This window comes from Dipodomys merriami, unplaced genomic scaffold, assembly GCF_024711535.1.
Source record: "Dipodomys merriami isolate MVZ:Mamm:240054 unplaced genomic scaffold, mDipMer1.0.p SCAF_78, whole genome shotgun sequence".
Taxonomy (NCBI): domain Eukaryota; kingdom Metazoa; phylum Chordata; class Mammalia; order Rodentia; family Heteromyidae; genus Dipodomys; species Dipodomys merriami.
The window spans coordinates 1,124,515-1,678,008 of record NW_027206379.1 but is presented as its reverse complement, the minus strand read 5'-3'; the positions used below and the strand labels follow the sequence as shown (position 1 = coordinate 1,678,008).

At 49.0% G+C, this 553,494-nt stretch overlaps 20 protein-coding genes, 1 long non-coding RNA gene and 2 other non-coding genes across 40 annotated transcripts; 9 read left to right on the top strand and 14 right to left on the bottom strand.

Moving 5' to 3' along the window:
* Positions 1-24,284: 24,284 nt before the first annotated feature.
* LOC138818748 (rho-related GTP-binding protein RhoD) lies at positions 24,285-34,229 on the bottom strand. Its single transcript, XM_070009833.1, has 5 exons — positions 34,041-34,229; positions 29,574-29,661; positions 28,751-28,860; positions 25,720-25,854; positions 24,285-24,785 (listed from the first exon to the last, which is right to left on the bottom strand). The coding sequence occupies exons 1-5, from the start codon at positions 34,158-34,160 to the stop codon at positions 24,618-24,620; spliced, it is 621 nt and encodes a 206-aa protein (XP_069865934.1). The 5' UTR covers positions 34,161-34,229; the 3' UTR covers positions 24,285-24,617.
* Positions 34,230-39,017: 4,788 nt separating this feature from the next.
* LOC138818612 (synaptotagmin-12) lies at positions 39,018-60,105 on the bottom strand. 2 transcript variants are annotated; one of them, XM_070009581.1, is made up of 8 exons: positions 60,031-60,105; positions 52,713-52,768; positions 50,134-50,327; positions 48,198-48,590; positions 44,846-45,061; positions 43,962-44,082; positions 42,262-42,395; positions 39,018-41,107 (listed from the first exon to the last, which is right to left on the bottom strand). In XM_070009581.1, the coding sequence occupies exons 1-8, from the start codon at positions 60,033-60,035 to the stop codon at positions 40,934-40,936; spliced, it is 1,293 nt and encodes a 430-aa protein (XP_069865682.1). In that variant the 5' UTR covers positions 60,036-60,105; the 3' UTR covers positions 39,018-40,933. The 2 variants fall into 2 exon arrangements, with proteins under 2 accessions (XP_069865682.1, XP_069865683.1); XM_070009582.1 differs by lacking the exon at positions 60,031-60,105 and adding an exon at positions 59,215-59,282.
* A 15,646-nt stretch (positions 60,106-75,751) lies between these two features.
* On the bottom strand, positions 75,752-78,140 carry LOC138818559 (uncharacterized protein C11orf86-like). 2 transcript variants are annotated; one of them, XM_070009467.1, is made up of 2 exons: positions 77,855-78,140; positions 75,752-76,572 (listed from the first exon to the last, which is right to left on the bottom strand). In XM_070009467.1, the coding sequence occupies exons 1-2, from the start codon at positions 78,119-78,121 to the stop codon at positions 76,465-76,467; spliced, it is 375 nt and encodes a 124-aa protein (XP_069865568.1). In that variant the 5' UTR covers positions 78,122-78,140; the 3' UTR covers positions 75,752-76,464. The 2 variants fall into 2 exon arrangements, with proteins under 2 accessions (XP_069865568.1, XP_069865569.1); XM_070009468.1 differs by having other exon boundaries at positions 75,752-76,569.
* A 12,034-nt stretch (positions 78,141-90,174) lies between these two features.
* Positions 90,175-203,387, top strand: LOC138818737 (pyruvate carboxylase, mitochondrial). Of its 4 annotated transcripts, XM_070009812.1 has the most exons (23): positions 90,182-90,239; positions 95,833-95,875; positions 97,620-97,670; positions 182,180-182,309; positions 182,411-182,595; positions 182,802-182,967; positions 183,058-183,203; positions 183,318-183,435; positions 183,696-183,847; positions 185,241-185,359; positions 187,754-187,916; positions 190,998-191,180; positions 198,700-198,844; positions 199,164-199,253; positions 199,344-199,565; positions 200,054-200,210; positions 200,695-200,935; positions 201,038-201,287; positions 201,403-201,647; positions 201,737-201,916; positions 201,992-202,240; positions 202,506-202,646; positions 202,725-203,387. In XM_070009812.1, exons 4-23 carry the CDS (start codon positions 182,180-182,182, stop codon positions 202,971-202,973), a joined length of 3,531 nt encoding a protein of 1,176 aa, XP_069865913.1. In that variant the 5' UTR covers positions 90,182-90,239; positions 95,833-95,875; positions 97,620-97,670; the 3' UTR covers positions 202,974-203,387. The 4 variants fall into 4 exon arrangements, with proteins under 4 accessions (XP_069865915.1, XP_069865913.1, XP_069865914.1 ...); XM_070009813.1 differs by lacking the exon at positions 97,620-97,670 and having other exon boundaries at positions 90,183-90,239; XM_070009814.1 differs by lacking the exons at positions 95,833-95,875; positions 97,620-97,670 and having other exon boundaries at positions 90,175-90,239.
* Positions 193,104-196,970, bottom strand: LOC138818606 (leucine-rich repeat and fibronectin type-III domain-containing protein 4). Its single transcript, XM_070009566.1, has 3 exons — positions 196,119-196,970; positions 194,310-195,668; positions 193,104-193,940 (listed from the first exon to the last, which is right to left on the bottom strand). The coding sequence occupies exons 2-3, from the start codon at positions 195,656-195,658 to the stop codon at positions 193,379-193,381; spliced, it is 1,911 nt and encodes a 636-aa protein (XP_069865667.1). The 5' UTR covers positions 195,659-195,668; positions 196,119-196,970; the 3' UTR covers positions 193,104-193,378.
* Positions 203,388-205,065: 1,678 nt separating the features above from the next.
* LOC138818723 (CAAX prenyl protease 2) lies at positions 205,066-208,155 on the bottom strand. Of its 5 annotated transcripts, none has more exons than XM_070009785.1 (8): positions 207,943-208,155; positions 207,693-207,806; positions 207,525-207,604; positions 207,174-207,252; positions 206,529-206,696; positions 206,347-206,418; positions 206,030-206,092; positions 205,066-205,719 (listed from the first exon to the last, which is right to left on the bottom strand). In XM_070009785.1, the coding sequence occupies exons 1-8, from the start codon at positions 208,106-208,108 to the stop codon at positions 205,484-205,486; spliced, it is 978 nt and encodes a 325-aa protein (XP_069865886.1). In that variant the 5' UTR covers positions 208,109-208,155; the 3' UTR covers positions 205,066-205,483. The 5 variants fall into 5 exon arrangements, with proteins under 5 accessions (XP_069865886.1, XP_069865885.1, XP_069865884.1 ...); XM_070009784.1 differs by having other exon boundaries at positions 207,525-207,608; positions 207,704-207,806; XM_070009783.1 differs by having other exon boundaries at positions 207,704-207,806.
* A 196-nt stretch (positions 208,156-208,351) lies between these two features.
* On the bottom strand, positions 208,352-265,360 carry LOC138818624 (type 2 DNA topoisomerase 6 subunit B-like). Its single transcript, XM_070009603.1, has 16 exons — positions 265,281-265,360; positions 262,050-262,188; positions 257,201-257,251; positions 245,395-245,504; positions 237,542-237,625; positions 236,596-236,651; positions 235,690-235,761; positions 233,100-233,292; positions 230,663-230,813; positions 227,961-228,107; positions 222,244-222,365; positions 221,030-221,140; positions 217,585-217,683; positions 210,467-210,545; positions 208,498-208,697; positions 208,352-208,417 (listed from the first exon to the last, which is right to left on the bottom strand). Exons 1-16 carry the CDS (start codon positions 265,308-265,310, stop codon positions 208,352-208,354), a joined length of 1,710 nt encoding a protein of 569 aa, XP_069865704.1. The 5' UTR covers positions 265,311-265,360.
* Trnaa-ugc (transfer RNA alanine (anticodon UGC)) lies at positions 229,585-229,648 on the top strand. The gene has a single exon. It is a non-coding gene; the product is annotated as a tRNA-Ala (tRNA).
* A 14,408-nt stretch (positions 265,361-279,768) lies between the features above and the next one.
* On the top strand, positions 279,769-327,029 carry LOC138818800 (spectrin beta chain, non-erythrocytic 2). Of its 3 annotated transcripts, none has more exons than XM_070009937.1 (37): positions 279,769-280,208; positions 289,720-289,898; positions 294,772-294,923; positions 295,324-295,497; positions 296,710-296,801; positions 296,942-297,022; positions 297,290-297,405; positions 300,350-300,462; positions 300,609-300,796; positions 302,760-302,877; positions 303,386-303,544; positions 303,634-303,936; positions 305,062-305,215; positions 305,391-306,261; positions 308,877-309,014; positions 309,819-310,575; positions 310,967-311,169; positions 311,833-311,923; positions 312,152-312,298; positions 314,445-314,708; positions 316,666-316,890; positions 317,072-317,161; positions 317,419-317,679; positions 317,768-317,898; positions 318,117-318,321; positions 318,886-319,260; positions 320,601-320,845; positions 320,925-321,063; positions 321,369-321,453; positions 321,903-322,099; positions 322,374-322,501; positions 322,593-322,668; positions 322,739-322,789; positions 322,943-323,163; positions 323,515-323,688; positions 324,112-324,154; positions 324,739-327,029. In XM_070009937.1, the coding sequence occupies exons 2-37, from the start codon at positions 289,742-289,744 to the stop codon at positions 324,964-324,966; spliced, it is 7,152 nt and encodes a 2,383-aa protein (XP_069866038.1). In that variant the 5' UTR covers positions 279,769-280,208; positions 289,720-289,741; the 3' UTR covers positions 324,967-327,029. The 3 variants fall into 3 exon arrangements, with proteins under 3 accessions (XP_069866038.1, XP_069866039.1, XP_069866037.1); XM_070009938.1 differs by lacking the exon at positions 279,769-280,208 and adding an exon at positions 280,809-280,899; XM_070009936.1 differs by lacking the exons at positions 279,769-280,208; positions 289,720-289,898 and adding an exon at positions 292,608-293,018.
* Positions 327,030-328,253: 1,224 nt separating this feature from the next.
* LOC138818803 (uncharacterized) lies at positions 328,254-329,066 on the bottom strand. The gene is made up of 2 exons (XR_011369220.1): positions 328,776-329,066; positions 328,254-328,428 (listed from the first exon to the last, which is right to left on the bottom strand). It is a non-coding gene; the product is annotated as an uncharacterized lncRNA (long non-coding RNA).
* A 295-nt stretch (positions 329,067-329,361) lies between these two features.
* On the top strand, positions 329,362-340,677 carry LOC138818802 (RNA-binding protein 4B). 2 transcript variants are annotated; one of them, XM_070009940.1, is made up of 4 exons: positions 329,362-329,497; positions 330,166-330,589; positions 336,920-337,587; positions 340,100-340,677. In XM_070009940.1, exons 2-3 carry the CDS (start codon positions 330,178-330,180, stop codon positions 337,576-337,578), a joined length of 1,071 nt encoding a protein of 356 aa, XP_069866041.1. In that variant the 5' UTR covers positions 329,362-329,497; positions 330,166-330,177; the 3' UTR covers positions 337,579-337,587; positions 340,100-340,677. The 2 variants fall into 2 exon arrangements, with proteins under 2 accessions (XP_069866041.1, XP_069866040.1); XM_070009939.1 differs by lacking the exon at positions 329,362-329,497 and adding an exon at positions 329,692-329,787.
* A 19,311-nt stretch (positions 340,678-359,988) lies between these two features.
* LOC138818738 (RNA-binding protein 14) lies at positions 359,989-388,692 on the bottom strand. 4 transcript variants are annotated; one of them, XM_070009817.1, is made up of 4 exons: positions 368,688-368,777; positions 367,363-367,785; positions 362,155-362,839; positions 359,989-360,414 (listed from the first exon to the last, which is right to left on the bottom strand). In XM_070009817.1, the coding sequence occupies exons 2-3, from the start codon at positions 367,772-367,774 to the stop codon at positions 362,163-362,165; spliced, it is 1,089 nt and encodes a 362-aa protein (XP_069865918.1). In that variant the 5' UTR covers positions 367,775-367,785; positions 368,688-368,777; the 3' UTR covers positions 359,989-360,414; positions 362,155-362,162. The 4 variants fall into 4 exon arrangements, with proteins under 4 accessions (XP_069865918.1, XP_069865919.1, XP_069865916.1 ...); XM_070009818.1 differs by lacking the exon at positions 362,155-362,839 and having other exon boundaries at positions 368,688-368,785; XM_070009815.1 differs by lacking the exons at positions 359,989-360,414; positions 362,155-362,839; positions 367,363-367,785; positions 368,688-368,777 and adding exons at positions 377,855-378,751; positions 379,535-380,999; positions 388,230-388,692.
* Positions 388,693-395,006: 6,314 nt separating this feature from the next.
* Positions 395,007-409,009, bottom strand: LOC138818776 (copper chaperone for superoxide dismutase). Of its 2 annotated transcripts, XM_070009877.1 has the most exons (8): positions 408,873-409,009; positions 408,472-408,544; positions 403,963-404,100; positions 403,129-403,306; positions 402,096-402,156; positions 395,590-395,667; positions 395,415-395,518; positions 395,007-395,322 (listed from the first exon to the last, which is right to left on the bottom strand). In XM_070009877.1, exons 1-8 carry the CDS (start codon positions 408,909-408,911, stop codon positions 395,169-395,171), a joined length of 825 nt encoding a protein of 274 aa, XP_069865978.1. In that variant the 5' UTR covers positions 408,912-409,009; the 3' UTR covers positions 395,007-395,168. The 2 variants fall into 2 exon arrangements, with proteins under 2 accessions (XP_069865978.1, XP_069865979.1); XM_070009878.1 differs by lacking the exon at positions 408,472-408,544 and having other exon boundaries at positions 408,873-408,951.
* A 144-nt stretch (positions 409,010-409,153) lies between these two features.
* LOC138818810 (coiled-coil domain-containing protein 87-like) lies at positions 409,154-411,979 on the top strand. The gene has a single exon (XM_070009953.1). It carries the CDS (start codon positions 409,154-409,156, stop codon positions 411,737-411,739), a length of 2,586 nt encoding a protein of 861 aa, XP_069866054.1. The 3' UTR covers positions 411,740-411,979.
* Positions 411,980-419,218: 7,239 nt separating this feature from the next.
* Positions 419,219-425,194, top strand: LOC138818588 (cathepsin F-like). The gene is made up of 14 exons (XM_070009537.1): positions 419,219-419,507; positions 419,726-419,824; positions 420,016-420,100; positions 420,193-420,254; positions 420,359-420,434; positions 421,479-421,592; positions 421,698-421,843; positions 421,933-422,029; positions 422,112-422,192; positions 423,705-423,824; positions 423,898-423,962; positions 424,070-424,160; positions 424,515-424,573; positions 424,654-425,194. The coding sequence occupies exons 1-14, from the start codon at positions 419,295-419,297 to the stop codon at positions 424,726-424,728; spliced, it is 1,383 nt and encodes a 460-aa protein (XP_069865638.1). The 5' UTR covers positions 419,219-419,294; the 3' UTR covers positions 424,729-425,194.
* Positions 425,195-425,324: 130 nt separating this feature from the next.
* LOC138818830 (alpha-actinin-3) lies at positions 425,325-439,829 on the bottom strand. Its single transcript, XM_070009989.1, has 21 exons — positions 439,667-439,829; positions 436,108-436,222; positions 435,824-435,943; positions 434,875-434,961; positions 434,705-434,792; positions 434,118-434,196; positions 433,956-434,037; positions 433,218-433,303; positions 432,217-432,309; positions 430,992-431,222; positions 430,715-430,862; positions 429,114-429,264; positions 428,577-428,685; positions 428,348-428,488; positions 428,010-428,192; positions 427,456-427,590; positions 427,195-427,374; positions 426,414-426,560; positions 426,257-426,322; positions 425,671-425,829; positions 425,325-425,590 (listed from the first exon to the last, which is right to left on the bottom strand). The coding sequence occupies exons 1-21, from the start codon at positions 439,808-439,810 to the stop codon at positions 425,432-425,434; spliced, it is 2,703 nt and encodes a 900-aa protein (XP_069866090.1). The 5' UTR covers positions 439,811-439,829; the 3' UTR covers positions 425,325-425,431.
* Positions 439,830-440,733: 904 nt separating this feature from the next.
* On the top strand, positions 440,734-445,096 carry LOC138818610 (probable palmitoyltransferase ZDHHC24). The gene is made up of 3 exons (XM_070009579.1): positions 440,734-441,040; positions 442,490-442,767; positions 444,503-445,096. Exons 1-3 carry the CDS (start codon positions 440,760-440,762, stop codon positions 444,796-444,798), a joined length of 855 nt encoding a protein of 284 aa, XP_069865680.1. The 5' UTR covers positions 440,734-440,759; the 3' UTR covers positions 444,799-445,096.
* Positions 445,097-450,180: 5,084 nt separating this feature from the next.
* On the bottom strand, positions 450,181-472,055 carry LOC138818740 (BBSome complex member BBS1). Its single transcript, XM_070009819.1, has 17 exons — positions 471,990-472,055; positions 471,612-471,688; positions 471,467-471,501; positions 468,665-468,937; positions 468,230-468,276; positions 467,842-467,880; positions 467,653-467,725; positions 465,069-465,200; positions 463,573-463,679; positions 461,748-461,868; positions 461,424-461,582; positions 459,538-459,607; positions 458,751-458,909; positions 454,442-454,575; positions 453,454-453,588; positions 452,796-452,882; positions 450,181-452,558 (listed from the first exon to the last, which is right to left on the bottom strand). Exons 1-17 carry the CDS (start codon positions 472,034-472,036, stop codon positions 452,472-452,474), a joined length of 1,782 nt encoding a protein of 593 aa, XP_069865920.1. The 5' UTR covers positions 472,037-472,055; the 3' UTR covers positions 450,181-452,471.
* A 1,433-nt stretch (positions 472,056-473,488) lies between these two features.
* Positions 473,489-503,187, bottom strand: LOC138818807 (dipeptidyl peptidase 3-like). Its single transcript, XM_070009948.1, has 18 exons — positions 503,145-503,187; positions 496,029-496,303; positions 490,371-490,460; positions 489,433-489,570; positions 488,906-488,980; positions 488,292-488,385; positions 483,656-483,786; positions 483,427-483,557; positions 483,295-483,353; positions 482,157-482,351; positions 481,215-481,327; positions 480,825-480,917; positions 480,194-480,256; positions 479,990-480,114; positions 479,766-479,886; positions 478,196-478,375; positions 477,527-477,689; positions 473,489-474,025 (listed from the first exon to the last, which is right to left on the bottom strand). The coding sequence occupies exons 2-18, from the start codon at positions 496,296-496,298 to the stop codon at positions 473,856-473,858; spliced, it is 2,211 nt and encodes a 736-aa protein (XP_069866049.1). The 5' UTR covers positions 496,299-496,303; positions 503,145-503,187; the 3' UTR covers positions 473,489-473,855.
* Positions 503,188-506,317: 3,130 nt separating this feature from the next.
* LOC138818815 (E3 ubiquitin-protein ligase pellino homolog 3) lies at positions 506,318-527,595 on the bottom strand. Of its 2 annotated transcripts, none has more exons than XM_070009960.1 (8): positions 527,267-527,595; positions 515,410-515,562; positions 514,750-514,821; positions 511,687-511,816; positions 511,083-511,184; positions 510,165-510,359; positions 509,729-509,917; positions 506,318-507,869 (listed from the first exon to the last, which is right to left on the bottom strand). In XM_070009960.1, exons 1-8 carry the CDS (start codon positions 527,347-527,349, stop codon positions 507,300-507,302), a joined length of 1,494 nt encoding a protein of 497 aa, XP_069866061.1. In that variant the 5' UTR covers positions 527,350-527,595; the 3' UTR covers positions 506,318-507,299. The 2 variants fall into 2 exon arrangements, with proteins under 2 accessions (XP_069866061.1, XP_069866062.1); XM_070009961.1 differs by lacking the exon at positions 527,267-527,595 and adding an exon at positions 516,587-516,699.
* Positions 524,637-524,743, top strand: LOC138818837 (U6 spliceosomal RNA). Its single transcript, XR_011369227.1, has one exon. It is a non-coding gene; the product is annotated as a U6 spliceosomal RNA (small nuclear RNA).
* Positions 527,596-527,666: 71 nt separating the features above from the next.
* On the top strand, positions 527,667-531,302 carry LOC138818816 (large ribosomal subunit protein uL11m-like). Its single transcript, XM_070009962.1, has 5 exons — positions 527,667-527,789; positions 528,021-528,116; positions 528,897-528,990; positions 529,073-529,232; positions 531,031-531,302. Exons 1-5 carry the CDS (start codon positions 527,667-527,669, stop codon positions 531,131-531,133), a joined length of 576 nt encoding a protein of 191 aa, XP_069866063.1. The 3' UTR covers positions 531,134-531,302.
* Positions 531,303-536,968: 5,666 nt separating this feature from the next.
* LOC138818793 (neuronal PAS domain-containing protein 4-like) lies at positions 536,969-542,945 on the bottom strand. Its single transcript, XM_070009913.1, has 8 exons — positions 542,771-542,945; positions 541,946-542,097; positions 541,680-541,782; positions 541,316-541,589; positions 541,034-541,143; positions 540,603-540,738; positions 539,055-540,484; positions 536,969-537,744 (listed from the first exon to the last, which is right to left on the bottom strand). The coding sequence occupies exons 1-8, from the start codon at positions 542,943-542,945 to the stop codon at positions 537,716-537,718; spliced, it is 2,409 nt and encodes an 802-aa protein (XP_069866014.1). The 3' UTR covers positions 536,969-537,715.
* Between the last annotated feature and the right edge of the window lie 10,549 nt (positions 542,946-553,494).

The following is a 553,494-nucleotide window of genomic DNA, read 5'->3' as shown; positions in this document are numbered from 1 at the left end:
GCAGATGTGCAGGGGGCAATTAGACATAGGCAGATGGCTAGTGATAACCCCCACAATCACAATGGCTCTGATGGGTAAGGAAAGACCTGTAGGGCTCACTGTTTTACCCTAAAAGAACCATTTTCAGGAGATGCTTGGGAGATGCCTTAAGAAGGCTACTAGAACTAAGAACTACATGGCTTCAACCATAACTACAGTGAGTAAGAGTGGTATATGGGAAGGAAGAGGGCGGGGGAGAACCCTCTTTAGAGACATTGAGAAGAGCATCAGTGGCTGAAATAAGGTGGTGTCTTGCTAATGTATAAAGTGATCTCTGCTTTTTTTTTTTCCCAGTCAGTCATAGGGCTTGAACCCAGGGCCTGGATGCTCTCCCTGAGCTTTTTTGCTCAAGGCTAGCGCTCTACCACTTGAGCCACAGTGCTACTTCCGGTTTTTGAGTGGTTCATTGGAGAAAAGAGTCTCATGGGCACTTTTCTGCCCTGGCTGGCATTGAACCTCAGTCCTCAGATCTCAGACTCCTGAGTAGCAAAGATTACAGACATGAGCCATTGGCGCCCAGCCATTTCTGCTTTTTTGAAGACAATACCCAAGAAAAGCTCACTGTTGAAGTTCAGATTGTCTACTTGTTAGGGGAGATTTTAGCAGTGAAAAGAGAACTCTGTAGCCTGGTTAACTAAATTAAACTATTTCCAATTTCTCTTTAAGAGTTGAAGAGGAACACAATGGTATAGGTCTGAACCTGAACAGAGAAGCTGGTCTTGAAGATTCGCAGGACATAGCATAGTCAGTGACTATAATTACTACTCTGTCTCTTCTGGCTTCTCCATGTTAATGAACTCCTTGAAGTCTCAGATTTTCATCTATAGAGTGAAATGAATAATGTCTTAAGGCTTAGTGTCTGGCACATAATAACTAGTATTTATAGTATCATAAATGTGATGCATATACACATCATATAAATACACAGATATGTGCTAAAGAACTGGACTAATGGGCTGGGAATGTGGCTTAGTGGTAGAGTGTTTGCCTAGCATGCATGAAGCCCTGGATTCGATTTCTCAGTATCACATAAACAGAAAGAGTCAGAAGTGGAGCTATGGCTCAAGTGGTAGAGTGATAGCCTTAAGCAAAAGAAGGTCAGAGGCAGTGCCCAGGCCCTGAGTTCAAGTCCCCGGTCTAGCAAAAAAAAAAAGAACTTAACATATATGTGTGTGTATGTGTGTATGCATGTATATATAATATATATAATAGTTATACATATGTGTGTGTTTGTTTTTTGAGCTAGTGTCTTACTTTGTTGCCCTCAGCCTCCTGAGCATCTGAGAGTACTGCATACAGTCATTTATGGGGCTAGAACTCAGGTCCTAGGCACTTAGCTTTTTTGCTCAAGGCTAATGTTCTACCACTTGGAGCCACAGTTCCATTTGCAGGGTTGTTTTTTTGTTTGTTTGTTTGTTTGGGTCCTGACGTGGGGCCTTGAACTCTGGGCTTGGGCGCTGTACCTCAGCTCTTCAGCTCAAGGTTAGTGCTCTACCATTTGAGCCACAGCACCACTTCCAGCTTTTTTCTTTTTGCTTATGTGGTACTGAGGAATCAAACCCAGGGCCTCCATGCAAGGCAAGTGCTCTACCACTGAGCCACCTTCCCAGTCCTTTTTGTTTGTTTGTTGATGGTTAATTGGAAATAAGAGTCTCTTGGACAAGGTCTGGCTTCAAACCATGATCCTCAGATATTAGCCTCCTGAGTAGCTAGGATTACATGCATGAGCCACATGCACCTGGAATCAATTGTGTACTTTCTATGTGACCACCATTTAAAGAACAGTTTTTGTTTGCTTGTTTGTTTGGTTGGTTGGTTGTGGGGCTTGAACTCTGGGCCTCAGCTCTTTAGCTCAAGGCTAACGCTCTACTACTTGAGCCACCACAGTGCCACTTCTGGTTTTCTGGTGGTTAATTAGAGATAAGAATCACACAGGCTTTCCTGCCCGGGCTGGTTTTGAACAGCGATCCTCAGATCTCAGCCTCCTGAGTAGCTAGGATTATAGGCGTGAGCCAACAGCTCTTGGTTTAAAGAACAGTTTTGAAATTAGGCATTGTTGGCTCATACCTGTAATCCTAGCTACTCAGGAGGCTAAGATCTAAGGATTATGGTTTGAAGCTAGCTTGGACAGAATAGTCAATGAGTCTTTTCTCCATTAACCAGTAAAAAGCCTTAAGTGAAGATGTGGCTCAAGTGGTAGAGCACAAGCCTTGAGCAGAAAAAGCAAAGCAAGACCACTAGGCCTTAAGTTCAATCCTCATCAACCCCCCAGACAAGACAATTTTGAATAAAGATGCTTCAATATTAAGTAAATTAGAGTTTTCACATTGTATGTGAACATTTACATACAGTCAAAAAACTGATGTACACACAGCTTCTGTTTCCTGTTTTAGCTCCTAGTGTCTCTTTTCTCCCCACTCTTGGGGGCTCTGGTCTCCCATTTTTTTTTTTTTTTTGGTCAGTCATGGGCCTGAACTCTGGGCCTGGGCGCTGTCCCTGAGCTCTTCAGCTCAAGGCTAGTGCTCTACTACTTGAGCCACAGCACCACTTCTGGCTTTTTCTGCTTATGTGATATTGCGGAATAGAACCCAGGCAAACACTACCACTGAGCCACCTTTCCAGCCCCTCTGGTCTCAATTTTTGTCTCTTCTCTTTTGTCATCTTCATCCTGAGATCAATTCCTTTTTGTGTGTGTGTGGTCATGGGGCTTGAACTCTAGGCCTGGGCTCTGTCCCTCAGCTCTTCAGCTCAGGGCTAATGCTCTACCACTTGAGCCACAGTGCCACTTCCAATTTTCTAGTGGTTTATTGGAGATAAGAGTCTCCAGGCTTTTCCTGCTCTGACTTGCTTTGAACTTCCATCCTCAGATCTCAGCCTCCTGAGTAGCTAGGATTACAGGCGTGAGCCACCAGCACCGGGCTGATCAATTCCTTTCTACCCTTCTTTCAAATACTTTGTCTCATCCCCACCTATATATCCAGCTTCTGTCTCCTGGCCTGTTATCATCTGACTGGGCAACTTGTCCACTTCCCTTAATCAATCTATTTCATGCTCTTAATCATGAGTGCTTTCTAGTTTTGTTACTTAATCGTTTCCTGAACATTTCTTCCACCTACTAAATTTGTGAATGAGCATTGTATCACATTTGTATACCTCAAAGGGCATTCCAAATCAACACTAAGTGGAATAAAAACTGTGTGAGCTTTAAATGGCTCATTCCTGTAATCCTAGCTACTCAGGAGGCTGAGATCTGAGGATCATGGTTCAGAGCCAGCCAGGGCAAGGAAAGTCCATGAGACTCTTATCTCCAATTAACCATTAGAAAACTGGAAGTGGGGCTGTGGCTCAAGTGGTAGAGTTCTTGCCTTGAGCTAAAGAGCTGAGGGACAGCATGCAGGCCCAGAGTTCAAGCCCACAAACAACAACAACAACAACAACAACAACAAAAAAAGCATGTTTTCTGGAAGTCAAGCAAAGGTCTCAGAGAAGAAAGAAGCTAGACACACCAGAAACCCCCTAGAGTCGTTGCACATGAATAGCCCATGAGATTCTTGTAGATTCCACAGAATGTGATTGTACTTTTCCTTGGGACCCTAGGCCTCAGCCTTCCCTGGCCAGGGCCTCTCCCCTGCCATCTCTCCCTGCCTCCCTTGTGCAGACCTGCCTCTCCTGAGTTGTGAGTTGACTTTGGCTGTGGAGGCAGCTGCCAGCAGCATGTGAGATCCACCTGTTCTCTCAGCAGCCTTAGCTTTGCTTTGAGGGCAGGCCATACCCCTCCCTTCTCATTTCTGAAAGGCAGGTGGGACTTCCTGCCCTGCAACAGACTGGCACTGAAAGATACACAGAGCCCCAGGCCTCAACTTGCTAGGAGGAAGTTACTAGGATCCTGGGGTTTCTGAGTCAGTTTTCAATCTTGTGCTTCTTAGCTAGCTCCAGTGGGTGAAGGTAGTTGTTGGATGCACCAGTCATAACCCCAAAGGGCCACTTGTCTAAGCGCTCAGACCTGTGCTGAGATCCTCACAAATCAGGTTTTTTATTCTGTTCAGGGGCAGCTTCATGAGAAGGCTCCTCCAGCTGTTTTAAAAGGGGTGCCTAGGGCTGGGAAGGTGGCTCAGTGGAAGAGTGCTTGCCTTGCATGAACAAGGCCCTGGGTTTGATTCCTCAGCACCACATAAACAGAAAAAGCCAGAAGTGGTCCTGTGGCTCAAGTGGTAGAGCACTAGCCTTGAGCTGAAGAACTGAGGGACAGTGCCCAGGCCCAGAGTTCAGGCCCCATGGCCAACAATAAATAAATAAAAAAATAAAAAGGGTGCTTACCAGCTTTGCACTGTTAGCCCAGTCTGCTAGCCCATCAGAAACTCAGTTCACTTTAATAAAACAGTGACTCTTGTCCTATTTCTTCCTAGGATTGTTGCAGAGTCAAATGGACTAAAGGCATGAGTGTCCTTGTGGAAGCTAAAAGACAATATTTTGAAAAAGGATTGCTGGTTCTAATTAATTTTTTTCATCTGTGGTAAGCACATTTAACACACTATCTTTTTAACAACATTTTTTTTCAGTAGAGAGGAACAAATTTCCTAAGGGCAATTACTCTATCACTGAGCTAACCCCTAACTCTATCTTCATAACAAAATCTTTATGAGAGCTGGACACCCGTGGCTCACACCTGTCATCCTAGCTACTCAGGAGGCTGAGATCTGAGAATCGCAGTTCAAAGCCAAGACAGGGGAAAGTCTGTGAGACTCTTATCTCCAATTAACCACTACAGAAAAAAAAAAAAAAAAAAAAAAACAGAAGTGGTGCCGTGGCTCAAGTGGTAGAGCCCTTGCCTTGAGCTAAAAAGCTAAAGGACAGCATCCAGGTCCAGAGTTCAAGCCCCAGGACCTACCAAAAACAAAAACAAAAAAGGATTTTAGTATGAATACTGAGTGCTCAACACTAAATTAAGTGGTTAGATGCAGAAAAGAAGGCAGTTTCAGGAACTTTATTTTTTTTAATGTGTCAATACTGGGGGTTGAACTCAGGACTTGGCAATCTTCCTTAGCTTTATTGGCTCAAGGCTGGAGCTCTGCTATTTAAGCCATAGCTCCATTCCCAGCATTTTACCTGTTCCTTGGAGATAAGTGTCTCTTAAGATTTATCATCCCTATCCCTGGGCTGGCTTGGAACTGTCATCCCCAGATCCCAGTCTCCTGAATAGCTAGAATAATAGGTATGAACCACTGGAACCCTGCTATTTTTATTTCACTTTGTGTGTGTGTTTGTGTGTGTGTGTGTGTGTGTGTGTGTGTGTGTGTGTGTGTGTGTGTGTGATGATCTTAGAGGTAGCCCAGACTGGCCTTCAACTTATGCCTCAGTTCTGCTTAAGCAGAAACTTGCTTTTTCCCCTTGAAGACCTCATATCATAGCGATGGCACCATGATACTGTGACAGACTTACAGAATCACTGGGAGATAATATAGATGGTCAGAACTGGACCTGCATTGCATTTGGATAAGTCCCTTGGGGCAGGAAGTTTTGTTGTTTTGTTTTTTGATGTGTCCCTCATGTCTATAACTATGCCAGGCAGAACAAGCGCTCATTCATTCATACGTAGCAAACAAAATGGATAAAGGCATACAGGGATTCTTGTGAGGATGGAGGAGGGTGAGGGCTGCAGCGACATGTACAGAGGAGGAGAGGCACGTACTTTCTAGGGCAGAGGGCTGATGCAATCATTCCTCCAGGGAAACGGCTCCTTTGCTGTCTATGCAACTGGAGTAGATGTGCAAGCAACTAGCTCCTGCAGCTACAGACCAGGCCAGGAAGTGAATGTGTAGACCTTAGGCTAAATTGTTCACTGTGGAGTTCGCAACATGGCTTAGGTAGTAGAGCACCAGCCAATGAGTGACAGTGAGTTCAAGTCCCGATCTCAGACAAAAAAAAGAAAGAACTTCTTTACTCTTATTTTAGCTTCTCATATGCACCAGTCTTTCGGCTCAGCTTCTCTCCCCTGCCTCCAACTTTAGGCTGTGACTTCAGAACACAGCTTTTGATATGATAGCAGAGACCTAATATCTCCAGTCCACTTCCTCCAGAATGCCTCTTTAATTATTCTCTTTATTATATTCTAAGTGAGTAATTTATTTTGTGACCATACTGGGGCTTGAATTCAGGGCTTGGGATCTATCTGTTAGGTTTTGTGCATGAGGCTGGCACTCTACTTCTTGAATAACAGCTCTACTTTCAGCTTTTTTTGGTGATTAATTGGAGATAAGAGGCTCAGGATTTTCCTGCCTGGTTTGGCTTCCAATCATGATGCTCAGATCTCAGCCTCTTGAGTAGTAAGGATTACAGGTATGAGCCGCTAGTGCTAGGTCCAAATGTGTAATTTTTTAAAAATCAGTTGGTTTAATTTCAAGATGATACAGAATTCACAAGTAGAACAAAGGGCTGACTCTGGCAGGAATCTAGGCTGGGTTTCCTTTACATTTCCAGCTGAGGCTAGGCATGGCAGGGGAGGGGAGGGGCTCATACTTGTAATCCTAGGATCACGGTTCAAAGCCAGCCCTGGCAGGAAAGTCTGTGAGACTCTTATCTCCAATAAACCTCCAGAAAACTGGAAATGGTGCTATGGCTCAAGTGGAACAGTGCTTGAGCTGACGAGCTGAGGGACAGTGCCCCAGGCCCAGAGTTCAATCCTCACAACCGACAAAATAAATAAATAATGAAATAAAATAAATTTACAGGTGAGGTAAGAATGGCTAACACAATGACTAGCAAAGTAGAGACTGAGCCACTATAAGATATTTTTTAAGGTTGTTCTTAATGTTCATAGAGTCTTAGACAAAACTTCATTGTATCTATATATGGCAGAGATGTTCTAGCAGGAAAGACAGATATGTAATGGGAACGGAATCAAGGATCACCATCATCTCAGGGACAAGGAACAGCTTACTTTTTGCCAGTTCTTTTTTTTTTTTCGGTCAGTCATGGGACTTGAACTCTGGGCCTGGGCACTGTTCTTGAGATCTTCAGCTCAAGGCTAGTGCTCTACCACTTATGCCACAGCCCCATTTCCAGTTTTCTGGTGGTTCGTTGGAGATAAGAGTCTCCTGGACTTTCCTGCTTGGGCTGGCTTTGAACTGTGATCCTCAGATCTCAGCTTCCTGAGTAGTTAGGATGACAGGCGTAAGCCACCGGTGCCTGGCATTCAAGTGTGTAATTTTTAAGTGAGAATCTTCTTCTCAAAACAATCCTTGCAGCCATCTTGCAAGTCCATAAGACAGTTATCTCTAATTAAACCAGCAAAAAGCTAGTAGCTGAGCTGTGACTCAATTGGTAGAGTGTACTCTTGACTGAAAAAGCTAAGGGAACATAGCCCAGGCCTCAGTTCAAGCCTCAGTACCGGCACACACACCCCACACACAGCTTGCTAAAAAAGCTTGCTAAAATTGGGAGAGAGTGAGGGAAGGAGTGACAATGTCCAAAAAGGAGCACCTTCTTTACCGGACGCGCATAATTGTAACTTCTCTGTACGTCACTTACTATCCATAAAAAATTTTAAATTAAAAACTAAAAAAAAGCTTGCTAAATATTTAAACTCTGAAACATATTAAGTCTTATTACTTCTCAGCCTTTTGGCTAAGATCAAGTGAAATGCACTGAATCTTCATTTTCTTTCTGACTAAATCTATTTTTCCACCCTTTGTGGTACTGTAAGACAATTGAAGGTGAGATTTTCATGCTGCCATTTTTGCAATTACATTTGATTTGTCACAGCTTTGAGTTCATGTTTGGATTTGGTCATAATGCATCTGCTTCTACTATTGATCTAATTACCTTATTGGTGAGTTGTCTATGCTTCATTACCTTTCTATTCCTGCATGATTTTATTGATATTAGAAATATAGGGAGCTGGGAATGTGGCTTAATGGTAGAGTGCTTGTCTAGCATGCATGAAGCCCTGGGTTTAATTCTTCAGTACCACATACACAGAAAAAGCTGCTGGAAGTGGCACTGTGGTTCAAGTGGTAGAGTTCTAGCCTTGAGCAAAAAGAGCTCAGGGACAGTGTTCCAGGTCCTGAGCTCAAGCCCCAGGACTGGCAGAAAGAAAAGAAAGAAAGAGAGAAAGAGAGAATGAGAGAGAGAGAGAGGAAGAAAAGAAAGACAGAAAGAAAAGAAAGAAAGAGAGAGAAAGAATGAGAGAGAGAGAGAGGAAGAAAAGAAAGAAAGACAGGAAAGAAAGAAAGAAAGAAAGAAAGAAAGAAAGAAAGAAAGAAGAAAGAAAAGAAAGAAAGAAAGAAAAAGAGTGAGGGGAGAGAGAGAAGGGAGAGAGGGGGGAGAGAAAGGAAGGGGGAGGGAGGAGGGAGAGAGAAAGAAAAGAGACAGAGAGAGAAAGGAAGGAAGGAAGGAAGGAAGGAAGGAAGGAAGGAAGGAAGGAAGGAAAGGAAAGGAAGAAAGGTAGGTAGATTAGGAGCCTAGCTGGGCACTGGTGGCTCACACCAGTAATCCTAACTACTCAGGAAGCTGAGATCAAAGGAATGAGGTTCAAAGCCAACCCAGGCAGAAAAGTCCCTGTAAGACTCTTATTTTCTTTTACTTTTTTTTTTCTTTTTAGCAGTCATGGGGCTTGAACTCAGGGCCTGGGTGCTGTTTCTGAGCTTTTTTTTTTGGGGGGGGGGTCCGGTCGTGGGGACTGAACTCTGGGCCTGGGCGCTGTCCCTCAGCTCTTAAGCTCAAGGCTAGCACTCTACCACTTGAGCCACAGTGCCACTTCTGGCTTTTTTCTTTTTGCTTATGTGGTGCTGGGGAATCGAATCAAGGGCTTCATGCATGCAAGGCAAGCACTCTACCACTGAGCCACCTTCCCAGCCCCCTGTTTCTGAGCTTTTTTGCTCAAGGCTATCACTCTTACCACTTTGAACCACAGCACTACTTCTGGTTTTTAGGTGGTTAATTGGACATAAGTGTCTCACAGACTTTCCTGCTCAGGCTGGCTTTGAACTGTGATCCTCAAATCAAGGCCTCCTGAATAGCTAGGGTGACAGGCATGAGCCACCAGTGTCCAGCTTTCTTGAGACTCTTATCTCCGAGTAACAACCATAAAACCAGAAGCAGAGCTGTGGCTCATGTGGTAGAGCACTAGCCTTGAGCACAAAAGCTCAGGGGTAGTGCCTAGGCTCTGAGTTCAAGCCCCAGGACTATTGGGGCTTGGAAAGAAGGAAGGAAAGGAAGGAAAGAAGGAAGGAAGGAAGGAGACTGTATTGATATATTTACTCTATTTGGGGGACTGATTACAAGATTTACTCATCTGTGTTTCTCATACATATGCTTGTGAGCAAACATTGATGCTTTACCTAAACGTTGATATTTTCTATTGCGCAGCATTTTCTACTTCAATTTATTACACAGGTAGTATTTCGTGTGCCATACTTTGTTAGAAAAGTCCCAGGAATAATAGCACATTATTGTAATCTATCTACTATGGAGGCAGAAGCACGAGAATCAGAAGTTCGAGGTTAGCCTGAGTAACTTAGCAAGCCTCTACTTCAAAATAAAAAGAGGGCTCAGTATATAACTTAGTGGTAGAATACTTGCCAAGCATGTGCAAAACCCTGGGTTCAGTTCCCAGTACCACCAAAGCCCTTGCTTTCATAAAAACAGGCTAACAGAATATGGTTCCAGCCAGGCACTTGTAGCTCTGAGAATCAGTTTGAAGATTCTTTTTTTTTTTTTTTTGTGCTAGTCCTGGGGCTTGAACTCAGGGCCTGGGCACTGTCCCTGCGTTCTTCAGCTCAAGGCTAGCACTCTGCTCTACCACTTGAGCCACAGCACCACTTCTGGTTTTCTGAGTGGTTTATTGGAGATAAGAGTCTCATGGCGTTTCCTGCCTGAGCTGGCTTTGAACTATGATCCTCAGATCTCAGCCTCCTGAGTAGCTAGGATTACAGGTGTGAGCCACCAACTCCAGCTCCTGAGCTTTTTTGTTCAAGGCTAGCTCTCTACCACTTGAACCATATCGCCACTTTTGGCTTTTTCTGTTTATGTGGTACTGAAGATCAAACCCAGGGCTTCATGCGTGTCAGGCAAGCACACTACCACTAAGCCACTGTCCCAGCACCATTTGAAGATTCTTATCTCCAGTTTGCTGTTAGTTAGCAAAAAGCCAGAAGTTGGGCTGGGAAGGTGGCTCAGTGGTAGAGTGCTTGCCTTGCATGCAAGAGGCCCTGGGTTCTATTCCTCAGTACCACATAAGCAGAAAAAGTCGGAAATGATACTGTGGCTCAAGTGGTAGAGCCTCGCCTTGAGCTAAAGAGCTGAGGGACAGTGCCCAGCCCAGAGTTCAGGCCCACGACCGACAAAAATAAAAATAAAAATAAAATAAAAAGCTGGAAGTTGAGGTTTGGCTCAAGTGGTAGAGCAACAGCCTTGAGCAAAACAAGCTGAGAGCTTGGGTCCTTGAGTTCAAGCCCTTGTCCTGAAGAGCTTTTAAGTTCCATGACTCCCAACAGGTATCAGGTCTAAGCTCAAAACCTAGTGCCTAAGAAGAAGGATTCACCATTCCAACTTTATAGAAGATGTAGAATCTGTAGCAGCTTCTTTTTCTAAATCCATATTTCTCCCTATATGTGTATTTCAGATGTTCTTCAATTCACAGGCATCTAATTTCAATGCTATTGGTGGTAGAACAAGGCCCCTAATTTTCACTACTGTATTTTCATGTATCTCTATTAAACCCATTAGCCAGTATCTCCCACTTGATTGATCTCTAATGACCATTATCATCAGCCACAAAATACTTCCCAATTTCTACCTGCTAGGTCCTCAACATTTAAAACATATGATACAGATTGGCCATTAAGGAGCATATAGTTTAACTGGAGAGAAAGGCAAAAACAAAGACGGAGGCTGGGAAGGTGGCTCAGTGGTAGAGCGCTTGCCTTGCATGCCTGAGGCCCTGGGTTCGATTCCTCAGCACCACATAAGCAAAAAGAAAAAAGCCGGAAGTGGCACTGTGGCTCAAGTGGTAGAGTGCTAGCCTTGAGCTGAAGAGCTGAGGGACAGTGCCCAGGCCCAGAGTTCAGGCCCCACAACCGGACCAAAAAAAAACAAACAAACAAAAATAAAACCAAAGATACCAAGCATCTTTGGCTAAAGTCATGTTAGCTTTGTAATGAAACTGTAACCAGAAACCATGATAATTTTCTGGTATGGTCCAATGTGCTTCCTTTTGTTATGCAAATTTATGGCATTTTCTCACTATTAAATCAAATGCTTTGTTACTCACTTGCTAGAAAGAGAACCAAGCCTGTGGGGTAAATTGTGCTTGCCCCTGGAGGTGCAACATGAGTGACACAAGGCCCCATTGACAGGGGCAAGTCAAGTGACTAAAGCATTTAGTCTCTCAAGACTTCTGGGAAACAAATGGGCGTGTCCAATAATAACTGTGTGTGCATCTGATGTAAACTAGGAATGGGTACCATGAGGGACATCAGGTCTCACAGTGGATTATGAAGGCACAAAGGTGGGAGGGGCGATCTCTGCTGTGGGGGAGATATGTATGCTCAGGAAAGTCTTCATGAGGAAGAATGGTTGAGCTGACTTAAAGATTACTGGTTACATCCGGGCGCCAGTGGCTCATGCCTGTAATCCTAGCTACTCAGGAGTCTGAGATCTGAGAATCACAGTTCAAAGCCAGCCCAGGCAGGAAAGTCTGTGAGACTCTCATCTCCAATAAACCACCAGAAAACTGGAAGTGGCACTATGGCTCAAGTGGTAGAATGCTAGCCTTGAGCTGAAGAGCTGGGGGACAGCACCCAGGCCCAGAGTTCAAGCCCCACAACCGGAAAAAATAAAAATTATTAGTTACGGGCTGGGATGTAGCTCAGTGGCAAAGCGCTTGCCTAGCAAGTGCAACGTCCTGGGTTCGATCCCCAATACCAAAAAAGAAAAGACAAAAAAAAAAAAACAGTTAAAAAAAAAAAAACCCAAACAAAAAATTACTAGTTACTTTGGAGACAAAGGGAGAAGTACATTTCCTGTCCCTGATGTATTCTGGGTTCAGCTGGAGGGGAGCAGCAGGTGTAGGTTGCTTATAACTGTAATCCTAGTGATGGTTTAAATCCAGCCTGAGCAGGAAAAGAGGAAGGAAAGAAGGCAGGCAGACAAGCAGGCCCAAGGCTGCAGAGACAACACTAGGCCAAGCCCATTGTAAGAATCCAGTACCTGCTGGGAAGGTGGCTTAGTGGTAGCTTACTTACCTAGCATGCATGAAGCCCTGGGTTCAATTCCTCAGTACCACGTCAACAGAAAAAGCCAGAAGTGGCACTGTGGCTCAAGTGGTAGAGTAATAGCCTTGAGCAAAAAAAGCTCAGGGACAGGGCCTAGGCCCTGAGTTCAAGCCCTAGGACTGGCAAAAAATAAAAATAAAAAAAGAACCCAGTACCTGATTGAGTAAGAAGAGCGTATGAAACAGTACAGTTGAGAAAGAATGATCATTACAGTTGAGAAAGAATGATCATAGGGGCAGGAAGACAAAGCTGCATGAAGAGAGGGAGGAGGAGGCTGGCCACTCCTTGGCTGGAACCATTACAGTATCACTGGGGACTTTCGCCAAGCAGTGAAGACACTGCCCACAGGTATCCCCCACAGGAAGACTTAGAGGCAAAGCAGGCCTCCCCTGGTCCTGGGTGATTCATAATCGGGAGTTCTTGTCTTCCTCAGGCTCAGCCTGTGCCTGTCCCACTGCTGTCTGTGAGCTCTCCTTTGAAGTCCTAGGTTATCCATAACCCCATGCCCTGACCTTCTGCCACCTGTCCAGCTGCCTACCTCATTGAAGGAGAGTCTCTTTGGCTTTCCCCTGAAACTTCCAACAACTTTGAGCCAGGCTGTCCCTTTCCTGTTCCTTCTTCTGCCTGTACTCCAGGCTACTGTGAGTTCCTATAGTACTCAACCCTCCTCATCAACTGCCACCTACCACATGCTTTCTAGTGACTTGTTTTGCACTTTTTGTTGGTTTGTTTGCTGGTGCTGGGGCTTGAATTCTTGGTGTGAGTGCTGTCCCTGAGTTATACGGAAGGCTAGTGCTCTATTGCTTGAGCCAAAGCTTTACTTCTGGCATTGTTTTGGGGGGAAGGGGGAGGTCCTAGGGCTTGAACTCTGGGCCTGGGCTGCTAGCGCTCTACCACTTTGAGCCACAGCTCCGCTTCCAGTTTTCTGGTGGTTAACTGGAGATAAGAATCTCACAGGGTTGGGAATGTGGCTTAGTGGTAGAGTGCTTGCCCTGGGATCGATTCCTCAGTACCACATAAACAGATAAAGCCAAAAGTGGCACTGTGGCTCAAGTGGTAGCTTGTTAGCATTTAGCAAAAGCTCAGGACAGTGCCCAGGCCCTGAGTACAAGCTACAGAATCTCACAGACCCCTGCTTGGGTTGGCTTTGACTCGAGATCCTCAAATCTCAGCCTCCTAAGTAGCTAGGATTACATGGACCACTGGAACCTAGCCTTATTTTTTTCTTCCTTTTTTGTTCTTTTCAAAGCAAGGTCTCCTGGAGCCTAGACTGGCCTTGAACTTACAATGCTCTCACCTCAGCTTCCTGAGTGTTGAGATTACAGACATTTGTCACCATATCCAGCTCTTATTTTATTTATTTATTTATCGATTTGTTTATTTTGTGAGTCATGGGGCTTGAACTCAGGGTCTGGGCACTGTTCCTGAACTCTTTTGCTCAAGGGTAGCGCTCTACCACTTTGAACCACAGCGCCACTTCTGGTTTTCTGGTGGTTCATTGGAGATAAGAAGTCTCACAGACTGTCCTGCCTGGACTGACTTTGCACTGCAATCTTCAAATCTCAGCCTCCTGAGTAGTTAGGATTATAGGCATAAACCACCAGTAGGTGGCTTTCTCAAATGTTTGCAAGTCTGTGGTGAACATATCTTTTTCTTCCTTCAGTGGAGTCAGTTTCCTTGCCCTGTGCTTTTTTCCTTCCATGAGTCTGGAATTAAGCAATAGAAATTGCCACTTCCTTTCTCAGTGAGTGCTAGAAAACATACATTCACAGGTATTGGCCAGAGGGCACAGATTAGGGGGTGTGCTGGGGAAGAGGTGGAATTTGGGAAAGCAGCTCTTGGGAGGTAGACTTTGTCAGAAGGTGTATTATATCCAAGCAAAGACTTGAACAGGAATTAACGGATAAAAGGACCAAGATGAAGCCTATTGAGTTGTCTAGGGAAGATCAGCCAGTAGGGTGGAGCTGGAGGAAGAAGAGAGCCTGAGGAGAAGGAGCTGGTGCTGAGTTCAGAGATCAGAATTGGAAAAAATTGGTCACTGACCACGTCCAAAAGCTGTAAAAACCGATAATAGCCGCCAGGCTCCCTAGTGACTCATACCTATCTGTCCTCCTAGCTGCTCTGGAGGCTGAGATCTGAGGATTGCCGTTTAAAGCCAGCCCAGGCAAGAAAGTCTTTGAGACTTTCTCTAGTTACCCACCAAAGCTGGTGACACGCCTGTAAGCCTAGCTACTCAGGAGGCTGAGATCTGAGGATCGCAGTTCAAAGCCAGTCTGGGCAGGAAAAGCTGTGAGACTCTTTATCTCCAATAAACCACTCAGAAAACAGGAAGTGGCACTGTGGCTCAATTGGTAGAGTGCTCGCCTTGAGCTGAAGAACTGAGGGACAGCGCCCAGGCCCAGAGTTCAAGCCCCACCACCGACCTGAGAAAAAAAAAAATTAACCACCAAAAAAGTCAGAAATGAGGCTGTGGCTCATTTGGTAGGATACCAGCCTTGAGGGAAAAAACTTACCAAGCTATTTTTTGTTGTTGTCCTAGGGTTTGAACTCTGGACCTGGGCGCTGTCCCTCAGCTCTTCAGCTCAAGGCTAGCTCTCTACCACTGGAGCCACTGAGCCCAGTCCAGTTCTCTGAGTGGTTTAGTGGAGATAAGATCATGGGCTTTTCTGCCTAAGCTGGCTTTGAACCAGATCCTCAGATCTCAGCCTCCTGAGTAGCTAGGATTACAGGTGTGAGCTATCAGGCCTGGCTTACTTACCAAGTTCTGAGTTCAGTCCTCAGTACTGGCACAAGAAAGAACACATTGGATGCATCCATCTTACTGAACGCCACAGATTTGTTCACCCTGGTTGCCGCTGCCTCAAATCACAGGACTCTCGTGCCATATGGCCATCCCAGGGAAAAAACAACCAAAACCCAAAGTGTGGGTTCTTTTTTTTTGGGGGGGTCCGGTCATGGGGCCTGAACTCTGGGCCTGGGCGCTGTCCCTCAGCTCTTCAGCTCAAGGCTAGCGCTCTACCACTTGAGCCACAGCGCCACTTCTGGCTTTTTTCTTTTTGCTTATGTGGTGCTGAGGAATCGAACTCAGGGCCTCAGGCATGCAAGGCAAGTGCTCTACTACTGAGCCAACTTCCCAGCCCCAAAGTGTGGGTTCTGATAATCACTTCCACACCCCTTATAAAGTTAGCGATCCCTTCCCCAGCAAGCCACCCTACGTTGAAGACTGTCATAGTTAGGAAGTGATCCTTGGAAACGCTGATAGGAAGTGGAGAGTAAGACAAGGAAGGAAAAGAATCTGCGAAGGAAAAAAGCCAAAGAGCTCTGTGGTCCCACTGCTAGCGGCTTAGAAAGATCCGGCTGATGGACCATGTAGACAGGGTTGTCTGGGAAGTGACTAACATGGGCCACTAGGGCTGGCTCCGGCTGGGGAACCTTGGGAGATGCGGTGGAACAGTCTTCCACAGGCACATTCTTGTGCCAGCTACCATCTGTCTTGGTTTCAGGCTGCATCTAGAGCTTGCTAGCTTGCTGATTTCGCACACCTGTGTAGTTAGTGGCCTGGCATGAGTACCATGGCAGAGCGCCACATCCGGGGCTCCAGACAGCAGTGGATTACAGGGGGGCGGGACTCTGGGAAGACCAGGACAGCGCGCAAGGACTGAAGAAAAGAGTCATCAGTTCTGGAGAAAAGAATGTCAGCCTTCAGTGACTTTTTCTTTATAGGCTTTTTTTTTTTTTTTTTTTTTTGTCTGTCCTGGGGCTTGAACTCTGGGCCTGGGCACTGTCCCTCAGCTCTTCAGCTCAAGGCTAGCACTCTATCACTTTGAGCCCCACTTCTGGTGGTTAATTGGAGAGAAGTCTCAAGGACTTTCCTGCCCTGGCTTGGCTTTGCGCTTCGTAGCCTCCCGAGGAGCTAGGATTACGGGCATGAGTTTACTAGTGCCTGGCTGCAGGCTGTTTTGGAGAAAACTCAGGATTGCACATTTCAGGTTTGACATGCTATTCTGCAAAGGTGGGCCTGAGACAAGTTTGTTGAACTGCAGTCATACTGCTTTAGAGCTATAGCCCCACCAGTGCTCCGGCGTCTTCTCAGAGGTCACAGCTGGATGAGTTGGCGGGTAGGTAGTGGTTGCAGCCATGGGCAGATGTCAGAGGGGGGATCACTCGAATTCTAGCTTAACTCATGAGGTACATGGCCCCCTCCTTCCAAGCTCCAGCAGTACCCCCATCCCCTGCAGGACAGGCACTAACCATGGTGTCACAAGAGACAGTCATTTTGGAGTAGCTTTGGAGGAGGGGGTGGGGTAAACTTGGTTTTTGCTTCCCTTGGTTCTCACTGATTGGCCTACAAGCATACATCTAGTAACTTTTTTTTTTTTTTTTTTTTGGTCATGGGGCTTGAACTCTGGGCCTGGGCACTGTCCCTGAGCTCTTCAGCTCCAAGCGAGCACTCTTACCTTACCACTGGAGCCAAAGTGCCACTTCCAGTTTTCTGGTGGTTAATTGGAGATAAGAGTCTCACAGACTTTCCTACCCAAGCTGGCTTTGAACCGAGATCCTCAGATCTTAGTCTCCTGAGTAGCTAGGATTACAGGCGTGAGCCACGCAGCCAGGCTCTTAGCAAGTTTTTTTTTTAAATCTTTTATTAGCATGTATTACTTGTTGAAGATAACAGGTTTCATTATGACATTTCCATACTCCTATAAAGTATGACTAGTCCTATTCAACCTCCTCTAACCCCCCCCCCCCCCAGTATTCTCTGGTCCCCTCCCTGCCCTCTAGCAGGCTCTTGAGGTCTGCCAGAATCTCTTCTGCTAAGGAAAACAAGTCTGTAAGAGAGAAACCAGCGATCTTGAGGAAGTACCTGGAAGCTGCTCCAGTCTGTATCTCGAAAGCCTCTGGGTGTGTTGAGGATGGGTGTGGAGGGGTTAGGCTATCTTCTAGTCTGACTGTCAGCCCGGGGACAAGAAGATAGGAGACTAGTCTGGGGCTCTAAATTGAGCCCCTTTGAACAAAGTGTAGTGAAAGTTTGGTTTGAAACTGAAAAGAGTGAAAGAACCAGTCAGAGGCTATTTACATCTCTATAGTTTCTGTGTGGCCAGATTTGTTTACACCTCTAGAACGCCCCTCCCTAGGGACTTCCCCCTGGAATCTCCAGGGAGCTGCTGGTTTTCAGGACCAGAAGCCCTCTAGCAGGTAGGAACGCAACTATCCTTCGAGACTTGTGAGCTTGCTCCCTGAGGGTCTTATGTTAGCCCACAGGGATTTATTTTTGGAGAGCCCAGGCTGGCTTTTGAATTCCAGATCCTCCTGCCCAAGTTTTCCCAGTGCTGGGATTAAAGCACACCGCGTTACACCTGGTATTCACAGGCATTCTTGAAACTTCGTAGGCTAAGAAGGGTGGATCTCGGTCTCTGAAACTTGTGGTTAGCCTGTCAGCTACCGGGGTACCAGGGCGCCAACACCTGACTTTAGGAGGTAGAAACCGACCTCTTCAAAGTGATTAGGGCCTGGAAAAGTGGAGAAACACACCTGGAATATTTACATAAGAATGGGATTGAAGGAGAACCGAGGCTCCAATTCCCTTTCGCTCAACCACTAATAAAAAGGACTTCTGGTAGCTAGGTAATTTTGGTTATAATGACTTTCTTTTTCCCTTCCTTCCTTCCTTCCTTCCTTCCTTCCTTCCTTCCTTCCTTCCTTCCTTTCTTTCTTTCTTTCTTCCTTTCTTCCTTCCTTCCTTCCTCCTGGGGCTTGAACTCAGGGACTGGGCACTGTCCATTAGCTTTTTTGCTCAAGGCTGGTGCTTCATTACTTGAACCCCACATGCGCTTGCAGCTTTTTGCTGGTTAATTAGAGATAACAGTCTCAGGGACTTTCCTACCCAGGCTGATTATGCACTTTGATCCTCCTATCTTAGTTTCCTGAGTAGTTCAGATTACAGGCATGAGCCGTAGGTACCCAATGTTCTTTTCATTTTTTAAAAAGCAACCAGAGCTGGGTCCCAGAAGCTTAAACTCCACTAGGGAGGCAGTGTGGTGTGGCCTGGGGCTTGTGGGCTCAGGCTGCGATGCCCACATCTCTGTGGCCCTTGTTGCTGCCAGCATACTTGACTCCAATCTCTGGAGTGGAGTGGGGAGAATCAGGATTGAAACCCATGTCTCTCTGTTCTTAGACCCAGATTCCAGGACAGGACAATTCGCATTCTAGATTCGTCCAGATGGGCTGAACACTCAAGCCATTTGGCCACCCCAGGCCTCAGATGTTGTTCAGTAAAATCATGGTGGGATGGGCACAGAGCTCTCCACTTAGGCCCTACCACCTCCAGGATGGGAGCGGCTCCTCTTCCTGATCCCTGCTGCCCTCTGCTGGTCAAGGTCCATCACTGTGGCCAGGTCTACAAGGAAGACCGCTGCTCCTCCTTTCCATGACCGAGTAGTGCCCAGCCCCACTCCTCCCTGCTTTAGGTCCTGCTCTTGTTCTCTCTGAACTTGTTTGCTCTGCTATAGAGGGAGGCCTTTCCAGGCCCTGATAGTGAGTCCTCATGATTCAGGAAGCTGAGGCCTGAGGATTGAAGTTTGAGGCCAGAGCAGGAAGAAACGTCTGGGAGCTCCTATCTCCAATTAAGCAGCAAAAGGTCACAAGTAGAGTCATGTCTCCTGTAGTAGTGAGAGACCAAAACTAAGTTCAGCAGTAACGAAACTATAAGGAAAACATCTGTCATCTGTTTATTGGAGGATAATAAGTATTAGTGCCTGCTCCAAGACAATGTAACAGTATCAGTACAGTCCAAGAGGTCAGACTGCCTGGATCAGTCACCCCCAACCCCATCGGGAAGCAATTCAGGACAGGGCAATGAATGGGCATTCCTGTAGTTAGCCCTGCTTACCTGCTTACCTTTACCAATGACATGCTTGCTATATATACTTTAACCTATCCTGTAGCCATTAAGCTGGAAAGCCCCTACCCTTACTAGACATGATTATACCCCTAACCAATGAGCTTGAGACAAGATTCGCCCACGAACCACCGACCAGTCACATAACCAATGTTGTAATGATCCTTCCCCCTGCTGTACACTCAATAAAACCCTGCTGGACAAGGGGTCGGGGCTCACATTTTGGACCTGCTGCGTCAGGAAGGGTTTTGAGTCTGGCTCAAGTTGTAATAAACGACTCTCGTGCATTTACATCGGTGAGGGTTCCCTGGTGGTCTTTGGGGGTGGGGGTCTACGGCCTGATATTATAGTAGAATGTCAGCCTGGAGTGAAAAAAGCTAAGGGAACAGAGCTAGGCCCTGAGTTCAAATCCCAGTACTGGCACAAAAATGAATAATGATCTAACCTTACTCATCAGAAGTTTGTAGCTTATGGGCTGGGAAAGTGGCTCAGTGGTAGAGCGCTTGCCTTGCATGCCTGAGGCCCTGGGTTCGATTCCTCAGCACCACATAAGAAAAAAGCCGGAAGTGGCGCTGTGGCTCAAGTGGTAGAGCGCTAGCCTTGAGCTGAAGAGCTGAGGGACAGCGCGCAGGCCCAGAGTTCAGGCCCCACGACTGGACCAAAAAAAAAAAGAAGTTTGTAGCTTGGGGGATCCAATGTGGGGTGCTGTGGCTCACGCCTGTAATCCTAGCTACTTAGGAGGCTGAGAGCTGAGGATTGTCCTTTGAAGCCAGCCTGGGCAGGAAAGTCCTGGAGACTTTTATCTCCAATCAACCACCAGAAAACCGGAAGTGTGGCTCAAGGGGTAGAGCGCTAGCCTTGAGCAAAAAAGCTTAGGGACAACACTCAGGCCCTGAGTTCAAGCCCCTTGACCACCACCACCAAAAACAAAAAAGCCCTCTGCTGCTTGGCTTGGTTGCAGGCTTCATTGGCTCCGCTCCGGGATGCCTTCCTGAGCTCCGTGGCTTTTCATGCTCCACAGGATGGGCCCGGGAGCTAAGAGGCCCCAGAGAGCAAAGAGCAGGGCGTGAAAGTTTCTCATCAGCCACCACCTCCTCCCCAGTGCATGGTGACTCACAGGGGGCCCGCCCCGCCTCCCCCTCCCCCAGGGATGCCAAGGAGTAGCCAGTCCTGGAGGAGGTGCCAGGGCTTCCCTCCCCTACCCCCCTTTCCCAGCAGACACCCCCCAAGGCTGGGTGGAGGTCCTGTGGTTTGTGGCTCTTGGCCCTGACTGGCCTCAGCCTGCCCCCGTAAGGCTGAGAGGAACTGAAAGGGGGCGGGGGGGGGGGATGGTGTTGAATTAGGGAGGAGCTGCTTTCCCACAGGACCCCCCCCCCCACGTGCTCTCTTCTGTCAACCAGGATGGCTGTGGAGTGCACCAGAGAGGGCCTGACACACCGGACAGGGGACACAGGCTGCCTCTGGAACACGATGGCCTCCTCTGCTATTTCTCACCCAGGGGGAGAGGTTGAATTCTCCACACTCCCCCATCTCTGTGTCTCCACCCCTTCTGCAGGCCTCACACAAGGCTTCCCAACCCACAAGCCACCAAGCCTTAACTTGTAGCAACTTGTTCTGGATGTCTGCACACAGCTGCCCAACTGGTCTCCTGGTTCCCGCCTCCCCCCCTCCCACCACCTTCTCCTGCTACCAATGTCCCGTCCAAAGACTCCACAGCCAGGCCCTTCCCCTCCCAGCGGGGAGACAGGGCGGGATTCTAGGTCAAGAGGCCCACGAAGAGGATGGAGGTTTCGGCCTGTGAGCACTGGGAGCTGGCTGGGCCCTGCTTCCCTGGGGAACATGTCCAAACAGGAGAGACCCTGAAGGATTGTTCCACCAAGACTTTGAGAAAGGCCATATTAGCAGGGAACAAACAGAGCCTAGACATGGTCTGGGGGGAGGTCGGTGCTCTTGGGTGTGGTGCTGAGGTGCCCTGGGGACAAGGCCTAGAGAGACATTGGATAATACGGGATAGTCCTAGCTCCCAGCTGGGGATACCAGATCTCCTGGGCAGGGGAGACCCAGAGCCTGGAGCCAGGGAGCGCAAGAGGGGATGCTAGGCAGATAGGAGAGGGCTTGCAGCCCAGTTGGCTTCACAACACTCCTTCCCTATCTGCTCCCATTTATTTAGCTCTGGGCTTAAGAGCATTTTGAGGCCCAGAACTTTTGAGGTGCTGGGGATTCCACTGAACCCAGCCTGTGTTCTTAGAGCTAGCATACCAGTATGGAGGCAGGTGATCAACTCTGGAAGCAAATAAAAAAAGCCTTCCTTACCTGGCACCAGTGGCTCATGCCTGCAATCCTAGCTACTCAGGAGGCTGAGACGTGAGAGTCATGGTTCAAAGCCAGTTAGGACAGGAAAGTCTGTGAGACAACTTTTTTTTTTTTTTTTGGGTCTGGTTGTGGGGCCTGAACTCTGGGCCTGGGCACTGTCCCTCAGCTCTCTTCGGCTCAAGGCTAGCGCTCTACCACTTGAGCCACAGCGCCACTTCCGGCTTTTTTCTTTTTGCTTATGTTGTGCTGAGGAATCGAACCCAGGCCTCATGCATGCAAGGCAAGCACTCTACCACTGAGCCACCTTCCTAGCCCTGTGAGACGACTCTTATCTCCAATGAACCACCAAAAAACCAGAAGTGGAGGTGTGGCTCAAATGGTAGAGCACCAGCCTTGAATGAAAAAGCTAAGAGACACCAGCCAGGTCCTGAGTTAAGCCCCAGGACTAGTGTGCACATGCACATACATACACACATGCATATGCACACACTAAAGAGCCCTCTTGAAGAAGCCAGGGCTGCAAGGTCAATCACACCTCCCTGGCAAGGATGAGCCTTTCTAGCCACGTTTCCCCCCCAGGCTGGATAGTCTGTCTCCCCCAACTGGAGGACACTTCTGGGCCCTCCAGTTCCCTGACCTAACCCATTTCCTCTTTACCCACAGAGTGAAGGAAATAGTTTCACCTTGACCCTGACCCTCCCGCCCATGTCCTTAGTTGAACTTCACCTCTGCCTCTGCCCACCATGTCCTTCTCTGAAACCAACTTGGCAGGAACCCAATACATTCAAGTTCATGACTCTTCGGTGAGGTTCCCCTGCGCCACTCAGCCTGCTTCTTGGCCTGACTCCTCCAGCTGACCTTCTCAACCAGCAGGGACTGGGAGCAAACCACCTGGTCCCCCAGCCTCAGGCCCCATTCAAGCGCTATAGTGATGGTGAGCGGAGGAAGGGAGGTGAGGTGTGAGAATCACCTAGACTGCAAGACTGTCCGGGGCTTTCTGGTCTTCCTAAGTGGTGAGCTCCATGGGAGCCCGGATACGTGGGTAAAAGGCAGGGTCCATAGCTGGCATTTGCAGTATGGCATTTAGGACTGAGGTCCAGGATAGAGCTTGCTAGCCTGGGTCCTCGTGTTGGACAGTCCTGGGCACCAATTCTGTAAGAAGCTCACTCACAGTAATACTTCAAATCTGCAAGGACTTAGGGGGAGCCACTTCCTAAAGGAGGCCTCTCCTTCCTTTGTCCTCTCATCTGGCTCAGCTTCTTTTGTGGTCTGAATGAACTCTCGTGTGGGAGGGCTAAACCTGAAGCAAACCATGAAATAAATGGTAGCCAGAGCTACACGAATCTACTCCATACCCAGGTGCTCTGGGCTGAAATTCAAGCTTTTTTCACAGTAAGGTAAACACAATCCAAGTTCTCAGTAAGGCCCAAATCCTAGTGAAGATTGTGTTCGTATGTGCACGTGCATGTGTGGCAGTACTTTGGGGCTTGTACTCAGGGCCTGGACACTGTCCCTTAACTGTTTTGCTCCAGGCTGGTACTTTACCACTTGAATCATACCTCTTTTGTTGGATGATCAGAGATAAGTCTCATGGACTTTTCTGCCTGGACTGGCTTTGAATTGGTGTGATCCTCAGTTCTCAGTCTCCTGAGGCCTGAGCCACCAGCATCTGGCTTTTGTTCTTCTTTTTGCCACTCCTGGGGCTTGACCTTAGACTCTTTTTTTTTGGGGGGGGGGGTCGGTCGTGGGGCTTGAACTCTGGGCCTGAGTGCTGTCCCTCAGTTCTTCAGCTCAAGGCAAGCGCTCTACCACTTGAGCTACAGCGCCACTTCCGGCTTTCTGGTGGTTTACTGGAGATAGGAGTCTCACAGTCTTTCCTGCCTGGGCTGGCTTTGAACCGTGATCCTCAGATCTCAGCCTCCTGAGTAGCTAGGATTACAGGCGTGAGCCACCAGCACCCGGCTGACCTTAGACTCTTTATGCTCAAGGCTAGCACACTACCACTTGAGCCACAGCACCACTCCAGCTTTTTCTGAGTAGTTTATTGGAGATAAGAATTTCCTGGACTTTCCTACCCTGGCTGGCTTCAAATCACAATCCTCAGATATCAGCCTTCTGAGTAAGCAGGATTACAGGAGTGAGTCACTAGAGCCTGGTTAAATCAGTAGATTTTAAATAAAACAGGAGAATCTTTACAGCATGTGTGGGCCTTGTCTAATCATCTGAAGAACTTAAGAGAAGAATGAGGTTTCCTAAAGAAAGAATTCTGCCTCAATTCAAAAACCCAGAAACTCTGCCGGAGTTTGCAGTCCTTTGCTCTGTGGATGTTAAATAGCAACTCCAACTCACCTGAATTACAGCCTGCCCTACAAGAATTAGACTTACCAGTCCCAGTTAACAATGAGCTGATTTCTTAAATACCTTCCATTGTGGTGTGTGTGTGCACGTGCTATTGGTTCTGCTTCTCTGGAGAAGTCTAATAGGCTGGATAAATTAGAGCATACCTTTTGTGTTAGACACCTCCTAAGCTCTCTGCATGCATTGGCCCTCAGGACCTTCTTACTCATCCCAAAGCTCCATGATGTAGTTTCTGATCCTGTTTTACAGAGGCTAAGGTCCGGAAGAACTTTTTTAAGGTCATGAACATAATAAAGCTAGGCCTGGATGCAAGCGGTCCCCTTCCACTGCCTGTGCGGGCTGAACTCCTGCCCACTGTGGAATGCATATAATGATATTCTGAAGCAAGAGGCAGGACACAGATGGCAAGGGGTGTCATTTTAGTGTTACACTTACAGGTAGGGAGGAGGGGAAGAGGTAGAGTGTGGGTTCTGGCAGAACTTGCAGGTGCAACCCTGGGAGCAGCCACCAGGTGGCGCCCGTCCAGGCTGCAAAAGCCACTCAGGATGATGGTACAGATCTGGGTGCTGGGACTCAGCTAACAGTTCCAGGGCTGGGGGTCCTGGGGCACCCCTTTTCTAAGTTCCCAGTGCTCATCTGTGGAAGTCCGGCCTGGTGCCTGGGTCCAGCCTACTTGGCAGAGTCGGCCCCAGGCTCCTTCTTGGGCAGTGAGGGCAGTCCAGAGCAGGGACAGCAGCTCAGGTCACCACGCAGAAACTCTGGGTAATGCGTCTCCACAAGTTGCGACTGCGGCTGCTCAGAGCCACCTCGGCTGCCTCCTGGAAGATGGCGTGGACATTGTCGTGGAGGCGAGCGGAACACTCGAGGTAGGCCACGGCACCCACAGATCTTGCCATCTCTTGGCCCTGACAGGGAGACATCAAGGGGATTACTGTGAGGGAAAAGGGTGGCCATGGGGGGGATGGGGGGTGTCTTCCTATTGCCCTCTTAGCAACATAGGGAGTCTGTGGGACAACAGTGAAAGGTGGGGACTTGTGCGTGTGCAAGCACACGTGTGTGTGTGTGTGTGTGTGTGTGTGTGTGTGTGTGTGCGTGTGTGCCTGTACTGAAGCTTGAACTCCGGCCCGGGCACTATCCCTGAGACTTTTTTGCTCAAGGCTGGTGCTCTACCATTTGAGCCACAGCTCCACTTCCAGTTTTTTTTTTTGGTGCTTAATTGGACTAAGAGTTTCCCGGACTTTCGTGCCTGGGCTGGCTTCAAGCCACGATCCTCAGATCTCAGTCTCCTGTAGCTAGGATGACAGGTGTGAGCCACTGGCTATGGCGGTGCTGTTTTTAGAGAATCTTCAGCTCCTGTATGTACATGGCTTGACCAGCATTCTGTTGCACTTCGCGCTGTTTCCTGTCTCAGTGCTGGTCTCTGCCTCTGTAGCCCAGGCTGGCCTCAAACTCAGTCCTCCCGCCTCTGCCTCCCAAATAGTGGGGTCAGAGGCCACCATGCCTGACAGATCTCTGCCTTTCAACTCACCAATTCATTAACTTCCAACGACCCCAGGCCCCCATGCAACGAGAGGGGGCCACAGATTGAGTATCGGACCATCCCCACGGGCCTGTTTTCCTGTCTCCGGTGGGGGCTTAGTTAGGCTAGGATTAACTGTGGCATGCAAACTCTCTTCTTCCTTCTCTGGGTGGAACATTCCAAAGCATCTCAGATACCACTTCAGCCTGGCAGTTCTGTACTCCAGCTAGCATGGGGCCCTTCCCTCCCCTCCCTCTCCCAGCCTTCCCCACCAGGCAGGTGCCCCTCCCGTCCCTCCAACCCCAGGCTAGGCTTCCTACCCTGTGGTAGGTCACGGGCTCCAGTCTATTTTTCCGCAGCCTGTTCACCAGCACCTTATCCTTTCGAAGATCAGTCTTGCAGCCCACTACGATAATGGGCACGTCCTTGCAGAAGTGAGACACCTCAGGATACCACTGCAGAGGGCGGGGAAGGTGGGGGTGAAATATGGGGAGCTCTGGCCCTCAGAAGGCCACTCTGCTGCTGCCCCGGCCAGCACCACTACTATTCAGGGTGCAAAGAACTCAGGGCCTTGCCCTCATTCAGCTTGTTTGCTCAGCTGGTGCTCTACCACTTGACCCAGGCCCCCAGCCCTGCTTTTGGCAGATTATTTTGGAGATTGAATCTCATGGACTTTTCTGCTTGCGTTACCTTTGAACCATGTTCCTGCAGATCTCAACTATCCAAGTTGCTAAGATGACAGGTGTGAGATACCAGCACCCTGCCCAAATAGTCATTAAAAAAAAAAAAATCTGGGCTGGGAAGGTGGCTCAGTGGTAGAGCGCTTGCCTTGCATGCCTGAGGCCCTGGGTTCGATTCCTTAGCACCACATAAGCAAAAAGAAAAAAGCCAGAAGTGGCGCTGTGGCTCAAGTGCTAGAGTGCTCGCCTTGAGCTGAAGAGCTGAGGGACAGTGCCCAGGCCCAGAGTTCAGGCCCCACGACCGGACCTCCCCAAAAAAAATCTGCTCACAAAATGGCAGCCACAGCTGTCTACCTTAACTGCTGGTTCATTAAAGGGAGGCCCCCCCTGTGTCACCGTAGCTGTGTGGAGGGAGAGGTTATTCTGGTCTGCACCACAGCCAGGGGCCAGTGGCTTTCCATTCCTAGGATGTATGCTGCTCACTGGTTCTACCACTGGAGCCATGCTCCCAGCACTTTTTTTTTTTGGTCATAGGGTTTGAACTCTGGGCCTGGGCGCTGTCCTTCAGCTCTTCAGCTCAAGGCTAGTGCTCTATCTCTTGAGCCACAGCGCCACTTCCAGTTTTCTAGTGGTTAATTGGAGATAAGAGTCTCACGGACTTTGTTGCTTGGGCTGGCTTTGAATGAAGATCCTCAGATCTCAGCCTCCTGGATAGCTAGGATTATCCATGAGCCACCAGTGCTAAGCTTTTTATTTTAATTTTGAGACAAGGCTGTTAACCCTCACTCAGGCTGGCCTCAAACTCAATATCTTCCTGCTTATGTATAAGATCCTAATGTTGTGGCAAGGTGCAGTGGCTCATGCATTGTAACCCTTATTACTGGGGAAACACAGGCAGGTAGACTGTGGTTCAAGGCCAACCTGGGCAAAGAGTTAAAGAGACCCTATCTCAAAAACCAGCTGGGCCAGGCACTGGTGGCTCACACTTGTAATCCTAGCTACTCAGGAGGCTGAGATCTGAGAATTGCGGTTCAAAGCCAGCCAGCCCGGCCAGGCAGGAAAGTCCGAGAGACTCCTATCTCCAATAAACCACTCAGAAAAACGAAAGTGGCGCTGTGGTTCAAGCGGTAGAGCACTCACCTTGAGCTGAAGAGTGCAGGGACAGCGCCCAAGCCCAGAGATCAAGCCCCACGACCGACAAAAAAACAAAAAAACAAACCAAACAACAACAAAACACAAAAAACCAGCTGGCAGTCTGGTGCTGGTGGATCTTGCCTGTAATCCTAGCAACTCAAGAGGCTGAGATCTGAGGATCAAGGTTCAAAGCCAGCCCAGGCAGGAAAGTCCATTAGACTCTTATCTCCAATGAACCACCAGAAAACTGGAAGTGGCGCTGTAGGTCAAAGTGGTAGAGTGAAAAAGCTCAGGGATAGCACCCAGGCAGGGTAAGTTCAAGCCCCATGAGCAACCACAACACCATCTGAAAAACAAAATAAAACAAAAGCAAAAAGGATGAGGGATGCGGCTCAGGGGGTAGAGAGCAGGACCGTGCGTTCATAGCCCAGTGCTGCCAGGCAAAAAAGTCCCGGCATCCTTCCTCATTACTAATGCGTCACTGTGTGTCTGCGGTCCTGGACGCACTAGGTGAGGGGCGGGGCCAGAGCCCAGGCAGAGGAACACTGTGAACAGTCTGGGACCACATGCCATTTTGGAGGCACCTCGAAAGGCTGCTGACAGCCAGCGGGCTGCCATGGGCAGGCACAGGCTGGGAAACAGCCAGCTCTGGGTCACTCAGTATTCTCAAAGAGAGTTACTGTGGAAAGAGCTGGAGTTCTGGAGTTCCATGGCGCCTGCCTAGAATCCTAGCTATGAGGAAGGTGTGGGCCAAAGGATCAAGGATTAAGTGAGACCTCATCTGAAAATAGGGAAAACATACAAAAAATAAATAAATCAAAGGCTGGGTAGCTCACGCCTGTAATCCTAGCTACTCAGGAGGCTGAGCTGTGAGGATCATGATTGAAAGCCAGCCCAAAAGGGCAGCAAAGTCTGTGAGACTCTTATCTCCGCTTAAGCACACACAAAAAAGCCAGAAGTGGCAACGTGGCACAAGTGGCAGAATGCTAGCCTTGAGCAAAAGAACAAATTTCAAAACAAAACAAAACAAAAGCTCAAGGACAACACTCAGGCCCTGAGTTCAAGTCCTAGCACCAGCACCAAGAAAACAAAAATGGTGGGGCTGGGAAGGTGGCTCAGTGGTAGAGTGCTTGCCTCCCATGCATGAGGCCCTGGGTTCAATTTCTCAGCACCACATAAGCAGAAAAAGCCGGAAGTGGTGCTGTGGCTCAAGTGGTAGAACGCTAGCCTTGAGCTGAAGAGCTGAGGGACAGCGCCCAGGCCCAGAGTTCGCATGGCTCAGAGGTACAGCAGAAGCCTAGTCAGCAAGAGGCTCTGAGTTCAAACCCTGCAGGATAGCACAAGGTGGACCCATGCCATCAAGTTCTTCACCCCAAGAAAGTAACTGCACCCCTCTGGGCCTCCGCCACCCTGTGTATGGACGGAAGAGTTCCTGGTCTACACCACCGAAGGCAGCGGCCTCTGATAACTGGCAGTCAAGGGTAGAGTGCACAGCAGCCTGGACATGGTCACTGTACCCACCTCATCCGGCACCTACCCGGTTGAAGACGTTTTCGAAGCTGTTGGGGCTGGTGACGTCGAAGCAGAGGAGCAGGACGCTGGCGTCCGAGTAGAACAGGGGCCGCAGGCGGTCATAGTCATCTTGCCCTGGTGTGGGGGGGGACTCCTTTCAGACTCCCCCTAGCTTCAGGGGTAGACGGGCTTGTGGACCAGGCCTGCATCTGTGCCCTCACGTGGAGAATCTTTGGGGTGACACTACCGGGCCTGCCTGCAGGAGGTGGTCCCTAGCCTGGGAACCCCTTGACCAGAGGCCAGGTTCTAGAAGGAATGAGTGGGGGCAAGGCAGAGGCTGGGCGGGGGGCAGCCCGGAGGAACTGAGGCCTGTTCTCCCCACGTCTGCTTTGCCCAGGGCTTTGGGGTGAGGCAGAAGGGCAAGTAGAACCCCAGGAAAGACAACTTAGCCCCCATAGAAGGGAGAGAGCTGCTGGGGGCCCCTGAGTTTAGCCTAGAGCTGACCCTTGGGAGTTTTAGAGAAGCTGAAGTTGGGAGCCAGGCGTCGGTGGCTCATGCCTGTCATCCTAGCTACTCAGGAGGCTGAGATCTGAGGATGGAGGTTCAAAACCAGCCTGGGCAGGAAAGTCCGTGAGACTCTTATCTCCAATGAACCACCAGAAAACTGGAAGTGGCGCCGTGGCTCAAGTGGTAGAGTGCTCACCTTGAGCTGAAGAGCTCAGGGACAGCGCCCAGGCCCCAGAGTTCAAACCCCATGACCGAAGTTGGGGTGCAAAGCCTAGCAGGCCCCTATCCCAGACATCTGGAGGCCACAGAAGCCCCCCTCTTCCCAACTTCAGCACACCCACCTGCTGTATCCCAGATGTGGAGGCAGACAGGTTTGCCCTTCATTTGCAGATCGACAGTGTACTTCTCAAACACCGTGGGCGCGTACCCCTGAGGAGGAAGGAAGCGTGTGAGAGGCGGGGGAGGGGCAGGCCAGAACCTCGGGCACGTGTGCCACCCCTGCGGATTCCTAGGTAGCCTGCAGTGTGTTGGGGGCGGGGGGAGGGGAGCTGCCAGCAAGGGTCCTGTAAGGTCCATTCCTGGACGGCGAACAGACCTCGCCCAGTACCTGAGTTACCTAGGCAACTGGGACACCTGGAAGAGGTCACATCCTCATCCGCTGAGGTCACTTCTTAATCTGATGCGGCCACACCTTTCTCCAACCTGATCCCTCCAACCTTTACCTGGACACACCCTTCCCTGCCCCCCTACCCTATATAAGGCCAAACCCGGGGCCAGACGTCTCTTTTGCCAGCCGCGTGGAGTGCCAACCTTGCCTGGTCCCAGCAGGTCCACTGAATAAACCTACCCCTTACCTGAATACCACGTGCGTGGTGCAGTTCTTCCTTGGCTACCTTCTTTTTAAAAACCTAACAGGTCCCACCTTCCCTGGCCTTGTTCTGTTCCAGGATTTAAGGAGAAGATTAAAGTCCCTAGAATTGAGCGTCCCTCCTCCTGGAATGACAGAATCATCCTTCGCCCATTTATATGTTCATTCACTTCTCGCTCTCTCTCTTTCCTCTTTCTTCTTCTTGTTTTGCCAGTCCTGGGGCGTGAACTCAGGGCCTAGGCACTGTCCCTGAGCTTCTTTTGCCCCAGGGCTTCATGCATACTAGGCAAGCAAGCACTCTGCCACTAAGCCACATTCCCAACCTTCTTTCTTTTTTCTGCCAATCCTGGGCTTGAACTCAGGACCTGGTGTAGCCTCTGAGCTTTTGTTTGCTCAAGGCTAGCACTCTGCCACTTTGAGCCACAGTTCTCCTTGTGGTTTTCTAGTGGTTAATGGGAGATAAGAGTCTCATGGACTTTTCTTCCCGGGCTGGTCTTGAATCCTGATCCTCAGATCTCAGCCTCCTGAGTAGGATAACAAGCATGAGACACTGGTGCCTAGCTTAGATGGCTCTGGCTTAGGCTCTAGCTCTGGTACCCACTAGCTGTGTGGCCTTGATCAGCCCTGTCACTCAAAAGGGAAGGTGTTATGCGTGCTGGTGGATCACACCTGTCATCCTAGGTACGCAGGAGACTGAGATCTCAGAATGGAGGTTTGAAGCCAGCCTGGCCAGGACACACTCTGTGAAACTCTTGTCTCCAATTCACTAGAAAAACTGGAAGTGGTGCTGTGTCTCAAAGTGGTAGATAAGAGTACTAGCCTTGAATGAAAAGGTTCAGGAACAGGGCTGGGAAGTTGGCTCAGTGGTAGAGTGCTTGCCTTGCATGCATGAGGCCTTGGGTTCGATTCCTCAGCACCACATAAGCAGAAAAAACCGGAAGTGGCACTGTAGCTCAAGTGGTAAAGCGCTAGCCTTGAGCTGAAGAGCTGAGGGACAGCGCCCAGGCCCAGAGTTCAGGCCCCATGACCAGATCCAAAAAAAGAGAAAAAGTTCAGGAACAGTGCCTAGGCCCTGAGTTCAAGTTCCATGACTGACCAAAACAAAAAACAAAAAAGGGGGGAGGGGAGGTGTCCCCTTGTGAAAGTTTATTACTTAGCTGATTGGGCGGCCTGCCTCTGAGCTCTTGGGAGGCACAGGTAGGATTGACACCACAATCTCTGACCCTGTGACCTTGAATGTCAGGGCAATCGTCTTGCTTGGGGCAACACTGTGTGGCTCTAGAGCCCAACCATCAGCCTGTCCTGAGGAGACCAAACCCCGGTTCCAGCTCCTGGCAGGGGGCTAGGTCCCTAGTCCTTCTGGATGGCTATACAGCCATTCTGCTAGCCGTTGAAATGTGATCTTGGAGACTTAGTCCATAACTTCGGTCAGGTTCTTCGACCTTTCCTTCCCCAGGGGCAGAGCCACGGTCCCCTCCCTGCTTCCACCTGACCAGTAAGCACCTCATCTTCTCTGGGGAGCCCAGGCAGAGATGGGTCCACCCATACAGGCCTCAGGATGGACAGGGGGCCATTACAGGAGAGGGTGTCAGGGATTCCGGGGCAGGACACCTCTGGAGGGGCTGCCTGTTCCCAATGGTCTTAGGGCACAGGGCGAGGATCTCCTAGTGCCATACTCTCTACCTTGCTCCCTCTGACTTGAGCTTGAGCTACAGTGAAGTGTCTTCCTGGGTAGCTCAGTGGTAGAATGCCTGGCTACTAAGTGGTGAGGCCCTGAGTTCAAACCCCAGTATTGCCAAATCTCCAGCCTGATGTCTGTTCTCAGCAGTGGGTAGGAGCTGCTGGTGCCTGGCAGAAGAGGCCGGGCACAGCGCTGGGCTGTGGAGAGTGCCCTGCTGGGCATGCAGACTACCTTTTTTTTTTTTTTTTTTGTGGTTGTAGGGCTTGAACTCTGGGCTTTGGCGCTGTCCTTGAGCTCTTCAGTTCAAGGGGAGCACTCTACCACTTGAGCCACATCGCCACTTCCTGTTTTCTAGTGGATTACTGGAGGTAAGAGTCTCACGGAGTTTCCTGTCCGGCCTGGCTTTGAACCATGATCCTCAGATCTCAGCCTCCTGAGTAGCTAGGATTACAGGTGTGAGCCACCGGCACCTGGCTTGCAGGCTACCTTTCTGATCTCAGTTTTCCCCTCTGCAGTGTGAAGCCTCTTTTTCTCGGTCTTGAATCTTATGAATCTGTAAAAACCAGAGGCCACTGGGTGTCAGCAGCTCACATCTGTAATCCTAGCCACCCCAGGAGCCTGAGATGTGAAGCTCAGGATCTGAAGCCAACTCCAGGCAGAAAAGTCCTCTTATCTCCAATTAACCACCAGAATGCCAATACTGGAGCTAGGCTCAAATAGTAAAGCTCAAGACCTTGAGTTCAAACCCCAGTACAGGCCCAAATAGACCAAAAACAACCCAGAAGACTCGGCTGTACACCTGCAGCTCAGCATTCACACGTTGGAGGCAGGAAATTAAGAGTTTGAAGTCAGCGTGGGCTACATAAAAGGCAATAGTTCAAAACAAACAAAAACAAAATAAAGCCCTCTCTTGTGCCATGGAACCGCAAGTCCCCAGGAGGGAAGAGCCATCCCCCAGCGCCCCCTGGCTGCCTCAGTGCCCTCCAGTGTGTGGACTGCTCAGTGCCCATTTCCACAGGGGAACCTCTCAGAAACTGGCAGAGCCCCTCTTCATTAACCAAGTCACCATCTAGGACATCAGGTCTTGGTTCTGGTGAGGCCTAAGTCCTGTCTGGACCCCTGTGGTACTCTTCCCCGCTACTCTTCCCATCATGGTTGGCTTCTCACGGGCAACACCTGGGGGGGCCCGGAAACATGCTTTTAAAGGAGAGGCGCCGGTGGCTCACGCCTGTAAGCCTAGCTACTCTGGAGGCTGAGATCTGAGGATCAGGTTCAAAGCCAACCGGGTTTAAAGTCCCTGAGACTTTAAACCACTCAGAAAACAGGAAGTGATGCTGTGGCTCAAGTAGTAGAGCGCTCACTTTGAACTAAAGAGCTGAGGGACAGCGCCCAGGTCCAGAGTTCAAGCTCCACGACCAACCAAAAAAAAAAAAAAAAAAAAAAGGAGGCGACCTCAACTCTGTGACCTGCAGAGCCTGTGGCTGGCTGGCAGGTGGGAAGACCCCACGCTGCCTGCAGCCTTACCCACTCCACCCCAGAGGATGCTGGGACAGGAAGGTAGAGGAGCAAACACATGGGCTCCTAGGACCCCACTCCTCACACAACCCCAGGGCCCCAGCAGCTGGCATTTGGTATCTGCTGAGAAAACCCCAGAGGGGGGGAACAGTCCCAGAGTGCCCGGATGTACCAGGCACAGGAGAAGCTGTCTACCAGCCTTGCATTCACTCTACCTCAGCGCCCCAAGGGCCTCTCTGCCCATGAAGCTGAGCGCGTTACCAAGGGGCACTGGGGCTCCAACCCAGCCGTCCGGCTGTAGAGCTGGCATCCTCTCTTGCCCTAAGTAGGGAGCTGGATGTGTCCTATAGTGACAAGGGCTGGAGAAGAGATGGTGTCTCCCAAGGATCATTGTTGACCAACTTTCAGTCAGTCTTTGCTGTGCAAAGGCACAGAGAGGGTAAGGAACTACCCCAAGGGCACACAGCCATTCAGTGGCAAGGACATGAGTTGAATCGTGCCAGGCTGAAGCGTTCACGGTCTCCGTGGCCAAGCTGGGTCCCCAAGGGTTGCCTTTAGGTCCTGCTAGGCACCCAGGTAACCTAATTCGGTCCCCACGACCTCCCTCTCTCCCAGGCGGGTGCCATGCGCCCCCTCCCCTTTGTAGATAGATAACCGTCCCAGGGCAGAGCGGGGGGGGGGGGCGGCGAGCCGGGGGGGGGGCAGCTCCCGCAGCCCGGCGCGGTGTGTGCGGGCGGCACTCACCTCGGGGAAGTCGCCCTGGGTGAAGACCAGCAGCAGCGACGTCTTCCCGCAGCCGCCGTCGCCCACCACGACCACCTTGACGGACGGCGCGTCCTCGCGGGGGGCCTGGGCCGCCTTCATCCCGGGGGCGCGGGGCCGGGCGGGCCGGGCCGGGCGCGGGGCGGCCGGCGGGACAGGAATGTGGAAGGGGCGGGGCGGCGGGAGGAAGTGGATCGGGGCGGATCGGGGCGGATCGGGGCGGATCGGGGCGGCCGAGGGCCGGGGCGGGGGGCGGGCGCGGGCGCCGGGGTCCCCAGGTGCGGAGGCCGGGCGCCCCGCCCTTCCCTGCGGCCGGCGCCCCGTCCGCGGTGCTCCGTGCTCCGTGCTCGGTGCTCCGGGTGCTCGGTGCTCCGTGTTCGGGCCCTGGCGGAAAAGGACGAGCCGGGGCCCCGGTGCGGACGGGGAGGAAAAGGACGCACCTGCCCCCCCCCGAAGGCGGGGGCCGCCGGCGGCGCTTTGATCTTTGCTGAATGAATGAATGAGTGAATGAGTGATCGCGGGCCGCGTGCGGAGGGCGGCCCGGCCCCCAGGGGGCTCTCCGGGCCCGGCCAGCGCCGAGTCTTCTTTTACCTAATGTGCTCACTCCTGGGGTTTTGAACTCAGGGCCCAGGCTTGCCTGGCTGGCGCTCTACCCACGGAGCCATGCCCCCCGCACACGCTGTGTGTGTATATGGGAGTGTGCGCACACGTGTGTGTGGTGCGTGTGCTGGTACCGGGGCTCGAACTCAGGGCCTAGGCACTGCCCCTTGACTCTTTCACGCAAAGCTGGCACTCTACCACTTGAGCCACAGCTCCACTTGGGACTTTTTGCCGGTTCACTGACTTTTCTGCCCTGGTTTGCTTTGAACTGTGATTCTCCGGTCTCTTGGGTAGCTAGGATTACAGGTGTGAGCTATCAGCGCTGGTTATTTTGGAGATAGAGTCCGTTTAGGCGCTGTCCCTCAGCTCTTCAGCTCAAGGCCGAGCGCTCTGCCACTTGAACCACAGCGCCACTTCCAGTTTTCTGGTGGTTCATTGGAGATAAGAGTCTCACGGACTTTCCTGCCCTGGCTGGCTTTGAACCACGATCCTCAGATCTCAGCCTCTGGAGTAGCTAGCTTACAGGCATGAGCCACCGGCACCAGGCTAAGGGCAGACTTGAGAGGACAGCACTGCAGAGGTATGGTGGGGAGAGTGAGCGAGGTGCCCACCCCGCCCTTCCCTCCTCTTCCCTCCGGCATCACAGACAGAGGGTGCGAGTTGGCAGCGGGGCTGGTGCCCAGATGGTGGAGCACTTGGGGCACCCGAGACCAACCTAGTCTTGAACTGGAAACTTCCTGTCACCCACCCCCTGCTCCTCCTAGTGGCCAGAATTGAGATCTTTTTAACAACAGGCACAAGCGTCATCCAGGACTTGGACCAGCTGTTTCCAGAAGCTTCATGAACTTAGTCATGACCTCATCGCGCATGACACGCCCAGCTGAGCAGGTGACACAGCACCCTCAGCCTCTTTTGGCCTTCACCGTGGTGCCAGGAGGCCGGAGGCAGCCGGGAGCCGAGGCTCTGCCGGCGAGGCTCACTCAGAGGTGGGGTGTCATCTGTGCCTAACTGCAGCCAGGCCCTCCTCACTAGGGTGGAGGAAAGCTCACGCTAGCTCCACCCTTCAGGAGCCTTTTCCTCCCCGAAACTGCTGGAGGGCTGGGCAGGGCTTGGCATCGGGGCTGGGTGTGTGGCTCCCGCCCCAAGGTGTGGTGGGGCCCTGAGTCCCACAATCATCTGTCTGCCTCGTCATCGCCCGTGCTGTCACTCAGCCAGGTGGCAAGACAGGTGGGGCTGGAATGAGGGCGGAGTCGCTGAGAGGCGGGCCCAAGCCTTGGTTGCTATAGAGATAATCGCTGTAATGACACACTGGATTGCTGTCACACTTTACAGTTTCCTAATAACAGCGCCATTCATGAGTTGTGAGTGTAGGGCTGGCGGGGTCCACCAGGCAGTGGGGATGGTACCCCACTAGATGAGTTACCCAAGGCCTAGAGACGCAAGCCTCTTGTAGAACCTTAGCAGCTAGTAAGAGGTCAAACTGAAATGTGGACCTAGGCGTGACCCCAAAATGGGGAGCCAGGATGTGGTCTCTGGGTGTCAAAACCAGCTGCTCAATGCTGTATCCTGTGAAAGGCAGGCTAAGTCAGTACCAGTGGCTCACGCCTGTAATCCAGGCTACTTGGGAATCGGATCTGAATCTGTGGTTTGAAGCCAGCCTAAACAAAAAAAAGTCTGTGAGATTCAGTCTCCAAAATAATGAGCAAAAAAGCAAAGCTGGAAGTGAGGTGTGGTGACTCAAGTGGTAGAGTGCCAACCAAGCAAAAGTTAGGCTCCTAGTCACTAGGTCATGACAGCCTGCCCTGGCTGGCAGGAAATGTCCTCATTCTCAGACACGGCTGGGCTCTGGACCACAGTTTTGCAGAGGTTTATTTGTGGAGTGTGGAGGCGGCCCTGGGTCACACAGTCTTCCTGGCCAGAGAACTGAATGTTGTTTTTACTGTTGATTTGCGGCCTGTGGGTGACTTAGCCTTCTGGAGGCCCCAAGCTCACAGTTCTTTATGGGTCCCGTCTAGAGTCTATTGTCCTGAGAACCCAGAAGATCAGAGGCAGCAGCCAAGCTGCATGCATTTCTGCCACGTTGTGCCTTCTTCCAGATGAGGGGAGGGGGGGCGGGTGGGGGTGGGGGGGTGGGGGTGGGGAGGGCGCTCAACAGCATTGGCCCGGCCCAGCCAGGTCACAACCACCTCAGATGATTCATCACTGGACTTTAACTGCCAGCTGTGGTTCTGGGTGTTAGGTCCAGTGGAACCTGGCTGGATTAACAAGGGAAGGGAAGGAAAAGTACAGAGTGGGGAATGGAGGAAAGGAGCAAAGAAAGAAGAGCTGGGATGCTGGTGGCTCCTAGCTACTCAGGAGGCTGAGGTGTGAGGATGGCAGTTCAAGGCCAGCCTGGGCAGGCAAGTCCGTGAGACTCTATCTCCAGTGAACCACCAAAAGAAAAAAAAGCTGGAGGGGAGCTGTGGTTCAAGTGGTGAAGTATTAGCTTTAAGTACATAAGTGGTAGGATGAGGCCCTGAGTTTGAGCTCCAATACTGGCACCAAAAAAATAGGAGGAGAAACAAACTGAAGAAATGAATGAGGGAATAAATGCTTGCCAAAGTGAATGCACAGAACACATGGCTTCATCATGGAGGTCTCAGATAACTGCCCCCCTTCCGGCTGCTCCAAGGACATAACCCTAGTCTTCGACCCTCTACCCCATTTTTCTGACAACACTACCCCCTTGTTCCTTGGCTGAGGCTATTTGGCTTTCTGCTACCCCCATGTGGCCTCTCTGGTCTCTACCAGGACTTCCTGCTCTGGGGATGATGGATTGGGGTCTTGATTTGTGGGCTGGGATGTGCATGCTAGAATACAGAACCTCAGACATGTGGTCCTGCACCTTAGGAGCAGGTCCTCCAATCCAGACAGGGCCTCGGATTACAGACCCATCCACACAATCCCAAAAGTCAGAGATGCTCCAACTTGGACTGGTTTACCCTGTCCACCACTCTCATTCTTTACGTTGGGGACAGAGGCCCTGGGAAGGGAGGGACTGTGGCACACAGACAGCAAGGAAGCAGCAGACGCAGGTCTAGACAGAAGAGACTCACAGCACAACCACCTGTGTACAGGACCATAGCACAAGCACCACCTGCCCTGCTTTTCTTGCTGCCTCACCTCTGTTGGTCTTGTTGGGGGATGGGACAGTCTGGATTGAATGGATAGAGAAGGAGCCCAGTGCCTCACAGCTTCACCTCAGTGCTTATGCAGTGTGTGTGTGTGCGTGTGTGTGCGTGTGTGTGCGTGTGTGTGTGTGTATGTGTGTGTGTGCTCAAGGCTAGTACTCTACCACTTGAACCCCAGCTCTACCACTTCTGAATTTTTTGGAAGTTCATTGGAGAGAAGCATCTTAGACTTTTCTGCCCAGGTTGGCTTCAAAATGCAGTCCTCAGATCTCAGCCTTTTGAAAAGCTAGGACTGATTATAGGGTGAGCCTCTAGCACCCACATTCCTGTCTTTTTTTTTTTTTCTTGGTGCAGATACTGGGACTTGAACTCAGAGTCTCATTCTCTCTTGGTTTATTTCACTTAAGGCTGAGACTGTCTCATTTCAGCCAGTTTTTACTTCTGTTTTTCTGGTAGTTACTTGGAGATAAGTCTAATGAACTTTTCTGTCTGGGCTGGCTTCAAGCTGTGATCTTCAGATCTCTGCCTCCTGAGCAGCTAAGATTACGGGTGTGAGCACCAGCACCTGGTGCCCTTTCTTTCTTTCTTTTCCTTCCTTCCTTCTTTTCTCTTTCTTCTTTCTTTCTTTTTTTGGGTCCAGTGGTGGAGCCTGAACTCTTGGCCTGGGTGCTGTCCCTCAGCTCTTTAGCTCAAGGCTAATGCTCTACCACTTGAGCCACAGCGCCACTTCCAGCTTTTTTTTTCTTTTTGCTTATGTGGTGCTGAGGAATGGAACCCAGGGCCTCATGCATGCAAGGCAAGCGCTCTACCACTGAGCCACCTTCCCAGCCTTTCTTTCTTTCTTTCTGTCAGTTGTGGGGGGCTTGAACTCTGGGCTTGGGCACTGTCCCTGCACTCTTCAGCTCAAGGCGAGCACTCTACTGTGTGAGCCACAGCGCCACTTCTGGTTTTCTAGTGTTTGCTTTTTCTATTTTATCTACCTGACCTGCTTCTTTTGGTCTTGAAGACAGCTGAGTGTCACCCAGGAAGCCTTCCTTGGTTTCCCTGTCACCACCCTCCAGTCAGGCCTGGCCCAGCAGCCCTTCTGTGGAACTGATGGTAGCCTGATGGCATTGGACCTTGTGATGTTACCCCTGGGCCTCAGGGGTACACACTGTCACCCATCCTGGTTCTTAGAGAAGCAACAAAGGTGACAGGATGGGGCAGGGCTCCCTGGAAGTCCTCTCCCTGCCCCAGCTTTATTTTGGTTCTAGAATCATCCCAGTCAGCATTCTCGGTCCCCACCACAGCCATCCTGGATACACAGTCAACATTTCATGCACTTAGAATGAGAGGACAAGGGGCGGAGACGGTGGGAAGGTGGGGCCAGCTCTTGCAAAGCCTCTGGGTAAGGAGTAGGGGGAGGAGGAGGTTTCAAGCTGCAAAGGCTCACCCCGCCATGCATGTGCCCTGGTCGTGCGGACTTCCTGGTGCCGGCCACAGGACAGGCAGCCTGGGTTCAGGATGGCCTCCAGTCTCGTGATCCTTCTCTCTGAGTGCCTGTGCTGGCCACCTGTCTCAGTGGCACTGATGACCAGTCCTTGGGCCTCCATAGCTCACCAGGGCCAAGGCTGGGAGTCAGCGGAGTTCCCCTCACCCCACCTGTGAGCCGACGACGCTCTGCACATCCCGCCCCCACCAGCCCCTAATCACACAGGCGCGGCGTCCCTGCCCACCTCCAAGGTGAGGGCAGGGAGCTCTGCTTTTCTGAGATTGCCTTGTCAGCTGCCGGCCACCCCCTCATCCCGTGGCACCTAGAAAAATCTGACACCCTGACTCCAACTAAACTGGAAGCTAAAGACCAACTCGGGAGGGGAGCATGCAGCCCAGCCCCTTTGGCTCCTAGGCAGGACCCCGTAGGGGCCCCGATTTCCCATTACCCCCTTCCCCCCCAGGCCCCTCTCTGGCCATCAGGCTGAAGCCGCATGTCCCTGAGGCCACAGTTTTAGTGATCTTGAAGGAGGACACGGTGTCTTGAGGGCTGGAGTTAGGCCTGGCCGAGGCCTGTCTATTCTCAGCCAACCCTCGCAGAGCTTTGTCGCTTTGGTCCCTTGGCAGGGATCCAATCCCACAACGTGTCTGCTTCTTGGGATTTCTGGCTCTTGTGATGGTTAAGGCCCAGGGAAGGCAAAATTTGAGCTTCCACGGGGCCTGAGTCTTCTGTATGGGCCTGGGTCTCTACTGCTCTTCTTCTGCCCAAGGAGAGACTCTGCTCCTTGCTGCTGTGGCCTAAGTACTGGCTTGTTGGCAGGAAAGCTTATGTCGCTGCTCTGCCTAGGACCCTGAGTTCTCTCACATCCCTCCAAGCGCAGCAACTTCCTTGTGCAAGAGTCCTCCCTCTCTCCCTCCCTCCCTCCCCCCATCTCTCCTCACGGTTGGACTGTCAGCCCTGGGGCAGGGGGATCTCAGCTTCTTCTTTTTTTTTTTGGTCGGTCGTGGGGCTTGAACTCTGGGCCTGGGCACTGTCCCTCAGCTGTTCAGCTCAAGGCAAGCACTCTACCACTTGAGCCACAGCGCCACTTCCGGTTTTCTGGCGGTTTATTGGAGATAAGAGTCTCATAGACTTTCCTTGCCCGGGTTGGCTTTGAACCGCAATCCTCAGACCTCAGCCTCCTGAGTAGCTAGGATTCCAGGCACCTGGCTGAGCTCAGCTTCTTCATGTCTTGCTCACGTTCCCACTGCCAGTGCTTGGCTCTTCAAAAAGTCTTCAGAAACAGAAGGGTGGGAGAGCTGGCCAGTTCTAAGAGTCCAAGTCCTTCTGCAGCCAAAGGACAGAGATCATGAGGACTTCGAGACAGTGGCCCGTGCGCCAGTGTCTGCTGCAGTCCCGGCGTCCTGGCATAGCCACAGCTGGCCCTTAGTGGGAGGAAACCCTGGGTCCCTGCGTGCAGGGCCACACCTGCTCCGGGACTCCAGTCTGGACAGGATTCAAGATGGCGGATGGAGACTCCACGGGGAGGCCCCCGGCATTCACCGCTCCAGCTTGACGATGGAGAGAACGTGGGAGAGAGCTGACTTCGTGCCAGGCCCCAGTGGCTCTGCTGCCCGCCTGGCCTAGTCTGGCTGCTAGTTTCGCCGAACTGGGTGCCACATGGACACGGGCCTGCGTAATGTAGCCAGCATCTGGTTCCAGTGTGTGGTGCCCATGCCGCTGGCCGCTGGCCCGATGATGACATGGCCTACGTTGTCCCCACGGCCGTCGCTGCTGCTCTCAGCCACCGTCACACGGAGAGACAGGTCCTAGGAAGGAGGTGACATGTGCTGGTGACCAAGAACAGCTGGAGGCTCTCCATGACTCCCAGGCCCGTGGGGATGAGCGAAGCCCCTGACTCATTCCTCTGATCAGAGAGAGGCAATGTGTCCTTAGCTACTTGGCAAACAAATGGCTCGTGCTGTCAGTACTGGCATTTGAACTCAGGACCTCACCTTCTTGGCTGGCTTTTCTTTCTTTCTTTCTTTTTTTGCTCAAGGCTGGAGCCACAGCTCCACTTTTGTCTTTTGGCTAGTTCATTGGAGATAAGAGTCTAAGAGACTTGCTTGCCTGGGCTGGCTTTGAACCTTGATCCTTGGGTCTCAGTCCTTGAGTAGTTAAGGTTACAGGGGTGAGCCACAGTATCTGGCCAGCCTGTGTCTTTTAGTTTTGAGAGCGGTTCTTGCTAACTTTGGGCAGGCTGGACACAAAATTGTGATTCTCTGTCTCTACCTTCTGAGTAGCTAGGGTTTTGGATATGAGCACTATGCCCAGTTTTTCCTTTCCTTCCTGTGTCATCTTGTTTTGTGTCCTCAAACCCTATAGGGCTGGCACCCAGTCAGTGGACACTTAGCAATGCTCATGTCTATAACACTAGCTACTCAGGAGGCTGAGATCTGAGAGGATCATGGTCCAAAGCCAGTCCATGCAGGAAAGTCTGTGAGATTCTTACCTCCAAGGAACCAGCAAAATCCAGAAGTGGAGCTGTGGCTTACGTGATAGAGTGCTAGCTAGTCTTGAGCAGGAAAGCTCAGAGACAGCCCGGTGCCGGTGGCTCATGCCTGTAATCCTAGGTACTCAGGAGGCTGAGATCTGAGGATCATGGTTCAAAGCCAGTCCATGCAGTTAGGTCCACAAGACTTATCTCCAATGAACTAGCAGAAAACCGGAAGTGGTGCTGTGGCTCAAGAGGTAGAGTGCTTGCCTTGAGCTGAATTGCTCGGGGACAGTCCCCAGGGCCCCACACACTCAAAACACACACACACACACACACACACACACACACACACGCCTGCAGAAGAAAAAAAAAATGTGACAGTTTGAGAGAAATCATCACTACCTTTGGAAGTCCTGAGAAACAAAGCTGAGGGATGCAGTGGCCCAGCAGTCCTGGGGTGACGTTTCCCGCCTCCCCGCACTTTACCTGGAGTACAATGGCTGGCACGGAGAAGATCATGGCTTCATTGAACACTGGGTTGGGGTCATCCCTTTTTGTGGCTGTCTTCTTTTTGCTCATCTTCCTTCCGTCTTGCAGCAGGTACACCTTGACGAAGGGGTCTGTAGGCAGGTGTGGAGGGGTGAGGATGGTGTTCGCTCGGCACAGCCTTCCTCCCTGGCTTTGGCCCACTGCCTCTAGCTCCCAACCCTTTGGTCTGCCATTATCTCTAATAGTCTGCCATTGGGTCTTTCTTATTTAATTTATTCATCAATTTATTGTGAGATGGAGCCCTGCTATGTTGTCCATGCTTGTCTTACGTGTGTGTGTGTGTGTGTGTGTGTGTGTGTGTGTGTGTGTGCATGCACACATGTGCATGTGTGCATGTCTGGCAAAAAAAAAAAAGTCCAATGGACTTTCCTGCTCAGGCTAGATTCAAACTGCAATCTTCAGATGTCAGCCTCTTGAGTAGCTAGGATTACAGGTATGAGCCACAGCATCTGACTTCAGTTATTATTATTATTTTGCCAGTCCTAGGACTTGAACTCAGGGTTTGGACTCTTCCCCTGAGCTTCTTTTGCTCAAGGCTAGTACTCTACCACTTGAGTCACAGCGCCACTTGAGGCCTTTTCTGTGTATATGGTATGTGGTACTGAGGAATGGAACCCAGGGCTTCATACATGCTAGGCAAGCACTCGACCACTGAGCTACCTTCCTAGCCCTTGTCTTGAATTCTTGAGGCTCAAGGAGTCTTCAGTTTTTCCAGAGTAGGTGAAACTACAAGTATGCACCACCATGACCTGCTGTGCATTGTTGAAAGTCTCAATTTACAGATGAGAAAACCAAGGCTCACAAGGCACGAGGCAAGTCAGGAGAGGGCTGGGCTCTGCCTCAGGGCCTGACAACCATTAAGTTCCCCTTACAAGATGCTCCAGGGGGCTGCGATGATCCAGCACTTCCCCTTTACCACGTGGCCTGAGCACAAATGTCAACCCTGAGTCACTCCATGCCTATGCAGCAGAGCCTGACTAATGAACAGCGTGCGCCTCTAAAATACCATGTCGCCGTCTGGCTGTCCATCAGCTATTTCCTGGGACTTCTTATTGCACCTGCCTGGGCTCTGAGCTGCCCAGGCTGGCCACTCCCAATAGGTCAGTCCTTTGGTTTTGGCTATTACAGCTGCTTCCAAGGGGCTCTGAGAGGGGCTGGGGGCTTATGCAAAGTTGAGGCATTAGGCCTGCCTGTTGTTTGTTCAGAGCTGGTGGCCTCAACCTCCATTTGAGGTGTGGCATTCTGTTTCTAGGAATGGGGATCTCTCTGTCTCTGTCTGTCTGTCTGTCTCTCTCTCTCTCTTTGCCAGTCCTGGAGCTTGAATTCAGGGCCTGGGCACTGTCCCTGAGCTGTTATGCTCAAGGCTAGTGTTCTACCACTTGAGCCACAGCTCTATTTCCTGCTTTTTGGTGGTTAATTGGAGATAAAGTCTCATAGACTTCCTGAGCAGGCTGTCTTTGAACTCCCAAGCTTCCTCATGTGTCCCCCGCTGGATTAACCTGCCCATTTTGCCAGGCACTGAGCTCAGCTGAAGCTGGGGCACCCCTGCCCCATGCTCTGCCCCTGCTGCCTGCAGCTCCGTGGCTGGGCTGTGGCTTCCCAGGCCACATGAAGGCGCCCGCCACCCAAAGCCTTACCCGCTGTGGTCTTGTCATTGGTCCAGATGAGGTTCTTGGCCTTCACCACCACTACCGTGAGGCGCTCAGCCGTGGGCAGGTAGCTGAGGGACAGCAGGATCTCACCCACAGCGTCGGCGGCCTAGGGGACAAGTGTGGCTCATGAGGCTTCTGTCCCAGGACCTGAGGGGCCCAGGGGCCAGTAGAAGTTCCCTTCTCCATTAGGAAGTGGCTGCTCTTGGGGTTCCTTACACCCAGCTCTTAGGCTGGCAGGATTGAGAGAGGGCAGCCCCTCCCCCAGACTCCCTCCCTTCGCCAGGTACAGGTGCTGCTGCTGCCTTAGAAGTTGGTTCCCAGGTTGCCTGTCAGATCCATTACAGTGGTACAGAGGAACCCAGGTAGAATGGAGTTCTAGCACTTGCTTTAACAATTACTGGGCACTTAAAACTTCTGTGTTCTTTACCTTGTGGTCAGTACTAGGGTCTTACGCTTACTAAACAGGCACTCTTACCATCTGAGCCACACCCCCAGCCCTTTTGGCTTTGGCTTGTTTTTGAGGGGGTTTGGCACTTGTGTGTGTGTGTGTGTGTGTGTGTGTGTGTGTGTGTGTGTGTGTGTGTGTGTGTGTGTGTGTGTGTGTGTGTGTGTGTCCTAGGGCTTGCACTTAGATGTGAGTGTTGTCCTTGAACTTTTCTGCTCAAGGCTAGTGCCTCTTCCACTTGAGGCACAACGCCACTTCCGAATTTGGTGATTTATTGGAGATCAGAGTCTCAGGGACTTTCCTGCCTGGGCTGGCTTTGGATCAAGAACCTCAGATCTCAGCCTCCTGAGTTAGAGGCATGAGCCACCAGTGCCTGGTACATGTGTTTTCCTCTGGGGTGGACGAGCTGGCTGGTGAGATGTACCTTGTTCTGGTCCTGTAAGTAGAGCCAGCCACTGAAGGGCTGGAGTGTCAGGTCAAGCACGGACAGCTTCAGGTCCACCACCCCGGTGCTGACATTCCGCTCGTCCTCATCGATGCCGAATACTGAGAACCTCAGGCTCTTCTCCTCCAGGGCCGTGGGGTCCAGAGGGATGGAGAACTTCTCATCAAAGAAGATGGAGTAGGCATTCCGCTGGATCTGCAAGACATGGAGCCATGCAGGGAGCCCCAAAACTAAGGAAGAAGACTTGAGAGACTACAAGGGAGAGAGCACTGGGGGAGGAGTCCAGGGACCTGGGCCAGAGCCTGGCTCACCTGTCCTCACAATCTCAATGCTGAATGATCAATCCATTGGTAGCTCAGCCTTGACCGTTTAGGAGCACCCATGCCTTCTAGTGGCGTTCTAAGTCTCTATAATCTGATCCCTGTGCTTATATCCCATGATGCCACTAAACCTCTCAGAGCTCGGGCTGTGCACGTTTCCGTCTCTTTTGCATCTGCTCAACCCAGCCCCAAGGTGAACAGTGGAGATAGGGCAGCTGTTTGTGGTCTCCATTCAAGGATTTCCCCGCCTCCTGAACAGCTGAGTTGAACCCATAGGATGATGGATGCGTGGATGGATAGATGGATGCGTGTGTTCACCGATGGATAGAGCGCCTAGGCGAGAACTGGGCAGGCTGTGTTTCCCAGCTCAGTCCTGCCTAGTGGGTGCCGTTGGCCTCATCCCAGGAAGCCGTGGGCTGCCCCTGGGGAGGGAGGTGCCCTTTCCACGTGGCTCTCCTTTTCCGTGGGGGCTGCCTGAGTCACTGCCTGGCGATATTTAGAGAGGAACACTCATTGCTGGCACCTTCTCTGAGGCGGGGGGGGGGGGGGGGGTGTTGCCCAGCCCGGAGGCAGCCACCTGGATAATGGGACTGGCTGGCTTGTGATGCTACAAAGCCTGCTCTTCCCTCTATCCAGCCATCCCTACCTCAGTCTTCCATGGCTGCCTGGCTCTGGGAAAACGCCTACTAAAGCGTCCTCTAGAGCCATACTGGCCACACAATCCCATTTGAGACTCCTCCGGGCCTCTTTGCCACATGGAACAAAACCCCATGGAAGCTCCTGACCTTGACATTCGGGCTCTCCGTGCCCATCTCTCCCTCCCCTGGCTAACCTACTCTCTTAGCTGTCTCCTGCCCACGGGGATCCCTCCCCTCCCCAACCCCTGCTATTTTCCTAGCATTGTGCTTCGTGAACACGTGGGGAACAGGACAGGAAACCTGAGATCGTGTCCCTTATCTCTTTATTCTTTGGGGTTTCTAAGCAAAGCCAGCCTCAGTTTCCTCATTTGGTTTTTTTTGTGTTTTTTTGTCGGTCGTGGGGCTTGAACTCTGGGCCTGGGCGCTGTCCCTCAGCTCTTCAGCTCAAGGCGAGCGCTCTACCACTTGAGCTACAGCGCCACTTCCGGTTTTCTGGTGGTTTATTGGAGATAGGAGTCTCACGGTCTTTCCTGCCCGGACTGGCTTTGAACTGCGATTCTCAGATCTCAGCCTCCTTAGTAGCTAGGATTACAGGCGTGAGCCACTGGCGCCCAGTTTCCTCATTTGTAAGATGCCCTAAGATACTGTCCTGTTGTCCTGGTCCTGGGGGGGCGGTGTAGATGAGAATCAGATTCGTTGGGCTCTGTGAAGCAGCAGGTCGGTCGGCATGTGTCACTGGGATTGCTGCTGCTGCAACATCCCTCCTTGAAGGCATGCCTTGACTCACCCAGAGTCCTTCAGGAGGCCCCTGGCTCTGGACAGCACAGGTCAGGCCTGACAGCAGCTCTTCGTGGGCCTAAGATCCACTACTAAGTACCTCCTAAGGACCAGGCTAAAGTCTTCCCATGTCTTTCCATGTATTCCCAGCTCTTCCTCAATAATTATGACACCCATTGGAGAGAGGGGGAAACTGAGTCACTAAATATTTTAAGTGGTGGACCCAAGGGCACATTGTTAGGATGTGGAAGAACTAGGATTTGAACCCAGGCCCAGTCAGTATCTAGTGGGGGCTCTTAATCACCCGGTAGACTGCCACCCCCTCAGTGCCCTCCATGCAAAAGTCTAGAACTTTCCACTGTGATGGGGACAGGATGGGGAGGGATGGCAAGGTTTATTGCTGAGGGCTTGCCAGACAATTGGTAGTGTGGTAAAGATGAGCAGGCACAGGTGGGCCGAGGAGGAGTCTGAAGAAGCTCGGCTTCACAGGTCTTTAGACTCCTCCCACTCTGGTGAGAGATCGCTGGGTTGGGCTGGTATCTCTTGGCAGCTTGGAGTTCCCCCTGGTTTGGTCCTCTCTGTCAAGGCTAAGGCTAAGCCTTGGAGGGTAGTTGTAGCCTCTTCTCACCCTGCCCTGTTGGATCTCTCCCTGGTTTTGTTGTGATGCTGTTTTGGTTTTGTTTTCTGATGGTACAAGAGCTTTTTTTTTTTTTTTTGTCGGTCGTGGGGCTTGAACTCTGGGCCTGGGCGCTGTCCCTCAGCTCTTCAGCTCAAGGCAAGCGCTCTACCACTTGAGCTACAGCGCCACTTCCGGTTTTCTGGTGGTTTATTGGAGATAGGAGTCTCACGGTCTTTCCTGCCCGGGCTGGCTTTGAACCGCGATCCTCAGATCTCAGCCTCCTGAGTAGCTAGGATTACAGGCGTGAGCCACTAGCGCCCGGCGGTACAAGAGCTTTAACTCAGGGCCTGTGGTGCGGTTCCTTAACTCTTTTGCTCAAGGCTGGCATTCTACCATTTGAGTGGCAGTTCCACTTGGGGCTTTTTGTGGCTCAATGGAAATGAGTCTCTTAGACTTTGCTGTGGGGCTGGCTTCAAGCTGTGATCCTCAGATCTCAGTTTCCTGGGTACGCTCAGGATTACAGGCAGGCTTCGAGGCACCAGGCTGCACCCAGCTTTCCTTTTCTTTGTTCTTGGTCCCAGACTGACCTTCCTAGGCTGGGTCCGCATGATCCCTTAGTCTTGGCTTCTGCTGGGATCAGTCACTGGGGTCTCCAGAGGGAAATCAGGGTGTCTCTCCCTAAGGGCTTCCTCTGCACTATCCCTGGAGGCTGACCCCATCCCTAAACCAAAGGGCACAGTTCCTATCCAGTCTTCTTATGGAGCTCGAACCTTCCCCTTTCCTCCTCTCCTCAGACCTGGAGTGGCCTGTCCCTCCTGGGAACCGGGTCATCTCTGAAGCCACCCCTTCCCCAATACACCCCAGTAAACAGTCTTTTCACTAAACCGTCCCGGCTCTGCAGAACAGCCCACTCCCTCCAGCATCCTGGGAAGAAATGCCTCCCAGAGCACCCCTCTGGACACCCCAGCCTCACTTACCCGGGAAATGCCCACGATCTGCTCGTCAGGCAGCAGGCTGACTCGCATGAAGCAGGACTCAAAGCTGGCTTCCTCCCGCTCCAGGAGATCCTTGCCCTGAAGCACGGCCACGTGGAGAATGTGGGAGGTGGCGTCGTAGTCCATGCTCACCTCCACCTGGCCTAGGGTGAAGTCCTGCCCGAAGGTGTTGCTCACAGACGAGATGGAGTTCAGAGAGTCAGCTGACTGGGACTTACGAAGGGTCCCGTAAGGAGCCAGGTCCAGCTCTCGGCCCATCAGCTCCAGGGGACCCAGCTCGCTGATAGTCTCAAAGGTGTCCTCAATGCTCAGGCTGCCTTTGCGGCTGGGCGGCCCTTGAGTGTTGGTCCGCGGGGCAGTCCATGGTGGTACTCGCTGGAGGTGAGTAAAAGAGACACAGGGGCGTAATTGGGTCTCAGATCTAGTCTCAGGATATGAGAAAGAGATTCCAGGAGATAGAATCCTCCAGAATGTTCTTCAAACTGTGACCTGCAGACCTCAGTCTTCTGAGTAGCTGGGATTATAGGCACGGACCACTGGGACCTGGCTCTGTGGATGCCTTTTGTAGTATGTGTTCAAAACACTCTTTTGGAAAAGTTGTCCCAGTTTATACTCTTTCCAATAGAGCATGAGATGGTACCCCTGGGCACCCCAAATAAGAGTGCACGAGAGACTCTAATCTGGAGAGTGATGTTTGAAAAATTCTCTGCCAAGTGTTAAATGATGAAGTATTCAGCAATATAGATTGAGAGCCTTAAAAAATGATCTAGTGATCTAGTATTTCCGCATCTGGGCATCTGTCCAAAGTGCATTATCTCAAATGAAGACCGTTTTACATACAAAACACCCACTGTATTATTTATAATGGCATTTGGTAAATCATGGCTCATGCATAAAAATGAAATCTCATGCAAAATGATGTTATAGGCCAAGTTCCTGTGGCTTATGCTTATAATTCTAGCTACTTAGGAGGCTGAGATCTGAAGATCATGGTTCAAAGCCAACTCAGGCAGAAAAGTCTCTGAGACTCTTTTTTGTCAGTGGTGGGACTTAAACTCTGGACCTAGGCGCTGTTCCTCAGCTCTTCAGCTCAAGGCTAGTGCTCTACCACTTGAACCACAGTGCCGCTTCTGGTTTTTTGGTAGTTTATTGGAGATAAGAGTCTAACAGACTTTCCTGCCAAGGCTGGATTTGAACCATGATCCTCAGATCTCAGCCTCCTGAGTAGCTAGGATTACAGGTGTGAGCCACCAGTTCCAGGCTTCTGAGACTCTTATATCTAATTAGCCCAAAATGTCAAAATGCTCAATTTGTAGAGTGCCAACCTTGAACAAAAAGAACTAAGAGAATAAGAGGCCCTGAGTTCAAGCCCCAGTCCTGGACATACACAGAGAAAAAAATTCTACTTTTTTCTCACTCTCCCTCTCTCTCTCTCTCTCTCTCTCTCTCTCTCTCTCTCTCTCTCTCTCTCTCTCTCTCTCTCTCTCTCTCTCCCTCTCTCTCTTTCTATTTTTGGTCAGTCCTAGGGCTTGAACTAAGGGCCTAGATGCTATTCCTAAGTTTTTTGCTCAAGGCTAGCACTCTCCCACTTTGAGTCACAGCACCACTTCAATTTTGGGATGGTTTACTGGAGATAGTCTCACAGACTTTCCTGCCCAGGCTGGCTTTGAACTGCGATCCTCAGATCTCAGTCTCCTGAGTAGCTAGGATTACAGGTGTGAGCCACCCAAGCCTGGCTAAGAAGTAATTTTTGAGTCCCTAGCACCATGCTAGGAGTGGATGATTTGCAGGGACCCAAGGGAGGCCTGGTCCCCATACCCAGGGGACATTAACCAGGATGGGGTAAGGAAAGGAGGGAGGGCCTGGGGTCAGGGTGCAAGGGCACTCTGGTGTGTGCCTGCAGGGACAGAAGTCTCACCTTTGGCCTGGCCTCCGGGTAAGTCTCGCCATACTTCTGCTGAAGGTACCTGTAGTCATAATTGGGGAACGGGGAGGGGCTGGGGAAGCTCCCAGAAGTCCACAGCTTCCACAGACTCACGGCTGCAATTCCCAGCAGCGCCAGGGCTCCGGCCGCGTAGACGCCTACCTCCCAGCCAGGGGGGCTCTTGATGACTGTAAGGGTAATCTTTCATTAGTGGGGTACAGGGGTCCTAGACCCCCACCCAGGAAGCAGGTTGCTCAGCACTGATACTTATTTATGGAACAGATTGTATGTGTGCACACGTGCATGTGTATGCACCAATCCTAGGGCTTGGCCTCAGGGCCTGCCCAGGTGGCTTTGAACTGGCAATCCTCAAATCTCAGCGTCTCTAGTTGTTAGGATTGCAAGCATGAGCCTGCCCAGCCAGTTTTTTGTTTGTATTGTTTTTTGTTGGACATGGGGCTTGAACTCTGGGCCTGGGCTCTTCAGCGCAAGGTTAGTGCTCTATCACTTGAGCCACAGTGCCACTTCTGGTTTTCTAGTGGTTAATTGGAGATAGAGTCTCTCAGGCTGGCTTTGAACCACAATCCTCATATCTCAGCCTCCTGAGTAGCTAGGATTACAGGCATGAGCCACTGGCTGTTTTTTTTTTTTTTTTTTCTTGACAGTTAATTAGAGATCAGTCTTTCCTGCCCAGGCTAGCTTTGAACTGTGATCCTTAGATCTCAGCCACCTGAATAGCTAGGATTACAGTTTGGTGGGGGGGGGGCATGGAACCCAGGGCCTCCCACATGCTAGGCCACTGCTCTGCCAATAATGTCTCCTCACCGCCCCACCAGCAGCCCTCTGGGCTTCTGTTTCTTCCCCTAGAAAATGGAGGTGACAACAGAAACTTCCATATCTCATGATCCCATCCTGGTGAATTTTTCTAAGGAGAAAAACTCCCCACCAGTTTTATATGTCCTGTGAGTCACCGAGGCTTATTTATAACAGCAGAGCTCTGGAAATTGCCCGAAGGTCCCACCAAGGGGCTGGTTCTTGATGCTGTCACAGAAGGAATGTCACTGGCTTTTGAAAATGACAACTGAGGTTATTAGGCTGGCCCGGTGGCAATGTGCAGCATTTCTAGCATTGTTAAGAAGGAAAAACAACAACAACAAAACTCAACCAGTCCCCAGGAGGACATAACTACAGAGTTTTGATGTCAAAACCGCAGAGTGGAGATGAGAGATGGGGCAGACTAAAGCCAATTAGAAAGATGGGGTAATGAGGCTCACCGTGACTCAAGCTATCTACTCCTGACTTCTGTGGTCATTCCTGGGCTCAAGAAAACTATGGTTTTCTATGGGCTCAGTCATGGCAAAGTTCTAGAATGTTCTATGAGTACAGGGTGTGATGGGAAAAGGTCTGGCCATTGGAGAATGTTGTGAATTCTGCCTCAGCAGGGCCAAGATAGGATGAACAGCAGCATAGGCCTGGCAAGAGGGTGAGAAGAAAGGCCCTAGGTCTGAGCAGGTGCTGGGCAAAGTAGAGCCAGGCCCCCTGCATGTGAGAAGTGGGATCAGAGGTGGAAACATTTTTTTCTGCTAAGGGCCATATGGCTATTTAAATATTTTTGGAGGCACATACAAAATGACCAACACTGGTCCCGGACAGCTGATGGAGCTTTGTGTCTGTCTCATACTGTACCTCAGCTAGCCCAGGTCCTGGCTGCAGAAGAGGAGCAGGTCTGGAGACAGGAAAGGAAAAGCCCCAAGAAGGTGATATGAAACTGGATGCCAGTGGCTCACACCTGTCATCCTAGCTACGCAGGAGGCTGAGATCTGAGGATCATGGTTTGAAGCCAGCTTGGGCAAAGAAGCCTGTGAAACTTATCTGTAATAAGCTACAAAAAATTAAAAAACAGCTGGGCGCTGGTGGCTCACGCATGTAATCCTAACTACTTAGGAGGCTAAGATCTGAAGATCGCAGTTCAAAGCCAGCCTGGCCAAGAAAGTCCGTGAAACTCTTATCTCCAATAAACCACCAGAAAACCGGAAGTGGCGCTTTGGCTCAAGTGGTAGAGCGCTAGCCTTGAGCTGAAGAGCTGAGGAACAGTGCCCAGGCCCAGAGTTCAAGCCCCACGACCGACCAAAATAAATAAATAAATAAATAATAAAATAAAATTGAAAAAGAAAAGAAAGGAAAGGAAAGAAGAAGGAAGGAAGGAAGGATGAACGAACTGAAGTGGAGCTGTAGCTTAAGTGGCAGAGCACTAGCCTTGAGCAAAAGAATCCCAGGGACAGGGTCCAGGCCTTGAATTCAAGCCCCAGAACCAGCATCAGTTTCCATCCTGGCACTCTCCACCACCTATGGTGTCTGGACTCCAGGTTATCCTTTAATTCTATGCCACATGGAGCCGTGGGTGGAGTGACCTGCCCTGCACGCTCCATGAGTCTAACCTGGACCTCCACAGGCAGGTGCTGACTCTTCTTAATCACGGCTGGCCCCTCCCACCCCAGCTTGTTGCAGTGGTGCAGGTAATGGCCCTTGGCTCGAAGGCGTGATCCTTGGTGGGTTGGGCCTGGGGGACTCACCGCTCAGATGATATTCTGTCACATCCACAGCCATAATGCCCCCTTCAGTGGCTGGACTAGAAGGAAAATGAGAGACAGCAGTGAGAGTTTAGGGGGCCGTCAGCCCTGACCCTAGGTCCTAATTCTTTTTTTTTTTTTTGGGTCAGTTATGGGGCTTGAACTCTGGGCCTGAGCATTGTCCCTCAGCTCTTCAGCTCAAGGCTAGGGCTCTACCACTTGAACCATAGCGCCACTTCTGATTTTCTGGTGGTTAATTGGAGATAAGAGTCTCATGGACTTTCACACCTGGGCTGGCTTTGAACCTCGATGCTCAGATCTCAACCTCCTGAGTAGCTAGGCGTGAGACATCACTAGAGTTTTCACAGTCTGCTGTGAGGGGTGTTTGGCCAAAGGTGGGTATTTTTTTTTCAAATTTTTTATTGTGATTAAGTGGTTACATAATTTCCCAAATTTCACAGTATTGTGGGATAGTGATGCTCAGTTAAAGTCACAAACACGTTCTAACTTTCCTGGAGCAAATTGTCTATCATGGTCTATAACATTTATGAGTTCTATGAGCTTTGCGATACAGTATTTCTTCCACATTGGGTGGTATGTACATTTCTTTTGTTTTGCATAGCATCAGCTGTTCCCTCTTTCCACTTGTTCCCTCCCTCCCATCGCTGCCATTAAGTTGCTTAGTTCATTTTGGTCAATGTCCAGCGCAGCTGATGGGTCCCGCTGTTGTATGTTTTTTCCTGATTCCCTCTATTTCTCTGTGGTCTTCCTGGTTCCCCTCCGGTGTACACATATATATCATACATGTGATCAGCAGCATGGGGTTATTTATAGTGATTTGACCAGATGAGTGGAAGTCCTTTGTTTCTTTTTTTTTTTTTTTTTGGGTCCGGTTGTGGGGCCTGAACTCTGGGCCTGGGCGCTGTCCCTCAGCTCTTCAGCTCAAGGCTAGCGCTCTACCACTTGAGCCACAGTGCCACTTCCGGCTTTTTTTGCTTATGCGGTGCTGAGGAATCGAACCCAGGGCCTCATGCATGCAAGGCAAGCACTCTACCACTGGGCCACCTTCCCAGCCCCAGTCCTTTGTTTCTTAAGTCCTGTTAATTTTGTCGTATCACCTAACATTTTGGATTTAACATCCACTTATCAGGGATACCATGTACCGTTTGTCTCTTTGCTCTTGGCTTACCTCGCTCAACATGATTTCTTCTAGCTCCATCCATTTCCCTGAAAATGCCATTATTTTGTCATTTCTAATGGCTGCATAATATTCCATTTGTATAGATAAAGGTGGGTATTTTTTTTGGGGGGGTCCGGTTGTGGGGCCTGAACTCTGGGCCTGGGCGCTGTCCCTTAGCTCTTCAGCTCAAGGCTAGCGCTCTACCACTTGAGCCACAGCGCCACTTCTGGCTTTTTTCTTTTTGCTTATGTGGTGCTGAGGAATTGAACCCAGGGCCTCAGCCATGCAAGGCAAGCGCTCTACTACTGAGCCACCTTCCCAGCCCCAAAGGTGGGTATTTTTAAGATTTTATCATCATCATTATTATTAAGACTATGTAACTCAGCTTGGAACTCAGGGCCTGGGCACTGTCCCTGAGCCTCTCTGTGCTCAAGGCTTGGCTCTATCACTTGAGCCACAGAGCCATTTCTGGCTTTTTTTCTGGGTATGTGGTACTGAGGAATGGAACCCAGGGCTTTATGCATGCTAGGCAAGCACTCTACCACTGAGCCACATTCCCAGCCCATCTAAGCATGCATTTAATAATGGCTTCATTCAGTCCTAACAACCCTTCAAGGTAGGCACTATGATCACCTAAGGAATTAAAAGTCATTTGCCCCAGGCCACACAACTAAAAAGTTGTCAACCCACAACTAATAAGTGAGCTCCTAACCATTGTGTCTTACCACAGAAGGTTTCAAAAAAGCTGCATAAGCAGGGTGCCAGTGGCTCATGCCTGTAATCCTAGCTACTCAGGAGGCTGAGATCTGATCACCCTGCCAGCATGGGCAGGAAAATCCATGAGGCTCTTATTGCCAAATAACTACCCAAAAAGCAGGAAGTGGAGCTGTAGCTCAAGCTGTAGAGTGCTACTCTTGAGCACAGAAGCTCAGGGACAGTGCCTCGGCCTTAAGTTCAAGCCCCAGGACTGGCACATGAGTGTGTATGCACATGCACACACACACACACACACACACACACACACACACACACACACACACACACACACACACAGCTGCCCAAGAACTAGAAGTCAGATGGCTCACGGGGTAGGAGGTCATGGTGGCTCTGGCTCCTGGCGGAAGCGGAGCTGCACACCCTAACCAGCATCATCACACACACCCAGCCTGCTGAGGCCTGGCCGGAAATCCAATAATAATGCCAGGCTTCTTTCCTGTGTACGCAACACAAATTGGCTCATCAAGAGTAAAGCCAAAACTGGACACCAGTGGCTCATGCCTTTAATCCTAGCTACTCAGGGGGCTGAGATCTAAGGACCAGGATTCAAAACCAGCTAGGGCAGAAAAGTCCAAGAGACTATCTCCAGTAAACTACTCAGAACATGCCAGAAGTGGCGCTGTGGCTCAAGTGGTACAGCGCTAGCCTTGAGTACAAAGAGGCTCAGGAACAGTGCCCAGGCCCTGAGTTCAAGCCCCAAGAATAAGGCCAAGTTGGGACAGAAAATACCAACATTGTTAGCAAGGCACAAAAAGGCCAGGCATGGCCAGTGCTACAGTGTGCATGCTACTGTTAGAAACTCAGGCTTTGGAGATGGAGATGTGGCTCAGGTGGCAGAGAGCCAGCCCAATAAAAGCATCAGATACTGAGTTGTAGTCCCATTCTCAGACAAAAAACCAGAAATAGGCTGGGTGCTGATGGCTCACACTTGTAGTCCTAGCTACTCAGGAGGCTGAGATCTGAGGATCCCAGTTCAAAGCCAGCCTAGGCAGGAACGTTCTCCAAATAACCAGCAAAAAGCTGGAAGTAGAGCTGTGGCTCAAGTGGTAGAATGTTAGTCTTGAACAAAGAAAAGCTCAGGGATAGCACCCAGGTTCTGAGTTCAAGCCCTAGGGCTAGGAAGGAGAGAGAAAGAGGGGGAGGCAGGAAGGAAGAGAAACTAGCTATATGAGGCTGGTCCTGCTCAGACCCCAGGAATCCAACCCCCTCTTCCCCCCCCATCATAACCCTTTTCCTGGAGAGCTGTGAATTAGGGGAAGGTGTGAATGACCGCTAGGCACACCTGTGGCCTGCCATAAGGGTTAGAGGCAGAGCACATCTGCCTGAGAGGAGGGATGGAAAACCAGGCAGATGTGGTAGTTTCTATAGACCTCAACCCCAGGGAAGGACAGCAGCTTGGAATCCCAGACTGTCTCTGTCTCTTTGATGGCTCCAGTGGCCTCTGACCCCTAACTCCTAGCAGTGAGGCTAATTTTCTTAGTCTGAGCCTCATTTCTTTCTCTCTGTAGAAAGGGCTTGTGACTGCCTGGAGGGTGGACTGACCCTGCCAGCCTTTGGAAGTGTTTTGTTTGTTGAAATTTAAAGAAATCACATTTTAATTTTGTGTGTGTGGCAGTATCGGGACTTAAACTCAAGGCTCCACACTCTTGCTTGGCTTTTTTTTTTTTTTTTTTTGCCAGTCCTGGGGCTTGAACTCAGGGTCTGAATGCTGTCCCTGAGCCTCTTTGTGCTCAAGGCCAGTGCTCTACCCCTTGAGCCACCGTACCACTTTTGGCTTTCTCTGAGTAGTTTATTGGAGATAAGAGTCTCAGGGACTTTCCTGCCCAGGCTGGCTTCAAATCGCAACCCTCAGATCTCAGCCTCCTGAGTAGCTAGGATTATAGGCGTGAGCCACCAGTACTAGGTTAAATTATATCCCTCCCCCCCCCCCACTGGGAAGCCTCTAATAAAAAATGGATTTCAGTGGCAGAGCACTTGTCTAGTATGTGAGACGCTGAGTTCCATCCCAGCACTGCAAAAAGAAAACAAAAATAAAAAGTAAAAAAAAGAGAAAAGGATTTTCAGTTTCTCTTGAAAAGTGTGAGTCTAGTTACAGTGGGTCTGCTTCCACTCACCGTCAGCAACCATGAGGCTTTTGTTTTGGGTCAGACCTGGCCCCTGCTCACTTCTAGAACCTGCCGGCCCCTGGAACATCTCTGTGCACGAGCCTGGTAAACTGAGTTTGAGATAAGCTAGGAGATGTTCAGAGAGGTTAAGCCACTTGCCTAAAGCCAACAGTCCTGATGTCCAGCACCTATTCCACCAACAGTGTCTTCCTATCAACCACACCATGTGCCTTTTCCATTCCCAGTTCTCCCTAAGACCCCTCGAGGGGTAAATCCTGTTGCCCTCACTTCATGGAGAAGGAAGGAAGGTGCAGAGCAGTGGCTCAGGGACACTCAGTCATTGTCGGGAGGCCAGACTGCGGCCAGGTCTGTGTTTGCAACAAGTCCTTTTCTTAATGACGCCACTCACGATCCCCAGACCCCTCTGACGCCATGTCACCTCAGAGGGCTTCCACCAGCTCCTGCTGGCCGCCTGGAAGCCTGCCAAGCACAGGGGCCGTGCATTTGCTTCGGATGCAGATGCTGATGCAGATGACAAGTTTCTCCCATTGCTTTGGGGAGGGGAGGGGGGAGGCAGGCTTCCTCTGAGCTCCAGAGGGCATGTCCCTCCCGCAAGCCTTCTCCTCACTCTCTCTACCTAAGGGACCACAGCTACACAGCACAGACCTGGCTCTTGGTTCAAATCCCATATTGGTGCTACCCACCCAGCAGAGACACACCTCTCTGGACCAGGCGGCTGAGCTTATGGATCAGGGGGGTTCCCCCATTTTATAAATGAGGATGCAGCCCCCCCATGAATAGCAACTCTGGGCTCTGTGCCAGGAGCCATGGACTTGGCCCGGGCTCTGGGCCACCATGCTGATTCCTGAGCAAGCCTTGCAGGGAGGGGGGTGGGGAGAGCTAGCGCTGGACTTGGCCGGAAGCTGACTATGGGTAAAGGCCCCCTCCTGAACCGCTCAGAGAAATGGCTTTCCAGGAAAATGTGTGCTTTGGCAGAAGAGAGGGGCCCCGGTGTCCCTGCCCTCCACTCTGCCCTGTCTCCTTAAGTTGGGGTCCCCACAGCATGATCAGTAAGGTGTTGTGGCGCCTCCTAGCCCTCCCCTGAAGCCCGGGCGGCCAGGAGGAACCGGCAGCACAGCATGGGGAAGACTCCAGCTGCTGGAGTGCTAGTTTCTTCAGAATCTTTAGAACCTTCGCAAGAGCCTCCCTCCTCCCCAACACTCTCGACATAACCACATCCTGGTGCCATCCCCAGGCAGCCCACAGAAACCACAGTACAGACTGGCTGGAGGGGGCGGCAGTCACTCGGGGGCAACTCCTCCCCGCTTCGTGCTGTCCCCAGGAGGCCTGTGTCATCGCCGCGCACCCCCCGCCCCCTCCCCCGCAAATGACCTGCCCAGAGTCACCTGCGCGCTAAAGGAACATAGAGTCTAGCCAGGTGCCAGTGCTCCCGCCTGCAATCCCAGCTACTCAGAAGGCTGAGATCTGAGGATCGCAATTCAAAGCCATCCAAGGTAGGAAAGTCTGTAAGACTCTTCGCTCCCATGAATCACCCCCCACCAAAAAAAAAAAAAAAAAAAAAAAAAAGCCAGAAGTGGAGCTGTGGATCAAGTGGTGGAGTGCCAGCTTTAAGCAAAATAGCTACTAGACACAACAGTCGTATTAGAAAGAAAAAAGGAGGGAGCGTTGGGCTTGGACCCCGGGGCTGGGAGCCCCAAAGGTTTCAAATTTCGAGGGGGGAAAGAAGGGGTCCCAGCCTGGCTGCTGTTCACTTGGGTAGGTCTCTCTCTTGCTTTCCAGGCCTCAATTTCCCCATTCCATTCCTAATAGAACACCTTTCTGCTGCCCCTCTCCAGCCCGGCACCGCCGGCCCGGGAAGGGCAGGCTTTTGACCACGGAGGTGGCCTCAGTCCCTTTGCAGGACCGGGACGGCCGCCTCGGGCCCGCCACCCGCACGCACGGCTCCCGCCCCCACGCTTGGCCCCCATCTATACAGTCCAGGGGTCGCGTGGGGTCCGCGGGGCCTTCTGAAGACGGGGTGCGCGGTGCCCCTCGGATGCGCGGGCTCCTGCGGGGTATCTGGGGCCTGGAGGGCGGGGGACTGACCCTGGAGCCCCCCGCATGGGATGTGAAGCCGGGGCGACCGGCATGCGGAAGTGAGGGGTGCAGCGTTTGGGGGGAGGCGTGCGAGCGGCGGGGATCCGCGTGTGTGCACACGCGTGCGGGCGGCGGATGCGGTGCGCAGTGCGCGGAGTGGCCGGGGCCCCGCGGCGGGCGCCGGGCGTGCGCGGCGGTGCCCGGCCTCCGGGTGCAAGCGCGGCGGGGGGGGGGGGTGCCGCGACGCGCGCGGAGTGTGCGGGGCCCGGTGCGGGGGTGCTCGCGGTGCGGGACCCGCGTGCGTCCGTGCGCAGCGCGCGCCGGGGTTGGCGGGGCGCGTACTCACCCCGCTCCGCTCCGCTCGCTCGCTCGCTCGGCCGGGGTCGCTGCTCCGGCCCGGCCCGGCCTCGCCTCCTCCCCGCAGCGCAGCGCGCGCGCACCGCACAGACCGCTCGCCGCAGCGCCAAGCCCGCAGTGTGGCCCGGCCGGCGCGCGCGCGGGTCGGGGGCTCGGCGGCGGCGGGGCCCGGGCGGACGGGAGCCGGCACCGCGCGCCGCAGTCCGGGCACGCTCCCAGGAGCCTGCCGCGCGCTCCCCGCGCCCGCCCGCCCGCCCGCTCCTTTAATTTAAAGTGACAACCGCGAGCCAGCGCGCGCCCCGCTCCGGGAACTGAACCCGGGATGCCCAAGCGCGCTCCAGGATCCCCCCACCCCACCCCACCCGGGAGCCCGGCGCCCGGCGCGGGGAGGCCGCTGCCCGGGAGGCCCCGGGGGCCGAGGGCCGGCGCGCGCCGCAGTCAGCGGACCCACGTCTCAGCCCGCCGGCCCGCTAAGCCCCAGGCCCCCTCTCTAGGCCTCAGTTTCTTTATCTGTAAAATGGATGCCGGGGAGCCGGCCCCTCACGCTGGTAATCTCGACCACTCAGGAGGCTGAGATCTGAGGCTCGAGGCTCCAAGTCAACTCTGGGCAGGAAAGTCCGTGAGACTCTCCAACGGAGCACCAAAAAGCCAGAAGAGGCCTGTGGCTCAAGAGGGACAGCGCCCAGGGGCAGAGTTCAAGCCCCAGGACCGGCACAAAAAGGTTTCCTTCTCTGACGGGACGATCTGAGCTGCAGGTCACAGCAATCCTGGTCTGCAAAATGAACCCACAAATCCCAACAATGACCTCATGGGGTCACTTTGTTTTTCCTTTAACGTAAGGGAAACAGGCTGGGAGAGGTCACAGTGCCCAAGGTCAGAGCCCGAACTCGAATCCAGGTCTGTGTGACTTCAGAGCCTTGCCTGTGCACCTCTTAAAGGGCGCTGGTTTCTCTCACAGAGACATGAATGAATCATGCGGGAGATATTTCTATCGGCCTCCCGGGCTCTCGGGCAGGCAGGCGGGCGGGCGCAGCGCCAGGTGTGGGCGATCCTCCATCTTCCGGGAACGGGGCACAGGTCCCTCCCTGCCCGCGCAGTCTGGCGAGGAGACAGGGCACGCGTCAGGCGAGGCCGGGTCTGCGGGGGACCGTGCCACGTGTGGCGGGCACCTGGCCAGGCCTCGGGGAGGACGGGGTCTGGGAGGGAAGGGGCGAGGATCGCAGGTGGGGAGCCAGTGTGGGAAGGCCGCAGCGCCTGCTGGGCTGTCCACACTCTGCGCCTTTGGAGCTGAGAGTAGCAGGTGGGCACTGCCTCAGGAGTGGGGGGGAGGGGGAGGCAGGGGGAGGGAGGGAGGCTGAGTTTGTGCCAGCCTTGTGGAGAGCAGACATCCTTGATCCAGAAGGCGAGGCCCTGGGGAGTCCTGGAAGAGAAAGATAAAAGATAAACGGTGGTTAGCCATGTCTTTGGGCTGGGGAAGGGACTGAGTACTGCCCCCCCCCACACCCCTTTACTGGGGTTTGAACTCAGGATTAGGCGGTGCTGCACCACTGAACCACATCTACAACCCAGATCATGGGCTTTTGCTGCCATTTTCTTTCTTCCTTTTTTTTTTGAGCTCATTTCCTTCCTTCCTTTTTTCCTTCCTTTTTTCCTTCCTTTTTTCCTTCCTTCCTTCCTTCCTTCCTTCCTTCCTTCCTTCCTTCCTTCCTTCCTTCCTTCCTTCCTCCTTTCCTTTCCTTTCCTTCTCTCTTTCATTCCCTCCTCTCTCCCTCCCAGCCTCCCTCCTTCCCTCTCTCTCTGCCAGTACTGGGGCTTGAACTCAGGGTCTTGTACTGTCGTTTGCATTTAAGCTATACCTCCATTTCCAGCTTTTTGCTGGTTAATTGGAGATAAGAGTCTCATAATTTTTTCCCCCTTGGGGCTGGCTTTGAACCTCAATCCTCAGATCTCAGCCTCCTGAGATTACAGGTGTGAGCTACTGGCACCAGGCCAGACAGACTCTTATCTCTAATTAAACCAGCCAGTGTGGCTCAAGTGGTGGAATGCTACCTTCTCTTTTCTATTTTGTGTCAGTCCTGGGGCTTGAACTCAGGGCCTGGTTGCTGTCCTTGAGCTATTTTGCTCAAGGCTAGCATTCTACCACTTCAGCCACAGCTCCACTTTTGGACTTTTTGGTAGTTAATTAGCGATAAGAGTTTCATGGACATTCTTATCCAGGCTGGCTTTGAACTGTGATCATCAGAACTCAGCACCCCAAGTAGCTAGGATGACAGGTGAACCACCGGTGGATAGGTTTTTTTGTTTTTGTTTTTGTTTTTGTTTTTAGTCAGGCTCTTACTTGTAGCCCAAGCTGGCCTTCAATTCACGATCCTCCTTTCCCAGCCTCCTTAGTATTGCTATTACAGGGATGAACAATCAGAACTGGCCCAAACCTCTCTGCTTTATGCATTGTTATAGCATCAGAAAATGGGTTAAAACAAAGGATTCTGGAGTGCTGCTCCTATCCTATCTTGGTTCTCAGCCCTGGTATCCCAAGTATGCTCGGTATGTGAATGTTCACAGCACCTCACCAGCAAGATCTGTACAGAAAAGTTATGCTCCAAATTCAGAAAACATGTTGTATGGCTGCGAGCTGCACTGGAAAAAGACAGCAAACTTCTGTGGTCCATGAGGTGGACCTTGGTGATGTGGCTCTTCTGGAGTCTCTGAACTGCCAGGCCCCCAACCCCCTCACCAACCAACCTCCCAACTCCTATACCTTCTGGCATTCCTCACACCGGCCAGCCATTTTCTGCCTTAGGGCCCTCCTGCTTGCTGGTTCCTCTGCTCTCACCAAACCTCTTACCAAACCCACATCACCACAGAGGGTGGGGACCTCCGGATGACCCTGACTAGAAGGGCCCTTTACGCCCACTGTTTCCGACAAAATGCTGTTTATTTCTTTCTAACACCAGCTATAATCTGCAGCTACTTGTCTTCTTTGTGAATAATAGGAGGATCACAGTCCAGGCTGGCCTGGTAACAAAAGGAAATTTTACTTTGAAAACATCCAAGGCAGCCAGGTGCTCATGGTTCACACCTGTAATCCTAGCTACCCAGGAGGCTGAGATCTGAGGATGATGGTTTTTTTTTTGTTTTTTGTTTTGGGTCTGGTCATGGGGTCTGAACTCTGGGCTGGGCGCTGTCCCTCAGCTCTTCAGCTCAAGGCTAGCGCTCTACCACTTGAGCCACAGTGCCACTTCTGGCTTTTTTTTCTTTTTGCTTATGTGGTGCTGAGGAATCAAACCCAGGGCCTCATGCATGCAAGGCAAGCGCTCTACCACTGAGCCACCTTCTCAGCCCCAGTGAGGATCGTGGTTTGAAGCCAGCCTGGGCAGGAAAGTCTCTGAGACTCTTATCTCCAATAAACTACTCAGAGAAGGCGAGAAGTGGTGCTGTGGCTCAAGTGGTAGAGCACTAGCCTTGAGCTAGTGCCCAGGCTTTGAGTTCAAACCCCAGGATGGGGGGAAAAAATATATGTATATATACATATATATCTCCAAGGCAAAAAAGTGTATGGAGGGCTAGGAATGTGGCTTAGTGGTAGAGTGCTTGCCTTGCATTAATGAAGCATGCATACACAGAAAAATGCTGAAAGTGGTGCTGTGGCTCAAGTGGTAAAGGGCTAGATTTGCACAAAAGAAGCTCAGGGTCAGTGCCCTGGCCCTTATAATTCAAGCACCTGGACTGGTTGGGGGGGGGGGCGCGGGAGGTGTATGGAAGTGCTCAAGTGGTAGAGCACCAGAGGCTCTGAATTCAATCCCTAGTACTGCCAAAAACCAAACAATTATAAGACAAAAGAAGACAAACATTAGGCACACAAAAGGATACTGGCAGGAAAGTCTGACTATCTGACATTGGTTGGGCATGTTCCAAACCTGTTTTATATTCACTATCTCACTTAATCCTGAAAGGTTAAAGCATTTCCATATCCAGAACCCTGATCTTACTGGGCCTGTGAATCCTTCGTCCTGGCTTCAGTCCTGAGCCTTTTTATCTCCAGACATGACCTTTCACCTATAGGGCAGTATCAGGAAGTATCTGGACGTGTGGCAGGTGTCAACTTCAGGGTGCTGAATAGCCAGTGAACCCAGAACTGGATTAGGCCTGGGAAGACCCTGGGGCATAAGCCAGGGCTGGGCATGGAGTCCAGGGAGAGGCTGGAGGGCTTGGCACTGCCTACTTCCAGCTCTACGATGAAGCTCACTGTCTGTAGACACTGCCTACCTCCTAGCTCTCATCTGTTCAGCCCACAGCTCAGGGCCTAGCATATCAGGGCTGGAGCCTGGACTTGGGGTGAGGTTGTTTACTCCTTCCCCATGAGGGGGCCCGGGGTACAGTTAACTCAGTTTCTACTGGGGAGGAAAGAATGAAGGAAGACTGCTCTTCAAGGTAATTCCTAGGACTTTCCTTTTCTTCTCTCCCTCCTCTCCCCATTGAACTTAAGGCCTTGTTCTCTTGTGCTCGGCTGGCACTCTAACACTTGAGCCACACCTCCACTTCTAGCTTTTTGCTGGTTGATAGGAGATAACAATCTCTCAGATTTGTAACCACAATCCTCAGATCTCAGCCTCCTGAGTAGCTAGGATTATATGTGTGAGTCACCAGTTTGTCACTTGCTTATCCTTGGCTTTTCTAGACTGGAAGGAAACCACTTTCCCTAAATATTTCTGACAGAAATCGCTGGACAAATAGTTTCACTCCATTTCTTTCCCTGCCCCTCCAGCACTACTATCTGCCAGGCCACAAGCTTTATGCTTTGGCTGGAATGCACCCTCTCTTCCCCAGACACCCTATGCCTTTGCTTATCTCTGTACTCTGCTCAATGCATTTACTTTTCCCTGGAATGGACTCTGTCTGCTTCTTTCCAGAGGATGTAAACTCCTCCTCATCCTTCAAAACCCTTTCCTGTAAAGCCTCCCATAACTGTTCCAGCAAGCCAGGCACTCTCCTCTCCTCAGCAACAGGACTGTCTCTCTAACATATTCACATATGCTTGCCTCTGCTGAACGCTGGAGACTTGAAGAGCAGATGCTCTTCAATGCATCTAGCCAACGCTTCACCAATATTTAAAAATCAAGAACCCATATGGGGTTGGGTTGTGTTGGTGGCTCATGACTATAATCCCACTCAGAAAGCTGAGTTCTGAGGACTGACAGTCAAAGCCAGCCTGGGGAGGGTAGTCCTTGAGACTCTTTTTTTTTTATTAATAAGTTTTGTGGTTTTTTTTTGTGAAAATACGGTACAGAGGGGTTACAATTACTTGAACAAGGTAATGAGTACATTTTTATTAAGCATTGTTGCCTCCTCCTTTGTTTCCCTTTACCATCCCTGCCCTCCCATCTGCCCCTCCCCCACTCCTTGAGACTCTTATCTCCAATTAATCAGCAAAAGACAGAAGCAGAGCTGTGGCATAATGCCAGGAAAGCAAAATAATTCAGGGACAGCACCTAGGTTCTGAGTTGGCAAGCCCCAGGACCAGCGCACACACGTGCGCGCACACACACACACACACACACACACACACACACACACACACACACACACACACACACACACACACACACACACACACACACACACACACACACACACACACACCCAACAAAACCCTCCCCTAATCCCACAAGTATGAAGTTCTCCGGATGTTATCTGTACTGACTCATTCAATCTTCCCAGCCACCCTTATGATGAGGTTTCCTTTCTCAGTCCTAATGGACCATTCAGAATCAAAGACAGAAAGAGGTTCCAAAATGTGGCCAAGAACATACACTAGTAGGTGGCAGAAGTGGGATTCAAACCCATAGTAACAAGTAGTAATAATAAGCGATGAGCTCATGAATAAACAGATCAGTAGAAGAGTCTGAAGGAGAAAATCTGATGAGGAAGGACTTTCTCAGGATGGGGAGAGGGGCTCTCCCCCAGACATGATGAGGGGGGAAAATAAAAATTATAAAGACCCCCTCCATCCAAACCCAGTCTTTCAATAAAAGGAATACATTCTTCCTCCTCCCCTTCCCACTTTCTCATTACCGCCTCCCACTCAGGAGCCAAGAACTCTCCAGGTAAAAATAGCAAACCTGAAGGAAGAGGTTTGAAGGAGGCTCTGCAGATCCCCTGCACGGCTGCGCCCCCTGGGGCTGCGGGCTCTGGCATCCTACAGAGCAGAGAGGGAGGCCCTGGGCAGCCAGGCGGTCCAGGTCCTTTGTCCCCGCCCTAATCCAGGGCACAGATGTCCTCAGTTTCCTTTGGGGATAAGGTTAAGAGTCTTAGCCTGGCTAGATGGCTTATGCCTGTAATCCCAGCGACTCAGGAGGCTGAGATCTGAGAATCAAGGTTCAAAGCCATACCAGGCAGGAAAGTCCATGAGACTCATCTCTCACGACCAAAAAGCCAAAAGTGGAGGAGCTGCGACTCAAGTGGTAGAGCACCAGTCTTGAGGAAAACAACTCCAGGAGAGTGCCCAGGCCCTGAGTTCAAGCTCCAGGCCCACCTCTCCCCCGCTCACCCCCCACACAAAGGTGCAGCATCCCAGCTTCCGTGATGAGCACAGTGCCTTTCCACCTGTTTCTCTCTTACATCCCATTTGGGGGGAGATTGGCTACTCTAGGCTCTAGAATCCACTTTAACCTGGGTCAGTCTCAGGAGAGGGCTGTGATTGGGTCCTGTGAGTACCCCAGAAGTGGCCAAGAGCACAGTCACATGGTGTAAACATGGCTGCCAGAGCCTCCCTGGAGGGTGAGGGGAGGAGTCGGCTCTTCAGCTCAAGGCTAGCGCACTACCGCTTCAGCCACAGTGCCACTTCTGGTTTTCTATTGGTTAATTGGAGATAAGAGTCTCATGGACTTTCCTGCCCAGGCTGGCTTTGAACTGTGATCCTCAGATTTCAGCCTCCTGAGTAGCTAGGATTACATGCGTGAGCCACCAATGCTTGGCCCTAGTACCTCTATTTTAAAGTCACTAGTCTTTTGATTAGGGTCCTACTCCTCTGACCTCATTTAACCTTAGTTACCTCCCTAAAGACTTTTTTTTTTTTCAGACAGAACTGTCCCTAGGTATTCACAGCTCATTCATTCCAAACTCTCCCCTCAAATACCAAAACCTGTAGATACCCAAGTCCCTTACATAAAATGCATAGGTCTAGGTGTGGTGAAACACACCTATGATCTCAGTTACCTAGAAAGTAGAGATAGGAAGGATTGAAGATTGGGGCAGCCCTGGACAAAGAAAAGTAAGACACTATCTTGAAAATAACAACAAAATAATAGCAAAATAAAAGCAAAAAGGGGCAGACTGGGAATATGGCTTAGTGGTAGAGCCTTGCCTAGCATGCATGACGCCCTAAGTTATTCCTCAGTACCACATACACAGAAAAAGCCAGAAGTGGTGCTGTGGCTCAAGTGGTAGAGTGCTACCATTGAGCAAAAAGAAGCTCAGGGACAGTGCCCGGGCCCTGAGTTCAAGCCCCAGGACTGGCAAAAAAAAAAAAAAAAGCAAAAAAGTGGCTGGGATGTGGACAATAAACCATGCACATCCTTCCATTTCTTCAAGCTTTAACAATCTTTAATATATGAAAAGAGAATCATTTCTCCCATGTGTTTTAAGTTGGCTGTATATTAATTGTCTTTTTTTCTTTTTCTTTCCTTTTTAGTTGTGGGGCCTGAATTCTGGCCTGGGCGCTGTCCCTCAGCTCTTCAGCTCAAGGCTAGCGCTCTACCACTTGAGCCACAGCACCACTTCCAGCTTTTTCTGCTTATGTGGTGCTGAGGAATCAAACCAGGGCCTCATGCATGCAAGGCAAGCACTCTACTACTAAGCCACCTTCTCAGCCCCTATATTAATTATCTTTTACAATATAAATGTATATAAGTAGTTGTTATTTACCCATTTCAATATAAATGTGTGTGAAAATGTATTGTCTGGGGAAGAATGTCAAGAAAAGGAAGTCAGTGACCATTTATTTTTTTCCTTAATTTTTGTTTTTTGGCGGGGAATTGATACCGGGGTTTGAATTCAGGGCATCACACCACTTGAGCCCCTTCTCCTGCCCTCACCCTCGCATTTTCCATCTGACGTTGGTTGAACCCATGCACTTAGTCCTAGAGATATGTAGGACTGATTGTATGGTCAGTCACCTTAGGGTAGAGCTTTGACTGGGTGGAGAGTATAACCACACTCAGTCCTAAGGCTGACTTTCCCCCTTGGGCAGACCCTTCATGTTGATCTGTGGTTTCTTAGCTTCAGGGTTTTCTCCCTGGGCAGCACCCCTGTCCTACCCAGTCTATTCCCATGACCTTGTCTGACACAGCCCTCGAGGGCCAGCCAGGAGGTGGGCGGGGGCTGTACTGTTCTTCTGTACTAGGCTAGGAGCTCACATACCCTTGGGAATTCTGTCATTCAACTGGAAGGTGCTTTCCCAGCATGCCTCACTCACACTTGTTTCAGGACTTGGCTCAGACTCTTCTTCATCCTACATACTGTTTCTGCCCACACCCACTGTCCTCATGGCTGGGTTCAGAGTTCCCTCCTGTGAATGGGATCTTGTCCCAATGACTCTCCTGTCATTCTCCTATCAGGGACCAATTTGTACCTGTTAAACCCACTGGTCCCTTTAGGATGACAGGGACAATCATTAACAAAATTTGTTACAGAAGGTATATAGTTATAATTGTCCCTTGTTATCCATGGGGAAATTTGTTCCAGAACCTCCCTCAGGGTATAAAAATCCTCCAATGTACACATTTTTAAAAATAAAATGATACAGTGCTTGCACATCCTCCTGTGTATTTTAAATCATCCCTAGATTACTTATAACAGCCAATACAATGCAAATACTACACTTATTTTGTTGTTGTTGTTCTGGTCTGAGGTCTTGTACTCAGGGCCTGGACACTGTCCTTGAGCTTTTATTTTGTGCTCTACCATTTGAGCCATAGCTCCACTTTCGGCTTTTTGGGGGCGTAGTTTATTGGAGATAAGAGTCTCACAGATAAGCTGGGTGCTGGTGGTTCATGCCTGTTATCCTAGCTACTCAGGAAGCTGAGATCTGAGGATTGTGGTTCAAAGCCAGCCCCGGCAGGAAAGTCCTATCTGCACTAAACTCCCCCCACCAAAAAAAAAACCTCCCCCCAAAAACCAGAACTGTGGCTCAAGTGGTAGAGTGCTAGCCTTGAGCATGAAAATTCAAGTGCCCAAGCCCTGAATTCAAGCCCCAGGACCAGAAGAAAAAAGGTCTCACATACTTTTTCCTGGGCTGGCTTTGAACCATGACTCTCAGATCTCAGCCTCCTGAGTAGCTAGGATTACAGGCATGCTTGCTATACCATTTTTATATTGTATTTAGTCAAGGAATAATAACAAGAAAAAAGTTTGAATATGAATATGTTCAGTATGGATGCTTCCCCCCCCCAAAGATATTTGTTTCAAGGTTGATTGTGATGCAGGGTAAATTATGTGCTGTAGGATATAAGCACCAAACCAAATTAAGAAAAATGCCATATTGATGATAAGTTGATTAGGAACACATATATATTTTTCTTTAATCTCATACTTCCCAAGTGAGCTGTAGTAGAAAATCAACCCTTGTGGCCTATGTCCTGGGAACTAAATGAACAAAACTAGAAGAACATTTAGTATGAGAAAGATATTTGATCAAATGACTCCTTCGGTAGTAGAATACTTGCAGGAGGAGAAAAGGCATCCATGTTGGAATGACTTGGATCTTGTAATACTGACCAAGACGTAATGTCTCAGTGCCAAGCTGATGTGAAAACTTTATAGCAAGCAGAATGATTAAATAAACCAGGTGCTCAGAACAAAGGAATTCCTATCTAAAGGAATGTTTAAGCTAATCTTCCTGCTCTATATTACTTTAGCATATATATTCCTGATGCTAAATGGATTGATGACATACCTATGAACAACAGCTGCTTAAGGCGTGTGTGTGTGTGTGTTGCTGGTTCCTGGGACTTGAACTCAGGGCCTGGGCCTGGGCACTGTCCCTTAGCTTTTTTTGCTCAAGGCTAGTGCTCTACCACTAGTGCCATAGCTCTACTTCTGGCTTTTTGGGTGCTTAATTGGAGTCTCACAGACTTTCCTGCCCAGGCTGGCTTTGAACTGCCATCCTCAGATCTCAGCCTCCTGAGTAGCTAGGATTATAGGGATGAGCTACTGGTGCTGGGTATTTTCTGCTTTTGGTTGATGAATGAAACTGAGTCTCAGCTGCTTTCTCATCCTGAAATTTTTTTCTGTGTTGGAGTCAAATATCTACACAGGAGTAAGTTGAGATTCTCTCTCTCTCTCTCTTAGGGACATCTTTGGACCCTTATTTTCCTTTAGTGACAGTTGTATCTGTAAGTGTATAATGTAACTCACAGACATGGAAAGCTGAATATCTCTTGTAAAAAATCAAATCAATGGCTGTAGTTTAAATTTCTTTTCTTTTTGGCAATAGTGAGGTGTGAACCCCGAGCCCCCTTCGCTTTTTTCATTTGTCTTTTCAGATAGAATCTTAAGATTGTGATCCTCTTATCGATTCTTCCTTGTATCTTGGACAAGTGTGTTTTGGGGTTGGAGGAAGCCAGTGCCTGTGGCTCATGTCTGTAATTCTAGCTACTCAGGAGGCTGAGATCTGAAGATCACAGCTCAAAGCTAGCCTGGACTAACTTTTAATCTCCAATTAAGCACCCAAAAAAAAAAAAAAGCTGAAAGTGGAGCTGTGGATCAAATGGTAGAGTGCTAGCCTTGAGCACAAAAGCTGAGGGACAGCACCAGGCTCTGATTTCAAACCCCAGGAACTGGCACACATACACAAAAAAGAGAAAGTGCAATCTTCTAGCAATTAGCCATATTAGAGTGAGCAAGAAACACACCTGGTCAGGCTGACTGTGGACATGACTGCCAAGATGCAGAGTTAAGGCCCAGAGATGCTCATTTAAGTCCACTCAGCAAGTTAGTGGGGCTGCCCAGGCCAAGACCTCCGACTAGGCCACCTCTGAAAACTGCCTACTCTGTGGTGGCTTCCTGTTCTCCCATACCCTGCCCTGGCCTCTGCCCACCCCTGCTTTGTATCCTTCAGTCACTGTGGCTTCTAGCACTCACAGAGGAAGAGACCCAGACTTCCCGGCAAATAAAGACACCCACAGCTTTCCAAATATACAGAGACAAGTGTGTGCTCCCACTGCAGCTGGAAAGGGCTGGAAGGCCAGACATCCCACCTGGTGATGGTGATGGGTGGGTTCCAGGTCCTCAGTGCCCTTCCGGTGTGGTGGAGGCAAAGTTGCACACACCACATGAGCAATGGGAAAGGAGTAGTAGCAGCCACAACAAATCGTGTGTGTGTGTGTGTGTGTGTTGTGTGTGTGTGTGTGTGTGTGTGTGTGTGCATGTGTTGGTCCTGGGGCTTGAACCCAGGGCCTGATTGCTGGCCTTGAGCTTTTTTACTCAAGCCTGGCACATTACCACTTGAGCCACACCTCCAATTCCAGTTTTTTGCTGGTTAATTGGTGATAAGAGTCCCTTGGATTTGTCTGTCTGGGCTGGCTTTGAACCTTGGTCCTCAGATCTCAGCCTCCTGAGTAGCTAGGATTACAAGGGTGGGACAGCAGAGGCCTGGCTGCTTTTCTTTCTCGGATGCAACCCTCTAAATTCGAACCTGACTCTTCTCTGGGGGCCTCTGCACCCCGATTCAGTCTCTGCAGTGTAGCAAGTCCTGCAAGGGGGGGTGTCCCTGCTGGGCTTTGGGGGGTGGGGATGGGGAGGGAATATGTCGCATCCTTTGAGTTGCTGGAGGCTTGGAGATCAACTGCTTGTGCTAGCTGCGTGGAGGGAGACTTGGCCTGGCTGGGGTAGGTGGGGGGAAGGGATTCGTCAGGGAAGAGCGGAGGGGGTCAGAAGTGGTAGCCACAGCAGGAGTGAGGTAGAAGCCATGACTTCTTCCCACAGATTCCTGCCCATTCCCACACAGTTCTGAGGGAGGGGCCCTCCCCATCTGGTCTGCGGCTGGTCCCCATTTCCTGGATGTGCTGGCCTTTCCCTGCTGCCCACAGCCCTGCCAGGCCAGGCCCAGCCAAGGTGAGCTGAGGACGCGCAGGCTCCGGGTGCCAGGCTTCCTGAGGCTGGAGCGGGAGCGTCTGTGGCCTGGCCCTGGGTTCCGCACAGTATGTGCCTTGGCCCATCTCATCCTCCGGGTGTCTCGGGCCAGGGGCTATTATTAACACCCCCATTTTCCAGAGAAGGCTGCTGAGGTATGGAGAGGAGCTCTGCCCAGGCCACGGGCACAGAACCCCCTGGGAGTAATGACCAGGAACCAAGGGCTAACTCACTGCCTCAGTGTCTTCTGTGTGTTAACTCTGTAACCCAACAGCCCCTGGAGGAGTTGCTGTTATCATGTTTATCAAGCAAATAAGGAAATCAAGGCACAGAGAAGTGGAGCCAGTGGCCTGATGCCTCCCAGCTAGCAAAGCTGGAGGCAGGATGCATGCGTAAGACAGATGGCATCAGACCTTTCTCTCCCCGTGGACGAGGGGGAGATGAGAAAGGGAGATGAGGTTCTGTCTCAGGACATTTGTCTACTTTTGCATGCATTCGCCTACTTTTCCCCGCGTTGTGTGCATTTGCATACTTTTGCCTATTTGGCATTTCAGCTGCCCTGCAGCCCAAAGGAGATATGGAACCAGCCTCATGTTACAAAGGAGACCATTAAGAGCAGAGAAGGGGAGTGATTTCTCCAAGGTCACTCAGCGAAGGGCTCAGATTGCAGCGTGGACTGGCTCTGCTGAACTCAGTGTTCCCCAAGAAACAAGGCTTTGGACACCTGCTGCGGATGAAGAGCTAGGGGAGGAAGAGTTCTTGGAGAAGCACCCCAACTGTATCTGGAGCCAACTGTGGAGCCTCCCCATCCTCATCTGAAACCCGGTGTGCTGGACCAGCAGGCCCTCCCTGCTGGTATCCACAGCCTCACCCAGGAAGATGCTGGGACAGGGCTTTCTGCTCCCCTCCCCTCGTGGCCTCTCTTGTTAGAGCAGCTGAGAGTTTGCACCGAGTGTGTGGAGTATGTGCTGCCGCCTGCTTGCAGCAACGGGCAGAAAAGTCTGAGACTCATCTCCAATAAGCTACTAGAAAATGGGAAGTGGCACTGTAGTAGAGCACTCGCCTTGAGCTGAAGAGCTAAGGGACAGTGCCCAGGCCCAGAGTTCAGGCCCCATGACCGACAAAAAAATAATAATAACCTGGGCAAGATATCCATCTCAGGTCCAGTGATGGTGGCTCATGCCTGTATTCCTAGCTGCTCAGGAGGTTGAGAACTGGGGATCATGGTTCAAAATCAGCCAGGGCAGAAAAGGCGGTGGGACTCTTATCTCCAGTGAAACAGCAGCAAGTTGCTTCATGCTCCAGTGCTAGCCTTGAGCAAAAAAAGCCAGGCAAGAACATGAGGTGCAGAGTTGAAGCTCAAGTACTGGGAAACATGTGAGTGAGTGTGTGCGCGCGTGCACGCACACAGACACACACACACACACACACACACAGACACACACAGATGTTCATCTCAGCCCAGAGCGTCTTCTGGCTCAGGAATCCTCTCTCCACTGCCTGGTCAGCATTTATTGTACCTTGTAGCAAAGCAGCACTCACAGTCCATCTGTAAGCAGTGAGCTCCCAGGCCCAAACCCACACAAGGAGAGGCTACTTTTGGATACATGGAGGGCCTCCAGCTCTGTGAAAGAATAAAGTTCTGTTGCTTTAAGCCATGTGCTGTGTAGTTATTTGTGACAACAGCCCTTGATCTAATGGTGGGAAGCCAGAGAGTTTCTCACATCACAGTTCTGAGGGTTGGCTGGACCGAGTGGTTCTTGGGTTCCATGGTCCGCTTGGATGACAGGCTGCAGTCAGCCGGGAGCTGGGCTGAGGCCTCAGGACTGGCAGCTGGTGCTGGGCGCTGGCTATTGGCTGGGATACCTCAGTCCTGCTTTATCTGACTCCTTCCTTCCTTCCTTCCTTCCTTCCTTCCTTCCTTCCTTCCTTCCTTCCTTCCTCCCTTTCTGTCTTTCTTCTTTCTGTCATTCTATCTTTCTTTCATGGGGCTTGAACTCTGGGCCTGGGCACTCTCCCTGAGCTCTTTAGCTCAAGGCAAGCACACTACCTCTTGAGCCACAGAGCCACTTCCGGCTTTTGCTGTGTATGTGGTGCTGAGGAATCGAACCTAGGGCTTCATCCATGCAAGGCAAGAACTCTACCACTGACCCACAGTCCCAGCCCTCTATCTGATCTTCAACCTGCATGTCTTCTCTGGCAGGCAGCTGGCTCCCACAGGTGGGAAGGGATAAAGGAGCTGCAAGCCTCTTCCAAGCCCTAGGTGCTGCAGTCCTGGAATAGTATTTCTACCACATTCATGCTTTGTTGGTCAAGGCAGGACACATGGGCCACCCAGATTTGAGGAAAGGAGAAATGGACTCCATTCTTGGTAGGAAATGTGTTTATATGCCTTCTAGTACTTTAACAAAACACTTGAGAAAAACACATTATGAAGAGGAAAGGTTTATAGTGGCTGCTAGTGGTGAAGGTTCCAGTCCAGGATTGGATGGCCTTGTTGCTTTGGACTTGTGACAAAGCAGCACCCCATGGGGGGAGCACGTGGCAGGACAAAACGGCTTACCTCAGGGCCAGGAGGCAAAGAGGGAAGAGGAGGAGGCTGAGGGCCTGAGATCCACTTTGGAGGCACACTCCCCAATGACATAATGACCTCCCGCCAAGCCCCACCCCCCACAGTGCCACCCTGGGGACTGAGCCCAAGCTCCAGACAGTCAATGTGACAAGGATGCAAGGCCAAAGGTACCCATAATGGGAGGGACACCATGGCCAGTTTTGGAAATGACCCAGCTGGGAGCAGTCTCTGTCAAGGACCCCAGAAATGTGCTCCCCAGAAGTCAAGTTGATGATATGCTGAGGCAGGAGATATACCCCCAGGCCCACAAGCAGATCAGGCTGTCAACTCACTGGGTGACCTTGAGCAGAACCTGAATTGATTCAGTCATTTATGGAGCACCCACTAAATATCAGGCCTAAATCCAGGCATTGACATTCAGTGAACAGGCCAGGGCCCTGTAGAAGTTTTGTTGTTGTTGTTGGTAGTGGGGCTTGAACTCTGGGCCTGGGTGCTGTCCCTGAACCCTTCAGCTCAAGGCAAGCATTCTACCACTTGAGCCATAGCGCCACTTTTGGATTTCTGGTGGGTTAATTGGAGATAAGTCTCACAGACTTTCCTACCTGGGTTAGCTTTGAACCACGATCCTCAGATCTCAGCCTCCTGAGTAGCTAGGATGACAGGCGTGAGCCACTGGCACCTGGCTGCCTGTAGAAGTTTTTGTACCAGTACTGGGGCTTGAACTCAGAGCCTGGGTGTTGTCCTTTAGCTCTTTTGCTCAAGCCTGCCACTCTACCACTTGAGCCACAGCTCTACTTATGGCTTTTCGGTGGTTGAGATAAGAGTGCTACAGATTTTCCTGTCCAGGCTAGCTTTGAACCTTGATCCTCAGGTCTCAGCCTCCTGAGTAGCTAGGATTACAGACATGAGCCACCAGCATGGCTCTCTGTGGTACTTTTGATCTGGATGAAGGAAGAAGTTTATCACTAGACAAATCTCAGGCTAACAAGGAGAACGGCAGGCTGAGAAGTCCTGTCCAGTTCTAGTCTCAGCTTCCTCCACCCAGACACTGAGAGGCCTGGTCAGAGTTGTGCAGCCTAACAGCTTTCTGGTATCCTGGGGTTCCTTGACACACTCTGGTTGCTAAAGTAGAAGGGGGCTAAGAAGCGGGGTGCCAGTGGCTCATCCCTGTAATCCTAGCTACTCAGGAGGCTGAGATCTGAGGATCATGGCTCAAAGCCAGCCTGGGCAGGAAAGTCCGTGAGACTCTTATCTCCAATAAAAACCACCAGAAAACCAGAAATGGTGCTGTGGTTCAAATGGTAGAGCGCTAGTCTTGAGCTGAAGAGCTTAGGGACAGTACCCAGTCCCAGAGTTCAAGCCCCACCACTGACAAAAAGAAAAAAAAAGGGGGGGGGCGCTAAGAAGCAATCTGAAGTTTGAAACTAATGAGCTTGTGTTCAAATCATACCATCTGCTTTCCAGGCCAGGCTCTAGTGACTTTCTGGGATAAAAATTTCCCAAGATCCTTCTTGTACCTGAGTGGCCCTGCTAGGATTCTGAGCTGTAGGGGACCAGGAAGCCCACCATTCTGTTGCTGGGTCATCCTTGTGTCAGGATGCCTGGCTTGCCTTGACCTTGGGCCTGCTCTGGGAGGCCCACAAGAAGTGCTTGAACCTCTCAAAGAACTCAGGCTCTTCAGGTCAGATCCAGTTTCTCTGTCTGGCCCTGGGAGAGCCCATTGCCCTCTCTGAGCCTCAGCATGAGCTCTGCTTGTGCTCTGGCCCAGCCTAGACTGCTATCGGGAACAGCTGAGCTTGCAAGTTAGTCAGGAGGCAAATTGTTTACTTCAGCTCAGCACCTTTATTACTTGTGTTCAGCCCCTGTCTTGGGTGCCATGGGGTGGGGGTTGGGGTGGGGCTAGAAATATCATAAACAATAAATCCCTTCCCTTTCTTGGCCTCAGTTTCCCCCTTTACCCACGTTGGGCCTCTGTTTCTCCCTCTTGAATGGGGATGGAAGGCTCCCCTAATTCTCTCATTGGGATACTATGAGGCCCAAAGGCAGAAACATTCAGGCCTGAGCCTCTTGGCACAGAGGACTGACCAGAGGGGTCCTTGCCCTCCAGGGCTCGCCATCTGTAAGTTAGACCGGCCATATTCTGGCTCATCACAAGCAGGTGACCAGAAGGACAGGTGGAGCTTGGTGCTGTGACCAGGTGATGTCCCAGAGCCTCTCACCATGGGTTGGCTTCACTGAACTCTGTCCCGGAAGTGAATGCCTGGTTTTGTGGGGGGGCCAAGGGCACTGACATCCCCAATCTTGTGGGGGAGAACCACTTCCAAAATCTTCATATGTGTTATAGTCCAAGGGCTCCCGAACTCAGTGGGCAGAGAGCTCTGTCCTGTGGGGCTTGATGCCAAGATATTAGGGCAGCAGGGCCGGCCCACGGGGGGCAACCCCACATGAGATCTAGTGAGTTGATCCCAGAGGCCTCCTCCAGGAAGGCAGAGGCGCAGAGGAGACAGATCCGCTGACAGGCATTCCCAGGGGGGCTTCCTACAGCTCTAGCTGGAGGTTCTCAGTGGGGGATTCTTCGGAGGCTGGCCGACTCAAGGTCACACTGGGGAAACTGGCGAGGAAGCTGTCCCACCTTCTCTTCACCTGCTGGAAGACCAAGATGGAGGAGATGCTGGTTGAGTGGTGGGCTTCAGGTGCTATTCCACTCACAGCCACCAGGTGGAGGTAGAGTCCAGAGAAAAGGCTGCTCCCGGGGGACCCTGGGAGCTGGAGGAGGCAGAGCCTAGAGCCCATGCAAACAAAGATCAAGGTGTGTGTGTGTGGGGGGGGGGGGTCGCTAGGTTTTCTCCCTTCTTGTGTGTGGGGATGTCAAAATGTAACTTGTGAGAAGTTGGGCTGGTTGATCTCCTTGCCTCCTGCCCTGTTCATTCACCCATTGAACATTTTGTACATTGATCGTGGAAAACAGCTCTGGAATCTGGGTGTGGTGGCATGTACCTGTGACCCCTCTCTCTCTCTGGAGGTAGAGACAGGTTGATCATAAGTTCAAGGCCAGCCTGGACTGCCTAATGAGATTTTACTTAAAAAAAAATATGTTCAAGGTCCAGGACTTGGGAAAAAAAAAAAAAAAAAAGGCCCAGACAGGCATCTGGTGGCTCACACCTGTAATCCTAGCTATTCAGGAGGCTGAGATCTGCAGACTGAGATTCAAAGGCAGCCTGGACAGAAACAGTCCGTGAAACTTTTTTTTTTTTTTTTTTGGGTCCAGTCATGGAGCCTGAACTCTGGGCCTGGGCGCTGTCCCTCAGCTCTTCAGCTCAAGGCTAGCGCTCTACCACTTGAGCAACAGCACCACTTCCGCCTTTTTTCTTTTTGCTTATGTGGTGCTGAGGAATCAAACCCAGGGCCTCACACATACAAGGCAAGCGCTCTACCACTGAGCCACCTTCCTAGCCCCTAGTCTGTGAAACTCTTATCTCCATGGAATTAACCACCAGAAAGCCAGAGGTTAAGATATGGCTCAAGTGGTAGAGTGCCAGCCATCAGTTAAACAAACAAACAACAAAGCCAAGCCCTAAGTTTAAGCCCTGGTACCCAATAGTGGCATACACCACATACACACACACACATACACACACCACCACCACCACGACCACCACCACTACCGCTACCACCACCGCCACCAGCAACAACCCTCTCTCCCCTCCCCCAAAACCCCCACAAAAGCCATCAAATCCAGCTCTGACTAGTACTTCCTTTCCCACTTGTTCTCCTCTGAAACTTTAAATGACTCCCAGTGATATGGAGTAAATCTGAAATATACCCCAGGGATGTCCTCTAGCCTCCTCCAGACAGCTGCCTTGTTTTCCTGATCCTGGACTATATGTGTCTACCTCTGAACCACCCTAAGGTCAGCCCTCAGCCATACCTGTCCGTACTGCCTCAGCCACCGCCGGCTGCCTCCTTGCTGGGCTTGGATCAGCTGCTCTGTGTCCTCCAGGGTCCCCGACAGCCGTTCAGAAGTAGGGGTGTCTAGCCCTTCCATGCCACCATCCAGACCTTTGGACTTGGACTTCTCATGGGCCTGTCCGAGGCTCAGTGCCCGGCGGAGTCGGGGTGTCCTCCAGGGCTCCTGGAGCTTCCCATAGGAGGGCCGGGGTCCTCGTAAGGACCGACTGCGTGGGCCAGTTCCCATCCTTCCAGAAGCTGCTGTCTTGGGCAAGCTGCTAGCCCTCTGCGGGGGCCCAGGGCCTCTACCCACCTGATGAAGGAGCTCCTGGGGCCAAAGGTTGGTGCTGACTGAGGTGGCCATCATAAACCAAAGGGCAGGTTACGGGGTCAAGCATCCTGAGTCACCCTCCCCACCTTCTGGGGCGGGGAGCACAGGCCAAGGGGCCCTCTCATTCTCTCTCTCTCTCTCTCTCTCTCTCTCTCTCTCTCTCTCTCTCTCTCTCTCTCTCTCTCTCCCCCTGTCTCTGTCTCTGTCTCTCCCCCTGTCTCTGTCTCTGTCTCTCTCAGTACCTGTTCTAGGACTTGAACGCAGGGCCAGGATGCTGTCCCTGAGCTTTGTGGCTCAGGGCTGACAGTCTATCACGTGAACTACAGCTCCATTTCCAGGGTTTTTTAATCTTTATTTTTTATTTTTTGTGGTTAATTGGAGATAAGAGTTCCAGAGATTTTTCCTCAAATCTCAGCCTCCTTAGTAGCTAGGACTTACAGGTGTGCCAGGGTGCTCATCTCTGTCTCTGTGTCTGTTTCTCTGTCTCCATCTCTCTGTCCCTCTCTGCACACTGAATATTTTATCTTCTGAAATGGATTTCTCTCTTTCTTTCTTTCTTTCCTTTCTTTCTTCTTTCTTTCTTTCTTTCTTTCTTTCTTTCTGCCATGGGGCTTGAACTCTGGGCCTGGGCACTGTCCCTGAGCTCTTCCACTCAAGACTAGTGCTCTATCACTTGAGCCACAGCATCACTTCCAGTTTTCTGGTAGTTCACTGGAGATAAATCTCACACAGACTTTTCTGCCTAGGCTGGCTTTGAACTGAGATCCTCAATCTCAGCCTCCTGAGTAGCTAGGATGACAGGTGTGAGCCACCAGCACCTGGCTCTTTTTCTTTTTCTTTTAGCACTGGCAGAGAATAGCCAAGAATATACAAAGTTTAATCTTGAAATCTCTTTTTCATAGTTGACTCCTGGGGTTTAGTGGATTCCTGTGGAACTGAGCCGACTGTCTTTTCTCCCTTGAGCCCTTTCTCTAAATACTTCTCAACCAGTTCAAGGTAAACTGGAGGAGTTTGGCAAAGAGATTGGGGCCAGGCGCCAGTGGCTCATTCCTGTCATCCTGGCTACTCAAGAGGCTGAGATATGAGGATCGCAGTTCGAAGCCAGCCCAGGCAGAAAAGTCCCCATGAGACTTTTATCTCCAATGAATCATTCAAAACAAAACCCCCCAAAAAACCTGGAAGTGGTGCTGTGGTGTAAGTGGTAGAGTGCTCTCTGTCTCTGTCTCTGTCTCTGTCTCTCTCTCTCTCTCTCTCTCACCTCTCCCCCCCCACACACACTGTTGTTTGAGATAAGGCCTTGCTGTGTAGCCCAGGCTGGTCTGGAAGTCACTGTCCTCCCGCCTCTTGCGTGGCCCTGGCTTGGCCTCACATCCATGCTGAGGACACTGAGTACAGATGTCTCCAAGGCAAAACAGAGACAGGATTTTATAATTCAAGACAGCATCAACCTAGGAGCATCACAGTTGGAGAGGTACAAGGTAGTATGGGGCTTGCCAGCTGCCGCAGATGCCTGTTTAATAGCTGTAGATTCTTAATTTTATGAGCTGGGATCTCCGGAGGCTGATTGCATAATGCTGAGCGAGCACATGCTACTTCAATGTCCACTTAAACGATTAGGTAGAGGCCGGACGCCGATGGCTCCTGCTTGTCATCCTAGCTACTCAAAAGGCTGAGATCTGAAGATCAAGGTTCAACGCCAACCTAAGCAGGAAAGTCAGTAAGACTTGTATTTCTAACTAGCCAGCAGAAAGCTGGAAGTGGAGCTGTGGCTCAAGTTGTAGAGCACCAGCTTGGGCAATAAAGCTATGGGACAGCACCCAGGCCCAGAGTTCAAGCCCCATGACTGGCAAAAACAAAAAACAAAAACCAGGTACAGTGGATCAAGCCTGTAATCCTAGCTACTTGGTAGGTAGAGATCAGGGATCATGCTTTGAAGTCAGCCATGGGCAAAAAGTTTGCAATATTCCATCTTAGGAGCTGGGAATGCAGCTTAGTGGTAGAGTGCTTGCCTAGAATGCATAAAGCCCTAGGTTCCATTCCTCAGGACCACATAAATAGAAAAAGCCAGAAGTGGTGCTGTGGCTCAAGTGGTAGAGTGCTAGCCTTGAGCAAAAGAAGTTCAGGGACAGTGCCCAGACCCCGAGTTCAAGCCCCAGGACTGGCAAAAAAAAAAAAAAAAGAAAGAAAGAAAAAGATTCCATCTCAACCATTGGCTCAGCTCAGTGGTACATGCCTGTCATTCCAGCCAAGGGACTCACTAATCAGAGGATCACCAGCCAGGCCAGCCCAGACATCAAGTGAGACCCTATTTCAAAAATAACCAGCAGTTGGAGGTATGGCTCAGGAGGTAGAGCACCTGCCAATGAGCATAAAGCATCAGATACCAAGTTCAAGTTCCAGTCTTAGAGCAAAATAAAAGCAGCCAGTGCAAAAAAGATCGGCATAATGGCTCAAGTAGGACTGCCTTCCTTGCAAGTCCGAGGCCTTGATTTAAACCCTAGTACCACCAAAGAGTGAGAGAGGACTCAAGAGGCCTGGATATTTCCAGATCTAGCTAGATTTTTCTAGATCTAGCCCAGCAGGGCTAAGGTCTCAGGCTCTGAGAACCAAGTGCAACCAGATAAAGACGTTCTGTGCTGGTGGGTGCTCTCTCCTCAGGCTCCTCGTCTGTAGCTGGGACAGACGACTCGACTCATAGACTTTTATGCAAATGAAACGTGGTCCACAGAGCGTGGCTACGCAGCGAACCCTCCTCATCTATAAAATGGGTGGTTTGGGATATGCAATGAAGCAGAAATAGGTTCTGTAAGGGAGTCGGTGCCAGTGGGAGTTTGGCTGACAGGGAGAGTGAATGAGCATCAAGATGGCTGAAATGGCTTGCTTACATCTATGAAAACAGAAAAATGAGGCCCAGTGGAGATTGTGTCAGGAAAGGGGAGGGGCAGTAAGGGGAGCATGAAAAGGGGGTGAGGTTGATAAGGATCCCTTGTGTATCTGCATGGAAATGTCACGATCAATTCCCCTTGTTTGAGGGGGGGTCCAGTTGTGGGGCCTGAACTCTGGGCCTGGGCGCTGTCCCTCAGCTCTTCAGTTCAAGGCTAGCGCTCTACCACTTGAGCCACAGCGCCACTTCCGGCTTTTTTCTTTTTGCTTATGTGGTGCTGAGGAATTGAACCCAGGGCCTCAGGCATGCAAGGCAAGCGCTCTACCACTGAGCCACCTTCCCAGCCAATCAATTCCCCTTGTACAACAAATATATGCTAATTTAAAAAAAATGATTTTAAATCTGGCACTGGCGGCTCATACTTGTAGGCCCTAACTACTCAGGAGGCTGAGATCTGAGGACCGACGTTCAAAGCCAGGCTGGCTAGGAAAGTAGTGAGATACCAAAAAGCTGGAAATGGAGCTGTGGCTCTAGAGATAGAGCAGTAACCTTGAGCAAAAAAAAGCTCAGGGACTGAGTTCAAGCCTTAGGACTTGCGCACACAAAATTTTTTTTAAAAAGAAAAGCGCTAAGTGTGGTGGTACATGCCTGTAATCCCGGCACAGAAAAGAAAATTAAGCCCCTCAAAGTGAGGCTACCAGCAGCAGCAGGAGACTGGGGGTTAGATGAGGAGAGGGTGGGGTTCTTGGGTGAGGCTGGAAGAATGCCTAGAATTGTAGACTTTGAAGGTTCAAGAGACCTCAGATGTCTGGGCCACATTCCTTTTTGTTTTGCTATTATTATTATTATTAGCATATTTATTGGTTCTGGAGAAAAATCCCAGGGTAGATTAGATTTCATTGTAACATTATGCCGGTCATAAGAGGTAGAGATTATTTTCCTTTTTTTTTTTTTTTTTTTTTGGGTCCGGTCGTGGGGCCTGAACTCTGGGCCTGGGCGCTGTCCCTCAGCTCTTCAGCTAAAGGCTAGCGCTCTACCACTTGAGCCATAACGCCACTTTCCGGCTTTTTTCTTTTTGCTTATGTGGTGCTGAGGAATCGAACCCAGGGCCTCGAGCATGCAAGGCAAGCGCTCTACCACTGAGCCACCTTCCCAGCCCTTCCTTTTTTTTTTTTTTTTTTTTTTTTGTCAGTCATGGGGCTTGAACTCAGGGCCTGGGCGCTGTCCCTGTGCTCTTCAGCTCAAGGTGAGCGCTCTACCTCTTGAGCCACAGCACCATTTCTGGTTTTCTAGTGGTTCTTATTGGAGATCAGAGTCTCACAGACTTTTCTGCCCGGCCTGGCTTTGTAGTGTGATCCTCAGATCTCAGCCTCCTGAGTAGCTAAGATTATAGGTGTGAGCCACTGGCAACTGGCTAATTTCCTGTTTTGTTAGAGATTGGGACTGGGTCTTGTTAGGAGGTATAGGCTGGCCCCGAACTTCTAACTTCCTGCAATTCTCTTGCCTTCCCTGCCTCTTGAGTAGCCAAGACTGGGGTCAAAGGTGACCTGGCTGTCACTGTTGCTCACCAATCCCTCCCCCTCTCACCCAGGGCCTGGCCACAGCCCTTTTCATTCCTTCTAGAATTTGGGGATCTTCACTGGATCTCTTACTATCTGCCAGGCTTAACTCCCCAGAGGAGTCCATGTGAAAAGACAAAAAACAAAGGGGCCCCATCCTCTCTCCCACTCGCCCCACGCACACCCAGCCAAATCTGCGCACACTCGAGAGAGTTTAGTCTACTGCCATAGTGGCTCCTGGTTAAACTGTAAGAAAACCCATACTCAGTCTTCAACCTTCTTAGTCTATGTAGCCAGTTCAAATCCCAGCTCTCAGGGCTGTAGATGGAGTTCAGTGGTAGAGCACTTAGCTTTCAAGTGGTCCTGGGTTCTATTCCTGACAACAGACCTGCGTATGTACACCTCTCCCACCCCCACACAGAGGCACATTCCCCTGAGCTCAGACACAGCCCCCTGCTGATTTAGGCTTTCTCTTTGTTGGTCATGGGGCTTGAACTCAAGACCTGGGTGCTGTCCCTGAGCTCTTCTGCTCAAGGCAAGCACTCTACCACTTTGAGCCACAGCACCACTTCCGGTTTTCTAGGGGTTCATTGGAGGTAAGAGTCTCACACCTTTCCTGCCCAGGCTGGCATTGAACTGCCATCCTCAGATCTCAGCCTCCTGAGTAGCTAGGATGACAGGTGTGAGCCACCAGTGCCTGGCGCTGATTCAGGCTTTTGTTGCTGAATCACTGCTTCTTGGGTGAGCCCCTCACTGCAGAATCCTGTCTTGTACCCCAGATAATCCGAAAATGACTTCCCTCCCCTGCTGAGGATGGAAGGCTTTCCTTCTGCACTGCCTGCCGCCTGCCTGACCCAGCCAACTCTCCTTTGCCTTTCCATACCTTGCACTGTGAACGAAATCTTCCAGATAAGCTGGGAGCTGTGAGTAATACGGTTCAAAGCAGTCCAGGCAGGAAAGCCAGGAGACTCTTCAACTAACCACCAGAAAAGCTGGAAATGGAGTTGTGGATCAAGTGCTAGCTTGGAGCATAAAGGCTTAGGACCAGCACTCAGGCCCTGAGTTCAAGCCCCAGGAGAAGGCTGCCGGACCCCTGGAACTAGGTAGGGTGGTTTGCCCTCTCTGTAGTCTACCAGCTCACTCACAAGTGTCCCTCTTATCTGAGGACTAGGTGCCCTCGAAGGTCAGGACATTTTTTTCACCTGTGTCCTGGGACCAGACATATTGGGTGTTAAATATTGGAGTTCTCTGAAGCTATATGTGGTAGGAGTGTAGGCGAAGGGACCAGAATATATTGCCTCTTCCTCCTGTCTTATTATTATTATTTTTGGAGGGAGGACAGTTATTAATACCAGAATTTGTTGTCCCAGACCAGGTGCTTTTGACTTGGGCCACCCTGAACCAAGATTCTCATAATTAAGCTTCTTGCAAGCTTGATACAGGTGGCTTACATCTATAATCCTAGTTACTCAGGAGAGCTGAGAGTAACTCAAAATCAGCTAGGGTAGGAAAGTGTGTGAGACCCTTATCTCTAAAGAGCTACCAAAAAGCCAGAAGTAGTGGAGGTATGGCTCAAGTGGAAGAGCACCAGCTGGGTCAGATACGAGGTCGTGAGTTCCAACCTCAGCATGAACGTGCATGTGTGTGCGTGCACCACACACCACTGTATGCAGCTAGCTTATAGCTTTAACCGCCTTTTTTTTTTTTGTCAGTCCTGGGGCCTGAACTCTGGGTCTGGGCGCTGTCCCTCAGCTCTTCAGCTCAAGGCTAGCACTCTACCACTTGAGCCACAGCGCCACTTCTGGCTTTTTTTTGCTTATGTGGTGCTGAGGAATCAAACCTTCATACATGCAAGGCAAGCACTCTACCATTGAGCCACCTTCCCAGCCCTTAACTGCCATTTTTTAAAGCTTTTTTTTTTTTTTTTTTTACTGGTCCTAGACTTAATCCCTGCATGGATTTTATTTAAACCTTGTGGCAGAATAAATGAAATTTAGTGGCTTAAAAGGAATTTTGTGGCTTAGGTCAGCACACAGCTGGCACACAGCTGTCATTTCACAGTTTCCCAGGGTGGGTGGGGTTGTGTATGACTTCTCCTCAGCAGGATTGGCTCTGGTCTTGCACAGGTGCACATCGCGGCCCTTCTCCTGGGGGGGGGAGGTGGATGTATTTCCAAATTTCCAAGCTCACTCTTGGGCTTGTTGGCAGAATTCTGTTCCTTGAGAGGTGTTGGCTTGAGGGCCTCAGTTTCTTGTTGTTGGTGAGATGTTACTACTTTGCTCTCCCCAGACAGCTTACCACGTGGCAGCTGCCTTCAACCCAAGTTAGCAAATGAGAAAGCCAGAGATGGGGAGCAAGATAGGAGCCAGGGTCTCTGGGGACTTCCTTATGGTGTGACATCTCATTTCTCCGGCTACAATGTGTTCCTTAGAAGTCCCTAGGTTGGATGCCTGTGGCTCACGCCTGTCATCCTAGCTAGTTAGGAGTCTGAGATCTGAGGATCACAATTCAAAGCTAGTCTGGATGGGAAACTCTGTGAGACTCTTATCTCCAATGAACCACCAAAAAACTAGACCTGGAGTTGTGGCTCAAGTGGGAGAGTCTTGGCCTTGAGGGAGAAAGTTAAGGGACAGTGATCAGGCTCTGCAGGCTAAGTAAAAGGATCTGCTTGTGTGTCACCCCAATAAAACTTGGGAATTATGAGGATAGTCTACCCATCTTGTTGCTTTCCCCTTTGCTTCTGGGGGACAACATGTACAAAAGAAATGCAAGAGGAGAGACCTCTGAACTTTCAGAGACTTTCTGTAGCCTAACAGCTCAGAGGAGACCTAGATTGGGGCACGCTGGGGCAGGAAGAGGGACTGGACATCTGTGAAGACTACATGATGGACCTCTGGGCCCACGGAACTTCCCAGACTGACATGATCAGAGCAGGGAGAGGCAAAAAAGACAGTAGATCCCTGAGGGTGGGAGGCTACAGGCTATAAGGAACCTAGGGTTCCCAATGGGGGAGGGAAGCATTGGGATTTAGGCTCCTTTAACCTCAAAACTGTACCCGGACAAGAATATTAGGCTGCTTTGTGCAACTGTACAGTTCTCACGCTGCACAAATGGTTAATGGCGCAAGAGTGGACTACAATCCAACCCATGCTTTGCCTGCACAGTCATGTGCTGACAGAACCCCCCAAGGACCAGCCTCAGCACCAAGTGCCACCCAGGGGGCCTCCTCTTCCTCTCTCTCACAAAAGCTCACTATGGCTTAGTGGTCATGTAGGGAACCCATGGAGCCCCAGTGGTTCCCAAAGCCCCTGTGGAGTGTTCTGGGCCACTTATTAGAACCGGGAGAGGAAAACTTATCAAAAGAGCAGAAGAAAGCCAGGTGCTGTAATTCTATCTTCTCAGGAAGCTAAGAACTGAGGATCTTGATTTGAAACCAGCCAGCCAGGAAAGTCTGAAAATCTCTCATCTCTGATTAAGTACAAAAAAAAAAAAACAAAAAAAAAAAACCAGAAGTAGAGTTCTGGCTCAAGTGGTAGAGCACTAGCCTTGAGCAAAAAATCTCAGGAACAGTGCCCAGGCCCTGAATTCAAGCCCCAGTACTAGCACAAGAAAAAAGGGAAAGCAGAAAGCTACTCTTGACCCCCGCTCTGCTCAGTCATACACAGAAGGGTTCTTGCTACTTAGAAGACATGGAACATCCGGGTGCTGATGGCTCACGCCTGTAATCCTAGTTATTAAGGAGGCTGAGATCTGAGGATCACGAAAGCCAGCCCAGGCAGGAAAGTCTGTGAGAAAACCGGAAGCAGCACTGTGGCTCAAGTGGTAGAGTGCTCACCTTGAGCTGAAGAGCTAAGAGATAGCACCCAGGCCCATAGTTCAAGCCCCACAACACACACACACACACACACACACACACACACACACACACACACAGCACACACACACGCACACACACACACACACAGCACAGGACAGCCTGTGAGGAGTGTCCTGGCCCATCTTCTGATGTAGTAGGAGTTTTTACCAAAGTCATTGTCCTTGCTGTGTCTTTCAACCCCTCTGAACTGCCATCAACCAGGCCCTCTGGAGACTCAAGTTGCCAGAATTTGGGCATCTTAAAAAAAAAAAAAATTAGTGTGAATCCTGGGGCAGCCTGGGTGCTGTCCCTGAACTATTTTTTTTATTTATGTATTTTTTTTTGCTCAAGGCTAATGCTCTACCACTGGATCCACAGCTCTACTTGTAGCTTTTTTGGTGGGTAATTGGAAATAAGTGTCTCATGGGCTGGGAAGGTGGCTTAGTGGTAGAGCGCTTGCCTTGCATGCCTGAGGCCCTGGGTTTGATTCCTCAGCATCACATAAGAAAAAAGAAAAAAGCTGGAAGTGGCGCTATGGCTCAAGTGGTGGAATGCTAGCCTTGAGCTGAAGAGCTGAGGGACAGCGCCCAGGCCCAGAGTTCAGGCCCCACGACCAGACCCCCCCCCCAAAAAAAAAAAAGTGTCTCATAGACTTTCCTACCTGGGCTGGCTTCAAACTATGATCCTCAGAGGTCAGCCTCCTGAGTATCTGGGATTTCAGGCATGAGCCACTGGCGCCCAGCCTGGTCATTCACTCTTTTATCATCCTAGACAAGTAGATTGGACATATCTGGGCAGTCCTGTCAGGACAATGCCAGGCTTCTGAGCTGTAAACTAAGAGAGGTGGACTTTTCCTGGGCTCATAGTATCTCTACGTTTTGAGGGGCTCATGCCTTTTATTGGATCCCCCACCCTCCTGATCTGTTTCCAACTACTTAGCCTTCCCCCAGAGTATTTGTGGAGCTTGCTGTCTGTCCTTGTCTGTCCTCACTGCAGCTCAAAGCTCTATGACCTCATCGCGCCTCCACCCCATTTTGCCCTCCCTACCTTGCTCAAGCCCTTCCCCCTGTGGGAACCCACTTATCTATGTTTTCTGACAAATTAACTAGAAATCTCTCTCCTCTCTCTGGTCTCTGTCTCTCTCCTCTGTGTCTGTCTGTCTGTCTCTCTCAGCCTAGACCTTGACTTCTTCAGGAAGTTCTCCAAGGCTCCTTTCATGGGGTCAGGACTTCCCTGGATTCTCATGACTTAAAGTGAAATGGTGTCATGGTGTTTTGAAATCAAGGCCTGTCCTCCCCCTGGCCTCGATGTGTGTGTGGGGGGCGGGGGGGGGCGGGAAGGCCGTGGGTGCAGTTGACAAGGTCCAGTTTCCTCCTTGTATGGTCCAGGGACTCTGCCAAAACCTCTTCCTCACAATTTTCAGTTCACTGATGACACCCTGACCTAATCTGGTCTATTCCAGGTTGTTGTCTTTTTAATTTTCCCTCCCCTTCTAAATGCAGAGCCCTCTCGGGCCCTTTCTTTCCTGCTGAACTTGTGGCTTCTGGGGAAGTCTTGTTCATTCTTTCCTTCTTTTTTTCTTCCTTTTTTTTTTTGAATTTTTGCTGGTTCTGGGGTTTGTAGTCAGGGCTATACAATTGCTGGGCAGGCACTCTACCATTTGAGACAGACCCACAGTCCACATTCTCTTTTCTTTCCTTCCTTCATCATCCTCTCTGTCTCTGTCTCTCTCTCTCTCTTTGTCTTTCTCTTTTTTGTGCCAGTACTGGGGCTTGAACTCAGGGCCTGGGTACTGTCCCTGAACTATGGCTTAAAGCTGGTGTTCTATCACTTGAGCCACAGCTCCACTTTTGCCTTTTGGTGGTTAAACAGAAATAACAAGTTCATGGACTTTCCTGCCTAGGCTGGTTTCAATCACAATCTTCAGATCTCAGCCTTCTGAGTATCTAGGATTACAGGTGTGAGTCCCCATGCCTGGCAAGGATTTCATTCTGATCTGTCTATATACACATACAATGTACCTTGATCAGACACCTTCCCAGTCACTCTTCCTCATCCTCCTTCCTCTCTAGCCTTGCCCTTTTTAAAGGACACAGGGATTTATGACCTATGCAGCAGGAAGATTAGACAGGAAGTCACATGGTAGATATTTTCTAGAAGAGTAACAGAGACAATAAATAAATTATAGGTCATCCTCAAGTCTCAGGGTTTTAACTCTTTTCCTGAATAACTAAAAGTTTGGTTGGAACCAGCTCATGCCTGTAACCCTAGTTACTCAGGAGGCTGAGATCTGAGGATCATAGTTTGAAACCAGAATGAGCAGGAAAGTCCCTGAGACTCTTATCACCAATTGACCACCAAAAAAGCTAGAAGTGGAGCGGTGTCTCACATGGTAGAACACTAGTCTTGAGCACAAAAGCTCAGTGCCCAGGCCTTTAGTTCAAACCTCAGAACAAGCACACACATGTTAGGTTGGAAGTCTTTGGACTAGAACATCCAATAGAAAGTGAACTCTATAACATAATGGTAGGGCTGGATGGGTTGTGCCCACCACTGTCCCCAACAGCACAGACATATAGTAGGTGCTGAACTGGAAAGTGTGAATCTAGAAAGTTGGGATTTAAATTCTCCACTGAAATGCCAGTGTTGGATCCACTCAGCTTTGAGATTTGACAGATAAGTTGGAAGGAAGGAAAGTTGGGAGTCACAAATTTTTAGCCAAGTCCAAGAAGAGAAAAGTTGTAGTCTCTCTCCATGCTCCACATTTTCTAGTTATGACATTCTCACAGCCCCTGACCCCCCTGCCTGGAAGCAGATTATTTTTATTTAAATCCGCGCCCGATTGCTATGTTATGCGTATTTTAATTATTGTCCGGTCTCCTTTCAGTGGAAGACAGGAGTTGCGGTTGTTTTGGCCTCTTCCCTCTCCCTTGGTTGGCACAGAACCCAATTTCTGGAGCTTTCCTTGCCAATCTCAACCAGGCTTCGAAGCCTAGTCCTGAGCGGCTGAGCTTTGCAGATTGGGAAACTGAACTCAGAGACGTGAAGCTGCTCGTCCAAGGTCACACAGGGGCGGACTCCAGACCACCATCACCACCCGCGCAGCTGCTGAGGGATGCAGGTCGCTCTCTCCTTCCTCCGGTAGCGCGCTCGTCGGTCCCTCAGTCAGTCCTTTCCGTTCTCCTTCTGCTAACGTGTGCGGCCGTGTGGCCCGGACGCCCGAGCCCCAGCGGGTCTGTTATGCTTGCGGTTTGAGGAGACACGTGCTACACCAGTGAATGAATCGCACGTCCCCACCCCCGCCAGCAGCCAATCAGAACGCGCAGGCGACCGGCGACTTCCGCCTATTGCGGACCGCCGCCAAGCCGGGCAGCCCACGTGAGGCTCGGGAGACAAGGGAGTAGGCGGTGGCGCGACGGGGGAGGGCTTTCTCCGTTTTTCTACCAATCCAGAGGCCCACCGGGGACGCGAGGGGCGGGGTTGACGTGGGGCGCCAAGGCTTAAACGCGACGAGTAGGCGGGCGCAGGGAGGAGTCCTGACTGGGGGAGCGGTGAGTGACGGAGTGGATTGCCCAATACCAGGAGGGGTTGGGCTGCCTAAGCCAATAGGAAGTCAGGGAGGCGGGGCTGGGACTGCAGCAAGTTCGGTTGCGCGGAGACCGCAGCTGTTCCCTGTCAGTGGAGGCAGCGGCTTGAGAGGCGGCGGCGGCGACGATTTGCAGCGGCAGGGCGGAGGTGAGTGTCCGCGGCGCCGCGCACCTTCCTCTTCCTGCGGCGGGTCGGAACGGGTGGGCGTGCACCGGCGCCGCCGTCAGGGACGCTTATGTAAGGGTCGCGCGCGCAAAGGCGACGCGGGCTTCGCGAGTGACGGCTGGAGGAGACGGCGGCGGGCGGCGCGCGACGCGACGCGGCACGACGTGCGCCGTTCCTCCCCCTCCCGCCGGGGACCCGGCCGGTGCGGACCCGCCCCCCTCCTGCCCACGTCGTGCGGCTCCCCACGACCCCGGTCCGTTCGGCACCGCTCCCGCGCCGCGCCGTCGTGTCCCGCCCCCACGGCGGCCGCCGGTGGCGTTCGTCTTGCGCTCCGGCCCATTTTGCAGGTGTAGAAACTGACGCGCCGAGGCCTCCCCTGCCCCGCGCCCGGCCCCCGAGGGCTGGAGCCCCAAGGCCGTCAGAACCGGCCACCGTGGTTGTCCCCATCAGGTTGGCGGAGGGTTGTCCTTGTTGCCGGAGGATGCGCCAGGCAACGTCCCTGTCACATGTTGGTGCAGGTGCCCTGAAGCAGGGATTCGTCTGAGGTTGGCCCGGCCTGTTACTTTCCTGCTTTCTTGGCTTTTCCCCCTCGCCTTTTTTTTTTTTTTTTTTCAGTCTATGAAGTTGACTCAGCAAGGCTCTCCTGGGGCAAGGAGTCAGGATCCTTGGCTTTTAGGACCTGCCCTGCAAGTTCCTCCCAGCATGTTACCCTGTGTACTTTGTACAAGTAGTTTTACTTTTAGAGAGCTCTTTCCTCATCTCAAACTACGGAATTAAGCCAAGTTCCGGGCAGCTCTGACGTATCCTGTGTGTATATGTGTGTTTGTGTGCCGGTAACTGGGACTTGAACTCAGGGCCTGAGTGCTGTCCCTTAGCTTTTTCATTCAAACCTGGCGCTCTGCTACTTGAGCCACAGCTTCAGCTCCATTTCTGGCCTTTTGGTGGTTAATTGGACATAAAAGAGACTCATGGACTGAGCTAGCTTGGAACTGTGGTCCTCAGATCTCAGCCTGTTAAGTAGTTAGGATTACAGAGGTGTGCACTGGCGCCTGATACCTTTGACATTCTTTAAAAAAAATTGATTACATTTTCATTTTATTAGAGAGATAAGCCAGGGCTTATCATTCACATATTGCAGCTGAGAAAACAGGTGCCAAGAAGCGGCAGCACTTGCTCCATCACCAGAGTCCCCAGGGTCAGCCGTGTGCCTTCTTCCCTCTTACCCAGTGCCACCAACAGCCTTGGCTGGCCTTTCCCATGTCACCCTTTTCCTGTATGTCAGGCACATACTTGTGCCTGGGGGGCTTGTGCTGAGCTTTGCACTTCCAACTTTTTGTTTGTTGGCTCTTCATCATAACTCTTGAACTCTTAATTATTCCTCTTGTGCGTTTACTATTTGCAGAGACTTACACTGGGTGCTGAGAGCTGACCTAAGTGCTAAGGCTAATCCTTTGTCTTAGATAAATTACCGACAAACTGGTTGGAGGAGAGAAAAATAAAACCTGAGCCACAAATGGACATACTACAGATGTTTGCAGAGAGCACGTGTAGGCAAGGTACAGTCCAGAGGAAGAAAGGAAGTTCAGTGGAGTTCAGTAGAGTCCCCAAAAGCAGGACAGACCACATGTAAAAGCTTGGGAGAAGGGAAATGGGCTAGGCTGGACTAGAAGGGGATGGATTGGAGCAGGCTTCATGGAGGAATTGTGTGGCAAATCTCTTTTTTGATGCTGCTGGCAGCATCAAAAGTAAAGCAGCAGTGATTAGAATTTTGTGTGTGGGTTTTTTGTTTGTTTATTTTGTTTTTGGGTCAGTCGTGGGGCTTGAAGTCTGGACCTGGGCACAGTCCCTTAGCTCCAACTCAATGCTAGCACTCTACCATTTGACCCACAGCGCCACTTCCAGTTTTCTGGTGGTTAATTGGAGATAAGAGTCTCATGGAAGCTGGGAAGGTGGCTCAGTGGTAGAGCGCTTGCCTTGCATGCATGAGGCCCTGGATTTGATTCCTCAGCACTGTATAAGCAAAAAGAAAAAAAGCCAGAAGTAGTGCTGTGGCTCAAGTGGTAGAGCGCTAGCCTTGAGCTGAAGAGCTGAGGGACAGTGCCCAAGCCCAGAGTTCAGGCCCCACGACCGGACCCCCCCCCAAAAAAAAAAAAAAAGAGTCTCATGGACTTTCCTTCCCTGGGCTGGCTTTGAACCATGATTCTCAGTTCTTAATCTCCTGAGTAGCTAGGATTACAGGTGTGAGAACCCAGCACCCAGCTTGATTAGAGGTTTTATTATGAAGGGGAGTGAATTTCAATCAGCCAGAACCTGCAAGAGGAAGTCCTGGAAGGTGGAGGGAGACTATGGAGGAAATAGTATTTCTCAGTTGGATGTGAGAAATCTGGTTGGCCACTGGGTAGAAAAGGTAACCAGGTAAGGACAATAGCATTTGTATGTGAGTCAGTGAGGAAGTGAGATCCTATCTAAAGGTCGCTAGGTGTTTGGCTTGACTTTGAAGGCCTAAGCAGTAGACTTGAACTATAGGTTGTATCTGTTGGTGTTCTGGTAAGCATTTTAAGAACAGCCATCCCGGGCTGGGAAGGTGGCTCAGTGGTAGAGTGCTTGCCTTGTATGCATGAGGCCCTGGGTTTAATTCCTTAGCACCACATAAGCAAAAAGAAAAAAGCCGGAAGTAGTGCTGTGGCTCAAGTGGTAGAGCACTAGCCTTGAGCTGAAGAGCTGAGGGACAGTGCCCAGGCCCAGAGTTCAGGCCCACGACTGGACCCAAAAAAAAAGAACAGCCATCCCTTTTTACATTTTCGTCCTGGGGATTGAACCCAGGGCCTTGAGCCAAGCATGCCTCTACCACTGAACTACACTCTAGCCTATTCTTTTGTTTCTTAATGGTTGCCCTATGCTCTGCCCTTAGGGCAGGGGCTTTGCTCACTGTGGTTGCTTAATGTTAGATTACCCCAGTGAACCCTTCTCCTTGGCTCCCCTTACAGAAGCTTGCTGTATGCAGCCTGGTTGAGCTAATTAGCTGTGCTAATTCTATCTCTAAGATCTCCCCATGAAAAGGTTGTCCTGGTGGCCCACATCTGGCCCCTTCTGCCTTTGATGTGATACCGGCTGCTGCCCTCTTGGTGTCCTGCTCTGTGCTTTCTTCCTCTCTCCCTTCCAGTACCCCAGGCCATGTGCTGGGTTCCAGCAACATGTTCAGGAGGCCCTGAGCCCAATGGCAGGGCTGGACCTCAGACCCATGTCTCTCATTCCACGCAATAGCTGTCTGCATCCCTCTCTGCTGAGTCCTCGGTTCCTAACACAGCACAAATGGCTCAAATTGAGAGCCAGTAAGGTGAGAAGGGTGGAAGCTGAGAAGGGATGGTGAGCAGCAATGACGACTCAGTAAGTTTGGGAAGAAGTCCCATCTCGCCCGAACGTCTTCTGTGGGAGCTAGAAGCCTCTTATTCAAGCTTCATGGAAGACAATGTGGACCTTTTTCTTGTTTTTTTGTTTGTTTTTTTGGCTGCCTCCTAATAATATCCACCTGTGTAGTCAGGCCTCAGATTGCTGACCTTCTGCTTAGTCTTTCCATTGCTGAGATCACAGGCATGTGCCATGATGTCCGGCTCAAACTGTTTTTCTTCAGTGCTGGGGATTGAATCGAGGGTCTTGGGCATAGTAGGCAAGTGCTCTACCATTGAGTCCCGTCCCAGCTCTTCTTTACTCTCTTCTGAATGGGCCCCACTCTTTGTATTGCAGAAGTACCAGGCTGGGCTAACTTCTCATTCAGAACAGTCCTCATAGAAGTAGGATATGCTTGCGCCCTACTGAAATCTCACCTGGGCCCGATTGAAGATTACCCCGTTTTCTCTTCGATGCCTTAGTGTCAGCCAGTGATGCATGGACAAAGGAGGAGGGATTAATAGTGGAAAATGGGAAACTGACAAAGAATAATTCATTCCTCTTATTTAATGGAAGCTTGCCTCAGCTTGGCATTCAGGACTCTAATCCTTTCTTCCATTGGCCTCTTTCTTCCATTGGTCACTTCTGCTTTAGTTCCCCATGAGACTATTCACTGTTCCCCCCAAACTTGCTTCTTACCCTCCTCTGCTTTTGGTGACTTGTTTCCTGCAGAGCCTGACTGCTAATCTTGTCCTATAAAAATTCTTTAAGACTCAGGGCTTGACTATATTAAGCATCACCAAACCTATTAGTTGGATGGGGGCTCTCTCTTTTATTTTATTTTTATTTTTTGGGGTCCGGTCGTGGGGCCTGAACTCTGGGCCTGGGTGCTGTCCCTCAGCTCTTCAGCTCAAGGCCAACGCTCTACCACTTGAGCCACAGCACCACTTCCGGCTTTTTTCTTTATGTGGTGCTGAGGAATCGAACCCAGGACCTCATGCATGCAAGGCAAGCGCTCTACCACTGAGCCACCTTCCCAGCCCCACTCTCTCTTTTAATAGTAATGATGATAAATAATGATTTATTCTTGTTAATAATAAAAGCTAACCTGAATGCACTGTGTGTCTCACATATGCACAGAGAGAATATACTGAGTCACAAGGCTAGTAAATGGCATGACTGGAATTGGCCCTAGGCTCTCTGCTTGGGGGCCTATCAGGTGTCATCTGTTTCAAAATTGGCCCCAGGAACTTAATTTGCTTTTTGGCACTTTTTAGGCAGAGCCTGTATCTTCTTGCATAGATCTTTGTGCAAGGTGTGCACTCAATAAAGACTTGATTGAATGAGTGCCCTAAACATTGAATTTCAGCCTTGACATAATCTACGAAGGCAACTGGTTTTCTGTGAACATGGATTCAATGCCTTTGACAGCTTGCTGGTCTGTTGCCATTTGGTGTTTATTGACCAGTCATTTCAGCTGTCTCACAGCTGTCTTACAGTGTGAAAAGAAGCAATCTGTAAAGTCCAAAAAGTGGTCAAACACTCTGGGCTCCTGTGGGCCAGAACTTGGGCTGTGCTCTTAGGCATGGCAGGATGGGTTTCTGCAGGAAACCTCAGGGCTCTGAGGAATAGGTTGGGGAGCCAGAGACATCTCAGATCCCATTAGACAGTTGCTTATTAGTGTCATGTTGCATCCTGAGACAGAAACCAGAGTCCAAGAAACAGGAGCACAGGTAGTGACGGAGGATTAGAGGCCAGGCAGTAAGGAGAAAGTAAATCTGGGGCCAAATGAGGTGGGCAGGAAGAGAAGGTACTTTAGCTAAAACAAGAACTCTTTCTGGAACTTTCTGTTCTTGTGCAGTGGTTTTGGACAAGGGTTTGCCTTAAATGTTTATTGTCACCCATGCTGATCAGAGTCAGAATGTGTCCTTTGTGTTAGCTCATCAGGCACTATCTAGAGCCTGTGAAGTGGGCATTGTTTCTGTTCCCATTTTACAGATGAGGAACCAAGCAGAGCATCAAGGTCTGGGGCCCAGGTAGCTGGACAACAAAGCTGGTCATACTTCCAGCCTTTTGCTGTCCTTATGGCCCCTTTGAGCTAGAAGCCAACAAGCAGTTCTTCTCTGAGTTCTAACTCCGATCTTTGGGGACTGCTCTGATAAATGAGGCTATTTTATTTTTTCTTTAGATAGCTTCTGGCTTTGGAAGAGACCCACAGGACACTTATAAAGGTAAGTCGTGTGTCTGCATCTAGACCAGTGGGTTTCCGGGGTCACTGCCAGCAGGGGCAATGCCCATGGAAGTCCTGGCATGTCTGATCAGTACAAAAGGCATGCTCTGAGTTTTGAAATCTTCCTGTTAGCTTGGTCTCCACATTTTCTTGGTTTTCACAGGCAAGTAACATCTGACTCCCGACTGGGCTCAGTTGGCAGCTGGCCAGCTGTAGCAGGCGGCCCTACTTGTGGAAGGATGTGGCTTGGGAAGCTGGGCAGGAGGGCGGTGAGGCTGGGAGGGATTCAAGGAAGCACGCATCTGGGACTTGAGAGGCGGCTCTGCAAGCTAGTTAGTTGTAAAAACACTTGGCATGTGTTTCCCACCGCTGCCAGTCACAGTGACAAGGAGGTAAAGGTGGAATTGTCCTTTCTTCCTCTGTCTGGTGCCTAGGCTGTGCTGCCATTTATAACCTATTGCGTGTGTGTGTGTGTGTGTGTGTGTGTGTGTGTGTGTGTGTGTGTGTGTGTGTGTCCGTGTGTCCGTCCGTCTATCCGTCCGTCCGTCTGTCTGTGTGTCTCTGTGTCTCTGTTTATGTCTACGTGTATGCCAGACCTGGGCTTGATCTCAGGGCCTGGGCTCTGTCTCTGAAATTTTTGGCTCAAGGCTAGTGCTTTATCTCTTGAGCCACAGCTTCATTTCTGGCTTTTTGGTGGTTAACTGGACATAAGAGTCTCACAGACTTTCTGCCCTGGCTGGCTTCAAACCGTGATCCTCAGATCGAAGCCTCCTGAGTAACTAGGATTATAGGTATGAGCCACTGGTGCCTGGCAAGGGCCTCACATTCTTGCTTAGCTTCATCTGCTCAAGACTGGCACTATACCACTTGAGCCACACCTTCACTTCTATTTTGTTGTTGTTGTTTTGCTGGTTAATTGGAGTGTCTTAGATTTTTTTTTTTGCCTAGGATGATTTTGAATCTGGATCTTCAGATCAGCTTTCTAAGTAGGTAGGTAGGTAGGATTACAGATGTTGAGCCACCATGGCCCTAGAAGGAAAATTTAATCCCCAAGAAGAGGCCTCTTCTCCCAGGGTCATCTGGTTTCTCTTCAGTTCAGCTCATCAGTTCCCAAGGCCCTGCTGATTCCCCTGAGCTTTCCTTAGTTACAGTAACCAAGGCTCTGTCATCTTGTGGGGGGGGAGCTACCCCCTCTGTAGCTTTCTCTTGGATAATCTCTGAGGGAGGTGGATGTGGCTGTTGTTATTGTTAAGTCCTCCCCACGAAGGCAAAACCCCTGGTCCTAACAGCCCACCTCAGCCACAAGCTCTCCTATTACCTCTTTGTCCTGGTTTGCTGCCAGGGCCGGGGTGGGGCCTGGGATATCAGGAGACTGGCAAAGGCCATTTCCACTATCTGCTTGGGGAATGGCCAGGCTCCTGGTGCTGCTCCTCTCCTGACCCACATGCAGCATGACATCTGAGGCTGAGGCTGAGGCTGCGGAAAATTCCGTGTCCTGGCTGTGCTGAGTCATGCCTAGACATGGAGCTGCGCGTGGGTTCCCCTTTTTCCTGTCTGTCACCAGTCAGCCCAGGGACTAGGAGGTCAGCAGTTAGGCAGTGAGCTATTGTGCCGCTCATTCTTACCCTCTGCTCACTTTCTGCCTGAGTACTTTCTTTAGCAATCTGCTGTGCATCAATATGAAGTTTATTCATAGTAAATGATTAATCATATTATTTATTCTGGGAATCATTCCTCTTTTACAGATGAGGAAACTGACAATCTGAGAGCCCAAGAGGGTGAATTTCGGGTGACCTGTGAGTGGCATGTCTAGGTGGGGTTCTAGATGCCATACCCCACCCCTGCCTCTGAGTAATGCAAAGATTATTCAAGAAGTGCCTTTCACTGGAAAAAGTTGATTTTCAATTTGTTAAAGTTGAAAAATTTTAAAATCTAGTTCTTCCTTTTCCTTGGATTTTTAAGTTTATCTTAAGAATAACCTCCAAATCTTTCCATTCTATTCACATTCTAGAAAGTTTAACAATCACTTCAAAGGTCCTTTTGATTAATGCTGGCTCTATCTGAACACCTAATTAGACTAATTTGAAATTTTTAATTGAATTTATAAATTGCTGTTACCGTCTTTTAATTATTTTAATACTTTTTCCAATTGCCTGTAAATTATATAATTCCTATAAATTGAATAAATTAAGCTGATCCTTAATTTTTCTCTGTCCAGCTTTATATTTTATTCCTAAATCAGCTACTGAGGTGTTATTTGCATAATAAACTCTCTATACTCTGTACAGTTTGGTAAGTTTTAGCAAATGTGTGCACCTGTGAAACCCTTACCACAGTCTAGACAGTACATACACTGCAAAGCTCTTTCCACTCTGCCTCCCTCATTCCCAGATAACCATTAAACTGCTTCTACTTACTATAAGTCAGTTTGCATTTTGGGGAATTTTCCATGAATGGATTCATAGAGTATGTATTGTTTTATCTGCCTTCTTTTATTCCCTTCTTGCTGAGTAATTATTCCATTATGTGAATATCACACAATTTATTTGTACACCTGTTAGCCATTTATCTCAGCTGCTTCCCTTTTTTGTCAATTATAAAGTCATAGTGAATGTTTGTGTACAAGTCTTTGTATGGACATTTTTTCTTTCTTCCTTCCATCCTTTCTATCTTTCTTTCTTTCTTTTCTTTCATTGGTCTGGGACATGAACTCAAGGCCTGGGTGCTGTGCCTGAGCACTTTTGCTCAAGGCTAGTATTCTACCACTTAGTCACAGAGCCATTTCTGGTTTTCTGGTGGTTAATTGGAGATAGGAGTTTCACAGATTTTCCTGCCCATGCTGGCTTTGAGCTGCAAGATCCTCAGATTTCAGCCTCCTGAGTAGCTAGGATTACAGGCGTGAGCCACCAGCACCTAGCCTATTTTCTTTTCTTGTGGGCAAATACCTAGTAGCGTGGCTAGTTTATACCATAGTTCAGTGTAACTGAAACTGTAACTGAAATTGCTAACCTTTTTTTTTTTTTTTTTCCATTGTGGTACTGGGGCTTGAACCCAGGTCCTTGTGCTTGCTAAGCAGGCATTCTGCCTCTTAAGCTCTGCCCGCAGCTCCTTTTAAAGTGTTTATACTATTTTGTGGTCCTACCTGCAGCATGTGAGAGTTCAGCCCCTGTCTGCCTTCCTCAGTGCTGGGTATGGTCAGCCTTTTTAACTAGCTATTTAAGAAGGTTTATAGTGGTATCTCACTATGGTTTCAATTTTGGTTTCCCTAGTGACTAATGATGGTTAGCTTCTTTTCATGTGCTTATTTACTACCTGCCAATACTGATTTTAAACTTGGTAAAATTCCTACCTAAAATCCCAAATCGAGTTGCATGTTTTAATAGGAATTATCCCCCTACCTCTTCTCCCTACTTCAATGTTGGGGGTTGAATCCTGTGCCTTGAGCTTCCTTGGCAAGCACTCTACCATTTGAGCCCCTTTAATTGGAATCTTCAAACTGATTTGTGGGAGAATGATAGAAGGGATGACATCAATAAAGATATGTTGTACACATAATTGACATGCTGAATTGATAATATTTATAGCATACTTCAGAATAATAAAAATAATTTTAAAATGTTTTGTACTCTGACCAATTTCCCTTAAACAGTAAAGTACACAATGTAACAGATGTGGCTGGCTGGCTGGGTAGTGGTAGAGTGTTTGCCTAGCATGTGCAAAGTCCTGGGTTGATTCCCTATACTAGGGAGCAGGGAGTAAAAGATTATGAACTTTTTCCCAAAGGAGAGAAAGCTAGGAATGGAATCAAGGATCTTGTGCATGCTAGCACATGTCCTACACTGAGCCCCAAATATCCCTACTTCACAGATTTTTCTCCTTTTTTTTCTCTGTCCAAGACCAAGACTTGAACTTGTTACCTGACACTTTTGCTCATTGGCTAGTGCTCTACCAACTGATAGTACTAGAGTTTGAACCCAGAGCTATGTTCTTACTAGGCAGATGCTCTACCACTTGAGCATTGTAGTTTCCTTTCCTTCTTTCTTTCCTTCCTTCTTTCTTTCTCTCTCTCTCTCTTTCTTCCCTCCTTCTTTCCTATCTTTCTTTCTTTCTTTTCTTTTCTTTTTTTTTGTTGGTCATGGGGCTTGAACGCTGGGCCTGGGTGCTGTCCTTGAGCTCTTCAGCTCAAGGCAAGCGCTCTACCACTTGAGCCACAGCACCACTTCCAGTTTTCTAGTTGTTTATTGGAGATAAGAGTCTCATGGATTTTCCTGCCCGGGCTGGCTTTTTACCGAGATCCTCAGATCTCAGCCTCCTGAGTAGCTAGGATTACAGGTGTGAGCCACCAGCGCCCGGCTTTTCTTTCTTTCTTTTTTTTGGGTCCAGTTGTGGGGCCTGAACTCTGGGCCTGGGCGCTGTCCCTCAGCTCTTCAGCTCAAGGCTAGCGCTCTACCACTTGAGCCACAGCACCACTTCCGGCTTTTTTCTTTTTGCTTATGTGGTGCTGAGGAATCGAACCCAGGCCTCATGCATGCAAGGCAAGCGCTCTACCACTGAGCCACCTTCCCAGCCCCTTTCTTTCCTTTCTTTCTTTCTTTCTTTCTTTCTTTCTTTCTTTCTTTCTTTCTTTCTTTCTTTCTTTCTTTCTTTCTCTCTCTCTCTCTCTCTCTCTCTCTCTCTCTCTCTCTCTCTCTCTCTCTCTCTCTCTTTCTCTCTCTTTCCCTCCCTCCCTCCCTCCCTCCTTTCTTTGCTGGGGTTTGAACTCCGTGCCTTGCCTGTTCATCTTGCTTTCTTGGCTGGTACTGTACTACTTTGAGCCAGGCCTCCCTCTAACCCAGCTCTGTCCTATTTTGAAGATAGGCTCATGTGCTTTTGTGTCTGGGCTAGCTTGGAACCATGATCTTTTAGACATCAGCATCTTCAATAGCTAGAATTATACGTGTGAGCTATTGTTGCCCAACTGCTTTAGTTATTTGGGTTTGAGCCATGATTTCTCCTATTGCATAGTTGGGATGATATGTGTGCCACCATATCCAAATTTTTATTGATTAAGATCAAATTTCACAAAAGAAGGAAAAAAAAGAGATGGGATTTTAGGAAGCTCAGGCTTGCTGGGAACCACTTTCTAAGTATCTAAGATTTAAAGAGTAAGCCACAGGGGCTGGGAAGGTGGCTCAGTGGTAGAGCGCTTGCCTTGCATGCATGAGGCCCTGGGTTCCATTCCTCAGCACCACATAAGCAAAAAGAAAAAAGCCAGAAGTGGCGCTGTGGCTCAAGTGGTGGAGCGCTAGCCTTGAGCTGAAGAGCTGAGGGACAGCGCCCAGGCCCAGAGTTCAGGCCCCACAACCGGACCCCCCCCCCCCCCAAAGAAAAAAAAAAGTCACGGACTTTCCTGCCTATGCTGGCTTTGAGCCGTGATCCTCATATCTCAGCCTCCTGAGTAGCTAGGATTACAGGTGGGAGCCACTAGTACCCGGTTCACAGATTTATAATTATAATTATAAATGCTACTGTTTTAATTTTCTTTAGTGTATCTCTGCATAATCCTATATCTTTCTGGGATTAAAAAACTTAATAAGAAAAGAATTACATGATCTCATATTATTACTTTCCTAAGCAACTTTTGGTATTTCTCAATTGGATGAAGTAATCCAAGGAACCCCTGGCCTCAATAAAACTAGATCTTTGCACTTAAATTCCTGATCTATTGCCATTTGTCTCCATATGGAGATGGTCAGTCCTATGGCCATATGCCCTAGATAGAAGTGTCTTCTGGTGAACTACTATTCTCCTGCAGATAGTAAGCTATTGGAGTGGATTCAATTAATCTATTCAATTAATCATTTCTACATACTATGCCCACAAAATAGTTAGAATTCAAACATAAAAATAGGGTTCTGTATATCTTTTGACCAAAGATTAGTTGTAAAATCATGTCAGTGATCAGGCAGTGATAGAATTTGAATCCCAGTCTTCCAAGCAAAGGTTTCTCATTTTCCTGGTTTCTTAAATCTTTTTTTATTTTTTTAAAAGGGAAAAGTCTTAGCTACTCAGGAGGCTGAGATCTGAGGATCGTGGTTTGAAGCCAGCCTGGGCAGGAAAGTCTGTGAGACTCTTATCTCTAATATACTACCCAGGAAAAGCCGGAAGTGCCACTTGACTCAAGTGGTAGAGCACCAGTCTTTTTTTTTTTTTGGCCAGTCCTGGGACTTGAACTCAGGGCCTGGGCACTGTCTTTGAGCTTCTTTTGCTCAAGGCTAGCACTCTACCACTTAAGCCACAGTGCCACTTCTGGCTTTTTCTGTGTATGTGGGACTGAGGAATTGAACTCAGAGCTTCATGCAAGCATAGGTGAGCACTCTACCACTAAGCCACCTCCCCAGCCCCTAGAGCACTAGTCTTGAGCAAAAGAAGCCCAGAACAGTACCCAGGCCCAGAGTTCAAGAACAGGACTGGCTTAAAACAAAAAGGGAAAAGGAACTAGATACTTGTGGTTCATGCCTTTAACCTTTCTGCTTAAGAGACTGAGGCCAAAGATCACAGTTCAAAGCCTGCCTCAACAAAAAGTTTGTGAGATTTTTCCCCTCCTTCCACTCAACCAGTAACTAGTCATAATGGTGTGTGCCTGTCATCCTAGCGGGAAGGGGGCATAAAATAGGAGGAATGCTGGATGCCAGGAGCTCATGTGTTTAGTCCTAGCTACTCAGGAGGTTGAGATCTGAGAAGCACGGTTCAAAGCCAGCTGGGGCAGGAAAGTCTGCGAGATTCTTGTCTCCAATAAACTGCTAAAAAATAAACAAACAAACAAAAACCCAGAAGCTGAGCTATGTCTCAAGTGGTAGAACACTAGCTTTGGAAAAAAAACAACAACAAAAAAAAACTCAGAGACAGTGCCCAGGTCCTGAGTTCAAGCACACATAAAAGACTCTGGAACAGGCATAGTCCTGGGCAAAAAGTAAGACTCTATCTCAAAAATAATCACTGCAGAGCCCAGGAAGGTGGCTTGGTGGTAGAGTGTTTGCCTTGCATTCATGAGGCCCTAGGTTCAATTCCTCAGTACCACGTAAGCAGAAAGAGCTGGAAGTGGCACTGTGGCTCAAGTGGTAGAGAGTTAGCCTTGAGCTGAAGAGCTCAGGGACAGTGCCCAGGCCCAGAGCTCTGGCCCCATGACACAATAAACAAACACTGCAAAAAAGAGCTGGTAGCTTAAGTGGTAGGTCACCTACCTACCAAGTAAGAGACCTTGAGTTCAAGATAGGAAAAAGTGTGTGTGTGGGGGGGGGGGCGGGGGGAGGGTTAGAACTTTAACATTCTTGCTTCATTGAGAGTTGGTTACCAAGAAATTCTGGCAACTGGAACTATTATATGCTCTTCCTCTTGCTCTTCAGTTCATCCCTCAGGAATGATGAGAACTTGACCTATCCCCAACCTTCAGTGTCTTTGGAGGGGCCATTGCCAGCAAATTCTTGTTAGCAATTGGATCTTAGCTGATGAACAGATGTGGAGTTGCCTTTCTGTCATGGTCACTGGGTGGGCCCCAGGAAGTCTGTGCGTGATGAGTGGGCTGCCCTGGAAGTTACTTCTGCAGCCTGACCTCTCCCTTGATGTCTGGTGACCAGTAGCCTTATGTGGGTAGGTGTGGAGCTCTGTAATGTTCCAAGAAGAGGATCTTTGAGTGTGGGAGAGAGGCAGGATTTTACCTTCGATTCTTGCTCTGCAGCAAAACCCCTTCTATTTTCTTTCTTTTTTATTTTTTCATAAATTGTGGTAAAAATTCTTAGTCCATTTTGGTTGTATAAGAAAATTTTCAGGGCTGGGAAGGTGGCTCAGTGGTAGAGTGTTTGCCTTGCATGCCTGAGACCCTGGGTTTGATTCCTCAGTACCACATAAGCAAAAAGAAAAAAGCTGGAAGTGGCGCGGTGGCTCAAGTAGTAGAGTGTTAGCTTTGAGCTGAAGAGCTGAGGGACAGTGCCCAGGCCCAGAGTTCAGGCCCTATAACTGGGCTTCCCCCACCCCCCACCCTCGCAAAAAAAAAAGAAAAAAAAAACACAAAAATTTCAAGCTGAGCGCTGGTGGCTCAGGCCTGTAATCCTAGCTACTCAGGAGGCTGAGATCTGAAGATCTCTGTTCTAAGCCAGCCTGGGCAAGAAAGTCTGTGAAACTCTTATCTCCAAACCACGAAAACCCGGAAATGGTGCTGTAGCTCAAGTGGTAGAGTGCTCACCTTGAGCTGAAGAGCTGAGGGACAGCACCCAGGCTGAGTTCAAGCCCCACGATTGACCAAAAAAAAAAAAAAAAATTCATAGACTGCATAATTACCAAACAACATAGATTTATTCCTTACACTTTTGGAGGCTGGCATACTTAAGATTAAAGCGTGGCAGATTCAATGTTTGGTGATAGCTTGTTGCTCATAGGAAGTACCTACTTGCTGTGTGCTCCCTTGACAGCCAGTTCAATGCAGCTCTTTTCACTCTCTTTTATATGGGCATTAGTTTCATTCATCAGGGTGGAGTACTCATTATTTAACCACTCCCTAAAGGTTTCAGTTGGATGCTCTCCCCTTTGGTGCTTGATTTCAATATCTGAATTCTGTAGCATACCAACATTCAGACTATATCATACATATAAAATCTACCATTGTAGCTGGGCACCAGTGGCTCATGCCTGTAATCCTAGCTACTCAGGAGGCTGAGATCTGAAGATCATGTTTCAAAGCCAGCATGGGCAGGAAAGTCTGTGATACTATTTTTTTTCCCATCAGTCCAGGGGCTTGAACTTAGGGCCTGAGCACTGTCCCTGGGCTTCTTTTGCTCAAGGCTAGCACTCTACCACTTCAGCCATAGCACCACTTCCGTTTTTTTCTGTTTATGTGGTACTGAGGAATTGAACCCAGGGCTTCATACATGCTAGGCAAGCACTCTATCGCTAAGCCACATTCCCAGCTCTGGGAGACTCTTATTTACAACAAATTACTAAAATGTTGGAAGTGAAGCTGTGGCTCGAGTGATAGAACACTAGCCTTAAGCAAAAGAAGCTCAGGGACAGTGCCTAGGCCCTGCATTCAAGCCCTAGAACTGTCAAAAAAAAAAAAAATAAAGTTAACCATTGTATCACTTTTTTTTTTTTGTCGGTCATGGTACTTGAACTCTGGGCTTGGGCACTGTCCCTCAGCTCTTCAGCTCAAGGCAAGTGCTCTACCACTTGAGCCACAGCACCACTTCCAGTTTTCTAGTGGTTTATTGGAGATAAGAGTCTCATGGACAGGGCTGGGAAGGTGGCTCAGTGGTAGAGTGCATGCCTTGCATGCCAGAGGCCCTGGGTTCGATTCCTCAGAACCACATAAGCAAAAAGAAAAAAGGCCGGAAGTGGCACTGTGGCTCAAGTGGTAGAGCGCTAGCCTTGAGCTGAAGAGTTGAGGGACCGCGCCCAGGCCCAGAGTTCAGGCCCCATGACCGGACCCCCCAAAAAAACAAAAACAAAAACAGAGTCTCATGGACTTTCCCGTACGGAGATCCTCAGATCCTCAGATCTCAGCCTCCTGAGTAGCTAAGATTACAGGCTTGAGCCATTGGCGCCCAGCTAACCAGTGTATCACTTTTTTTTTTTTTTTTTTTTTGGGTCCGGTCCGTGGGGCCTGAACTCTGGGCCTGGGCGCTGTCCCTCAGCTTTTCAGCTCAAGGCGAGCACTTTACCACTTGAGCCACAGCACCACTTCCGGCTTTTTTCTTTTTGCTTATGTGGTGCTGAGGAATCGAACCCAGGGCCTCAGGTATGCAAGGCAAGCGTTCTACCACTGAGCCACCTTCCCAGCTCCTAACTTTTAAGTGTACAATTCTGTGTCTCGAGTACACTCATGTTGTACAATCATCACCCCCCATCTATTTCCAAAACTCTTTTCATCTTGCAAGACTATAGCCATTAAAATAATTCCTCATTTCCTGCTTACCTCAGCCTCTAGCCACCACCCTTCCACTTTTTGTCTGTGCTTTTGACTGCTCTAGATCCCCCATGTAAATGGAGTCATGAAGTATTTGTCTTTTTGCAACTGGCTTATTTCACTCAGAATAACGTCTTCAAGGTTCACCATGCTATAAATGTATTCCAGAATTTCCTTCTTTGGACATTGTTTCTATGTTTTAGCTATTGTGAATAATGCTGCTATGAATGTAGGTGTTTAACTGTGTCTTCCGTACTCTGCTTTTACTTCCTTAGGATCTGTACCCAGATCCATGTGGCACTATTATTTTAATTATTTTGAGGAGCCACTGTATTGTTTTCCATTGCAGCTGCATCATTTTACATCACCACTAGCAATATGCAAAGATTTCAGTTTCTGTATATATCCTGTCCAACACTTGTTATTTTCTGCTTTAAAAAGTAATTAGTTAACTTATTAATTTATTTTGCCAGTACTGGGGCTTAGATTCAGGGTCTTGAATTCCTACTCATATTTTCCAGTACCCAGCTGGTACTCTTATCACTCGAGCCATGGTCTGCTTCCAGCTTTTTACTACTTGTTTAGTAAAGTCTCAGCGATTTGTCTGCCCAGATGCCCCAACTATGATTCTCAAATCACAGCTTCTTGAGTAGCTATGATTATAGGTGTGAGCCACCTGCTCTTTGCTTTTGTTGTCTCTTTTTCTTCTTTTTCTCTCCCTTTCCTTCCTTCCTTTCTTTCTTCCTTCCTTCCTTCCTTCCTCTTCTTCTCTTCTCTTTCTTTCTCTCTCTCTTTCTTTCCTTCCCTCTTTCTGTCTTTCTTTCTTTCTATCTTATCATGGGGCTTGAACTCAGGGGCTGGGCACTGTCCCTGAGATTTTGCTCAAGTGCTCTACTACTTTGAGCCACAGCGCCACTTCTGGTTTTTCTGGTGATTAATTGGAGATGAGAGTCTCACAGACTGGGCACTGGAGGCTCACGCCTGTAATCCTAGCTATTCAGGAGGCTGAGGATTGAGGTTCAAAGCCAGCCGGGGCAGGAAAGTCAGTGAGACTTTAATCTCCAATAAACTACCAGAGAGCTGGAAGTGGTGCTGTGGCTCAGGTGGTAAGAGTGCTTGCCTTGAGCTGAAGATGAGAGGGACAGCATCCAGGCCCAGAGTTCAAGTCCCACAACCAACCGAAAAAAAAAAAAGTTTTCCTGACCAGGCTGGCTTTGAACCTCAGTCCTCAGCTCTCAGCTTTCTGAGTAGCTAGGATTTACAGGCACCAGCCTCTAATCTTTGCTTTTTCATTTTTTTATTAGCATATATTAGTTGTATTTTATTGTGACATGTCTATGCATGTATAAAGTATCTTGATGAAATTTATCCCCTCTCCCCCTATTTTCTGCCTGTGTGTGTGTGTGTGTGTGTGTGTGTGTGTGTGTGTATATGTGCGTGCATGTTGGTCTGGGAGCTTGAACTCAGGGTCTGGGCACTATACCTGGGTTTTTTTGTTTGTTTTTGTTGTTTTGCTCAAGTATAGTACTCTACCACTTGAACTACAGCTCCACTTCTGGCTTTTTTTTTGATAGTTAATTGGACATAAGAGTCTCATAGACTTTCCTGCCTGGGATGGCTTTGAACCATGATCCTCAGATCTCAGGCTCCTGACTAGCTTTTCTGCTTGTATGATAGTAGCCATCTTCATGGATGAGAGGTGGTGGTATCAGTGTAATTTGGGTTTGTACTTCCTTAACAATTAATGAGCATCTTTTTATGTTCTTATTGTTTATCTTTGGAGAAATGTTCGTTTAAATCCTTTGCTCATTTTGAATTGGGTTGTTTAGGGATTTTTGTTGTGGAGTTGTAGGAGTTCTCAATTTATTCTAGTTATTACTCTCTTGTGATATGTATGATTTGTACATATTTTTTCCTATTTTGTAGACTGCTTTTTACCTGGTAAATAGTTTCCCTTGATGAACAAAAATTTAAAGCTAAAAAATTAAAAACTATTATGAAATCTAGTTTGTCTATCTTTTCTTTTATTGCCTGTGCCTTTGGTGTCATATCTAAGAAATCATTGTCAAATCACTATCATAGACATATTTTTTATTTTTTTTTCTGGCCATGGGGCTTGAACTCAGGGCCTGGGCATTATCCGTGAGATTTTTTGCTCAAGGCTAGCACTCTACCACTTTGAGCCACAGCTCCACTTCCAGTTGGTTTTTTGGTGGTTGATTGGAGATAAGTTTCTCATGGACTTTCATACCAGGGCTAACTTCACACCACAATCCCTCAGCCTCCTAAGTCTCTAGAATTACAGGTGTGAGCCACTAGTGCTCAGCTTTCATTAGTTTTAAAATACAACATTCTGAGTATCGTGATGAAATTAAGTGCCCAGGACATGAATTATCTTTGCCCAACAAATCTATTCTGTATATATTACCTGCCCACTTATCACTTAGTAACAATCTTGGTTATCTAATCAGTTGGGCCAGAATTACAGTGAAATGTTCAAGCAACCCACATGTGGTAGCCTAACATTTCATCACAATGCCTGTGCCATCTACCTACCTTCATCTCATCACATAGACATTCTGTAAATCTCATCGTTACAAGAACAATAGTGAGCCTGAAGCATGGCTCAGAGGTAGAGCACCTGCTTAGCCAAAGTGATGCCCTGTGTTCAAATCCTAATGCCACCAAAAGAAAAAAAAGAGTACAGGGCTGGGAAGGTGGCTCAGTGGTAGAATGCTTGCCTTGAATGCAGGAGGCCCTGGGTTCTATTCCTCAGTTACACATCAGCAGAAAAAGCCAAAAGTGGTGCTGTGGCTCAAGTGGTAGAGTACTAGCCTTGAGTTGAAGAGCTGAGGGACAGCACCCAGGCCTAGAGTTCAGGCCCCATGACCAACAACAACAAAAAAAGTACAGTATAATTATTTTCAGAGAGAGAAAGATAGAGATCAATCATATGCACATTATTATTATTATTATTATTATTATTATTATTATTATTTTGTCGGTTGTAGGGCTTAAACTCAGGGCCTGAGCATCGTCCCTGAGCTCTTTTGCTCAAGGTTAGCATTCTACCATTTTGAACCACAACTCCACTTCCTGTTTTCTGGTGGTAATTTGGAGATAAGGGTCTCATGGACATACCTGCCTGGGCTGGCACTGAACCACAATCCTCAGATCTCAGCCTCCAGAGTAGCTAGGATTACACGTGTGAGCCAGTAGCACCTGGATTAACATTACTTTTGTAGTAATACATTGTTAAAAATGTCTTCTTATTGTTAATTTCCTACTGTACCTCCAATTAATCTCTTTTTATTTCCATTTAACCAGCAAAAAGTAGAAGTGGAGGGGCTGGGAAGGTGGCTCAGGAAGGTGGCTCAGTGGTAGAGCGCTTGCCTTGCATGCCTGAGGCCCTGGGTTCGATTCCTCAGCACCACATAAGCAAAAAGAAAAAAGCCGGAAGTGGCGCTGTGGCTCAAGTGGTAGAGCACTAGCCTTGAGCTGAAGAGCTGAGGGACAGCGCCCAGGCCCAGAGTTCAGGCCCCACACCCGAACCCTCCCCCCAAAAAAGTAGAAGTGGAGGCATGGCTCAAGTAGTAGAATGCCAGCCATAAGTGGAAAAAGCCAAGTGAGAGTTTAAACTGAGCCCTGGTACCAGCACCAAAAACAAAAATAACAACACTAGTCTCTCTTCACCCATGGTTTTGTGTTCTTCGAGTCATGAATGGTCACTGTAAGTAATGTACCATCTTCCAGTCTGGCGTCTACACCTGTGGATTCAGATCCATTAGGAACTGTTCCCCTTGTCATTATTCTCTTAAGCAATACAGTATACCAACTATATAGAATTTAGATTGTATTAGGCATTATAAGTAACCTCGAGATAATTTAAAGTATACAGGAGGATGTGTGTGTTATACATCTCCTATTTTATGTAAGGACTTCACCATCTACAGATTTTGACATCTGAGAGGGGTTTGTATGTCCTAGAATGAATCTCTCTCATGTGCTCAGGGATGACTAATATTGAATGGTGGTAGTGATGTCACTGAAAACTGACTCTCTTTGTCCTCCAGGCTAGGATGTTAAGTAATACAAAGTGCAGAGATGAACATAAAAGTGAAGAGCATTTGACCTAATTCCAGTTCTGGAAGTAAAACAGGATAGGCACACATATGAGATTGTTCACATCAGCATTATTATGGCAGAAAATGAGAAATCACCAAAATGTACATAGGGTAAGGTTGCTACACATGTGATCTACTCAGTGTCATATGACAGTCTTTAAAAATAGCTGTTGTATCCCAAACTGTCACTCTGTGCTTATTACCCAGAAAAAGATCCATGATAGAAAAAAGAATGAATAGCATCTAATTTTTGGTTACTTTTTAATGCTAAACCAAACATTTTTTCTGCATGTGTGTAACCTTTTCTTTGTAGTTGAGGTTTGTGCTGAGGATTGAACCCAGGGCTTCACTTATCTGAGGCAAATGCCCTACCAATAAGCTACATCCCCAGCCCATGTGTTTTTGTTTTGTTTTAATGGAGACAGGGCCCCACTGTGTAGCTCAGGTCACCCTATAACTCCTGTTCCTCCAGCCTCCCAGGTGCTGAGACTACAGGTCTGCGCCACCATGCACATCTTCCCATTCTAAATTTTAGTTGTAAATAATCAACTGAAAAACTATTTTTTTAATAGGGAAAGATGTATATAACTCAAAACACTATTTGGGGCTTTAGGTAAAATGTTCTACTATTTTACTCTTCTACTCAAAGAAATGGTGATGATGATGGTGAGGTGGGGGCTTGAATTCAGGGCACTGTCCCTGAGCTTTTTTGCTCAAGGCTACTGCTCTACCACTTGAGCCACAGCTTCATTTCTGGTTCTTTTTGGTAGTTAATTGGAAATAAGAATCTCATGGGATTTCCTGCCTGGGCTGGCTTTAAACCACAATCCTCAGATCTTGGCTTCTGAGTACCTAGGATTACAGACGTGAACCACTAGCACCTGGCTCAGATTATTTTTGAAGAGTAACACCTGGCTCAAAGAGATTTTTTTTTTGAGGACAAAAATCTTCCTAAGTGCCATATGAGATATAGCTTCCTGAGGAATAGAAGTGTCAGGAATTTTTTTTTGTCGGTCGTGGGGCTTGAACTGTAGGCCTGGGCACTTTCCCTCTGCTCTTTAGCTCAAGGCAAGCGCTCTACCACTTGAGCCACAGCACCACTTCTGGTTTTCTAGTGGTTTATTGGAGATAAGAGCCTCATGGAGTTTCCTGCCTGGGCTGTCTTTGAACCGTGATCCACAGATCTCAACCTCCTGAGTAAACAGGATTACAGGTGTGAGCCCCCGGCGCCCGGCTAGAAGTGTAAGGACTTGTTAAAGGCTGTTCCAGCTGGGAGTCCAGGGCTCGTGTTTGTAATTCTAGCTACTCAGGAGGCTGAGATCTGATGATTTTGATTTGAAGCCAGGTTGGGCAGTAAAGTTCATGAGACTTACCTTCAGTTTGCCACCAAAAACCTGGAAATGGAGTTGTGGTCAAATAATAGAGCACACTAACGTTAAACAAAACAAAACAAAACAAAACAAAACAAAAAATCTCAGGGACAGCTCCCAGGCCTTGAGTTTAAACCCTAAGTGTGGCACAAAAACAAACCAACCAAAAAAACTATTTCTTCATAGAAGTAATAAGAGAACTGGTAAAAAAAAAAAAAAAATGTTTAAACAGGTGTTTTGTTTTGTTTTTTTTTTAATCCGGTCGTGGGGCCTGAACTCTGGGCCTGGGCGCTGTCCTTCAGCTCTTCAGCTCAAGGCTAGCGCTCTACCACTTGAGCCACAGCGCCACTTCCGGCTTTTTTTCTTTTTGCTTATGTGGTGCTGAGGAATCGAACCCAGGGCCTTAGGCATGCAAGGCAAGCGCTCTACCACTGAGCCACCTTCCCAGCCCTGTTTTTTTATTTTTTAGAAATCTGTAAATCAACCAAAAGCTTAACAGTAATCTAAAGCACATTTAGTCAAGAAAAATGGATAAAAAAGCTATTAATTTTGTTTTCAGCAAAAATTATGAACAAGTCAGGTACCAGTGGCTCCTGCCTGTTATCTTGGCTACTTAGGAGGCTGAGATCTAAGGATTGTGATTCAAAATCATCCCAGTCAGGAAAGTACATGAGACTTTTTCTGAGCTTGAACTTAGCCTGGACACATCCCTGAGATTTTTGCTCAAGACTAGTGTCCTGCCAGGCACCGGTGGCTCACGCCTGTAATCTTAGCTACTCAGGAGGCTGAGATCTGAGGATCTCGGTTCAAAGCCAGCTTGGGCAGGAAAGTCCGTGAGACTCTTATCTCCAGTAAACCACTTGAAAACTGGAAGTGGTGCTGTGGCTCAAGTGGCAGAGCGCTCACCTTGAGCTGAAGAATGCAGGGACAGCGCCCAAGCCCAGAGTTCAAGCCCCACAACCGACCAAAAAAAAAAGACTAGTGTCCTACCACTTGAGCCACAGCTCTACTTTTGGCTCTTTGGTGGTTCATCTGAGATAAGAGTCTCGCAAACCTTCTGGCTGGGCTGGCTAAGAACCATATCCTCAGGTCTCAGCCTCCTGAGTAGATGGGATGACAGGCGTGAGTCCCCCAGGCCCTACTAAGAATTGGTTATTTATTTATTTTTGATCTGTGACTAGGACTCAAACTCGCTGATACTCATTTTTTCTCATTGGTTGGCACTCTACCACCTGAGCCATGCCCCCCAACCCTGTGAAACGCTTATCTCCAATTAAGCATCCTCTCCCCATGAAAGCCAGAAGTAGAACTGTGGCCCAAGTGGTAAAGCACTTGCTATGAGCAATAAAGATCAGGGACAGTGCCCAGGCAGTACCCCAGTGCTCTGAGCTCAAACCCCAGGAAGGGCACACACTCAAGAAAAACACAGAAACAAAAAAGCAGTCAAAACTGTCTCTGAATGCTATCCTTTAGCTGAAGATCTGAGGAACAGCATCCAGGCCCAGAGTTCAACCCCCATAATCAACAAAAAAAAAAAACAACTGTCTGAGAAGCCCGGATATTGCACTTTATAGAAAAGGACTTTAAATAACCTATTTCAAATATGTCTAAAGAGCTAAAAGAATTTGAAAATTTGATGTGCCTCACAAATAGAGATTATCAACAAGTAAAAAAGAACTGAGTGCAAGGGGCCTATAATCCTCAAGTATCAGGAGTATGATTAGAGGATCTGTGTTTGAAGCTAGCCCAGACAGACAAATCTGAGCAACTCTTGTCTTCAGTTAACCAACAAAAAGCCAGAAATAGAGGCATGGCTCAAATGTAGAGGGCCAGTCATGCATGGAAAATTGTCAAGGCCCTGAATTCACGCCCCCGTACTGGCACAAAACCAAAACAAAACAAAGCAAAAACTAGATATACTAGAGTTGAAAAATTCAATAACTGAAATAAAAAATTTCAAATCTGCACAAGTGCAGATTTGAGCAGGCAAATAAATGAATTGGCAAGCTTGATGATAGTGAGGTTGAGTTTATCCAGCCTGAGGATCAGAAAGCAAAAATGGACAAAGCTTCTAATAAATCAACATATGCACAGTTGGAGCCTGGCACTGGTGGCTCACGCCTATAATCCTAGCTACTCAGGAAGCTGAGATCTGAGGATCGTGGTTCAAAGCCAGCCCAGGCAAGAAACTCTGTGAGATTCTTATCTCAATAAGAACCACTAGAAAATGGGAAGTGGTGCTGTGGCTCAATTGGTAGAGTGCTCACCTTGAGCTGAAGAGCACAGGGACAGCGCCCAAGTCCAGAGTTCAAGCCCTATGACTGACAAAAGCAAAAACAAATACATAGTTGGGAATTCTAGCAGGAGAAGAAAGGGTCAGAAGAATATTTGAAGAAACAATAGAAACATTTCAAATTTGATGAAAATAACGTACACATCTAAGAAGCTCAAATGAACTCCAACTAAGATAAATTCAGAATACATGCAGACATGTTGTGATGAAACTGTGGGAAATGAAGAATCTCGGAAGCAGCAAGAGATAAACTGTTCATCATGTTCAAGGGATCTCAACAATTTTCACAGCACATTTCTCCTCAGAAACTGTGGGGCCAGAAGGAAGAGGGTGAACATAAATGCCTATGAGACAAAAACCTTCGACTGTACTTATTTGTCCTTTAACTTACATGGCCCTGACCTATCCCATCTTTAGGGATAACTTGTTTAAATCCCAAGTAATCATTAGTCAAGTTCCTTTCATCTTTGACATGTAGAAAGTCTACTTCTACCAAATTCTCCTTCTCCTCAGCTATCTCAGAAACACCAGAGGGATGCCTATATGCATCACTTAGCATAAAGTATAGTAAGGACTCAGAAAAAAACAAAACCCAAACCACAAAAAAAACTGCAGATAGTTGTATAAGCTGCCATTCATGGGAACACAAGCAAGGCCTTCCATGTGCTGAGTTCTCTACTACTCATCTATACCCAAGACTCTAAGAAGTATTTGATAATCAAATGAAACCTATCTGGGTTTCTCATTCCTTGGTCAGCTGTTGTGTAACTACTGCCCGTTGTTCTGTTCTGCATGCTATTTAGTTCTCCCCGACTCTGGGCTACGGTTGCTCTCCTCATGCTATTGAACCTCAAACATCCAGACAAAAACCTACCAGAACTTCTTAGAGTGAAGCTTTTAGAAAAATTACCAAGAATTACACAAAATTTTACTGAATTCTTAGGAATAGCAAAATGGTATTTCAGTACAAGAAAAAAAAGTTTACTCTCCAAAGGGGAATCCATTCTTTACTCAAGAATAATAGATGAGTGCTTTATAGCTCTAGCTACTTAGGAGGCTAGATTTGGAGGCTCACAGTTCAAGACTGGCCCATGTAAGCATATGAGACCCCTTCTTAACCAGTAGGTGGGTATGGTGGCACATGCCTGTCATCCCAGCTACATGGGAGGCTGAGTTTGAGAGGAGCTCCTTTTCAGGCCAACGTGGACAGAAAATTCTGAGACTCCATCTCACTGGAACAAGCTGGGTGCAGTGGTCTGCACTTCTACCCCAGCATAAAATATGCAAATTGCTACTTAGGCATGTACCAGCACAAAATGACTGTATTTCAAAGAGAATCAGTACAAAAAAGGGATAGGCAACGTCTCAGTCATAGATTAGGGCTCTAAATAAAAATTAAACTAGATCTAACATTAGCAGCCACTCCCATTTGTCTATTAGCCATCAAGGTTCAACCTGATACTGAAATCTGATCTCAGTGAGGGCACCATGGAGATGACTGCTGAGGTTCTATTGCTTTTGTTGTTGATGATATTTCTTATGTGTCCAGGCTACTTTATAGCTACATTGTCCCTATGGGGACTAGTCAAGAGCAAGGTTAAGGCTGTGGTTTCTCTGTAGAGGAGAGACGAGTTCAGAGAGATTCAGTGAGTCACTCAGCTTCACTAGGAAGAGGCTCTCAGAGAACAAAATTACAGCAATTAGATTAAAAAAATCTTAATTGGCTTAATTTTTGGCTCAAGAACCAGGCAACACTTCATAAAATCGAATAAATGTTCCAGTGAGCTTAGCAGAGGAGGCTGGCTTTATAGACAGAAAAGGAGAGAAACAGAAAATAAGCAGATTTGTTCATTTCAGTGTTTCTATAAGTTGGGGAAAGGGAAACAGAACAATAGAAAAATAACTGATTGGCTAACACTTGATTATTAAAGATTATGGATGAGGAAACTTCATTACCTTGGCCAACTGAACTTGGTCTATTTGGAAAATTTGGCTGTTACCTCTATAATTCTAATTTCTCCAAGATCAGATAAACCGTTCAGTTTTGTCTTGGTCTAAAATGCTGGCTTTCTATAATATTTATTTGACAAGTCAAAGCCAAGTTTGTTTCTTTTTTGTCAGTCATGGGGCTTGAACTCTGGGCCTGGGCGCTGCCCCTCAGCTCTTCAGCTCAAGGTGAGTGCTCTACCACTTGAGCCACAGTACCACTTCCAGTTTTCTGGTGGTTTATTGGAGATAAGAGTCTCATTGTCTTTCCTGCCTGGGTTGGCTTTGAACCATGATGCTCAGATCTCAGCCTCCTGAGTAGCTAGGATTACAGGCATGAGCCACTGGCACCTGGCTAAAGCCAAGTTTTGAAAGCTGCAATCCTGATTTAGAATCCTAGCATTCTAAGAGTGTGTTGCTGATCCACAGGACATACAGCTGAAAGATCAAACTGAAATTCCCATTTTCTTTTCTCTCCCTCCCTCTCTTCCTCTCTTCTTTCCTTCCTTGCCTCTTTTCTTCCAGTTTTGAGGTTTGAATTCAGGACTTCAAGCTTTTGTTCAGCTTCCTTGCTCATAGCTGGTATTCTACCACTTGACCTATGCCTCCAGGACTGCTTTTTGCTTGTTTTGGAGATTGAGTCTCCAGGAATTTTCCAAACTAAGATACTCTGGATCTCGTCCTCCTAAGTAGCTAGGATTATAGGCATAGATAACCAGTGTTCCTTCTGGTATTCTCTGTGTATGTGCTGATACTGGTCTTGAATTTGGGTCCTAGTTGCTGTCCTTGAGCTTTTTTGGAGCTCAAGGCTAGCATTCTTCTACTTGAACCACAACTCTACTTCTAGTGCTTTTTTTTGGTGATTAATTGGAGAGAAGAATGTCCTGTCTGGGCTGACTTTGAATTGAAATCATTGGATCTCACCTTCCTGATGACTAGGATTATAGGTGTGAGCCACCAGTGCCTGGCTCCTGGTATTCTTAAAAGGAAAACACAGCATCTGGCAGAATGAATTCTCTGTGACCCAATTTTGAGTTTTTTCAACCAACTGAATGGCTTAAGAAGGACAAAAGTGCCAGGCGCTGGTGGCTCACGCCTGTAATCCTAGCTACTCAGGAGGCTGAGATCTGAGGATCGCGGTTCAAAGCCAGCCCGGGCAAGAAAGACCGTGAGACTCCTATCTCCAATAAACCACCAGAAAACCGGAAGTGGCGCTGTAGCTCAAGTGGTAGAGCGCTCACTTTGAGCTGAAGAGCTGAGGGACAACGCCCAGGCCCAGAGTTCAAGCCTCACGACCAACAAAAAAAAAAAAAAAAAAAAAAAAAAAAGAAGGACAAAAGTTACTTTTGTGCAGTGTAGGAAACTGATCTTCCCCCCGGCATTTACTCCACACTGGTGATGAGTGTGGCTCTTTATTGGATACTGGAAGGCTACAGAAGATCTGACATGGCCCTTGCCCTTGGTGGCTTTCCTGTGGTTGAAACAAAATACCTGCTTGCTCAAGTAGTGACTAATTAATATAGGACAGTAGTAATTACTGTTGATTGAATGCTCTTTCTGGACAGGAAAGGTGCTAAATGCATAAACACAGACTGAGGATTACTAGGGAAATTGTGTAGCAGCTTTGAACACCTGCGTTCTGGAGTCAGATGGATAGGGTGTAGTTCAAGCCTAGGCCATTCCCAACCACCTGTCACTACTTCTTAGTTATCCTCCGACCCTCCCCCCTCTGCTCAGCTGTGTGTTGGAACTTCAGACATTATGAAGCTCCTGGGATGCTAAAACCCAGACCCCTCCATGATGAATGGGGTGTTTGGAAACCTCTTCTGGCAAGAATGGGCAGGCTCACTGGAAGGAGAGGGAGTCAGATGGTATGTGTGTGCAGCTTGGTATAGGATGTGATGGAGTGGGCAGGTGGTCACCCTGGAAATGCAAATGCAACACATTACAGAAAGAGTAGTGTTAAGGCCTGAAGTAGAAGGGGGAATTGGGAAACTCTAACTTGCAACTCTGTCTTCCTTCTGAAATGCAGGGTTGGAAAAGCTGCTGCGTTCATGCAGGCTGAAGGTAGCTGACCCTAAGACCTGAAGAGAGGGAGGGAAAATTGGGAAATCTGAGAGAGGTGAATTCACTTGAGACCAGAGCAGTGTTCCATGAGGATTCATTGGAGAAAAGCCTTCAAGCAGGGAGAGGTCCAGCACAGTGCACAGATTCCGAAGCTCATTGCTGCCTCTCGCCTCATCTTTTTCTCTTTTTGCTCCTGATGCTGCCAGGATCTCTGGGTGAGACAATAGAATGTCTGTGTGAGCTGCAGCTGCTAGGAGAGGCTGGGCTGGAAGGTCAAAGCCCCTGGAAATGCTAATCTCAAGGAAAACACCTTGGAGCTTTCCCTGTGCATCCAGGCCAGGAGAAGCGAAGCCGTGGACCTCGTGGAGAGAACAAGGCTGCAGGAGTGAGATCTGAGATAGTCAGAGTTTCTATTGCATTTCTTTGGTGCATGGTGTCAGGCAGACACCAGAAAAACCGAAGTGATGCTGTGGCTCAATGATAAAGCGCTTGCCATGAGCTGAAGAGCTGAGGGCCAGTGCTCAGGCCTGGAGTTCAAGCCCCACAACTGACCAAAAAAAAAAAAAAGAGTTTCTCTGTATATTCAGAACAGGAATTTACAACATAGTTCTGCTTTTCTCCCAACTTCCTGATGTTCATGGAACCATGATAATAGGGATGATAGGATTTGGTCAGCAACATAGACAGACTGGGGCATCTGCTGCCACTTTGAGTCTAAAGTCACAACATATGCTTTGCCTTCTAGGAAAAGCCCTGTACTCTATCTGGTTTCATACTTTGTCCTTGCAGCTCTGAGTCGGTTTTCCATCTCCTGCTGACTTGCTTCTGGAATAGTTGGATTCAAGTCGCAGTTTAAGGAGGCTTTGCCCTGGCTGGAGTCCGGATTAGGGATATTTTTGAGCAAAAGGGCAAATGCAGCCATTCCTAACAGCTTTGTGGCTTCCAAAGGATATTTCAGCTGCTGCCTCTAAGAGTTTTGTTCCAAATCAGTCTGCTCAGTAGAGTCTGAATCTAGCCATTCATGATTTCATTCAAGGTGTGTCTGAGGGGCCTTTAAGATGACAAGAAGATGGCATTGCTTGTTTGAGGGACAGTCTGCCCTTGTCATAATATGTCTATTTTGTTCTTTCTGGAGCTGAAAGTGATTGCAAAGTAACTGCACCAGGGCATAACTCAGATCAAAGGGCAGGGATGCCCCAAAGTGGTGCAGGGGGAACTTTTGGTTGATTTACAGGCCTAGCAAAAGCATCTTTTCAGATACTTGTGCTCCTGTGAGCTAGACTCTGCCCTCCAGGGAAATCCTCTGAGATGATGGACTGCCTTCCATACTGAAAACTGGTCAGGCAGCTGCTTCAAGGATGCCACCCTTGACCTAGTAGAGTTATCAAGTGGCAACCCAAAGGGTTAGTGTTTAACTGAAAAAAAAGTTTCCTGTTTTTGCTTAGTAATCCTTGTATCCTGCACAGACATTTGAGCTATAAAAGTCTACTTTTATTTTTTCTCTCTAGCAATGCAGTTCTTTTCTGTAGAGGCTGCCTCTGGTGGAATTATGTTCTCTATTCTTTTAGAAACCAAGTGTCCATTTAAAAATGCAGATATAGCCAGGCATGGTGGCACATGCCTATAATTCCAATTACCCAGGAGGAAGATGGTAAGGATAAAGATGGGAAGGATATGTACATTAAAACAAAATAAAAAGGGTGACATTGTCCCACATGTTTTCATTAGCTGATATATCATTATGACCTCTCTGTGTATCACCTTTATACTAACAATAAAAAATAAATTCATGCAGAAATAAAACTAAAAAAATCAAAAAAACAAAATAAGACTGGAGCATGGCTTATGCTAGGGTACTTGCCTGGCAAGAGAGAGACCCTGTGTTTAAACTGCAGTACTGCCAAGAAGAACTAAGAGTAAAAAATAAAGTGGATATCTCTTATCATTTATCAAGTTAAGGAATAAAAGATTAGGACCATATTAACCTATTTCCCCTTACTTAGCTATTTTTGTAACAGATGCCTAAGAGCTTCTTTTGCTGCAAGGCCCTAACTATTTACTTGGGCTCAGGAATTAATTAAAAGCAGGAGGACATCTTGTCATTCCAGTTTCTACTTTGTATCTGTGTACTTTGTCCTGAGCAATTCCCTCCTGTAATCACTTTAGGGCCATCTTGGAAGCTAGGAAGAACGATAGGAAACTGGACCACAAATCAGGCATCAAAGACTTACTGTGACAAGGTCCCCACTAGCCAATCCTGAGACAACAGACTGTCAGACCACCTCTGATGCCACTCTGGCCACCTTTGACCAGCTTTAAACATGCCTGGGACTGGGACCCATGTACACCTTTTGCCCCTGCTCTTAATTCTTTATCTGTTTCATGCTGAAGCTCATGTCTGTACCCTGAAGACAGCTGACAATGAACTAAAATGCTGTCTTCCTGAGGCTGCAGGTGCCATGGAATTTCTCTGTCCATCACTATGTCTCTTTATTTGGTGCAGAAGGACTAGTGGGTGGACCTGACATGTGGAACTCTTGGAGTTTGGCTCTGGGGTCTAAAACTCTGGTTTCATTCTAATTTTTGTCATACTCATCTTCTTGATTTTCTCTATGGTTTTTCCCGCCATAGTCAATCTTGAAATAACTTATTAATGAATTTTGCCTATTTTTTAATATCCTGGACATGCAATCAGACTGTCCAATTTTTGTGGCTTGCCTGCATTACATTTGTAATAAATACATTGGATGCTGTACCCTTTTTTGGTGCTGTAGAGCTTTCCTCTGTAGAAATGTGGTATCATATATTTATCCTTTTGATTGCTGAGAAGCACATGGGCTTTCATTATTTTACTCTTTTTGGGGGGGGAGAGTAAAGTTATTTTATTAAATCATACACATCATGTGTGTTAGTGCAAATAGTTTAATCTGTACTCCAGAAATTCTATTGTACTTTATATCTTTACAAAATAGATTTCAAGCAATTATTTACTTTAAAAAATGTAATTTTGAAGTTAAGCATTTCAGAACAATATTTGCAATAACCTATATACAAGAGGTACTGGGTACCACTGGCATATTAGCATTCTGTGGTGGAGTGGCTTCCTGCAACAGAAAATGATGAAATCACTATATGACAGTATTTTCTATAAGTAATTTGTGACTAATTCCTCCACAAACCTAGTGATCCTCCCAACACAATCCCAAGTAACTTAAAAACATAACTTTTAAAATATAAACAATGACTGTCAAACATCACAAGGCAAATTATATCCTAAGGAGTTTAGGATATATCTGCCTAGATCTATGTATTTCCACAGAACATCGAATCCAATTCACTGACTTTCCCTCCATTATTTTACTCTTAGGAACAACACTGCTGTGAAATTTTTTTGTTGTTGTTGTTGGTTGTGGGGCTTGAACTCTGGGCTTGGGCGCTGACCCTGTGCTCTTCAGCTCAAGGCTAACCCTCTACCACTTGAGCCACAGCGCCACTTCCAGTTTTCTGGTGGTTAAGTGAAGATAAAGAGTCTCACAGACTTTCCTGCCTGGGCTGGCTTTGAACTGTGATCCTCAGATCTCAGCCTCCTTTGTAGTTAGGATTACACTCATGAGCCACCAGCGCCCAGCTGCTGTGAAATTGTCGTCCATGCCTCCTGACACGTGAGCAAGGGTATAAGTTAAGAGCAGAATTGCTGGCCCATCTGACTCTTCTGTTATGTGAACTCTTTCCCCAATGTGTGTGTTCTTCCCATGGGGAGTAGAGCTTTGAGGGTATTCTGATCACCCACTTGTGGGAATTTGGACTACAAATCTATGTGAGGGCTGGCTTGTCACTACAACTTGTGGTACTAAGATTTTTTAGTGTGTGTGCTGATCCTTGAACTTGAACTCAGGCCTGGATGCTGTCTCTGAGCTGTTTTTGCTTGGCACTTTACCACTTGAATCCGGCTCCACTTCTGGCTTTTTAGGGGGGGAATTATTGGAGGTAAGAGTCTCAGGAACTTAGCTGGGCCCCCTCCCCCTCCCCTACCTCTCCACCCCCTTTCTCCCCTCCTCCCCCTTCCCCCTCTTCCTCTCTCTCCCACTTCCCCTTCCTTCTTTCTTCCTTCTTTTGGTCCAAGACCAGGACAGGAACTCAGTACCTGCTGCTTTTACTCATTGGCTAGTGCTTAACCAACTGACCCATGCCTCCACCCCCACAGTTGAGTATTCTTATTTATTTTTTTGTCAGTCATGAGGCCTGAACTCTGGGCCTGGGCACTGTCCCTCAGCTCTTCAGCTCAAATGTAGTGCTTAACCACTTGAACCACAGCGCCACTTCTGGCTTTTTCTGCTTATGGGTGCTGAGGAATCAAACCCTGGGGACTTATGCATGCAAGGCAAGCATTCTACCACTGAGCCACCTTCCCAGCCCCCCTAGAGTATTCTTGTAAATAGTTCTTGAGGGTAAGGAGAGACAGATCAGGTTTATTTCTAGCTGGCTTACCAGGAGGAGCTCTTTTTTGGAAATCTCAGCTTTTCTTTTCTTTCTTTCTTTTTTTTTTTTCCCTCCCAGTCATAAAACTTGAACTCAGGGCCTGGGCCCTGTTCCTGAGCTCTTTTGCTCATGGCTCTCCCTCTACCACTTTGAGAGACAGCACCACTTCTGGTTTTCTGGAGATTAATTGGAGAGCACCCAGCTCTCCAGCACCCAGCTAAGTATCAGCTTTTCTCTCCTTCCTTCCTTCTTTCCTTCCTTCCTTCCTTCTTTTTTTCCTTCCTTTCTGTCATGGGGCTTGAACTCCCGGCCTGGGCGCTGTCCCTCAGGTCTTCAACTCAAGGCAAGTGCTCTACCACTTGAGCCACAGTGCCATTTCCAGTTTTCTGGTGGTTTATTGGAGATGAGTCTCACAGACTTTGCTGCCTGGGCAGGCTTTGAACCTCATTCCTCAGATCTCAGCCTTCTGAGTAGCTAGGATTATAGGCGTGAGCCACTGGCACCCAGCAATCTCAGCTTTTCTGAGACTCCACTCTCCTTACATTCCCCCCTCCCCCCTTGGCTGTGTCTTATGCCCTATGAGGTTTACATGTACCCTTAGGATGAGAGTTACTGCCTCTTTTTAGATTTTGGCCTGAATCTATCTATATGTGTTTGTTTCTTTGTATGTATGTATGTATGTATGTATGTATGTATGTATGTATGTATGTATGTATCTATCTATCTATCTATCTATCTATCTATCTATCTATCTATCTGTCTATATCTGTTTGCCTCCCTGACTTCCTTCATTCGTTCGTTTGTTCCTTCCTTCCTTCCTTCCTTCCTTCCTTCCCTTTTCCTTCCTCTTCTTTCCTTCCTTTGTCTCTCTTTGTCTCTTTTTCTTTCTAACTTATTTATGCTTTTATAGAAAAAATCTTAAGCATATATGTATATTTTTATCCTTCAATGTGCATGGGTTTTATCCAGTATTATTTGGTTATTTTCAGCAGGAGGGAGGGATGGTTATCTAATCTAGCTGGCAAAACTCTTGCTTATCTTTGAAGTAGTGCACCCAAGAGGTCTGGCTTCTGCTTCCATGGGTCTCCATACTTGGGCAGTGAGGCTGTCTCCTCACAGGGATACTATGGAAATCTGATTGTTTTTCAAAAGCACACAATGCTGATTTCCATAGAAGGTCATTTTGTGAATGTATAGCAGGAGCTGGACTCTCTAGGGGTGGCCCCTTATGTTTTTATAAATCTGTGATTGACCCATATGAACCATATGGAGCTGGTCTGGGAGCCCTGGCAATCTAGCATCCTTAGTATAAGGGGGTCCTTGAAGAGCAGACATAGCACACAGCAATGACTAAGATATATTTTAGCCAAGATTCCATCTCAACCATCAACTGGACATCCTCAACTTGCCATCCTCAACTACACTGAAGCACATGTTGGAGGACTGAGGCTCAGGTCTGCTTGGAAAGTGAGTCTTTACCTTGGAAATAACTAATGCAGAGTCATGGCTGACAAGAGCCATGTCTCAAAGGATTTTCATTTAAAGAAACATTACTCTGTCAGACCCTGATCTGCCCCACCTTACTTGTCTTTGGTTGTAAATTCCTGCTTTGGTATAGTGCTTTTTTTTCCTAAAAATATTTTGCTATTTGCCTGTTTTATTTATTTTTTATTGTGAAAATACTGTACAGAGGGGTTACAATTACATGGGCAAGATAATAAGTACATTTCTTATCAAGCATTGTAGCCTCCTCCTTTGTTTCCCCTTCCCATCCCTTCCCATCCTCCCCCCTCCCCCCCCTGCATTTTGCCTATTAAGTCCTGAAATCTCTATAATAATGCTAACATTTTTTGCATTCCTGGGCAGACTATGTGAAACCCATTGTTATTCTGCAACTGCTGAGTCTGTCTTGCTAGCTGTTAATTTCACGCTGGCCTGATTTTTGTTTTTTCAACCATTTTATGTTGTCCCGTTGTCTGGATACCATAAAGGCAATTTTATTTGATATCTCTCCAGTTTCTCATCTTTTCGTAGTGCCTTCCTGCTTCCCAAGTACCTATATATATATGATCTTATTTCTGGCCTGCTTTGCCATTGATGAGTTTATAGCATGTAAGTATATTTATCAGTTTTTTTTTTTAATTTTTTTTTTTGTAGAACTCTACAATTACATAAGAACATTTAAAAGTTTTCCTCCAGAATGAAGCCTGTTTCTTTTTCTTTTTGCCAGTCCTGGGGCTTGAACTCAGGGCCTGGGCACTGTCCCTGAGCTGCTTTTGCTGAAGGTTAACATTCTACCACTTGAGCCACAGTGCCACTTCTACCACTTGAACCACAGTGTCACTTCTGTGTATGTGGTACTGAGGAATGGAACACAGGGCTTCATGCATGCTAGCAAGCACTATACCACTAAGCCACATTCCCAGTCCCTGGTTTCTTTTTCATGTTCTTCTTTCATAGTGTTTTCTTTCCCTCCTCATTTTCTCCACATGAATATTGATTGATTGATTGATTGATTGATTGATTGATTGTGGTGTTGAGGATGGAACCCAGGGTTCTAGCTGAGGGTATAGCTCTTTAGTAGATACTAGCATCTACCATTTTTAATTTTTATTGCTGCCATTCTATAAATTGCCTTCTGAGTTCAGTTGCTGTACCTATCACCTTTCTTGCGTGTCTTTCTGCCCTGGAACTATGCCTAGCACAGTGTACAGCTGCCCCTTGTTGTGTCTGCTAGATCTTATTTCCCTTGCTCTGTACCCAATCTCTAGCTTACCTTCCTTCCCAGGGAAATGCCGGGAAGTGGAATGCACCCCAAGGTCTTCCTGACTCTCCAGTGGTTCTCCTTCCTGCTCCTGAGGTGGTCTTTGTTCTTCTTTGTCCTTTTGATGTCAGCTGTCATGCTGGGCCATTTCAGCCTTAGATCCCTTTTACAGTGAGAAGCCTTACTCAGAATGTTTATTGAAATCCTCAAATGAACTGGGTGCTGTAGCTGCTGCCCTCTTGGGTCCATGCTGGAATCCACGGAGCATAATTTCTATGAGTCTCATTTATCTGGTCCTGGAGGTGGTTTGTCTTTTAGTCTGGACACTCTGGTTACACTTTGTACTTTTCTGTGCCCTTGGCTGGGTAGCCACATTTGTCATAGGTCAGCTTCTGAAGGTGACAGGCTGAGGCCACAGGGATAGCATAGTATAGGAGCTCTGTGACACTTATCAAACAGTGGTGCTCCTTTGTCATGTCACTTCTGCAGGTGAGAACAAAGAACAAATGTATGTGTGTGTGTGTGTATTCTTTTTTTGGTTGTGGGGCTTGAACTCTGGGCCTGAGTATTTTCTTGAGCTCTTCAGCTCAAGGCAAACGTTCTACCACTTGAGCCACAGAGCCACTTCCAGTTTTCTGGTGGTTCATTGGAGATCAAGAGTCTCATAGACTTTCCTGCCAGGGCTGGGTTTGAACCACAATCTTCAGATCTCAGCCTCCTGAGTAGCTAGGATGACAGGTTTGAGCCACTGGCACCCGGCTCAAATGTATATCCTTATGCTTCCCTTTCTTGATTGTCTTAGATGTCTGTAGCCTATATTTTAGTCAGCATTTTTTTTTGCTGTGACAAATACCTGCCAAAATCAACTTGAAGAAGAAATTCATTTTGGCTCATAGCTTTGGAGGTTTCAGTTGATAATTACTTGACCTGTTTTGAGCGTGTGATGGCATAGTTCACCATGGTGAGAGTATGTAGTGGAAGACCTGCTCATTTCATGGTGGCTAGGAAGGGAAAAGGAGACATAAGGGGCCAGGGTCCCAGTGATTTACCTTCCTTCCACTAGTTTCTACCTCCTAAAGGTTCTACTACCTCCTACTAGTGCTATGTAAGCTGGCAACCAAGCATGCAGGTTTGGGGAAGGACATTCAAGATCTAACTCATAGCTTTGCTTTGAAAGTTGAATATAGTTAAAAAAAATTCTTCCTACGCTATGCCAGGCACTTAAAACGTACTCTTAAATACTTACTGAATTATCTATGCTTGCTATTCCTGTTACATTAGTGTGAATAAATTTCAGGTTAGTTATAATTACCTATTGTTCCAAATTGTTTAAATAATGTTACTATTCCTTAAATTAGGTGCTTTTTAGTAAGAGCTGTCCATTTCACATTTGTAAACTGTGTATGCATCCTTTTTCTAACTAGAGAATAGTTTGCTTGCCTTTTCTAATCACAAAGGCAATGTCTGATACATATAATTAGATACTAGCCTTGCTAGATTGTGGCCTTTATATTTTAGAGGCCTATGCACAATTATACATCTTTGAAGGAACCTGCTTCTTATTTATCTGTTCTTCCAACTTTTCTCTATCTGTTCTTGACTTGTATCATTTTCTTCCCAGTAGCTTTTTATTTTATCATACTCAGAGTTGAACTCAGGGCCTCAGCCTTGCTAGACAGGTGCTCTACCACTTGAGCCACTTCCCCAGTGCTTCCCAATGGCTTTCACGAGGGCTTTTCTGAGATAGGGGCCCAGGCTCTCTTGTCTTGTCTTCCTAAGGTCATGTCTATCTTGTTAGACAGATAAGGAGGAAAATAGAGTAGTTGTTGTTTATGCTGCCAAAGTAGCACTCTCAATTCCTTTTTCTTTTATTTTTTTGCTTCAGGATTTTCTGATTTCTGAAGCTGAGTGTTTTCTGTGACCCATTTAAAACTCTCCTCTATTACATAGCCCTTCTGCTGCAGAAAAGAAGAAATGACCTTCTAGGATTCCTCCCTTCTCTTTTTCAGCAGTGGGCCTCTGCATGTATACAGTGAGTGTTACTGACCTACGCCTTTCTTTTCTCTTTGGAGAAGGGAGGAGGAGCTCATACTCTATCTCCTTATCTGAAACCCTCTTTGTAACTAACAACAAGCTTGGCTGAGCAAGCACATCAGGGTAGGGAAAGTACTAGGGATAAAGATCTTATGGTTCTTGGCATCCTGTTGGATGGTGAACAACCTATGCCTATGTTTCCTGTATTGCTGCAGAGGTGCACCAAGTGAAAGGGTAGAGCAGTGCAGTGATGATGTTCTACCCTCAGAAATGAACTCTGGAAGTGCTGGGCGTGTTGATTTTGCTCACTGATGCTGATGTGTGCAAGCATGTATTCATCATAAGATGGGGCAGTTGTTTATTGTATGAAAGTACACCTGTCTGTAGTTGTCTCTGCATCCTTCTTGTCATAATTCTCTTTATTTAGGTTTCAAGCCCCAGAGATTGGGGCTTTGTTTAGATTCCCTACTTTACCCGCCCCCTCTCTAAATTTAGGTGAAGACCATCGGAAATCCCTATACTTTTTGGGGAAGTATGTTCTATGGTAGTTGATGCTGGGTGTATAGACAAAGGGACTCCGAACCTCAGTCATGAGCAGAGGGGAAGTGCAATTCTGAAGATGGTAGGTCTTATTTTTTTCTCTAGGAGTTAGGGAGAGAGTGTCTTGTGAATTATATAGATGATAGGCAGCTTTCCATCACTGTGACAAAATACCTGAGGTAATCATAATGATGAAAGGTTTACTTTGACCCAGTTTTAGAAGTTTCAGTCCATGCTCAGTTGGCTTGTTGCTTCTGGGCCTGTAGTGTCACGCCTCATCATGGCAGGAGCATGTAACTGTTAAAATATCTTGTGGTAGCTAGGAGACAGAGAAAGAAGAAGCCAGGACCCCAATATCCTCAAAAAGGGTACACCCCCAATGACCTTCCATTAAGCTTCACCTCCTAAAGCTTTTATCACATCTCAAGAACAGCATGCTGGCAACTGAACTTTGAAGATGGAGGCCTTTGGGGGGCATCAGAATCCAAACAATTATAGTAGCTTTCTCTCCTTACAGCCTTACTAGTCTGAATTCTCAGGGACAGTCCCAAAGTGTGGTGTGGGGGACGGGGGGCGGGGTGAGATCAGATCTCTTGGGTGATTTTCCTTCCTTCCTTCCTTCCTTCCTTCCTTGTTTCTTGTCCAAGACTGAGACTTGAATTTGATATCTGACTCTTTTGCTCATTGGCTGACACTCTACCACCTTAGCCAGGCCTCTACCTAGGGGTTGGGTCTTTTTTTTCTTTTTGTATGATTTGCATGATTTTTATATCTACTGGGTTAGATTTTCCTTAGAAATATATATATATATATATATAATATAGTATATATAATATATTTCTTACTATATATATTTTTACTATATATTGTATAAATGATAACAGGAACTCATTTTGTTCTGCTTTCATGAGTATAGGAGTTTTCTTTACATATCTTCTCTCCCCCCTCCTTTCTCCTCCATTGCTAGTATTAGAGATTGAATCCAGTGCCTCACAAATGCTAGGTAGGCACTCTACCACTGAACTTACACTCTCCTGACAGCCCTTTTATTTTATTTATTTATTTTTTTGTGAGAGGGTTTCAATAACTTTATCCTTGCTGACCTTGATCTGGTGATCCTCTGCCTCCTAAGTAGCTGGGATTACAGGTGTGTACCACCAAGCCTGGCTTGTCTTCTCTACTTAAAACTATTCTGGAAGTAAGAAAAAAAATTACCTTAAGGAAACAGAGGCTTCAAAGCTATGTGCTCAAGGTCATTCTGCTGGAAGAGCTCAGATGCAGACTGTGATGAAGGCCCAGGGCCCAGGCTTTCCCCACCGCCATCACCATCCGGCCACTGGAACAGAACAAAGCACGCCCCACCCCCTGGAGACTGCCTGTTTGTGCTATTTCTCCAAGTGGCTTCAGGTTTTCTTTTTCTCATTTCTGTTGTGTGTCCTTTGCAAAGCCAGCAGCTTCCTTTCATATACCCACCCAGCTGCCTCTTACATGACGACTGGGGCTCAGGAACAGTGTTCTTTGCTCAGGAATCTTGACTTTCATCTGCTTTACAAAATTATCCTTGGACTCTGTTCTCTTTTTGCTTTCATTGCCTCTTAAGAATGCTGCTTCTTTAGGGCTATAGGGAAGATAAAGATAATCTTGCCCAGGGGTTTGAGGAGGCATAAAGAAGTGTTTTCAGCAGGTGGTGTTGTTTGCACATTCCTTGCTGCTGTAGTGAAAGTGGGTTGTCTTCCTCACACACGCAGAATTGGAGGGTATAAGTAGGTGTACTTGGTAGTGAAGCCAAGGGCCCAGGAAGGGATCTCTCCCTTGGCCACCCTTCCTTTGCAACGTGCCTATATTTCTTTGCCTTGAATAAATTAAATTTGGATCCAGGCCCAGCTTCATTCCCTGAGGAAGTTAGAGTTCTAATACCTGGCAAGGAAGGAGTCCAGAGAGGTGAAACTGCTTGGCAGAGGATGTGTGAAGATAGGGCGGTGGCTCTGAGCATCTTGGGGTTGAGGTGAGCCTTTCCTAGAGCTCAACTCCAGATGAGTCCACAGAAGATAGGCCTTCCAGGGACCGTCTGGTTTTAGGTCCATGTCCCTTCTCCTGTGTCCCCTACATATGTTCTAGTCCCATATTATGCTAGGGTCCAGGACTTCCCTCCAAAATGGAGTCTATGTTTGAGAGCTTCTTAACTTTCCAGATATTTGACAGGGGCTTGTGGCAGGGAAAAGAAGACAGAACCTTTGTTGCCAGTAGGAGGAGGACAGGACACTGTGTTAATACTTGGTTATGGTGTGCTACCCTGCAAGGTGTCTTCTGATCCAGCTGGTGTTCATCTGGGCACGTGAGGCCTGGGAACACCATTGACCTGGCTTCCCCTCTGATCTTCCCCTTCCTCTCTGCTTCTGCATGAGCCATGCTGTGTTCTGCATCATCCCTCTGTTATACACATACACCTTCTCCCTGTCTCTGAAATCTTGCTTACAGATTTCTTACATGCGGTTTTGATCACAGTTAATAATAAATAGGCTAGGCACTAGCAGCTCACGTCTGTAATCCTAATTACTCAGGAGGCTGAGAGCTGAGGCTCATGGTTCAAAGCCAGCCCCAGGCAGGGGAGGCTATAAGATTCTTACCTCCAATTAGCCACCTAAAAACCAGAAGTGGAGCTGTGGCTCAAAGTGGTAGATTGCTAGCCATGGGCAAAAAAACTCAGGGACAGCACCCAGACCCTAAGTTCCAGCCCTAAGATCAACAACAGCAACAATAACAATAATAATAAATGAAAAAATCCAAAAAATGTACGTTTTTCCTGTGTACAATGGATGTGTTTGTCATATAAGATCTGCTAAATGTTTCCATGTCCTTAATTTTGTGAAAATAGTCTCCCATAAAGCAAATGGTGACCAAGAAGGCAAAATAAAAAGTGACGGTGCTTAAAGCCTGGTGCTAGTGGCTCACACCTATAATTCTATCTACTTAGGAGACTGAGATCTAAGTATCTGACTTTTGAGGAACACAGTTCAAAGCCAGCCTAGGCAGGAAAGTTGTGAGAGCACTAGCCTTAAGCAAGAAAGCTTAGGGACAGTGCCCAGGCCTTAAGTTCAAGCTCTAGTAGTCGTGTGTGCATACACATACAAGTTAATGTGCTTAGGGAAGTGATAAAGTAAAATTCTGAGATTTGTTGAAAGGCAACATGTCTGTAGCAGAGATTAGGCAACATTATGGGCAAAATAAATCAAGCATCTGCAATATTGTACTGAATTCTATGCATTCTGAGCATGTCCCATTTTTCCTTACGGTAGTCTCTTTGGAACCATGTACATGGATACTGAATCTTATTCTGATCTTTTCATTCACATAATCATACAACAAGCATTTTTGTGCCAGGCATTGTAGCAGCCTACATTTTCAAGGCTGTTACCAAATTGGTATCCCTTGTCACTGATGTGCCTTTGCCGAAAGCTAGCAATTCCCCTGGACTAAAACAGTATTCCTTCTCCAAAAAGATAAGGCCTGGATGTGACTTCTTAGTTCATGCATGAGACGCCTGGACCAAATCCCCTCACTGCCTCCTCTTACTCTTTTGTCAGCTTTTGTCCCTTGCCCTGTTGTCTGTTTGCCATTCCTAGCACAGATTCGCATCACTGGTCCATTCACTGCCTCTGGCCTGGGGCCCATTCTACTGTTGTCACAACCCTGTCCCCCTGCACGGTTCCCTTTTCCTCCCTGCCAGCCAATGGCTTCTCATTCCTTCTCAGCTTGTCACTTCCAATGTCTCAGGGTCTGCAATGCTGGCATACCTTCTGGAACTGTTACACCCTGGGTCGTACAGAACGCTCTTTAATGTGCCAGCAAAGAGAGAATTTGCTAATAGAAATAGAATTGTCCCTTTTGAATTCTTTGTCAATCCACTTGGGCCCATGGCACCACGATTTGGAATGTATTTCTTACAAGGCAAGTCCTGGAACTCCCTTGTCTACGTGGATGTTGGAAGCCCATTGGACTTGGTCTGCTGCCCTCTGAGCTCACTTCAGAAACATCTGGGCTGACCTCTTCTGGAGAGACGCTGCAGGTGTTACTGTCCACTCCTCCCAGACTGCTCCTCATGCTCTGTTCAGGGGCCAGCGTGAGGAGGCCATCTGGAGGTCACTGCCTCAGTATGATACAGGGGTGGGAAAGTCTTTCCTTAATTTTTCTTTTTCTCATTTCCTGGCCCATCTCATCTTCACACCCATGCCCCAAAAGAGAAACTTAGAAGTAGACTGGTAATAGTGGAATTGCTCATGAGGACTTAAGACACTTCCTAGAGCTCAGGAGGCTAGAGGGAGAAATCTAATAACTGTGTGTGAGTGTGAGTGTGTGTGTGTGTGTACATGCATGCACATGTACCAGTACTAGAACTGGAGCTTTTTTTGCCTTACTATAGGAGCCACAGCTCCACTTTCGTTTTTTTGTTTGTTTTGTTGGTCCAGGGGCTTGAACTCTGGGCCTGGGCGATGTCCCTCAGCTCTTCAGTTCAAGGTGAGTGCTCTACCACTTGAACCACAGTACTACTTCCAGTTTTCTGGTGGCTTATTGGAGATAAGAGTCTCATGGACTTCTCCTGACTGGGCTGGCTTTGAACCGTGATCCTCAGATCTCAGCCTCCTGAGTAGGTAGGTTACAGACATGAGTCACTGGAGCCTGGCTCCACTTTCATTTTTTTCCTTTGTTAATTGGAGATAAGAATCTCACAAGACTTCCCTGCATGGGCTAGTTTGAATTGCAACCCTCACATCTCAGCCTGCTGAGTATCTAGAATTAGATTAGAGACGTGAGCCACCAGTGCACTGCTTGTATGTGCATTTTTTCCTCATGCAGAATTCTAGGAAAACAAAGGAATATTCAGGTTTTTTCACTTCTATGAATTGCTTGTACTTTACCCTAAGCTCCAGAACATCTAATTCTAAAACCTAAATCAATATATGTCCAGTGGCCTGGTGGACACCACAGTCACCAAAAGAGGGAATGGTCTAGAAAACTGCTGGCTCTCTGAACATTGAGAGAGAGATTTGTTTGGCTGCTATAAAGGGATGGATTTGGACATTTGACAACATATTTTACTGATTTTACAGTTGATGATAGGTACTCCAATGTGAATAAGATGTACCAACTTAGCTGGTGCTGATGGCTCATCCTAGCTAGTTAGGAGGCTAAGATCTGAAGGATCTTAGTTCAAGGCTAGCCTAGACAGAAAAGTTTGGAAGACTCCATGTCCAAAATAACCAGCCAAAAGCCAGGTAAGGCTCTCGGGTAGATAACTAGCCAAGTAAGCAAACCAAGTGAGCATGAGGCCCTGGTTTCAAATCCCAGTACCTGAAAATAAAAAAAAAAAGTGCTAACTTAGCAGGGAACTGACCAACTTCCAAGTTTGTTTCTGTCCTGCATCAGGAGGTCCACCTGGGCTACCTAGGACTCTAGACCGCCTTGCAAGACCTTTTCCATTGTCCATCCTGGGCTGTGAGTGCTGCTGCCCCTTGGAGGCCAAGGCTCTTTGGAGGTACCTCTTGCCCCGGATCACCCAAGTGCAAGTCAAACAAATGTCTCCCTTAGGTCTCCACACTGTTCCCTCTTTTGGGTAAATGTGATGTTCACCAGGCTGTGTATCGATTTGGGTTTAAACATTCTGAAGCTCAAGTGTAGCTTCAGACAGAACACGAGACAAAGCCGAGGGTAAAGTACAAGCAACGCAACACTCACTCTAAACCAGGATCAGCCCAGTTTTCCTTAGAGCTTAGTGCTAGATTTTCAGATCTGGCCTCATTTCTTAGCTATCAATTTTCTAAATCCTTGAACTCCTTTATCTCAAGCAGGAGAAAGTGTGAGCTACTCTAATTTGCATAGGCCCTTTTTGTCCGCAAACAGAATATTTCCACACAGGTTTCTGATGGGGATTAGGGGCCATGCTTTGTAATGATCTATAGGAGTTTATAAGGACCAGGGCTGGGATGGAGGTATCCTGCCACCTAATCTTGTGTGCTTTCTGCAGTGCCATGTTTTCCCCCACTTTAGGCCTTATTTCCCCCACCATTTACCCAGTTGGAATTGACATGAAAGCCAGGAAAGAGATCTGGCCTCTGCGCAGAGGTCATTTGTTCTCACCAAGTCCTGCTAGCATTTTAGCCGAATCTGTGCTTAAAAGCCATACAGGTTGGTGGGCTTGTTTGGACGGGGAGGGGGGAAGAAGGAGCAGAAGGACCAAAGAAGAGGGGTGAGAGGAATAAAGAGTGAAGGGAATACTTATCTTGAAATGCTGCAAAGTGTGAGCAGCAACTGGCGCCTAGAAGGGCTGGGAAAGAAGGAAGACAAAACCAAAGCTGGGACCTCAGAGCCTGAAGCAGGATTCCCCCACCAATGCATGCTTGTCAGGGCCAGGACTGTTGCCTGGTTACCCTCTCTGCTCCTTTAGCATGGGACTTTAGGACGTGTGATGGGAACCTTGGAACCTGGCACACTGCCCTAGAAGGAGTTTCCCCTGCCAGGCCTCTGCCCCTCTTCCCAGAGTTCCCAGTGCAGAGAGGACACCAACTCAGCCTCTGTGGGATGAAGTGAAAATCACCCCTGGGTGCTTAGTCTTTGCCTGGACTCTGGACAGCGTGCTCTGTACCAGACTTTCTACTTTAGGCCCCTCTGTGGTGCTGAAGGAGACAGGCCTTTGCTCCACAGCTCTGATCTACATTCCTGCTATCTGCAGGAGACACAGCAGGGAAAAGAAAGTCTGGGCATGTCCTGTCATCAGAGGAGACGGGCAGAAGGCCAGGTCCTGTTCAATGACAACAGCGATCCGTGCTGTAGAAGAAGAGCACAGTGGGTGATGAATGTGGCCTAACCCGTGGGCGATGCGCAGAGAGGCCTCTGTCCTCCTGTAGCTATCTGCCTCCTGCAGCTGGCAGCAGTGGGGTGTGGATCTTGGCAGAACACCAAATCTTAGGCATGTGTCAGACTCCAATGTTCTCCCTCAATTAGTGGAGCTGTGGTAGCCTCTCTGGACTCCCCACTGGGGGCTGTTGCTGGTGCTCTCTCTGTGGAAGCCTCAGACATGGATGGCACTTCCCTTTAACTGGCCCTTACCATTGGAGCTGATGGCAGAAAAGTATATAACTTATCTTGAGTTGTTTTTGCCTTTTGGTTGAGCATTCCTACAGACCAGGCTGGCCCTGCTCTCCAGCAGTCTTTCATTTTGCTTTCTTCCTGGCTTCTCACTGGGAGTAAGGTGTGAAACTTCCAGTAGGAGCCCACAGAGATTAGTAAAGGCCTGGGGACTCACTGAAGAATTTGGTTGCCTGAGATTTTGGACTACTCAGGTGGCTAACCCTAGACAGTAGGGAGCAGAAGATCCTGGGCTTGGAGTAGGCAGTGTGTGTTCTTAAGGGCTACTACCACCCTTGAGCCCTGGCTTACAAGGCCCCTGTTCCTCACATGGCCTACTGATTGAAGCACCTTCCTTTGGATGGTCTCCTCTCTAGTGCCCTTGTGGCTGGGTGTTTCATTCCAGGCTGAGATCCACATTGTTCCATTTTTGGATACTCTGATCCCTCCATTCTGTGCACAGACAACCAGCTGTCATAAGGAGATAACCTGGCCCACATCTAAGCCCATCCCAGGAGAATGCTACCATATTTTTCTGAGTCATGTGACCTGAGATACCAGGATGGTGCTGGCACACTAATTTTTTTCTTTTGGCCAGTCCTGGGGCTTGAACTCAGGGCCTGGGCACTGTCCCTGAGCATCTTTTGCTAAAGACTAGCACTCTACCACTTGAGCCACAGTGCCACTTCTGGCTTTTTCTGTATATGTGGTGCTGAGGAATGGAACCCAGGGCTTCATGCATGCCAGGCAAGTACGCTACCATTGAGCCACACACAGCTGCACGGCACACTAATTTCGAATGGCTCAGGTTTTTTATGCACACAGATCCTAAAAGTATATTTTCCTGGGGCTCCACATCTTCTAGGGCAGTCCTGTTGAGGGGCTACCATTGTGCTTCCAGATCTACTAAGCAGATCTGGGCTGGAATCAGAAAAGAGGATAAGGGACTATTGTTTATCCCTGGAGCCTGAATGGTACTTTGTGTTCTGCCTTTAGCTTTAGGGACCAAATGGCTTTACTGTCTCATTCCCGATGAGGAATGAGTTCCCAGCGGGCCTCATGCTATTCACTGACTATCTGACAGGATAGGGCGTTGAGCCAGACAGGGGTCTTGTGTTAGTGGCTGCTGAGTGGGGGGCTGTGGAGCAGAGAAGGAGCCTTCCCTACCGAGCGCCTATAGCTAGACGGGAGGACAAGCAGCCTCTTATTAACATTGAACTTGGGGCTAGCTGGTAGAAAACTAGACCAGCTGTGGCTCTCCAGGGAAGGAGTGTGGTAGGCACTGTTGAGTGGACCAGGCTGAGCCCAAAGACAATATGTTCGGTTGAGCTACTCTTTCCCTTCCTGCCTTTCTCTACCCTCCTGCACTCCATCTCAGTCACGTACCATCGCCCTCTCCCTAATGTGGAAGCTGGAGGAGAGAATTGGCAAGGATCTGTTTTGTGTTTTGAGGCATGATGGGTTTGACAACTACAGGAAGCCACCTGTTCAGCAATACTGCCTTGTGCTTTGAGGCTGTCTGTCCTGTAGGTGTAGGTCAGCCCATACTTCAGGGGAGTGCATGGGACAAAATAATTTTCCTAAGACTATAGACATGTTACCATGAGAGGCAGTGTGAGGAATCAAAGCTGTTCAGCCTGTTTGGTGGCCCCTAGCACTTCCTTTGACATGGCCTTCCTGGAGCAGGAAAATGTTTTCATCTTGTCTTGCTGTGCTTGGGTACTGTCCTTACCAATCTGTGGGAAGAAATGAAATGGAAAGTAGACATTCTACTTGGCCAACTTCAGGGTTGTCCAAGGGAAGAGCAGTGAGGGTTGTGTGGTTTGCTCATTGAGCTAACAGTTTTCAGAGGACATGGTTTTTACCTGAAAGAACACTGACACAGAACTGTGGTGACCCAGACATGGGATCTGCAGATTTGCTCTAGAATGAATGTCTCAAGCCTTGCTTCAGAGAAAACAACCACCAGTTCTTGTGGTGAATAATGTAATTAGAGCTCCTAATCACAAATTAGAAATGGAGAATTCTACCCATTGTCCTGAGCTGGTACCTAAAAGCTTTTCTGATAAAGTGTGGAGAAGGCACACAGGTGACATTTGGCACTGTTTCATTTTGCCAGTCTTGGGGCTTAAACTCTGAGCCTGGGCGCTGTTAATGAGATCCTTTTGCTCAAGGCTAGTGCTCTACCACTTGAGACAGTGCCATTTCTGGCTTTTTCTGTGACTAATTGGAGATAAGAGTCTCATGGACTCTCTTGCCTGGGCTGGCTTTGAACTGTGATCCTCAGATTTCAGTCTCCTGAGTAGGTGTGAGCCACCAGTGCCCAGCACATTTGATACTTTTATTATCAAGTGTTTCAAAATCTCAATTAGTATAACTCACAGGACCGATATTATTCATGACCAGCTTGTAAGGTTACAAAGCCATTTGAGATTAAAGGTCCATTAACAATTTGAAAAAGGTCAGTGGGTTTTAAAGTCACAGAGTATGAAAAGTTGACAGGGTTTCAGTTCTTGCTTCCAGGAAACTTGAGTTTATTCATTAAACACAATGAACCTGTTGAGTTTTGGTGTAATGTCAGAGGAGTGACCAGCCACTGTTATCTAGAGGTTATTAAAATATTTCTCCATTTTGGGCATGTCTGGAAAAGTTCAGTTTATAACTTAAGCTTAAACGGAGCACAGAAGTGCAAATAGGAATGTTAGGGATGTTACTTAACCCTGCTTTTGTTTTATTTTCTAATTTTGTTTTGCTCTCCTAGAACCCAGGGACTTTACCCCTATCTAATCCCTATTGCTATTTTTTTTCTGGTACCAGTCTTGGGACTTGAACTCAGGACCTGGGTGCTGTCCCTGAGCTTCTTTTGCTCAAGGCTAACGTCTGAGTCACAGCTCCATTTCTGGCTTCTTGTGGTTAATTAGTGATAATAGTCTTAGGGACTTTTCCTGCCCAGGCTGGCTTTGAACCATGATCCTCAGATCTCAGCCTCCTGAGTGGCTAGGGTTACAGGCATGAGCCACAGGCACCCAGCCCCTGTTGCTATTTTTTTTTTTTTTTTTGGTCAGTCATGGGTCTTGAACTCTGGGCCTGGGTGCTGTCCCTCAGCTCTTCAGCTCAAGGTGAGCACTCTGCCACTTGAGCCACAGTGCCACTTCCTGTTTTCTGGTGGTTAATTGAAGATAAGAGTCTCTCGGACTTTCCTATCTGGGCTGACTTTGAACCATGATCCTCAGATCTCAGCCTCCTGAGTGGCTAGGGTTACAGGCATGAGCCACAGGCACCCAGCCCCTGTTGCTATTTTTTTTTTTTTTTTTTGGTCAGTCATGGGTCTTGAACTCTGGGCCTGGGTGCTGTCCCTCAGCTCTTCAGCTCAAGATGAGCACTCTGACACTTGAGCCACAGTGCCACTTCTTGTTTTCTGGTGGTTAATTGAAGATAAGAGTCTCTCGGACTTTCCTATCTGGGCTGACTTTGAGCCATGATCCCCAGATCTCAGCCTCCTGAGTAGCTAGTTACAGGCGTGAGCCACTGGTGCCCAGCCCTGTTGCTATTTTTAAATTAATAAATAATTAATGAGCACACTACCTCTCAGAACAACCCAGCACTGCATTTGCTTTGCCTGTAGTATCTTCCCTCCCCTACTAAGAAGACTCCCTAAGGTCAAGGGGCAAAGAGATTTTATATTGACTAAAAAGCAAAACCAAAACCCTTTTAAGTTTGCAATAACCTTTAACATGTATTACTTAAAATGCCTCTTAAAAAAACACCTTTATTGAGACATAACTCATATACTATAAATTCACCTTTAAAACAATGGTTTTGCTATGTTACCCAAGCTGGCTTTGAACTTGTGATCCTTCTGCCTTAAACCCTCCTGATGCTGGGATTATAGACATATATCATCATGCCCAACTTCCCTCCCTCCTTTCTTTCTTCCCTTCTTTTTGCCTCCTGCCCTCCCACTAACCTTCTCTTTCTACTCTTGCTAGGCAGAAATTCTACCACTTGAGCCACACCATCCTGAGACAAAGTCTAAATATGTTATCCAAACTGGCCTTGAACTCCATTCCTGGGCTCAAGTGAGCCTTTTGCTCACTTTTGGTCCCAAGAATCTGGGGCCATAGTTGTGTACCACTGTGTCGAGCTTTTAAAAACATGTACAACTCATTGGCTTTCAGAATATTCACAATGTTGTGCAAGCATTTTCACTAATTCTAGAACATTCTTATTCTCACCTCAGAAGGAAACTGTGTTCATTAGCAGCCACTCCCATTAACTGCCAGAAAATTTTCCCCAGCTCCTGGCAACCACTGATTGAATTTCTGTGTTCTGGACATTTTGTAGAAATTAAATCATATGAGATGTGGTCTTTTGTGTCCAGTTTATTTCATGTAGGATGTTTTCAGGGTTCATTTACTTTGTGGCAAATAACAATATTTCTTTTTTTTTTTTTTTTTTTTGTCGGTCATGGGGCTTGAACTCTGGACCTGGGCACTCTCCCTGAGCTCTTCCGCTCAAGGCCGAGTACTCTACCACTTGAGCCACAGCGCCACTTCCAGTTTTCTGGTGGTTTATTGGAGATAGGAGTCTCACAGACTTTCCAGCCCAGGCTGGCTTTGAACTGTGATCCACAGATCTCAGCCTCCTGAGTAGCTAGGATTACAGGCATGAGCCATCGACGCCCAGTTACAATACTTCACTTTTAAGTGACAAATAGTATTTCATTGTGGAGATATTTCATGTGTTGGTCATCTACTCATCAGTTGATGGCCTTTTTGATTGCTTCCACTTTTTGCCTGCTATGAGCAATGCTTCTGTGAACATTTGTGTATAAATTTTTAGGTAGATATGTTTTCAGCTATCTCATGTATATGTCTAGGAGTAGAATTGTTGGATCTTATTCATTCATTTTTCTTTCTTTCTTTTTTTTTTGGGGGGGGGGTCCGGTTGTGGGGCCTTTACTCTGGACCTGGGCGCTTCCCTCAGCTCTTCAGCTCAAGGCTAGCGCTCTACCACTTGAGCCACAGGACCACTTCCGGCTTTTTTCTTTTTGCTTATGTGGTGTTGAGGAATCGAACCCAGGGCCCCATACATGCAAGGCAAGTGCTCTACCACTTAGCCACCTTCCCAGCCCTCATTCATTTTTCTACCAGTAGTACATGAGTGTTCCAAACTTGCCATGTCCTCATCGACACTTATTAGTGTCTCATTTTTATTATTATACCCTTGGGAGTATGAAGTGGTCTCAATCATTATAGTTTGATTTTCATTTCCCTTATGGCTAATGTTGCACATCTTTTCATGTGCTTATTCCCATTTGTATATCTTCTTTAAAGAAGTATCTGTTAGAATTATTAGCCTGGGGCCGGGAATGTGGTTTGGTGCTTGCCTAGCATGCCTAAAGCCCTGGGTTTGATTTCCTCAGTACCACATAAACAGAAAAAGCTGGAAGTGGCGCTGTGGCTCAAGTAGTAGAGTGCTAGCCTTGAGCAAAAGAAGCTCAGGCCTGAATTCAAGCCCCAGGACTGACAAAACAAAAGAAAGAATTCTTAGCCTATTCTTAAAGTCTGTTTTCTTTTAATTGGTGAGCTATAAGAATTGGCAGGGGCCGGGGGAGGGGGAAAATGGGTTAATGGTTTTGAACTCAGGACCACATAAGGGTCCCACTAACTTTATACCTAGTCTGGCCTGGAATGGAGATCCTCCCTATCTCTGAGTAGCTGTGATTACAGGTATATACCATCATGCCCAGCATGAACATTAGACTCTTAGCAAAATTATATGATTTGTAAAATTTTCTTTCAATAAATGAATTGTCTTTCTTATTTTTTTCCTTGAGAACAAGATCTTAGCTGGGTGGTGGTGGCTCATGCTTATAATCCTGCTTGCTCAGTAGACTGAGATATGAGGATCTAGCTAGCCCAAGCAGGAAAGTCCACGAGACTCTTATCTCCAATACCACCAAAAAGCCAGAAGTGGAGCTGTGATTCGAGTGGTAGAGAGCTAGCCTTGAGTAAAGAAGCTCAGGGACAGTGCCCAAACCCTGAGTGCAAGCTTCAAGACTGGCCAAAAAAAAAGAAGGAAGAAGGTAGAAGGAGAAGAAGGATAAGTAGCAGGAGAAGAAGGAGAAGGAGGAGGAGGAGGAGAAGGAGGAGGAAGAGGAAGAGAAGGAGAAAAAGATCATCTTGCTTTATAACCTCACAATTCTACTGCTTCTACCTCCCAAGTGCTGGGATTACAAGAGTATAGTACCACTCCTGATATCTTTTCACTTTCTTGATGGTATCCTTAGAAGTCCCATTTTCCTTCAATTTGAGAAAGAATCTGGCTTTGCACTTGAGATCCTTTTACTTCCAATTCCCAGTGTTAACAGGTGTATGTCACCATACTTGGCTGCAAATACTTTTAAAAAGTTATTATTAAGGTGATATATAGAGGGGTTACCATTCCATAAGTCAAGTTTAGTACATTTCTTTTTCAGCAATGTCATTCCTATCTTTTATTGTTTATTTTGATCAAATTAATTTATGTATTTTTGATATGACTTCTTACCTTTGGTATCATATCTAAGAAATGATGCCTAATTCAGTGTTATAAAGATTCATATATTCTTCTAAGAGTTTTATGGTTTAGCTCTTCCATTTAGTCTTTGATTTATTTTGTGTTAATTTCTGTAAGTTTGGCTTTTTTTTTTTTTTGCCAGTCCTGGGGCTTGAACTCAGGGCCTGAGCACTGTCCTTAATACTTCTTTTTGCTCAAGGCTAGCACTCTATCACTTGAGCCATAGTGCCACTTCTGACTTTTTCTGTTTATGTGATACTGAGGAATTGAACCCAGGGCTTCATGCCATTTCTTTTGTTGAATTGATTTCTTAGTAGTTATTTATTGCTAGCTCCAGGGCTTGAACTCAGGGTCTCACATTCTCTGAACTTGCTTGGCTGTTACTGTACCACTTGAGCCACACTGCCAGCCTTGCTTTTTGCTGGGTACTTTGGAAATAGAGTCTCTCAGACTTTTTGCCTGGCCTGGCTTTGAACTTCAGCCCTCTAATGTCAGCCTGCTGAGTAGCTAGGATTATAGATGTAAGCTACCAGTGCCCAATTCTTTCTAGTAATTTCATGTTGTTTAATCTTACTCTCCATTCATTTCTTCTCAGCTAGACTATGAACAGGGCTGTCTCCATCAGGCCTAGTGTCTTATAGTATGGTGTACTGCAGTAAATGTTCTTTTTTGTTTGTTTTTTGCCCACAGTACTGCTGTGTGAAGGGCACATAATTATTCCCTCTCAACTGATTGAGGGGAGAAACTGAAGCTCAGGGTGATAAAGTGGCCTGTCTCATATCTCAGCTCTGATTTAGTAGTAGAGGTAGGACCAGGTATTTCTGATTCATAGCCTGCTACTCCTTCCAGCAACTGTCCTACATGGAACTGACCTATTCTTAGTCATCTGGGGCTTGTGTCTGGTCCTCTGCCTTTATTATATTGGAGCTCTAGGACATGATGGAACTGAACAGGATTATGGTTGATGTCACAAGGCTGGCCATTGGGACTCATTGTCCTGGGCCTGTCTAATGTGGCTGATTCTCCTAGGTGTTACAAAAATACACTACCTTATAGAGTTCTTATAGTAGCTCCACAAGGTGATTGGAATCATTGTGCTTTTATAGATCTGGAAACTAAGCCTCAGCATCTTATAGAAATCCCCAAGTGGAGCAGCAACTTAAGTATTGGTGCAGTTAACACTGGTCCCTAAGGTCTGATTGCAGCACTGGAAGAGGGAAATGGTGGATCCATGTGAGTTCTGTGGAGGAGGCAGGGAATGGGGACTTTCTGGAAATTGTGAGGCTCTGTCAACACTGGATTGGGTTGCATCAATCCAAAAGCATTTGCTCACCAAGCTGCAACTGGAGTCACAGTGTGGTTGGCTTGTGACATCTTCCTGGAAGCCTGAGCCCAGTGACCCCATAGTTTGTGACATTACCCTGTGGTGATTGACTTTGAGAGTTCAAGCCCATTTGCCATGTGCGGTCTTGTCTCTACCAGCCATGTGGTGAGTTGCTATAGTGTGGAGGCCTATCGGCCAGAGCTTCCCATAGCACATGGTGTCATATCTAATATGTAGTGAGTCTTCCCTTATAAAAGAATTTCTCCCTGCCAGCTTTGCTGCATAGCATTCATACAGCCTCACTGTCTCTGGTGGATTTGGGTTGAGGGGGGAGAAGGAAGAAGCAAGACCATTAGAGAGCTCCCGCTACTCTAGAAGTATGAGTTACTTGCACAGGATGTACTGTAGTGAAGATAAGAAGGATGGGACAGGTACACGATCTTCCTCTTGTCAGCATGTCCCTCTTCCCAGCGCTGAGCTCTGATTGGCTGGTTCTCCACTTGGTATCACTGACAAGCAGGTTATGCTTGTCTCACCGGGGATAGCAGTGCTGTTTAACATCTGAGCAACCCATTAACCAGGCAGCAGTAAACAGGCTTGCCATCGACTTAACTGAGCCAAACACCTTCGCCCTTTCCACTCCTGTTTTTCTAAGGTGAAGAAAAAAAAACAATTAAAAAACTTATTTGCCCTCTGTTTCCATAGGTTCTAAATCTCAAGTATTCAATCAATTGTGGAAAAAAATTGTTACATTATTGTTGACCTGTACTATGTGGTAGGTCTTGTGCAAGTTTCTGATTACTCCTGTATAGAACATATATAGACTTTTTCCTTGTCATTACTCCCAAAATAACACAGTATATCAGCTATTTATACAGCATTTGCACTGTACCAGGTTTTATAAGCCATCTAAAGATGGTTTAAAGTACAAGGGTGGGGCTGGGATCATAACTCAAGTGGTAGAACACTTACCCAGTATGTGCAAGGCTCTAGGTTCTAACCTCAGTACCAGGAAAAAGTAAAGCATATGGGTAGCTGGGAGACTGGGCTGGGCTGGTGACTCACACCAGTAATCCTAGCTACTCAAGGAGACTGAGTTCTAAGGAGTGAGGTTTGAAGCCAGACTGGACAAACAAATCTGAGAGACTCTTACCTAAAATTAACCAGTAAAAAGCCAGATATAGAGGTGTAGCTCAAGTGGTGAGCTCCAGCCTTGAACAGGGTTAAAAACAAAAAAAGTATATGGGAAGGCAGGGTGCTGGTGATTCACGCCTGTAATTCTAGCTACTCAGGAGGCTGAAATCTGAGGATCATGATTCAAAGCCAGCTGGGGTAGGAAAGGCCCCTGTGAGACTCTTATCTCCAATTAACCATCAGAAAATCAGAAGTAGAGCTGTGGTTCAAAGTGATAGAGCACTAGCCTTGAGCAAAAGAGCTCAGGAAGTATCCAAGCCCTGAGTTCAAGCCCCACAACCAGACCCCCCCCCCCAAAAAAAAAGTATATGGGAGGATGTGTGAGGGTTACGTGCAAATATAGCATTACATATAAAGGGATTTGAGCATCCTTGGAGGCCCTGGAACCAATCTCCCCCAGATACGGTGCGGCAAACGCCTTCTCGGCCAGCGAGAAAGAATGACCACCACACCAGGAGTCTTCTCAGATCACGCTTTATTGGAGAGCCTTTTAGTTGATGGGAGAGCTTGAGCGCGAGAGAGCGCGTGCACCCGAAACATGGCCGCTTATATAGGGAATAGGGACACGGGTCTTTCTATCATTGGTCGTCTGCCTTTCACCGTCACCAGGTGCCACGGGATTGGCTGGGGACTCTACGTCGCTCGCGCACGCGCAAAGCCCAGGACCCACCGTCCCGCCAAGCACCGCCTGAAATGGAGTGGTTACCTCAAAGCTGCAAGGGAGTGGGCGCCATCTTGTAATGGCGTTTACCCTGGCTCCCTACAATACGGGATGACTATAGTCAATTGTTGGCTTTGCATAGAGGAGGAGGAGTTGTTTGGTTAGGTTTTTTTGCCAGTCCTGGGCCTTGAACTCAGGGCCTGGGCGCTGTCCCTGAGTGTCTTTTGCTCAAGGTTAGCACTCTACCACTTGAGCCACAGTGCCACTTCTGGCTTTTTCTGTTTATGTGGTACTGAGGAATTGAACCTTGGGCTTCATGCATGCTAGGCAAGCACTCTACCACTAAGCCACATCCCCAGCTCCAGGAGTTGCATTTTTATGCAGACTTTCTGCTGTAATAGAAAACAGCAGATGGAATCATATTATGCTTTTCAGAGTGAGTTTGGGGCTCTTGCTTTGGTCCCTAGCCTGGTTCTCCAGCCATGCCAAACTGGACATGGTTTGGGACCACACATGGTTTGGGCAGATAGTGCCTGTGCACTCTGCTTGCTCTCTAATTTTCCCTTCACTGCCTGTCACCTTATCTTTGATTCTCCTCTCTGTAAAGCTTATTGGATACCTGATTTCCCCTCATCTTCTGCCAGCTTCAATTGCCCTTGTTTTCTTAGCCCCCCCACCCCCGCTTTCCTGTTGTATTGCTGTATGATAGCACCCTACAATTGATTTAACTTCTTGTTTTCCATGACCCTGGACTCCTGGAGGGGTGATCATGTCCAAGGCACCGGGACCCCAGAGGCAATAGACTCAGCAGGCTGCTGCACTGGACAGACCCATGGTTGTAATGATCTTTTTGGGCTAATCCAGTCACATCCTGTGACATGTCCACTACGGGCAGAGCTAAAAGTGTCCATCTTTTAATCTAGGGAAAGGGAGACACTATTCTAAAGATTTTTTCCCAGCAGGCACTGGTGGCTTACGCCTATAACCCTAGCTATTCAGGAGACTGAGATCTGAGGATCATGGTTCAAAGCCAGCTTGGGCAGGAAAGTCCATGAGACTCTTATCTCCAATTAAATACCAGAAAACCAGAAGTAGTGCTGTGGCTCAAAGTGGTAGTGTAGTACCCTTGAGCAAAAGAGCTCAGGGACAGTGCCCAAGCTTTTAGTTCAAGCCCCACGACTGACAAAAAATTTAAAAATTTTTTTCCACCTCCTGTGTGTGTGTAAGAATGAAGCCTGAGCAGAGGTGGCTCATAAGGAGTAGTATCTGCATATCCAGTGCCACTGGACATTGTCTCTAGGCCCCCCTGGCATGAAGAAAGCCCAAGAAAAGACCTGCATTCTGTCAGAGACTCTTGTTCCTCTTCCTCTAGGAAGGCTCCTCAGCCATGCTCATTCAAGTATAAGCAGATGTGGCCAATCTCTCCAGCTCCACACCTACCCAGCCACCCCCACTCGGCAGCAAGTGTCAAGGCAGGTATGGAACCAGTAGCCTTCATCTGGCAAGGAAGCCCTAGCACCTGTCTTGATTCCAAGGTGGGGGCTGGGAGTTGTTATAGACTGCCGCCGCCGCCGCCGCCGCAGCAGCAGCAGTAGCAGCAGCAGCACAGGGAGCCAGGACGTAACATGGTTTCTCAGTCTGGCCTTCTCCCCATATTATTCCTGAGTGGAGCTCTGGCTTGAGTGTCTAGGGCACACCTTCTGGCATTTCCCCCTCCCTCCCTTGGAGAGTTACAAAGCCGAAGCCAACTTGCCAGCTCTGACAAAAGGAGAAGAGGTGAACAGGTCATTGCCAGGTGGGGTCCTAAACCCAAAGGACCCAAACTCTCACACTGTGTTTTCAGTTCTGGCTGGCTCTCTAGAGACTGTATTCAGATTCCATGCACTTCAGACCTTGGCCTGGGTCAGGGCAACTTGCACTTCATTAGTAGACTTCTCTAGGTACAGTCACACCACAGTGAACAAGGCAAAGCTCTCTTTGAGTGGGGTTCAGGAGGCCAAGCTAAAGACAGAACAGTGCTCTATTGACTGCTTCCCCAAGGGATCTCACCCAGGCTCAGTAGGGTGCTTTGTCTTTAGTGGTAGGGTGGTGCTGGGAGGAGAGGACTCTTCCTGTTCGTGCTGGGTGGGCTTTGGGCTGACCCTGCATCAAGTGCAGTGATTTGGGTGGTGTTCAATATATTCAGGCATTCAAAACTTGTAGATTAGGGCTAGGAAGGTGGCTCAGTAGTAGAGCACTTGCCTTGCATGCATGAGGCCCTGGGTTCGATTCCTCAGCACCACATAAGCAAAAAGAAAAAAGCCGGAAGTGGCGCTGTGGCTCAAGTGGTAGAGCGCTAGCCTTGAGCTGAAGAGCTGAGGGACAGCGCCCAGGCCCAGAGTTCAGGCCCCATGCCCAGGCCCAGACCCAAAAAACAAAATAAAACAAAACAAAACATGTAGATTATTGGCATGACTCAAGTGTAAAGAGTGCTTGTCTATTGAATTTAATGAGAAGAAATAAGAATAAAAGAATGAATGAATGAATACATAAAGGTCTAACTTGCTGATGAAATCATACCTAGCCACCAGCTCACTGACTACTGGTAAGGTAGCAGTCTCCTAACCCTATGGGGAGAAACAACCGGAATGTCACCTGTTCTCAGATGGACAACCTGAAGCATTGTGAGGATGTGGCAGATGGAAGGAAGATGCTTTCTTCTTCCAGAGACCTCCTCTTTCTCCTGGCTGGCTTTACCACTCCAGCTCTGGTCCTCCCTCTGTTTTGTTTTTTTTTTTATTATTGCTATTATAAAGGTGATGTGCAGTGGGGTTACAGATCTATAACTCAGGTAATGAGTGCATTTCTTTTTGGACAATGTCACTCTTTCCTTTGCTCTCCCTTAGTTCCCCCCCCCCCATCCTCCACCTACAAGTTGTATTTTCCACATAATGTCTAATGAGTACCACTGCTGCATTTGTTCCCTCCCTCTGTTTTGGCAGCTCAAATGCCAACTGCCCTTGAATCCTTACATCAGAACCTGTGGGTAGTGGCTTTTGACTGTCTCTCTCCCAGCTCTTCTGACCTGTTTTGTTTTGTTGTTGTTTTCTTCTCCAACAGTCTACTGCAGGTCCCTCAGTCAAATAGAGCCTTCTGTCTCCCTTTGAGCCAAAGGGGAAGGCAGTACTGCATGGTCAGTGACAGGACTCATTCAGGAAGCTCAGTTATAAATAGGCAGAGGACATTGGGCCCAGACTTGAGTGCCCCGATGTCAGAATCATCCTGACCTCCCTGGGGCTCTATAGACCAACTGCCAGGTAAGAGGACCAACTTTTGGACCTTCTGGGAGCTGGCTGGTATAAGGGTACCCACCTGTGCCCATGGCCACTGTTCCCTCTGGGAGCTGGGAACCTTCGTGTAAGAAAAGGAGAGGTCAGGACTGAGAACAGGTCTTTAGAGGACAGGCATCGAGTGGATGATGAGAGTCAACCATTTCTCAAGATCCTTCAGGGACATTTGTGGTGAAGGGTGGGCAACCTGCTTGACATTTTTTTGAAGACAGATTCTGCTTGAGACCTTGCATGAGGCATGTGGGCTGTGGATCCCAGAGTTCTGGGCCAGCATGCCTTTGTGTGATGGAGGCTGTAGGAAGGAAGGGCACAGGTTCCCCGTGGCTGGGGTCCCCTGTGGACATGCACAGCTGCCAGTGATCAGGGCAGGCTCTGTGCTTAATTTAGTCTAGACCAGGGCCCGGTGTGCTCTGTTCTAGCTGCCCAGCCATCCCGGCATGAGGCAGTGTCCTGGACCTGCAGGGCAGAAGGCCTGGTCTGCCTTCCAGCTTGTGCTAAGTCAGCTGTCCAAGGTGTGAAGCAACCTGGATAGCAGGGAGGGAAAATGCCGCGGCTTGTGTGCTAGGATGCCAGATGCCTGGTGTATAAGTGGGACCTGCTCCCACTGGGGGACAGAGAACTTCATTTGCTTGGGAGGAACCTTTCCCTCAGTTCAGGAGGAGGAGAACTGATAAGGCCCTGTGGCCCCTGGCTCTTTATCTATAACTGTAAACAGGCCACGCTCCTGCCAAGTCATGGGACAACCACTCAAGGAGAAGGTGGAGGTTCTGTGTGTGTTTGGGCACAGGTAAAGGGAGGGGTATAGATGACCTTGACACCCAGTTCTTTTTCCCTCTGCTTTGTCCCAAACTCCCCAAGATCAGCACTTGATAAGAACTGTACCATCTGACCTGGAGGGATTGGCTCCTCTGGCTTTGTTCTCTGCTGGAGCCTTTTCTCATGACACTGTGGAAAACCTACCATCAGGAGGGGTCTGAGGCAAAGGACACAGTACTTACTTTGTGTGCACTTGGCCTCTTTCGTACTGGAGTAAAAGGTCAGTTTCGTGCAGACCAGGACCTCTTTTCTGTTGTTCAAGTTTCTCTCTAGTGCTTAACAGGCACTATGTTTTATAAAGGCTCAGTCAAGATTGATTGGCCAAATGAATGTGTTTTTTTTCCTTTGTGTCTATCATCTTTAACACTGTAGTGCCATTCCAGCCTTCTTGCTGGTTACCATCCACCTTTTCCACAGCCTAAAGGGCTCCTGTTACCACAGGAGCCTGCTTGCTGCCTGAAACTTCTCTGGGGCTCCTGCTCTGTAATATGACAACTGTGTTTGCCCTTCTTTAGGTTCATTCGCTGCTTAGTTTCTCCTCCTTGCATTTTTGCTTTCCACTCCTGGTCCCCAGGAAACATCTGCTGATAGGCTGGGCTAAGGTCTCTAGAGAACATGGTGGCTCCTCCCCACCTTGCCAAGGCCACACTCTTTCTTAAGGTTTTACCCATCACCTCCGTGCTGATCACCCAAGCAACATATGTACATTTCCCTGATGGAATGTATGATTGTGATAGTCAGCCTGTGTCACTGGGACGAAACAGTTGACATGAGAAACCTAAGGCAGAAAAGGTTTATTTGGTGTCAGTTTACAGTTACTTGGCTTTGTGGTTTCTGGGCTTGTGATGAGGCAGAACATTATGATGGAGAAGGCTTGGTGGAACCGGTTAGGAGCAGGGCAGGGGAGAGAAAGAGGTAGGGGGAGAGAGAGAAAGAGGAAGAGAGAGAAAGAGGGAGGGGGGCTCAAGACAAGATATAACTCCCCCACCCCCAGTGGCTTACTTTCTCCAACTAGAACTCATTTCCAAGTGTTTCTGCCATCTTCCAAAATGCCACCAATTTCTGAATACATTAGTGGATTGCATTGATTAGTTCAGAGTCCTCATAATCCAATGTTCACTGCTACTGGGTTTACTTACTAGAGACATGGGCCTTTGTGTATATGTGTGGGTGTAGGTGTGGTAGAGTTGGGGAGGTGTTCCTGGGACGTGAACTTGGCCTGAGTTGTTTTTTTGTTTTGTTTTGTTTTTTTATTGTGTTTTATTTTACTCAACTTTCCCTGAGCTTTTTTGCTCAAGGCTAGTAGCATTTTAACACTCAAGCCACAGCTCCGCTTCTGGCTTTTTGGTGATTAATTGGAGATAAGAGTCTCACAGACTTCTTGTCCTGGCCAACATTGAACCACAATCCTCAGATTTCAGCATCCTGAGTATCTAAGATTATAGGCATGAGCCACTAGTGCCTGCTCATGAGCCATTTTGGGGGGACATTTCCTAGCCAAACTATAATAATCATCTCCCAAGATCTGATTGTAGATCAGCAGTGTTATTCAAGGTTGATGATTATTAGTTGGTAGATGTGTTAAGTCATTCCTGTTATAAGCTGCTTCACACAAATGCTCCTATTTAAGCTTCCCAATGAATAAAGTTGAATTTCTATTCCTTTTTTTTTCTTCAAGGTTTTAGACAAATTAGTTCTCCCAGAAACCTGGCTTATAAGTATCAGGGGTTCAGTCAGGTATCGGTGGCTAACACCTGTAATCCTAGCTATTCAGGAGGCTGAGAGCTGAGGATCCTGGTTGAAAGCCAACCCAGGCAGGGAAGTCCGTAAGACTCTTATCTCCAGTAAACCACTAGAAAACAGGAAGTGGTGCTATAGCTCAAGCTATAGAGCGCTCGCCTTGAGCTGAGGAGCACAGGGACAGCACCCAAGCCCAGAGTTCAAGCCCCACAACCGACAAAGAAAAAAACAAGTATTGGGTTCAGAATGAGGATTTGAACCAGCTCTGCTGGACCCTGACCCTGACCAGAGCAAGTCTGACCACTGGCTGGGAGGAATTTTCTCCTCTCACTTGCTGGGCACATGTTGGTGCCATTTGCCAGGATCATAAGTCAGCTGGGCGGCAGTAGATCTTCCTCAGAGCCCAAGTCCAGCCCTTCCTCTGTGACCATTCCTTCACTCTCCCCAACGGAGTCACAATGTTCTCTAGATCCCTTTCTGCTCAGTTCCATCAAATCCCTTTCTGAAGTTCCTTCCTATATAAGACATCCAGCATTTGGAGAAATAGTTAACTTTCTTAAAAGCAGAGGTCATATTTTATATTATCTTTATCCATTCCGGTAGTGTGGTTAGCAGTCAGTAGTGCTCAGTAAATACTCATTAGCTTGGGTTGTATGAATCTAGTCATAATCCTTAAAGCATGTATTGTTGTTCTGAGACTGAAGGAACAATCTGGAGTTTCACATGCCCCAGGATCCCTTAATTGTCAGCTGTTTGTGTTGGGGCTGGAGGAGGTTTAAACCTATTACACAGATGGATGAGCAGGTGTAGAGAGGTAGAGTGAATTCCCCAAGGTCAGGCTACCTGGTAATAACAAAGCCAGAATCTCAACTTACTTTTTCTTTGGCAGTATTGAGGTTTGAACTCAGGGTTTTGTGCTTGCTAGGCATCCACTCCACTGCTTGAACCGTACCCCCAGTCCTTGTAACTTTTGGTTATTTTTTTTAATAGGAACTAGATTTATGGCTGGGCTGGCCTGGACTCTGATCCTCCTATTTATGCTTCCTGTGTAGCTGGCCTCACATTACTCACTGATTTCCCAATTCCTTCTCCTAAGTAGTTAGTATTATAAGTGGGAGTCACAATGCCCAGCCAAACCAGTTGTTTTGGTTGTTGTTTAAGACCTTTCCCTTTCTCAAATCACAGTGGTGACACATGGTCCAGACTCGATCCAGCTGAACTCAGGGCTTTCTCCAGCTTCTCCAGTCCACCTGGGGGCAGTTCCTACCTTAGCGCACCCTTCCAGCCTCTACAGTCCCCTTCCTTCCTACTTACCCCTTTCTCATTTGGCCATGTCTTTTCCTATTTGTGTTTTTTTTTTCCTTTCATTAGAATTGTATGCTTATACCCCCACACATAAGAATTTCTGTCTTTTTTTTTTTTTTTTGGTCAGTCATGGGGCTTGAACTTTGGGCCTGGGTGCTGTCCCTCAGCTCTTCAGCTCAAGGTGAGTGCTTTACCACTTGAGCCACAGCACCACTTCAGTTTTCTGGTGTTTTATTGGAGATAAGACTCTCACAGACTTTCCTGCCTGGGCTGGCTTTGAACTGTGATAATCAGATCTCAGCCTCCTAAGTAGCTAGGATTAGAGGCATGAACCACCAGTGCCCTACTGAATTTCTGTCTCTTGCGGGCACAGATCCTGATGCTCTCACCCTAATCCTTCTAAAGCTCCAGGGCCATGAGCTGGAAGTCAGCCCCTCAGGGACATTAACAGGACTCCTTGACTCACCTAAGCACAGCCAAGAGTCAGGAAGTGCCAGAACAGGGTCAGAGAGCGGGAGCTGGGTTTGGGGACTGAGATGGGGGCCTGTCCTCCTCCTCTATAAAACAAAGGTAATGTCTGCCCTGCCGACTAGGCAAGGGTACAGTTAATACCAACTGAAAGCACTTGCTAGATAGATGAGTACTTCTGTACGGCCAAGAGCAGTACAGTTTACTATAACTGTAGTAGGCAAGCAATGGCCTACTAAAACCATCACATGGAATAATGCTTGTCTTGTAAATGTGGGGAGGTGAGATGCCCTGGATGGTGGGTGCCTGGTGGAGGGCCTGGCACTCAGATATTAAGGACATTATTGTTTTGCAGGCCAGGGCACTGAGAAAGTGGCCCTTCCACTCTTAGTGGCCTTTCTGCTTCCAGTCTGGGACTGCAGTTTGTAAAGGAAGTCTGTCCTGGGGCTTTGGTAGAGTCAGTCACTACCTCAAGGCCCTATTTGTCCCAGGTGTCTGAAGTTGTCAGTTGTTGTCTGCATGCAGAATGACCAGACTAGATCCCTATCTCTCACCAGCTACAAAAACAACTCAGAATGAATAAAAGCCTTCATTATGAGACCCGAAACAATGAAACTACTAAAAATAAAATGTATGCAGAGGAGCTAGGCACTTGTGGCTCATGCTTATAATTCTAGCTACTCAGGAAGCAGAGATCTGAAGATTGGGATTTGAAGCCTGTCCAGGCAGGAAAGTCTCTGAGACTCTTATTTCCAGTTAACTAGCAAAAATTTAAAAAGTGGGGGCTGGGAAGTTGGCTTAGTGGTAGAGCGCTTGCCTTGCATGCCTGAGGCCCTGGGTTCAATTCCTCAGCACCACATAAGCAAAAAGAAAAAAAAAGCCAGAAGTGGCGCTGTGGCTCAAGTGGTAGATCGCTAGCCTTGAGCTGAAGAGCTGAGGGACAGCGCTCAGGCCCAGAGTTCAGGCCCCACAACTGGACCCAAAAGTAAAAAAATTTAAAAAGTGGAGCTATAGAGCACTAGCCTTGAGCAAGAAAGCTAAAGGACAGCACACAGGCTCTGAGTTCCAGTCCCAGAACCAGTGATACACATGTGCACACACACATACACAGACACACACAAATATGTCTTATGAAATTGGAATGAGCAAAGGCACAAGAAACAAAAGGAAAAATAGATAAATGGGATTCTACCAAATTAAAAGCTTCTGCACAACAAAGGAATCAGTCACCAGCGAAGAGAGTTTATAGAAAGGGAGGAGACATTTGCAAACTGTGCATTTGACAAAGGGTTGATATCCAGACTATATAAGGAACAAAATACAATAGCAAAAAATCAAGTAGCCCATAAAAACAGGCAGTGGACCCTAACAGACATTTTCCCAAAGAAACCAATGGCTGGCAGGTGTCTGAAAACAATGCTCAATAGAAGGTATCATCAAGGATATGCAAACCAAAGATGCCTCAGCCCACTATGAATGAATAACAACAGAAAGGCAAATGATAACAAGTGCTGGTGAAGAGATGGGCACCCCTACCCACTGTTATCAATTTGCGTGAGCCTTATGGAAGGCAGCACAGTGTTTCCTTGAAAAATTAAAACTAGAACTATCATAGGAGCTAGAAATCTCACTACTATGGAAAGGAAATGAAGTCACTATGTGGAAGAGCAGCTGCATTCTCATGTTTATTGCAACACTATTCACAGTACCCAGAAGATGGAAACAAACTAAGTGTCTATCAATTGATGGATAGATTTTAAAAAATGTGTTACATATACACAAAGGAATACTATTCAGCCATAAAAAGTAATGAAATCCTGTCATTTGCAACAACATAGATGGAACTGGGGACATTATGTTATGAAATAATCTAGGCACAGGAAGACCAGTATCTCATGATTTCATTCATATAGAATATAAAAATGTTAATCTCATAGAAGTTGAGAATACCAGAGGCTGTGGAGAGTGGGAGCAGAGAGCACCCACAGAAGTGGGCCAGCGGTACTAAGTTAACCGACGCTCTGGGAGGCTGTTGCGCAGGAAGGTGAATATAGATAATAACCTTACACTGCTTATCTCAGAAAGGTATAAGAAAGGATTTTCAATGCTTTCATGATAAATGATAAATGCCTTAGGAGACACATAGGTTTTACCTGATTTAAACATGACAGAGGGGTTGGGGATATAGTTCAGTGGTATAACTTATGAATGTATGGTGTCTTGGGCTTGATTCCCAGCACTGCAAAAAAAAAAAAAAAAGACTCTGTGTATGTGTGTGTGTGTGTGTGTGTATTGGGACATCCCCTGTGGTACCCCATTAATATATACAATCTTTATATTTTTAGGTATCAAAATTTTAATATAAGTTTAAAAATAAATACACTTCTGAAGCCAATGTGGCAAAATGGCAAAACTTACCAAATTTTTCAATAGTTAAAAATGCAAATTTTCCAGGCCCTGGTGGCTCATGCCTAAAATCCTAGCTACTCAAGAGGTTAAGGATTTGAGGATCGCAGTTTGAAACCACCATGGGCAAGAAAGTCCATGAGACTCATTTATGATAAACTACCCTCACCCAAAAAAAAAAAAAAAAAGCTGGAAATGGAGTTATAGCTTAAGTGGTAGAACACTAGCCTTGAGCAAAAGAAGTTCAGGGACAGCACCCAGGCCCAGAACCAGCACAATTAAATAAATAAATAAATAAATAAATAAATAAGTAAAAATATGGGACCTCCTGCTCATTTAGCAGTCTTAACTTTTCACCCTGAGGACAGGCTGTACTAGAAGAGGAACGGGTCCTGGTAACCGTAGTGAGCCCTGGCCGGGCTTTAGCTGCCTGAGAGTCTGGAGCCTGCTTTGTGGTCCCAGGCGGATGTGGCAGTCACCAAGTCACTTGCTCTTCTCCGTGCTCCACGTTTATTTCAGTGCAAGGCTGAGTTGAGATCCCAGCTCAGGTCCATGGTAGGGAGCAAAGTACAGCTCATCTGGATGCCCTGTTGGGGTGTTCACTACCCGAGGGTGCCCTGAGTATGAGTACACCGTGAGGGAAGGGCTGTGGTCAGAGGTGGGGAGAGGAGAAGGTGAGACTGTGATGGGTGGGGGTCTTCACAAAGGGATCACAAGGCCCAGGGTGGCCAGTGCAAGGCGGCATCAGAAGAGGGCAGCTTAGGTTGGCAGGCAGGGAAGGGCGATATAACCATCAACCATGATGCTGCCTCGTGCGCTGTCTACTGCTGACTCCCAGGTAGCAGGGCAGAGCAGAGCCACTCTCCACATCTCTCCTGACTCTGATTCCTACTGACTGATCAATGAGGACCCAGCCAGGGCTTCCAGGAGCTGGTGAACACAGGGCCAGCCTTTCTGGCAGAGAAGAAAGGGATATAGGGAAGTGAGAGTCACAAGGCAAGAAAGCCTCTCCTGGGAAGCCCTGGGGGTGGGAGGTGGGAGGGAAGCCCTCAGGGGAAGGGGATGTCTGACTGCTGGTGAGTGAGAAGCTAGCTACTTTCAAATCACAGCTAATTGAGTTCCAAATCTATCTGCCCAGTGGCCAATAGGAAAGATAATGGAATAACTGGCATCCATATTAGAAAGGAGAAAGTAGAAGAATTGGCTGACACAATCTTATATAGGAAACCTAGAGAATCACCGAAGAATCTGTTAGAACTAATCAGTATGTTCAGCAGGACACAGGAACAATACACAAAAATCGGTTGTTCACTCATCTCTGGCTGGTATCAGGGAATGGGCTCCAGGACCCCCACAGATTCAGAATCCATAGTCTTCATGTCCTTCATAGAAAGTAGTTCAGTAAGCTGGGTGCAGTGGCTCACTCCTGTAACCCTAGCTACTCAAGAGGCTGAGATCTGAGGATCATAGTTTGAAGCCAGCTGTGGCAGAAAAGTCCCCAAGAGACTCTTATCTCTAACCATTCAAAAACTGGAAGTGGCACTATGGCTCAAGTGGTAGAGCTCTAGCCTTAAGCACAAAGAGGCTCAGGGACAGCACCTACGCCCTGAGTTTTAGCCCCACAACCAATAACAACAACAAAAGAAATCACAAAAGAAATGGCAACTAGATGATCTAGGATTCATATGGAAATGCAAGGGACCCCAATCTTGGTTGGAAGAATCTTACAAAAGAGCAAAATTGGAGGATTTAACTTTTCAATTTGAATAGTTATTACAAAGCTACAGTAATCAAGAGAGTTTTGTGCTGGCTTAAATGGAATAGAACTGAAAGTCTAGAAATAAACCCTCACATTTATGGTTAACTAACTTTCAATAAGAAAGCTGAGACAATTTAATGAGAAGAGTCTTTTCAATAAGTGTACTGAAGCGACTTAATTCTACATGCAAAAGGACACCTACCCTATACCACATACAAATAATAGTTCAAAATACCTCAGTGTAGGAGAGAAAACTGTGCTGGGTGCTGGTAGTTCAAGCCTATAATCCTAACTACTCAGAAGGCTGAGATGTGGAGATCAGTGATGATTAATTTAAAAACACAGAAGGTGGGCCAGGTATAGTATCCCAAATAGGTAGGAGGCACAGATAGGAGGATCTCTGTCTGAAGGTGGCTCAGGGCAAACCACAGGATCCTACCTGACAAAGAAACTAAAGCCAAAAAGGGTTGAGGATGTGGCTCAAGCCACATGCCCAACAAGCATGGGGTCCTGAGTTCAAATCTCAGAGCTACTTAAACCATTTCTATCATCTGTAACCAATACCTACCACAGAGTACCTTCAGCCTCTTTTTCTAGATCCTAGAACTCAGGTAGAACTTTTGAATTCCAATTCTATTTTATTTTGGTTCAATTAAGCATTTTTGGAACTGTACTAGGACCAGGCACCCAGCCAGGCTGCTCTGGTGAAAAACCAGAGGCCCTGAAATTGGATGGCCTTAATTATTCCTGAGTTGGCTACTTCTCATAGGTCCTTCTGAGCCTCATTTTTCTTATCAGTAAGCCAAAGAGAATGAAGTGAGCCAGAAGGTGCCTGGCACAGAGCAGGCAGGAAATGAAAGTTCCCTTGCAGGGCTCCTGGACCAAGTTCTGTTTACAGTGTTTACATAACAAGGGTGAGTTGGATATGCCCAACATCCCCATCCTCTGAATTCTGGCCCAGACCCCCAGTAGATGCTTGAATCAACTCCTAAAGATACTTTGCTTTGCCTGGCACTGGTGGCTCACGCCTGTCATCCTAGCTACTCAAGAGGCTGAGATCTGAGGATCTGGGTTCAAAGCCAGTCCGGGCAGGCAAGTCCGTGAGACTCTACTCTCCAATAAACCACTAGAAAACTGGAAGTACCACTGTGGCCCAAGAGCACTCGCCTTGAGCTGAAGAGCACAGGGACAGTGCCAAGCCCAGAGTTTAAGCCCCAGGACCAACAAAAACAAACAAAAAGGATACTTTGCTTTATCCTATACGTACAGACGTTATAGTAAAGTTTAATTTATAAATTAGGCACAGTAAGAGATTAACGAAACTACTACTAATAAAATAAAACAATTACAGCAGTATGCTACAACAGGAGACATGAACGCATTGCGCTCACTTCCTTGTTCTGGCGTCATGACGCAGGCCTGCGCGGCGGGATGAAGTGAGGTGAATGACTAAGCACATCACGCACTGTAGCCCTAATTTTTGCAGTTTGAGGTGCAACAGCAAGACTAGCACGAATCTTTCCCTCTTCACAGCTTCACAAATAGAAGATTTCTTTCTTGCCAAAGATCCTAGCCGTCTCAGCAGAGGATTGTTTTCTTTCCCTATTAAGTCAGGACTTTTACCTTTCCACTTAAAGTACTGCATGGCCTCATCTCCACATATCTGAGATGGCTTCACTACTCTTGGGGCCATTGTTAAATAAAACCAGGGTTACCTGAACACAAGCACTTTGCTACCAGGACAGTCAGTTTGATAATCAGCTGCCTTAGTGACTAAGAGGTGGACAGGTGGATTTGCTTGACAAAGTGATCATTTGTGTCTGTGAGGGAATCTAGTAGATACTCAGAATGGTACACAATTTAAAAGTTCAGAATTGCTTTTAGACCAGTTTCCCACAGGTAAGTGAAACAATAGATATCCCAACCACAGAAAAAGGGGAGGGAAACCACTGTATCTCTCACCCCCCAACCCTCCAACCCCCGCAAGAGCTCCAGAATGAATATATACTGTACTCAAAAACATTCCCTATGACCCAGCGGGAAGCCGGCCAGAAAGAGGATGCATGAGGTCAAGTTGGGGAACCAGAGTTAGCTTTCCTAGGAAGTGGGTAATAACATGGAGCCTTCCAGAGTGGGAAGATATGCTTTTCATATTATTGATTCACTTTTTGAACAATTAAGTACCTTGTTCAAAAGACAGCACCCCGTCTGGGGCTGGGAAGTGGCTCAGCGGTAGTGTGCTTGCCTTGCATGCATGAGGCCCTGGGTTCAATCCCTCAGCACCACATAAACAGAAAAAGCCGGAAGTGGCCTGTGGCTAAGTGGTAGAGAGCTAGCCTTGAGCTGAAGAGCTAGGGACAGCACCCAGGCCCAGGCCCTGAGTTCAGATCCCAAGTCTGACAAAATAAAAACAAACAACAACAACAACAAAAAAGACACTACCTCCTGAAAGTCTCTCTCTTAGAAACTTTTTTTTGTGTACTCATATTTGAACTCAGGGACTTGTGCTTGCGAGGCAGGTACTCTGCTGCTGTTCTAGAATGAGGCCTAAAGGTATTTGAACAATAAAGGTATTGTTCAAGAACCATTCTACATGTGTGGGCACTGTCTGTATTGTGTTCTACAGGGACCAGAAGGCTTGTTGCTCAGGTGTGGGGTAAAAGCATGGGAACCCATGGTAGCACAGTCCCTGCTGCTTTCTGATCTTAGCTTCAGCCAGAGGCCATGCGCTTGAGGTCTCATTAGTAAGGATGATGAACCAAACCAGGTGCTGGTGGTTCATCCTATAATCATAGCTACTCAGGAGGAAACCTATGGTTCAAAGCCACTCCAGGGAGAAAACTCTGAAAGATTCCATCTCCAATTAACTGGAGGTGTGATTCAAGTGGTAGAGCACCAGCTGCCAGCAAGCAAGTGGACCCAAGTGTGTGAGACCCTAAGTTCAAGCCCCAGTACCAGCATAAACATAAAATGTCTTAAAATAAGCATGCCTTAGCTGGCGGTTTACATTTATAATCCATAAACTGTAAACCAGTGGCTTACTTTATAATCCTAGCTATTCAAGAAGGCTGTGATCTGAGGATTAAAGTGTGAAGCCAGCCTAGATAGAAAAACCCAAGCCAGAAATGGAGTTGTGATTCAAATGGTAGAGTGCCAGCTGCCAGTGGGAAAAGCTGAGCATGAGTTCAAGCTCCAGTACCAACACCCAAACAAAAATGCAATGATGGCTCAGTTTCCCTGAAGAGAGGCATGCCCCTGAAGTGGGAGCCAGCGCCCTTGACCCTCTGCGAGCTGCTGTTAGCCTGTCTAGCTCCCCTTGGGGTTCCTTGGCCTTTTTCCTGGCAGAGTTCCCGTCTGCTGCCCCAATTCCTGCTCCCTGTTCATGTGGAGTCTGTCTACACCTTTCTGGAAAGAATGTTTAGTCCTTGCTCTTTTTATTTAGTCTTAAGATAGAGTCTTGTTCTGTAACCTGGGCTGGCCTCAAACTCATCCTCCTCCTGTCTCTGTCTCCCAAGTGCTGAGATTAAAGGAGTGCACCTTTTTGCCTGACTCACTCTTTGTCTTTATTTTGCCTTCATACACAATCAATAGCTTAGCTGGATAGGGAATTTCAGGTTGGAAATTTTTTTTTTCTTTGACAAGCTTGAAAAATTGCTTTGTACTTTTCTAGTTTCTCAAACTGCTGAGAAATCTAAAACATTTCTGATTTCTGGCTCTTCCTGACTTCCCCCTCACCTCCATCCCTTCTGATATTGTAGAATGTGAAAGTTTACAATGTACTCTGTTTTGTGAGGCTTTGGAGCTGAGAGGAGTCCTTCCATCCTTCCTGGGACTGTCTGTGTGGAATGATCTGAGGGAGCAGAGGACCATTTGGGAGCAGAGGAGGCAGCTAGGCTGGACTTAGAGGATACGGGAGGCTGAAGAGGATGGGAAAGCTGGCTTAACTGCTCCATGGGGCACGGCCTCAAACTATCAGTAGAACATCTTGTGTATTGGCAGCTGAGCCCTGGTGATTGTTAGAAGGCTTTTACAATAGTTCTAGTAGACAGAATAGGAAAATTCAGGATGATTTCGTGGAAATGGAGGGCAGAGAGTCTGTATGACTTAAGAGATGAAACAAACAGGATTTCTTGAGTAGATGATGGGTGAAGAGCTGAAGACGACCCCAGAACCTGGTTCCTGGGAAGAAGGTGGTAAGGAAGGCAGGAGGAGACCTTTGGCCTCTGTGTGTGTGTGTGTGTGTGTGTGTGTGTGTGTGTGTGTGTGTGTGTGTGTGTGTGTGTGTGTGTGTGTGTGTGTGTGTGTGTGTGTGTGTGTGTGTGCGCGCGCTGTTTGGGTGGGAGTGTGGAGGAGGGGAGAGAGGGAAGGGATAAGTTCTGCCATACAATAGATATTGGGCATGCACATCAAAAAGCTATGGTTCTTAAAATCCTGTGTTGGTTGAGAGAGAGGAGGGAGACGTGAGGAGGGTATAAACAAGGAATTCAGTCCCTTAGAAGGTGGAAGAATAATTTTCAAGTTGTTAAGAGAGATTATCAAAGGCAATTTTATTTTGTGATGCTCATAGGTTAATTAGTGCTGCCACTGGCTTCTAAGGTATCTTAAAAACATCCACAGAGCGCCTGTTTGCTTAGTTCTTCCTCATGTTTTGACAGAATCCAACCCTCTCTGCGCTGAGCCCTTAAAAAAGAGAAAGGAGCTCCTTTGTTTGGGAGCTGTAGCAAAAGGAAAAGTAGAGAAGGGGCTCTCTTCACCAGCCTCCGACTTCCTGTCTGTGGCATCTTCACACCATTGTCAGCTCTGGGTCTTGGGGAGGTGAGGAAAGAGTCCTGATTGTAAGGTTTGGCAATTTAAGGCTCTCTCTTGATGCCCTGAGCATGGAGCTAGAAAGATATCTACATAGTAAGGTGGGTCAGCAGGAGGGAGCTGGACAGAAGCAGGTGGCTTTTTCTACTGGTCAGACCAGCCAGGTGTTTTTCTTAAAGATTCTGGTGCAGTTTGACCTGATTATTTCAAGCTCTTGGAGACACTGTGGTGACAGGTAGCTTGCCGTTGCTTGTGGGTCTGGATTGGGCTGCTTGGTTCCTTTGGCTGTGCTTCCTGGGGGAGTCCAAGAGAAATGTGGCAGCCCTTCTAGGCTTGCTGGGTCAGTGCACTGGAGGAGGATGCTGGCCAGATATTCAACAATTGGGTATTTTGAAAACTAAAAGTGGACACCAGCCTGTCACCATGTACTAACATCAACTCAAAATGGAAACCTGAAACTCTGAAACTACTGCAGGATAGAATAGGAGACACACTTGAACTTATAGGCACAGGCAGGAACTTCCTGAACAGAGTCCCAGGGTCACAACAAATTGGAGAGAGACTTGACAAATGGGACTACCTTAAAATAAAAAGTTTCTGCACAGCAAAAGACATAGCAGCCAAACTAAAAATACAGCCAACTAATTGGAAAAAATGTTTACCAACAATATAGCAGACAAGGGCCTAATATCCATTATACGCAGGGAACTCAAGAAACTAATCCCTCCCAGATCTAACAAACCAATCATTAAATGGGCAAGGGAGCTAAAGAGAGACTTGTCAGAAGAAGAGATAAAAATGACAAAGAAACACATAAGGAAATGTTCTTCATCCCAAGCTATAAAGGAAATGCAAATAAAAACAACCCTGAGATACCACCTTACCCCAGTCAGAATGGCCCACATTCTAAATTCAAACAATGACAAATGCTGGCGGGGATGCAGAGAAAGAGGAACCCTATTGCATTGCTGGTGGGAGTGTAAACTGATACGAACACTTTGGAAAGCAGTCTGGAGGGTCCTCAGAAAGCTAAATGTAGACCTATGACCCAGTCATACCACTCCTAGGCATCTACCCTGAGCAACAGGAACCAGGATACACATGCACCTCCATGTTCATTACAGCACTGTTCACAATAGCCCAGATATGGAAACAACCCAGATGCCCCACTACAGATGAATGGATCCAAAAATTGTGGAACCTATATACAATGGAATATTATGTAGCCATTAGAAAAAACAAAATAATGGCATTCACAGGGAAATGGATGGAACTAAAAAAAATTTTGAGCAAGGTAAGCCAAAAACAGAGAGACAAATGGCACATGGTTGCCTGATATGTGGATGTTAAATCCAAAATGCAAGGAGATGAGACAAAGTAAACAGGACTCAAGAAACAAAGGACTTCCACTCAATTTGTCATATCATTTCTAAATGACTCCATGTTCTTGACCACGTATGTATGTGTGTGTGTGTGTGCATGTATGTGTGTGTGTGTGTACATCTGAGGGATGCTAGGAAGAGGACACAGAATCAGAGGGAAATGGGAAAATATACAACAGAGGGGCCCATCAGCTGTACTCGACATGGATGAAAACGAACTAAGCAATGGGAAGGAGGGAATGAGAGGGAAAGAGGGAACAGCTTACACTAAGCAAAAGGAAAGCAATGTACATACATATCACCCGATGTAGAAGAAATAGTTGTATTGTCAAAGCCCATGGAATTCACAAACTTTATAGACCATGATAATGACAATTTGCCTCATGAAGGTTAAAATGTGTTTGTGACTTTAAGTATCACTATCTCATAATGCTGTGAAATTTATGGAATCACTTAATCTCAATAAAAAATTATTTAAAAAAAAACAAGTGTTTTAAAATTGGAACCAACCCCCAAAATCTTTTATCTCTGAGGGAGGAGGCGTTCCATGCAATTGAAGCCTGAGCTTTTAGGTGAGTCTGGAGCCTCCTCCCTCTATTTACCCCATCTCTTATCCCCTGCCTTCTTCAACCTTCCTCTTCTTCCTAATACCCAGTAAATATCCCCCATGTAGGACATTCCATAGACACCACATATGTAATAAAGTATGAATTCACAGCTAAAGTACATAAAGATTTCTTGTATCCCAGAAAGAAATAAAGACAACTAGGTCAGCAGAAAAATGGGCAAGTAATAGGAACAGGCAATTCACCAAAGAGAATAGCTAAAAACAATACATAATCATGAGTAAATATTCAACTTCAGTAATAATCAGGGAACTGAAACTTAAGACAAATTTAATATCACTTGATACCTACAAGATTAACAAAGATCATGGGCTGGGAAGGTGGCTCAATGGTAGAGTGCTTGCCTTGCATGCATGAGGCCCTGGGTTTGATTCCTCAGCACCACATAGCAGAAAAAGAAAAAAGTTGGAAGTGGTGCTATGGCTCAAGTGGTAGCGTGCTAGCCTTGAGCTGAAGAGCTGAGGGACAGCGCCCAGGCCCAGAGTTCAGGCCCCACGACCGGACACCCGCCCCCCCCCAAAAAAAAAGATTAACAAAGATCAAACTCTGGCAGGTAAGAGTTGATAATGGCATAGGGAAATAGGAATCCTGTTGTATTTTGGTGACTCTACACATATTTATGATTAGTTTGGAGAAATAATTGGTGGCACTGACATTAACAATATGTCTGTTGACAGGTAGTGGTGGTTCACACCTGTCATCCTAGCTACTTAGGAAGCTGAGATTTGAGGATCAAGGTTCAAAGCCAGCCTGGGCAGGAAAGTCCATGAGAGACTCTTATCTCCAGTTAACCACCAGAAAACTGGAAGTAGTGCTGTGGCTCAAAGTGGTAGAGTATTAGCCTTGAACTAAAAACCTCAGGGACAGCAGTCAGGCCCCAAGGTCCAGCCCCAAGACTGACCAAAATAAGTGTGTCTGCTCATTGATAGAGCATTTCTAATTGTAGGTCCTTGAGAGATTCTTGTACATCTTTTGTATGGGGTTATTGACTTTTAACATTTTGAACTCAATTTTTTAATGACTGTTTTCAGTCATACTCAAAAGTGGCACAAGTACTATTGTGGACTCCATGTACTTGTTACTCATCTTTGATAACTGTAATTTTTGCCAGTATGGTTGTTCATAGCTTAAAAACAGGAAAAAATAAAAGGAAACAGACAAGAGTTGGTGGCTCACGCTTGTAATCCTAGCTACTCAAGAGGCTGAGATCTGAGGATCATAGTTCTAAGCCAGCCTGGGCAGACAAACCTCAAGAAATTCTGATCTCTCATTAACTAGGAAAAAGCAGGAAGTAAAGGAGTGACTCAAGTAGTAGAGACTCAGCCATGAGCATAAAAGCCAGATGTGTGCACAGGTTCTGAATTCAAGCCCCAGTACTGGCATCAAAACAAAAACAAAAACCCTGTCTGTTGGCACTGTCTAGGTCCATGTGGGTTGCTAGAACACAACACTGTAAACTGAGGTGTTGCTAAGCAATAGGAATTTGTTCTTACCTTTCTAGGGGATGAGAAGTCTAAGATCAAAGTGGTGACAAGGGCTCACTTCTTTGGTCACAGATCATAGTGCCCTCCCAGGGCGGAGGGGCCTGAGGGAGCTCTCAGGAATCTCTTTTGAAGGCCATTCCTCCTGGTCAGGAAGGCTGTGTCCTCATGACTGTACCATCTCCTAAAGGCCCCACCTCTAACACCATAACTTTGGCTGGTAGGATGGCTACAAATGACTGGGAGGAATGCAGAACAGACCTATTCCATCAGTGGCAGTCCCTTATCTGGGCATGAATAAGCTATACTATATATAATACAATGTGTATCCTTTAAAATTATTTCAAGTGAAAAAAGGGATGAGAGGGTGTTGCTTAGTGGTAGAGTACAAGCCTAGCATGCCTGAAGCCCTGGGTTTGAGCCTCAGCACTGCAGTGTTTTTGTTTTCGTCAGCTGTGGGGCTTGAACTCTGGGCCTGGGTGCTGTCCCTGAGCTCTTCAGCTCAAGGCTAGCACTCTACCACTTGAGCCATAGCACCACTTCCAGTTTTCTGGTTGTTAGTTGGAGATAAGAGTCTCACAGACTTTACTGCCCAAGCTTTTATACCTCGATCCTCAGATCTCAGCTCCCTGAGGAGGTAGGATTACAGGTGTGAGCCACTGGCACCCAGCAAAATGTATTTTTAAGGAACAAAATATTTAAAAACAAAATAAAATAACAAATCTAGGCTAGGTGCAAGTGGCTCATGCCTATAATTCTAGCTACCTGGAAGGCTGAGATCTAGAGGATCCCAGTTCAAAGCCAGCCCAGGCAAAAACGTCTAATAGACTCCATCTCCAATTGACTGACAAAAAGTCTAGATTGGCGGCATAGTAGAGTTTCACAGCAGTGACCAAGCAAACAAGCTGAGAGCCCAAGACCCTGAGTTCAAGCCACAGTACTGGCAATCAATTAATCAATCAATAAAATCTATGTGTACCAAGGTGGGTAGATGTCTAATATTGTATTTAAAAAGCAAGGTTAAAATCTGGCTTCATAGGGCTGAGGGAGTAGCTCAAATGGTAGAGCATGAAGCGCTGCGTTCCGTACCACATTGTGTATATGTATGCATGTAAATGTCACCGTGACGTTCCCCCTTGTACAAAAAAATATAAGCTGATTTAAAAATCTAAAAGAAAATTTAATATTCTTGAAAAATAAAACACAAGTCCTTGGTTACAGGTACACACGTGGTTAATCAGTGTGAAATCAAGGAAGGAGAGCTTGTCAGCTACTCACCCCTGGGGAGAGAAGGTGGAGTAGCTGGAGTAAGATTAGAAGGAACCACAGGATACTGGCAACTGTTTGTAGAGCATGCTTCCTTCCCCTTTTGGTAAATTAAACTTTATTTATTTATTTATTTTGGTAACTTGAGGGTTTGAGTTCAGGACCTTGCATTTTCTAGGCAGGTGTACTATTACTTGAGTCACACATTCATCCCTTTTTAGCCTTATTTTTCAAGTAAGGTTTTCTGTTTTTACCAGGAGCTGGCCTTAGACCAAGATCTTCCTGCTTATACCTCCACGTATCTGGGATGACAAGCGTGAATCTCTGTGTCCCACCATACATGACCTTTTTCTGCTCAGGAAAGATATCTCAGGATACTGAGGTCTTAGTCTAAACATTAACTTTATAAGCAAAGAGCCTTTGTCTGTATGATTACGGCTCTTGACATGAAAAGTTTATTCAGGATTATTCAGATAGACCCTAAATGCCTTCACCAACGTCCCCAGATGACAGAGATTTACACTGAGAAGATGATGTGGAGGCAGAGGCAGGCCTTGAAGTGATGTGGCTACAAGCCAAGGAGTCCCAGCTACCACAGGAAGCTGGAAAGCAAGGAGCGGGTTCTCCCCGGGGCCTCCAGAGGGAGTGCAGCCCTGCCCACGCCTACATTTCAGTGTTTTAGAACAGATGTTGAATTTCTTGCCTCTAAAATGGAAAGAAGATATATTTCTGATGTTTTAAATCACTCGGTTGGTGGTAATTTGTGACCATGGCCATAGGAAACTAGGATATAAAGTGTATGAAGTTCTTCCTTCTGTTGCCAGGTCAAGTTGGGCTTCTAGAACCTTTTCAGTGCTTGCAGTGGGAAGTGGGCTCCTCTCCTCCCTCTGCCTTTCTGTTCTGTCTTTCTGGGGGTTTCCAGGTAGCTGGATTTGGGGTTCACTGACCTTAGTCTCTTGTTTTCTTGCCGTTTTTCTTATTTACCTTTTTTTTTTCTGGATGTTGTCCTGAATTGTCTTGTAATTCTTCTATTTATTATGCTTAAAAATTTCTGTCACTCTATTTTTAATTTCCTGGAGTGCTTTTTTCTTGTTGCCTTTTTAAAATAACTGCCGCCTCTTACTTAATGGATGCCATAGCTTTTCTTGTTTCTCTGAAGAGATTATAGTTCCGTTTTGATTAAGTGTCTTCTTTCTGTATTCGTTTTCAGAGTTCCCTTTAAGACAACAATGTGTTTTTCTGATCTTTTGGCTTCTGTCCGGCTGGCCCTTACATTGAAGAGTGGGACATTTTGCCTGGGAAGACTGGGCTTGCAGAGTTTGCAGGCAATGGACCACTGTGTTAGGGGAGGTAGGCTTTTTCTTAGGAAGCAAAATCAGCACTAAAAAACTACTGCTCTGTATTGGTTATCTGTTTTGTCTGCTTTGTTAGTCAGCTTTCTGTTACTATAGCAAACACCTGAGATAATGAACTTATAAAGAGAAGAGGGGCAAACAGCTTCAGAAGTTTCAGTTCTACCCTCCCCTCCCTGTGAGGCTTCCACACAGATTTCAAAGAAAGGCCCAAGAGGGCCGGCCATGTGTGGCATATTGAAATACCTGAAGACAGCCCCTGAGAGGAGATGCATAAAGCTTTAAACTTAAGGCTGGGCTCTAATGGAGACCCTGTTGGGGGTGCCAGGGATGTCGAATGTCTGCTGAGGAAGGCTGCAGGCAGTAAGTCTTCTCAGCCAGAGAAAGAAGCCATGTGGGCTGAAAACAGCAAGGCCACAGTGTAGGGCCTGTGGAAGCCCATTGGCGATCCCACCACGATACCACATACCCTACGTGCTAGACTTGGATCTACAGGCTTTCATGTTTGCCTGGCTCGGTTTCAGTTCTGCTTTGGTCTGATCCTTCTTTGCTATCCACCCAATGCTCCCATTTAAAATAGGAATGTTTACTCTGGGCCATTATATCTTGGAAGTATGGAATTTGATTTTCATTTTACAGAGGTTTGTGGCTAAATGTTTGCCTTCAGACTCATAAAGGACTTTGCATGGAACCCTAGGGGTACGGAGGTAGTCTAAATGCATTTTGTATTATGAGATGGGCATGAGCCTCTTAGGGGTAGGGGTGGAATAGTATGGTTTAGATATGAACTACCCCCCCCCCAAGCTCTCCATGTGGTGGCACTATTTGGGAAGGTTCTGGAAAGGTTAGGAGATGAGACCTAGCTGCAGGAGGAAGGCCACTGGGGGTTGGTTCTTAGGATTCTTTTGTCCTTGGACTTCTCCTGCTTCTTTCTGCTTCCTGTCCACAACTGGGTGAAGAAGTTCCTCCATTACGCGGTTTCACTGTCACAATGGTGGAGCCAAGCAACCCTAGACCATGAGCAACCTGTGAAACCTTAAGTTCCAATCATTCCTTTCCTCCTATCAGACATTTGTTCTTAGTGACAAAATAGAAATCCTTTCACACAAGGGTCTTATGCGGGGGTGGGGAGGGGCAACCAAGTTCCAAACTCTAGTTGTTTCCTGGAGAGCAGTCTCTGGCAGTCTTCTGGCTCATCCCCTGAGGATGAGTCCCTGGTCACTTGTGGAGCTGAGGAGCGGCCATCTCCATCCACAGACCTGCCCTCACTGCCTGGGCGCAGCCTGGTGGCTGTGTCTGCAGCCTCTCACTGCAGGGTCCAAGCCTGCTGTCTTTTGTAAGTGCTGTTCCACAGTGATCTGATAACCTGGCCATGCACCCTGAAACCTCCTGGCAGTGTGCCTTAGGCACGCGACCCAGCCTGTCCTGCCAGAGTGTCTATCTGTAGCTCTGGACCTGGGAGCATCTGGTGACTGTGTCACAGGTGTTATGGTGAGGAGTGGTGAACCACACACCTAAATCCAGGGCCATTGGTGCTGGCCGTCTCCATCCGTCCACGTGGATAGGAGAATCCCCTGGCTGCATGATGGAGTGGGGGGCACGGGGGCTGTCCACTCCCTCACAGTTAAATCTGGCTATTTTGCAGCTCTGCCTCTCTCACTTTCTGAGGTATCAGCTACAGAGTTCTGGACTTTTCGGGTGCCTGTGGCTCCAATTCACTTCCTAGGGGAGCTTCCTCCTGTGTCCTTTACCCTTTCGGTTGGGTCTACATGCCACTTGTCACTGTTTTCTGGACCTCTGTCATCCACCACTGCCAGGGTTCTCACTTTGTCCTTGTGGCATGTACTCTTTAAAAAAGAAATTTCTTGCTGATGTTTTAGTGGGATTTCAGAAGGGAATAGAAATGAACCATTGTGTTTGACCTACTACATTTCATTAGATCTAGTTAGTGTTTTATTTTAAAACAGTACCCTCCAGCTCACCTTGCTTTTCTCTTTCCTACACTTCCTCAAAGTTCTTGTCCAGACTTGGGTAGCTTGAACAAAACTTCCCTCATCTTTCAGCTTACTCCTGTCCTTGCCTTCCCCTCCCCAATCCCTAGGACTATTGCTTCAGCCACCAGGGAGACCTCTGGGGCTGAATCTATCAGAGCTCTGCAGCCTTGCTGTTCTTCATCCCCCAGCCTTAGAGCCCTGAGCTCTCAAGGTAGCACTCTGGCCCAGGCCCAATGCTGTATCTTCTCTCTCTCGTGGATTTTGCCACATCATCTCTTTGAGGACAGCTCCATGATCTCTAGCTCCAGCTCAGAGCTCTCCCTGGGTGGGAGGTTCACGTGTAGCTGCCCAAGTGTCCTCCGTGGCTGGAAGTTGTCATTTATCTCCAGTTCTTGGGGGACCCTGTTGAGCCGATGGTTTCTACTTCCATCCACTTCTGTGGTCTTTGATTTTTGTATTACCTTTGTTCACTTGAAAGGGGGAACCCAGAATTGCCCTTCTACACTGCATCTTTGCCCTTTCATCTAATGGGTGAAGTTGATTTTGCCTTCTAAGTGTCCTGTTTGTCTGTCTCTCTCTTTTTCTCTAGTGCTAGTGTTTAACAAGTCCTTATCTTTCCAGGCAAATACTCTACCAATTGAACCACACACCCAGCCCTTTTTGCTTTAGTTATATTCTTATTTCTTTTTATGTGTGTGTGCCAGTCCTAGGCTTGAACTCAGGGCCTAGGTGCTATCCCTGAGCCTTTTTTGCTTAAAGCTAGCACTCTACCACTTGAGCCATAGCTCCACCTTCAGCTTTTTGCTGGTTAATTGGAGATAAGAGTCTCATGGACTTTTTGCTCAGGCTGGCTGGCTTCAAACCGAGATCCTCCGATCTCTGCTTCCTTAGTTGCTATAATTACAGGTATGAGCCACTGGTGCCTTTCTTCCTCTTCTTCTTCTTCTTCTTCTTCTTCTTCTTCTTCTTCTTCTTCTTCTTCTTCTTCTTCTTCTTCTTCTTCTTCTTCCTCTTCCTCTTCCTCTTCCTCTTCCTCTTCCTCTTCCTCTTCCTCTTCCTCTTCTTCTTCTTCTTCTTCTTCTTCTTCTTCTTCTTCTTCTTCTTCTTCTTCTTCTTCTTCTTCTTCCTTCTTCTTCTTCTTCTTCTCTTCCTCTTCTTCTTCTTCCTATTATTATTATTACATAGGGTCTCATGCTTTTTGCTTAAGCCTACCTCTGTTTGCCATATAGTTGAACTTTCAGGCATGAGCCACTATGCAGTCTCCTAAGTATTTCTTGCTCAGTCCCTCCTTCATTCCCTTGTGTCCACCTTGGCTGAGGTCCTTATTACCTCTAATTGGCATTAGAATATCTTCCTGATTTGTCTCCCACCTCTGGTCTTTGCTGTCCTGTCCAGCTTCCTCATAACTTCTGGAGTAGTCCCTGTTAATTGCAAATCTCTTTTCTTCCTGATTTCTCCATAGCATTCCCTGACATTGAAGGTGCAGCCTACGCTCCTTGCTGGTATGTGAGCTCTCTACCAGGAGCCCAGGTATCTGCCCGTGGGCTCCACTCTAGCTCCTTTAATCCTTGCCTCACTGGTACACTCACCAGGCCTTTTGCTCTTGCCACCCCCACCCCTGGGCCTCCTCCTCCCCTCCTCTGAGCCTCCTTTCTTTGAGCATCCTTCTTCTTCCTCCTCCTTTAAGATTGGTCCCTGGCGTCCCTGCTTCAGGAGGCCTTCCTGCTGGCTCAGCCTAGCTCTTGGAGCAGCCGTGCATGCCAGCTTGTCACTGTTCACTTCTCCTTTCTGCAGCCTCCCACTCAGCCTTTCCTGGCTGAGCACAGACCTAAATAGCTGCAGGCTCAGAAACCACCACTGTGGCCTGCAGCCTGCTGAACAGATGAGAAACAGGGATGGCTGTATCAGCCCCGGGTTTTAGGCTCCATGTATGTGTGAGTGTCTGTAAGGAATCCAGCTGCGTTGGATTCATGGACTGCTGGCACAGGACCAATACCAGGTGGCTTGAAACAACTGAGATTTTTGCCTCACAGATCTGGAGACTAATCAGGGCATCTGAGGGCCATACCCAGGGAGAGGGACCCAGAAGGTCCCTCTTCCAGCTCTTCTTGTGTTTGCTACCAACCCTTGGTTTCCCAGGTTTGTAGATGATCATTCCAGTCACACAGTCATTGTCACTCTGTATCTTCAGATCATCTCAGTATATATCTATGACCATGTCCAAACTTCTTCCGAGGACACTGTACATATTAGATTAGCCTGATGATTCCCCTTGGGTCCCTTGGTAAAGACCTCATTTCCTAATATGTCACATGGCTTTTTGTGTGTGTGTGGCGGGGGGGGGGGGGGTGGTGGTGGTCATGGGGCTTGAACTCGGCCTGGGCACTATCCCTCAGCTCTTCAGCTCTAGGCTAGCGCTCTACCATTTGAGCCACAGCGCCACTTCCGGTTTTCTGGTGCTTTATTGGAGATGAGAGTCTCACGGACTTTCCTGCCTGGGCTGGCTTTGAACTGCAATCCTCAGATCTCAGCTTCCTGAGTAGCTAGGATTACAGGCGTGAGCCACAGGTACCCAGCATCACATGGCTTTTTGAAGCCATAAAGCGGGTAATAACTGCTTGTTCTGGGCTCACCAGACCTCAAAGTCACCAGGATGCATGAGAGTCCCAGTCTAATCCAGCCAGCGTTCATTGCCTATAATGAGGGGAGTGGAGGAAGTGAGTGGGGAGCAGGCCCATGGGACTGGCCAGCCAGGGCAGAGCAGTTAGGAGGAGGTCAGGAAGCTTCCTAGACTGCCTGAACACACTGTGGTAGGCGGTGTCTGTGGCTCTGCAAAGGAAGAATTCTAAATTCAAGTTTAGAGCTCAAGCCTATCACCTCACTCAGCTCTGAAATAGCTTTCATGGTTTCAATCCTCAGGCGCTGTCTTGAGTGTGTTCTGACCATTTTACCTGACCATCACAGCCTGGTAGCTGCTCTGCTGCTGTAACCAAGTACCTGAGAAGACACATGAAGGGATTGATTTTGAATTATCGTTTCAGTCCATAGCCACGTAGGCTCATGGTGAGGAAGTACATCATGGCAGGAAGTGATGGAGGAACAAGCGAGCAGGAAGGATCTGGAGATAATGTTCCCTTCACAGGCATGCCTTCAATGACCACCTTCTCCTACCATGCCCCATTCCTAGTTCATACCTCCCAATAATGCCATCAAATTATGAGCCAATCCGTAGATAAGCTCAGAGCCCTTATCCCTCACAGTCAGTTGATCATGAGCAATGCCTGTCTGTCTGTGGACATTGGAGACCCGGCCTGCGGCACGTGAGCCTTCAGGGAACATCTTACATGCAAACCACTACAGTGACTTACAAATACCACACTAGGAAGTCCGAAGTCCGCGTTTCAACATGTGGATTTGGGGAGAGACAAACATTCAGTTTGTGGACACTGCCCTTTTGCCCATCCTTGTGTCCTGTCAGCAGCACTTTGGGCCCTCGTCTATGTGGAGGGGAGACTCGGGTGTCTGTTAGTTTATACGTGCAGCTCCTGGGAGGCTTATTAATAATGACTTATTTTTGCTTAAGCGTGAGTTTCTGCGTGAGTCCTCACAGCCACACACTGGTCTGCAGATTCACTGTGTGGCCTGACCCGTTCATCCATTCATCCATTCCCGTTATTTATATTACTTTGCTGTCAGATGCTAGGCTGAGTGTTGGCAAAACAGTAGGAGCAAACCTGCGAAGCCCCCTGTGTCCGAAGTGCTCATGGTGTCTGGTAAGAGGGAAACAGTGTGCACTCCTGCCAAGGACACAGACGCCAGCTTGGGAGCCCCCAACGCAGGACATTGGCAGAGCTGTTTGAAGATGGCTGCCCCAGTGTGGTTAATGGAGCCAACTGGGTTGTTGGGCATCCAGGGAGGTGTTTCTAAACTGAGTCCTGAAGTATGTGGAGAAATCAGGGCAAGGGACTTTCCCCTGGGAGCTTTTTTCCAGAGGTTGGGTGCCACTGAGAGAAATGCTGCCCTAACTTGTTTCTCCTGCCAAGCCTGGGGGGGGGGGGGGGAGGCTTGGGCCCAGCCTGGGCAGGGGCTATGGGTCAGGTCAGCAATGGCAGCTCCCTGCACCAGAGGGCAGTGTTGGTCCTGAGATAGTCACTGCCACCATAGAGGCTGGGACAGAGCAGCCACCTAGCATTGCCCTGGCCTCTCCCTCTGCCAATCCCCTCTAGGCCTTTGGCACCCCTCTCTTCTCCCTACTCCGGGTCTCCCCCACTTGTCAAAACAGAAATTGTGAGTCCCAGGGGGCACCAACAACTCAGGCCACCCTTGCCCCTATCTGTAGCCCTTGAATGAAGGGACCATGTGCTGGCTGATGCCCGGCAGCCCTGGCTGCATCTCTGCTGCTGAGGCCAAGAGACCAGGCAGCTGGAGCCCCAGCTGGCGCCTTCATGCTGGGGCTCTCTGCTTTGGTATTTTCTCTTCTGGCTCCTGTATCTGTCACCTGCATTGTACCTTGTGCCTTCCCCACCGTTCTCACTACCCAGAAATCTCAGCCTCAGTCTGTCCTCTCCTGGGCGCTTTGATAAGCGGCTGTTGCAACCTGAAAGCAGGCGCGTCCTCCTTTCATCCGTCCCTGCTGGCTGCCAGCCCCGGGGGCCCCCAGTGGACACGTTTAGGACAACGCAGAGCAGCCTGGGGAAAGCAGCCCCATCCATCAGAGCCACTGCCACCGGGGCAGAGTCCTCTGCCAACACTCTTTCTGGTTCACCCACATTTGCTGGCAGGGGTCCAGGCTCCCTGGGAGAGCAGAGCAGGCCAGGTGCAGGTGGTAGAGGCTGATAGAAAGGAGACAGGACCTTGCTGGGTAATTTGGAGATTCCTGGGGCCTGTTTCTGAGCCCTGCCTCCTCCTCGTCATTGGCTACTCCCTGGCGCATCTCTGAGGTAGCAGAGGTGCTTAGGTCTGCTGGCCTCTCTTACAGAGCCAGGGGCGGGCCCTTGCCCTCCTATGAGCGACCTTCACCTTCAGCTGTCCTCTGAAGCTTCAGAAGATGCCATGTAAAGACAGAGATCTTTAGGACCTGAGCAATGCAGACCCTAGAAGGAATACCACAGGCTTATCACTTGGCCACAGCAGCCATTAGGGGAGCCCTGCCCCGACACCCAGCCAGATTGCTCCATTGGAAGCAGGTTCTTCTCCCCACAGTGGCCATATTGTCTGGACCCAAACTGGCCTGGCACAAAAATGTGCACTGCTACTCGGCGCAAGGGGTAACCTAGGAGCTAGTTTAAGTTTGAAGTAGCACTGTTACCACAACATGGATGGTTTGGGGGGCAATTGGCTTATCTGGGACACATGACTTCGGCATTACTGGCCAGCTCCCAGGAGGGCAGCACAGAACGCCTGCTACAGGGATTTTTGTTTTGTTTTAACATCAGAAGTACTTCTCTAGTTCTGATATTCCTGGCGTCCAGGTACTTGTCTCACACACATAGAACTTAGCCATCTTCTGCAGGGAAGCTATCAACGCTGGGCTGCCCCTTGGCTGGTGATCTTGAGTGTGTTACTTAATCACACAGCGCCTGGTTCCAGATGTGTACAAGGGAACGACGGGTTGGCGAGGTTTACATGTGGGCTATCCCCTGAATATAGCAGTGAACCCCTTAAAGAGTAGAGGTCTCTCTGGGTTCACTGTTCAGCATTGGTTCCCCACCAGCTGGGGCAGAGCTGAGCCCGTGGGCAGAGCCCAGCGACTGCTGTGCCCTGTAGCACACGTGGTGGCACAGCAGGCCGGGGCGATGACGTCAAGACCTTTGTCCTGCCGCATCTCACAGTGTGTGGGCACTGTCCCAACGCCATGATTTCCACTCCCATCTGGAAGGGAGACGGCGGAGTTCATGGATCCAGTGTCAGGGGGAAAACTGAAACCAGAAGAGAGGAGGAAGCTCTGTGAGCTGTCCTGGGAGGCGGCAGCGGCGAGGCCCATGTGCCAGACGCTCCTGCTTACGATGGCTCGTCCTGGCGTGCAGGGAGTTATTTACCTGTCCCAGGGTGACAGCCATCGCTGTCTGGTTTCCCTGTGTCTCATGCACAACCGGAGGCTAAGAATGGGGTCTGTCAGTCGGCATTTGCAGAAAATAGCAAACAGACCTCGCTAGGCTCTCAGCACTCTGGAGAGAGGAAAGCGGGGTGAAGGCTTTGGGGAAGTGGCAATGGCTCTTCTCATGTCATTTCTCCATGCTGTGGTCAGAAAAGGAGTTTTGCTTGTCACCATATCACCATAGCATGCAAGGTAGCATGGTATCCCCGAGCCTACTGCTGGGGCCTAGCCTTCCTGGGGAGGAGAGCCCTTGCCTCTGGTTACAGCCTCCCTTCTGGAAGGACTGGAGCTCAACACAGGGAGCAGCAAGGTTTCAGGACCAGCGGACACAATTGAGTTCCAGGGCTCAACAGGTGAAGCCCTCGGAAGCTTTAAGGCATATTCTCAGCCAAACTGTCAATCATCATGACTTCCTGATAACCATCTACCACCAACACCCCCAAGGCCGAGCACAGGGAGGGCCAAGCGGAATGCTGGCCCCCGCCCCACACCTGTTGTGTGCCTTGTGTGATGTGGAGGCATCTGGAACAGTTCTGGCCTGAGGGCCATATCTGTGACCACCTCCTAAGAAGGTGAGGAAAGAGGCTGGACACACCAGGATGCTAGAGGTTGGCCTTGGACAAGCTGGGGACAGGGCTCCCCTTGAATGCCACAGGTTCCAAGGAGGCCTCAGGGGGCCTGGAGCCTTGTCGTCAACCCTCTCCCACCTAAACATGCTTCTCTCCTGGGGTCTCCCTGGGGGGGAGGGCTCTAACCTGTGGTGTTTCCTATCTACCACCAGTGTCTGCAAAGGCCTCTCCTTCAGCTTCCAGGGATGGGTGAGGTTTTGAAACAGCAGGATCTGCCTATTCAGCTCCTACCTCCCAACCATTGGAGACCCCCCAGATGAGCTGCTCCACCAGCACCTGCTTCTAGACCAGGCTGTATACAGCTTTCCTACGGAAGGGTTTCTCCAACTGAACTCGATTTTGGAAAGGCCTTGGCTTTGAGTCTAGGAAGGCAGTGAGATTCAACAAAGGAAAAGCCAGGTTAAGCCATTTGCTAAAAAAAGGTGCAGATGTTCTCCACATAAGATAGTGTTTTTCTTTATCTTTGTGTCTGCAAGGCCTTGTTCTGTTTTCCTGCTCCTGTGCTGAGCCAGACACCTTCAGCAGGGCTGCTGGGGCAGGGACAGGGCTCCTCCTGATCAGGACAGTCGCCTTTGAATCCCGCAAGCCCAGCAATGGCTCCATGACCAGGGACGGGGGTACCATACTGCCTTGCTTGCTGCTGCTGCTACTACCGACAACAAAACTGCTTTTCTGCCTGCAGAGAGGGAGCTGGGATTACTAGACACTTGGAGCTGCATGGGGATAGGGAAGAGACAGGGTGGTGGCAAAGCCAGGGGGAGAGTGAATACACGCTGGCCAATCCCATCACACACACACAGTATTCCCTCCTGAGCGGCCTCCTTGGCCTGCTCTACCTGCAAGCTGACATTTGTGTGCCTTTGACTTCAAATGGCAGTATGTCCTAAATTCATCACCGAAGCCAGCTTGCAGCCTCAGGCTACCTTCCTAGAGTCTTGCCCATGCCTGAGGTTCCAAGGGGGGCAGGTTCTAGGCTCTGGCTTACCTCCACCCTGCAGACCCCCCCGCTTCCCTCCCAGGTAGCCAGCGGCCCATCACATCCTCCGGAGGTATTGCCCCTTCCCTTGATTTCAGCCTTGGCTACCGCCCAGGCCTCCAGCAGTTGGTGCTGGAGACCTTTGTATTCTGGGGCCAGTGACCTCTGAGCAGTGGCCTGTGGTGGGTTCTCTGCCACGTCCTCTTGTGTGCTGGGAGCCAGGAGAGGGTGACTACTCCAAGTCAGCGCCACTGTCCACGCCTGCTCCAGCCCTGAGGTAGGTCTGTGCATGTGGAAGGAGGGCTCAGTGCCTGGGTCTGGTGCTGGCTCTGAGTGGGTCCTACCCTACAAACTGCCCCGCATGTGGAGCCCGGCAGGCTCCGTGCCACCAGCGCACAGCAGAAGGCTGGGGCGGAGGGCGTGGGGGACCCCCGAGGACTTTGTGGGGATGCAGCGAGGCAGCTGGAGTGCTGGTGAGGGGCGTGCAGGGCTGTGGGGAGGCTGGAGGAGTCCTTCTCCATCTCTGCATTCATCTGGGAGGAGGAAGGGGCAGGGAAAACGAGACGGAGGCTGGCACTCCTGACCCGGTCATATGCACTGCCTCGGTCGATTCCCAGAGTGACCTGTCTAGCTTGGGTGGTGGTACCTTAGCTTTGAGACGGGCATGAGCTCAGGCGTGCCACGTCGTGGAGCTGGCAGAAGGAGAGCTGGGCTCAGCACAGAACAGCCAGCCGTGGGCTTGTGTCCTGCCCCTGCCTGTGGGGCCCCTGTGGGCTTCTCTGTGCTCTGACATCATCTGAAGGGCCGTCACTTTCCTGACGAGAAACATCTGCCAGGCCAGCTCCCGGCCAGCGCCTGCACCTGGGAGCGCACGTCTCAAATCCAGGCCTGCTTTGGTGGTGCTCTGCAGGAACATAGGGAGGGAGGAGGGGCGTCCTACACCCCCACAGCCCTCAGCCCTGGTCCCTAGTGAAGTGTGACTGCCAGCCCGGGAGAGGCTTGGTGTTGGGGAGCCAGCTCAGCCTTCCGTGGCTCCTCAGGCGACACCACTACCATCGCGCTCATGGCATCCTCTTCCCTTATCTGGGGATGGAAGAGGACAGCGGGTGTGCGAGAGAGGACAACAAAAATGCCCAAATGCCTACACGCACAAACCCACCTGGTGGGGAAAGACAGACAGACTGGAAATGGCTTGAGCGTTCTCTGGTGGGGGGGGGTGGGGGTGTGAGGGCCTTGGTGTCCGTGGGCTGTCCACAGGGGCGAGGCCGCTCACCTGCTGCTGGGACAGACTGTGGGTACAGCACTTCTGACGTCCTGGGCAAGAGCTGCGCCTCATTGTTTCATGTTCCTCGCCTTCAGGTCTGGTGAGGGGAAGCTTCCAACGTTGACCATTTTTGTTGGGTTTGTTGCAAATAGGGCTCACTCTTGACTTCAAGAATGAGCTTGGGAGCCGGGCACCAGTGGCTCACACCTGTAATCCTAGCTACTCAGGAGGCTGAGATCTGAGGATCATGGTTCAAAGGCAGCTCCGGCAGGAAAGCCCATGAGACTCTTATCTCCAATAAACCGCTCAGAAAACCGGAAGTGGTGCTGTGGCTCAAGTGGTAGAGCGCTAGCCTTGAACTGAAGAGCTGAGGGACAGTGCCCAGGCCCAGAGGACCTCAGGACTGACCAAAAATAAATAAATAATGAGCTCATCCAGTACAGCCCCCGTAGCCCTCACCAGAGTGCCCTGGGAGCCCAGGACAGCTCTGCCAAAAGCAGAGCTCAGGATCAGGAGGTTGTGCAGATCTATGAGTGGGAGATGACAGATGCCCATATCTGCATTCGCCACCCTGAGCAGCCATCAGGGCCACTGTCACCTTCCTCCCTGAGTCCCAGCCCCTAGTTGGGCCACTCCTGCGAAGGGGTGTTGGGCCATGTGGCCCCAAAGCCTAGTCTAGAATCGGCCACAGGTTTGAGTTGCCCTTGTGATTTTGAAGTGATTCCAATCCTGACATAAAGTTGCAAAATCTACCCCTTTTGGAACTCCCCAAGCACTAGTAACGAAGCAAGTACTTCATTATTCTCAGATTTTCTCCAGAACATTTGCATGTAAATTGCAGTTGTGATGCTTCCAAGCCCCCAAATACTTCAGCATTTTCTCCCAAGAATGAGGATGCACAGTCCAGTGAGCAAGATCAGAAATAAACATGGATACAGCACTGTTTAATCTCCAGATCTTATTTGAACTTTGTCAGTCGTCCCTCAGTGCCCCTGGCTGCAAGTCCATGGTCCGGTCCAGCTCACTCGTGCATTTTGTTGTTGTCTCTTCGGCTTCCTTTCATCAGAAATCATTTCCAAGTCTCTGTCTCTCATGACCTTTGACATGTTTGAGGAGTGCAAGCCGGCTTTTCAGTGGGGTTTCCCTTAGTTTGGGTTTGTTGAGGCAGGAACCCACAGGAAGACTCCTTGGCAGCTCTCTCAGGAGGGGTACCACGTCAGTTTGGTGCTGGTGATGTGAACTGTTCTCTCTTGGTCCATGAAGTGTCTTCCTGGTTTTTCCATGCCCTCTTCACAGTGGTCTCCTATCTACAGTTTCACTTTCCTCAGTTTTAGTTACTTATGGCCAGTTTCTGTTCAAAATTATAAGACAGAAAATTCCAGAATTAGAACTGGTGGCTCCTGCCCATAATCCTAGCTACTGGGGAGGCCGAGATCTGAGCCTCAAGGTTCAAAGCCAACCTGGGCAGAAAAGTCTTGAGAGACTTTTATCTCTAATTAACCAGCATAAAATTGGAAGTGGAGGTGTGGCTCAAATGGTAGAGTGCCAATCAGGAGCACAAAGGCTGTGTGAGAGGCCAGGCGCCGGGGGCTCATGTCTGTAATCCTAGCTACTCAGGAGGCTGAGATCTGAGGATCGCGGTTCAAAGCCAGCCAGGGCAGGAAAGTCTGTGAGACTCTAATCTCCAATAAACCACCAGAAAACTGCAAGTGGCACTGTGGCTCAAGTGGTAGAGTGTTAGCCTTGAGCGGAATAGCTGAGGGACAGCGCCCAGTCCCAGAGTTCAAGTCCCACAACAACAACAACAACAACACAAAGCTGTGTGAGAGCTTGGGGCCTGGCGTTCAAGCCCAAATATGAGTACCCACCTTACCCCACACCTCCCCACCAAAAAAGATGCGCTTTCTTTTCCTTTATTTTCTTCCTCTTTCCATTTTGTAGGCCATCATATGACACAGGGCTTCTGTAATGTTTGTTTCATTTACTGAGTTTGTTTTTATACTTCTAAAACTGAAATGGCTGCGTCAAGCATTTTAAAATTTTACCAGAAGTGAGTCACGTGGTTAGATAAAAGCCAGGGCACAAGGTAGAGGCTGCCATGGAATAGAGAGGCTGGACAGACCTCTCTGGTCTGAGCGACTGTTTTCATACTAGACTGGGCCTGGCTATTCTTCATTTATAAAATGAGGATGTAAATTGCCTCATTTAAATTTTTAAATTGTATAATGCACCTGACAGGAAATTTACCATCTTATGCTCTCTCTCCTCTCTCCCTCCCCTCTTTCTCTCTTCTCTCTTCTCTCTCCTGTCTCCCGTCCCTCTTCCCCCCCACCCCATGCCAGTACTGGGACTTGAACTCAGGGCTTCGGTTCGCTCCCTTACCTTTCTTGCTCAAAGCTGACTTTCCACCACTTGAGCCTCAGCTCTGCTTCTGGCTTTTTGGTGGTTAATTGGAGATAAGAATTTTACAGACTTTCCTGCCTGGCTGGCTTCAAACTGTGATCTTCAGATCTCAGCCTCCGGATTAGCGAGGACTATAGGTGTGAAGCCACCAGCTCTTGGTCCATCTTACTATTTTTTTGTGTGACAGTTATGGGGCTTGAACTCTGGGCCTGGGTGCTGTCCCTGCGCTCTTCAGCTCAAGGTGAGCGTTCTACCGCTTGAGCCACAGTGCCACTTCCGGTTTTCTAGTGGTTTATTGGAAATAAGAGTTTCATGGATGTTCCTGCCCGGGCTGGCTTTGAACCGCGATCCTCAGGTCTCAGCCTCCTGAGTAGCTAGGATGACAGGCAAGAGCCACCAGTGCCCGGCCATCTTACTATTTTTAAGTGCATAGTTCAATGGCATTTTGTACCTCCACATTGTTGTACAGCCATCGCCACTGTCTGTCTACAGAACTCTTTCATCTTGTGAAACTGAAACTCCATCCCCATTAAATACTAATCCCCCAGTCCCTGTCCCCAGCCCTGCCCCCCACCACTCTTTCATGAGTTTGACCACTCTAGGGGCCTCCTTTAAGTGGAATCTTACAGCATTTGTTTTTCTGGGTACAGCCTGTTGCACTTGCCATCAGTCAATGTCATTAATCATTAATTTAGTATCCGTCATAGAAAGAAGGATACCTATGGCTACACGAAAAAACCTACATGGTACAGCAGAGGCTTCCTCCTGGGAGAGCAGGCTGGTGAGGATCAGCACTTGGGATGGTCTAGATTGTCACCTGGCCTGCCAGCAGGACCTGAGGTGGAGTGCAGGCTGGGTGTTGGCCCAGGAGATTGTCCTGCTGGGGCCTGGGCTGTGTGCCCGGGCCAACACTGAGGAAAGACTCTCCTTCCCCCTCCAGCACTGGGGTTTGAATTCAAAAGCTTGAATCAGGCTTGTATTCAGGCTTGCTAGGAAATGTGCTAACTACCACCTGAGCCATGCTCCTAATCATTGCTTTAGTTATTTTTTACTTCTTTTCCCCTCTCTCTCTCTCTCTCTCTCTCTCTCTCTCTCTCTCTCTCTCTCTCTCTCTCTCTCTCTCTCTCTCTCTCCTCTCTCCCCCCCCTTCTCTCTCTCACTTTTTTTTTCAGTTGCTAGGGTTTGAACTCAGGGTCTCATACTTGTTCAGCTTGCTCAGATGGTATTCTATCACTTGAGCCATGCTTCCAGCCTGTGCTTTAGTTGTTTTCAGCTAGGTTCTCCCATTTTGCCTGGGTCCTGCTACTTAGGTCTCCAGAGCTGCATAGCTGGGGTCACAGGTGTGCACCACCAGTCCTGGTTTATTTATTGAGAATGCTTCTCACTTTTTACTTGGACTGGTTTAGAACTGTGATCCTCCTGATCTCTGACTCTGGAGAGCCACTTGCCCTCTTTTTCTCTTCTTAAGACTTCTTTCCTGTCTGTTTCCATGCTATCTTTATTTCCTCTGCTGCTTCATCTTGTCGGCTGTCTCTTGGTGCCCTCTATGCATCTCTTATGAGCTTGTAGTGCCATGTGTTAACCACTGCAGTATGAACTAGAACGTGAGGGTGAGTGGGAATTTGAATTTGCTTCTTCTGTAGAGCTTGGCCATAAATGGAAGAGAGAGCTGGCGCTGACTTCGGCGTGTGAGTTTGTTTGACCTCGGTGCCGAAGCTGCTCTAATCACGGCTCTGCTTGCCCTCTGCAGATGCTGAAGTTCCGGACCGTCCGAGGGGGCCTGCGGCTCCTGGGTATCCGCCGGAGTTCCACTGCCCCCTCTCCAAATGTGGGGCACCTGGAGTACAAGCCCATCAAGAAAGTCATGGTGGCCAACCGAGGTGAGTGCTCCCAGGGCCAGCCCCGCCTTGGCCTCCTCCTCACCCCTGCCTCCACCCCTCCCACCTGTTTCTCTCCTCACTTCTTGCCCCATTGCCCCCAGGCGAGATAGCCATCCGCGTGTTCCGGGCCTGCACGGAGCTGGGGATCCGCACCGTGGCCATCTACTCCGAGCAGGACACGGGCCAGATGCACCGGCAGAAAGCCGACGAAGCCTACCTCATTGGCCGTGGCCTCGCACCTGTGCAGGCCTACCTGCACATCCCAGACATCATCAAAGTGGCCAAGGTGAGCTTGGCCTGGCCTGCATCCAAGCAGCCCTGAGCACCAGGGCTCTCCCTAGGCTGGAGCCATGTCTTGTGCTGTTCCCGGCACCCAGGCCAGCCAGCAACACGTCAGGGGAGGGAGAGGTGCCCAGAAGGAATGGGAAGAGGTCAGAGAGGCCGCTAGACCTCAAGGGGACTTAGGGCGACTGTCTCCCTGGCCCTCCGCAGGAGAACGGGGTGGATGCGGTGCACCCTGGCTATGGGTTCCTCTCCGAGCGCGCAGACTTCGCCCAGGCCTGCCATGATGCTGGGGTCCGGTTCATCGGGCCGAGCCCAGAAGTGGTTCGTAAGATGGGAGACAAGGTGGAGGCCCGGGCCATCGCCATCGCTGCAGGTGAAGCAAGCTCCTCACGAGGAGGTTGACAGGGACGGGCTGTTTGGTTGGGAGCCAGCCTGTTACAGTGTCCTGCACCTGTCCCCACAGGTGTCCCCGTGGTCCCCGGCACTGACGCCCCCATCACTTCCCTGCACGAGGCCCACGAGTTCTCCAACACCTATGGCTTCCCCATCATCTTCAAGGCTGCCTATGGGGGCGGGGGCCGCGGCATGAGGGTCGTGCACAGCTACGAGGTGAGCACAGGCGCTGAGCCGGTGGCCGGGCCGGGGCACACAGCCCGGTGGCCCCACAGGATTCTGGGAAGTGGCCAGGGCCTCACGTCTGCCTGGCCTTGCCCTCCCTCGCAGGAGCTGGAGGAGAATTACACGCGTGCCTACTCCGAGGCGCTGGCGGCGTTCGGCAATGGCGCACTGTTTGTGGAGAAGTTCATCGAGAAGCCGCGGCACATCGAGGTGCAGATCTTGGGTGAGTGGGGAGCATGCAGACCATATCACTGGGCGGCACAAGCCCATTTCTTTCTGCTTTATAGCTGCTGCTTTGGGATCGCTCAAGGCCTCAGGGTTGCGCAGGAATGCCTCCAGAAATGGAGTTCTGAAATTAGATGGCAGTTGGTTTTTACCACTTAATGACCACCCCAGCTGCCTGGCCCCAGCGTCCACACGGGGGCTGTTGGAGGTGTGTGCAGTCCACACAAAAGGCTGAGCCCCATTTCCCACCTGCTCCAGGGGACCAGTATGGGAACATCCTGCACCTGTATGAGCGGGACTGCTCCATCCAGCGGCGGCACCAGAAGGTGGTGGAGATCGCCCCTGCCGCACACCTGGACCCCCAGCTCCGCACGCGCCTCACCAGCGACTCTGTCAAGCTTGCAAAGCAGGTGAGGGCGGTGGAGACAGGCCCAAGCTGCGCCTCCCCCCCCCCCCCCCAAGGTCCTCACAGCCAGTGCTGCTAGCGCCCCAGTGGGCAGCCGACAGGGAGCAGGGAGACACAGGCTGCCCAGTTCAGGGCTGAATGAAATGCTGGGCTCTGCTGTCAGAGGGGCCTGGATGAGGCCACACAGAAGAGAAGGAAGGAAGGGAGGAAAGAAGAAAGACAGGGAGAGAGGGAAGAAGGAAGAAGGAAGGAAGGAAGAAGAGAGGGAGGAAGGAAAGAAGGAAGGAAGGAAGGAAGGAAGGGAGGAAAGAAAGACAGGGAGAGAGGGAAGAAGGAAGAAGGAAGGAAGGAAGGAGAGAGGGAGGAAGGAAAGAAGGAAGGAAGGGAGGGAGGAAGGAAGGAAGGAAGGAAGGAAGGGAGGGAGGGAGGGAGGGAGGGAGGGAGGGAGGGAGGAAGGAAGGAAGGAAGGAAGGAAGGAAGGAAGAGGGAGGGAGGGAGGAAGGAAGGAAGGGAGGGAGGGAGGGAAGAAGGGAGGGAGGGAGGAAGGAAGGAGCTCCAGCCACCCCATCTGCCTCCTGTTGTGCAGACCAGGCTTCACTGTGGCACCAGCTCACCCCGGATAAAGGGAATGAGATTCCTTGGACTCAGAATGAAGGCACTTCCTTGCTGGCTCTTTCCTCTCTTGCATCACAGTCGTCCCCCCATTTCCTCGCTGAGATTCCCTTCCGCTCCCCAGGGTCTGGGCTGTTGAGCTCTGGGTATGGAGGTGGCAGGAGGGGAGCCATCCTCGCCCACAGTTCCAGTCCCCACGGGCTTCAGCGCTGTCTACTTCCGACCTCCAGGCTAGCCTGGACCCACAGAGTTGGGGTTTGGGCTGCCCCAGGAGTCACCTGACCTTGACTTTGATCAGGTTTGCTGTCCATTAACCACCCCTCTACAGAGTGGAGGGGCCTGATTTAAGTCTGGTTTGTAGTTCTGGAAGGAGCAGAAGACTGGAATTAGGGTGGCAGTCTGAGGTTCGTCTGACATCTCTTGTGCTGACGGAGTAGTGGAGGAGGGACTTCCTGAAGACCTCTCCCCTAGAGAAGCAGGGTCCCCAGGACCCTGCTCTGATTGGCTGGAAGAGCCTGGGTGGTGAGGCAGTGGAGATCTTGGGGACAAAGTATCAGAGCTGGGTGGGCTGGACCTGAGGTCAGTCACCCCAGGGTGCTTCCCCGGCAGCTCTGGTGCTGTCTTGAGCCCCTTGGGGTCCTGGGTGCTGGCGGTCGGGGCTGGGCTGGCAGCCACTCGTCTGTTGGGCAGAGTTGCCACAGACTCTTCTGTTCGGGAGCCACCTCAGTAGGTGGCTTGAATTATGCACGGTTCGCATGGAACACCGGCTACTGCCCCCCTCGCAGGTGGGCTACGAGAACGCGGGCACCGTGGAGTTCCTGGTGGACAAGTACGGCAAGCACTACTTCATCGAGGTCAACTCCCGCCTGCAGGTGGAGCACACGGTCACGGAGGAGATCACCGAGTAAGCCATGGTGTTGCAGGGGCGGTCCCGGGGGTCCTGACAGGGGGCAGGGGCCAGAGCTCCCTGTTCGCTGGCCCTCCACTTAGGTAGAGAACACGGAGGGGCCTAATGACTTCATTAAAAAGATAGTATATAGGTATTGCATGGCAATCATAAAAATCAACAGAGGGGCAAACAAAAACAATTCAGGGCCGGGTGCCAGTGGCTCACACCTGTAATCCTAGCTACTCAGGAGGCTGAGATCTGAGGATTGCAGTTCAAAGCCAGCCCGGGCAGGAAAGTCCATGAGACTCTTATCTCCAAAAAACCACCAGAAAACCGGAAGTGGCGCTGTGGTTCAAGTGGTAGAGCGCTAGCCTTGAGCTGAAGAGCTGAGGGACAGCGCCCAGGCCCAGAGTTCAGGCCCCACAACCGACAGAAAAAAAATTCAGAACCCACCTGTTAGGGTCAGGATGCCGATGCCAGCTGGGGTTCCATGGAACCCTAAGGCTGTACTGTGAGAAAGGAGCCTACCACCCCTGAAGAAGCCAAGGCTCAGAAAGGTTAAGAGGGTTACCCAAGGGCACACAGTGAAAAGTGGAAAGCCAGTCTCTCTGGTTCTACCTCCAGCTGTGCTGTATTCCCTGCGGCCGCTCAGCCTTTAGGTGTATTTCTTTCCGTTTTTAGGTTGACTTTATACAAATATTTGGATGCAACTGAGATTTTTTTTGTATACAATTTTTATTCCATTTGAAAAATGCTATTTGAAGGCATTCTCCAGTACTTATTCTAAGTACTTTTTTTTTTTTTTTTGGTTAGTCATAGGGCCTGAACTCTGGGCCTGGGCACTGTCCCTCAGCTCTTCAGCTCAAGGCTAGCATTCTACCATTTGAGCTATAGCATCACTTCCAGCTTTTTCTGCTTATATGGTGCTGAGGAATTGAACCCAGGGCCTCATGCATGCAAGGCAAGCGCTCTACCACTGAGCCACCTTCCCAGCTCGCTAAGTATTTTTAATGGCTGTATACTGTTCCACCATTTATATGTGTTATAACTCAGTCACCCCATTTCTTATGAGGCAACTAGGTTGTTCTGGCTTTTGTGGTTCAGGCGTGTGTGTTACCGTTTGTGTACTGGATCTGTGCTACGATCCGGAGAGTCCTGAAGAGAGGCTCGGTCAGCGGAATTACCTGATCAAAGCAGAGGCAGTGTCTTGCCTCAGAGCTTTCTAGATGATTGTACGCTACATTTCTTCTCACACCAGCTTTGAGTTCAGACCTTTAAAAGTCTGCCTGGTCTCTAAGCAATTGAAATGGCTTTCATTGTTTCAAGATTTTGAGCCATTTAAGCATTAAACCTTGGCTTTGGGCCAGCCTACCTCCCTCTCTGTGGAGCATTCTTGATTCCAGTTCCTCCTAAACCCTTGGCCTCACTGACCAGAGATGAGGCCGCTGCCTTTGCCCAGCAGGTACCCAGAAGCCCCCACTCCTCACTTCAGGGTTAGGGTGAGAACGAAAGTGTGTACATCAGCTGGATGCTGGGCCCGGGAGTCTTTCCTAGAGGGTCAGGGACGGAAGGCTTTGCCGGCTCTGGAGCAAGGGCTTCGTGTCTCAGGGTCAGTGGTCAGGTTCCTCCTGGGGCTGAGCCATGTGGAGCCATGGGTGAGCTGCAGCCTCTCTGACCCCCCAGCGCCGCCTCCTCCGGGCGTTATTGTGATCTGTGTGGTCCACAGCGCGTGGGGGAGGTGGCACACAGTCTCCGCCCTGGGTGGTGGCAGGTGACACGGAACATCTGGGAAAATCTGCCAGCACACAGCGTACCACAGCATCACTGATGATCAGCCTAAGACCTTGAGGGCCCTTTTCCGCAGCCGCTCCACTTGGGTTTGGCAGTCAGGCTGAGCTTATAAAACCCTGTGGAAAGCCTTGAACTCTGAAATTTCCCCTGCTGGAGTCAAGGACACAACGGGGACGGGGGAGGGGGGCAGAGTGCCAGCCCCAGCAAGACGCCATCCTGACGGTACCCAGGGAGCAGCCTCCCGCTGCCGTGGCTTCTATTCCGTAGACTGCACCCCTACGCTGTCCCTAGAGAAGCTGTGACCTAGTGTTCTGCAGAGCCCAGGCTGCACCCTGCAGGCTCTGGGGAAGATGGGCTTGCCCACCCAAGGGTGAGAGGGTGGTGGCATCAGCAGGAGGGTGAGGAGCAGGAGGATCTGGGGTCCCTGGCCCTTGCTGCCAGGTTCTGCAGTGTAGATGGAGCCTCTCCAAGAGCCCCAGGGACAGTAGGCCCAGCCTCGGAGCCACGGGTAGGAGAAGCCACCATTGGTGGGAGGAGCCTCTGTGGGCTACGCCGCTGGGGTGAGGCCCCCCTGTGCTCCGCCTCACACCCCCCCCCCCCCGCTTTCTCTGCCTGCAGCGTGGATCTGGTCCATGCTCAGATCCACGTGGCTGAGGGCAGGAGCCTGCCTGACCTGGGGCTGCGGCAGGAGAACATCCGCATCAATGGCTGTGCCATCCAGTGTCGGGTGACCACGGAGGACCCTGCGCGCGGCTTCCAGCCGGACACCGGCCGCATTGAGGTAGGCCGTGCTCTACCCGGGGGTGACGCCCGTCCAGGCTAGTGGGGGATTCTCTCTGCCACCCCAGGGTGGCCAGGGCTGCCAGCACCAAGTCATGCCGGTCCCTGGGCAGCGGCTGCTGGCGGAGGGCCTAGGCCTCAGGCCTGCGTGGAGAGGTGCCCCGGGGCAGTCAGGAGAAACCGCAGGCTGGGACACAGGGAGGCCCAGCACAGCCCAAAGGAGAAAGCATTCTTGATCAGAGACTGGCCTGCGCAAGGCCAAGAGGAAACCAGGAGAAAGTCACCTAAACGGACAGGACAACCTGGAGAAGCAAAGGCTGGGTCCTCAGACATGAAGCCTGGCGTGGCGCTTACGGAACCTACGGCCGCACTATGACTGCTCCGTGGGGGAGCAGGCAAGGCAGGGCCCCGGGGTTGGAGGTAGGGAAGCCCAGCATTGGAGTCTCTGTGGAGCCCAGAGAGCACCCCCTCCCCAGCCTCAACTACACCCATCATGGGGCCCAGAGCCGGCCTCCTGCTTGTCCCCACAGCCCTGTGGAGAATGAGGGAGCTCCACGGGGAGTGGCTGCAGTGATGAGAGCCAGATGGACTTGGGCTGCAGCTTCCTGTCCCGCGGCCCTGCCCGTCTCCCCCCCTCAGCCTCTGACCCCAGCCTGTTCTTGGGCCCTTTGTGTCCTGAGTGTTGGCAGTGCTGCACCAGCCCTTCTGCCCAGCTCCTGCCTACTGGCCTGGGCCGTGAGGACGCAGCCCATCCCAGGGGCTCAGGACTGGTTCCTGAGTCCAGGATGGAAGGCCTGGCCTGGGCCTGGGCCAGAGCTGCAGGTACCAGTAAGAGGCTCATTCTGGACTTCAGAGGCCGTGGAGTTGAGGCTGGGGGTGGGGTCTGAGAGCCATGCAGGCCACCTGCATTTGTTTCTAGAAGGATCAGAGCTGGGGCTGGGAAGGTGGCTCAGTGGTAAAGCGCTTGCCTTGCATGCCTGAAGCCCTGGGTTTGATTCCTCAGCACCACATAAGCAAAAAGAAAAAAGCTGGAAGTGGCACTGTGGCTCAAGTGGTCAAGTGGTAGAGCGCTAGTCTTGAGCTGAAGAACTGAGGGACAGCGATCAGGCCCAGAGTTCAGACCTCACAACCGGACCCCCCCCAAAAAAAAAAAGAAGGATCAGAGCTGATAAGTGGGAGCAGCTCCAGGCTGGAGCCGCCCCATGGCCCCACTCCTCTACCCTCAGCCAGAGGGAGCAGCCCAGGGGCTGGGCTCAGCTGCCAGCTGCGGCCTCTCCAGCTCCAGCTCCAGCTCCAGCTCCAGTCCACCTCCACAGTCGGCTGCTCCAAGCTGCTCGCCACAGAGTATTTTTAGCTGGCAGTTCCTGCTCACAGCTGAGTGTCCACCCTTAAATATTTTATTAAATTCCTCTCTCTCAAGCACAGGCCTGGGCCCCTCAGCGGCAGAAGGTGTGCCTCGGGTGTCCCAAGCCCCTCTCCTTCCTCCCCCTCTTCATCAGGCACCTGATGGTCCCCACCCCTGCCTGGCATGGCCCACCTGTGAGGGTCTGTCCCCAGACACTCCAAGCCTCCGTCTCCCCTTCTCTCCATCTACTCTGTGTGTGTGTGTGTGTGTGTGTGTGTGTGTGTGTGTGTGTGTGTGTGTGTGTGTGTGTGTGTGTGTGTGTGTGTGTGTGATTTCTGCTCCACCTCTGTGTGCTTCAAGGCAGGCCCTGTGATCTGGGTGTACACCTGTCTCCGCTCATGTCAGAGACAGAGCGGTTGTCTTTATTCTCAGTGTTCCCAGCTCCTCGTTGCCCTCCAGGATGGAGGGGAACCTGAGTGGATATTTGAGGCCTTCTCCATTACCCTATACATTAAAACAAAAACAAACAGCCAAGTGTCATGGCACAACCTATCATGCTAGCATTTGAGAGGTTGAGGGGGAGGATCGTGAATTTGCGGCCAGTCTGGACAATATAGCATGCCCATGTCTCCAAACAAAAACAAAAGAGGCCAGGTGCTGGTGACTCATGCCTGTAATCCTAGCTACTCAAGAGGCTGGCATCTGACAATTACAGCAAAGCCAGCCCAGGCAAACACATCTGGGATACTATCTCCAATTAACCAGCAAAAAGCTGAAAGTGGAGGTGGCGCTCAGGTGATACAGTAGAAGTGTGCAGCCCTAAGTTCAAGCCCAAATTACACACACACACACACACACACACACACACACACACACACACACACACACACACACACACACACACACACACACACACACACACACACACACACACACAGAGCCAGGCACCGTGGCTCAGGCCTGCAATTCTGACAGGTGGAGTAGAGAGCATTGTGGCTTGAGATTAGCCTGGGCAAAAACTTAGGGGAACTCTATCTCATAAAACACAATCCGGGTGTAATCCCAGCTACAGAGGAGACAATGGTAGGAGGGTGACAGTCCAAGGAAGGCCCAAGGCAAAGCACAAGACCCTCTCCATCTAAAAAATACAAGCAAAAGGGGCTGGGGTCTCAAGCGGCAGACTACCCAGTACTGCCCCAAAACATCAAAATTCTCCTTTCCCCGCCCAGTTTCCTGCAGTGTCCCCTCGTCAGTCCACTCATTTCCATGTCTGTCCCGGAGCCCTGAGCAAACAGCATTTGCGCTTTAGCTGCCACTCCACAGCTGGGCATTCCAGGCAGCTCCTGAAACAAGTGAATGCCCATGTGTTGGCATCAGCAAGAAGGAAGGGTTGGTCAGGCTGGCTGGAGAGGTGGGTGGGACTCACCTTTTGCCACTGAGGTCAACTTGGAGCTGAGCTAACAGTGCCTCAGCCCCAGGGAGCCCCTCCCTGGCCCCCTCCCTCCCCCTCCCTGGCCCCCTCCCTCCCCCTCCCTGTTCCCCCCCCCCTCTGAAGTCACAGGCAGCAGTGACTGGCAAGGGGCCCTGGATTTGCTGATAGATGTAGAGCAGAACTCAACAGAGTTGGGGTTCCCTGCAGTGACCCTTGAGCCTAGTTCTTAGCACCTAGCGGACCCCGCGGAGGCCACACCTTGGCTGCAGCTGTGACGCAGCTGTGACCCAGCTTCATCTGCACAGGTGTTCCGCAGCGGCGAGGGCATGGGCATCCGGCTGGACAACGCCTCTGCCTTCCAAGGGGCCGTCATCTCCCCCCACTATGACTCCCTGCTGGTCAAAGTCATCGCCCATGGCAAAGACCACCCCACAGCAGCCACCAAGATGAGCAGAGCCCTGGCGGAGTTCCGGGTCCGAGGTGTGAAGGTGAGAGACGGCCGGTGCCCGCCAGTGCCCGCGGGCGATCACATGCTTGCCCAGGGGCTGGTGTGGCTCCTACTGCTCCCCACTGATCCGTGGCTTGCCTCCCCCTGGGCTCAGCCTCAATGGCTCCTTCTAGACACTGCGGGTGCTGCAATCACCTGAGCACCAGTTGGTCAGGACTCGGTATCCCTGAGCGCTGCTGCCACTGCCGCTCAGATGCCCTCATGCCTACCCGGGGCCTCTGGTCTGGAGCTTGTGCTAGGGCACCCATGCCATTCCTCATTCCTCTTGGATCAAAGCCACCTGTGGTGTGCAGGCCTGCTTCTAGAAACTGACCTCACAGATTTAAGTATAGGCCCCAGAGCTTATTTTCAACAAGCTCCCCCAGGAAATTCTTAATCTTAAGAAAATTTATGTTCCCTGACCAAGAGCTCCAGCCCTGGGTTCAGATCCCTCTCCCTGCCCCCACCCCCCAGCTCCCCATCCACGCAGCCAGCTTGGCATTTGCAGAGGGGCAGGCGCTCCAGGGGCAGCAAGGAGCCTGGCTGGGGGGGGCAGTGCTCCAAGGGGGTCCCGGCCTGAGGTGAGGGTCCAGAGTGCTTCTCGTCTCCTTGTTGGGCTCTGTTCGTTCCCAGTGTCTGTAGCTAGAGATGAATGCACAGCCAAGAAATACTGTCCTTTAAAGCCAGCACTGCCCACGGATCTCACGGGCCTGCCTCACAGGGGTTCCTCCCTCCTGCTTTCCCGGGGCCTCTCGCAGGACGCTCTGCCTGCAGCAGAGGCGCCCTGGCCTCTCTGCCCTCCGTCCGGCCCGTTCCAGGCCTGCCTGCTGTCGAGCTGGCTGATGGGGCAGACTGTAGTGCGTCCCCGCAGTGCCCTGACCTGGCCTTCCCCTGTCTGTTTTGCTAACATCCGGGTCCCTGTTTCCCACTCTGTTCCTGCCCTGCTGCCTCCTCGCCACCCTGTCCACCACTCCCGCCTGCTCCTCACCGTCTGCGCCTTGTTTCCATTTTTTATGTGGCATCTCTCTTGGTCCTGTCCAGATGTGCCTGCCACAGGGCAGCAGCGCAGGTACTTGAGAGCTCAGCCTGCACAGAGACCTGCTCCCGCCTACCGCATTTCTACTAAGCACCTGGGTGCTTAGAGCTGTGTCTAAGGGCTCGTACACCAAAGGAAGGCTGGTCGGAGGGCTGGAGGGGCCTGGGATCCCGCAGAGGAAGCAGAGTAGGAGGCCCTGACCTGCTCAAATCTCCAGAGGAAGACTAGAAAGGGAGGAGTGCCCACCCCACTGCGGCCTGCAGAGGTGTGTCCAGGCCAACTTTCCAGAAAAGCCCAGGGCAAAGCCACAGGCGCCTTGGAGGGTCAGGGAGGTGCATCTCACTTGGGCCTGGGGAACAACAGAACCTTCTGGAGGGTCAGTGTGTGCCCAGCCATCCTAGGCCTTCCGGATGGCATTCTGCAAGTCCTCTGGCGCTCCCGCCACAGTGGACAGGACTGTCCCCACAGGCGCCGCGCTCAGGACACAGCTCCCACCAGGACCCTTGGCCCAGAAAGCCGCGCCGTCTCAGGATCCAGAGTGAGGCCTTGCTGCCATTCCTCAGGACCGTGACGCTCTGAGCGCTGCCAGGAGCGTGCTGGTGCCAGCTCCGCGCCTGGGCATCACACGAGAGCACCGGGCCTCTGCACACCTACTGGGAAGGCGTGGCCTCGGCGCTCACACGCAAGGCTGACCAAGCCCAGACGGCGCAGTCCGAAGCCATAGCTACTCTAGGGTCAGAAGTGCTCACCCCAGCACTTGTCCCTTGCCCTGGGCTGTACCCCCAGGAAGGCTGCTAGGGACTGCCGGTGCCAGCCTTGAGCCTGTGCTGGTCTATGTGTCCTACCAACCCCTCCCGGAGGACACCAGAAACCAGCGTGGAGGGGGTGTCCCCAACAATTTTATTATAAATAGAAATGAGACTCCCACTTGGTGGCCGCAGCCTCTGCCTTGGTGGCTCTGAGCACCTGTCGGAGGGACCTGTCCCTGTCCCCCAGTCTGGAGGCCAGAACTGAGGAAAGGGCTTGCTGTCCCACCAAGAACACGGGGAGCCTGAGGTACCGAGGATAAAAACCGGGAGGGGAGCGGGGCGGGCCGCCGCCCTCACCTTCGGCCAGCACAGGACAGCACACCACTCGCTCAGGGCAGCGCGGACCTGCCCCCATCACACCACGCTCTCCTCCAGCCGCTCTGCGCTGCCCCCTAGGCCCCGACACCCCGCCCCCAGCAGCCCCCCATGTACAGAGTGGCTCCGCCGTGCCCAGGCGCCCCCCAGACGCCTGGCGTACCCGTAGCAGCCGCCGCTGTCCCCCAGGTCCAGAGAGCAGCTGCGCTGGGGGCGGGGCGGGGGGCTGCGCGGCGGGTGCGTCTTGGGCGTGGGGCTGGGGCCCCCGTTGGTCTGGGACTGAACGTGGCTCAGCTTGAGTGGGAGGCGGCCGTTTCCAGCTCCCCGGCCCCGAACCAGCAAGGCCACAGTGAAGACCAGTAAGGCAGCCACCAGCACCCCGCCCACAGCCACAGTCAGCGTCCCGCCCAGCACGTGGGCCTGCAGGGCGTGGCACAGGGGTGTGGCGGGTAGTGTGGAGAAGTGGGCGCAGCCCAGCAACCTGGTGGCCGTGAGGTCCGAGGGCCCGGCAGCCGGGGACAGGGCCAGCAGGCAGAGGTCGTAGTCAGCATCCGGCACCAGGTGCTTGAGCAGGAAGTGGTGACTGGAGGCTGGGATGATCCTGAAGACAAGGGCGGGGGTCAGAGCGGAAGGGCGGGGTAGCGCATCCCCTCCCCACGGCTGGGCCTGACAGCACTGCGCCTGCCTGCGGGGCTCCCTCGGGAAGGCAGAGCACCCAAGCCCGGGGCTGGTGTGAGCAGACAGGCTCCGCTGGGGCGGGAGGGGGCATGCGCACAGCCACCTGTGACCGAGAGCAGGGCCGCCCGCCTCCACCTCCCCCTGCAGCGCCGACACCAGGGCAAGTGCCCAGCCGGGGGTGAGCCCAAGGACAGGAGGGCAGAGGACGGGAGGGGGTACGAGCAGGACTTGGGGGCAGGGAGGGCGGCTGGGGGCCACTAGGCAAGAGGGGGTGCAAAGGGCCCATCCTCACCGGTAGATGAGGGTCTCATCTTCACTGCTGTTGTACTGGATTTGGAACATCCACACGGGGTCCGCAGGCCGCCCCGGGCCCCAGCTCACAAGCCCCGAGGTGGCGGTCACCTCTGTCACTTGCACTACAGGCTCCGTCTCCAGAGCCCCCTCGCCCTCGGCAGCAGTTCGAGCAGAGGCAGCGATGTCCGAGGGCCCGGGGCGGCCGCCCTCCGCGCTGCTGTTCCCGCCATGGGGCAGGGCCAGCACCCGGAGCTCCACTTGGGCGGTGGCCTCCCCAGCAGGGTTGGTGGCGATGCAGGTGTAGCCCCCTGCGTCCCCAGCGCTCGTCACCCCGATCTCCAGGGTCCCGTTGGGGAAAGCCCAGGCGCGGGAGGAGTTGCCAACCAGCCGGTCGTCAGGGCCAACCCAGTGCATGGTGGGAGCCGGGTCCCCGAGCGCGCGGCATCGCAGCGTGGCCCGCTGGCCCTCGAGCACCCACAGGCGCTGTGTGTGGCGGGCGATGAGCGGCGGCTCACAGGAGAACTCGCCCTCGGGCACCGCCCAGAAGTAGCGGCCGGCCAGGCTGGGCGGGGAGGCGCAGGTCTCCAGGTCGTCGGGCCGCGCCAGGCGCCGCAGCCACAGCAGCTCGCAGTTGCAGTGCAGCGGATTCCCGCTGAAGCTCAGCACGAGCGGGGCGGGGGAAGCCTCAGCTTCACGTCCGCGCGAGAAGAGCGGGTCCGGGGCCAGTGTGGCCAGGCGGTTAGACGTGAGGTCCAGGCGGGAGAGCTGACCGAGCTGGGCAAAGGCGCCGGGCGGCAGCGCGTCGATGAGGTTGTGGTCCAGGTTGAGGGTGTGCAGGGCAGGCATGGCGCCGATGCCCGCCCAGGGCACCTGCCGGAGGTTGTTGTAGGACAGGTCCAGGTCCTCGAGGCTGTCCAGGAAGTCATCGAAGGCCCCGGGCGCGATGCGGCCCAGCTGGTTACCGCTGAGGATGAGGTGCTGCAGGTTGACGGGGCCCCGCAGGCTGCCGCTGCCCAGCTCCACCAGCCGGTTGCCGTCCAGGTGCAGGGAGCGCAGGCTCTCCAGGTCGCCAAAGGCGCGGGCCCCAATGCGGGTGATGGCATTGCGGGACAGCGTCAGGTCCACCAGCCCGGTCATGTTGCGGAAGTCAGGAGGCCCCAGGGCCTGGATGAAGTTGTCGGCCAGACGCAGCTCCACCGTGCGCCGGTCCACGTTGGGTGGCACAAACAGCAGGCCCCGGTGGGCACAGAGGGTGCTGAGCGACTCCGATAGGTTCTGGCAGACGCAGGGCAGCGGGCAGGCGGCCGCTCCACTGGCCAGCAGCAGCAGCAGGAGCGGAGGGGCCATGGTGGGCGCCCTGCGGGGAAGGGCCGCAGCCCGGGCACAGGTGGGGCTGGCGCAGGTGCCCACTTGTGCCCAGCACAGCCCCAGGAGCCAGTGTCCACAGCCTGGCCTGAGGAATGGTGGGTTCAGAGGCTCGAGGAGGACCCAGGGAGGAAGGCAGGCCGGGGCTGAGGGCCAGGCGGCCCCCCAGAGTTAAGGTCACATTTCCCAGGCAGTTCGGGGGCGGTCCAGACACTGGGCACAAGGTGAGGCGGCGGCAGGCAGGAAGCGGAGGTGGGCCCGGCGCAGGGAGGGTCCCGGAACTTCCTCCGCCTGGCGTCCCCGGGAGGCGCTAGCCCCCTCCCCCCTCCGCGCCATCGCCGCCCCGGCCGCGGAAGGCGCCCCTCCCCCCGCCCGCCATCCCTCCCCGCGTGGACCGCGGCCCCTCCCGGGCAGCCCCGCGCGGGCCCCCGCGGTCCCTCACCTGGTGTCCGTCGCTCAGGGGGCTCGGGCCGGCCTCCCCGCGGGCCCAGCCGGCCCCCGCCGGCTCCGGGGCGCTGTGTGGCGGCGGGGGCGAGGCCTGGGCCGCCTGCCGTGCGCCCTCCGGCCCATGGCGCTCGGGCCCCGCGGCCCTGGCTTTCCGGGTTCCCGGCACCTTTTCCTCCCGCGCGGTTCGCGGTGGCGGCGGCGGCCGCGACAGGCAGGCGGGCGCGCGCCGACGGGCACGCGCGCCGCGGACACGCACGTGGAGGGCGGCGGGGAGGGGCGCGCGGGGATCCACCCGGGCCCGGGGCAGCTCCTGAGGTCACGGGGACACGCGGGCCACTGCGGTGCCCACGGGTGGCGCCCAGTCACGCCCGAGGCCCCGGCCGGCGCGGGCCCAGCGCGCGGCCCCCCGCAGCCGCCGCAGCGCACTCACCCCGGCCCCGGCGCGCGCGCCCCCGGCCGCCCGGGCGCCCCGGCATCCTGCGCCGCTCTGCCCGCCGCGGCTCTGCAGACAGCCAGACAAAGCGCCGGCCCGCGGGCCCCGCCAGCATCTCCCGGAGACGGGCCTTTGTCACATGTCGCCGGGCGCCCTCCCCAACACGCCCACATGTGCCCGCACACCCACACGGCCCCGCACCCACGGGCAGGGCCGGGCGCACACCCGCGCCGCCGCCGGGACCCCCGCGTTTACAGACACACGCTGAAGGTCACCACCGTTCTGCATCGCCGAGTCACGTGGAGGGTCCCCACGGCGCGGGGTCCCGTGGGGGCTGGGGCGGCGCCCCCGGCCGGGCTGCTGCGGGGTGGGGCCGGGAGGGCTCGGCCTGGGACCCGCGGCCGCGCCCCGCCCCGCGCCCCTCCCTCCCCGCCTCCCCGAGGTCCCCGCCCGCTCCGCTGGCCGGGCGCTGGGCGCTCGGAGCCAACCGGCCTCCGCCTCCGGCCCGATTGGTCGGCGCCCGCCGCTTCCCGGCAGGCCGGTGGCGGCACGCGCCCAGCCGTGCGTCCGTGGTCTGGGCCGCCGCGGCCACGCCCGCCCCGCCCCGTCGCCGTCCATGCGCGGGTGGGAAGCGCCGGGGGCCGGGGCCGGGGCGGCGCCGCTGCCACGCGTCGCCCACCCAGTTGGGAAACATGGGGAATAGCATCTCCCACGGCCTCGTTATCCTTGGGCTACCTGGCCCCCCCCCCCGCCTTCCGTCCGCCCTCCAGGCCTGATTCTTGGGGGGCAGGAAGGGGACTGGTGGCCAGGGAAACCGGACGCGGGATTCTGGCCCTTTTGGCCCGGCTGTGCGCCTTCGGGCAAGTTACTGAAGCGCCGCAACCATTTTCGCCTGTGGACCAACGGGCGGGCGGTGGTCGCAGGTGTTCGCGCTCAGGGGAGAGGAGCCCGCGGCCCCCCGCAGATGAAGCCGGGCCGATTTGTAGTGAGAGGTTGAATCCTAGTCCGATCAGCGCTGAGGTGCGGTGAACACGGTTAGGAGTTTCTGCTGGGAGCCGGTGGGCTGCTTCCTGCCCAGAGCGCCCCTGGCAGAGGCCGCAGAGAAAGGATCAAAGGATCCAGAGGGATAATGGGAGGAAAGAGTCAGCCGGCCTCGGAACTCTTCCCTTCCTGCAGTTCTGGGCTCCCTACCTGGCTTGACTGATCGTTTCCCTTCTCCAGGGGCATGTTCGTGTCTAGGCGAAGTATCTGTTTCTTTAGGGAAGGGGTGCAAGGCTTAGGGTAGGTAGAAGGGAGGGCTGGGCCCAATCTATGGGAGGCTGGTAGAGAAGGCACCCTTCCCAGCCCAGGTTTCCAGGTGATAGGCGCCCCCAGGCTCAAGGGGGTGCCTGCTGGGCCTCGAGTTCCTATTAAGGGTTCCAACAGCACCCATGGCTAGGTTACGCCTGGAGGTGTGTCCTCCATGTTGCCGCTCTTAGAGTCGGAGCTGTGCGGCCTCTCCATCTGGGCTCTGGCACAGTGCCGCCCCAGGCCCCCATGTGCGCTCTGGGATTCTCACCCCGCCCGAGCCTTGCGCTCTCACCCTGCCAATCCCCGAGCACACTGAGGCCCAGCACCCTGCCTCTAGCGGTCTCAGTGGGAGGTGGGGGGAGGCAGACAAACCACACACGATGAGGACACAGGATGGACCTGCTAGGAAGGGGACCACTGAGCTAGCCCTACCTCGGCAGGCCTGGCTAAGGGTGGCTCCGATGCTGCTGCCCATGAAGATGCCCATGGCCAGTGTCACAGAAGGCGGGCAGTGAGGCTTTTGGAGTGTAGATTTTGGTCACTTGGTAGATGGCAAAGCACCCACTGGCCGACCGGAGCTGGACTTGCTGAGCTCACGTGAGGAAGAACAAGGCCGTTCTGGTCCTCCAGATGTTTCTAGACCCTAGAAGAAGCAAGCAGGGAGTGGCATTCAGCACATGCTCGGGTGAACCAGGATAGCGAACCCGTACCCAGCCTCTGGCAGCTTAGGGGACTGCCAGAACAGGGGTGGGGGTTGGGGTGAGGGAAGTCGGGGAGCACCTGCAGCCCCTTCCGTCCTCCCTCCCCCACCCCTGCTGTGTGGTAACACCGTCCTACCCGCTCTGTCTCGCAGACCAACATCCCCTTCCTGCAGAACGTGCTCAACAACCAGCAGTTCCTCGCGGGCACTGTGGACACCCAGTTCATCGACGAGAATCCTGAGCTGTTCCAGCTGCGGCCTGCACAGAACCGGGCCCAGAAGCTGCTACACTACCTGGGTCCGCCCACATTCCCTTCTCTCCTCCCCCCCACCCCGCCCCCCAACACTGGCTTCTGCTTCCAACCCTCAGCCCTGTCCTCCTTCTGGTCCTGCAGACCCCTTGCTCCTGATCGTAGAGCCCCTCTTTTCCATCCACATGGCCCTCAGTAGGTCTCTACTGCTTGGACCCAGGAGGCCCCTTTGGAGTGGACTGGGGCAGCTGGAGGACCGGGTGTTCTGGAAGAATGTCCCTCTCCCCGAGCCCACCTACCCACACTGCGGCCCTCACCTCTGCCTCTGCCCAGCCTGCCCTGACCCACTGCTGGCTCTTTCCCCAGGACATGTGATGGTGAACGGCCCCGCCACCCCGATTCCTGTCAAGGCCAGCCCCAGCCCCACGGACCCTGTGGTCCCAGCGGTGCCCATAGGTAGGTGATGCCCCTTCTTCCAACTCAAGGGGCAGAAGGGGCAGCAGAGGCCGCCTGCAGGAGGCACATCAGTGTCCTTGTCTCTCCTAGGCCCACCCCCAGCGGGCTTCAGAGACATCCTTCTGCGAGAGGGGCCTGAGGGCTTTGCTCGAGCCGTGCGGGGCCACCAGGGGCTGCTGCTCATGGACACCACCTTCAGGGATGCCCACCAGTCCCTGCTGGCCACTCGTGTGCGCACCCACGACCTCAAGAAAATCGCACCCTATGTCGCCCACAGCTTCAACAAGCTCTTCAGCATAGAGAACTGGGGAGGTAGGCTAGAGGAGGGGGGGGCGCTGGGCAGCAGGATCAGGTGCCGCTGGGAACTCAGAGAAGCTGGTGATGGGAGTGAGAACCATTAGGGCCTGGTGCTCACTTGTTCCACAGACGCCATCTAGGAGCAGCTCAACCAGGCCTGGTGTTGGGCCTGAGGCTGCAGAGCTGAGCCTCGGGCACTGCCCTGAGCAGCTGTGGGGGCAGTAGGAGATGTGGCCTGTTGCTTGATCACCATGGGTTCATCACCAACAGAGAAGCAGGGAAGACATGTGGGCTCTAAAGGTAGCACAGGGAGAGCACAGGTGAGCCAGAGCCATCCTGAATGTCAGCATTGGAAAGTCAGCGGGGTTTGGTGTTGAGGTTATGAGGATCCTTGGAAATGAGCAGGGGCCGGAGGCTCAGGCCGCAGGAGTGCAAGGGCAGAGTGGTGCCAGGGCAAATACGGGATGCGTGACCCGTGACCCAGCCCCTCCGCCCCTGTGCAGGAGCCACGTTCGACGTTGCCATGCGTTTCCTGTACGAGTGTCCCTGGCGGCGTCTGCAGGAGCTCCGGGAGCTCATCCCCAACATCCCGTTCCAGATGCTGCTCCGGGGGGCCAACGCGGTGGGCTACACTAACTACCCTGACAATGTGGTCTTCAAGTGAGCAGACGCGGCGTCCGGGCCCAGTGGGCACCAGGCCACCCACAGTGGCTCAGCACCAAGTCCGCAGAGCCACCCCGTGCAGGGCATGCTGGGTGGCAGAACCAAAGGGTCCTAGCTCTATCTCTGTGGGCAGTGGCTGAGCTCTGAGGGGAGGGTGTGCTAGGCTTCCGGTGCAGGGGCGGGTGTGGAGCGCAGGCCTCGGGACTCCTCCGTGCTTTCCTTCATGCTACTCACGTGCAGAGTTTGGGCCTCGGGACTCCTCCGTGCTTTCCTTCATGCTACTCACGTGCAGAGTTTGGGCTGATTCCCTGGTCAGGGCAGGCAGGTGACCATGTGGCAGGTGACCGGTGCAGGGGCCAGCTCTGCCAGTGCCTCTGAGTGGCCTTGCCTGGCCCAGGACACCCACACCCTTGTGCCCCACACTCTCTGGCTGGGCCAGGAGGAGCGCGTGGGGCTCACCCCTGCCTTCTTACCTGCTCAGGTTCTGCGAGGTGGCCAAAGAGAATGGCATGGATGTCTTCCGGGTCTTTGACTCTCTCAACTACTTGCCCAACATGCTGCTGGGCATGGAGGCAGCGGGCAGCGCTGGGGGCGTGGTGGAAGCCGCCATCTCATACACGGGTGATGTGGCCGACCCCAGCCGTACCAAATACACGCTGCAGTACTACATGGGCTTGGCCGAGGAGCTGGTGCGAGCCGGCACCCACATCCTGTGCATCAAGGTGCCCGTCGCTTCCCACTCGGCCCCGGCCCTCGCCCCGGCCCCCACCACGGGCATGTGTCAGGCCCATTTTTACCATCTTCCTCCTCCCCACTTTCCCCAGGACATGGCAGGGCTGCTAAAGCCAGCGGCCTGCACCATGCTGGTCGGGTCCCTGCGGGACCGCTTTCCTGACCTCCCACTGCACATCCACACCCATGACACGTCGGGGGCAGGTGTGGCAGCCATGCTGGCCTGCGCCCAGGCTGGGGCTGATGTGGTAGACGTGGCAGCTGACTCCATGTCCGGGATGACGTCACAGCCCAGCATGGGAGCCCTGGTGGCCTGTGCCAAAGGGACTTCCCTGGATACAGGTAGGAAGCCCGCGGCCATGCCCTTCAAAAGCTGCAAACCACTGCCAGTGCCAGCACTGGCACACGTGGGTCCGGGGAGGGGCTCAGGAGCCTCCTGACACCTGTCTGTCTGCAGAGGTGCCCCTGGAGCGCGTGTTCGACTACAGCGAGTACTGGGAAGGGGCGCGGGGGCTGTATGCAGCCTTTGACTGCACAGCCACCATGAAGTCCGGCAACTCAGACGTGTACGAGAACGAGATCCCAGGGGGCCAGTACACCAACCTCCACTTCCAGGCCCACAGCATGGGGCTCGGCTCCAAGTTCAAGGAGGTCAAGAAGGCTTACGTGGAGGCCAACCAGATGCTGGGTGACCTCATCAAGGTGAGTGGGGCCCCATGCTCCTACCTGGCACAGAACCCTGAGCGTGCCTGCCTCCTGGCACCCTGACCTCCAGAGACCCTTCTCCTCAGGTGACACCTTCCTCCAAGATTGTGGGGGACCTGGCCCAGTTCATGGTGCAGAATGGGCTGAGCCGGGCAGAGGCCGAAGCTCAGGCAGAAGAGCTGTCCTTCCCCCGCTCAGTGGTGGAGTTTCTCCAGGGCTACATCGGGGTTCCCCACGGAGGGTTCCCCGAGCCCTTCCGCTCTAAGGTAGGCAAGGCCCAGGTGAGGTGGGGGCCCAGGCTGCATGCAGGAGTCGGCCTGATCCTCTACTTCGCTCCCCAGGTGCTGAAGGACCTGCCGAGGGTAGAGGGGCGGCCTGGGGCCTCCCTGCCCCCCCTGAACCTGCACATGCTGGAAAAGGAGCTGGTGGAGAAGCATGGGGAGGAGGTTACCCCGGAGGATGTGATCTCGGCAGCCATGTATCCAGATGTCTTTGCCCAGTTTAAGGACTTCACTGCCACCTTTGGCCCCTTAGATAGCCTCAACACCCGCCTCTTCCTGCAGGGCCCCAAGATTGCAGAGGAGTTCGAGGTCAGTGGTTTTGGAACTTCTCTCTACCTCCACAGCCCCGCCCGCCCCCCCGCCCCCCCCCAGGCCCGCAGTGCTCCTTCCCTTGATTTGGTCCTCACCTAGTCTTGTGAGCTTCGTCTTGTGAGCTTCAGGAGGACCCTTGGGAGACCAGGAGCTAGGCTCCCAGAGGAGAGGAGGCCAGGACAGAGGGCTTCTCTGTGGAGAGGTCCGGGCCTGCTCGTTCCTGACTTGCTTCCAGCTTTAGTCCCCCATGTTCTTCCTGCAGGTAGAATTGGAACGGGGCAAGACACTGCACATCAAAGCCCTGGCCATAAGTGACCTCAACAGGGCAGGCCAGAGGCAGGTCTTCTTCGAACTCAATGGGCAACTGCGGTCCATCCTGGTCAAGGACACCCAAGCCATGAAGGTGCGCTCCCCGGTGGCCAGCCAGGTGGTGGGGACGGGCCAGAGCCAGGGCTTCATGCTCCCTCTGCTCTGTCTGCAGGAGATGCACTTCCACCCCAAGGCTCTGAAGGACGTGAAGGGCCAAATCGGGGCACCCATGCCTGGAAAGGTGATTGATATCAAGGTGGCAGCAGGAGACAAGGTAGCCAAGGGCCAGCCACTGTGTGTACTCAGCGCCATGAAGATGGAGACTGTGGTGACTTCGCCCGTGGAGGGCACGATCCGCAAGGTCCACGTGACCAAGGACATGACATTGGAAGGGGATGACCTCATCCTGGAGATTGAGTGATCCTCCCCAGACTGACAGCCTGGCCATCTCCACCCCAAGCCTTCAACAGAAGCTGCGCTGCTAGGGCAGGCCCAGGCCAGTGAGGGCCTAAGGGCAGGAAGGCCTGGATCTGAAGGTCCCGTACTCCACGGGACAGCAGCCATTCCCTTCAGCCATTTGTCCTTTCTCCTGGCGGACATTCACATTCTCATCTCTTGCCAAATAAGGGTCTTCTCATGAAGACTCCAAGTGGAAGAGGAGGAGGGCTCGGGCCCTTGGGAGGTTTGGGGGACCCGCCTCCTGTGGGGGTGGGGAAGACCTAAATCCAAGGTCTTGGAAACTTTGCTCAATAAAACTGGCTTTCCCCTGCCCTCCACACTGGGTCCTGTGCCCCCAGCCCAAAGGCCCAGGGAGCAGGGCTGCCTCTTAATTCTTCATGGGCAAGTTATGTATGCATGTGTGCTAGTCCAGGGGCTTGCACTCAGGGCCTGGGCACTGTCCCTGAGCTGCTTTTGCTCAGGGCTAGCACTCTACCACTTTAGCCACAGTTCTACTACCAGCTTTTTCCTAGTAGTTTATTGGAGGAAACAAGTCTCAGGGACTTTCCTGCATGGGCTGACTTTGAACCTCGATCTTCAGATCTCAGCTTCCTGAGTAGCTAGGATTACATATGTGAGCCACCTGTGCCCGGCTGTCAGCTGGCTTTTTTAATTCCTTCAAGGGTAGCATAGATGACAATCACAGCTCTGGTTTTTGCTACTACCAAGGGCCCATTATACACACAGCCCAAACGGGACCATAGACTAGTGACAGGCCAGTGCTTAGGCACTTACCGGACATATGAACTCAGTCAGGGAAGCAGCTTTCACCCGTCTTGACACCAAGTCACAGGAGGGTTAGGTGACTGTCCAAACCCCCACCCCTAGAGCAAGGCATAGGGGAATCCAGGCTGTTGGCAAATTCTGCTTCCTAGCCACAGTGGTTTACTTCTATTTTTATATTTATTTGGAGTCTTTGCTATGAAGCCCAGGCCAGCCTAGAACTCAGGATCCTCCTGCTTCAGCCTCCAGCATGCTGGTTTTCTTACAGGATGTCCCATTGTGCCCTGCTTGCATTCACTTTCTATAACCTGGGCCCAACCTCCCACCTCTGGCTAGCTCAGGAGTAAATGGAAACAGGCTAAACTGGGCAGCAGGAAACGCTCAGGGGCAGCAACACGGCAGAGATGGCTTCTGGCACTGGATTTAAGGTTAGCACTAGATGAAGGGTCACCCCTGCCATCTCCACAAACCTGAGCAAGCCTCAGTCCCTCGCCTGCAGGGAGCAGGGACAGTAATCCTGGCTACAGTTTTCCTATACACTGCCATGGGTGAGCGATGACCGGCAAAGGTGGGTAGAGTGGGTGGAAGGCCTGAGTCTTCTAACACACAGCTTCTACACAGTGGGGGAGAGGGAGCCCCCAGGGAGGCCTGCTGCGTAGAGCTACGCCACCAGGGCCTAGTGATGCCAACGTGGGGGCGCCATCGCACATCCACTGTCCTCTCCTGACATACTTACTACCTCAGAGTTGGCTTCTGGGATGGAGAATGGACCTTAAAGGGTGTTGTTTCAAGAATTTAAGAGCAATGAGAACCATCCTCAAAGAACACTACTAAAAAAGAGCCTCTACTCCAACGGTACTACTTTGCAGAGTCCTTGGGATGCTGCCTGTTCTGTTTTCCTCCAAGAAACTCCAGTAGCCCCCACTCCTTTCCCACTCTAGGCCTATTCCTTGTGTCTACAGAAGCCGGGAATTCCTGGGAAAGTCCTTCACCCTCCTGAGGGCAGAGGCTCCATCATCAGGTTCAGGCTACCCTCATCCTGGTATCCAAAGTACAGGCCCCAAGATAAGCTGAGCCTCTCTGGTCCCTAACAGTCTCAGACCCACCTGCTCTAGAACTTCAGGACGATTCAGAGGATGAAGCCACGGCCTTAGCAGTGAAAGGCCCCACCCATTCCCTACTTTTGGAACTGCTTAGAGGTTAGTGTTCAAGTTTAGCCAGGAAAGGCCGGGCACACACACAGTCCTGCTCCATGACCCCAAACAGGCAGATCACCAAAGTCCAAAGCCATGTTTACCCAAGTTAAATCTCTTTAATATCCCAATACAAAGTCCCAATGCAAAAAGACAATGAGAAAACCCTGGGAAGTTTGGAGGAGGGGTTTTATAAATCACCCCCTCCCCAAGCAGCTTTTCAGAGGCAGAGGCTCAAAGAGAAGCAGAGGTCCAAAGTGAGGGCAACAGCGGCTCCTGGGATTTTCCCATCCTCTCACTCTGGGTTGCTCCTCAGCTCACTCACAAGAGGGGCTGCACCCTCTGACGATTTGCTCCTTCCTCATGGTCCCTGGAATTCCACTAGCTCTGGCTTCAATCCCCTACAAAAATTCCTGAGATCTCGGGGACCTCAGCCAGCTCCGCCCATGGTACCCCCTTGATGGGGAGGGGCTGGAGAGTCTGAGAGAGTTCACTGGAGTGTACGCAGGAGTGAAGGTCAGGAGCATAGAAGAGCCTCTGAGGCCCCTGCCCGCTCCAAAAGCACACAAAGGGGAAGGCTGCCATAGAGCTTGGGGTCCGTGAGGGGTTGGAGCAGAAGCAGAAAGAGTCCCACGCCCAGGGCATAGCCCGCCAGCAGGGGCCGCCTCTGTGGATGCTCCAGCGCTGCACACACAGCAGGGAAGCCCATGTAATTGCAGAAGGAGTGACAGAGGACTGGCCCAATCAGATGTCCTGAGGAGAGGAGAGCGCGTTCATGGAGAAACCCCAACACCCCCTCTGGCTTTTCCAGGGCTGGAGACCCTCAGGACCTCCAAATAGGAGCTCAGCAACATACCACCCATACCCACCCATCCACCCACACATCTGTGGTCTCTGCTTCCTTCCACCTCTCAGACCTCTCCAAACTTAGGGTCATGGTTCGGCTTGACTCAGGTTGTGGTAGGGAAAAAAAACCAGGATTGTCACTCTTAGAGCAAACAGCATTCCCACTCTCCCACCCATTCCTGAGCCCCTGACGACCCAGGAGAGACTGAAGACCAACCTGTTCTGATGAAGAGGAAAGCAGTGTAGGCACCGAAGACGGCTGTGTAGGAGAACTGGAACGCTGGAGACGGGGAGGCCACGAGTGACCACACCTGCACACGCACCCTACCCCAGCACTGCACACCCAGAAGCCATCCTTTCCCATAGGGCAGTGGCTGTCTGCCCTACCTACAGCTGCCCTCTGCACCCCAACTCCCATGGCTAGTAGCCCCTCCAATTCTCAATCCTCTATTTTGAGTCCTCCGCAGTGGCTGCAAGGGGCACCCACACGCACTCCAGCCCAGGACTGCCCCTGGCAAGCTCTCCAAGACTCACCTGCAGACAGGAAAATGCTTCCCACACTGCTCTGGCGGAAACGCAGCTGCTCAATAATGTGGTGAAAATGGGCTGGGAGGAAGGTGAGAGTCACATCATATCCCTCTAGGACCACCCCCATCTTAAGACCAATTTTCAGCCCTCATGCTGGACACATGTGAGCAGAACCATGTTAGACTCACCGACTCCAAAGAAGAGCGGGCAGGTGAATACAGCAGGGCCCAGGCCTGTGCATGGTGCTAACATGGGCAGCATACAGGCCCGGAACACTAGCTCCTCTGTCAAGGGTGCAATCACTTGGTTTCGAAGCCATCGCATGTCTGTGAGGCAGCGAGCCCAGGAGCGAGGAGCTAAGGGAGCAGATTCAGGACAGTGAGGGACTGGCTACTCAACAATGAGACCCCAGAAACCCCTCTCCCACAAGTTTTCCCAGGCCAAATACAGGTTTGGCAGTAATACTCTTGAAAAGGAGAGTGGGGAAGGGAACAGATTATTTATAGGACCAGGGTAGAAGACCATCTTGAGTGGATCAAAAAGGAAGCAGGATAGCCTGGTGGTAATCTCTGGGACATCAACATTCAATAAGACCAGTCTGTTCCGGGAAAGCCAAAGGCTGGGGAAGCAGGGAATGAAGCTCTCTGGCCTGTGCTAAGTATTGAAGAGGTCTCGGGGCTTCATTGAATAACTCTTAAGAGGCCGCCTGGTAACACAATTCCATCTGATAGAGAAACCCAGATATCGGTCCTGATCACACCTTGAGCCCACTGACTCCTCCCCATTATTCTGGAGTATCTGTGCCTACATTTCACTCAACCTTGAAGACTCACTCAGGACAACCTTCAATCCATCCGTCAGATCACACGGACAATCCATAGAAAGCTGCATCAGTGGACCCAGGAAAAGGATCTAGGAGGAGGAAAACAGCAGATGCCAAAGGAAAGACTTTCATCATAGTCGATTGACCTTATTAAGACTTTGGTCCTTGATCATCCTCATGACTTCAGGTTTAATCCCAGGATTTCCTATTCTTGTGTACGGGACTGGCAAGCGGTGGCGGCAGGGGGGAAGGGGCAGGATCACAATTCCTGTCTCTTATCAGCCAAAAAGCTGGACGTAAGAAATGACCACGAAGGATGCATCACGCTCATGGTAAGAGTAGGAAAGAAAGCAGAACTCACCATGGTTAGTAGCAGGGGCAGCAGAGCTGCTGGAAAAATGCCCTCCAGCCTGAAGCCCATCAGGGTGAGCAGGGATGTGCCTGGCTGAGCCACAGGAAAGGGGGCATCAGTGTTGCTTCTTCCTGACAAAGATCCCCCCGAGTTCCCTCCCCCGTGGCTCTGCCCCACCTCCTTCGCACCTGGATGCCGGTGAGTTCCCTCCAGAGCAGCACGCAGAGGGGTGAGAGACTGGAGACCACCAGGACACTGGTGAAGCGCCGCTTAATGACGGCGGGGTGGTCCCTATGAAGAGGTGTAGTGAGTCCAGGGGATCGCAGCCGCCACCTGTCGCACGGCCCCGCCCCCAGCTCACCCAAGCTCTGCCCGCAGCCTCGCTTCGCGAGGACGCGGGATCAGGCCGCGCGCGCAGCCCCCGCACCTGGGCAGCTCGCTCTTCCAAACGTAGAGGCTGCCCACGTAGGAGCAGGCGAGGCTGAGGCAGGAGAACACGGAGACCCAGCAACACAGCCCGGGACCCGGACCGCCCAGCGCGGCGGACTCGGGCGGCCGTTCCGGCCGCGACACCGATAGTAGGCGCAGCCCATCCCCGCCCAGCGCCGCCATCGCGCCCGGACTCGCGGCGCGCACCAGTGACGCTGCGCCGCGGAAGCGCGGATGACGTCAGGCGGCGGCGCGAGCCGTGGCCCCGCCCCGCCCCGCCCCCGCGGCCTCGAGCCCCGCCCCGCACTGTAGCAGACGGCGGCGCGCGTTGAGCAGTTTTATTGAACCAGGGAAACAGGCGGCGGCCCGCGGCCGTTTCGGGCCCCGCAGCCCCGGGGGCGCCGCGCTCAGAGCGGAGGGCGGGGACTCAGCCACTCGGACAGATTGGAGACCTCCTGCCGCCACAGCGCGTCCTGGGGGAGCAAAGGAGCCCGGGGTGAGGACCGCTCGGCGCGGCCGGCCCCCCGCACGTCCGCCCGGCCCCGCCCGTTACCTCCAGGCCGCTCCCGGGACTCTCCGCGCCCGCCGCCGGCGCGCCGCCGCGGGCCTCCGCTCCGCCGCCCGGGGCGGGGGCGGCCGCGGGCGGCGCCGGGCGGCGCCGGGCGTCTGGTGGCGGGCCCGGGGCCCTGGCGGCGCGCGGGGCGCCCGAGTGCGCGCCCCGGGGGACGCTGCCCCTCTTGAGCCTCTTGGTGTCTGTAGGAGGAAACAGGTGGTTTCGCCTGCTACGGAGCCCCTGGGGCCGGAGCTGCCAGGCCCTCCCTTGGCTCCTCCCGTTGGTCAGGTCTCGCCCGGGGGAAGCCGGCAGCGTGGGTCCGCTGGAGCTCGGTTCTGAAGGAGCAGGCCTCCTCACACCACCCCCGCCCCAAGCTGGGCCCTTTTCTTTTTTTCTTGGTGATGGTCCTGGGCTTGAACTCAGGGTCTCAGGCTCTCACCAGCCTTTTCTGCTCAAGGCTCTACCACTCGGGCCACGCCTTCACTAACGGCTTTTTGCTGGCTTGTTAGAAGTAAGAGTCTCTGGGACTTGTCTGCCCAGATCTCAGCCTCCTCAGTAGCCAGGACTAGGAGCGTGAGCTGGGTCTCTGTTGGGCAGTGGGGCTCAGGCCCTTTCAGTGATTTGCACACACAAATTGCCCATGCTAAGTGCTGTTCAAGCTACCCCCCTCCCAGACAAGACCTGGTTCCCCAGAAAGCTCTCCCCGGCATAGGGCAGTGCCCACAGGCAGCTCCTGTTCTTAAGTGACACATGTGTTCAAATTTAAAGCCCCTTTGCCTGTGGTTAGTAACATTCTGGAGCAGGTTCTGGTAATGTAGAATCACAGGTGCTGGGAGGGGATGCTAAGGCCAGGGGTAGAACAGGGAAGGACGCAATTAGCCAAGAGGAGGCACCTCCCTGAGCTGGGTTTGGAAGGTTGAAAAGAAGCCAGTCAGAGAGGGGGAAGAGAGGAAAAAAGAGAGAGGAGGGGCTGGGAAGGTGGCTCAGTGGTAGAGTGCCTTGCATGCACGAGGCCCTGGGTTCGATTCCTCAGCACCACGTAAGCAAAAAGAAAAAAGCCGGAAGTGGTGCTGTGGCTCAAGTGGTAGAGCGCTAACCCTGAGCTGAAGAGCTGAGGGACAGCACCCAGGCCCAGAGTTCAGGCCCCACGACTGGACCAAAAAAAAAAAAAAAAAAAAAGAGGGAGAGGAAAGGAAAATGAATTCCATGCAGAAAGACATGCAAATGAGCTATATCAAGGCAAAAAAACATCTTACAGAAGATGCAAGGTTGGGGGGGGGGGCCCTAGGAGCTGAAATTGAATTAGTAGGAACCAGGGAAAGCTGTGTGTGTGTGTGTGTGTGTGTGTGTGTGTGTGTGTGTGTGTGTGTGTGTGTGTGTGTGTGTGTGTGTGTGTGTGTGTGTGTGTGTGTGTGTGTGTGTGTGTGTGTGTGTGTGTGTGTGTGTGTGTGTGTCAGGCCTGGGCGCTGTCCCTCAGCTCTTCAGCTCAAAGCTAGGGGTTCTACTACTTGAGCCACAGCACCACTTCCGGTTTTCTGATGGTTTATTGGAGATGAGTCTCACGGATTTTCCTGCCCAAGCTGGCTTTGAACTGCAATCCTCAGATCTCAGCCTCCTGAGTAGCTAGGATTACAGGTGTGAGCCACCAGCGCCCAGCTTGAAAAATAGATTTTTATACATATGTATACATATGTATGAGGCAGAATTGACTTTTGTATTTTAGAAAGGTCATTCTTTTAAAAGTTGCTTATCTCTAACTAGAAAGAGGAAACCCTCAAGAACTTAGGAGAAGTGGAAGCAGTGGGGAAGAGAGCACCAGCTATCAAAATGTTCCCAGGTGGAAATGATGGGCGTGGTGTCAGCTGAATGTGGGCCACAGAATGAGAAGAGGAATCTAGAAGGTGTCACAATGGAATAATCTGAAAACTTGGTTTTCATCCAAGGCTTATGTGGAAAGCCAGAGCCTTACCCGCAGGTAGCCTTGTGTTGCTGCTCTCAGGTGTGTCCGCTGTGCTCTGGGCTGGATCCTTTTCTTCTGGGGTCAAGTGCTTAAAAAATTACAAGTCCCAAGTGAGTTTTGCAAAGCCTGAATGAGTTTTAGTGAAACAAGTATGGATGCGTTTGGTAGTGTCACTGAAAGGTAAACTCAGAAGAATAAGTATTTATAAATCATATTTGCTCAGGACCTTTTTTTTTTCTTTTTGGTTAATTGTGGGACTCAAACTCAGAGCCTGACCACTATCTCTTGAGCATGTTGGTTCAAGGCTAGTGCTCTACCACTTTGAGCCCAGCTCCACTTCCAGTTAATTGGAGATGACAGTCTCACAGACTTTGCTGCTCAGGCTGGCTTTGAGCCATGATCCTCAGATCTCAGCCTCCTGAGTAGCTAGGATTACAGGTGTGAACCACCAGTGCCTGGCTGATAAGGGATTTTTAAATTCAGAGTCAAGAACTCAACCCTGCTGAGGGTGATGTCTCACACTTGTGATTCCAAGTTCTTGGGAGGCACACATTGGGAGAACTGTGATTAGAAGCTAGGCTGGGGGAAAAGTTAGCAAGTGCGTACAGTGGTGTGCACTTCTCAGCTGTGTGGGAGGCTAGAATTAGCTGGATTATAGCTGCAGGCCAGCCTGGGCAGAGAAGTTAATGAGACTCCATCTCAACAGAGAGAAGCTAGGCATGGTGGTATGCACCCAGTATCCCAGCTATAAAGGAAAGCCTAAAATAGGACTGAAGACAAGGTATGTTCCTGGGCAGGAAGGGAAACCCTGTCTCAAAACCCACCAGTCATAAAAGGGAGGTAGGGGGGCTGGGAAGGTGGCTCAGTGGTAGAGCGCTTGCCTTGCATAGATGACGCCGTGGGTTCAATTCCTCAGCACCACATAAGCAGAAAAGCCAGAAGTAGCACTGTGGCTCAAGTGGTAGAGCACTAGCCTTGAGCTGAAGAGCTGAGGGACAGTGCCCAGGCCCCACAACCGACCAAAAAAAAAAAAAAAAGAAATTTTAAAATGGACAAAGGATGTGTATACATGGGCATGTGCACGCCAGTGCTAGGGCTTACACTTAGGGCCTGGGTGCTGTTACTGAGCTTTTTTGCTCAAGGCTACCATTCTACCATCTGAGCTACAGCTTTATTTCCAACTTTTTGATGGTTATCTCAAGATAAGAGTCTTCATGGCTGAGAATGTGGCTTAGTGGTAGAGTGCTTGCCTAGCATACATGAAGCTCTGGGTTCGATTCCTCAGTACCACAGACACAGAAAAAGCCAAAGTGGTGCTATGGCTTAAGTGGTAGAGCACTAGCCTTGAGCCCAAGCTTAGGGACAGTGTCCAGGCCCTGAGTTCAAGCCCCAGGACTGGCAAAAAAAAAAAAAAAGTCTTCATGGACTTTGCCTTCCTGAGCTGGCATATCTTAAATCTCAGCCTCCTGAGTAGCTAGGATGATAGGCGTGAACTTGGCACCCAACTTGGACAGAGGATCTGAATAGACATTTCTCTAAAAACATCTAACTTGCCAATACACATATGAAGAATACTCCAACATCTTATTCAGTAGGAAATGCAAATTGAAGCCACTATGAGACACCACTAGGGTTGCAATAGCAACAATAAAGTGAAAAAATGACATTGATATGTATGTGAAGAAATTGGGCAGGAATATAAAATGATGCACTCATATTAACATTTGGAAGTTCCTCAATGGGCAAATGGGCGTTCCTGTGGTCCTAGCACTTGAACTGTTGAAGCAGGAGATTTGTGTGTGTGTGTGTGTGTGCGTGCGCGTGTGTGTGCCAGTCCTAGGGCTTGAACTCAGGGCCTGGGTGCTGTCTCTGAGCTTTTTTTTTCTTCCTCGAGGACTACCATCCAAGGCTACACAAATGAGACCCTGTCTTGAGAGAAAGTGCTTCGTATGTGCAAAACCACACAACAGTGTTTCAATGAGATCCCGAAATTCTACTCTTAGATATATAATCAAGAGAATTAAACTTATGTCCACATAATTTTCATAAGCAAAAAAAGAGAAGATTGAAGTGTTCATCAGTTGATGAATAAACAAAACGTGATCTATCCATATAATTGGATAAATGAAATACTCATGCTCCAAATGAATAGAGTCTTGGGAACATATTAAATGAAAGAACCACGTTTTATAATTTCTATGAATTTCTGTGAAATTCTCTGCATTTCTATGAAGCATGAACAAGAAACAAACCCATAGAATGATGGAGTGTACATTAGTGGTTTCCAGGTCTTAGAGGGAGAAAGAAGCTGGGACTAATTGCAACCTCACAGCCACAGGGTTCTTGTCAGTACAATGGAGATGTTCTGGAATTTGGTAATGGCTGTACAACAGTGAATATCCTTAAGAACCCTGAGTTGCACACTTTAAAATGGTAAATCTTATCATTTAAGAAGTATGTCATAAAAAGATTTTCTAGCATATATTGTCTCCTTTTTGAAGTTGTCCTTAGAAAAGACTGTGCACGTGAGGTGTAGGGCTCTGAGCACTGACGGCAGTGCACGTCCCTCCTTTATTATTGGGGCCCCCAGAAGAGGCAGCCTGGCCTCCGATTTAGCTCTAGTCTGCACCTCCTAGGTAACAATGCTTTCCTTAGAAAACTATCTCCTTGCTATCTCCTTTTTATTCAGGGTCCTCACTCCTTCCAGACCTATTGTCTCTGTTCTAACACTCAAGATTCCCACTGCTGTACAACCATGCCATGAATATACAACACTATTAAATCCATACCCTATTTATTTCATTTCTTCATAAACTAATGACTATCGATGGTTTTGTTCTATATTACTCAAGAGAGTGATTCTACTTTTTCTCTAGATACAAAATCTGGGGGACAAGAGATTTAACTTAACCTTGATCTTGTAGTGTGCAGCTGGAGCCACTGGGTGGCACTCTTGTGCTGCTAACCATGATCACTTTGTGATGATTACCAGGAAGCAGCAATAGTGATGACTGAGTGAAGGACAGGGTCTACCAGATGCCTAGTTGCTCTTCTTCTCCAGTCTTCTATAATCATGATGTTATTTGGCTTTGGAGGCCAGAGATCTCAGTACAGATCAGCCTTTCCATTTATTATCTATGTGCTCAGGCAAACTACAAAATTTTGTAACCAGTTTCTTTATCTGTAAAATGGGAAAACACTATCCAAACTCCTATTTGTGGAGATCAAAGTGGAAATTTTGATACAATTTAGGGATTCAGGAAATGTTCCTTCTCCCCCTCCCCCCATGTCAAACCTATGACTATCAGTAAGACCTTGAGTTCACTAGCTATCTGTCAAGTTAATTGGGTTATGAATGGCCTGAGGGTATAAGCCTTCACAAAGAATAAAGAAAAGAGGTCAGATCATTTCTTTTGCAGAGCTCACTGGATTATCAGAATTGTAAGCAAAAGGGATTCACTAAAACCCTCCTGGACCTTACTCTCCCCTGCCCATATGCCCAGTTCTGTGAGGTGACACATGCCTTACCCAGAAGATGTGCATGGCTGTAGATGTGGATGCTTGGAGTGAATTGAACTGTCCAAGTGCTAATCCCTAGGACCTGGGAATGTGAGCTTATTTGGGAAAGGGTCTTTGTAGATAGGATTTGGGTTTAGATGTGGATCGTCTTTCATGCTGGGTTTAGAGATATCCTTATGAAAGCAAGGCAGAGAGAGACTTGATGAGGAAGGCTCAGTGGAGATGAAGTAGGGATGAGTTATACAAGCCACAGACAAGATCACCTCCCACCTGAAGCGGGAAGAGGCAGGAAGCATTCTTCCTCTAGAGCCTCTAGAGGAAATGCAGCCCTGTTCATAGCTTGATTTTGGACCTCTGGTCTCATTCAAGAGTAAATTCTATTGTTTTTAAGCCATTATGTTTAAGATACTATCTTATATCATCCTGGAAAACTAGTTACATGGATAGATATTATTTTGAGATATGGACAGGCTGGGAGGTGGCTCAGTGGTAGAGCACTTGCCTTGAATGCATGAGGCCCTGGGTTCCATTCCTCAGCATCACATAAGCAGAAAAAGCCAAAAGTGGTGCTGTGGCTCAAGAGGTAGAGCGCTAGCTTTGAGCTGAAGAGCTGAGAGACAATGCCCAGGCCCAGAGTTCAGGCCCACGACTGACCAAAAAGAAAAAAAAAGATGTGGACAGACAGCAGCCCCCCCAAATTAGCAGGAAATCAGTGGGATTATTCACAGAGGGTCAGCTGGGAGGAAAAGTAGCCAAGGGCTCCTAGAAGGTGCCTACTGCCATGACAAAAGTGTGCTGGGAGCATTTACATCACTGTTGCCTCAGGCCTTTCCAGAAAAGGCCAGCCAACTTCATAGGTGTAGTTATTTGGGTGCCTGGACACCAAACTTCCCTATCCAATTAGTCAAGCAAAAGAAGGAGGGGGGAGATGTGGAGGACTTCCTAAAGGTCTTATTCTCAGAAACAGTGTATAATTTAAAAAAAAACTTTAGTAAGATTATATATATTAAACTGAATACATGCACATATATATACATACACAGTAAGTTCTGATAACATGTTCATTCATACATCCACGAACATATCCTTCATCTGTTTCCTGCTGCCCTCTAAAATCATTCACTATAACTTGGCCTGGTACTGTCCCTCAGCTCTTTACCTCAAGACTAGCACTCTACCACAGAGCCACTTCCAGTTTTTCAGGGTTCATTGGAATATCCTGCCTGGGCTGGCTCTGAATCGCCATCCTCAGATCTCAGCTTCCTGTGTAGCTAGGATTATAGGCATGAGCATCAGCGCTGGCTAGCTATTTTTCTAATAGAATCTTCCTTTCTTTCTCTTTCTTTTTTTCTTTCCTTTCTTCCTGTAGTACTAGGGATTGTACTCAGAGCCTTCTGCATACTAGGCAAGCACTCAACCCCTCTTATTTTGAGATAGGGTCTCACTAAAGTATCTATCTCACCTAAGAACTTTCAGTTTTTTGCTTTGGTCTCTCAAGTAGCTGAGATTACAGGAAATGAACAACCATATCTAGCGGCTGTCCAATGTCTTGAGAGCCATTTTTTTCAGGTATTATATCTGATTTTTTAAAATTTCTGGTGGGAGGGCAAAGCCACTCTTGTTATCCCATCTTAGCCAAAAGCAATAATAGTAATTTCACCTATAATCTCCTTCATTTACTCAACTTATATTTGAGTCCTAAAGTCAGCCTCACCAATGAGAGTAGAGGGAACAGAAGGGAGGCTTTAATTGGACTAGTATTACTAGCTACACCTGGAAACTGAAGATTGACAGAGTTTAGTTGCTATGATCTCCCTTCTCTTGTCTCAGAGGACTACAAGACAGGCTGAAATTCTTTGCTGTTTACCTCATAAAGGGTAAAGACCCACAACTTAGATCTCCAGTATCAAGAGGGAGCACTGGATTCTAACTACTAGATCACCAGGGAGCTTTCCTGTACCCAGAAAGGTGGACAGATAAAGGTATTTATGTGTACATTTGTGTGTGTGTGGATGTGTGTGTGCTGGTCATGAGGGCTTGAATTCAGGGAGGGTTTTTTTTTTGGGGGGGGGCGTTCAGTCATGGGGCTAGAACTTAGGGCCTGGGCACTGTCTGTGAGCACTTTTGCTCCAGGCTAGCACTCTACCACTTTGAGCCTCAGAGTTCCACTTCCAGTTTTCTGAGGGTTACTTGGAGATAAGAGTCTCCTTGGGGGCTGGGAAGTTGGCTCAGTGGTAGAGTGCTTGCCTCGCAAGCATGAGGCCCTGGGTTCGATTCCTCAGCACCACATAAGCAGAAAAAAGCCAGAAATGGTGCTGTGGCTCAGTGGTAGAGTACTAGCCTTGAGCTGAAGAGCTGAGGGACAGTGCCCAGAGTGCAGGCCCCACAACTGTCAAAAAAAAAAAAAAGAGTCTCCTTGGCATTCCTTCCCAGCTGGCTTAAAACTGTGATCCTCAGATCTCAGCCTCCTCAGTAGCTAGAATTACAGGCATGAGCCACCAGCTCCCAGCTCCAGAGCTTTTTGTTTTAACCCCGTCTCAAGGCTAGCATTCTACCACTTGAGCCACAGCTCTACTTCCAGCTTTTTGGTGGTTAATTAGAGATAAGAGTCTCACAGACATTTCTATCTGGGCTAGCTTTGAACCACAATCCTTAGATCTCAGCCTGAGTAGCTAGGATTACGGTTTAAGCCACCAGCACCCAGCAAGTTATATTTTTAACCAATAAAACTAAACATAAGAAACCTACAATAGGGGCTGGGAAGATGGCTCAGTGGTAGAGTGCTTGCCTTGCATGCATGAGGCCCTGGGTTCCATTCCTCAGCACCACATAAACAGAAAAAGCCGGAAGTGGCACTGTGGCTCAAATGGTAGAATACTATCCTTGGGCTAAAGAACTGCGAGACAAGGCCCAGGCCCAGAGTTCAAGCCCCACAACCGACAAAAAAAAAAAAACAAAAACACCACAATATCATCACCATAACAGCAGCTGTGCACTTAGCAGATTATACACATTATCTTCAAACTTCACAATAGTAATTCTAGGTATTCCTATTTTACTGTTGAAGATAAAGGTTTAAAAATATCTTGTACCAGGGACATGGTATCTCATGCCTGTAATCCCAGCTACTCAGGATGTGGAGATAAGGAAGGTAACAGTTCAGGGCCAGCCCAGGCAAAAAGTTAGCAAGACCCCATCTCAAGCTGAACACAGTATTGCATTCCTGTAGTCCTGTCTACACAAGAGGCACAGATAAGGAAGATCACAGTCAAAGTCTCAGGCAAAAATAGGGGACTTTTTTATCTCCAAAAAGTTGGAAGTGGAGCTATGGCTTAGGTAGGTGGTAGAGTGTTAGTCTTGAGCAAAAAAATAAAAACTCAGGGACATCACCCAGGCCTTCAGTTCAAGCCCAGAACCAGCACAAACACACAATACACCCTTAGTCTAACTATATCTCAACTTAGGTATAACACTTTTCCCCATAGTTTTTCTAAATTACAGGCTTCTTTACTGATAGGTTAGTCTGAGATTGTACAATCTAAGCCATTTGTACCTTCTCACATATGAAAATGGAAGAGTCCCAATAAAGTACTGATTATTACACTTACCTGCTTCGTGTCACATGAGCAGTGGCGAAAAAATCGGTGCTGGGTGATACCATAAAATATTTTGTGTAGTTTGGTTCCAAGCTCCTGGCTGTCAGATGCCTAAAATATGTCAGAGATACACAGTGCTGAGTCCTGGTACTCACAGGAAGTTTAAATGTGGATAGGCTGAGGCAGACAGGACACTGACATCCCTCTCATTGGATACTCGATGTTATACAAGTAGTTATGGCTCCTATTTATCTTCCCTTTTCTTAACCCAGCAAGATCCTTCAGTCAAGGTCTTTGCTATCCTATGTCTGCTATAGTAGATAAATGTCCCAGAGATCCTTCTGTTCATGAAGGGATTATAGAAATGGTTCTTAGCTGGACGCCAGTGGTTCATGCCTGTCATCCTACCTACTGAGGAAGCTAAAATCTGAGGCCTGTGATTCAAAGCCAACGTAAGAGGCTGAGAAGGTGGCTCAGTGGTAGAGTGCTTGCCTTGTATGCATGAGGTCCCAGGTTCAATTCCTCAGCACTACATAAGTAGAAAAAGCCAGAAGAGGCACTGTGGTTCAAGTGGTAGAGGGCTAGCCTTGAGCTGAAGAGCTGAGTGACAGCGTCCAGGCCCAGAGTTCAGGCCCCCATGACTGACAAAAACAAAAAAAAACAAAGCCAGCCTAAGCAGGAAAGTCCATGAGACTTATCTCTCCAGTGAACTACCAAAAAGCCAGAAGTAGAGCTGTAGTTCAAGTGGTAGAGCACTAGCCTTGAGCAAAATGCTCAGGAACAGTGCCCAGGTTCTGAGGTCAAGCCCGAAGAAAACACACACACACACACACACACACACACACACACACACACACACACACACACACACACACACACACACACACACACACACACACACACACACACACACACACACACACACACACACACACACACACACACACACACACAGAGGTTCTGAGGTCAAGCCCGAAGAACACACACACACACAAACACGTTCTTCTGTAAGACAAATTCCAAAAGAGCAGATGCTCCATTGAACTACTGAGGTTCACAGGAAAGCTCTTCCTCAGACAAGCCTTTAGGGGAACAATACAGTCTGCACCCAGGGGAACATGGAAGCCTTGGATACTTTCAGATAGAATATGATATGTCCTAAAAGTAGGACAGAGTCATCACCTAAGTTCTATAGTCATCATCTAAGTTCAGTTCTATAAATTCTTGGGGGGGAGGGGGGGAGGGAGTCATGGAGCTTGAACTCTGGGCCTGGGCATTGTCCCTGTGTTCTTCAGCTCAAGGCTAGCACTCTACCACTTGAGTCACAGTGCCATTTAAGAAGTAAATGCTTCTTAAAATACTTAAGACACATACTCTGTAGAATCCCAGTAGAAGCAAATAATGTTTCTAAAAGTACTGTTCCTAAAAGTAATGCTTCTAAAAGACCGGTAGGAGCATGGCATTGAAACCATGGCATTTATAAACATCCCAATCTTACTAACCTGAAAGGCCTGGAGACATGTTTTTCTGAGTGCTGGTGGTTTATTGGAGATAAGAGTCTTTCCTGTCTGGGCTGGCTTTGAACCATGATCCTCAGATCTCAGCCTCCTGAGTAGCTAGGATTACAGATGGGAGCCACCAGCACCCAGCTAAATCTCAGCTTTTCTTTTCCTTTTTTTTTTTCTTTTTTTGTCGGTGAGCTACTCAGGAGGCTGAGAGCTGAGGATCATGGTTCAAAGCCAGCCCAGGCAGTAAAGTCTGAGACTCGCCAATAAATCACCTGAAAACCAGAAGTGGCTCTGTGGTTCAAGTGGTAGAGCACTAGCCTTAATTAAGCTGAAGAGCTGAGGGACAGGGCCCAGACCCCAAGTTCAAGCCCCACGACCAACAAAAATAATAAAAAAATTCTCACAGGGAGGCTGGAAATGAGAGCTTAGGGACTGACGGAGCTGGTTTTGGTGAGGCCTCTCCAGGTCTGTGGACTGCTTATTTCTCCCTACATCCTGCCATAGCAGAAGGAGCAAGGGGCCCCATGGGGCCTCTTTTATTTTTTTAAATTTTGAATGTTTTGGGCTGGGAAGGTGGCTCAGTGGTAGAGCGCTTGCCTTGCATGCCTGAGGCCCTGGGTTCGATTCCTCAGCACCACATAAGCAAAAAGAAAAAACCCGGAAGTGGCGCTGTGGCTCAAGTGGTAGAGTGCTAGCCTTGAGCTGAAGAGCTGAAGGACAGCGCCCAGGCCCAGAGTTCAGGCACCACGACCGGACCAAAAAAAAAACACTTTTTTTTTTGAATGTTTTATTCACATGTATGTGTGCATGTATATACATGTGCATATATGTTTGTTTGTAGTTGTGTGGGGGTTCCAGGCTTGAATTCAGGGTCTTGTATCCTCTCTTAGCTTTTTCACTCATCACTTTTTCACTCTACCCCTTGAGATTCACCTCCATTTTGGTGAGATTCACCAGCATTTTGGTAGTTAATTGGAGGTAGAATCTGAAAGACTTTTTCTTCAGGCTAATTTTGAACCATCATCCTAGTTCCTCAGACTCTTTGAGTAGCTAGGATTACAGGTGTGAGCTATAAGTATTCAATTGGCAGTTTTATTATGAGCACTAATCTCAGGCTGGGAAGGCGGCTCAGTGGTAGAGCACTTGCCTTGCATGCATGAGGCCCTGAGTTTGATTCCTCAGCACCACATAAGCAGAAAAAGCCGGAAGTGGCACTGTGGCTCAAGTGGTAGAGCGCTAGCCTTGAGCTGAAGAGCTGAGGGACAGTGCCCAGGCCCAGCATTCCTGCCTCATGACCCAACCACAAAAAAAAAAAAAAAAAAAAAAAAAACAAGAGTCCTAATCTCATTAATGAAGATGGAGCCTAAGATCATTATCTTGAGGGTTACAATTTCAACATATAAACCTTGGGGAGATACAAACATTTAGATAGTCGCATACATTTTGCCCTCACCCAATGAGTGTTTATAATTTTTTCCACCAATTTGTCCACAAGGCTCAGAAAAATTACATGCAGGCACAAGTCCACACAGCAAGTGAATTAGTCAAGATTTGAACCCTTGCCCCAATCCAAAACTCCTTCTATTATCCTACACCATCACAATAGTTATAGATGCTTAGTTATTTCAGTGTATTCTGTCACCATGAAGTAGCAGAGCAGTCTTCAACAAAGAATTTGGAATTACAGACCTAATCCTAGCTCTTTCTTAACTAGCTACGTGACCTAAAGGAACTACAAATCTTAACTTTTCACACTTAAAAAATATTATACATACTATTATTCATTCAGTAAATGCTTCTTAAAATACTTAAGACACATACTCTGTAGGATCCCAGTAGAAGTAAATAATGTTTCTAAAAGTACTGTTCCTAAAAGTAATGCTTCTAAAAGACAGGTAGGAGCATGGCATTGAAACCATGGCATTTATAAACATCCCAATCTTACTAACCTGAAAGGCCTGGAGACATGTTTTTCTGAAGCTGTTGCTGGTGCTTCCAGTCACCACACTCATGATGGAATTCACAGCCACCGAGAGTGAGGCCTGCAGTTTCTGATAAGCCTAGGGAACAGATCTGCCAGCTCAGAGAATCCCCAAGAGGACAAAGGCTTCAGCCATAGTGGGACATTAACAGTCCTTCCCTCCCACCAAATCTTACTGCTATCTTTCTGTTATGATCCTTAGGGATTAAAGTAAACTTTTAAAAATGCTCCCTCTTGGCCAGCTACAATCTTAGCTACTCAGGAAGCTGAAATCTGAGAATCTTGGTTTGAAGCCAGTCTGGGAAGAGAAGTCCATGAAACTCTTATCGCTACTTAACCACCAGAAAACAGTGGTTGCAGTGACTCCAAGTGGTAGAGCATTAGCCTTGAGGGAAAAAGCTGAAGGACTGCACCAGGCAGGAAAGTCTGAGTTGAAGCCCCTTGACTGACAAAAAAAAAAAATCTCTTCTTCCACAGCAATGACTTATTGACACAGCAACTCAGAAAAAAAAGTAAGATAATGAACAACAAATAGTTATATTTTTTAAAATTTCTGTGAAAGGAGGGGAAGTATATGAAGAAATATGTTACCAAAAAAGATGAGATAGAGGAACTCAGAAAGTTGGCTAGAAGAGAACTTAGTATTATAAAGAATTAGGGGGACTGGGAAGGTGGCTCAGTGGTAGAGCACTTACCTTGCATGCATGAAACCCTGGGTTCAATTCCTCAGCACCACATAAGCAGAAAAGGAAGTGGCGCTGGAAGTGGCACTGTGGCTCACGTGGTAGAGTGCTAGCCCTGAGCTGAAGAACAGCGCCCAGGCCCAGAACTCAGGCCCCACCACCAACAAAACAAAACAAAAAAAGAGGAAAATGGAGGAAGAAGGAAAGGCTTAGTGAAGCAGCAGCTCCAGAGGATGTGTAGGACAAGGCAACATAAAGGTAAGGAAGAATGTAGTATTAGTCATTTTTCTATATTTCTGTTCCTGTTTGCTCAAACTCACCTCACAGGAGGTAAGACTAAGTGAAAGCCTGAGCTCCTAGATGAGGGGTTACATCATTACCCCAGGTAGCAGAAGAGGATCAGAAGGGGCACTAAGGGAAGAAGTCTTAAGCCCTATGGCAATGTATATTCCTTTATTCTTAGAAGGTAGGAGAGAGGAAGTTGTGAAATTTGTATTACCTGGGAAGCAAGATGATGCTGCTCCAAGACTTGATCCACAGTGAACTGGATGGAATCTTGTACTACACTGTGGCTCTCCATGAGAATAGCATTGAGATGAGCTGCGAGCAGAGTGTGGACTCCTAAAAGGACACAGCGTATTGGTAACCATGAGTAAGGATAACTGCAAGATTGCTGTTCATATCCTCTGAGTCGGGGCTAAGATTGGGGAAGGTGCCTCTAGAAAGAATCACTTCTATCTAACCACTAATAATTCTGCTTTTAGACATGCCTTTTCATTTCCTAATTGCCAATGAGAAAAAGCTCAGGAAAATTAAAATGAAGAATTATACTTTTTGAGAAAATAAATGAGGGATCCTGCATAATTCATGCTATCAACAATGATAAGAGTGAACCCCTAAAGGAGAGGCGGAGAGAAGGGAAGCCGCCTGGACAACATATCTAATCCCCTCCATTCTAGCTGGGAATCACTGTTGAGGTGGGCCATTATTATCAGTAGTATGTTATTTCTTTCAGATGTGCTGTGGTTAAAAAAAAGGCTAAAGGGCTGGGAAGGCGGCTCAGTGGTAGAGTGCTTGCCTTGCAAGCATGAGGCCCTGGGTTCGATTCCTCAGCACCACATAAACAGAAAAAGCTGGAAGTAGTGCTGTGGCTCCAGTGGTAGAGCGCTAGCCTTGAGCTGAAGAGCTGAGGGACAGCGCCAAGACCCAGAGTTCAGGCCCCATGACCGGCAAAAAAAAGGCTAAACCAGATGCTGATATTCACATCTATATATAATCCTAGCTGTTAAGAAGGCTGAGATCTGGGCTGGGAAGGTGGCTCAGTGGTAGAGCGCTTGCCTTGCATGCATGAGGCCCTGGGTTCGATTCCTCAGCACCACATAAGCTGAAAAAAAAAAGCCGGAAGTGGCACTGTGGCTCAAGTGGTAGAGCATTATCCTTGAGCTGAAGAGCTGAGGGACAGTGCCCAGGCCTAGAGTTCAGGCCCTCTACAGGACCCCCCCCAAAAAAAAAAATACACAAGAAGGCTGAGATCTGAGGATTGTAGTTCAAAGCTAGTCTGGGCAGGAAAGTCTGTGAAACTCTTATCTCCAGTTAACCACTAAAAAAGCTGGAAGTGGAGCTGTGGTTCAAGTGGTAGAGCGCTAGACTTGAGTAAAAAAGAAAAGAGCTCAAAAATAATGCCCAGGCTCTGAGTTCTAGCCCTAGGACTAGCATAAAAAAAGGGGGGGGGGAGAAGCCATGATGAAGCAATCTGAGGTTGGCTGGCTTTTCTTAGGACTTGATTAGAAATATTAGTTCAAGGCTTACACCTGTAATCCTAGATATTCAGAAGGCTGAGATCTGAGGATCACAGTTTGAAGCCAGCTTGGGCAGGAAAGTCAAAGCCAGAAGTGGAGCTGTGGCTTAAGTGGTAGAGAAACTAAAGGACAACAACCAAGCTCTGAGTTCAAACCCCAGGACAGGAACATAACAAGAATGAACAAAAGAAAGAAAAGAAGGAAGAAGGAAGGAAAACAGGCCTACAAAGAGCACATTTCCCAACAAAGTACCATGAGGATTTCTGGTAGAAAAAGTTGGTTATATGTGGATTTAAAAGAAGTCTGGAATGCTGGGTGCTGGTGGTATATACCTGTAATCCTAGCTACTCACAAGGCTAAGATCTGAGGATCGTGGTTTAAAGCCAGCCCGGGCAAGAAAATCCATGAAACTCTTTATCTCCAATTCACCAACAGAAAACTGGAAGTGGCTCTGTGGCTTGAATTGAAGAGCTCAGGGACAGTGCCCAGGCCCACAACTGACCAAAAATAAAAATCTGGAATTAGATGTAGGAGAACATAGACTTAAAGTCAGTTCAACAACCAACCAGTGACAAGGTCATGTCACCTGTCGTCTCTCTTTAAGACAGAAAATGGCTATATCCTACTTGCTCTCTCAGATATGTTGAATAAATAAATTGAGATAATGTAAATGAATTATTTTGAATATATATTCAAATAACTGCTGTTGCTATGATGATATAGCATATGGGTTACTATTTTCTACAGTTTGGCCCTAGAAAAGCCTCAAGAAATCAGATCCCTTTTAAGAACAAACATTTAATTAAAAAGTCAAGGTTCATTCCTAAAACTGCTTTTGACATTGTAGCAAACTGGTAATGAGTTAATCATAGAAGAGTTACCATGACAAGGTGGGAAGAAGGCCAATTAAATATTTTTTTAAAGACAAGTGGAATCAGACTGTAATTTTGCACAATCTGTTTGCTAAAGAAAGGGACACAGGAGAAAGCTTTCAAGGACCTAAGAAAAGATGAAAGGAGACAAGTAAAATAATCTCCATCTACTTTCCTTCACTGTTTATCTTCTTCAGAGGCTAGTTGTAAACTACCAGATATGTAAGATTTTAAAAGAAACTTGCTAGGTTTACTATTCAGTGATAGATTTCTTTTTAATCCCAAACTGAATACAAATACTGAGATGCTGCAGGCTTTCAGAATTACATTGAACACTGATGTAAACGTTATCATAATACTACAAGAATGACATTTCTGGGTTCTTAAGGTATGTTCAATAGAACTCAAAACACATCAGGCTTATATTATCTTACCATAATCCTCTGGCAGAAGCTAAAAAAAAATGTCAGAGAATAGCAGATCTTAAGCCTCAAGGGGATCTTTAGTGCTGGAAGGGCCTCTGATATCACCAAACTTAACAATCTCATGTTAAAGACATAAAAAGAAAGCCTCAGATGATTTCCGTGACTTGCTTTCTGAATATCACTGAGGAAGCTGATATTGGAGTTAAAATTAAATCAGTCTTCTCAGTTCTTTCCTGAAATTCTCTGTGTGTACAGATCAGACAACAAATCCAGGAATCCTCATGAGAGCCCACTTTGTTAGATTTCAATAGTCTAGATTTCATTCCCATTTCCCAGCTCTTAACCAGTGGAACAGAAGCACCAAAGAATACCATCTTCTCAAAAACAATTTCAATCCTGAGCCTCTTAGAAGAGCACCGCTTCTCTTCCAAGGGTGTATATAATGGGAAAAAGATACTCTCTCTCCAGAAAGCAGGGAGAATCTCATAGCTGATAATAACAAGTAACTGGCCTGATCACTTTTCAGCCTTTTAGCCAGGATCAAATATACAGATTATTGGCCAGCAACAGTGTTTCTGATCTGGGGTAAAGTGGTCTTGTTGCTCCCATGATGCAGAGTAGACAGTGCCACATGGAAAAAACAGTAGAATACTTGGAGGGCAAGCCCTGTGGAAAGAACACTGGCTCACATAAAAGGAATACTAAAAGGGAGACTTTTTCAACCCTTCCTCAAACACAATAAGCTCTACTTATAACTGTCCTCTAATTTGAGGGGTATCTTGATAAACACTTCATTAAAGTCTTATTAAACTTGCATCACATGATTTATTACACTAAGATGGATGACATAACTCTTACTTCCAAACCTTACTATATTTGAGAATTATCTGAGAATCTTGTTGAAAATGCAAATTATTGAGCCACATTAGATTTTTACATTATAGCAAATAACAGCCCAGGTAGTTGCATGTTTTCAAAGGATCTAGATCATTTTGATGATATGATTCACAAGCCACAAACTGTTGCTTTGCTTCTAACAGAACCTTTCTGATAACAAGTTAACATGTGTGATAGATAAATGCCAAAGCCTTGCTACTTGTGTTCCTAGACAAGATCAGGCTACTTTTCTTTTTCTTTTTTCTTTTTTTTTTTTTTTTTTACAGGCGTGAGCCACGGGCGCCTGGCTTTAGAATCCACTCCTTTGTATACCATACTTTAGTCTGTATGTATGTATGTATGTGTATACATATGTATATGGAAAAGCCATACTTTTTTTTTTTTTTTGGTCGGTTGTGGGGCTTGAACTCTGGACTTGGGCACTGTCCCTCAGCTCTTCAGCTCAAGGCAAGAGCTCTACCACTTGAGCCACAGCACCACTTCGGTTTTCTAGTGATTTATTGGAGATAAGAGTCTCACGGATTTTCCTTGCCCAGGCTGGCTTTGAACCGTGATCCTCAGATCTCAGCCTCCTGAGTAGCTAAGATTACAGGCGTGAGCCATCGGTGCCTGGCAGCCATACTTTTTTTGTTTGTTTTTTGTTTTGGTTGGTGGTGGGGCTTGAACTCTGGGCTTGGGCACTATCCCTCAGCTCTTCAGCTCAAGGTGAGCTTGAGCCACAGCGCCAATTCCAGTTTTCTAGTGGTTTATTGGAGATAAGAGTCTCACAGACTTTCCTGCCCACCAGCCCCCAGCTCAGGCTACTTTTCTTGATCCCACCTATAAGGGTGGCAGGGTAATGAAAAGTTCTCAAGCCTAGCTGCACATTAGAATCATCTCAAAATCTTTACATACTGCAAGAGGTTATAGCTCAATAGCAGAGTTCATGCTTAGCAATGCACAAGGCCCTGGGTTTTAACTCTCAACACACCACACACACACACACACAAAAAACCCAACAATAACAACAACAAAAAAACCTACAGAGACCCAAACCCCATTTCAGTCCAGGGAAATCAGGTTTGGGCCTTGTGTGGGTGTGGTACTGGGGTTTAAAAACTTATAGCTGGGTACCAGTGGTTCACGCCTGTAATCCTAGCTATTCAGGAGGCTGAGATATGAAGATCACAGTTCACAGCCAACCCAGGCAAGAAAATCCATGAGACTCTTATCTCCAATAAAACACTAGAAAACTGGAATTGAAGCTGTGGCTCAAGAGATAGAGCGCTAGCCTTGAGCTGAAAAGCTAGAACTTGGTAGGCAAGTGCTCTACCACTGAGCCATGTTTCTAGCCCTGTTTTCTGCTGATATTTTTGAGAATTTTTATTTTTATTTTATTATTAAGTAGTTGTACAAAGAGGTTATAATTCCCTAAGTCAGGTTAGAAGTTCAATGCTTCTTGATCAATGCCATCCCTTCCATCATTCTCTCCCTCCCTTTTTCTGCTGGCCATTTTTAACATAGAGTCTCACTTCCTGCCCAGGTGTGTGCCTGGACCCCAATCTGACTACTTTAGGCTTCCTATAGTTGCAGCTTCCCTTCATTGAGAGGGAGTCTTGTAGACTTTCCTTCCTGGACTGGCCTCAAAACCTAATTCTCTCATTCTTAGTCTCCCAAGTAGCTAGAATTATAGGCATGAGCCACTGGTGCCCAGGTAGGTTTGGGCATTTTAAAAAAGTTCCCTAGGGGGCTGGGAAGGTGGCTCAATGGTAGAGCGCTTGCCTTGCATGCATTAGGCCCTGGGTTCGATTCCTCAGCACCACATAAGCAAAAAGAAAAAAGCCGGAAGTGGCGCTGTGGCTCAAGTGGTAGAGCGCTAGCCTTGAGCTGAAGAGCTGAGGGACAGCGCCCAGGCCCAGAGTTCAGGCCCCACGACCGGACCCAAAAAAAAAAAAAAAAAAAAAAGTTCCCTAGGTAATTTACTGTGCAACTAAGGTTGAAAGTCACTGATCTAAGGTAATACATATACTCCCTGGGAAGCACTCTGGGAATGTCCACTGGGTTCTGGGAATGCTATCATTTAAGTAAAGCATCAACATACAGATCTATTCCATATGGCATACAATTTGCCTAATTTTTAAGTAAGGTATTTCACTGGAAAACCTTTCTTGACATAAACACATTGCCCTTTCCTTGTTCTTTTAGTATCTGGCATACCCGAACAGATGCCCCACTCATACCTACCCCAGATTTCCTTTTGCTGGACTGTTAATCCACTGTAGAAATCCACAAAGAGGAAAAGCAGAAGAGTTGGTCCCTGAGGGTCTGCCTTCTGAGACTGATTCCCCACACTGGACTCAACCCGATAACTCACATCTGGAAGTACCAAATCTAGAGAACAAGAGGTAACACAAATTTCTAAGGTATGGTGACTATAGAACATATTTTCTGAGCAGAGGGATCTCAGCATAGGAAATCCATAATCTAAACTGAAACATTCAGCTGGGTATGGTAATACACTTGTAGCCCCAGTACTGGGGAGTCGTGTAGCAAAAGTACTGAGAACTAGAGACCAACCTAGGATATACAATGATGCATTGTCTTAAGAAAACAAAAATAATTTTGGTGCTGATGACTGACACCTACTCAGGAGGCTGAGATCTAAGGATTGTGGTTCAAAGCCAGCCCAGGCAGGAAAGTCTGTGAAACTCTTACCTCCAATTAACCACCAGAAAACCAGAAGTGGGGCTGTGGCTCAAAGTGGTAGAGTGCTAGCCTTGATGAGCAAAAGAGCTCAGGGACAGTGCCCAGATCCAGGGTTCAAGCCCCACAACTGACATGAACAAACAAATAAATCAAAACATCCTGTTCTACTCCTGAATTTGCTTCTCTATCCACATGACGGAAACAAATAATAGTAACACACATGAAGAACATAAAAAATGATAATAAAATAAACCAAAAATACTACATATATTTATTTCCTGCACAATTTTTGAAATCAGGCAGAACTAGAATTAGGCAAAAATCAAATTTAAGTGGAGTAATGATGTGAACAGCTAACTTATAATAACAAGCAACTTGGAAGTGGCACTGTTGGCTCAAGTGGAGGAGTGCTTGCCTTGAGCTGAAGAGCTCAGGGACAGTGCCCAGGCCCAGAGTTCAAACCCCACGACCAAAAAAAAAAAAAGCAACTTGTACAATATGTCAGGTATCCCATTAAATTATTTGCAAATTCTACTATTTTACTGTTTAGATTTCACCACATTCCTGGGTACACCTATCTTTATTGCCTTTTTACAGATAAGAAAAGAGGTATACACAGGCTAAATAATTTGCCCAATATGAATAAGTCGTAAAACTGAGATACAGACTTTGCCAGACTGACTCCAGATGTGCTCTTAGTTCCAAAATTGTATGATATATATTTTTAAATAACAGTTATGGTGACTTTCTATCAGACTGGTCCTTTAGAAGCTGTCCATACAGCGAAGTATCGGATTCCTCTATGTTGATCCTTGTTCTGTCCCATAGAGAAATGAAGAAGGAAGATGAGGAAACATGTTCTACATTATTTACTTCCAAAGTCAATTCAGCAAGTGTAGACATTGTAAATTGGGAGAAAAAATAAAGGAAACCAATAGTCTTGAATATAAAAATGAACAAAACAGATACAAAGACCCCTAGAAACTCACTTGGGTCATTCTTCTATTCAAGATTTCAATGGCATGGCATTAAGATCAAATATTGTTTCCTTGCAAAACTACTTACATGCAGAGACACTATCTGAGGCTACCTCCTCTCCTCCCATCCTTTGGAATAACTATATACTCAAGAAAAAAGAACTGGTCTTTGGAGGGGCTGAGAAGGTGGCTCAGTGGTAGAGTGCTTGCCTTGCATGCATGAGGTCCTGGGTTCAATTCCCAGCACCACATAAGCAGAAAAAAAAAAAGCTGTGGCTCAAGTGCTAGAGTACTAGCCTTGAGCTGAAGAGCTGAGGGACAGCGACCAGGCCCCGAGTTCAGGCTCCATGACCGGATCCCCCCCCCCCAAAAAAAGAACTGGTCTCTGGAGGCTGACTTCCTAGGTGAAAATTCTGTCATTCTCTAGAGATACTGCTGTATCCCAGAAAGTTTCAACCCTCACATACCAGTCACAATCCTAGAACACCTATTCCCTTCTGCTCATCTTCCTTAGTCCCAAATGACTGGGCCCAAATTCCTCTGGATTTAGCTATCAACAGTCATGCTCAGAACTGTAAGCTTTGTAGATACTAGCCATAGTTGCATAGTCCTAGCTCCCAGTTTTATCTGAGTTCCATCAGTAGCCATCTGACTTTTAAAAAGATGTTGTTAGGCCCTACATGAATTTTATGTGGCATTTATATGATTTCATCTTTTCCAAGTAATTTTATGTATGCTTCCTCATCTCATTTAGAAGCATTTTTCTTCCTCAGTTGTTCAGGGGAGAAGCATACATAAAGCTGCAAAGCCCAAACCGCTAGGCTCTGATTGGGTTTTTTCCTTTTTTTGTGGGGGGGGGGAGGGGCAGTTGTGGAGCCTGAACTCTGGGCCTGGGCACTGTCCCTCAGCTCTTCAGCTCAAGGCTAGCACTCTACCACTTGAGCCACTGCACCACTTCCGGCAGAAAAAACTTTTTGCTTATGTGGTGCTGGGAATTGAACCCAGGGCTTTATGCATGCAAGGCAAGCACTCTACCACTGAGCCACCTTCCTAGCCCCTGGGTTTTTCTTGTATTGTACATTTATCTAATTTCAGTGGCCTCTTGAGCTTGGACGGATCCCTAATCCCAAGCTCCAACCAAGCCATAAGATCACTGGGTCCTACCTATTTAAACTTGCACCTGTGGTTATAAGTCCTTCATTTTAATAATACTCATCAGGTTTCTTCATCTCTTACCAAAAAAAAAAAAAAAGAGCAATATACCTGTGTCCAAATTGAGATCCACACTGGGCACCATGTATAACTGGTATTTCTTCCAGTCAATGAAGTAAGAGGTGTCTTTGAAGACAGCGATGCTTAGCTGCTCTCGATTTGGCAATATCAGAGGCAGACCTGAAGGTCCATATAGGAATATGTATTGTTGCTAAAGAAAACTGCCAAAATTTTAGCTTCTTATGACCGTGTATTCACTTGTATAAAATAAACAGTGACTCATGCCAGGCACCAGTGATTCATGACTATAAGCCTAGCCACTCAGGAGGCTGAGATCTAAGGATTAAGGTTTGAAGTCAGCTCAGGCAGACAAATCCATGAGACTCTTATTTCTAATTAATCATCAAAAAGCCGGAAGTTGAGGCATGGCTTAAATGGCAGTGTCAGATATGAACCCAGAGAGAGAGGCTCAGAGCTCAAGCCCCAGTACCAGTACCTATACACAAAAAATGAAAGATATATTTCAGCATTCTGGTATTCATTTTGTTAAACTGTCAATTAATTGTTCAAAGGACTTACACCATTAGAATCCACTCCTTTTTTTTTTTTTTTTTTTTTTGGTCGATCATGGGGCTTGAACTCTGGGCCTGGGTGCTATCCCTCAGCTCTTCAGCTCAAGGCTAGCACTCTACCTCTTGAGCCACAGCACACACCACTTCCAGTTTTCAGGTGGTTTTTGGAGATAAGAGTCTCACAGTCAGGGGCTGGGAAGGTGGCTCTACAGTGGCTCAGTGGTAGAGTGCTTGCCTTGCATGCATGAGGCCCTGGGTTCGGTTCCTCAGTACCACATAAGCAAAAAGAAAAAAGCCGGAAGTGGCGCTGTGGCTCACGTGGTAGAGTGGTAGCCTTGAGCTGAAGAGCTGAGGGACAGCGCCCAGGCCCTGAGTTCAGGCCCCATGACCGGACCCCCCCCCCAAAAAAAAGAAGAGTCTCACAGTCTTTTCTGCCTGGGCTGGCTTTGAACCTTGATCCTCGGATCTTAGCCTCCTGAGTAACTAGGATTACAAGCGTGAGCCTCCAATGACTGGCTCCTACCTCACTTTTTTTTTGTCAGTTGTGGGGCTTGAACTCTGGGCCTGGGCACTGTCCCTGCGCTCTTTAGCTCAAGCCTAGCACTCTGCTGCTTGAGCCACAGAGCCACTTCTGGCTTTTTCTGCTTATGCGGTGCTGACGAATCGAACCCAGGGCCTCAGGCATGCAAGGCAAGCACTCTACCACTGAGCCACCTTCCCCTACCTCACCTTTAATTCAGGCACTTTTCTAGTTTTTATCCCAGTTCACTTACTTTTGCATGTGTATGTGTTCCAGTCCTGGGTCTTTAACTCAGAGTCTGGGCACTGTCCCTGAGCCTTTTTGCTCAAGGCTAGTGCTCCACCTTCCAGCCTTTTTTGGTAGCCGCATGAAGATAGAGTTTTAAGGAATTTCTTGCCATGGCTGGCTTCAAACTCTGACCCTCAGAACTCAACCTCCTGAGTAGTTAAGTTTACAGGTGTGAGCCACTGATGATTGGCTCATTTACTTTTTACATAGTAATTACTAACTTTTCTCTCTTATCCATCTGTATAATAGTGCAAGATATTCCTGCTAAAGCAGTCAGTGGCTTCTTGTTATACAGAGAACAAAGACTGTACCCTTAAGTATGGCCCTCACTATATTCATCTTCAACTACTTTAAAAAAAAAGTCAGGCGGGAAAGTGGCTCAGTGGTAGAGTGCTTGCCTTGCATGCCTGAAGCCCTGGGTTCAATTCTCCAGCACCACAAAAGCAGAAAAACCCAGAAGTGGCACTGAGGCTCAAATGGTAGAGCACTAGCCTTGAGCTAAAGAGCTGAGGGATAGCACCCAGGCCAAGTTCAGGCCCCACGACTAACAAGAACAAAATCATGCTATATATTTCAGACTGGCCTTCAATTTTGCCAATGCCTCCCAGGTACATCTCTCCTTGCACGATCCATTCCATTCTTTTGGCCATACTGATTTATATGAACAACATGTGAGATATGTATCACATTTTATATAATTTCAGCTCCCTCATAAATGTATGAATTTTATGAAATTTAGCTTTCACATTGGACTATGTACATTCATACAAATTAATACATTCTTCTAGATAAAGAATTCATATGTAAGCTGGGCGCTGGTGGCTCACGCCTGTAATCCTAGCTACTCAGGAGGCTGAGATCTGAGGATCGCGGTTCAAAGCCAGCCCGGGCAGGAGAGACTGTGAGACTCCTATCTCCAATAAACCACCAGAAAACCAGAAGTGGCGCTGTAGCTCAAGTGGTAGAGCGCTCGCCTTGAGCTGAAGAGCTGAAGGACAGCACCCAGGCCCAGAGTTCAAGCCCCACGACCGACAAAAAAAAAAAAAGAAAAAAGAATTCATATGTAAAGCTTTCCTAAACTGGATGAAACTTGTCATCAGAAGGATATGGAAACTGAAGAAATCCTGTTCAACTGACTGGAAAAGACCTTTGGACTGGGGCACAGAGCAGCAGCTGGAGTCAGTATCAGTTCTCCCATGTCCACACCAACCACCCCGTCAGGGATGAACAGTGTCACTGGATGTCCTAGCACAGGGTGGATTCTGCTGCAGTGGGGTTCAGTTGTTCCACATTTTTGTCTTCTGTTAAAAAAAAGACAAGACAATTTAACATTTTCCCCTCTTAAGAAATTACTTAATAAGAGTGTTAATTGTTTTTCTTGTAACTATTCAAACATATACATAACCATATAAGCCACTATAGCTGTTTCTCTGGCTTAACTAACTTGTATTTCACTTAGAGAATCACAGCAATGGACAGAGAAGAAAACTGGTATTTCATAGCTCTAGCTTTTGCTATCTCTAATGGTGTTTTCTCATTCCTAAAAGTGATTTTCCTCTACTAAACTACTTTAAGGTTCAGAAGTTTCTAAGATCATTCAAAGATCAGCATTCTGCAATGGGAGTTATGAGTCACAAATGACCTAACTGGCCCCCTGGTCCTTAAAACTCTGCTCTCACTTGCCTTCTTTTACATGGCTCTGAGGTTATTGTTTGATGAGAGCACTAAAAAGAAACATTCCCTCCAAGAAAGAATCTAGAGGGGGTGGAAAGATGGCTCAGTGGTAGAGTTCTTGTCTTGCATTCATGAGGCCCTGGGTTCTATTCCTCAGCACCACATAATCAGAAAAATCAGGAAGTGGCACTATGGCTCAAGTGGTAGAACGCTAGTCTCGAGCTGAAGAGCTGAGGGACAGTGCCCAGGCCCAGAGTTCAAGCCCCATGACCAACAAGGAAGGAAGGAAAGAAAAAAAAAACTAAATAGATTACCCAAGGAAACATGCTAACAAACATTGATTCATAGGCTTAAATTCTTGTCAGTAAAGCTGTGGTAGTGAGCTGTTTACCTGTAAAGACGCTTACACTACATGATTTTGTTTTTTTTGTTGGTGTGTGTGTGTGTGTGTGTGTGTGTGTGTGTGTGTGTGTGTGTGTGTGTGTGTGTGTGTGTGTGTGTGTGTGTGTGTGTGTGTGTGTGTGTGTGTGTGTGTGTGTGTGTGTGTGTGTGTGTGTGTGTGTGTGTGTGTGTGTGTGTTGGTCTGTCCTGGGGCTTGAACTCCGCCTGGGTGCTATCCTGAGCTCTTTTGCTCAAAGCTAGCATTTTACCACATTGAGCCACAGAGCCACTTCCAAATATTTTGTTTTGAACAGAATTTTCCCTAGATAACTTGGTTGACCTTGAGCTCTAAATCCTCCTGCCTAAGCCTCCTGAGTGCTAGGATTATAGGCATATAGTACTATGTCCATACTACAGGATTTTGAAAGAAAGATGTGGGTTAGGATTTTGTTACCATTTACTAATGAATAAAGAACTTTGCCAAGGGAAGAGGTAGTCTCAAGAGTAAAAAGAGTGGGCTGAGGGATGTGATAGAGCATTTGTTTAGCATGCCCAAGCCCTCAGCTCAATACCCAACACTTCAAGGAAACCAAGAGGAGTTGGAGACATAGCTCAGATAGTAGAGTGCCAGCCAGTGAGCCAAAGCATCAGATCCTGAGTTCTAGTCTTGGTCTCAGGGAAAAAAGATAAAGAAACAATTAGTTGGACTTTAGGATACAGTACACCTTTCCTGGATGCAAAAGTGAAGTTGGATATAGTAGCTAGATGGAAAAAGAAGGCAGGAACTCCATCTGTTTAGATAACTTATCATTTCCTCCATGGACTTAGAATATTGTTTTTAGAATATTAAGGAAGTGGAAGTGAGGAAAGGGATAAGTTTCAAACCAATGCAGAAGGCTGATACGTGAAAGACAATATACAACAAATTCCTTTATAATCATAATATCTCCCTATCCACAAAGTCAAGTCCTCTCATGTTTAAATAGAATTAGAATTTTTGGAGTTTGTTTCATTTTATTCATTGAAGAACATAAAGCCTGGAAAAAAAAAGATTAGGGACATCCTCAGGTCAATTACAATATTCAGGGAACCAGAAGTAATAAATTTTCAACAGAAATGATGTAAAAGCTTTACTTCTACTTTTCTTTTAGAGAGGCTTAAATCTCTTAGAAATGGTAAAGGTAGGGCTGAGTGTGGTGGAACATGTCTGTAAGTCTAACTACTGCAGAAGGCAGAAATCAGGAGGATCATAGTCTGAGCTCAGCCCCATACAAAAAACAGGAAACCTATTCCCAAATCAAGTAAGCAAAAAGATCTGGAGGTATGTATTGCAAGTGGTAGAATGGCTTCCCGGCAAGTGTGAGGCCCTAAGTTACAATAATCTTCCCCCAAAAGAAAGAAATGACAAAAAAAAAATTGGGCATGATACAGCATATCTGTAGCCCCAGCTATTACAGCCCCTGTTTCTTGGAAAGCTGAAGCAGGAATATAGCTTGAGGCCAAGACTTTGACACTAGCCTAGACAACATAATGAGACTGTTTCAAAAAAGAAAAGAAATTCAAGGGAAACCAATTCTAACTGCTACCCATACTCTTAACAGGAGAACACAACATCAAAAGGACAGCAATGCTTTTGCTTTCACCTCACATAATGCTGACTGTTTACGACAAGAGCAATTCCTTTCCACAGGTTCAAAATTGGTTCATTCTCCAGCCTGCAAAACAAAAGAAAGCTAAGCCATCTCTCCCATCAAGGTCTGCTTGATACAAAACTTGGCCTATGATTTCTACCACCAAGGAGCTTACCATGAATCAGTAACCCAATAACTAAAAGGAAAATGGCATTATTTTGAAGTTTACCAGTTCTAATAAAAGTGAAAGACATGAAAAGGTTTAGATAAATCCACTCATTAAAAGAATTTGAAAATGTGAGGATTTCATAAGATTAGTTTTGTTTTTTGTTTTTGGATCCGGTCGTGGAGCCTGAACTCTGGGCCTGGGCGCTGTCCCTCAGCTCTTCAGCTCAAGGCTAGCATTCTACCACTTGAGCCACAGTGCCACTTCCAGCTTTTTTTTCTTTTTTTGCTTATGTGGTGCTGAGGAATCGAACCCAGGGCCTCAGGCATGCAAGGCAAGCACTCTACCACTGAGCCACCTTCCCAGCCCCCATAAGATTAGTTTTACAGTGACTTTGAGTCAAGAAGTCAAACTGAAGCCGAGCACTGGTGGCTCACACCTGTAATCCTAGCTACTCAGAGGCTGAGATCTGAGGATTATGGTTCAAAGCCAGCCTGGGCAGGAAAGTCCGTGAGACTATTATCTCCAATTAACCACCAACTAGAAATGGCACTGTGGCTTAAGTGGTAGAGCACTAGCCTTGAGCTGAAGGGCTCAGGGACAGTGCCTATACCCAGAATTCAAGTCCTGCGACTGACAAAAACAAAACAAAACAAAAAGTCAAACTGTGAGACAACTGGAAATAGGAAATCATGCCCGAGAAACACTGCAGAGCCACAGCTTCATCTGAAGTCATGGGTTTACAGACTTACCCAAAGATCTCTGTGGAGACAACCCCGTTTACCTTTACAATGAAATTAAACCTGATCTGCAAAACAATTAGTGAAGTGTAAGATTTTACCTAAGCCATAGATTACATATCTACCCCCTGAAGAAAAAGATACTCTTTACTTTTAAATTAGTATTATTTTAACTGGCAAATCCCCCATAAATTGCACTCTGTATAGTCTTCGATCTGTCAGCTTCTCCATTTTCTAACACCTTGGAGCCCACTCTCATACACTAGGATTAGGTTGTTGCAGAACAGCAATAGATCTCCAACATACTATTCCTTTCTCAATTAATTCTACCCTATGACTCTATTCCTTCTTTCCCCATCATCCAACAGTTCTGGAAACCATTTAATTCTCTACTTCTTTAAGTTCAACCTTTTTAGATTCACACATAGGTGAGATCATGAGTATTTATCTTTCTGTGCCTGGCTCAAGAATGGATGAAGAAAATTAAATTTATACACAATAGGATACTGTACAGCCTTAAAAATCTATTGTTTACAACAATATGGATGAATCTGGAGGAAAAGCATATTTTTAATTTATTAATTAACTTATGTATTTGGTCATGGTAATTAAACTCTGGGCCTGGGCTCTGTCCCTCAGCTCTTCAGCTCAAGGTAAGCGCTCTACCACTTGAGCCACAGTGCCACTTCTGGTTTTCTGGTAGCTAATTGGAGATAAGAGTCTCACGGACTATCCTGCTCGGGCTGGATATGAACTGTGATCCTCAGATCTCAGCTTCCTGAGTAGCTATGATTACAGGTGTGAGGCACCTGCTCACAAGAGAAGCATTGATATACAAAAGAGCAACTTAAGTGATATTATTTAATCTTCAAATGCTAAACTTAAATTATGTCAGGCTAAACTATAGACTATCAAAAAAAAAAAAAAGAGGAAAAGAGAAAGAGAAAGAGCAACTTACCTGGTGGTGTACCATAATGATTTTACGTAAAAAGTGCTTTATAACTAGACAATCTGTCATCAAAGTTCTGGACTTTTCAACCACCTGTAACAACACAGCAAAAACACCTACCAGATGTATGCAAACCCAAATCACAAATGAATCAAACAGGTATTCGTTCCTATAAAAGTACCTATTCTTTAAAATGCTTTGAAAGACCTCTAAGGAAGTTGGGGAATCCTAATTACTCACGAGGCTGAAATCTGAGGATCACAGTTTGAAGCCAGGCAAGCAGAAAAATGTGTGAGACTCATTCCAGTTAATCACCAAGAAGCTGTGGCTCAAGTGGTAGAGCACCAGCCTTGAGTAAAAAAGCCAAGGTATAGCACCCAGGCCTTGAGTTCAAGCCTCAGTACTGGCACCAAAAAAAAAAAGATATCCAAGGAGAAACATCTTTGAGAATGAGAAAAGTATACAAAAGGGGAATTGAAACAGCTATCACTTATTTTTTTGTTATCTTCAAAGAGCTGTACAAAGGGGTTTCAATTTAACACATCAATCTGTGGTACAATATATCTTGATGAGTGTGTCATACTTTCTTGCTTCCTGCCTGAGTGTGTGCCTAAACCAAGATCCTCCTACTTTATATTTCCTGCTATAGCTGAGATGACAGGCGCACATTTATCTTCCCTCTGTTGAAATGGAGGCTCATGGAGTTTTCTGTCCAGTCTGCCTGGAACCATGATCCTCCCATTCTTAGCTTCAGAAATAGCTAGAATTACAGGTATTCACCATCAGCACTCAGCTCCTTCTTCAATTTTTTTTTTTAGTATAAAATGTTTAAACAGTAGAAAAGAGCTCTGGTATTCTAAAGGCATTTTCTGTACTTGACACTTTCCAAACAACTTCTTGGAATAGTTTCAAATCTCTGTAACCTTGGTGATTACAGGGTATATCATCAAGAGGTCTAATTATACCTAACAGTAAAGCAACAAAATAGGTTCATTGAGCAGCTCTGAAAGAGGGGCTATACTAATAACAATAACAAATTTCATTTACTGAACACCTGTGTCACCTGCGTAACACACACAGAGCTAGTCAATTTGTCCCATCTCATACAGCTAGTTAAGTGCCAGCACTGGGAATCAAACCCATATCTAACTTCAAAGTTAACATTCCACCATGTGTGCTGCCCCTCCAAGAACATTCATCTCTGTTCCTATCACTAGCTAATTGGAGAGCAGACCAATATATATAGTCTATCTTTTTTTTTTTCTTGTTGGTACTGGGGATTAAATCTAGGGCTATGCACATGCTAGGCAAGTGTTCTGCCACTTAAAATAGAGCCTTGCCCAGCGAGGGGCAGGTGAGAGACCAAGCCAGGCTGGGCCCCCGGATCTATACAATACAGTTTGCTATAAAACTCAAAATCTTCCAGTCGGGGCTGGGGGGAAGGGAGAAAAGAAAAAAGATAAGAGTCTTGCTGGACTCAAACTCAAGATCCTCTTACTTCTATCAAAGTAGCTGGGATAACAAGTATGTACTACCATGCCCAGCAATCATTCTTTATGGAGACTGGTGATGCTTGTGTATGACTACTCAATATATGCATTTATTCACTCATAAAATACTAATGTAGTTTGTTATGTATATCTAGACAATCTGTAAACTAGAAGATTCATAGTTTTTTAGGAGAGAAAGCCAAATCATTCATATGCCAATGTATAAAGTTTTACAATTTAGGTATCTTTTTTTTGGGGGGGGGGTCCGGTCGTGGGGCCTGAACTCGGCCTGGGCGCTGTCCCTCAGCTCTTCAGCTCAAGGCTAGTGCTCTACCACTTGAGCCACAGTGCCACTTCCGGCTTTTTTTTCTTCTTGCTTATGTGGTGCTGAGGAATCGAACCCAGGGCCTCAGGCATGCAAGGCAAGCGCTCTACCACTGAGCCACCTTCCCAGCCCCACAATTTAGATATCTAAAGGAACATAAAAAAAGGATTGGCACCTCAGACCTAGGATCATATAACCTGTCAGATTAGCAGAGAACAGGTAATACAAAGCAAAAGTCCCTTTTACTCAAAGAAGAGAGAGGGAGAGTAGAGTACTTTTTAGTTCTGTGATAGAAACCCAATACCTCAGCCTGGCACACCTACAGAAGCAGTTGACTTACTAACCTGTTTTTATAGGGAGAAAATTGATGCTAGCAAACCTAGACAACAGAAGTCATCCTTTAATTGTGTGGTTTTACCTTCATCCTAAAAAAATAAGTGTGAGTAGATGCTAGAAGTTTATTTACAAACATGAACTGATGCAGTCATGGACCCTATGCCAGAGGAGAGTTTCAATCTTTCCCTTTCTCTTCTCCCTCCTAGAGATTAATAGATAGGTAAACAAACAGACAGACAGAGAGGTTTATTCATATGGATGCTTGTGTATATGAATATCTACATTTATTTTATCACTTAAGACTGGATAAGATTGTTAAGAAGAGCTTGTAAAATCAGATTTTTTTTTGGTGGAACATGTTACATAGACTAATGAATCCTTAGATATAAGACTCAAACACTGAACATAGACAAAAAACCAGGGCTGGGAAGGTGGCTCAGTGGTAGAGCGCTTGCCTTGCATGCATGAGGCCCTGGGTTCGATTCCTCAGCACCACATAAGCAAAAAGAAAAAAGCCGGAAGTAGCGCTGTGGCTCAAGTGGTAGACCACTAGCCTTGAGCTGAAGAGCTGAGGGACAGCACCCAGGCCCAGAGTTTAAGCCTCATGACTGACAAAAAAAAAAAAGGTTTTTTAAAAAATCATTCTTGGTGCTGGGAATGTGGCTCAGTGCTAGAGTGCTTGTCTAGAATACATGAAGCCCAGGGTTCAATTCCTCAGTACCACATAAACAGAAAAAGTTGGAAATGGTTCTGTGGCTCAAGTGGTAGAGTGCTAGCCTTGAGCAAAAGAAGCTCAGGAACAATGCCCAGATCCTGAGTTCAAGCCCCAGGACTGAAAAAAAAAAATCATTCTCAAGACTTGGACAAAGGGGTTTCAACTCAAACTGATTTCCTTACATACGCAAGTAAGTAAATCATTTACTATAGCTATTTTTTATAGATGTCTCCATTAAAATAATTTTGCTATGAATCTTGCTGCTTGACCTTCTGCTAATTGGTGTATATATATTTTTTTCTGCTATCTCTCCTTTTTCCTCTCTCTCTCTCTTTATTCAAGTATCTTTCAGCTAGGCAGTGGTGGCTCAAACGCGTAAATGCTAATTACACAGGAGGCTGAAACATGATAGTTGAGGTTCAAAGCCAGCCAGGATAGAAAAGTCTATAAGACTCTATCTCTAATTACCAGCAAAAATCCTGACTGGAAGTGTGGTTCAAGTGGCAGAGTGCCAACAATGAGCAAAAAAGCTAAATGAGAGCCTGAGGCCCTGAGTTCAAATCCTGGTACAGGTACAAGCATGTATGTGCATGTATACATGCAAGTGTGTATATATACATATATGCATATATCTTTTTTTTTTTTTTGGTCGGTCGTGGGGCTTGAACTCTGGGCCTGGGCGCTGTCCCTCAGCTCTTCAGCTCAAGGCGAGCGCTCTACCACTTGACCTACAGTGCCACTTCCGGTTTTCTGGTGGTTTATTGGAGTCTCACGGTCTCTCCTGCCCGGGCTGGCTTTGAACCTCGATCCTCAGATCTCAGCCTCCTGAGTAGCTAGGATTACAGGCATGAGCCACCAGCACCCGGCTATGCATATATCTTTTAAAGGCCAGGTGTAGTGAAACATGCCTGAAATTCCAGCTACTTAGGAGGCAGAGGCAGCAAGATCACCAGTTCAAGGGCAACCCAGGAAAATGTAGTCAGATACTGTCTCAAAAATAAAATTTAAAAATAAAAAGGGAAAAAAAGAAAAGAAATAACCAACCCTTGAGGTTCGAGGCATGGCTCAATTGGTGGAACACTAGCCAATAAGCAAGAGCATCAGGTACCAAGTCAAGTCCTGGTCTCAGACCAAAAAGCAAAAAGGGCTGGGAGAGGCATGGCTCAAGTAATGGAACATTTGCCTAGCATGTGCAAGATCCTGGGTACAATACCTTGAACTGGCCACTATTGTTTGAATAGTTACATAATATTAGAGGGGCTAGGAAGGTGGCTCAGTGGTAGAGGGCTTGCCTTGCATGCATGAGGCCCTGGGTTCAATTCCTCAGCACCACATAAGCAAAAAAGAAAAAAACCGAAGTAGTGCTGTGGCTCAAGTGGTAGAGCGCTAGCCTTGAGCTGGAGAGCTGAGGGACAGCATCCAGGCCCAGAGTTCAGGCCCCATGACCGGACCAAAAAAATATATATATATTAGAGACAATGAGAGGTAACAGAAGAGATGCTTTGATGATTACACTATTCTTCCACTTCTCATTTACAACACTAACTCCAGGTCACAAACCAAGATCAGTTTCCCTCTACTACAAGTCTGATGTTTATATCCAAGTAGATGACTAAAGGAACTAGAGTAATTTCTTAGAGCTAGAGTGCCAATCTAGCAAACACAAGGCCATGGGTTTGATTGCCAGCATGAAAGGAAAGAGAAGGGAGAGTGGTTATTTATTTTCTTTTTTCCCTCTTTGTGTTTTTATTTATTTATTTATTTATTTATTTATTTATTTTTGTGGCCATAGGGCTTGATACTCAGGGCGTGGGTGCTGTCCATGAGCTCTTTTGCTCAAGGCTAGCACTCTACCACTTTGAATCACACCGCTACTTTGAGTTTTTGAGAGCTTAATTGGAGATAAGTTTCATGGGGACTTTTCTACCCAGACTGGTTTTGAACTGTAATTTTCAGATCTCAAGCTCCTGAGTAGCTAGGATTACACATGTGAGCCACTGGCATCAGGCTTTAAATTTCATTTTTTTGAGATAGCATCTGACTACCTTTGCCTAAGTTGGCCTTGAACTGATGATCTTCCTGCCTCTACCTTCTAAGTAGCTGAAATTTGAGGCCTATTTCACTACATGGGAGAGGAGGGAGGAAAGGCAGGAAGGAAGGCTTGCCTAAGGAGGAAAGAAAGAAAGGAAGGAAGGAAAGGAGGAAAGAAGAAAGGAAGGAAGGAAGGAAGGAAGGAAGGAAGGAAGGAAGGAAGGAAGGAAGGAAGGAAGGAAGCGAGCAAGCGGGCAAGCGAGCAAGCAGGCAAGAGAGCAAGCAGGCAAGAGAGCAAGCAGGCAAGCAGGCAAGCAGGCAGGCTTGCTTACCAAGTAGATGATCAGCCCAAGTAACAACTTAGTCTCATAGTTTCCTGACCTCTTCAATGACAACTACTTGACTTCCATTTGTTTTCAGCTAACAATTTCTATGACCATAGTTTGGAACTAGTCCATTCTGAAAACCTTAAATTGAAATGTTCCACTGTAATTGTTAGAGTAAATTAGACTCTGCCAGAAAATCAAGCAGATGTAAAGGTTTATTGCCAGTAAAAGGATCAGCAAGACCCCTTCTCACTGGTGAGGGGAAATGAGAAGTGCCTGCTATTGTCTCAGGTGACCTTTTATAACCTCCGGGATTTGGGGGATCACGCTGCCTTACATGGTCATAGCTATCCCAAACGGGTGATCTCTCAGGGAAAGAGGGTAGGGGCTAATCATTTGCTGCCTTTACTACACGGGCCTAGTGTTGCCTAGGGAAAGAGCATGTTAAGTTTATGAGGGAGGAGGTTTCTGGGCTAACAGTAATAAAAGAGGATGTATACCAAAGTGGGTTTTTGTTTTTCTTTTGGCAGTACTAGAGTGTGAACCCAGGGTCTGGCACTTGCTAGGCAAACATTATTACCTGAACCGCATCTCAACTGCTAACAAACTTTTTTCTTGATAGTTTAAATTATTTGTGTTCTGAATATCTGCTTTGGCCACACTTGGAGGCTTTTTTTTTAGGGAAATATTACTTTTGAAATAAGGTAAAAAAAATGGAAAATTTTATCATTTACACAATAACTTCCTCATCTTCAAATCCATTTTTCAGTTTCATTAAGATCTCTAGACCTTGAACCTTTCCCATTATGTCAGACGCCCTTCCTTTATACTTTGATGTCACTCAATACTTACTTGTGTTGTGACTTACAGCACACTGTATTATGTTTGTTTATCCATGAATCTTCCTATCTTTCCCTTGAACTGACTTGAACACACACAGGTTTCAGAATAAATACTGAAATTATATCGAACAATAGGTGCCAAACTGGCTCAAGTTCTACTTCTGCCAATTAACTTTCAGATGACACTGAGAAGTCAGTCAGATTCTCTGAATCTCAATTTTATTATCTGTAGAATGAGATTATGATTCCTACCTTGTCCAGTTCACAGACTTGTCTGGAGGCTTATTATTTGTAAATGTGAGGTATATGAATTATCATGGCTTGCTCAAACTGGCTAAAAGACACCATCTCATTTCCTAGAATTGATTTCCTTGGTTCACTAAAAACACATTTTTAATGGCTTCTTGACATTAGTAGTTTCAGAGCCGACTAACCACTAATTGCTCCAGACTGTTTACCTCCCATTCTCCTAAAGAAGATAAGGCACAGCCAGGGGCTACTTGTTGTTCTGATTATTTTAACCATTTCTTTCAGAAGGAGCATGGATAAAGTATACCCAAGTGCTTTCTGGGACAGTGGTTAACTCATTTCAATTCAGTTTTTTTTCTTTTAAACATTCCAATTGTTTACATCCCCACTAATACCAAGGAAGGAAAGACAGGGGACCAGAAAGTAGCTAAAGAGAATGGAGAACTCACTGCCAATCTTGTAAACCTAGACTACAAAAAAATAAAACAATCAGGAAATCAAACAAAAATCCACCCAAATAGGATCTATGCTGAAAAAATAATCAACTTTTATTGTGTCAAGTGGTTTACTTTAGTGGTTCTCAGACTTAGCTGCACATAAAGAATAAAGACTTTTAAATACTCCAAAGCTACTGATTGAACTATGTCCCTCAAAATCCATGTATGGAAACCCTAAACACCCATGTGTTTAGAAATTAATTCCAAATCACCTATGTGATTTGGAATTAAGGTATCAGAGTGTTTTTCACATAGAGATCTCTCTTTATATATCCACTGAGACAAGGCATGTCGGGATATACCATGACAAGATAGCTGTCTGAAAGCCAGGAACAGAAAGCATGTCGGATAGCACCCCTTTTTATAATTTTTTTGCTTGTTTTTGGGTTTTTTTAGGGGATCTGGTCGTGGGGCCTGAACTCTGAGCCTGGGTGCTGTCCCTCAGCTCTTCAGCTCAAGGCTAGCGCTCTACCACTTGAGCCACAGCGCCACTTCCAACTTTTTTTCTTTTTGCTTATGTAGTGCTGAGGAATCAAACCCAGGGCCTTATGCATGCAAGGCAAGCACTCTACCACTGAGCCACCTTCCCAGCCCCCTTTTTATAATTTTTAAGACAGGGTCTCCTTATGTTGCCCAAGTTGGTTTTACATGCCTGGGCTTGAAGGATACACCTACCTTAGCATCCCAAATGATGGGACTACAGGCTAAAGCCATCATGCCTGGCCCTGACAGAATCTTAATCATTGACTTCTTAGCCTACAGTACTAAAAGAAAATAAATCTCTGTTGTCTAAATTATCTGGTCTGTGGTATATTGTACAGCTTCTCCAGCAGACTAATACAACTCCCGAATCTATTATATGACATCTCTTAGAATAGGACACAGACATCAGCATTTTAGAAGCTTCTCTGTCATCTTTATAAGGCCCTTTATATTACTTCAACTTAGAACTGTTGTAGATCTAGATCTAGGCTTTGATTTCCTATCATTAGATTTACATAAAAACAAGAACTAAAGTATCAGTAATTTATAAATCCACAACAAAACTTGCCTCAAAAATTATCTGGAAAGGTGTTACCCCTGATTTGTCCTGAGACCAGCTGCTTTCTTCTGAAGTCCAAGTCAGCTTTGCAAAGAATTCAGGCAGTATAGTTTGTATTTCTGGGCAAGAAGAAATGGTAACAGTAGAATAAGCAGTTTGGACAAGCACCAGAGTTTCTGGAATTGTTAAACTGATGGGCCAAGGTTTTTCCCTGATGAAAAGATTACCTGAAAATTTTTAAGATATGATTTGAAATGGCTATGCATCAGCAACTCACTTGACCATTTAGAATTGCATTCTGGGATTAAGACATTTAATCTCATGTTTAGAATTTTTTTTGTTTGGGTCCGGTCGTGGGGCCTGAACTCTGGGCCTGGGCACTATCCCTCAACTCTTCAGCTCAAGGCTAGTGCTCTAGTTCTTGAGCCACAGCGCCACTTCCGGCTTTTTTCTTTTTGCTATGTGGTGCTGAGGAATCAAACCCAGGGCCTCAGGCATGCAAGGCAAGTGCTCTACCACTGAGCCACCTTCCCAGCCCGATGTTTAGAATTTTTCACATTTGCTAAATTAATTTGAATTTTCAGTTAATTTCCACAAAGCCATGTTCAATATCAGAAATCCTTAAAACTGATGGTTGTAGCTGATATTCTTGTATTTTAAATAAATCAACTCACTTAATAAACACAAATCCAGCAAGTGAACTAATTTAAGCCTAAAAGCAAAAATGCTCAAAAGTGACCATGTCAGGAATGTACCTGTACTAATATGCTTTTCTGGTTTGTTTTTGTGTCACTACTGGGGCTTAAGCTCACCATTCTTCTTAGGTTTCTCACTCAAGGCTGGTGCTCTACCACTTGAGCTGAATCTCCGCTCCTGGATATTTTGGGGGTGGTTAACTGGAGATAAGAATCTTGTAGACTTTTGAGCCAGTACCAGATTTCAGGTGGGAGCCACCTGCAACTGGCTTTAATACTACTACTCTGTGTGTGTGTGTGTGTGTGTGTGTGTGTGTGTGTGTGTGTGTGTGTGTGTGTGTGTGTGTGTGTGTGTGTGTGTGTGTGTGTGTGTGTGTGTGTGTGTGTGTGTGTGTGTGTGTGTGTGTGTGTGTGTTCCGTGGTCCTGTAGGGTACTATCCCTGAGCTTTTTCACTCAAGGCTAGGGCTCTATACCATTTCAGCTACAGCTCCATTTCTTGTTTTTTGGTGGTTAACTGGAGACAAGAGTCTCACAAACTTTCTTGCCCAGGCTGGCTTCAAACCACCATCCTCAGATCTCAGCCTCCTGAATAGCTAGGATTACAGGAGTGAGCCAATGGCACCTGGCCCCATTTACTTTAGTTCTGCTTTGCCTTGCCTTTCAATATTTAATTTAAAGCTTATTTTCTTTTAATAGCTCTTGTCCATTTACACTTTCTTTTTATCTAAAGCAGAACTGCTCTCTTGTTCATACCATCCCTTATCCTTCATTACCTGGTAGCTAGAGCACCCTAAAATAATTTGGTTTTGTTTGTGTAAGTTTTTTCATGTTTTGGACGTTGTTTGTGAATGTGCTTATCTACTGAATTTTCTTTATTTTTCCACCTCATTCCTACCAACACAATGTTAACTAGATCTTTTCTACTTACTCCACTCCACTTCCTCAGTACCCTCTCCTATCAAGCTTAGCTCCCATTCTTTCCTTCCCTATACAGCCAAATACCTAGTAATATGTATTAGTGTTATCCTCACTATCTCCTCCTTATTACTACGGTGTTCCTAGATCATAAATATGTATATTTGTGTCTATATTCATCTAAATACATTGGACAATGACTGGTTTTCACTAGGGATTGCCACAATCACAAAATTGTGGTTTACCAACTACAATTTTTTTTTCTGGTCCTGGGGTTTGAACTCAGGGCCTGGGTGCTATCCCTGAGCCTCTTTGTGCTCAAGGCTAGCACCCTACCACTTGAACCACAGCACCACTTCCAGCTTTTTCTGAGTATTTTATTGGAGATAAGAGTCTGACAGACTTGCCCGGCGCTGGTGGCTTACGCCTGTAATCCTAGCTACTCAAGAGGCTGAGATCTGAGGTTCGAGGTTCAAAGCCAGCCCGGGCAGGAGAGACTGTGAGACTCCTATCTCCAATAAACCACCAGAAAACCAGAAGTGGCGCTGTAGCTCAAGTGGTAGAGCGCTTGCCTTAAGCTGAAGAGCTGAGGGACAGCGCCCAGGCCCAGAGTTCAAGCCTCACGACCGACAAAAAAAAAAAAAAAAAAAAAAAAAAAAAAGTATATATAAAAAGGGAAAAAAAATCGTTAAAAAAGAATAAAATAGGCCAATATTTATTGTGTAAGAAGTTTTTCCCCTTTTCTCTATTTTCTAAAATGAGCTATGCTGCTTCTATAACAAAAAAAATCCATTTAAAAATAATTTCTCACTGAGCACTGGTGGCTCACACCTGTAATCCTAGCTAATTAGGAAGCTGAGATCTGAGGATCAGGGTTTGAAGCCAGCCCTGGCAGAAATGTCCTTATGAAATTCTTGCTTCAATTAACCACTCGAAAACCAGAAGTGGTGCTGTGGCTCAAGTGGTAGAGCTAGCCTCAAGGACAAAGAGACTCAGGGACAGTGCCCAGACCCTGAGTTCAAGCTCCATGGCTGACAAATAATAGAAATAAATAATAATAATAATTTCTCTGATTGTGGCAAATTAAAATCCAGTATTTGTTTTGTTTTTCCAAGAAATTCAGTAAACTAATAACTATTTGGTATGGCTTGGCCTGCCTCTTGTCCTTTAACATTATAATAATCCTTGCAAATAATGTATCAATAAATAAAGCAGTAATATGACTGCTTATCCTTAGTCTAAGAATAAGGATAATTAAGACAAATGATGAAAAGTTGTTTGGGTAACTTGTAGTTCCATGTCATTAGTTCCACTGTGTAATTTTTTCCATATTATAAAACCCTAGCCATACTTTAAGGAAGGAGAGAAAGAAGATCAGCAGTCCTTCATAAATGTGTCGTCTCCTTTTACTGTAGTGAATAGAGCACATCGAGTTCATTCAGACAAGTAGTCAGCAGACCTGGTTACTCTGGTCTCCATCAAAAGAAAAAGCACCTCAGTGTTGTACTACCATTGATTCCTACACAAAAGGAACCTAGACTTAAGAATAGTGAGAAAAATTCAAATCAGAAGCCTGAATGTATTCTAAACAAGCTAACAGTCTAAGCCAACAAATACGACACAGGCTACTGAGAACCAAGTTTGTAGATTTCTTCAACTTATGGAATAAAAGTGAAATGAGAATCTGGTAAGGGAAGAGATACATTAATATATCAATACCATCAAAAAAGAGAAAAGGTAGACAAAAAGAAATGACAAAAGCCGGGCGCTGGTGGCTCACTCCTGTAATCCTAGCTACTCAGGAGGCTGAGATCTGAGGATCGAGGTTCAAAGCCAGCCCGGGCAGGAGAGACCGTGAGACTCCTATCTCCAATAAACCACCAGAAAACCGGAAGTGGCGCTGTAGCTCAAGTGGTAGAGCACTCGCCTTGAGTTGAAGAGCTGAGGGACAGCACCCAGGCCCAGAGTTCAAGCCCCACGACCAACAAAAAAAAGAAATGACAAAATACATGGATCATAACAAACTGGGCACCAGTAATTGTAGCTACTCAGGAGGCTGAAATCTGAGAATTGCAGTTAAACACCAGCTCAGGCAGGAAAGTCTGTGAGATTTATCTCCAGTTAACCACCAGACAACCAGAAGTGGCACTGTGACTCAAAGTGGTAGAGCACTAACCTTGAGCAAAAGGGCTTAAGGATGGCAACTCAGGCCTTGTGTTCAAGCTCCATGACTGACCAAAAACAAATTATCATAACAGATGATAATCTCTGTCAAATTGATATAGAAGGGCTAGAGTGTAGCTTAATGACAAAACACTTGCCTAGGAAGTGCAACATCCTGTGTTGAATCCCCAATACACTTCCCCCCTGCCAAAAAAATTGATCTATAGACCTAACAGGAGCTCTATAAAAATCCCAGCAAACTTTTTTTATCAGCAAACTTTTTAAGTAAACATTAATAAGTAGATTCTAGATTCTTATGGAAATGCCAAGGGCCTATAATATACAAAACAACCTTAAGAAAACAAAATTAAAGGACTTACACTGTTTGATCTGAAAAGCTATTTTTATTTTGTTTATTTTGAACAGATACTGGAGCTTAAACTCAGGGCCTGGGTGCTGCCCCTTAGCTTTTTTGCTCAAGGTTGGCATTCTACCACTTGGGCCACAGATCCACTTCTGGCTTTTTGGTGATTAATTGGAGATAAGAGTCTCACAGACTCAAGTGGTAGAGCACTAGCCTTGAGCTGAAGAGCTGAGGGACAGTGCCCAGGCCCAGAGTTCAGGCCCCATGACCGAACCCAAAAACAAAAACAAGAGTCTCACAGACTTTCCTGCCTGGGCTGGCTTTGAACTACAATCCTCAGATCTCAGCTTCCTGAGTAGTTGGTATTGACAAGTGTAAGCCACTGGCACCCAGATTACTTTTCTTTTCTTGAGGTTTGAGACCAGAAACTATTTTTCTAGCTTTGCTTTTTTTTTTTTTTTGGTCAGTCGTGGAGCTTGAACTCTTGCCCTGGGCACTGTCCCTGCACTCTTCAGCTCAAGGCAAGCCCTCTATCACTTGAGTCATAGGGCCACTTCCGGTTTTCTAGTGGTTAATTGGAGATAAGGGTCTCAGGGACTTTTCTGCCTGGGAAGGCTTTGAACCGTGATCCTCAGATTTCATCCTCCTGAGTAGCTAGGATTACAGGCAGGAGCCATCGGTGCCCGGCTTTTCCAGCTTTTTGAGGTATAATTCATCTTTATACTTTTTTTTTTTTTTTTTTTTTTTGTCGGTCGTGAGGCTTGAACTCTGGGCCTGGGCGCTGTCCCTCAGCTCTTCAGCTCAAGGCTAGCGCTCTACCACTTGAGCTACAGCGCCACTTCCGGTTTTCTGGTGGTTTATTGGAGATAGGAGTCTCACGGTCTTTCCTGCCCGGGCTGGCTTTGAACCGCGATCCTCAGATCTCAGCCTCCTGAGTAGCTAGGATTACAGGCGTGAGCCACCAGCGCCCGGCTTCATCTTTATACTTTTTAATACCTTTTGAAACACCAAAGTTTGTGTGTCTTTGTTCTGGTGCTGGAGATTGAACCAAAGTTCTGTGTATGCTAGCCATGCTTTACCACTGCTATACTCCTAGCCCTTGAAAGACAGTTTTTAATGTTCTGAGGTCCAATTACCTTCATTTGGCTGCTTGTGTTTAAATGTCATATGTAAGAAAACACTGCCTATCCAAGATCATGAAGATTCATACCCCTGTTTCTTTTTTTCTAGAAGTTTTATAGCTTAGCTCTTAGATTTAGGTCTTTGATCCAAATGATGTCATCCAATCACTTTTCACAATGTATTAAATGAGTAACCACAAAGTCTACTAAAAGGAAAATACCACACTAGCCAAATTCACCATTATACAAAGCCAATTTCTGTGTTCCAGCTGAGGAGATGAAAGGTATGTGGTAACTCAAAACGCCTGGGCTGGAGCAGTAAGTACCAGCTGATTACTTAATGAAGAATAAAAACAGTTCAAGGATTTCAAGCCAAAGCAGGTACAAGGCAGTCTAGTTTCCACTGACTGCTGGATAAAAACATTTATATATCACTCAGCCAGGGTGTAAGCCTCCCTGGACCTCTAATCATAAGAACTCTCTTTTCTTTCTTTTATTTATCTAAGCTAAAAAAGAAAAAAGAATATGTTAGTGTTGGGTATGAATCATGTCTGTCCCTGCCCTTCCAATATCCTGTTACATCAAATCTTGTGCATGTTGTCAATAATAAGGTGCACTTAGATAAATGCAGCAGAGAAAAGAGTAAAGAAACACTAATGAAGAACAATACAACAGAAGTCTATTTGTTTTAGCTTTTCTTGATCCTTAATCAAACTTTACAAAATCTTGCCAAATGTAAGGCACATTTGACAGCAAAAGACTGTTTAGAATGTATCAAACACTTGAGAATTAAGTGTAGTCTTTTGCAGAGATTAATGAATAATTAGAGAGGTATGACACTACAAACTCTTCTCTTCTAAACTTAGATTGTAAGGCTTAAGTCTCGTTTTCTCATCTCTCAAACAGAAACAGTGATAAGACTTATGTCTGACCTACCTCTTAAAAATGAATGAGATCATGTCTATAAAATGAGCCCCTGAGGGGAAAGTATTAGGTTCAGAGTCTTAGAGCATAACTGACAGCAGGGGATAGGAGTACCCACCTGTAATCCTAGATACTCAGGAAATGGAGGTAGGAATATCTCAAGTTCAAGAATAGCCTGGGCGAGGCAAGGATGCCCAATCTCTCCACACTTCAATAGAGTTCTGGAATTTTTAGCCAGAGTAATAAGGCAAGAAAAGGACATAAAAGAGATCCACATAGGGAAAGTAGAAATTAAACTATCCCTATTTGCAGATGACATGATCTTATACCTAAAGGACCTGAAAAACTCCACCCCCAAACTCCTAGAGTTGATCAACCACTTCAGCAAAGTAGCAGGATACAAAATTAACCCACAGAAATCAGCAGCCTTTCTGTATGCCAACAATGTACAAACAGAAAGGGAAATTATGAAAACAATTTTCAATAGCCTAAAAAAATACTTTGGACTTAACCTAGCCAAAGATGTAAAAAAATCTTTATAGCAAAAACTATAAAAATCTGCCAGGTGCCAGTGGCTCACACCTATAATTCTAGCTACTCAGGATGCTGAGATCTGAGGATCGCGGTTCAAAGCCAGCCCCGGAAGGAAAGGCCATGAAACTCTTATCTCCAATTAACCACCAGAAAACTGGAAATGGTGCTGTGGCTCAAGTGGTAGAGCCCTAGCCTTGAGCTGAAGAGCTGAGGGACAGCGCCCAGGCCCAGAGTTCAAGTCCCATGACAAAACACACACACACACACACACACACACACACACACACACACACACACACACACACACACACACACACAAAACCACTGTGAAGTTGGACAGCCTCAGAAGGATTTAAGTTCCCCTAAAGAGTGGTGACATTATTCTAGGCACTGAGAGAAATCAACTGTGCAATAAAGGTGGCTGTATAGTGAAACTAAAATCAGAGGCACATTTAATTTTGTACTGATACACACGCTGTAGCACATGACAACCTGATGATTAGTGAATCAGCTGCCAGAGACTCCCTTATGAAGCTAATTAAACAGTATAAGGATTAGTAAATGGACCAATTTAAAGCAGTTTGCTAATAATACTACAGGAATGTTAAATAAATAATAATAGTAATAAAGGCATAATTAATGGTGCATAAGCCAGGGAACTAAGGGATTGAAGCCTTAGTCTTGGCCAATTTTCTTTGTGAGCTTCACTGAGTAATTTACGTTCCTAATTAATATGAATAAATATGAGTGGAGGTTAGTATTATGAGTCCGAGCAGCTGAAGACTTAGGGTGCAATTGACTGCTAAATGTGACTGATTATGAATAAATGACTCAATTTTTATTGTATTCTTGATGTGCAATGCTTCATATTTGTACAAAGAGCCACCCACTCTTTATCATAAGGATATAAAAATGGATTAATCAAATTGTTTTGAGCTTTTAAAATAATAGTTAAGGAAGTGGCACTGTGGCTCAAAGTGGTAGAACACTGTCTTTGAGCAAAAAAGCTCAGGGACAGTGCTCAGGCCCTGAGTTCAAGCCCCATGACCAACTTTAACAACAAAAAAAGAGTCATCATAATGCAAATTGTCTAAAATTTGTATTAGCATAATAAATAGTTATTCCAAAAACAATACTCAATACCTCCTCCCTAGCAGTGGTAATGATAGTATATTAAACTCATTCTTTTGTTTTTTATAGACTTCTCATCTTTTAAAACAATTTCATAAACATTAGCTGAGAAAGCAGCTATATGTGTAATCGAACCACTCCTTCTATAGGTATATAAAGTATGGATTTCTGTTGCAAGAAATACTCTTATCTTCTTCCTAGTGACATTAATATATTCCTTTTATTTATACGGATTTTTCACTTTGTTCAAAAGCACTTTTTTTTACTTTTTTTTTTTTTTTTTGCCAGACCTGGGGCTGGAACTCAGGGCCTGGGCACTGTCCCTGAGCTTCTTTTGCCCAAGGCTAGCACTCTACCACTTGAACCACAGTGCCACTTCCAGCTTTTTCTGTGTATGTGGATACTGAGGAATCGAACCCAAGGCTTCATGAATGCTAGGCAAGCACTCTACCACTAAGCTACATTCCTAGCCCTCAAAAGCACTTTTACATATATTAACTGGGCAAGTGGTACTAGGAATGATCTATTTACATAATCCCAATGGAATACTCCAAAAAAAGAAAGAACTAAAATTTGATAAATAAGCTAATTTTGAGGTCCTTGAATGTGGATTAAGACTTCGATAAATTCTCAGAGTCAGAGCAACCACCAGGACAAATTAACTGATTTTCCCTTTCTTTTAGATAGAGGCTTTAAAGAAGCAGTGGAACCGTGGTTAAAATACATGTATGGAGACAGATGCTAGTGGCTTACTCCTATAATCCTAGCTACTCAGGTGGCTGAGTCCTGGAGGTCTCATTTTGAGGCCCATCTAGCACAAAGCCTTCAAGATTCCATCTCCAACCAACCAACAGAAATACTGGACTAGAGGCATAGCACAAGCAGTTGAGCACAAGTCACAAGCAGGAAAGCTAAGCAAAATCGTGAAGCCTTGAGTTCAAGCCCCAATACTGGCAAACATACAAAAAAGACATAAATATGAGCATAACAGAAGAAATAAAATCTATCTTGTTCACTGTTGTTAATCTTCTGTATTAAATATAGTTCTAAAGAGTAGTAAATGCAATTTATTACTATTACTAAAGAAAGAACGTTCTAATCAACTTCTCACAGAATATTTGCTCAAGAGCTAAAAGCAAAAACAATCCCAATTTTTGTTTTGTTGCTTTTCCTCCACAATTACTGTTTTTTTGGGGGGGAGGAGGGAGGGTTCGGTCATGGGGCCTGAACTCTGGACCTGGGCGCTGTCCCTCAGCTCTTCAGCTCAAGGCTAGCGCTCTACCACTTGAGCCACAGCACCACTTCCAGCTTTTTTCTTTTTGCTTATGTTATGTGGTGCCGAGGAATTGAACCCAGGGCCTCTATGCATGCAAGGCAAGCGCTCTACCATTGAGCCACCTTCCCAGCCCCACAATTACTGTTTCCAAACGTCTAAGTATAAGAAGCCAGGTGCTGGTGACTCATGCCTTTAATCCTATCTATTTGGAGGCTGAGATTCAGAGGAATGAGGTTCCTTGTCCACAGGGGCAGAAAAGTCTGCAAGAGTCCATTAGTAGGGAAGGAAGTTGAACAGAGTTGTGCATGCTTCTTATCCCAGCATTATAGGAAGCCTAATGTAGGGGAACTGCATCTCAGCACGTGCCACAGCTGTAAGCAAGTCTATACTAAAGTAAGTATCAAAGAAACAGAGCTGGAAGTGTGGCTCAGCAGTAGAGTGTCAGTCTGGCAAATGTGAAACTGGGAGTTCAAATTCCAGTACCACACACTAGGAGCTGGTAGCTCACACCTATAATCCTAGCTACCTAAGAAACAGATCTAATGATTAGGGGTCAAAGCCCGCCCAGGTAGGAAAGTCGCTGAGACTCTTATCTCCAATTAACCACCCACAAGCCAGAATTTGTAGAGCACCAGCCTTGAGCAGACAAAGCTACAGGGCAGTGCCAAGGCCCCAGTAGTGTGCACACATGTACACACACACACACACACAAACACGCACACACACACACACACTGTGCATTTCTTAAGCACTTATTTTATAACATATATCTTTCTTTCTTTTTCTCTTTTTTTGGTCAGTCATGGGGCTTGAACTCTGGGCCTGGGCACTTTCCCTGCGGGTGCTTTCCCTGTGCTCTTCAGCTCAAGGCGAGCACACTACCACTTGAGCCACAGCACCACTTCTGGTTTTCTAGTGGTTAATTGGAGCTAAGAGTCTCACAGAGTTTCCTGCCAAGGCTGGCTTTGAACCATGATCCTCAGATCTCAGCCTCCTGAGTAGCTAGGATTACAAGCGTGAGCCACCGGCACCCAGCTTTTTGGCAGTACTAGGGTTGGAACTCAGGGCCTCACATTTACGAGGCAGACATTGTACCACTTCAGCCACATCTTCTGAATCTTTTGCTTTAGTTATTTTTCAGATAGTGTTTTGTGTTCATGGCGCTGGCCTAGACCACAATCTTTCTACCTATGGCCTCTCAGTAGGAATTGTTGATATAAGCCACCACACTGAGCTTATTTGGTGAGATAGAGTCTCATTAACTTTTTTTTTTTTTTTGGGTCAGTCGTGGGGCCTGAACTCAGCCTGGGCACTGTCCCTCAGCTCTTCAGTTCAAGATTAGCGCTCTACCACTTGAGCCACAGAGCCCACTACCAGTTTTTTCTGTGTATGTGGTGCTGAGGAATCAAACCCAGGGCCTCATGCATGCTAGGCAAGCACTCTACCACTAAGCCACCTTCCCAGCCCCCTCATTAACTTTTTCCCCTCTATCTGAGTAGTTAGGATTACAGGCATGTGCCGCCACATATGATCAAAGAAGAAACTCTTAAAGCCAAAGTCACCAACAGCTCTTAACCCATACCGATGCTGGCATACAATATGAAAACTAATATTAATACTAGCTAAATCATTCAGAGTAAAAGCATCTTCATATTTTCCTTTTTTAAGTGCTTGGGAACAAATACTTTTGAAAAACTTTTGAAAGCTGGGTACTGATGGCTCATATTTGATTCACTCATGGGGTAGACGCCACTGGCTCACACCTGTAATCCTAGCTACTCAGGGGGCTGAGATCTGAGGATCATGGGTTCAAAGCCAGCCCAGGCAGGAAAAGTCCATGAGACACTTTTTTTTTCAGTTGTGGGTCTTGAACTCTGGACCTGGGCACTATGCCTGAGCAGTTCAGCTCAAGGAGAATGCTCTACCACTTGAGCCACAGCACCACTTCCAGTTTTCTGGTGGTTAATTGGAGATAAGAGTCTTACGGACTTTCTTGCCTGGGCTAGCTTTGAATCATAATACTGAGATCTCAGTCTCCTGAGTAGCTAGGATTACAGGTGTGAGCCATCAGTGCCTGCCCCATGAGCTTTTATCTCCAATGAACCACTAGAAAGTACCCAAGTCCTGAGTTCAAGTCCCATGACTGACAAAAAAAGGAAAAAAAAGTCTCAAGAAACTTTTGTCTGAGGTTGTAGATACTAGGTTCAGAAAAGCTAAGTTACCTTGCCCATTTTGTTGTTGTTGTTTTTGTTGGTGCCTGGGTGCTGTCCCTCAGCTCTTCAGCTCAAGGTGAGCACTCTACCAAGCCACACTGCCACTTCCAGTTTTCTGGTGGTTTACTGAAGATAAGAGTCTCACAGACCTTTCTGCCCGGCTGGCTTTGAACCACATTCCTCAGATCTCAGCCTCCAGAGTTGCTAGGATTATAGGCATGAGCCACTGATGCCTGGCTTCTATACAATTTTGTCAATTTTCTTTCAATAGAGATGCCAAATAAAATGAAGGTAAAGTATTACATGAGACATAATTATACTTAAAATAATTGCTTATCTGAAATTCAAATATAAGTTAGCATCCTGTATTTTTATTTACTAAACCAAGGAACTCAATTTTTAGTGTAGGTTTGTTTCAACACTAAATTTCATTGCCAGGAAAAGATTTCATATCATCAAAAGTTGAGTAATTCTTTACCTTTTAGGAACTTCTTAAGGCCCAAACCATAAATGTTTCCTGAAGATCCAACTGTAAGAAATAGGATACAAAGGGACTATCACAAATGAAACAATTACATGTGTTTTATCTTTTCAAAAATCAAATGGAAGTCTAAAAACTTTGCTCTTAGACACAGAACATTAGAAAGAGACAATACCAATGAGTACATTTTTTTAAAAAAATGAAAGCAGCTGGGCACTGATAGCTCACACCTATGAGCCTAGCTACTCAGGAGGATGAAATCTGTTGATCATGGTTCAAAGCGAGCCTGGACAGGAAAGGCTGTAAGGCTCTTTTTTTGGGGTCTGGTTGTGGGCCTGAACTCTGTGCCTGGGCGCTGTCCCTCAGCTCTTCAGCTCAAGGCTAGCGCTCTACCACTTGAGCCACAGCACCACTTCTGGCTTTTTTTTTTCTGCTTATGTGGTGCTGAGGAATAGAACCCAGGGCCTCATGCATGCAAGGCAAGTACTCTACTACTGAGCCACCTTCCCAGCCCTGTAAGGCTCTTATCTCCAATAAACTACTCAAAAAAGCCAGAAGTGGCACTGTGGCTCAAGTGGTAGAGCACTTGCGTTGAGCAAAAGAAGATCAGTGATCGTGCCCAGGCCCAGAGTTCAAGCAAAATAGAAAAGAAAAGAAAGAAAGAAAGCACCAAAGTACTATGAGGTATAATGACTATTTGAAGGCATGAGTCCTTCATGAAAATGATGACCAAATGACAAGTCTTTTTCACTTATATTCAACACTTACCTATACTCTATACCAGAACTATCCTTTTGGATATTACTATGTTTCATAGAAAAAGATTAAGAAGACTGAAAGTTACAACTAGGAATCAGAGTAGATGTTTATAATGCCTATTTTAGTATGATTCAATTAAAGTTTTAGCCCTTCTTACAATTTACTATTATTAAAAATGTTTTTGTTACTTTTGGCTTAGCATTGGTGGCTCATGTCTGTAATCCTAGCTACTCAAGAGGCTGAGATCTGAGGATTGCAGTTTCAAACCAGTCCAGGCAGGAAAGTCTAATCTACAAGTAACCACCAAAAGGCCAGAAGTAGAGCTGTGGCTAAAGTGGTAGAGTGCTAGCCTTCAACAAAAAAGCTCAGAGACAGTGCCTAGGCCCTAATTTCAAGCCCCAGGACCTGCACACACACATTAAAAAAGTTTTATATTTTTTAAGCTTACATTAATGATACAGAGAATTTCATTGTTCCATTTTCACATATGCTTACAAAATGTTTCAATCAATCTCATTCCTTCTATTACTCTCCCTTCTCCAGCTCTTGCAAAAAAATATTGGCTTATATTAATTATATAAATGTGGACTTCACTGTTACACATTTTCATATGAATTTATTCTTAAATAGTTGATATTTTACTAGGCAATCAGGTAAGAATTATTTGTACCTGAAGCTCCAGATCTGAAATTGTAACATTTAGAAAAATAAATGGGCAAAAAGTAAAGAAGGATGCAGGTCTTTAGGAGTGTAAAGAAGATCAGAATCAATGGAAATTATCTGTGCAACTTGGGGGGAGGTTGGGAAAAGGGAAAGTAGGAGAAAAATGAAGGAAGAGGTAACAAGTTTGACAAGAAATGTACTTATTACCTTATATAACTAACCCCTCTGTATATCATATTGACAATGAAAAAACCATTAAAATAAATACATAAGTATATAAGAAGATCAGAACCACCTTGAGGCTCTTTTTTTTCCCCAAATAGAACATGCCTTTCCCTACAGGGATGTACCCTATAGTTAAGATCTGAGTCATGTCTTAGGATCCAATGGCAAATGTGTCTCTCCTTCCAAAAAAAATGTATATTTGCATGCAGGGAAAAAAGTTGACAATCACTGGACTAGAGTGAGTGCCACCACTGTTCTTTAAATATATGCCATCTGGAAATGCAAATAAAAACTACATTGAGGACAGGCTAGCATGGTGACTCAGCCTGTATTCTTAGCTACATGTGAGAGCTCAGGTAGGATTTCAGCTTGAGGCCAACCCAGGAAAAAAGTTAATGGGAGCCTATCTCAGTCATAAGCTTGATGTCCTAAGCTGTGATGGCATGTCTATGATCCTAGCTACATGGAAGTACCATATGTTCCAGTTATATTACTTCTGGGTATATACTTGAAGGAATTTAAGTCAGCATATCTCAGACATGCCAGTACATCAATGATTTATTGCAGCACTATTTACAATACTAAATTATGGACTCAGTCAAGGTGTCCATCAATAGATGAATGGATAAAGGTGTGGTATATATACATAATGGTATTTAGTCATAAAGAAGAACAAATTGCTTGGGACCAGTGGCTCATGCCTATAATCCTAGCTACTCAGGAGGCTGAGATCTGAGGATCAAGGTTTGAAGCTAGCCCAGAAAGAAAAGTCCCTGTGAGATTCTTTTTTTGGGGGGTGGGGGGTCGGGTCGTGGGGCCTAAACTCTGGGCTTGGGCGCTGTCCCTCAGTTCTTCAGCTCAAGGTTAGCGCTCTACCACTTGAGCCACAGCACCACTTCCAGCTTTTTTCTTTTTGCTTATATGGTGCTGAGGAATTGAACCCAGGGCCTCATGCTTGCAAGGCAAGCGCTCTACCACTGAGCCACCTTCCCAGCCCCATCCCTGGGAGATTCTTAACTCCAATTGACCACTCAAAAACCAGAAGTGGAGCTGAGGCTCCAAGTAGTAGAGTGCTAGCCTTGAGCAGAGGAGCTCAGGGACAATGTCCTGGTCATCAGTTCAAGCCCCACAACCAACAATAACAACAAAGAAGAACAAATTATCCAGGCACTGGTGCTCATGCCTGTAATCCTATCTACTCAGGAGGCTGAGATCTGGAGGATCGTGGTTCAAAGCCAGCCCAAGCAGGAAAGTCCGTGAGACTCTTATCTCCAATAAAACCACTAGAAAACCAGAAGTGGCGCTGTGGCTCAAGTGGTAGAGCGCTTGCCTTGAGCTGAAGAGCTGAGGGACAGCACCCAGGCCCAGAGTTCAAGCCCCATGACCAACAAAACAAACAAAAAAAGAACAAATTTAACTGGGCACTGGTGGCTCATACCTGTAAGCCTAGCTACTCAGAAGGCTGAGATCTGAGGACTGTGGTTCAAAGCCAGCCCAAGCAGGAAAGACTGTGAAACTCTTATCTCCAATTAACCACCAGAAAACCGGAAGTGTAGCTGTGGCTCAAAGTGGTAGAGTGCTAGCCTTGAACACAAAAAGCTCAGGGACAGTGCCTAGGCTCTGAGTTCAAGCCCCACAACTGAGAGAAAGAGAGAAAGAGAGTGGGAGGAGAATAGATGAAGTACTATTTGGGAAGAGAAAGGGGACTAATGCAAAGGGGTAGGCAGAGACAAGAGAGTACAATGGGGGAGGAATATAATGAAAACATTATATATATATATATATATATATATATATATATATATATATATAAGTATATATGAAAATGTAATGATAAAACTAATTAAAAAGTATCAAAAAAAGAAAATTAGTTGTTCCAGAGCCACTCAATGCATGTTTTCTCTTGAGAGAATAGAGAAAAATGATGAAAGAAAAGAGTTAAGAACCAGCCAGTCACTGGAGGCTTACAGTTGTAACACTTGCTACTCAGGAGGCTGAGACTGAGGTTCAAAGACATTCCCAGCAGAAAAGTCCTTCAGATTCCATATCCAATTACTTAGCAAGATGCCAGACTAGAGGTATGGTTCAAATAATAGAGCACTAGTCATGAGTAAGCAAGCTAGGTGAGAACATGAGGCCCTGGATTCTAGCCCTGGTGCACACATGCATGTGTGAGCACGCACACACGCGCGCGCACACACAGACACACAGACACACAGACACACACACACACACACACACACACACACACACACACACACACACACAGTAAAAAGGTTTATTAAAGTATGCACCATTCATCTTTTTTTCCCCTTTTGCAATTGCCAGCATCTGGACATGAAAGAAAAAAACAGAGAAAGCAGTAAATTTCATGGTGAGAGAGCAGATTATAATTGTGAGCAAAAGTTGTTTATGAGCAATTTTAGTTGAAGCCAGTAAATAATCTCATGGTAATCCTTCCACGCTCAGTTTCCAGAGTAGCTGAGGTGAAACAGGAACACCAGTGTGCCTAGCTACTGGTTGAGATGGCGGGGAGAGGGGTCTCACAAACACTTTGCCCAAGCTGCCTTTGAACTGAAATCTTCCCAGACTCTACTAACCAAGTCACTATCATTTTGGGTTGTTTGGGTTTTTGTTTTTGGTTGGTCGTGGGGCTTGAATTCTGGGCTTGGGCGCTGTCCTTGCACTCTTCAGCTCAAGGAGAGTGCTCTACCACTTGAGCCACAGTGCCACTTCCGGTTTTCTAGTGGTTTATTGGAGATCAGAGTCTCATGGACTTTCCTGCCCGGGCTGGCTTTGAACCTCGATCCTTAGATCTCAGCCTCCAGTAGCTAGGATTACAGACATGAGACACTGGTACCCGGCCTAGTACGGTGTTTTAACTCAGGATTTTGCACTCGTATGGCTTACTTCTGGTTCTCTACCACTTGAGTCATATCTCCAGCTCTGCGCTATATTGTTTACTTTGAAGACAAGAATTTCATAAGGTTTTCTGTCCAAGTTGTCTTTGAATCATGATCTTCTGAATCTCAGGCTCCTGAATTGCTAGTATTATAAGCATGTGCCACTAGTGTCTACCCAGCTTATTTTGTTTTTTTATCTCTCTGATAAATGTGATGATTAATTGAAATTTCTATATAAACTATGACATAAATGATGACAACACAATAGAAAATCAAAAATTTCTTCCTCTACTTACTAGTTGTTACACAATGAAGAGAATTTGCCTGGTGCTTAGAATTTAATGCTTCTATGGAAATCACTAGCTGCCCTTCTAGCAATGTTCCCTTTGATACTCCAGTTTCACACTTCCAGTGTATTATTAAGTATCTCAAAATCTGAAAAGAGTACAAGGAAACCACAATCTCTTTTAAAAATTATGTTAAGAATAAACTTGTATGAAACAGTTAAATTTGTAACCTTAATACAAAATATTGTATTCCTCCTTATAAAATGCCAGATTTACATTTGTTCAGGGCATAGCATTATGTCTCCCAGAAAAAAAAAAATAGCTAGAGGAGTGACAGAAGGGAGGAGTCAGTGAAATTCAACATGATGCCCTACAAGGCAGGAAACAGATAGTAAACTGCTGTATTCAGAGAGAAGAAAAACTAAGGAAAAATTCAGTGGTACTTTGCTGTTTTGTTTTCTGCTTCAAACATCAACTCAAAGACTATAAAATGACCGATGGCTATAACTCATCTTTATTTTTCATTGAATCAACACTTTTGGATTTTTGTTTTTGCGCTGGTTCTGGGCCTTGAACTCAGGACACTCTCTCTTAAGCTTTTTCACATTCTACCACTTGAGCCACGGCTCTACTTCCAAACAGAGGAAGTATTATTTAAGAGTGTCAGAGGCAAAAGTTTAGGTTTGTATTCCTGATGTACCAAATTCTAGCCTGTGACCTTGGGCCACTTTCTCAACCCTTTCTTTAGTCCCTCCGATTCATTATAAAGATAAGAATAAACCCATCACATATGTTGATACTGAAAATAGAGAAATATGTGTAAAATGATTAACAGTGCCTGGCATAGAGTAACTACTAAGTAGATATTTGCTATTATTTATCACAAATTCATCTGCAAAACTATCCACTGTATTTTAAACTGAACAGGACCCCAAAATGTCTGAATAAAACATTGTCTTTTCTGCTTATATTTGAGTTCCTGGGGTTATCTGGCTGTTTGAAACAAGGTCTCACTATGTAGCTCAGACTGGCCTAGAATTGAAGATTCATCTTTTTTTTAAAAAAAAAATACTACCTTTATTATTTTTTTCTGGGGGGGGAGGGTCCAGTTGTGGGGCCTGAACTCTGGGCCTGGGCACTGTCCCTCAGCTCTTCAGCTCAAGGCTAGCACTCTACCACTTGAGCCACAGCACCACTTCTGGCTTTTTTCTTTTTGCTTATGTGGTGCTGAGGAATCAAACCCAGGGCCTCATGCATACAAGGCAAGCACTCTACCACTGAGCCACCTTCCCAGCCCAAGATTATCTTGCTTTAGCTTCTCACATGTTAGAAATACAGATATGCACCATTGTACCTAGCTGAAACATTCAATCTTTTTTTTTTTTGTCGGTCGTGGGGCTTGAACTCTGGGCCTGGGAGCTGTCCCTCAGCTCTTCAGCTCAAGGCGAGCGCTCTACCACTTGAGCTACAGCGCCACTTCCGGTTTTCTGGTGATTTATTGGAGATAGGAGTCTCACGGTCTCTCCTGCCCGGGCTGGCTTTGAACCGTGATCCTCAGATCTCAGCCTCCTGAGTAGCTAGGATTACAGGCGTGAGCCACCAGCGCCCGGCTGAAACATTCAATCTTGATGACATAATTAAAACACAATATATTTTAAGTAGATTCACTTCCACAAGGAGAATTATCACCTCCTTCCCCTTTTCCTTTTCTTTTCCTTTCTTTCGTGTGTGTCTGTTGTGGCACTTGAACTCCCTGAGCCTTTTTGTGCTCAAGGCTAGCGCTCTGCCACTTTTTCACAGCACCACTTCTGGTTTTTGAGTGGTTAATTGGAGATAAAGAGTCTTACGGGGACTTTTCTGCCTGGGCTGGCTTTGAACCGTGATCCTTAGATCTTAGCCTCCTGAGTAGCTAGGATTACAAGAATGAGCCACCAGCGCTTGGCCCTTCCCTTTTTTCTTAAAGGCAGGGAGATCTAACTCAGAGAACTTGGGTACTAAGATCCTAACTTGCACTACAGTTCATAAGGGCAGTTTCTGGACATTTCTACAGTGCATTGCTTTCTTTGACACCTCCTTCTATTCAGTCTCTCCCAAAGTACCTTTAAACATGAGAACAGATGGGGGAAAAGAACACTGGCCAAAGGCTGGGAAGGTGGCTCAGTGGCAGAGCGCTTGCCTTGCATGCATGAGGCCCTGGGTTCGATTCCTCAGCACCACATAAGCAAAAAGAAAAAAGCCAGAAGTGGTGCTGTGGCTCAAGTGGTAGAGTGCTAGCCTTGAGCTGAAGAGCTGAGGGACAGCGCCCAGGCCCAGAGTTTAGGTTCCACAACCGGACCCCCCCCCCCAAAAAAAAAAAAAAAAAAAAAGAACACTGGCCAGACTCAGAACCCTAGGTTCCATGCCCTCTAATGTCGAATTTTTGGCAGGAACGAAGAAGACAGGAGGCCCAAGACCCTCTAAGGTATCCCCTCTACTTCACCTGCCCAGGGTCCATTCCAAGGCCACGATCTAAGTATCCCATTTGGTAATAGAGCTACCAGTGTTTTAGATGGGCGTGACGCGTGTGGCGGAACCATAGTCAGTTTTTCATTTTTTTGGGGGGTGGGGTGAGGGGGGGTCCAGTCGTGGGGCCTGAACTCTGGGCCTGGGCGCTGTCCCTCAGCTCTTCAGCTCAAGGCTAGCGCTCTACCACTTGAGCCACAGCGCCACTTCTGGCTTTTTTCTTTTTGCTTATGTGGTGCTGAGGAATCGAACCCAGGGCCTCATGCATGCAAGGCAAGCGCTCTACCACTGAGCCACCTTCCCAGCCCCATAGCCAGTTTTTCAATGCCATCTTTCGGGGCTGAGGAGTGGCTGCGCTGCAGGTGAGGGCGCAGGACCAGCTGCTCCTGGATCAGGACCAGACCTCCCGACCTGGCCCCACTCCTCGCAGATTCCCGAGCCTCGATGAACTCGAGTGGGAAATGGGGGATGGTCTCTTCCCCACGCAAGGGTGAACCTCCCCATCCTCCCAAAGGCCCACCCACCCGCCCCGTGAGACTGCCCAGGGCTTCCAGGCCCCCGGGTCTCCTCACAATCCTACGAAGAAGCGACAGTGTTCGCGAGTTCCCGAACCTTCTCCCTCCACTTCCGGCAGCCCCGACCCCATGCCCCCCCTCCACCCAAACTTCGAGGTCCCCTCACAGAGCCCGTCTCCTTAGAAAGTGCCTTTCTCTAATTTTTCTTCCTTCCTGGCATCACCTCGCAGACGGCCAAAGCCGTCCCCTCCATTCTGCAAGAGAAGCAACAGCCCCACTGAGTGAGAGGCCCCAGCCGGCGGCCTCCGCCTCGCCTCAGGGGCTTCGACTCGGACAGACGCTCACAGCCGGCTGCGCGAGCCCTTCCCGCCCTTCCCGCCCCGCCCACACGGCGGTGCCACGCCCGCCATAACCACGCCCCTAGCCCGCCACGCCCGCTCTGGCTCCGCCCCGCTCCTGTCCGGCCTCTCTGGCACCGCCCCACTCTGGCCCCGCCCGTGCGTGACGCACCTGCGCGCTGGGCGCCCTCCCACCCATCACCACCCTTGATCCGGGAGCTGCGGCTGGCAGTGGGCGGCCGGCTGGCTGGGTGGATGGGCGGTGCGGCCGGCTGGAGCCCGCGGGCGGCGGCTGGAGCGGGAGGTGAGCGGGAACGCGGCCAGCGAGGGACTCCTCCCGAGGACACTTTCCCACGGTTCCGCGAGACGCGGCGCTTAGCTAGAGTTCCCAACTCCGGCGAAGAAACGTACCCATGCCAGTTAAAACGGAATTTCAGAGAACCGGTTTTTTCCCCATATAAATGACTCATGAAGTATTTAAGACAAATAATGAGAAAATTATTCGTTAACCTGAAATGTATTTATTCTATTTTATTTTTTGTCGGTCGTGGAGCCTGAACTCTGGGCCTGGACGCTGTCCCTCAGCTCTTCAGTTCAAGGCGAGCGCTCTACCGCTTGAGCCACGGCGCCACTTCGGTTTTCTGGTGGTTCATTGGAGATAAGCGTCTCACGGACTTTGCTGCCCAGGCTGGCTTTGAACCACGATCCTCAGCTCTCAGCCTCCTGAGTGGCTAGGATTGCAGGCGGGAGCCCCTGGCGCTGGCTCTCCCCCAGATTGAATGCACTAAATGTGCGGCTAAGCCCTAGCGTTTCTCCAAGACCTACCCTAGGTGGATCGCAGCAAAGCTCTGACAGGGTCCACAGGACTTAAGCCCTTAACTGTTGATGACCTGGCAGCCAAAAGCAGGCGCTGGTGAGAGATTCCTGCCAAGCAAAGAGTTGCCCAAGGAGTAGGGAGGGACAGGGTGTGGGCTGCTTTCCTTCAGGGAAAATTCTTCCACTCCAACTCCAAGTAACCAGGATTGGACGGATCAGGCTGTGAGCTGGCTGACTGCCTACCCAGTATGCAACCTTGGTGTTACTCCAAAGAATGTGTCTATTGGAACCTGAATCATACCCTTTCTCCAGTCCCTGCTCAGCAATATTACCCCTTCTCCCTGCTCACAGGTAGATATATTAGACACTGGTGGCTTTTATTTCTGGGAAATTCATTATAACTATCAGGTTTGATAAGAGAACTGGAATTTGGGGAATAATCTGTGTCTCTCGCTCTCTGCCTTTTTTTTTTTTTTTGTCGGTCGTGGGGCTTGAACTCTGGGCCTGGGCGCTGTCCCTCAGCTCTTCAGCTCAAGGCTAGCGCTCTACCACTTGAGCTACAGTGCCACTTCCGGTTTTCTGGTGGTTTATTGGAGATAGGAGTCTCACGGTCTCTCCTGCCCGGGCTGGTTTTGAACCGTGATCCTCAGATCTCAGCCTCCTGAGTAGCTAGGATTACAGGCACCGGGCCGCTCTCTGCCTTTTTAGAAGAGTTGCAGAAGGAAAAGGAGTTAACCTTGTTGGATGATTGTGGCAAGATATCTTCACTATTTGTGGTGATACTAAGGTGATAATTAAGAATGGGTCTTTAAAATAGTCCCTATTGAAAGCTGGGCACCGGTGGCTCATATCTGTAATCCTAGGTACAGGAGGATGAGATCTGAAAATTATGGTTTGAAGCCAGCCAGGGCAGAAAAGTCCATGAGAGTCTTATTTCTAATTAACACCAAAAAGTCATAAATGAAGTTGTGGATCAAATGGTAGAGTGCCAGCCTTGAGTGATAGCACCTAGGCCTTGAATTCAAGCCCTAGTACTGGCACCAAAACAAAATAGCTCCATTGAAAACAAGGAGAGGGAAGAGAAGGATGAAGGGTGAATAAAATACCAAAATACATTGCATCTATGTATGAAGATGGCATAGTAAATCTCACTGAAAGCTGTCTAACAATTGAAAATGGGGAAGACGGGAAAGAGCAATAGAGGGGATTGTTGAAACCTTGCTACAGTTAATGCACACTAACTGAATGAATAGAGGGTAAATAAAGGCAAATATGGACAAATATATACATGTATGAAAATAAAACAGTGAAACAAGTTGAAATTGTTTTTAAAAGGGGGATAAGGGAAATAAATAGAGTGAGACTGATGAAGTACATTATATATATGTATGGAAATATAGTGAAACCTCCACTTGTACAAGTAATTTATGCTAATAAAAAATTGAAGAAAAGTCCCCATTGAAAGTGCCAGCTCAGTAGAAATATTCCACCTTGAGAATGGCTTTGGGAATGTAGGGTAGAGAAATAGTTGTCAATGGCAATTGCTGGACCTCTTGGCTTCCAGACCTCTTCCACGGAATGAGCCTAAAGGATGAAGTTGCAGGGAACATCAACCACCATCCTAAAAGCAGAGAGGCCTAATAAAGATAGGCCAGGACACAGTGCTGTTCCTACCCAATCTGGACAGAAGGGAAAGAGGAAGCCTTGGATACGAGGGCCAACCACCAGGACTTCTAATAGCAGTTACTCTTGTAGTCAAGCAGGGTTTAACATACAATGAGTACTGATTCTGTGCTAAACACTTTTCCCCTTATTTATCTTAAGTAATCATCCCTGGTAAAGGAGGTGTTGTTATATCATAATTGATGGAAATGATGCTCCAAGGTATAGGTAACATGACACTAAGTTTATAAAATATCAAAGCCAGAATCTGGACAAAAAAATGAACCCCAATTCCATTTTCTAACAGCTACCCTGGCTGCTTGGAAGGTCTGCAGTGTGGGAGCCTCCACATTACTGTGAGACCCCCCAATCATCCTCTGCAAGATCTCCCTCCAAGAGCTTCCACTCTGCATCTCCCAATCCATCCGTGTATGCCACGGGTTTGGGCCTAGTAATAATATGCTATTGGACTCCACATTACTAAAACTGTTTTTACTCAGATCCTATCCACAGAGCAATCACTTGTCAGAAATGACCACTAGGCAATCACTTAACTTCAACAGATAAGGCTGTATGAATCACAGAGATTATGTGACCTACCCAAGGTCACTTTAGTCATCCAAAGAGCCTTTGAAGATGGCTTTACCTTCAGTGTCTTATTCACAGGGTTTCAGGCTAATTCTCCCTGGTTCTTAGACTGGGTAACATACTGGTTTTGTTCCCATTCTGCCACCCACTCAGGAATTGAATTACTGTTTCATGGAGATTCTCTTTTTGTTTTTCACTTCCACGCATCAAACCCAGGGCCTTGCATATGTTAGGCAAGGTAAGAGTTCTACCACTGAACTACATCTCAGCATGAACTTTCATTTATATTTATTTTTGAGACACAAATACTGCTCAGCCAAAGAAAGATGCAACCCTAAGAGCCCCAGACTGATTCTGACCCCAAACTAAGTGTTTATGGAACCAGAATGTCATAGGCAATGCTGCCAGATGAACAGTGACATTTCAGGGACTCCTGAGCTGTCTTTCCCTTTTAAGTGTGCCTTCTCTGTGCATCTCATTCCTGGACATACCTGAAGTCAGCCTTTTTTCTCAAGCTTCCCTACAACATTCAAATATCCTAAATACCCTAGGAACTTCAGTGGAAAATATCCCCTTATCAGACTGATGTAAAAATGAAGGCCAGTTGAGAGCTTTTTTTCCTAAGAAAGAATCAAACAACACCAGAGAATCTGTTTCCCATATAGACACTAAGAAAGCGCTAAGTATTTCTCTTGGGTCCTGAGAGAAGTCTGTCCCCCACCGGTTCCCATAACCGGGTTTCCTGAAATGGAGCAGGTCCCCCGTGCCTCTCCACTAATCACATCCTTGGAAATGGGGCCATGAAGCTCAGATTAGCTCATCCCCTCACCTTCTTTAGGCCTTCTCCACCTGGAGCACAGAATGTGGGGCAGCTTCACCACTACTTTCCTATCAGGGGTCAGACAGGGATGCCCTTGCAGAGGGATGTTAGGCCGACGGAAGGGGGCCGGGGACACCAGAGGCCATAAGGGTGCTGCTTTCTGTGCCAGTTCATGGACCACAGCTTCTGTTTTTCCTCTAAGACTCATAGGCAAAGGAAAGATTCCCTTCCTAGGACAATACTGACTGAGCTTTACATAACTAGAATATTTTCTTCTTCGCCCCCATTCCCGGTGCTTTTCTTCCTCTCCTCCTTAAAATGCCTGGCTCAGATACTCAGCAGCTTCCTGTTTTTCCTGGCTGAGTCACCTTCGCACAATCTCTGATTTCTCATCTACCAGTAACAGGTGCTAGGCCAGGCAAGAGATTTCATTTCTCTCCTGTGTCCAACCCTACTTCCCCTGGATAACCAATAAAAACAGAATGTGTTTCTTCCCTCCATAATTGGCTTTTTACCTTCTCTGGAGGCAAGATTGGAGTTGTCCTGCCAGCTGATGTCCATCCACTGGAAGGGAAGGGTGCTTTGTGATCAAGAGGCCTTAGGGATGAGGCAGCTGGGCAGTGTGAGCTCCTCATGTGCAACCAAGTAAACCTACTGATCTGAAGGCCAGCTGATCAACATCATTTGAAAGACTAATAGGCTAATTGGGACAAAGATGCTCCTTCCAGGAGCCCCACTGAAGTGAATATTAGCTCCCCATGTTCAATGATAGGTCAGTCTTTTGTATAAGTCATGGAACGCTGGGGTTGGAGGTGTGGCTCAGTTGAAAAGAATGCTAGCCAATGTGTGGAAGATCAGGTACCAAGTTCAAGTCCCAGTCTTGAAAATTAAAGAGAGGACAGTACTCTGAAGTACTTTACCAGGAAAGCTAGGACCCTGAAGCCAGATTTGAACTAATTTTAGGTGGGCGGAGGTCAGTCATAGGGCTTGAACTCTGAGCCTAGGCGCTGTCCCTCAGCTCTTCAGTTCAAGGCAGTGCTCTACCACTTGAGCCACAGCACCACTTCCAGTTTTCTGGTGGTTTATTGGAGACACGAGTCTTACGTTTCCTGCCCGGGCTGGTTTTGAACCTCCATCCTCAGATCTCAGCCTCCTGAATGGCTAGGATTACAGGCGTGAGTCACCAGCACTCGGCTGATTTTTTTTTTTCATTGATCTCTAAGGTTGACTTGATTTTATCTGGTCTAGCTTTAAGGCTACTTAGGTCTTTAGTTTCCCCAACTTTCATTCTTACCTGATGAAATGAGTTCATGGGATCAAAAGTCTAAAAGGATCAGGGTATCTTCATTCTTTTCCCATTTTACCACTTTTGGTGTTATGGTCTAGTTTTCCACAACTAAAATAGGAAAATTCTCCCAGGAATACAGTTAAAATAACATCTATGAATAAATTGTGAGTTGTAGGATCTTTAAATTAGATGACATCTTAGAGGTCACTTAATCCAGTATTTCCCAGCCAGAGAAACAATGTTTATTCCATTTTACTTCCTCCATCCCAACCTTTCCTCCCAAATAACCTCACTCCTATCTCCTTCCTGAACTTCTTCCTGGTATCCAAGATAGAGAATCCATCCAATTTGCATAGTATATGTAGTATATTTAGGATTAAAGAACACTGACCTAATTCACCTCACTATTTCATGTAATAGTTGTTTTAGGAAATTGGCCACTTTGTAGGCAACCTATCTTTGGACAGCAGTGGTTTGGCAGTTTTTCATTGTGTCACCCTAAAAAATCTCTCCATCTCTCCAACCCTATTTCTTCCACTCATTAGTCCCAGGATCTGCCCTTTGAAAGCACAGAGAAGCCATCTAATCCCTTTATAAAGGAGTCTGGGGAATACTCAGGATTGTTATTGTTAACTTGTCACAGTGGCTCAGACCTGCTCTGAGTGATTGTATTACAGATGCCTGTGCTTGGTTCACTAGCTGTGTTTCTAAAACACTCTGTAAATCAAGTTTTGTATGAATTAACTCATTTTGGGCATATTGGGAAGTAACTGTTGAAATCCTGTTATCAGTTCTTTCATAAACGGAAGACTCTTTTCCTAATGCAAATAACCTCCTCCACTAACCTTTTACACAAATCCATATTTTCATGCAGTATGTCTTTATTAAGGCAAGATTTGTCTATATACAAAATTATGTAAAATAATGATCATGGCAATAGCTAACAATCATTGAGGCTTTATCTGGAACCAGGCATGCACTGTTTAATTTCTCACCACAACTTCCTTCTGTAAAATTATCCCCTAATTATTTACAGATGAGGAAACTCAGGCTTAGAGAAATTAAATACTTTGTTCAAGGTCACACAATTAGAAAGTGATGAGCCAGAGTTCAAACAAGTTCAGAGATTCTCAGTGTCTTTACCACCAGGAAATTTCAGATGCCACTAATAGTTGAAATGACTAACCCCTTAGCTGTGTACCACAAGTGAAAGAATTAGGATGAAAGAATTGAACACTGGCCTAAAATGTCTACAGCTTAAAAGATATACCCCAAACCTACTCTTTTGGAGTTTGGCACTGTAGTTTTCCCAACACAACTCTCATTTGCCAGTACAATTTAATCGATGGACCCCACAGACTTTCCTGCAACCATTAGTATTAAGCAGGTGTTGTAAAATCCATTTCAGAAATATGGTTGTGAGAAGACCCTTTTCTCAAGAGTGTGTGTGCTCCAAAGGGTTAAGTACATGAGCTTCTTAGAAGAAGGAAGTGGTTCCTCATTGACTGGCAAAATCAAAGGTATTGAGAATCGCAGTTGTTCCCAGCCTGCTCTTAGATGGGTCAGAATCATTCAAACAGGCCCAGTTTTTTTTAATGGCATTTAGGTTTGCAAGTTAAAAATAGTTTAGGAGGGCTGGACCATAAATAAGTGATGTTTTGAATCTGAACTGGACAAAGATAAATGAATGTAACATTTCTATGTCCTCAAATCAGTTCCAGTTTCCCACCTTTACTCAGAAGCAGCATGCATTCACAACATTGCTAAGAACAAAGCACATATCTCCTGGGGCTCCTGGAACCTGACTTTTCTATACTGTAGAAGGATGCTCAAGGTAGGATCCTCTCAGTCCTCTACATCCCACTCTAGCCACCCTCAACTATCACAATGCCCTATTTTATCTACAGTCTCATCTGCAGACTTTTGCGTTCAAATGCATGTCTATCCTTTGTCTTAAGCTGGCTAAGCTCAGGCTAGCATCCTGGTCTACACTAGTCACAGGAAATCAAGCCAGTCTTCAGAAGAGGCTCAGTTTTGCTTGAAACACACCTTTCTTACCTATACTTCCAGCAGACTTATTTACCATTTCAACTAACAGACTCAGGCAAGGAAATATATAATTGTATTTCTCAGTCCCCATTTCTACTGATGACAAAAAAAAAAAAGAACTATGACCAGTTCAAGACAACTCAAACATTGTATGTTTTCCTAATCTTCTTGTGATGTTCTAGAGTACGTGTGGACATGTATCCTTCTGACATCAAGGTGAACCCTAAAGGCAAATGCCATCATTTGTCTCTCTTGCCGAACTGATAAACTGTAGCTTCCTTCACTTGGTCTTGGGCATTGGACTTGGTGGCACAGTTCCATGGCAGTTGGCGCCTGTGGTCTTGGCACAGACAGAACATAGGGATGGCTTCACGCTTCTACCTCAGCTCTTCCTGACACTGCTGGACCTCCACCAGCCCCTGGCTTGTGCCATCCACCCACCTTCTGCCTCTGTTGTCCCCACTCCACACCAATCCCCACGGGTATCCTGGCCTTCAGTTCTCGCTCTCTCCCTCTTTCTCTCTGAGGATGAACATCAAGAAGCTTCTCACACTTCTTCTAGCTATGAATGAGGTTGAGTCTAGGGAATGAGATTGCCATGTGGAACAGATTACCTCACATCTGCTTTGCCTCCATAGATAACAATGTCATTTCTCCTGCTGTTGTCCTTTAGTAGCACTGGCTACTTTGAAAGATAGTCTTCTCTGTATTTTTTTTTTGCCAGTCCTGAGGCTTGAACTCAGGACCTGGGCTCTGTCCCTGAGCCTTTCTGTGTTCAACACTAGCGCTCTACCACTTGAGCCACAGCCCACTTCCGGCTTTTTCTTTTCATGTGGCACTGAGGAATGGAACCCAGGGCTTCATGCATGCTAGGCAAGCACTCTACCACTGAACCATGTTCCCAGCCCAAGATTGTCTTCTCTGGTTCCAGAAATTACTGTTTGGTGGTGGGGACAGAGAGCAGAGTCCCAGGGCCATCTTGACTCTCTTGGTCTCCCATCCCCATTGTTCCTAATTCTCCAGTCACAGGATTATATTTTCAATGTCGAAGAGGAGCTCACATGTTCTTCCCAACTCAACAGATGATGGCATAAACTCTGAGCTTTAGGCTTAGCAGATTCTGTCTCTTGATATTTAAAAGGAAGCCTCCAGAGGAGGGGAATAAATTCCCCTGAAGCACTTGATCCTTGCAGTTTAAAAACCAAAACTTTCAAAAATGTTATTCCTTACTATGATAGATTTTAGTCCATTTTATGTTAAGACAGGTCTATATGGCCCAGCCTGGCCTCAGACTCCAGAGTGCAAAAGAAATCTGCCTGTGTCAGAGTAGCTGGGACTATAGACATATATCATCACACTCCTGGCACCTTGAAGCAGATTTTAAAAGGTCTGTTGAGTGCAAAAGCCAAGAATGTAACTCTGGTTTCCCTGTAGTATTCCTAGGCTGAGAGCAATGTATATACAAATCCCTCGCTACTGCTTAAGTTCTGCAACCCAGATTGACAGTAAAATAGTTGGGAATCAAGAGGTTGGCTCAGTGGTAGAGTATTTGCCTAGCATGCATGAATCGCTGGGCTCCATCCCTGGCATTCCTCCCACCTTCACACACACCTCAAAAAAAAGGTGGAGGCAAACACACAGATTAACATGAAAACATTTAGTTTCACCTCTTACAATAAAGACTTGTCTTCTATCCCAAGGTCTTCTCTTGTCATTCATTAGTTTATTGCACAGATATGGGTGTGCCTACTATGCCTGGGCTATAACTGTGTGACATCCTCCCTCTTGGAACTCACAGTCCAAAACAGAACACAACCTGTGTGCTATAACAATCCTTCCCAGGCCATCTCATCCATTAGCACCTGGAGTAGAACCTTCAGTATATCCACCTTAAAAAAGAAAAAAGTCTGGACTAGTGTGAAGTCCAATTGGGAAGCCACTGAAGGACTTTTAGTAGAGGAATGATCTGCCACATGGACTTTTTATTAAAGACTCAAGGTGCCCAGAGGTTAAGATGGCCTTGAAATGAGGCACAGAATAAGAAGCCCTAATAGCCTGAAATGACAAGCAGAAAAGGAACCTACAAAAGAGGGAAGGGTATAATGAGTCATTGCTGCTATGACTAAAAGTGAGATAGCAATTAGGATAACACTAGTTTTAGCAATACCATCATTGATGACCTTGCTGGAAGCAGAAGATACTATGCTGGGATTAGGTCGATCCATCAGTGCTTATCTATCCCCTTCAGTTACTACCTGTCTACACTGATGTCTTCCAAATGGATGTAAGTCCAGACTTTCCCTTTGAACACCACACCGACATACAATTGACATACAATCTCCACTTGATTGATTCAAATACCTTTGAATCAGACCCAAGTTCTAAAATCAACAATCTTCCCCCAACCAAAGCTAGTTTCCCTTCCCCATCTTAGTGAATGGCGCCTCCTTTCCATCTTTGACAAGCCCTTTTTCTTTACTACCAACTCGTCTCCATATCATGTCAACAGCTGAGTCCAAGCTACCATCTCCTCTCTTACCTGCACTACAGTGGAAACCTCCTTACTGGTTTCTCACTCCAACTGTGCACCCCTTCAATACTCCAACACACCAGCAAATCATTGTGTGTGTGTACACATGCATGCGCACGTGTAAGTGCCAATAGCGGGGCTTGAACTCAGGGCCTGGGTGCTGTTCCTGAGTTTTTTTGCTCAAGTCTAGCACTACGACAGTGGTAGAGCCACATCTCCACTTATGGCTTTTTGGTGGCTAACTAGATGTAAGAGTCTCAAGTGCTGGGCTGGGAAGGTGGCTCAGTGGTAGAGTGCTTGCCTCGCATGCCTGAGGCCCTGGGTTCGATTCCTCAGCACCATATAAGCAAAAAGAAAAAAGCCGGAAGTGGCCCTGTGGCTCAAGTGGTAGAGCACTAGCCTTGAGCTGAAGAGCTGAGGGACAGCGCCCAGGCCCAGAGTTCAGGCCCCATTACCGGACCAAAAAACAAACAAACAAACAAAAAAAGAGTCTCAAGTGCTTCTTGACTGAACTGGCACTGATCCTTGATCCTCAGATCTCAGCCTTGTGAGTAGCTAGGATTACAGGCTTGAGCCATTGGTGTCTGGACAGCTAATCTTTTTAAACTACAGAATTGATCACCTCACTTCTTTGTTTTAATCCTTCAGTAGCTTCCCAAGATATTATAGATTTGGCACTATAGTCAAGTGCTATAATTGTTGTGAATAAATGTTTGATGGAATGAAGGAAATAAATAAAAGAATGAAGGAAAGAAGACTCAAGAAGACCGTGAATGGTGGGCATCCATGGTTTATGCCTGTAATCCTAGCTACTCACAAGGCTGAGATCTGAGGATCGAGATTCAAAGCCAGCCAGGCAGGAAAGTCTGTGAGACTCTTATCTCCAATAAACTACTTCAAAAATAGGAAGTGGTTTTGTGGCTCAAGTGATATAGTGCTAGCCTTGAGCTGAAGTGCTGAGGGACAGCACCACAACTGACCAAAAAAAAGAAGGAGGAGGAGGAGGAGGAGGAGGAGGAAGAAGAGGAGGAGGAAGAAAACAACCACCAAAAGCATAAAGAGTAAGGGCAGGGCTGGGAAGGTGGCTCAATGGTAGAGCGCTTGCCTTGCATGCATGAGGCCCTGGGTTTGATTCCTCAGCACCAATAAGCAGAACAAAAAAAAGCCAGAAGTGGTGCTGTGGCTCAAGTGATAGAGCGCTAACTTTGAGGTGAAGAGCTGAGGGACAGCGCCCAGGCCCAGAGTTCAGGTCCCACAACCGGACCCCCCCCCCAAAAAAAAAGAGTAAGGGCAAAGTGGGTACCAGTGGCTCATATCTGTAATCCTAACTATACAGAAGGCTGAGATCTGAGGACATGGTTTAAAGCCAAACCAGGCAGGAAAGTCATAAGACTCTTATTTCCAATAACCACCGAAAAGACAGAAGTAAGAGCTGTGTTTCAAGTAGCAGAGCAACAGCCTTGAGCAGAGAAAAGCTAAGGGATAACACCTAGGCCCTGAGTTCAAGCCCTACTACTTGCATGCCTGTGTGTGTGTGCGCGCGTGTGTGTGCATGTGCGCGTGTGCATGCACACGCACACACAGGCAATGGACTAGGGGTTTAACTCAGCAGGAGAGTGCTTGCCTAGCATGCACAAAACGGTGGGCTCAATCCCTAGAGCTGCAGGGGGAGGAGGTATGGGGGGCGGGGGGAGACAGGAAGAATGAGGGAGATAGATACAGGCCATCAGGGCTTCTTATTTCTTAAGCTAGCAGAAATTTGAGAATGCTCAAATACTGATGGGAAGGAGCCAGCAGAGAGAGAGCAAGCACCAGAAGGAATGAGGACCATCAGAGTGTGGGAGGGGATGAGGCTTAGAGCAGGAGCCAGAAGAATCAGAATCTCAGATGGAAGGAGGGATACCTCTTCCATGATACAGAAAGATGTCAGGGGCCAAGACCTTTCCATGAATCTTGTAATCTAAGCAGTAAATCCAGATTCTCTGAGCAGCTCAGCACACTTGGTGGACATCATTCCATTCACTTTTGCAGCCCACAGGAAAAAAAAGGAAGCAGGCATTTTCATCATCGACTGTACTGATTCACTGCAGAGCAAAATAACTAGTTTCCAAAGCAACCCAGTCGCACAGCCGAAAGAAATGATCTCAGTGTTCCCTTTTTTCCTTTCCAAATTGGGAAACAGTACAGTAAAATAAGAATTTGGTAAAATAATAATGGCTGACACTGATTGAGTGCTTACTACAGGGCAGTTGTTCTATTACTTTACCTGCAATAACTCCTCTTTCCCCCCACCCCCATAGTGCTGGGACGCAAACCCAGGATCCTCACACATACGGCAGCTGTTCTACCACTCAGCTGCATTCTCAGCTCTGCAGTATTTTTTTGTCGGTCATGGGGCTTGAACTCTGGGCCTGGGCGCTGTCCCTCAGCTCTTCAGCTCAAGGCGAGTGCTCTACAATGTCACTTTTGGTTTTCTAGTGGTTTTTATTGAAGAGTCTCACAGACTTTCCTGTCCAGGCTGGCTTTAAACCGTGATCCTCAGATCTCAGCCTCCTGAGCCAGCGCCTGGCTTCTGCAGTATTTTTTTTTTTTTTTTTTGCGTCCGGTCGTGGGGCCTGAACTCTGGGCCTGGGCGCTGTCCCTCAGCTCTTCAGCTCAAGGCTAGTGCTCTACCACTTGAGCCACAGGGCCACTTCCGGCTTTTTTCTTTTTGCTTATATGGTGCTGAGGAATCGAACCCAGGGCCTCAGGCTTGCAAGGCAAGCGCTCTACCACTGAGCCACCTTCCCAGCCCTGCAGTATTTTTTTTTTAAGTCTATATTTTACTGTGACAAAAATTGAGCCCTGGAGGGTAAGTACAGGTCCAAGTTCAGACAACTAGAAAAATCAGAATTTAAACGTAGTCACTACAAAATCTGTTTTGTTTTTTTTTTTTGTCTTGTTTTGTTTGGTTTTAGGGGCTTAAACTCAAGGTCTAGGTGCTTGTCCCTGAGCTTTTTTACTCAAGGCTAGCCTCTAGTTCTATCACTAGGGCCACAGCTCCACTTTCAGCTTTTTTTTTGGGGGGGGAGTAGTTTATTGGAGTTAAGAGTCTCATTGACTTCCCTGCCTAGGCTAGCTTAAAACTGTGATCCTCAGATCTCAGCCTCCTGAGTAGGCTAAGGAGTTTTGTTTTGTATTTTCCTAGTGCTGGTGATCAAAGACAGGCCCTGCTCATGCCAGTCAGATGCTCTGTTACTGAACCACAACCCCAGCCCCCAACCCAATACTTTTAATTACTCTGCCACACTCTGTCCATAGGTACCAGGAATCTGAAGACCTGGAATCTTTACTATGAACTAATTCTGTGAATTTTCACTTGTATATCTGAATATCAGTTTGCTCAACAATAAAATGAGAGCAAAAATTAGAATAGTTACCTTATATGGCTTTTTGTAGAATTATGAAATGCTGAAAGTGGGAAACAATTCTATAGAAGCCATCATTATGCTAATCACAAGGCCTAATGTGTTTGACTTCTAACTAGGTCACAATCTAACAGGCTGTGGGTTGAGACCCTTAGTTCCCATAACCAATTTAATAGCAGTTTGATGGCTTCCAGTTTCTTTGTCAGGTCCCATCAACTTTAATGCCCCTGACCAAGCGTCTTCCACTATACACACCTCACTTTCCTTCTCCCTGAACCTTTCAACACACACACACACATTGATTAACTGATTTAGTACCCCTGAGGCTTTAACTCAGGGCTTGGGTACTGTCCCTTAGCTTTTTTTGCTTAAGGCTGGTGCTCTACCGCTTTTAGCTTTTTGCTGGTTCATTGGAGAGAAGAGTCTCATGGATTTTCCAACCCTGGGCTAAACTTTGAACTGAGAGCCTCAGGTCTCAGCTTCTTGAATAGCTAGAATTACAGGTGTGAGCCACTGGTGTCTGGCTTCCAACACATTCTCTTCTGACCTCTAGGGACAGTTGCAGTTTGTGGCCCTTGCTTCTTTGAACCTGTCATTTGAAGCACAGCTGATGATGGGTGTAACCCAGAAGGCTGAGGACCACGTTAGTGTAGAAATCTCCTATCAGAGCTAGGAGAGAACTTCAGGGTAACCTTTTCTAAAAGTGCAATTCTTGAATACTTTGCTCAACTCATCTTACAAATGAGGAAAACCAAGGCCAGGTAAATGAAATGACACTTAGGTTTTACCTTGCAAATTGTTTCCAAGTACATTTCATTCAAGTGATTTTATTTAGTCAGAACCTTTTCTGGAAAGGGGTTTCATTATATTTATTTGTTTCAGTATGCATATCTTTTCGGGAAGAAGCAGAATCCTTAAATTCATGGCCGATAAAGCCATTTTATAAAACCTGAAATCCAATAATTCACTCAACGTGCATTCTTGGAGTTGCCTATATTCCTTGGTCATTTTTCAGGCATTCTTCAGGCCCACCTGCATCAGGAGCAGTAATAGAACCCAAAAGACCGTCCCAGGCCCACTCGGTTTCTACTGGTTCCTCTCTGAGCTCAGCTTTCTAGTCTGGAAGAACAGCATCTACCTCTCAGAGCCAGCGAGGGGGTGGGAGTGTCACATGACATAGTGCACTTTTAGCACCCACCACTAGCACCCACCCTGGGCGTTCGTTCTGATTTAGGCATAATCCCTCCCTCTCCTAAGCAGCTAGCACTGCACCTTGGTTGATGACCTTAAACCTTAGCCCATCCAACCGCCCATAAACCAAGAAGGAGCCCAGCTCGTGCCAGGCCTAGAAATGTCCATCCCCGCCCCCAGCCCCCTTAAGACAGTGACTGGGCCAGAATTCTCCTTGGTTGATAAATGAGAGGGAGCTGAGAAGCCGCTGCGATGACTGTGCCGAGAATCTGATTTGTGAGCAGCAAATCTCCACCAACACCATGGAGATGCTTTGGGAAAGCAGGCCAGGCTACCTGCCGGAAGGAGGACGCGGGAGAGGGGGCACGGCCGCGAGGAGGGCGTAGGGGAGATGGCCCGGAGGTGCCCAGACAGGAGAATCTGAAAAGGAAACAGAGGCCACATCTCGGGGAGACCTCGGCGGTGAGTGAGGGGCGCTGGGGGGACTGCACATCGCGGGGTGCGGGTTTCCCTCAGGCGGAAGAGAGACAAAGGTGGGGGGCGTCCAGCCTGGGAAGGTCAGGGCCCCCCGGAGCCGGGACGGGGCGCGCGCACGGCCGAGGGGTGACGCGGGGCTGGCCGAGGCCGGAAGGCGGGGGTCCTGCGCGGCCCCTCCGCGGAAGGCGGGGAGGGGGGGAAGGTCGGAGCCGGCCAACCAGCGGCGGCCGCGGTCGCCCCGGGGAAGGTCAGCGACCCCGGGCCGGGGAGCCGAGGGGAGAGCCGAGAGGGGCCTCGGTTGCCATGGCGCCGGACTGGGCGGGGAGGGGGGGGTTGGCGCGGGCCCCGCCCCGAGCCCCGCGGGGCCGCGGGCTCCAGATGGTCCCGGGCCTCCCGCGGGAGCCGGCGGCCTGTGGCAGGGGGGAGGCTATTGTCCTCCATCCGCGGCGCCGCGGTCCCGCCGCTCGCGCCCGCGCGCCGCCGCCGCCGCCGGCCCCGCGCGCCCCCCCCCGCGCCCCGCGCCGCTCGCGCCCCGTGACAGCACCCGCCGTGCGCCCCGCGGCCGCCACGCCACCCGCAACCGCCCCTCGCGGCGGGGCTGCGGGCGCGGCGACGACCGGTGAGCGCCCGCCCGCCCACCGCGCTCCCGCTCGTCCGGCCGGCGCTCCGCGTCCAGGTAAGGTGCCGGCGTCCCGGCCCGCTTTGTCCCGCCCGGGCCGGCGGGGGCGGCGCGCTTTGTGCAGCCGCGTGCGGGGCGCTGCGCTGCGGGCGGCGGGGTCGGGGTCCCGGCCGGCTGCGGAGGGGGCGGGCACCCGGCCCCTCTCGCCTGTGCCGGGGCCCGGGGACAGGATGCGGAGAGTCATGTGCCCACCGGCCCGGCACCCACGTGAAGGCGGCGGGGGCCGAGGCGCGGGGCCGGCGGGGCCTGCGGGGCCGCGGGGAGAGCCCTGACGGACCGCGGACGGACGGGGCCGCCCCGACTCGGAGCGCGGCTGACAGCGCCGGCGGGTCGCGGGCCCCGCGGCGGCTCCGGCGGACCGGCCCGCGGGCGCTGTCCCGCCGCCCCCGGCCGCCGCCTGCAGCCGCGTGGGCTCCGCGCCTCCTCGGGAGCTGGCTCGGTGCTGCCGCCCAGGCTCCCTCGCGGGGTGCGGGCCAGGGGACGCGGCTGGCGGGGGGGTGCGTGTAGCTTTGGCCGAGAGGGAACGAAGCCCTGTGGGGAAGCGTCGGGTAAGGTGGCTTTATTTGGGGGTGTGTGTGGACGTTTTCCGGGCTCTGGGGGGGCCCCAGCACGCAGCCATCCTGGCGGGGGTGTACCCACTCCGGCGCTCCGGCTCGCAATCGCCATCCGCTCCGGCTCCGAGCGACTTCGCCTCATTCCCCCCATTGCAGGTGGCAGGTTGACTGAGGTAGTCTTAGCCCTGCGACAGCCTGCTTAGTACAAGCCCACTCTCCGTGGGTTGTTTCTCAGCTCCCTTCCTCCGTGGGGGGCAACCACCGTCTTCCAACACTGAGAGCTGGGAGTTGCAGGCCATGGGCCTGGGTTCTCCACAAACCAGTTTACCTTGAAGGTGAAGTGGACAGAGTTAAGTTTCAAATATGTCTTAGCTTGATGCATGGGACAAGCTCGTGGTGTATTCGAAAACAGCTAAACATCTGTGAAGGAAAAAAAAAACAACAACAACTAAGATGGAGCTTATGAGACTGATGCAAGCTCCGGGTTGGGGAGTGAAAATGAGGCAGATTCGGGACCACCATGGTTTACACCTATAATCCCAGCTGCTCAGGGGGCTGAGATTTGAGGATGCTAACAGTTGGAAAACCAGCCTGGGCAGGAAAGTCTGTGAGATGTTATTTTCCATTTTTACCAGCAAAAAGCTGGAAGTGATGCTGTGGCTCAAGTGGTAGAGCACCAGCCTTGAGTGGAAAAGCTAAGGGACTGTACCTAGGTCCTGAGTTCGAGCCTTCATTACCTGCACATACATACAAAATGAGGCTGAATAATTCTTTCCTAAGAGAATGAAAAAGCAGTCCCCCGTCCCCCCTTCAACCTACTTCCTAAACTCCTGAGGAGCAGATCCCTTAAGCTTTATCAGGAGCATGGACCAGGAAATAGGTTGGGGTCCAGGAAACAGATTGGGATTTTGTTCTTCCTACCTTTCTTCTGCTCTCTACCTATCCTGGAGCATCTGTCTTTTGCCTTCCTGGGAGTGCTGAATTTAATTACGACTTCTTTTGCCTTTTCCTCTCTCTGCCATTTATAGTTTGAGTCACATAAGATTTCTACTTTGCCAAAGTCCCCATCTCTTCTAATCTATTATTCATCCTCCTGTCATTTATTCAATTCTTCCTTCCCATGGCTGCTGCAGCCCTGTCCTCCTTCCTTCCTTCCTCACATCTGCGATTCGCTGTGTCAGACCCAGCACCTCTGTTTCATGAGTTCTAGCGCCCACTCTGTCTTCATTTTCTTCTCTCGTGCTTGGAGCTCCCATGAGGAAGCTGTATTTGAGTTCAGCATGGGGTAGGGAGAGCCTGCACACACCTAGAAGTACTTCTAGTCACTGGAGCTGGAAACAGCCTTCACAGTGCTTCTAACCAACCAGCTCCAGCTGCTTGTCATCTTTGGCTTTCAAAGTAGGTTCCCTACATAAGCAGGCTCAGTGCCACCTGGGAACGAATTAGAAATGCAAATTCCCAACTCCTCCCCCAGATCTGCCAAAAGAGAAGCTCTGGGGGCAGAGCCCAGTGGTCTATTTCAGCTGCCCTCCCCCTACTCCAGATGATTGTGATTTGTGGGAGTCTAAGAATTGCTGGTCAGGAGTTCTAGTGCCCAAGTCTGAAACCATTGCAGCTAAGGAGCGGGTCATTTCTAATCCCACCTTCATTCTTTCCATGCTTTTCTTTGGCCCTAAGAAAGACATTAACTGTGGTAGCCAAAAACGAATGGTTTCTTCATGCACTGTCTTCTTTATTGAATATCTATTGTACTGGACCCAGAAAGGAGTAAGACCCAGTTCTCAATGAGTTAAAGGTGGAACGAGTGGAGACACACAAACAAGTAACAGTAATACAATGGGATAAGCGCCATAATAGCTGCCTGTGAGGTACTGTGGGAGCGCAGGGGTGGAATGATCCACTCTGAGGGAAGGAAAGAATTAATCTGGAGCCGCATGTGGTGAGAGGAGGAATTAGGTACTAGCCCCAGCTGCTAGCCCCAGGGATAGGATTTCCAGCTTTAGAGGCCAGGTCAGCAGAGGAAAGTAAGTGGAGGCTGACATCTTAGAGGACCTACCTGTGGCTGAGCGGTTTGTAGGTTCCAGCCTACAACTGGAAGGAGGTGACACTATTATGGCACTAACAACATAAGCTACTTGGGCCCCACCGAGGTCAGTGGCTAAGAATAAGAGAGGGGTGAAATGGTAATCTGGATTAGCTAGTGCACTGCCCTATTGCCAGAGTTCAGGAATCCTTGGAGGAGAATAAGTTTGGAGATTCTCCAGTACAGGGAGAATTTGAGAGTAGAGATGGGGCTGCTTTGCTTTCTGACAGCATGAGGACAGCATGGAGGTCCAGATCCTAGGTAAGGGAAGATAGACTCAGTGAAAAGGAACCAGGATCTGGGTAGGAGAAACTCAAACAGAAAATTATAGGAATCTGGAGATGGCAGCTGGGAATGTACAGAACATATTGTCCAAAAGGCAGGGAGTGGGAGAGGCTACAGACCCAGAATATTTGGAACCCAAAACTTTCCAGGCACAGAGCTACAGTGCTTAACAACACTGTTAAGAGCACTGTTCTCAATGAAATCTATGGGAACAAGACCTCTGTATAGTCTCAGTACCATGACCCTGTAGGGGATCTGTGACCAAAGAACAAAAATACCATATGGGTTCCTTTTCTTAATCATGATATCCCTGGAAACTCAGGTCAGAAAACACATAGGCCTCAAACTTGATCTGAAGAGAGAAGCATTTGTGTTTGAAGTTTTATTTGGATGAGGAGCCAGAGATTCTAGCTCTGTCCTTCTCCTCTCCCCCTAATTATAAAAGAGTCCAAGCCGGGCGCCGGTGGCTCATGCCTGTCATCCTAGCTACTCAGGAGGCTGAGATCTGAGGATCACAGTTCAAAGCCAGCCTGGGCAGGAAAGTCTGTGAGATTCTAATCTCCAACAAACCACTAGCAAACCGGAAGTGGCGCTGTGGCCCAAGTGGTAGAGTGCTCGCCTTGAGCTGAAGAGCGCAGGGACAGCGCCCAAACCCAGAGTTCAAGCCCCACGACCAACCAAAAAAAGAAAAAAAAAAAAAGATTTCACAGAGAGGCCCTAGAAAGTCTGGATTCCATGTCTGGAGTTCTTAGGACCCCTGAGGTCACCCAAGTAGTACATATTTGGGTACATTGAGCCTATAGGGTAGAGTTAGTTGTTTGGAGACAGTGTCAGACATGGGGCTTCCTTAAGTGTCTGCTCTATGGAATACAGAGACTTAAAGTAATTTGAATGCCTCCAAGTCTTCAGGGGCCTGACAGGTAGCATACATTTATGAGACATATTTGTATAGGAGAGAAAAAGGGAGTGGCAGGGTCTGCAGAGAAGTGAGAGGCACTGGCCCTCCTAAAGGAATCTGAAATGGGTTCTTCTAAAACAGTTTTGCTGCATCTTTTTTTTTTTTTCTTTTAAATCCCCTTCTGTTTAGAAAACTAACATTTCTCTGCTTCAAACTGACCTGCATTTGAAGTGTAGTGAAATCTTTGCTGTTCACTAGAGGTAATGTTTTGTTGTTGTTTTGTTTTATACATGTACTAGGGCTTAAACTCAGGACCTTTACTCTCTCTTGGCTTTTTCTGCTTAGGCTAGAACTCTACCATTCGAGCCACATCTTCACTTCTGGCCTTTTACTGGTTAATTGGCTTAAGAATCTCATAGATTTTTCTGCCCAGGCTGGTTTCAAACTGCAATACTCGCATCTCAGCCTCCTGAGTAGGTTGGATTACAGGCAGGCCTGAGCCATCAGTGCCTAGCAGATATGTTTTATTTTATTTTTTGGTCAGTTCTAGGGCTTGTACTCAGGGCCTGAGCACTGTTCTACCATTTAAGCCACAGCACCCCTTCTGGCTTTTTCTGTTCACTTAGTACTGAGGAATCAAACCCAGGGCATTCCCAGCCCTGTTTTAATTCTTTACAAAATTTTTTGTAAAGTAGGCATGTAAAAACCAACATCGAAATTTTGAAACAGCAGCAAAGAGGATTATTTTGTTTATTGTTGATGATTTTACTTGTAAACATTTCCCGAGGGGGGAGGGGGAGGAACCAACAGGGAGGAAAGTAACAATAGTTCACATGTCCCTGCCATTTGTTCAGAGTAATGTGCTGAAGGTAATGCTCTTTTATAAGAAGTGTTTTATGATTTTAAAAATGAAACAGTGAACCAAATAAATAAATACAGCAATTGGCCAAACAAAACACTCCTGGGGGCTGGCTTTAGTAAGTTTGTGCCTTCTGGTAAAAGAAAAGGGGGTCAAATAAATCGACAGTTGCAGGGTGCTGGTGTCGCTGTGCCTGCTGGGAGGTCTCTGCACAGATCCTTCCCAGAGCCCAGCACCACAGGGGCTGCTGCTGCTGAGAGGCCCCATCTGAGGGACCAAGTGTGAAGCTTCTAAATCACCGACTGCTTTCGTATCCCGCAGCTCACTGAGTTCAGGTCATGCGTTGCCCACAGCACTTGCTCTTTGCTCAGGGTGATTCAACTCTGCCCTAGAATTTATTTTTATATAAATATTTACAGAGCAAATCCAGAGACTCTGTTGGGGGAAATGATGGGAAAGGAGTCATCTGCCTGGTGGGAATTTAAGCTCTCTGCCTTCCTATAGGGAATGAAAAGCCCAGCTCTAGGGCCCTGAGACCTTGGCTCCTGTACACTGTAGGGAAATCTTCCTGGTGCCCAGGGAAATGGAGAGTGGACCATACTGACCTTCAAGCTGGTCAGATTCAGCTTCTTGGAACCAGTTATTGGTATATGCCAATTTCCTTGTGTTCCCATGACAATTCACTATCCTCCCCACCGGAGCCTTACCACCCAATGCCTTTCTACCTTCCCCAAACCACATGACAGGTTTTCCTTACCTCTTTTCTTCAGGAAGGATATTTGCTGATCTCAAACACTGCCCAATACCGCTAGTGTCACAGCCCTGGACTAGGGAGTCATACTCAAGATTAAAATGTCTCCAGGCACTGGTGGTTTATGCCTAGCCACCCAGGAGGCTGAGATCTGAGGATCAAAGTTCAAAGCCACTGTGAGACTCATATCTCCAGTGAACCAGCAAAAAGTCAGAAGTGGGGCTGTGGCTCAAGTTGTAGAGCCTTGAGAAAGAAAGAAAGGAAAAAAAAAAAAACTCAGGGACAGTGTTCAGGCCCTGAGTTCAAGCCCCAGGACTGGCACAAAGAAAAAAAGATAAAGAGCCAGGCGCCAGTGGCTCACGCCTGTAATCCTAGCTAGTCAGGAAGCTGAGATCTGAGGATCATGGTTCAAAGCCAGCCCAGGAAGGAAATTCTGTGAGACTCTTAGCTCCAATAAACCACCAGAAAAACCGGAAGTGGCGCTGGAGCTCAAGTGGTAGAGCGCTAACGTTGAGCTGAAGAGCTGAGGGACAGCGCTCAGGCCCAGAGTTCAAGCCCCACGACCAACAACAAAAAAAAGAAAAAGAGGGCTGGGAAGGTGGCTCAGTGATAGAGTGCTTGCCTTGCAAGCCAGAGGCCCTGGGTTCGATTCCTCGGCACCACATAAGCAAAAAGCCGGAAGTGGCACTGTGGCTCAAGTGGTAGAGTGCTAGCCTTGAGCTGAAGAGCTGAGGGACAGCGCCCAGGCCCAGAGTTCAGGCCCCACAACCGGACCCCAAAAAAAAAGAAAAGAAAAAAAGCTAAGTGAGAATTTTGAGGTCCAAAGCTCAAGCCTCAGTCCTGGCATACACACACGTGTGTATGTGTATGCATGCACAAACACACATACACAGTGCTGTGTTGGAACATGGTTCAAGTGGTTCAGCACTCGACTAACAAGCACAAGGCCCTGAGTGCCAAGCCTCAGCACCCCCCAAAGAACTAAATAAGTACAAAGATGTCTTCATATTTAAGAGGTCCTTAATTTAAGACAAATTTAACAGAATATGGGATTCTGTTAAAGTAAAAAATCTCCTCTCAGCCAAGCACTGGTAGCTCATGCCTGTTATCCTAGCTACTCAGGAGGCTGAGATCTGAGGATTGTGGTTCAAAGCCAGCCTGGGCGTGGAAATCCATGAGATTCTTATCTCCAATGAACCACCAGAAAAATGGAAGTGGCGCTGTGGCTCAAAATAGTAGAGCACTATCCTTGAGTGAAAAAACCCAGGCCCACGGGGGCGGGGGGGGGGGGGAGGATGGGAAGGGATGGGAAGGGGAAACAAAGGAGGAGGCTACAATGCTTGATAAGAAATGTACTCATTATCTTGCCCATATAATTGTAACCCCTCTGTAGAGTATTTTCACAATAAAAATAAAAATTAAACCAGGCCCTGAGTTCAAGCCCCCCAACTGACAAAAAAAAATAAAAATAAATCTCCCCTCACCATTCCTCTTGAATGGCTGTTGAATCCTGTGTTACACAAGAACTTTGGACAGTACAGATGGTTTTTTTGTTTGTTTGTTTTTTTTCCAAAGTCCCCAGGAGCTAACAGGAAACTCATTTGTTATTTTTTTGAGGACAGAGTATATTGCCCAAGTTAAGGTCAAAAGTAGTGTTGGCAAGCATACCTGGCCCAAAGAGGACTGGGCACTACAAGGCTAGTTGGGTGTTGATCCCTCTGGGAAGACTTAAAAGACTGCAGGATAATCAGGAATAAGTCTGTGAGATTCTTTTTTTTTTTTTTTGGTTGATTATGGGGCTTGAACTCTGGGCCTGGGCGCTGCCCTGAGCTCTTCAGCTCAAGGCTAGCACTCTACCACTTGAGCCATAGCACCACTTCTGGTTTTCTGGTGGTTCTTTGGAGATAAGAGTCTCATGGACCTTCCTGCCCAGGCTGGCTTTGAACCTCCATCCCCAGATCTCAGCCTCCTGAGTAGGTAGGATTATAGGCACGAGCCACTGGCGCCTGGCTGTGAGACTCTTATCTCTAATTAACCACCAAAAAGCTGAATGTGAATCTATGACTCAATTGCTAGAGTGCCAGCCTTGAGCAAAAAATAGACCAAGGGAGAGTTCCGGCCCTGAGTTCAAGCCCTTATACTAGCAAAAGCAAACAAAAAACGCTAGTGCTCCTTCCACCTTGACGCACTGACAATGTCTTTGGAGGTATTCCATCTGTGAAATGATGGGGACACATACATCTCAGGGGTGTCTTTTGAGCACTTACTTAGCATTCTCCGTAACAAAAGGAAACTAAAAGGTGAGAACTATACTGAATCCTTTGAACTCCTGGGCACTTGGTCTATACTTGTCTATCAGTGCATTGGTCTCCCTGGGGTATCTACCGTTTGTTTGACTTAGCTCAAGAGGAAAATTGGGGTCTTTTAATCTCCAGTTTACCTACAAAGGCTCAGAGATACAGTGAGATCTCTCTGTGTATAACTAATGCAAACTAATAATAAAAACTTAAAACTTTGTGTGTGTGTGGTGGTCCTGGGGCTTGAACTCAGGACCTGGGCACTGCCCCTGAGCTGCTTTTGCTCAAGACTAGCATTCTACCACTTGAACCACTGTACCACTTCTGACTTTTATTTATTTATTTATTTTGGGGGGGGTCCAGTCGTGGGGCCTGAGCTCTGGGCCTCAGCTCTTCAGCTCAAGGCTAGCGCTCTACCACTTGAGCCACAGCACCATTTCCGGCTTTTTTCTTTTTGCTTATATGGTGCTGAGGAATCAAACCCAGGGCCTCAGGCATGCAAGGCAAGCAATCTACCACTGAGCCACCCTCCCAGCCCATGGCTTTTATTTATTTATTTTTTAGTGGTTAATTGGACATAAGAGTCTCACGAACTTTCCTGCCCGGGCTGGCTTTGAACTGCCATCCTCAGATCTCAGTCTCCTGGTTAGCCTATCAATAATAATTTTTTAAAGAAGGCTCAGAACTCAAATAGAAGCAGGGAATGAAAGAATTCTAGTTTGTACTCCTTAGTACCCATCAAGACCCCCATCCTCCGCCTGCACCACCCTGGTCTACACACTGGTATTCCCACGGCTGTCTCCACTTTGAGTCCCTGGGCTCTGCTGTGTCTGTCTCTGCTTTGAAGCCCTCTGAGCCTGTCGTCAAGCTCTCAGACAGCTCTCTGTCCTCCGGTGTCTCTCCCAGTGCAGCTGTCACATTGCCATCTCTGCCTCCCCCCTCCCACAGTCTAAAGACAAAAGGCTAAACTATCCATAACCATGGCCACGAGGAGAGCTGAGCCAAGTGAGAGCAGAAAGATAGCAGGATGTGGTGAGTGGGGAGCTCCGCGGCCCCCAAGACGCCCCTCACCAGCCACATGTTCTTCCAGGAGCAGGAAGCCACCCACCACCATGAGCAGCACTCTGTCGCCCACAGACTTCGACAGCTTGGAGATCCAGGGCCAGTACAGTGACATCAACAACCGCTGGGACCTGCCCGACTCCGACTGGGACAATGACAGCAGCTCAGCTCGCCTCTTCGAGAGGTCTCGAATTAAGGCTCTGGCAGGTGAGGTCCCGGAGAACCGAGGAGGTGCGGAGGTGGGTGTGTAGAGTCTTTTATCTTTACGGGGAGACAATTGTCTTGTCTAAGCTGCTGGACTGAAGTGGGAGAGCCTGAGCACCCTGTCAAGCCCTTTGGTCCCCAGTCCGGTGCAGGAACAAACTTCACACAATACCAGGCATTTCCTAACCTCCCTTCCCCCAAAGCCTAGTATGCCAGCTGAGCTGACCCCTGGACTGGCCCTGCTGGCTGAATCGGCTTCCCTTCCTGACCCGGGCCCTGAGTCACATCCCTTCTCCTCTACACTCTGACTGTCGCTTCTGTCTCCACCCACCTCTGCCTCACCTTTCCTCCCCTGGTGTCTTCCTTGATGTCCACGATCAGTTCCCACACCTGTTCTGCTCCACCTGCCGTCTGTTACTCTCATTATTGTATCTACCTGTTCCCCGAAGCAGGATCTCTGCCTGCTACCCCATCGTAGTCCAAAGCCACCCATTCATTCTCCAGAATTTACTCTCCACCCACCTTGGCCCCTACCCTTCCCTGCGGCCAGGGCTCTCCCCTTCTAGGCACAAACAAACCCGTCTGACGGGCCTCCCTGTGTTCTGGGGGAGGGGTTGTCATGGCAACAAGAGAAGGGTTGCCACCTGACACCACCAGCGGCTGCTGGCATGGGGCTGAATCACACACCCCTTGGCCACCCACCCTGTCTGACTGGCCGCCTCCATCCCACCCTTGTCATCACCACTGACCTGCCTGCTGCCCAACCCAGTTCAGTGTAAGAGGTCATAACTCCTCCCACCTGAGAGGTAGTGCTCCCTGTGGGGTGGCACCCACAGTGGAAGCCCAGGTCCCCAAACCTGGTGGCATGTTTTACCCAGCGACAGTTTTTATAAAAATAGCTTCCCAAGTCCCTCCCCTGGGCACAGTGAATTTGAATCTCTAGACATATGGTCCAGAACTCAGGGTTTAAAAAAGCTCCCGAGGAAATTCTCAACGAGCCCAGCAACAATCTGGAACAATGGCAGCTGCAGCTTCTGAGGATCCTGGATCTTTCTTCAGATGGGTTCTTTTGTGTGTGTGGGGGTCGGGGGTGGGGGGGTCCTGGGGCCTGAACTCAAGGCTTGGACAGTCCCTGAGCTTTCTTTGCTCAAGGCTAGTGTTCTACCATTTAAGCCACAGCTCCACTTCTGGCTTTTTGGTGGCTAATGGGCGATAAGGATCTTTCCTAGCCAGGCTGGCTTCAGTGTTGAGATCTCAGCCTCCTGAGTAGCTAGGATTATAGGTATGAGCCACTAGTGCCTGGTTCAGATGGGTTGTTCCTCCTCCCCCTCCTCCCCCTCTTCCTCCTCCTCCTCCTCCTCCTCTTCCTCCTCCTCCTCCTCCTCCTCTTCCTCCTCCTCCTCCTCCTCCTTCTCTTCCTTTTTTGGTCAGTCGTGGGCTGGAACTGAGTTCTTCAGCTCAAGGCCAGTGCTCTACCACTTGAGCCACAGCGCCACTTCATTTTCTGGTAGTTAATTAGAGATATGAGTCTCACAGGTTTTCGTGCCCTGGGCTGGCTTTGAACCACAGTCCTCAGATCTCAACCTCCTGAGTAGCTAGGATTACAGGCATGAGCCACCAGCACCAGGCTCAGATGGGTTCTTGAGACTGGCTGGTGAACTATTCCTACCTGTTTCTAGACTAGAGCTCAGAGAGGACAAAAGACATGAGGGATGGAGAATGTCAGTGATATGTTTGGAAAACATCTCTCTGGTACCCCAGTTTTAGATTCACATGTCCTCTAGAACTGCCGTGACAGCCATGCCATTGTATTTTACCTGTTACACACCCTGAGTGTATCTATAATGACACATAGTCCAGGACTTTCACTCTCTGGGCAAAGGACACACATGTGGTCATGACATCTTTGCACATAAGCCAGGACTGGTACTGGTGTCATATCTGTGCATGTGATGTGTTCCACTCAACATTGTCCTCAGTGTGCACACAGACCCATGCCACCAGGCTCGTCACTGAGCACACAGGTGCCACCCAGTGCTCAGGTATGTCTCTCCACCTCTAAGCTGGGTCTCACCAAATCAGAGCTCTGCATGGGCTTTGCCTTGTGTCAGAAGATGCCAAGCAAATACTAAATGAATGACATTGAGGGAGGGGTATGTGTAGACTGCCAGCTATAAAAGCAGAAGCCTAGGGAAAGGGCAGAGGGGAAGATGGTAGTTTGTGCCCAAGCAGTGGGGCAGAGCTGGGAAGCTGGCTGAGAAGGCCCTGGTGGGCAGGAGAGGGGCTGGCATTCAGATAACAAATACCAATGGAGAAGACACCAGCAATACTTATTCCTTCCCCAGAGGAGGTGACAAAAGTAAATGCCAGCACAGCACTTGGCTTCCATTCTCCTAGGAGCTCCGCGTTTCTTTTTCTCAGCTCTCTGGGCTGAGATCAAAGCCCATGAGTCCTAGACAGGGACTACTCAAGTGGCGGGGAGCTCAGCCTCCTTGTCTGTCAGCAGACCTTCAGGAAGCAGGAATTTGCTTGGGGGGGGGGGGGTAGGGGGGGCCTCTGGCGGGTCTTCCCCAGTCTTAGGCAACCTGTGGCCTGCCTGGCAAGTCTCCTGGCCCTGGCAGCTCCCTCCTCCGCCCCTGCAGGGCCTGGCCCTGCCCCAGCCCAGCTCCGCCCCCTGCCCCTCCCCCGACACTGTCCGACCTGTTTGTCTGGAGCTGCCTCTCTCCCTGTGGCCAGGTGTGCCTGCTCGCTGTTCTCTGGAGCTAGAAATCCCATAACTATTTTTTCCTACTTGAAACTCACAGCATCCTTGAAATCCTCTTGGCCATAGCGGCCTCTGGGGACCTCCAACACAGGCTCAGGGGACAGACGCTCACCACCCGCCCTGCCCTGCGCAGGGGAGCATGGACTCTGGGCCACGAGCTGTGTAGGAGGCAGCAGGCACCATGAGTGCGAATGGAGTGAGCAGGGTGCATGGGAACGGTCTGAATGGGGCTGAGGAATTTTACTATGAGGCGGTGGAAGGGGCCCAGAACCCCGGGGGGCTCCTGCTCTCCCCAGCTGCCTTCATCAACCCTGCTCAGTACGCCAGCGTGCTGGAAGGACGCTTCAAACAGCTTCAAGGTGAGTTCCCTGGGCTAAGGGGAGCCCTGGGGAGCTGGAGGGGAGCTTCAGGGGCCGGAGGGTCTGCCGGGGCTCAGAAGCTAGAGCCAAGCACTTGACTTGGGGGACAATACCATGAGACTTGGGAGGAATCATGTCAAGTGGCCAGAAAGTCCAGGAATGTGGACAGAAGCAGGGAAGGTTTGGACCCACTGGAAGGGACTTGTGTGTGGTCGTAGCGTGACTTTGAGACACCCTGCTGGGTACAAAGGTGATGGGGATGCAGGGCCCAAGGCGTCAGTGTGGCCACTCGGCTCTCCTCCCTCCAGGCAGCCCATCCCTGGGTTGAGCCAGGCTCACCTCGTTAGGGAAGGAGAGAAGGAGTGGGCCAGAGACCTGAGCTTAGAGCTTGTTTGTTTCCCTGGCCTTAAGAGTGGGTGTCTGAATGTGTGTGACCCGGACATGTGTAGAAATTGGGGAAAGTGTCGAAGGAGAGGACTGAAACGCAGAGCCTGGGAAGCTGTCTGAAGAGGGGTGTTCGAACGCCATTGTGTTTTAGGGCCTGTGTGTCTAGGATGTTATGGGTTCGACTTGTGACATTACATTCTGAGTTTGGTTTTGCCCATTTTTTCTAGCTACTCCTCTTTCTACTTTCTTTCTACCTGTGTGCCAACATGGCCTCACCCCAGGCGTAATACCAGGGCAGGCTGCCCTCCTCCTCAACCCAGTAATGTCTGGAAATCCCTGGCCGTCCCTAGCCTAGGCAGGGCCTATAGACCCTGAAAAGAGGCCCAGAGACATGTGGGTGCCACAGGTGCTACAGGGCGGCCCACACAGCCATGAGGACCCCGGGTTTGGCACAGGTACAGGGGCTGGAGGTGAGGTAGACAGGAACAGACTTGGGCGTGTTGCTGTTTTTTATGGGTGAGGTGCCCTGGAACGTGAGATTAAGGGAGGAGTCTTTTCAGTTTCTGAGATGCTGGTGCTGAGATGGAGTCCACAGTAACTCTTCATGCCCTGGCTACTGGGGCCAGGTCCTCACCCCGGAGGTCATCTCTGAGGTCAGGTCACACCAGCCTGTGGAGCAGCTTCCCATGCCTGAGCCTCTTTCTTCCCTCCGCAATGAACAAAGGGTGGAAGCTTCATCCATATCAAGAATCTTCCTGTGCACTTTGCCTGGCCCCCCCCCTCCCTTTTTGTTCTTGAGATTGGTATCTAACTCTGTCAGTTCTACCTGTCGGCCACCTGGAAGGACCACAGCCCTGTTTTCAGCCCGTGCCTCCTTTCAGCCATGGCTGAGACGATGAGAATCTACCTCTATCCCAGTACTTAATCAGGGAGCCACGCACCAGGCATCAACTTGGTGTCTCATACTACTATCTCATTTAACCAATCGAAATATGGAAATAAAAGGAATGTGCCCATGTAACAGATGGGAAAATTGAGGCTCTAATGGATGGAAAACTTCCCCAGGGTTTCACCACTGTTACATCGCAAAGCCTGATCCCCGCGCTTCCTGTACCGTTGCTTCCATCCTGTCTTCGCAAAGCTTATTTCCTCTCTTCCCTTTCTTGTTCTTTGTCGTCAAGCTCATTTCCATTTCTCCATTCCCAGCTCTTCTGGGTTCTCCTCCTGGCCGTCTTCCTTCCTCTCATCTCCCCAGACATCACTTCCTCTGCTTCCTCAGGCCCCCTGACCCCCACCCCAACAACTGGTTTTAGAAGTAGGCACACTGTACTTGAAGGACAGAAATGACCTCATGTTGCCACCACAGATGAGCGAGAAGCAGTGCAGAAGAAAACCTTCACCAAGTGGGTGAACTCACACCTGGCCCGGGTGACCTGCCGGGTGGGAGACCTGTACAGCGACCTGCGGGACGGGCGCAACCTCCTGAGGCTCCTGGAGGTGCTCTCAGGAGAGACACTGGTGAGCACCTGTCACAGAGGGAGGAGGGAGCCCCAGGGACCAAAACGGGGAAAGCCACAAGAGGGGCAGAACACAGCAGCCCCTCTGCCCAGAGGATGGGCTCATTTGGAGCGGCTTTGCTGGGTGGATTACGTGGGCGCCCTGCTTTGCAGAGACAGGAACAGTGGCCCCATTGAAAACATTTCTTTTCCCGCTCGCTCTGGGTGCAATTAATTCCCTTGGGAATCTTAATCTGGCCAAGCCTCATCTGTAACCCCAGCCTGGGCTCCATGACCTTCAGCCTGGTCCTGGGGCTGTCCTCATGTTCCTGAAGGAGAGCACTGGGAAGGCTGGGGAAGAAGAAGGAAACCCAGGAGCCCGTGTGTCACTTGTCACTATACTCCCCCCTGTTCCCCAACAGCCAAAACCAACTAAGGGCCGCATGCGAATCCACTGCCTGGAGAATGTGGACAAGGCCCTGCAGTTTCTGAAGGAGCAGAAGGTACACCTGGAAAACATGGGTTCCCACGACATCGTAGACGGGAACCACCGTCTGACTCTTGGGCTGGTCTGGACCATCATCCTTCGATTCCAGGTACTGTCAGCACTAACCAGGGTGTGGACCATGCACTGGTTTTGCACCACAGTTCCTGCTGGCCTGTGATAGACAAATACAAAAATAGAAGTCTGGCACCAGTGGCTCACCCCTGTAAACCTAGCTTGTCAGGAAGCTGAGACCTAAGGATCACAGTTTGAAGCCAGCCTGGGCAGGAAAGACTGTAAGACTCATATCTCCAATAAACTCCCCCCAAGGAAGCTGGAAGTAGAGCTGTGGCTCAAGTGGTAAGAGTACTGGTCTTGAGCAAGAGAAGTTCAGGGATGGTGCCCAGGCCCTGAGTTCAAGCCCCAGGATTTGTAGGGAAAAAACAAAAAACAAGCATCTGCCTGGGTGCCGGTGGCTCACACCTGTCATCCTAGCTACACCAGAGGCTGAGATCTGAGGATCACAGTTCAAAGCCAGCTCAGGCAGGAAAGTCCACGAGACTCTTATCTCCAATAAACCACTCAGAAAACCAGAAGTGGTGCTGTGGCTCAAGTGGCAGAGTGCTAGCATTGAGCTGAAGAGCTGAGGGACAGTGCCCAGGCTGAGTTCAAGTCCCACAACCGACCAAAAAAAAAAAAAATCCATATCTCACACCTTATAGAGCAGTTCTCCATACACTCAGTGAGGCAGCTAGCCTCGCTCCACAGGGCAGAGAACTGTTTGGTGTTGGCAAAGTTCCCTGGAGTCTGTTTTGGGTGCTAGTCTTGTGTATTAAGGACCCCAGCTTGGTCCATGAGGAACAGGAAGTTTTATAAATGGTCCTTCACTGCATAGAGTTTTAGAAGTCCAAGGGAAGTCTGGTCACCCCCTCTGTTATGCTTCTGGGTCCCATCTCAGCTGTCTTGCTGGCCCCCCCATCCTCCCTGCTTGGCCTCCCTGTCCTTTTCAGTCCTAAGCAGAGTTCCTTGTGCCTCACCCCTGAAAGCCATGCAGAAAATGGTCTCTCATCCACCTGCATTCCCCACCTGGAGGAACCAGCTCCCTGTACTCTTGGGCACTTCCACATTGCCGTCCCACCTCAAATTCCTTGGACCCAATGATTCGTGTTACGAGTCTAGGTTGAAGGGAGTCCAGGCTCTGTCCCTTCACCCCTTCAAGAGTCATCTCAAGCGTCATTTCCTTCCATTTCTCTCTGAGTGCCTCTGACAACACCAAGAGCTCCTGTCCAGGGAATGAGGGACACTCCCTTGCTTCCTTCCTTAGATCCAAGACATCAGTGTGGAAACAGAAGACAACAAGGAGAAGAAGTCAGCCAAAGATGCCCTGCTGCTGTGGTGCCAGATGAAGACGGCAGGGTGAGGAAGCCCGGGGGCGTGGCCGTGGGGTGGGCGACACCTACGCCGCACAGTAGATGAAGGACAGCCTCCAGAGACCATGTCCTGCACAGACTGGGGCTCAACCCCACTCACCGTTCTTTTCTGGTCTCTGTTTATAGATATCCCAATGTCAACGTGCACAACTTCACCACCAGCTGGAGGGATGGACTGGCCTTCAACGCCATCGTGCACAAACACCGGTGAGAAGACAGTTAGCAGACATGTGGGTTAGTGGCCCAGGGGTGCATGTGCACCCAGAAGCCAGGAGAAGAGCCGTAAGGAATGTGGGGGCACTGTGCTGCATAGAGGACTTAGGATGGGAAGCTAGGGATGGGAGCAATGGGGGAAGGCTTGGGGTGTTGCCTTCCAAAAAATAATTTGACTTGGAGGCAGGGATAAAGGTAGGAGTGAATTTACTTCTTTGGGACCTCAAGCACTTTTGGGGCCTTCTGGCTTCTCCCCTCCAGGCCAGATCTGCTGGATTTTGAGTCCCTGAAGAAGTGCAATGCCCACTACAATCTGCAAAATGCTTTCAATCTGGCTGAAAAGGAGCTGGGCCTCACAAAGCTGCTGGACCCCGAAGGTAGGCTGGAGCTCTGCAAAACAAGGGTAGGGCAGATGGGAGGCAGACTGGGGTTGTCAGGAGCTGGGAGGGGTGGATGGAGAACACCTGCCTATGGTTACAGGGGTTTTTAGGGGGAGGGAATGATGAAAATACTCTGGAACTGGGTAATAGTGATGGTTGTGAATGTAACAAAAAAACCCACTGAAGTATGTGTTAATACCAGGAAATTTTCTTTTTTGCATCAGTACTCTCACTTAATTGTTTTTTTGCTAGTTAATTGAAGATAATTTCCTGCCTGGGATGGTTTTGAACCACAATTCTCATACCTCAGCCTCTTGAGTAGCTAGGATTACATGGGTGAGCCACCAGTGCCTAGCTTAAAAATATGAATTTTTAGGTGGGTATGGTGGTTCATGATTGTAATACTACTCAGGTAGAAGCAGAAGGATTACAAGTTCAAAGCCATCCTGGGCTACATAATGAGACCCTAGAAAAAGAGAGAGAGAGACAGAAACACGGAGATACAGACAGAGAGAGGAGAGGGGAAGGGAGGGAGAGAGGAAGAGGGAGTGGAGGAAGGGGAGAGAAGGAGAGAGGCAGAGAGAAAGAGATAAAACACCAGGAATAGTGGTTCATCCCTGTAAGCTTAGCTCCTCAGGAGGTTGAGATTGGGTAGATCATGGAGCAAGGCCAGCCTGGGCCAAAAGTTCCAGGACTCTTTCTCAACTAATAGTTGAGTGTGATGATGCTCACCTATCATCTCAACTATGGCGGGAAACAGAAAGTAGGTACAGGCCCAGACAAAAAATGAGATCCTATCAACCAGTGGGGGAAAAAAGGGCTGGAGGTGTGGCTCAAGTGATAAAGCACCTGCCTAGCAAGCAAGAGGCTGAATTCCAACCCAAGTAGTATAAAAAAGAAAAAAAGGGCCGGGCACTGGTGGCTCACGCCTGTAATCCTAGCTACTCAGGAGGCTGAGATCTGAGGATCGCGGTTCAAAGCCAGCCCGGGCAAGAAAGACCGTGAGACTCCTATCTCCAATAAACTACCAGAAAACCGGAAGTGGCGCTATAGCTCAAGTGGTAGAGCGCTCGCCTTGAGCTGAAGAGCTGAGGGACAGCACCCAGGCCCAGAGTTCAAGCCCCACGACCGACCAAAAAAAAAAAAGGAAGGGAAAGGAAGAAAAAAGTCTATAGGAAGATGGCTCTGGGTTCTATCCTAGCCCCATCCCAGAGCCAGCTTGTGACTTATAGCCAGTCTGTTAGCCTCTCTGTGCCTCGGTTTCCTCAAGTTTAAAATAAGAGGACTAGTTCATGTGCTCTTCGAGGACCTTACTTCTAAACTACTAGGGCTCTGAAGTAAAACTACCTAACTTTGAGATCTGAGCACTTGTCCTCAGCCAGCGTCCCGGCCCTTACTGTGTACCTGGCACTGCGCAGCATGTGACATGCTTTAATTAATTGAGTCCTTACAAACCCCTCTGAAATCAGAACCATTATTATCCTTAGTTTATGGAAGAGAAGGCAGGGCTTATAAAGGTCAATTGATGGGCTGGGAAGGTGGCTCAGTGGTAGAGTGCTTGCCTTGCATGCATGAGGCCTTGGGTTCGATTCCTCAGCACCACATAAGCAGAAAAAAAAAAGCCAGAAGTGGCGCTGTGGCTCAAGTGGTAGAGTGCTAGCCTTGAGCTGAAGGGCTGATGGACAGCACCCAGGCCCAGAGTTCAGGCCCCACGACTGGACCAAAAAAAAAAACAAACCAAAAAGGTCAATTGATTTGCCCAAGGTCACACAGTTGGCAGAGCTGGATTCTTGTTCAGCAAGCCTGGCTCCAGAGTTCAGGTCCTCTTCACCTCTGCAGAGCAGAACTATCTGGGCTTAGCCAGTAAAGGAAAGGTGAGCTCTCACCTCGTTGTCAAGTGTGGATCTCAGTCACTGCCTCCTTTTCCTGGGCCACCCATAGTAACCCTATCTCCTCTGTCCAGGATGATAAGCTTCGGCTGTCTGGGACAAAAGTAGTGGTAGTGCAGCATTCCTAGACCAGACTTTAAGAAGCCTGGCTATGATGTAAAGTGTGAAGTAAAACTAAGTGTTCTGTCTGTGACGTGTGAGATGATGTTGGTAGCCGTGTGAATGACTTGGGATGCCTGTGGGAATGCTTTCAGAAGTGTGGAGGGGCTTCCAGTCTCATAGTACTACTTCCAGTAGGACCAAATCTGGTTCAATTCAGAAAACCCAGGGATTCCAAGTCATAGCCTTGGTCTAGTGATGGAGGCTGTCTGAGCTTGAAGGATGCGCTCCTGCTTGGACAGACCTTGGCTGAGCTTTGGGATCAAGACTGGAAACAGCTCCATGGTGGTGCTGACAGCTGGCCTCCCTCCCTACTCTGTTGCATCTGGAGTCAGTAGGCTTAGTTGTTTTGTTTTTTGTTTTTTTATCGGTCACGGGACTTGAACTCTGGGCCTGGGAGCTTTCTTTCAGCTCTTCAGCTCAAGGCAAGCGCTCTACCACTTGAGCCACAGTACCACTTCCAGTAGGCTTAGTTTGTACCTGCTGTCCCACTGTCCCTGAAGCTGTCAACTTAGGTTTCTGTAAGTCTGTGACCCATCTCCAAATGGACAGACTGTTTCTTGACTTGCTTTTGGCTGTCCCCCCTCTCTCCTCTCCAAACAAGTTTGTCCACTAGGTATACTCAGCCAAAGCCTCCTAGGCTTCTAGGTTTTATTCTCAGCTTGGGGGGCCCTTCTCATGTCTAGGAGAAAGAAAAACAAAAGGGGAGCTTGGTTTTAGGCCCCTTTCGTGGAAATGGTTGAGCTGTGACTTGGCTCTGAAGAGGGCCAGAAAAAAATACCAGCCTTAAAGGGCTGGGATCCTGGGTACGCGGGAAGTGATTCGGGTTTTGGGCCTACTGCTGGGACGCGGGTTTCTGGTGTCTGCCTGACCCGAGGGGTCCTTTTCTTCAGATGTGAATGTGGACCAACCAGATGAGAAATCCATCATTACATACGTGGCTACCTACTACCACTATTTCTCCAAGATGAAGGCCTTGGCTGTAGAAGGCAAAAGAATTGGCAAGGTAATCCCTCCTCCCCCTCCCAGCCATACACACACTGTGATGCAGTAGGTGGAAAGGGTGGAGGGGGCAGGGCCCAGGTCTTACTCCTGTAAAGCCTAGATGCAGGACCGGGCAGTTCACCAAGCCTCCCATCTCCTGTCTCCCAGGTGCTGGACCACGCCATGGAGGCAGAACGCCTAGTGGAAAAGTATGAGTCCCTGGCCTCAGAACTGCTGCAGTGGATTGAGCAAACCATTGTGACCCTCAATGACCGGCAGCTGGCCAACTCTCTCAGTGGGGTCCAGAACCAGCTTCAGTCCTTCAATTCCTACCGCACAGTGGAGAAGCCACCCAAGTAGGTGCCCCTGGGTTTCACCCTGCTGGGACATGCCTGCCCTGAGCCGGGCTCACATAAAGGGAAGCCAAAATTAGGGCAGCCTTTTGGGGAGGATTATTTGGCAGTGCATAAGTGCTTCAGAGGTGCATTTACCCCAGCTCAAAGCACTGCAGACAAACATAGTTGGTCCAAAACACATTTTAAATGACTGAAGCTGTTTTTAAAAAGTACACTGTGGAAAGGTTTGCTCGGGTGTGCCGAGTCATTGCAGTCCATCAGGTGAGGCTACTAGTGCCCCTGTCTTGGGTCTTAGCACCCAGTCCTCCCACGGGAACAGGCAGAGCATAGCCAGCCTTGGGAGGACGGTTGGGAACGTGAGCCTTGCAGAGGTGGCTTTTGTTTTGTTTTTTTTAATGATTTATATATTTTAGCAATTATCTGATTTTACATGTGGACTTGCTGTTTTCAGTTTTGTTTTGTTTTTTTGTCGGTTGTGGGGCCTGAACTCTGGGCCTGGGCGCTGTCCCTCAGCTCTTCAGCTCAAGGCTAGCACTCTACCACTTGAGCCACAGTGCCAATTCCGGCTTTTTCTGCTTACGTAGTGCTGAGGAATCAAACCCAGGGCCTCATGCTTGTGAGGCAAGCACTCTACCACTGAGCTACCTTCCCAGCCCCTGTTTGCAGTTCTGTATAGCACATGCTAAAGCTTTTGTTGTTACTGTTGATATTTTGGGGGGGTGGGGTGTTTTCTTTTGTGCCAAGAAGTAAGCTTGGATTCAGGGCCTCCAGTTCTGACTCCGTCTTTTGCTCAGGGATAGTGCTCCACCTCTTGAGGCACACCCCTATTTCTGGCTTTTTTTGGTGGCTAGTTGGAGATAAGAGTCCCATGGATTTCTCTGCCCAGGCTGGTTTGAACCTCAATTCTCAGATCTAACCTCCTGAATAGCTAGGATTAAAGATGTGAGCTTGTGTCTGCTTGCCTGCCTGCCTGCCTTCCTTCTTTCCTTCCTTCCTTCCTTCCTTCTTTCCTCCCTCCCTCCTTCTCTTCCTTCTTTTTTTTGTCAGCTATAGGGCTTGAGCTTTTGCTTAAGGCTAGTGCTCTACCACTTTGAGCTGTAGCACCATTTCTGGTTTTCTGGTAGTTGATTGGAGATAAGTATCAGGGACTTTCCTGCTTGGGCTGACTTTGAACCTGTCTCAGATCTCAGCCTCCTGAGTAGCTAGGATTACAGGCATGAGCCACCAGTGCTTGGCTTCCCTTTTTTTTTTTTTTTCTAATCATTGAGTTCTTTTGGAGTTATGTGTCAGCTCCAAAACTAAATATTAATCCAGTAAACAACCATTCTCATATAGTACAGGGAAATGATTTGAGCTGTACCCTTTGCCTGAATATTCAACAAAGATGTAGCTAGCTTCAAGGATGTTCATCAATGTGAGCTTCATGAAAGAAAAATTAGTCATGAGACACTACAGAAAATAGTATCAAAGAAATGCTTTTATTGACATGAAAAATAATTGGAGAAACATGCTCAAAGTGTTCTTTGTGGGCCACAGAGAAGAAAATGCTTAAGAGCCAAGAGTTCAAATCCTAGCTCTAATATTTAACAGGTTTGAATATTGGGCAACTTATTTAACCTTCCTATGCCTCAATTTTCTCAACCAGAAAATGAGGGATACTCAGAGAGCGAGTGCTAGCCCAATTCACAGCAAGTGAGTTCTTGATGCGTTAGAAGTGGCTATGCTGGCACCCCAGCCGCAATCAACACTGTGTACAAGGGCTCCTGTGGTCGTCATTTCTCTGTGGTTTTTAATTACATTGAAATGTTCTTTGGGTTTGCCAGTATTTTCTGGGTTGCTTGCAAAGACTATGTATTGGTTTTGTGAGAAGAAAAGGACACAGGACACTCTGTGTTGTAAAGTCAACTTCCTGGGCCCCTGTGGCCATTGCCTCTGATGCTAACTTGCCCCCCGCCCACCTCAGGTTCACCGAGAAGGGGAATTTGGAGGTGCTGCTCTTCACCATCCAGAGCAAACTGCGGGCCAACAACCAGAAGGTCTACACGCCCCGAGAGGGTCGGCTCATCTCCGACATCAATAAGGTCTGTGACCTGCCATGCTGTCCCACAGATGACAGCCCTTGGCGGTCCCTGGCCCAGACACCTTTCATATCTGCCCTAACCTAGGGCCCTTGTCACCTCCCCTGAGCCCCACTACCATTACTAGATTCTCCATCCCACTGCAGCCACCCCTGTTGGGACTCTGGTGTCACTCCTTTCCGTTCTCATTCTTCATACAGGTTCACATGAGAAATCATGCTCCACACAGCCCCAACTCTCTCTATTTATAAGTTTTCACAAGTATTTTATAAGCATAATAACAAAATAAGAATCTCCCATAGTCCTGCCACTGCCATCTTGGCCCTTGTCCAGAAGCAAACGTGTTTCTTACATGGCTGCAGGCCACGCCCAGCACCTCTCATTCCTGTAAAAGCCTTACTGACTGCAGTCAGACCCATGCTAGACCCCGCCACCAGGGGACTTTGCTGGGCCTTAGCTCTGCTGACCGTCCTCCCTGACCCTGTCTGCTCCTCTTGTCTGCACTGCACAGGCCTGGGAGCGGCTGGAGAAAGCTGAGCATGAGCGTGAGCTGGCCCTGCGCACAGAGCTGATCCGCCAGGAGAAGCTGGAGCAGCTGGCCGCACGCTTCGATCGCAAGGCCGCCATGCGGGAGACCTGGCTCAGCGAGAACCAGCGCCTTGTGTCCCAGGTAGGATGCAAGGGGGAAGAAATAGACTGCAGGGTGGAGAGGAGCTGAAACACCACATCCATCACCTCCCTTCCTGGCCTCTGCCACAGGACAACTTTGGGCTGGAGCTGGCGGCCGTGGAGGCAGCGGTGCGGAAGCACGAAGCCATCGAGACAGACATTGTGGCCTACAGTGGCCGGGTGCAGGCCGTGGATGCGGTGGCCGCAGAGCTGGCAGCTGAGCGCTATCACGACATCAAGCGCATCTCTGCTCGGCAGCACAACGTGGCCAGGCTCTGGGACTTCCTGCGGCAGATGGTGGCCGCCCGGCGGGAGCGGCTTCTCCTCAACCTGGATCTGCAGAAGGTGTTTCAGGACCTGCTCTACCTCATGGACTGGATGGCAGAGATGAAGGTAGTTGGCCATCCCTGGTGGGGCTCAGGTGGGCGGGAGTCCTGGGGGTGTTGCTACAGTGCCTTAACTCCACCACTGAGCCCAGCTCTGTAGAGCACATGCCAGTGCAGGGGGAGGACATCCCAGTTCTAATAAAACATGGGCTCAGGGAGACTAGACTAAGTGTGGTATGGGATGAGAAGAAAGACTATAGCTATGTGAGGCTGTGGAAAGAGATGAAGGAGGGAGCAGAGCCAGGTACGGTGGCTCAGGCCTGTCATCCCTAGCACTTGGGAGGTTGAGGCTAGAGGATGACGAGTTCAAAGCCAGCCTAGGCTACATAGCAAGAGCCTGCCCATAAAAAAGTGATAGAAGGAGTGAGATTGATTGGAATATGTTGTAAACGTGTGCAAAGGTAACTGTGAAATCCCCTGGAATAACTAATATAAGATAGATCAACTCAAAACTGGGACTGGAGATACAGCCCAGTGATAGAGTACTTGCCTAACATGCTCGAGCCCCTAGGATCTCGGGGAGTAAAGCGGGAGCTGCCAGTTGACTTAGTGCATTATAGGCCTGGTCAAGGAGTTTGGATTTTTTTCCCTAAGTAACACAGAGCATTTGAGGTGCTCAGGAGGTTTTGGGGAAGGGAGAGATAGGATTCTGTCTTCCGTTTTGAGAAGTAGCTTGGATACATTGTGCAGAAGGCCTGAGTGGCTGCACACAGAGCAGTCAGGCGCAGCTGCAGTTTACTAGGGAAGAGCTGAGGGCAGGTCTGGGAGACACAGTGAAGGGTGCTGGGGTGCTGCGGCAGAGCTGGGATTCTAGGGCTGAGAAGATGAGTCACAGCAAAGATCCTGGGAGCATGATTTAGTTGGAAAGTTGTTCCACGCAGGAGAGGATGCTGAGGACAGGGAGCCAGCGCTGGGGCAGAACTTGGACATTGTGTGTGTGTGTGTGTGTGTGTGTGTGTGTGTGTGTGTGTGTGTGGAGAGAGAGAGAGAAAGCGAGAGAGAGAGCTCAGGCGTGCTCACTAGGGCACAACACTGCGGTTGTCTTAAGGGGATGGAAGGAAGAGGAGGGAGTGAGATTGGCATGTGCACCTGGTTAGGAGTTGGGCACAAGCTTGCTGTGTACGCCTGGCAGGGCCGGCTGCAGTCTCAGGACCTGGGCAAGCACCTGGCCGGAGTGGAGGACCTGCTGCAGCTGCATGAGCTGGTGGAAGCAGACATTGCTGTGCAGGCTGAGAGGGTGCGGGCCGTCAGTGCCTCTGCCCTGCGCTTCTGCGACCCCGGGAAAGGTGAAAATGGGAAGGCAGAGGCCTTGGGCAGGGAAACCTGGAGACAGGAGAGCCTGTGGGAGGATGAGTGATGACAGCTAGGGCCAGGGAGGGAAGTCTATCAGGGCAGGTAAGGGGGTTCCTCACTGGGATGGGAAACAGGCAGAGCTCTTGATCTCTGGCCTGACTTTTCCAGAATACAGACCATGTGACCCACAGCTGGTGTCGGAGCGGGTAGCCAACCTGGAGCAGAGCTATGAGGCCCTGTGTGAGCTGGCAGCAGCCCGACGGGCCCGCCTGGAGGAGTCGCGGCGCCTGTGGCGGTTCCTCTGGGAGGTGGGCGAGACGGAGGCCTGGGTGCGGGAGCAGCAGCACCTCCTGGCCTCGGCCGACACAGGTCGGGACCTGACAGGTGCCCTCCGCCTGCTCAATAAGCACACGGCTCTGCGTGGGGAGATGAGCGGCCGGCTGGGGCCCCTGAAGCTCACTCTGGAGCAAGGCCAGCAGCTGGTTGCCGAGGGCCACCCTGGAGCCAGCCAGGCTGCTGCCCGCGCAGCCGAGCTCCAGGCCCAGTGGGAACGGCTGGAGGCCCTGGCCGAGGAGCGTGCCCAGCGGCTGGCACAGGCCGCCAGCCTTTACCAGTTCCAGGCAGATGCAAACGACATGGAGGCCTGGTTGGTGGATGCATTGCGCCTGGTTTCCAGCCCTGAGGTCGGGCACGATGAGTTCTCCACACAGGCCCTGGCCAGGCAGCACCGGGCCTTGGAAGAGGAGATCCGAGGCCACCGGCCCACCCTGGATGCCTTGAGGGAGCAGGCCGCAGCCCTGCCGCCCGCACTGAGCCACACAGCTGAGGTGCAGGGCAGAGTGCCTGCTCTGGAGCAGCACTACGAGGAGCTGCAGGCCCGGGCGGGTGAGCGGGCGCGGGCCCTGGAGGCCGCCCTGGCACTCTACACTATGCTCAGCGAGGCGGGAGCCTGTGGGCTCTGGGTGGAGGAGAAGGAGCAGTGGCTCAACGGCATGGCCCTGCCTGAGCGCCTGGAGGACCTGGAGGTGGTGCAGCAGAGGTAAGACCTGAGAGCTCCCAAAGGGCGCAGTGCCTGGGAGCCGAGGCGGGAACGGGGGCTGCCTGCTCCCACTGTCAGCTGCCCACTACGCGCCTTGAGCCTTAACTACAGCCCTCTGAGTCAGTCTCAATGATTGCTTTTAGGATTTTGTTTTGTGATGGTAATGACGTTTGAACCTAGGGTCTTGAACCTAAGCAGGTTTTCAACCACTTTAGCCATGCCCCAAGCATTCTGCTTTTTTTTCTGGGGAATTCAGGACCTTATGCTCACTCAGCTTGTTTGGCTGACACTTTACCACTTGGGTCACACTCCAGCACTGCTTTGTGCTGGTTACTTTGAAAACAGAATCTCATGGACTTTTCTGCCCAGGCTGGTTTCAAACTGTAATCCTCCAGAGCTCAGCCTCTCCTGAGTAGTTAGGATTATCAAGGTGAAACACTGGTGCCTGGCTAACTCCCTGCCTTTAGTTTTATTTAAAATGTTGGACATAGTCAAAAGTAGAGGCTGTATTATGACAAGATCTATGCACCCGTCACCGAGATTCCATTATTGTCAGCATATTGCTCTATTTGATTCATTTCCTTTCTAAAAAGCAAGTCCCCATGGGCTGGGAAGGTGGCTCAGTGGTAGAGTGCTTGCCTCACATGCATGAGGCCCTGGGTTTGAGTCCTCCATACTGCATAAGCAGAAAAAGCCAGAAGTGGCTCTGTGGCTCAAGTGGTAGAGCGCTAGCCTTCAGCTGAAGAGCTGAGGGACAGCGCCCAAGCGCAGAGTTCAGGCCCCATGACTAACAAAACAAAACAAACAAAAAAACGAGTCCCCAGTGTTATCATTTCACTCTTGTATTTCCCAGTAGCCCCTTTAAAAAAGATGAAGTAGCCAGGCGTTGGTGGCTCACGCCTGCAATCCTAACTACTCTGGAGGTTAAGATCTGAAGATTGCAGTTCAAAGCCAGCCTGGGCTGAAAAGCCCCCATGAGACTTTTATCTCCAATTAACTACCAAAAAAAAAAAAAAACAAACCAGAAGTGGTGCTATGGCTCAAAGTGGTACAGTGCCAGCCTTGAGCAAAATTGCTTAGAGATAGCGCCCAAGCCCCACAACAGACAAAAAAATGAAAAGAGAAAGTGTTCCTAGCAACAACATTGCTTTTTAATTGTGGATTGAGTTATAGTAGCTGAGACTTTGAAATTACCAATGTTTTTAGGCAAACATACTGATTAATCTCTCATGCAATTGCATTATTCATGAAATAATAAATATTGAAGTAATTTAGAAAGTACATTTTTCTAACAGCACCTCAATACCATTATCAAATACAACAAAACTACCAATTCCTTGATATCACCTACTACCGGTCCTTAAATTTCCTCATGGTTCTAAATGTATTCTAAATGTGTTCTAAATGTGTCATTGCATTTTTTATTTTTTATTTTTTGTCGGTGGTGGGGCTTGAACTCTGGGCTTGGGTGCTATCCCTGCACTCTCCAGCTCAAGGCGAGCGCTCTACCACTTGAGCCACAGTGCCACTTCTGGTTTTCTAGTGGTTTATTGGAGATAAGAATCTCATGGACTTTTCTGCCTGGGCTGGCTTTGAACCGTGATCCTCAGATCTCAGCCTCCTGAGTAGCTAGGATTACAGGTGTGAGCCACCGGCGCTGGCCATTGCATTTGTTTGTTTGTTTGTTTGTTTGTTTGCAAGATATCCTATTTCAGGGCTTGACAAACTACAACCCTTGGGGCTAGCTGTGATACAATAAAGCTTTGTTGGAGCAGAGCGATGCCTGCTCATGGGCCTAACTTCTGTGTGTGCCTACCTCACACTGCAGAACTGAGGAGATATGACAGGCTGGGGCTGAAAAACATATCACCATGTTTTACAAGGTGTGTGTGTGTGTGTGTGTGTGTGTGTGTGTGTGTGTGTGTGTGTGTGTGTGTGTGTGTGTGTGTGTGTGTGTGTGTGTGTGTGTGTGTGTGTGTGTGTGTGTGTGTGTGTGTGTGTGTGTGTGTGTGTGTGTGTGTGTGTGTGTGTGTGTGTGTGTGTGTGTGTGTCCTTAACTTTTTCACTTAAGGCTAGCACTCTGCCACTTGAGCCACAGCTTCACTTCCAGCTTTTTGGTGGTTAGTTGGAGATAAGAGTCTCTCAGCCTTGTGGGTAGCTAGGCTTCCAGGCTTGAGCCACATTTGTAGACCCTCCCCTATTAGAATGTCAGCTGTCCCTGGAAGAAGGCATGTTTTACAACTTTATCAATCAGACACATTTTTTATTATCCCTTCCTTTGCTTATTGTCTGAGGATGGGGCCTGGGCAGCTGGCTAAGGGGGAGCCCCAGGAGGAGCAGCAAGGTCCTGGTAAAGGTGAGGGTCCTGGCAATGCCAGGGTGGAGTTGGGCTTGTGCAGTTCCTGACCTTTGACCTTCTGAGCATCCCTAGGAATAGTTTTCCTCCTAGAGTTGGGAGGGTTGGAGGTTCCTCTCCTGTAGGCCAAGAAGGGCAGAGAGGCCAGGACAGAAGCCTCGTGCTGATGGAGTGGTGTTCCTCTGGGTGTCTCTAAAGGACGAGCCTGGTGCCTCACTGCCTCTCCCTGCTCAAGCCCTGCTCTCTTATCCCCACCCAGGTTCGAGACCCTGGAGCCTGAAATGAATGCCCTGGCTGCGAGAATTACTGCGGTGAATGACATTGCTGAGCAGTTGCTACAGGCCAACCCACCAGGCAAGGACCGCATTGTCAACACCCAGGAGCAGCTCAATCACAGGTGGGCTTTGAGGGATGGGGCAGCGCGGGCACCTGAGAAAGACTGCCGCAGCTGGGGATGGCAACTGGAAGAGTTCTGCAGGATGCGATGGGGGCTAGAAAGGAGGAAGGGGATATGTTGGGAGAGGGAAAGCAATGAACGAGCAAAGTCAAGGTAGTCCAATGAGACTGGAGACTGATAGGAAGCCATTCAGAAAAGGAGTCAGAAGTTCACACCTGTAATCAGGAAGCTCACAGTTCCAAAGTAGCTCAAGTTCAAGCCCCAGTACCTGCAAAAGTAAACATTAAAAATAAATAAGCCACACAAGATTTGATCTCACTCTAAAAAAGGGCGGAGTTTTAGCTCTTTGGTAGGGCAGCTGTGTAGGAAACATGAGGTCCTGGGTTCAAAACCAAGTACCATCAGAGAGAAAAGGTGAGGGTCAGGATGGAGGACAGCTTCTTTCCAAAAGCAGGTGGTTGCCGGGCGCTGGTGGCTCACGCCTGTAATCCTAGCTACTCAAGAGGTGAGATCTGAGGATCGCAGTTCAAAGCCAGCCCGGGCAGGAGAGACCATGAGACTCCTATCTCCAATAAACCACCAGAAAACCGGAAGTGGCGCTGTAGCTCAAGTGGTAGAGCGCTCGCCTTGAGCTGAAGAGCTGAGGGACAGCGCCCAGGCCCAGAGTTCAAGCCCCACGACCAACAAAAAAAAAAAGCAGGTGGTTTATCTAAGACAGGGCAGTAGGAAAGACGCTTCCAGATATATGTGGCTAGGACCGGAAAGTGAGCAGCTCCAGATGCCAGAGCTGCCCTGGCCTTGCAGGTGGCGGCAGTTTCGGTCCCTGGCAGACGGCAAGAAGGCAGCACTGACCTCCGCGCTGAGCATCCAGAACTATCACCTAGAGTGCACAGAGACCCAGGCCTGGATGCGAGAAAAGACCAAGGTCATCGAGTCCACGCAGGGCCTGGGCAATGACCTGGCGGGGGTGCTGGCTCTGCAGCGGAAGCTGGCAGGCACCGAGCGAGATCTGGAGGCCATCGCTGCCCGAGTGGGTGAATTGACCAGAGAGGCAGATGCCTTAGCCGCCGGCCATCCAGCCCAAGCCTCTGCCATCAATGCAAGGCTTGGAGAGGTGCAGACGGGCTGGGAGGACCTGCGTGCCACCATGCGACGTCGAGAGGAGTCCCTGGGCGAAGCGCGGCGGCTGCAAGATTTCCTGCGCAGCTTGGATGACTTCCAGGCATGGCTGGGCCGGACACAGACGGCCGTGGCCTCTGAGGAAGGGCCAGCCACGCTGCCCGAGGCAGAGGCCCTCCTGGCCCAACACGCAGCCCTGCGAGGAGAGGTGGAGCGGGCCCAGGGCGAGTATCATCGCCTGCGGGCCTTGGGCGAGGAGGTGACCCGAGACCAGGCGGATCCCCAGTGCCTCTTCCTCCGCCAGCGACTAGAGGCCCTAGGAACCGGCTGGGAGGAGCTGGGCCGCATGTGGGAGAGCAGACAGGGCCGGCTGGCCCAGGCCCACGGCTTCCAGGGGTTCCTGCGGGATGCTCGCCAGGCCGAGGGGGTGCTCAGCAGCCAGGTGAGAGTCCAGGAGGCTAGAGCCCTGGAAGAAGAGAAAAATGGGGAGGAAAAATGAAGTAGTTGAGGAAGCGGCATGGCAGGCAGGGTGTCAGAAGGCTGGGAGTGATGAATTCAAATGTGTCTTACTCAAATCAACTGTAGAAGAAAGAAAAGACATGCCTAGTCGTATAACTATTTAAAAGAAATGAAACTAGAGCAGGATTTACACTGGTGAGGTCCCACAGCTCAGCTCCTTGGGCCTTCGTCAGAGGGGCCCCTTCACAGCCCTCTGGCTATCTTGCCCATGCCCAGCCTGGCCCCTCCCTTTCAGACATGTCTCTGGGTGGGCCCCTCATGGGGGTGGGGTCTGTGTGCTTGAGAAGTGACCTGAGACCTCCCTTCCTGCACAGGAATATGTCCTGTCCCACACGGAGATGCCGGGGACGCTCCAGGCTGCAGACGCTGCCATCAAAAAGCTGGAGGACTTCATGAGCACCATGGAGGCCAGTGGAGAGCGCATCCGCGGCCTCTTGGAGGCCGGGCGCCAGCTGGTGTCCGAGGGCAACATCCACTCCGAGAAGATCCAGGAGAAGGCAGACTCCATCGAGAGGAGGTGCTGTGGAGACAGTGGGCAGGAGGGCGGAGCAGGGGGATGGGGGGGCGCGCGCAGGCCAGGGGAATAAGTGAAGACAAAGATGGGCCTCAAAGATGGAGACGCGGCACGGGCCACAGCTGTCTGGCATTTGGCAGGGACTTGGAGGCTGACAACAACACAGAAAAGGAAGATTGGGGTGCTTGGAGAGGGACTGCTCAGGGCACCAGGAGAGCCTTCTTCACCCACATCAGGGCAAAATGGAGCCTAATAGAATGGCAGCCTGGAAATCAGATTTCTGGAGTGTCCTGTGGGGCCCCCAAGACACACCACCTGTATAAGATGAGGGCCTCTAAGCAAGTTCAAGAGTTATCACTGGCCAGGCCAGTGGCTGGTTCATGTTCTAGGACAGCTGGGGTGGGGTGGGGGGATAGAGTGGGGGGTAGGGGGTAGGGGGGACGGAGGGGGGAGGAATACTCAAGATCCCAAATCAATTAACAAAAATATCAGAAAGTATAAATTGGAAAATGAAGTTCCAGCCCAGCCCAGCTGAGGGTATGCAGCCCAACTGGTAGAGCACCAGATTCTGAGTTCCAACCCCACTACTGCCAAGAAAAAGAAAAGATCCATAATCCTCTCATATCAAAGTCAAGAAGAAAGGTTAACGTGGGGCTGTCATTGTAGGCACAGAAAGAACCAAGAGGCAGTACAGCAGCTTTTGGGCCGCCTTCGGGACAACCGAGAGCAGCAGCACTTCCTGCAAGACTGTCATGAGGTGAGGCTCTCGTTCTCTGGTGCCCTGGCAGCGTTGCCAGGCTGCCTCCCTGGCCGGCTCCCCCTCCCCCAGCACCAAGCTGGCCATGGATCAAGTGCCTTGGGTGTCATCACAGCCCGGAGCACTCTTCATGCTTTCTTCCCATCTTTCCCATCTTCCTCCTCTCTCACCTCTTCTCCCAAAACATCCCTCCCTCCTCCCTCACCCCCTGCATTATGCTCCACCCAGCTCAAACTCTGGATTGATGAGAAGATGCTAACGGCCCAGGATGTGTCCTATGATGAGGCCCGCAACCTGCACACCAAGTGGCAGAAGCACCAGGCATTCATGGCTGAGCTGGCGGCCAACAAGGACTGGCTGGACAAGGTGGACAAGGTGAGCAAAGCAGCGAAGGTGCACCTTTGGACTACCTCTGGCAGGCCTAGGCTGCCTGGGACATGGTTCTTTTGCATTAGAGAGATGGGACAGGACTTCAGAATGTGAAAAGGTACAATAGAGGAGGAAGAGGAGGAGGAGGAGGAGGAGGAGAAGTAGGAAGAGGAGGTGGTAGAGGAGGAGGTGGAGGAGGTGGAGGAGGCGGCGGCAATTGAACCAAACTGGCTTTGATTAAACACTATAAGAGTTGCTATGTCTGAAGCAGAAGGACTCTCCTCAGCCAGGATCTAGGGCCAGATAGTAAATACTTCAGGCTTCGAGGGTCACAGAAGCTATTCGCTTCTGCTGTCATCACACAAAAGTAGCCATACAGAAGACATAAGGAGCATGACTGTCTCCCAATAAAGCTTTACTGACAAAAGCAGGCTGTGGGCCCAGTCTGCCTTATCTGCCATGGTTTGCCATTGGGAGGACCAGCCTCCCATGGAGCTCTGGCTTCATTGCTGAGGGTAGATGAAACAGCCTTCGTACTCAGCCGCTGTTCCTGGAGACCTTTAGTGTGCCAGCGCACAACCAGTGCTGCGTGGAATAGCCAGAGACGCCTCCCTTCCTCGAAGGTCATGGTCGATGGCCAGAGGAGACCAGTGCATTTTTTTGTTTGTTTTGTCAGTCGTGGGGCCTGAACTCTGGGCCTGGGCGCTGTCCCTCAGCTCTTCAGCTCTAGGCTAGCGCTCTACCACTTGAGCCACAGCACTACTTCTGGCTTTTTCTGTGTATGTGGTGCTGAGGAATTGAACCCAGGGCTTCATGCATGCAAGACAAGCATTCTACCACTGAGCCACTTTCTCAGCCCCAACCAGTGGATTTCTATGTGTTTCTATGTGTTCTGCAATGTTTATTGGTGCTATTTTAGTTCAAAGTGTCCTATTGGGTACTGAGTGGGGAGCAGAGGCGATGCCACCGCAGGCTACCGAGGAGAGGAACAGCTCTGTAGCCAGGCTTGTGAGCTGCTCCCACATGAACAGCTAAGGCAAATCCAGAGCAAATATGATGGGTACCATAAGACAGTCCATAAAGCCTGGGGTAGAGAGGCTGTGGGGGACTCTGGAGGCCAGTCAACCCAGCAGGAGTGCAGAATGGTGAAGGGGTGCCATGGAAGCAGAGGGGTGTGCTTTGAAGTGTTTCCAGCTGAAGGCTGGGAAACCACCAAACAGAAGCAACCGCTGGCACTCCATCCTGACAGCCAGTGGAAAATGCAGTGTCTGGGCTTGTGTTTGTTCCCAGAGACAGACCTGAAGTCCAAGTTCCGGGGCAGCCCACTTTCAGGAGAGGTGATCCCCGGAGCTGCAGGAGTGGCACAGTCCAGGCAGGGAGCATCCGGGCTGCCGTGTAGCTAAGTGGTAGTAGGTGTATGTTTAGCATGTCCAAGGCCCAGGTTCCAGCACAAAGAGGTGGAGGGAGGAAGGGAGAGAGGAAGGAAGGAAGGAAAGAAGGAAGGAAGGAAGGAGGGAGGGAGGGAGGGGAAGGGAAGGAAGGAGAGAGGGGAAGGGAAGGAAGGAGAGAGGGGAAGGGAAGGAAGGAGGGAGGGAGGGCAGGAAGGGAAGGGAGGGGAGGGGGGAAGGGAGGGGAGGGAGGGAGGGAGGGGAGGGAGGAAGAAAGGGAAGGAGGGAAGAAGGAAGGAAGGAGAGAAGGAAGGAAGGAAGGAGAGAAGGAAGGAAGGAAGAAAAAGGGAAGGGAAGGAAGGAACAAGTAGCACAGGAAGTTGAGAAAGGAGGTAGACCTCACTTGCGGAAGTTCAAGTAAGAAGTATTGTAGGTGAGAAACAGGAAATGAAAGCAGTCAAATCCATGTGCAACATAATGCCAGAAACCACCAGCACCCGGGAACTCCTTGCAATGGCTTCTTTATGGAGGGAAGTTAGGCTGGGACCTCTGGGGAGGTGGAGGGTGTCATCGGCAGTGCGGGCAGGCTGCTTACAAGGGCTCTGATGCCTCCAAGAAGGCTATGTCAATAAGTGGCCATGGAAATCTGGAATTATTTGCCACCCTTCAGTTTGCTCTGCCCTGTGTCCCTGGCCTGCCGTCAGCCCGTGACATGCAGTGGTGTCTAATTGTGGCACTTACCCCTTCCCTGTCCTGCCACCCAGGAAGGGCGGGAGCTGACTCTGGAGAAGCCAGAGCTGAAAGCTTTGGTGTCGGAGAAGCTGGAGGACCTGCACAAGCGCTGGGATGAGCTGGAGACCACCACCCAGGCCAAGGCCCGCAGCCTCTTTGATGCCAACAGGGCCGAGCTGTTTTCCCAGAGCTGCTCCGCCCTGGAGAGCTGGCTGGAGAGCCTGCAGGCCCAGCTGCACTCCGACGACTACGGCAAGGACCTCACCAGTGTCAACATCCTGCTTAAGAAGCAGCAGGTAGGTTAGGTGCGGGAAGAAGAATGGAAGAAGGGAAAAAGAAAGCAGTTTCCTCAAGAGCCTAAGTCATCCTAAGGTCGTCCGAAGGCCTGGCAGGTGACATGTTTTGTTATTTTTTTATTTCTATTTTCTTATAAAGGTGCTGTACAGAGATGTTATAGTTACAACAATGTTTTGTCATTTCTCATAATGATTTCTGTGCCTCAATCTCCAGGGGTTATAGGAGATAAACTATAGGAACTGTTTGAACAGAGAAATTAGTAGAAAATATTCATTAGTAAAAACTATCAAGGTATGATCTTAAGTTTTCTGTTGCTATAACAGTAAAATGAAACTGGGTGATTATAAAGAATAGATTTGCTCCAGCTCACAGTTCTACAGGCTACAAATCCAAGAGCATGGTGCTGATATTTTCCTGGTTTCCGGTGAGGGTCTTGTGTCATAACATGGTAGAAAGCAGAGGGAAGTGAGCACACGTGGCACAGGCAAAATATAAAAGCAGCCTCACTTTATAACAACCTGCTCTTAGGGTCACTAATCCAGTCTCACGAGATCTCCATTAATCCCTCTTAGTGACCCAATCACCCTTTAAAGATCCCGCCCCCTCTCCACACTGTTTTACCTTGGGGACCACGTTCCAACTTAAATTTTGGAGGGGACAAACCACTTCCAAACTCTGGCAAGTGTGAAGAGAATTCTACATCAGGAGTCAGAAAACTTTTTTCTGCAACCGGGCGGAATAGTGAATATTTGGGGCTTTGTGGATCATATAGTGGTTTCTATTACAGCTCTTCTGTAGGTTAAAAAAACAGCCATAGACATAAAATAGGAGTGGACCTATATCCCTATACAATGCCATTTACAAAAAAGGCAGTGGGCTGTATTTGCCAACCCCTGCTCTTACGAATCCTGGAATAGGCCCAGTGCTGGTGGCTCACGCCTGTAATCCTAGCTACAAAGGAGGCTGAGATCTGAGGATCACAGCTCTAAAGCCAGCCCGGACAGGAAAGTCCATGAGACTCTTATCTCCAATAAACCAACAGAAAACCAGAAGTGGTACTGTGGCTCAAGTGGTAGAGCGCTAGCCTTAAGCTGAAGAGCTGAGGGACAGCGCCCAGCCCAGAGTTCAAGCCCTACAACCAACAGAAGAAAAAAAAAAATCCTGGAATAGCAAATGTAGCAGGAATATGGACAGCGCTCTGGAGGAATACCCAAGGAGGAATGTGGTAACTTAGGCCTTGTTGAAGAGGGCAAAAAGAAATTGCCAGAACAGATCTGCAGCTGGTGATCTAAGGCAGGAAGCCTCTTCTTGGAGGGCCAGTAAAGCCTGCTGGGGGGAAGCGCCCCTGGGTTCTGGCACAGTAGAGCAGTTAAAAATAAAAGCCAGTCTTCTGCCATGCTGTGCTACTCCTCCATCTCCCTCTGCTGGCAATGGGTGGCATTGCACTAGCGGGTAACAGAGGTTACAGGGTCCAATTCCATCTCAAAGCAGCGCAGGAATGAATTGGGGATGGAGGGACACTGGATTTACAATGGCACAGTTACCGCACAACCTTGGATTCTGGTATATACAAAAAGTTTGAGATCCCTGGAGATAAGAAATCATGATTGGCAAGCCAGGCACTCATGTCTCATGCCTGTAATCCCAACTCCTCAGGATGCTGAGATCTAAGGATCACAGTTCAAAGCCATTCCAGGCAGGAAAGCCCTTGAAACTCTTATCGCCAATAAAATACTCAGAAAAAGCCAGAAGTGGTGCTGTGGCTCAAACAGTAGAGCACTAGCCTTGAGCACAAAGAGACTCAGGGACAGCACCCAAACCCTGAGTTCACGCCCCAGGACTGGCAGGAGAAAAAAAAGCGAGTGAGAGAAATTGTGCTTGACTTTATAGAAACTAGCATCTCAGAGTGTGAGGGTGGAACTACAATGCTGGTGTCCTCTGCCTCCGGGTTTGCAGATGCTGGAGCGGGAGATGGCGGTGAGAGAGAAGGAGGTAGAGGCCATCCAGGCCCAGGCGAAGGCACTGGCCCAGGAGGACAAGGGGGCAGGGGAGGTGGAGAGGACCTCAAGGGCCGTGGAGGAGAAGTTCAGAGCACTCTGCCAGCCCATGAAGGAACGCTGCCAGCGCCTCCAGGCCTCTCGCGAGCAGCACCAGTTCCACCGGGACGTGGAGGATGAGATCGTGAGTCACGGATTCACCTCGACCCTGGCACTGATACTCAGGGAAGCCCTGTAGGTCCCCTGTACCCCAGAGTCAGATGACCATTCCCTACACACACCCGTGGCCCCTACCACCACCACCACCCCCCCCAGCCTTGGGCCCCGGTGCTGACCGTGTACCTCTTGACTCCTTTCTCATCTAGTTGTGGGTGACTGAGCGGCTGCCCACGGCCAGCTCCAGGGAGCACGGCAAGGACCTGCCCAGTGTCCAGCTTCTCATGAAGAAAAACCAGGTGAGGCAGAGGCGAAGGGCAAAAGCAAAGTCCCCAAGAACCTCCCACTGTTGGACAGTGTGTTTTCCTGAGACGGCCTTGTTTTCTGACCCACCTGGAGGCCCCAGACTGGGGGTGGGGGGTGGCTCTTCTGGCAGGGTCAGGGTGAGGCCTGAGGGGCATCGGCAGCAGGGCATGCATTCCTGGGCCAGGTGAGGGTGGGCCAAGGGGTCCCCTTGCAAGCCTTTCAGGGTGTCCTCCTCTGTGGCTGGGTCCAGACCCTGCAGAAAGAGATCCAGGGCCACGAGCCCCGGATTGCAGACCTCAAGGAGCGGCAGCGTGCACTGGGGGCAGCCGCCGCTGGCCCAGAGCTGGCTCAGCTCCAGGAAATGTGGAAACGCCTGGGCCATGAGCTGGAGCTTCGGGGCAAGCGACTGGAGGAGGCTCTGCGGGCCCAGCAGTTCTACCGCGATGCCGCCGAGGCCGAGGCCTGGATGGGTGAGCAGGAGTTACACATGATGGGCCAGGAGAATGCCAAGGTGAGAGCCAGGGTGCATCTGGTCTGGGTGGCTTGATTTCTCCCTCTCCCAGTCCCTGCTGCCTCATGCCCAGTGTCTCCTCTCCCAGGACGAGCTGAGTGCCCAGGCAGAGGTGAAGAAACATCAGGTGTTAGAGCAAGCTCTGGCTGACTATGCCCAGACCATCCACCAGCTCGCAGCCAGCAGTCAGGACATGATTGACCACGACCACCCAGAGAAGTGAGTGCACAGCGGTGAGGGCTCCCACCCCTGGGGAGAGGGAACAACTTCTCTGGAAGATAGAGGGTCTGTAGCATCTTTCACACTGTGTGGACAGAACGTTCTAGAACATTCTAGAAAGTTTGAGAAGCAAGAAAGAGTTGGAAACCTATGAACAGGCCGGGCATGACAGCATTGTCTCCTAAGCCTGGTGGTGCCTTCCCCCGCCCCCTTTGCAGCACTCGGCTATCGATCCGCCAGGCCCAGGTGGACAAGCTGTATGCTAGCCTGAAGGAGCTGGCAGGAGAGCGGCGCGAGCGCCTGCAGGAGCACCTGCGGCTGTGCCAGCTGCGCCGCGAGCTGGACGACCTGGAGCAGTGGATCCAGGAGCGTGAGGTGGTGGCGGCCTCACACGAGCTGGGCCAGGACTACGAGCATGTGACTGTGAGTGCGGATGAGCACGGGTGGGCGGGGGGGGGGGGGGAACCAGGACCTCAGCCCAGGACCTCAGCCTGGGCTGAGACCATGAGCCAAGGATGTGGAGAGACCGGGTAGGCACTGTCTTCCTGGGCCTGGGGCATATAATTCAAAGAATCGTGCAGAAGTGGAGACATGGGGCCCGCTGTAGAGGAGAAAGGAAATTTGTTAACAATCCATTCAGTAGGCCTCCACAAAACACAGGGGCGTTTAGATCCCCCTCTGTAGTTTGGGGGTTTGGACCCTCATGGGTGCAGAAATGCAGACCATGTTGAGGGAGGGTTTCTTGTCTGAAAGCTGGAGCCCCCAGAGGGGCGTCAGGCAAATATAAGCGTGTACTGCAAACAGGCCACGGGGTCACGGTGGTGTGGTGGATTGTGTCACCTAGTGCCACCCACTCCCCATGGAGTTAATGCTAATGCTAAGTGACACATTCGGGACAGTGGGCAAGGTAGAGGAGGGAAGTCTGTCCTCCATGAAGGTCACCCACCAAGGTCACATCCTTGTTCCTACCACTGCTTCCTCCTCCAGATGCTTCGGGACAAATTCCGGGAGTTCTCTCGGGACACGAGCACCATCGGTCAGGAGCGCGTAGATGGCGCCAACACGCTGGCCAACGGGCTCATCGCGGGAGGCCACGCCGCTCGGGCCACGGTGGCAGAGTGGAAGGACAGCCTCAACGAGTCCTGGGCTGACCTCCTCGAGCTGCTGGACACGCGGGGGCAGGTGCTGGCCGCCGCCTACGAGCTGCAGCGCTTCCTGCACGGGGCTCGCCAAGCCCTGGCCCGGGTGCAGCACAAGCAGCAGCAGCTTCCCGACGGGACCGGCCGCGACCTCAACGCGGCCGAGGCGCTGCAGCGCCGGCACTGTGCCTACGAGCACGACATCCAGGCCCTCAGCGCGCAGGTGCGACTCCGCCAGGGGTGAGGGAGGCGCCACCCAGGGGCTGGGGGGGGATGGGGAGCTAGAGCAGAGATCAGAGGGGAAGGTACCCTGGAGGGTCGTTTAGCGATAAAGTGAGAACCACTCCACAAAATCTCCTCCACATTCACACTTTTCTATTATCATCGCCCTGGGGTTTCAACACAGTACACTGAGATTTGCAAGACAGGTGCGTTACAGCCCCGCCCCACCTCCCACTTCTTCTTTTGCTCAGGGCTAGCGTTCTACCACGTGAGCCACAGCACCACTTCCGGCTTTCTCTGCTTATGTGGTGCTAAGGAACGGAACCCAGGGCTTCAGGCATGCTAGGCAAGCACTCTACCACTGAGCCACCTTCCCAGCCCACACTTTTTTCTGTTCCTGCCTTGCTTACTTTTTCTTTGATGATGATGATGATGTTGTTGTACAACGAGGTTACAGTTCCATCAGTCAGGTTGTAAGTACAATGCTTCTTGATCAGTGCAGCCCTTCCATCATTTCCCCCCATTTTTCCTCCTTCCATCCCCACCTTCAAGTTACATAATTTATTTTTTACAGTGTACATCGAATGACTACATTTGCTAACCCTTTCTCCCTCCATTCCTGTGCCTCCCCCTAAAAATTTCCAGTTTGTGACACTTTTTTCCTTTTGTTGGTAATAGGGCTTGAACTCTGGGCCCTGGGCGCTGTCCCTGAGCTCTTCAGCTCAAAGTGAGTGCTCTACCACTCTAGCTACAGCGCCACTTCCGGTTTTCTGGTGGTTTATTGTAGTAAGAGTCTCACAGATTTTCCTGCCTGGGCTGGCTTTGAACCATGATCCTCAGGTCTCAGCCTCCTGAGTAGCTAGGATTACAGGCGTGAGCCACCAGTGCCTGGCTGCATTCACACTTTTAATGACAACCTTCCTTGAAGGCATATGCACTGTGAAGTGTGCACAATGGCTAGAAGATATTAGATGTTTTACTGAAGTTTGCCTATCAGTGTCACGCGGGCTAGAGCTCCAGACTCAATAACAGAAATGCAAATCCTTCCTCCACCCCGTATCCCCTGTCCACTTCTTCAGGTTCATTCTAGCAATCCTCCCTGTCCAGCCCCGCTGGCCTGTGATCCTTCCAAGACCCATCCCCCAGGTGAACCCCAACAAGGCAGAATAGAGTGGCCCACCACGTGGCTACCATTCCCAACCCTCCACCTTCGCTTCTCCTCCTCCTTGAGCTGGTGAATCAGGCAGGAGATGGACAGCGGCGGCCAGGGCTGCAGGAGGCTGCGGCCGTGGAGTCTCCCCACTTCCCTGCGCTGCCTCACTCTGGCCGGTCACTCCGCAGGTCCAGCAAGTGCAGGACGATGGCCTCCGGCTCCAGAAGGCCTATGCCGGAGACAAGGCCGAGGAGATTGGCCGCCACATGCAGGCCGTGGCCGAGGCCTGGGCCCAGCTCCAGGGAAGCTCTGCTGCCCGCCGCCAGTTGCTGCTGGACACCACGGACAAGTTCCGCTTCTTCAAGGCCGTCCGGGAGCTGATGCTGTGGATGGATGGGGTTAACCTGCAGATGGACGCCCAGGAGCGGCCACGGTGAGAGCCAGGGTGCCCGGAAGCCTCCCCAGCGGCAGGCCCTGGGGGCAGCACGTGATGCTGTTTCTGCCTCCCCCAGGGATGTGTCTTCTGCAGATCTAGTCATCAAGAACCAACAAGGCATCAAAGCCGAGATCGAGGCCAGAGCGGACTGCTTCTCCTCCTGCATCAACATGGGGCAGGAGCTGCTGTCCCGGAGCCACTATGCAGCCGAGGAGGTGGGTGAGGCCCAGTGAGGCCCGGCAGGCCTCACGCATGCACGCATGCACACACGCACGCAGCATGGCTCAGTGCTGAGTTTTCTTGAGTCTTCCTGCTGCTTATGCTTTAGCAAAAACTCTTCCACTGTCTGCCCCTGAGTGCTATGGAGAGATTTCCCACATCCCATCCCCCCCCCCCGAACTATCTTCTTCTTGATGTCAGAAATGCCTAGTCTCCCCAGTGATACCCTGGGGACCCTGGAAAAGCCCGGCTGGGTGCTGAGACATGTTCCCCGCCCCCCCCCCCCCCCCCCCGCCCGCAGATCTCGGAGAAGCTGTCTCAGCTACAGGCCCGGCGCCAGGAGACAGCTGATAAGTGGCAGGAGAAGATGGACTGGCTCCAGCTCGGTGAGCGCTGTGGGGGCACAGGTCCTGGAAGGAGGGGCTGCCATCCCCTTCTGATAGTCGCCAGTGGGTGAGACCAGGAACCCTGGAGGTCGAATTCCAGGGGCACACCCTTAGTACCACCTGGCAGGGCTCTGGGGCAGTGGCTTTCTCTTGTGCCCATCTGGGGCTTGAACCCTGAGTGTTTGTGCTCAATGCTAGTACTCTTATCATTTGAGCCACAACTCTGTTGGAGTCTCGAGGACGTAAGACATGGACATAAGAGTCTCGAGGCCCTTCCTGCCCAGGCTGGCTTTGAACTGTGATCCTCAGATCTCAGCCTCCTGAGTAGCTAGGATGACAGGCGTGAGCCGGTGCGCCGCTTCTTGTCCCTCTTCTTGCGGTGGCTATTGTGCCCTGCCCGTGCCCATCGTGACCTGCCATCTCTGCCACCCCACATCCCATCCTATTAGTTTTGGAGGTGCTTGTGTTTGGGAGAGACGCAGGGATGGCGGAGGCCTGGCTGTGCAGCCAAGAGCCGCTGGTCCGAAGTGCGGAGCTGGGCTGTACGGTGGACGAAGTGGAGAGCCTCATCAAGCGGCACGAAGCCTTCCAGAAGTCAGCAGTGGCCTGGGAGGAGCGCTTCAGCGCGCTGGAGAAGCTCACTGCGGTGAGGGGCCCCGGCCTCCGCGCCCCCTCCTCCCCCGCCAGGCCTGCGCTGCCTGCGCTCAGAGAAGACACTTGTCTCTCCACTGTGCCAGCATCTCTGGTGTGAGCCAAGAGCACCCCACTCTTCCCCCTGGGGGATGCTAAGATCCACATCCGACATTGCTTTTCCTCCCTACCGTCTTCTGACGTCAAGCTGGAGCCGAGACATCTTGGCTTTCCCCTCTCCTTGCTCTCCCTAAGAAGGCCTCCATCCTGACCTCAGCATCTCTTGGCAGCTGGAGGAGCGGGAGAAAGAGCGAAAGAGAAAGGAGGAGGAGGAGGAGCGGAGGAAGCAGCCGCCTGCTCCAGAGCCCAAAGGGGAGCTGGTGGACGGCCAGACGGCTCCTAATGCGTCCTGGGACGGGTGAGAGCGGGGACAGCTGGGCCAGGGGGACGGGGCTGAGCCCAAGCACAGCCAGGAACCAATTCTTCCATGTCACCTCTGGCCATTCCAGAAGCCAGCCTCAGCTGCCACCGTCGACACAGGCACCCAGCGTGAACGGGGTCTGCACAGACTCAGAGTCCTCGCAGGTAAGCCTGGGCCTGGCGTCCACACAGAACCCACGCCCCTCCAGCTTCTCACGGCCTCTTGTCTTTGCAGCCCCTGTTGGAACAACAGAGACTCGAACAGAGCAGCTTCTCAGAAGGGCCCGTGAGTCCCCCTAGAGGGGTGGAGGACTGGGGGGGAGACTGAGGGTGGGAGAGGGCAGATTCCAAGAGAACTCAGGGCCGTAGAGCTTTCGATCCCCAAGACAAGGCCCCTCCCGTGCCCCCCCCCCGACACTGGTGCTTTTTCCCCCCACAGGGGCCAGGTGCAGGGGATGAGGCCGGTGGGCCTCGGGGAGAGAGGCAGGCGCGGCCCCGGGGTGCGGCCCCTTCTGCAGTGCCCCAGAGCAGGTCCTCTGAGTCAGCCCACGTGGCCACCTTGCCCGCCCGAGGCCCAGAGCTGTCTGCCCAGGAGCAGATGGAGGGGATGCTGTGTCGCAAGCAGGAGATGGAGGCCCCCAACAAGAAGGCCGCCAACAGGTACTCGGCCTGGCCAGGTGTGCCTGCCTGTCAGGCGGCCTCCCCTAGTCTCATCCTAGATTGGGGCGGGGGGGGGGCATGGAGAGGGGCGCAAGGGAGAATGTCTGCACAAATGTGTCCTCTGGGAAATGGAGGGGCGGGGATGTGGGTCCAGTGCAGGCCCCAGGGGAGGCCAGAAGGGTAGAGATGAGTAGAGCCAGGTGTCGTGGCTCACACTTGCAATCTCAGCTATTTGGGAGGCCGAGGTGAACTGTTAGGTTCCACGACACCCAAAGGAGCCCTAAGTTATGGCCCCACCTAGGCCAGCCAGTCCAGCAGCCCATGGGTCTTCTGACCCTGTGTCTCTCCCAGGTCCTGGCAGAACGTGTACTGTGTCCTGCGGCGTGGGAGCCTTGGGTTTTACAAGGATGCCAAGGCGGCCAGCGCGGGAGTGCCATACCACGGAGAAGTGCCTGTCAGTCTGGCCAAGGCCCAGGGCAGTGTGGCCTTTGATTACCGGAAGCGCAAACATGTCTTCAAGCTGGGGTAGGAATGGAGGGTACTGTCTCGATGGGATGGGGCTGGGGGGGGGAGTGAAGTGGGGGGGGAGGAGCTGGGGATAATGCAGGGTGGGCCAGGAGTGAGGTCCAGAGGGACTGATGTGGAAGGAGCGTTGCCGAACCAGGTGCACAAGGACACCTGTGGCTGAGGGCGGCACGCTCCTGGTTGTGTTGCACCTGAAGGGGAGCAGCAGGCTGAAAGGTTGTCCTGGGTGGGAATAGGAGGGCCTGTGTCCACCACCAAGCAGCCCACTGGCCGGAAGTGAGCTCACGCTGCAGCCAATCAGAAAGGATTTGCTTTTGCATAAATCCTGGGAGGGCAGAGTCCTCCGGGCCCCAGGGAGCACTGGGGCAGCCGTGACCTGTGACCTGCCGAGCGCAGATTCTCAGCTCTGCCTTCTCCCAACAGCTTACCAGATGGAAAAGAATATTTATTCCAGGCCAAGGATGAGGTGAGCTGTCCCCTGCTCCCCCGTTTCTTTCCATCAGGGCCATCCTTGGGGCTCCCCAATAACAGACTCCCTTCTTCTTCTCCTCTTCCTCCTCCTCCTCTCCTCTGGCAGTACCGGGGTTTGAACTCAGGGTCTCACTTGCTAGGAAGGCATTCTATCAATCGAGCCATCATTTCCCACTCCTTGCTGTAGGTGTTCTTTTGGATGGGATCTTGTGCCCATGCTCCCTTCTATTTATACTGCCCGGGTAGCCGGGGTGACAAGCGCACACCACAGCACTCGGCTTTTTGTTGGTTGAGAGATGGGGTCTTGTGAACGTGTTGCCTAGGCTGGACTCACACTGCAATCCTCTTGACTTGCCCCGAGTGGTGGGCTAGCCAGGCGTGCAGGAGGGAGCTACGGTGCCCAGCTCCTCCCAGCTTGTTCCTCATCTCTCTCCTGCTCCTAGCATGACAGCCCCCCAGTTACCAGCTGGCTGTGTGTGGTGGGCCCGTGGGCACTCTTCCTCTGTGGGTGTGGGCTGAGCAGGGGCGGCGCAGGGGGAAGCTGAAGCTGCTCTCCCTGCCTCCCCCCTGCCCCCGCAGGCGGAGATGAGCTCGTGGCTGCGGGTGGTGAACGCAGCCATTGCCAGCGCATCCTCAGCCTCTGGAGAGCCGGAAGAGCCAGCGGTGCCCAGTGCCACCCGCGGCATGACCCGGGCCATGACCATGCCCCCCGTGTCGCAGCCCGAGGGCTCCGTCGTGCTCCGCAGCAAGGACGGCAGAGAACGAGAGCGGGAAAAACGCTTCAGCTTTTTCAAAAAGAACAAGTAGTTGAGGGGCGCGCACGCGCTGGCTCTCTCCCTCTCTCTCCGTTCAGGAAACTGCCAGGGCCCCGGGCAGGGAGGACGGGGAGCTCCCGCCGGTCAGGACACTGCCTGCTGCTAGGGGCTGCTGCCCAGGCCAGCCCATCACCAGGAACTGCCACTGGGGACCGGCCGGTGTCCCCCACAACCTGCTCTTCTGCTATTGAATTCCAGACCGGTGGTGGGACCCAGGCAAGCCCCGATTTCCACTTCCTCCATGTTCCTCCTCCCCAGCCGTGTGCCTCCATCCCCGACCGCGGCGCACATGGCGCGCAGCGGACCCTCCGGACCCTCCACACGGCCGCCGTGCGCACATGGCCGCCCCGCCTCAGGGTCGCCCTCCCGCCATCCGCCATCCCGGGGACCAGCCAGGAACCTCTCAGAGCTGAAGCAGGACCCGGGGTTCGGAGCGCCCGCCCGCTGAGGGAGCTGCCGGCGGCGCTGCAGAAGCCCTCCCTCCCCACCCCGCCTCACCCTCCCGCTGGAGCGCCCGGCCTCCCCTCCCTGCTCCAGCAGTTTCCAGGTGTGAGCTGTCGAGGAGTAGCCCCAGCCTTGAGTCTGGCCAGGGTGATTAAACAGCTCAGCTTCTCTCACGGCCTTGGGGTATCATTGCTTTCCTGCCCGTGCCGTGCCCGTGTGCCCCCCACCCCACCCACTCCAAGCCCTCCGAGAAACCTCTGTCTCAATGGCACCCTAAGAACCACCTCCAGTTTGCTGGGGTTTAAACCAAAGACATTCTCTGCGGGTCAGGAGGCTCTTAACAAGCAGCAAGGGACCCCTTCCCCAGCACAAAACTCATTTTCCTTTTCTGAGGTACTGGGGATGAACCCAGGCCCTGATGTATGCTAGGCATGGGCTGTACCACACACCTGGACCCCAAGCACCCACCCCTGTCTTCACTTAGGAGTGGCTGTACTACTGGCAGTATTACCACCACCCAGCCTCAGCCCACGGGGGAGATGACCGAACCCCAATTTCTGTCCTCCCAGCAGATCCAGGGGAACTTATGGGGGAGGGGAGCGAAGAAGTGACAGGCCCCCAAGAGAATGATGTCATCCTGTAAATACACAGGAGCAGGATGATATATTCCAAACGGGGTATTGCTAACAGTATTAAAATATTAATAACAACAAGAACAGGTAGTTTGGCAATTGGAGATTTCAAGTTTATTTGCCTCCCAAGGTTGGAAGTGACCCATAGAGAAGAACTTTTTGTTCATTGTTTACAAACTGTCAGCTTTCCAGGAAGGTCACCTACAGTGTAATGGGCTCTGTGCCTTGAGAAGATCCATCAGCAGTGAACACAGAGCCAAGTGCCTGCAGGTCAGGGGCCAGCCCAACCCAGCCCAGGACGGCCTCCAGACATGAGATCTGGGAGAGCCAAAGGCCCACAAGATAACTGTCCCTTTCTCTTAAGATGGGCAGACTAAAACAGACTTCACCAGTGAGCCATGGATAAATAGAGCTGTCAGGACTCCAGGGAACAGCATGTCAGCACTACACAGATGCCTTTTGGACCTCAAGTACAGCTATACATCGTCCACCACCACAGTGTGAAGGGGCAGTCCCACAGTAAGGAGCGCTGAGGGAATCTGGGCACTCGTAGAGAGCAGACCTGGGCTGAGGCAGAAGCTATAGTTGGACACTTTAGAGGAATTAATTATAGTACGTGGGGGAGAGAAACTGAGAACGATCACGTCAGTGTGTAAACAGAGCCACCAGTGGAAGTGGTCTTGTAGGACAGACATTTGTGAACAGAAAGGTGAGACAAAATGAGAATCGTCAGTACACACATAGTAGCTAAAATTCCTTCGGGACAAGACTCTGTAAGACAGGGTGGCAAGAGGATAAACAGGGTTAGGAAAGAAGCCTGGGGAAACGACAGCGAGAGGTGGGTGGAAACGGTCGAGGAAAGAAAACTGGATGGAGCAGTGAGGGGTGCAAGAAAAGTCAGGGCGCAAAAACACCATCCATGAAGCTGCTGCAAACCAGCAGGGAAAATATGGCCAAATAAAAATGAGTAAGTGATAAACATTTATGTGTACGTGTGTGTGTGAGACTTGAACTCAGCTGGGGCACTGTGTCCCTTACATTTTTTACTTGAGGCTGGCACTCTACCACTTGAGCCACAGCTCCACTTCCTGCTTTTGGATGGTCAACTAGAAATAAGCATGTCACAGCTTTTCCTGCATGGGCTAGCTTTGAACCATGGTCCTCAGATCCTGAATAGCTAGGATTGCAGGCGTGATGAGACACTGGTGCCTGGCCAGTATGTCTTTTTGATAATTTCCACATTTAGATTTTTTGTGTATCTTTTTTTTTTTTTTTTTTGGTCGGCCGTGGGGCTTGAACTCTGGGCCTGGGCGCTGTCCTTCAGCTCTTCAGCTCAAGGCGAGTACTTTACCACTTGAGCTACAGCACCACTTCCGGTTTTCTGGTAGTTTATTGGAGATGGGAGTCTCACGGTCTCTTCTGCCCGGGCTGGCTTTGAACCGCGATCCTCAGATCTCAGCCTCCTGAGTAGCTAGGATTACAGGCGTGAGCCACCAGCGCCCAGCTTCCACATTTAGATTTTTAAGGAATGAAAAAAACACATGAAAATGTTTCAGGAGTTGTGGCTCAAGTGGTAGAGCATCAGCCTTGAGAGAAACAGACAAGTGAGAATGCAAGTCCCTAAGTTTAACCCCTAACCCCCTGTATTGGCACATATACAAAAACCTTCACGGAGCATCTGTAATCCCAATATTGAAAAGGCCAAGGCAGGATTGCAAGTTTGAGACCACTCTGGGCTACGTACGGGTCTCATGAAAGAGGAAGAGGGGAGGGGAGAGGGAGGGAGAAAGGAGAGAAGGAAGGGAGTAGGGCAAAGGAAGGAGGGAAGAGAGAAAATGGGACATGAGTTTTGGAAATCTCAGAAAATTTGGGAAATTGGGTGGGGGGAGGGGAGGAATCCAAAAATGCAGGGTGTGGAGACAGGTGGCAGGAGACTCAGATTCTCTAAGAGGGTTTTCTGAAAGGTCCTGTGCAGGTGGTTCACATTTGTAATCCTAGCTACTTAGGAGATTGAGATTTTAGGATCACTGTTCAAAGCTAGCTTGGGCAGAAAAATCCATGAGACGCTTATCTCCAATTAACCACCAAACGTGGAGCTATGGCTCAAGTGGTAGAGTACCAATGTTGGGTGGAAAGAGCTTAGCGGGGAGCTGAAGTCCTGAATTCAAGCCGCAACACTAACACTGACACACACACACACGACTTTAGATAAGAATACTTTAGATAAGGATAATAAAACTTTAGATAAGGATAATAGTGAACATTAAAGAAAAATGTTCCATCCACTGCCAAGACTATCCAAGAGTGAAGTCTGAGTCCAGACGGCGGGGAGGCAAGTAGGATTCAGGGGAGACAAGCCTTGAGGTCGGTTATTAAAACTGGAAGAACAGAGACTGACAAAGTGATCGGGGGACAGAGACAGTGTCCAAGTACCTGGGGAGGCAGCGCGGGAGACCCGCGCCTCGGTGTCCGAGCAGTGTCACGGGTCACCCCAGGGAGGAGTGGTGGCCCCCCGCCCCCCCCCCCCCCCGCGTCCATCCATCTTCCCGCGCGCCCCGCGTGTCCGGCGGCCGCGCCCCCCCGCCGCCAGGGGGCGCGCTTGCACCGCGGCTGGCCGCTGACCGCCTGGGATCTCTGGCAGCCCGGGGCGGACGTGGAGAACCCGGCACTCCCCCCGGCCCGAGCCTCGGGAACTGTGATGTACACCCCCAAAATCAGACCTTACCCTGAACAGCGAGAAACGTCAATTCACACGCAGCGCGGGTCCGAACGCCTCGGCGCTACCCCAGCTCTTCCGCCGAACACCTTCCTGCTCCCAGGTTCCCGGTCCTCACCGGGGAAGAACGACGTGTGCACTGATGACATCTGAAAGGATTTAAAGAGCCCCCCGCCCCCAATGAAGAAGCCTCGGTTTAAAAGGTGGCGCGCCCGGATTTCCGAAGCGTTGCCCCCAGCGCCCACCGAGGTTGGCCCGCCCGCTCCGAGCCCCCGCCGCCCCCGGCGCGGAGCCCGTGAGCCGGCCCTTTGTCACCGAGCCCCCAGTCCCCGAAGGCCCGGTATCTCGGCCCATTGTGAAGGGTAGTGACGCCCCCCAGAGTTCCGATTTCACCCCGGCGGTGGTTGCGTCTCGAGCCTTTCTGACGCGTGAGTCGCAATCCCCTCCTCTGGCCGTGATTGGCTGGCCGGGGCTAGGGGCGGGCTGACCTCCGCTCCGCAGCGGTCTCACCCGCAGGCCCCGCCCCTTTGGTGGGCTGTCACTTGTATGCGGCCTCCGGATTGGTTATCCGGCGCCCGCGAGGGGGAGGTGAAAGCGGCTGCGCGCACTCGCGCGTGCGTGAGCTGGCGCGCGAGGAAAGGCCCGGTCGCGCCGAGGCTCGAGCGGCGGTCGCCATTTTGTAAGGTTCTCTCTGACGCGGGAGCCGCCGCCACCGCCGCCGCCATCCGGAGGTACGAGAAGGTCTTGGGGAGATGTGGGGGGCCCGGGGTGGGCCAGGCCGGGGCTCTCGCCGAAGGGAACGGCCCGGGTTTGGGGGTTCTCACCTTGCCGCGGAAGGTCCGGGGCCGACGAGGGGAGGCGGGGCCGGGGGCCCGGAGGGGGCGGGGCGGGGGTCGGGCCGAGCCTTTGTTGGGCTGCGGAGGCTGGAGGTTGAGCGGCCGGCTCGGGCGTCCTGGGGTCGGGGGAAGAGACCCTCTTATTCGCGAGAGCGTCTCGGGAGGTGATGCCACACGATGGGAAGGTACAGATTTCCCTCCAAAACCTTGTCACCGGGGACACCGGTGCCGCTAAGCCTGTCCACTTGGGGTTTTTCTTTATCCTTCGTGTTGTAAAGCCTGAAGCCGCTAACCCCGTGACTTCAGCGCGCCCCGTGTCACCGAGACCGGGGACCGGGCTGTGCATTGATTTCCCCCACCCCACCCTGACCTACCGGTTTGCATGTCATCCACATTTTGCTTTACTTAAGAACAGGCTGCTTCCTCTGTTAAGAATAATGAACGTCTGTCTGTAAAGGTCTCGGAGGTGCCCACAACTTCGGAGTATGAAAGCGACGTGACCGCAGCTGCCATCGAATTCCTCAGCCTACACCTGATTTTTGAAATCTTTTGTTTTCTCTCAGGCTCTTGTCAGGATGGTGAAGCTGTTCATCGGAAACCTGCCCCGCGAGGCCACAGAGCAGGAGATCCGCTCACTCTTCGAGCAGTATGGGAAGGTGCTGGAATGTGACATCATTAAGAATTACGGCTTCGTGCACATAGAGGACAAGACGGCGGCCGAGGATGCCATCCGAAACCTGCACCACTACAAGCTTCATGGGGTGAACATCAATGTGGAAGCCAGCAAGAATAAGAGCAAAGCTTCAACCAAGTTACACGTGGGCAACATCAGTCCCACTTGTACCAACCAAGAGCTTCGGGCCAAGTTTGAGGAGTATGGTCCAGTCATCGAATGTGACATCGTGAAAGATTACGCTTTTGTCCACATGGAGCGGGCCGAGGATGCAGTGGAGGCCATCAGGGGCCTGGACAACACAGAGTTCCAAGGTGAACTGCTCTGGGTTCTGGGGGTGGGGGAACAGAGCTGAGGCAAGAGCACAAGACCAGTCGGGCTAGGTGATCTGTTCTCTTAGCTATTTGCTCTTATGCATAATTTACACTTGGAGAAGCAAACACTTCCCTCTTTCAGGTTTGCTGAGATGTTCTTCTACAACCGGGTAGGATTGCAAATTGGAGGTTACTGTATGCAATGATGTTCATTCATTTGAGCGCTGTATGAAGTCTAGTCTCTCTGGGCAAATGAGTACCTCATGGTAGAAGGAAGGGTAGAAGGCTTACCAGCTTTGCTGTGATCAAGAAACCTTTTATTTAAGAGATTGAACACTTAGGTAATGGTAAGAAAAACAAGGTGTTTACAGGAAACCCTGTGTTGGAAGGCTGGGCAGTGATTGGGTTTGAGGTGGGGGTGGGGGAGCTTCAGTCTGGATTATACAAGCAGAGCCAAAAATATATCATGGTCTATTAGTTCCACCAAACATTATTTAATCATGGGTGGCGAAAGGGGTAGGCAAAGTTTTAGAAATTTAAGGTTGAATGGAAATGATGTTGTTGCTTGTGAAGCAGTTCCAGTGAGGGCTTCACAGAGCATATCATACTGCTTATATTGAAAATAAAGGTACCCAAGCTGTCATTAAGGGGCTTGAAAACTCTAGAATTGTGCTAATATAGTAATCATTGCAAATGTAGTACATTTACGTTAACTGAAATTAAATGGTATTTAAAATTCCTTTTTCACTTGGTCACAAGGGTAATGGCTACTGCATTAGCACATGTGAGACATTTCCATCGTCATAGAAAGTTCTGCTGGATAGTGCTGTTCTGCAAGGTTTCATCAGCAATGTCAGATCAGACCACACATTCACAGCCATTTTCCTTTTTCCAAAGTCAACACACTCATTGTCCCAAATGCCACTAAAAGAGATGTGAGGAAGTACTGAAAAGTCCTTGGCTAAACCTAGAAAAGAGAATGAAAAGACCAAGGGGAGAAAAGGGTAAAAAAAAAGTGTGCAAATAGCTGATATTTGTGAGGGAACACTAGAGTACTCCTGGCCTCAACCAGTGATTTCCTGAACTGAAGTTACTCTTCAGAGCATGGGGCCAAACTGCATTACCAGTCATTTTCCTTTCCTTCCCTCCCTCCCTCCCTCCCACCCTCCCTCCCACCCTCCCTCCCTCCCTTCCTTCCTTCCTTCCTTCCTTCCTTCCTTCCTTCCTTCCTTCCTTCCTTCCTTCCTTCCTTCCTTCCTTCTTGGGGCTTGAACTTAGGGCCTGGGCACTGTCCCTGAGCTTTATTTCCTCAAGACTAGTGCTCTACCACTTAAGCCTCAGTTCCACTTGTGGCTTTTGTGGTGTTTAATTGGAGATAAGAGTCTCATGGACTTTCCTGCCCGGGCTGGCTTTGAACCGGGATCCTCAGATCTCAGCCTCCTGAGTAGCTAGGATTACAGGGGTGAGCCACCAATGCCTGGCTTCTGCACTTACAGAGTTAGGGCTAGGAATGTGACTTAGTGGTAGAGTGCGTGTCTAGCATGCATGAAGCCCTGGGTTAAATTCCTCAGTAACACATGAACAGAAAAGACTGGAAGTGGTGCTGTGGCTCAAGTGGTAGAGCGCTAGCCTTAAGCACAGAAAGGCTCAGGGACAGAGCCCAGGCCCTGGGTTAAAACTCCAGGACCAGCCAAAATAAATAAGAGTTGATGATCTCTTCCATACTTCCCTCCCAGACCCCTAGCAAGACTAGAATATGGCAGCAAATGTGAAATGTTGGTGCTGCTCACAACTATGTTAGAAAGTTGATTAAGATGGAAAAGCTTTCCTTATTTTTCATGCTAACTTTTTTTTATTATTTTGGAATGCTGGTGCATTTCAGCTTTAAAAGTATTCTTAATTCTTTTCATTTGCTATGAATGGATGATGGTGGACAGTGGGGAGTGAAGGAGGTCCCCTCTCCCTAGGTGTTAAGCAAAATGTTCTTTTACTCAGCCCCGAACCTCTGGTTCTGAAGGAGGCTTCTCACTTGTCAGGTAACAAGCAAAACGTAAACCGATGTAAAATCCAGGTACAAACACTGCATATGTATTCTTAGTACAATACTACATATCTTTTTATTTTTTGTAAGACAGATGCTTATTTACATTTTATTAGCATCAATTAGTTGTACAAGGAAGTTTCATTTTGACATGTCCCTTTATGTACACAGTGTACCTTTGGTTAGACTCACACACACACCCATCCCCGCTCTTAAAAAAAGTAATAAGAGGAAAGAGGGAAGATTGTATTAGAAAAGCTGAGAATTGGCTTAGGATGAGCATGTGTTTGGGTTTGTTTGCCTTATTTTTGGTGCTGAAAACCGAACTGAGTCCCTTGTGCATGCTAAATAGCACTCCATCATAGAGTTACACCCCCAGTCCTAAGTATGTGTCTTAATAAAGCAGGTATAATTACTTTAGGAAGTGGATATCTGAATAATGAATGGAACCATGTTTTTTTGTTTGTTTTAGTGTTTCACTTCCTTAGAAAGTATAAATGATAAACTGAATTAGGAAGAAAATGTGTTTGGTTTTCTGATTCTCTGCCTGACTCCTCTAATTCTGCGTTATAAAACAGACATTTTTGTGACCATCTTTTTTTCCAGGTGATAAGTAAGTTTAGTATTGTAATATAAAGTTAGTTACTTTTGCTGTATTCCTTTTTTTTTTTTTTTTTTGGTCAGTCATGGGGCTTGAACTCTGGGCCTAGGTGCTGCCCCTGAGCTCTTTAGCTCAAGGCGAGTGCTCTACTGCTTGAGCCACAGGGCCACTTTGGGTTTTCTGGTGGTTTATTGGAGATAAGAGTCTCATGGACTTTCCTGCCTGAGCTGGCTTTGAACCGCAATCCTCAGCCTCCTGAGTGCCACCGGCACCCGGCGCTTTTTGTTTTTTAAGACATGGTCTCCCTCTAGCCCAGACTGGCTTCCTACTAGAGGTCCTCTTGCCTCGGAGTACTGGGGTTAGAGGCAAGGGCCATCGCACCTGGCTTCTATTTTTCAATTTAAAGCTTTTACAAATCATCGAATGAAGGTAGCCCCTAAAAAGTGCCACTTTGAGCTGATGGCTCACCTGTAATCCTAGCTACTTGGAAGCTAGGAATGGAAGAATCATGGTTTGAAGCCAACCTAGGCAGAAAAATTTGAGACCCTCTCTCAACCAAGAGCTGGGTCCAGTAGCATAGCTACAGGAGGAAGGTTAAAATAGGTAGATCAGAAGCCAGGGTGTGCTGGGCTGGAAATCTCAGAAATTACCACTAAGAAGCATTTGGAGGTATCCTCGGCTCAGTGATGAGTGCCTACCGAGCAAGCACTGGCCTGAGTCAGACTCCCTCCTTACCCCTGCCCCCCGCCCCCCACCCAGCACTATCTTATTCTATGTTAATGACTGCCATTTCTAAAAGGAAGTTGTAGACTCTCAGTTTACCTGTTTCTCAAAATGGTTTCTTTCTACAAGCATCAGTGAACAGTTTTCATACGAACTAGCAAGGAAAGTAACCATTCATGCTGCTGAAAGGGAAGTGTATGTAGTGGTGTCTTGGTCAGGATGAAGTCAAAAGGACTATTACATATTAACTACATCTCTACCCATCTGTGCATTCTGGCACGTGTAGCTCAGAAATTAGGACCCTGAGGTTTCCACATCTCAGCATTTTAATACTCTCTTCTACTCTCACTCCCAAGAGTAAACAATTTTATTGGTCTGGTTTTCTGGAGAGTATTAAGAGTTCAGTAACCTGTAGATGTCAGAAAATCTTTCTTTTCTTCTGTGGTAAAATCGTCAGTTTTCTTTGACCTGGTTCCTAAAAGTAATAGAGAAGCATAGTACAACTCACAGAGATAGATTTTGCCATAGGTCCTTACAAACTTGAGTAAAGAAAGGCAAGAATTGAGATTGGATTTCATATTTAAAATATCAAAGTAAAATTACTAGATTTGTTTTTCTAAACTCTAAAGAAAGTATTGAGCAAATTCAATGAATTATTTTTCCTTACAGATGATTTCTAGGCCTCTGGAATGGCTGGCTTTTGGATTGTCATGGTTTCTCTGACTTCAGAATTAAGAGTAGTTTGTGGCTCATGTAGCTTAATCTCACTTGTATGTTTGAAAGCCACCATTTTCTAGTCTAAATTATAGAGAGCTCTATTATATAGAAATAGGCAGAAATCTGTTTCTCTTCTAAACATTATGGTCCTTAATAACATTGAAGGATTAGATTAGGAATATTTAAATCTGAAAGTTTAATGGTAGGTTGGGTGACTCAGTACTTCCTTCATTTGGTATCTTTTTTTTTTTTTTTTTGGTGGTACTAGGGTTTGGACTCAATGCCTCATGATTGCCAGGTAGGTACTCCATCACTTGAGTCATTCTGCCAGCCCTTTTCATGTTGGTTAGTTTTTGGTAGTCTTTGTGTTTAGGCCAGCCTGAACCTCAGTTCTGTTTGTGCTGTTAGAGGCAACAAGTACTGGAAAGTGAGGGGGCCTTACGACATTGACTAAATTGGTGGAGCATACTAACCTGCTCCCCTCTCAAGTTCCATACAGGCACTATTGTGGCTGCTGTCCTGAATCCCAAAAGGATGACTGGAGCACAAGGCTTTCTGTCAACCTACCTGCACACATACAGGACAAGTTCTGTTTAAGAGAGCAACTTGCCGGTGCAGATGGGGATTTGTCCCTAGTAGCCCTTGTGTGACATGAAGCCCAGCCCTCTGTGCTCACTGCCTTTGGCTCCAATTTGAAAAACTTCTACTTGATCTCCAAACTGCTGAGATATACTACTTTTCTTAAACTGCTTTTAAAGACCAATGCTTTCATCAATAAGGGTTGAAATTCCCAAGTTTGGTGGTACACAAGCCCCAGAGAGAATTTTTTTCTCTTAGCAATTCTTCAATGCCTGTCATTTCCTGGAAGCATGGACAAGGCTTGTTAGAATGGGTGAGATTTTTAGGTAATTGCATTTTTCTAACAAGTGGAGAATCCCTGTAAGAAATTATAAGCTATGTAGCAGGGTGAATTGCTGATCACTCCACTACATACAAACATTTTGTCCTTAAAAAGCTGGTAGGGTTTGTTTTTCGTCTGTTTTGTTTTCTGCTGGTCCTGGGGCTTGAACCAAGGGCACTGTCTCTGAGCTTTAGTGCTCACCACACTTGAGCTATAGCTCCATTTCGGACTTTTTGGTGGTGAATTGGAGAAGAGTCTCACAGACTTTTCTGTGATCCTCAGATCTCAGGCTCCTGGGTAGCCTGGAATTACAGGCATTAGCCAACAGTGCCTGACTCCTGTTACTGGGTTTTTTTGTTTGGGGCGGTTGTGGGGCTTGAACTCGAGGCCTGGGTGCTTTCTCTGAGCTCTTTTGCTCAGAGCTAGCTCTCTATCACTTTGAGCCACAGCTCCACTTCCAGTGGTTAATTAAAGAGTATCAAGGGGATTTTTCTGCTCAGGCTGGCTTTGAACTGTGATCCTCAGATCTCAGCCTCCTGAGTAGCTAGGATTACAGGCGTGAGCCACCAGCGCCCAGCTGCTAGTACTGTTTTAAAATCTTAATTCTTAAGTAAATATATAATTCTTGTTGAAAGCAGCTGGTCCAATAATCTTCTTTTCTGCAGTAGAATGGACTAAGAGAAAAGGTGGCGGGGTGTGTGTGTATATGTGTGTTGAAATCTTGAGGGTCTTAAAAAACTCCACAGGTAGAGAGATGAATCAAGTCAAGTATGGTTTAGGTGCACAATACAGCCTCTGGTGATAACCAGCTCAAATTGCTGGAGGAAACAAGATAGCAGAAGATTCCTGTTGTTGAAGTTTTCATTCTTTTTGCAATGCTAAGTCCTGAATCCAGGATACTGAGTACTGAATGCCATCTAATAAGCATGTGCTATTAGCACTGGGCTATATCCTGCAGGACTTTGCTCTGGTTTGTGGGCGCTTAGGAAATATAGGAAATGTCCAGGTGGGAAACACGGCTTCCAAATGTGGCCTAACTGAAGTTCTGCTAGATAAATGGAGTATGGCAGGCCTTAACTGCTAAACTAGTAACAGGCACAGAGGGAAGTTTTTCCCTTTCTGTGTTGGAAGAGCCGTGGAGACCGGCGGGAGGGAGTGTGGTGTTGGCGACCGAGGGGACTCGTTTCCTGTCACCTCTACTGAAGCATCAGCTTGTTTGGGGGCGAGGCTTGCTGAGTGAAGTCACAGGAATGTATGCGTTGCGTGTGTTTCTTCTGTTTGCTTTCATTGGGGAGGGTAAAAAATACCACCGAGATATAATAAATTATCACAATCTATTTCCTCAAGGCAAAAGAATGCACGTGCAGTTGTCCACCAGCCGGCTTCGGACTGCTCCTGGGATGGGAGACCAGAGCGGCTGTTACCGGTGCGGGAAGGAGGGGCACTGGTCCAAAGAGTGTCCGGTGGACCGCACGGGGCGCGTGGCGGACTTTACGGAGCAGTACAATGAACAGTACGGCGCGGTGCGCACGCCCTACACCATGGGCTACGGGGAGTCCGTGTACTACAACGATGCCTACGGCGCCCTCGACTACTACAAGCGCTACCGCGTGCGCTCCTACGAGGCCGTGGCGGCTGCGGCGGCCGCCTCCGCCTACAACTACGCAGAGCAGTCCATGTCCCACCTGCCCCAAGTCCAGAGCTCGGCCGTGACCAACCACCTCAACTCCACCTCGGTGGATCCCTACGACAGACACCTATTGCAGAACTCGGGGGCGGCCGCCACCTCAGCCGCCATGGCCGCCTCCTCTTCGTCTTACTACGGAAGGGACAGGAGCCCGCTGCGCCGCTCGGCAGCCGCGCTCCCGGCAGTCGGCGAGGGCTACGGGTACGGGCCAGAGAGCGAGCTGTCTCAGGCCTCCGCAGCTGCACGGAATTCTCTGTATGACATGGCCCGGTATGAGCGAGAGCAGTATGTGGACCGAACACGGTACTCAGCCTTTTAAAAACTGGAGGTGAGAGTGGGGTGGGCGTAGTAAGATTCACCTAGTTCCCTTGCAAGAGAACTTGTCTTCATCCCGGAGGCTCCAGCCACTTGTTTGCTGTCAGAACTGTACCCAAAAACTAGGTTGGCGTATTTCTGCAGCTTAGGCCTGTTACACGGGTTTGTTTGGCCTTGTTGGGGTTTTAGTGCTTGGCCCAGTTTGTTAGTGTGAACATTCTTTAATCAGTTGTTTACGCAGATTTGGGGCACAGGATACATTTGAGGGAACTAGTAGTTGTCAGGTACCCTTGGTGCATACTGTCATCTAGACAATAAGGATTTTGGCCTATAGACAAGACCTAGGGCTCAGAGACATTCAGTACTTTGTCCTAAGTCATTGGGTAAATGAGAGGTAGAGCGCAAATTCAAACTCAGACCAAGCTAAAACTCATGTTCTTTCCACTGTGAAGGTCACTGTAGTCTTAAGCAGAAAGGGCTACAGGTTCAGGAACTACTAATGCTATCACAGGAAGAACGTTAACTAGTTTTAGGCATCCAGTTTAAAACTGTTTCTTGGGTCATTAAGACTTTATCAAAGTATCCTATCTGCAAGCTAGATCAAGTCCTATAAATGTTTCATTCTGTGATGCTTGCTTCAGTGCCGAACATTCTGATGCTGTCCTGTGTAGTCCTTTTCCTTACTCAGATCGTAAACCTCTGTAAGCCCTCTCTTTGAAGCCTGTGCTATGTGTCCCATTTCCTTCTGCAGTTTTGTTTTTGTAGAGAATACTTAAGGAATTAGATAAACTGGTAATTTTCTGACATGCAAAAAAAAAATCCCATAGGTGGTAACTGAAATTTTAATGTTTCCTTTGAAATATGTACCAAAGGTATTAGAATGGCAAGAATAATTAGGAGATGGGCCAAATCATCAAAATGCAAATGGCAGCATGACAACTTTATATACTCATGGTTCTCTTTGTACTTTGAAATTGAGCATCCCTTAGAAGCCACTGAGCTTCCAGATTCCTAACTTACCTCCTCCCCTCTCTTGATGTATGTGTGTACAAGAAAACAAAGTTACAGCAACTTGCTCTTTGTAAAGTGAGAAGCAAATGTGACCAGAACTTTGATAAATTATATGTCCTACATGATTACGTTAGTAAGACTTGGGATTTCCTGAGACCGTGTGCAGCACTGTGTCCATCTTAGAACCTGTGGAGTTTGCTGTTAATTTTCACAGTTGGATCTACCATGAGATACCTATGAAGTAAGTTGCTATCAACTTGTCATATAACTTATTTCTATCGTTACATTTTTAGTTACTAAGTATGTTATGGTTTTTAATGAATATTGTCAGGGCATTTTAAAATTGAATTTTAACTTGAAGCAGTGGCTGTTCAACTAACCTCATTTTAGTGATGACTTTCAAAGAAACTTACCTTCCAGGTGTGAACCTCAGATGGACTGAATAACCCTGAGTTGGTTGCAGTCCCAGGAGCCTGATGTTAATGAGGCTGCCAGGATGAAATACTCCAGAACTGTTGGGGATCCAAATTTGGGTCTCACCCTAGCAGAACTGATCCAAGAACATCACAACTTTTGAAGTGGATTGGCAAAGATCAAGAACAAGATTTGGCTCTTTGTGTGTAATAAGTAGAGGAACTTGGTGTGAGTTAACTTTTTTTTTTTTCTCCCTCCCAGCCATTGGTGGAGTTCCCGTCATCAATGGAAGAATTAGAAAAACCTAGCAGTCATTTCTTCTTTTGACTTGGTCAATTAGGGGAACTACTGGCACTATGGATCTACCTCCAATACTGTGACATGTAGTTGTGTGTGTTGTAGATGGACAAATGACAAACCACTTGTTGAGAATCTACCCTTTGTGACTATCATTTCAGAAAGTTTATGTGAAAGATTAAAATGATACATTTAGAATAGTGCAGCTGAGCCAGGCCCAGTGGGGTGTAGGTATAGTCATAACTACTTGGAAGGACAGCTTGAGCCCAAGAATTCATAGCTAAACTGGGCAACATGGTATGGCCGTGTTCTGTCTTTAAAAAGAGCAGGCAGGGTTGCTTACATGACTCTTTGGCTGGGGGGTGTGGCTCAAGCACAGGCCCCAAGTTCAAACTCAAAGAAAAAAGCAAATAGAACAGTTGACTATATCTGAGATCTCAGCACCTTCTGCTTTTCCTAAATTCCCAAATTAGCCTGAAATTCTTGATCATGTATGCCTTTTGTTGAAACCTGCTTAAAACATGGGTAAGAAAATGAGAAAGTGGAACTTACCACCACCACAGAAGTCTTCCACTTAGATTGCATATTGTTCTATACATTGCTATAAGTGGTTCTTATAGATAGCTATTAGAGTCCTGGGTTAATTTCGTGGGATACATTTGATACAGTCTGACTTGGTTTTGTTTTGTTCTTTGTTTTTCCCCGCCCCCGCTGGAATACAGGACGTGACCAGGGCCCTTGTACACGGAGCCAGGCTGCTGTCCAGGCATTGTGTAAGCCTCTTGTGTTGTGCTCTCTTTCAGGTAGGATAATTGCGGACTGAACCCTCGGGCTGCGGTCATATATGAGAACTTGCTCCGCGCGGTCCCCTTTGCCGGGATGTTTCCATTGCTTCATGTTTCAGTAAACAAAGGAGTTTGTGACCAACTATGTTTTCTTTCTTAATTTAATTCTTCTAAGTTGACTTTTCTTTCCTTCCTGATGCTAGTATCTGTAGCTTTTCACTGTTCCTTATATCTTCAGCCTCTGAACAGCCCTAGGTAAGGATTATGCTGGCATCCCCTTCCTCCATACAGTGGAGCCCTCTGATCTTGCTTTCCCTAGGAGTTGAGCCCTTCTCCCTGCCTACCTGCAGCATCTCCTTTCCCTTTAAAATGACCATGTAGTGGCAAGCAGCCTTTGCTCTTCTTTGTTAGCTCTGGACTCTAACATTGAAGCTAATCTTTGAAATTGCTAGGACCATTGGGGGTTTTGTTGTTGTTTTGTTTGTTTTTTTGTCTTACCTGTGATCGTGATACAGCATTAGCTGAAATTTAGCCTTGTTTTACTCCACTCCTCCCATTTTTTTATTTTTTGAAAAATAAACGTTTCTAACACTTAATCTTTCGTGTGACTATTATTTACATTGTGATGCTTTTCCAGTTGTGCTCAGCTACAAAGACTCAAGTGAATGAATGTCTAAAATTCAGAAGTAGAAGTGAGGTTAGTGGTACCTTCAGAAACAGGGATAGGTTAGCTGAGAATGTCACTAAAGTGATGAGTGTAATGTCACCAAGTTCAAATCCCAGTCCATCAAGTTTTAAAAAAGAAATAGTGAAAAAGCAGTCCAAATCTTGAGCCACCAATAAATAACGTGCAGCTTGTAGTCAAGCTCTTTCAAAATCACTAGAAGAGCACTAACAAACCTACAGCATTAATGGTAGAAGCCCAGCAGGGGACCACATGCAAAGGCTGAGGTAGGTCTCCAATGACCTAGCCAATGACTTGATTGGATTTGGGCTGGTTGGACCAATAAAAAAATGTTTCAACCAAGCCTAGTGGTACACATTTGTAATCCCAGCACTTGAGAGAATGAGATAGGATTTTGAGTTTAACACTAGGCAAGTTACACATGTGTGATATGTTAGGCTTCCCTAATCACGTCAGCAGAACTGATACTTTTTTAATCTTTTTTTTTACTTTTTATTTTTTTTGCCATTCCTGGGGCTTGAACTCAGGGTTTGGGTTCTGTCCCTAAGCTGCTTTTGCTCAAGGCTAGCACTCTACCACTTGGCCCACATTACTAGTTCCAGCTTTTTCTGTTTATGTGGTGTTGAGGAATGGAACCCAGGGCTTCATGCATGCTAGGTGAGCACTCTACCATTGAGTTATCTTCCTAGCCTGGTATTTTGTCTTAAAGGAAGAAAAAAAAAAATCATAGATGGGTTGGAGCCAGTAAGTGTTACGCAGGAACAGTCTGAAGAGAGGTGTTTAAAGCTGTAAGTGATTGATTTTCCTGAATAGTGTGTCTTGCTATTTTAACTGGGCCAACCTGTGACCACAATCCTATCATATGCCTCCAGGTGTGGCTAGCTGGTCCCTGGTGCACACCATCACAGCTAGCTAACTTTTTGCCCAGGTTGACCTCCCAAATAACTGGTTGCCTGTGTGAGCTAGCAAGTGCCATTCCCTGGAAAATGTTACAGGATGGGTGGTTAGGAAGACAGTTTGAAGTTCTAAGGTTAGAACTGCATCACCACCACCTACTAACACTCAGATTTTAAAACATTTCACAGCTGTAACAAAAATGTGGCATAAATAATTGTCATGAGAAATACAAAACCATTACCATTATTGGTAAGTCTTAAGATTTAAACTTGAAGCTGGGCGCTGGTGGCTCACACTTGTAATCCTAGCTACTCAAGAGGCTGAGATCTGAGGATCACGGTTCAAAGCCAGCCCAGGCAGGGAAGTCTGTGACTCTTCAATTAATCACCAGAAAACTGGAAGTGGCATACTGGCTCAAAGTGACAGACCACTAGTCTTGAGCTGAAGATCTCAGGGACAAAACCCAGACCCTGAGTTTAAGCCCCATGACCAATAACAATAAAAAGATTTAAATTTGAAAATAATTTCTCTCAAATAGAACCACACTTAGCAGTAGCCGAGAAACAAGGAGTGGTCATAGAGATGCTCTAGCTCATTTTGGTGGGGTAGGGAAAACACTACTCTAGCTAAGCCTTTGAGCTCCATGAACTCTTGATTAGTTGGCAATTTGGAGGAGGTTTACAAGCACCTACCCACGCAAGGTCCCACCACAGCAGCAGTATTCTGTGGAGTACTTAGAAGTAGAGGGGAAAAAAAAAAAGACAACCAGGTTTAAGTATTACTGCCTCGGAGAAAAGCACCTGGATTCCTGGTGTGGGAACTTCCAGAGCAGAGCATCTTTCCAGGTGATAGGAGAACACTTGGAATTCCTTCGCCTCAGCTCTGCCTGGCAAAGCTCCTAACCTCCCCGATTCCACTCTGACTTCCAGTCATATAGAGAAGTGAGGCACAGGGAAAAAAAAATACTGGATAGACCCTGTGGATACTTAAGTGTATGAGTGTATGACAAGGAGCTGATCCTTAGCTATCTGCAAGATGGCCAGAGAAAGGAAGCAGTTTGCCCAAGATTGGCTTTAAAGCTAGTCAGGATGACTCCTCAGACAGCAAGTCTAGTCTTAGAGGTTGGGGAGAAGAGTGGGAGAAATAAATACACATTTCCTGGAACAGCTGTCATATTGGTCAAGAATCAGTGTAAAAGCCAGGCACTGGTGGCTCACGCCTGTAATCCTAGCTACTCAGGAGGCTGAGATCTGAGGATCGCGGTTCAAAGCCAGCCCGGGCAGGAAAGACCATGGGACTCCTATCTCCAATAAACCACCAGAAAACCGGAAGTGGCGCTGTAGCTCAAGTGGTAGAGCGCTAGCCTTGAGCTGAAGAAGAACTGAGGGACAGCGCCCAGGCCCAAAGTTCAAGCCCCATGACCGACCAAAAAAAAAAAAAAAAGAAATCAGTGTAAAGGTTTTCTTGAATGACAGCCGGGCTGTGCTCCACTGCCAAGGAGAACTAAGATGCAGGATGGCATGATCAGCTCCAGGAACCCATAAGGAAAGATAAATTCTAAGAATAGTGCCTGAGGTTTGCAGGCCAAATACAAACCACACATTCACCCTCTGCTAATTCACAAGAACCCAGTGAGGAACATGGTTGGCTTTCCTATTAAAGGAATAGGCTTAAGAAGGTTAAATGATCTGTCCCTCCCTGGAGGAAGGGAGGGAGGGAGGGGAGGGGAGGGGAGTGGAGGGGAGAGGAGGGGCCCCCGGCAAGCCATGTTTACATTTACGGAGACTCTCAGGTGCGGGGAACTGCAGTAGAGCTGAGGGAGAACTGGCAGTGCTCTAGCTGACCTTAGGGATCACCACATATCAAAGCCACAGTTGTCCTCAGGGTTGAAAAACATCCACATTCCTGCCTTACGACACTGCTGAGCTAAAACCACTCATGAGTGGCCACTCATGAACCCTCTAGTCCTACTCCACACACACATTGGGGCTTGAACTCAGGAACTGGCACTTTTTTTTTTTGGGGGGGGGGGTGTCCGGTCGTGGGGCCTGAACTCTGGGCCTGGGCGCTGTCCCTCAGCTCTTCAGCTCAAGGCTAGCGCTCTACCACTTGAGCCACAGAGCTACTTCGGGCTTTTTCCTTTTTGCTTATGTGGTGCTGAGGAATGGAACTCAGGGCCTCAGGCATGCAAGGCAAGCGCTCTACCACTGAGCCACCTTCCCAGCCCGGAACTGGCACACTTGCTTGGCTTTTTCACAGGCTCTATCACTTGAACCATGAGTTGGTTAATTGGAGGTAAGTCTCATGGACTTTTTTTACCCAGATTGGCTTCAAACTATCTTATCTCACCCTTCTGAGTAGGCATGACCCACTGGCACATCATTCACATGGTGATTTATATCTGCATATTTATTGATACGTGTTCCAGGGATCACTCCCAGATGCTAAGGTATACATTAACAAAGCAAATAATTTTGTCCCCCTTATAATTTTGTGAATAGTCAATAAATCATCAAGCAAAAAAGTGAGATAAGAACTACAAAATAGGGGCTGGGAAGCTGGCTCAGTGGTAGAGCACTTGCCTTGCATGCATGAGGCCCTGGATTCGATTCCTCAGCACCACATAAGCAAAAAGAAAAAAGCCGGAAGTGGCGCTGTGGCTCAAGTGGTAGAATACTAGCCTTGAGCTGAAGAGCTGAGGGACAGCGCCCAGGCCCAGAGTTCAGGCCCCGCGACCGGACCCCGCCCCCCCCCCCAAAAAAAAAGAACTACAAAATAAACTAGATACAATGGCATCCTTCAGGCTTTGCTGAATGCTCTAGAAGGGATGCAGATGGAAAAGGAAAATCACTAGTAGTTGAAAAGCATTATGTTCAGGGAGAATATTGAAAGGGCCAAGGGAACACTGGAGAACTCAAGCCTTAGCATCTGCCTTAGATTGTGTACTTGCCGAATCCAAACTCCAGGGGAACAAACACTCTGGTTCAATTTTAATTTCCTTTCTGCTTAGTTGTTGGCCTGTCCCCCAGGATGGAACAAAAGGCCTTGCACATGCTAGATAAGAGTTAACAAGTGAGCAACATTCCCAACTGGTTCTGTTTTTCTAAGAAAATGAAGAGGGAAGGAGAGGCATTATGTAGAAACTAGAGCCTTAGCTTCTAACACATTTTAAAACACCTCAACTATTTGTGACTTGCCACATTAAGAGCTCTTCCCATCATTTTTCATCTTATTTTGTCTCTTGATCCCTTCCTCCCAACACTGACTGAGGACCACTGTCTAGAAAGAACTCCTACAGTTATCTAAAGAACTGGGGATTAACCCAGTCTAGGGACAGACTTAAACTAGATGCCTCTAAAGTAGATGCATAGCTTGCAAGCTAAAGCACTAAGGAGGAAGTTTGGGTCTCGGCTGGAGATTCAACACTTGGAAATCCTCAGAATCTAGCTAATGCAGAAAAACAAGGGAATTATCTGGGCACTGATGGCTCGTGCCGTGCCTATAATCCTAGTTATTCAGGAGGATTATGGTTGGAAGCCAGCCCAGGTAAGAAAAGCTAAGATTACCTCTAATTAGCTAGCAAAAAGCCAGAAATGGAGCTGTGGTGCAAGTGGTAGAGCATTAAACTTGAGCAAAAAAAGCTCAGTGACAAGTGTCCAGATCCTGAGTTGAAGCCCCAGGACTGGCACCCCCCCCCCTAAAAAAAATTCTGGCTGCTAGTATGAAGTTATGTGAGGTCAGAAGCAGGGAAATAAGTTAGCAAAGCATCTTGGAATCCAGGTGAAGAGTGGTGGTAGCTCTAAATGGGAAGCGACAGTGAAGGTGGAACTCTACTTCACCTTAACAGATTTCCTCATGGATTAGATAGGAAGCCCAATTTTTTGGCCGGAGTAAGTGAAAAAGATGGAATTACTAATAAGATTATGGAAAGACAAAAAAAAAAAGGATATAGAGTAGAGGGAAGATCAGAAGTTCAGTTGTTTGTGATTTTAGTACTGGGGTTTGAACTCAGGACCTAGCACTTGCTTTGCAGGCACACCACCAGTTGAATTATGCTTCCAATCCAGAAATTCAGGAAACAACACTTAAGAAATGTCAAATGGCTTCCTACCTGTCAATATGAGCTGTTCTGCCACTCTGTCCCTACAATGGCCAGAAACCTCAAAGTATATGGAAAAGCAGAACTACCCAAAGTAGCAATCAGTGATTGCATGATAAATCTGAATATTCTTATGCCTGGGGACATCTTATTGGAGACACTACACCAGCTCTTTGGTACACCTTTGTCCGAACTACAGCCAGTGAATCACACGTGGCTATCACTTCAATCCCTACAATACTGGCTGTATCACACAGGGGTAAGGAACGTCTGGCCCACAGATGATATCTTGTTTAAATACAGTACTGTACCCTAAACCTAGTAAGTATGTAAATATATTAAGAAAAGTGGTTTCTGAACCTTATTCTTGGTAAATTTTTTGTTAAAAGAACTCATTCTTAGCCAGGCACTGGTGGCTCATGCCTGTAATCCTAGCTACTCAGGAGGCGGGGATCTGAGGATCTTGGTTCAAAGCCAGCCTGGGCAGGAAAGTCCGTGAGACTCTTATCTCCAATTATCACCAACGAACCACCAGAAAACTGGAAGTGGTGCTGTGGCTCAAGTAGTAGAGCGCTAGCCTTGAGCTGAAGAGCTGAGGGACAGCACCTAGGCCCAAAGTTCAAGCCTCACGACAACCACCACTACTACCAACAACAAAAAAATAATTCAAACAACAAATGCTGGTAGGAATGGGGGGCGGAAGGGAGAATGAACCCTATTGCACTGTGGTGAGAATGTAAACTAGTGCAACCATTCTGGAAGGCAGTTTGGAGATTCCTCAAAAAAAAAAAAACCCTAAACAAATGTCAAACACTGGTGGCTCACAAGTGTAAATCTAACTACTCAAGTGCCTGATATCTGAGGATTGTGGTTCAAAAAGCCAACCTAGGCAGCAAAGTCCATGAGACTCTTATCTTCAATAAACTACCCAAAAAAGCAAAAAGTGGGGAAGCTTAGGTTCATGTCCCAGGCCCTGAGTTTAAGCCCCAGCACAAGAAAGAAGAAGAAAAAAAAAGAACTTCCCTATGACCCCATTCCACTCTTGGACATCTATCTACCCAGACCATTACAAGTTAGGGTACAGAAAAGACACTTGTACATCCATGTTCACTGCTGCAGTATTCACAATAGCCAGGTTATGAAAACAGCCCAGATGCCCTACAAAAGATGAGTGGATCAATAAAATGTATGTATGCACAATTAAATTTTATTCATCCATTAGAAAGAATAAAATTACTTCATTTGCAGGGAAATGGATAGACCTACAACAAATCACTCAGAGACACAGAATGTCTTGTTTCACATATAGAAGCTAGAACTAAAATGTAACTATAATTAACAGGACAAGACTCAGGGGCTGGGAATGTGGCTCAGAGGTAGAGTGCTTGCCTAGCATGCATGAAGCCCTGGGTTCAAATCCTCAGTACCACATACACAGAAACAGCCAGAAGTAGTGCTGTGGCTCAAGTGGTAGAGTGCTAGCCTTGAGCACAGAGGCACTCAGGGACAGAGCCCAGGCCCTGAGTTCAAGGCCCAGGACTGGATAAATAAATAACAATAAACAGAACTCTAGGCATTCACACACAGGCTAAAGGAGGATACGCTTAGGGGAAGAACCCAAAGGTATTCTCAAAATAGTTAAAATACTATTTATTGAAACAAATTCATGGGTTATTGGTGGTGGTAGTAGTAGTGGTGTTTATGCTTTTGGTGTTTTGGGTTTTTGTTTTGTTTTGTTTTTTGGGTACGGTCATGGGGCCTGAACTCTGGGCCTGGGCACTGTCGCTCAGCTCTTCAGCTCAAGGCTAGCGCTCTACCACTTGAGCCACAGCACCACTTCCGGCTTTTTACTTTTTGCTTATGTGGTGCTGAGGAATCGAACCCAGGGCCTCATGCACGCAAGGCAAGCACTCTACCACTGAGCCACCTTCCTGGCCCGTTTTGGGTTTTTTTGAAGGGAAGTAAAAGGGGGGCACAGAAAGGGAAGAAGGGTGAACAAATGTAATCATGCTACTCAGTATATACTATGTGAAAAATAACCTACGTAATGTGTGCAGGGATGAGAGGGGGAAACTGAGAAAAAGCAAAGGAAGGGAGACACTGTCCCCCCAAAAACAGATGTACTCATACCTCATTTATGAAATGGCAACCACTCTGTACAAAACTTTAATAATAAGATTTTTTTAATGTGGCACATATACACAATGGAATTTTACTCATCCATTAGAACGAGCATGTCATTTTGCAAGGAAACGGATATACCTAAATGGTATTAAGGTAAGCCAAGCTCAGAAGACAAATGGTGCATGTTTTCTCTCACATATGGAAGCTAGATCTAAAAAAAACTAGACATGATAACTTATATAGGACCACAGGCATTTACATACAGAGAGACTAAAGGAGGATCTCTTAGGCCAAAGGTGTAACTCCTTTGAACATTTAAAAATATTATTTATTGGGCTGGGAAGGTGGCTCAGTGGTAGAGTGCTTGCCTTGCATGCGTGAAGCCCTGGGTTCGATTCCTCAGCACCACATACCAAAAAGAAAAAAGCTGGAAGTGGCGCTGTGGCTCAAGTGGTAGCGCGGTAGCCTTGAGCTGAAGAGCTGAGGGACAGCGCCCAGGCCCAGAGTTCAGGCCTCACGACCGGACCCAAAAAATAAATAAATAAATAGATAGATAAATAAATAAAAATATTATTTATCGAAACAAATTCCAGGGAATGGGAACATAGGTTTTTGTTGGTGGTGGTGGTGTTTTGCTTTTGCTTCTTTTTAGGGAGGCAAAGGAAGTGGCGCAGAAAGGGAAGGAGGAAAGGTGAACCAATGTTCAGTAGCATTAGTGGAAAATCAACTATACAACTGTGGGCTGGGACAGGAGGGGAAAACTGGGATAGTGAGGAAAAGAATGACATTGTCCCAACAATGAAATGTACTCATTACCTGACTTATGAAATAGTAACCCCTTTGCACAACACCTTAATATTTTTTAGTGTACAGTTGTTTTCAAAACTTTTTTAAAATTATAAAATTACAGAAAAAAGCTTGTAAGTTTTGCTACAAACAGGAGTGAAACTACATGGTAACTGTGAATAGGAATAGGACATTTGTATTGCTATTGATCCAATAAAGAAGAAAAATGGGTTGAGAACACAAACTGCAGGCAAAGGAGGCTCATTTAAAAGAAGGAACAATATGTGCATTCAAATGTCAGAAATGATTAGATATGGTTGGTAAAACTCTAAAATTTTAGCTGAGCATGGTGGTTTGTATTTGGAATCCCAGCACTTGGGAGGCAGAGACAAGAAGATTGCCATTTGGAGGCCAGCCAGGGTGAAATAGCAAGACTGACAAAAAACTCAAAGAGCCAGGCACCAGTGGCTCAAGCATGTAGTCAGGAGGCAAAGATCTGAGAATCACAGTTCAAAATTAGCTAGTTCAAGCCTAGCGCCGGTGGCTCACACCTGTAATCCTAGCTACTCAGGAGGCTGAGATCTGAGGATCACGGTTCAAAGCCACGTTGGGCAGGAAAGTCCGTGAAACTCTTATCTCTAATAAACCACCAGAAAACCAGAGTGGCGCTCTAGCTCAAATGGTAGAGTGCTAGCCGAAGAGCTGAGGGACAGCACTCAGGGCCAGAGTTCAAGCCTCACAACCGAAGGAAAAAAACAAACAAACTAGCCACTTCAAAACTAGATAAGCCAAGACCTCTTATCTCCTATTAACCACCAAAAAGTCGTAAGTCACTGTGTGGTTCAGGTGGCAGAGCAGCAGTCTTGAGCCAAAGAGCAAAGGGACCATGCCCAGACCCTGAGGTCAAGCCCTAGTTCTAGTACTAAAAGAAAAAAAGAAAAAAAAAGAACTGGGCGCTGATGGCTCATACCTGTAATTAGGAGACTGAGATTTCAGGAACATGGTTCCAAAGCCAGCCTGGACAGAAAAGTCTGTGAGATTCTTTCCTCCAAATATCAAAAAGGCCAAAAGTAGAGCTGTGGCTCAAATGTTACTAGCAATAGCCTTGAGCAAAAGCAGCTCAGGGACAGCATATGCAGGCCCTGACTTCAAGCCCCAGCACTGGCACCAAAAATCAACAACATACCACTATACTCACAACTTTTTCTTTTTTTCTTGCAGGGGGGAGGTAGTGTTAAGAATGGAATCCAGGTCCTCATATACACAAACCACTGAACTACACCTGCAGCTCTACAATTATTTTAAATTAGCATATATAATATCATATCGATTTCACTGATAAGTGCATATGATGAGCTCTCTATAATGGTGCTTTGATCAAATTCACCCTATTGCTTTCTTATCCACTCTCCCTACAATTTTGTCTTCTCAATAAAATACATAGTAGGTCATATTACGTAAGTGGACCAATGAGGCAAAGGATAATGGATAATGCTCTGACTGACCTGAAGTGCTAGGATTAAACCCAGAACCTGGTGGAGCGGCTAAGCAACGTTGTAGCACTGAGCTCTATCCCCAGCCCTCAGTTATTTGAGACCAGTTATTAAGATAACTTTTTCCAATCACATTCAGTCTTGCACACAATGAAGTGTTGGTAAAGGACTGGGTTATCTGGGTTACAGACTGTCCAAGCAGATGAAATGGAATTGAGAGACTCGTTGGTTGCCTTTTAAGGAAATTGGTGCTGTTGACCCAGGAATGACAAATTTCAAGTTGATTAAGAAAGTGAAGAAGACACAAAGAGGATCAGAAAACAATGAAAGTTGGCAGACATCAATGCAGTGAAGGATCCAGAGGTCAAAAAGATTGTTGGAATATTAAAGCACTCTACAAAAACAAGATTAAAGCATTTTAAAAAACAGAAGAAAAGCAGGACCACAAGAAGTTCAAGAAACTAAGAAGCACCAAAAGAAAGACTAGATTTGGGGAGGGAAGGATTAATTCTAGAACAAATACAAAACCCATAGCGTAACGCATGCTAATATGATTTACCTGTTCACTTTTTCTTGTGGGGTAGGAGGAATACTGCCAGCCTGATTCACCCACCCCCTAAGCATGAAACTGCCAAAAAAAAACCCAACAACAACAACAAAAACCAAAACTGGAAGTAGAAGGCATACTTGCCTTGCTCAGTTCATCTTTCATCAAAAAAATAGCAACTTGCGGGCAGGGATGGTAGGGGGAAACTTGGAGAAGGTGAAGGAAGGGGTAGTAACACTGTCCAAAAAAGAAGTGCACTAGCCGGGCACTGGTGGCTCACGCCTGTAATCCTAGCTACTCAGGAGGCTGAGATCTGAGGATCGCGGTTCAAAGCCAGCCCGGGCAGGAGAGACCGTGAGACTCCTATCTCCAATAAACCACCAGAAAACCGGAAGTGGCATTGTAGCTCAAGTGGTAGAGCGCTCACCTTGAGCTGAAGAGCTGAGGGACAGCGCCCAGGCCCAGAGTTCAAGCCCCACGGCCGACCAAAAAAAAGAAAAAAAGAAGTGCACTGATTACCTAAGAAATCGTAAGCCAGGCATCGGTGGCTCAGTTATAATCCTAGCAACTCAAGAGGCTGAGATCTGAGGATCAATGTTCAAAGCCAGCCCGGGCAGGAAAATCCCTGAGACTCTTCAACTACCAGAAAACCAGAAGTGGCGCTGTGGCTCAAGAGGTAGGGTGTTCACCTTGAGCTGAAGAGCTGAAGGACAGCACCCAAGCCTAGCGACAGCACCCAAGCCTAGCATTCAAGCCCCACAACCAATCAAAAAAAAAAAAGAAATAAAAGAAATGGTAACCCCTCTGAATAACCCTTTAATATACAATAAAATTGTGTTTTTTAAGAAAGTATAAAAGTCAAGCATGTTGGTATCTACATGTAATCCAAGAACTTGGGACCAGCATGACCCACATAGGAAAAAGTTTTCACAAAAGGAAAACTGGCCAGGGGCCGGTGGCTCACGCCTGTAATCCTAGCTACTCAGGAAATCTGAATATTGTGGTTCAAAGTCAGCTCAGGTGGCAACTAACCATCTCCAATTAACCATCAGAAAAGTGGAAGTGGTGCTGTGGCTCAAAGTAGCTAGAGCACTAGCCTTGAGCAAAAAAAGCTCAACGAGGGCTGGGAAGGTGGCTCAGTGGTAGAGCGCTTGCCTTGCATGCCTGAGGCCCTGGGTTCAATTCCTCAGCACCATATAAGCAAAAAGGAAAAAGCCAGAAGTGGTGCTGTGGCTCAAGTGGTAGAGCGCTAGCCTTGAGCTGAAGAGCTGAGGGACAGTGCCCAGGCCCAGAGTTCAGGCCTCATGACCGGACCTAAAAAAAACCTCAAGGACAGTACCCAGACCCTAAGTTCAATCCCAATAACAAACAAACAAACAAACTGATGCTTGTAATCCTAACTACTTGGAAAGCCAAAAATGGAAGGATTGTTCCCTCTTCTCAACCTACAGATGAGTGCGATGACACACACCCATCATCCTGAGCTATATGGGAGACTGAGGTAGGAGGACCAAAGTTCCAAGCCAGACTAGGAAAAAAGGTCTGTGAGACTCAAGGAAGTTGGACATGGTGACATTTGCCTGGTCACCCCAACAATTACATTAAACCTAAAAATAGGCGAATCATGTTCCACGTATGCACTCATGCAGGAAGCAAGGATCAGTAAAATACCTACCTAGGCAGGCACAAGGCCTGAATTCAAATCCCTGTGTAGCCAGAGAAGCAAAAACAAATTTGCATAGAGTGTCCAAACTCCTGTTTCTTCTCTTAAGAAATGGGACACATGATGCACAGTTTTGCCTTAATTCACTTAGGTTCACTGAAGTTGTTATTTAAATTCTTTTCCTGATAGGTCATTCAGAAAACGGCTACTCAACTCACCCCTCATATCCACTAAATTTCAAAGGGATCAAAAGTGTAATGTTAGCCAGGCACCATGGTACATGCCTATAATCCTAACTACAGGCTAAGATCTGAGGATCATGGTTTGAAGCCAGCCTGGGCAGAAAAGACTGGTGTTTTATCTTCAATTAACAACTCAAAAACCGTAAGTGGAACTCAAAAGTGGTAGAGCACAAGCCTTGAACAAAATAGCTCAGGGACAGTGCCCAGACCCTGAGCCCAAGACCAAAAAAAAAAACAAAGCAAAACAGTTATAAGCAGAAAAACACAAAAAAGGACCAGGTGTGGTACATAGGCCTGTAATTACAATATACAAGAATCCAAGGCAGGATTTCCAGTTAGAGGCCATCTTGGCATACACAGCCAGTTCCCAAAACAAAACAGACAAAAAAGGATTTAAAAATGGTTCTTCTAACAAGTCAGATCCTTTGGTTCATGCCTGGAATCCTAGCTACTCCAGAGGACCACAGTTCAAAGCTAGTCCGATAAGAATGTCTGAGACATTCCATCTCCATTCCATCTCCAATTAACAGAAAAACTGTGGACCAGAGGTATAACTTCCAATGGTAAGAATGCTAGCAGTAAGAAAGCTAAATGATAGCCAAATGTCCTAAGTTCAAGCCCCAATACTGGCACACACAAGACAACAATAATCAGCCTCACTCATAAAATTATAGAGGCTCCTTCTAACTACAATTAAGATAGCATAATCCCCAGACATCCCTCTTGCCCTCTGCTGAGTCATATGTGGGGAAGAGTTGGGTAGTATATCCCACACCAAAAGCCAACCATGCTGACTTCTAGACATCAAGTCTTCACTAGTCAGATACATTTATTGTACGGAAGCCACCTCATTTGTGGACTTTAGTTGTTTTGAGTTTTCAGAATATTTTATACTTTTATTTTTTCTTCTTCTGTTTCTGGTATTTTGTTATAGCGAAGTAGACATGCTTAAACTCCTGAGCACAGTGATCCCCACCTCCAATTTCCAAGTGCTAGAATAACAGGTCATTGGTGCTGGGTATAAGATTCCCCGTCCCCCCCACCCCCACACACACACACAGGTCCTGGCCTCCCCAATCTCTTGGCTAAGTCTCGGCCCAGTACCTGTGTCACCTAGATAACTGGCACACCTAGAGAGGCAGTCACCTCCTGGGCCAGTTACATCTGGGCTGCCAGTCCCCCCTTCCTCGCCCCCCAAGCCTCCCTCCCGTGTGACCAAGCCCGGTCCCAGACCCTGAGGTCACATCTGCGCATGGTCTGTGGCCTCGCTTTCTTCCCAACTTTTCCCTACTTAAACCCACGCAGGACTTCAGCTCCACCCTTCAGGCTTCTCCACCTTGCACAGTGGGGCAGCAGTTTGGTAATACAATAAACTTCTCTTCCTGCCTGAATATTGCATGTTCTTTTCATTTATCAGCTATCTAATTTAGCTAACACTGGGGACTAAACCCAAGGTCTTATGTAGACTAAACACAAGCTCTACCACCTAGCTAAACTTTATCCCAAGAAGGATACTATTTCTAACATGTCAAGCTGAACTACATCACAAAAGACATTGGTTGAGTATAGCAGGAGGACAATCTGACCTACAGCAAAATGTAAAAGGCCATTCAGGCCATTTCATCTCCAGGAAAGAATATACTGTCTGGCGCTGATCCCAGGCACTGCCACCCCAGCCAAATGTCTAATGACATACCAGACTCATGGCAAATCATTTGTCTAATCCAAAATGTGCCTAATACGAAGGTGCATTATTTTATGTGCTACTAAAATATAATAAAATTGTCAAACTATGACATCTATGAATACTGAAATTTTAGTTCCATTAAAAGAATGTGGAAGTGGTGCTGTGGCTCAAGTGATAAGAGTGCTTGCCTTGAGCTGAAGAGCTCAGGGACAGCACCCAGACCCAGCGTTCTAGCCTCATGACTGACAAAAAAGTAAGTAAACAAACCAAAAAAGCTGGCAGTGATGCTGCGGCTCAAGTGGTAGAATGCTAGCCTTTAGCAAAAGCAGCTCAGGGAGAATGCCCAGACCCTGAGTTCAAGCCCCAGGACTGACCCCCCCCAAAAAACATGACAAAATATATTCAATAACTTCATCAATCATCCCACAAATATCCCCCCTCCACCTTTGAGAAAGAGTTCTTCCCATGTTGCCTTCGGTGAGAGCCCGTCTTCCCTTTTTACTTGAGCCATGTATCCAAAGAGTGGCTCCCTACCTCTTGGGCCATTTGTGCTTCACTTGCCATGCCCAAATTCTTCAGCAAAGCATTTATCACATGCATGGATTGCCTCTACATTGCTTGTTGGCTTTCAAGGAAAAGCTGTTACTGTTCACAATTAAAAGTTTGCTCCTTTAAACCGTTTCAAGTCTATTAATAAATCAGGATATCCTAGTTTAACTCCTGCCAGTAGGTAAAAAGCATTTTCTCTTTGTCATAACATGATGGATAGAATAAATTGGACTGAAAGTCCTACAACAAGCCAACTTAAAAAAACAACAAAAACAAAAAAACCCTAGCCGAGTGCTGGTGGCTCACACCTGTAATCTCAGGAGGCTGAGATCTGAGGATTACAGTTCAAAGCCAGCCCAGGCAAGAACGTCTGTGAGACTCTTATCTCCAATAAACCACCAGAAAACCGTAAGTGGCACTGTGGCTCAAGAGATAGTGCACTCACTGTGAGCTGAAGAGCTCAGGGACAGCACCCAGGCCCAGAGTTCAAATCCTCTCCCTCCCCAATCAAAAAAAAAAAAAAAAAAAAGGATTTATTCAAAAGTAAATAAGTAAATCAGCCAAAAAAAAAGTTGATAGCTGATCTGCAAGGGACAGACCTGAAAATAGCTTATCATCAAAAGATGTTCAGAGAAATAGTTACTGGAACATGGACATATATTAGGGTATTTTTAAAAAGATATTGAGGTAGGAGTATCATGTGGGTTTTTGGTTTGGTTTTTTTGTTTGCCAGTCCTGAGGCTTGAATTCAGGGCCAGGTCTCTGTCCCTAAGCCTCTATGTGCTCAAGGCTAGTGCTCTACCACTTGAGCCATATAGTGCCACTTCCAGCTTTTCCTGTTGATGTGGCATTGAGGAACTGAACCCAGGTTGGTGGTCTTCATGCATGGTAGGCAAGCATTCTACCACTGAGCCACATTCCCAGCCACAGGAGTATCATGTTTTTGAGGCAAGCATATGATATCTCAAGTTTGAGTCAGTTTGCCCAGTTTGCCAAGTGCTGGGAGTTCTCAACACATGTTGTCATCCGAGGAAAAGGCCTTTCCTAGGAGCAGCTTTTTACACTGGCCTGAGGACAGCTTAAGGCAAGGGACTTCTCAAAGACAAAAAGCTTTATGTATTTAAACACACTGAGACTCTGGGTTCATTTGGAGGGTTCAGAATCACTGAATTACTAATCAGCTAGAGAAAACAAAAAGTGCTATAATCCCAGCACTTGGAGTTGGGGCAGGAGTAGCATGAGTTCAAGGCCAGTCTGGGATACAGAATGAGACGTGTTAGTTTGAAGTACAACAGAGTACCATAAATGGAATTGTGTGTATTACCAGGACTTGAACTCAGGGCCTTGTGATCTGTCAAGGCTTTCTTGCTCATAACTGGTATTCTACCCCTTAAGCCACAACTCCAATCCAGATTTTGTCTAATTAGAGATTGTCCTGCCAACTTTTATGGCTTTGAATCTTGATCCTCAGATCTCAGTGTCCTCAGTTGCTAAGATTACAGGTATAAGTCACAATTGTCTCTGACTTACACAACATTTTTCTCACATTTTGAAAGCTGGAAAGTCAAACTTCTGGCTTCAAGTCCCAAAGCTTCCAACTCCTAGTGGGGATGAGGACGACTTCAACATTCAGACCTCAGCTACTAATGGCAGTACTATACTATGTGCATGTGTGTGTTTATGCATGTGCTGGTCCTGGGGCTTGAACTCTGGGTCAGGCCAGTATGGGGCTATATGGTAAAGACCCTGTCTCAAAAAAAAAAAAAAAAAAAAAATCCAGCCCTAATATGGAATGTAGCATTTAAGCCAGAGTAGACTGCCATGAGAAGACTACTAAACTTGTCCCGTTAGGAGGAGACTAGGTCTTAAGGATGAAAACAACAATAATGATCTCTGAGTCAAGGAGTTAACTGTTTTCACCAACTGGTTAGTTTTGTAATACAAAATAATAACCACCCTGTAGTGGAATATCCCTGTAGTCTTAGCTACTCAGAAGGCTAGAGGATCATTTGATCTCAGCAGTTTAAGTGTCAGCCTGGCTGCGTAACAAGACCCAGTCTCCTTTAAAAAAAAAAAAAAAAAAAAAGCCAGGCATCAGTGTTTGATGCCTGTAATCAATCTTAGCTACTCAAGAAGCTGAGATCTGAGGACTGTGGTTCAAAGTCAGCCAGAGCAGGAAAGTTGTGAGACTCTTACCTCTAATAAACCACCAGAAAACCGGAAGTGGTGCTGTGGCTCAAGTGGCAGAGGGTTAGCTGAAGAGCTGAGGGACAGCGCCCAGGCCTAGAGTTCAACATGACAAAAAAAAAGCCAAGGTCTAATCTGTATCACATTAAAAAAAATAAATAAATAAAATTTAAAAAAAACCTACAAGTGAGCCGGGCGCCGGTGGCTCACGCCTGTAATCCTAGCTACTCAGGAGGCTGAGATCTGAGGATCGCGGTTCAAAGCCAGCCCGGGCAGGAGAGACCGTGAGACTCCTATCTCCAATAAACCACCAGAAAACCGGAAGTGGCGCTGTAGCTCAAGTGGTAGAGCGCTCGCCTTGAGCTGAAGAGCTGAGGGACAGCGCCCAGGCCCAGAGTTCAAGCCTCACGACCGACAAAAAAAAAAAAAAAAAAAAAAAAAAACCTACAAGTGGTGGCTTACACTTACAATCTTATAATCTTAATTATTATTGTGGTTCAAGGCCAGTCAGGCAAAATGTGCTAGAGACCCCATCAATCAGTAGCTGGACAAAGTAGTATATGCCTATCAACCCAAATAAGCAGTAAGCAGGATTATGGTCCAGGCTAGACTAGGTATAAAAGCCAGACCATTTCTCAAAAAAAGCCAAAGCAGATAACTGAAGCAGAGCTGGGGTACAGTTCAAGTGACAAGAGCCCAAGGTCCCAAGTTAAAATCCTAATACACATACACACTCAGAAGCAATTTTCAGACTATCCTATTTAGGCAGGATTTGCCGCTTAACACATACTTTATCATTCCCACTCCCCAGAATATAAGCTCTAAAACTGCATATTTGCCAAGTATCACTTAATAAAAGTGATACTTTAATAAACAAATACTGTTAAGTCTCCATCTTATGAAACTTAGCAACCTCACTCATCACGCCAAGGGGCAGAGTACATAATGACAAAGGTGTAAGTACAGATCAGTGATGGATCTGTCCTTTACAGACCAGAGGTACAACTTTTTTTTCCCCAAGGGGCCCTAGCAGGAAAAAAAGTAACTGATAAGAAAACACATAAGACATCTAGCACAGGACCTCATCATAGAAAATATTTAATAAATTACATTTTACTTGTACAGAGAAATCACCCAAGAGCAGTTCCTTCCACTTCTCTTCTCAGAAACATTTCCCAACTACATGTCTAAGTACAGTAGTATTTGCTGAGTGAATGATCCTGAGATATGGCCCTATATATGTTGAGACTAGGGCAAGAAGGTAAAACATGAAGAAAGCAGGGTGCTGGTAGATCACGCCTATAATCCTAGCTACTGAAGAGGCTGAGATCTGATAACTGCAATTCCATGTCAGCCCAGGCAGGAAAATCCATGAGACTCCTATCTCCAAGTAACCACCAAAAAAAACAAAACAAAACAAAACAAAAACAACCCACCTGCGGAGCTGGAGCTGTGGCTAGCCTTCAGAGGAGAAAATAAATAAACAACAAAAACTACCTAGACATGCATAAGTGGGGCATACTTGTACTCAACAGCACTTGGGAGGTTGAGGCAGGGGATGAGCTTGGGATACCTAGAAAGTTCCAGGCCAACTGAGTGAGACCTGTCTCAAAATACAAAAACAGAGAGAAAAAAACAAACAGTGGCAGGAACCACAGTGGATGTCTAAAACCTCGGCATTTAAGCAATGGAGGCTGGAGGATCTCAAGTTTCAACCCAGCCTATACTCCAAAATGAGATCATCTCAAAAACAAAAACCAAAAACATAGAGGTAATTCAGTGGCTCTTCCCTGCACTTAGCTCCATACTTACTTTTCAATAAGCTTACAGTAATATGTTCTTTATACTTATCATCTAAAGGCTCTTAAGTATAAACTGAGATGCTACTGGAACTATCCAAGTATTATCTAGACTTGGTAGAGTGGTATAAATGGTAAAAGATAAGCGGTAAAAGGTACCACAAATGTGTATGGAAGTAGTAAAATGTTCTTTGCTGGAAGCATGGTTCATTTTTCCAAAGGTATGGTTGGAATAGTAGTTGAAGGGGATTACTTCTCTAACAGAGAAAGATTTATATCTCTATACTAATAAGCAGCTGAACCACTGTATGAAACCACTAGGAGAGTCTTCACCGGAATAAGGCACCTGCCTGAGTTCTTTCCTGTAATCCCTTGTTCCATTGGTACTTGCAAGCCCTAGCTACAAAGCAAAGAAAAAGAGAAAAATAAAAAAGGGGGGAAGCCGGGTGCTGGTGGCTCACGCCTGTAATCCTAGCTACTCAGGAGGCTGAGATCTGAGGATCGCAGTTCAAAGCCAGCCCGGGCAGGAGAGACCGTGAGACTCCTATCTCCAATAAACCACCAGAAAACCGGAAGTGGCGCTGTAGCTCAAGTGGTAGAGCGCTCGCCTTGAGCTGAAGAGCTGAGGGACAGCGCCCAGGCCCAGAGTTCAAGCCCCATGGCCGACCAAAAAAAAAAGGGGGGGGGGAGGAGAAAAGGCAAATTAAGCAAAAGCTCATACCTGAAATCCTAAGAATCAGGAAGCTGAGACTGGGAAGATCAGTGTTCAGAGCCAGCCCAGGCAAAAAATTTACAAGACCCTCATCTCTCAATCAATAAGAGAAAGCAAATACTGGACATGATGGTATCCACCTACAATCCTAGCTAAGTGGGAAAAGTAAATAGAGGATGGCAAAGCAGGCTAGCCTATTCAAAAAATAAAGGAAAAGGGCTGGGAAAAAGAGTTTAAATGGTAGAGCAAGGCCTCAGAACAAAGCCTTGAGTATGAACCCCAGTACTGCCAAAAACCAAACATCTTGCAACGTTGTTCACCCAAAACTGAGAATCTAACACTTTAAAAAATTCTGCACAATTCCCTTGTCTTTAAGGTAGAAATAAAACACCCCAGAAACAAGCCCAAGCAAAAACTCTCTCAAAGCACACATAACCTAAGTTGAAAAACATTTATTTCATCAGAGAGAAAAGGAGTGACCCAGCTCTACTGGTCTAGCCTTTGGGCCAAAAAGAAATGCTGGAGCAGTTACTTTCACACAGGGTCATTCCCAAACCCAATACCCACAGGTGGCAAGAGGCAGGGAGGAGACAGCACAGGCCCCACCAGTTTCGGCATACAACAAGGTCTGCTGGGAGAACACAACATGGATGGAAGCTACAGGTACTGAAAGACAGAAAGAACAGGAAAATGGGCAGGAGAAAAGAAAAAAAGATGATCTGAACTTAGCAAGGTAAATTAAGGTCCACGGTTCCTGAGGGACTGAATGCACAGAGCCGAGAACGTCCCGGAGTTGGGGTACCACGAAGGGTGTATTCTCATGCACAACTGCAGCTCGGAATTTCAGCCCACACACATCCCACCTGAAAGAGAGCACAATACAGGGGCTTTACAGCAAAGCTCACAAGGGCTTTCCCACTTAAAGTCAAAGAACATCTTTACAAAGTCTGACCATTTGACAGTCCTTTACCCTTCCCCCTAGCATCATGACCTCTAAAAACAGTAAGAGTCTGAAGGCCCGAGAATCATCAAGAAAACTAAACAATCTCAGATAAAGGCCTTTCTCCCAATTAAAAGAGAATCTTCTTTCACTAGAGCAGGCAAAATCATTCCATTGTTCTTGATGTTAACAAATGCATTCCCCATACAATGTAGTTCCATATCACAAACTGTCATCAGAGAACAGGGAAAAGGAAAAGGTTCCAATGTGCTCTCCAGAGTAAAAAGTCACCAGCATGTTTCAATCTGGGAGTAACTGCCAAGGTCCAAGTTAAAAACCATTCAAGATCTAGACAAAAAGAACATCAACTGAGCAAGGATGTTCCAAGACCTGACAACAGCTCACTCTGCCTTAGGAAAGAAGCTAATTTTTAAAAGAAAGCACTAAAGGATATCTCACAATACATGAATTCACTGAGCTTCTGTTCCAGCCCAATCAGTGATTTCCCAGAAAATGAACTCCAGCAATTATTTCCTATGCAATGGTCCTAATTGAAAAGATGACACAATAACACTGTTACTACAGGATTAAGGACCAACAGTAATGTCCAGGATACTCTGGAGTAGCTACTTAAAACTAAGGATGTTGAGAATTACCCCTAAATAAATCTCAAAAACCTATGGTCCAAAGCTGGCAAGCTTCAAAAGAGAATCCATTCAAGTAGAACCAAATAAATTGTAAGGCTTAAAATGGGTGGCTGAGTTTCAGCCAAAGGACTTGAGATAGAGCTGGTGGCTCAAGAACATTAAATGTCCAAACTAATGGGAAGATAAAGGGAGAAATATGCTTATGGCAAAGCTCCCAACCCTGGTTTCAACATTACCAAAGAGTAAAACAGGTGTGAGTGTATGCTTGGATTGTCATATGGAGAAAAGTGGAGGATGTCAAACCCAACACTATAGGGACAAAAAAACCCAAGAGGCTATTCTGGGACAGAGTCAAAGATATAGTGGGCACTCTTTTCAGGAAATAATTTTAGAGTGAAAGCCCACTTTCCTGAACTGTATAAGATATGTTTTATACTTTTCTCTACCTTATCATCAAGTTCTCTATTATACGTAAGGGCTGAATGCCAAAAATACATTTCAAGATTAGGATGATGGCATTTTGGTATTCTCCATAGTAACTAGGGCTAGAGCAGGGATGAGGAAGTTAACTGGAGATATTGATTTTTTTTTTTACATTAGTTATCAGACCTTTCACAAAGCACACAGGAATCTTTAGACTTGTAAAATTGCACACCTGGAAAAGTTTACAAAGGCTGAGAAACAGTACACCTGGCCCTGAATGTCTGGGTCCCAGGATCAGCTCAATTATTGCACAAAGGTGTGACCCAGACATCAACAGCACACCATTCTTTGTTATCATTCCAGGAAAAAATAGAAACAGAATTGACTCCAAGAGTGCTGGAAAAACAGCCATGAGGGCCAAGGACATTTATTTACTTACTTTGCAGTTAAACAATTCAGGACATATCCCTAAACTCTTAACTGTGCTGGGAACCTCACCTTAACCCAGCAAAAGCAAGCAAGCAGAGCAGCCTAATGGCTAGGCTGCAGGAGGGATGGCAAAACCAGAACAGAGGACACCCCATAGCTCTCACCTCCAGCTTTAAAAGGCTGAGTACCGGGCCCGATCTGCATACTGCTCTCGCTCATACCGGGCCATGTTGTACAGGGAATTCCGCGCGGCTGCAGAAGCTTGGGACAACTCACTGTCATGCCCGTAACCGTAGCCCTCTCCAACAGAAGGGACTGGGGCTGAAGCGCGACGCAGGGGGCTCCGATCCCGCCCGTAATATGAAGTGGAAGCTGCATTAACAGCAGCAGCAGCTGCTGCTGCAGCGGCAGCTGCAGCTCCTGAAGTCGGCAACAGATGTCTATCGTAAGGATTGAGAGAGGTGGAGGTGAGGTGACTGGCCATGGCTGTGTTCTGGACTTGTGGCAGCTGGGACAGGGTCTGCTCTGTGTAATTATATGCAGAGGCAGCTGCAGCTGCCACTGCCTCATAGGACTGGGCAGCACGGCAGCGCTTGTAGTAGGCATCGAGCGCTCCGTACGCGTTGTTGTAATACAATGAATCCCCATAGCTCATGGTGTAAGGCGTACGCACTGCTCCATATTGCTCATTATATTGCTCGGTCAAGTCTGCCACGCGGCCCAAACGATCTATCGGACACTCTTTGGACCAGTGCCCCTCTTTCCCGCACCGATAGCAGCCGCTCTGGTCTCCCATCCCGGGCGCAGTCCTAAGCCGGCTGGTGGACAACTGCACGTGCATTCGTTTGCCTTGAAGAAACAGACGCAAGAAGGGTTGCTATCACTCTCAGTCATAGCCCAAGCCCCTGCCCAAACACTGGTCATAGCAATGGCTTTCCCTAGATGTCTACTCCAATAAATGACTCATCACTGTCAAAAAGATTTTTTTTAAAAAAAGCCCAACATAGAAATTCAATAATGATGGCCTGATTTCAGGTAGTAGCTTAAGAAATGCTGCATCTCTAACATTAGCTTACTGTTCAAGAAACTACTAGCTTAAATAAGAAAGATCTCATCCACCCATTGCAACAATGAGATGTACAAGTTGTTATGTCAAAAAACAAACTTTACAAATTTGGTGGGGGGGGGGGAGGACCGGGTGGGGGGAGGGGGGAGTATAGGAAGGGGAAACAAAGAGGCAGCAATGCTTGATAAGAAATGTACTTGTTATCTTGCCCATGTAATTGTAACTCCTCTGTAAGGTAGTCTCACAATTAAAAAAAAATTAAAAAAAAAAAAAAAAAAGAAAGATCTCATCCACTGCCAAGTAACTGGGCAAAAATCTCCCCCAAAAGGCCCCAACCATGGGGCTGGGAAGGTGACTCAGTGGTAGAGCGCTTGCCTTGCATGCATGAGGCCCTGGGTTCGATTCCTCAGCACCACATAAGCAAAAAAAGAAAAAAGCCAGAAGTGGCGCTGTGGCTCAAGTGGTAGAGCACTAGCCTTGAGCTGAAGAGCTGAGGGACAGCACCCAGGCCCCGAATTCAGGCCCCACGACCGGACCCCCCCCCCAAAAAAAAAAGCCCCAACCAAAGGAACAGGAGGCTCTATGAGTCTGACATCAATTTTCACAATCAAGATTCATTCCATTATGAAGTAAAGGACAGTTTTACATACTCCCCCACAAAACCAAAGAGAATAAATTAAGTTTCTAAAGTTACCACCATTTAAGAGTGATCAGGATTTGTTTGCTCCAGGACTGAACTGTTTCAAGTCATGAATTGGGGAGGTTGGGGAATACAAGTTGAAGGAAGGTCTTCCCCTTTAAATCACAATTTCCAATCATCGTCCTAGGTATTCTAAGCCATTTGAGAGATAATTTTAGTGACTGTCAAAGGATTAAAGGATACTAGGACAAAAAATTCACAAAACACTTCAGTTCTTAAATAGAATATTATTAAACTGTGGAAGAAAAGGAGGATGCAAAAGATCCAAAGTGGAGAATAACCAGTAATATTAATATGTGGATCAAACTGCTCAGTTTAACAGAATTAAAATACTTTTTTTCTTTAAAATAAGAATGTAACAGCCAGGCACCAGTGGCTCATGCCTGTAATCCTAGCTACTCAGAAGACTGAGATCTAGGGATCGCAGTTCAAAGCCAGCCAGCATGGGCAGGAAAGTCCCTGAGACTCATCTCCAATTAACCACCAGAAACCAGAAATGGCGCTGTGGTTCAAGTGGTAGAGAGCTAGCCTTGAGATGAAGAGCTCAGGAACAGCAGCCAGGCCCAGAGTTCAAGCCCCATGACTGACAAAAAAAAAAAAGAATGTGACAGTTTTAATGTCTTAGTCCTAAATCTCAGCTCCCAAGATGCTGAGGTAGGAGGGTGGTTGAGTTTGAGACTAATCTGGTCTGAGTAGCCAGATCCTCTTTCAATCAACAACAACAACAAAATCAAGAATGTGAGATTCTAAGACCATGCACCTAAAACTATTTTTCTTTGAAAAATCACAATTTACATTTTGAAAGTGAACAATATTTCTGGGGAGAAAAAAAGCAGAAACTTTTGGGGAAAAAAATTTTAATTGCTTCACATGAGCAATTTACAAAAACAAAATCTCCCTGTTTCTGATAAAAATTCAGAGTATTCAAATTCATCAATCTTTCCTATTTAACTGACTATAATACACCTTGACAAACAGATAAAGAGATTAGGCTTGACTGAATTAAAACCAAGCAGAATCTACAGGCGGGTTCTCTAGCATTAGAGAAAAATTTTGCCTACAAAAATTAAAATTAGGTTCTAGGAAACTAGAAAAAAGTCAAACATATATGCCAAAAAATATTCTGATTTAAATATTACATCCTGTAAGTTTAGGCTGCAGACCATTGAAAAAATTAAGATGAGGGCTGGTAATATGGCTTAGTGGTAGAGTGCTTGCCTAGCATGCATGAAACCCTGGGCTGGATTTCTCAGTCCTACATCAACAGAAGTGGCACTGTGTGGCTCAAGCGGTAAAATGCCAGCCTTGAGCAAAAGAAGCTCCAGGACAATTCCCAGGCCCTGAGTTCAAGACCCAGGTGGTTAAAAAAAAAAGAAAAAGAAAAAAGAAAACCACTAAGATAATTAAGCATTCATTTAAGTATCTTAAAGTGTTAGCATGCATCTGGCTTTGGGCCAATAAGCCATTGTGGCAAATTAAGTGCAACCAAGAACCAACAGAACACAGTGGACATACAGAAGCAATTAATACCTTCCATTTAAGGAATTGCCTATTTTAATGGCAGAAAGAGAAGCTAAATCATTAAAAACATCTAAATTATATGTGCAAACAATGAAGAGAATATATATAACACTAAGAAAACAGGGAAAAAGACCAGTCTAATAAATAGAGCTATTACTAATATTATTACTTAAAACATGTATATAAAACTTCACTACAAAACAGAATTATGAAGTCAAAAGGTCATGCTGGGCTGGACACCAGTGGCTCACGCCTATAATCCTAGCTACTCAGGAGGCTGAGATCTGATGAGGATCGAGGTTCAAAGCCAGCCCAAGCAGGAAACTCTCATCTCCAATAAATCACCAGAAAACCGGAAGTGGTACTGTGGCTCAAGTGCTAGCCTTGAGCTGAAGAGCTGAGGGACAGCCCTCAGGCCCAGAGTTCAAGCCCCATGACACACACACACACACACACACACACACACACACACACACACACACACACGCAAGCAAGCAAGCAAGCACACACACGCACGCACGCACGCACGCACGCACGCACGCACACAAAAGTCATGCTGGGCACAAGGGCACTTATCTTTAATCACTAGTACTTGGGAGATTGAGGCAGGATGTAGAGTCTAGGAATATGAGACCAGTTTAAGCAACACTGGAGAAAAATTCCTTTCCCCTTTCCCTAAGGAAGAAGGAAAAGGCCTGGGGGAATGGAATGCAGAAGTGCCACTAGCACACCTGGGGCACTGGATTCCATCTTAATATATTATTTGGGAGGGGAGGGAAGTAAATACTAAGGCCAATAGTGTAAAATAACAACCTAGATTAGCATCAGAGCTAACTGGAGTTAAAATGTGTGAACACATTACCTCACTCTAGGACTAGATTAAAATGCTCAAATTATCCAAAAATTAAGTATCCTATAGCATTCTTTGCCCCAATTCCGTTGCTGACAAAATAATTTTCAACTCACCATTTAAAAAAGGAAGGCAAACTAGACCTGGGAGAGCTGTAACACTTTATTTTCATGCGCACAGCAATGCCCGTAACAAAGGCACTCATCCATAGGAGGAATAAGACCTCCAGCTCTAAAAAGACCCAATTTAAGGGAAACAAAGATGGCAGTAAAACACTATTAACCAAGGGAGTACTCAGGAAAGGAACCAATCACTACCTTCTTGGTGTTAAGACTGTCAGAACATAGGTTTGAAATATTGCCACCAAGTATGGAAATACACTGTAAGTTGAAAGTTAATTACACCAAGAGGGAAAAGCTCTGCACTAGGGACCCAAAGGAATAGAAGATTTGAGATTTCAGTAGGCTACTCACCACGGTTACTAACTCCTAAATACCATTCTTGACAAGGAAGTTTAGATCTTAAACCAAGAAAAGATAACACCTTCCAATTAAGGTGACAATCTACATCCACCCACCCACACTGCCTTCCAGGCACAAAAACCTAACTAATCAAAGCTCTGAAGTAATAACCAACTAAGTGTTCACCAAATGCATGGTAGTCCCCAAATCAATGTTAAGACTTGTCTTTATTACCTCAAATCACAATGCCTCTTCCTCACACTCTTGAAATCTGGATTTCCAACCCCTCTCCCTCAGAACAGATATAATGCAAAATTAACTAGACTCTAACCTTTTAAAGACTAGCTACCTCTACTGAAAAGTGTGGGGGGGAGGAATTTTAATTTTAAAGTGTTGTCTTAACTAGTTATTCATTTATTAAATGAGGCACAATGGAGATATTGTGTAGAGGCAATAAATTCAGTGAACCCACTGCAGTGTGCTCTACTGACAAAAAAAAGACAGTAATAGTTGAAAATCTTCAGTGAAGGGAAGCTAGGTATAAAGGGAGAAGCATAAAAGCCTTACAGGCTCCAAATAAAAACCAACTGATTGCTTCTCCAGGCGATCTAGTTAGCCTAAAGTTTCAAACCCAAGCGTTCTCCAAATGAAATCCATCACCTATCGTTCACCAGCAGCCAGCCAACAGTTCTACCTCACCCCAACCCATCCTGCTTTACTTATCCAACTGCAAATAGCCTTGTGTTCATCAATTCTCTACCCACAGTGGTTCACCTTGAAACTCTGTATTATCAAGGCTTCTGATGGCCTCCACTGCATCCTCAGCCCGCTCCATGTGGACAAAAGCGTAATCTTTCACGATGTCACATTCGATGACTGGACCATACTCCTCAAACTTGGCCCGAAGCTCCTTGTTGGTACAAGTGGGACTGATGTTGCCCACGTGTAACTTGGTTGAAGCTTTGCTTTTATTCTTGCTGGCTTCCACATTGATGTTCACCCCATGAAGCTTGTAGTGGTGCAGGTTTCGGATGGCATCCTCGGCCGCTGTCCTGTCCTCTATGTGCACAAAGCCATAATTCTTAATGATGTCACATTCCAGCACCTTCCCATACTGCTCGAAGAGTGAGCGGATCTCCTGCTCTGTAGCCTCGCGGGGCAGGTTTCCAATGAACAATTTTACCATCTCGACACAGCCTGAGAAAGAAAAAACAAGATTTTTAACACAAGATCTCAGGCCCACGAGATGGCTAAAAAGAAAAAAGAACATTCCTTCCATCTTTCGGTCTAGCACACAGATCCAAGCTATTTTCTTTCACACACAGATCCACACAATAAGCCCCAAAGGGAAATAGGAGATAAGGAAGACCATAGGAGGGCCAAAGAGTAAGAGGTTTGTAACTGGGCTGACCTTAGTAGACAAAGGGAGCTTTGTTTTTGTGGTGGTGGGGATGACACCCAGGGCGGTGAACAGACTAGGCAAGTGCTCTGCCACCAAGCACCATTCCTTATCCCTAGACAAAGGGGGACACATTCAAAAAGAAACGTGATTGAGTTGTAAACATTAATGAAGAGATGAGGATACTGTGGTATTTTGTCTACTATAAGGACAATCAGAAATCACCAACTATGTCTCCCTCTCTTCCACCGTTTCCAGCATAGGCCTGTGGGAAGAGCGGGAGTGGGAGCGCCTCTCTCGGGGTACGGTCCTACAAACTACCGAATGGAGAAACGCCTGGCCGCAGAAGAGGGCTTCCGAGTCCTGAACCAGGAAACTACCTCCTAAGGCCTGAGAAATTCTGAGGGCGTGGCGGGAACTAAGCAAGGGCTTCCCGGGAGGAAACGTGGAAGCAAGCCGAGCGCGGAGGGGTAAAGGCGCGGTGGGGGAGAAGCCCGAACTCTCCGGGGCGGGGGAAGCGGGGGAAGCGGGGGAAGGGGGGGAGGGGAGGGCTTCTACGGGCTTACCGCGCGTCGCCGAGGACCGAGGCCAGCTCTCGGTGGCGGGTGCGCAGGCCGACCCCACTAGGACACCCCCGACGCCCAAGGAAGTGTTAAGGTTTCAGAGCAAAAGACAAACAGGAGGACTCTGAGTCTCTCACCGCACGGAAATCCGCAGGGCCTCCTCCTCGCGGCGCAGGCGGCTCTGACAAAACGCTAAAATGGCGGCGGCCGTGGCAGTAACTCTGGGTGGAAAGGGGAGAACCTACCGCCGGATTGGCCGTCCAGTAAAGTAAAAGGCGGGCATTCCCGGAGGTCCTCTTCCTGATTGCTTAACAGGAACGCCAGTTACCTGAGGCCGGGAAGAGGTGGAAACGTCAGTATCTAGGAGCTTTTAGGTGAAAGCCAATGAGCAGCAACCTAGCGAAGCCGCAGCCCCTGATTGGACAACGGGTCAGCGTGTGGGAGGACCTACAAACGTGGGCTCCGCCACGGCGTGGCCCGCCCCCAGGCGGAGCAAGCGAGGGCCCAGCGTCTGCCTGGCTGCGGCTTCTCGGTGCCAACTTTTCTAAGCTTCCAGATTTCGCCAGTTCCACGTGCCCACACTGACGGTATCCCGTGCTCCACTGTATCCGCTACCACGGATCTCCCCCAAGTGCCAGCCCCGTCACCTCCCCGAGAACCCGGATGCTGAGGACAATACCTAGAGGCAGACGCTAGGTCACAAAGTAGCGACGCCCCAAACCCGTCTTCGGCCAGCTACTCGCGCGGTAGCCCTCAAAGTCCCACCGGCACCGCCACATGAAAGCCACTCGCAAGTGGTCAGCAGGTCCAGCTGACCACGGTGTTAAGGACTGGAAGAGGCGGCACTACCCAGGAGGCAGGGAGGTAAGTCACCCTTGAAATCGGCCTCCCAGAATCCAAGAAATCCTGTGGACCACGAAGACTGAAAACAGACCCCACCACCTCCATCACACACACACACACCCCGCCCTGAGAAAAAACGGGAGCAGCAACATTTTTTCGTTTTATTTTATTGGGCGCCATCAACCAGAGCTGTAGGTTTAAAACCCCCTAGAACAGACCTCAGAAGGAAAGAGCTTTGTCACAATTGGCTCTAAGCAAATACAATCCAAACAACATTCTTCACAGGGTCCAGCTCCTGCGTCACATTCCTTCTCACCCTGTGGGCTGCTTCATATAACCCATATTCACTGAGCAACTTTACTTAACCATGCTTTGCAAAGCAGCTGTTGAAAGGGGAGTTAAGAGGGGGAAATGAGTGCAGGCCCTGGATGGAAGAACTAAAAACACGAACAAAAGAAAAAAACAGGCTAAAAGCAGTGGAGTGTTTTTGAGGACAGGGATCATCAGAAATGGAAATGACACAAGAACATCTATCACCCAAAGCCACAAAAGAAAAGGACGGGAGTAAAGAAAAAGGTAGAAGTCAGGATACTGGCAAAGTATGGTTGGTTTTAAAACAACCTGATAAAAGATTCCAACAGTAGAAAACTGGTCAAAAACTTACTCTAAAATAGAAAAAGGTAAAGTCCTAAAAAAGTTAAATAGGACATTTAAGGATGTGCTATCTTGATCCATTTCATTGTGTATTCTGATGCACCAGAGACTACGTGAAAAGCAATTGTGTTAATTTGCTGCCCAAGCCCTTTGCAAGGCAAGCCAACTTTAGGAAAATAACTCAAATCTGTGCCACAAACTATGATAAAACACTCATTTCCTTTCAGTTTGAGCTTCCAATTTTTCTTTTTTGTCCCATCATCCCTGGAGATAAAACTTTCTTCTAAAATACCTACAGCCCAAAGGGGAGGGGCTGGGAATTTAAATCTTCTCAGGGTCACAATTCATGCCAGCATGCAGCTCCATCTCCCAGAATCTCAACTTGCCTTCTGAAAGCCCATTAAATCCAGTGTGGGGAAGAGGGGAGTGGTTAATATATTTGTGTGTCACTGTACAGACATCCAAATGAATCACATAAAATCATCCCCATGCTTTGTGAGTATGCCATCCTGGGGCTTGAACTCAGGGATTAGGTGCTGTCTCTGAGCTTTTTTGCTCAAGGCTAGCACTCTACCACTTGAGCCACAGCTCTAATCCTGAACTTTGGTGGTTAATTGGAGATAAGAGGACTGATTTTTTTTTTTTTTTTTTGGGTCCGGTTGTGGGGCCTGAACTCTGGGCCTGGGCACTGTCCCTCAGCTCTTCAGCTCAAGGCTAGCGCTCTACCACTTGAGTCACAGCGCCACTTCCGGCTTTTTTTCTTTTTGCTTATATGGTACTGAGGAATCGAACCCAGGGCCTCAGGCTTGCAAGGCAAGCGCTCTACCACTGAGCCACCTTCCCAGCCCCAAGAGGACTGATTTTTAACTGCAATCCTCAGATCTCAGCCTCCTGAGTAGGATTACAGGTGTCTGCCTATTTCCCTAGCTTTTAAAACTCCATTACAGTTGGGGGGGGGGGGCGAACTCTATGCAGTCTTTTTTTTTTTTGGTCTGTTGTGGGGCTTGAACTCTGGGTCTGGGCGCTGTCCCTCAGGTCTTCAGCTCAAGGCTAGCGCTCTACCACTTGAGCCACAGCGCCACTTCTGGCTTTCTCTGTTTATGTGGTGATGAGGAATCAAACCCAGGGCCTCATGCATGCAAGGCAAGCACCTTACCATTGAGCCACCTCCCCAGCCCGCAATCTAATTCTTGATGGAATCTCCCCATCTGTCTAAATGAATGCATGAGATAGCTAGCTTTTGTGTTTTGGCGGGCAGGAGGTGCGCCATCCTGGGGCTTAAACATAGGGACTAGGCACCGTCCTTGAGACTTTTTGCTCAAGGATAGCACTCTACCATGGAAGCCATAGCACTAATTCAATATTTTGGTTGCTAATTGGAGATAAGTCTCACGGACTTTCCTACAGAGCTGGCTTTGAACTGTGATCCTCATCTCAGCCTCTTATGTAGCTAGGATTACAGCTGAGAACCACCAGTACCCAGCTAAGTTTCTTGGTAACCAAAATGAGGAACTAACTGGATTCTCAATATCAGTTTTAAAACTTGAACACAGGACTAGAGTAGTAGATCACTTGCCTAGAATGTATGAGGCCCCAAACTCAATACCTTGCACTGCAGGAATAAAAAACCTGGACACTTTATCAGTACTGCAAGCATGTACTTTAGCCCTATCACCTAGAATAACTTTCAAGTGAGCCAGTCTTAAGCTTTTGAGCACCACTTTGATAAATACAGTGAAATGAAGCTTTAGGTAGTGTGGAGTTAAGTGTGTTTATAATGATGTTCACCAACTGTATGCTCAAAGAACTTAATGTTTGCCCCTTAAGAAAAATATAATGCAAATCCTTTATTTACACATCACCTATCACCCAGAGAAGGACACTGAAAGGAATGTTTATAAAGAACCCCTTCTGGGAAATGGAGGTGTGAATCAAACTAGCTTTGAGAAAAAAAAGCCAAGTGCAAGGCCTTGAGTTCAAGCCTCAGTACAAAAAAATAATAAACTTCTCTGCCTGTCTGGGCTGGAGGTGTAGCTCAGTGACAAAGTACTCCTGTGTTTTAATCCCTAGCACAGGAAGAGAAAGGACAAATGTATAAATGTCATCAGAAACGTAGATGCCATCTTGATTTCTTTTTATTTTTAAGATTTTAAGTAGGGGTAAAAGGTGGGGATTATCACAATGTAACCCAGGCTGGAGTGGTTCTTCCACCTCAACCTTTGAAGTGATGGAACAGATACAGGCATCTGCCAGGACCCAACCACTTTAGGGACTAATTTGCTAACTAGCAGGCTACCCAGCTCCAAAGACGTACAGTGACTTATCCAATATCATCCAAAAAGCTTCTTTTTTTTTTTTTGGTCAGTCGTGGGGCTTGAACTCTGGGCCTGGGCGCTGTCCCTGAGCTCTTCAGCTCAAAGTGAGCACTCTCACTTAAGCCACAGCAACACTTCCAGTTTTCTGTAGTTAACTGAAGAGTTTCATGGACTTTCCTTCACAGGGCTGGCTTTGAACTGTGATCCTCAGATATAGCCTCCTGAGTAGCTAGGATTACAGGTGTCAGCCACCAGCGCCAAGCTAAGCTGACGTTTTATAAACACCCCAAATAAATATTCTGGCTGCAAATCTTCAGCAAAGGGCAGTGTTATGCACCTAATTGAGAGATGAGGGAGCTTATGGGGCAAATCCAAGCTAGGGGTAAATACTAGTATCAGTGGAAACTACTTGGACATGAGTAATCTATAAACTAATAATTGTTTCACATTCTTAAGAATGAATATACAGGAGCTGAGAATGTGGCTTACTAGAAGTGTTTGCCTAGCATGCATGAAGCCTGGGTTCAATTCCTCAGTACCACATAAACAGAAAAAGAAGTGTCACTGTAGTTCAAGTGGTAGAGTGCTAGCCTTGAGCAAAAGCTCAGGGACAGTGCCCAGGCCCTGAGTTCAAGCCCCAGGACTGACAAAAAAATACATGTATACATAATTTATACTTTAAATAAATACCTCTAGCTTACTCTAGAAATTAGTTACAATTCTGACAAGGGCTCAAATTAAAAGTATTCTCTAGGGGTGATCAAATGGAGTGAAGTAGGCCAACCAAGTAAGTATCCCAGGCCTTCAATCTTCTTTAGTTCCTTCTTTTCCATACCCACAGAATGTGTTCCCAGGAAACAGGGTAGTGTTGCCAGAGACTATAGAGAGGTGGCTAAAAGCAATGTGGTCTTACAGCCTAATTCACTTATGTGCCACTCAATGCAAAAAGAGTTTACTGCCTTCACTGGGACTCAATGCTATACTCACACCTACAAAGGTCTCTGCTGTGTTTTTCCACACCACCCGTCTCCCCTAAATATTGTTAACTCCTCAGTTTTATAAGATGGCTAGCATTCAGTGAAGCAACCATAAGCTTTGCACTTGTCACATGTTCCCATTTGACTCTTCCCTACACTAGCACAGTCTACAAGCAAAGCCCTGAGTGGTTCAACCACTGTTAGCCATATATGATCTTTTCTTCTTGGCAGTGATGGGGATTAAATCCACATGCAATTGATCTCAAGAGTTACCTAGGTAGATTAAAGCCTCAATTTCTCCACTTTTAACAGATTTTATAGATATCTAAGGCATTTGGGTTACTATAAGTAAATACTGAAAAAACACTTTTTTAAAACAGTACTTGACACTACAATAAATCTTCAATGACCTAACCCAGGCAGAGGTTCCTAGCATTTCCAATAACACAGCTAAGAAACAGAGCCAGGATTCAAACTCAAGATAACAGTAATTGGTCATTTTTTCAAATCCAATCCCATTGTCTTAACTACTGGTCTGACATACTGTCTCCTTCTTAACCTACCACTTCCTAGCACTGCTTACTAACTATAACAAGTTTACTGAGGCAAGTCCCACCTTACAAACTGGAAGCTCAGCCCTAAGGATTAGGCATCTGAGCACTGCATTACAAGTACTATAGTTTATAGTTTCAAATAGAGGTACACCTCAAACCTACTTTAAGAATCCTTTTCTGGGGGCTGGGAGGATGGCTCAGTGGTAGAGTGCTTGCCTTGAATGCACAATGGCCTGGGTTCAATTCCTTAGTACCACATAAGCAGAAAAAGGTGGAAGTGGTGCTGTGGTTCAAGTGATAGAGTGCTAGCCTTGAGCTGAAGAGCTGAGGACAGAACCCAGACCCAGAGTTCAAGCCCGAGCCCCTACATAAGGGGGAGGGATATGAATCTTTTTCTGAATTCTGGAATACTGTTTTGTTTTTTGGGGGGAAGGCTTGAACTCAGGCTAGGCACTCCTGCTTGGCCTTTTTGGCTCAGCTCAACATTGCTGCTATCTCGAGATAACAGAATCTCATGGACTGGCTTTGAACCTCAACCCTCAGATTTTTGATCTCTTTAGTTAGGATTATAGGCATAAACCACCAACACTGGGGCTGAGAAGATAGCTCAGTGGTAGAGCGCTTGCCTTGCATGCATGAGGCCCTGGGTTCGATTCCTCAGTACCACATAAGCAAAAAGAAAAAAGCCGGAAGTGGTGCTTTGGCTCAAGTGTTAAAGCGCTAGCCTTGAGCTGAAGAGCTGAGGGACAGCGCCCAGGCCCAGAGTTCAGGCCCCACGACCGGACCCCCAAAAAAAATTAAAAAATAAAAAATAAACCACCAACACCCTGCTCTGTTCTAGACTCTTGTTTTGTTGTATGGTTTTTTTGGTGCTGGTCTTGGGGCTTGAACTCAGAGCTTGGGCATTGTTCCATGAGCTTTTTCTCTACCACTTGACCCACAGCTCCATTTCTAGCCTTTTGCTAGTTAATTGGAGATGGATGACTTTTCTAACCCTTGCTGGCTTCAAACCAGGATCCTCAGATCTCAGTCTCCTGAGCACTTAGGATTACAGGAATGAGCAAATGGCACCTGGCTCTTGACTATAACTTTTTAACTCACCTTTTTTTTTTTGGTCAGTCGTGGGGCTTGAATTCTGGGCCTAGGCACCATCCCTGAGTCTTCAGCTCAAGGCAAGTGCTCTACCACTTGAGCCACAGCACCACTTGGGTTTCCTGGTGGTTTATTGGAGATAAGAATCTCATAGCTGGGCACCTGTGGCTCACCCCTATAATCCTAACTACTCAGGAGGCTGAGATCTGAGGATCACAGTTCAAAACCAGCCTAGGCAGGAAAGTCCATAAGACTCCTTATCTCCAATAAACCACTAGAAAACCAGAAGTGGTGCTGTGGCTCAAGCGGTAGAGCGCTGGCCTTGAGCTGAAGAGCACAGAGACAGCGCCCAGGCCCAAGTTCAAGACCCACGACCGATCCCAAAGAAAAAGAAAAAGAAAAAAAAAAGAATTTCACAGACTTTCCTGCCCAGGCTGGCTGTGAAACGCAATCCACAGATCTCAGCCTCCAGAGTAGCTAGGATTATAGGCATGAGCCACCAGCACCCGGCTCTTTTTTAAGGATAGCTATAGAATTTAGATAAATAAAGCACTAACATATGCTGTCTGTCCTTAGCTTCTCTCTTACCCAAAGTCCTATTACATATGCAGCGTGGCAGTCCGTAAATCTAGTAAGTCTATTTTCTTTCTCACTTCATCTATCTGTGACAACAACCCATAACAAGGCATAACAGAACAAAATGCCTGGTAATCAAAAGACTGTGCATGGACTTTGGTACACCTTAACTAGACATTTATAAAGTAGAAAGGTAGCATACCTGTAAATTCTGGTCCTCAATGATTGTCCCATTATCTGCATTGCAAGAGATGGGGTTCCAGGTCTACCCCACAGAATTTAAAACAAGATCCAAAGCTCAGAAGAAAGCAAGATGACAAGGCTGGAAGTCTCAATGTGGTCTTATTCCAGGAATAAACCAATAAAAACCTCTCCAGTGAATGGACTGCCAGGTGTAGGTGTTGACAGGTGTAAAACTTGAGTGATCTGAAGTACTGAGAACTCATTCCACCCCCCACCCAAATACATTGTCTGTCCTCCCATTCACTAAAGCAGCTTTGCCCAGTTAAAGGATCTTGAAAATCCCAGTCTACAAAAAAGCAAAGTATGAGTGGATCATAGGATTAACACAGCTAGCATAATTTAAACTAAAAAAAGACACTTAAAAACAATCTACAAAGAAAGGAAAAGTGACAAATGATTTATCTCTAGCTTTTTCTAGCCTGGAGAAGCCTGAGGATTGAGGTAGCAATGCCATCAAGACACAAAGATGATAGTTACTAGTAACCAAATAAGCCAGGGTCACCCTGAAGAGTTTGGGGCTACAATAAAGAACACTTGCTCCAAGAGTTCATTAAGCTGTTTTTAGCATGAACCATGGAACTGGGACAGTGGCAGAATCCTCATGGGAAAGGAAAATGACAGAAAGTCACACTGACAAAGAAATGTTGCAGATAGAGACCATGACCACAGCCCTATAATCAACCCTCAATTTTCTGGGATAATAAAGCTTAGCTTGTTAGCTTAGTCCTCAAATCAATCTACCATCATACAGAAAGTTAACAAGAAACATCACTCTTCTTCCCATTCTTCTCTAGTCCTGCAAAGAAATGAAAAGGAACCGCAAAGCATCTTGAAGGCAAGGCAGTGAGCAGAAAAAGCAGAGCAATGGCCCCAGTACTCCCTGAGATTACCCCATTTAGCATCCACAAATAAGAACTCATGGTTGGAAGGCCATGCTTTTAAATGAGGGGCAGAGGGAGGAGGAAGGGCATCGGGTCAAACTACTCTGTCATGGGTTAAGTTCTCAGGACACCAATAAAGACAGACAACCCACCTGGACTCTTGACTGAAATGCCCACACATCCCCTAAGTCACCTTGTCTCAAAACAGTCTCTAAGACACTCTCCCTAAGCAGCATCAATAGATTTTCCTGTTATCACTCTACTCAACCAGTCTTTCCCCATCAAGTCCAAACCTTCATGTTATCCTTGGCAGGAACTGCCCTAGTTCTTGCCATATCATCACTCTCCCCAGCTCTAGAATATATATACAGAATTACTTCCTCACCCATTGCCAGAATTTCTACATGATTATGTTTGCACTCCACCCTTTTCCCATAGTCTTTCATGATACCTTTGAATACAAACCCAGCCAAGAAAACATCTGAAAATCATACAGATGGGGATAGGGAAAGGAATCTCAGGTGCTGTATGGCAGAACACAGGAAGGACGCTCCATGGTGAAGTTCAGAGTAGGCGAAGTACCAGGACTAAGGCCAGAATGCCCCATACCCAATTCAACTTTTCTTTGTCCTTCCCTTCTCCAACCGCAGGGCAGTATCAGTGACATCACCCGTACCCCAATATGGCTCCCTTCAGGGTCCCGGCCCCAGAACTCATGTGAACCCACTTTCTGAAAGACCTACTAGCATACACACAAGTAACAGTCCACTCCCCATTCTTCAGAAAAGTCAAACCCAGCCAGAACCTCCTTGCTGGAGCACTGGGTTTTTTCCTAAACTGGGGAAAAGTGAGGGAAAACAGTCAAACATAAGCAAAAGAAAACAGGTAATATTTACTGCATTTTGGTGTGATCAATTCGAGGCTCAGAAAGTCCAACCATTCATTTGGTCTGGACTCTACAATCCTAAAGATGGCATGCTGACAGCCCACCAATGGAGCTACACCCCACTGGACAGCAAGCAGGGAAATCATTCTAATTCCCACATCCAGACCCCTTTCCACACCGACCCTGGGTTCTCAGGCCCGCTTCCTTTTTAAGCTGTCATGTCTTCCTGGATGTCAAACTGGCTCATCTGACACTGAGTGCAATCAAGACAATGACAACCAGGTTTCCAAACTGCAAATCGCCCCAAGTTTTATTTGTAGTCCATACAAAAGAGAAAAAAAAATTAAGGTTTTCTAACACCACCTACTTGGGGAGATGGGGAATTGGGACTGTATCACACACCACAAGCTAGAACATCAGTGGTGAGCAGGAATTTGGACACATGCCAACTGACTGTCCCAATAGAATCTCAGTCTCCAACAGTCTACAGAGGGGCACAGGAGCAGTCAAGGTCCCCAGGACTGCTGGCACAGCTTGGCGCATAGGAAATGGTTGAATTAACCCACTCTTGGCCTCCCTCATATCTGAAAGAAAAAGGCGCCGCCAACCTCAGCTGCAGGTTGCTTCCCCATCCAGACGACCTTAAATACCGCGCATAAAAATAAAAGGGAGCCAGGAAAAAATAAAAACATATGAGACAGACTCCCATTCCGGGGAGATGGGATGCAGGGTAGAGGGGAAACCGCAGGTCTATAGCCACTAGCAAGATGTGCTGCTGAGGCGAAGGAACAAAGTAGATTACTGCCAAATATGTAAAAGGATCATCTCCTGGGGAAGGTCCACGTAATAGAGGGAGGGGATAAAAAATTGCAACCAGGAGAGGTATGGGCCAGAGTGGTTAAAACCTGGGTCTGCACCCTACCTATCTCTCCTCTCCCTCCCTCCCTGTGGTGCCCCATCCCCAGGATGGCCCTACATGCGGCGCTGGTAGCCAGAGTGCATCTGAGCTGCCCGCAGGTAATCATTATAGGAGCCCGAATAGCGTGCGTAATCGGAATGGGCATCGGGCAGGCGACGGTAATCCAGCGAGGACTTTGTCGGCGAGCGGCGGAACGAAAGCTGCGACTCTGATAAACGGCGGTAATCAGAGAGCTCGGCTAAACGCCGGTCGGAACCATACCTAGTCGAGAGAAGAAGACAGTTGGTGAATGAGACAGTCGAGGGGAGGGCTCCAGGCATGGGGGAGATGCCAACCAATGGGGACAGGGAGGGTGTGATCAGATTGGTCTCCAACAGTTTTGTTTCCTTTGGTCAGAAGGCTCATCATCCTACCCAGGCCACAAAAATCAAGCCTGGATTCAAGTCACTGGGAAACCAAGTCCTCCACTGAAGCCCTCCCCTTCCAAACTGGCCATAGTACATTTTTGGCCTCCATTCCCAAACCACAAACTACCCCACCCTTGGGCCCTAACAGAAAGGCCTTGATTGTTTATCAACAGAACGGCGAACAAAAGCAAGGTCTCCAAATTCTCAGAGTGGACGCATCTCATGAACTTGCCTTCAGCCAGTGAGTTCCAAAAGGGACTATTCCTTCACACCCAGCCCACCAATGCCAGGACAACCAGATAAAAGGCTTATGGATCCTTCAGACAGTAGGAAAAGCCACGGGCCACAATCGTGCAAGAGTGACTCCAATGGCACTTGAGCTAGTCTAGACTGGTGATGCCTTTCTTGAAAGGGCTGACTAGCTTAGCTGGTACCACCCCAGGCTGAGCACTATGCTCCAACCTGCACCCTAGTGGCCAGGAAAGTTCACAGACACCAAACCCCTTGGCTTCTGGACATCCCACAGGAGTAAAAACCACCAAAGGAGGGGCCAATGGCGCCAGTTTCCCTCCCATGCCAACCTCAGCCCCTTGCCCTATGCCCCAGCTGGGGGCAAAGGCGGGGGGGCATACAGTACCTTTTCGACATGGCGACAGCCTTTTTGTAGGGATCGTCGTAGCTGGCCCGGGGTGGGGAGAGGCGGGTACGCTCATAGGGCGGCGGGGTGCTGTTGGCGTTGGCAACGGCCCCCTGGGACATGGACAGGTAGGCTGCAGACGGCTGACCTGCCCCATCGTAGGCACTGCCAGGCTGGCCACGGTAGGAGGCAGCAGCCTGGGGATGCTGCTGCGCAGCATAGGAAGCAGCCAGTGAGGCTGACGACTGAGTGCGGTAAGGAGCTGCCAAGGTGGCAGAAGGCTGGGCCCCATAGGCAGCTGCGGCGCCATAGGAGCCAGTGGCTGCAGCAGCCGACTGAGCTCCATAGGAGCCTGACAGGCCCATAGATGCTTGAGCCCCGTAACTATTCAGCTGGGTCTGAACCACCGGCTGGGCCCCATATGAGCCAGCCATTGGGGTAGTGGCTTGTGCAGCATAGGCAGCTGGCTGGCTGGCATAGGCTGCAGCTGTGGCTGGCTGTGCCACATAAGCAGCAGGCTGAGAAGAGTAGGAAGCAGCCTGCTGTGCAGCATATGGGGCAGACTGGGCATTGTACGAGGCCGAGGGCTGGGCATTGTAAGAAGCTGCCTGGGCTCCATAAGCTAGTGAGGAGGCTGCAGACTGGGCCCCGTAGGAGGCTGCCTGAGCCCCATAGGAGCCGAGGGAAGAAGCTGCTCCCTGGGTGTTGTAGGAGGAAGCAGCCGCACGAACCCCATAGGAAGAGGCAGCTTGGGCGCCATAAGAGGATGGCTGGTTACCATAGGAGGCAAGGGAGGAGCCCTGAGCCCCGTAGGAGTTGAGTGAAGAAGCTGCAGCCGCCTGCCCCCCATAGGAGGAAAGGGCAGAGGCAGAGGGCTGGGCTCCACCATACGGGCCAAGTGAGGAAGCTGCGGCAGACTGGGAGCTGGGGCTAGCCAGCTGGCCCCTGTATGGGGCCCCAAGGGAGACAGAGGGCTGAGCGCGGTAAGAGGCTGCCTGGGCTGTCATGGGCTGAGTCCGATAACCAACACCCAAAGAGGCAGAAGGCTGGGCCCTATAAGCAGCTCCCAGCGACACTGAGGGTTGGGCCCGGTAGGTGGCTGGCTGGGCGGTCAAAGGAGCCACATAAGAGGCTCGGGGAGGTGAACGGCGCAGGGGGCTGCGGTCGCGACCAAAGAAAGGTGGTGTGGGTTGACGGGCTTGCCCATCAAATCCACCCGTGCTGTTGCCAAAAGCCTGCTGGTAGTCGAAGGTGGCAGAGAAGCCACCAGTTCCAGGGAATGCCGTATCCCCAGCCCCTGGTTTCTTGGTCTTGTCCCCAGTCTGGACAGCCAGGCCAGGCCCCTTCTTCTGACCCTTGGTTGAGAGTTCCACGTTGATGCGCTTGCCCTTCACTTCTTTGCCGTTGAGCTGCGCGATGGCGGCTTTGGCATCTGCTTCCTTCTCCATGTGAACAAACGCGTAGTCTGATAAAGCAGCAGACAGAGGGTTAGCAATTAGGGGGGCAGGGCATGCTACCTGATGGGTCCCAAACTGGACACACAACAGCACCCAGCTGTTGCCAGCTACTTCCAGCCTCCAAACCCTCCTCTCCAGGAGTATGTTATAAAATGTAGCTCCCATAAAACAGAGCTACTGAAAATCCCAAACAGTCACCTTCAACTATGGCCTTTTCCCCATTCTTCCCTTTCCCCTACCACCTCATCCAACATCCTTGTGAGAGAAGAGCAAAGATGAACTGCAACACAGCATAAAAATCTTCTCAGCTCCTGTAAGCATAAACCAGCAGACCATATGCAGAAAGCATTCCTGAACCACTCAATTATTCAGTGTTCTGAACCCAAGCTCACCAAATAACTACTCATTTTGAGACTTAAAACACTAGAAATGATCACTCACATTCAAACATTGAAAATGACCACTCACTGGAAATGACCATTCACAATGATCCACCTCTCAGCCTAGGCAAGAGCCAGTCTACAGTGAGCAAATGAGTGGACAGTTCACCAAATTCCTCTTCCCCTTTTTCACATTACTTCCTTTTTTTTTTTTTTCTTTTTCCAAAGCACTTCCATGCACAGAACCTCTTTTGGACCTTATAATAAGGTCGCAGGACAAATGATCATCATCCTCACTCTACAGGATAGCAAACACACTTACGAGTTTTTATGCAGCTTTGCTCCAAAAATCACTACATTAATGTAGGAACCAGAGGGCCTATTCTACATCCCTTTGCTTCACCACTGAGAAGCCCATGTATAAAGCAAGACTGTGTAGTACAACTAAAACCTGTAAGTTTAGGTGAAATGCTAGATTCTATGTATATGTGGTGTCAACGAGGTACAGGAATGGAAAATAAGCCCTGTGTCTCAGGCCATATTACATCCTTCATCAACTCTTTACTCTTAAGCTTCTGTTCATTAAGCAAACTGTTTACAAACAAGACCTGGTTGCTCAGCTACAATTCAAGAAGCTGAACTGCAGTTAGCAAGCTAATTCATTCAAGACCTCAATGAGTGTGGGAGACCATCTTTGGGTGTCAAAGCTCTACCTAACTATTACTACATAGGAGAAAACTTTATGAACCAAAATGATATAAGCAAAATCTGAAGAACAATGATAGAAAGCTAGTAAGGCTTTGCATATAACCACATTTTGGACCTGTAGCTACTTTTAAGAAGGAATACAGGTGCCAAGATCCAAGCTCTCTGTTGTATAAGTTAAGAAATGAAAAGATGCCAGAAACTGGTGACTCATGTCTGTAATCCAAGCTACTTGAAGGCTGAGATCAGAGAATCAGCCTAAAGCCAACCATGACAAACAAATCTAAGAGATTCTCATCTCCAATAAATCAGAAGCGGAGGCATGGCTCAAATGGCAGACCATCAGTAGCCTCGGGGGAAAACGGCTAAACAAGTGCATAAGGCCTTTTATTCAGGCCCCAGTACGTGTGTGTCTTCCTGTGCGTGCATGCGTGCGCACACATACACACAAAAAAAATGAGGGTGGGGAGAGCAGAGAAGAAAAGCTACCTGAACAAAATTACTGAAGCCCTATCCCCCAAAATAAGAAAGTCTTTTAATGATCTCCAAACAAGTGTTCCATTTTTGGAATTTTTGCACTTTGGCGGTTCCTATATAACAGCTCTGAACTTAAGGACAATACCACCAACCTCATAGTAATAAACAACAAGCAAAAATAAAGAGTAGTGTGGCATAAAGGATCCTGGGCTACAAATCTTAAAAATCTAGATATAACTGATTTAAGATCTAGATATAACTGATACAAGATCTTAAGAAACTTACCATTTATTTCCCTACTGACAAGTCTATTCAGCCACTCTCAAAGTTAGTATGTTCAAGTGAGAAGACAAAGTCCTTTGAGAAGGCTACATAGCAATAGAATAAGGAATTGTGATGATTCTTCAGCCATACAAAATAAGGTTGAAGAATATTTTTATCTTTAATAAAACAGAATGCCATCTGTGTGCATAAACTTCAAAGCTGCAAGATGATACAAGAACAATGTAACTATCACAACTGCCAGTCTTCCAAACACGCCATTGTCAGAGCCTGATTATTTGCCAACTGTGAAAGCTAAGTGTTCCTTTCCACCTGACCATACATAGGCACTAGAATTGTCATATGATCTCCCATCTCCACTTTGGGTAGTTACCTAAAATAGTATCTCGTGGTCTAAGATGTCTTTAAAAGCTGAAGCTGAACAGACCCTTAGGAATGACAAAACTATCTGAAGTACGCAAAGGCACTTACCCACTCCAAATAAAAATGGAGAAAGATTTGCTGAGCTTGTAGGGCTCTCCAGACACTATGCTACATTCCTGATCATTCTGTCTACAACGTTCTAAGACCAGAATGAGCTTATAAAAACACCAAAGAAAAATTTTAACAGATTTATTAAAACAATTGGATAGCCAAATGCTCGTGGCTCACGCCTGTAATCCTAGCTACTCAGGAGACTAAGATCTGAGGATTGTGTTTCAAAGCTAGCCAGGATAGGACAGTCTGTGAGTCTTATCTCAAATAAACATCCAGAAAAGTAGAAGTGGCACTGTGGCTCAAGTGGCACAGTACTCACCTTGAGCTGAAGAGCTAAGGGATAGTGTCCAGGCCCAGAGCCCAGAGTTCAAGCCCCATGACCAACCCCCTGAACTCTGGGGGGCCTGAACTCTGGGCCTGGGCGCTGTCCCTCAGCTCTTCAGCTCAAGGCTAGCGCTCTACCACTTGAGCCACAGTGCCACTTCTTTATTCTTTTTTTTTTTGTCGGTCGTGGGGCTTGAACTCTGGGCCTGGGCGCTGTCCCTCAGCTCTTCAGCTCAAGGCAAGCGCTTTACCACTTGAGCCACAGCACCACTTCCGGTTTTCTGGTGGTTTATTGGAGATAGGAGTCTCACAGTCTCTCCTGCCCGGGCTGGCTTTGAACCGCGATCCTCAGATCTCAGCCTCCTGAGTAGCTAGGATTACAGGCGTGAGCCACCAGCGCCTGGCACAGTGCCACTTCTGGCTTTTTTCTTTTTGCTTATGTGTGCTGAGGAATTGAACCCAGGGCCTCATGCATGCAAGGCAAGCATTCTACCACTGAGCCACCTTCCCAGCCCCAGATTTTTTTTTTTTTTAAAGTCAAGAGACGAAGTGGTGCTAGGCTTGAAGGTATACAGGCAGCCTGCTTAATACCTGGGAGTCTGAAGCAGGAGGATGGAAGTTTGAGGCAAGCCTGGGTACACATCAAGACATCAAGGGAAAAAAAGTGATAAAATTTAAAAACTGACATTTCAGGATGAGGATGAGCATACACAAAGCCCTTGGCTCAACTCCAGCACTACTGGGGGGGAAAAAAATCAAGATTATAGATATAGGATTCAACTAACTGCCCAGATAAGCTATAAAAGTTCATAGGGAGCCAGGCACCAGTGGCTCACGCCTCTAATCCTAATTACTCAGAAGACTGAGATCTGGGCTGGGAAGGTGGCTCAGTGGTAGAGTGCTTGTCTTGCCTGCATGAGGCCCTGGGTTCGATTCCTCAGCACCACATAAGCAGAAAAGGCCGGAAGTGGCACTGTAACACTGTAACTCAAGTGGTAGAGGGCTATTCTTGAGCTGAAGAGGTGAGGGACAGCACCCAGGCCCAGAGTTCAGGCCCACGACTGACCAAAAAAAAAAAAAAAAAAAAAAAAAACCCTCTGTATGGTATTTCCACAATAGTAAAAACAAAAACAAAAAACTGAGATCTGAGGATCACGGTTCAAAGCCAGCCTGAGCAGGAAAGTCCATATCCAATTAACCACCAGAAAACTGGAAGAGGTGCTGTGACTCAAACGTTAGAGTCCGCACCTTAAGCTGAAGGGCTGAGGGAAGAGTTCAAGCCCTACAACAGACCAAAAAAAAAAAAAAAACTTGATGGGGAAAGCCATTGATATGCTCATAGTCATATTACATTTGGAAGTTTCTAACCTGACATTGGAAGTATGACAAAGATGTCCAGCTAATAATTCAATTCAATTTCATCACGTCTTAACTCAGCCTCATTACAGTGCAGCACCGAGCCCAAACTTATACTTATCAAAGATGCCCAGAAAACCAATTAGTTCTAAAACAATGAAGACCAGAGATCTGCAGAAGTGTGCAGGGACCCACTGGACCACAGAGCTAATTCAAGGAAACTTCTACAGGGATTCACTGCATTAAGATTAGCAAGTAATGCTTTGCAGAGACCTCCTAAGATCCATGGAACTCTAGAAAACAAGTTTTCCTACCCCAAGGCTAAAAATCTTTCATTTGAAACTATAGAGCTCTAAAGAATGGCTACCCACAAAGAAAGACAATATTTTCTTCTGGCTTTCAGACCTCCCTTGAAGTATGGAAGTCGTTCCTGAAGCGTGTCTTTGAACACCCAATAGGATGTAGTTACAGAGTGGCTATGGGGCTGGGAATGTGGCTTAGTGGTAGAGTGCTTGACTAGCATGCATGAAGCCCTGTGTTCAATTCCTTAACACCACATAAAAACATGACAGAAAAACATGACAGTGGTATTGTGCCTCAACTAGTAAGAGTGCTAGCTCGAGCAAAAGAAACTCAAGAGACAGTGCCCAAATCCTAAGTTCAAGCCCCAGGTCTGGCCAAAAAAAAAAAAAAAAAAAAAAAGAGTGGTTATGACTGTTGCTATGGAGAATCTTACTCTACAAATCATACATATGCTCCTGGAATATCCAAGCAACTATGTTCTTTTACCCCTATGAAATAAGAGAGCTAACTGTCTTGTGCTATACAATGCTTCTCAAAGACCTGATGGCCAATATTAGGAGACTCAAAAAAAGTATAAATACAAACTATTTATAGAACCAGAGTAAGTTTTTTTCACTTTGAGACCTCATTTTCTTTCAGCTCAAAGAGAAAGGCATCAGTGAAAGATGATGCTCAGCAGATACAATGATCAAAAGCCTTCCTTCCCCAGTCTCTTAAAATACATCAGGAAGTCTGTTACACATCAGCCTAAATAGGTTAGCATCCTCTCTTGAGTTAGTCAACATATTTCTACTAATAAATATTTGTTTACAAAAGGACAAAATACAAAAAAAACTTTCCCTCTCAGTCACAGCCAGTTGTTCTAAAAATCATGCTCAATTATCATGTACTTCGCCCCCCCAACTTCTATTTGATGTCAATCTCAAGCAAATTTAGGCAAATTTTTTGTTTTCTCTATCACCTGAGAGCAAACTTTTAACCATTTGAGTTCCATGGAGACTGTCCCAAGATACTAGATTGTAGCTTCCAATCTAGAAGCCACACTGCGTAAGACCCATAAAAGAAACTCAACACAAAATTCACATAGAGATTCATCCACCCCATCCATTGCTTGCCAAGTATCCAATCTGAAACCCTTCTAATTCTTTTGCTCTAAAAGCAAAAATCCATACAGCCTGCCTCAGAGCACCCAGCAGGAAAGCCTGATTCCGGATAGCCGTGGACTTGCATAACCTGAGTTGAGGAAAATAGAATGCAATATTAATGCAGAACAAACACTTGTTCCTAATAATGGACACTACAACCCTTTACACATAAAGAACAAGGAATGGCCCAAAAGATGTGCCTCTCTAGAACTATATGAACAAGCACCTCTGCACCCACATTTGTATCCTATCTTCAAATTTTCCCAGAGTATGAGCAAGAATGATGCCCTACACCAGGGGTATAGCACCACATAGATTGCTCTCCACTTGCATTTGTTTTGAAAACATGGGATATAGCAAAGTTTAATCTGATCTGGTTCCAGGAGGAATAGTGTCTAGGATATGCCATCAAAGATCTGAGTATGAGCTTAGGTTTAAGATACCCAGACCGACCAGGGGTTGGGGAAGGTGGCTCAGTGGTAGAGTGCTTGCCTTGCATGCATGAGAGGTCCTGGGCTCAATTCTTCAGCACCATATAAGCAAAAAAAAGCTGCAAGTGGTGCTGTGGCTCAAGTGGTAGATGCTACCCTTGACAGCTGAGGGACAGTGTCCAGGCGGAGTTCAGGCCCATGACGACCCTCCCCCCCCCAAAAAAAAGAACCCAGACCATGGGGGGGAAAAAAACAGACACATCAACTGGGTCCCAAAATTCAAGCCTAAATTATGGTGACACATTTACTCAAAGATAAGGCAATCTGCCTTGAGAATTTGACTAATGATGAGTTCTGAGCAAATGGTGTTTAGACTCCTAATCTAGAAGCCCCCAAAGTTTAAAAGGAAAAAAAAAAACCAACAACAACAAAAAATAAACCCACAAAGTTTAAAGAAAACCTCTCTTAGATTTCTTCCAAGGTCCCCCTAAGCCCAGAGTTGTGCTCTGCAAAGTCACCAAGCTTAGAAAAGACTGACACTGCCCTGGGACACCAGCTTGGCAAATAAATACTACCCACAGTGGGGGCCTTCATAAAACAAGCCTCCAGCAATACAAACACACACACACACACACAAAAAAGACTCAGGTTTCCAATTGATGGGGGGGGAAAAAAATCAAGCCCAAAGGGGGGGAAAAAATCCCAGAGTTAAGAGGGTTGGAAAACACAGAGCTGCCACGTCTAAACCCATCAAATATTGAACACCAAAGGAGTTTGGAAGGGGCCCCTCCTGCGCCCGTGAGCAAACCTATGCCAGACAGAAGTAAAAGATCCCAGCCCAAGAAACGTCCAAGGGCCCCGTTACCTTCCGCTTGGGAGTATTCATCGGGAGGGAACGCGAGGGAGGCTTTGGGGCGTCTGCCCACACCTTTTCCCTCTTCCCTTGCTCTGACCGACGTCTGGAGAGGAAGTGGGGAAGTGGCGAAATCTTCCCCGCTCCATGATCCGGCTCGTGCCCGTCACTTCCCAATTTCCGTTCGGTGCCAGGCCCAGGAAATCAGAAGAAGGCACGCCCCCGGTACACTCAAGTCTCTGGCGCGTCCCCGGCCCCGTGGCTCAGCTCTCAAGTGGCCGCCGCACCCACCCAGATCCGCCTTCTCCCACTTGAATGGTGCCTGGACCGCAGGGGAAGAGGGTGGCTCTCCCCAACGCGCCCCCCAGCACCTCTGGCACCGCTCCCGCGCACTTCCCCACCCTTCCCAACCGCGCAGTGACCGACCCTGGTTAAGGGGCGTGGCTAGCAGGCTGAGTGCCCCTCCCCAAGCGCGCCCCCGCCCCAGAGCGCGCCTCCGCGTTACCTTTCACCACGTCACACTCGATGACGCGTCCACGGCGCTCGAAAAGACTGCGCAATTCTTGGCTCGTACATGCAGCCGACACATTGCCCACGAAAATCTTCCAAGTGTTCAAGGGCCTTGGGCGCGACATCTCTACCACGAGTGCGCGCCCCGGCCGCAGCTCGTGGCCGTGCAAGGCCTCGATGGCGCGCAGCGCGCCTGCGTTCTCGCGCATGTGCACGAAGGCGAACTGTTTCATGACGGCGCAGCTCATAACCGTGCCGTAGGGCGCGAAGAGGGCAGCCAGCTCCTCGGGCGTTGTATCCGCTCCATCTACGTTACCTACGAATATCTTCATTTTGCCGCCGCAGCCGCCTTCCCGGAGGGCCGGGACCTCTCCTCCAGCGACAAACGAAACGACCTACCGACCGGCAGTCCTCCCCAGGAATGGCTGGCGACCGAGAACCCCGCCGCGCAGGCGCTCTGATATAGCCAATCGGAGCTTGGCTCCCGCGCGCGCAAGCAAACCAATCAGAGATGCTTAGAGAAGACACACTCAGGAACAGCCAATCCCAGAGGACCTGGAGCCCGCTCGTTAGCGGAGAGGGTGGGAGAGAGACGAGCGCGCGCGACCAACCGCCGCTGCCGGGGGAGGGGGGTGGTTGGCGTGGAGGAGCGCGCGCGGGCGGCGCCGGCGACCGAGGCCTAGTCTGCGGAGCGGCCTCTGGCCGGGGTGGGGCGGAGAATAGCCGGCCCCCAAGGAAAACTTTGTTCACCCGGAAGTCGGGACTCCTCCCCTCCTGGCAACCTGGGTTAAACCAGCCTTGTTTGGCAGCGCGAATGTCTGCCAAGTCCGGCCTCCCTGGAGAAACCTGCACAAACGCTCTCAGTCTGCAATTGGGAAACATTTCCCTTGCTACGAATTTATTCCCTGGGATCACTGAGGCCCTGGCAGACCCTGCAAACGGGTGAAAAACGGGAGAGCATTTCTGCCTGATGGAATTTCCAGTCAAGAAATAAGGATAACAAAAAAAACCACAACGATGATCCGTGAGGCCGAACGTTGAGACTTTAAAAAAGAACAAAAATATGGAGCTGGGGGGGCTGGGAAGGTGGCTCAGTGATAACGCGCTTGCCTTGCATACCTGAGGCCCTGGGTTCGATTCCTCAGCACCACATAAGCAAAAAGAAAAAAGCCGGAAGTGGTGCTGTGACTCAAGTGGTAGAGCGCTAGCCTTGAACTGAAGAGCTGAGGGACAGCGCCCAGGCCCAGAGTTCAGGCCCCACGACCGGACCCAAAAAAACAAACAACAAAAAATATGGAGCTGGGAAGGTGGCTCAGAGGTAGAGCACTTGCCTTGCATGCATGAGGCCCTGGGTTCGATTCAAGTGGTAGAGCGCTAGCCTTGAGCTGAAGAGCTGACGGACAGTACCCAGGCCCATAGTTCAGGCCCCACGACTGGACCAAAAAAAAAAAAAAAAAGAACAAAAATAAAAACATGCCTGTCATCCTAGCTACTCAGGAGGATGAGATCCGAGGATGGCGGTTCAAAGCCAGGCCGGCAGGAAAGTCCATGAGACTCTCATCTCCAATAAACCACCAGGAAGCCGGAAGTGGCGCTGTGGCTGAAGTGGTAGAGCATTTGCCTTGAGCTGAAGAGCGCAGGGACAGCGCCCAGGCCCGGAGTTCAGGCCCCATGACCAACACACACACACCCACACTCATAGAGCCTGATGTGGGTGGCTCACGCCTGTAATCTTAGCCACTCAAGAAGCTGATAACTGAAGATCCACACTTAGCCCATCAAAAAGCCGGAAATGTAGCTATGGCTCAAGGGCTAGAATCCTAGCTTTGAGAAGAAAAGGCTCAGGGACAACACCCAGGTCCTGAGTTCAAGCCCTACAACTTACAAAAAAAACACAAAAAACTGCCCATCCGCAGACAATAAATATGCCAGCACTTGGAATTCCAGCTTCCATGATTGTGGGAAATTGTGTTCTTCATAAATTATGTCTGTGATATGTTGTTATACACCTGAAGACACTATAAATTTGAAATACCTCTATGTCATCTGAGTGGAGATTATCAGTGAGGAATTGGATATGTGTCTGATTTAGGGGAGAGGTCTGAGTTAATCATATAATTTTGTTTTTTGGTCAGTCATGGGGCTTGAACTCTGGGCCTGGGTGCTGTCCCTGTGCTCTTCTGCTCAAGGCGGGCGCTCTACCGCTTGAGCCACAGGGCCACTTCTGGTTTTCTAGTGGTTTATTGGAGATAAGCCTGCCGGGGCTGGCTTTGAACTGCGATCCTCAGATCTCAGCCTCCTGAATAGCTAGGATTATAGGCTTGAGCCACCAGCACCCGGCTAATCATATAGTTTTTTGTGGTGGTTCTGGAGTTTAAACTGAGTGCTTGAGCACTGTCCTTAAGCAAAAAAGTTCAGGGTAGCTTTTTTGGGGGGTTATGTTGTTTGGGAGGTAGCTAATTGAGGCTAAGAGTCTCACAGACTTAGGCTAAAGAATTAAAACTATGCTGTTTGTCTCTCTGAAAACCCTATTTGGTACTTTTGCATAAAGATTCAAGGTACACTTACTTATACTGTACCACTTTCCCAAAAGGAATCAAAGCAACTTCTTCAGGAATAGTTAAAAAATCATTAATATGTAACTTACACATTGAAGTCATGAAAAAAGTATGCTCACCAGCACACAATATAGTTGAAGGTTCTCAACCCTTTTTTTCCTCACTGCTTCCCTAGAAGAAATGTATTTGTTTTCTAATCACCTCCATACCCATTACAGTGTGTATGTGTGTATGTATGCGTGCACACGTGCACACATATGCACAGGCACATGCACAAGCTAATACTGGGACTTTGAAATCAGGACTTCACACTCTTCAATTCCCTTTTCCTGCTCCAGGCTGGCTATCACTTGAGTCACAGCTGTACTTCCAGCTTTTCACTGGCATTTTTTTTTTTTTTTGGTCGGTCGTGGGGCTTGAACTCTGGGCTTGGGCGCTGTCCCTCAGCTCTTCAGCTCAAGGTGAGCGCTCTACCACTTGAGCTACAGCGCCACTTCCGGTTTTCTGGTCGTTTATTGGAGATAGGAGTCTCACAGTCTCTCTTGCCCGGGCTGGCTTTGAACCGCGATCCTCAGATCTCAGCCTCCTGAGTAGCTAGGATTACAGGCGTGAGCCACCAGTGCCTGGCTCCAGCTTTTCACTGGAAGGCTTCACCATTGTGCTGAACATAACCCTAGCTACTCAGGAGGCTGAGATCTGAGGTCCACAGTTCAAAGCCAGGCAGGAAAGTCCATGGACTCTTATCTTCAATTAACCAAAAGCCATAAGTGGAGCTGTGGCTCAAGTGGTAGAGTGTTAACCTTGAACACAAAAGCTGAGGGATCGAATCCAGGACTTCATGCAAGCACTCTACCACTAAGCCACATTCCCAGCCCAGCATGAATGATTTTTTCTTAATAGATATATGGATTCTTTTTCTTACAAAGTATGGATGACAAAAATATTTACTTTCAACACTTTACAATAAGAACCAATATAAATGATTAGAAACATAGACTTAGGACCATACTTCCTGGGCCTGAATCTAGACTCTGTCACATTCCTTACTGTATAGCCTTGAGCAAGTTACATAACCACTCTGTGCTTCTGTTTCCCTCATCTGTAACATGGAAATATGATAAGCATATGAATTTGAAGTTTAGAATACAATCTAGAACATAATTAGTAGTATTAGCTAATACTAAACTTTCCACTTTAAATGAGTTTAAAAGTGCATCAACTTAAAACTATTCATGGGCTGAGAGTGTGGCTTAGTGGTAGAATGCTTGCCTCACATGCATGAAACCCTGGGTTCAATTCCTCAGTACCACATATACAGAAAATGCCCGAAGTGGCGCGGTGGCTCAAGTAGTAGAGTGCTAGCCTTGAACAAAAAGCTAGGTGAGGCCCAGAGTTCAAGCCCCAGTATGAAACAATATGGTGGCTAAGCCTGTAATCCTAGCTACTTGGAACATACAGATCTGATGGTTGCAGTTTTGAGTCTAGGGGCTGGGGTGGAGTTGGGATGTTTGTTATCTCAGGCTACAGGGCAATTGCCTGGGTGCCATGGGTGCACTTGTCACCCAGCAACAAAAGGAAGCACAAATAAAGAGTTTCAAAGTCTAGTTGCATACCTACAGAGCTCCTGTATCAAAAACAGCACAGAAAGAGGCTGGAAGCATATAGCTCAAATGGTAGAGTGCCTGCCTAGTAAGTGTGAGGCCCTGAATTCAAACTCTAGTACTGCCTCCTGTCTACCCCCTTACCCCCCAAAAAAGGTATTTGAATAATGCTTGATGGCTAGAAAAAAAGGAAAATACACAGCTAGAACTGGGAATGCTGATGTCTTACTAGAGTGGTAGGAATGGTGACCAACTTGGCCCTAGAGGGTTAAACCAACTTATAGCTCCAGAACAGGAAGAGGGAAAGCAGGAATTGGCTATGGACAGAATCCAGCAGTTTCTGCAATACCTAAAACTGGAGAAAGGTATCCTGGGTTTAAAACCATTGGTTCCCAGAGACTATGGGGAGCTGGGGAATCAACCAGCAGAACAGGGTCCAAGGACAGGCACTGGAAGCAGCGCCAGCAGGGCTTGGGTAATGGGAACAGAGTCAGGGGCCTTAGAGTCAGGGCCAAACAAAAACCCACTGCCTGGTTCAATTTGAAGCAGCTGGCACAGAGGTCATTTGTAGTCTAAAAGTTTACCTTGTCCTAAAAGTAGTTTTGTTAAGAATAATAAGCCTCATGTGGCCCAGTGCAGAGAGTTCAGAAAACCGAAGTAAGGTGCCAAGAATACAAAGCTCACTAGCCAGGGCTAGCAGTAATAGGTATGAGAATCTTTTTCAGGCTTGCCTCTAGGGTCCATATCGCCTTAGAATCACTGCCACTGCTTCCTTAATCTATGTGTGTCAGGCTCTGTGCCAAATACTTATGAAGAGCTACTAAGGTTAATTAAAAGCTTTTCACTTGTGAGTAAAAGAAATCAACTCAAGCCAGGCACTGGTGGCTCATTCCTATAATCATATCTACTCAGGAGGCTGAGATATGAGGATCACAGTTCAAAGCCAGGCCAGGCAGTTGAGTCTTTGAGACTCAACTTCAAATAACTACTCAGATGGGCTGGAAAAGTGGCTCAGTGGTAGAGTGCTTGCCTTGCATGCATGAGGTACTGGGTTTGATTCCTCAGCACCACATAAGCAAAAAAAGGCAGAAGTGGTGCTAGCCTTAAGCTGAAGAGCTGAGGGACAGTGCCCAGGCCCAGAGTTCAGGCCCCACTACCAACCAAAAAAAAAAAAAAAAAACTACGCAGAAAAAGTTGGAAGTGGTTCTGTAGCTCAAGTGGTAGAGCCCTAGCCTTGAACACAAAGAAGCTCAGGGGCAGAGCTCAGGCTCCAAGTTCAAGACCCAGTACTGGCACATAAACATTTAAAAAAAATTTACTCAAGTCAGATTAACTGTTGAGATAGGATTTCACTACGCAGCCTACACTGTCCTCAAACTCACTATCCTCCTAAGTCTCTCAAACTCTGAATTGTACACACATACAAGGATACCTAGAATTTCCTTCCTTTCCTCCTCCTCCTCCTCCCCTAGTTCCTTCCTTCCTTTTTTCTTGGAAGGATGGAACTCAGGGCCTTTTGCATAGTAGGCAAGTGATTTTACCTCTTACAAAATTCTGCACCCAGCCAGGTGGCTCACACCTGTAATCCCAGCTTAGCTACTCAGGAGGCTGAGATCCAAGGATCGTGGTTCAAAGCCAGCCTAGGCAGGAAAGTCCATGAGACTCTTATCTCCAGTAAACCACTCAGAAAACCGGAAGTGGTGCTGCTCAAGTGGTAGAGCGCTAGCCTTGAGCTGTAGAGCTGAGGAAGAGCCCCCAGGCCCAAAGGTCAAGCCCGACGGGGGAGGGGAGGTGTGCGGGAATCCTGATGGGGCTGTCTTGAAACGGTGATCCTTGTATCTCGGCTTCCAGAGTAGCTAGGATTACAGGCATGAGCCATCAGCATTTTTGTTTTTTTTGTCAGTTGTGGGGCTTGCACTCTGGGCCTGGGCGCTTTCCCTGAGCTCCTCAGCTCAAGGCAAATGCTCTACCTCTTGAGCCTTAGCTCCACGTCAAGTTTTCTGGTGGTTAATTGGAGATAAGAGTCTCATAGTCTTTCCTGGCAGGGCTGGCTTTGAACCAGGATCCTCAGATCTCAGCCTCCTGAGTAGCTAGGATTACAGGGTGAGCTACTGGCACCTGGCTCCATCAGCATTTCTTTCTTTTTTGTTGTTGTTGTTGTTGGTCGTGGGCCCTGAACTCTGGGCCTGAGTGCTGTCCCTCAGCTCTTCAGCTCAAGGCTAGCACTCTTATCACTTGGGCTACAGTGCCACTTCCGGTTTTCTGGTGGTTTATTGGAGAAAAGAGTTTCCCGGACTTTCCTGCCTGGGCTGGCTTTGAACCGCGATCCTCAGAACTCAGCCTCCTGAGTAGCTAGGATTACAGGCATGAGACACCAGCACCTGGCTTCCATCAGCATTTCTTAAGGGAACTGTCCAGCATGGGTCAAGTGTCTATTTGGCTACGATTAGCCATCTTGAGGGAAGAGGGGAGCCACACAAAAAAGATGACGAATCCTCAGGACATGTGGACTTGAATCTCAGTGAAGGAAGGGGTGGCCATGGATATGGAAGACAGATGCAAAGAGGCTACATTCACTGATCCCATCGAAGAACAGACACAGGCAAAACAAAGTTCCATGTGAAAATAAAAGTTTAATTTGCTAAAGATGCATCCAAGTAACCCCTACATACCCAGTACCTATTGCTCCTAGGCCTGCACTAGCATGGCCCCTTTGCTACCTCTGCAGGTGGAAGATGCTTGGTAGGGAGGACACAATAGAACTCCAAGCCCTACTCAGAGGTGGGCAGCAGGCTGGGCTGAGTCCTTCCGGCCCTCGCCAGCAATGGGCCGGCCTCGCTCCTCCCAGATAGTGAGGCCATCACAGGAGCAGATTTGCTTGGGGTTCTGGAACAGGCCAGCAGAGCGTGCGATGATGCCACAAGCCAACCTGCGGAAGGAGGTATGGGAAGCAGGAACATGCTGGGCTCCATGGGCACCACTGGCAGACCTCCGCCTCCTCGTGGAAATGGCACTACTCACCTCTCCCCAGAATTCCCCGTGACCTTAGATAAGGGATGGCCACCTCGGCCCAGGTCATCTTCTCCCTCATCAATAACAAGGCTCCGGCCAATCACGTCCCACACCTTTGAAGGAGGACAACACCTCAGCCTCCCTGTCCTGTTAGGAAGGGTTCCCCACCATCTTTCCACCTCACCTTCAGCTGCTCATCCTCTAGCCGGAAGATGGCTCGGCCATCAGCATCAGCGTGGACATTGCCCAGGTCCCCACGGTGCTAGAATGAGATCCCATGGGGAAGAAGGCTCACGTGGGGATCTAGCTGCTATCTGATTCCTCTTTCCATTTCTCTTAAAAACATAAACAAAGAAAACTACCCATTTCCTCCCATGGGAACAGTCAAGTAGGATCATGGACAGTGCAGGACTCAAGAAAGAAAACTAGACATTAATCCCAGCCCTCAAATCTCAGCCTTCTGAGTAGCTAGGATTATAGGCATGAGTTACCAGTGCTTGGTCAAGTGTAGGGTTTTGTGGCTCACCAGTCCTCTCATCGGAAAACTCACCAGCTCAAAGGGTGGCTGGTCACATTTGTTCCATATCTGATGCCCTTGAAGGTGGGACTATATGTACTCCCACAATGCCTGGCAGAGTATCTGGCAGGAGGTGCTCAGTAGATATGGTGTGACTTTTAGATTGCCTCCAAGGGAGAAGGCCGGCAAGGTGGGCCTTTGCCCCTTGGGGTCTTCCCTGTGTTTCTTAGGGCTGGGTGTCAGGAACCGTGCTGGCTCAGAGTAGCCCAATGTGGCCAACTTACACCTAGTGGGGATTGGATGACTTCCAAGGGCTCCCAGACCCAACAGAAGGCTGGAAAGCCAGGCATGGAAAAGAAGCAGGAACTTGCTAACTGGAGTCAGAAGTGGGACCGGGCAGGTGACTCAGTGGTAGAGCTCTTGCCTTGCATGCCTGAGGCCCTGGGTTCGATTCCTCAGCACCACATAAGCAAAAAGACAAAGGCCAGAAGTGGCGCTGTGGCTCAAGTGGTAGAGCACTAGCCTTGAGCTGAAGAGCTGAGGGACAGCGCCCAGGCCCAGAGTTCAGGCCCCACAACCAGACCCCCCCCCAAAAAAAAAAAGAAGGCTGAGATTTGAGGATTGCAGTTTAATGTCAGCCTGGAAAAAAAATGTATGAGACTCTTATGTCCAATGAACCTGCAACAAGCCAGAAGTGGAAGCATAGCTCAAGTAGTAGAGCACCAACCTTGAGCAAAAAAGCTAAGCAAACGTACCAAGTCCCTGAGGTCAAGCCCCAGCACGCACGCGCGCACACACACACACACGCACGCGCACACACACACACACACACACACACACACACACACACACACACACACACACACACACACACACACACACACACACACACACACACACACACACACACACACACACACACACACACACACACACCCTCTACCTGTGTAAATAAATTGTCCCAATCTGACACATGGGCCAGCAGCAGGTGCCTGAACTTGTGTGAGCTGGTTCACATGGCCTTGCTTGCTCAACAACAAAGCTTACAGTGTGTGGTGAGGCTGAGTGTGACGAGAGTTTTACCTTGTTGCCCAGATAAATATCTGCCACTGGCACCTGGCACATTTAATTATTTTTCTGGTATTAACTGAAATTTGAACTTAGAGCCTCATGCTTGCTTATAAGGTGCTCTGCCACTTGAGCCATGTCTCCAGCCACCTGGCACTATTTTTGTCAGGTGTTAGAGACTATAATGATATCAAAGCCAGGGAGGTGACAGCCCTGAGGAGTGGTTCTGGGGCTCGGCAGCATTGACTACTCCATTCTTGTTTATTTCTTCCTCCTATATGAAAGGCTTGGATGCAATACAGCTGTCAACTCTGGGCCATTTTATTTCCTTTGCCACTCAAGATTGAACCTGACAGTTTCATGCATGCTAACTGTGTGCTCTGTTGCTGAGTCTGTTTCACTTGCTTTTCTGTTATTTTGTGCCAGTACTGGGTACTGGGGCCTGAACTCTCCCTTAGCTTTTTCACTGAAGACTGGTATCCTACCACTTGCACCACAACTCCACTTCTGGCTTTTTGGTGACTGATTGGAAATAAAAATCTCATGGAGGCTGGGAGGATGGCTTAGTGGTAGAGTGCTTGCCTAGCAGACATAAAGCCCTGGGTTCGATTCCTCAGTACCACATACACAGAAAAAGCTGAAAGTGGTGCTGTGGGTCAAGTGGTAGAGTGCTAGTCTTGAGCAAAAGAAGCTCAGAGACAGAGCAAAAGCAGCTCAGAGACAGTGCCCAGGCCCTGAGTTCAAGACCCAGGAATCACACACACACACACACACACACACACACACACACACACACACACACACACACACACACACACACCTCATGGATTTTCCTGCCACACACACACCCTCATGGATTTTACACACACACACACACACACACACACACACACACACACACCCTCCCTCATGGATTTTCCACACACCCCCTCATGGAACACACACACACACACACACACCTTATGGATTTTACACACACACACACCCTCATGGATTTTACACACACACACACACACACACACACACACACACCCTCCCTCATGGATTTTCCACACACACACCCTCATGGAACACACACACATACACACCCTCATGGAACACACACCATGGATTTTCCACACACACACCCTCATGGAACACACACACACACCTTATGGATTTTACACACACACACACACACCCTCATGGATTTTACACACACACACACCCTCATGGATTTTACACACACACACACACACACCCTCATGGAACACACACCATGGATTTTACACACACACACACACACACACACACACACACACACACACCTCATGGATTTTCCTGCCACACACACACCCTCATGGATTTTACACACACACACACACACACACACACACACACACCCTCCCTCATGGATTTTCCACACACCCCCTCATGGAACACACACACACACACACACACCTTATGGATTTTACACACACACACACCCTCATGGATTTTACACACACACACACACACACACACACACACACACCCTCCCTCATGGATTTTCCACACACACACCCTCATGGAACACACACACATACACACCCTCATGGAACACACACCATGGATTTTCCACACACACACCCTCATGGAACACACACACACACCTTATGGATTTTACACACACACACACACACCCCCTCATGGATTTTACACACACACACACCCTCATGGATTTTACACACACACACACACACACCCTCATGGAACACACACCATGGATTTTACACACACACACACACACACACACACACACACACACACACACTCATAGATTTTCCTGCCCAGGCTGGCTTCCACCTCCTGAGTAACTAGGATTATAGGTACAACCAACCCACCAGTGCCCTGGCTCTTGTTTGTCTTTTCTAATTCCCTGCCTCAAGTAGGCCTCAGGGTAAAAATACAGGTGACCCAAGACACCCAGTACCCTTACCCTCTCCACCTGCCCAGCTCCTCCCCCTCATCTGTTAGGGCTAAGGCAAAGAACCTGTGAATGGCTCTTCTTGTGATTTACTCTCTTGGGGGTAGGCTGGACTGTTATCTCCTAGATCAGGGTGCAGCAAAAGTATGCTTCAGTCTTAGACACCGTGTCCTATTGCTCTCTCACTCACGCGCTCTTGAAAGCCAGTTGCCTTGATAGGACATGTGACAAAAATGTCAATTTCTGGCCAAAGGCCAGGGAGGACCTGAGACCTGCCAAGAGCAACATGAGCGAGCTGGAAGCAGATCCTCTCTGTGTGCAGCCCTAAAATGACGGCAACCCTTGAGACACTGAGCCAGAGGCACCCAGGGCCCTACCTATGAGACAGTACATGTTTCTTGTTTTACACTGTAACATTTGATCAATAATGCACTGAACATAGCATGGCTTTATGCAATAGATCAGACAGAAACTTCTTTCCAGCTTCCAAGGGCAGGGAGAAAGAACTTTTCTGTTTGTTTTGTTCTGTTTTGTGACAGTCACAGCCCAGACTTGCCTCAAAAATAACCATCCTTAGCTGGGTGCCAGTGGCTCACCCCTAGAATCCTAGCTACTCAGGAGGCTGAGATCTGAGGATCGAGGTTCAAAGTCAGCCCGGGCACAAAAGTCCATGAGAATCTTATCTCAGCCCCACCACCAACCCCCATCCCCCAAAAAATCACCATCCTCCTGCCTCAGTCTCCCAAGTGCTAAGATTACAGGCATGCACACCCACCCCTGGCTAGGAAAAAGAAGTCTTAGCTAATAGACATGGAACAGAACTGTCAAAAAATCCAAAAAGAAAACAGGTGCTGGTGGCTCACGCCTGTAATACTAGCTACTTAGGAGGTTATCTGAGGATGATGGTTCAAAGCCAGCCCGGGCAGAAAAGTCCCTCTGAAACTCTTATCTCCAATTAACCACTCCAAAGCCGGAAATGGCAGTGTGGCTCAAGTGGGAGAACACTAGCCTTGAGCTCAGAGGCTCAGAGACAGCACAAAGGCCCTGAGTTCAATCCCCACACCAACCCCCCCCCCAAAAAAAAATTCCAAAAAGTCCATTCCATGAATCAAGACACACATTCAGGTAGAATAACCTTTATGTGAAATACACAGTGTTGGATATCAGCATTTTGGTAGGGGTGAGAGGGTGGGGGTGGGAGGGGGATTATGTGAATATTTGCAAAACCTTACCAATTAATCTCCTTAATTTGAAAATACAAACTCTTAAATAAACTTAAATTTCAGACTCTGGAATATTTGGTTTGGGGGCTGAAACTGGGGCTTGAACTCAGGGTCTAGGTGTTATCCCTTAGCTTTTCCGCTCAAGGGTGGCATTCAACCCCTTGAGCCATAGCTCCACTTTTGGCTTTTTTTTTTTTTGGTCGGTCATAGGGTTTGAATTCTGGGCCTGAGTGCTGTCCCTCAGCTATTCAGCTCAAGGTGAGAGCTCTACCACTTGAGCTACAGCACCACTGCTGGTTTTCTAGTGGTTTATTGGAGATAAGAGTTTTATGAGGGGCTGGGAAGGTGGCTCAGTGGTAGAGGGCTTGCCTTGCATGCCTGAGGCCCTGGGTTCGATTCCTCAGAACCACATAAGCAAAAAGCAAAAAAAAAGCTGAAGTGGTGCTGTGGCTCAAGTGGTAGAGCGCTAGCCTTGAGCTGAAGAGCTGAGGGACAGGGCCCAGGCCCAGAGTTCAGACCCACGACCGGACCCCACCCCCCCAAAAAAAAAAAGTTTCATGAACTTTCCTGCCCAGGCTAGCTTTGAACCGTGATCTTCAGATCTCAGCCTCCTGAGTAGCTAGGATTACAAGCATGACCCACTAGCACCTAGTTTTTTTTGTTTTGTTTTTTAACCTGCCCAGGCTGGCTTTGAACTGAAATTTTCAGATCTTAGCCACTTGAGTACCTAGAATTATAGCCCTGAGCCTTCAATACCCATAGAGATTTTGGAATATTTAGATTTTGGATTTTCAGATTACAGATGGTCAATGTGTACCACTGACTCTGTGTCAAAAGATTTCAAATTGCCAGCTGGATCCTGACATTGACTTAGTCTCTGATTTATTTCTATAATACTCCTCTTTTGGCTAGATACAGTGATTTTTTTTTAAATTCTTTGTAGTAACATAAAGTTTCTAATACAAAATAAAGCTAGTAACTGGAAGCATAGCTCAAATGGTATAACACCAGCCAATAGAGAGCATGAGGCCCAGTACCTGGGACAAAAAATATAAATAAATAAAACAAAAATAAATCTAGTTCCACCAGGAAACAAAGCACTTGCCTGTAGCACCAACTTATTTGGGAAACTAAAGCAGGAGAATCACTTAAGCCTAGAAGTTTGAGACCAGCCTAGGCAACAGACTCTATCATTAAGATAGTCTATCCTAATAATATGAAATGAAGTCTTGATTTGCTTCAAATAACAATGTAGAAGCAAAACTGGCCATGGGGAAAAATGGAATTCCAGGACCTGGTGGTGATGTCAGGATGGCTTTTGTAGGGAAACCTTCAACTCCCATGTTCTCCCACTGCCTCTGCCCTAATGTTCACTCTGGGCTCCCAGGATTCCTGCCAGGGCTCTCATCACACACACTCACACACACACTCACACACACACACACACGCGGGCTGTACTGCACTGTATACACACACACACACACACACACACACGGGCTGTATTGCACTGTATCCCCACAGCCTTGATCACAGAAAGCAGCTGTAAATCACACACACACACACACACTGGGGCTGTATTGCACTGTATCCCCAGGATTCCTGCCAGGGCTCTCATTCCACAACACACACACACACACACACACACACACACACACACACACACACACACACACACACACACACACACACACACACACACACACACACACACACACACACACACACACACACACACACACACACACACACACTGGGGCTACATTGCACTGTATCCCCACAGCCTTGATCACAGAAAGCAGCTGTAAATGTTCCTAAGCCAAACAATCAAGTGAGAGGAAAAGACCAAGAAAAAAGCACCAACCACAAAGCAACCAAGGCCCAGAGAGTCCTGCCTGCTTCTCAGACCAGGCCCAAACCCAGACCCAACTGACACTTACCCGGTCAGAGTCCTGGGGACCCCCATGAGACGTTCCATCAGGATTATAGTGCTCCCCACAGCTAAGGAGGAAAGGCGACAGTGTGCAGCCAAACAACAGCTCACAGGCAGGAAGTCCACCTTCTTCCTCTACATACATGTATTTGTATTTCATTCCTGCATGTATTGAGTTATGTGTACCTTTATTCACCAATCAGGCCTACGACTCTGGGTCAGGCTTTGGGAAAAGGGCACCAAGAAGAATCACATGTGAATTCTGCACTCTGTTTATTGTCCAGGATAGACAAAGAGGAGTAAATAATTTTACCAAAGAGAACACTATGATAGATGCTTTTCCCTTCATGTCTCTGCCTCAGATGTTTTCTTTGTATGTGTATGCTGGTACTTGAGCTTGAACTCAGGACCTAGGCACTCCCTTCCGCTTTTTCACTCAAGGATGGTTCTCTACTACTTGAGCCACAACTCCTCTTATGCCTTTCTTTCTGTCGGTCATGGGGCTTGAATTCTGGGCTTGGATGCTGTCCCTGCACTCTTCAGCTTAAGGCTAGCGCTCTACTGCTTTAGCCAACGCCACTTCCAGTTTTCTAGTGGTTTATTAGAGATAAGAGTCTCATGGACTTTGAATGGTGATCCTCAGATCTCAGCCTCCTGAGTAGCTAGGATTACAAGCATAAGCCACTGGCGCCCAGCTCTCTTGTGCCTTTTTGATGGTTAATTGGAAATAAGAGTCTATTCCTAGACTTTCCTGCCAGGACTAGCTTCAAACAGTGATACTCAAGAGCTCAGACTCCTGAGTAGCAAGGATTACAGATGTGCACCACTGGCTCTTGGTTTCTACCTCAGATCTTGATTCAAATCCTAACTCTACCTTTGATATCCTCTGGAGCCTTTTGTAAGTCACTGACCTCTTTGGGCCTGAGTTTCCTCATCTGTAACCTGGGCAGGTTACGGATGCCCCCCTGGGGAACTTGTAAGGACATAGGGTAAACATGTATAGGCTGAGGACAATATGAGAGACATTACAGATGACCTACCTGTTGCAGTCCTTTGTGAGGTCTCCATATTGATGGACATGGAGTCCATGTAGCCCAGGTTCCAGGCCATCGATCGTTCCCTCGATGAGGCAGTGATCAGGGGTAAGCTGGAGGAAGCGTACCACCCCCTGCACAGAGCCAGATCCCCCCAGGATGGCCACTGCTGCCCCCAGATTCTCTGTAAGGTATAAGATATTCGGTTGCTTGCCATCCCACCTAACCCCACCCCTTCAGCTAAGGAAGGACAGGGAAAGTTTCACAGAGCTTTCCCACCTTCCCCAAAGCCATCCAACACAGAGCCCAAGGAGCCTATGGTTATATTTGTATCAGTTTTAGGTGTGTGTGTGTGTGTGTTTCTTTTGGGTCCGGTCGTGGGGCCTGAACTCTGGGCCTGGGCGCTGTCCCTCAGCTCTTCAGCTCAAGGCTAGCGCTTTACCACTTGAGCCACATCACCACTTCCGGCTTTTTTCTTTTTGCTTATGTGGTGCTGAGGAATCGAACCCAGGGCCTCATGCATGCAAGGCAAGCACTCTACCACTGAGCCACCTTCCCAGCCCCGTGTGTGTGTGTGTGCGCGCGAGCGCGCGCCCCCGCGTGCGCGCACACGCACGCGCACACGTGTTCCTGTGCTGGTTCTGTCCCTGAGCTTTCTTTGCTCAAGGTTAGTGCTCTAGTACTGTAGTAACAATTCCACTTCTGTCTTTACTGCCCGGGCTAGCTTTGAATCTCAATCCTCAGATCTCAGCCTCCTGAGTAGCTAGGATTACAGGTCTGAGCCACTGGCACCAGCTTAGGCTACCTTCTTTGGGAGAACTAGTCCATGTGCTTACTCACCTAAACGACTGCTGCCCATGCCCTTGAGAACCGCCTGCCGCCCAGTGGCTTCCAGGAGTGCCTGCACCTCCTGGCTGGTGAGAGTGGTCTGCACCAAGACCATCTGTTTCTCCAACTGCACCTCCACACTCTGGACACCTGGTGAGTAAGAGAGAAGGGAAGAGGCAGCAGCGGACTGGCATCCTGTGTTGGCAGCAAGAGAGAGAGCAATTCTCCAGACCTATCTCTACCAAGCTTCCTATGACCTGTGACCTTGAGTCCTTATTACATACCAGATATTGTTTATGACTTTTTTTTTGGGGGGGGGGTTCCAGTCATGGGGCCTGAACTCTGGGCCTGGGCGCTGTCCCTCAGCTCTTCAGCTCAAGGCTAGCACTCTACCACTTGAACCACAGCACCACTTCTGGCTTTTTTCTTTTTTGCTTATGTGGTGCTGAGGAATCGAACCCAGGGCCTCATGCATGCAAGGCAAGCACTCTACCACTGAGCCACCTTCCCAGACCCTTGTTTATGACTTTTAAAGTTTTTTTTTGTGCTAGTACTGGGGCTTGAACTCAAGGCCTAAGCACTGTTCCTTAGCTTTTTCACTCAAAGCTGGTACTCTACTACTTGAGCCACAGTTCCACATCCAGCTTTTTTGTTGTTGGTAGTTAATTGAAAATAAAGAGTCTCAAGGATTTCTCTGCCCAAGCTGGCTTTGAATCGTGATCCTCAAATCTCAGCTTCCCAAGTAGTTAAGATCCACCAGGTACGATCCACCAGTGCTGGGCTGAGAATTATTTTTTTTTTCTTTTGGGTCTGGTCATGGGTCTGAACTCTGGGCCTGGGCGCTATCCCTCAGCAATTCAGCACAAGGCTAGCGCTCTACCACTTGAGCCATAGCGCCACTTCTGGCTTTTTTTTTTCTGTTTATGTGGTGCTGAGGAATCAAACCCAGGGCCTCATGCATGCAAGGCAAGTGCTCTACCACTGACCCACCTTCCCAGCCCTGAGGATTATATTTTTATAAAACTGTTATAAACTTTTTTTTCTTGGGTCCGATCGTGGGGCCTGAACTCTGGGCCTGGGTACTGTCCCTCAGCTCTTCAGCTCAAGGTTAGCGCTCTACCACTTGAGCCACAGCGCCACTTCTGGCTTTTTTCTTTTTGCTTATGTGGTGCTGAGGAATCGAACCCAGGGCCTCAGGTATGCAAGGCAAGCACTCTACCACTGAGCCACCTTCCCAGCCCTGTTATAAACATTCTAAAGTAGGAGGAGCCAGGCACCGTAGCTCACACCTGTAATTTTAACTACTCAGGAGGCTGAGATCTGAGGATTAGGGTTTAAAGCCAGCCTGGGCAGGAAAGTGTATGAGCTTTTTATCTCCAGTAAACTACTCAGAAAGAGCCAGAAGTGGCACTGTGGCTCAAATGGTAGAGCACTAGCCTTGAGCAAAAAGAGACTCTGGGACAGCACCCAGGCCCCAGGCCCAGCAAAAAACTTAAAATAAAAAAATAAAAATAGGGCTGGGAAGGTAGCTCAGTGGTAGAGTGCTTGTCTTGCATGCATGAGGCCCTGGGTTCAATTCCTCAGCACCACATAAGCAAAAAGAAAAAAGCTGGAAGTGGCGCTGTTGCTCAAGTTGTAGAGCGCTAGCCTTGAGCTGAAGAGCTGAGGGACAGCACCCAGACCCAGAGTTCAGGCCCCACGACTGAACCAAAAAATAAAAAATAAAAATAAAACTTAAAAAATAAATAAATAAATAGAGTAGGGAGGCGACAGCCACCAGCTGAGCATATGCTGTGGGCTAGTTCCTCCTTGATGTTTTTTCTTTATTGCATCATTTGATGCTAATAGTAATCTCCCCTCCCCCCCAACCCGGTCATGGGGGCTGAACTCTAGGCCTGGGCCCTGTTCCTCAGCTCTTCAGCTGGCACCCTAACACTTGAGCCACAGCACCATTTCCGGCTTTTTTCTGCTTATGTGGTGCTGAAGAATTGAACCCAGAGCCTCATGCATGTGAGGCAGGAACTTTACCACTGAGCCAACTTCCCAGCCCTAAAAGTAATCTTTTGAGTTTAATGATATTATTACAATTTTACAGATGAGGTTATTGAGGCAGAGTAGTTAAGAAATTTGCTCAAAAGCCGGGCGCTGGTGGCTCACGCCTGTAATCCTAGCTACTCAGGAGGCTGAGATCTGAGGATCGCAGTTCAAAGCCAGCCCGGGCAGGAGAGACCGTGAGACTCCTATCTCCAATAAACCACCAGAAAACCGGAAGTGGCGCTGTAGCTCAAGTGGTAGAGCGCTCGCCTTGAGCTGAAGAGCTGAGGGACAGCGCCCAGGCCCAGAGTTCAAGCCCCACGACCGACAAAAAAAAAAAAAAAGAAATTTGCTCAAAGTCACATTGTAGAGGGGTGCTAGTGGCTCTCCTGCCTGTAGTCTCCTCGCTACTCAAGGATACTAATATCTGAGGATTGCAGTTCAAAGCTAGGCCAGGCAGAAAAGTCCGAAAGACACTGATCTCAATTAACCAACCAAAAGCCAGAAGTGGAGGTGTCGCTCAAGCCTTAAGTGAAACCAATGGAGAGGGGAAGAGGGCAAGACCCCGAGTACAAGCCCCAGTACTAGCACCAAAACACAAACAACAACAACAAAAATCCCATTGTATGAAGTTGTGAAGATAAAAGTCCAAATGGCCTAGCTCCAGAGAATAAGAACTTAATCCATACATTCTGTTCACTACACAAAGAGCTCATAGCCTCTAAGCTCAGTTGGACTGGCTCATTCCACATATTCTATTTTTTTTGCCAGTCCTGGGGCTTGACCTCAGGGCCTGCACACCGTTCCTGAGCTACTTTTGCTCAAGGCTAGCCACAGCACCACTTCCGGTTTTCTGGTGGTTAACTGAAGAGTCCCATGGACTTTCCTGCCCAGGCTGGCTTTGAACCATGATCCTCAGATCTCAGCTTCCTGAGTAGCTAGGATTATAGGTGTGAGCCACCGGTGCCCAGCTAACTTTTTTTGTTTATGTGGTACTGACAGAAATCAAACCCAGGACTTCATGCATACTAGGGAAGCACTCTACCACTAGGCCACATTCCCAGCCCTGAACACATATTTTAATCCTTTGCTTCACTCTGTAGGCTGCCAGCTCCGTCAGTACAGCTCTTGAGTGGTCCCCAAAGTCAAGCTCAAAGTTGATGTGTCAAAAGAGGAGTTTATGAAGTCCCTATTGCCCTTGAAACTCTGCAGTCACCACTGTATACAAAGCGTATGGAATGATTTTCACACTCCTTTGAAAAAGCATCACATCCTTTTCATGCCACATTATATGAGTTATGATTTTAAAAAGCCACTATGGCTTTTATGTGAAAAAGCTACCAGAAGGGCAACAGAACAGGGAACTCATAAATGGAGCCTTTATACAAGGTAGGGAAAAGAGAGGTGCAGGATTAGTGTAGAGGTCTGATAGCTAAGTTTTGGCTTAGATGGGTTCACAGATCCCGAGGTCTCCCAAGAGGATCTAATTGTCTGCTCCAGAAGCAGGCAGGCCTGAGGTAGGAATCTCCTTGTCACTATGCCCTTCCTGAAGTCCTGACCTGAGCTGGAACCAGAAGACTAGTTTTCTACTAAGGCAGCAGGTCTATTTGGCTGATAAACCTTGAAATGTTTGGTTAGGTCAGGTCCCAGGGAGGAAAAGAAAGAGGCCACAGAAACTAGAGGGAGGGTGCTAAGGGATCAAAGGGTCAATCCTTGGTCTGGAAGCTCCTCCTACTTACCCCTGAAAGAAGAGCAAAGTCATTTTCCCAAGGATCCAAGCAACTCTCTGCCTCTAGAGTCTGAAAACTTCAACTCCCCTGCCTGGCCATGAGAAAGACAAGCTGGTTCCAGTTACCCAGATGGGAAAATAAAGTCATCAGAAGTCTTTTGCCTAAGAAACCTGCTAAAGGCTGAAAATTATCCTATGTCCCACAAAAACAGTCCACTGTCTGCTCTCCCAGCAAGACTGTTTTTAACTTAAGAGAAGGGCCTAACATTTGGGTAAATCTTTGGTCAGAATATCCACTCTTAGCTAGGCACTAGTGGCTTACACCTGTAATCCTAGCTACTCAGGAGGCTGAGATCTGAGAATTCAAGGTTCAAAGCCAACCTGCGCAGGAAGTCTGTGTGACTCATATCTCCAATTAACCACCAAAAAGCCACAAGTGGAGCTGTTGTAGAGTTCTATCCTTGAGCAAAAGAAGCTCAAGGACAGCACCCAGGCCCTGAGTTCAAGCCACAGGGTAGGCAGAGAGAGTGGTGGGGGATGAGGAAAAAGGGAAAAAAAAACTCAGTCGAGAGTTCTGACAAGGCAAGCTTGAGACCAACACTCTACAGTTTTCCCTCCATGTCTTTGGTGTGACTCTAAAAACACTCCTTTCACTCTCTACCAGTTTCTCATCTGTAAAATGGGACTTGAGCTGGACTGATCTGATCCTTCCCAGAATCTTCCAGATAACCGGAAGAACGCATAGTCCTGGCTCTTACCTGTCACCCCTTTCAAGGACTTTTGCACCGCGTCCACGCAGCTCTGACAGGTCATCTGCACGGCGAACTCCAGCTGCGAGGGCGACCGGGACCCCCAGGTGAGAGCTGGGGACGTTTCCCGCAATCCTAGCTACTGCTTCACCACCCTCCCCAAGTTTACGCCAAATTCTGCGCATAGCATAGATGCCGCACCCGGTCCCCGGTCAAACCCTTCCCGTATCTTCCGATCCTTCCAGGCCCCGCGGTCTCACCCCACCCCTCGGCTCATGACCGGGGCCTGGCGGCCGAGCGCCAATTTCATTCCCGGGTCGCAGGCCCTGCCCCGGGAGTCTGCTCCTTCCCAGGATACCGACCACCCAGGGGCTGGGCTCGAGCTTCCGACTCGGAGCCTCCACTCTCACCGTGCATTGGGACTCGCGGTCCCCTGAGTCCGAAGCCATCCCGGACCGAGGCACCCGCCGCACAGCTCCCCAGCTCGGCGTCCAGCCGCCGACCAAGCGCGGTGTCGCGCACGGGCGGAACCTCGGAACCACCCGCCGTCCCGCCTGTTGGCGCATGCGTCCATCTGGCCCTGGCCGGAAGTATGGGTCGCGCAGGCGCACTGGAGCCATCGAGTCTGGTTGCCTTAGTAACTGTTTGGCGTCCTCGGCCGGGTGCTCGCGCGGGCCTCGCCTTAGCCAAGATGGAGCCCGAGGAGCCAGAGCCTGAGTTTCAGCAGTTTTATCATCAATTACTGAATCCGCTGTCGCTCTTCTCAAAGGAGGAGGAGCCCCCAGAGTCTGAGCGCCGCCAGGAGGAGGAGACAGTGCAGACTTTTTCGATCGCCAACCTGCAAGCGGCGCAGCTTTGCAGCCAGGTGTCCGAACTGCTGGCCGGCAGCGGGTTGGCGGCCGAGGTGTCCCGCAGGGACCGACGCCGTCTCACCGAGGTTATCCTGGACGAGCTCAAATGCAGCTGGCGGGAACCTCCCCCCGAACCGGGTCTCAGCTACAGGAATTACGTGAAGCTGCGGAAGCGGCTGGAGTCCTACGTGCTGCTCTGCAGTGAGCAGCTCTTCCTGCGCTATCTGCACCTGCTGGTGACCATGCCCAAATACAAAGGGGTCTTCACCGAGTCAGCCACTCTGGCCCGGCTGGTTGCCAGCCTGGCCAGGGACTGCACGATCTTCCTCACTAGTCCCGCCGTCTACAAGTGCGTGCTGAAGGATTTCTTGGCCCTGTTAAACCTCCAGCCGACCCGTGAAGTCTTGGCCAAGCTGCATCCCGTCTGTCCCTCTGGGTCTTTCAAGCTCTGCCCCATCCCCTGGCCTCACAGTACCGGCTTCGCCAAAGTGCCTTGCTCTCGTCTCAACCTGAGCTACCTCGTCCAACTCAGCCGCCCACCAGAGTTTCTGCGTGAACCCCCACCCGACCCAGTGAAGGAACTGAAGAATCTCCTCACATTTAAGTGGAAAAGTCCTCTGCAATGGCTGTCCTCTCTAAAACAGATAAAAGGAGTCCAAAAGATACCACTGCCTAGCCATTCCAGGACTCCCACCAGTACCTCTTCCATCTCCCTCCATCCTCCTGTCTACTCCCAGCTACAGAGAGGCCAGTCCATGCCCTCTCTTCGTGAGGGTTGGAAGCTGGCAGATGAGTTGGGCCTTCCTCCATCCCCCACTCGCCCTTTAACCCCGCTGGTCTTGGCTGCAAAAAGCAAACAGCCGGCTGAAGGCTGTGGGGCTGAGGATCTGAAGCAGAGAGTAAAGAAGATGACCTGGGAGTGCACTCACCACTCAGTACTAGAGTCTGGACTGCCTCCGCTCTTGGGAGTCGTGACTCACAGACTACCTACAGGGGCGCACCTGGAGGAGCTGCAGAGAACATTGAAGAACCTCCAAGAGGAAGAAGCCTCTGGACAGTGGGACCTCCAGACCCCTAAACGCCCCCCACTGCAACCACAGCCAACGACCATTACTTTGAAGCTAAAAAATCAGATGGTGGTCCAAACAGCTACTATGAGGATCTCTGATAGATACTTTTTGGACTCTTTCCATGTCCAGGGGGCTGGAGTCCTGTACAATCATCTGACTGGTGAACTAGAGTCTAAAATCATTGAAGAAATGGATGTTGATCACTTCATCGGTGGTAACACCAAGGAGATCTACGCAGAATTAATGAGTCGTGTTTCTACTGACCACTTCCGCTTTGACCAAGGACCCCTGGTTGAGCCTGCAGCTGATAAAGACTGGTCAAGCTCCCTCATCTCAGCTGCTTTACGCAAAGAAAAAAAAAATCGGATTATCAACCCTGATTTGACTGGACTTTATTCTGGGAAAACCAATTCTCACCTCACCAATTCTGAGGCAATACCTTCTCTCATACAAGCCTACACAATGAAAAACTTAGATGCAATCAAGAAAGGCTTTGTATCTGTAGACAACTACTTCCAGTACCTCAACAGCCAGGAAACAGATTACCTTCATGTCATTTTCAATATGTATGAGGAAGATGTTCCTGTGGTGGTACAGCCCCAGGTCAAAGAGTCCCTCGAGATTCCCCATCCTCCTCCCTTGCTAGAAGATGAAGAGCCAGACTTTGTGCCAGGAGTGTGGGATTGGCACACAGTGCTGAAGCATAGTCAAGGAACCAGTAAAGTCTCTGTCTTGAGCCTGCAGAATCGTCTGGAACGGCTGTGGTCTCTATATGAGGTCCCTGAAAAGGCCCGGCTGGACATGATCATCAAGTACAGCTCCAATGCTCGTCTGCAACAGCTGCCAGTTTTGCTGAAGGCCTGGGAGCGGGCCCTGAAGCCCATTCAGATGCGGGAGCTGTTGCTAGCGAGACTGGAGTGGTTTGAGCGGCAAGCCTCTGACCCAAACCGCTTCTTCGAAAAGACTGACTCGGGTTTTAGTGGCCTCCTGGAAGAGAATCAGCTTCGCAGCCATCTCCACAGAGAACTCAATTTAATAGAGGCTCCTTTGGTTTCCCTCCTGCAGGAGATTGAGGTCATCTTTGGGGAGCCTCTGACCTTCAAGGGGCGACGCTACCTAGACAAGATGAAACAGGACAAAGTGGAGATGCTTTACTGGCTCCAACAGCAGCGACGGATTCGCCACCTGATCCAGACCCAGAAGACTCCCCACCACTCATCCCTGTTCAATGAGCACAGCAACCTGTCTTCAATAGCTCCTAAGAATACTCTGCTACCTAACCTGCCCACTTCCAGGCCAAACACCTCAGATTCTTCCCCTAACCCCAAATACTCAAGAGCTTTTCCAGATTTCTGATGGTTTCAGAAGTATGGCTAGATCTGTCTGGGAGTGCACGGCTGAGGCACATGCACTACAAGGGGTTGAGATTAAGTCTTTGTTTTGACAGTAAAATTCCCCCTCAGCCCCCCCCAAAATCCCAAGCCCAATATCTCTATTTATGTCAACAACCTTGTCTAATACAACCCAAATGTCCTTTCAAATGAATGGAGGCTGTCCTTTGGTGTTTATTGTAATGTAGAAGTTCATACAGAAGTAAACCGTGACCTTGAACAAGTCAGTTTATTTATTTTGGCAAGGTTTGAACCTTGCCTTATACTTGATGGGCAATTGTTCTACCTTTTGAACCATTACCAACCCCCCCCAGCCCTCTAGCCTTAGTTTCTTTCTGGTCCTGGGGCTTGAACTCAGGGCCTGGGGACTGTCCTTTAACTTTTTTCACTTAAGGCTTGTGCTATACTACTTGAGCCACAGTTTCACTTCCAGCTTTTTGGTGGTTACTTGGAATCTCATCAGCTTTCCTGCCTGTGCTGCCTTTGACCCTCACATCTCAGCTTCCTGAGTAGCTAGGATTCTAAGAGTAAGCCACCAGTGCCAGGCATCTTCAGAGTGTGGTAAAGCTGGGATAACCCTTCAAATCTGTCAGTAAATAAGCCCTCTGGGGAAAGGGGCATGTTTCTACAGCAAAGGAAATGCCCTAACTGAAACCCACTGGCAATACTCTGAGTAGATTGACACTAGATCCTTTTCTGAACCCACACCTGGTCTTTTTATGGTAGAAGAGGTGTGCCTAGCAGAGAGGAGGTGAGAGGGTACAGAGATTCCTGCCCAAGACCCAGGATCAAATCTCAACAGTGCCACCGTGTGACAATAAGAAGTCATAACAGTAGTGAACCCTTACCTAGCAAGGAAAAGGTTAAATTAAATATATCAGCCTCATGCCCTTGCTGAGCTTCTTCCATTCAAGGAAAAAGTATTCCTTCCTCCCCCGTCCCTGGACACCCAACTTTTTGCTAGTTAGAGATAAAAGTGTCTTATTTGTTTGCCTGGTGTGGCTTCAAACTGCCACAACCCTCAGATCTCAGCCTCCTCAATAGCTAAGATTAAAGGCCTGAGTCACTGGTACCTGGCTGCATATATTTGTTGAAGAGATAAAATTCATTGTAAAAAATCAAAGAAAATTTTCCTGGGTTCAAACCCTAACACCACTTCTCATTTAAAAAAATCAAGGAAAAACAAAATGGAAGCAATTTACATTAAAGAAATCTACGGGCCAGGCGCTGGTGGCTCATGCCTGTAATCCTAGCTATTCAGAAGGCTGAGATCTGAGGATCGAGGTTCAGATCCAGCCCAGGCAGGAAACTCTGTGAAATTCTTATCTCCAATAAACCACCAGAAAACCGGAAGTGGCACTGTAGCTCAAGTGGTAGAGCTAGCCTTGAGCTGAAGAGCTGAGGGACAGCGCCCAGGCCTTGAGTTCAAGGCCTCCGACCGACAAAAACAAAAAAAAGAAATCTACGGGCTGGGAATGTGGCTTAGTGGTAGAGTGCTTGCCTAGCATGCATGAAGCCCTGGGTTCAATTCCTCAGTACCTCATATACAGAAAAAGTTGGAAATGGCTCTGTGGCTCAAGTGGTAGAGTGCTAGCCTTGAGCAAAATGCAGCTCAGGGACAGTGCCCAAGCCCTGAGCGGAAGCCCCAGGAATGGCTTTAAAAAAAAATAAAAAAGAAAAGAGGGCTGGGAAGGTGGTTCAGTGGTAGAGAGAGCGCTTGCCTTGCATGCTTGAGGCCCTGGGTTCGATTCCTCAGCACCACATAAGCAGAAAAAAAAAAGCCGGAAGTGGCGCTGTGGCTCAAGTGGTAGAGCACTAGCCTTGAGCTGAAGAGTTGAGGGACAGCACCCAGGCCCCAGCGTTCAGGCCCCAAGACCAGAGCCTCCCCCCAAAAAAAAGAAAAGAAAAAAATAAATCTACGTTCCTGCATACATATACTCATCATCATACTAAGAGATAACAAAGAATCACTGTGAACTAGAACTTCTCTACATACAGCCAGATAGACACGTTCTGCTTCCAGAGACCCAGTGTTCTGAAATGGTGAACAATCCTTCATGAGGGATCTGAACTGGTACAAGGAAAATTCTTCCTCTGATACACAAGTTATAACATTCCTGGAAAATATAGCCTGTGTTAAAATTGTGCCCATAATATTATGTGTTTACAGTTCAGGTTCTCGGTGCAGATAATTATAAACATGGCTTGATATAAATAACCAGCGGCACATGAGAAGCTTGTGAAGGACATGGCACATTTCTCTGATGTGTAGGACTCTCAAACATACAAGGAGGTCTAATGTCCTTAGCCTCAAGGTGAGATAAAAAAAATACCCAAGGGGCTGGGAAGGTGGCTCAGTGGTAGAGCGCATGCCTTGCAGGCCAAAGGCCCTGGGTTCGATTCCTCAGCACCACATAGCAGAAAAGAAAAAAGCCGGAAGTGGCGCTGTGGCTCAAGTGGTAGAACGCTAGCCTTGAGCTGAAGAGCTGAGGGACAACGCCCAGGCCCAGAATTCAGGCCCCATGACTGGACCCAAAAAAAAAACAAAAAAACCAAGCTGAGTGCCAGAGGCTACTCATAGGCTGAGATCTGAGGACTGAAGTTCAAAGCCAGTCCAAACAGAGATGTCTATGAGACTCTCATCACCAATTAACCACCAAAAAAAGATGAAAAAGGTAGAAGTGGAATGGTGGTTCAAATAATAGACTATTAGACTTAAGCAAAAAAAAATCTAAGGTATAGTGTTTAGCCCCTGAGTTGAAGCTCCAGTACCCGTGTATGGGTGTGGGTGTGGGTGTGGGTGTGTGTGGGGGGGGTGTGTACCACCAAACAAAACAATGGACCAGAGAGGTAGAATAACTTGAAGTGGTAGAAACAGGATCTCAATCCAGGTAAGTCACTGTGACTCCAGAATCCTTCCTCACTGCTATGAATGTCCCATTTAAAAACCTGAGGTAAGTCACAAAGTAAACTTTCTGTAAGTTATCAATCATTCTCAAAAAGCAGAAAGTGCCTGGGCACTGGTAGCTCACGCCTGTAATCCTAACTATTCAGGAGGCTGAGATCTAAACACTGTGTCTAGTTTGGACCCAGGATGGGCAAAAAAAAACACTGAGACCCTTATATCCAAATAACCAGCAAAATGTTGGGAGTAGAGGTGTGGATTATGTGGTAGAGTACCACTGCTGAGCAAAAGAGCCGAGTGAGAGAATGGGGCCTTCCACTGCCCCAGTACTAGAACATACACAGAAAGAAGGCAGGAGGTGCATGCAGGCAATCTGGAATCAATTCAGACCATCACTCACGTAATTCAGGTGAATATTCCCAGAAGATTACCCTTTTTGGTTCAAGAAAAGTCAGTTCTCTGTGGCCAGGATCTGGGAACAATGGACAATCATCTAGATGTTTTCATACCTGACAGCACTTGCCCCTTTGTAAAGGGTGCAGACCTTCTCAAAACCTGGTAACAAGCCAGGTGTGGTTGTGTTTGCCTGTAATGCATAGGCCAGTTTGAGGAGAAGTAGAATATTAGTACTAGAACCGGATTCTAACTCTGTTCCCAGCATTCATTATTTCAACAATAGTGGCTCTGCATCTCATTGGTGAGTATGAAATGTTGGCCATTGTTAGTGCTGATGTTATTTTTGTGTGCCAGGCACTGTTCTAGAGAGTACCAGAAGCAGGGGGATGCTGAAGTAGCCCCTAAGATCCCTTCTCCTGGTTTTCACTTTCTGTGTAATCCCTGTCCCATGAGGTGGGTGGGGCAGTGGCATGCTTCTGACCAATGGAATATAGCAGAGGTGACCTCTGTGAGTACCCATGATCATGTTATAGGATTGTAATAGCCTCTTTTTCCATTACTGACTTTCTCCTCCCCCCCCCCATCGTGGGGCTTGAACTCTGGGCCTTGGCACTGTTCCTGACCTCTTCAGCTCAAGCCAAGTGCTCTACCACTTGAGCCACAGCGCCACTTCCAGTTTTCTGGTGGTTAATTGGAGATAAGAGTCTCACAGACTTTCCTGCCCAGGTTTGGCTTGGAACCACGATCCTCAGATCTCAGCCTCTTGAGACCTAGGACTACAGGCATGAGACACTGGAGCCCTGCCTTTCTTTACTGGCTTGAAGGAAAAAATTGGCCATGTTGGGCCATGACATTGGAAATGTATGGAAGGCATCTAACAGTGGTCTTTTCAGAAGATAAAATGTATATGCATGTAGATAAGTAGCATGGTTATAGCTAGGGGTCCTAGGTGAAAGATAGAGGGATTTTCTGATATGCTTCTGCCAGGATGGTGATGACCATATTTACAACATTTATCCTCCTACAAAGTAAGCTGCCATGCATTGAACAGCAGTTGGGGAACCTTACATCTGGTCCAGAGTATGCTGAGGAAATCATTTGTTTATCCAAATATTTATTAAGTAGACCTTCAGAACATCTAGCATTGTGCTAGGGGCTAAGAGCAGCAAGCAAGAGAAAGCAAACAACAGGTAGATGGGAAATCGCCAGCCAGTGTGAGAGGAAGTTTGGAAGCTTAGGAATCTAGGACAGAGGTATTGGCACTGAGCCACACCAGTGGCAGGGAAGGTAGGTCAGGAACACCTTCCTGAAGAAGTAATTCAAACCTGAGAACCACAAGATGTCTGGGATCTAGCAATCCCACTTCTGGTTGTTTACCCAAAAGATGTGACATCAGGATCTGAAAGCGATGTGCCCAGACTCATCGTGATTTCTAATAGTCGAGTTAGGAAAGCAACCTCAGAGTTGTCCATTGGATGAAAGAGGAGTTCCAGCAATGAACACAAAAAGCCAAGTAAGAGAGCGAGGGCTAACTGGGGGTGTTGCTCAGTGGAAGAACTCTAACTTCTGCACATGAGGCCCTGGGTTCTATCCCTAGGTCCATGAAAATATATGAAAAAAAACACAGGAGAAGAATGATGGAAAGAGGTGACATTGATCAAGATATATTGTATTCAGAAACTGATTTGTTGAACAATAACTCTTTTGTAAAACTACTTAAAGATCATAAAAAGGCTGGAAGGTGGCTTAGTGGTAGAGGGCTTGCCTAGCATGCATGAAGCTCTGGGTTCAATTCCTCAGTACCACATGAATATTGCAGGAAGTGGCACTGTGGCTCAAGTGGTAGAGTTCTAGCCTTGAGCAGAAGCAGCTCAGAGACAGTGTCCAGGCCCTGAGTTCAAGCTCCAGGACTGGCAAAAAAAAAAGATCATAAAGAAATATAATTAAAAAACCTACCATAACAGGACCTGTCCAGGATGTGGGCAGGAATGGAAGAGGGAAAGTGACAATGAGGGTAAAGAAGGTACAATAGTCAACATATACAATTGTAATTTGCCAACATAGGATTTTTTTTTTGTGAGGCTTCTCTCTCTATATGTATTTTTTGAGATGTGGGGGTCTCTCTATGTTGTCTCCAATGCCTAGGTTCAAATAATCCTTCTGCCTCAACCTCTAGAATATCTAAGACTACAGGATGCTTGGCATTTTTTAGTTTTGTCATTATTATTGTTATTATTATTGGTTATTAGAATCCACATACATTTGTGGTATAAAGATATTTCATTGTGATATTTCCATACATGCACACGGTATTCTTTGAACAAATTCATCCCCTCCAACATATTCCCATTACTCCCTTCCTCCTTTTTTCAAATAGTTTTTGGTGGGTTTTAATACACACACACACACACACACACACACACACACACACACACACACACACACACATTTAATTAAGTGCAGATATTGTGGGTTTAAATTCTGAGCCTGGTTGCTATCCGTAAGCTTTTTTGCTCAAAGCTGGTGCTCTACGATTTGAGCACAGCTCCACTTCTGGCTTTTTGGTGGTCAGTTGGGGATAAGAGTCTCACAGACGTTCCTGACTGGGCTGCCCTCAAAACCATGATTTTCACATCTCAGATCCCTGATAGACAGGATTACAGGCATCAGCCCCAGGGTGCCCAGCACTTGCACTTATTTCTGTTTATCAGAAATAGCATTTGTCTCTCTAAACCTCTGCTGTTATAAAAAGTTAGGTTTGGACTAGGTGATCTTCAACATCTGTTCTCCCCACTTTCTAAGCCCAGACCAAAATTCCCTTAAGCCAACTCTTCCCTGTTTGCCCTCTCCCAGCTGGGAATAACTATGAGAATGTCCTTTCATGTCTCCACTAGACCATGAGTTGTGAAAACACAGCAGTATGCCTAGGGCAACTGCGCATGCCTCCTGTGAAAACTGCTGACACTAAAATGAAGTCAGACCCAGGCAAAATGTAAAGCCAGAAAAGCATCGGGGAGGAGGGGTAAGTAGAAGGAAGAGCTTGTGCTTTGCCTGTGCATTAAAGCAGTCTGAAGGATTTTCTGAAATAAACCCTTCTGAAATCCCATGCTTTACGTGCTTCACATATCTGCAGATATCTGTAACAAAATTTATCTTTTACATTTAACTGGAATAGACAAAAGACTCATAACAACAGCACATCTACCAGTGAGCTGAAGCCTCCAGTCTCTTAAGACCAATAGATTTAGACCAACGCATTTAAATATCCGAGCAGCTCATGTCAGCTTCTCCATATTAAAAATTAAAACCTCCCTTTCCCTTTCCTCTTGAGTTCTCCTGTTACCTTCTGTACTGTAGCAGATATTGCCCCTTATAATCCTTTTTTATTCCTCAGTGGATTTTTTTTAACTATTGGGGATTTTTCCCCCTACTTCTTTTCAGGAGGAGTACCCCGATAGCTCTGGATAGAATATTAAAGTTGAATGCCAGAAGGAAATGTTTACATGATTGTGTTTCATCACACAACCGGAATCTGGATCATCCCTGGCCATTTCACAGATGGAAAGAGGGCTTTTTTGTTTGTTTGTTTTGTTGCTTTTGTTTTTGGTACTGGGACTTGGACTCAGGGCCTGGGCACAATGTCCCTTAGCTTTTTCCACTCAAGGCTGGTGTTCTGCCACTGAGTCACAGCTCACTTCTGGCTTTTTGCTGGTTAATTGCAGATGTAAGTCTGCCTAGGCTGACTGTGAACCACGATGCTCATATTCTCAGCCTCCTGAGTAGCTAATCAATCAGGCGGGGGGGGGGGGCAGCTTTAAGATGAATTCTATCAGAGTGTTTTTTTGTCATTTACCTCTGCAGCCTTTTAATTCTTCACTTGTAAATTGAGACAGCACCTACTTCACAGGATTGAAGGGAGACCGGAAACGACTTTCACCATATAAATACGAGTTTATTCTCCGGGCAGCCACCGCGCCCTCCCCCCCCCCCCCGCCCCATCCCCACGCGCCCCAAACCCACGCACCCCATCCCCACGCGCCCCACGTGCTGCGCGTAAATAAGCGGGCGCGCATGCGCCGGGCCCCGGCTCCCATTGGCCGCCCGCTGCCTGGGGGCAGCCGCAGGGACGCTGGCCCCTCTGGCCGTGGGCTCCGCTCCCCGTCGGTTGATCAGCGCGCCCGTGGGTCGGTGCGTGCGGCCCTCCGGCTTTGCCCTCGCCATGGCCCCCTGGATGCGGCTGCTGTGGCTGCTGGCGCTGCTCCCGGGTGCGGCCCCCCGCCCGGCCGGGCCCGCGGTGGCCGACGCGCAGGCCTGGGGACCGCCGGCCCCCGAGCTGCTGGAGCCCGCCCGCTTCGCGCTGGAGATGTACAACCGTGGCCGGACTCCGGAGACGCGGGCCGTGCTGGGGGCCGTCCGCGGGCGCGTCCGCCGGGTGAGGGCGGGCGGGGGGCGGGGGGGCCGGGGCGTCGGGCCTGGTCTCAGGGATGGAGGAGGCTTGGCCTGGACTTGGGGTAGGGTCCTGGACGGTGGAGAGAGCAACCTCTGAACACCGGGGCGGGGCAGGGTTCCACAGACGGGCTGTGCATCCAAAGGAGGAGGGGAGGCGGAGAAGGGGGTGGCTGGGCCCGGCTCACGTGCGCCTCCATCCAGGCGGGCGACGGCTCGCTGTACTCCCTGGAGGCCACCCTGGAGGAGGCACCTTGCAACAACCCCACTGTGTGCCAGCTCCCCGAGACCAGGAGCACCCTAGTAAGTGATGGGAGTACCTGTGTTTCCCCACCTCCAGCCAATCGGGGGTCCCAGGCGGCACCTGCTCCACCCTGATGCCAAGATGCCGTGAAAAGATCGGGGTGGTGGTGCTGGCTGCGAACTCCTCTCCACGGTGATTGCCTTGGGGATGGGTGGTTCCCAGCCCTCAGACTGGCTTCTCCTCCCACCAGCTCTGCAGTTTCGAAGTCCTGAAAGAGGAAGGAAAACAAATGCTGCTGAGTCGAGAATGTAGTCCAGTGGATACCAAGGTTACAGGTGCTGGGATAGCCCAAGGAGGCTGGGATAGCCCAGATCAGATTTCACTCAGAGTTCAGCCTTGATGTCTTCTCTGTTCCACTCTTATCCAGACTACAGAAATGGGACTCTCGGCACATTCCTTTCAATGATGAAAGCAGCTCATCCATCCCAGGTGAGGAGCCCCTACCTGGAAGCCATCTGCTGCTTGTTTCCCTTCTCCTTTTACCTGGTAGAGTAGAACAGAACTCCTTGTAAAGAACCCTTCTGCCTTTCCAGGCCCTTTCTTCGAAGATTTCTACACTCTTCAGGGACTTCGTTGTCACCTATAACAAGACTTACGAGACAAGGCAAGGTGAGCATCCAGACTTGTCTGTACAAGTCCCAATCAGGTAAGAACCCGTTCTCAATCTGGAGCCTTGGTGTTGGGGGAAGGAAAGGACATGAGAGGTGGTACATCTCAGAGGTCTTATCCAGCCTTCCAGGACCGGCAGCTATCCAAGGACTTGTTTTCTCCTATCTGGTCTTCCTTGTCAGAAGCTATGGGCAGGGCTGGGAAGTTGGCTCAGTGGTAGAGCACTTGCCTTGCATGCATGAGGCCCTGGGTTCAATTCCTCAGCACCATGTAATCAGAAAAATAAAAAGCCGGAAGTGGCGCTGTGGCTCAAGTGGTAGAGTGCTAGCCTTGAGCTGAAGAGCTGAGGGACAGCGCCCAGGCCCAGAGTTCAGGCCCCATGACTGGACCCCCCCCCCAAAAAAAAAAGCAGCTATGGGCAGAGGAGAGTAAGGCAGAAATCAGATAGTTTTCATGATCTCTATTGAGTGATGCCCTTTTTGTTTTCTTGTGGTGCTAGGGATTGAACTCAGGGCCTTGTGTATGCTAGTCAAGTGCTCTATTACTGAGCTACATTCTCTAGGCCCCAGATGATGCCCTTTAGACCCCATTTTACATCTTGGGAGTTATCATTATTGGTTTTGGCTGCTACTTCATCACTTGTACATCTGTTCTCCTTCCCTAGTCCTACTTCTGCCCCAGGGTTCTGTCCTTAAAAAAAGAGCCAAGCCAGGCGCTGGTGGCTCTCAGGAGGCTGAGATTTGAGGATCACAGTTCAAAGCCAGCTTGGGCAGGAAAGTCCGTGAGACATTTTATCCTCAATTAACCACCAGAAAACTGGAAGTGGTGCTGTGGCTCAAGTGGTAGAGCGCTCACCTTGAGCTGAAGAGCTCAGGGGCAGCTCCCAAGCCCAAAGATCAAGCTCCATATCTGACCCCCCCCCCCAAAAAAAAACATTCAGAATACATTTACTCCCAGGGAAGCCCTTGCCATTAGTGTTTATCACCCCTCCCCTCCTCTAATCTGCCTGGAGTCCCAGCACCTCTTCTGCTCCTTGGTCCTCAGAACTCGAGCTGCGCATGTCCATCTTTTCCCAAAACATGATACAAGCACAGAAGATCCAGGCCCTGGACCGTGGCACGGCTGAGTATGGGATCACCAAGTTTAGTGACCTCACAGGTAGGGGTGGTTACCAGAGCTTGGGAGAGACAGGATCTTCTCCCAAGCCCCTCATGAGAGCTAAACATACATGTTCCTCTGTGCTCTGCCCACCTTTGCCCACAGAAGAGGAGTTCCATACCATCTATCTGAATCCACTCCTGCATGAGATGTCTGGCAAGAAGATGAACCCAGCCAAGCCGGTGGATGAATCTGCACCACCTGAATTTGACTGGAGGAGCAAGGGGGCTGTCACTGAAGTCAAGAACCAGGTCGAAGCCCTAGAAGGGAGAGTGGGACATGGGCTGTGCATGGGGCTGCCAGGAAGGGGTCCAGCCCTGACCTCGCCTGTCTTTTGCAGGGCATGTGCGGCTCCTGCTGGGCCTTCTCTGTCACAGGCAATGTGGAGGGCCAGTGGTTCCTGAAGCAGGACACCCTGCTGTCCCTCTCAGAGCAGGGTGAGCATTCTGCTCCATCCTTCCGTCCCCAGCCTAGCAGCCCCTCTGGAGGGCTCCTTGGGACCAGCCTTCTGTCTCTTAGAGCTCGTGGACTGTGACAAGATGGACAAGGCCTGCCTAGGAGGCTTGCCCTCCAATGCCTACACAGCCATAAAGGATTTGGGTATGTATCACTGGAGTCAGGAGGAATAGCAGGTGCCACCCCTCCTTGTACAAGGGGGAGAGACATGAGCTGGGGGTGGGAGGAGTTGTCACACAGAACTGGGATCCAGTCTTAAAGCTGATCCTTACTGGCTAAAGACCTTAGACAAATAAGATCTGTCAGCCTCTGTTGGCTCATAAGTCACATGAACTTGAATTATGAAATGGGGCATCCCATGACCACATTATATGATTGCCTTGAATTTCCAGAGAGAAAATAGACGTAAAGTCCTGGTACATAAAAGGGACTTAGTGGGGGGAAGGGGGGTTGTGGAGATCTGTGTTCTTACTGCTTTGAGGTCTGTGGGTTTTTTGTTTTTTTGTTTTTGTTTGTGCCAGTCCTGGGGCTTGAAATTGGCCTGGATGTTGTCCCTAATTTTTTTTTTTTGGTCGGCTGTGGGGCCTCAACTCTGGGCCTGACACTGTCCCTCAGCTCTTCAGCTCAAGGCTAGTTTTCTGCCACTTGAGCTTTTTCTGTTTATGTGGTGCTGAGGAATCAAACCCAGGGTCTCATGCATTCAGGGCAAGCACTCTACCACTGAGCCACCTTCCCAGCCCCCTAAACTTCTTTTGCTCAAGACTAGTGCTCTAGTTCTTAAATGGCCTTTTTTTTGGTAGTTTAGTGAAGGTAAGTGTTTCAAGAACTTTCCTGCTTGGGCTGATTTCTAACCTGGATCCTCGGATCTCAGCCCCCTGGGTAGCTAGGATTGCAGGCATGAGTCAGTGGTGCCAGGCAGGTCTGTGTTTTTGTAATACTGCCAAACCAGGCAGCCATACACTTAATCCTTAATTAAGGTGTGTTGGCAGCTCAGTTTGGTGGTGGGCTGTAGTGGCAGGATAAAGGGCCCAAGGGACAAATGTGGATGGACAGAGACTGGTCTGGAGGTGTGGTAGGAGTCTGAGCTACATTAGGAGTGGATTGCTGAAGCAGGACAAGCAGGCCAAGGTCAAGAGGCCTAGACAGGCTGTCATGAGGCAGAACTGAGAGTGTAGTCCCATGTCTGCTGATTACTATTGCCCCACTTCCTCCAATCCTAGCAGTGTCATCCCTTGGACTGAGGAGATGGCTCAAGGTGGAGGGTCTATAGTCTGCGGGGTGGGGGATGGGTGATGAGGGACACAAGGCCTGTGTGCAAAAGGCTCAGCACACATCTAGCTAGGAGAAGGGGACTAGTGATCAGCAGGGATCCACTTCTTCTTCTTCTTTTTTGGTTGGTCATGAGGCTTGAACTCTGGGCCTGGGCACTGTCCCTGCCTGAGCTCTTCAGCTTAAGGTGAGTGCTCTACCAGTTGAGCCACAGCACCACTTCCGGTTTTCTGGTGGTTAATTGGAGATGATCATCTCAAGGACTTTCCTGCCCAGCTGGCTTTGAACCACAATCCTCAGATCTCAGACTCCTGAATAGCTAGGATTATAGGTGTGAGCTACCGGTGCCCAGTGGGTCCACTCTTTGTTACTGCCACTATCCCCCAGGAGGGCTGGAGACCGAGGATGACTATAAGTATCAAGGTCACCGGCAGGTCTGCAACTTCACTGCACAGAAGGCCAAGGTCTACATCAATGACTCTGTGGAGCTCAGCCAGGATGAACAGAGTAAGTGGCAGGGAGGAAGGGGCGGGCCGAGGGGTCTGGGCCCATGTGCCCCTGACACATCCTCCCCTGTCAGAGCTGGCAGCCTGGCTGGCTAAGAAGGGCCCGATCTCCGTCGCCATCAATGCTTTTGGCATGCAGGTGAGACCCTGACCCCAACACTCCTGCTCCAGCTCCTGCCCACCCCTTCCCTGCTTCTCCTCAGAGCTGGCTACTCCTTATTCTCCTCCTTCCCTCCCCCCACCCAGTTCTACCGCCACGGGATCGCCCACCCACTCCGGCCCCTCTGCAGCCCTTGGTTCATTGATCATGCTGTGCTGATTGTGGGCTATGGCAACCGTGAGTTCCACTGTTCATCCCCCATGGACTGCAGGCAGGAGCTGGATAGCAGAGTGTCCCTCAGGCCCTCTGAGAGGAAACTCTGGGAAATGACTAGAAACCTTGTTGTTAGCCTAGCATCCCCTCTGTGGATGGGAAAGCTAGTGTTGGGGGAAGCTGAACAGTAATGCTGTTCCCTAGAGGTGTACTGGGCCCCTATGAGGGTGGCAGGTAGGCCTCCCTGTTTTCTGGTCTTTTCCTAGTTTGTGCCACCCAGTAGGGCCCACCACAGGTATTGGAAGGGAGCAAAGTACTTGAGGCTCTGCCTAGAGAACTGGAGGTTCCTGACCCTTTGTGCTTCACACTGCTCTCCAGGCTCTGAGATTCCCTTCTGGGCCATCAAGAACAGCTGGGGGGCTGACTGGGGTGAGAAGGTGAGTCTTGGCCTGCTTGGCCCCTGGCCCTTCAGCCTTGATCCTGCCTGAGCCCTCTAACTGGCCCCTTCTCCTCTCAGGGTTACTACTACTTGCATCGTGGGTCCGGGGCCTGTGGTGTGAACACCATGGCTAGCTCAGCAGTGGTGATCTGAGGAAGCTATTGGTGCAGGACCTGCTGAGCAGAGAGCCCTTTTCCTGGCCCCTATGTCCAGGCCCCTCCCCAGGAGGCACAGCTGGCTGAGAAACAGGCACTGGGTACTTCAAGAGGGTGAGCAGACTGCACTGGGCCCCATATTTCCTCCACCCTACTCCTACCCTGCCATTCTTCGGCTGAACCATTGGTGAATTGTGGTTGCTCAGGGGATCCTGGGGTCATTGGGTGCTTTTTGTGGCAGCCAGAGTCGGGTCAGGAACCCTGGGCATAGGATAAGGAGCAAGAATGGAAAGTATTCCAGACTTCAACCCAGTTCCATCCTCAGCAGGCTCTGGCTTCCTGCCTTGGCTTTCCTCTGTCTGATGCAATGTTATTTTCTGGTCCCCCTGGATTTGGGGACAGAGTCCTACATCTAGGGAACTTGTAATCACCCTTTACTAACAGCAATAAAGAGATGTCCTGGTTCCCAGTGTGGTGTAAATGTTGGGGAGCAAGGAGGGGCAGGCCCATTAGGGTAGCTGGTCCTTCGCAGGAGCCCTGGGGGACTAGTTTCTGTTTCAGGAACCAAAAAAAGGAGATGGGAGAGGCCCACAGATGGATCTTTATTCAGAAACACATGGCTGGCCAATCTCTGAGGCCCTTGCTCCAGGGGCTGAATGGAATCAGCCTCAATGAACACTCGCTCTCCTTTTGGGTCAAAATCAGAGGTCACTCTCCCCATAGAGAGCACTGGAGAAGGCCACGTAGTCCAGGGCTCCAGCAGGAGCCCCAGAGCCCTTGTAGGGTGCCATCCTGCGGATGCAGTACTCAGCCTGCTCAGCTGGCAGCTCCCGCCGCAGCTCTTCAGGGGTGATGTAGTTCTGAAAAAGAGGAGGCATTGAGGGCTGACATCTTAAGTCCTGCCTCCACCCACCAAGCCACTCCTCTGCCCAAGTCTCACCTTGTCTCCTGCCAGGATCTTGAAGGAAGCTACAACTTGCTCGGCTGTGTCCGTCTCTGCTGTCTCTCGGGTCATAAAGTCAATAAAGGCCTGGAAGGTCACGACCCCTGCGGCGTTGGGGTCCACCATGGTCATGATGCGAGCAAACTCCACTTCTCCCTGCAAAGATAGAGGGCAGACACTGTGCCAATGATTGCCAAAGCCAGGAGGCGCTCAGCATTCCCTCCTGTGAATAGTCCCGGCCTTGCCCTGCCTATTACTTGCAAGGTGCTTCCTCACAAGAACTTAGTTAACCTAAGCTTTCGGGAATCTTTCTTGCTAGGCTGAAAGCTGCCTCCTGCCTGTGGCAATACTCCTGACGCTCATTGATCCTGATGTCTACACCCCTCCATAGTGCTGCTTCCGTGCTGTTTCCTAGAGATAAAATGGTGCACACAGATGTAGAACCAAGTCACTTTACCTCTCTGAGTCTGCTGGTCCTCTTGGGTATAGAGAGTAGAGATGAAGGATGTGGGATGTGTAGGGGGAGGTAATCAGTGTGAAAGGGGGGAGGGTGCTGGGGCCACTCGGGGTGGGGGCCACTCACCAGGTCGTAGCCCATGGAGATCAGGCAAGCTCGGAAGTCATCAGGTTCCATCATCCCATTCCGCTTCTATAAGGGACGAATGGATGGATGTCAGGCTTGGTCCCCAGTCCCACCAGCCTCCAAGTCTTTTACCTCACAGGGCTGGGCCCTCACTCACCCTGTCAAAGTGGTTGAAAGATGCCCGGAACTCATTGAGCTGCTCCTGGCTCAGGCCCTTGGCATCTCGGGTCAGTACCTGGTTCTCCACCTCGTTGATGGTGCGGGCGATGGAGGTGAGCAGCTGCTCCCAGCCCACTCGGATGTGCTAGAGAGCAGAAGATGGGCTGGTCAGTGGGAGGCCAGTGCCTGACTCATTCTAGTTCTGCTCCCAACTAGCCAGGACCCTGGGCAAGTCCTCACCTTCACTGGTCTTCTGTCCTCATCTGGGTATTCTAGTAGGTGACCAACTATAGCCTTAAAGTTTGATGATTTATCATATAAGGGGTGAGTGCGTGCGGGTATGCGCACACACTGGAAGGGGCTTGAATTCAGGGATTTGTGTTCTTAGCATGGCTCTTTTGCTCAAGGCTGGATCTCTGTCATTTGAGCCACACCTCCACTTCTGGCTTTTTTGCTGGTTAATTGGAAAGAAGAGTCTTGGATTTGTCTTTCCAGACTGACTTTGGACTGTGATCCTCCAGATATCAGCTTCCTGAGCAGCCAGGATTACAGGCATGAGCTGTGTCTCTTTTATTGACCAGTCATCCATGGCCAATCCTAGCCTAGCTTCAGGCTGCTTTGTGATACTTTCCTTCATTGGGGCTCTATCCCCATGGATAACATTGGGAAGCCTTGCCAAGCTAGACTTGGGGACTCTCCTGGACAGATAGGCTCTGTGATCCACCCCCCTCTCCTTCCCCAGCCCATGCTGCCTTCGCTCCAGAGGATGGGACCCCCACCTCCATGCTGTAGACTGTGTGCTTGTTGTCAAAGACCAGGCTCTCCTGCAGCAGCTGGTGGTCACCCTCCAGCCGGTCGATGTTGCTTTTGTAGTTGATGATGTTCTGTTCCTGCTGCCTCAGCCCTGCCATCTGCTCCTCCAGAGAGCCAGCCAGCCCGGCTGCCAGTCGCCCCACCTCCTACAGAGGTTACCAGATCAGATCAAGGCCTACCAAATCACTCTGATACAGCTCTGGGTGCACTCTCTCAGGAGTCTTTACCTCCACCTTCGCCTGGATCCAGGGACCTACAGCATTGGCCTGGGCAGCAAACTGTCTCCTGAGCCTCTCGTTCACCTGCTGCCGTGCCAGCTCCTCTTGTAGGGTCTGATCACGGCTGGGTACAAGCTTTCGGACCTGGGAAGGAGAGTGGTATGCTAGAGCCAGGAGATGGCTCTGAACAGGTTCAGTTCTTGTGGCTTTAAGCTGAAATAGGGCTATATGGACAAGCTGTGGGGCAAATCAATCAACCTTTGCAGGCCCCAGGTTTCATATCTGTAATTGAGCCCAGCTACATCATTTATAACTAATACACGTGGAGTGTGGAAGATGTCCACGTGGTATCTCATTCTGCACTTGAGTCCTGATAGGAGAATGCAGCTGTGATAGCCATTACTTAGATGAGGCGACAGCAGGCAAGATGGTGCCTCAGTGCCACCTGGAGGCTGAAAACCCAAGATCTAGAGGTAGACTTTATTTCCACTCTCATAGGACATCACAGGGCTCAGCGCAGGTGAAGTGTGTCCGAGTGAGTGGAAGCTGCCAGTGACACTGACCGTATCCCATTTGTTGTTGATGTCCTGTGAGGTGAGGGTGATGTAGGGGTTGGTGGACTTTAGTGCCAGCCCATATGTTTGACAGATCTTCTGGATCTCGGTCTGGATGCCCAGGATGGCACCTCGTTCTCGGTCAGCCTCAGGTAACGTTGCCTTGAACTGCTCATGGGCTGTCAGTAGGCTCTGGGAGTGAAGGCAGAAAGGAGAGACAGGTCACTCAGCAGTCCTGGCAGCACTAGTCCAAGAACCCAGGCTTCCTGCCCATTCCCCAGGATGCCAAAGGAGTAGCTGACATGTAGGGCCAGCTTCTCTGCAATCCCCAGAATGCCTGCACACACCTGAGTCTCCTCTACTGAGTGCACCAGCCACACGTCCTGCAGGTCCTCCACCGCCCCGTCCAGCCAGTTGTTGAAGGGTGCAGCTCGTCTGGCAAACTCAAGCTGCAGCTGGTCGATGGTTTCCAGGAGCTTCTCCATGCGCTAGAGGGGGAGGGGGATAGCGGGTCAGCTTCCCTCCTCCCCCCAGCCTGGGGCCTCCCCCCCCCCCAGCTCCTTGCCCCGCCCCTACCTCCAGCGCATCCCGCCTCTTCTGGGTCAGCGTGCCCAAGTTGTCCCACTGGTCACAGATGGCCTGGCAGCGGCTGTTCACCGAGGCCGCATCATGGTAATCCAGCTCACTGAGGGAGAGGGAGGGTGAGTGTAGGGCCAGTCCTTAGCCTAGATTCCCCCTGCCTGCCTGCCTTCCTAGGGCTGGAACCCGCGCCCCGGGGGATGGCGAAGGCAGCCAGGATAGGGGAGGAATAGGAATGGGGCGCATTCCTGCGGGAAGGTGGGGGCCCGCGATCCTCAAACTCCAATCGAGTGGCAGACCCTGGGGATTGGGGAGTGGGGTTATGTGAGAAGGGGCCGCGCAATAGTTAATTACAGGTACCACGGGCACCGCTGCGTTAAAGAAACCAAGAAAACCCAGAGAGCACAGTGGAGAGCCCATCAAAGCTCAACCCGAGGGGGCGTGGTCAGACGGATGACGCAATGACAGTCGCCCTGCCACACCCACTTGAGCTCCTGGGGCCCCGCCCACTTGAGCTCCTGGGGCCCCGCCTACTTGAGCTCCTGGGCCAGCGCGGCGATGTGCTCCACGCGGTCCTGGTGCGCAGCCAGGTCACTCTCAAAGGCCTCGTGGCGCCGCAGCAAGGCCCGCACCTCCTGTAGCGAAGCCGAATCGTAGTCGCGCTGGTTCAGCATCTCTTCCTTCCCTGATCCGAGAGAGGGTCTGCTCTGATCACCTGGCGGCGGCCTGAGCCGGAGCAGGGGCTTCGGGCAGGGCTGCGAGGGTAGGCCGTGGCACCGGCCCACCCTACACCTGGGATTTGCTCTGCATGTCAGCGGGATAAAGAGCAACTCCTCATCTTCAGCATGGCCTGCAAATACCGCCAGCATCCCCTGACCCCAACACAGTCCTGCTTGGTCATTACTACAATTTGAAGTTCTTTGGTAGCCACTTCTCAATGTCTCTGTGAGCACCAAAAGCCCTCTGACTTGGTTTCCTTTGTTCACTACTGTTTACCAGCACCTGGCAAAGTGCCTGGCTTGGTAATATTCATTGGGTGAATGAATGATAAATCTAAGAGTACTTGCTTGGAAGTGATAATTACCATATATTTACAAATAAAGCCCAACCAATAGCAGTAGGGACCCTTGTCTGAGGAAGTTTAGGGGTGCAAAGGCTACGCAGGGTCACAGTCACTAGCTGTAAATAAAAAAAAAAATCTTGTTTTGAGGCATGTTCTTATTTTGTAGCCCAGGTTAACTTCAACTTCCTAAGTGCTGGGATTTCAGGCACAGGCTACCATGCCTGGCCCACATTTAAGGAACTGTAATGCCAAATTACTGTTATTTGTTATGTTCATGCTCCATTATTAATACTTGCTCATTGAATTTAGGCAAGATTCATTCTTTTTTGTTGTTGTTGGGTTTTGAAGTCAGGGCCTGGGCGCTGTCCCTGAGCTTTTGCACTCTAGGTTAGCACTCTACCACTTGAGCCACACCACCACTTCTGGTTTATCTGGTGCTTACTGGAGATAGTCTCATGGATTTGCTGCCTGGGCTGGCATTGAACTGTGATCCTCAGATCTTAGCCTCCTGAATAGCTAGGATTACAGGTCTGAACAACCATCACCTTACTGATTCATTCTCTCTCTCTTTTTTTTTTTTGGATTTAAAGCTCTGACTGAATACAGATTGAATGATGTTTAGCAGAGTGATATTTTGGGGGTTTTTCATTAATATACTCTGAGTATGATATAAAGAATATTAGGATTAAGAACAGATTCACCTTTGGACACTTACTACATTTGCAAATACAATACTAAATGACAAGTTAATGGATAAAGAAATTGTAGCTCATAGAGAGAAGAATGCAGCATGTGATAAAGGGTGTGTGTGTGTGAAACTGATCAGAATAGAGTGTTAATATGACCAGAGATATAACAGCAGAAATGCTCCCCTTCCCCAGGATAATTGATGTAAACCAATAAAAAAGAAAAACCCTGTAGCTCAAAGACAGACTGATTTGTATACTTCAGCCAGTCAGGGTGGGACTAGAAATCTGTTCTCCACCTTCTCTGCAGAACACCTACTTTTGTCTTGTGCATCATTTACCCAGGATTCTTCCCCAGGGGAGTCCAACTTCATGGGAGCACTTACCCCGGGTCCAGGTTTCATGCAAGGAGGCCTTCTGCTGGAATTTCTCTGCCAGATGCTGGAGCCGCTGCAGACGCCGAATCTCTGACAGCAGCCAGTCCTCGTAGCCCTTTTCCACCTGCTCCAGCCCTCGCCATGCATTGGCGATGTCCTGTGGGGATAGGTAGAAGTGCCTTCCATCACGATGTACCCATTTTACGGATGGGGACACAGAGCTCAAGGTCACCAGGGCCTGTGGACAGAGTGGGGTCACCTCCCCTCCATGCCCATCCTGGCTCACCGAAACCAGCTTGCCCTCAGATGGCATGAAGGCGGGCCGGTGGCTCAGCCGAAGTTTGGTCTGCAGTGTGTTGAAATTGATCTCCAGCTGGCACTTCTCCTGAACTCGGGGTGGCTTGTGCAGGCGCCGGTAGTCCCGGAAGTCCTCCAGTTTGCGTTGCATGGCAGTCATGCTGGGCTCGCCCACCCGGTTCTCCAGCCATGGGACAGTGCGGCGGATCCATTCCAGCAGCTGCCAGGGCCCAGCAGGGGCACAGCAGAGAGCTCTAAGCCAAGCTGCCCACCTCATCCACCCTTTTCCACCCACACCTAGACCGTGGCCAGAGGGAAGGGCCTCAAGTACATGGGGGTGACTTTCATAGCCATGAGGTAGTCTGTTCTCACTGATCAAGAATAGGATGGTTGGCTGGGAAGGTGGTTTAGTGGTAGAGTGCTTGCCTAGCATGCATGAAGCCCTGAGTTCCATTCCTCAGTACCACATATACAGAAAAAGCTGGAAGTGGCACTGTGGCTCAAGTGGTAGAGTGCTAGCCTTGAGCAAAAGCAGCTCAGAGTTTCCAGGCCCTGAGTTCAACCCCCAGGACTGGCAAAAAAAAAGAATAGGAGCCGGGCGCTGGTGGCTCACGCCTGTAATCCTAGCTACTCAGGAGGCTGAGATCTGAGGATCGCGGTTCAAAGCCAGCCCGGGCAGGAGAGACCGTGAGACTCCTATCTCCAATAAACCACCAGAAAACCGGAAGTGGCGCTGTAGCTCAAGTGGTAGAGCGCTCGCCTTGAGCTGAAGAGCGGAGGGACAGCGCCCAAGCCCAGAGTTCAAGCCCCACGACCGACCAAAAAAAAAAAAAAAAAAAAAAAAAAGAATAGGATGGTTAATTTTTTTTGTCCTTTTTTCTTTTTGTGATGCTGGGGTTCAAATCTAGGGTTTCACATATGCCTAAGCAAGCATCTGTCACTGAATTCCAGTTCCAGTTTATCTAATTCCTGTCTCTAGGGGCCTGCATAGACCAAAGGGCCATATGGTTGCCTAAATACAAGGGAGTGGATCAACCAGTGAGCAGATGAATGAATGATGATGGAATCAATGAATGACTAGAAGCCTAGAAAAGCTGAAGGGGGCAGATGATCGTGGAGGAGCAGGAGAAGATAGGGGGGAGTCCAGGGCCTCTAAGAACAGGGATGCTCTGTGGGTCCATGCAGGGGGAAAGGGAGATTGGCCCTAGCCTTACCTCACTGGCTAGTTTCTCATACTCCTCCATCAGCTTCTCATTTTCCTGGTTCACAGCCAACACCTTGCAGATCCTGTTGGCAGCTGTCTCGGCCTGTGGTTGCGATGGGTTGGAGGGGTGGCATGAAGGCCAGTTGCCTCAGACACCTTGACCCAGACCCCTGGAAAGCTCTTAAAAAGGCAGCTCACACCTGTCGTTTTAACTCAGAGGCTGAGATTGGGACAATTGTAGTTCAAGGCCAACTTGGGCCAAAAGTTCACAAGGCTCCATCTCAACCAAAAAGCTGGGCATGATGAATTATTTGGTGGGTTGGATCTAGGCCAGCTTGGGCATAAATGTAAGACCCCGTTTGAAAAATTAATAAAAGCAAAGGGGCCTAGGGTGTGGCTCAAGCAGTAGAACACCTGCCTGAATGTAAACCCTAGTACCACCAAACAACAACTAATCCAAAAAACAAAGCCAGGCACTGCGGCTCAATTCTCTTGGGTCTGTAATCCTAGCTACCTGGAAGAGAGCAGGGGATTGTGATTCAAGGTCGGCTCAGATAAAAAGAAGTTCATGGAACTCCAATTAATGAGTTAGTTTGGTAGCTCACACCTGTCATCCCAGCTACGTGGAAAGCACAATGGCTGAGTCCGCTGGGCTCATTCCCAGCGTGGGAAGCATAAGTAGGAGAATCACAGGCAAAATCAAGACCCTATAATAAGCAATGCAAAGAGGAGCTGGAGGCTTGGCTGAAGTAGTAGAGCATCTGCCTAGCAAGTACAGGGCCCTGAGTTCAACATCCAGTACAGGAAAAAAAAAATCCTTAGCTCATGCAAAAAGGGGTCAAATAGGGCTACTCCTCTAAGTTGGGGAAGGGTCTTATTGAGGTGTTCAAAAGAGAAAGTAACAGTGGAACTCCCCACCTAAATGTCCCATCTAGCATCTACAAATGTGGGTCCCTGGGCGCTGCCCAAGCAGCAGTGCTCACAGGAGGGCAGTAGCGAGGCCCTACTTACCTGCTCAGCCCCAGCAAATGCATGGTAGAAGCAGGAAACATAGGTCATGATGGCTTTCTCATCTGGCTTTGGGGTGTTCACAATGTCTGGGAGGGGATTACAAGATGAATGTTGACCGAAACCAGGGTGGAGGATGGGATCAATGCCCCTCCAACACTCTCAGGATAGTAGGGGTGGAGGCATCTTGTCTCCCAGCTACCCCAAACCCAGCATCTGCCTATTCCCCAAAGCCCTAGGTCCCAGGAGAGGCCAGTCATACTTCCTATTAACCCTAATCATCCTGTAACTTTCTCTGTCTGTCTGTCTGTCTGTCTGTCTGTCTGTCTGTCTATCTGTCTGTCTGTCTGTCTGTCTATGAATAACTCAGGGACCAGAACTAGTTCTCCTCCTCCATACCCACACCACAAAAGCACTCTGCAGCAGAAATGCAGGAAATGTTTGCTGCTTCATTGACTAGATGCTTTGCTTGGGCACAGGGACCAGAGGCAGCACAGGCCCCAACCTGGTTCAGGAGTGTGTGATGGACTAGTTTGGGGGACTAACAACAAGTAATCCAGGAGACTGGCTATGAGGCAGAAGGTGGTGCTATTCTATACTGGTGTTATTCTATTGTGGATCAGAAGAGGGACAGTTGGGGTCGCAGAGTATCATGGGAGAGGAGGCAGGGCAATGGTGTGGTGGTCAGACCATTCCACCAGTAGAGAGTGCTAGCTTCGCCCAGGCAAGGCTCACTCTCACCTTCTGCATCCAACATCTTCGGGATGTCCAGGTATTTCTCCGCCACCTCAAAGGCAGTGTTTAAGTTGCCAATGGGGTCATCCTAGAGGGGTATAAGAAAGAACAGGTCAGCTGAGGTCAGAGGTCAAGGGGTTAGGGCTGGGGCAGGAAGTAAAGGCCCACCTTGCGTAGCTTGGCGTAGTCGATGAGGTCAGGTCGGTGTCGGTGGATGAGGGCACAGAGGGCCAGACCATCCTTCCAGCTGGACAGAGAAGAGGGCGATCAGGCCTGGGGTCAGGCTCCCTTTGCACCCCAATAAGGTTTATTGAGTTCTCCTTTTTTTGTTGTTTTGTTGTTTGTTTTACATTCTCTCTCTCTCTCTCTCTCTCTCTCTCTCTCTCTCTCTCTCTCTCTCTCTCTTTTGTGTTGGTCGTGGGGCTTGAACTTGTGGCCTAGGCGCTGTTCCTGAGCTCTCCAGCTCAAGGCGAGTGCTCTACCATGTGAACTACAGTGCCACTTCTGGTTTTCTGGTAGTTAATTGAAGACAAGAATCTTATGGAAGTTCCTGCCTGGGCTGGCTTTGAACCGTGATCCTCAGATCTCAGCCTCCTGAGTAGCTAGGATGACAGGTGTGAGCCACCGGCAGCCCAGCTACATTCTCTTAGTTTTGGATGCTCTTCACAAACTTGTGATCCTGAATGCCCCTTGGACTTGGGAGGAGGGCCAGCTCTGTACCCTCACTGGACTCCCCACCACCACCCAGCACCGACCTGGTGTGAAAGTTCTGCACGTTAACATTGCGGTATGGCGCTGTCTTCCGCTGGCACCACAGGAGCAAGCCTTCTTTGGCAGAGGTTTCTGGGTGGTGAAGTCGGGGTACATTAGTTGGGAAAGTACCTGAGTCCGTCCCTCTCCTCCCCATTTCCTCCTCACGACTCACCCTCCACAGAGATATCCTGGATGGCGAAGCGGAGGATGATGGTCCAGATCATGCCCAGGGTCATCTTCAAGTTCCCATCAACAATCTCTGCAGGGTGAGGGTGAGAGACAGACTATGGCTGGCGCTGAAGGCCTCAGCTCCCGCTTCTCCTACTCAGCCCTCTGCTTCTTGTTCCCTAGGCCAGGGCTGGCACCTAGTAGGTATGCAACCCTTGAGGCTCAATAACCATCCATTATAATTCAAAATTTTTATTGTTATTGATGTATAGAGACCAGACAGTTATGTAAGTCAGGTAATGAGTACATTTCTTTTTGGACAATGTCACACCTTCCCTCGCTCTCTCCCAGTTTTTCCATCCCACCTCCACCCACAAGTTGTAGAGTTCATTTTCTTTTTCTTTTTTTTTTCTTTGCCAGTCCTGGGACTTAAACTCAGGGCCTGGGCACTGTCCCTAAGCTTCTTTTGCTCAAGGATAGCACTCTACCACTTGAGCCACATTCCCAACCCCTATAGTTCATTTTCAATATAAGATCCAGCGAGAGCTAGGTGCCAGTGGCTCATGCCTGTAATCCTAGCTAATCAGGAGGCTGAGATTTAAGGATCACATTTCAAAGCCAGTAAGGGCAGAAAAGTCTGTGAGGCTCTTATTTCCAATTAACCAGCAAACAGCCGGAAGTAGAGCTATGGCTCAAGTGGCAGAGTGCTAGCCTTGAGCAAAAAAACTCAGGGATAGCACCCAGGTTCTGAGTTGACGTCCCAGGACCGACACAAACACACACAAAAAGGGTCAGTCAATAAATACTAAGGACTGGCTCTTTACAGTCTTTCCTGCAAGGCAGGAGTGATTAACCCCATTGTAGAGATGAGAAAACTGAGGCTCATACAGGAGACAAAGAAGAGAGTCCCTTACTCACCTTCCTGCCCCAGTGCCTTCCTTCCCCCTCCTCACCTTCAGCGCCAATGGACACCAATTTAACCCCTTTGCTGGCAATGAAGTCCAAGGCCTTGTTGACATTGGCGATTTTGTGGAAGCGCATTTTGCCTTTGTCTGGTCTGGGTAGCCGCTCTCCTGAGCATATGAAGAGAGGGGTCAAGTGTCAAAGGTCATAAGGCAGCTGAAGACATTGTCCCCCATCTCTGCCCTTCCCCCACCCCAAGTTGCTTCCAGCCCTCCGTGGCCACCATTTCCCTGGCTCCCAGGGTTTCCCTTGGGCACATTATGTACACCCCCACCTGAAATGACCTCCAGCAGCAGCATGAGCTTGAGGCCATTGCGGAAGTCCTCCTCGATGTTCTCGATCTGCGTGCCCGCTTTGCGCAGGTGTGAGTTGCACCAGGCAGTGAAGGTCTAGGAGCAGAGGACAGTGCTCAGACCCTAGGACTGGAGGTGGGAATGTGGGGCATCATCCTGGCTCCTCAATCAAGGTGGATCTCAGAACCCAAGACCCTGGCTGCAAGTCTCCTGGCTGAGCTACTGACTGGCCGTGCATCCTGAGCCAGGCTCTTGCCATCTCTGAGCTTTAGCTCTCCTGAGAGAAGAGAAATGGAATGTAGGATCCATATAAGCTGTAGCCTTGTGTGGTCTTAAGCAACAGAAGGGAAATTAGAAAACCAATATAGTCCCTGAGGTGCCAGGGCCAGCCCAGAGATATGGTTTCTCTAAACTCTGTGGAATTCTAGAATGAAAGGACATCTGGCCTAAGGTTGAGGATCAGCTGCCAAGAAGACTGTGTGTGGTACAGGCTGTGGAGGGTCCGCCAGCACTGACCAGCACAGACTTGATCAGGCCCAACTTGATCACGTTCCCAGAGCTGATAGCGGCCTTTTCCTCAGCCTCAGCCTCCATCCTAGATGGGAAAGGTGTTATGTGGCTGTGACTTTAGGGCATGGGGGTGTCTTGAGACTGTGCCCAATGCTGCCAACTTACTGAGCCCTCAGACCCTGAATGCTGCAACTAGCTGTAGAGCCCTTGGTGCGACACCAAGCCCAGTCCAGCGATTCCTGCCTGTGGTCTGGGCCAAGCTCTTGCCCTGTCTGGAAATTGGTCCTTCTGCATTGTACAGTTAAAGGGTCAGACATCAGAGCCAGACGCTGGAGGCTCATATCCGTGATCCTAGCTACTTGGGAGGATCACAGATCAAAGCCAACCCAGGCAAGAAAGTCTGAGACTTCTTTTTTTGTTGGTTGTGGAGGCTGAACTCTGGGCCTGGACACTCTCCCTCAGCTCTTCAGCTCCAGGCTAGCGCCCTGCCACTTGAACTACAGTGCCACTTCCGTTTTTTTTTTCTGCTTATGCGGTGCTGAGGAATCGAACCCAGGGCCTCATGCATGCGAGGCAAACACTCTACCACTGAGCTACCTTCCCAGCCCCTGAGAGACTCTTATCTCCACTTAAACCAGCAAAATGCCAGAAATGGAGCCGTGACTCAAGTGTTAGAGCACCAGCCTCAAACTGGGATCCTCCCAGCTTCTTCTCCAAATGGGACTCTTAATGGGGGTGTGGTTCTTGCCTTAAAGAAGCTTGCAGTCAGTCAGAGTCACACTAGTCAGACAAGTGCTGGGAGAGCATATGGAGGAATTAGAGAAGGGACTGTCGGAATCAGATAGGAAAAGTTCACATTTGATCAGCGCTGTGATGGAAGAGCGAGTTATGCATACTGGAAAGGACAGGGTAAGGGCATTTTAGGCATGGGCAGCCATGTAGGCAAATGTGCAGAGAGAAACAGTTACTCTGTCTGTGAGGCCAGTGCTCTGGGCACTGCTGGAATGAAGCTGGGGGAGTTGGGGAGATAGAGGCGAACCGGAGGGATGGCAGGGGCCAGGTCACGCCCAGTCTTAGGTGTTAAGTCTGGGCAGTTTGACCTTGACTGTGGGAGGCACAGGGAGTCAACAAAGCTTCAGGCAGAGGGAGGGGGACAGAACTGTTTCAGAAAGCTCATTCTGGTTGTGCAAGGAGACAATGGCTTGGGAGAGGTGAGGAGGTGGAGGAGAAGGCAGCAGGGGGGAGGGTAGGGGATGAAATAAAGCCACAAACTCCACTTTGTCTCTCGCTAAGCCCAGGCCCCTGAAACAGCACCTGCCCACAAGTTCAGACCTCCCAAAAGACATACTGAGGGAGCAAGTGTTTCTGGGCATGGTTGACTGACGAGAACTCAGCCCAAGATAAGAGAAAACAGAGTGTTCCTAGACTGGGAGTCTCGAATGAGGGAGTTATTGGGTGGTGAGGGCATATAGGAGTGTATTTATGACAACTTTGTAATAAGCAACTGGATAAGAAAGAAAATGACCCACATGTCTAAGCCCAGGGGGGGTTGCAGATGGATTTTTAGAGCATCTACCCCGTGCAGCTGTTGGATGAGGTGGGTGGCTGTTTATATCAAGGATGCTCTCGATATTTTAAGTGACAAAGACAAAAGAGAGACTGGCATGTGGCAGGGGCATGTGGGTCTGGATTTGGGAGAGCGGTGAGTGGCTAGGGGTGGGGACAAGAGTTATGGCAGAGCAAGTGGCAGCTGGAGCCAGAGGCAAAGATGACATCACCGGATGATTGCCGAACCCAGGGACCACAGCCATGTTTAGAGACAGGTGCACTGAATGGAGTGGGTAGGGAGAGAAGTGATCACCCAGGGGCAGCCCAGCAGAGCCGCTCAGTCTCCCAGCCTCAGGTGGAGGGGGCAGGAGGGGGCGGGGTTCATCTCCTGTCATCTAACCCATCGGAAGTGCTCCGATTCTAAAGTCTGAGATTTTCCAATGTGGCAGATCCCAAAGAGCATCAGCATCTTGCCTTTTCCTGGTGGCTGGCAAACATTTGTCAGGTCCAGTGTCCTCACAGTGCCCTCTCTCCCCTGGTCTGTCACTCCTTAATTTTTTTCCCACTAAAATTAGGATCATTTTCTCTTTAGGGAACCCAAGTGTCCTGCTCTCCCCACTGGGGAAAATCTGGGGTGAAAATAGTTCAGGGAGGGAGGGGCCCCAGTGCCCTACAAGGCTTGGGCCTGGGCAACAGTTGCCCACATGCCCTGGTTGAGCTTTCTCAACGAGCTGCCTCAGCATTAAGTGCCCATCTGTCCAGAGAATCAGGTTACTACGTAAGGGGACCCGGGGCTCCCCCCCTCCCTGACCTGTGGCCTTTTCAGCAGACTCAGGGTTCCTTCCCCCCCCCCCCCCAGGCGGGGAGGGATATCTTGAGAGTGAGTGGAACTGGGCAAGATTTTAACTTGGGGGGGGCGGGGAGAGTTCCTGTTATCTGATGGTATATTATTTGGGGACCTATTTCTGCCCTTCCTGGGCCTCAGTTTCCTCAATTGCCAAATGAGACAGAAAGATTGTGAATTCCACCCTGGAACTGGGTAGTCTAGAAGCCCCGGCCCTCCCTTCAAATTCCAAGTTCGCTAGTTGTGAACCTGTCAAACTCCTTTCCAGAGTGGGTCTGAAAATGCTTAACGAGAGTAGGGTGGGCTTGGGGACACAGGTTATTCTTCCTGAATCCCCCTGCCACTCCCCCCCCCCCCCCCCCCCCGCTCTCGTACCCCACTCGGATCTCCTGGGCTTTGTCCAATGCACCGGCTGGGCCCTGGGCCCAGGGAAGCAACAGGAATTTGGGGAAACCGAGAATTTTCCTTGATACCTTCAATGTCTCGTCCAGCCCTAAAGGACGGCAGCAGGCCGGGCGGTCTTGAGCTGGGAAGTGGCAGCTGGGAAAGTCAGACGGACCCGGCTCGAGCTCCCCCAGGACAAACCGCCGACCCTCCCCGGCCTCAGTTTTTCCACGAGGAAATGGGCGAGCACTCACTTTCCGCTGCTGCTTCTCCCAGGCTGGGTCCAGCAGCAGGTCTCGGTCCCAGTCTTCCTCCTGCTCCATGTACTCGCCGCCCCCGGTGCCCGCGAAGGGCCCCTCCCCGGCCCCCAGGCCCTCGGGCTGCATGACCATCATCATCTTGCTCGGGCTGCGGACTCGGCTCGGCTGGGCACGCTCCCCAGCACCCGGGCCCCGTTAAGTAGGGCCGGGCCCAGCCCCGGGATCGGATTCGCTCTAAATATGGGGGAGGTGGGTGGGGCCACATGGAGGCGCGGGCGCCCGCCCGGGTAGGGACCAGATAAGAGGGTGCCCAGAAGCCCAGGACCGCAGAATTCGGGGGGCGCTGGGATAGGCCGAGGCCCGGGTTCGGCGGCTCGCCGAGGGGGCTGTGTGACTTTGGGAAGGCCACGAGCCCTCTCTGTCTCCTCTATAGAATGTCCCTAAGGACACTAACATGGGCGACGGGCCGCCCTCCGGTCCGGCCCGGCTCGCGCCCCGCGGGGTGGGAAGCAGAGCCCTGTGCCCATTTCACAGTCAGAACCGCCGAGGCGCCGAGCTGCTCTGAAGGTTTTCTGGAGTGATGGAGACACCTGAGCGCAGTGAGGGACTCCAAGCCAGCTGGATAGGCCTAGGCGGGGGTATTAATATCGGGGCGAACGGGGGAGGGCGTGTGTGTGGCGGGGAGAATGTGCTGAGCCGGGAACCCCGACGCCACCGAGGCTGCAACCCAATCTCCGCCGCGCGGCACCAGGCCCGCGGCGCCGGCGGGCGGGGCTTTCCGTGGGAGGGCGGGGCTTTCCGTGGGAGGGCGGGGCTTTCCGTGGGAGGGCGGGGCCTCCCGGGGCCGGGAGGGCGAAGACTGAGCGGTGTCACCCGGACAGTAGCACCAATCGGATTTCATGCCTCTGCTGGCTCGCGCGGCCGACCAATCAGCTCTGCGCATCTGTGACCGCTCATTTAGAGCCTAGCGCGCTCCGCTCCCCTTTCGAGTTTCCATTGGCTATCGTAGACGTCCGTCGGCCTTTATTCCCGCCCCAATGCGGAAGCGGCGAGGTCCTTGCGATCCGACTGTGGATGGGTCCGGACTATGGGGCAGCCCTGGGCGGCTGGGCGAGCCGAGGGGGCTCCCGCGCGGCTGCCGCTCGTGCTCACCGGATTATGGGCCGCCGCCGTGGGCCTGGAGCTGGCCTACGTGCTGGTGCTAGGTCCCGGGCCGCCCCCGCTAGGACCCCTGGCCCGGGCCTTGCAGCTCGCGTTGGCTGCTTTCCAGCTGCTTAACCTTGCGGGCAACTTGGGGCTCTTCCTGCGCTCGGACCCCAGCATCCGGGGCGTGATGCTGGCCGGCCGCGGCCTGGGCCAGGGCTGGGCGTGAGTGGGGCGCGCCTGGGGCGGGGGCGGGGCGCAGGATTGAGGTGTTCGAACCGGATTACGTTAGCATCCGGGTTCTTAGAGCCAGAGCACTCCTTTAGAACCTGGCATGGAAGATGCCAAAGGACTGTTCCTCGCTTAAATACTTACTGATCAGAAGGGGGCTTGGGGTAGATTCCAACTTCCTGGAGTTGATTTCAGTGAGGGGCAGGGACAGACGACCAACTACCACCACATTAAGTAAGCAAGTGATATAAAGTAGACAGGATGAGGGTGCGGAAACAAAAATTAGAATAGGCTGAGAGGAGGATACGAGTTTCAATTTAAAATAAGATGGTCAGTTCTCGCCACTAGAAATATTTGAGGTGAAAGATTTAATAAGCTTGATTTAATTATTCCACTTTCTGTTCAGAAGATCTAACCACACTTTGTCAAGCATAATTGGCCAATTTACGATTAAGAACTTAAATATAAGAAGCCAGGCACCGGTGGCTGTCATCCTGTCATCCTATCTACTCAAGGAGGCTGAGCAATAAGGATTGCAAGTTGGAAGCCATCCCAGGCTGGAAAGTCTATGAGACTCTTATCTCCAATTAACCCACCAAAAGCTGGAAGTGGAGCTGTGGCTCAGTGGTAGAGTGCTAGCCTTGAGCTAAAAAGCTCAGGGACAGTGCCCAGGACCCGAGTTTAATCCCAGGGCTGGTGAAATTGAGGGCAGATTGTTCGAGGCAGAAGGAACAAACCATGTAAAGGCTTTGAGGCAACTGAGTTCCCACCATCTCTGGCAAGGCCAGGGAAACTGGCATAGGGTAGAGGGTGGGGAGAGGGGAAGATTAAGGATGCAGGCCTGTAGGGAGTCACAAGATTTTTGAGCAAAGACAAGACGTGACTTAGGCTTTAAAAGAATCCTTGTGGCCAGGTGCTGGTGGCTCATGCCTGTAATCCTAGCTACTCAGGAGGTTGAGATCGGAGGATCACGGTTCAAAGCTAGCCCTGGCAGGAAGGTCCGTGAGCCTCTTATCTCCAGTTAACTACCACAAAACCAGAAGTGGCGCTGTGGCTTAAGTGATAGGGCCCTAGACTTGAGCTGAAGAGCTCAGGGCCAGCACCCAGACCCAGAGAGTTCAAGCTCCACTACCGACAAAAAAAAAAAAAAAAAGTATTCTTGTGGCTGCAAGGATGAAACCAGTGAAGGAGTTGCTGCAGTAATGCTGAGGGCAGTTCACGGTGACTTGGATCAAAGTTTTGCCACTGGGTGCTAAGAGGTCAGAAAAAGACCTTATTAAGACTCAGGTGGAAGCCACCTCAGACCTTGGGAAATCTTTAGGCTTGATGAAGGCAGGTGGTTATTTTTGCTTCCTCAGGAGAGGCTCTGGGACTGACCCTGGGCATAATCTGGGGCATTCAGAGATGCTTGGGGTACTGACCTTTGGTGGTCTTTTCTTGCAGTTACTGCTACCAGTGCCAAAGCCAGGTGCCACCGCGCAGTGGGCATTGCTCTGCCTGTCGGGTCTGCATCCTGCGTCGGGACCATCACTGCCGTCTGCTGGGCCGCTGTGTGGGCTTCCGGAACTACCGGCCCTTCCTGTGCCTGCTGCTCCATGCTGGGGGTGTCCTGCTCCACGTCTCGGTGCTTCTGGGTCCTGCCCTGTCAGCCCTGCTGCGGGCTCACTCGGCCCTCCACACTGCTGCCCTCCTGCTGCTGCCCTGGCTCATGTTGCTCACAGGTGTGGAGGCAGGGAGGCAGGGAGGCAGAGGCCCTTAGAGGAGTCAAGCCCTTTGTAGTGGGAGGTGGGATTTCCTGCTGGTCCTGGCAGTGCCCTGGAGACCAAGTCTCAGTGTCATTTATGGAGGAAGAGGGTAGCTTGGAACTCAGCTGAGCATATGGTACTATACCTTACACAAGACGGGGGCTAAATTCCGGCTTTGAGAATCAGGGTAAGATTCTAGATTTCTTGCAGGAGAAGAAAGATCAGAGGAGCCCATGAGGTAAAAGCAAAGGCTGGTATGACTCTGATATGGGTAATGAGGAGCCAGTGAAAATTCTAGGCAGAAGAAGGCCCAGCCACTGGGCTTGGAAGGAGACCTAAAGCAGAAGGCTGATTGCGATGCCATGTCTAGATGCTGCTGATATTCCTTTTACCTCTGACATCACCTAGGATAAAAAAATCAAAGTCCTGTGGCTTTTGTAGGGTACTGGGTTGTGAACTCAGGGCCTCAAACTTGCTAGGCAGTCATTCTCCCTCCGCATCCCAGCTTCCTCCACATGCTTCTTTGGAGATTTTCCCTGACTTCAGTAGATCTTTTCACCCCTCCATCTCCTCTAGTCTTCCTTCCAGGAGCGTTGTGCAGGCTCCAGATGCTTTCCCTTACTTCCTGCTCACTCCTGTATCTGTTTCCACCTGGCTGCTGCCTCTTCCTCACCTGTCAGAAGCCAGGATCTATTTCTTCTAAATCCACAGGACCTCTCCTATTCTCTCCTTTTGATTGTACTAAGATTTGAACTCAGGACCTAGCACTTATGAGGTAGACTCTGTACCACAGAAACCATTATCACTGTCTTAATTCCAGAACATTTTTACCCCTAAGAAGAAACCTTGAATGTAGCAAACAGCCCCTCCCTATTCCTCTCTAATCCTCCCAGAGCTGGCAGCTACTAATCTGCTTTTCTAGCTAAGCACTTGCATATTTGGGACTTCTCATAGAAAGGGACTCTTAAAGCATGTGACCTTTCGTGTCTGGCCCCTCACTTAGCAAAGCCCCACACTACAGTTGATTGATGATTGATTGATTGTGTATGTGTATGCCTGTAATGGGGCTTGAACACATGTCTTTGAGCTCTTACTTGGCTTTTTCACTCAAGGCTAGTGCTCTACCATTTGAGCCATAGCTCTACTTCTGGCTTTTTGATGGTTAATTGAAGATAAAAGTCTCACAGACTTTTCTTCCAGGGCTAGCTTCAAACCAGGATCCTCAGATCTCAGCTTTCTGAGTAGCTAGGAGTACAGGCATGAGCCACCAGCGCTTGACTTGTAGTTATTTAACAGGTACCTATTGCTTGGTGTAGCCAAGATGGTACAAGCTAGTCTACTTTTCCACTGCGATACAGAGTACTGATGTAATTGAGTGACTAAGAATGGTCAGTTTCATGTCTGAGAATTCCTGGAGAGGGGAAAACCTTATTTCATCCCCTTGATCATGGGGCCCAGGGCTTAGGCCTTCACCAAGTTTGTGATACACAGGTGGAAGAGGTCCCCTAGGCAGGGGCTGTCTGCCAGCTCCACCAGCGTATTCCCATTGCCCAGCCTAGGGCTGGCTATTGGGTGGCAACTCAGTGTTTTACTGATAGCAGGAGTCGGCTCTGCTTCATGGCAGGGAGTAAAGGGTGGAGGGCAGGAGCTGAGCTCTGGGAGGGCGGGCTCCGACAGCTGCCCCCTGACCTTCTCTGCTCTCTCTCTGCAGGCAGAGTAACTCTGGCTCAGTTTGCCCTGGCCTTTGTGGTGGACACGTGCGTGGCAGGTGCACTGCTATGTGGGGCTGGGCTGCTCTTCCACGGGATGCTGCTGCTTCGGGGTCAGACCACGTGGGAGTGGGCTCGAGGCCAGCATTCCTATGACCTGGGCTTCTGCGGCAACCTGCAAGCAGCCCTGGGGCCCCGCTGGGTCCTCATTTGGCTCTGGCCCTTCCTGGCCTCCCCATTGCCTGGGGATGGGATCACCTTCCAGACCACAGCTGACGTGAGACTTGCAGCTTCTTGACTCCAGGAGGAGCCAAAACTGCAGGAGGCAGAGGAGAGTGGAGGAGGGGGCGGATAACTCATTTCCCGCTCCACCCAGCAGCAGGAGGGAAACCAGCTGGGCCTTGAACACCTGCAGTGTACAGCTCTGATGCCTTCCTTGGCCTTGCTCCTGCCCGGCTCGGATGCTTCTGTGTCCAGGGCTCTGGCCTTGTGGCTTTGCCCTTTGGGAAGAGAAGGGTCTAGCATAGGGGCTGCTCAGCCGGCTTGGCTGCCCTCTGCCAGGCTAATAAAGCACCTACGTGGTTCTTGGCCCCACACTCCATCTCTGCTGGGTTTTTGGGTTTGTTGTCCTAGATGCTGTTTTTGGTTCCTGTGGTTGTCAAAGAAACCTGAGGGGCCAGGGCCTTGCCCCCTCGGACCCATGTGTTACTGGATCAGCACTTGATTGCTTCTCTGTAGTATGAGTCTCATGGAATCATGGGACCTGTGGCAGCAGTTTGGCTGCTGCTTTTGTGAGTGACAAGAATATGGGGTAGTAAACAGAGGAGGCAGGATTTGTACCCAGATCTTTGTGCTTTGCACAAAGCTGAGCAGGAGGAAAATGAGGACCAGACATGTCCTGAGGATAGTCAAGCATCTGTGAGAGGTGATGCTGAGCGGTCGGGGAGGCCCGCATCCCTGGCTCTTTGGGAGCTGTTTATTCAACGTTTTATGGAAAAACATGAACAGCTAAATGTAGCAGGCTTCAGAAAAAAAAAGACTAGGAAATAGCAGAAAGCCAAAGATCCTGACACTCACCATTTGTGCAACTCAGAGCAGAGAATCGGAAGTCAAATTGATGTGTTTCCAAAGGGAGAGACCCAAAAGCATGGCAGATTGCCCCCTAGAGCCAGTACTTCCATCAACTTTGGAATGGGGGGAAAATCCATATAGTTTGCTCTGTGTGCTACCCTCCTGCAGTCACCACCTGGAGTGAGATGGGGCACAGGGTTATTTGAAGGAGAAACTGGACCATTAAAGCTCTGGGTGTCAGGGGTACTGAGGGGGCTGGGGATGAGGAAGCTGGACCAAAAATGAAGATTGCAGAAGTCTATAATGTTTGGCTGCCCCATGAAATGGCAGGCTTGTCCCCTCCAACCTCCCAGGGGAGCCCATCTTCCTGACAGCCTCTGCCCATACTCTCAGAGGTCATTAGGTGTTTTCTCTTCTTTTGTTTTTGTTTTCCAGTTGGTCTGCTCTATTGCTATCGCTGTATGTAAACAAAAAAGACACTAGGAACTTCATGTGCCTGGCACTGTGTACTGTATATAAACACTCCTCTTCTGCATCAACTCACTTTTTTTTTTTTTTTTGTCAGTCGTGGGGCTTGAACTCTGGGCCTGAATGCTGTCCCTCAGCTCTTTAGCTCAAAGCTAGCACTCTACCACTTGAGCTACAGCGCCACTTCCAGTTTTCTGGTGGTTTATTGGAGATAAGAGTTTCACGGACTTTCTTGCCCGGGCTGGCTTTGAACCGTGATCCTCAGATCTCAGCCTCCTGAGTAGCTAGGATTACAGGTGTGAGCCACAGGTGCACGGCTTCACCTTCTTAATCATGAGGGGATGCTAGAGAATATTTATAGGCCAGGCACCAGTGGCTCACATGTAGCTACTCAAGAGGCTGAGATCTGAGGATCGAGGTTCAAGGCCAGATGGGGCAGAAAAGTACATGAGACTCATCTTCAACTAGGCAGCAGAAAGCTGGAAATAGGGCTATGGTTCAAGCGGAAGAGGGCCAGCCTTGAGCAAGGAAGCCAAACAAGAGCACAAGGCAATGAATTCAAGCCCTGATACTGTACTTATAAAACTCCTCTACCTGAGCTGGGCGCTGGTGGCTCACGCCTGTAATCCTAGCTACTCAGGAGGCTGAGATCTGAGGATCGCGGTTCAAAGCCAGCCCGGGCAGGAGAGACCGTGAGACTCCTATCTCCAATAAACCACCAGAAAACCGGAAGTGGCGCTGTAGCTCAAGTGGTAGAGCACTCGCCTTGAGCTGAAGAGCTGAGGGACAGCGCCCAGGCCCAGAGTTCAAGCCCCACGACTGACCAAAAAAAAAACAAAACAAAACTCCTCTACCTGTTGGAGAAAGTTAGTTTCCTTAAAGGCTGTTGTTTCCTTCACTGCCCTGTCTTCCTCTTTCTTTTGCTTCTGTTTGATGTTTGTGCTTAAGTGTCTGAATTTTATATAAACGCAATCATAGTGAGTTTATTCTACAATGAATGACTTACCTTTTCACTCAATAATTATGTCTGTGAGATGTCTGTCACCAAATGATTGCATGTAGTGGTGTAGCATTTCCTTTCTCTGCTGTGTGGCGGTCATTTGTATGAATATACACCTTTTTCTGGCCTTTTTAATCCGCAACCTATCTGTGGGGACAAGAACTTTGCTCTTCCACATCAGTTTTAGGATCAGCTTGTCAAGATTCAGCAGTGAAACCCACTGGCTCTCTCTACATCAGTTTGGAAATGAGCATGTCCATGAAATTGAATTTTCCAGTTCATGAACACAGTGTATCTCCTCACTGAATGTTTCCAATAAAGTGAGACTTTTCTCATAAGGATGCCTTTTGGTGTATTCTTAAGTATTTAATATTTCAATGCTGTTATATCTGGTTTAGGAAAAGAGGTCATATCCAGCACATCTAAAACTCAACATGCAACTACTTGTAGATTCTTCTGAGTTTTCTGAATCTACAGTCCTGTTTCCTTCAATTTGTTTTGCATTTTTTGTTCTCCATCCTTCTTGCCCTCCTATAAAAGAGTCCACTATATATTGTAGGAGCCCCTTCTTTCTGACTTTAGAGGGAGTTTAATGTTTCACAATTAAACATGACCTTAGCTTCCCAAACATTAAATTTAACAGTATTAAATGAGATGCAGATTTGTTTTCTTCTTTCTGTTTTAGACAGTTTCATCATGTGGCTTTGGCTGGTCTGGGACTCATGCTCCTGCTTTAGCTTCCTGAGTGCTGGGATCGCAGGTTTGTGCCAACAGGTGCTGTGTAACTGGGGTCTTTATAAGTGCTTGTGTCCGGTCATGGGGCCTGAACTCTGGGCCCGGGCGCTGTCCCTCATCTCTTCAGCTCAAGGCTAGCACTCTACCACTTGAGCCACAGCGCCACTTCTGGCTTTTTTTTTCTGCTTATGTGGTGCTGAGGAATCGAACCCAGGGCCTCATGCATGCAAGGCAAGTGCTCTACCACTGAGCCACCTTCCCAGCCCTCTACTCAGCTATTGAGTTTTACATGTGAAACAAATTTTAATCACTTTTTAAAAGCCAGATCAATCATTCTCTTGCTCTCTACTGATTTTAGATTGATTTATTTATTTTGGTGCTTGTTCTGGGATTTGAACTTGGGGTTTAGACGCTGTCTCTGAGCCTTTGCTGCTCAAGGTTAATGCTCTATCACCTGAGCCACCACAGCTCCACTTCTGGCTTTGTGGTGGTTAATTGGGGGTAAGAGTCTCATGGACTTTCCTACCTTGGCTGGCTTGTCCAGCCATGATCCTGAGATCTCAGCTTCCTAAGTAGCTAAGATTATAGGCATGAGCCACCATACATACCCAGCTCCCCCCCCCTCTCTCCATATATATATATATATATATATATATATATTTTTTTTTTATATATATATATATATATATATATATTCATTTTTTGCCAGTCCTGGGGCTTGAACTCAGAGCCTGAACACTGTCCTGGAACTTCTTTTGCTCAAGGCTAGCACTCTACTACTTGAGCCACAGTGCCACTTCCAGCTTTTTCTGTTTATATGGTACTGGGGAATGGAACCCAGGGCTTCATGCATGCTAGGCAAGCACTCTACCACTAAGCCACATTCCCAGCCCTTATTTATTTATTTATTTTTTTAATATAAAGCAATCTTAGAGGAGAATGCCTCTTTGAAAAGATACTGTAACTAAAAACTGAAAATAGTTTAGAATTCAAATCATTGGGAAAAAATTCATACTCAGAAGAGCTGATAACAGAAGAAAAGGATATGAGAAAGAGAGAAGAAAATCAGGATCAATCTTTTCTTTTTGGGAATGGCCCTCAGTCAGATACGAGCCTTAATTAGGAAGTCCAAGGAGAACAGAGAAAGAGGATTGGGGAGAGACATCAATGGAAGCCAGCAGCAGCAGCAGTAGTGTTCCGAGAACTGCAGACTGCACACCTATCTTCACCCACAGCGAAACAAACAGTAAGTATACAGGCAAGTCACAACATTGAAAACCATTGAAAAAGGTGGTCAGCAGTAGAAATGACATGGAAATGGACACATGGCCGCAAGTAAAATAATTTCCAACTTCAAATATTATGACTCAACCAAACTAGCGCATGTATAAACTGAATAAAGCAATGGTCAGACAAGCAGTGCCTTAAGTATTTAACTCTAATGACTTAAAAAGGTAGCCATGAGCCAGGCTCAGGGGCTGATTATGTAATTCCCAGCTACTCAGGAGGCAGATATCCAGAAGATAAAGGGTTAAGGCCAACCCAGGAGGTGGGGGAGTTCATGAGACACACCTGTGATCCCAACTGCAGCGGAGGTTGTAGGGAGGACTAAGATGTGAGGTTGAAACTTGGCAAAAATATGAGACCTCACGTCTGAAAATTAAGTAAATTAAAAACTGACTAGAGACATGGCTCACGTGGTAGAATGTCTGCCTAGCAAGCTTGAGGACTTGAGTTCAAACCCCAGCACCACCAGAAAGAGAACAAAAGGAAAGGAACCTATGAATATATTTTCACCAAGTAAGGAACAAACTAAGAAGATGTGGAACCCAGGGAATAGGGGACCCTCAGAGAATATTCTTTTTTCTTTTTCTTCCAGTTGTGGGGTTTGAACTCAGGGCCTGGGTGCAATCCCTGAGCTCTTTTGTTCAAGGAAGGCTAGTGCTATTTACCATTTTGAGCCACAGCACCACTTCCAGTTTTCTGGTGGGTAACTGGAGATAAGAATCTCATGGTGGGGCTGGGAAGGTAGCTCAGTGGTAGAGCGCTTGCCTTGCATGCATGAGGCCCTGGGTTCGATTCCTCAGCACCACATAAGCAAAAAGAAAAAAGCCGGAAGTAGCGCTGTGGCTCAAGTGGTAGAGCACTAGCTTGAGCTGAAGAGCTGAGGGACAGCGCCCAGGCCCAGAGTTCAGGCCCCACAACCAGACCACCCCCCAAAAAAAAAAAAAAATCTCATGGGACTTTTCTTCCTGGGCTGACTTCAAACCATAATCCTCAGATCTCAGCCTCCTGGGTAGTTTGAGATTACAGGTGTGAGCCACTGATGCCTGGCAAAGAGAATATTCTTGTTAGCAAACTATCCTCAGGGAAGCAGAGGATGAATGAAAGAAAAAAGAGAAACCATCAAATTGCAACTATTTTATTAGAAAACTATATAAATAAAAATTCAAGGCAATTAGTAACTGGAAAGATTTGAAAGTTCAAAAAATGTAATTTATTTATAACTCAGTTTCTGCCTTTACCATGAATAAATTTCCATAGCAATATAAATAATAACCTTTTAGATTATATTGATTCATCTAAAAAAGAAGAGGGGTTACGTTTCAAGAGAGCTAAAGCTAAGGCCTCATCTAGTACAGGGGGCCAGCTGATAATGTTAGGACTGACAACAAGCAAGAGGAATACACAAATTTTAAAACAGAGCTAAAAGAACTAGAACTGACTGGTGCAGGGATAGCCTTGACAATGAGATTGCTTTCTTGTTATCTACGAATACCATATTTCTCAGTATATGTGTGCTTCTAAACAAATAGCAAGACAAGTCCTCTTCTTATCCTTAATGTATACAGTTTCCTGGAGCTTTGCTGGTGCTAGTGGGCACCCTGCGCTGTTTCTTACTTCCTGTTCCTTTAGCCTCATCCTAAGATGTAGTTGGTATGTTTCTTACTAACAGGCATATAGTGTAACATTACATAAATTACTATTAGGGGCTGGCATTGATGTCCCCTTTCATCATCATGAATAGAACACAGATCAGATGTTCTTGTTCTGAGTTCACACAGCTTAAGAGTGCAACTCATGGCCTGATGGGTGAAAAGGACTGGAAAGTCAGTGGCTGACACAGGACACTGCCTGTCCCAGCCTTGCTGGATCACACAGCTTGGGTGACAAGGGGCTCATCACCTTTCAGGCAGGCCTTCAACCTCGGCTGAGTCCTGTGGGTTGAGGGCTCTGAGCAGCACTCCCTCTACCCCTACATCCTTGTTTCCAGGCTCCATCTTCTGCTTGTTGTACCAGCTGTGCCTCAGGTGGCCTGATGTGGAAATCCTTCACCACTGACCCAGGAAGTCCCGTCTGTGAAGGGTGGGTGGTGGGGGATGGCTTTTTCTTCTGTCCAGGCCCCTCCTTTCTCTTAACATGGCCTGGGATGCTCTTCTTGGAAGAGTTATGGTAGTGTCTCCCTTGTTGTTGCGTTTGGGGTGTAGAGGCTGCTACTGGGCGCAGGTGGTCAGCTTGGACTGCTGTCAGTCACCCTTCTCCGGTTGGGCTGCCCAGGTTGGAGGGTGCCAGGGCTGAAGGCAGCTCACCAACAATCTGGTCAAACTACTGTATTTTACATGAGAGGAGACTGAAGCCTAGAGGGATTTGGCTTCTTCCTGAAAGCTCAGGCTGTGTGCCATACACACGACATCATCAGGCGGGGAGCGGGAGGGGGGCTGGATAGGCCCGGGAGCAGCAATCCTGACCTGACCCTCAAGGGGCTTCAGGTGGCTTCCATTAATCTTCAGCTTCACTCCACACTTCTGGTGGGCACTTTTCCAGTATATTCTGTCCCACTCTGCTCATTGCCTAGTAAACTCCATCCACAGGAGTGACTTGGCTCTCAGGTGTAGAATAGCATCCTGCTGGGCACTTCTGAGTGTCTGCCCTCTGGACTCCCACCCCAAGCCCCACAAATGCCTGTTCTGGTGCCCCCAGTCCACCTGTGCTGTCTAGCGCAGCCTTCCTCTCCAGGAATGTTGTCTTTGGCCATCCAGGTCAGAAGCAGCTGCTGTCTGTCCTTTAGGAGGGTGCTCGGGAGGGTTGGGATCTCTAACGCCCTCCATGGATCCCCGCTGCCCTCTAGTATCACCGCTTAAATTGGAACACTTCCTGGGCCTCAAGAGGCTTGAGGGAGTGACTGAGTTCAGGACTTGGGAAATATGTCCTGGGGAAGGTGGCATTTCTCTGGGCCACAAGGGGAAAGTGGCACCTATGGCTTGCCAAGGAAAAATATCGATGCCTGTGCTTCATGCTTCACCTGCAGCCCCCGAACCCCAGGGGTGACTGAGCACGGCCTTCCTCAAGAAAAGCTTGCTCTAGCCAGGCCTATGATGGAAGCCTGTGTGCCTCAGGGAAGAAGTGGAGGAGGGCAGGGCTTCTCTTCTCACATAGACTGTTTCACAGCTTTCTGGGGCCTGGTAAGGTTTCTGGAAGGAGCTGGGAAGGGTGCTGGGTGGTCCTGAGGGAGGAGGCACTGGGTGCTCGCTGCCTTGCTGCTCAGGCCTTGGTGGTGCGGGGCTGCTTTGGAGAGGAGGGGAAGCTGGGACCCAGCACGTGGCCGGGCTGCGTAGGGTGTGGCCTGACTCTGCTGGGTCCACCCAGGCAGGAAGTGGCTGGCTCCATTCCACTGGGGCTCGGCTGCTGGCGGGGGCTCAGGCAGCCACCAGCCCCTCGCTCACTGGCATGTTGATGTGGGCGCTCAGCAGGGGGGCACTGCGGCCTTCGCGGAGCACCAGAACCTAAGGAAGAGGCGCCATGACAGAGGGGGCGCAAATCTTGACACCATGCCCCCCTACACCAAGGCCAAGCCACTTGTCCACTTGTCCATGTGGACCCTAACTGCAGGCCACCAGGCCAAGGCCAGAGGGCTGAGGAGAGGCTGGTAGGCCACAACTGGATGACACCTCACACAAGCCCAAGGGCGTTATCCACATGCACTCCTGATGTCCTCTAAGAAGCTCGGGTGGGTGACTTACCTTGATCATGTCTGAGATGCCCTTGCCGCTGAGGCTCTCCACAAAGGTCTCCAGGGGGTAGCTGAGCCCTGGCACCAGCAAGGGGACCTAGATTTGAGGACCAAGAGAAAAGAAAATCAGGCACCACGCTTGGATGGTGTTAAGACACTTTCCAAGGTGGCACTTGTGCCCACGGTCTCTGTTGTGTCTTGGGACCCTCTGGGGGTTGTGGGATGGTCATGGGATCTGGGATCCTGGCAGTGTGGAGAGGAGAACCAGGGCCGCATGGCATGTCTGGGGTTAAACCTAGACCCCTGCACGACACAATGTAGAGGCCTTTAGCCTGGGCCCTGCTCTAAGGGCAGAGTTGGGGTCTCTTCATGTAGTAGAAGCAGTTAGGAAGCAGGGTGGGCTCTGGGGGTACCCCAGTCCTCAGTGGCTCCGCTGTTTTCCAGAACTTTCTGTGTGGTTCCCTGGGGCCATTCAGGTTGGGAGAAAGGTAACAGGTAGAAACTGGTCACCTCCCAGACACCCTTGCTGAGCCGACTCTGGTCTTGAGCTGGAGAGTCAGACATTGCCCACTTTCCTACCTCAACCTGGTGGGGGTCTGGGGGTATCCAACTATAACTCTGACCACCCCAGCTGCCACATCCTCTGCCTGGGTGTCAGGGTCCTGTACCTTGAAGAAGGCCCGAGGCAGGGCATAGAGAGCCTCGTTGTACAGGAAGCAGACCAGCAGCCCCAGCAGGGGCCTGGCTGTCGAGGTGTTCTGCAGGTGAAGTGTGAGCTTAAAGGTAGGGCCCAGGCCCTGAACCTGTGGAGAGAGTGGATGGAGAAGGCCCTCAGGACCCTGGTCCTGCCTGCCTGCTTCCTCATCGGGCCACCCCTCCAGCTTTTTTTTTTTTTTTTTTGTCAGTCATGGGGCTTGAACTCAGGGCCTGGGCATTGTCTCTCAGCTCTTCAGTTCAAAGTGAGCACCCTACCACTTAAGCCACAGCACCACTTCCGGTTTTCTGGCAGTGAATTGGAGATCAGTCTCACGGACTTTGCCTGGGCTGGCTCTGAACCGCGATTCTCAGATCTCAACCTCCTGAGTAGCTAGGATGACAGGCGTGAGCTATTGGTACCCGGCACTCCTCTAGCTTTTTCCAACTGCTTCTCAAAATGCACAGAACCCTGGGAAGTGCACAGGGGTCAGCAGAGACCCAGAGGGGAGGAGGTGGATGGAGGCCACTTGTATCTGGGTTGGTGTGGGCTCTTCCTTTGCCCTGTGTCAGTCCATGGTTGGGGACCCCTGGAGCCGGGGTCATGGTGGCCTTCCCTGTCCCAGTCAGTCAGTCCCAACACCTTGGGTTGGTGTGGCTACCAAAGCAATCAGCTTTCTTTCCTGTGCCGTGGCCAGAATGCCCCAGGGTCACTCCTTTACCCCAAATCGGAGGGCTTTTCTGGGGCAGTATGGAACAGGGGAGCTGGGCAGGGTGACCTCTGTGGCCAGTTGTAAAAGAGGTAAGCAGGTGAAAGGTGCTCTCCCAGAGGGCATGGGACTCCAGCAGGTGACAAAGAGCCTGGGCCTTGGCTTGACACCGACACCGGAGGCTTAACATGTGTGGTATGGGGGTCACCTTCTCCTGCCCTCTGGCCCTGACACCCCACACGGGCGCACTCACCACTGCGTGGAGCTTGAGTGGCTCCCGGTCTGTCGCGGACATGGGGCTCAGGCTGGACTCAAGGGCCTGCACGTAGGCGCGGGCAGCTCGGAGCCGAAGAAGGTAGAGGTCCGTCTGGAAGGTTCGGTGCATGGCTGCGGGGGGGATACGGAGCAGAGTCTGGAACGGGGCAAGGGGCTCCTGCTCAGGCTGCTGTGGGGAGGATACGCAAGGAAGATAGGCTGGCAGGATCTTCAGAGGCTGGGAACATGGGGACCGGAAGGGCCAAGGCCCTGTGGCCAGCCTTAGGCAACACTGGACCATGTTCTCCTTCCTGGTTCTCTCACCATCTTGCCGCCTGGCTCCTTCTGTTCCACCCTCAAGGCTTGTGCCTCGCTGGCCTTGACCTTGGTTCCCTCCACCCTCCGTCTTATTCCTCACACCATCTGCAGCTGGCCAAAGAGCAACATTTGCCAGCCCCTGGCAGTGTGTCCACACTGGGCATTGTGTACTGTGTCCCTAGCAGTTTGTGGGTACCTGATCTGCCTCTTGCTCTAATCATTTCTTGGCCCTCTCCACCAGTTCAGCACTACCTTGGTGTTCCGACAGTCACTGCTGGCCCACAATTCACTCCTCATCTCTTACCACTGGCCAAACGCCAGTGACGCTGCTCACGTCGCTCCAGGGCCCGTGTGTCCTACGCCCCCTGCTCCTTCCTTGGCAGGCCCAGTTCCGTGGTCGTCTTTGATTTGTGGGTGAGGTGCCTCTTGCACCTTTTCAGGATGTGTTATCTACCCATTATTTTTTTTCTTTTCCTCTACTATTTGTTAGTAGTAGAGATCTGGTCAACTTCTGAAAACAAACAGTGCCGGGCTTTCTGTATAACTCTTCATGGATTGACTCTGAAGCAATCAACATTATAATATTAGCTCTTCCCACCTTGAGGCTTAGGAAGTCTCTCTATAGAAACATTCAGGTGGACTTCAATGTTTTTTTTTTTTTTTTGGGTCCGGTTGTGGGGCCTGAACTCTGGGCCTGGGCGCTGTCCCTCAGCTCTTCAGCTCAAGGCTAGCACTCTACCACTTGAGCCACAGCGCCACTTCCGGCTTTTTTCCTTTTGCTTATGTGGTGCTGAGGAATCGAACCCAGGGCCTCATGCATGCAAGGCACGCGCTCTACCACTGAGCCACATTCCCAGCCCCGACTTCAATGTTCTTGAAGGTAGTTTCATAATTTTAGTTTTTGAACTCAGGATCCTAAGCTTGCCTGCTTGGCTAGTGCTATGTGATTTGAGCAACACCTGAAGCCTGGATTTCTGCTGGTTATTTTAGAGACACTACCACAGAATTTTTTTTTTTTTTTTTGCCAGTCCTGGTGCTTGAACTCAAGGCCTGGGCACTGTCCCTGAGCTTCTTTTGCTCAAGGCTAGCACACTGCCATTTGAGCCACAGTGCCGATTCTGGCCTTTTCTGTTTATGTGGTTCTGAGGAATCGAACCCAGGTCTTCATGCACGTTAGGCAAGCACTCTACCACTAAGCCACATTCTGAGTCCTATCATAGAAGATCCTCCAGATCTTAGCTTCTCAGGTAGTTAGATTACAGGCATGAGCTACTTGCAACCTAGCCTAAGTTTCTTTTGTTTTCTTTTCTTTTTCTTTCTTTTTTTTTTTGGGTCCGGTCATGGGGCCTGAACTCTGGGCCTGGGCACTGTCCCTCAGCTCTTCAGCTCAAGGCTAGCACTCTACCACTTGAGCCACAGCACCACTTCCGGCTTTTTTCTTTTTGCTTATGTGGTGCTGAGGACTCGAACCCAGGGCCTCATGCATGCAAGGCAAGCGCTCTACCACTGCGCCACCTTCCCAGCCCCAATTGTCTTCTTTTCTTTTGTGGTGCTGGGGACTGAACCTAGCATACAGGAGATAAGTGCTCTACTACCACTGAACTAGGCCCCTCCTTTTTTTTTTTTTTTTTTTTTTGTTGGTTGTGGGCTTGAACTCTGGGCCTGGGCACTGTCCCTCAGCTCTTCAGCTCAAGGGGAGCGCTCTACCACTTGAGCCACAGCGCCACTTCTGGTTTTCTGGTGGTTTATTGGAGATCAGAGTCTCATGAACTTTGCTGCCCGGACTGGCTTTGAACCACAATCCTCAGATCTTGGCCTCCTGAGTAGCTAGGATCACAGGCTTGAGCCACCACTTTTTTTGTGTTTGTACCAGTCCTGTGACTTGAACTTAGAGCCTGAGCTTTGTACCTAACCTTGTTTTTTTGCTCAAGACTTATACTCTACCTCTTGAGCAACAGCTCCATGTACAGCTTTTTGGTGGTTAATTGGAGCTTTGTCTCACAGACTTTCCTGCCTGGGCTGGCTTCAAACTATAATCCTCAGATGTCAGCCTTCTAAGTAGCTAGGGCTACATGCATGTGAGATATTGGTGCCTGGCCACCCCATACTTTTTATGTATGCTTGAGTTAGTATCCTAAATGCTGGGATTATAAGTATGTACCATCAGGCCTGTGTAGCTTTATAATATTTTTTTTTACTAGACCCTGTACATTTTCTTTCTCTCTTTCTTTCTTTCTTTGTTTCTATTTTGTATTTGAACTGAGGGTTTTGTGCTTGCCAGGCAGGTACTCTATTGTTTGAGTCATATCTCCAGCCCTTGTACATTTTCTTTTTTTTTTTTTTGTCGGTCGTGGGGCTTGAACTCTGGGCCTGGGTGCTGTCCCTCAGCTCTTCAGCTCAAGGCGAGCGCTCTACCACTTGAGCTACAGCGCCACTTCCGGTTTTCTGGTGATTTATTGGAGATAGGAGTCTCACGGTCTCTCCTGCCCGGGCTGGCTTTGAACCGCTATCCTCAGATCTCAGCCTCCTGAGTAGCTAGGATTACAGGCGTGAGCCACCAGCGCCTGGCTCCTAATGCTTCTTTTTGCTCAAGGCTAGCCCTCTACTATTTGAGCCCAGCACCACTTCCAGCTTTTTCTGTATGCAGGGCTTTGTGAATGCTAAGCAAGCACTCTACTGCTAAGCCACATTCCTAACCTTTATGCATTTTCTTGTTGCAGTTATTTCTAGAGATTTCTTTGTATTTCACAGCTGGATATTAGTAATATATACAAAAGCTTACAATTTATTTTAACTATTTCGTTTTGTGCCAGTCAGGGCTGGAATACTGTTGCTAAGCTTTGGTGCTCAAGGACAGCACACTACAGCTTGAGCTACAGCGCTATTTCCAACTTTTTGATGGATAATTGGTGATGAGACTCTCACAATTTTCCTGCCCAGACTGGCTTTGAATCTGGATCCTCAGATCTCAGCCTCCTGAGTAGCTAGGAGTAGAGCTACCAGTGCCTGGCAAAAGCTTACAATTTTAAGCTTACAATCACCTTGCAGAATGCTCTAATTTTTCTGAAACTTTATTAACTGTTTCACTTATCATTTCTAAGCTATTTTTTCTGTCCTCTTAATTTAGTCTTCAAACTCAGAAAAGATCCTGAATAGGATCTTTTAGGATCTTAATTTAGTCTTATGATCTTAATTAAGTATCTTAATTTAATCTTAGGATTTTAATTAAGGACCTTAGTCTTCAAACAAAAAAGCATCTGAGTTAATTACTCTTCTGTTTAACACCCATGTCAGATCACCACCCCATACAATGCATTGAAACTTCAGCTTGTCATTTCCTGACCTTTGAGAGCTGGCTCTGCCCTTCCTTCCCTCCCTGCTCCCCCAGCTAGCTGGCCTTCCAGCATGGCACCCATAGTTTTATGGCAAGTCAGGGCTGTGTGTCTCTACCCCAGCTCTGTCTAAAAGCCCCTCCTTCCCTGTGCTGCTTTGGACTTTCTCTTCTAGTGTAAAGTCAATGTCACTTTTTGGGAGCCTTTCTTGTTCCCTAGGTAAAATCTCTTACTCCTGGGGTGTGCTCCAGTAACCCTTGACAGAAACCCTTCTCCCCCTGGGATATAATACTTGGTTGTCCAGGTGGACTGAGCTCCTAAGGCAGGGACCAGCCTAATTCAAGGCCCTTGGCATCATCATAGGGAACGAATACATGGATGAGCAGAAAACTGGACAAGAGACAGAATCCTGGTCAATTTCTACATTTCCCCTGAAGAATTCCTGCATCTGGAAGTGACGGCTGCCTGTCTGGACTCTGAGGGATTTGTACTCACCCACGGTACCCGCCATCTTGAGGAGCAATTATTTGGAGGCAGGTGGACCTCCAAGGTTGCCCTTGGACTTCTATAGGCCTACGAGCTGCCTTGTCAGCCAAGGTCTCCAGTGCTCAGGGGCAGCTTTTACTCGGCGTGCCCAGGTTCAGGTCTGAGTCTTACCAGTACCAGCTTCCCGCTCTCGTAGCGTCTGATCCACATACAGTCGGGTTTTTCGGGGCACGTCAAGTTTCGTGGCCTGGGCCAGTGGGGGGCCTACCTCTCCCGTCCCTTCTACAAACACCGCTGTACGCTTCAGGATCTTGATGATCAGGCCTCCACCTGAGAAGTGAACAGATGAAAAGAGACTTGTCCTTCTTGGCTCTGTCCCCCATTCCCATTCCTTCTTCCCCAAATAAGCAGTTTCATAAAGAGCAATTCTCTGTCTGTCTTCATCACAAAACTGATTCTGGGAGTGAAGCGATCATTTAGCAGCTTTTTTTTTTTTTTTTTTTTTTTTTTGGGTCTGGTCGTGGGGCCTGAACTCTGGGCCTGGTTGCTGTCCCTCAGCTCTTCAGCTCAAGGCTAGCGCTCTAGCACTTGAGCCACAGCGCCACTTCCGGCTTTTTTCTTTTTGCTTATGTGGTGCTGAGGAATTGAACCCAGGGCCTCAGGCATGCAAGGCAAGCGCTCTACCACTGAGCCACCTTCCCAGCCCCTAGCAGCTATTTTATGGAATCCTGTGGCAAGTGCTGTGGATATTGGCGTGAACTGGACACCTGCCAGACCAGGATTCGGCCCTGGACAGTGGGAATTAACCTGTTACTAATGAGCCGTGATAGTGGGCCAGCCCCGTGCAGGTCTAGCTTTCTACATGTGGGTCTGCCTATGTTTCAGCATCACATCCTCCTCCTCTTTTCCCAGCCTGCCCCCTTCACACCAACTCCAATGCCAGCTCTGAGTCCCCCACCTTTCGTGGTCATGATGAGGGTGTTGTCCTCCCGCCCATAGCGGCCGAAGCAAAGGCTAGTCACAGCGTCCTATGTGGAGAGACTGGAGTTTAATTAGGGGAACATCTTGGAGGGGAAAGAAGATGGGGGAGTGGGAGAGGGAAGAAGAATGTAAGATCTCATGAGAGGAAGCCCAGGGGCACACTTGGAAATATTTCCTCTATTTGCCATCTCCCCTTCAACCTCACTGCCACTGCCAAAGTTCTAGAATACACCTCACTGGTCCGCTCTTTTAGGGTAGTCTCCTAATTGGTCCCCAGTTGTCTCTGCTGCCTTTCAAAGCTCCAAGCCTCCAGCTGGGGGCATAGTTGAAGTGATAAAGTACCCGCTTAGCAAACACAAGGTCCTGAGTGCAAACACCAGTACCTCCAAAAGGAAAAGAAGAAAACAGCCCCTCCCCCCAAAAAACCTCTGATGGCTTTTGTCCTCCTGTTTGTCATATCACATCAGCCTTTCAGAAATGATCCACATTCACCTTTTTACCTATCCCCATCCCCTGCCCTCCCAAGTCCCAAACCAGTTGCTCTTTGATTTTATATTTAGGCCCAAGACAATGTATACACACAAACATACAAACCACGCTTACATCTGATACACTCTGAAATTTCTTAAGTTTTGGTTTGGTATGGTTTTATCACTTGTGGAGTTTAAACTCAGGGCCTGGATGCTGTCCCCGAGCTCTTTTGCTCAAGGCTGGTGCTCTAACATTATGAGCCACAGCTCTACATCTGGTTTTCAGGTGGTTAATTGGAGATCAGAGTCTCATGGACTTTCCCTCCCCCAGGCTGGCTTCACACCTCAATCCTCACATCTCAGTCTCCTGAGTCGCTGGGATTACAGGCATGAGCCACTGGTGTCTGGTTTTCTTAATTTTTAAAATGTTGCTGATTACCCAATTTGTGTGGGGGCTGGAGGGTGGGGTGGGTGGGAGTGGGTTCTAGGGCTTGAACTCAGCACTTGGGCACTGTCCCTGAGCTGCTTTTGCTCAAGACTAGCACTCTATCACTTGAGCCACAACTCGATTTTTAGCTTTGGAGATGAGTCTCAAGGACTTTCCTGCACAGGCTAGCTTCAAATTATGATCTCAGATCTCAACGTCCTGAGTAGCTAGGATTACAGACATGAGCCACCACTGCCTGGCTTGACACTCTTATCACCAATTAGCCACCAAATGGCCAGAAGTGGCACTGTGGCTCAAGTGGTAGGGGACTAGCCTTGAGCAACAAAGCTCAGGGACAGCGCCCAGGCACTGAGTTCAAGCCTCAGTACCAGCACACACACAGAAAAAAAAAATCTTCAAGCTTGTCAGTCTTTGTTGGCTGGAATGTTCTGCTATCTGTCTAGCTGGTAATCTGATTTGCCAGGTGGATAAATGGTTACTCACTCTGTGGTGCCCCATGAATTTCACCCCAGTCCTCCTCCCCATCTCTTGGCTCTCTCTGTGCTTTCCTAGTGCCTCTATTAGTTCCTAGTTAGTCGCCTTTGATTGTACTCTCCCTAAAAACGAGGGCTTCTGCCTCCCCAATAGAGTGATTTGTACATACAAGGTGCTTACCACGTGCATTGCTCTCTCTCCCTGTGCACTGCAGATTACCAGGGCCTCTGCCTTACTAAGCAAATACTCTACCACCTGACTCATGCCCCTCAGTCCAACAGACATTTGGGTTTGTTTTGCAATGGGGATCAAACCCAGGTCTGTGTATGCCAGGCAAGCACTCTACCATGGAGCCTCACTCTAGCTCTTAACAAATGTTTCCCAGATGCCCGGATGTGAGGTCAGGTGAGAAAGCATGGATGGGGCTGAGGTGAGGAGGAGCCAGAGGCAGATCCCAGAAGAGGGGCTCACCGGGGTGCGGATGACGTTGAGCAGGGCCTTGTCGCGGTAGATGTGGACCTCGCCATTGGCCAGCCCAGCCATGACAGCTTGCAGGCCCCGCGAGCGCTGCTCCAGGAGGTTCATGGTTAAGATGGTGGCGGGCAGCTGCACTGTCCACAGCTTCTTACCCTGGCGGGGAAATAGCCGGTGTTGCAGGAGGCTCAGGGCTTCAAGGGGAAAGAAGGAGCATGGGAATTGCAGGGCAGGGGAAGCCAGAAGGATCTCCCAGCAGCACCTGGGGCAGATGGGGGGTGGGGGTGGGGATGGACGACAAGGGCTCGCTGGAGGCCACACCTTGTGGGTGAAGCCGTGCAGGCTGTCTTGGGTGCTGCCCACCACCAGGACCTTGTGTACCCGGACAAGCCCCACCGGCTGGGCACTCAGTTCGATGACATACTTGGGGCGTTTGGAGTCTCTGTGGGATAAAAACAGCAGTTTGGCACCAGAGAATCCTTTTTTCCCCTCTGCCACTGAGTGGATGTGTGAGCCCGGGTAACATCAAGTGTGTTTTCTAACCCTGTCCCCTCCCACCTTCACTGTGGTCACCTGTGTACGAGCCTGGTATTAACAGAGCTTTGAGTGGGCTCACTTTGGCCTCATGTGGCCAGTGCTAGTGGACCTGGGCAGTTTATCAGAATGGATGAAGATTCGATACTATGAGTATGGATGCAGAGTTTTCAGTCCCCATACTTTTTCATCCTAGTTTCTACTGTCCAAAAAGCAGAGATTCGGGCCTACAATGACCGCTCACTCTTCTTCAAGCCAATATCATGTCTCCTCTGAGGACTAAGGCCTGCCGCTCCCTTCCCCTAGCCTTCAGGGCCTCCTCTACCCTCTACCCAGAAAGGTGTTGTTTTGTTTGTCTTTTTTTAGACAGGGTCTGGCTATGTTGTAGTGAACTTCTGGGCTTAAGTAATCTTCCTGCTTTAGCCCCCTGACTTCTGGTACTATACATACATGCCTGTGCCACGACACCTAACCAGAGTAATTAAAAAAATATATATCTATATATCACATCATTCTTCTGATTAAAACCACATAGTGGCCAGGTACTGGTGGCTCATGCCTGTAATCCTACCTATTCAGGAGACAGATCTGAGGATTTGGGGTACAAAGCCAGCATAGGCAGGAAAAGTCTGTGAGACTCTTATCTCCAATTAGTAACAACAACAACAATAACAAAAAGCTGAAAGTGGAGCTGTCGCTCAAGTGGCAGAATGCTAACCTTGAGCAAAAAAAAAAAAGAAAAAAAAGCTAAGGGAGAGCACCTAGGCCTTAAATTTAAGCCCTAGTAGCGGCACAAATAAATAATTAAGTAAATAAATAAGGTGTTTGGTTTTTTTTTTGTTGGTTGTGGAGCCTGAACTCTGGGCCTGGGCGCTGTCCCTCAGCTCTTCAGTTCAAGGCTAGCGCTCTACCACTTGAGTCACAGTGCCACTTCTAGCTTTTTCTGCTTATGTGGTGCTGAGGAATGGAACCCAGGCCTCATACATGCAAGGCAAGCACTCTACCACTGAGCCACCTTCCCAGCCCATAAATAATGTTTAGACTATCAAACTAATGGTGGAGTACTATAAAATACAACATAAAGTGATGTGATAAATACTGCCATTTCTGTTCCTTCCACCTTGTGACAGCACACACTGTTCAAGCATTAACGCCCTGCTGGGGGGTTTTCACTTTGCTAGCTCCCATCTCAAGCTTTCAGACACTATTTACATGTGTGGGTTCAGACTCTTTGTAAAATTCACAGCTTTAGCCCGGTGCTGGTGGCTCATGCCTGTAATCCTAGTGACTCAGGAGGCTAAGATCTGAGGATTGAAGTTTGAAGCTAGTCCAGGCAGAAAAGTCTCCTTGAGACTCATCTCCAATTAGCCATCGGAAACTGGAGGTGGAGCTGTGGCTCAAAGCAGTAGAGCACTAGCCTTGAGAGAAAGAGCTCAGAGATGGCCCCCAGGCCCTGAGTTCAAGCCCCGTGACTGATCCCCTCCACCCCCCCAAAAAAAAATCTCAGCTCTTTTCATCCCCAAATTCCAGCTCCAAAAGCTCCTGGCTCATCTTGCAAACTTTGGAAATCACCAGTTTTCTAAGCCATTCCCCACACTCCTGACATAGCTACCTTCTCAGGATATAGATGCTTCCATTGCGACAGGCGGCTGCAAGCCGGAACTCCACATCAAATTGGCCAGAAACCTCCAGGAAGACAGGGACGCTGGGGAGGCTCATCTGTAAAGAAAGGGCACAAAGGGCTGGGAAAGTGGCTCATTGGTAGAGCGCTTGCCTTGCATGCCTGAGGCCCTGGGTTCGATTCCTCAGCACCACATAAGCAAAAAGAAAAAAGCTGGAAGTGGCACTGTGGCTCAAGTGGTAGAGCGCTAGCCTTGAGCTGAAGAGCTGAGGGACAGCGTCCAGGCCCAGAGTTCAGGCCCCAAGACCGGACTCAAAAAAAAAAAAAAAAAAAGAAAGGGCACAAACATCTTGACTTCTCAGAGCACAGTCCCTCCCTGGTATGTTCCTTGTCTGAAGTCCTAATCTCCTCACTCATTCTGTGTTGGAGGGAAGCTTGGCATTATGTAAAACAAACAAACAAAAAAACCTTTTAGGAAGGGCTAGGAAGGTGGCTCATGCCACCTTGCATGCATGAGGCCCTGGGTTCAATTCCTCAGCACCACATAAGCAAAAAGAAAAAAAGCTGGAAGTGGTGCTGTGGCTCAAGTGGTAGAGTGCCAGCCTTGAGCTGAAGAGCTGAGGGATAGCGCCCAGGCCCAGAGTTCAGGACCCATGACCGGACCCAAAAAAAAACAAAAACAAAAAACCTTTTAGGAATCCTAGCTACCCAGGAGACTGAGATCTGAGGATGGAGGTTTGAAGCTAGCCCAAGCAGGAAAGTCCCTGAGACCCTTATCTCCAATTAACCACTAGAAAATCGCAAGTGGAGCTATGGCTCAAAGTGGTGCTAGCCTTGAACAACAAAGTTTAGGGACAGGGCCCAGGCCCCGAGTTCAAGCCCTAGAACCAAACAGCACAAAACAATAACAAAACCCTTTAGTTTACATATTTGGACAAACTGCTACCTAGAGGAGGCATGGTCAGAAGTACTTATACACACAAAAATACTGAGCAAAGAAGACTACTGCAGTGAAATAAGTAACAATGAAAAACTGAAAAAAACTGAATGTATTCCAGGACAGAGTAAATACATCTGTATATGATGTATCTATGTAACGGGTGTACATGGCCCTTACAATGCTAATGTGTTTTTTTGATGGTCATGAGGCTTGAACTCTGGGCCTGGATCCTGTCCCTGAGCTCTTCAGCTCAAGGTGAGCGCTCTATCACTTGAGCCGCAGCACTACTTCTGGTTTTCTGGTGGTTAATTGGAGATAAGAGTCTCATGGACTTTCCTGCCTTAGCTGGCTTTGAACTGTAATCCTCAGATCACAGCTTCCTGAGTAGTTAGAATTATAGGCATGAGCCACAAGCACCTGGCATATTTTCCTTATGTTTATCTATAGTTCCTAATTTTTCTATAATGAACGTATATTGCTTAGAACTAACTGGAATCGCAGAGAGAGAATGCAGTGGGTCTTGCTCAGGGCCAGACCTGACACTGACCTTGGCCAAAATTGTGAAGGCCTCGGGGTCAAGCACTAGGAGCTCCTTGTTCTCAGTGCCCAGGACCAGGCAGGATATGGCGTCCTCATCAGCCAGGTTCTTCTTCAGGGTGGTCATGGTGGTGATGACCGTCTGTAGAAGGACTCCAGCGGTTACTCAAGGAACACTCCCACCATCTCCCCAGATACCCCAGGAGGGAATAAAGAGGGCAGAGGAGGAGGAAGAAGCATTAGAAATGTCACAAAATTTTATGTGCTATGGTGTTTACTGCAACAAATGTAACTACCTAACAAATGAACATCATTGGCCAGGGACCGGTGGCTCACGCCTGTAATCCTAGCTAGTGAGGAGGCTGAGATCTGAGGATCTCAGTTCAAAGCCAGCCTGGGAAGGAAAGTCCATGAGACTCTTATCTCCAATAAACCACCAGAAAACCAGAAGTGGCGCTGTGGCTCAAGTGGTAGAGTGCTAGCCTTGAGCTGAAGAGCTGAGGGATAGCCCTTAGGCCTAGAGTTCTAGCCCCACGATGGACAAAAAAAAAAAGAACATCATTAAAAGTCACTTAGGATGCCCATGTAATTGTAACCCCTCTGTACAGTATTTTCATAATAAAAAACATAATTAATTAATAAAAAAAGTCACTTAGGAGCTATCCTTCTGATCAAAAACAATGTTGTCTTTAAAAAACACTTTAAGTCTCAGTGACATGGAAAATGCTTATAATGGAAGGGAAAGAATAGGCAAAATGTTGACATAATCCCAGTTTAAAAACATGAACAGGCTAGGCACTGGTGGCTCATGTCTGTAATCCTAGCTACTTAGGAGGCTAGCTCTGAAGTATGAAATAAAAAGTCCATGAGACTCTTATCTCCAATAAACTGCTCAGAAAAAGACAGATGTGGTACTGTGGCTCAGGTGGTAGAGTGCTAGCCTTGAGCGAAAGAAGCTCAAGGACAGTGTCCAGGCCCTGAGTTCAAGCCCCAGGACTGGCACAAAAACAACAACAAAAAAGTGAACATACAAATATGCTAGAAGGCTAAGTCCTCAAACACAAACACTGGTGTTTTTCTCGACAACAGTGCTTTTCTAGAATTTTTACAGTGGGCATGTGTTCTTTTTGTAATTATAACTGGACATCAAAATAAAAAAAAAGGATTTTCTTCTTTTTTTTTTTTTTCCTGGTCTTGGGACTTGAACTTAGGTTCTGGGCTCCGTCTCTGAGCCTCTTTGTGCTTAAGTCTAGCCTAGTACTCTATTGCTTGAGCCACAACTCCACTTGCAGCTTTTTCTGGGTAGTTAATTGGAGATAAGAGTCTGATGGACTTCCCTGCCTGGGCTGCTTTTGATCCACAATCCTCTCCTCAGGTCTCAGCCTTCTGACTAGCTAGAATTACAGACATGAGCCATTGGCGCCTGGCTAGGGATGCCCTTTTAAAGGGAATGTCTCCTATGGGCCTGGGCCTGGACGCTGTCCCTATGCTCTTCAGCTCAAGGTGAGCGCTCTACCTCGAGCCACAGCACCACTTCCGGTTTTCTAGTGGTTAATTAGAGATCAGATTCTCACGGACTTTGCCTGGGCTGGCTTTGAACCATGATCCTCTGATCTCAGCCTCCTGAGTAGCTAGGATTACAGGTGTGAGCTACCAGTGCCCGGCTGCTTTTTCTATCCCCCCCTCTTCCTCTCTCTCTCTCTCTCTCTCTCTCTCTCTCTCTCTCTCTCTCTCTCTCTCTCTTCTCTCTCTCTTTTTCTCTCTCTCTCTCTTTCCAGTCCTGGGGCATGAATTCTAGATCTGGGTACTGTCCCTGGGCTCCTTTTTCAAGGCTAGCAGTCTACCACTTGAGCCACAGTGCCACTTCTGACTCTTTTTGTGATTAATTGGAGATAAGAGCACTGGCTGGCTTAGAACCATGACTATAAGATCTCAGCTTCCTGAGTAGCTAGGATTAATACAGGTGTGAGCCACCAGTACCTGGCTCTTTTTCTTTTTTTTAATTGTTATTATAAAAGTGATAGGGGCTGGGAAGGTGGCTCAGTGATAGAGTGCTTGCCTTGCATGCATGAGGCCCTGGGTTCGATTCCTCAGCACCACATAAGCAGAAAAAGCCAGAAGTGGTGTTGTAGTTCAAGAGGTAGAGTGCTAGCCTTGAGCTGAAGAGCTGAGGGATAGAGCCCAGGCCCAGAGTTCAAGCTCCATGTCTGACCAAAAAAAAAAAGAAAAGAAAAGAAAAAGTGATGTACAGAGGGGTTACAGTTACATAAGTCAGGTAAAGAGTACATTTTTTGCACAATGTCACCTCTTCAAAATGTTTTCTTTGGATGAATTAGTTACACCTGTGTGATCATCACATTGAAAAAGAAAACTAGGCATCAGGAGACTGAGATCTGATCATCATGGTTCAAAGCCAGCCCAGGCAAAAAGGTCCAAGAAACTCCTCAATTAACCAGCAAAAAGCTGGAAGTGGCACTGTGGCTCAAGTGATGAGTGCTAGTCTTGAAGGGAAAAGCTAAGGGACAGTGCTCAGGCCCTGAGTTCAAGCTCCAACAGCACGTACACACACAACAGTTACACACATGCAGCATTACCTGCCGCTTGATGGACTTGGACTTGTGCTGGTTCACAAATGGCTCCATTTCATTCAGGTCCAACTGCAGAAACCTGGGCAACACAGAGAACAGACATGTACAAGCCTAGCCTGGCTGCCCTGGGGCCTGTCTGCAGCTACTCCCCAACACCCCCCCACACCCAGACATATACCTGCACAGGACTCTTACCTGAGGGACTGTACAGACAAAGGTACTTCTGCCTTCTCCCTGCAAGGAGAGTGGCCAGTGTGGCAAGTTTAGTAGAGGAATTAACCTCTGGGCACGTGGGGTGAGGTTGGGGATAAAGAAGTGGAGAAGGGGGGCTGGGAAGGTGGCTCAGTGGTAGAGCGCTTGTCTTGCATGCCTGAGGCCCTGGGTTCGATTCCTCAGCACCACATAAGCAAAAAGAAAAAAGTCGGAAGTGGCGCTGTGGCTCAAGTGGTAGAGCGCTAGCTTTGAGCTGAAGAGCTGAGGGACAGCGCCCAGGCCCAGAGTTCAGGCCCCACGACTGGACCCAAAAAAAAAAAAAAAAAAAAAAAGGAAGTGGAGAAGGACATGGAGGGTAAGGGGCTCTCACCGGATGCTCTCCAGCATCTCCTTCAGGGTTAAGGGGTCAATTTGGTCCTGTGACAGGAAAGAAAGAGCCTGTGAGTCCCAGCACCCATGCTGTCAGGGCCCTTTATGCTTCTGGGGGTTCCTTTTCCTTTCAATTTCCTTCCCAACCTTCCTCAGCCCTGAGCCCCAAGCTCTTGATTTGAGTCTAGCCTCAGCAGCAGGGCTTTGCATGTTACCCTGTTTATCCATGTATTCCTCAACACCTCCTTGCTCCAGTCCTGATCCCAGTCTGGCAGGCACCTTCCTTCTTGGTGTCCCAGAAGAGCCACCACTGCTGTCTCTGGACAGGGGTCATGGCCCACCTCTCCCTATTGGGAGTCCACTCCTCTAGCTGGGGCCTGGTCTGTACCCAGTGCCTACCATCTTTGCCTTCTGGATGCCATCTCCTGTTACTGACCTCCTTGGCCTGATTCCAAAGGTCTTGTTCCACAGGGTTTGGAGGCAACTGAGGCAGGCTGAACTTGAAGTAGGGTCTCAGATTCTTATACACATAGACACATGGACCTGAAGCAAGTGCTAGGGCTGGAGTCCGAGGCTCGTGTTGCTCCATGAGGAAGGTGGCGGCCGCAGCTGGCAGGGAAGGCAGCGGGCTTTCTGTCAGCACTGTTGGTCCTTTGAATACCTTCAGTCGGGGCTGCTGCTCACCAGGGCCAAGGTCACCCACCACCAGCTACAGGGAGAAGATCTCTTATTTGGCTTTTTGCTGTGCTGCTTCTTCTTCTTCTTTTTTTTTTGGTCGGTCATGGGGCTTGAACTGTGGGCCTGGGCACTGTCGCTCAGCTCTTCAGCTCAAGGTGAGCGCTCTACCACTTGAGCCACAGTGTCACTTCCGGTTTTCTGGTAGTTTATTGGAGATTAGAGTCTCATGGACTTTTCCTGTCTGGACTGGCTTTGAACGACGATCTTCAGATCTCAGCCTTCTGAGTAGCTAGGATTACAGGCATTAGCCACCAGCGCCTGGCTTTGCTGTGCTTCTTCATTCACCCAACAAAGACTCTGCCCTCAGCCTTACAAGCCATGTACTCTGGTACATGAAAGTTAATGAAACCTTTGTGAACTTAGTTCCTCAGTAGCAAAATGGGAATGCTTACTTCATGACATAAATGGAGGAAATCCAATGAGATAATGAATTACAGAATCAGGTAAGTGCATCAAGGTGGCAGTGTCTCATATTTGTGATCCTACTTAGGAGGAGATTTGAGGATTCTGGTTCAAAGCCATCCCAGGCAGGAAAGTCATGTGAGACTCTGATCTCCAATTAACCACCAAAAAGCCAGAAGCAGAGCTATGGCTCAAGTGGCAGAGCATTTGCTTTGAGCACAAAAGCTCAGGGACAATGCCCAGGCGCTGAGTTTGGGTCCCAGAACTGGCACACACGCACACACACACAAATCCATAAGTAAAGCTATGGCTGAAGCTGTAGAGCATCAGCCTTGAGCACAAAAGCTAATGGAGAGCACCAAGGCCCTGAGTTAGAACTCCAATACTAGCACACACAAAAGAAAATTATCATTCCGCCAGGTGCCAGCGGCTCACACCTGTAATCCTAGATATTCAGGAAGCTGAGATCTCAGAATCATGGTTCAAAGCCAGCCTGGGCAAGAAGTCCATGAGACTCTTATCTCCAATAAACCACCAGAAAACCAGAAATGGTACTGTGGCTCAAGTGGTAGAGTGCTATCCTGAACTGAAGAGCTGAGGTACAGTGCCCAGGCCCAGAGTTCAAGCCCCATGACCGACATTTAAAAAAAAAACAAAAAAACAAAAACCATTCCTCCTTTTTTTGTGTGTGCCAATACTGGGGCTTAAACTCAGGGCCTGGATGCTGTCTCTGATTTTTGCTCAAGGCTACTGCCCTACCACTTGAGCCACAGCTCCACTTCCAGCTTTTTTGGGGGGGGAGGAGGTGGGTTGTGGGGCCTGAACTCTGGGCCTAGGCACTATCCTTCAGCGCTTCAGCTTAAGTCTAGCGCTCTACCACTTGAGCCATAGCACAGCTTCTGGCTTTTTCTGCTTATGTGGTGCTGAGGAATCGAACCCAAAGCCTCATGCATGCAAGGCAAGCACTCTACCACTGAGCCACCTTCCCAGCCCCACTTCCAGCTTTTTTTTTTTTTTGGTCAGTCGTGGGGCTTGGGCACTGTCCCTCAGCTCTTCAGCTCGAGGCGAGCACTCTACCACTTGAGCCACAGCGCCACTTCCAGTTTTCTAGTGGTTTATTGGAGATTAGAGTCTCACGGATATTTCTGCCCGGGCTGGCTTTGAATCTCGATCCTCAGATCTCAGCCTCCTGAGTAGCTAGGATTACAGACGTGAGCCACTGGAGCCCGGCTCCCCCTTCCAGCTTTTTTTTGCTGGTTAATTGGAGATCAAACCATGATCTCAGCCTCCTTGAGTAGCTAGGATTAGAGGTATGAATCACTGACACCAGCCATGTATTCCCTCTAGATAAACATAAAACTCTAGCTAGGTATGGCAGATACCCATAATGCCAGCTACTCTGGAGGTAGAGGTTGGGAGGATAGTGGTTTGAGATCAGCCTAGCAAAAAGTTAGCTAACCATCCCACCTTATCTCAACAAAAACATGTGTAGGGCAGAAGGCATGGTTCAATTGGTAGAGTGCTCTTGTTTAGCAAAAACAAGATTCTGAGTGCAAACCCCAGGACCACCAAAAAACAAAAACAAAAAACTGCCACACATGGTGGCAAGTGTCTTTCACCCCAGTTACTTTGGAGACATAAACAGGTGATTATGGTCCAAGCAAAAAAAAAAAACACCTAGGAGCTTGACTTAAGTGGCAAAGCACCAAGAGTGAGGTCCTGAGTTCAAATCCTGGTACAGAAAAACAAAACAAATGCTCTCACTTTTCCTTCCTTTACTTTCCCTCCAGATTCTAATGCCCAGCCCCAGCCACAGGATTCAAAGGATTTATCTTCTCAGCAAAGTATCAGGTCAAGTTATCTAAATTAGGAGGCTTTACATTGGTAGAATCTCCAGTAACAGGTTTCTTTCCCCCTCTGCTGCCTATATTATGAAATGTAGTAGTTCTCTTCACCTTCTCAGTGAAAATAGAATTTAAGATTGCATGTTGTTTTGTTTTGCTTTTAGTACTCGTGAATTCCAGATTAAGTCGAGCTTCCTTGAAGCCAACCTTCTGGCTCCCCTCCCACCCCACCCCGCTCTCGGCCGTCTGCTTACCTTGTACTCCCCGTCCCCATGCAAATCTGCTAACGCTGGAAGACACAAAAGGGCCATGAATCGGTCTCAGAATCCTCTGAGTTTCACCGCAGGCTAACTTTCCACCCCTCTCGTTCTTCTAGAAGCCGGGGTTCCAGACACTCACCCAGGCAGGCTGAGAAGGTGTGGATGTTGGCCAAGGGGTCGTAGTGCGCGTCCAGCCATTTCGAGTTGGTCTCGTTACTGGAAGGGGAGGGCGGGAGGGGGGGGAGAGTTGGGGATCGAGTCTCCCCGGGGAGGAAGAGCACGCTGAGGGAAGCGGTTTCTGACCCCGAGGAGCGCAGAGAGCCCCCGGGCTGCAGCACAGAAGGTCGGGGTCCACGCCTGGGGTCCCCCCACCGTGACACAGGCAAGCACGGCTTGCACTAGCTCGAAGAGCCCTAGGAGGATTTCTGGCGCTGCCTGAAAAGCTTAGGGTCCCCGCGCCCCGGCACCAGACTCCCTCTGCACATTTGTAAGGAAGATTGTGACCCCCAGTCTTCACCTCTGAACTCGGCTGGGGTCGGAATCCGATGAAGACGGAGCAGCCATCTTCCCAGCCGTCGCCTTGGCAACCTGCCCCGCCCCCGCCGCCGCGCACCGCCCAATCCTGCCCCCCCGTAGGGGGGCGATACTGTAAAAGCTCCAGCACAAAGGTTCCGGCGCGGAATCCCCAGGCGGGATGGAGGCGTTGGCGCCTCTGCTGGGCGCCGCCCGCGGAGGGGCAGCCCCTATCCCGGCTTATTTTGATTTATGGTTTCTGGGCCTTACATGCTGGGAGCAAGAGCGGCGTAGTTTGCCTTCCCGGCAGTGAGAGGAGAGCCCCTGCTAGAGTTTATGAGCACCAAAAAGGCTTCATCTTCATGGTTAACCCTAGAAGGGCCAAGTCCCTTCTGGCTGCCTGACTGTAAGCTATCTTCACTGAAGAGATGCAAAACACCAGCGTGAAAGGGCAATGGAGAGGGTCCTAATCGAAGTTAACCGTTTCTAATTATAAGCTCCTGTAAAGTTTTCTTTCTTTTTTTTTTTTTTTTTGTCCATCGTGGGGCTTGAACTCTGGGCCTGAGAGCTGTCCCTCAGCTCTTCAGCTCAAGGCTACTGTTCTACCACTTGAGACACAGCACCATTTCCTGTTTTCTGGTGATTTATTAGAGATAAGAGTCTCACAGAGTTTCCTCCCTCGGCTGGCTATGAACCATCATCCTCAGATCTCAGCCTGCTGAGTAGCTAGGATTACAGGCGTGAGTCACCAGCACCTGGCTTTCCTGTCTTTTTTTTGTTTTGTTTTGAACTCGGCCTGGGCACTGTCCCTCAGCTCTTCAGCTCAAGGCTAGTGCTCTACCACTTGAGCCACAGCTTTTTCTGCTTATGTGGTACTGAGGAATCGAACCCAGGGCCTCATGCATACAAGGCAAGCACTCTACCACTGAGCCACCTTCCCAGCCCCATCAAGTTTTTTTAATCAGGGGAAATGCCATAAAAGTGGACTACAAGCATGCTGTGACTGTGCATCCTCCTTTAGAGAGGATGTCAAGATCCTTGTGGACTAGAAGACAAAAGTGACCTCTGCCCTCTCCCCAGGTTTTTTTTTTTTTTTTGTCAGTCGTGGGGCTTGAACTCTGGGCCTGGGCGTTGTCCCTTAGCTCTTCAGCTCAAGGCAAGCGCTCTACCACTTGAGCTACAGCGCCACTTCCGGTTTTCTGGTGGTTTATTGGAGATAGGAGTCTCACAGTCTCTCCTGCCCCGGCTGGCTTTGAACCGCGATCCTCAGATCTCAGCCTCCTGAGTAGCTAGGATTACAGGCGTGAGCCACCAGCGCCCGGCCCTCTTCCCAGGTTTTGATTACACCGTTTTCCCCAGAGTCCAGGAGGAATCAGGAGCCAATGGCTCACACCTGTAATCCTAGCTACTCAGGAGGCTGAGATCTGAGGATCCTTAAAAAAACAAAACAAAACAAAACAAAAAAACCAGGAAGATCACAAAATGCAATGCAAGGTTGGTTGGTGATGGTTTCAGATTATTTATTTTTTTCTGCTTATAAAAGTAATACATGAAGAGCATTGGATTTGGTGAGAGCGTTTTTAAGCCCTGGCTCTGTCACATACCACCAGCGGGATCTAGACCAGTCACATCTCAGAACTACCACTTCCTCATCTGAAAACTGGACTAGAGGCCCTGATGTGCTCGCTCCACAGATGGCAGTGCGATCAAGCAGCAGAGGGGAAGCACTCAGTAAATTGGAAAGTCCTGACAGGAGCAATTAGTGTCACCTCCCTCTGCTGAGGTAGCACCAAAGTCCCAGCTCCTGCCAATTACACATAACAGCACAAGGTGACTCAGTGGGGAAAGGAGCCACACTGATTTCTCAAGCCTAGTAGGATAACGGGGTCCTGGTGGAGTCTCTCCAGAATCGGGCGTCTGCAGTGGCCAGCTGGGTGAGGATCTCCTCCAACTCAGGTCCATCCTGTGGGAAACGCTCACAGAAGGACTGGATGAGGCCTGCAGCTGAGGCTTCATACTCCAGAAGTTGCACTTCTGAACCTGGGTGGATGAGAGAGAGAGACCATAGCAGTAAGGAACAATTTGAATAGAAAGCAGAATCATTACAACAGCCACAGAGCAGTGAGTTTTCAGTGAGCTCTTGGGCCCAACTCTGTTCGATGTTCAGCTTATCTAATTTAGCCCTTATAATAGCCCTAGAAGAAGGAATTATTATGGATTATGGAGAAGCATATAAATTGCTATGTGTTTTCTTTTTTTTTGGGGGGGGGGTCCAGTCATGGGGCTTGAACTCTGGGCCTGGACGCTGTCCCTCAGCTATTCAGCTCAAGGCTAGCGCTCTACCACTAGAGCCACAGCACCACTTCCGGCTTTTTTCTTTTTGCTTATGTGGTGCTGAGGAATTGAACCCAGGGCCTCATGCATGCAAGGCAAGCGCTCTACCACTGAGCCACCTTCCCAGCCCTGCTATGTGTTTTCTTCCCTTCCTTTTCTTAAGATTTACATGGTGTGGTAGCTCACGCCTGTAATCCTAGTTACTCAGGAAGCTGAGATCTGAGGATTTGAGGTTCAAAACCAGGTGGGGCAAGAAAGTTCATGAGACTCTGATCTCCAGTTAATCAGCAAAAAGCTAGAAGTGGAGCTATGGCTCAAGTGGTAGAGCAGTAGCCTTGAGCAAAGAGCTAAGGGGCAGCAAAGAGGCACTGAGGTAAATCCCCAGTATTGGCACGTGTGTGCACACATACATAAGCAAAGTGAGATAGCTTATACTTGTAATCCTAGCTGCTCTAGAGGTACGAACAGGGAAGATCAAAGTTCCATGCCAACATGGGCAAAAGGTTAGCAAAAGACCCCATCTTAACAAATAAGCATGGTGACACATGCCTGTGTGATCTCAGTTATTAGAGAGACATGGGTAGAATGTTCATGGTCTGAGGCCTCAAAAACAAAGCTAAAGGAAGAAAAAAGTGTTGGGACTATGGCTCAAATGGTAGACTGCCTGCCTATCAGGTACTACCAAGAAAGAGATTTTCACCAAAACCAAGCAGAATATGATGCTACAGGTGTGTAATCCCAGCACTCAGAGGCTAAGGCAGGAGGATCCTGAATTTATTTATTTATTTATTTATTTATTTATTTATTTATTTATTTATTTATTTATTTATTTAAATTGTTTGTTTTGGGGGTCCAGTCGTGGGGCCTGAACTCTGGGCCTGGGCGCTGTCCCTCAGCTCTTCAACTCGAGGCTAGCGCTCTACCACTTGAGCCACAGCGCCACTTCTGGCTTTTTTCTTTTTGCTTATGTGGTGCTGAGGAATCGAACCCAGGGCCTCATGCATGCAAAGCAAGCGCTCTACCACTGAGCCACCTTCCCAGCCCCGAGGATCCTGAATTTAAAGGCTAGCCTGGGCTACATAATAAAACTCAGTCTGGAAAAAAAAAAAAATCACAAGACTCCAAAAGTCAACAGAAAGATTTACATCAGGTACCATGTTAGGTAATACAGATAGGGTCCTTGACCTCCTGGAGTTACAGTCCAACAACTGCCTTGTCTCTGCCTATACCTCCGGCAAGTTTCTCAACCTATCTAAACCTCAGTTTCCCATCTATGAAGTGGGCTGAGCACAGAATTACTTCTCCCAAGGAGCTATGGTGATTATGTCCAATAATGCCCATTGGCTGGCGTGCTGCCAGTGCAGCAATCCCAGTGGCAGCCTATTTACTCCCCTGTGAGTAGGCCTGTTCTGAGTGACCCGAGTGCTCATGGGAGTTTCCTTCTAACACATAGCGGCTCCACTTGGTCATAGCACTGAGTGTACTGTGGCATTTCCAGGGATACTGTAGCTAAGAGCACAGGCTCAGGCTCAGAAGGTCAAGTTCAAGTCCTGCCCTTGCCCTCTCCCCCACAACTAGCTGTATGAATTCAGGCAAATATTTGGTCTGTTTCAGTTTCCAGCTAGGGTAATACCCCTGTTGGGAGTTGATCCATGAAAATATTTTACCCAGTGCCTGGAACCTCATCTAATCACTATCTCTGTTTTTGTATGTATGCCAGTCCTGGGGCTTGAACTCATGGCCTATGTGTTGAACCTGAGCTTTTTTTTTTTTTGCTGGTCCTGGGCACTGGGCACTGTCCTTGAGCCTCTCTGGGCTGAAGGCTAGCACTCTACCACTTGAGCCACAGTACCCCTTCTGGCCTTTTTTGTTTATGTGATACTAAGGAATCGAACCCAGGCCTTCATTCATGCTAGGCAAGCACTCTACCGCTAGGCCTCATTCCTAGCCCTGTCACTAAGCTTTTGTGCTCAAGGCTAGCACTCTACTACTTGAGCACCAGTGCTACTTCTGGCTTTTTTGGTGGTTAATTGGAGATAAGAGTCTCACAGGCTTTTCTGCCTGGGCTGGCTTCAAACCTGGATCCTCAGATCTCAGCTTCCAAGTAGCTAGGATTATAGCCATAAGCCACAAGTACCTGACATGTCTTATCCTTCCCTCTTTCCCTCCCCTCACTCTTTCTTTCTTTCTTGGGGCTTGAACTTAGGGCCTGGGCACTGTTCATAAGTTTCTTTTAATCAAGGCTAGCTCCACTTCTGACATTTTCCTGGTTCACTGGACATAAGAGTCTTACAGACTTTCCTGCCCAGGCTGACTATGAACCACGATTCTCAGATCTCAGCATCCTGAGTAGCTGGGATTATGGGCCTGAGACAATGGCGCTGGGCTCTTATTTTTAATGATACTAAAAGCAGTTCAGGAGAGGATCTAAGTCCCACCCACCTCTCCATCCCTCAACAGCTCCCACAGGGCTGGACATAACAAAGCAATGGCGATGCTATCCATGGGCCAACAAGCTTTGTTCATTGACAACAAGGAGCAACTGCTCCAGCCTGGCCCCATTCTAGAAAGATGAGACAGAAGAGAAAATAACCAAGCATTACTTTGTGTTGAGGGGTCAGGACAGCATGCTCAGGGGACCTGAGTGACAGATCTCGGGTCAGATGGTGCCAAGCAGAGGGAACGGCATGTACAAAAGGCTGCAGGAGAGGAGTGAGCTTGGCGTGCTGGAGAAATGGGAGAGCACACGAGGTGCAGGCGCCGATGCAGACCTGGTCAGGACTTTTGGAAATGGAATTGTTACTTGAGAAGAGAGGAGGCTGAGGGAGCTGATATCCATCCAACACACTGCACAATCAAATTCTCCCTTGGCTTCTACTTGGCCTGCACAGTCCCAGCTCGTTGTCTGATCTTGACCTGGAGCCAGGGCTCCCCAGTTCCTAGCCTGGCTGCCCAGAAGCCTCTGCTCTGCCCATCTTCCTCAGGCCTTACCTTGCTGTCTTACAACCAACCTGCCCGCCCGTGCAAGTGTGGAGGGAGATGCCAAGGCTCTGGCCTGCGGTTTGGTAGGGGAAGGAGCATGGCAGGGAAAGGCAGGGGGGGGGGCACTCCATACAAGCCTTCTCAGAGCTCAAGTGCCGTGGATCCTTTGTGATCCCCAAAGCCCTGCTTGGCTCCATCAAAGGGGCCTGGAGTCCATTAATTTACCTTCAAGGCGAGTGTTTGGCTGCACAATGAGCTTCCGAGATTCCTTGCGCAGCAGCACTGTATCCCTGAGGGTGAGGAAGCACTCGGGGGGCGTATTGGTGACGGCTGCGTACCCCTCATACAGGGCCCGCCCTGCGACCACATCCCCCGTGGACTTGAGCACCTGTCAGAAGGAAGGAAAGAAGAAATGTCCACTCACCTTCCATCCACAGGGCTCTACCAGGGGCTGAGGCCCATCGCACCCAGCCCTGGACAGTCTCTGTTATGGTTTGTCTCCTCCAAACTATGGGTGTCAGCCAGATGCTGGTGGCGCATGCTTGATCCTCGATACTCAGAAGGCTGAGCTCTGAGAATCCCAAATGCACCAAGCTCTCTCAGGTATTACCAATGGCCTTGGCACTTGCTGTTTCTCCTGTCTCAGATCTTCACATAGCTGATTCTCCCTTGGCACTTACATGACACTTCCTGGAGGAATCCCTCTTTGGTCCACAGACAATGGTGGCCTTTCTCTTCCCTTTCCTATCCCACTCCCCTTAACGTCCTGCGGTTTCTTTACCTTTACAGCTGTCAACTTGTGGAATGAAGGACTTGGGAGGTATTAAGAGGGTGGGGGGCAGGGCAGAGGCTGGGGTGGGGGTGGGATGTCCAAAGCAAGAGGCTCTGGGTTACCTGGAGTCTCCGTAGAAACCGTTCCAAGGCGGGCTTGCCCACAGACCGGATCTTGCTACGGTCCAGGCGGACGCGGGCATCAGGACGTCCATCAGAGCCGATGGTGGGGGTGACGGTTACGAGTCCCTGGCCAGCTTCCAGCAAGACTCTCAGGATCACATACCGGGCCTGCATGTGAGCCTGCCAGGGCCAGGGGGAAAGAGATCATTTGTAGCCCGTATCAAGCACTTAGCCCGGGCCTAATGAACTGTACTCGCTACTAATTGTTAATTAGTGCTTCACCATGTCACCATCACCATACAGTGCCTACCCTGCAAGGGTCACTTGCTGCTAACACCCAGAGGAGTTTCTCTTCCTCCATATTATTTGTGCTCAAGAATGGAAACAAGGGCTGGGCGCTGGTGTCTCACGCCTGTAATCCTAGCTATTCAGGAGGCTGAGATCTGAGGATCGTGGTTCAAAGCCAGCCCGGGCAGGAAAAGCTGAAAACCGGAAGTGGCACTGTGGTTCAAGTGGTAGAGCGCTAGCCTTGAGCTGAAGAGCTGAGGGACAGCGCCCAGGTCCAGTTCAAGCCCCATGACTGAACAACAACAACAAAAAGAATGAAAACAAGGTATCTTTGTCTCCATTTAAAGTGACTTGTTCAGCGTCATACAGCTGGTAAAGGAAGACCTAGAATCAGAATAGGTGTCCAGATTATAAACTGTGCATTTTATGTATCTGTTCTTCCTACCTTCCTCCTCCTCCTCCCTTTTCTTTTTTTGGTTGGTTGTGGGGCTTGAACACTGGGCCTGGACACTATCCCTGAGCTTTTGTGCTCAAGGCTAGCGCTCTACCACTTTGAGCCATAGCACCACTTCTAGTTTTCTGGTGGTTAATCGGAGATAAGACTCTCAGTGACTTTCCTGCTCTGGCTAGTTTTGAACCGAGATCCTCAGATTTCAGTCTCCTGAGTAGCTAGGATTGTAAGTGTGAGCCACCGGCACCCAGTCCTCCCTTCATTTTCAACACAGGTCCACACTGCACAGGCTGGCAAATGGCAAACTTTCTACCTCACTCTTCATACTCAGATTTAGATTGTGTACTTGGAGCAGGTACAATGGTTTATGTCTGTAATCCTAGCTACACAGGAGGCAGAAGTAGGACTGTGATCCAAGGCCAGTCAGGGCAAACAACTAAATGTGTGGCTCAAGTGGCACAGTATGAGTCTAGCAAGTATGAGGCCCTGAGTTCAATCCCAGTACCCACCACCAAAAAAAAAAGTCTATTTTTTGAAATGGCATAACATTGCTCCTTAAACCACATACTCATATGAGGTACTAAGCACGCAACCACCTGTTGTTGGGGCACTAAATGCCTAGTCTGCCCACCCTGAGAGGTGGCTGGGGGGAGACGTTTACTCCCATTTCTCACACAGGAACACTGAGGCTCAGAGCAGATGCTCCACCAGCTGGATTAAACCCAGCTCATCTGCCGTAGAGGGACATCTGACTGGTTTCTGTGCCTAAAATCCTGATCTTTGCTACACCGAAGGCTCCTGCTCAGGGCCCATGGGCTCTACCAGCCCTACCTGTCGCCAGCTGGAGGTCTCTGGGGTGTAGAACTCCAGAGCCAGCAGCCCAGCCCGAAGCATGTTGAGCCAGTTCACGTAGATCACATCTTCTGCATCTGTCCCTTTGAAGCCAAAGATCCTGGGGGTTCAGGACACTGTGGTCAGGGATAGCCCTGCTCTCCAGGTCCCAGAGCCAGCCACTGCCTGGACATCCCCACATCCTTCCGGCCCACAGTTCCTACTCTAGCACTTGAGGGTTGAGGCAGAGGTAGAGGCCCACACTCTCAGCCCGGCACTCTTCGTAGCTGGAGGCGATGGTGCTGAACTTGCTGTCCCACGTCTCCCCACTCTGGTACCAGCTTTGAATCTGGGAAGGAGATCCAGGAATCAGAACCCGCCCGTGCCCACCCTCCCAGTCCCCTGGGCTCCGTGGAGGCCACCCTTACCTGCTCCCCTGTCTCAGGGTTGATCACTGTTTCCTGGTCAAAGTTGAAAGTTCCTTTTTCATCCTGTAGGATGGTTATAAACATGGAGCATGTGAGGGACAGGCACCCCAGCCTGTTCTGGACCTTCAGCCCCACAGCCCCTGGGCCTCAACAGTGACTCAGAAACGTGACTGGGGCTGGATCCTGGTGGCTCACAGCTATAATCCTAGCTACCCAACAGGCTAAGATCTGAGGATTGCAGTTTGAAGTCAGCTCAGGCAGTTAAAACCCTGAGACTTTTTTGGGTTGGTCATGGGTCTTGAACTCTGGGCCTGGGCGCTGTCCCTGAGCTCTTCAGCTCAAGGCAAGTGCTCTACCACTTGAGCCACAGCGCCACTTCCAGTTTTCTGGTGGTTCATTGGAAATAAAGAGTTTCACAGACTTTCCTGCCTGGGCTGGCTTTGAACTGTAATCCTCAGATCTCAGCCTCCTAAGTACCTTACAGGCATGAGCCACCGGTGCCTGGCTTGGCCCAGGCCTTGAGTTCAAACCTAAGATGAGCTGTTTGCCCCTGGGTGGGATGTGCAGGGCGTGGGGGCAGGGAGGGGAGCCCAAGGAATGGCCACTGGTCCAGGCTGCTCCACCTTCTCACCTGTGCGAAGAGTTTGCCACTGCCGTGGCCCAGCAGCTCGTGCAGGCCCACCTGCACATCGAAGGAGGGCCCCTTCCAGCGGGTGAACAGATCCTGCAAGACAAGCAGGGACCCCATGTCCGCTGTCCCGCCACAGCCACCCAGGCTGACTGGGGCACATGCCTGGCAGAGACCAAGGGTATTCTGCCCGCCTTGGCCCATCTCTTGTAAAGATGGAGGCAGGGGAGAATGTGTGGAGAGAGGAAGCGGAGGCCCCACGGTGCACACAGGCCCACAGCAGAAAGTCACTACACCGGGCATCAACGATGCGCTGTGCTTGCTTGTGCTGGGCTGTCTACCTTCCTAGACCACTTGAGATCCAGCCCCACTCCTCAGGTTGCTGGAACCCACCTTGTCCTCCTCCTCCAAGAACGTGAGCTTCTCTCGAGGTGTGGAATAGGCCACAGCCAGCACGTTTCCCAGAGATACGTTCTTAAAGCCTTCTGTCTGCCTCAGGTCATCATCTGAAGGAAAAGGCCGTGAGGGAACCAGACAGAAAATCAAAATCAAGGGTCACAGAAAAGGAACAGATGGAAGCCAGGTGCTGGTGGCTCACGTATATAATCCTAGCTACTCAGGAAGCTGAGATGGGAGGGTCATGGTTCAAAGCCAGCCCCAGGCAGAAAAATCTGTGATTCTTATCTCCAATTAAAGCTAAAAGAGAAGGGGTAACAAGGTTTGTTTTTTTTTTTTTTTTTTTTTTTTTTTTTGGTAACAAGGTTTAAAAAGAGCACAGTACCAAGGGCCAGTAGCGCATGCCTGTAATCCTAGCTACTCAGGATTAACAACCAGAAAACAGGAAGTGGTGCTGTGGCTCAAAATGGTAGAGCACTTGCCTAGAGCTGAAGAGCTCAGAATCAGGGCCCAGGCCCAGAGCTCAAGCCCCATACTGACAAAAAAAGAAATGTACTCATTACCTTACTTGTGTAATTGTAACCCCTCCACCCCAGTTCATCACCTTTACAATAAAAAAGAAAAGAGAAAGAAAGAAAGAAAGAAAGAAAGAAAGAAAGAAAGAAAGAAAGAAAGAAAAAGAGAGAAAAGAAAGAGAGAAAGAAAGACAGAAAAAACTAAAAGATAACACCCAGTTGGAACTTCAGGACCAGTACATACACATACAAATAAATAAACAAAAAGAAGAACAGACTGAAGGGTGAATTGGACAGGATAATCTGTGGCCAGAGCGAAAGGGTATATGTGTGTGGAGGGAGAGGGTTTCCCATGGGGCCTTGGGGCTTAGGGGAGGGGGGCTCCCATAGGATCTTGGGGCTTGGGAGAGGCCCAGAAGCTCACAGTTGGGGATGTTGATGCCAGCAGGGATGCCAGAGCCAGCGAAGGTGAGGACATCCAGAGAGGTGAAGTCAGGGGTGAGAAACTTGTCCTTCTCGAAGGCTGGTGGCCAGGGTAGCTCCTTCAGCAGCTGTTCAGCACTGGCCACCAGCCGCTTGAACTTGGCACTCATGGCCTTGTTCACCATGGCCACAAAGCCTGCAGGGGACAAAGGGGCTGTGGCTTGCTGGAGTCCTGGGGACCAGGGTCCTGGGATCCCATTCTACCTACCTAACCCTTCCAGTATCACGTGGCTATGGAATGCTGCTGTGCACAGTGGCCCAGTGCTGGCTGCTGAGGGCAGCAGACCGAGGGCTAGGCCCTAGCAGATCAAGTCCAGGCAGAAAGCTGAAGGTGTGTGAGCCTGTCTCACACACAGGCTCAGATCTAAGCCCCTGGTGAGGGGCTAGCATTTTCTGTTCTTCTCTCAGGCTGGATGCTCAGCTTTTTTATTCATGGCTAAGAGGATGAAGGTATGTGGAGGCAAGTCTGACTCATCAGACAAGGTGCTAGCCAATGTCTAGCTATTCAGAAGGCTGAGATCTGAGGATCAAGGTTCACAGCCAGCCCAAGCAAGAAAATTTCTAAGACTCTTTAGCTCCAATGGACCAGCCAAAAGTTGGGAATGTAGTTGTGATTCAAGTGGTAGAGCACTTGCCTTGAATAAAGCAGCTCAGGACAGCATTCAGGCCCTGAGTTAAAGCTCTAGTACCAGCATGCACGCACATACATGCACACACACACACACACACACACACACACACACACACACACACACACACACACACACACACACACACACACACACACACACACACACACACACACACACACACACAGAATGTGTGTCTGTCCAGAGTCTGTGCCCTCACCAGACTCCGGAGGCCGCATAGCTAAGTACTTCGAAGTGCTGGGCTCAGTCACCAGCAATAGATTAAAATTTCAAGAGATGATGTACAAATGGGTACATATAGGTCAGCTTCATACAACAGTGCTAGACATGATAAATAGTGGTTACTTTTCACGTCTGTTATTATTGGGAGTAAACTTGGAGCTAGGGGAAGGGATTCTGACCCAACCTCCTCCACTCACGAGAAGTTACCTTCAAACTCTCCTCGGGAACCAAAGGGGTCTCGATAGCTCTCGATGAAGCCGATGTAACTGGGGGAGAGAAGGGCAGTGATGGAAGAAGGTGGGCGGGAAGGGTGGAGGGGAGGCAGGGCTGGTGCCTTACCTCTCCACAATGGGGCCTTTGTCCTGGATCCAGAAGCGGGAGCCCCTCTTGTGGGCCTCGATGGAGCCGTGGGTGAAGCTCTCCATGTACTGGGCCAGCATCTGCTCCTGGAGGCTGTTGGCTGCGTATGCCTGGGGGTGAGTGGAGTTCCATCAGTCTCCAGCAGCCCTCACATCCCCAGCCTCTTCTGCTGCCAGAGGAATCCTGAGTCAATGCCCCTGCATCCTACCTTGGCTTTCTCCAAGTGCTCTACCACCTTCTGGAGAATGGGGCCATAGTCTCCCCGTGTCACCTGGAAATGGCTCCCCCGAAATTCATAGTTCTTCAGCTTGGGAGTCACTTCCGAGTCTAGAAAAGGATCTAAGAAAAGAGCAAATGCTCAGGAAAAGGCCAGTGTACACAGCTCAGCTGTCCTTTCTCTATGGGGCTCACTCTAAGATGCTCCGTGATGTCCTATTACCAACAGAAATTAGCGTTAAACTCCCATCTTCCGAAACATTGTATTTTACATAATATAAAATGTTCTGAACATTTTACACCTATTAGTTCACTTAAGCTTCACACCAACTCTAGGGTGTGTCTGTTGTATAGACTAGTATGTCCATTTTATAGATTGGTAAACTATGACACTGAAAGGCTGTCTAGGTTTTCAAAAGTCACAAGGACAGAAAGTGGAGAGCGGAGGTTGTGACCCTATGTAGCAGATTATATTGAAAAAGAGCCACTGGTCAGATACCAATGGCTCACATCTGTAATGTTAGCTACTCAGGAAACTAAGATCTGAGGATCAAGGTTATTTGAAACCAGTCTGGGAAGATAAATCTGATGGACTCTTTATCTACAATTCATCACTAAAAAAGCCAGAAGTAGAAGTGTGGCTAATATGGTAGAGAGCCAGCCTTAAGTGAAAGAGCTAAGCAAGAACATGAGGCCCTGAGTTGAAACCCAGTACCAGCACCAAAAGTAAACAAATTAGACATGCCAGGTGTGGTAGTGCACACCTATAATTCCAGCACTCAGGAGGCAGAATGAAAGTCATACCAGTCAGAGCTAACAAAGCAGGACCTTGCCTCAAAATAAAATATTAAAAAAAAAATTAAGAGTTACATCCCAGAAGTAATCCCACTGGTCCTTATGAAGAGATAAGAGGGAAGTGGGGAGAAGGAATTGTGATGACAGAAGGGAGAAGTTGTCACGTGCTCTCACATTTGTGGAGTAACTCAGTGGAGGGGAGTAACTCAGCCTAAGGAGAAAAAATCCCTAAGACTCCATCTCAACCAATAAAAAAAGTTGGGTGCAGTACCACATACCTATCCTCCCAACTCCAGTGGGAAGCATAAATAGGATTGTGGCCCAAGCAAAAAGCAAGATCTTAACCTAAAGAATAAGAAAAGCAAAAAAGAAAGACCTGGCTCAAATAGTAGAGAGCTGGCCTAGCACAATTCCCTGAGTTCAAACCCTAGTACAACCAAAAACAAGAAAAAAAAGGTTAGGGTGAAGCAAGAAAGTGGCCACTACTCAAGACATGCCAGTGGAGCCGGGCGCAGGTGGCTCACGCCTGTAATCCTAGCTACTCAGGAGGCTGAGATCTGAGGATCACGGTTCAAAGTCAGCCTGGACAGCAGGCAGTGAGACTCATACTCCAATAAACCACCAGAAAACTGGAAGTGGTGCTGTGGCTCAAACGGTAGAGCGCTAACCCTGAACTGAAGAGCCTGAGGACTCAGGCCCCGAGTTCAAGCCCCATGACCAACAAAATAAGTAAATAAATAAATGAATAAATAAATAAATGCCCGTGGCATTTTAGATACCAAAAAAACCTTCATGCATCTCAACTTTATACTTAACCTCCAGAACTGTAAAGGAATAAACCCCATATTATTTTGAATGTTAAACGTGTAACAATTTGTTACAGAAGTAATGGGATAACAAATATACTGTTGCATTTTGCTTGACTTTGACCAGTATAATCATTCCTCTTTATCTTGGGGTGATATATCTCAAAATGCCCAGTGCATGCCTCAAACCAGGGATGGTATGAACCCTGTATGTATGATAGCCCCTCCTCTATGATAAAGGTTAACTTACAGATGAGGCCCAGGAAAAGACTAACGACAGGGTGGCGCTAGTGGTGGTTCATGCCTGTATTCCTGCTATGAGGAGGCTGAGATCTGAGGATTGCAGTTGGAAGCCAAGAAAAATCCCTGTGAAACTCTTTTTTTTTTGCCAGTCCTGGGGCTTGACTCAGAGCCTGAGCACTTCCCTGAGCTTCTTTTATTCAAGGCTAACACATTACTACTTGAGCCACAGTGCTACTCTTGACTTTTTCTGTCTATGTGGTACTGAGGAATCGAACCCAGGGCTTTATGCAAGCTAGGCAAGCACTCTACCACTAAGCTATATTCCCAGTTACTGGTGAAACTCTTATCTCCAACTAACCACTCAAAAAACTGGAAGAGGAGCTATGACTTAAAGTGGTAAAGCGGTAGCCTTGAGCAAAAGAGCTCAGGGACAATCCCCAGGCCGAGTTCAAGCCCCATGAATGACAAAAAAAAAAGAGAGAGAGAGAGAGACTAAAACAGGTAATAATAAAGTGATTATTTATAACAATATGCTACAATCGCTATCATTAGTTACTTAAAAGTAATGGGTGGTTCATTTGCACTCAGTACTTTTGGACCACAGATGGCCACTGGTAGGCAAAGAACTTGAAAAGTACAATAAAAGAAGACTAGAGAACTTAGACCAAGTAACCATTTTTTCATGTGCCAGTACTGGGGCTTGACTTGAGAGCTGTCTCTGAGCTTTTTTGCTCAAAGCTTGAGCTCTACCACTTGAGCCACAGCTCCACTTCCAGCTTTTTGCTGCTAAATTAGAGATAAGAGTCTACCTGGGCTGGCTTCTAACTGGGATCCCCAGATCTCAGCCATTCTAAGTAGCTAGGATTATTCCAGTGCTTGGCTGCATTATCTTCTTTTCTTTTCCTTATGTGGTACTGGGGCTGGAACCCAGGTCCTGACCCCTCCTACTCCCTGGACCCGTCAGACTAGACTACATGGCTCCCACAGCTTGCCCATCACCCCACTGTGGCTCATGCTGTTCCCTCCACTAAGTACACAGTCGGCTACACATCAAGTACCTGAGAATCTACCAAACCTAGGTTCTGGGGAGACAGTGATGCCTGAAACACAGTCCTTCCTTTGTGGGGGCTTTGCACATGAGTGGGGTAAACAGAAACCCAAGTGAGAAATTACAGAGCTGGTAACACCTGGCTAGGGAATGGGAGGGAGCTGGCTGGGTGGATGTGGAGGGGCCTGAGAAAGTTCTGAGCAGCAGGCAGGGAATTACTATGAAAGGCCTGGGGGGGGCGGGGGGGAGGTGGATGTCAGAGCCAGAAGCTGAGGAGCACCGTGGGGGAGAAAATCTAGGGTAGAGGTAGGTCCTGGAGGGCAAGGGTTGGAGAGGGTATGTGCTGGGTCGAGGAGGGGGGGGAGTGGGGGAGGGGGGAGGGGGTATGTGTGTGAAGATGATGAGCCAGAAGGCCAGGTACTGGTAGCTCACACCTGTAACACCTAGCTACTCGGGAGGCTGAGATCTGAGAATCACAGTTGGAAGCTGACCCAGATAGACAATTTCATGGGACTCTTATCTCCAACTAACTAGCCAAGACAAAAACAAAAACAAAAAACAAAAATGGAGGTATGGTTCAGGTAGTAGAGCATCAGCTTTGAGTGAAAAAGCTATGCAAGAGTAGGCGGCTCTGAGTTCAAGTACTACTATTGTCACAAGATAAAGAAAAAGAAGGGCCAGCAGGGGTTGGGTGCTGGTGACTCAAGCCTGTAATAATCCTAACTACTCATAAGGATGTGCTCTGAGGATTGAAATTCAGAGCCAGCTCAGGCAGAAAAGTCCATGAGACTCTTAGCTCCAATTTACCAGTAAAGAGCTGAAAGTAGAGGTGCGGTTCAAATGATAGAATAACAGTCTTGAGGGGGAAAGCTAAGCACGAGTTCAAGGCCCTGAGTTCAAGCCCTACTACCAGTATATACACAAAAAGAAACATCAGCTGGGCACTGGTGGCTCACGCCTGTAATCCTAGCTACTCAGGAGTTGAAAGCCAGCCCGGGCAGGAAAGACCATGAGACTCTTATCTCCAATAAACCACCAGAAAAAACAGAAGTGTTGCTGTGGCTCAAGTGGTAGAGCGCTTGCCTTGAGGAGCTGAGGGGTGTGTGTGTGTGTGTGTGTGTGTGTGTGTGTGTGTGTGTGTGTGTGTGTGTGTGTGTGTGTGTGTGTGTGTGTGTGTGTGTGTGTGTGTGTGTGTGTGTGTGTGTGTGTGTGTGTGTGTGTGTGTGTGTGTGTGTGTGTGTGTGTGTGTACCTTGAGGAGCTGAGGGGTGTGTGTGTGTGTGTGTGTGCCTTGAGGAGCTGAGGGGTGTGTGTGTGTGTGTGTGTGTGTGTGCCTTGAGGAGCTGAGGGTGTGTGTGTGTGTGTGTGTGTGATTTCCATCCAGCATCCAATCGTGTGTGTGTGTGTGTGTGTGTGTGTGTGATTTCCATCCAGCATCCAATCCAGAATTCCCTCCCCCACCACACACTGCTACTACGTTAAGCCTGGGGGAGCTTGGGAGGGGCTGACCTCATTCCCTGGCTTAGAGTGGCCCTGAGACCAAGAAAGGCAAACCAAGTCTTTGATTTGGATTGGATCCCAGGACACTGAAAGGCCCCAAATGGAGACTACAGCCACTCGAGGCTGTATGCAGGAACAACGGGGACAGGACTCTCTTTCTTTTGGGGCGGCTCAGCTGGTGGCCTGAGCCATCCAGGTCTGGGGAAGCCAGGGAGGACTCGAGGGGCCTGGACTCACCTTTGTAGAGCATGGACGCCAGCCGCACCTCATAGGAGGTCTTCCCATCCCGGTCGACCTCCTTGAATAGCCGCGTATTGTAGGCACTGAGGTTCTGGAAAAGATAGGGACAGGATTTGGGGGACAGTGAGGTCCAGAGGAGAGACAGCAAGGGAGGTAAAGCAGGCCGGGGCCTCCATGGAGGCTTCCTGAATCTGCTGTAAGACAGGGCAAGTGGCAAGGGCTAAGCGTTCTGCTTGGCTCAGTACACTGAGCACTGACTTCTGCTAACCACTGACTCAACCAAGCCATGCATCGTGTGACATCCAAGGGCCACAGCGATTGTCCACAGAAAAGCAGCTCATTGGCTACTGAGCAACACACAGGCCCAGAGCCCCAGCTAGAGATGTGGCTCTTGCTGTTTCATCCTGCCCCGAGCTGTCTCAGGCCTTAAAAGCCGAGGCAGCTCCAGCCTCCCACATCCGTGATGTCAAAGGATCCCCAGGTCCTTTCTACCCCATGGACCCAAGATGCTCTGACTCTGGGTTCAAGCTGGGACCCAAAAGCAGGCCAATGGTGAGGGACCAGGAGTAGGGGTCCCACCAAACTACCACCCTGAGGCCCAATGCCCAAACCTGGGAGTCCAGAAAGTCTTGGGCCAGTTTGGCATCTTCCATGGTACAATTCTCAGAGAAATAGGTGGTGACTCCCTGTTGGTGAAGTGGGGGGAGGTGAGTTAATGGAGGGCAGGAGGGGCTGCCCAGCAGGTGGTGGCCAGCCTCCTTCCCAGGCTCCCCGGGCCTCCACCCAGCAGCCTCCATCCTGCCTCCTCCAGCTCTTTCCAGGGAAGAAAGATACAAAACAAAGAAACAAGTAGATGCTCATTTTGGGTCTCTCCTCTCTGGCTGGTCCACCCTTCAGGCTTTCTTGTCTAACCCTGCACAGCCCAAGTTGCCTCCAAAGACCAGAGGCCCGGGAGCCTTCCTTCCCTAACACCTCCTTCCCCAGGGCCCTCCCTCTCCCAGATTTCCTCTCCTGTGCACACAGCATCCTGGGAGGTCAGATGTAGGTATTCAGTCCATCTTGCCTGTTTCCCACTTTGCAGATGGCAAAACTGAGACAAGCTACAGAAGATAGCTTATCAGTCGCTTGTAGCCCTCACCTCCTTCCCCAGCCCAAGGTGTCGAAGCCTTGGCTCCAAAGAGAACATGAGGTCCCCACAGTTCTGCCAGAGCCTCCTGACTTCTTCTGGATACTGTTGGGCAGCCACGCTGCACAGGACCACACATTCCAGCTTCTCCTGCAGGGGAACAAAAGGAAGCCACAGGCCTGGTCACGTGCTTCCCCCAAACCCGTCCTCCAGAACCTTCCTCCGCTCCCAAGCTCTTATTTTTCAATTGAAGACCTCAGAGCGTGGCTTGGGGACCAGCAGCCCCTGCAGGGCCTGACACAAGGGTGGAAGCTCAGGCCTGCACAGCCCTGATGAACTGGGCAGACATTTCCACATCCCAGTGGCTCATGCAGATATTATGGCCTGAGGAGTGCTGGCGCGGGAGTACAGTTGTTCCCGAGAGGCTCAGGCCCCACTGATGAGGGGGATGCCCCAGGCCCCCAAACCCCCATTCCCAGTGATAACCCTATTTTCTTTCTTGTGCTGGTACTGGGGCTTGAACTCAAGGCCTGAGCACTGTCCCTGGGCTTTTTTGCTCAAGGCTAATGCTCTACCACTTGAGCCACAGAGCCACTTGCAGCTTTTTTTGTGGTTCATTGGAAAGAAAAAGTCTCATAGACTTTCCTGCCTGGGCTGGCTTTGAACTGAGATCCTCAGATCTCAGCCTCCTGAGTAGCTAGGATTGCAGGCATGAGCCACCAGCACCTGGCATGGGCTCCATCCTTACAAGCACCTAACAGTTCACAATTCTACACCCTGCCCTCGTTTAACCAAGCTGAGATCTTCCTTTATATGGGAATCTGCAGTGACCGGCAAGGCTGGGTGACACATGGTTGACAGTGAAGGTTTGACCCAGTATCTCTGACTCCAGCTGGGGCTCTTCCTGTGGCATTTGCCACCCCCTCACCCCCATACCTTCCCCAGCTCACCTTGGGGAGGTTGGGAACAAACTTGGTGTCACCAAAAGACTTGTAGTTGCCCATGTTGGAATAGACCCCTGCAGCATAGACCAGGAACGCCTGAGAAGGGGAGGTAACATCGGATCAGAGACCAAGGAAGGCAGAGTCCCCCTTCACCTCCCCCCCAGACAGTATCCACCCCAGATCAGAACACCCAGATGGAACCAGAACCAGGATGGAGGGGGCGGGCAGGGAAATCTGGGGACAGGACCCAGAGATCCTGAAAAGCTCCAGTCTGGCTTAAGTTGTTTTCATAAACCAATTTTTCACACCTCCAACAGCACACCCAAATGGGTCTCAGTAGTTCAGTTTCAACAATTCATCAGAAAACAACCAGAGTCTCACCCACCTTTGCTCCCTCTACCCTCATCTGAATGTCTTGAAGGCCAAGTTCTAACACAGCCTCCTTCTGTGGAAAGCCTTCCCCCAAATAGCAGGCCTGCATGGCAGCTGGCAATGGATACAGCAAACAGAATCAGAGGGCTCAGTCACCTATCTATACTGTGGTGTTTTCCAGCCCCAGCTCTAGTCTCCCTCAAAACCCCAATCTTCCTTTCTGGAAGGCTAGCTGGAGGAGGAATGTCCCTACCCCACCCCCTCCAAAGAGAGGCATGTAAATTGGCTCAGCCAATCAGAGAAAGCTCTTTCCCTAGCTACAAGGATGAGCATAAGGCTCAAGGTGGCCACTACCCCCTAGTCTGGAGCCCCTAGGTTCCTCTACTGGGGTAGAGAGAGAAATGAAGGAAGCACTGAGCTCCTAAATCCAGCTATACCTGGATTATGTGAGTCAATTATTTTATTCATGCATTTGAGATGGGTTCCTACTACTTGCAAACAAATGGATCCCACCCAATATAGTAACATTTGGGACTTCCCCCTATGAACATTTCCATAGATGCTATGGAACTCTGAGTATTTCCATAAATACTAGCTTATCCTAGCTCAAGGCCCAGGAATAGAAAGGATTACCCAAAGTGCAACAAGGGTATTAAGCTGATCAATCCTTTATTCTACTTATAGAAAAACAGACCATATTCCCATATAGTCTCTTTTTGTGTACCAGTACCGGGGCTTGTACTCAGGACCTGGGTGTTAGCCCTGAGTTCTTTTGCTCAAAGCTAGTGCTCTACCACCTGAGCCACAGCTCCATTTCAGGTTTTCTGGTGATGAATTATAAATAAGAGTCTTAGGGGCTTTTCTGCCCGGGCTAGCTCTGAACTTCAATCCTCAGATCTCAGCCTTTTGAGTAGCTAGAATTACAGGTGTGAGTTACCAGTACCATGCTTTCATACATTCTTGGTGGGAATGTAAAAAGGCAAAAAGCTTTTCTAGAAAGTAATTTAACAGAATTAGTTAATTATAAATGTATGAAGCCTCCAATTCAGCAATTCACCTTCTAGAACTAGATCCTACTCACACATGGGTACAAAGAAGTTCATAGTGGAACTGATTTTAAGAAAAAACAGGAACTCTCTAGATGCCCAGCAAAAAAAAAGACTAAGATGATCACAGTATATATTGCTGTGGGTTAACAGTAAAAAAAAAAAAAAAAGAATGGCAGCTCAGTGGTAGTGCTTGCTTCGTATGCATGAGGCCCTGGGTTTGATTCCTCAACACCACATAAACAGAAAAAGCTGGAAGTGGTGCTGTGGCTCAAGTTAGTAGAGCACTAGCCTTGAGCGGAAGAGCTGAGGGACAACAGCGCCCAGGCCCAGAGTTCAAGCTCTACAACTGACAAAAAAAAAAAAAAAAAAAAGAACAAGGTGTGGTTGGGAATGTGGCTTAGTGGTAGAGTGCTTACCTAGCTTGCATGAAGCCCTGGGTTCAATTCCTCAGTAATACATAAACAGAAAAAGCCAGAAGTGGCACTGTGGCTCAAGTGGTAGAGTGCCAGCCTTGAGCAAAAGACAGTCAGGGACAGTGCCCAGGCCCTGAGTTCAAGGCCCAGGGTCAGCAAAAAACAAAAAACAAACAAACAAACAAACAAAAAAACGAGGTGGAGGCAGATGTAGTGGCCTATACCCATAAATACAGCTACTCAGGAGGCAGAGATAGGAGAATCATAATTTGAGGCTAGTCTGGGTAAAAGTTAGTGAACCCCTATTTCAAAATCAAGCTGAGGGAAAAACCCATTAAAACAAACAAATAAAAAATCAAGCTGGAGACTTGTCTATATGCCTTTAATCTTAGCTACTCTAAAGGCTGAAATCTGAGGACTAAGATTCAAAGCCAGCCTAGGCAGGAGAGTCCATAAGACTCTTACCTCCAATTAACCATAAGAAGGGGGTGCGGGGCTGGGCATCAGCGTCTCTCGAAAATCCTAGCTACTCAGGAGGCAGAGATTTGAGGATTAGGGTTTAAAGCCTGGGCAGGAAAGTCTGTGCAACTTTTATCTCCAATAAACTACTAAAAAAGCAGATAGTAGAGCTGTGGCTCAAGTTTTAGAGCACTAGCCTTGAGCAAAAGGAGCTCAGGGTCAGCATCCAAGTCCTGAGGTCAAGCCCCAGGACTGGAACACACACACACACACACACATGCACGCACGCATGCACGCACGCACGCACGCAAGGGCATGCGTGCTAAAGCTGAAAGTGGAACTGTGGCTCAAATGGTAGAGCACAGCCTTGAGTGAAAAAGCTAAGGCACAGCACCCAGGAATTGAATTCAAGCCTCAGTACTGGCTCAAGAAAGGAAGGAAGGAGGAAGGAAGAGAGAGAGGGGGAGGGAGTAAAGATGGAAGGAAGCAAGAAACGGAGGGAGGGAAGACAGGTGGGAAAAGTGTAGTTGAAGTGGTAGAGTGCTTGTCTAGCATGTACAAAACACTAGGTTAGATCTCTAACACCAAAAAAGACCAATAAATAAATAAATAACCCCCTTTGTCCAGGTACAGTGATAGTGTACACCTGTAATCTTAGCTACTCTAGAGGTAGGAACTGAGAAGATCACAATTTGAGGCCAATACAGGCAAAGAAGTTGGTGTGATCTTTTCTCAAGCTAGTAAGCTGGGAGTGTTGGTTCACACCTGTAATCCCCTGGACTCAGAAGGCATAGGGAGGAGGGACTGCAGTCTGAGGCCAGCACTAGGCAAAACTTTAGACCTTATTCTAAAAGCAAAAAGGAGTAGTGAGTGTGGCTTAAAGCTACAGAGTATCAGCCATGGGGTTAAAAGCTGAGCAAGAGCTTGATGGCCAGAGTTCAAGTATAACCAGTATAACCCCAAAATGAATGAATGGCCAGGGGCCAGTAGCACATGCTTGTAATCCTAATTACTCAGGAGGCTGAGATCTGAGGACTGAGGTTCAAAGCCAGCACAGGTAGGAAAGCCCATGAGAATCTTATCTCTAATTAACCACAAAAAAGCCAGAAGTGGAGCTGTTGTTCAAACAGTTGAGTACTAGCACTGAACAAAACAGCTCAGGGACAGTGCCCAGGCCCTGAATTCAAGCCCCAGGATCAGCACACACACACAAACAAAATTAATGAATAAGTGAATACATACATATATACGTACATGCGTACATAAACAGCAAAAGGACTGACTTAAGTGGCAAAGCATTTGTCTTGCAAGCACAAGACTCTAAGTACTAAAAAAAAATAAGGTGGATTCATATATAACCCAAGGAAGGCCTCTCAGACATGATGTTCACACAGTGAAAAGAGCCAGACACACAACACCTAGCACACAATCTCATTCCTGTGAGATTAAGAACCTGATACACTGCGCATGCACACCCACCGGTACCTAATACACTGACAAGAAATGAAGGCCGTGTCCAGATGCAGCAGCCACCTCTGCAGAGGCTGAGGATGGGCAACCTTTGTGTTTTGTTTGTATAAACTACCCCTGAAACAAGTGTAAAACTCTGAGTTCAATCCACTTTGTCTTTCTGTAGTATACTAAGAATTCATGTTACCTGACTAGTAAATCCACAAACAAGGCTGGGCGTGGCAGCACAGGACTGTAATTCCAGAACTTGGGAGGTGGGGCAGAAGGGTTGAAAGGTCTTTTGTCTTTTCTTTTCTCTTCACAGTAGGAAGGTTTGAGCTGAGGCCTCATGTTTCCTAGGCATGGGCCCTGACAAGCCGTTTCCCTAGGCCCGTTTGCTTTTAATTATTTTTCAGATAGGATCTTGCTTTTATCTAGGCTGGTATAAGAACCTTGATCCTGGGCTGGGAAGGTGGCTCAGTGGTAGAGCACTTGCCTTGCATGCCTGAGGCCCTGGGTTCGATTCCTCAGCACCACATATGCAAAAAGGAAAAAAAGCTGGAAGTGGCGCTGTGGTTCAAGTGGTAGAGCGCTAGCCTTGAGCTGAAGAGCTGAGGAACAGTGTCCAGGCCCAGAGTTCAGGCCCCATGACCGGACCCCCCCCCCAAAAAAAAGAACCTTGATCCTGCTATTACCACTTTCCATTTGCACCACCATACATACTTGGACCTTGGTCCCAAGACTGAGTCTGAGAACGACCTAGACTACAAAGCAATACCTTGTATTTATAAACTGATTTGTTGAATTGAAACACCTTTGTGCAACTACTTAAAAGTAATAACAAGAAAGATGGAAGGAAGGAAGGAAGGAAGGAGCGTAAGAGGGAAAAGGAAAAGAAGAAAAAAAAAGAAAAGAAAGGAAAGGAAAGGAAAGGAAAGCTGGACACTGGTGGCTCATGTCTATAATCCTAGTTACTCAAGATGCTGAGAATTGAAGTTTGAAGCCAGCTAGAGTAAACAATCCAAGAGACTCTTATCTGCAATTAACCAGCAAGAAGCCAGAAGTGGTAGTAGTATGGTTCAAGTGGCAGAGTGCCAAGCTGCAAGCAAAAAACGCCGATCAAGAGTTCAAGCTATGGCTGGGAAGGTGGCTCATTAGTAGAGTGCTTGCCTTGGATGCATGAGGCTCTGGGTTCGATTCCTCAGCACCACCTAAACAGAAAAAGCCAGAAGTGGCACTGTGGCTCAAGTGGTAAAGCACTAGCCTTGAGCTGAAGAACTGAGGAAGAGCGCCCAGACCCAGAGTTCAAGCCCCACAACTGACAAAAAGGAAGGAAGGAAGGAAGGAAGGAAGGAAGGAAGGAAGGAAGGAAGGAAGGAAGGAGTTCAAGCTACAACAAAAAGCAAAACCCTATCTCAAAAGTAACCAGTACCAAAAAGGGCTAGCGTGTGGCTCGTGCAGAAGAGTGCTTTGCCTAGCAAGTATGAAGCTCTGAGTTCAATCTGCAGCACCAGATCCTACCCCCCCAAATTATATATATAATATATATATATTATATATATACATACATATATATTCATATATGTGTGCATATATACATACATATGTACATATATGTGTATATATATACGTATGTATATATGTATGTCAGGAAACAGAACATTTTTCCCAGGTCCCTATCACGTGGAAGTGGAACAGTGGCCTACATCTCAGACCTTCTGCTTTCTACTCTGGACTCCTTCCTCTCTCCTCCACAGAAACCTGCTGCTACTTCCTTAGTTCTAATCACAGCAGCCACAGGGACCTCTGTGTGGCGGGGAAGCCACATACAGACGCCACCTACTCCAACAGACAGATGTGCCCCCCTACATCTGGGCCCCTCCCACCCAGCAGCCCTTCAGGAAACAGCCCCAGGAACTCACCTGGTACTCCTCCTCGGTCAGGCCCTGGGCTAGGGCGCGATGGCGCAGCTGGTCGGGGTCCTCGGCACGGAAGAGGCGGCTGAGCAGGGCATAGATGTAGGGCGCCTCTGGGGATGTCTGCAGCAGCACGGCCAGGCCTCCGTACCAGGCAGCCCTGGACAGGTAGTGGGCATAGAGGCGCTCTGTGGGTGACAGCAGGCGGAAGGCCTCTCGGCAGTCCAGGCTGGATACGCCGATGTCATTAGGCAGGATGTACTGGGTGTCTGCCATGAGACCTGCAGAGAACCAACACCGATATCACAGCCACCAAGGGCATATGCCAACAGCCTATTTGAAAGGTCCTGACTGTGCTTGCTCCTCCCAAAACCCAGAGGGGAAGGAAATACTACAGTACCTACTCACCTAGATATCCTGAGAGTCAGTCAGGGGACTGACACAAGGACATCATGAGATATATTAGTGGGCCATATTTGGCCTGTGGCCCATCATTCCTGAAGTCTGAATCCAACTTCCTAGTATCACAGATGAGGAAACTAAGACCCAGAGAGGCCAAGAGCCTTACCTAATCCACAAATCCAGAAGTCAGCAGCACAGACCCTCATTTCTAGACCCCCTAGGCCAGCCTCCTCCCTGTCTCTCCTCCTCTGGCTCCTAGCCTACTTGTTCAACACTTTCTTCAACACCTAGGCTCTGGTAGTACACGCCTATAATCTTAGCTTCTCAGGAAACAGATCTGAGAATCATGGTTCAAAACCAGCTGAGGCAGAAAAGTCTGTGAGAACTTTTTTTTTCCTCGTCAGTCATGGGGCTTGAACTCTGGACCTGGGTGCTGTCCCTGAGCTCTTCAGCTCAAGATGCATACCACTTGAGTCACAGAGCCTAACTCAGGATGCAGAGATCTGAAGATCACAGTTCAAAGCCAGCCCAGGCAGCAAAGTCTGTAAGACTATTACCTCCAGTGAAGTACCAAAGAAGCTGGAAGTGAAACCGTGGTGATAGAGCACTAGCCTTGAGCAAAAAAACTCAGGGACAGCACCCAAGCCCTGAGTTCAAACCCCAGGACCGCCATGCATGTGTGTGCGCACGCGCACATACACACACATGCCGGAGGACAATGGATAATGCCAACTACATCTGGTTGGCATACAAGGTTCGTTTCTTTTGTTTGTTTTTGCCAGTCTAGGACCTGGGCACTGTTCCTGAGCTTCTTTTTGCTCAAGGCTAGCACTCTACTACTTGAGCCACAGCACTACTGCCAGCTTTTTCTGCTTATGTGGTACTGAGGAATTGAACACAAGGCCTTAGAACCTAGAGCGCATAAGCACTCTACCACTAAACCACATTCTCAGCCAGCATGCAAGATTTAACTTGGATTAAGATTTTCATGCCAGGCACTGGTGGCTAATACCTGTAATCATAGCTACTCAAGAGGCTGAGCTCTGAGAATCACCGTTCAAAGCCAGCCTGGGCAGGAATGTCTATGAGACTTTTTAATCTCCAATAAATTACCAAAAAGCTCCAAGTGGCATTGTGGTTCAAGTGGCAGAGCGCTTGCCTTGAGCTGAAGAGCTGAGGGCCAATACCCAAGCCCAGAGTTCAAGCCCCATGACTGGAAAAAAAAAAAAAAAGAATAAAATTTTCCTAGAACATATAGGTATAGGCAGAAACTTTCTGAAAAGAGTCCTAAGGGCACAGCAGATAGGAGAGAGACTTGACAAATAGGATTATGTTGGGAGCTGGCCCCGTGAGCAACAGTCCTGAGCCTCCTCATCCCTGCCCATGGCCTGAAGCAGCAACAGCTGATCAGTTGGGAGACAGAGAAAGAGGATGTTTCTCTCATCATAACTTTAAGCTAGACATTGTGCTCAGCTATCTCTAACCACAGGCCTCCTGATTTCTGTTATGGCTAAAGCTGCTGGCACCTACAGAATGCAACTTGTCACATACATCTTGACCTCCCCTTGCCCTTTCCTGTGCAAAAACTCTGTATAGAAAAAATACACTCTTAAGGTGTACCTGCGTGTGTGCTTCTTCAATCTCCTACCTTCTTCCCTCCAAAACAGCTTGACATGGCTGGTCTGTGGCAGGAGTACATCAAAATAAAAAGTTTCTACACAGCGAAGAACATAGTTACTAAATTAAAAAGACAGTGCCAAACCGGGTGCCGGTGGCTCATGCTTATAATCCTAGCTACTCAGGAGGCTGAGATTTGAGGAGCACAGTTCAAAGCCAGCCTGGGCAGGAAAGTCCATGAGACTCTTATTTCCAATTAGTCACAGAAAGCCAGAAGTGGCACTGTGGCTCAAGTAGTAGAACACTCCCATTGAGCTGAAGAGCTGAGGGACAGCGCTCAGGCCCAGAGTTCAAGCCCCATGACCAAAAAAAAGACAGCCAACAGACTGGGAGAAGATCCTTACCAGCAATATATCTGACGAAGTCCTCATATCCAATATATACATGGAGCTCAAGAAACTAACCCTTCCCAAAGCGAATAAAGCAATCACTAAATGGGCAAAGGAGCTAAGGAGAGACTTCATAGAGAAGAGGTAAGAATGGCAAAAATGTTGAAAATGAATTATACAACTTGTAGGTGGGTACAGGAGGGAAAAACTGTGAGAGAGAGAGAGGGAAGGGGCGGCATTGTCCAAAAAGAAATGTACACTTTACCTGCCTTAGGTAACTGTAACACCTTTGTATGTTACCTTTATAATAATAATAATTTTTGAAAAATGGCAAACCAAGTGCCAGTGGGTCACACCTATAATCCTAGCTACTCAGAAGGCTGAGAGCTGAGGATCACAGTTTGAAACCAGCCTGGTCAAGAAAGTCCCTGTGAGACTCATCTCCAATTAACCATCAGAAAATCCAAATGGCACTGTTGTTTAAAGTAGTAGAGCACTGGTCTTCTGCAAAAAGAGCTCAGAGACAGTGCCCAGGCCCTGAGTTCAAGCCCACAACTGACAAAAAAACAAAAACAAAAACAAAAACACATGAGGAAATGCTTATCATCCTTGGCCATAAAGGAAACACAAATCAAAACAACTCTAAAAGTCCATCTTACCCCAATTAGACTGGCCAACATTTTCAATTTGATTTTTTTTTTTGTTGTTGTTGTTGTTGTTGTTTTGTCTTGTGAGCTTTTTTGCTCAAGGCTGGTGCTCTATGGCTTTGAGCCACAGCTCCACTTCCAGTTTTCTGGTGGTCAATTGGAGCTTACTGTTTCACAGCCTTTCCTTGCCTGGGCTGGCTTTGAACCACAATCCTCAGATCCTGAGTAGGTAGGATTACAGGTGTGAGCCACCAGCACCCAGCCCATTGTGATTTTGAACAACAAATGTTGGCAGGGATGTGGGAAAAAAGGAACCCTATTGCACTGTCAGTGGGACTATAAACTAGTACAATGACTCTGGACAGCAGTCTGGAGTGACTTCAAAAAACTAAGCATAGGGGCTAGGAAGATGGCTCAGTGCTTGCCTTGCATGCCAGAGCCCTGAGTTCGATTCCTCAGCACCACATAAGAAAAAAGAAAAAAAGCCGGAAGTGGCGCTATGGCTCTAATGGTAGAGCGCTAGCCTTGAGCTGAAGAGCTGAGGGACAGCGCCCAGGCCCAGAGTTCAGGCCCCACAACCAGACCCAAAAACAAACAAACAAACAAAACTAAGCATAGACCTTCTCTACGATCTAGCCATACCACTCCTGGGCATCTAGCCAGAATATCACAAACCAGGATACCATAAAGATACTTGCACATCCATGTGGGCTGCACTATTCACAATAGCCAATTTATAGAAACAGCCTAGATGAATGGATCCCAAAAAATGTGGTACCTATACACACCTACAAAAATTATGTTAAGGGGCTGGGAAGGTGGCTCAGTTGTAGAGCGCTTGCCTTGCATGCCTGAGGCCCTGGGTTCAATTCCTCAGCACCACATAAGCAAAAAGAAAAAAAGCCGGAAGTGGCGCTGTGGCTCAAGTGGTAGAGCGCTAGCCTTGAGCTGAAGAGCTGAGGGACAGCGCCCAGGCCCAGAGTTCAGGCCCCACGACCGGACCCAAAAAAAAAAAAAAAATTATTTAAGGGCTGGAAAGGTGGCTCAGTGGTAGAGTGCTTGCCTTGCATGTATGAGGCCCTGGGTTCGATTCCTCAGCACCACATAAGCAGAAAAAGTTGCAAGTGGTGCTGTGGTTCAAGTGGTAGTGCATTAGCCTTGAAGCTGAAGAGCTGAGGGACAGCGCCCAGGCCCAGAGTTCAGGCCCACGACTGGCAATAAAAAATAAAAATTATGTTAAGTGAGGTAAGCCAAGCTCAAAGAGTCAAAGGAGCATGTTTTCTCTCATATACAGAAGCTAGATCTAATATATGCTGGGACATAATAAATTATATTGATCTCTAGGCATTCACACACAGTGAAATCAAAGGATGTTCTTTTTTTTTAGTTTAAATGTTTTTAAGTTGTTATTAGAAAGGTGATGTACAGAGGGGTGACAGTTACATAAGCCAGGTGGGTACTTTTCACTTTGGTCAATGTCACCCCTTCTCTAACTCTCTCCCAGTTTTTCCCTTCCATCCCCACCCACAAGTTGTATAGTTCATTTTCAACATAGTCTAGTGAGCACCACTGCTGCATTTGTTCACCCTTTGTCTCTCCACTTCTGTGCCCTCCTTACCCTCCCAAAGACAGATACACAAACAAACAAGACAAAAAGAAAACAAAGCACTGGTGGCTCATGCCTGTAAATCTTAGCTACTCAGGAGGCTGAGATCTGAGTATCTCAGTTCAAAACCAGCACAGGTAGGAAAGACCATGAGATAGATAGCTCCAATTAACCATCAGAAAACTGGAAGTGGAGCTGTGGCTCAAAGTCATAGAGCACCAGCCTTGAGCAAAAGAGCTCAGGGACAGCGCTCAGGCCCTGTGTTCAAGCCCCATGACCACCACCACCAACAACCAAAACAACAACAACAACAAAACAGCAACAAAGAAAAAAATCTCATTTCCATTTCCTGGAGTTCATTTAGATACTATTTTATATGATCAGAAGTACATAGGCATTGTGCCTTTGTGTTCCTTTCTTAAGAGTATCCTCTGGGGCTGGGAATGTGGCTCAGTGGTAGAGTGAGTGCCTAGAATGCATGAAGCCCTGGGTTCAATTCCTCAGTACCACATGAACAGAAAAACCTGGAAGTGACTGTGGCTCAAGTAGTAGAGTGCTAGCCTTGAACAAAAGAAGCTCAGGGACAGTGCCCAGGGCCTGCGTTCAAGCTCCAGGACTGGCAAAATAAAAAAATAAAAATTAAATTAAAAAATAAACAAAACATAACACAAAAAATAAAATAGAACTTAAAAAAAAAAAGAGTATCCTCCTTTGCCTTCACTGTGAATAAATGCCTAGAATCCTTATAATTTATCATGTGCCAGTGTATTTCAGATCTAGCTTTTGCATATAAAAGAAAACATGTGCCATTTATTTCTGACCTGGCTTACTTCACTTAACATAATTTGTTCTAGGTCCATCCATTTACCTTCTTTCTAATGGCTGTGTAAAATTCCATTGTGTATAGGTAGCACTTTATTTTTGCCGGTCATGAGGTCTGAACTATGGGCCTGGGCCTGGCCTGTCCCTCAGCTCTTCAGCTCAAGGCTAACACTCTACCACTTAAGCCAGAGGGCCCCTTCCGGCTTTTTCAGCTTATGGCGTGCTGAGAAATCCAACCCAGGGCCTCATGCATGCAAAGCAAGCACTCTACCACTGAGCCACCTTCCCAGCACCAGGTACATTTTTTTGGATCCACTCTATTGTAGGAGCATCTGGACTGCTTCCATAAATTGGCTATTGTGAACAGTGCAGCAATGAACATGAATGTGAAAGTATCTTTATGGTATCCTGGCTTGTGATGCTCTAGGTAGATGCCCAGGAGTGGTATGGCTGGGTTGTAGGGAAGATTAAGACATGGAGCCTGAATTCTGGGCTTAGGCATGGTTCCTGAGTGCTTTAACTCAAGGCTAGCATTCTTTCACTTTGAGCCTCCACACCACTTTCCATTTTCTGGTGATTAATTGGAGATAAGAGTCTCAAATTTTCCTGCTTGGGCTGGCTTCCAACCTAGATCCTCAGATCTCAGCCTCCTGAATAACTAGGATTACAGGGGTGAGCCACCAGCACCCCACCTACTTTTTGTTTTGTTTTGTGGGTTGTTTTTTTTTTAAGAACCTCCAGACTGCTGCCCAGAGTGGTTGTACTGTTTGCATTCCTACCAACAATGCAATAGGGTTCCTCCAAAGGATATTTTTGGTGGAGGAACACAAAGGTGCAATGCCTATGTGCATCTGGTCAGATAAAATAATATTTATCAAATGAACTCCAGGAAATGGAAAAAAAGAGGTTGTTTTTTTCTTTGCTGCTGTTTTTGTTCATGAGTCTGTCTTGGGAGGGTAAGGGGAGTAGAAATGAAAGGACAGAGGGTGAACAAATGCAGCAGTGGTACTCACTTGAAAATGTGTATAAGACTTGTGCGGGGGATGGGAGGGGAAAAGAGAGAAATGAATGTACTCTTTATCTGACTTATGTAACTGTCACCCCTCTGTACATCACCTTTATAATAATTTATTTTAAAAAAAGAAGAACTTGAAAATTTTTTTCCCGGTCCTATTCCTCACAGCGCTGCCAGCAAGTGACCTATTCCAGTCCCTCTGTCTTTGCCCTCCATTCTCCTTCTCCTGCCTTCCTTCTCGTCCGGGAAAGCCACAGAAGTTCACAGCCCATTGGACAGATGGGGAAATTGAGAATCGGTGAGGGCAAGAATCTTACCAAAGCTGTTACACGCTCGCTGGGCGCCGGGATCTCCTAGGCCGGGGCACGGCCCCGCCGCGGCCCAGCCTGGGCGCCCCCGGCCGCCCCCCGGCCCCGGGCTCCGCCCCCACGGCGCGAGTCCCGGGGTTCCGAAGGGGTCTGAACTCTGCGGCTCGCCACGCCCGCGGCCCTGGGGCCCGCAAAGACTTGGAGGGAGTCGTGGAGGATGCGCAGGAAGGGGCCGATCTTGTGCTCGGCCCCGCGTCGCGCTGATCCCTTGAGGGTGACACAATGTGACCCCCAAACCCAGGCGCCGCAAACTCACCTGCAGCAGCTGCTCCGCTCGCAAACTCACTTCCTGCTTCCGGCTCCCCCATTCATTGGGGCTTCCCAAACCCCGCCCTCACTGGCCAATTGTCTGGTTCCCGGGCCCAGACGGACAGCGGCTTCAGCCAATAGGCGGGAAGAAACAAGCACCCTGCCTCCCGGGCACTACGCGAATCGCTCGGCTTGGCCCCTGCGGCCTTGGCCTTTTGTGCGCCGGCCACGCTCGCGTGGGGGTGGGGACCCTGGGTGACCGGCTCGTCGGCGGCCTGGCCCAGGTCAACGCGGCTGACAAGATCCCAGAGCACCAAGGCCCCTGTGCAGGAGAGACTCCTAGAGTCCCCCAACCTGCTTTACTCGACCTGGTGGGCTGGGGGTGGGGGTGGGAGGAAGGGGGTCTGGAGTAGAGGCCCCTCAGAGACTACACAGTTGTAGGTGCGAGGAATCAATGCTACTGCAGTGGTCGAAGGTCAAATCAAGCTTTTTTCACCCCCGGATGTGTGACCTTTTGCGTGTGTGTGTGCCAGTACTGGGGCTTGAACTCAGGGCCTGGAAGCTGTACCTTAGCTTTTTCTGCTCAAGGCTAGTACCACCCTACCACTTGAAACAGATCTTCACTTCCAACTTTTTGCTGTTAATTAGAGATCAGTCTTTCCGGTTAATCTCCCAGGCTAGCTTCAAACCCCAATCCTCAGATCTCCGTTTCCTGAGTAGGATTACAGGTGTGAGCCACTGGTGTCCTGCTAGCTGTGTGACCTTAAGTGGGTCACTTTAGCTCTATAGATCTTGGCTTCATCAGCCGGAAAACTGGATTAATAAGTGAATCCATTCCAGGAATATCCTAGGCACCAATGACTGCCAGCTGGTCAGTGCTGTGTGTGCGCGGAGGCAGTGTTTGACTGAAGTCCAGCATGCTGTCCTTGTCTTGCCTGTGTCTAGGCTCAGGGCAGTCACTGCCCACCACAGACACGTTTCTCATTCACAAAAATTCCCAAAGCTCTTCACAATAGTACTATTAGCTGTGGGTTCTTTATATACAGGAGATCAATTAAGGGGTTTTGTGTTTTGTCAGGTGAATTGGAAATGTACTCTTTAAGAGGAGGTAATAGCTGTCTATGGCCACCAGGGGGCAGCTGGAGTGGGCAAAGGATCCAGTATTCAGGCCTTGGGATTCAACTTTTTTTTTTCTTCCTTTTGTTGTTGTTTAGTTTGGTTTGGTTTTTGTACTGGTGATGGAACCTAGGACACTTTACTTGATAGGAAACTGCTTTTTTTTTTTTTTTTTTTGTCGGTCATGAGGCCTATACTCTAGGTCTGGGTGCTGTCCCTCAGCTCTTCAGCTCAAGGCTAGAGCTCTACCACTTGAACCACACCACCACTTCCGGGTTTTTCTGCTTACGTGGTGCTAAGGAATCGAACCCAGGGCCTTGTGCATGCGAGGCAAGCACTCTATCACTGAGCCACCTAGGCAGCTTTCTATATTCTAGTCCTGCCTAATTTCATTTTATGATGGTCAATAGCATTTACTTTAGTCCTATACCAGAGCTGGCCTTGGGGGGGGACTCCCTTAATTCATGCAAAGCCTTTGATAGAGCTTAACATTTAACCCATTGCACAGATGGGAAAACTAAGAGTGTCCATTATTTCCATTAGAACACACAACATGTCTTCAGGAATCTGTAAGGTGGGGCCTAGCCTTATTCAGACCTCAACACCCCACCACACACACACACACACACACACACAGAGTCATCTAATTGGGATCATGGCTGTCGCCTACCTGGGTTTTCCCCAGAAGTATAAGGGCCAGGCAAGGAAATAATATTAAGTACTTTTTCACAGGTGCTTTCCATACATTCACAAGCACTTGGCGAGGCAGAGGTAATTGCATTTAATTACCATAGGATCCCAGGTTCAAAGACCTGGCAAAGAGCAGAGTTGGGGCAAGGATGGGAGTGCCTGGCTTCTAATAGCCCTGAATTCTCCCAAGCACCCACAGACATGTCTTTTGCTTGTCTCTCCTCTTAGAGCCAGAAATTTCCCACTAGAAATGGGACCAGAATGTTCTACTGCTTGGCTCCCAACACCGTCAGAAGTAAAAACAGGGGAGACATCTATTTCTAGGGTTTGGGAGTAGAGTGGGAAATCCTTCCACCCCCACTCAGAAGTCCTCATTTACCCTCCATCCCACTGCAACTGGGTGACACTCCAGAAGCATCCCTCCTGTTCACATGTGTGGGTGCTCTCTGGCCGTCACTAGCTGCGTGGCCTTAGGCAGGCCCCTCCAAGTGGAGTCTACACTCCTCCTCATGTTCTGTCAGGAACCCAGGGCAATGCCCACGTCCTGCTTGTTACTCCTTGCTTTTTTTTTTTTTTTTTTGGTCAGTCATGGGGCTTGAACTCTGGGCCTGGGCACTGTCCCTCAACTTTTCAGCTCAAGGCTAGCACTCTACCACTTGAGCCACAGAGCCACTCCTGGTTTTCTGGTGGTTTATTGGAGATACGAGTCTCATGGTCTTTCCTGCCTAGGCTGGCTTTGAACTGCAATCCTCAGATCTCAGCCTCCTGAGTAGTTAGGATTACAGTGCCTGGATAGCCTTCTCTTTTCTTACCTCTAGAATGCTAGCCGCATGTGTTCCTGGGTCAGTTTGCCTAGGAGTGATTAGAGGAGTTCCAGCAATACCCTCAGCTTGGCCCTTGGCTCCCAGAAAAAATACATAGCATGGGTGAATAGGGGTCCACTCAGACTTGACCTCCGTGGATGCTGAGGCCCACAAGGCCCTAGTCCAACTCTCTCCAGCTCCACCCCACTTTCCTGTTTCCCCTGCACACTAAGCTCACTGGGTAGTCAGCTGCTGATAGCTGGATAGATCTCTCCTCAGGGAGCTGGAGAGGCAGGACTGAGCTCATTGCTAGAGCACTATGTGGGGCTGGGTACTGAGCAAGGGGACAGGCTGACTACCCTCTCCCAAGTTAGCCTTGCCCAGCAAAGGAAACGCAGTGTGATGGGAATGGGGCAGTGTTGGGTTTCAATTCTGACCTGGTCACTTCCTAGCTGTGTGACTTAGGGCAAATGATTTTGTCTTTCTGTGAAAACAAGCAGTGATGCCTCCCTCCCAGGGACACAAGAAGACTTAACAGCCAAACCTCCAAGAAGCAGAGCCTGGCGCCTGGTGAGTGCTCAATGAACCAAGCTGTTATTACTGTCAGCACAGAGCGGGGCACACGGCGGGCGGGTGTTCAGTAGTGGTAGCCCTTGGGTCAGAGCCAGGGCTCTGAAGCAGCGAATCTTCTCGCTCCCTGCTCCCAGCCACTTTGTGGACTCCTGGCTGTCCACAAATTAAGAGTCCAGACACCCTATCCAGCATCTTCTCACCAGTCTCTTGTGTACCCCCTGCAGCCTGTCACTCAGACCCTCCTCCTTCCTTTCCCCTCAGCCTGCAACCATACACCATTTCCCCTTGGGCCTGGTAGACTGAGAACCACCACAGAGGCTCAGTTCCTGTGCCACTTCCTCCCTGAAGCCTTCCATGCTTTCCCAAGGCCAACAAAGCCTATTCCCCAACCCAAGGATTCGCCCATCCGAATGCACCCAACTGTCCATCCTCCACTGAACCTCGGACTCCATTTCGCTCAGTCCCGGCCTGCCCACACCCACCCCCCCAATCAGGGCTGGAAGCTCTGAACACATTGGGGGAGGGAGGGCGGGGAATGTGTGGGTTTGGAAGGGCAGCTGAGCAGCGAGGTTTCTAAGGGAACTCAGGGCAGCAGCGAGAAGGGTGAGTATCTGTTACCGGGTTGGCAGGCTGGGGAGCCCAACCAGCACAAGTTGGGGGTCAGGGGCCATAGTCCCTTCACTCCCCTGGCAGGGGCACAGTGTAACCGGCATGGTGGGGGAGACCCCAGGGAGGGTACGGCAGAGGCCTGAGCTTCCCTCATCGCCTGGGGGCACAGCTGGTACCGCAGATTCCCTTCAGGATGACTGGGAAGCGTTCCGGAGCCCCCTTGGGGAGGGGGGCCCCCACCCATCCAGTGTGTCCAGCTGGTGTGGCCAGGCGCCAGCAGGCAGGGTTCCACATGCAGAGCTCCCTGTGAGCTGCGGGGGGGGGGGGGGGGGCTGGAGCAGGTGGGCACAGCCGGGAGGGCCCTGGAGAGCCTAGTCCAGAGGCCCCTGGAAAATGAGGCGGACGCAGCCATGTTCACCGGTGAGCCAGGCCCCGCAAAAGGGGCAGGCCGCGTGGAAGGCGTGCGTGCCGTGCGGCAGTGGTGTCTGGGCCCAGTAACGGGCAGTCTTCTCAGAGCAGACATGGCCGCAGGGTGCGAAAGCATGACTGGGGGGCCCCGGGTCCAGGCACAGCCCAGCCTCCTGGCCTAGCCACAGGGGTACATAGGGACCCACCAGTCGGCAGAGGGGACATTCACGCTCCTGGGGTCCCCGCTCCCGTCGACAGCCCCAGCCGTGGTAGCCGTGGACGTGGCCGCAGCGGACGTAGACCCAGGGCTGCTGCTTGTCAGGGGCTGTGCGGCCCCGGGCTGGACTGGGGAAGGCCAGGGTGCTGAGGCCCACGGGACACTGGGGCCGCGCTGCATTGGCCTCCTGCCGCTGGGCCTCCAGCTGTTTCAGCGTGGGCGCCCGCAGCAAGCCTGCCGGAGTGCGCCACAGCAGCGTGGCCCCACACAGGTCGATGAGGGAGCCGTCTTGCAACACGTTGGATTCATTTTCCACCTGCCAGAGACAGCAGAAAGCCTTAGTCCAAGATGTCCCCCGCCCAGTCATCCGGCTGCAGCCCCCCGGAGGCCCTGCAGAGGGCGCCTGGGCCGGCAGAGGACAGACATCCCGCTCCACCCACCCCTCTTCCCCAGCTCTCAGCAGGACTTGGGTTTGGTGTACCAGGGAAACAAATCTGGTTCTATCAATCCGGACATCTGGACATTTTCTAAAGTGCTTTCCAGAGGTCTCCAATAATGGTGAAGGCCAGAAAAATGCTGGATACTTAGCCCGGAGCAAGGGTCCTGGGGGTTGTGATGAACAGACCACCTAGGATTGAACTGGGGCCTCACTAACTCTGCATCCCTGGGAGAGTCACTTAACCTCTCTGTGTGTTTAGTTTCTATTTCAAGCTGAATTCCACATTTCAGTATCTCAAACGAGCCTTGTGAGGCAGTAGGTATAAATAATTCAAAGGGCGCCTAGCACAGTAGGTGCTCAACAAGCATGTGTTTGTGACACATTCATGTACAGAGATTTGTTGTTGTTCGTTGAGATATGGTCTCATTATATAACCAAGTTGACATCCAACTCACAGTCCTCCTGCCTCTGGCTCCCAAGTGCTGGGATTATAGGTATGCCCTACTATATCCAGTTGAGGTACATAATTTTGTTTCTGGACTTTCCATGGTTCTGAGGATCAAACCCAGAACCTAGCACATTCTAAGTACAGACTTTTTTTTTTTTTTTTGGTTGGTCATGGGGCCTGAACTCTGGGCCTGGGTGCTGTCCCTCAGCTCTTCAGCTCAAGGCTAGTGCTCTACCACTTGAGCCATAGAGCCACTTCCAGCTTTTTCTGTGTATGTGGTGCTGAGGAATCGAACCCAGGGCCTCATGCATGCGAGGCAAGCGCTCTACCACTGAGCCACCTTACCAGCCCATCTAAGTGTAGATTTTTTACCTTTGAGCTACATGTGTAATTTTCAAAACCAATAGAGTTAACACTGGAAAGCTCTGCTTTCCCCTGAGCTTTTGTGTCTCCCAGGCTCACATACCCACCCTCAGGGACAGCAGAGCCCAGGAAAGGAACAAGGCCACAACCCTTCCTTTCTCTAGATCTCACTCTCAACTTGATCTGAGTACTCTAATCTGTACCACATGGTACAGATTACAGGCCACTGGCCACAGGCCAGCACTGTAAGAACTAATCTAAGGGCCTTTTCCTGTTGGAATAGGATAATAAAGCTGAACTCGCCTAAACGTGACAGACATGCTACAAGCTGCCAACACTGTGGACTGTGAGCTGCTTCCACATAGGCCAAGTGTCACTCTCATAATCGAGTGTGGTTTTCAAAGCTGTCAGCAGCCATAAAGCCACTTGTGACTGCACAGCACCTCGTGTGACTCCATCTTACATCACCTCACGGAATTCAAGAAGTGTGCAAACCGGGTGCGGGTGGCTGACGCCTGTAATCCTAGCTACTCAGGAGGCTGAGGATCATGATTCAAAACCAGCCAGGCAGGAATGTCGGTGAGACTCTGATCTCCAATAAACAACTAGAAAACCGGAAGTGGCACTGTGGCTCAAGCGGTAGAGCACTTGCCTTGAGCTGAAGAGTGCAGGGACAGCGCCCAAGCACAAAGTTCAAGCCCCATGACCAGCCAAAAAAAAAAAAAAAAAAAAAGTGTGCAGGCCACAATCTGGGTGGGCTGGGCTGCTCTGTAGGGCAAGTACCGAGAGTTCTGTGAGCCTGCAGCTCTCCCAGCCAGAGCCCATGGGGACTACCTGGGACACAAGGACTGCACGTCACCTATCTCCAGGCAGATTATAAGGAGGACCTGGAAGGACTGGGGAAAAGATGGAGAGGGCCACCTACCAGCTTCCCCCGCTGCTGGGCCGAGCGGCTGTCCCGCAGTGTGTACACGTTCCCGCAGACTGATATCTCCCGCCAGACACCTGGGGCCGAGTCCTCAGAGAAGCCGCCCGCAGGGTGCATCACCAGGACCCCATTGGTGGTCAGGCCATCCATCAGGCCATCGGGGGTCCGCCATTTGGCTGCCCGCTCCTGGGACCACATTGAAGATCAGCTCACATTTCCCCAAGGGGCGCAGAGGTGGCTGCCCCCACTCTACCTTTATGTCCCAGAGAGGACTCCATACACATGACCTCCCTGAGCATCCCTTGGCTTATTCATGATGTGGGCTGCTAAGGCCCTGTGTGGCTGGGGACCGGCCCATCACTCCAGGCTGCTGCCTTCCCAAACCCTCCCCACTTTCCAGTAGAGAGCTCGACCCTGCCTGGGATACACTCACTCCAAGGAAGATGTTGCTGGAGGCGTCAAAGCCGGCAGCATAGATGCGGGCCGTATAGGGTGGCCTGCGGTCACAGAGGATGCGACAGGCGTAACGGGAAATGGTGCTCTGGGCAGAAGGGCCCTCGGTGGCCCCTCCTCCCGGGGAGGTGTCTGTTACCACGAAGTCGATCATGTTCTCAGTGGAGCGGCCAATCTGCAAGCGAGGGGAGGCAGGCACAGCCATCACATGGGCAAGGCTCAGGACCCCAAACAAGGAGGCAGCAGGGTCCACAGAGAGGCAGCACACAGTGACTCTCCAGACCTTCTGGGCTCCCAAGAAGCCACTCGAGGTGCAATTAGCCACCATCTAGAGTGGCTCTTGCTCTATTGCTCCCAAAGCTTTGGGAAGACTCTCACTCAGTTCAAAAACAAAAACTGATCAATTCACTGATAAATCAATGGAAAACTGATATCCTAGAAATCTTTGCAGCAAACTGTAAGCATTTAATAAGGATTGACTAGATGTGTAGCTGTTTAGCCGTACAGCAAACACAAAAGTCCTGAGTTCGGATCCCAGTGCCCCCTCCCCTCACTGAAGCTGCTATAATAGGCTAAGCATTTTATGTGTCCACCCATGGGGTAGTTGCCATTATGGGTCCTGTTTTACAAATGAAGAAACAAAGGCCCACAGAGATCAAGTCTTGCACAAAGTAAATGACAGAGCTGGCATGCCAATGCTTACACTGCCCTCTGAACTCTGAAGCCACATGGCTTTCCGCGGCGTCTTGCCTCTCAGTCTTGATACCACTACTAATTTACTGTCAGCGACCCACGTGGGACACGCTGCTTCCTCCTTGGAAGGGTGGGCTGCTGTGCTGAGTGAGCCAAAACACTTAGAAGCTCAGAGGCCCGGAGGCTGGGGGAGGGCTGGGCGTACCTGGAACATGTCTGTGTCGCTGTCGTGTGTGTACTCCACTATGACCGAGTGGCTCCGGGACAGTGTGTATGAGATGCTGTGCTGGCCTCGGTTACTCAAGGCCTGGTGAGGAGAAAGTAGTCACTTGCCAGAGCACCCCGGACATGAGAGCTAAGTTTCTGAGTGAAGACAAGCTCGGGGCCCAGTGGGGCTACTCCCAGGGAGGCTAACAGCATTTTGTGCAGGGGGATTCTAAGTACAGCAGGAACTCTATACAGGTTACTCTATACAGTCCTCCCCCCAGAATGGGCTTATTGGTCTCATTTGAAAGTGGGGGGCTGTGTGCTCAGCCACACTGCTGGAACTAGCAGAAGCTGATTTCTACCCCAAATCTTCTAAAGCCAACGTTTCACCCTTTGCCACTGCTGTGTGACATCACATCCTGCAAAAGGTCAAGGGTCATCATTGCTCTGGTAGCCCCATGGGCAAAGAGTAGTGACACAGTGGGCTGGGATGGGGGGCAGGGGGCATGCGCATGTGGGTCTGGCAAGACCGAAGACCTGGGCCAAGGGCACAGAGGGCAGAACGATGCTCGGTTCTCAGTCTACTGGCATAAGCTGCTTGCCTTGGAGACGAGCGGTGTGGAAATGTGGTGCATGACGTCTGGCTTCACTCCGTTGGCATGTGGCCTGCGGCTCAGTGCCAGGCGGCTCCGCCGGCGGCCCTTGTCCCCGCTTGCCAGACACCCATTGTAGCTGTTAATGTTAAAGGGGTTAAGAAGAGCAGGGTATGGGAAGAGGAAGAGAGAGAGAATGAAAAGTGAGTGACTGGGGAGCCTTAGAGAACACTGTCAACTCTAGCTTGCTAAGCAAGCTCAAGAATCACGGAAAGCTAGAAGACCCTGTGATAGTCAACTGGGTCTCATTAAACTATCATCATGAGTCCCCTGGATGGCTGTGCTATGTCTGGGGAAGGTGCTGGGCTGGTAGCAGTGATGTATCATGAGTCCATGAAGCGAGGATCGGTTCTCAAGGAATTCAGCCATACCTGCCTTGACTCAGACACAAGCCAAGTGCACCCCAACCCTCTGGGCAAGAGAAGAGAATCATGATCCCAAGATTGGGTTTCTGAGAAGGGGAACCCCTCATAGGGGTTGAAGAACTGGGGAGTCCCCTGCAGCAAACCAGCACTTATGACACTACTTCTCAAAAACACATGAAGAAAAACCACAGACCCTCAAGGTCACTACGTCCATATCTCCACTCACTTCACATGCCCACCCTCCTTTCCAGCTCACATCCAGTGGGAAGGACCCTGAGAAGAAAAGATGGGGTGAGTCACAGCCTCCACCACTGTCTCTGTGTCCCTGGTCCCTTGAGGCGTCTGTGTGGTGTCCTGCCAGGCAATTGTCTTTCTTCCCATTTTATAAATGAGACACATTGAGGCTCAGGGAAGTAAAGTCACTTGCCTTGGGGTCAATAGGTAACAAAGTCCAGATATGCATTCAGATCTGCCTGACCCCAGACTTGGCAAAAGCCCTTCAAAATGGAATAGTATTCACCCTGAGCCAAAGCTTCCAGCGCTTTGTGAGCTCAGGGCAGTGAAGCACAATAGGGGAAGATGACCACCAGGCAAAAAACATTGTTCTGCCTGTAAGCAATGGGGAGTCATGGACGGTTTCAGAGCAGAAAGTGATGGGATAAGCAGCTAAGTACAGACAAGGAGCCAAGTGTCCATGGCTCATACTTTTAATCTTAGCTTCTCAGGAGGTTGAGATCTGAGCAGGAAAATCTATGCAACGCTATCTCCAATTAACCATCAAAGAGTTAGAGGTGGAAGTATGGCTCCTAGTGGTAAAGCACCAACCTGAAATGAAAAAGATAAGGGACAGCGGCTAGGCCCTGAGTTCAACACACACACACACACATACACACACACACACACACACACACACACACACACACACACACACACACACACACACACACACACACACACACACACACACACACACACACACACACACACACACGCCATTTCACTCAGATCGACTTACTCCAGTGAGTGTGTTAAAATCCAGATTCACCAGCCCCACCAGATTCTGATTCTGAAGGTTTGGGGCACCTGTCAAGATGTGTTTTCAATATACTCTCCAATAGTTCTGGTGCACAGCCTGACATGGGACCTCCCTGCCCAGGGAGAATAGAGAGCTGTCAAGAGGGCCCATCTTCTTACATGAAAAGTCTCCCCATCAGAAGTCTTTCCCTGGGCTGGAAAGCAAGCCTTTCCTTCATGATAATAAACAGCAGCTTTTCCAATGCAAACACCCCTGTGTGAGATATCTGTTGCCCTTCTCCTGCATAAGGAAGGAAAGGAGTCAGAGGGGTCATCAGGGCCCAGGTTAAGGACTCAGATGGGCCTAAACTTAAATCCTTAATCTGTACCTGGGCACTGGTAGTTCACACCTGTAATCCTACCTACTCAGGAGTCTGAGATCTGAGGATCTCAGTTTGAAGCCAGCCTGGGCAGAAAAGTCCATGAGACTCTAATCTCCATTGAACCAGCAAAAAGCCAGAAGTGGAGGCATGACTCAACTCTCTCTCTCTCTCTCTCTCTCTCTCTCACACACACAAATGCTCTTCGACTCACCCCATGACTTCCATAAAATGAGGCTCATTTTTTCAGGACTTACTTTGCAGGTTGATTTTTTTTTTGACCTGCAGGTCTTTATTCTAGAAGGGCCATGTTGTAAATGCAGGTTGATTTTTGAGAACAAAAGTGTTTGTTTGGCAGTGTGGTATAGTTACAGCAAGTTCTTGATAAGTATTTACTTTTATTTTTTAAAAAGCATATGTCATAGCCAGGTGCTGGTGGCTCACACCTGTAATCCTGTAGGCCTAGCTACTCAAAAGGCTGAGATCTGAGAATTGAGGTGCAAAGCCAGCCTGGGAAGAAAAGTCCATGACATTCTTTTTTTGGGGGGAGGGGGCAGTCCGGTCGTGGGGCTTGAACTCTGGGCCTGGGCGCTGTCCCTCAGCTTTTCAGCTCAAGGCTAGTGCTCTACCACTTGAGCCACAGCGCCACTTCTGGCTTTTTTTTTCTGCTTATGTGGTGCTGAGGAATTGAACCCAGGGCCTAATGCATGCAAGGTGAGTGCTCTACCACTGAGCCACCTTCCCAGCCTCTCCATGACATTCTTATCTCCAATAAACTACTCAGAAAAAGCCAGAAGTGGTGCTGTGGCTCAAATGGTAGAGCACTAGCCTTGAGCACAAAGAGGCTCAGGAATAGTGCCTAGGTCCTGAGTTCAAGCCTCAGGACTCGCAAAAGAAGAAAAAAGCACATGTCATGTATGGATCAACAAATGGTAGCTGTTGTTATGCTTAATCATTATTATCATGAAACTACAACTTCTCAAGCAGTGTCTTCAGGACTGATGGCCAAAAGGAGACTGATGGGAGAGGAAGAGAAGGAATTTGTGTCTGGGGAAAGAGCTGCATGGAAGGTCCATGGATCCTGATCAGGCAAAGACTAAGAAGAAATGAGGTCTTTGCAGTCATCAAGTCATATTCTTCTTCCCTAGACTCAGTTTTGTCATTTGTACTGTGAAGGAGAGCTATGGTTGTGTGACAGCATACCAGATCTAGAGTAAGAAAACTTGGGTCCAAATCCCAGCCCTGCCACTTACCAGCTGTGTGCCCTTGGACCAGGCACTTCCCCTCTCTGAGCCTCGGTTTCCTCACCTCCTTCCTCACAGCATCTTTGTGAAGATTGAAATGAAATAATGTCCATGAAAGGGCTTGGCACAGGCTTGCCTCCCAGAACACTTGGCATGTGCTGGGTGCTGTGCTGTTCTTTACATAATAAAAATTCCTTCCTTCCTTCCTTCCTTCCTTCCTTCCTTCCTTCCTTCCTTCTTTCCTTCCTTCCTTCCTTCCCTTCCTTTGTCCTTACAACCCTTCGAGGTAGGGATTTTTGTTATCACTGCTTACAAAATGGGGAAACTGAGGCACGGGGAAATTCAGCAACTTGCAGAGGCAGGAATGGAACTAAGCAGTTTTAGGTAGAACCTCAATTTTTCACCCCACACTACACACGCCCTCAGTGCTTTGCAGACTGCAGCTGGTGGTACTATGTTCTTTTGAGACCAGAAACTTGGGTAGACAGAGTTGTCTCAGATATTTATGAAAAAATAATTACACATGATGGAGGGTTTAGCCAGCTTTGTCTTTCATCTGAGAATCAAATAGCAAAAGACCCTCTGGGGAGCTAGGGCCCTTCCTTATTCTGGCTGCCCCAAGGAGGTGCCTAGAACGGACCCACCCCGCCCGGAGCAGGTTAGGCTCACCCTAGGACGATGAGTTCACCATATTTGATGGGCTCCTCGCCTGGCTGTGCATCTTCACCAGGAGAAGAGAGAAGGCAAGAGCCACTGTTCTCAGGGTGCTGGAGGTCTGAGGTTCGGGAAGACCCCACTTCAGGATTTCCTTCAAGCACCATTCTGGGCAGAGCAGGAGAGGGGAAAAAGAGCTTACGGCTTCCCACCCCAGTTCCCCTCAATCCCCAGTCTTGGCTCCTAAATGGCCACTTGGGTTAAGGTGATGGTGACCTTTCACCATTCACCTCTACCTGTCCTGGGCTTCCTGGGACACCACAAAGGGGAGACGGGTGGGAAGGAATAAAAAGAAGGGGTGGCAGTCAGAGGGGCAAACTATTGGGTGGGATCAGAGAGATGGAACAATTTGGGGAGGTCAGAGAGTGTTTTGTGCCCAAGATCCCAGCCTTGAACGTACTTTGAAGACTGGCAACCGAGGAGGTGAGAGCCCTTACCTCTCATTCAGAGTTCCTGGCTCGAGATCTAAGCCCCAGGACCCGAGTTACCCTCTGTCAGGTTCTTGGGATCTGTAAACCATCCTCATTCTTCCTGTCTCTCTGCAGGTCTAGCCCTCTGTCTGTCTCATCTATTTCTCAATGACTCTCTGTCCTCCCAGCTCCGTCCTTCTCTCTTCCCACTCTCCACCCCCTCTCCGCCTGCCTGCCTGCCTTCCTCTCACCATCCATCTGACTCAGTCTCCCCATCTCGGCCGCGCACTGCGGGCAGGCCTCCGGATCCCTCCTGGGTGCGCGCCCGCCCCTCCGCCCCCCCCCCCCGCTCCCCGTGTCGGCCGGGGTCCGCAGCCGCGGGCGTCCCGAGGCCTGTGGGGGCGGCGCTCCCCGCGCTCCGGCCGCAGCGGCGCGCGTCTCCCGCAGGCAGCCTGTTTGGAAAACATCCGCACGCCGGAGGGGCTGCGCCGGGGCAGGCCCGCGTCCCCGGGCACCGCACACGCAGATACACACTCGGCGGCCCCCCCGCGCGCGATGCCAGCACCCGCACGGAGCCCACCCGGGACCCGCCACCGCAGACGCGCAGACAACCGCCGGCCCACTCCCCCTCCCCCGCCGCCCCCAGACACGCAAACACGCCCCCCGCGCCCGCCGGGGCCCGCCCGCCGCAGCCCCCGCCCCCTACGCCCCGCCGGCCTCACCTGGCTGCGCCCCGGGCCCCACTCGGCGCTGCTCTCTCCCCGCCTCACCCCTGCTCTGCCTCCGGGCTGCTGCGGCGGGATGGGCCGGACCCGCGGTGGCTCCGCGCTGCCTCGTCACGGGGACACCCGAGGCCGAGGGGGAGGGGAGGAGCCAAGACAGCACCGCCCCTAGCCCATGCCCCGCCCCTCTAGTTCCGCCCCCAACCAGAGCTCCGCCTCACCAAGGCTCCGCCCTCTGCGGCTTAGCCTCGCCCCTCGTTGGTCGAGCCAGCGTTTTTGGGAAACCACGCCCCTCCCCGGGCACCGCCCCATAATCCGGGAAGTCCCGCCCACCTCTCCCTCGGAGGAACTCCCTCGCTCCGCCCATCTAGTTGAGGGACTTCCCCTAATCTACAAGGCCCCGCCCTCATCCTGGGCTCCACTTCCCGGGGCCGGGTTGCCAGGGACCCAGGGGATGGACGCCTCGTCACCTCCTCCTCATAGGCCTGGATTGTGGGGGGGACACTTTTCCCAGCCTTAGGTCTGGGGACTCCTTGCCTCACCGCTACAAAACCCTGCCTCCCATATGGGAAGCCGTGGGATTTGAGAAGAGGAGCTAGGAGAGTTTGGAAAGTACTGGAGGAGGGAAGCAGGGAGGTGTGCGGGAGGCCGCCCGGAGGCCGAGGGCACCTGCTGCTCTGTCCCAGTCCCCGGTCAGTCTTCAGCCCAGCGGGGCCACTCTCTCTCGCTGGGCGACCCTGCGCCAGCTCTGGACCCGAGCGTCCGGACAGCCACGTCCCCTGCCTCTTGGGCAGCAAGCAACCCACCGATTGCACTAATACCCCGGAGCCTGTTGCTTGAACCCTGGGCCTGGGCGCTGTCCCTGAGCTCAGCAGCTCAAGGCTAGCACTCTACCACTTGAGCCACAGCACCACTTCCAGCTTTTTCGGTTTATGTGGTACTGAGGAATCAAACCCAGGGCCTCATGCGTACGAGGCAAGCACTGTACCTCTGAGCCACCTTCCCAACCCCAAAACAGAGATCTTACAAAACACTGTAAAGAAAAGCTTTGGAAGGTAATTAAGAGGGGGTGGTGAGTGATTTCCTTTAGATAAGAATTTGGGAAGTAAGAATTGTCTTAAATATTTGTTCTGAAATGGAAAAAGGAAGAAATTAAGACTAACCACCAAATGTTGGAATAAGTAGCAGATGGTAGAGTATGTCTTAAGTTTTATAAGATAGAACTTAAAAAATAATAGTAAAGCTGGTACGTAACTAATTGGTTGTGGTTTTAAAAACTGAGCTAAAGATTTTTCCTAAGGTCAGCCTGGCGCCGGTGGCTCACGCCTGTAATCCTAGCTACTCAGGAGGCTGAGATCTGAGGATTGCCGTTCAAAGCCAGCCCAGGCAGGAAAGTCTGTGAGACTCTTTACCTCCAATAAAAAACACTAGAAAACCCCTGTAGCTCAAGTGGTAGAGCACTAGCCTTGAGCTGAATAGCTGAGGGACAGCGCCCAGGCCCAGAGTTCAAGCCACACAACCTACCAAAAAAAAATTTTTTTTTCCTAAGGTCAAAATTAAAACAAAGTTGTAACTAAGCCAGAATTCATTTAAGTGTTTATGTCAAGAAGCCTCCTTGGATATGAAGATGGAAAGGACACAAAGGTTGCCTATGATCTTTTGCGCCTCGTTATAATTAAAAAAGCTTGGTGACATCTCCAATGGTTTCAGTCTTAATTAGTATCCTGAAGTACTATATGCAATAAAAATAACTGGAGAGCTTAATCAGTTGCTGTTTTAAAAAACTTTAATAATAGCCGGGCGCTGGTGGCTCACGCCTGTAATCCTAGCTACTCAGGAGGCTGAGATCTGAGGATTGCGGCTCAAAGCCAGCCCGGGCAGGAGAGACCATGAGACTCTTATCTCCAATAAACCACCAGAAAACCAGAAGTGGTGCTGTAGCTCAAGTGGTTGAGCACTCGCTTTGAGCTGAAGAGCTGAGCGACAGCGCTCAGGCCCAGAGTTCAAGGCCCATGACCGACCAAAAAAAAAAAAAACTTTAATAATGATTACTGTTGTCTTTTGTCATTACAAATTTGATCCTCTGCAGCATTTTTACAGTCAGACCCACAGAGGGATAAATAATACTTGTGAGTATTTATTGGTCATCAGACAGGCAGGTGGAAGAAGAAATTCTGTATTAAGAATTCAACAACATGCCGCTTTAAATAAAGAAACAGGGGGATGTGTTGGGTGCCAAAGGCTTGAGTTCCTTGAGCAACAGTTCAGAACCATGTCAGCTCTGCCCAGATGACCTGAAGCAGCAACAGTCAATAGGTCCCAAGGCTTATTTTCTTAGCCTTGGAGCCGGAACCTTGGGTTTGGATGGCTTTACCCATAAGCCATTTTTCCTGTCAGTTGCCAAACTGCCAACATTTGCTCAGAGCTACGTGTCATGTACAACACACTTTCTCTTTGTGCAAGTGCCTGTATAAACGTATTGAACTATGGTATGTACTGCTTCTGTCTCCCAGACCCCTACCCCTGGGTGATGAAAATCCACCTGCTCCCAGCTTTCTGTAAGGTGTGTGTGTGTGTGTTCCTTGATCTCCTACTGTCTTTCCTCAGATTTTTTTTTTTTTTTGCCAGTCCTGAGGCTTGAACTCAGGCCTGGGCACTGTCCCTGAGTTTCTTTTTCTTTCTTTCTTTCTTTTTTTTTTTTTTTGGGGTCCGGTCGTGAGGTCTGAACTCTTGGCCTGGGTGCTGTCCCTCAGCTCTTCAGCTCAAGGCTAGCACTCTACCACTTGAGCCACAGCGCCACTTTTGGCTTTTTTTTTTTCTGCTTATGTGGTGCTGAGGAATCAAACCCAGGGCCGTAAGCATGCAAGGCGAGCGCTCTACCACTGAGCCAACTTCCCAGCCCGTCCCTGAGTTTCTTTTGCTCAAGGTTAGCCCTCTACTTCTTGAGCCATGTCACCACTTCCAGCCTTTTCTGTTTATGTGTTACTGAGGACTCTGAGGCTTCTAAATCCAGAGCTTTGTCTCAAGAACTCTAGGCCTCAGTTTCCTTATTTGTGAAATGGGAATACCAATGGTTCCCTACCTGTAATGGTATAATAACATACAGTATTATTCAGAACCCCCTTCTTTCAGCCCTTCCCTTTACTGTCTGCAATCCAGATCGTATTCCTATTGCTTCAAAGGAAGGTACAGAAAATAGAACAAGATACAAACTTTAAGCAGCGAGGGTCAGAGATAGAAGGAGGAAAGTGGAGACAGGGGTTGGGGGGAGATTGGGGGGGGGGCTGTGAATCATGTTTGTAATCCCAGTTACTCAGGAGGTTGAGATCTGAGGATTTCATGGAAGTCAGCCTGGTCAGGAAAGTCCATGAGACTCTTATCTCCAATTAATCTCCAAAAAACAGGAGGTGGAGCTGTGATTCAAAGTGGTACAGTGATAGTCTTGAGCAGAAAAAGCTCAGGGACAGCACCCAGGCCCTGAGTTCAAGCTGCATGACCAAAAAACAAACAAACAAACAACATTATTACCTTTTTGAACTCAGGGCCTCACGTTCTTCCTTAGCTTTTTCCCACACAGCTAGCACTTTACCATTTGAACCACTGTTCCACTTCCAGCTTTTGGTTAATTAAAAATAAGAGTCTCACTATGTTTTAAACTATATTCTACAACTTGTGGGTAGGAACAGGAGGAAAAAACTGGGAGAAAGCTAGGGAAGGGGTGGCATTGTCCAAAAAGAAATGTACCTGACTTAGGTAACTGAAACCTCCTTGTACATCACCTTTATAATAACAAAACAAAATTAAAAAAAATCCAATCAGAAATATCCTACATTCACATTCAAAGTGGCAATAGTCACTTTCAATTTTAAATTGCTAATAGTAATTGATTCTTGTATACTGAATTCCTTAGTACAAAAGAGAGGTAAGATCTAGTAACAGCTACCAAGATGTTGATATTGTTGATAACAGATAAAATTGCAAACCGAGGGCTGGGAATGTGGCTTAGTGGTAGAGTGCTTGCCTAGCATGCATGAAGCCCTGGGTTTGATACCTCAGGACTACATGAACAGAAAAGGCTGGAAGTGGTGCTGTGGCTCAAGTGGTAGAGCACTTGCCTTGATCACAGAGAGGCTCAGGGACAGTGCCCAGACCCTAAGTTCAAGCCCCAGGATTGGCAAAAAAAAATTTCAAACTGGTTAACATTTGTTTCCTTCCTAAAATATCACCCCACAAAAATCCATTTAACAAATTTCAAAGTATATGAAATGTACATGCAAAAATAAAATTGCTTAGTCAACAAAGAACTTAACAGGGCCCAAGATTTCAAGGGCCCAAGATTTCAAGTATAATAGTTTCTTTGTCATATTCATTTTGTTTCAAAGACTGGCATACAATCTTAAGAAAGAACTTCTTCTTTGGTTAAATCCATGTAAAGTCATGTCTGTAAAATCCAAGTATTTTCAGTTGCCTTTGTGTATAAAATCTCCTTAGTTTCCTTCAACAAACTACTATTACGTGTTAACATTGGATAAATACAGTGAATGTGATTCATCCCTGAAGGCCATTGTGGATTGACAGAACTCTTGTGGCATAAAATATGTGACTAAATTTATCTTATCAGAAATGAAGAATCTCTCAGATTTGTTTTCCCAGACTGACTTTGAATCTTAATCCTTAGATCACAGCCTCCTGAATAGCTAGGATTGTATATGTGAGCCACTAGCACTGGGTTTCTTTTATTTTCTTGGATACAGTGACAGAAAGTTAGGAGAATTGGTGTATCTAGTTGAGAAAGTTTGTTGACGAACCACAATAAACAAATAAACAAAGAAAAGAAACAAGCTAGGTGCCAGTGGTTTGCATCCGAATCTTAGTTACTCAGGAGGCTAAGAAATGAGGATCATGGTTCAAAGCCAGCCAGGGCAGAAAAGTGCCTGTGAGACTCTTATCCCCCATTAATCACAAAAACCGAAAGTGGAACCACAGCTCAAAATGGTAGAGCATTAGCCTTGAGCAAAAGAGCTCAGAACAGCACCTAGGCCCTGAGTTCAAGTCCCATGAAGAAGAAGAAGAAGGAGAAGGAGAAAGAAGAGGAGGTAGAGGTGGGGGGGGGGAAAGGAGGAGGAGGAGGAGGTAGAGGAGGAAGAGGTGGAGGAGGAGGAGAGGGGAGGGGGAAGAGGGGGAGGAGGAGGAGGAAGAAGAAGAAGAAGAAAGCAGCAACCACAGCCAGTTCTGGTAGGGAGATGTGGAGGGGGACGGGAAGAGCAAAGATGTTAGACTTAACCATGGTGTCTTTGCTTGGAAAAGAAAGAACCTTCAGGTTGACTTAGGGATCCAGAGATGAGGAGCTGTGGCCTCATTCTCAAGCTCTAGCTAAGGAGCAGAGTGACACCAGTATTTGTGTGTGCTTTGTGTGGTGGCTGCCACAGTTGGTCTGTGGAGTGCTGAATGCATGGATGGCCTTAGAATGAATGTGCCACAAAAGGGCCAAATTGAGAGAGGATGGCAGATCCTAAGGGTTTTCTCTCTTTTCTTTTTTTCTTTTTTGTCAGACATGAGGCTTGAACTCTGGGCCTGGGTGCTGTCCCTGAACTCTTCAGTACAAGGCGAGTGCTCTACCATTTGAGACACAGCACCACTTCCAGTTTTCTGGTGGTTTACTGGAGAAAAGAGTTTCATGGACTTTCCTGCTCAGGCTGGCTTTGAATGGCGACCCTCAGATCTCAGCCTCCTGAGTAGCTAGGATGACAGGCGTGAGCTACCAGTGCCCGGCTGGGGTCTCATCATTTATAGGGGAGATCAGAGTACCTGGCTTGACATAGAAGTGCCAGCTAGAGGCAGACATCTAAGTAAAAGCTAGCAAGGAAAAGACCAGGCTCCAGGGGCATGGGTCCATAGGCTGGTGGCTCCCCCCAGTGGCTTGATGTTAGGAAAATGTTCCAGGATTGGAGAGACTTCCAAGTAGAAATGAGGAGGACTGAGTTTACCTGTGAGGTTTGGGAGACCAAAGCAGCCCATACCATAGTTCAGTGTGCTTACTTATACAGGAATTTGCACAAACAAAAGGCAAGGAGGAGCCAGGCAGCAGTGGCTCATGCCTGTCATTGTAGCTACTCAGGAGGCTGAGCTCTGAGGATCATGGTTTGCAGCCAACCCAGGCAGGAAAGTCCATGAGACTCTCATCTCCAATTGCCCAGCAAAAATATGGAAGTGGAGCTGTAACTCAAATGGTAGAGCAGTAACCTTAAGCAAAAATGCTTCGGGACAATGTTCAGGCCCTGAGTTCAAGCCCTAGGACCAGAACAAAAGAGAGAGAGAGAGAGAGAGAGAGAGAGAGAGAGAGAGAGAGAGAGAGAGAGAGAGAGAGAGAGAGAGAGAGAGAGAGAGAGAGAGAGAGAGAGAGAGAGAGAGAGAGAGAATATAAAATAGGCTGAGCACCAGCACACCTGTAATCCCAGCTACTCAAGAGACAGATCTGAGGATCACTGTTTAAAGCCAGCCTGGGGGCTAGGAAGGTGATAGAGCGCTTGCCTTGCATGCATGAGACCCTGGGTTCAATTCCTCAGTACCACATAAGCAGAAAAAGCCAGAAGTGGTGCTGTGGCTCAAGTGGTTTGAGCAGAAGAGCTGAGGGACAGCACCCAGGCCCCATGACTGATCAAATAAACAAATAAATAAATAAAGCAAGCAAGCCTGGGCAGGAAAATCCATGAGACTTTTTTTTGTGTGTGTCGGTCGTGGGGCCTGAACTCTGGGCCTGGGTGCTGTCCTTCAGCTCTTCAGCTCAAGGCTAGTGGCTCTACCACTTGAGCCACAGTGCCACTTCCGGCTTTTTCTGTTTATGTGGTGCTGAGGAATTGAACCCAGGGCCTCATGCATGGGAGGCAAGCACTCTACCACTGAGCCACCTTCCCAACCCCCATGAGACTCTTAATGTCCAATTAACCAGCAAAAATCCAGAAGTGGTGGTATGGTTCAAGTGGTAGAGACCAACCTTGAGCAAAAAAGCCAATGGAGAGCAACAGGTCCTGAGATCAAGCCCCAGTATCAACACATACACACACAGTTCAAATTTAAAACAACTGGGGAAAGCTTAAAACTCTAGTGTGGTACCAAGAGAGAGAATGTCATTGGAGAACAGGCAGGAGACACGATAGCCAATGAGCCAAATCCACCTGGCTCTCTCTGTGTGTGTGTGTGTGTGTGTGTGTGTGTGTGTGTGTGTGTGTGTGTGTGTGTGTGTGTGTGTGTGTGTGTGTGTGTGTGTGTGTGTGTGTGTGTGTGTGTTGGTCCTGTGGCTTGAACTAAGAGCCTGGGTGCTGTCCTTCAGCTTTTGTTTTGCTCAAGACTGGTACCACTTGGGCCACAACCCTATTTCTGGCTTTTTGATACTTAATCCCAACTGGCTTCGAATAGCAATCCTCAAACCTCAGTCTCCTGAGTAGTTAGGATTAGGCATGAGCCACCAGTGCCTGTTATCTGCTACCTGTTTTTGTAGAGAATTGGTGTGTTGGGAGTCAGAGACAGGAGTTCCTTGAGCAACAGTTCAGAACCGTGTCATCTCTGCCTATGACCTGAGGCAGCAACAGTTGAACAGTCAAACAGTTGGAAGGCATATTTCATATCTTAGCCTTGGAGCTAAATTAATGAGCTCAGATAGCTTTACTCAAGGTCATATGTTTTTCCTGTTAATTACCAAACTTTTGCTGAGAGCTACCTATCACGTACAACACCTCTCTCCTTTTTCTTTTCTTTTCTTTTCTTTCTTTTCTTTCTTTCTTTCTTTCTTTCTTTCTTTCTTTCTTTCTTTCTTTCTTTCTTTCTTTGTTTTTCTTTCTTTCTCTCTCTCTCTCTTTCTTTCTTTTTCTTTCTTTTTTTGTCGGCCCTGGGGCTTGAGCTCTGGGCCTGGGCACTGTCCCTCAGTTCTTCAACTCAAGGCAAGCACTCTACCACTTGAGCTACCACACTACTTCTGGTTTTCTGGTAGTTTATTATAGATAAGCGTCTCATAGACTTTCCTGCCTGGGCTGGCTTTGAATGGAGATCCTCAGTGTTCGCTTCGGCAACACATATACTAAAATTGGAACGATACAGAGAAGATTAGCATGGCCCCTGCGCAAGGATGACATGCAAATTCGTGAAGTGAATGGAGATCCTCAGATCTCAGCCTCCTGAGAAGCTAGGATTACAGGTGTGAGCTACTGGTGCCCAGCTCCTCCTTGCCTTTTGTTTGTGCAAGTGCCTGTATAAGTAAACACACTGAACTATGGGCTGCTTCGGTCTCCAAGGCCTCTACCCCTAGCTCCTGACAGTCCATCTGCTCCCAGCTTTCTGTAAGGTGTGTGTGTGTTTCTCAATCTCCTACTGTCTTTTTTTTTTTTTTTTTGTCGGTTGTGGGGCCTGAACTCTGGGCCTGGGCGCTGTCCCCCAGCTCTTCAGCTGTAGACCAGCGCTCTACCACCTGAGCCTCAGCCCCACTTCTGGCTTTTTGTGCTTATCTGGTGCTGAGGAATCGAACCGAGGGCCTCATGCATGCAAGGCAAGCACTCTACCACTGAGCCACCTTCCCAGCCCTCTCCTACTGTCTTCCTCCCTGGTCTGCAGTAGGCGTTAGGAAGAAGTTCATCTCAGTATCTAGCTATATTAGCAAATTACCTTGTAACAAATCACCCGAAAGCTTAGCCACTTAAATAAGAAACATTCAGTATCTCATTCTGGTTTTGAGGGTCAGAAACAGGAGATTCTTAGCGGGATGGTTCTACATTGGGGTCCCTCATTAGGTGGCAGTCAGGTGTCAGCTGTCCACACACCTTTCCAAGGTGATGTGCCCATGTAACCTAGCAAATGAATACTGGTAATAATCACATCCAGATGGTATGACTTAATAATTTTCCAAAGGATCTATCTCCAGACATCATGGTCACATTAAGTTGCCACCCTCTTAGTCCCACTAATATATGTCTTTGGGATAAAACTCTTCCATATGTTAAGGGATATTTATATTCAAAATCATACTCAAAGCTGGCCACCAGTGGCTCACATTTGTAATCCTGGATACTCAGGAGGCTGAGTATTGTCTCCAATTAACCAGCAATAAAACTATAAATGGAGCTGTAGCTCAAGAGGTAGAATGCTAACCTTGAATGGAAAAAGCCAAGGTAAAGGTTAAGGTCCTGAATTTAAGCCCCAGCACTAGCACACATGCACATGTGCACACACACATACAAATACAGGACTGGGAATGTGGCTTAGTGGTAAAATGCTTGCCTCGCATGCATGAAGCCCTGGGTTTGATTCCTTAGCACCACAATAAACAGAAAAAGCTGTAAGTGGCACTGTGGTTCAAGTGGTAGAGTGCTAGCCCTGAGCAAAAGAAGCTCAGGGACAGTACCCAGGCCCTGAGTTCAAGCCCCAGGACTGGCAAAAAAAATCATACACTAACATAGCAGCAGTTAAATTCATGAATACTAGCCATATGGTCTAGGTTCAAATTCTGATATACTGCTTTCTAGTAATTTATCTTAACATAATTTGAGCTACAATTATAGAACATCTGAGACTGGGTACGTTTTTGTGGTGGTGCTTCTGGGGATAGAACTCAAGAGATTTTCGAATGCTAGGCAGCTACTCTGCCACTGAACAACATCCCCAGCCTCAAGACTGGGCAGTTTATAAAGAGCAGAAATTTATTTCTTGTAGTTCTGGAGGCTGGGAAGGCTAAGATTAGGGTACCGTCTGCCAAGGGCCTTCTTGCTGTGTCATAACATGGCAGAGGCAGAAGACAAGACTGAGAAGAAGAGAAGCTGAACACATCCATTCCATTCCCTCAATAATGGCTTTAATCCATTGATGAGGGCAGCACTCTCCTGGCCTAACCAATTCTTAAAGGCCCCATCCTTTAATGCTGCTACAATGGCACTTTAATTTCAACTTGAGTTTAGGAGGAGCAAGCCATGTTCAGATCATAGCCACAGCCCAGAGGAACACAGGGTAAGCGACATTGCACCCAGTATCTGGGTTTCTTTATCTGTAAAGTGGACATCTTTGTGCCTATCCCTCATAGGGTAGGGGGAAAGTAACTGTTCATAAAAACAGTTCTCTCTGGACACCAGCGGCTCATGTCTGTAATCCTAGCTACTCAGGAGGTTGAGATATGAGGATCAAGGTTCAAAGCCAGCCCAGGAAGCAATGTCTGTGAGACAATCTCCAATTAAACACCAAAAAGCTGGAAGTGAAGCTGTGGCTCAAGCAGAAGTGAGGGGAGAAGGAGGGGGGGGGAGGAGGGGGAGAAGGAGGAGGGGGAGGAGGAGGAGGAGGAGGTGGTGAAGGAGGCAGTGCTGGGGCTTAGGGACAGTGCCCAGGCCCTGAGTTCAAGCCCTAGGAATGGAACAAATATACATACATACAGACAGACAGACAGACGCAAATACACATATACATACATAAAATAGAATAGTAAAGTCAGTCTTCATAACTTTCCTGAGAGGTTGGGGGGTATATATTATAATTCCCATTACACTAGGTACAAAAAAAAAAAAAAGAATTAACAGCCAGCAACCTGGTAGTTTGCTTCCAAGATCTATACTTGTTACCATTCAGCAACAGGACTCAATTTTTAAAAATGAATTAATTAATTAAAAAGTCTCCCAGTCCCTAACTAGCTCCAAGTTCATTTCAAACCTTAGATTTTCACTGTGTCCAGTAGATGACATCCTAGTGCCTTGGCAAACAACAGAGCCTGCAGGAGGGGCCGAAACTACCATACCCACAATACTGTGCGAGGATCAAGGTCCCACTGCCATTGGGCTGTCTGAGACGGTGCCTGTACACATTCCTGGGAAATTGCGTGCACCGAAGCCATTCAGAGTCTTTCACTATCTGCAGAAGACCAATTGTGAAGAATTAAAAAAAATCCCTAGGCCTCCTTGGCTCACTAGTTGGGGAGCGGTAAGGACCGAAACAAGGCTGCTATTTGTTGACCTAACGGGAGGACCGTTGACCTCTGGCCCAAGATGGCGGCGCCCAGAGCCTGGCGCTGGTAGTTCGCTCTGAGGTGACGAGAGACCGGCAGCCGTGTGTCATGTCGAAGCTCAGCCGGGTCACGCGGGCCGTCAAGAAGACGGAGGCTGGTGGAGTGATCCGGGCCATCGTGCGAGCTGGCCAGGCCATGCCCGGGCCCCCGCTGGGGCCCATCTTGGGTCAGGTGCGGCGGTGGCGGGAACGCGGCGCGGCGGGCGCGGGGGGACCTCGGTGCGAGGCCCGGTTCTGCTGCTCACCCCTGCAGGCTCCTGGAAGGAGGATGAGGCGGGGAGGTGCACGCGAACCGCCCCGCGGGGGGAGCGTGCTGAGTGTGGGCGGAAGCTGGCAAGCCGGAGGAATCAAGGCGAGGAGCGCGGCCCGCCTGCCGCTGCTGACCTCTGTGCTTCTCCCACAGCGAGGTGTTTCTATCAGCCAGTTTTGCAAGGAGTTCAACGAGAAGACGAAGGACATCAAAGTAGGCATTCCTCTGCCCACGAAGATTTTTGTGAAGGTGCAGTCTGGACTCTGATCCTCGGTTTCTTGAAACACTCCATTCTAGCAGGGCGCCCGCGGCTCATACCTGACATCCTAGCTACTCAGAAAGTAGAGATTTGAGGATCACAGTTGGAAGCCAGCCCAGGCATTAAAGTCTGTAAGAATCTTATCTCCAATTAACCAGGAAAAAGCTGGAAGTGGAGGTGTGGCTCAAGTGGTAAAACACCAGCCTTGTATAAAAGGAGCTAAGAGGCAGCACATTGGGGCTGGGAACGTGGCTTAGTGGTAGAGTGCTTGCCTAGCATGGACAAAGCCCTGGGTTCAATCCTCAGTACCATATACACAGAAAAATCCAGAAGTGGCTGTGGCTCTAGTGGTAGAGTGCTAGCCTTGAGCAAAAGAAGCTCAGGGACAGTGCCCAGGCCCTGAGTTCAAGCCTCAGGACTGGCAAGAGAGGTGGGGGGGGGGGAGGGAGGGAGGGAGCACCCTAGGTGCAAGTCTCTCCTTATTACTGGGCTTGTTTCCCCAAAGACATAGTCTAAACCATATTTGTTTCTGAAGCTATCTGGTTGTGCTATAGCTCCTTTCTTCCCTTTGTCCCTCCATTTTACTGAGTTAGACCTGGAATAGAGGTGATGGGGATGTTTGCTGCAGGTTTCTTTTTCCATGTGGGTTTTTTTTTTTTTGTGGACTGTGAGGGACACTATGGGAAAGTGAATTGAGAGGAAGGGAAAATGACATTAGAAGTTTGCAAAGCGAAGTGATTCTTACATGTCTTTTTTATTTTTTGGTTAAGCCTGACAGGACATTTGAAATCAAGATTGGACAACCCACTGTTTCCTATTTCTTGAAGGCAGCTGCTGGGATTGAGAAAGGGGCCCGGAAAACGGGTAAGGGCCAGATGGACTCCTGAGATTCTGGAAATTGTGGAGGGAACCAGTGACACTTGAAGAATGACTTGTTCCTTCTTAGGGAAAGAGGTGGCCGGCCTGGTGACGCTGAAGCACATATATGAAATTGCTCGTGTCAAAGCACAGGATGAAGCCTTTGCCCTGCAGGATGTCCCTCTGTCTTCTGTTGTCCGATCCATCATTGGCTCTGCCCGTTCCCTGGGCATCCAAGTGGTGAAGGAGTGAGTGTTATGGGAGGAGCAGTTTGAAGAGAAGGCCCAGAAGGCTTTACTTGGGGCAGCTTATAGAGTTAGCTGTTGAGTCGGAGAATGTTGGAGTCTTGAGGATGGAGTCTGGGTACAGACCTCATTTGTGCATTGGGAGTACAATTCTTAGGCATCTCTTATGTATCAGACATTGTTTTAGAATTGGATACAGCTAGACATGAACTCATGCTTATCTTAATCTGCTGGAACTCATCGTCTTGAAGTAGCAACAGATCCGTAAATACAGCCAGATAGTCAATGTTGATTTAAAAAGCAATAGGTGCCACAGAAGCAAAGAGGAGGAATCCTGGTTTTGCATGGTGTGCCATTAAGAGATCCCTGGGGAAGTGACATCTAAGCAGAGCCCTGGGAAAGGAGGGCAAAGACTGGGAGCAAATGTTCCAAGAAATAGAAATATCTCAGGAAGGATGGGAGGCACTGACAAGAAGCAGAAGCCACTATTCTTAGAGACTCTAGTCCCAGAGGCAGAATGGGACATGGTGCGAGGGGGAGACCAATCAGAGTTAATCCCAACGCCAGAAGTACCACCCTTCCCAAAGGTAGAATTGTTCCCTTAAAGTAAGGTGTCAATGGGAGAGTACGGTCCAGACCATAGCAGGGATAAGGACGACCTCTGCTGGCCCCTTGCTGTTTGTGTCACAGCTCGTGCCAAGGCTGACAGTTGATGGTTTCCCAAATTGAGTGGAGTTGAACCTACAGCAGACCTGAACTTGCCATGTCTCAAATCTTTATTTTTACAGGGAGCAGAGATAAGGGGGATGGATTTCTGCCTTGGGACCACATCTTAGCCCTGTGACTTCACTGTACAAAATGTTTGTGATAGGCTGGGTGCTGGTGGTTCATGCTGTAATCCTAACTACTCAGGAGGCTCAGATCTGAGGATCATGGTTCAAAGCCAGCTCCAGCAGAAAAGTCCATGAGACTCTTTTTTTTTTTTTTGGGGGGGGGGGGGGTCCAGTCATGCTCTTCAGCACAAGGCTAGCACTCTACCACTTGAGCCACAGCGCTACTTCCAGCTTTTTTCTTTTTGGTTATGTGGTGCTGAGGAATTGAACTCAGGGCTTCAGGCATGCAAGGCAAGAGCTCTACCACTGAGCCACCTTCCCAGCCCTCCATGAGACTCTTTTTTTTTTTTTTTTGGTCGGTCGTGGGGCTTGAACTCTGGGCCTGGGTGCTGTCCCTCAGCTCTTCAGCTCAAGGCGAGTGCTCTATAACCACTTGAGCTACAGCGCCACTTCCTGTTTTCTGGTGGTTTATTGGAGATAGGAGTCTCACGGTCTCTCCTGCCTGGGCTGGCTTTGAACCGCGATCCTCAGATCTCAGCCTCCTGAGTAGCTAGGATTACAGGTGTGAGCCACCAGCGCCTGGCTTTCCATGAGACTCTTATCTCCAATAAACCATCAGAAAACCAGAAGTGGTGCTGTGGCTCAAGTGGTAGAGTGCTCGCCTTGAGCTGAAGAGCTGAGGGACAGTGCCCAGGTCCAGAGTTCAAGCCCCACAACCAAAAAAAAAAAAAAAAAGGTTGTGATAGAGTTTGTCTGGGCAAGGCCTCACAGAATGAATTAGGCTTTAGAAAGGGGATTAAAGATAGAGTACAGTAAGGATTGTGGGTGGCATTCGTGGCAGAGCAAAGGTGTGGAGTCTGGAAAGACCAGGGACAGGGAAGAGGCCAGGGGAATTGGTATCTGGGGCCCTTGTGAGAGTCTATCAGCCACTGGCCACTCACTAGTCGTCTGTCTCTTTTCATCTGCAGCCTCAGTGCAGAAGAGCTGGCAAGTTTCCAGAAGGAGCGAGCTGCATTCCTGGAGGCTCAGAAAGAGGCAGATTTGGCAGCCCAGGCAGAAGCTGCCAAGTGACCCCCTGCCCTCCATACTCCGGGATTTTGAAGGGGGCCAGTTGAGAAAGCTGTGCCCCCGGGAAGGAAGACCATACTAACCTTTGATTGATATTTTCCTGACTTCATATCGTTTTATACATATGACTATATCAAGGGATCAAGCCTAAATAAAGATCCTTTATTACCCACTCTCAATTTCTGTCTTGAGACCTGTGGAAAGGGGAACAGCACTAGTTGTGATCAACCTAGACAGATGTTAGGTGCCCTAGAAGGTAGGTAGGGATCTTCCTCCTCCTCAGATATGTAAACTGAGGCTCAGACAGCTGTGTATGGATGTACAATAATGCACTTGAGATTATACTTTATAATAAAAGATGTTTACTTGGCTCATGATTCTGGTAGCTGAAAAGCTCAGACAGCATGGTGCTCGTGTCTGGTGTCTGGCTTGGGCCCCCTTGGCTGTAGAAGTAGAAAGGGATGTGATTACATGTGGAAGGAGCTGAGCTGTGGATGGCCCTCACTTTACTCCCACCCAGCATAAATACATTCATGAGGCTGAAGCCCCTGTCACCTGACACCCTTCTCCCTCGGTACTGCTACACCAGGAACCCTTGAGGAACCAGCCATAAATAACATGGGTTCTGAGATTGTGTCAGATGCAGTGGAGGCCGGCCTTGTGGGTGAGCATCCTGTGGTAGAGTGCTTGCCTAGCATGCATGAAGCCCTGGGTTCAATTCCTCAGTACCACATACACAGAAAAAGCTGGAAGTGGCGTTGTGGCTCAAGTGGTAGAGGGTTAGCATTGAGCAAAAGAAGCTCAGGGACAGTGCCTAGGCCCTGAGTTGAAGCCCCAGGACTGGAAAAAATATAATTAATAAATAATAAATAAAGCTAGGTGTTAGTGGGTCACCTCCGTAATCCTAATTACTCAGGAGGCTGAGGTCTGAGATCACAGTTTGAAGCCAGCTTGAGTGAGAAAGTCCAAGGCTTTTATCTCCAATTAACTACCAAAAAGCCAGAAGTGGAGCTGTGGCTTAAATGGTAGAGTAGTAGCCTTGAATGAAAAAGTCAAGGGAAAGTATGCAGGCCATGAGTTCAAACCCCAATACCAGTTTAAAGAAAATAAAAAGCTGGTGCCAGTGGAGCATACCTGTAATCCTAGCTACTCGGGAGGCTAAGATCTGGTGATCGTGGTTCAAAACCAGCCCAGACAGGAAAGCTCCTGAGACTCTTATCTCCAATAAACCACCAGAAAACTGGTAGTGGTGCTGTGGTTCAAGTGGTAGAGCACTCACCTTGTGCTGAAGAGCTGAGGGACAGTGCCAGGCCCAGAGTTCAAGCCCCATGACCAACAATAACAAAAAAAAAGCAGCTCATACTCCATGTGCTATTGTATTCTGCTTGTAAGTTGGCAATTATTTAGGACATTTTTCCATTATTTTTCTAAACCAATTTTATTGGTGGTACAAAGTTGTTCTCAGTTTTGCTCTATTAAGCCACACCCTCATTCCCTTTTGTATTTTTCATTATATTTTTCTTGCTGGTTCTGGGGCTTAACCTCAGGGCCTGGAGCTTTCCCTGAGCTTTTTTGCTCAAGACTAATATGCTTGCCATAGTCTCACTTTCAACTTTTTGGTGTTTAAGTAGAGTGTCAGGAACTTTCCCCTGGATCTGGCTTTGAACTTTGACCCTCAGATCTCAGCCTCCTGAGTAGCTAGGATTATAGGGGTGAGCTACCGGTGCCCAGCAACTTTGGTTACTTTTAGAATAAGGTCTGACATTTTGTGGGGGCGGGCCTAGACCATGATGCTACCTAGGCTTCTCATGTACCTTGGATGATAGGTGTACCCTGCAGTGCCCTGCTTCTTTTTTATTTTTATTTATTTATTTATTTTTGCCATAAGGCTTGAACTCTGGGCCTAGCTGCTGTCCCTAAGCTCTTCAACTCAAGGCCAGCACTCTACCACCCGAGCCACAGCGCCACTTCGTTTTTTTGAGTGGTTTATTGTAGATAAGAGTCTCACGGAGTTTCTTGCCCGGGCTGGCTTTGAACCATGATCCTCAGATCTCAGCCTCCTAAGTAGCTAGGATTATAGTTGTGAACCACCAACACCCAGCTGGTTAATTTTTTTTTTATTTTTAGATTTTTTGCTGGTTCAACCTCCTGAATATCAAGGATTATAGACCTGAGCCACCAGTGTCTGGCTAGCATGCTTCTTTATTTTTTTTTATTTTTTTATTTTTTTTGTCAGTCATGGGGCTTGAACTCTGGGCCTGGGCGCTGTCCCTCAGCTCTTCAGCTCAAGGCGAGCGCTCTACCACTTGAGCTACAGCGCCACTTCCAAGCATGCTTCTTTAATACCTGGTTTTATATCTTTCAACAACCAATGTACAAATTATATGCATCTAGGAATTTTTTCCCCCAGTACTGGGGTTTGAACTCATGGCCTAACACTTTCTTGACTTGCTTGCTTGGCTGGTGCTCTGCCACTTGAACCATACTTCCAGATCCAGTTTTTGCTGACTATTTTGGAGATGAGAGTTCTCATGAACTTTTCTACCCAGGCTGGCTTTAAACCATGATTCTCTGGATCTCAGCCTGTCGAGTAGTTAGGAGTACAGGTGTGAACTACCAGTGCCTGGAGAGCCCAGGGATCTTGTTCCATTTTTTCCCAGCACCAAGGACAGTTCCTAGCACCTGCAGGTGAAATTTATCACATGATAAAAGAGCTTGCTCTCAGCCTTTGAACTAGAGCCCCTTTCTAAGCATTGATTCCAGGGCAGCAGTTACCTTCAGAGTCATGTATGGCTTCTACAGTCACTCTGGGAGTACTTTCCTCTGCCTGGGCCTCACTTTACCCATTTGTTCTAAGATATTGATGCTGTGAGCCGCAGGCACATGAATCACGGATGATGAACAGAAACATGCACTTCTTCCAGCAGGTGGCACTATTTCCCTTTGAATTTTCTGCCCCCTCAGCTCTGGACTGTTGGTCAGAATCATCAATGTCAGGCATCATCCACCAAGACTTCCAAATGACGCAGAGAGGAGGGGAATGTCCCCCTGTTTTCCCCCACAGAATTTGGATTTCTTAGATTTTTTTGTGCTAATCCTGGGGCTTGAACTCAGGGCCTGGGCACTGTCCCTGAGCTCCTTTTGCTCAAGGCTAGCACTCTGGCACTTGAGCCACAGCACCACTTCCAGCTTTTTCTGTGTATGTGGTACTGGGGAATTGAATCCAGGGCTTCATGCATGTGAGGCAAGCACTCTACCACTGAGCCACCTTCCCAGCTGATTTCTTAGATTTTTATGTTCATTTTAAAAGAAAAAAATAGATTTGGAGTTGTGATGGTAGGACAGAGTTCCCACATCCTCCACATCCTGATGCCATTTTATGAACATCTGACACTTACACGTACTTTCTCATATGAGTGAGCCCATGCTGATGCAGTATTAACCAAAGTCAACTCTATTCAGACTTCCTCGCTGCAAGTTAATTGCATCTTTTCTCTGCTTCCCCTTTGTGCTTCCTTACTTCTCTTAGCTGTGATAACTCCTCCTAACTCTCCTTGTTTCTGATAGCCAGATCTGTTTTCACCTGGGACTGTGTCTTGTGTTCCCTTAAGTTTCAAAACTAAGCATTAGTTGGGTGTGGTGGCTCATGCCTGTCATCCTAGCTACTCAGGAGGCTGGGATCTGAGGATTGAAGTGCAAAGCCAGCCAGAAGAAATCTCCATGACATTCTTATTTCCAGTTAACCACCAAATAACCATTCCAGAAGTGGAGTGGTGGCTCAAGTGGTAGAGCAGCAACCTTCAGTGAAAAAGACAAGAGAGATCATAAGGCTCTGAGTTCAATCCCTAATCATAGTTTGTTTTTTTTTAAGTTACAATCCTTTGCTCTCTGGTGAATTTAAGAACACATTCCTATGAAAGAGACTGGTGGGTTTTTACTTCAAGGACAGATCGGAAATGGTCCTCTTTGAGAAATTCTTTTCCATGTTTGCTATGTGTCAGGACCTTTTACATAAGGAAGCATACATAGGAGAATCACAGCCCAGGCCTGACTGGGGCGTAAAGTCATAAAGGGAGAACTTATGTTGAAAATAATGTGAAAAAAGGCAGCAGGCATAGGGTAGAACACCTATCTATCAAGTGTGAGGACATGCGTTTAACTCCAGTACTATCCCAGTAGTTCTCTGTGTGTGTTATGTGTGTACACGCACATGTGCAAGTATGAATGCTGGTCCTGGGGCTGAACTCAGGGCCAGGGTTTTGTCCCTTAGCTGTTTTGCTCAAGATTGGCATGCTACTGCTTGGACCACAGCTTCACTTCTAACTTTCTGCTGGTTAGATATAAGACTCTTATGGGCTTTCCTGCCTAGGCTGGCTTAGAACCACAATCCTTAGATCTCAGCCTCCTGAGTAGTTAGGATTACAGCAGCCACTGCTGCCTGACTCCGAGGCTGGCTTTGAACTGGTCCTCAGTTCTCAGGTGGTATCCTAACAACCTTCTGCATAGCTAAGATTACAAGCATATACTCTCAGTTCTGGCTTAATCATTGATATGGTGTCTTGCTAACTTGCTGAAATTGAATCATCATTACCTTCTAAGTAGTTGGGATAACAGGCATGAATCACTTGATTTGACCTGCAAACTGTCTTCTCCTGATTCCTGATCTAGAGTTCTGGACAGTTCTGCTTCACAAGCCTGGAGATGCCAAAGGAGGAGAATTCCTTTCCCACACTTTAGGAGAGAGGCCCTTGCTCCCACCCATACCAACTCACCTTGGAGAATCTGAGATTGGATCATTTCAGATGGTGGCTCAGTGGCTTTAGGAGTTAGCATATGGAAGCATCCTTCACGTGATCCTGGTTTTGTGTGTGTGTGTGTGTGTGTGTGTGTGTGTGTGTGTGTGTGTGTGTGTGTGTGTGTGTGTACACCTTGGTACAGGGGCTTGAATTCAGGGCCTTACACTCTTGCTTAGTGTTTTTGCTCAAGGTTAGCACTCTACCACTTGAGCCATAGCTCCACCTCCAGCTTTTGCTGGTTAATTGGAGATAAGAGTTTCATGGGCTTTCCTGTCTGAGTTGGCTTGGAACCACAAGCCTTAGTCTCAGCCTCCTGAGTAGCTGGGATTACAGGTATGAGCCACTGGCACTGGTGATCTTCTGTTTCTTCATTAGTGAAATGAGCCTTTTTTGCAGTGAAGCATGTGTTTGCCAACTGAATGCACTATTCAGGGATAACAGACTTTTCCTGTCCATGCAGACACCCAGAGTCCCACAAACCAGCTGGTTTTTCCCAGGACGGTGCTTCAAAGCTATATCCAGAACCTATGTAAAGCTGCATCCACCTTCTTATACCAGACCCTCTGCCCCTCCTGCCTGGTGAACACTGCCAGACTGAACTCCAAGCCCCCTAAAGAACAGGGTACGGCTCTCAGCTCCCAGCGCTCAGATGAGGAGTGAAGGAATGAGTGTGTGCAGGAGGAAAGGAAGAAATGCTGGGACCCAAAGCAGCTCTAGTCTTTGTTTTGTTTTGTTTTTTGGGTCCGGTCATGGGGCCTGAACTCTGGGCCTGGGCGCTGTCCCTCAGCTCTTCAGCTCAAGGCTAGCACTCTACCACTTGAGCCACAGCACCACTTCCAGCTTTTTTCTTTTTGCTTATGTGGTGCTGAGGAATCAAACCCAGGGCCTCACGCATGGAAGGCAAGCACTCTACCACTGAGCCACCTTCCCAGCCCAGACTAGAGCTAGTCTTTAAAGCCTGTCGCCCCCAGGCTGCTGTTTGGGACCCCACGCCCTCACTTCCCCTCTTCCCTTTCCACAGCAGCTCAGGACACCAGAGATACCAAAAAGGCAAACTGGACTTTATTATAAAGTTGGCTACAAAGGTCACCGCGGAACCACGAGGCAGCTGTCCAGGGCAGCACCCCAGACGGCCGTCCAGGGCAGGCCCAGGCGCTCGGGCGGCCGGGTGCTTCCCGCACCAGGTACCAGCACTCGTGCAAAGCACACGTGTGGCGGCAGATCTGCCTTCCTCCATCGGAAAGGAACGAAGCGTCTCTTCGCGCTCCCACCCCAGGCGGCGGGGCGCAAAAGTCTCAAGGAAGAGCCGCAGCGCGGCCTAGTCCATCGGAATTGAAATCCCGTTACTGGTGTGTAGAGAATTCTACGTGGGTGTCACGAGCCCCTCGGGGCTCAGGCTGGCCTGGGGTTGGCCCTGCCTTTCCCCCACCAAGATCTAGGGGGGGCTGAAGCCCCCCTAGGAGTGGAGAACTGGCCCAGGCCCATGGGGCAGTGCGGATGGGGAAACGAGACTCCCCCATTCTCCGCTTGAAATTCATTCAAGGAAGCTCACTACGAGTGAATACAGATTGGAATGGAAACTGGGATCGCTCAAAGTCCCTTGGTTTTAAAAAGAAACTCCCCTCCCTTGCCCTCCCACCTCCCTCCCCCCCCAATCCTTCAGGGCCTGGAGAATCAGATATATCCCCCTCTGGCCCCCAGAATCCCCCCAAACAGTCCTGGGGGGGTGGAGAGCGGCTCCACGTCTTGATGACAATATGCCATACTTGACGTTAAGTCACAGACTTATTCAAAACGTTGGTTCCCCTCCACTTCCATCTGTGAAGAGAGAGAGACAGAGAGAGAAGAGGAATTAGACTTCTTAGGAGAGCCTGTCTTTGGGCTCGGGGTGTGGTGCAGTGTTGACATATGGTTTGGGCTTCAAATAAGTTGGCCCAGTGGGCAAATGGTGCCAGAAGCTGTAGCTGTAGCTTTGGAGAGAATGGGGCCAATGGAAGGAACTACTGCAATGAAGCGAGGGCCAAAGCCTCGTGGGCTTTCTCTCCTGGATGTCTACAAATTCTTGTCTCTCCCATTTATCACCTTTAGGGGGCAAGAATACTAGGCTAGATCTCCAATCAACTTCTAAGTTTTACTTTATGCCACCACTAGGACCAGTACTATATCAGGCAATCTCCCTTAACTTTTTTGTTCAAAGCTGGTGGTCTACCACTTGAGCCACACCTCTGCTTCTGTTTTGTTTTGTTTTGTTTTTTTCCTAGTTAAATTTGGGGATGAGTCTCACAGATTTCTGCTAGGGCTGGCCTTCAGATCTCAGCCTCCTGAGTAGCGAGGATGATAGGCATGAGCTACCAGCATCTGACAACTTCCCCTGTTTTTGTTTTTGTTTTTGGTCAGACGTAAAGAATATTTCTTTACTCTGGGTCCTTGATTGTCCTCATCCATAAAATGTGGTGCAATTGATTTAGATGCCTCATAGACTTTTTTTTTTGCCAGTCCTGGGACTTAACTTAGGGCCTGAGCACTGTCCTTGAGCTTCTTTTGCTCAAGGCTAGCACTCTCCCACTTGAACCAAAGCACCACTTCTAGCTTTTTCTGTGTATGTGGTACTGAGGAATCGAACCCAGGGCTTCATGCATGCAAGGCAAGCATTCTACCACTGAGCCAAACTTCCCAGTCCCTCCTAGACTTTTTAAAAACTGTGTTTTGTTTGTCTTTTCTTTCATGGTACTGGGGATCAAGCCCAGGATGATGCATTTGCTAAGCAGCATGGTGCCACTGAGCTACAGGGCAAGCCCCATTACAGACTTTAAAGCACAAACTTCAGTCACCATCTTTGCCTACCATTCCTACTGATCCACAACTTTCATATTAGTTTTTTTTTTCATTTTGGTGGTATGATTTGCATTCAGGACCTTGCTCTTGGCCGAGCAGGTACTCCACCACTCATCTCACTCTCAGCCCAAGTTTTTCATGTTCCTTATCCTCACTGCCACCCTTAGCACCAAGTGATTATTACCTACATAATTAACACTGAGGTACAGAGAAAGGAATGGATCCACTAATCTCCCTGGCATCTCACTGGAAGGCCGGGGACATGAGTACAGGAACGTTGAGTCTGTACTCACCATCATGGAAGCTGTCTTGAACTTGACTTTGGAGTTGATGCAACTCATCAGTAAACCCATCGTAGGGGAATGCTGAGACACCTGTCTCAAAGGCGGTTTCGTAGGTGGCCAAGTCCTCCAGGAAGCTGTGGTCTTCTGAGGACAGATTGGTGCAAGGCGATGGGGCCCCTCCTGGGCCCTCTGCCTCGGGATCCCCTGAACCCCATTCCCCATTGGGGTCTGGAGTAGAGAGATCCATGAAGATGTCTTCTATGGGCGTCTCTTCCAGGAACATGTTCTCGGGGTCAGCCAGGAAGTCCAGCTCCTGGCATTTCCAGGGTTTCAGGTCCAGGCTGAGCACAGGGGGGCCAGCCCCCGGAAGGGATAGGTTAGAATCCAGGGGCTCCAGTCCTCCAAGGGGCTCTAGTCCCCCAGTGTCGGCCTCAGCAGAGAAGGGCCTGTCCATGCCCTGGGCTAACTGGCTAATCTGCTGGATGAGGCGATCGATCTCATTTTGTTCCTTCTCAGAGTAGTGAAAGAAACTCTGCTTGACCGGAGAGGCCTCGGGGGTGAGCAGGCCTTCGGGCACCAGGGGAACATCCACAGACAGGGGGCCCCGGAGCTGAGCGAGGGCCAGAAGTGTGCAGTCCCCATTACCAGGGCTGCTAGGACTTGGGGGCAACTTCTCATAGAGAAAACTGCATCCCTCCTGGGTGAAGTAAGTCTTCGTAGAATTGGGGCTCAGTTGCTCTGGGAAAGTCTGGCTGGGGCTGCTCAGAGGAGCTTGGAAAGCGGTGCTGGGAGGAGTCAGCTGCTCGTGGGCAGGGCTGCCCAGAGGCTCTGGGAAGGAAGCAGTGCTGGGAAGCAGCTGGTCCGGGAAGGTGGAGGTGCATGCAGTCAACTGGTCTTCGTAACTTCGGGTGGCAGTGTCAGTCAGCTGGCCTTGCAGCGGGCTGGTGAGAGGATCAGGGAATGTTGCACTGCTCGGAGTCAATTGATCGGAGAAGGTCGCGGTGCTTGGAGTCAGCTGTTCTTGAAGAGAGCTGGATGGAGTGGGCAGAAGGGTCTGGAAGGGCTCGTGGAGGCTGAAGAGGAAGGCACAGCCCCCAGGCTGGTGAGGTGTGTAGGGTGGTGTACACACAAGATCCTTGCTGAGGTCTGTCTGCAGAGAGGGCTCTGGCCCAGCAGCAAATGGCAGGTAACGGAAGCCCATCTCCTTAGAAGGCTGGGGAAGTTCTTCTGATGTTGAGACCCCACCCAGTTCTGGAGCACCGGAGAAACTGGTGCTTCTGGGAGCCCCCAAGGCTGGGGTAAAGAGTGGGTTAGAGCACTGCTCTTGGGAATGGACATTCTCAGGGAATGAGGGCGCCATGGTTGGGGTACCCAGGACATAAACTGTCTGAGTGTCTTCAGAGTTCAGCTGCTGGCGGAGACTCCAGGCTTCTGTGTCACTGGAAAAGAGAGAAGAGGCAACTGGTCAGGGTTTGGTGTCTGTTTCCAGAGCAGTTCTCTGATTTGCTGACTTCAGCTGACACCCCCTTCCACCCAGACTGCTACCTTGCAGCTCACCTGATTGGGTAATTATTGGCAGTAATGGAGCCCTCTGGCCCTTCCGAGTATAACAGGCAGTAAATCCAGGCCCAACCTCCAGACTTGGCCTGCAGCCTCACCACCATCTCGGCCTGAATGTCTCCACTCTCAGCCACTGAGAAGAAAGAAGAGATTCAGGGTTAGGATGCCCATCAGACAACACCACCTCAACTCCCACCTTCTTCACCTCTACACTGAGCTGAGGGAGCCATGATATCTTTTCTTCTACCTACCCTAACCTGTGCCTCTCAGCTCCCCACCTTGACCTCACCACCCAGGGTCCTCCTCCTAATATTCCCCTTAGGGCATCCCAAACATCAGTCTTGACCACAGCTCATTCTGAGTCTGGTCTCCCCCTTCTTTTATCCCCCCAACTTCCTTTCTTATCCACAGCCTCTCTGGACACTCACACAGACGGTAGTGTTGAGCAGAAGCGTGGGCCAGGTCCTCGGGGTGCAGCAGTCCATACCATGATTTACAGAGCAGTTCATTGCGCTCAAAGCCCAGGTAGATTAGGACACTGGGAAGGTGGAAAGGGTGAGGTCAGCTTTCTGTTTTCCTTGCTCAACATCGCACATCTTGCTCCCTCCCAGCTTCTCTGCCCATCTAAGCCCCATCCTCCCTGACTCCAGAATCTACAGTCCCTCAGCTCTGGCCTGCCTTCCTCCTGAAGTTAAACCCTCTGGGCTCACCTCTCAGAGACATCCAGCAGGACCAGGTCTTTAGCATGCCGACTCTGGAACATGGCCAGGAAGAGTGAGGCAGGGCCAGGCCCAGGGCCAGGCCCAGGGCCAGGGCGGGGTCTTGGCTCCAGTGGGGCACAGAAAGCCGTGAACACAGGGTTTCCTGCCCAGTAGGCCCCAGGCGGGTGGGAGTGGAATCGGCCTCGAATAAGCACCAGTTTGTTGCCTGCGCTCTGGCGTCGGAGGGACTTGGAAGTGTTGAAACGACAACGGAAAAGACGATCTAGGTGGGTAAAGAAAAAGGAACTAGTAAGAAACAGAGACATGGTGGATGGAGGAGATTGGAATAAAGATGAGAGAAGACAGTGCTTACCAGTATCTAGAGCGGAGGGCAAGGAGAGTTGTTGACGCACAGTTAGGTGGTCAGCAGGGTCAATGATGTCATAAATGCTGTCACCCTGAGCCACCAGGTCCACCTGGAAGAACAGAAGCAGAGATCACCATTAGTGAGGACAGCAAGAGCCTCTCTCTCTCCCCCTTCTCAGAACCCTTAGTTTCTCAAGAGTAGAAATCTCATAGAAGTCTCATTGAAACCCATTTGTACCTCAGTCCTGAACTGAAAGGACCTGCGATACTCACCATAGAATGGCCCAGATGCTCGCTCACACTCTCAGACAGGTAGAGCAACTTCCCCTCGGCTGTAAACACCAGCAGGAATCCAGGCAGGGCTGCCACGATGTCTTCAAGCTCTTGGGCTGAGAGAAGGCCTGTGGGGCCGGCCAGAGGAGCACCTGTGCGGGGCGGCAAGATGAGGTGAGTCAAGGCTGAGGTCGGAAGGCACAGGGCAGAGTGAAGAAGGCAGGGTCTGAGTTTCAGAGAGGCTGGGGGACTCTCCCATGGATCTGTCTCTCTTGCCAACACCTGTTGAGCCGCTGCCCGCGGCTCTTGGTCAGGAGACCTGTTGCTGGAACTCCCCAGCTAAGGGAGTCCTCAGACTTCTGAGCCCGTAGCCGGGGCTTCCAGCACCGCGGACAGCGCTCCCGAGGGCGGCGCCTGGTCAGCACCGCGGACAGCGCTACCTCCGGGGGCTCCCGGTCAGCACCTCGGACAGCGACTCGCAGCGCGAAGGCTGCGGCCGCGCTACCGGGAGAGCTGCGGGTCGGACGCGGCTACCTTAGCCGGTCAGCACGGCGGACAGCGCCCCCCGGAGCCTCGCGGACCGCGGCTGCCTTTCCCCGGGCTCTGGATGGCTCCATCCCCGCAACTTGCCAAGGCTGCCTTTACCCCCAGACTCCGAGCTGGTGGGACCCCGGGGAACCCTGCTGGTCTCGCCTCCCATCCATCGGCCCTTCATGCAGAACTCGAGAGAAGTAGTGCCTGAGCTCGGGATCCGGAGTCCCCCCCAGCCCTTCCCCTGCCCAGCTCGAGGCACCGCAGGCTCCCGGGGCTCCCCGGCTCGCTCACCTCCGGCGAAGAAGACGCCTTTGCGAGTGTAGATGCAGGCCAGGCTCATGATGTGCAGGTAGGACAGACGGACCTTGTCCGCCTCGGCCAGCGGCAGCAGCTCCTTGAGGCTCCGGATCTCCGCGTTGATCTGGTCGCGGCGCGCCTTGGAGGCGCCCTTGGTGGAGCGGTACATGGCTGCGGGCGCCGCGGGCTCCGGAGTCCCCGTCCTCCGGGCGGGCGCCCCGGGCTCGGGCGTCCGCGTCCTCCGGGCTTCCAGGCGCTCGCTCGCTCGCTCGCTGGCTCGCTCTGCCGGCGCTCGCGCTCTCCTCTCCGGGCTCCGCTCGGCTGCGCTGCCCCCCTCGCCTGGCTCGCCCGCCTTATATAGCTCCTGCCAGGCGTGGGGGGCTCGTTTTGGAGACGCGGGGGGGGGGGGCGGGAGGCTGGGCTAAGCGCGCTGCAGCGGGAGCACCGGCTGGGGGGGGCTCCTCCCCCCTCCCCGGCCTCCGACGTCATCGCGTGACGTCGAGCCCGAGCGGGAGGGGGGCGGGAGGGCGAGAAGGGAGGCTGCGGAGGGGGCGGAGCGCACAGCCCGGCGCTCGCTGCCTTCTAGAAGCGCCAACTGGGGTGCGGGGTGCTCAGTGGGGGGAAGGGACAGAGCGTGGCGCGCCCCCCCGCCCGCAGGAGAGTCTGTACAGGCCCACCTTCACCCTGACCCCCCCCACAGCTCGGTGACACCCATCCTAGACCCCCACACCCCGGTGTCCCCCCCATCCTGGCTCCCCTACCCAGGTGACCCTCTACCCTGCCCCCCCACTCCAGTGTCCTCCATCCTGGCTCCCCACACTCGTGTCCCCCAGCCTAGACCCCCACACCCCGGGAAACCCAACCCTGGGTCCCCACACCCCAGTGTCCCCCAGCCTAGATCCTCACACCCCAGAGAGAGGAGACAAGCGAAGGGGGCGCCTGCTACCCCTCCCCAATTTGCCAGGGGCGGCCAGGAGGAAGGCGATGGGCTCTCCCTGGGCCCCTGGGGGCCGGGTCTCAGCGGAGATGCCTCTCCTGGGGTCTCCTCAACCTGAGATTGCCCTGGACACTTTCAAAGAACTAGCGCCTCCCTCCACTTCTCAGGCCTTGCCCACGCGCCAGGGGTCCTGGGGGGAATGTCTAAGTCCCTAGGGTGGGATGCAAAGAGGGGAGTCCCACTTGAATTTGGGGGACCACCCGGTCCTCCTTTCCCACAGCTTAGAAACCACGACGTAGCCTTCTGCAGAGGTGCTTCGTTCCTCAATCCACCCATCAAGCCTTAGACACTTAGGAGAGAAACTGAGGCAGAGTCCCCTCGCCCCCCAGGGCATGGCGAGGAACTGGGCCTGCACTGCGGCCTCCCCGCCCCCGTCCGGTCCCGAGCGCCCCTCCTTCCTTCCCTTCTTCCCCCCCCCCCCGCCCCGTCCCCCACCGTGAGAGCCTCGGTCCCCGCGCCGGGCCGGGGGCGGGGGCGGGGGCGGGGCCGGGGAATCCCGGCTCCATATTAGGGCAGGAATCCTCCGGCGGCAGCGGCGGCGGCGGCGGCGGGGCGGGGCCTGGCGGGCCGGGCCTCCCGGGCGGGGCCTCCGCAGCGCTCTCCTGCGGAGAAGCGGCGGAGGCCGCGGGGGAGCGGGGCGTCCACGCCGGGGTCCGCACCCGGCGCCCTGCGGCCCTGGAACTCCGCCAGGATCTCCGCACATCCACCTGCAGCCCATTCTCCGCTCTCAGGCTTCTCGCTCGTCCTGACCACCTTGAAGTCCCTGCACACCAACGCGCGCGCACACACACGCACGCGCACACACGTACTCTTGCATGGAATGCTTGCGAGGCTTTCTCAGCACTCTGCACCCCCTAGACCCCCAAAGGTTCCCCTCCTGTTAATCATGTCTTTCTTGTCTTTGTCAAGCTCCCTCTGCATTGCATGGCTTTTGCCTTCTCTCTCCTTCTCTACTTACTGCACCTGGTAACTCTCCAGGGAGAAACATGGATGCCTTTCTAGTTCCATGATCTCATAAAGGGAGACAGCAGTGGTCTGGGGGATATTTCAATCGGAAATCTCCCGTGTAGAGGAGTGAGGAATGTGTGAAAGCCCTTGAGGGGCTGAAAATGAAGCCACTTAAAAATTGAAGACTAGCCAAGTGGGGTGGCAAATGCCTGTAATCCCAGCACTCAGAGGACAGAGGCAGGAAGATCTCCAGTTCAAGGCCAGCCTTGGCTGCATTATCAAGGCACTGTTTTCAAAACAGAAAAGTGGGGGCAAGGGGCAGGGGAAGACAGGAATTCACCTGATGGTACCAAGTTGGGAGGGAAGGGAGGAGAAGAACTTTTGACATCATGAAGGATAATTTGGGATCAAGTAGATCCCCAATCCTCACAGGAAAGGGGGTCACAAGAGAGGAAGTGTGGGAGGAGAGGGTGAGTGACTGTGGAGACCCCATCCCGATGTTTGGGCAGCCAATGGTACAACTGAGGTGGGGCGAATGGACGGTGGGCGTGTCTTTAACCCCCACCTGGGCGACAGAGAGAAGGACCTTCGGGTTGCATCTTTGACCGCCAGTGGCCCCGACCAGCATCTCTCAACCTTTCATTCTCTTGTTCTTTGGATCCCTTTCCCGATTAAAAACTCAAGGCAGAATTCCTATTTTCTTCACCCACTGAAGCCCTAGGTCCTGGAGAGGAGAGATCTCACCGTCCCCGCCACCGTGTTTTCTTGCCTGGGTCCAGCTAAGCCTCCGCAGACAAGTCCGCCGGGCCAGGAGAGAACCCAGCGGGCTGCTGTCCGTGGTGCTGAAATGATTTCCATGGAAGTCGGATTGGCTCTGGCCTACCGACCACATAAAATAGGATCTCGGGAAGAGGCCTCTCCTTTAGCTGGGGATAAACAAGGAAGCTTGTGTGGGGAAGGGGGCGGGTCAGGATTCCGAGATTCAGGAGTTAAGCAAGCAAGCAGCAGAACTAGACTCAAGGAGAGAGTCCCTGGATTTTTCCAGAAGAATGGACGAGGGAAGAGGCACTGTGGAAGGCGAGAAGGGTCTAGAAAGGGACAAGGGAGGAAAGGGAGGGAGGCAGGACTCATCTTATTTTGCCCCTCTGATTCAAGTTGAGAAGCTCTGGATGCCCCCAATGTCTCCTCTCCCTAGGCCAGCTCCCACTCTTCTTGCCTCCTACCTCCGGGAAACTATTTTTAACTGTGCAGAACCAAAAATAGCTTGGCAGCAGCTTCAGGCCGTGGGAGAAGAGCTATTTATATCACCAGTGACAGTTCAGAAATAGCAAGCAGGAGGAGGGGGGTGGCTGGCACGCTGGAGAGCTCCTGGCCGCTGCTAAAAATACTGTCAAGTGTGAGTCATCTAGGCCTGGCTGAGTCACAACCCCCCCCCCCCCAGGCGGCAGGCAGCGGGAACAGCAGCAAAACAGACTAAGAATGGGAAGCCTGAGTTGCAGTTGGGGAGCAGGGGGGGGGGCACGGCAGTCCATTGGTGATGGGAAAGCCGGCATAGGAGTAAATTGGAAAAGGGGCTTTGGGGGTGGGCTTGGAGGCGGGGAACGTGCAGGAAGAATGGGGGAGAGAAAGAGCTTCCCAGTTAATGCATGAAGCATTCCCAACTATGCACTCAAGAAGGGTTGGGTAGGGGCTGGGAAGGTGGCTCAGTGGTAGAGCGCTTGCCTTGCAAGCCTGAGGCCCTGGGTTCGATTCCTCAGCACCATATAAGCAAAAAGAAAAAAAAAGCCGGAAGTGGCGCTGTGACTCAAGTGGTAGAGCGCTAGCCTTGAGCTGAAGAGCTGAGGGACAGTGCCCAGGCCCAGAGTTCAGGCCCCACAACCGGACCCAAAAAAAAAAAAAAAGAAGGGTTGGGTGATTGAAGGGAGGGAGATAGATTGTGTGTGTGTGTGTGTGTGTGTGTGTGTGTGTGTGTGTGTGTGTGTCTGTCTGTCTGTCTGTCTGTCTGTCTCTCTGTCTCTCTGTCTGTCTGCCTCTGTATTGGTGTGAGACTGTGTTCTTACATGTCTGTCGGTGAACTTAGTTGTCTGGACATGTTTGTATGTCTGTATTTGGGTATCTATCTGCATGTATCTCGGAGGCTAGATAGCTAGATCCCTGTCTATCTTTTATTTTTGGTGTTGGTACAAGGACTTGGTCTCTGCCTTGTGCTCTTGCTTGGTTTTTTTCACTCAAGGCTGGCACTCTACCACTTGAGCCAGGGCTCCACATCTGGCTTTTTGCTGGTTCGTTGGAGATAAGAGTCTCAGAGACTTTTCTGCCCTGGCTGGCTTTGAGCTACTATCCTCAGCCTGCTGAGTAACTAGGATTGCAGGCCTTACACCAATGCCCAGCTATGCCTGTCTTTTCTAAAATCTCATTTTTTCTTGCCATTCCTGGTGCTTGAACTCATGGCCTGGACACTTCTTGAGCTTCTTTTGCTCAAAGCTAGCACTCTACCATTTGAGCCACAGTGCCATTTCTGTTTTTTTCTGTGTATGTGGTACTTAGGAATCGAACCCAGGGCTTCATGCATGCTAGGCAAGCACTCTACCACTAAACCCCATTCCCAGCCCCTCCAGCTTCTTATGTTGTTTGTAATTCTGTGCTGTGCCTCTATAGACTTAAGTTATTCATTTTAAGTGTGTCTGTGTGTCCGTCTCTGTGTGCTTGTGCCCCTTTCTGAGTCAGCCCTGGGAATCTCCTCTCAGCATCTGATGGGAGTGTGAACATGTGGGTGCTTTCTCACACTCCATGAACCCCCCCATTGCTCCCATTGCACAAGCATCATTGGTGTCTGTCCTTCATTCACTTCTCTTCACCAGCATCTTCCGCTCTTACCCCCAGCCCTTAGCAAAGGCCTTGCTGTTGCACACAGTCCCTAGCAAAAACAAGGAGAGGAATACTCCCCCTTCTCGAACCATCCTGAATCTTCTCGAGTTTGCAGGAGCAAGTGGTTTTCCATCACTCCATATTTGGGGAGCTGAAAGAAGTGAAGGGCTTTCTTTAGTTCTAAAAAAAATAATTCCTGGTGTGGGCACAGGCATGTGTAGCACGCACATGCACACAGACACACACACACACAGACACACACACACACACACAACTGAGAGAATGAGAGAGAAAAATATCAAGGTCCCTTCTTTACTGAGCAGAGCCCGCTCGCATCTGTTACCATGGCAACCCGCCCACTCCTTCCCCGAAAAATCACCAAGAAGAGGTGGTGGCATCGAGGAGGGATTGGCTGATTCCTTTCTTCATTATTTTTTCCGAAAAAGGCCTTTTTATAGCAAGAGCAGGCCATGAGATCCCTTGCTCCTGTCTTGCTTAGCTTTATTGGGACCTAAAGGCACAACCTGTCAACTCCCTGGTAGAGAAAAAGAGGTATATCTGTTCCAGAGATTTCCAGAATGACCTCCTTGTAAGGAATTGGAGGGTGGGTGGGGAGTCTGGCTTCTTTAGAACAACATGAAGACTCCTGATGGCTTTTTTGGAAATTTGGAACATGGAACTCTCTCATGACAGAGGGCTTAAGGAGAGGGAGGGCGGAGGTGGGGGACAAAGAGAAAGAGAAAGTGAATGAATGAAAGAAAGAATGAATCACCTGAGAGAATTTCAGAGAAGAAAAGATGCTGAAAGATGCTGGCCACATTGGTCATGACACCACATGCAACACTGTGGTTTAGGCTTCACGGTGCAATTGGTGGTGTCCATCACTACTGGACAGCTGTGTCCCAGGGAAGGCAAGGCAGACGTGAATGCTCCCGGCGGGGGGGGGGGGGTTGCTGAAGCTCACTTTTCCTGACTCTAGTCCCAGCCCAAGACTCAAAGGCCTCCTCTAAGACCTGGCCACCAGCCACTGCAGCACATTACTCCCTCCGAGACCTGCAGCCTCCTGCCAAATGGCTGGAGAATGGGAAGGAAGGGATTTCTTGTTTCCTCCTGTGTTTGGTTTGCAATGGAAATGGGGTCATGCAGCACTGGGCATTGGAAAGACAAGCCATGAATGTGACTCTGGTGAGAGAGAGCTCTCCTTCCTGGAAGGCTGGCACCACCCTCAGCATCTATGGGCATAGGGACAAGATGGAGCAGAGGGTTGAAAAGATGTAAGATTTGCTCTGCTATGTTAGACATATCTTCACAACTAAACTGACCAATGTTCTGTTCATCTGATAGATAGTGGACCCAAGGTTCAGAGGTACACAACTGACTAGTCAAAGTCACATAGCAAGATACTAGCAATGATGAGTCTTAGGCTGCTGAGAGACCAGAATTGTTCTCTCACAATGGCCCACAGGTAACTTTGTAAATAACGTTTTACTGGAAACTCCACTGGCTATGCGTGAGTGCGCATGCACGTGTGTGTGTGTGTGTGTGTGTGTGTGTGTGCGTGTGTGCGTGTGTGCGTGTGTGTTGGGGTGTGTGTGTGTGCATATATGCCAGTACTAGGCTTAAACTCAGTGCCTGGGCACTGTCCCTGAGATTTTTTTCTCAAGGCTGGCACTTCACCACTTGAGTCACAACTCCACTTCTAACTTTTTGCTAGTTAAATTGGCGATAAGTCTCATGAATTTTCCTGTCTGGGCTGGTTTTGAATCATGATCCTCAGATCTCAGCCTCCTGAGTAGTGAAGATTACAGTTGTGAGCCACCAGCTCCTGGCAGTATTCGTGTTTGTATTTTGTTGTTGTTGGTTGTGGGGCTTGAACTCAGTGCCTGGGTGCTGTCCCTGAACTTTTTGCTCAAGGCTGGCACTCTGCCACTTGAGCCACAACACCACTTCTGGTTTTTGAGTGGTTAATTGGAGATAAGAGTCTTACAGGGACTTTTCTGCCTTGGCTGACTTTGAAGCATGATCCTCAGATCTCAGCCTCCTGAGTGGCTAGGACTACAGGAGTGAGCCACTGGTGCCCAGATAACAATAGTGTTCTTTTTTTTTTTTTTTTTTTTTGGTCCGGTCCTGGGGCCTGAACTCTGGGCCTGGGCGCTGTCCCTCAGCTCTTCAGCTCAAGGCTAGCACTCTACCACTTGAGCCACAGCGCCACTTCCGGCTTTTTTCTTTCTGCTTATGTGGTGCTGAGGAATCGAACCCAAGGCCTCGAGCATGCAAGGCAAGCGCTCTCCCACTGAGCCATTTTCCCAGCCCCAACAAGAGTGTTCTTTAAGGACCAATACTTAAAGGAGGAGAGGTTGAGAAATCCTTTGGGCTAGCCTCCCGACTAACCTCTAACCTCTTTCGTAACTGTGCAGATGTGTCTTGCCCCCATGTACAGACTATGCTCCCCCTCTTGTTTCTGGCAACAGAAGTTAGAACTGGCAGTGAAGAGCCTAAGTACCCAGTCTATCCCTCCCTGTGCCCTAACCACAGCCTTCAGGACTGTGTTTTGGAAAACAGGGGCTGACCTTGTGGATAATTAAGCTATTGACAGGAAGCCAAACTTTCTCATGAAGGAAAAAAAAAGGGTTGTTATAGGATTTCAGGCCCAGTCTAACTATTCCAGTCTAACTAGAACAACAATCTTTCTGCATCCAAAAAGGTTAAGTAACTTGTTCCAGGTCACAGAGACAAAATAAGACAAATCCAGAATTAGAACCCATGTTTCCTAATTCCCATTTCTTATTTATTTGATTGATTTGTGCCAGTACCAAGGCTTGAACTTGGGGTCTGGTTGCTGTCCCTTAGCTTTTTCAATCAAGGCTGGCACTCTATTTCTTGAGCTACAGTTCCACTTCTGATTTTTTGCTGGCCAACTGGAATGAAAAAAGAGTCTCAAGGATTTTCCTGCCTGGGCTGGCATCAAACTGCAATCCTTAGAGATCAGTCTCCTGAATATTGTGGATTATAGGTGTGAGCCACCGGCACCCAGCTCCCACTTCTATTTCTTTTCCCCCTCGCGAGGTGGTTATTTTGAACTTGAATGAATTGGAAATCATGGAAAGGTTTTCTAGTAGATTCTCTGGCACTCCCCCCTCCCGTGTCTGTGGCGCACCATCTCTGAGCTAGCTCTGGCTAGCGCAGTGCTAACCTGCATCTTCGCAGCCTGTTTTCTTCCAAGTTCCTCTTGTCATTCCTTTACTCCCTAAATCCACAGGCGCACCGATGCCTTCAGAACGTCTTATCTATTTATGGTTATGAAATCAACAAATCTCATGTAAAGAGGGCTTAGCTGGCACCCACGCATTGAGCCGGTCAGAGATGGAGGAGTGGGTGGAACAGGGAAGGGGGGGGCACAGAGCTGCGGAGTGGGTGGAAGGGGGAGGCTGCAGCCCAGGTGGGCGATAGTGCAGACACGGACGAGGTCTGAGGAGAGCAGCGCAGAATGGAGGGCACAGGGAGGCAGGGACCAGCCTTAGGCCTTGAGGCTTGGAAAAGCAGCCCATGGGAGACACTTTCTCATTTTTGTTTTTATTTTTTGGGGGAAGGCCAGTACTTGAACTCAGGACCTGGGCACTGTCTCTTAGCATTTCTGCTCAAGGCTGGTGCTCTACCACTTGAGCCACACTCTTGGCTGTTTTTGGTGGTTGGTTACTTGGAGATAAGAGTCTTATGGACTTTCCTGCCAGGGCTGTCTTTGAACTTTGATCTTCAGATCTCAGCCTCTTGAGTAGCTAGGATTATGGGCTCAAGCCACTAGCAGGCCTGCCTGCTAGTGGGGGAGGGGGGGCGCCTAGAGGAGGAGACAGATCCTCAGGCATCCATTTGGGGTTGGGGGGGAGGGCTCACAGCTGGAGAACTCCTCCTCAGGCCCTGGAGACAGAGAGGGCTGCCTCCTCTCTGCCCCACTCACCCACCAGGCCTCCGTTGCCCTCCCAGCCCTGGCAGCATGTATTCTATCTGCCTTTTGCATCAGCACCTGTGTCTCCATGTTCTCAGTGGACGGCACCGGGTAGGGCACAGAGCAGGGGCCCAGAGAGGGGAGGCTGTGTCTGTGAGGGGCATCCGAGGGTTGAGCTGGGCTCAGCCTCTGTGGGGATGTAATGGGGGAATCCACCGGCTTGAGCTTGACCTCGCAGAGGCTCTGGTAGCCACTAACAGGGCTTAGCTATGCTAACAGATATGCCTAGTGCAGGCCAAGATGCAACACCGGGGCTGCTGGACTCCAGGAGTTGGGAAGTGAGTGGAGGAGGTGCAGGGTTGGATGCATGGCTCAGTTGGGAGAATACTAGCCAATGGGCAAGAATAGCTGTAGGCACTGAATTTGAATCCTAATCTCAGACCAAAAAGAAAAAAGCAGGGGAGGGAGGGAGGGAAGGGCAGAGGGAACACTGGGGCTGTGAGGAGTGACCCAAGCCTGGCACTAATTACCCTTGCAGGGAATCTTGTCTCATATGATGACCTTTTGGTCTTTTCTTTTCCTTCCTTCCTTCCTTCCTTTTTCCTTTCTTTCTTTTTTCCTTCCTTCCTTCCTTCCTTCCTTTCTTTCTTTCTTTCTTTCTTTCTTTCTTTCTTTCTTTCTTTCTTTCTTTTCTTTCTTTCATTTTTTTTTTGTTCGGTTGTGGGGCCTGAACTCTGGGCCTGGGCGCTGTCCCTCAGCTCTTTCAGCTCAAAGCTAGCACTCTACCACTTGAGCCACAGCGCCACTTCTGCCTTTTTCTGCTTATGTGGTGCTGAGGAATTGAACCCAGGCCTTATGCATGTGAGCAAACACTCTACCATTGAGCCACCTTCCCAGCCCCACCGTCCTCTGGTCTTTTCTAGTCACTGGTAGCTTCTTTATGTCCTTTGCCTTCTCTTGCCCTCCACAGTGCTCTGCCCTCTGCTGGGGCCTTGCCTTTCCCCTGTGCCTAGTTCATTTCATTTTTCCCAATATCAGTTTCAAATCACCTCCTCAAGTCAGGCACTAGTGGCTCATGCCTAGTCCAGGAGGATGAGATCAGAGAATCACAGCTGGAAGCCACCTGGGCAGGAAAGTCTGGGAGACTCTGATGTCCAATTAACTACCCAAAAAAAAGCCAGAAGTTGGGCTGGGAAGGTGGCTCAGTGGTAGAGCGCTTTCCTTGCATGCCTGAGGCCCTTGGTTCAATTCCTGAGCACCACATAAGCAGAAAAAAAGCCAGAAGTGGCGCTGTGGCTCAAAGTGGTAGAGTGCCAGCCTTGAACAACAATGCTCAGGGACAGTGCCCAGGCCCTGAGTTCATGCCCCAGGACTGGCACCAAAAAATATCATCTCTTGTAGGAAAATTTCCCAAACATGTCAAATAGTAAACCCAGTCCAATACGCTTCCAGGGGCTCTTGCCTCCTTCTGCACTTGTCCCAGTAGCAGTTTTGCACTTTATTCTGGTGTTGAGTTGTCCTGGCCCCTCCTCTCCTCGGTTTAGACACCTGGGCAGAAGGGCCTGCTTTGCCCTCAGCATGGAGTGAGGTGCCCGTGAATATTTGTAAGAAAAACTTTGTGAATGGCAGAAGTAAAGCTATGCAACTTGAAAAATGAGTGGTTTGGTGTCTTCAGAGTTGAAAAGTAGAGAGATGGTGAGCAGAAATGTCTGTCTGGCAGGGCACCTGTGGCTCATGCCTAGAATCCTAGCTAGTCAAAAGTTCAAAGCCAGCCTGGGGAAAACAAATGTCTGTGAGGGTCTTCTCTCCAGTGAACCACCAAAAAGCTGGAAGTGGAGCTGTGTTTAAAGGAGTAGAGTTCTAGCCATGAATGAAAAAGTCAAGGTCATGAAGCCCTGAGTTCACGTCCCAGTACTGGCACACCATACTCATGTGCGCATGCACACACACACACACACACAC

Excerpts from the sequence above, each read along its gene's own strand:
- LOC138818815 (XM_070009960.1), bottom strand. The coding sequence starts at position 527,349 with ATGGTAGTTTCGGCCCCTCCTGCAGGCTCTGTTGTTTGCCAAGGCACT. Across the intron at positions 510,360-511,082 it reads GCGACACAGACATGTTCCAG|ATTGGCCGCTCCACTGAGAA; the intron begins GTACGCCCAGCC and ends CCTCGCTTGCAG. Across the intron at positions 509,918-510,164 it reads CCAGCAACATCTTCCTTGGA|GAGCGGGCAGCCAAATGGCG; the intron begins GTGAGTGTATCC and ends ATGTGGTCCCAG.
- LOC138818723 (XM_070009784.1), bottom strand. The coding sequence starts at position 208,127 with ATGGCGGCGCTGGGCGGGGATGGGCTGCGCCTACTATCGGTGTCGCGG. Across the intron at positions 207,609-207,703 it reads GGGAACTCACCGGCATCCAG|CCAGGCACATCCCTGCTCAC; the intron begins GTGCGAAGGAGG and ends CCTGTGGCTCAG. Across the intron at positions 206,093-206,346 it reads AAGCATTTTCCTGTCTGCAG|CGTTCCAGTTCTCCTACACA; the intron begins GTGAGTCTTGGA and ends CCCCGTCTCCAG.
- LOC138818738 (XM_070009815.1), bottom strand. The coding sequence starts at position 388,566 with ATGAAGATATTCGTAGGTAACGTAGATGGAGCGGATACAACGCCCGAG. Across the intron at positions 381,000-388,229 it reads CGAGTGTGACGTGGTGAAAG|ACTACGCGTTTGTTCACATG; the intron begins GTAACGCGGAGG and ends CTGCTTTATCAG. Across the intron at positions 378,752-379,534 it reads GCTGTCGCCATGTCGAAAAG|GTATGGTTCCGACCGGCGTT; the intron begins GTACTGTATGCC and ends TCTCTCGACTAG.
- LOC138818776 (XM_070009877.1), bottom strand. The coding sequence starts at position 408,911 with ATGGCTTCGGACTCAGGGGACCGCGAGTCCCAATGCACG. Across the intron at positions 404,101-408,471 it reads GTCCTTGAAAGGGGTGACAG|GTGTCCAGAGTGTGGAGGTG; the intron begins GTAAGAGCCAGG and ends CTTACTCACCAG. Across the intron at positions 395,323-395,414 it reads ACGGGGAATTCTGGGGAGAG|GTTGGCTTGTGGCATCATCG; the intron begins GTGAGTAGTGCC and ends CTCCTTCCGCAG.
- LOC138818624 (XM_070009603.1), bottom strand. The coding sequence starts at position 265,310 with ATGGAGGGGACGGCTTTGGCCGTCTGCGAG. Across the intron at positions 237,626-245,394 it reads CTTTCCAGATAATTTTTGAG|GTGGTTGAAAAGTCCAGAAC; the intron begins GCAAGTTTTGTT and ends GTGTTGTTACAG. Across the intron at positions 210,546-217,584 it reads GCTCATGTGACACGAAGCAG|CACTTGACCCCAGAAGAAAA; the intron begins GTAAGTGTAATA and ends TAATTTTTTAAG.
- LOC138818612 (XM_070009581.1), bottom strand. Across the intron at positions 48,591-50,133 it reads ACCCGGAGGCCAGGCCAAAG|CGAGTACCACCATGGACTGC; the intron begins GTGAGACTTCTG and ends ACTCACCTCCAG. Across the intron at positions 45,062-48,197 it reads AGATCGTGGGCATTTCCCGG|ATCCAGCGGAATGCCTACTC; the intron begins GTAAGTGAGGCT and ends CATGTCTTGCAG.
- LOC138818807 (XM_070009948.1), bottom strand. The coding sequence starts at position 496,298 with ATGGCAGACACCCAGTACATCCTGCCTAATGACATCGGCGTATCCAGC. Across the intron at positions 488,386-488,905 it reads AAGACTTTCTGGACTCCCAG|AACCTCAGTGCCTACAATAC; the intron begins GTTTGGGCATTG and ends TATCTTTTCCAG. Across the intron at positions 482,352-483,294 it reads TTCCCGAGGAGAGTTTGAAG|GCTTTGTGGCCATGGTGAAC; the intron begins GTAACTTCTCGT and ends TGTCCCCTGCAG.
- LOC138818748 (XM_070009833.1), bottom strand. The coding sequence starts at position 34,160 with ATGAAGGCGGCCCAGGCCCCCCGCGAGGACGCGCCGTCCGTCAAGGTG. Across the intron at positions 29,662-34,040 it reads CCCAGGGCGACTTCCCCGAG|GGGTACGCGCCCACGGTGTT; the intron begins GTGAGTGCCGCC and ends CTTCCTCCTCAG. Across the intron at positions 25,855-28,750 it reads TCGAAAACGTCTTCAACCGG|TGGTATCCTGAGGTGTCTCA; the intron begins GTAGGTGCCGGA and ends CGCCCTCTGCAG.
- LOC138818830 (XM_070009989.1), bottom strand. The coding sequence starts at position 439,810 with ATGATGATGGTCATGCAGCCCGAGGGCCTGGGGGCCGGGGAGGGGCCC. Across the intron at positions 426,561-427,194 it reads ACACAGTCTACAGCATGGAG|CACATCCGAGTGGGCTGGGA; the intron begins GTGGGGGTCCCA and ends TCTGCTCTCTAG. Across the intron at positions 426,323-426,413 it reads CTTTCAACCACTTTGACAGG|AAGCGGAATGGGATGATGGA; the intron begins GTGAGTGAGGGC and ends CGTCCCTTATAG.
- LOC138818810 (XM_070009953.1), top strand. The coding sequence starts at position 409,154 with ATGGAGCCCGAGGAGCCAGAGCCTGAGTTTCAGCAGTTTTATCATCAA.
- LOC138818793 (XM_070009913.1), bottom strand. The coding sequence starts at position 542,945 with ATGTACCGCTCCACCAAGGGCGCCTCCAAGGCGCGCCGCGACCAGATC. Across the intron at positions 540,739-541,033 it reads TGCTCAACACTACCGTCTGT|TGGCTGAGAGTGGAGACATT; the intron begins GTGAGTGTCCAG and ends CTTTCTTCTCAG. Across the intron at positions 537,745-539,054 it reads TCAAGACAGCTTCCATGATG|ATGGAAGTGGAGGGGAACCA; the intron begins GTGAGTACAGAC and ends CTCTCTTCACAG.
- LOC138818588 (XM_070009537.1), top strand. The coding sequence starts at position 419,295 with ATGGCCCCCTGGATGCGGCTGCTGTGGCTGCTGGCGCTGCTCCCGGGT. Across the intron at positions 422,193-423,704 it reads CACAGCCATAAAGGATTTGG|GAGGGCTGGAGACCGAGGAT; the intron begins GTATGTATCACT and ends ACTATCCCCCAG. Across the intron at positions 424,574-424,653 it reads GGGCTGACTGGGGTGAGAAG|GGTTACTACTACTTGCATCG; the intron begins GTGAGTCTTGGC and ends TTCTCCTCTCAG.
- LOC138818559 (XM_070009467.1), bottom strand. The coding sequence starts at position 78,121 with ATGGGAACTGGCCCACGCAGTCGGTCCTTACGAGGACCCCGGCCCTCC. Across the intron at positions 76,573-77,854 it reads GGCTGAGGCAGTACGGACAG|CAGGTGAAGAGAAGGTGGGA; the intron begins GTATGGCTGAGG and ends TTGGTCTTCCAG.
- LOC138818737 (XM_070009814.1), top strand. The coding sequence starts at position 182,180 with ATGCTGAAGTTCCGGACCGTCCGAGGGGGCCTGCGGCTCCTGGGTATC. Across the intron at positions 183,848-185,240 it reads CTGTCAAGCTTGCAAAGCAG|GTGGGCTACGAGAACGCGGG; the intron begins GTGAGGGCGGTG and ends CCCCCCTCGCAG. Across the intron at positions 198,845-199,163 it reads GAAGCTGCTACACTACCTGG|GACATGTGATGGTGAACGGC; the intron begins GTCCGCCCACAT and ends CTCTTTCCCCAG.
- LOC138818740 (XM_070009819.1), bottom strand. The coding sequence starts at position 472,036 with ATGGCTGCTCCGTCTTCATCGGATTCCGACCCCAGCCGAGTTCAGAG. Across the intron at positions 468,277-468,664 it reads TTTGGAATCAGGCCAAGGAG|GACCAAATTGACCCCTTAAC; the intron begins GTCAGTAACAGG and ends TTCCTGTCACAG. Across the intron at positions 453,589-454,441 it reads CACTCAAGCTCCACGCAGTG|GTTCAGGGCCTGGGCCCTAC; the intron begins GTGAGTGCGCCC and ends CTCTCTCCACAG.
- LOC138818606 (XM_070009566.1), bottom strand. The coding sequence starts at position 195,658 with ATGGCCCCTCCGCTCCTGCTGCTGCTGCTGGCCAGTGGAGCGGCCGCC. Across the intron at positions 193,941-194,309 it reads GATGAGACCCTCATCTACCG|GATCATCCCAGCCTCCAGTC; the intron begins GTGAGGATGGGC and ends CCTTGTCTTCAG.
- LOC138818610 (XM_070009579.1), top strand. The coding sequence starts at position 440,760 with ATGGGGCAGCCCTGGGCGGCTGGGCGAGCCGAGGGGGCTCCCGCGCGG. Across the intron at positions 441,041-442,489 it reads GGCCTGGGCCAGGGCTGGGC|TTACTGCTACCAGTGCCAAA; the intron begins GTGAGTGGGGCG and ends CTTTTCTTGCAG. Across the intron at positions 442,768-444,502 it reads CTGGCTCATGTTGCTCACAG|GCAGAGTAACTCTGGCTCAG; the intron begins GTGTGGAGGCAG and ends CTCTCTCTGCAG.
- LOC138818802 (XM_070009939.1), top strand. Across the intron at positions 330,590-336,919 it reads GGACAACACAGAGTTCCAAG|GCAAAAGAATGCACGTGCAG; the intron begins GTGAACTGCTCT and ends TATTTCCTCAAG.
- LOC138818816 (XM_070009962.1), top strand. The coding sequence starts at position 527,667 with ATGTCGAAGCTCAGCCGGGTCACGCGGGCCGTCAAGAAGACGGAGGCT. Across the intron at positions 528,991-529,072 it reads GAAAGGGGCCCGGAAAACGG|GGAAAGAGGTGGCCGGCCTG; the intron begins GTAAGGGCCAGA and ends GTTCCTTCTTAG. Across the intron at positions 529,233-531,030 it reads GGCATCCAAGTGGTGAAGGA|CCTCAGTGCAGAAGAGCTGG; the intron begins GTGAGTGTTATG and ends TTTCATCTGCAG.
- LOC138818800 (XM_070009936.1), top strand. The coding sequence starts at position 292,841 with ATGAGTGCGAATGGAGTGAGCAGGGTGCATGGGAACGGTCTGAATGGG. Across the intron at positions 312,299-314,444 it reads GGCTGGACAAGGTGGACAAG|GAAGGGCGGGAGCTGACTCT; the intron begins GTGAGCAAAGCA and ends CCTGCCACCCAG. Across the intron at positions 314,709-316,665 it reads TCCTGCTTAAGAAGCAGCAG|ATGCTGGAGCGGGAGATGGC; the intron begins GTAGGTTAGGTG and ends CCGGGTTTGCAG.